General features: G+C 47.2%; 12 protein-coding genes, 1 long non-coding RNA gene, 1 other non-coding gene and 1 pseudogene across 21 annotated transcripts in view; 8 read left to right on the top strand and 7 right to left on the bottom strand.

The window, feature by feature from the left end:
• Positions 1-115,673, top strand: part of Mrtf (Myocardin-related transcription factor) — a 285,116-nt gene extending 169,443 nt beyond the window's left edge. Inside the window, exons 1-19 of one of the 3 annotated variants that reach the window (XM_089540976.1) lie at positions 74,193-74,445; positions 79,024-79,263; positions 85,396-85,461; positions 86,769-86,824; positions 86,942-87,017; positions 88,460-88,621; positions 91,279-91,426; positions 92,810-93,011; positions 94,023-94,250; positions 98,370-98,519; positions 101,777-101,936; positions 103,355-103,583; positions 103,834-104,019; positions 104,466-104,642; positions 106,963-107,135; positions 108,026-108,302; positions 109,346-109,472; positions 110,672-110,780; positions 113,606-115,673. In XM_089540976.1, the coding sequence (XP_089397102.1) occupies positions 79,134-79,263; positions 85,396-85,461; positions 86,769-86,824; positions 86,942-87,017; positions 88,460-88,621; positions 91,279-91,426; positions 92,810-93,011; positions 94,023-94,250; positions 98,370-98,519; positions 101,777-101,936; positions 103,355-103,583; positions 103,834-104,019; positions 104,466-104,642; positions 106,963-107,135; positions 108,026-108,302; positions 109,346-109,472; positions 110,672-110,780; positions 113,606-114,237 (3,288 nt within the window). In that variant the 5' untranslated portion in view covers positions 74,193-74,445; positions 79,024-79,133 and the 3' untranslated portion in view covers positions 114,238-115,673. Of the gene's footprint in view, positions 1-74,192; positions 74,446-74,769; positions 75,003-79,023; positions 79,264-85,395; positions 85,462-86,768; positions 86,825-86,941; positions 87,018-88,459; positions 88,622-91,278; positions 91,427-92,809; positions 93,012-94,022; positions 94,251-98,369; positions 98,520-101,776; positions 101,937-103,354; positions 103,584-103,833; positions 104,020-104,465; positions 104,643-106,962; positions 107,136-108,025; positions 108,303-109,345; positions 109,473-110,671; positions 110,781-113,605 lie in introns of those variants that run through there. The other 2 variants (XM_089540977.1, XM_089540975.1) reach the window with 2 other exon arrangements.
• A 5,582-nt stretch (positions 115,674-121,255) lies between these two features.
• Positions 121,256-131,360, bottom strand: Csas (CMP-sialic acid synthase). Its single transcript, XM_089540973.1, has 6 exons — positions 131,002-131,360; positions 130,248-130,400; positions 129,279-129,431; positions 126,754-126,892; positions 122,294-125,609; positions 121,256-121,577 (listed from the first exon to the last, which is right to left on the bottom strand). The coding sequence occupies exons 1-5, from the start codon at positions 131,153-131,155 to the stop codon at positions 125,471-125,473; spliced, it is 738 nt and encodes a 245-aa protein (XP_089397099.1). The 5' UTR covers positions 131,156-131,360; the 3' UTR covers positions 121,256-121,577; positions 122,294-125,470.
• Positions 131,336-180,064, top strand: LOC149348865 (arf-GAP with dual PH domain-containing protein 1-like). The gene is made up of 8 exons (XM_089540974.1): positions 131,336-131,552; positions 135,759-135,817; positions 142,902-143,137; positions 146,704-146,877; positions 159,505-159,654; positions 162,912-163,130; positions 165,075-165,297; positions 172,663-180,064. Exons 1-8 carry the CDS (start codon positions 131,419-131,421, stop codon positions 172,728-172,730), a joined length of 1,263 nt encoding a protein of 420 aa, XP_089397100.1. The 5' UTR covers positions 131,336-131,418; the 3' UTR covers positions 172,731-180,064.
• Positions 149,548-153,186, top strand: LOC149348866 (uncharacterized). The gene is made up of 2 exons (XR_016282525.1): positions 149,548-150,466; positions 150,772-153,186. It is a non-coding gene; the product is annotated as an uncharacterized LOC149348866 (long non-coding RNA).
• A 1,547-nt stretch (positions 180,065-181,611) lies between the features above and the next one.
• LOC149348864 (uncharacterized) lies at positions 181,612-190,872 on the bottom strand. Its single transcript, XM_089540972.1, has 4 exons — positions 190,783-190,872; positions 187,484-187,552; positions 184,003-184,074; positions 181,612-181,777 (listed from the first exon to the last, which is right to left on the bottom strand). Exons 1-4 carry the CDS (start codon positions 190,790-190,792, stop codon positions 181,698-181,700), a joined length of 231 nt encoding a protein of 76 aa, XP_089397098.1. The 5' UTR covers positions 190,793-190,872; the 3' UTR covers positions 181,612-181,697.
• A 194-nt stretch (positions 190,873-191,066) lies between these two features.
• Polr3I (RNA polymerase III subunit I) lies at positions 191,067-191,845 on the bottom strand. Its single transcript, XM_089585931.1, has one exon. The coding sequence runs from the start codon at positions 191,760-191,762 to the stop codon at positions 191,316-191,318; it is 447 nt and encodes a 148-aa protein (XP_089442057.1). The 5' UTR covers positions 191,763-191,845; the 3' UTR covers positions 191,067-191,315.
• Positions 191,846-194,979: 3,134 nt separating this feature from the next.
• On the top strand, positions 194,980-241,771 carry Hpd (4-hydroxyphenylpyruvate dioxygenase). Its single transcript, XM_089540970.1, has 13 exons — positions 194,980-195,448; positions 200,997-201,023; positions 207,390-207,452; positions 208,298-208,445; positions 209,525-209,607; positions 220,245-220,334; positions 221,186-221,289; positions 225,328-225,405; positions 228,999-229,161; positions 231,510-231,581; positions 237,208-237,324; positions 240,444-240,566; positions 241,585-241,771. The coding sequence occupies exons 1-13, from the start codon at positions 195,446-195,448 to the stop codon at positions 241,660-241,662; spliced, it is 1,149 nt and encodes a 382-aa protein (XP_089397096.1). The 5' UTR covers positions 194,980-195,445; the 3' UTR covers positions 241,663-241,771.
• Positions 241,772-245,990: 4,219 nt separating this feature from the next.
• Sans (SAM_USH1G_HARP domain-containing protein Sans) lies at positions 245,991-370,425 on the bottom strand. The gene is made up of 5 exons (XM_089540969.1): positions 369,837-370,425; positions 257,587-257,758; positions 252,976-253,170; positions 250,847-251,071; positions 245,991-248,423 (listed from the first exon to the last, which is right to left on the bottom strand). Exons 1-5 carry the CDS (start codon positions 370,001-370,003, stop codon positions 247,710-247,712), a joined length of 1,473 nt encoding a protein of 490 aa, XP_089397095.1. The 5' UTR covers positions 370,004-370,425; the 3' UTR covers positions 245,991-247,709.
• TRNAT-GGU (transfer RNA threonine (anticodon GGU)) lies at positions 295,710-295,783 on the bottom strand. Its single transcript has one exon. It is a non-coding gene; the product is annotated as a tRNA-Thr (tRNA).
• LOC149348860 (solute carrier family 35 member E3-like) lies at positions 336,028-343,054 on the top strand. The gene is made up of 6 exons (XM_089586077.1): positions 336,028-336,361; positions 337,123-337,546; positions 338,576-338,740; positions 339,880-340,069; positions 341,591-341,916; positions 342,707-343,054. The coding sequence occupies exons 1-6, from the start codon at positions 336,028-336,030 to the stop codon at positions 342,861-342,863; spliced, it is 1,596 nt and encodes a 531-aa protein (XP_089442203.1). The 3' UTR covers positions 342,864-343,054.
• Positions 370,426-374,429: 4,004 nt separating the features above from the next.
• LOC149348858 (DNA-directed RNA polymerase III subunit RPC5-like) lies at positions 374,430-420,157 on the bottom strand. The gene is made up of 15 exons (XM_089540968.1): positions 420,006-420,157; positions 417,910-418,038; positions 412,886-413,010; positions 410,391-410,473; positions 406,178-406,276; positions 404,165-404,328; positions 401,015-401,133; positions 397,387-397,487; positions 395,445-395,565; positions 390,119-390,200; positions 388,058-388,117; positions 385,052-385,152; positions 383,257-383,354; positions 376,918-377,105; positions 374,430-374,568 (listed from the first exon to the last, which is right to left on the bottom strand). Exons 1-15 carry the CDS (start codon positions 420,066-420,068, stop codon positions 374,515-374,517), a joined length of 1,587 nt encoding a protein of 528 aa, XP_089397094.1. The 5' UTR covers positions 420,069-420,157; the 3' UTR covers positions 374,430-374,514.
• A 1,692-nt stretch (positions 420,158-421,849) lies between these two features.
• Usp7 (Ubiquitin-specific protease 7) lies at positions 421,850-501,137 on the bottom strand. 5 transcript variants are annotated; one of them, XM_089588412.1, is made up of 27 exons: positions 500,987-501,137; positions 487,354-487,711; positions 484,331-484,429; positions 476,891-476,964; positions 476,716-476,780; positions 475,415-475,503; positions 471,349-471,457; positions 468,915-469,045; positions 467,596-467,650; positions 463,532-463,786; positions 459,956-460,376; positions 456,590-456,659; positions 452,052-452,193; positions 450,042-450,197; positions 447,484-447,676; positions 446,254-446,476; positions 445,308-445,407; positions 443,339-443,406; positions 440,756-440,864; positions 438,251-438,328; positions 437,847-437,950; positions 435,215-435,383; positions 433,239-433,286; positions 433,016-433,087; positions 429,144-429,240; positions 428,209-428,344; positions 421,850-424,989 (listed from the first exon to the last, which is right to left on the bottom strand). In XM_089588412.1, exons 1-26 carry the CDS (start codon positions 501,045-501,047, stop codon positions 428,238-428,240), a joined length of 3,453 nt encoding a protein of 1,150 aa, XP_089444538.1. In that variant the 5' UTR covers positions 501,048-501,137; the 3' UTR covers positions 421,850-424,989; positions 428,209-428,237. The 5 variants fall into 5 exon arrangements, with proteins under 5 accessions (XP_089444538.1, XP_089444536.1, XP_089444537.1 ...); XM_089588410.1 differs by lacking the exon at positions 500,987-501,137 and adding an exon at positions 500,536-500,874; XM_089588411.1 differs by lacking the exon at positions 500,987-501,137 and adding an exon at positions 500,539-500,874.
• Positions 501,138-501,573: 436 nt separating this feature from the next.
• Positions 501,574-523,225, top strand: LOC149348854 (HUWE1-associated protein modifying stress responses). Its single transcript, XM_089588409.1, has 4 exons — positions 501,574-502,073; positions 502,757-502,828; positions 507,882-508,244; positions 522,757-523,225. The coding sequence occupies exons 1-4, from the start codon at positions 501,893-501,895 to the stop codon at positions 522,951-522,953; spliced, it is 813 nt and encodes a 270-aa protein (XP_089444535.1). The 5' UTR covers positions 501,574-501,892; the 3' UTR covers positions 522,954-523,225.
• LOC149348856 (uncharacterized) lies at positions 513,489-515,006 on the top strand (annotated as a pseudogene). Its single transcript, XR_016292319.1, has 2 exons — positions 513,489-514,374; positions 514,628-515,006. The product of XR_016292319.1 is annotated as an uncharacterized LOC149348856 (transcript).
• LOC149348855 (uncharacterized) lies at positions 515,525-518,047 on the top strand. Its single transcript, XM_089588406.1, has one exon. The coding sequence runs from the start codon at positions 515,530-515,532 to the stop codon at positions 516,964-516,966; it is 1,437 nt and encodes a 478-aa protein (XP_089444532.1). The 5' UTR covers positions 515,525-515,529; the 3' UTR covers positions 516,967-518,047.
• Positions 523,226-576,716: the final 53,491 nt, after the last annotated feature.

Here is a 576,716-nt window from a genome sequence, read left to right as displayed (position 1 = left end):
TCGTCGGTCTGCGTCGTCGGTTGTGTGTGGCCAGGGTTGACGACCCCGGGCCTGAGAGATTTCGACTCGAGATGGGCGCACCAGGGCGGCGTCGCGTCCGCGCTGCTGAGAGAAAGAGAAAGAGGCTACGCTCGTGGTGGCGGCGGAGGCATGTAGGAAGTGGCGTGAGCGGGCCTTCCTCCTCTCCCTCTAAAAAAGGCGCTCGTGTCAGCGAGTGCGTGCACCACATCCGGGTTCCTTTCCTTCTTCCTCCTCAGAAGCGTTCTTCGCCGACTCCTACAAACCGACCTGTCTCCCCCCCTTCCCCCTTCCCCCACCTCCTCCCTACTCCCGCCACCACCCGTGCATAGCTCCGCTCATAGCAAAACGGTAGCGACCGCCGCCAGCTAGTTGACTGAGTGTCACTTTCTCATGATTTGGGGTCTGCGGGAGGTTGTTGGAGGTTAGAAAGCGAGAAGTGCTTAGCGGTGAAACCTGCAGTGTTTAACAGTGGGCCCTCATTGACGAGAAGTGAGAACTAATTGCCAAGCAGCGTAGATAATTGGGCAAATATTGGAAATGGATGATTTTACTCTGGCCCGTTATAGAACCGTCCTGTGCCGATGCATCTCCAATATTGGGCCAATTAGTTGTGATGCTGGGGAAACAAATAAACAGCAACTAAAAACCAGGAAACTAATTGGAGCCACCGTCGACTTCAGCAGTGCTTTAGAGAGGGCTAGTTCGTCGTTCATCATTACATAGCGGCGAGCTTGCTTCGGAACTGACAACAGAGGAAAGCACAACGAGACGCAATCAGCGACAGATTGTGTGTCGTGGTATTCTCTTGTGTGGTCAGTTCGTGCCGTGTGTGGTGCAATGTGCGTGCACTCTGAAAAACCTAATGTGGTCTAAATTAAACCGGAGCCCTCGGATGCGGTGCCTTTCATAGCCTATGAGCACCTTCGGAACATTGAGCTACGTACTATACCACGTCATACCATAAAATAGGCTGCCAGACCAGCCCACACCAGACTTACCATACCAGACGAGACCATACCATAACAAACAATATCAGACCAGACCATACCTTACAATACCTTACAATACCAGACCATACCATGCCATACCATACGATTACAGGCCATGTACCGTACCATACGATACGAGACCAGACCAGATCACTCCAGACTATACCGTGCCAGACCATACCATGCCATACCATACGATTACGGACCATACCATAGCAGATCAGACCATACCATACGATACGATACCATACTATACCATGCCATACCATACGATTACAGACCATATACCGTACCATACGATATGAGACCAGACCAGGTCACTCCAGACTATACCATATCATACGAAACCAGACCATACCATAGCAGATCAGACCATACCATGTTATACGATACGATACCATATTATACCATGTCATACCATACGATTACAGATCATATATCGTACCATACGATATGACACCAGACCAGGTGACTCCAGACTATACCATACCTGACCAGACGAGACCATATCGGACGACACCAGATCAGACCATACCATACTATACGATACGATACCAGACTATACCATACTATACCATACTATACCATACCATATCCGATAACACCAGACCATGTCACTCCATTCCTACTTTCCTGTTTCCCTCCATTATTCCCCGTTATTATTTTCCTTTCTTCCGTATTTTGTTCCCTCCCTCCGTTCCTCCTCTTTTCTTTCTTTTCTTTGCCCCCTTCCTCCCTCGGAAAGCACGCAACAAAAGGGTGCCATCGTTAACTGCAGAGTCAGCACATCCCTCGCGGTCTTTCTTCGGGCCCCGCCCGCGTTCCGCGCGCCAGCAGCGCGAATCAGCGAGGAGCATTCACCGCTAGAACGCGACGCGCCTGTCACCTGGGAAATGTCCAGAGCACAGCCAACGCATGATTGAGCACTCCCACCCTCGCACGCTCCGCAAAAAAAATAATCGAAAATGACTTAAGCAAAAGAAAGAAACGGGGCGAACAACTCAAAAGAAACAGCTCTAGCGAGCGAACCTCAGGTACAGAAAACTGGCAGCGAAGCACTCTTGGCCGCGAAGCTTTCGGCCCACGGCGCAACAGCGGGATCCTGGGCTCGCAGCTCTTTTCGCGAGAGAAACAGCGGTGTGCTTTCTTTTCGGTGTGCGTTTTAAGCGTGACGGAATGCGAGCGAGTTTTAGCGTAACATGGTGACGCAGTCGCACTGTATCGTTTGCGTCATTGCCATATGCAGTGCGCTCCAGCTATGATGTAGCATCGGGCCGCTGTACATACCTCTGCTTGCGAGCAAAGATACAATGTGCATTCTTTTCGGTCTGCTTTTTAAGCGTGACGGAATGCGAGCGAGTTTTAGCGTAACATGGTGACGCAGTCGCCTTGCATGTACCGCTTGCAACATTGCTCTATGGCTGCAGTGGGCTTTCGTTTCGGTTAAGATGAAATTCGGGCTGGTTTAAGCGTAACGCAGTTACGCAGACACAGCTGATACATTACGGCATGCTTTGCGCGGAAATTCCGAGCTAAGACGCAACACCATGATCTGCGCGTAGCTCTTGCTCACGAACACGCGATGAGCTTTTTTTTTTTCATTTTAGGTTCCACATGGGTCATAACGGGTGACATTTTTAGAGTAATTCAGTCACGCTTTCACGTTGTGCCGCTTATAAGCATCGCGTTACGCAGAACTCCTGAGCGAAGACACAGCAACGACTAGTGCTTTAGCTGGTTTTTGCAAGCGAAGCTACGGTTTTGTTTGTATGCGGCTTACGTTTCACATTGTAAGGAACGTGAGCACGTTTTAACGTAACATAATTACGGTGTCGAATCGTACCGCTTATAACGCTGCTTTTTTTGGAACGCAATGATTGGTGAGTCACGGTACAGCTACTGTCCACTTAGTGTGCCCTTATCTTCGATTACAGCATACAAGATACGCAAAAATTGGCCCCAAGTTCGACCTAGTCTTGCATGGCTTTCCGTTGCTTAAACTAAGCGTCATGGCAAGGCGAAAACATATGAAATCACTGTAGCGCTTGCGTTAATGCACGTGAATATGCTGTCATAATTACAAAATCAGGACCTGGTGCTCTAAATCTTTTCCCGTTCACGAAATGCGAATGTTTGCCTCGGAGCTTTCACCCGTGAACGAGCTTTCTTGGGGGAAGCGTTAGTGTGACTCGTCTGGAAAGGAACCCTCGTCTTGCTCAGCGTCTGGGCTGCGCCACCCACGAGCGACACTTCTTTCAGAGCGTTAGCTGTAATACTTGTATTACTCAAGGTCGCGTTAGTGTGAAACACAAGGCCACTCAAGTGGGACCACTGGGTGGTACCACTGGTACACAAATTGTGGACCACCTAATTGGCGGAATGCTCGGAGTGACATCAAACGACTCAGCGCGTTATGGGAGGATAAGATTACTAGTCTAATCAAAGTGCAACCTATCGCAGAGATTCGCACCGACGACCTTTAGTTCCCCAAACCATGACTTCTTGAACCTCCAAACGTCAGTTACGGCCAAACTAATTGGCGTAGGACATTCGAAGTGGTGTAAAAAGATTTGTCTTCTTGCGCTGTATACGTTGGCATTAAAAAAGTAGATATCCGGATATAAAGAAAAATTTGTACTAGGTATAGCGAAGGTGGTTAATGGCACAATATTAGTTCGATATTACCAACGCTCGACACAATTTCGATAAATTCTAAAGGCCCGTGTACTGTGGGCTGTCATCGCACGCTAAAGAACCCCAGGCGGTCGAAATTTCCGGAGCCCTTCACTACGGCGTACCTCATAGCCTGAGTCGCTTTGGGGTGTTAAACCCCGATAAATCAAACCAAACATACGCTGCCTCATCGTTTTGCTCTTCTTTTTGTCTTTCTGTGATGCCTGTGGGCTGGCGCTCCTCGCACATACGAGTCTGCGCTCCGACCGCTTGCAGCATACATGCGCCGTCCTTAACTGCTCCGTTACACTTGTTTTTGTTTTATTTTTGTCTGAAACAGGCGCTTTCGGGCGGGCAGGAAACTTTCTTGAGACAGGAAGGGGCTCGCGCTGTCACGACATCGTGCTCGAGACGGTGCCATTTTACGTATCCCAGGACCGGCGTTAGTTGGAGACGGTGTGATGTGATACCCACAGGGCGTTGTCAGATTTGTCTCTGGAGGTCGCAAACCGTATTCCGTGCAGAATTCTCCTCTATGCTTATTCTGCGATTGGTCGCGAGCTCAAGGAAGACCGGTTGTTTGAGGACCGTAGATTTGGAGACTTTTTTGTTTGTGTGCCTCTGTGGAGGGAGTTGAGGCGGAGCCTGTCTATTGGTGTCATATCCCCACCCCGATAGAGGGGGTTAAATATCTGGAGAAACTTCTTCGTTCGTTAAGCATGCCTTTTTTGATATTTATTGTATTGTGGGCAACGCAAAAGCGCCGACAAACCGACGCGCCAAAACACAGTTTTTTGCTCGACGTTTGGTTGGCTGCGTACGCTATCGATTTAAATTTCCCGCACCTCTTTACTTTAGTGGGCGATAGATAATGAAGCCATATTCCCCCATTTAATTTTCAACCGAGTCATGTGACATTTAAGCGGATTAGCGTTCTGAGAAGCGGATGAGTACCGGAAATATTATCTTAGGCGGAAGTATTTGGAACTACGAATACAGATGTGATTTATACGTGTTATTCACGTATATTCTTATGAAGCACTAATAGCGCTGTTAAGAACTGAACGGCCCGAATACATAAGGCGTCAGATCGCAAATAGCGTTTATTGAAAAGAACACGCAAAATAAGTAGACTTCCACACTTGCAGACATTCACGGTACGAGGACAGATGCGTGGCACTTACACCTTGCTTTGCGCCTTGCGTTTCTCCTCCATCGAATCTAGTTTGCCACGGCCGGTATCGAACCCGCGTCGTCAAGTTCACCGGTTGGGTGCCCTTGTCACAGAGGCACCACGGCGGGGCAGATGCGTGGTATTATTCCGACATCTCTCATACAACATATGAAAAACAAAATCGCTGAAAACTGTAGGTAACACCTTTACAGAAGCAGCTATCTGACGTGATATTTAAAACTTATTGGTCGATAACTTCGAATTATTTTTGCGCAAATTGACGGAGCCTGGCTGTGGCATCCTTTCGAATTTCCCCGCATTGAAGCGTGCCTTTGGCAGTATACTCCTCTTAGCTGCAGAGGGTGGTTGAACGAAATTGTCGTTTTTCAGAGCGAAAGCCCTACTCCTCCTGTACAAAGGTGAAGGTCATGTGGCTACGAAATTTGACCTTCAAACCAGGAGAAGCGGTGGCTTGTTTCTGCTAGGTTCAGCCGGGTCGAACGAAAGCTTTTTTTTTACTTCAATAAGCGCAAGTGTTCGCCAAAACTGGAAGACAGAATAATTACATTCCAAAACCGTGCGCAGTTAACAGGATAACTGTCGTAGGCATATACTTCATTGCGAAGGATCCCAAAGAATGGATAATTCAGGCTTCCGTCAATTTTCACAAAAAGCACACCCTCCCTTACCCCCCCCCCTCCCCCCTCCGACGCTTTTTGCCTCTTCTCCGTCTTCTCGCCTTGGCCTCTTGTCGTTCTGCCAGATGAGTCACGCCAGCGCTCCTCCGTGGCTGACACAGAGGGAAGCCCTTGTTTCCGCCGACGCCCGCGCGACGACTCATTGCGCGATCGAACGGGCTCCGTGTTTATTTCTCTTGCTTTTTTATCCCCGCGTATTTATGGGCGGCCGCCGGCCCAGCGTCACCCGCTTGCGACACGGAATTCTCGGCTGCCACCACCGCGGCTGCACAGGAATCGCGTCGGCAGAAAAAAAGAGAGGGAGAGGGAATGATCCTGTCGTCCCGTTCGTTTCTGGGCTTTGTGTCTGCAGAGCTGGCTGGCTTGCGCTTTTTCACCGTGACCGAATACAGCCGCCGAATCACTTCAGGGTTGCGGCAGGCGCCTGGGTTCCAAGGTGGCTGCCATTTCTGTTTTTGAGGCGAAAGCCTTTAAGCGCTCATACTCACACCAATGACTATGTCCGTCCGTCCATCTGTTACATCTGAAGTGAAAGTCGTAACTAGCCATTACTGGTCACAAGTCAGGACTAACTAGTCATTAAGCAGTCATGACTGGTTCGTAATGACTAGTAAGTCATTAACCATTGATGACCAGTTAGCCATCAACTAATTAGTCATGAGTAGTTAATCATTAATCAGTAATAACTGGTTAGTCATTAACTAATGACGACTAGTTAGTCATGCCTAGTTAGTCATGGGTCATGGCTAATTAGTCATGACTAGCCAATCTATAGCCAATCTAACTCACAGTATCAGCCAAAGACATGGAAAGGCTTTCGCCTCGCGCACTTTACACCGTCAAACAAAGTGCCCCCTGATTTATTTTCTTTACGTGAGACTCTTTTCTTTAGGTTTACTTGTTCGAACAACCTGCCCCCTTTCAGCTTGCCGTAACCTTTCCGAGTTTTTTACCGGTCGAGTCGAACAAGTCGCAAGCTATGTTTATGGAGTCCTGCGCGGTACTGAACTTCTCCCCTAGGCTCACCTAAGCGCAGATCATCGCCAGTCGTTTGATAACGCTATATCACTTCTCGCCTGCTTCGAGACGATGTTAGTCTAGCAGAATCATTAATCATTATTGAGCCGCCGGCTATTATTGATGCCTCGATGGCAAAGACGATGATAACGGCGAATAGCATGCAGTGGATGCACTGAGTGCAGACCTTCTGCCAGTTAGTTTAATAAGGAATTCAACTTCTGACTTTAACATAAGTTACAGGTCTTTATTTTTTAACATTTTGTGGTTTGTGGGCATATGTCTGTCTGCCTGTGTGTGCTTGTGTCCATTCCTGTTTTCAGCTAGGTTTTCAGTAACACTTAATAACAAACAGCTGTAATATAAATCTACTTTGGGCGTCCTTCACAGCCCAAGTGTCCCTGCGGAAGTTTAAAACTCCACCTTTACAGTTTACTTTCCCGCATTCATTCCCAGATAAAATGTATTTCTTGGATGTCTTCCTTTATTGTTTTCTCTTGTATATTATCAGTCTTGCTGTAAAGCCGTCAGCGGCAATCTTCATCACTTTCTTCTGTGAGCATGCCCAACAATTCTGGACAAAAGCATTTTTGAACGGGAAAGACTTTATGAACGCAATTTTTTTTATATATTGTAAGGTTTCACTATAACAATCAATATATCCGCAGATCTCCCGTCGGCAGGCTTGCATTTTTTTTTTGCTATTAACGTTTTTGCTATCGTCAAAAGCCTTCCCCATTTTTTTTTATGGCAGTCTTAACTGCTCGATGCGAGCGAAGGAAAAAATTCTGAAAGAAATATTTTTCTACACATCGACAGAATGAACCGTTATCTTTAATGTTTCCATAATAATACCGTACAGTTTTCCAGTATTCAGACATTTTGTCCATGATTGTTTGACATGAATGATGTGTGAACATTCGAACTTCCAAACTTTCCCCGATACTGGCTTCGACCTGTCCTGACTTCGTTCTGGCCTTCACGGTGCAGCACGGCGTTCGAGCGGAGGAAGGCACGCCGTCTTGCCTCAAAGGAAAAACGCTGCCGACGTCGCAATCAGTGACGGATAACGCGTCTCCACGCAACCGCCCCGTGTTATTCGAAGGAGCGGAAAGTGTTGAGGAGAACGGAGAGGAGAGGGTTGAGACCACTGCGGGGCTCTCCCGGGCGCTTGTCTTTGCCACGGGCCTCGCACACGGTTCCCCTTGTTTACCTTGGCAGGCGCTACCGAAGCGCATAGTAGTGTGGCTGTTGTCTTTAAATTTTCCCTTCTTTCTGCCTCCGCGCGGTCCGCTCGTGTGTTCTTCTTGGCGAGTTCGAGGAGAGTAGAGCGCGGAGCAAAACTGCTGTCGCTTCGGCTTTCCACCGGCGTCGTATCGGCAAAAGAGAAATGAAAAGGAATCAGCTAGCCAATCGGCGAGAAGCGACGCAGCCGGCAGCCAAGAGACCTTCGTCTTCGTTTTTCGTCTGCTCGAGGGCCGCGCACCGTCTGCTCCGTGGCGGACGCTGTCGTCTGCGTCGCCGCGAAGCAGACGACGCGGAGTTGTCGGGAGCCCGGACGGAAACATGGCGGCTTTCGTCCCCGCGCCGAGTGTTTTCTGTATTCGCAACGCTCCTACCGGCAGAGAGAGAGCGTTGCGTGTGTTTGGGTTTGTGATACTAAGTAGAGAAGAGATGTCGCAGCTCCTGAAAGCAGACGGCACGTGTGTTACTTTGGCCCGTCGCCCCACCGGGTCACTATCAAGATCGTTAGGCCTAGCTCGGTTGCCTCGGGACAGGCGCAAAACACCGTCTGCTACCCCCCTTTCCTGCCCGGATCTTTCCCATTTATTTTCGTTCAGTTACGACAGAGGTGGGCTTCGTCTCAAGCTATGTCGTTTTGCAGAAAAACAAGCTTGCCGTGCCGATACGACGCCCAGTTGGGAGTCTTTCTTTCTTTCTTTCTTTCTTTCTTTCTTTCTTTCTTTCTTTCTTTCTTTCTTTCTTTCTTTCTTTCTTTCTTTCCTTCTTTCTTTCTTTCTCTCTCTCTTTCTTTCTCTCTCTCTCTTTCTTTCTTTCTTTCTTCCTTCCTTTCTTTCTTTCTTTTTCGCACTTCGTACCGTTCCGTAAGCATTCCCTTGAATTAGCGGATTTTTATCATCAGCATTCGTCATCCTTGTTGTCTTGGGTTTAGTGGCGCATAAGCATCTAAGGCTGTCATGCGCCAAGCAACATGAACAAGCAATAATGTTCGTTCATAAACACCGTTCCTGAATCGCGCCATCCAGTAGGAAATTTTGATACCGATTTCTTTTTTCGGAAAAGCAACCCGCCGCGGTGGCTCAGTGGTAAGGCGCTCGTCTACCGAGCCGTAGTACCCGGGTTCGAACCCGACCGCGGCGGCCGCGTTTCGATGGAGGCGAAACGCAAGAGGCGCCCGTGTGCTGTGCGATGTCGGTGCACGTTAAAGATCCCCAGGTGGTCGAAATTACTCCGGAGACCTCCACTACGGCACCTCTTTCTCACTCTACCTTCCTGCCTTCCCTTACGGCGCGGTTCAGGTGTCCGCCGAGATATGTGAGACAGACACTGCGCCATTTCCTTTCCCCAAAAACCAAACCAATTTACAACGAAGCTGTCAGCAGCGATAGTGCTCCTTGCACAATTACTATATCATTGGCATTCGTATTCCTACGGGGACGAAGAGTCTCGGAAAATGGCTGCAGCGTTTGTCGACTCTGAAGGCCTGTCAGGTTGTGCTTCATTTCTTTTATCCATGCCCAGCTATCCTGGACATCAACAACTAGCGCCATTTGTTGAGCACAAGTAGCGAACAACGCGTAATTCAACGGGGTTTCTTTTTATGTTTCAAATTTCGAGAAAACTAGAGAGTTCCGGGAGACTCTGCTTCAACGTGGGGGTTACTATGGCCGACTCTTCCTCCTTGCTACAAAATTTGACCCATAAGGTTACTCCCTACGTTCACAGCTACTATTTCTGAAGGCCATCAAAATGTCGAAAGGAGGTGCTGAAGATTTGATGTCATGGACGTGGTTATGGATGTTCAACGCCACTCGGCACGGGGCGGCATCAGTATACTAACTTGGAGCGTTTGTCTAGATTTCCTGATCTTGACTTTTGCCGTACGCAGTGTCGTCACTTTTGTACTACTATACTAATCTTCCTGTTCTTCTTCCTCTCCCCTTACTTTCTTCTCCCCCTTTCTCTCTCTCTCTCTCTCTCAGCTCACCGGTGCAGGTTGTTGCCTCGTGTTTAGTGGATTTTTATTCCGGTAATTCTTAGAAATCACATTTCGCATGTGCCCCGTCTGTCGTCTGCACCCGCTCGACAGCTTTCCAACTCTTCTCTTGAGGGTTTAAAGCTGTAATTAAAAATTTAAACAATTTCGGCTATTTAATACAGTGGGCGGAACGAAAAAGGTACTAGAGGTACGTTTCGTATTTCCTAGTATCATTCACTTGATTTGAATTCGAAAATAGACTCTTTTTTTTCTGTTTATTTGCAAGCGTGATTCATTTTGGCTGCTACGCCCTGTATATACAAGTTTATCATGAGTGCGCTGAATTATAACCACGAATCAAGACCCGTGTTGCGCAAGAAACGGAGAAGCGCTCGCATTACTTGCATCAGACCAATCAGGAAAGTGTTAATAACTGGTATTTTATATGCCAGGCATTTAAAGTACCGGAACGTTTGGACAACCGACCTAAAATTCTCGGTACAGGATGTGCTTCACTGCTCTGGTTCATTTCAAACTCGCTGCGACGAAGACTCCAGGACGTTTTCGGAACGGCTAGTGAGGGCCGTTTTTATGTCCGCTCCCCTCCGAGTCCGACGTGTCTTTAGCATCGCTTCTTTCTATTTTTTTTCTCTGAAAAGTTCGTATTGCTTCTGCAGCTTTCTGAACGAGAGAAGTGTTGAGCGAAAAGCGGTGTGAACTACGAAAAAAAAAAAAGAAAGGTGTGTTAACTAAAAAATTCTCCCAGCCCCGTTTAACGCTCGCCTCTGCTGCAACCGCAGCTGACTTGTGCTATTTTTTTTTCGTCTGAATTGTTTGTCTTATTTCTGCAGCACGTGACAGGTCGGCTTGACTAAAGTGTACTAGAAGACTTTAGCTTGGCCTTTTAGCTATTTCTTTGCCCCTCCTTTTCTCCTGATCGTCTTCATATATTTAAAATTTTTCTTCTTCCTATCCGGGTCGGTCTTGCCTGCTTCTTTACCATGGGCCGATCTCTAATATATTTATAGACATCAAGCATGCTTGAGAACATACTATAAAAACTGCTAAGCGCTTCTGTTACGTGTAGTCACGCGGGGATGTAGTGACCGCGGCCTGGGCAGGCCACACTCTAAACTAGGGTACTCACTCCTACATGGGAGTAAAAATGGAGATTACTCTCTTTTCATTCCTTTCTGTTTAGAATGTAGGGTGAACTATAGGTCAGTGGGAGTAGTATTTGCATGCTCTACGGGAGACTTAAATGGGAGGCCGCTTATTATGACGGTGATGAACACACACACAGCGAGTTATCAAGAGGGAATAGAGGAAAACTTTAACTTGTAGCTGTCGTTATAAAATTCCGTACCTCTGGCACCTTCGTCTCGTTGCGTTTAGTCTTGCTGGAGTTGTAACGTTTGCTTTATAAGTTAAGCTAAAATTTGCCGCGGTGGCTCAGTGGTTACGGCGCTCGGCTGCTGACCCGAAAGACGCGGGTTCGATCCTGGCCGCGGCGGCCGAATTTCGATGAAGGCGAAATTCTAGAGGCCCGTGTACTGTGCGATGTCAGTGCACGTTAAAGATCCCCAGGTGGTCGAAATTTCCGGAGCCCGTCACTACGGCGTCCCTCATAGCCTGAGCCGCTTTGGGAATTTAAACCCCAAGAAACCAAAATTTGCTGGAAACATCGAATATTATCAGGAAATATGGCTACCCTCGTGGTCAACCCGGCGCCATTAAATCTTTAAAGTCGTCATCTTCGTTTAACTGAGGCATACTCTTCTTGGTTGGAAACAGGATGGTGTTCTTCAAGGCGTCGAGCTTTTGTGGTGGGCGCTCGCGCAAAGTAAGCAAGGCAGCTTTACAGGTGATGGTTTGTTTGTGGTACTTTGCCGCAAGGCAGTAAATCTGTCACTCTGTGACCGAAGTGGTTATCGCCGTAACGAGGGCCGAGGGCGAAGAGACGAAGGGGGACTTGAGTGGAGGCAGAGGAAAGAAGGGTTAGGAACTACGCAGAGTGCGAGCAGGCGCCCGCGCATGCGGTCACCGCGTGCGTGTCACGTGATCGCGTTGAGTGGAAAACAACGACGAGCCGCGCCGCCGAGGAGGCGTTTTGCGTAACGGTTTTGAAAAAAAAAAAAAGAAAAAAACTAACTTAACGAGAACTTTTGAAGCGAACTAACTCTGTCTTTTCCGTTGTTCTCTGCGCCAACTCCTGCCTCTTTTTCGCCCATCTTCCACTGGTTGAAAAGGGGCACGCTAGGGGTCGCTGTCATTACTGCTACCACCCCATTTCAAAGGGGATACTGCTATCTTCCATCCATCCATCCGTAATCACAAACAAAAAAAATTCATGGGGCACTTTGGTTCTCTAAAGTGCTGCAAGGCGAAAGCCTTCCCTTGCGCACTGTTTGGCATCGACTGCGAGACTGTTTGTGCTGTACTAGTGCTTTATTTGACTACACACTTTGACTGCACATTACAACTACACACTTTGACTGCTTCTTTAGCACGACTCTCTCTCTGCTTCGCTGAGTTCGGTTGTATCCATGGCTCTGTTCGCAGTGATGAGGTATGTAATGTGGTCACCCACGGACGCCATACGCCCCCTGTCGGAGCGGACGGCAACTATTTTATTAGTTGTCGTCTGCTCCAAAAGGGGGCGTCAGGCATCCTAGTGGGTGACCTCATTACTTCGAATCCGCGCACACTGACCTCATAACCACTTCGACCAACCGAAAAGCGTGACACCTCTACTGACAACCTTCTGCCCACAACGATGAGTCATTAAAGGCTTTCGCCTTAAAAGAAGAATGCACTCAGCTCGCATCGGAAGGTAGTACGATGGAGGGCGGGGGTAAAGGACTTTAGCTGCACGCGCGGTTGACCAAGCATCCGATATAACACTCTTGCGCTGCTGGGAACGCCGCATCTCGCCGAAACGAGAAAGGAAGGCTCGGAGCAGCAAATGCGACTCTTTGATTTACAGAGAGTTCAGAGTCCACAAGGAACGGACAAAACAAAATAAGGATTCCAGGGTCTACTTGCGAACGAATGCCTCCTAGCGACAGCCGTGATAACGCTAAATGATGTTTGTGAAAGCATGTGTGCTCTCTCTCTCTCTTTCTCTCTCTCTCTGTATGCATGCCGCCGCGGTGGCTCAGTGGTTATGGTGCTCGGCTACTGACCCGAAAGGCGCGGGTTCGATCCCGGCCGCGGCGGTTGAATTTCGGTGGCGGCGAAATTCTAGAGTCCCGTGTACTGCGCGATGTGAGTGCACGTTAAAGGACCCCCGGTGGTCGAAATTTCCGGAGCCCTTCACTACGGCATCTCTCACAGCCTGAGTCGCTTTGAGAGGTTAAACCCCATAAACCATCTCTGCATGCATGGTTGTGTGCGTGCGTGCCTGTGTGTGGAGCTGCTTCGGCCTACACCCTGAACAGAAAAGGAGTAAGAAGGGAGTAATCTCTCCTCTAGCGCACTCCCCTTCATAAAAAGGAGAGCGCTATAGAAGAGATTACTCCCTTCTTACTCCTTTGTGTTTAACCTTAAACGTGTTGAAGCCTGGTGCAACACTTGGTTAATGTCCTTAAACACTAATAAAACGTCATTGCTTTCTTTCCATCGGCGCCAAAACTATCAACCGTTCAAGTATGAAATAAGTGCATCTGAAATAGCATCTGTTCAATCGTATAAATATCTCGGCATCACATTTTCTAACAAACTTAATTGGTCAGCGCACATAACAAACATAACAAACGAAGCCAATCGCACTCTTGGCTTCCTCCGTAGGAACTTGCGACTCGCTTCTGCTTCAATTAAAACATTAACATACCTCACATTTGTCCGGCCGAAGTTAGAGTACGCATGCTCAGTCTGGGACCCTCATCAATCTAACTTTTCAAACACCCTCGAATCAGTTCAGAATCGCGCAGCTAGATTTATTTTTTCGGACTACTCGTATCACACCAGCGTCACTGCACTTAAATCTGAGGCTAATCTTACTAATCTCGAGTCCAGACGTTGCATCTTTCGGCTCTGCCTCTTTCATAAATTTTATCACAGCCAACTTGATGTTTCAGCTATCCTGCCAGCTCATCGCTTATCAAGCCGTACCAACCATCCCAAAACAGTCTACCCTCCCCCAGCACAGACTACAGCTCATCTTCGCTCATTCTTCGTGCAAACTGCTCGAGACTGGAACGCCCTGCCATTCGACTCCGTGCAACACTCCGATCCACTGCACTTCAAGGCTGCCATCCAATCTTCCATTAGTGACACATTCAGCCCATCCCTCATGTAATACCCCATTCCTGGGGCATTTGAGGTATTGATAATAAATAATAAATAAATAAATAAATGACTCCCTTTTTACTCCCATATAGGCGTGTTTGTGTTTAGAGTGTAGTTTTTTTAGTTTAGTTTTAGTTTTTCTTTCGTCATAGTCAGAACCCGACACCGCAAACGTGGAAAATCACTGTACATATACAGTACAGCACGCAAGCGTGAATGACCAAGGAGAGTAATCATAATGTACTATCGCGCTCAATATGAGTTGCAACGCGCGGTCATCGACCGGGGTTCGTTCCGTGGTGTGCCTCCTCCAAACAGTCGCTCGGAATTCTGGGAGAAACTTTTTCCTGAGCAGGGGTGCTGTTGTTTCCTGGAACAGCAGTTTCTCCCAGAATTCCGAGCTACTGTTTGGAGGAGGCACACCACGGAACGAGCCCCGGTCGATGACCGCGCGTTGCAACTCATATTGAGCGCGATAGTACCTTATCTAGGCGCTGCAATCTGCACTGTGTCGTGCACACTTCATAAGCTAAGCCTTCTTGCGCAGTTTGACGTCGCGCAATGCGCAATATGTAAACGTGACGCTGCAAAGCGGCAAAGATATGCACATTTCGTTAGGCCTGCTTCGCGTTGTACGCTTCGATGAGGTCCGGACGACAAGAAAACGTGCGTCACACTACAAATGCCATTAAGGGGATTCTCCTGGCGACAATTCCGGCAAAATAAAGCCCGGATTTGAGAACTTTGGTACACAGAGTTCGGTCAACGTGACCAGCGCTAGCATTGACGTCACGCATAGCTCCGCTTTATCGGTTGACTTTACCAGCTTTCAACATCATTGGAGTCTAGTGACGTATGAGCCAAGCTCGTGGCCACTGGCTCTCGGAAGGTGCACACGTCAGTATAGTGACATCCAGGACCCAAAGCCGAAAGGGCAGCAGTCAATCCGCAGAGACGCATCACGCCCTTGTGTTCGCCGTAACCCGGTTCCGGGAGGCTCGAATTAGTCGCTCACGTGGTATTGTAAGCTGTCAAAGCTTCAGAGGTTTCGGAACACGTATTCCCCTTTCTCTCCACCCGCTTGCCTCTCGGCGGAAATTTCCTCCCCTCCTCCTCCTCTTCCTGTCGTTCCACCTTCCCGGTGGCCTTTGTCAGCAGGAGAAGAGAACCCGCTAGTGCTATTTATACTTGGCTACAGAACAAGGGCTTACGTAACGGCTGGAGCTCCGACTCGCGGCGATGTCGGGGCTAGAGCCAAGAGGCGTGAAAGACACGGGGCGATTCTCATCTTTCTTCTTTTGTGATCGTACCTTCTATCGTTCGCTTCGTCCTCTTGCCCCATCGCGTAGCAGTTCGAACCCTTTCTCTTCGGCCGCTTAGATGAGTCAGGTGACCTGGAATGACGTCGGCGGAGGGATCGTGCGATCACGTGGACGGCATGTGCACCTTGTCGGCTTTGCCTATCCGCCCGTTCGGTTTAGCAGCCTGCCTTGAAGAAAGGAGGAGGTGTTGCTGAAAAGACATCCCCGAATACGGAAATTCTGTTTGGTACGTGATGCTATATTTCAGTGGTTTGTGTCATATTACGCTACCTGACAGCCTTTTGTGTTACGTTTAAGTAAGGGCTTAATGTCCGGAAGATGCATGTGTGGTTTGAGAGGTGCCGTAGTGGAGGGCTCCGGGTTAATTTCGAGTACCTGGAGTTCATTTACGCGCACTCAGATCGCACCACACACGGGTGGCTTTTACATTTCGCCTATAGATTGAAATGCGGTCGATGTTGCAAGGATTCGATTCCAGGACCTTGAGCACAACTACCGAAGGCTACCGCGACAGAGCCACTGCGGTGGGTGCGAACGGCAGCTCGCCCGCAGCAGTAAAAAAAAAGCAATAGTTTTTGAAAGGCGACCTAACTAAATAAATCGAAAACGGTAATGCTGATGGCATAACAAGGCGTGTTCCGGCGAAAAGCTGTTTGCGGCAGAGAAGTTGGCACCATGTTGTTTACGTTACCAAGCTCACGTTCATGGCGATTTTCGTTGTTACCAGTAAGGAAAGAAAGATAGGAACGCTGTGCAGACATTATTTGGCGGCAGCGACTGACTCCAGCTGGGCCGCTATCACTGCCGCATGCAGACAGAAGGGAGTTGAAAGAAAGAAATGTGAGAGCATTCAAAGAAAATGCGGGCAACGTAGAAACTACGTCCGCCGAAGCGAATCTCTTGTACTCATACCGGTGAAAGAGAGCGCTACGCTCACACCGGCGGGCTAATAAAAATGATATGTAGACAGTCTACAGACTTCTTGTAGACTCTGTTGCCTTCATATAGATATTTCTTTCCGTCTATTCATATTCTATCGACTGTCTATAGACAAAAGTTGAATAACAGGCCATAAATCTATAGATTGTCTATAGACTGTCTGTAGCGTTTGTATTGCTTATAGACTGTTCTTTAGGATTTGTCTATAGAGAGTCTATAGACTTTATAGGCAGACGTCTATGGACAGTCTATAACCTGTCTAAAAATATTTTGTGATGGAAGAGCCCTTCCTGGGGCCATCTCTCTCGTCAGTAATGAACTGCGGTAAGCTCCTTTCACCTAGTTTCCGCAAACGCCAACGCGCTCTCGTGTAGGCCGCTGATTTCGGGCTCGGAATCTGTTGCTCCTTGCGGGCGCGAAGAATACACCCCCGGTCCGTGGATGCCATACTGAACGTCGTCTTGTAAGAGTCTGCGCAACTACCCGCCGCGGTGGCTCAGTGGTTAAGGCGCTCGGCTATTGAGCCGGAGTTGCCGGGTTCGATCCCTACCACGGCGGCCCCGTTTCGATGGAGGCGAAACGCAAGAGGCGCCCGTGTGCTGTGCGATGTCAGTGCACGTTAAAGAACGGCGCGGTTCGAGTGTCCATCAATATACCTCAGGTATACTGCGCCATTTCCTTTCCTCAAAACCAATTTTTAAGTGAAGCTTGTGACGGATTCACGCTGATTGATGCCCGCGGAATGCCTTCAATATGCAAGTTTCGCTTAATATACTAGCATTTTTCATGTTTTTGCTGTTTAAAGATTTCCTTTTGCTTCGTGGAATGCGTTTATGACTCGTTAAAATAAATATACAGCTAACCATGTGCACAACAAAACGAAGAATGGTTAGAACTAGTCATAGGAAGATTACAATTTGTCATAATGGTTCCGATAAATCGCTTTGCTGTGACCACTGTTCCGTCATTTTTCTAGAGAATCACGTTAATAAGCAACATTTCAAGAAAAATTGGGTCTCGCTGCAGCCGGCATTTCGGCGTATGCTTCTTTATTTATATGTGGGGTAACGCATCGGTCTAATTTTACCCGTTGGGACACTTGATGGCATACTCAAAAGCTTGATAGTGGTGGTGTGTTTAGCACTCTGCCGAGGCCTTACACTATAGTGCATGCCTGTCAGGGCTAAAAAATCTGGTAACGTCTCGCGGCATAGTGTGATAAGACGGCGATAATTGTATTACCTTCTCGCATTCCGCCGTGAACAATGCGTGCAAGACAGATGTACTGTACTGTTTTCTCGATTGCCTTTATCAGGTATGCAAAAAGCCATATTTCCGTGTTTTTTTAACAGTATAGTATCTAGGCGGTCCATATATTTCTTGAGCGTCGTAGAGCAAAAGCTGGTTTGCTAGAACCAAATTCATAGGCTGCTCGCGTGCTGTCCGCGTAACGCTGTGACGTCACAGCCGTAGGATGCTGGGCGGCTGAGGGAAAGTCAATGCCACGCCCACATCGCATTATTACACCACCGTTTAAACGCCGACTGGCGGAAGGGAAACCCGTCGCCATTGGCCGGAAGGTGGTCCCACGTCGTACCGTGACGTCACCGCAAACTTATAATTTTAAAACTATCTTTGCTAGCATTCCGCTTTTTCCTGCAACCGTTTCGTGCGAGTCGAGCGTTTAAACGCCGCGACCTTCGTTTGTCAGGCAATTAATTCTGAGCCCGGAGAGCCGCTGAAGCTCCGTAACGCAAACAGCGAAGTTGCGCACGCTTGCAACAATGATGCACTTTCTGCAAAAATACGAGGCGCGTCTCCAGCTTTTCCGAAGCCAGCGTATCTGGAGCCGGGATCTTTTCATTTTGTTGTTTTTGTTGCGTTTGTATAATAACTCTCGCTGCAACTGAAAGACCGGTCTCTGCTTCCTGGTTCCGCTAACCTTAATCTTCACCACGAGAGAAGCGCTTGTCAGAGAGTCCGCCCACTCCACCGTTTCCCTGGCCGGAAACAAAAAAGTTGCGAATAAAACAAAAACGATTCCACATAAACCAAGTTGACACGGCCTGCTTCCCAGCTAGAAACCCCCGCTCGTGCGCTTCTCAAACCTGCAGCACTAAGCTAAGCTTGTCCGACTTGCCCAACGCGACCGGTTCCTCCTAGAACCCTTTGCCAGGTGCATGCCTAACATTGTGGCTAAGACCGCGTCTTCTCTCTGCTTGTGACAGGCTAGCGGGGTAGGGTAAGGCGCCCTGAGACCGGCGCCGAACGGTGTGCCAAGATGCTAAGTGCGAGAGCCCCAGGTATAGAAAGAAGCATGGTGGCAACGAAAGTGCGATTGGCCAAGTCGGAAAAGTGACACACTGTTTCACAAGAAGGCGAGGGCCGGGGAAGATCTCGGGAGCGCGGGGAAGCGGAAATTGAAACGTCAAGTGCTGCCCCCCCCCCCCCCTTGCCTTCCACTTCTTACACCTCTCCCCACCTGACTGTCTCTTTCCCCCCTTGTACGTGTCTGCGGCGTTGAAGGCTGTCGTTATAGGAAGTGGATATTGAGAAACGGGCTGAAAGGAGTCGCTGACGCGCTCTTGGATTCCTACGTTGCCGATGCTTCCAGGGCAGGCATTATCAATGCGAGAGCATTGTATGGCCCTGTCCCGTCAGCAAAAAGTGTCCGCGATTTTGTCCGCGCGATTATGTCGTTCTCTGAAGATAAATGTGTGAAAATGGGATTTTAACAGATAGTGTGCAATAAAATGGAGCCGTGGGAAAAGTCTGGTTAATGAGGTGTGATTAGTTAATTAAGTGAGCGCGAAAAAACACGAAAAAAATCACATAGACGTCAAGATAGCCATGGACGTCGATATATTATATGGACGTCAAAGCAACTACGGACGTCGATATAGCATGTGGACGTATTGCTTTCGCATTGCTCCAGTGGCGGTCGCCACAGCGATCTCAAAGTTTTTCCAATCCAATTCTATCTTTATTTTTCTTTCGCTGGAGTTGAGGTTTCTGATGTTTACTAGGAGGTCTGGTCCTGCTTACCGATAGCCTAGATAAATGCTCAAAATAAAGCCGTCAACTTGCGGCAGAGTTATGTGTCCTGGAGACAAAACACGCCCACCGCTGTGGGCGTGAACGAAAGAGCGGACGGCATAGCGTCGCTTTGTCCAGTAATGAAATGCGAAAAAAAAATTAACTATATACAATTTGGAATCAAGTTAAAAGCGCTACCTTATCCAGATTCTCATATACAAAGCTCAGGGCTATACGAAGTAACAAAAGGGGCTGATTTATTACTTCACCGGAAAGCGCTCTTCTTATGTGACGTAAATACCGAATTGTCGAGTAGCTTAGGGAATTCTACGAAGCAGGATGACCGCTTCCCTCGTGAGACACGGGCAGTTGGAGGTAACTGTTAGATACCTTTAGCCGACCGCGGATCTAATTCGGCTCTAGACATACAACGTACGCTGCGTTGTACCCTAGACCGCCTCGATCCTCACCCTTTGACAGGGTACAAGATTCTGGGACCGTGGCCACAGCAGTCGACTGCTCTCAATGTCAACAATGCGCTGTTTTGCTTCCTGGGAGCGACTGGCTTGAGGGACCAGTTATGGCTATGCCCCTCGCCCCTTCCTTCTTTTCCTTCTCAGTCTCGCCCTCCCTCTTCCCTAGTGCAGGGTAGCCAATCGGAACACCCTTTTAGTTAACATCCCTGCCTTCTTTCTTTCCTCAGACCAAGCTAAAGTCCAAATTTTTGGCGAATTAGAACGTCGTATTGTGAACCTCGGAGCAGCTGTTAAGTTTCGCTACTGATAAAACTAGAGAGAGAGGGAGAAATAAGGAGGAAGAGAGTTGGTTGGTTGGTTTATGGCGTTTAACGTCCCAAAGCGACTAAGGCTATGAGAGACGCCGTAGTGGAGGGCTCCGGAATAATGTCGACCACCTGGGGTTCTTTAACGTGCACTGACATCGCACAGTACACGGGCCTCGAATTTCTCCTCCAAAGAAATTCAGACGCGGGTTCGATCCGGCCGCGGCGGCTAGAATTTCTTTGGAGGAGAAATTCTGGAGGCCCGTGTACTGTGCGATGTCAGTGCACGTTAAAGAACCCCAGGTGGTCGACATTATTCCGGAGCCCTCCACTACGGCGTCTCTCATAGCCTTAGTCGCTTTGGGACGTTAAACGCCATAAACCAACCAACCAACTCTCTTCCTCCTTATTTCTCCCTCTCTCTCTAGTTTTATCAGTAGCGAAACTTAACAGCTGCTCCGAGGTTCACAATACGACGTTCTAATTCGCCAAAAATTTGGACTTTAGCTTGGTCTGAGGAAAGGAACGGGCGCAGTAACCGTCTCACTTCTCATATGATAGGCATGCGGCAGCTTTGAGGCGCGCACGAGCAATGTTTCTAGCTGTGAAGCAAGCCGTGTTAACTTCGCTTGTGTGGACTCGTTGTTATTTTAGTCTTAACTTTGTTTTTTGTGTGTGAAGGAAGTTGGGGGGGGGGGGGGGGGGGGCAGGGAACGGTGGTCCAGGAGGACTCTCTGACAACTGCTTCTCTCGTGGGGGAAGATTAAAGGGCAGCTGCAACACTTTTTTGAGAATTTCGCGATATTCAAGGATTAAAATCTATGTAGGCTGTAGGTAAAGCATGCCAAGTGTTTTTGCACTAGCAATTAAAATAGCGACGTAATCGACGATTGAAATCATGCGCCCCCCACTTGGCGTTGTGCGGTGCGGAGAAGCTTGAAGGACATCCGAATTTTAATCGGCGATTATTTCACTATTTCAAGTGCTAGCCCAAAAAGACTTCGCATGCTTTACCTCCAAGTTTCACACATTCGACCCTCTTAAGCTCGTTGATTTCAAAAACCTATGCAGTTTCCCTTTAAGCTTAGTGAAACCAGGAAGCAGAAATCGGCTTTTCAGTTTTTACCGAGAGTTATTACAAACGCGCAAAAACAACAAAATGGAAAGGTACGGGCTCCAGATACACTGGTTTCAGAAAAGCTGGAGACGCGTCTCGTGTTTTTTGCTGCAATTGCATCATTGTTGCGAGCGTACGCGACTCCGCTGTTTGCTTTAGAGAGCTGCAGCGTTTCCCCGGGCTCAGAATTAATTACCTGACAAACGAAGGTCGCCGTGTTTAAACCGTCGACTCGCACGAAACGTTTGCAGGAAGAGGCGGAACGCCAGGAAAGATAAAATTACCGTGGCATGTTTATGATGACGTCATAATACGATTTGATTTTTTGGGGTTTAACGTCCCAAAGTGACTCAGGCTATGAGGGACGCCGTAGTGGAGGGCTCCGGAAATTCCGACCACCTGGGGTTCTTTAACGTTCTGCACTGACATCGCACAGTACACGGGCCTCCAGAATTTCGCCTCCATCAAAATTCAGCCTCCGCGGCCGGGATAGGCGTACAACCATCTTCCAGTCAATGGTAACAGGCTTCCCTTCGGCCAGTTGGCGTTTGAATGGTGGCGTAATGATGTCATGCGACCACCCTTATAAAAATGGTCTATAGACACTGTATACACTTTTTATAGACTCTATTGGCTTCCTATAGATGTTTCTTCTTGTCTATTCATAGTATATAGACTGTCTATAGACAAATGTCTACTAAAAGTGTATGGCCATAAATCTATAGAATGTTTATAGAGTATCTATAGTATTTGTATTGCCTATAGACTACTCTATCGGATTTGTATATAGAGAGTCTTTAGACTTTATAGACAGAAGTCTATGAACAATCTAAAGACAGTCACAAAATATTTCTAATGGCAACTTCTGACTTAACCACGCCTTGAGGGAAAATATGAGAAGGGAGTGACTTTAGAGAGAGAGAGAAAGAGGTGCCGTATTGGAGGGCTTGGGAATAAAATCGACCTCCTGGGTATCTTTAACGTGCACTGACATTCGCACAGCATCCGGGCGCCTCTTGCGTTTCGCCTCCATCGAAACGCCGCCGCCGGGGAACTTCTCAAACCCGGTGACGTCTCCGTCTACTCACACGTAGACTGGCTGCAAGTGACGCCCGGTTTTTGACCGGAGGTTTCGGAAATCGCGACTAGAATGATTAACTCGGAAGTGTGCGACTTTTGGCCAGTTGATGATGTGCATTAAGACATTGAATGGGTAACGAACGGCATGTGATGGAAACAGGACATAACAGAGCAGGGAGGCAGTGGTTTAACTATCTTGACTAGGAACTGCATCGTAGAAGCGGTTGACGGCAAAGAGTCCACAACTTCCGGAAGTCAACTCGTCATGTCGCTTGTTTAACACATCTGTGGCCTTTTTTCTGCAAGCGTGACTGTGTACTGATCCGTGTTGCTGATCGGTCTTGATGCCGGTGAAAGAGCATCTACAGACTGCAGGTAGACAGCAAAAATACTCACTATCGACTTGCGCCCGAAGGCAGCTTGTAGACTGCGAATATATAAAGTAAATTTCAGTTTCAACTTCCGTCCAGGTAGTTCATAAACTTTGAACAAGCGAAAATGTAGATATTTTCAATGCAGTTGCCTCTATGAACTACAAATAGAAAAAGGCATGGACTAAACTATCAACTTCTCTCTATGGGTAGTCTATAACCACTATAGGACCCCTTCCATATCTCTAGCTCAGTAGACACCATTTTTGAATTAAAAAAATCAGAAATTGATTCTCACACTCAAATGTACGGACAGTTTATAGGTTGTCTTTGCAGATACGTACCGCCCACCAGCCAATCAGGATTTCACGCAGACGATTCTGGTCTGCTTACATCACTGCTGGTCTTTTGACTTTGCTTCTCTATAGCCAATAGGCATTCTTTGATCTGGGACGTCACTTTAGGTCTGGTGACGTCATTGCTGTATTTTTGACGTCACGTCGCTCCAGCCAATGGGATTTCTCCGCTGTAGTGACGTCACTGATCGCGTCACCGTCCACCAGGCAATCAAGATTTCACTCAGACGAATCTGGTGTGGTGATATCACCGCCGGTCTGGTGACGTCACTTTAGGTTTGGTGACGTAATTTCTGGGTTTTTGACGTCACGTCGCTTCAGCCAGTGGGATTTCTCCGCGGTAGTGACGTCACTGATAGCGTCAGAGCCCACCAGCCAATCAGAATTTTTCTGTACAGCGCCGCACGGTGTGCCGCTGGCATTATGCTCCGGTGAGGCCTGTATATGCGATCGCATAAAACTGACAGATTTGTACTCGTTTCTCTACCCCATGGTGCGAGACCTACCGTAACATGCTAATGCGTCTCTCCTCGTCCCCAGCTGTAGACAGACCCCTTTAGAGAACCTTCGCAAGGGCACCCCCCGGTCGACGTCCCACATTCCAGGCGGAGCAGCGGGAGCAGCAGGTGTGCATAATTAGGCTGAGCGTCAGGCCTGGAGGAGCAGGCCACGAACCTTGGGTGCCGCAGTGTAGGCCAGACGGCCACCGCTCTCCGGTGAGGAGGGTACCGGCGCCGGGCGTGCCGACGATGTTCCGGAAATAATTTACGGTCGCGCGGCTGTTCGTTCGCTTGCCCAGGCTTGCTAGGCTCGCTGGCTGACTCCACCTCAGACTCCCCCTTAACCTTCTTGCCACCTTGGCTTTCTTGTTTTCTTTCTCTTGAGTTCCCGTTCTTTTCTTCGGGGGGGGGGGGGGGGGGGGGTGCGTTGCATAGTGGGCTCCCGAGGACACTCACCTTTCGGCGAGAACGTTCTGGGAGAAGCGAAAGAAAAAGAGAAGAAAGTCAGGAAACTGGGGCGGCGCGCCTGTTCAGTAGCAGCGCGCCGTTAAAGCGTTCCTGTCGCTATTAGTCAGCTCTTTAGCACGCGGAAAAGTCGCTTGCAGGCATTTGCGTACACCTCCCAGTAATGCGTAGTTATTACCACGTACACCGAGCTTGCTAAGAGGTATACGGTAGTGGCCGGTGTGAGAGAGATTAAAGTTGCAGCATTAATTTATTTTTTACTTCGTAGTTATGTGTGAGGAGCGCAGCTCTTTTTTTGTTTTTCTAACTAGTTTATCCTCTTGGCTTGTAATATCGAAAATTTATTCTCAAATTTAGTGGAGAACTAGCCGGAGAATTTCGCAATTTTTGCGCAAAAAACTTGTTCCATTTTCGTTGCTCACGACTGTACAGTCAGGCTGGAAGAAAATGCGAACACGCTTATGCCGTATTTTTCTACTTTCCAAAGAGATATTGCTTTCAAACTTTTTACGAATATCTTGGTTTATTGGGGTATAACGCCCCAAAGCGACTCAAGCTATCAGGGACGCCGTAGTAAAGAAAATTCGCAATTTTGTGTAAGAAGTCTGTTCCCTTTATTGTCGCTCATGACTGTACAGTCGCGGCTATAATATTACTGAGCACGCTTCGGTGAATAAACTAATTTCATGCATTACCTGGTGAAATTTAGCATATGCTTCATACATATCTAAGCAAATGACGCTGGTGCACTTTGCGGAGTTTCAGGAAATTTCAATAACTGAATTTGTATTTCTTAATTGCTGGAGTTCGCATGCTGCTGGAAATAAAAGGTCTTAAATAGAATTATTTGGTCGGACTGAAAGAATTTTTTTTTTACGGCATGAATCATCACTGTTCTAGCCTTCGCGCCACACTGCGATCAGTAATTTTCTATTCGCGGAATATTCTCTGAATTTGAGGCGTCAATTTTACCGAAAACGGAATTTTTACGGAGTTTGACGGAATTTTAAGACCCCATATTGTCTCACTTTTTCCTCAATTCAGAGAGTTTTCAAGCTTGTGCAGAGGAAAAAAAAAAGGCCTGAGATGAACTATTTTGGGTCTAACCGAGGAGATTTCCGCTTACGGCGTTGAGTCTGGTATCATTCCTCTCCAAGTACAACTTTAGTCAAAAGTCTATTGGCCATGGCCACAGGTCTTCCTTTTTAGCCGTCTAGTTTGGCGGTTACAACGCATTCGGCGTTCCGAACTTCCGTAGTGAACATAAGAATTGCCTTCGCACATCTGTCAATCTCGACGGCAGACGTGTCAGTAAGTGCCCGACTGCACAAACCCTGTACAAACCAAACTAGACCAAACTATATACAAACCCTCAACCAAACCCTCATAAAGAAACAATATGGCCTGGAGACTTTTGACCAGGGTAGAACCTTGCATAAGTGCTCTTCATAAGTTAGAACCAACTGTTCCCTTTTATACTGCTCGCGACTGTACCATGAAGGGAAAGAGCGCATTCCTTTTTAGCTTAATGACGACAGCGATACTATCCGAGCTGCTGGTCCGTTTAAAGTGCACCCTGCGTCACACTTAACTTGAACAAGTTCGGCCTGCCTTTTCAGCTTTACTGCGAACAAGACTTGAACCCTCTCGTGCCAGTTCCAGACTCCTGCCGTAGCTCAACTTCCAAGACTTTCGGAGGCTGGTCTTTACGACACGTGCCTTACGCATAAAATAGCTAAACGAGCGCTATGCGTATCCCAGTTAAGTGTCACTGTGAATGCCGCAGATGGGTCTCTCTGTCGCAGCCTCTGAGCAGTCAGCGCTGAATTCCACGCAATCCGCAATTCGAGCTCGAACTAAACCCCGACGCTGCAGTTCCCTCTTCCTAACGAGAATGTCACGCAAGAATCCTCGCACTGCATCAGATCGCAGCGCCCACTCTCAGAGGGGGCGTCCAACTGTGTCAGCTGCGCACGTGTTGCCCGGCTTCCGTCGCCTGATAGAGGGAGAGAAGGAAGGTGGAAAAGTAAGAAGACAAAAACGAAGGAACCGAGCGAATTTAACGCGGAACACAACCCTGCGGAAGCGCACAAACGGACGGCATTGTGCGCCTCCTGGCGAGTATAAATAGCGTCCCTCAGTAGCGCGCTAATGGACGATGTTTTCCGATGCGTCGGGGCTTTTAATTCCCGCGCCCAGAAAACCGGGAGCGCGCTTTCTTTTTTGCTTTATTATCGTTTATCCCTTTCCAACGTCGTTCGCCCTGCGTTGTTTCCCCGGTGCTCCCAAGCCTTCCAGAACTGATGGCGTGGCAGGTGTGCGTATCTGTCCACGTGTGTATGTGTGTGTTTATGTGCGCGTAAAACACGTGGAGGGAGATTAAGAGGAGACTGCGGCTGTTCTAAGTACGCAGCTACGCATAATTGAAGAACGAGGTCAGCTGCGCCATTTTTGTTTGCCCCAGAGAGGAAATTCGTTGTCTGCGAAGCGTCGACCATTTCTAGGCACTCCTCGATTAGTGGGTTATTTCGGTTTGCTGATTAGAAAGTTCTCGCTGATTGCGATTGCGTAACAACGCTGCCGCGTGCACTGAGGTGCCCCCTTTTGGCATTTGTACTGCCAGAGAGCAGCGCATTATGTTTTGTTCCAGGTTTTATTCCGCAAAACATATAGCAAAAATTGGAGGGGACTGTGACGCTCCGCCTTAAGCGTGTGACGAGATAGCTTAATGGGTTATTTCCCATATATGTAGAAGGTCACACTCGGCTTTATATTCATATATCCCTGGAAGTCCTCATACCCCTCCTGGCACAGTGGTGCAGCTGTCAAGTTAAGATGCGCCACTGCCCAGCGATGGCAGGTGCTCCCAACGGTAGGCCTTTTGCGGCCAAGGTTGCTCTTGCGCGGGTGCATTACACCTGTTGATTCATGTTTACTAGCGCCTTATGCATCCTTCCTAAGCGAAAGCAGACTATGATATATTTGGTGCCTCTATCCCTTTAAAAGCCTGAGGCAACATAACTGCCTGAGGCAACATAACTGTGTGAGGCAATCTAACTGCCTCATTGAAAGGTTATCGCAATGCAGCTGCCTGGGCAACGTAACTGCCTTGGCAAACATGACTCGTGAGCAAACAACCGCCTGGGGCAACATAACTGCCTGGTGCAACGTAACTGCCTGGTGCAACGTAACTGCCTGGTGCAACGTAACTGCCTGGGGCAACATAGCTGCCTGGGCAATATAACTGCCTAGGCGAACATAACCGCCTGGGGCAATATAACGTCCTGGGCGAATATAACCGCCTGGGGCAGTATAACTGCCTAGGGCAACATAACTGCCTAGGGCAACATAACTGCCTTGGCAAACATGACTACCTGGGCAAACATAACCGCCTGGGCCAAGTGGCAATATAGCTGCCTTGGCCGACATAACTGCCGGTAGCAGCATAACTGCCCGTTGCAACATAGCTGCCTTTCTGAAAGCTGATCGCCAAAGCGGTCGCCGCCGGTGCTTCGGAGACTATATCGAGCGTGATTTGGTATTCATTCCACTGCCGTCCTCCACGTTGCAACAAAGTTTCCAGACACATCACCCTTTCGAGGTGTTTACCACTATCCGCGGTCCTTCTTTTCTTGCTTCCTCGTTTCTCTTCGCCCCCCCCCCCCCCTCCGCGTACTCTCTTTTCCCTTCGAATGTGCCGCGCAAAATCAGCGCTGGCGTGTGAGTGATGTCCGTGTCGGTATCCAGACGCAGCAAAATAGAAGGTCGCGCGCGATGGCGCCGCCGCACTTTTTCTGTGTTTTCCTCGAGTCGCGATATGCTGCCGTGCCATGTGGGCTGTTTTCCGTTGAAACGACAACAGTGGAAGGAGGCTGATGGGGGCGTCTTTATTCTCGTCTTGTCCCACCTCCACCACGCTGTTCGCGGGTTCCAAGCTTAATCTAGTTCCTTTGCGTAGGATCGGGCCCGCGCTCCTGCCTTGCACGATGCCAGCTTATAAATCTTAGCCTTCGCATCGCACAAGCAACGCCGCCGCCCACGGGTTGCGAGGAGGCACAGTGCAGAAGGCCGCTCAACTATTACGCGATAGCGTATGCAGCTCTTTTGATAGAAAAGCCGTCGGCGTAGTAGTAGTAGTCGGCACCGCGTGTCGGAAATCATTGGGGGCTCCGTAAAAATTGCTGCAGAATCTTACGGATAGTGTCCATGATTTTGTTCACAGCGCAACAAGAACGGGAAAGACGAAAGAGTGACACAAACAAGCGCTGCTTTGTGTCAACTCTTGTTTGTGTCACTCTTTCGTCTTTCCCGTTCTTGTTGCGCTGTGAACAAAATCATGAATACTTACCAACTCGCCCAAATTTCCGCCTTGCTGTACGGATAGTGTCATACGATTCAGCGTTTAGTGCAGCATGAACTCACTAGTTAAGTTAGAACCAGGTGGTCGAAATTTCCGGAGACCTCCACTACGGCGTCGCTCGTAGCCTGAGTGGCTTTGGGACGTTAAACCCCATAAACCAGAACCTAGCTCGCAGCTGGGATTCATAACTACAGCGCAAACGACAGGACAGAGATGAAGAAGGGACACCACACAGCGCTGTGTGGTGTCCCTTCTTCATCTCTGTCCTGTCGTTTGCGCTGTAGTTATGGATCATCAAAAACACCAACTCGCCCAACAAATGCTTTTGTCGAGCTGGGATTCGAACCGGCGACCTATAATCTGGCTGCATAAAAAAAAATCGTATCATGCGCGGTTCGGGTGTCCACTAAGATAAGTGAGACTGTTACTGCGTCATTTCCTTTCCTCAAAAAACCAATGGGACAGGGTTTTAATTGGAGAGACATGGGAGATGCCTTTGCCCTGCAGCGAGCTTAGTCAGGCTGCTGCTGCTGATGATGTTGATGATTATGATGATGATGTAATTACCCGGCTGGCAGCGGAAGTTTTGTTTGGATAACAAGCTGTGCGCTGAGGACTCAAAAGTGATGCCGCGGGAATCTGGGGCGCCGCGATAGCTACAGCTATCGCTGTTACCACGTTATCGCTTCGTCAAGCGAGAGCGGGGCGTTCTATATGAATATTTCTCTATTACGCGAACTGTGCGTCCCCTAAGCGCAGCCCGGAACACGGAAGGAACTACGAGCTCCGAGTCGGAAAACCGCGCAAGACGGGAAAGAAACGGAAGGAATAAATGAAGAAGGAAAGTCCCCGAGGAAAGTGAGGAGGGCAGGAGGGAGGGGGAAGGAAGAATGCGGGGCAAAACGTCTTCGCCCGCGCAGGGCTTTAACGCGTGGAATTTGGAGACGACGGAGGCACAGGGAGCAGCGGTGGAAGAGGCTTCTTTTTCTGGTTCAGTGACCCGCCTTGCCCTCCGTAGCACCGGCACCACCGCTGCTCCTCGCCTCAAACTCTGCCTGCGGAGGCAGAAACGCTCTGCTGCGTCGAGAAAAGCATGCAGCACGGGCGAAGCTACGCTAAGATGGAGCTGGCGTCTTCAGCCAATCAAGAGCTCAAACTCGCTCTGCCTGCACGTCTGAGTACCGTGCGTGGCCAATGATTGGCCGGCCCCTGGTCTGGCTACTCTGTGCAGCCCGTCGTTACGATTTCTCATCGAGCTATGCACCGGCTAGTCATTCATGGGTTCTTCGAAACCCTGGAACAGCTACACATGTTCAGTTCGTATCAGATCCCACTACTGTGCAAATCTTTCTGTGAGCCTCCGTAGCTGCCTGAAACAGCGGCTGATCATCATCATCATCATCACCACCACCACCACCACCTCCACCGCCGCCGCCACCTTCCGGTCTAACACTGCCACCATCATTGGTCATGGTATGTCCTTTGGAGACAAAGGGACAGTGCCGATTAATTTCCCAAGTATACGTGTTCTGCTGTAGCAGCGGCTACCCTATACGGGCAGCGCTCCATCTCATCGCCAGAAGGTCGGCAGGAAGGAGTCCTCGGAGCCCTGGACTGAGGGCCCAACCACAAGCGCTCCAGCCGCCATCTTATTTAATAACCTTTTAGTCACTCACCATATGCGGGCATTTCTCCACCCATTTCTCCACCTGATTACCTCTGCCGCCGCCCCCCCTCACTCCCAGCTAAGTTCTGCTTCCCTTTCCATCTACTCGGTCGCTCTTATTTTTTTCTTCCCCGTTTTTTTTCCCTTCCGATTCCTACTATCAAATTCATACTACACTTGTTCTGCAAAAAAGCTAGTGTCACAATTGCACCCCGGAATAAGTGGTGTTAATTAGGGGTGTTCCTTTGGAGAGTGTTCCCTTACAGGGGGCAAAGGGTATTCCTTTACACTCTTTTCGCTGCAATTAAACGTTGTTCTTCGTCCCATACGGTGGAGACGAGCTCAGTAACCGTCAACACGCTGCACTGTTTTTCGGCAAGGCAGAATACAGAGCCTGCCGATTTTTTTTGTTCTACCTGCGCCTCTAAGAGAGACGGAGTTTGGGGCAGGGGGGGGGGGGGGTGCAAGCGGGGAACCCCGGGGGTCGGGGCTGGAGCCGGGGTGGTTGTGGTGGGGCTGAGTGTGCGCTGTCACAGGAGGACGTAAAGGAAGGCTCGGGTGATTTTCCGCTGCTTGATGACCTCTTCACTTCTGCCCCGGCGGCAACCCGTCGTCAGCTCTTTTCCGCCACCACTATAGACACCGCCGCCACCGCGCTTCGACCCCGTTTTTCGAGACTCTCTCAGCCCCCCCCCCTTCCTCGTCATATCTGTCTGCTCAGCTTAAGTACGAGCAAAAAAAAAAAACCACAGGCAAAACACTTTCTACCAGGCAAACGCATTCTATAGTACGATCGTATTTGTTTGAACTCGCTTAATTCGAACTTCCGGGTTATCCGAACTAATTCTTTGGCTGCGTCAACATAGAGTATTTTGAAAAGGCTTCCCTTAATTCGACCTCCGCGTAGTTTAAGCAAATTTTAGGTCCCGTTCGAGTCGAGGTTGAATTAAATGAGTTCAAAAAACTGGAAGTGTTCCGCCCTATTTCATTGTATTAGATTCAGTGGGCTTCAATTTGCGTCGTTTATGGGATTGATGGGTCTCTATATGCTCTTGGCCTCCGTTTCTAATCAGTTCCAAACTAACTGGAGCTCACTCGCATAAGCTGAGGATTGGTACGGTGTTTTAGGGGAATCCCGTAATGTGGAGCAGGTTTCTAATGAAGGAGTAATTTACTCTATAGCGTCTCCACAAGCTCAGCCATAAGGCTATAGAGGAAAGCTTTGCCGCTGGCACATAAACTTCACAGCTGAAGAAAAATTCATCCCGTTGCGCAGTTTCTTCTTCTAAACAGTGATGTTTCTGCGGAATCTGTATAGCTTTCCTTTGTAGCCTTATGGCTGCACTTGGGGGATGCTAATGAGTGAATTACTTCCTGATCACAAACTCAGGCTGGCTTGAATGAGCTCGCGGACTCTCTTTAGCTGAGAGCGCCTGAGACTCGCATTCAGGTTCGGCTCAGTTAGGCACATCGCCTTATGTTAATTTGGGCCGATTTGGCCTCACTCTCACTTCTGTTCATTTTCGCGCGGATTAAAGCTCAGGCATGCAGGGTAAGTTCAGTCGGACAGAGCGGCACGGAAGAGACCAACCTTGAGCTCTGACTCACTTGGGCTGAAGCCTGCGTAGCCTCGGGCTCACTTAAGCTTACGAACTCGTACGTGCTGAGCTCTCAGCGGAGCTGAGAATCATGGTTGTTGACTCACAAGGGCTAATGTTCGCTTGGGCTTGTGAACTCATGTAGTTCAGAGTGGCACACATCCACGCTGGCTCAGACTGACGTGGCCTCAAGCTCTCACTAGCTTTTAGGTACCCTTCTGTTCGCAAACTTACTCGGCTGAAACTCAGTCGTGACGCTGTCGAGGTGCGCTGAAGCTTGCACGCGGACTTGCGGTCAGCTGGTTTCTTTGACTCGTTTTATTTGTGATTTGGTTTTATTCAGTGAGTTTCTTGGGGCGGTCATGAAAAGAGGAGCTTCTGCTTCAAAGTTCTAGAGGTTGGTAACTGTAGAATCCCGGTTCTTTGTCCAAATGCAGGGCTCGATTTGTCCTTTCTCTAAAATTCATTCATTCATTCATTCATTCATTCATTCATTCATTCATTCATTCATTCATTCATTCATTCATTCATTCATTCATTCATTCATTCATTCATTCATTCATTCATTCGTTCATTACGCTTAGCTTACGCGAACCTGATGGTCTGGATTACTCCCTCAGTCAGCCTCTCATGATTTGCATGCAGTCAGCTGCCAGGCGCTTGTGCACAGAATGCGTCAAAAGTTCCCAGCCCAAACCGTCTGCTTTTGAGAACTATATTCTGGCGCTAAAGGTGTCTATGAAGCTAGAAAAATTTTCAGAAGTGAGGATGATACTTCTGCCACCTACAGCGACTTTGAGGTTCGGGGTTGTCGGAAATTCCCCACTACATACCTCGAGAGCATGCCTTGTGTCCTGGGAACTTTTGACGCACACTGTACCTCCAGTTGTCCTTAATGTATCTAGAGAATAGCGCTAGACTCTAAGCATGCCCCGTATTAAGTACAGTCGAGTGCAAGAACAAAAGAACAAAGAACAAAGTTTGAGCATTCAATCATTGATAACGCCATTGTGACATGCACAGCTTATTCTATTTTCTAACTAGTTTTCCTTGTGCCGTATAATATGCAAAAGTCATTTTCAGTTTTAGTGGATAAATAAGCAGGAATTCGCACTTCTGTGCAAAATGTTCGTTCTTTTTCATTTTGCACACGACTGTACTGCACATATAACACATGCAGCCCGCTATGCCTTATCTTTCCTTGTCCTGCAGTTATGCGAGTAACTAGTCAGCAGTAACCTCCCTGCATCTCTCTCTCTCTCTTTGTATTCTATCTAACGTCTTCAGGAAGTGGTCTTAAAGTTGATTAAGTTTTTAATGACGGAAAAATTGGGATTAGGATCTACCTGACCACAGTTGCACGGTTGCAAGCAAAAGACACACAGGTTTCTTAGAAACCTTTGTAGTTGATGTAAAATTTAGTTTGATTGGCTTGGTTTGGTTTGGTTTTACGTTCCAAAGCGACTCAGGCTATGAGGGACGCCGTAGTGGAGGGCTCCGGAAATTTCGACCCACTGGGGGTTTTTAACGTGCACTGACATCGCACAGTACACGGGCCTCAAGAATTTCGCCTCCATCGAAATTCGACCGCCGCGGCCAGGATCGAACCCGCGTCTTTCGGGTCAGCAGCCGAGTGCCATAACCACTGAGCCACCGCGTAAAATTTAGTTTGATCCCAAGATCGAATCCGGGACCGCTGCAAGACAAGCCCAGTCGCTGGAAGGACTCAAATAGACTTGGCTGAGCGGACTAGCCAATGTCTCCTAGCCATTTGCCTGTTGATGTACTGCGAGTGCCGTTTTGAAGGTGAAGGGGCGAAGTACTGCGTTCGACCCTTGCAGCAGGACAAGGCCAACAGTGTTCATGAATAACCTTTACATTTTTTCCTTTTACTCGTGTGAATGGGCTAAAAGGATTCTTTGGAAAGTTGCGCTTAGTTCAACGAACTGCTATAAGACTCCTTCGATGATACCATCACATGGATCAATATGAGACGTGTGTTGCTCCGAGACAAGAATTTATAAAATTAAAGCTCTTTCTCCTTCGTCAAAGCGATAACAGTAAGCTTGAGGCTACAGAGTCCCCAGTTGAACTATTTATTCGTTTACCCTCAGAGCCCGAGGTTATAGCAAAGGGGAGAGGGTACCGGTAAGTACGGTACACAAGCAGCCAACCATGTAGGATTACAAAGTTAAGAGGTACATACATACAAAAAAAATTGTGAACAGCTTTACGAAATGTTGAGTAATCGACGTCTTTATTTTTGCTCTAAAATCTCGGGCTGTTTTCAAGCGAAGCTCAGCCTCGGTTAGGTGCCAACGAAGTTTGCCTACACAGCGCCGAACCAGCCAGCCAGCAAGCGAGCTCTCCCAGAGGCGGCGTCCGAGAGACGTTCAAACGAATCTCGACCAGCAGAAGCAGCAAAGGCGCGGGAAAAATAAGACAAGAACGAAGCGGAGAAGGCAAAAACCTCCGAGCTCGGTGCGCTAATGGTTCTTCTTCTTCGCCGTCTTCTTCCGACTCTACCAAAATAACCGCTCTCTCCTCACGCCCGGGCGTCTTTTCGGCCGTGCGCGAAGAGTCTGCGATGCTGCTGCTGTGGTAGTGGTGCTCACTCGCTCGCTCGCTCTCAAATATACTGGGGCTAGCACTGTCGTCTTCTTCTCGGCTTCGAGGCTTAACTCATTTTCACTCTATCTGTCTCTTAACCGGCTTTGAACGCGCAGGATCTTCGGAGGTGATGAGGACAGTGAATGATTGTTGGAAAACGCGCCCGACTTTTCTAGCGTCTGAAGGGAGAAGCCCGTCGATGGCTTTAGTTTTAACCCCCCCTCCCCTTTTCTCAGCATCATCAGTACCACTGGCAGAAAGCCGTACGCCTCTTTGCCGCCTCTTCGCTATTCGTTCAGTGTATGGGTTCTGGACCGGCGCCAAGCACATCGTAGAGGGGGCTGTAAACAACCCCCAAATGACGTTTCGGAATCTTGGAGCCTTTTTTTATTATTATTCTCGCATATTCTTCGGTATGGTGGCCCTAGTTTTGTCGCCTTTGGAAACCGCTGTCTCTCGGCGCCAAAGAGAGAGAAAAAAAGAGGAATTGCGCCGGATTTGTTTTGCGGCTGTTACGCTTGACTCAGATCGAAAGTACAAAAAAAAACCTGCTATCGTTCGTTAAGCTGTCTGTAATCTCTGTCACCCAGGTTACCAACCTACCAGCTGTTTAGGACAGTGGTGAAGCTAACCAATGTGATTCACGGCTGTTGCGCATAAATCAGTAATGTGCATCATAAGAGCTGCTGTGTGGAGTTTTAATCTTTTTTTTTACATTCATTTTGCTCAAGAGTCCGAGCCAAGATCAGCGGCGCGACCGTCAATTATGATATCATCATCATCAATGGCTGCAGGCTCAGGAATGCTAGTATGTCATAGCCGATACTCTTTTTGCTCTTTTATTGATCGGTCGAGGAAGTGGCGCGGAGCTACGATTTGCGCTCGTTGCAATTAGATTAGCTCTGAGCCGTTTCGCCGAAGCTGGCTTTGCCGCATGCATGCAGCGTTTTGCGGCAAAGCATCTTTGATAACTGAAAGGGGAAAGCTGAATACAGACAGGTTTCAGTTGTTTGCAGGCATAAAAGTCGGCGATTTGAGGAACTTGATCGATGCCTATTAAATAAAATCTAAAATTCGGACTGTCGTGTTGGGTCCGAGCACCGATGGGTGCCTGGATTCGCGTGTTCGTCTTTGGTGCGATACGCATTGTATGTACTGTACATATGTAGTAAGATTCCCAGACTAGATATCCACACCTCCGGAGCTAAAATTCATTTCGATAGCTGGGCCACGCCGCTTTTCCTGTTTTACAAAAGCACCCACAGCAAGGCGCGCTATGTTCAGGGTGACCGCAACTACATAGCGACATCGGGCCACGGTTCCGACCTTGTCACTGGTCACCAGTTAAACTCAGTAGTTTTTGTTACGACGTACTAAAGCAGAATGACGACGCTGTTTGTCATAGAAAATATCTGCCATTCAGTTATTGCTCTAAAACAAAAAAGACAATTTTCACCCTTCTTCGGATCACCGAAGTGAGAACAGTAAGTGTACAGATGGCTCCAGTATGAAAGGGAACAAAACATGAGCCAGTGTTTACTCTAAGCACGCTCTAAGTTATGACAAACACGCTTATTCCAGTTATCTAACTACTTTTCGTCTGTTCGTGTGCTAAGCATAATACATTTTCAACTTTAGTGGAGAAATAACTACAGAATTCGTTCTGTCTTTCTCCGTATGGTCACTTGACCCAAGTGGGCCACGGGACCGCAGCGGCCGGGTCTTTCACAACGGCCATTCCCCGTACCGACCGGTTAACACTCTCACAGAGGAATAGGTGAACACGGGAGTTCTCGACCAACTGCCCGTTCACTGCCATTTAACCCCGCACCGATTACTCCAAAGAAACTCTCCTGTACGGTGATTGCTGCAAAATAGGGCCGTTAGGGGGTGCTATCAGAGGTCTGTGAAGAAAGGTTTACCCGATTACCAAACACCGTAACACGCCCAGTGATGGCGTGCTGGTCAAAGTTAGAATTCATTCTCCCTCTCTCTTCGTGTGGTCACGTGAACCACTTGGGCCCAACTGGGTCACGTGGTCCCATTGGTCGCATTTTTGACAACGGCCACTCCCCATACCGACCGGCTAACACTCTTACCGAGGAGTAGGTGAATGCAGGAGTTTTCCTATTATTCCTCATTTACTCCCATTTTACTCCGCGCCGACTACTCCAAATAAACTCCCCCTCTACAAAGATTGCAGCAAAATAGGGCCGCTAGGGGGCTCCATCAGACGTCTGTGAAGGTTTACCCGGCTACCAAACGCCGTAACACGCCGAGAGATGGCGTGCTGGTGGAAGTTAGAATTCGTTCTCTCTCTCTCTCTCTCCTTACAGTCACGTGGCCCATTTGGACCCAATTTGATCACGTGACCGCATCGGCCGCTTTTTTTACAACGGCCACTCCCCGTACCGACCAGTTAACACTCTAACCGAGGAGTAGGCGAATGCAGGAGTTTTCCAATACTTCCTCGTTCACTCCCATTTTACTCCGCGCCGATTGCTCCAAATAAACTCCCTTCTACGGTGATTGCTGCAAAATAGGGCCGCTAGGGGGCGCTATCAGACGTCTGTGAAGAAAGGTTTACCCGGTTACGAAACACCGTGACACGCCGAGAGATGGCGTGCCTGTGGAGATTCGAGACACGTGGGACGTTGTTTACGACCCAATGCGGCGCTGCCGCCGCTGTCCCGGAGAAGGTTGCGCCCACCTCGCCGTCGATGTCTGCAGCGATTGAGCACACAGCGAAGCGTGACCTCCGAGATGTACGCACTTCTTCCCAAACGCCACGGGGAAGTTGTTTATAGCCGCTCGCACCTGGCGGCCGCCGCATCGGCAGAGGCGGCGACACTGTTTTTGCAAAACAACGTTGCCGCCTTGCCTCTTCCGGCAGTTCGCGCGAACTCCGTTTTTAGAGCGCGTTCCCCACTGGGCCACGCGTCCACACGTCCCCCCCCCCCCCTCCCCCCAACCTCGCTTTTTATCGGCCGTGATGATCGCGTCGCTCTCTGGCTTGCTCGAAGAATAAATAAATACTGAAGGAAAGAACGAAGGCCGGGAAAAAATAGAGGAATCGAAGGAGATACGAAGAGAAGTAATAGCGAAGAAAGGTTTATGTAGAAAAAGATATCGCCGGCTAATCTAAAGCAAGGCATGATTAACTCAGCGATAAGGTGTCGTAGGGATTAAAGCCTGATAGTTTCTGCTTTAGCTATTATTGGGTATTTGCTCCAGGCGAGCAATGTGTCTGCTTGTCCGGATGTTCCCTTCTAGTACCAATATCATTGAAGAGAAAAGTATATAGCAGCTTTATCTTATCGGAACTCACATATGGGGCATAAACGTGGAGGCTAACGAAGTTAAGGACAGCACAGCGAGCTATGGAAAGGAAAATGGTCGGTGTAACGTTAAGAGACTGGAAGCGGGCAAAGCGGGTGAGGGATCAAACGCGGGTTAATGGCATCCTAGTCGAAATTAATAGGAAGAAATGGGCTTGGGTGGGGCATGTAGTGTGAAGGCAAGATAACCGCTGGACCTTAAGGGTAACAGAGTGGATTCCTAAAGAGGCAAGCTTAGCAAGGGGCGGCAGAAAGTTGGGTGGGCGGATTAGATTAAGAGGTTTGCGGAGACATGGTGGCCGCAACTGGCAAAGGAAAGGGTTAATTGGAGAGATATGGGAGAGGCCTTTCTCGTTCAGTGGGCGTAGTTAGGCTGATGATGGGAATGATGATGATGATGATGATGAGTGAGCTTATGCTTAGGTATGAGCGCGTAGCCTAACGGATGAATCTTGCCACTGCCGACGCTTCCCTCCCTCTTCTTTGGGGACGTCACAAAGTGGACTGATTACGCTGATGGTTATCACGGGTGACTTCTCTTCGACAGTTTCTCGCTGTAAAGGAAGATTACACTATATAAGAAAAGAAGAAAGAAAATGCAGGAGGGGAGAGGTGGAGAGTGGATGGAAAGAAGAAAGGATGGCAGAAATGGAGGAAAGAGGTTTGGTTTACTGGGGTTTAACGTCCCAAAGCAACTCAGGCTATGAGGAACGCCGTAGTGAAGGGCTCCGGACAATTTCGACCACCTGGTGTTCTTTAACGTGCACCGACATCGCACACTACACGGGCCTCTAGAATTTCGCCTTCATCTAAACTCGGCCGCCGCGGCCGGGATCGAACCCGCGTTTTACGGGACAGCAGCCGAGCGCCGTAACCACTGAGCCATCGCGGCGGGAGGAGGAAGGAGGCTTTACAATACATCTTTACAATACATCTTTATTTCCAGAAGACAGCTGGATGGTCTCTTGGGCTAAAAGCTACACAAAAGCTTGACGAGGCCCAAGAGACCATTACAAGGCAGCAGCGTAAAGAATAGAAACATAATAGATGAATTAGGGGGCCGATATACTGTAACGATTGCACATCCATTCCGTTATGTTAAATCTTTTCGCTTATTATGGCCAGCTGAACCGACGCCATGCCTCTGGCATTGCTGGGCTGTAGTGAAGCGGGAACATAAGGTGGGGCTTGAGCGATTACCAAATATTGAAGAAAAAAAAACTGAATAGAATCAATACGGAACTTTTAAATGTTCCCTGCCCTTTTTTTCGTCTCGGAGAAGAGCGCGTTGCTTTGGAACTCATGTGGCGGCATTCCTGGACTAGCCACTTGTTCACTTCCCTTACACTAGATGGCGCAAGCGACTTGAATAATTAAATTTTTCTGCAAAAATTATATACGCGTGGTTAGCTTTATTTAGGCGACTCTAATAAAAATGAAGAAATAAACTGACGGGCATTAAGCTAAAAGAAGTATTTGCTGTCCTTCATTGTAGTTCATCCATGTTAAACTGCGGAGCCTATCCCGAACACTCGGCGCGTCCCATATATTGCAGATAACAAGCGAGGACAACCAGGATAAATTACTAATATCAAACTTCAAAATTAATTCTTCCCCTTCAATTATAATCAAATACTGCTTTCCACACAGTTACCATGAAGTCTCCACAATGCGCACAAGATGGCGTTAGTGGTCAACTGTTGTTGGGGCGGCTCTAGTCGCCACCCATATTCAAAGGAGGTGCCATTATCTATCCTCGGGTTGCAGACTGCGCAGAAAGCCGGTGGAGCAAATAAACTGACGTCTGACAAATTTGATGTCAACTTAACTGCCTTCGTTATTTAGCGAACTTCTTGGCGAAGTCTATCCTCTGTCAACGAGTCACTCGAGCGTCTTCCTGAAGGCGGTGACAAGCAAGGGTTCAAAAGTGACTCACTTGCTGTGTCACACGTCTTATCGATGCATCTTTCCGAGCAGAGATCTCTAGCAGTTACCGCGGTTGCGACAGTGGTTCTCCTAGCGAGCTTTCTCCGTTAAACGGGGCTCGTTTGAATGATTCATTCGTATACCGTAGCTGCCAAGTATAAGGCGCCGCCTTTATTTAAAGCGAGCCACATTTGATGCACCGCTGTCCGTAGTTGTTTTTTGTCACCTGAAGGTTAGAGGCTAACTTGCGCCCATCGGCTTCGCTTGGAGCTGGCACCCTAATTTTTCCGAACTGCTTACGTAGTTTTTGGCGCCAATTTTTTAAGGCGAAAGCCTTGAATGGCTCATACTGTCGTCCGTTAACGAAGCGTGTCACATACCTTTAACTCGGGAACTAAAAAAGATAGAAGAAAAGCAATGGTTGCTTCAGATAGGGGAGGAAAAAATGAACCTAGAAGCCAAGTGTGATGACTGTACTGTAGATTAATTAGTTAATTAATTATAGGCAAAAATGCCGAAATTGCGTCGAAATAGCGTGGACGTCGATATAGCCACGGCAACGGTATGATTTCACATCCACCGGAAGTCGTCACTGCATAGTGAAAATTGTCACAGAATGGACGGAAAACGTCGTATTTGTGTCAAATTAGATGGAAAAAATGTGTAATTAAGCGCAATTAACGCTTAAGATCCCCGAAAGATGTATAATTTGGGTATTGATATAGCCACGGAAATGATGTGACGTCACATCCGCCGGAAGTCGTCACGGCACAGTGTCCTCGGCTTTCGCCTCTCAACACTTTAGTTGCCAAACTGTCCTCGCAATTTTGTTTTTCGCGAGTTACGAGACAATTTCTCATCGAATTCGCGTTTCAAAATCTAGCGGTCCGATCGGGTGTACATCACGAGCTTAGCAGATTGTCACTCAATCTATGGCACTCAGATGAACAGCCCATCGATGGTCAGAACACTCTAAACTAGTGGAGAAACAAAAGTTGCATTGGGCCACTAATAGTTGGAAGTCCAGATCATAGGGGTCGCCACCATCTGGAGAATAGGGGGCTTTCAATGCGTTGGTTTCCAACTGGTATAATCAAACCGCTCTGGCTGCCGGCGGCTTTGACATAAGCGCGCTGTTGCTTGGGGACCTTCGTGTACCATGTTGTGTGTAGCGTCATGGTGCTGTGACGTAATTGCGCTTAGCCTTACGTGCATCATCACCACTTCTAATACCCGGAGACACCTCCCTGATACAACTGTGGCTGCATTATACTTCAATAGAGTGGCACATATATTCAACGAGCCCGTGTGCTGTGCGATGTCAGTGCACGTTAAAGAACTCCAGGGGTCGAAATTTCCAGAGCCCTTCACTACGGAGTTTCTCATAGCCTGATTCGATTTGGGACGTTAGACCCCATAAACCAAATCGATTCGTATTTTTCTTACGAGACGCTGTGGATCGCGAACTCGCGAATGTACTGGCATAGGAAGCCTTGCTCAATGATACACCGGTGCTACCTTGCAACTTTCTCTTTACCTTCGAACCCCGCAAGGTTATTGATAAAGATGATCCTCATCGAGCTGAGATAATCTTCTGTCATCAATATGGTCTTCATCAATCATCGAAATGAAGATAGCCTCTATCCTTCCTCAGGATGACTAGCATCCGTACGACTCCGTTCGTCAACAAGAAAGACGGCGGCGCAACATGTACTTTCGACCGCAGCAAACCATCGGAGCGCCTTGCGCGTGTCTTTTCTTGTCCGTCGTCTCTGTGCGCTGCCTCGTAGCAATGAATCTATACCAACTAGCCCAAGTAGCCGTCCTAACACAAACCATCGGAGACCCCCCCCCCCCCCCCCCCCCCCCCCCCCCGTTAGCGCGATACTCTTCACGATTCTAAAGTTTTAAAGGGCTCGTAGGGAGGAGAGATCCTGCAGTCTGTAGTCACCGCTTTCTCCTTCCTCCCTCCAGCGGCTGCCAAAGGCTCCCGCTCCTCAGCAGACAATCCAGGCAGGCAAAAGCAAAGACAAAGGCGAAGCCAAAGGCAAAGACAGGCAGCTCAAAGCATGAGCGGCTGCCGCGGCGGCTCTCAGTGTGCGGTGCGTGAGGCCCAGCGGATTCCTGCCACCCGCCAGCCGTGTCCGGCGCCGGCGGCGCGAGCTCTCCCCGAGGGAACAAGTCAGCTCCCTCCCCGACTCCCGCGCCGCGCTTCGCTCACGGAGGAGCTTGAAACGCCGGCAGGAGCGTCCTCCAGGGTGTCAGCGCTTCTGCGCCGATTGCGGTCCCGGGACCGCCGCCGCTCTCCTCGTGGGCAAAGGGGGGAGGAGGGGGGACTAAGAAAGAAGAACAGTCCAGGTACACACACACGCAGCAGCGCAAGAAGGCAGCAACGCACGCACGCACATACACGTGTGGACCCAGCAGTAGGGTCGCCCTCTTCTCTCCACCCCATCTTTACCACCCCTCGGTTCCGGAGAGCGGGCACGAACGGAGTAGGTGGGGAAGGGGGGGCTGAGGAGCCACCACTGAGCCCTGGGCCCCGTGCCAGCAAAGCGGCAGGAGCAGAAGCAAGAGGCGAGGGGTCTTCTATTCCGGGACGCCAACATGGCGGACAAGCCGACGGCGCGAGGGCGGCCCGCCGGGCTCTGTGATTCAGTCGGCTCGGCAGGCTGCCTCGGAACGGGGACACACACACACGCGCCGCGCTCACTCTCGTCCCGCGGGGTTCTGAACGCGTGTGCCGGCGCGCAAACACCCGGGAGAGTCCTGGCAGGCCCGCCGCTCAGCTGGACGCCGCACCGCCCCTGCCCCGGCCTTAGCGGATTTCATTCACCCGTGGCCCCGATCGAGCGTCGCCACCGGGACCACTTGTGGGGACCAGAAGCCCTCCTCTGCCAGCTGCTTTCCTCTCTTGAACTGTGTGTGCGGGCACTTGGTGGGGGGAGGAGAGTGCGGCTTCTGTGGTCCCTCCCGGGCGGCGTGGTTAAGTTTTGTGTATGTTTGTGACTTTGCTTCTCGTCGATCCTCCGGTGCATCTTCCTCCTCGTTCTCTTCCTTCTCCGACGGAGGTACGACGCTGGACCGTGGTTTGAACACCGGTGGTTTTGACCCTGTTGCGGCGCTCGTCGCGACTACGCTTCCTAATCTCCCACCGGAGTCGCCGGCGGGGGACACAAGCCAGTCGCACTTGTCTTCCTGAGGATCTCCTACCCATAGCCTGGCCACTCAAAGGGAACTGCTGTCCCGTCAGTGGCCACCGTCTACGGGCAAGTCAACTCGACCGTGTTGTTCTGTGAAACTTGTGAAGAAACCAAGAAAAGCGACTTCTATCACGCAGCTGTCACACACTAGCGCTGCAGATTTGCGATATGCGGTCATTTACCTAAAGGCTGTGGCCGACTCCCCAGCCCCCGGTCTTCTGGACCCTTCTACATCCTTCTGTGAACTCTCCGACTATCACATCTAAAGCGTGCCTCCTTTGCAACTCTTGGCCTCTTTCTTAGGGGCATACGGATATCACCTCTTGGAATACGGCTTGCCGTGACTGTGACACACGCCTTGCCGATATAGTGCCGGACAAGGGAGATATTTATTTGCAACCTTCAAGCAAGACCGGAAAGATTTCACTTTTGAGTTATATCTCCACGGAAAACCAATCCTGGGAAGATTTCTTCGGCACGTCCTACTCGTGCAGTGCTTTAGGTTGCTGGGTCACCTGGACCAGGCTGCCTGGTGAGCAACGTCGCAAGTCTGGCGATTATAACGTCGTTGTTCTCCACAAAGTTCCCAGGTGTCTCACCAAGATGTCACACTTGTTCCGGCTACAACGGTCATCATCTTAAGACACCTCAATTATTCATCTTTAGAGACTACTTGACTCCTCTCTAGGAGTATAGTCGTAATTAAGACGCAAACCCGACCAAACTTTGTAAATATCTTCAAACGACTCGTTATTCAGGAGTGTCGCCCAGAAGACCGTTGTCCAAAACGCTTGAGACTTTTCACTATACGCCTAGTGACAGACGTTTTTTCCACAGCTTTTTGCAAACCTTATCTCACACAAAGAAGGCACAAGGATCAGCCGTTACAGACGACGCAGTGAACTAGAAGCTGTTGTTGAAATCCCTTTAACAGAGAAAACCCTCAAAAAGTCAGACGTTGACAGTGTCATCCAGCAGCATCACTGTTCCAGTACCCGAAGGCTCTGTTTTGAAGAATCGCTCACGGCACGGACGAAAAAAAAAACACCACCACCTGTTTTGTCAAAGCTTTGGACTCAGTTTCAGACCGCCTTCGAGACCAGGTGACCGGACAAAGGATAAGTGTCACGGAGTGGCGAGATAACTTCACGGCACCAGGACAACGACCGCCTCTTCAGAACCTTGAACTCTGTTCCGGATCGTCTTCGGGGCTACGAGTCAGAACACAGCACACGTGTCAGCGGGAAAAGACGAATCTGTCGCGATGGCGTCCGTTGATGTCCCGTGCTCCGGTGTCGTGCAAGCCTGCAGTGTTCGCTCACATCGGCTGATGGTCACTACCACTGTCGTGGGGGTTGCCGTAGCGATGATGATGATGATGATGATGGCGGTGGCGTCTGCCGGCAGTGCTGTGGTGTGCTAGCGTCGCGCCGGAGACCGTGCCGACCGACGTCCTCAGCGTCCTCGGGCTCGGAGGCTGGCCGCTGTCTGCGTGTGGCCGGCGTGGCGCTCGTCCAGCGTGGCGCCCAGCGCGCCGGCCAAGCGGCGACGCACCGGCAGCCCCGAGCCGGACGCCGCCCCATCGCCCCCCAAGCAGCCACCGTCCGCCGCTTCTTCGGCCGTCGCCAACGGCACAGCGGCTGCTGCAAACGGTGCGGTTCCTGCCGGAAACGTCGCCACAGCCACCGCCAACGGTACCGCCGGTGACCAACGCTGCGGGGACAAGTGTGCCCACTGCCACGGTGAGCCACGAAGTCTGGTGTCGTCCTGACGTTATCTTACTCTTCATCTCTTATGTTATCTTCTCTCCAATTGGCCTACAGTAGTAGTGTCTGTTTTCCATAGGGTATACGAGTGGACAAGTGCGCCCACTGCCGCGGTGAGCCACGAAGTTGCGGTCCGCTGTCATCCGACCGTTACCTCACTCCTCATATCTTGATCTTATCTTATCTCCAATTGACCTATTGTAGTAGTAGTGTCTGCTTTCCATTGGGTATACGAGTGGACAAGTCCGCCCACTGCCGCGGTGAGCCACGAAGTCGCGGTCCGCTGTCATCCGACCGTTACCTCACTCCTCATATCTTGATCTTATCTTATCTCCAATTGACCTATTGTAGTAGTAGTGTCTGCTTTCCATTGGGTATACGAGTGGACAAGTCCGCCCACTGCCGCGGTGAGCCACGAAGTCGCGGTCCGCTGTCATCCGACCGTTACCTCACTCCTCATATCTTGATCTTATCTTATCTCCAATTGACCTATTGTAGTAGTAGTGTCTGCTTTCCATTGGGTATACGAGTGGACAAGTCCGCCCACTGCCGCGGTGAGCCACGAAGTCGCGGTCCGCTGTCATCCGACCGTTACCTCACTCCTCATATCTTGATGTTATCTTCTCTCCAATTGACCTGTAGTAGTAGTAGTGTCTGTTTTCCATGGGGTATACGAGTGGACAAGTGCGCCCACTGCCGCGGTGAGCCACGAAGTCGCGGTCCGCTGTCACCCGACCGTTACCTCACTCCTCATCTCTTGATCTTAACTTCTCTCCATTTTACCTATGGTAGTACTGTATGTTTTCCGTAGGGTATACCAGTGGACAAGTGCGCCCTTGCCGCGGTACTCTATTCGACAAGACCGGTTTCTCCCTATACTGTCGTATCTCACTTCTCGTATCTTGATCTCATCTCATCTGCCTGTCATCTTAACGTAGTGGTAGTAGTACTTCCTTTTTCCGGTTGGGTACATAAGGACAAGTGCGCCCTTTGTCAAGGTGATCTACAGAAGAATGGCCTGAGGGGCGAGTTGGTGCATGATGAAATGAACGGCGGCGCAACAAGAAGAACACAACAAGAGAGGGGACACCACATGTGGTGTCCCCTCTCTTGTTGTGTTCTTCTTGTTGCGCCGCCGTTCATTTCTTCGTGATCTACAGCGTCGCGGCACCGTCAGATAAGAACAGTCTTGCGATTCGTTGTCGTCTTGCCGTTACCGACCTACCACTTCGCACGCTTTGGTCTTATCTTCTTTCCATATAGTGCTAATATGATTTCGTTAGCACCTTCTGTGTTCGGCTGGGTTATAGCATACAAATGCGCACACTGCAGCCGTGAGCCACTACGGCGCTGTCCTTGTCTACGGCAGGAGCAGTCTCGCCCTCCGCTGTCATCTCGCTGTTATCTTTCGATCTTATCTCCTCTCCATGCTAATCGAGCTGCTGCTAATGCTAATCAACAGCTAATCGAGCTGTTGCAGTAATTACTGTTCTCGTTTGCTGTAGAAGCCGGTGAGCGGCCGGTTTGATTGTTAGTGGTCATCTACATATTCGGACCCCGAGGGACTCGTACGCGATGTTGTGTCCCCATCTCACGTCCAAATAACAATTACCAAGCATGCTTGGGTTGTTTCAATTCCGGAATTGCGTCGCCATATCGCTGCGATCACGTCTTAGTTGTATCGCACTTCTAGAAGTGGCCTAGCGTATTCTGAGTCCCATGGAAAGAGGGAGGACGGGGGGGAGGACGATCACGTCTCTCAGCTGGATGGTCCTTGAGTTGACGTTCGCTGTATTTGCTATTAGCGTGGTTTGGTGTACCGGTCCTCTGGGAATACTTTGCCAGTCGGTGGGACTAAGAACTTTCCCTAGCCTACTGAAACATCCCTAGGACCTCGTGTCTACACCGTCCCCTGTTGCCTGTCCTGGGCCACCGTTACTGCGGGGCCAAGCTGTGAGCTTAGCCCCAAAGTATTTAAGAGAAATCTCCAAGATGTAGGAAACTTGGAGCGGGCTTGAATAAGGCAGTTGCCACTCATTAGCACTCACCTGACGAAGATGAAGTTTTCCTGTTCGATATCCTGGATATATTGCTTATTTAGCGGTGGAACTTGCTCGCTTTCGGTTATAGCATGCTAGACGTCTAACTCGCATTATCCCGGTGAAAGTCCCATACAAAGCTATCACTGGGAAGAGGAGCCTGGATCTCTCACTGATCGCACTTTTTGCGGGAAGTTTCTCAGTACGAAAAAAAAAACGAACTTCAATACCAAGCAAGGGATATAAAAACGGATCGGGCGAAGAACTCAGGAACTCAGACAAGAAAAAAAAATGAAGAAAAATGCCGTCTCTGTCGATTCTGCAGACTCCACCAGCTGGAGCATGTTTGTCTGGCGGGCAGACCAGAGCGCGCAGACAGGCAAAAAGAAGGCCCGGCGATATTGCCGAAGGCCGCAAGCTTTCCCCACCGCGTCTGGCGCGGTTTATGCGAAGATGCGAGCCGCAAACCTCCCGCTACACATCCTCCCAAGTCCCGGAATGTCCGTTCACGGCTTGGGAAATTCTCGACCGGCCGCCCCCCGCTGCTTGGTTCCTTAACTCTAGGAAGCCATGGCCAAAGCCCGCCATACGTCACCTCCTTTCCTACATTCTCACACATATCCAGCGCAACGCCTCATTTTACCCTCACTCACTCTCACACAAACGCACACGGTGAGGTTCGTTCCTTTACCAGCGTGGCCGGCGATCTGCTGATCTCCTGGCTTCGGCAGAGGTGCATGATTTATCAGGGAAAAAGCAGCAGCGGATGGCGAGGAGGTTGAGAGAAAAGCCGCGGAAGAGGTAGGAAGAGGAGGAGGAGGGGTGGGGAGGAAGCGGCAAAGGTGTTTCCCCGCGGCGTCTTGTATATAAACCGTCTTTCCGCGCCCCGGCGTCGCTGGGCTTCGGGCGCCCGGGCCTTGTTTTGACGATCACGTGGCGTCAGCCATTGCACGCGCTTGCTTTTGCTTTGTTTTGGGGGCCGTCTCGTCCGGGCTAACGCGTGTGTCCCGAAGTGTTGGAGAGACGACGTCATCTTCCGGAGTTTTAGCGGGCGGTGAGCTCGGGGCCTCGTTCTCGGGGGTCTTAGTGGGCAGTGTTCAATGCCCCGGTGTCAAGGGGGCTGCGGTCAACGCGAGTTCAGAGGGTTGCTGGTCTCTGATGTCTTAGGGTGCGCGTGCGGCAGTTTTAGTGAACAGTTAGGGGTGCATTAATTTCGTGGAGCTTTAGTGAACATGTTTTCAGGCCACTCCAATTCCTGTATATCTAAAGTCGTATGCGTGTCCGGCATGCTGGGTTGTGCTTTCCTGGGGGTTTCTGGTCTTCGCTGTCTTAAGGTGCGCGTGCGGCAGTTTTAGTGAACAGTTTGCGATGCATTAATTTCGCGTAGTTTTAGTGAACATGTCTTCAGGCCACTCCAATCCCTGTATATCTAAAGTCGTATGCGTGTCCGGCATGCTGTGTTGTGCTGTCCTGGACCAAGATTCAGTACTGCTTGTACTTAAAATTTCGGCCAAGGCAAAGGATGCTTGAGTTAGAGAGTTTTTGTGCACCCCTGCCAGCTCTTCTTTCGAGACGCTTGCTGTTTGCCGCTATAGCGTTCTGACACAATCCACCGTCACATACTATCTTTCGTGCCGTTTACTCCCATTAGTGAATTAACCTTGACCGCCATCGCTAGACAGGTGACTATAGAGCGGTTTAGCGAACCTGTCATCCGGCGACCAGCTGTTGGCGAACTGGGCATGCAGAGACGCATATAGTCGAGAAGCCCGTCCCTTCTCGGTGTTAAACTGAAGACGGCGTTTGGAAGTCATCGGGTAGAGATTTTCGCAGATGCAAGGGTCGCGTTAGAGACTTTTAGCGAATCTGTGCCAACCGATACTCGGTACTCTGTGTGCGGCGGCGTTACTGTTCGCGATGTCCACGTGACATGAACGCTGTTTGAATTCGCGATCAGTGCCAATTTTTTTGCTCGCTAGGGCACGGCAGCAGGAGGCTGTGGCGTACATGACGTCATGTCGACAGTTTTGCCATACATTTGACAACTTTGTCAGCGTACTGAGAAAGTAGGCGGGCTTGGTATCGTTGGCGCAAGGGACGTTGGCAGAAGCACGGGATCACCTCTGGCAATGATATAATCGTGGAATTCTAAATGCTGGATTAGTCACTCGACAGGCAATCTCGGCGTTGAATTCGGAAGGTGCAACTTTTCCAGGATGGTCCTTCTTTTCTCACCGTCGAATTTGTAATGACTAATCGCAGTCTTTGAGAGTATGAACAGTGACTTTTTTTTTTTTTTTTGGGGGGGGGGGGGCGCTGGATGTCTTGGAGCGAGTCTTTCTCTCCTTCTCAGCACGTTGCAGCTACCCTTAGAATGGGAGATGATGACAAATTCTCAGATGTAGTGCATTATGCTTTTAAAAGGTTAAGTGCGTCAAGCCTTTTCTTGAATGTTTCTTTCTTCTTCGAAATGGTGCGTTAGACATAAGCAAACGTGAATCACCGCGTGTGGGATTAGCCTGTGGCCACTAAGTAATTTACAGTTTAATTTCTCCTCAATTGTACTTTCCGTTTCAGCAGCTGAATGATGGCTATGTCGCCGATCCCATCAGCCTTGTCCGGCACCAACCGCAGGCACCATATTCCGGTTAATTTGACGACTACTGTGATGATGATGATTGCGTTTGAAATGATGAAATGTCAGCTTTGCCAGAGATTTTCATAGCTGACGCGTTTATTCTACACAACGTGGGTTGAGTGATTCGAAGCATTGTACCCCGAGGTTAGAGACCTCCAGGAATTAGGAGAGGGGGGGAGGGGGGGGGGTTAACGTATAGGAAGCCCGCACACGGAGAAAGGTGAGAAGTAGGTCTTATATAGGTTTTTTTTTTTTTTACCGTTTACAGATTTTTAAAAAAAGGCGCTGATAGTATCGTGAATGCCGCCATTACAGAATGTATATTCGGCTCGGCGGACACAAGATAAGAACATAGCAGTCAAATTTAATTAATCAGCCAAATTTCGTTTATCTTTCTAACTATTCATTTTACGCTGCATATTGCAATCGCAGTATTGAAGACTGTAAAGATTCGAAGCTAATACAATTTGCAGCATGTCCCTAAGTGCAACAGATATTGAGATATTCGCGATTGAATTTTCAGCCTTTTCGGATCCGATTCGGGAACTGAACGCGCAGAGTGCGCCAGAAATCCCGGCCATGATACTACGTAACACATTGACGAAATGATGACGACAACCGACGGCACCATGGCTGTAGCTGCGACTGCGGCAGGCAGGCGCTCGAGAAGAGCGCATAGTCGCATGCCTCCGTGAGCAGCACGCGCTCTTTTCTCGTCATCGTCATTGAACTTAGAGGGACGTTTCCTGCCGTCAGCGGCTTCGAAGAAGCAGCACGGTGATAACGAGCAGGACTTCTCTTGCCGCTCTGGCTCGGACAAGAAAGCAGCGGTGGCTTACCGGCCTGCGATTTATTATTTTTCACTGGAATCTCCACTGGTCCGCTGCCGGCTGTCGATTCTGTTAGCAGAACGAACAAGGCTGCTGCAATACTATACATATGGACTCTGAATGCGCGTTGGAATGGCAGGGCAGCTGCAACCGCGATACTCGTTGACCGAGAAGGGGCAGATGGTTGTCGCCGGTGTAAAAACGATTCGCAACGCTCGCCTCGCCTCAAGACTCTACGCCTCCGAGAATCCTGGTCTCCCGGTTCCGTCACATACGATTTTCGCTAAAATGCACAAACTGTTCCGGACCACAGGATCTGTGCTTCATTCAAGGAAGGCAAAGGGAGTTATCCTGAGTGAAGAATTCGAGATAAATGTTCTCGCCTACGTTCGTGCGAGAACAAAAAAAGAACGAAAAAAGAGCGCATGCTGCACACTTTCACAGTGACTATACGCTCTTCTCGAGCGCCTGCCTGCCGCAGTCGCAGCTACAGCCTTGGTTCCGTCGGTTGTCGTCATCATTTCGTCAGACTCTTACGTAGTATCATGGGCGGGATTTCCGGCGTACTCTGAGCGTTCAGTTCCCGAATCGGATCCGAAAAGGCTGAAAATTCAATCGCGAATGTGTCAATATCTGTTGAACTTAGGGAAAGCTGCTAATTGGTTTGGTTTATGGGGTTTAACGTCCCAAAGCGACTAACGCTATGAGAGACGCCATAGTGGAGGGCTCCGGAAATTTCGACCACCTGGGGTTCTTTAACGTGCACTGACATCGCACAGTACACGGGCCTCTAGAATTTCTCCCCCGAAGAAATTCTAGCCGCCGTGGCCGGGATCGAACCCGCGTCTTTTGGGTCAGCAGCCGAGCACCATAACCGCTGAGCCACCGCGGCGGCGAAAGCTGCTAATTGTATTAGCTTTGAATCTTTACAGTCTTCAATCTTGCGATTGCAATGCGCAGCGTAAAGATAATAACCGAAATTTGGTTAATTAATTAAATAATTTTGACCGCTATGTCCATATCTTATGTCCGCCGAGCCGAATATACAATTCGTGAAGGCGCAATTCACGATACTATCAGCGCCCTTTTTTTTTTTTAATTGTAAGCGGTTAAAAAGAACACCCTGTATATACCTTATATATAGCTTATATATACCCATTGGAAAACCGGAGAGTATTCGGCAGCCTTGGGGATCGAACACCGGACCTCCCATGTACGAGTCGAATGCTCGAACCGCGAGGCGGCATGGAAAATCTCCCCTCTTAGCTTCCCCACCTGGCCCTTGACCAGTCCATTCTACATTACCCTTGCCTCAATATTCATGCTGTTCGTGTTGTACAACTATAATCATCTTATGTACTGTGTCATCGCTCCGCGCAGTAACTACGGCCATTAAACGAGTAAGCTGCGAAGATGTCTGCTCAGCGGCACCGCAACAACTGTTCGTCTTTGCCGCGCCCATAAAGCTCCGTGTATTCGGCCCCCAGTTGGCTGCACGCCAGTTCCGTAGCTTCCTAGGCTGTGCACGATTTCAGCGAATACGAACTGCCGTTTTGACGCGAATAGAATTGACACAGTCTTTTTCAAAATTGGGGCAGGGGATTCCAAGAGAGGGCAGACGCAGAGGGAAGCGACAGATAGTCAGGTTGGGGGGGGGGGGGGGGGGCGTTAAAAGTTTGCGGGAATCAGGGGGCGGTTTTTAGGAGTACCTCCCCCCCCCCCCCCCCCCTTTATAAATACGCTTCTGGCGGGCTTATAGGGACAGGGTTAATATAGGGTCATTTAGAGAGGCCTTTGTCCTCCAGTGGACCTAGTCAAGCTGATGATGATGTCTACAGCGTTGTCCACGTCAGCTCGAGTCACGTGTGAAGCAGGCAGTGCCATCTGTGGCAACTTAAAGAGTGCGCCACCTGTTTGTGGCGCTGGTGATGGTTTGGGCAATTGATGCACTCGTGGGGTGAGAGAGGGGTGGAGAGGAGGAAACATATATCGCTGTCATTCGTCTTCGCCCCCGATTATGATGATGAAAACGTTTATTAAAGCCACAATGCCTTAGTTGAAGGGAAGGCTGATCGGGTCCCTAGTCCGGGACGCCGTTGGTGAAAGCCGCTGCCCGTGCTCTGGCGACGAGGGCTCGTTGTTCCCCGAGGTCCGAGCTGGACAGGGCCGCCTCCCAGCCCTCCCGCGTTGGCTGATTTATGATCTCAATGCTGTCATTTTTCTGACAAGCCCATACCATGTGGTACAAGTTTGCCTTCTGGCCACAAAATTTGCACTGTGCCGAAAAGGACTCGGGCTCAATGGCGTGAAGCGTAGCTGGGTTATTGAAAGACATAGTTTGTAGCCTGCGAAGGTGACATTCCTCTGATTTACTGAGACCCTTAGCGGGCCTCGGGAGTGTCTGCCTTTCAAGGCGCAAATGTTGCAATATTTCTGAATATGTCGTTAGCGGAGAGGGGGTGCCAGAATCAGGAAGGGAGGACATAGAAGGATGCCGGGGAAGAAAAGCTCGGGCCGAAGCGTGCGCGCGCTCGTTTCCTTCAACTCCCTGGTGACCTGGTACCCATATTAATTCCTTCCGTTCAGCTGAAGTCCTACATTGACTAAGAATTTTGCAGGCTAGCGGCGTGATTCTGCCACGCATATAGTTTCTATAAGCCGCCTGGGAATCTGTAACTATGTATTTAGATTCGGAGTGCGTTGCGGCTAGGGCTATCGCTACTTCCTCCATAGCCTGTGTATCCCTGTTACGAACTGAAAGCCCGTCCACGACTTGCATTTGGTGCACCACTGAGGTTGTTGATATTCCTTGTACAGGACCCGCAGCGTCCACGAAGAAGGCTCCTTCTTTTGTTGAATAGCACTCGTTCATCTTCTTGCTCCTCGCCACTCGTCTAGCATGATGATGCTCCGGGTGCATGTTTTTGGGAAGCGGAAGGAATTTGCTCTTCCACTCTTTAGGCATATCTTGTCTCCCAGCCACTTGCTGCGGAAAGCTAATGTTTAAATCTTCTAAGACCCTGCGGCCGGTCGCAGTTGTGGCCAGTCGCACTACCTGGCTTGTAAGATGGGCGCTAATCAATTCATCAGCCGTGTTGTGTACCCCTAGTTTTAGTAGACGCTCCGTAGATGCTTTCATGGGTAGGCCGAGTGCCTTCTTATAAGCCGAGGAAACATGCATATTGTTACATAGCCAAGAGCACCCAGAGGAGGCCGGAACCGATCTTCTTCTTCTTTCACTCGGCGGTGCACGCGACTTGCGAAGAGCAGCCGCCTAGTGGCTGCTTGTGGAAACGTGGCAATATGTTTTAGAGGAAAGGAAAGGGTGAAGTAGCTGGCTCACTCAGAGTAGACTCATCAACAGTGCCTTGGAGAAAGGGATGAAGGAGGGAGTGAGAGAAAGAAGAGAGGAGGAGGGGCCGTAGTGGAGGGCTCCGGAATAATTTCGACCAGCTAGGGTTCCTTAGTGTGTATACTGAAATCGCGCAGCACTGGCCACCTGGGGAATCTTTAACGTGATAACATCGAACAACACTCGGGCACTTTTTTGCATGTTGTCTGTAATGAAATACGGTCGCAGCCGCGGTCGGGTTTTTTTTTTTTCACCTTTCTTTATTTTTGCTTAAGCTGGTCCGAAAAAGAAGTGCTCAGAATAGGCGGGCGCTTATTTTCACGTTAATACACGCAGTCCACCGAAACGAAGCCTCCGGGGATTATCTATTCAACGAACCGGTTTATGGGATAAATTTCTGAGGAGCGCGAGTAAATTCGGCGGAAGGGTTATAAAAAAAATAAAGCAATGAAGAAAAAATATTCCTTTCACTCGCGTTACCTCACGTGCTGGCTATGCATCCTCGCGCATACGCCAGACCGCGGGGCTCCTTGTCCGCCCGTAAACTTTTGCCATTCCTCTGTGGAGCAGAAATCCGGGAATTCTGCCCGAAGCAAGCATAATAAACACCGGCCGAAACGACGTCGGCCCCCGCTAAGACGAACAAGACCGCCATGAATCTCACCAAGTTTCTTGCGTACAGCTGACGTCACCTTCGACGAACCTCTGGCTCTCCTAACTTTTCTTCTTCTTTCTATCTTTCTGTCTAGGCGTTCTAGTTTCTCTTCTTTCTTTGTACTTTTCTTCTTGAACCTTCCGCGATCGCTTACTCGGCGCGCTCCGTCTGAGTATGGTTACACCTCTCCAATCTGCTCTCTGTGTCCGCACGGAACCGCTAGGCTTGTAATCGCCTTCGTGGAAGGTCAAGAGACGACCCCCGCAAGCGGACTGAAGAGAGCTCCAGACATGCGGCCAGTTTCTTGCTGCGTCATTGCTATTGAGCACTATAGAATAGAGCAGGACCGTATAGTTAATTATAATATTGTATATACACTCGAACGATATGGTCATTCTCATCATCAGGCCAACTATCCCACTATGTTCACAGCAGGACATAGGCCTCTTTCACTGACCCCCGAGCCGCTGCGGTGGCTCAGTGATTATGGCCCTCGGCTGCTGACCCGATAGACGCGGGTTCGATCCCGGCCGCGGCGGTCGAGTTTCGATGGAGGTGAAATTCCAGAGGCCCGCGTACTGTGCGATATCAGTGCACGTTAAAGAACCCCAGGTGGCTGAAATTTCCGGAGCCCTTCACTACGGCGTCCCTCGTAGCCCGAGTCGCTTTGGGACGTTCAACCCTCATAAACCACTGATATTCACGTCATCCTGTCCTGCGCTATCACGGCTACCTTACGTCCACAAACTTCCTAATCTCATCCGCTCACCAGACTCTCCCCCTCCCCCCCCCCCCCCCCATCCCTGCCTCCCTGCCGCGTTTGCCTTTATATCTACTCTTTTACCCTAAGTGACCATCGGTCATCTTCCCTTCGCATTACATGTCCTGTCTGCATTACAATATTGTATAGGTGGTTTGATGTCCCATAGCCGTACATGGGCTACGAGGGGCACCGTAGTGAAGAGCTGTGGATTAGTTTCGACCACCTGGGTTCCTTGAACAGGCACTGACATTGCATGGCACGCCAGTGGTTTTTCATTTTGCTCTGCCAAAACGCGGCCACTGCCTTGGCCGGGATTCAATTTCACGACCTCGCGCGCAGCAGCTGTGTACTTTCTAGCATCTTCTCCAACTCGGTGCGTCGTACAGTACAACAGAACTACATAGAGTACGCTGCAATGCAGCATAGTGTGTATTCGCTAAATACAACGTCTCATACAAGATAATAGCATACATAAAGAGGTCCCGACTACATGGCAGGGGGCGGGGAGGCTCATGCTAGTGAATACAAAAAGAGCCGTAGAAGGGTGAGCATGGTAGATGAGGTTAAAAGTGAGTGATTCATTCTCACTTGCAATACATCTGCCGTACTCCTTTCCTCTACTCTCTTTATACTCCATTTTTACGCCGTCAACTGTACAGGGACTCTCGTCGGAGTAAACGGCTTCGTAGAATATTTTAACCGAAAGCTACCGCATAACCCTGCTGCCAAAAGACGCAGTTGTCCACGAAAGCCTGAGCCGTAAAGGACACACGGCCGAGGAGGTGGGCACTCTGGATAATGAGAACACGTGATCTTTCATGGTCACATGGTCCGGTCACTCTTGGGATTGAGTGTTCTAGTGAGAGCTAACATATCGCCATCAGTACTACTACTTCGCCTATAACGAGAACTGGGAAATGTCGGAAAATTCTTGAACTCCGGGCTAAATTCGAAGCATGGCTGCAACCCATCCCCATTCACATCCACCTCGCTTAGAGGCCGAAGTAAAGTTTTAAAAAAGCGCCGAGTTCTTGAAAGACGAGACGACTGAAATATAGGTCAGCCTTGACCAACGTAGCGGACCTTGAGAGCGGTTTTTCACCCCAGTCGCCCAGAGCCCCCGCTTGTCCGCAGTCCCCTTTTAAAAGTCTCATCATCACCCACTCACTGTATACTCGCGGCCGGCGGGCGCAGGCCCGGGCGCCGTTTCGAAAGATACGGCGCTGAGTTTCTTTTCTCTGGAAGGAACGAAGAGAAAAGAAAGAATGAGGAGCTTCGCTTTCCCGAGCCACTTTCTTTTCTTCGCCCAGCTGCTATCCTAAGCCAGCTCTTCCTTCATCCTCTTGCTCGGTGGGCGGGGGGGGTACGGTACGCACTGGAGCGGAAACAGACAGTGGCGTCTGGAGCTCCCTGCTTGCTGGTTTAGACGCCTCGTGTGAGATCCTCTCGCAACGTCCGCAAAGCCCCCCTGAGAATGTGCAGACTGTGACGTAACGAGCGCAGACCCCAGCTAGCTCTCGAGGCCTAACCCACGTCCTGCGAGTATGCATATGCTGGTGCTCTGCAGCAAGACCGGAGACCCTTGATCGAGACACGTATAACTTGCGCTGTAGATAGTGCGGAGGTAGCTACCCTGATAGTCTTCATACTTTTCAGGGGCAGTCTTTACCCTGTCCCTGTCCCAAAAGAATGCTGGCTCACTCTATCGCCCCGCTTGTGCGCCCTTACCAGGAACCTCGGGTCAAGACATCATCTCATCATCAGCCTGACTGCGCCCACTGCCGGGCAAAGGCCTCTCCCATGTCTCTCCGATTAACCTTGTGCTTTGCCAGCTGTGCCCACCTTTATCCCCGCAAACTTCTTAATCTCATCCGCCCACCTAACTTTCTGCCACCCCCTGCTACGCTTGCCTTCTGGTGGAATCCACTCCGTTACCCTCAAGGACCAGCGGTTACCTTGCCTTCGCATTACATGCCCTGCCCAAGCCCATTTCTTCCTCTTGATTCCGACGGGTCAAGACACCCATGCACTGTTGATGGTATATGAGCCTCCAGGTTGGCTTTTAGGCCGTGCAGCTTGAGATATCTCGAGGGCGAGGGCGATTGTCGTCCCCACGTCCGAAGAACTTAGTAACTCCAGGGCTGCAGCCAGAGTTTCACTATGTGTCCCTGTGGGCTCACGTATTCTTGATAAAGGGTCCAATTCTGTACTGAGAATCCTGGGTATCAGAACTGGTCCGGACTGGTAACACTGCACCTAGTGTTACACTGAAGATTCTGTCTCTTTCTATCAATTGCTTTCTCTCGACACTAGCTGTTAGTTAAGCTGTCACTTATCCTCAGCGTCTCATAGTGTCTGAACTCTCACGTATTCTGCGAACTGATACAGTGCCTTTAGAATTCCCAAAGGCTCATGCAAAGCCCCGCTGGGAAGCCTACATTCAAATTCACGTGGTATGTAAGTGGTGCCTTTGCGGGGTAGCTCCGAAATACTTTAGGCTACCTGGGGTTCTTTAACGTGCTCTGGCAAGCAAGTGCTGCATACGAAGAAAGTAATTCGGTAGCTGCAGGGGAAACTTTTCATGAGATGAACAGCAGTTTAGCTCATAAGATAAAATCTCTCTTGAGATAAACGGCAGTTATGAGATAACTGAAAACTTCTGCATTCACTTCTTGGCCGAAGAGGATCTTCCCGAGACGCAGCTTATACGTGGGCGCTCATTACAAGGCGCTATCATAAGTAACACTGTACGCTGCACCCAACTTCGACACCATCGGCGGCAGCGGTTACGGACGACGTGTCTTCTTCTCCATTCGACCGCCATTAATTCTCGCCCCCTTTCTTCGCGCCGCTCCGAATTCCCTTTGCGCCACGTGTCCCGGGGGGGTCCTTTTTCTCGCTTTAACGCGGCGTGCACTGCAGCAAAGCCGCTGGCTGGCGGCAGGGCAGTGCTGGGTGGTACGCACGCAGCTGTTGGTTGCGGTGTAGGTGTTGCGTGATTCTTGGCTGCGCACTCCAGTGCAAAGGGGAACAGAGCGACAGTCCATCCCCCCCCCCCCCTCTCTCTCTCCTCTGTCCGGGATTTTCGCACTGAAGCCGGCCCGTAACTCTCTTCCTCGGTAGACAGAGAAGGCGAACCAGAAGCGAGGCAAAAAACCAATAAAGAATAAGCGTGCGGCAGTCTGGCCGGCGGACTCTTCTTGTTGAAATAATGATCGTTACGTGTCACACCGGTGCGAACAGAAAGGCCTGATGCACTGCTTTAGGGCGGCAACAAAAGCTCAACAAAGAGAAGTTGGAAGGACAGGTAAAGCAAAGAGCTCAGAAAAGAAGAAACAAAAAAAAAAGGAAGGAACGCCGTAAAGCGCTGGCATTCCTTGACGACTTTTCGCGGCTATTTCTCACCTCTGAGCTACTCTTCTGGAACAGCTGCTTTCTCTTGTCCTTATTTTTTAGTTTTAAGAAGCAAAGCAAAGACAAAAGGGTGGCGGCAAGAGACGAGATTACGGTCCCAGCGGAGGTGAGGTGTGAGGGACGGAGGGTTGGTTGGTTGGTTGGTTGTTTGGCTGCATACAGCGCGAACTGCGGGCTGGGCCCCAAGAGGACCAGACAAGCCACTGTTGAGCGATGGCCCTACGACGGGACTGGCTGAGAAGGGAGGGAAAAAAGAAAAATAAATCGAGTCGGCGACGGTTCAACGGCCGTCCTAGTGTCCTCCTTGCGAGACATGCGTCTGGAGTCCTTGAGAAGAGGCGCGGTCCACCTTGGAGGACCCTTAGCTATCTTGGAAGCTAGCCTTTTTTTCTCGTGGACGCTTTCACAAGTCTCGCCCATACCACAGACGTGCTCGCATGGTTGGCCCTGAACCCTTCTTGGTTTTCTGCGCAATGCTTGTACCCTTTGGGCGTGCGACGTGATGCCGGCGACGTCTTGGCTCGCTGACAATAAGATTCGCGTGCGGTGTCTTCTTGACAGATCACGCGGTCCTTATAAATGACATCCTAGCTCCGTTTCAAATATAAGTGCATCGCTCTCCTCTAGTGTCCCTTATGGCACAGTTCTTGCGCTTCGTGGCGTCCCGGCGAGTCAAGTAAAAGTGACCCTGCAGGGATGTGGCAAAGAAACGTCTGTATGTAAGCCAAGCGGCCTATATAGTACGCGGACTGTTAGAGGGACGCTAAAGTTAAAGGCCGCAGAGAGAATGATCAGAAAAATCTTCACGCAGCGGGGACACCACAAAGCAACACTAATGTCTATCACAGGCGCTAGTGCCGGCTGTTTTAACCAGGTCGATAAGAACACGTGCAGCCGTTGTTCGCTTCTTAGCCGTGCAGTGGCGCTGTTGAGGCATCCGTGGGAGACCTAACCTTCGGTAAGGGGGAGGACCAATGTTTATAGCTTCAAGAGATTTTGAACGGTGGTGATGCAAGCGAGCGCCACCACACGGCTTGGCCGAGACACTAACTACCTCGGGCTCTAAACGTTGACGAATGGCGTGTATATACGGCCGAACCTCGGTAAAACGAAACTGTTTGTAAGGAAATAATGGATATAACGAAGGAATGACGATTCTCCTTGGAATCTCGGTCAACACAGCCTATAACGAAGTTATGGCTATAACGAAGTAATCAACGAGGCCCTTCAACTTTGTTATAATGAGTTCAGCTCTATGCGGATTTTAAACGGCAATAGAGCCACTATAGGTGGAGCCTGAACTTTAAAAATTGTGCTCGCAAAAAGTGAAAGAAGGCTTGGACAATCAGGTTTCCCGGCTTACTGCAGCTGGTTTCGTTAGTGCGCTCATAACAGTATTTCCCGAAACCCTCCTAAAGAAACTGAAGGGCGAAGCAAAAAAATTTAAGCAACTTATCTCACCACATCGAAGCAGGTAGTTGTGCCTTACACGCACCACCAGGTTTCCGACAGCCTTGTATGTGCCGTTGGTTTTTGTTTTTTCAACCCCTTACAAACTTTCTAAACTTTGCCCTATGGCATCTCGGGCAAGAGCTAAAGTCGGATACAACTCAATACTGAAGCGGCTTTTTCCCGTCAAAGGACCCCCCCCCCCCTTCCAGCCAATGGCGTCGGCCGATTCTCATGACACTGCTATAGTGGGACAAAGCAGGGAGTGTTGGTCAAATGTTTAGGGGAATCCCCCAAGGTGGAGCAGATTTGTAATAAGCGAGTAATTACTCAATGGCATCCACCCGAGCGCAGCCATACGGCTACAAAGGAAAGCTATACAGCTTTCTCAGAAACTTCGTAGTTAAAGAAAAATTCGTCCTGGTCCGGGGTTCGAACCCGGGACCAGGACGAATTTTTTTTTAACTACGAAGTTTCTGAGAAAGCTGTATAGCTTTCCTTTGTAGCCGAATGGCTGCGCTCGGGTGGATGCCATTGAGTAATTACTCGCTTCTTACAAAGCAGGGAGTGGTGTGACAATTCAGGGATGGGAATATCCTCGACTATGGTGGAAGCGGACTGTCCCATTTCATCTGCCACTCCCTGCGTACTCACTGTAGCAGGCTATTAAGAATCGGCCGACGCCATTAGCTGGAAGGGGGTCCTTTGACAAGGAAAAGCCGCCTCGTTTTTGAGTTGCGTTAGTTAAATTTAATGGAACTTCAAAAAGAGGCAAGAGACCGCCCTTGCTAACTGTGCCATCAGGAAGGGGTTACAGCATACTACTAACTTTAGGCAAGTCTTTCACAGGACAAACGGAACACTGCATAAACGACCGAAAGGAGCGTGAGAAAAAAAAAAGCAGAAAAGAACGTGGAGATTTACGCGCATCTAGTGGCCCATTTGGTTCTTGCGGTAGCACGTGTTGGGCACGATTTGACGAGACACACATTCTCGGCAGGAGCGCACGGATAAGTCCAGGCCTTCTCGCTACAAGCTTACCACATTAGTTACCCATCGCTAAACCTCTATTCAGTCACAGTTTGGCTTTTTATGCGGCCCTCTGTGATTACCTGGTTGCGTGCAACTCCTATGACTCAGTGTTCATTTAATGTCCAGTACTGCGCATGCGTGGGCTTTCAGTGCATACACTCACGCGTTCTGTGCAGGTGGCGAATCGAAAGCGACAGGTCGTTTTGATCAATCCGCTCTCACCCTCCCGATTCCACTAAAGTCGGCTGTACGGCAGGGTTGCCCACTATCGCCTCTGTTATTCACGTTGTATCTGGAACCCTTATTCTTAGGTTTGTGGACTCTAGTGTACTGAAGCGAGTTCAGCGGATATGTAATCATTCTGATGCAAAAATCTTCTTGTTTTTAAACTCCACACTTGGACTCTACCCGTCAGGACCTGGCTTCGCGCAAAGAGGACTTTTGTGCCATGGTCGGTGAACTGCCGCCTAGGCGGCCAACCGGAGACAGATAGTAGGTTGAGGTAAAGAATAAAGCTCGCCCGCGCCACGGGCAACCAAAGACAATCGATCATTGCTTTAGTGGTGCTATGATGCAGTGCTTTTCGGGGACATACTACCATGCACAATTAAAAAGGACATTGAGATCCCGCCTTACAGTGTAAGGTTCTTGTCTGTACGGAAGGAGTACAGGATTCCGTGTGGTGTGTAAGTGCTGGACTTTACTGCTACCGGACAGCAAATATGGCTAGGCAAGCCTGGCAATGGTCGCAGACGATAACGCGTTGCCATATCTACTGGACGGCTATATATGGCTACGCTAAAACTGTCTATTGTTCCCCGAATCTACTTTAAACAGACACTGAGGGCAAATTTAAGTTGCTTTGTATCGAATAGGGTACCCACTCTAACTACAAAGGAGATAACTTCGCATAAAACGGAGCTTTTATGAGAAAGAAAAGGACAAAACTGAATTGTAGGTGTCGCTGTACCGCTGGCCTGTTGCGCAAGTAACCTGTTGGGCGTCATTAGAAGCTTCATCGGGAAGAAACCGTGTCGTCGGAAGCTGAATTCGCTGATTGGCTGGAGGCAAGTGACGTCACCAGACCGGATGTGACGTCACTTTCAATAAAGCGACCAACAGTTGCTAATGTTATCGCATTGCCAATACACAATGGAATTAGGTGTGCCTGTGATTTTCTTCTGGTCGCGGATCTCCGATGCTAGGCTACACAGCTGTTCACTTCGAAACGGGGATCACGGAGTCGTTTTCGGTGTGGACGTCACGAGTCTCAACCGAGTGGCAGGAAAATTTTTGCATGCGTATTCTGCGTCCGGACAAGCCTCAGCACTCCCAGAAATAGGAGTATAGAGTCGATTCTTTTCACTCGGAACGAAAATGGAATGAAGTTGTGATAGGTATTCCTGGCTGGTATATGGTCTTCCTTCGACTCACTTTTCGCCAAGTCCGTTCAGAAGAGGGAGGCAGTGTTTAGTATTTTTCTTCACATTTTACGCTGACGACGGGGGGGAACGGCGGGAAGTAATAATATTTATTCGGCTATATACTTCCTTTGGGTGAGATTGCGTCTCGTGAAGTTGACCCAGTTAGACGCCTGAAAATGTTCTAAAGTGGGAGAAAAAAAAGAACAAGAAGAACAAGAAAAGAACGTCCTGAGAACGTACGACGGAAAAACGTCACCACGTGCGTCACAGCTCGCGGTAGTTCGGGAAGCAATGACGTTTGCATGTCCTGCTTGCAGTCTTGTTACTTGCGTCACAGTTCGTCACAAGCACTGGGGCCTAGCTTGCAAGCCGCCTTTTCGAAGTTCTGTACTTTTTTTTTCTATTTTTGTGCTTCTCCCGTCCTTCTTTGCGCCTCGCTTTTGAGTCAGGCCATTCCATTTCGACTCTGCCTCGGGCGTATGTATTTTAGGAGACGTTTTTGCTGTTCTTCACTCGTCGCCTCTCCCTCCAACTGCCTCTTTTCTTGTTATTTTCACGGCTCCCTAAACGTTCCTCTGCGCCTTCCTTGTGGCAGAAAAAAAAACGGAGTGAAAGAAACTAGAAAAAGTCACAAAATTGGTTTTCGCTCGTTTTTCACATCCTTCCGTGTGGTCGGTCACGTATTCAATCCGGCATTTCTGGTGGACCTACAGTTCGTCTGTCTGTCACGAAGAACAATACTAAGGTTTCCGAAGGAAAGCGCCAGTAACGCCATTATTTTGAGCGACAACACTAAAATAGAACGAAAAAGTTCCCGACTGTCTCAAGTTTTGCATGCTTGAGTGAAGATCTCTTACGGGAGGCCTTGACTGAGTGTCTTCGTTAACAGTTCTCTATCCATGCGATGTCCTGGCTCATAAAAAGGCAACTTCACTCCTTACGTTCTCTTCAGGTTTAATCCTGTCTTTTAATATACAGACGGTTGTAAAGCTAAACGCGCACTATGCGAAAGCTGCTTGTTATAGGGGGGTCGCCATGCTGTTCTCAACGCGGATTTGTAGTTAATTCTGATCAAATCAGAAAAGTACATCATCAAACCTTGGCACTGTAAAAACAAGACAGTCGTATGCTATCTCTGCGTCAAATTCCAGCCAATATAAGAATAATAGTTGGTAGGGATCCATTATATTGGAGCGCCAGAAAGACTAAACACACAGATGCAACAATGATTAGACGAAGTGCTGCTACTGCAAGTATTAAAAGCGGTTCTGAAACACCTCCTGAGGAGAGTACACAAACTAGCTCAATTGCTGCGTTGTGTTGTCATGAACATCTGAGCAAAAATAATACTCTTATGCACGCAGCAGAGAGCCCACAATCACGCGCGAAAGTTGGAGAGCCCTTTCCGACTGCGTTTTTATGCTCGTACAATCCTCCGTTGCACGCTCCCACGTATTTCTGTTCAGAGATGGCTATTGGTTAGGTTCTTTCTGACGTCATGCAGCCGCCATGGCCAGGGTCAGGAAGCTCCGCCCCCCGGGGAATTCCCGAGCGCGTCGGCGGTGGGGCCGGTGGAAGAGCGCCGAACCTTTAGCGTGCAAAAAGTGGCGAGAGGAGAGGGAAAGGCGCGAAGACGCGGAAATTGAAATTCTGACCACAGATAAGATGGTGGAAAAGAGCCCGCTTTAAAGTATAATAGTATTTGTAAATTAAACCCGACATAACTAATAACTGTACCAACAGCTACGTCATAGTACTACGAGTACCAGTATTAGTAGTAGTAGTTGTTGGTGCGGTGGTTCTTGCAGTTGTTGGTTATGTTTGGTTTAGTTGCGTTCGTAATACGACGGGACGACGCCGCAAAGTCTGGAAAAACCTCTCTGATACTTTATCACAGCAAAAATAAATACGATGTAGATGCGCAGTTCAGTCTGCACATCATACTTCAAAAAACTATGAGACCACTGCGCCGACCCGCATTGGAACAATGCGAATGCAAAACGTCCACATACTATGTCGACGTTCGTGGCTGTTCTGACGTCCATGTACTATATCGACGTCTACGGCTATTTCGACGTCCATGTGTATTTTTCGCGTTTTTCGCGTTAAATTAATTAACTTATTACGCCTCATCCACCAAATTTTTCCTGGCTACAAGGTATCCAAAATGTCAAGCGGCGACCTACTCCTCGAACTACGCGAGAGCATCCAGTGCTCGAAACTTGCAAACATCGATTCCATAGGGGACATCTCTGTCTCCGTGACTCCCCACCGATCCCTCAACTCAGTCAAAGGCGTTATCTCAGAAGCTGACTTTATCCACCTAACAGAAACTGAAATGCTTCAAGGACTATCCGAACAAAATGTAATAGACGTCCACAGGATCAAAATCCGCAAGGATAACAAGGAAATAGACACCAAACACATGGTCCTCACATTTAACACCAGCAGCTTGCCCGAAACAATCGAAGTAGGATACCTGAAAGTCAACGTAAGACACTACATACCCAATCCCCGTCGCTGTTTCAATTGCCAGAAGTTTGGCCATGGCTCACAAAGCTGCCGCGGCCGCAAAACCTGCGCGAAATGCGCATCAAAGGACCACCAGTCTGAGGAATGCGACGCAGCACTACGCTGCGCAAACTGCGAAGGCGACCACGCTGCGTACTCCAGGGCGTGTCCGTCCTGGAAAAAGGAAAAAGAAATTATTACAATAAAGACCAAAGAAAACATTTCATTCAAAGAAGCCAGAAGGCGTTTTGCACTTAACAACACATTCTCCTTCACAGCGAAACCAAACTTCGCTGATGTGGTGCGCAGGGGCGTAGCACCACACAGCACTCCGGCACCTGCCGCGGCCACTTCCACCGCGCCTGTGGCAGTGCCATCCACGCCCCAGGCAGAGACAGCGAAAGCTGCTCTGCCAACTACAAGCCAGGGAGTGCCGGCCCACGGGTCAACACCCCGCAGGACTTCCCCCCGTCGGGGGAGGCCCGACACCCAAACACCTGCGGAATCTCCGCGGTCGTCCAGCACCTCTTGCGAGGTGATGGACCAAACTCCCAGCCCGCCTGCTTTACAGCGGCGGAACAGCTCTCTTGAGCGGAAAAAAGGCAGGGCCACCATAACGGCCCCAGAACATAAGTAAACTCTCAATCGTTCCTATCCCAAACATAAATATGGCTTTCCTAGTTCAGTGGAACTGTAGAGGAATGTTGAGGAACTACAATGACATAAAAGATATCCTAGGGTCAATCTCGCCCGTAGTCTTATGTCTTCAAGAAACAAATCTAGGTCCACAACATACAAATATCCTGAAACATTATAAAACTTTTAGACGCGATCGTGAGCAGGCAAATAGACTATCTGGAGGCGTTGCGATCGTCGTGCAAAGCGGCGTCCCTGCTCGAGAAGTCACACTCAAAACAAAACTTGAAGCCGTCGCGGTCAGTGTCGTCAGCCATAAAACAATTTCTATCTGTTCTGTATATATTCCTCCACATTTTACATTAACAGTCCACGATTTACAAGAACTTATCAATGAACTTCCAGAACCGTATCTAGTAGTTGGGGACTTCAACGCTCACTCCCCTTTTTGGGGAAGCGAGCGCTGTGACTCTAGGGGTCAAATAATCGAAGATTTTATCATCACAAACAATGTATGTCTTTTAAATACAGGAAAAGCCACCTACTGCTCCCCTACTTCGGGGAAAATGTCCTTTTTAGACTTGTCATTTAGCTCACCTTCGGTTTTTAATGATTTTAAATGGGATATCATTGACAACCCATATGGCAGTGACCACCTCCCTACACTAATCACTTTAACATCCCCACCGGAAATAATCCCCACAAGGCCACGGCGCTGGAAGCTTCACCTCGCCGACTGGTCACTTTTGAGAGCAAAGGCAAATTTAGAAAATATACTTTTAGATAATCTCTCCATCGACCAGATAAATGAAAAGTTCACTAATTGTATCATCACTGCCGCACTCACAGCTATTCCACAGTCGTCAGGAGTGGTGCAACAAAATCATAAAATATGGTGGACAAAAGAGTGCAAGAAAGCAAAAAAACTACAAAACAGAGCTTGGGGTAAATTTCGCCGGTATCCGACACATGAGAATCTCATAAATTTTAAAAAAGCAAGAGCTAAAGCTCGGTACGTCCGTCGTAGTGCCGAGAAAAAATCATGGCAAACTTACGTCTCTTCCATAAACAGTCACATCACATCTAAAAAAATTTGGGAACATGTGCGAAAATTAAATGGTAACTTTTCACCATACACAATTCCTTTTTTAACAACACCCGGCACACAAACAAGCATAGAGGAACAGGCAGACATACTAGGGGAACATTTCGCTGCAGTTTCAAGTTCATCTCACTATACACAGTCTTTTTTAAAATACAAAAACACAGCTGAAAAACAGAGGCTCCCAACAAGTGGAGGCACAAATGAAAAATACAATTGTCTAATTACCCTCCAAGAAATCAATAAAGTACTATCTGCCGGCAAAAAAACTGCTCCAGGACCCGACGAAATACACTATGAAATGCTTGCGCATCTTTCCGAGCCAGCCGTGGACGCACTTTTAAGATTCTTTAACACAATATTCATGTCTGGGAAAATACCGGAAGCCTGGAAGAAAGCTATTATTGTACCTCTTCTTAAGCCTAGTAAACCCCCAACTTCTCCTAGCAGTTATAGACCCATAGCCCTGACTAGTTGCCTTGCCAAATCCTTCGAAAGTGTCCTAAATATAAGACTAACCTTTGTTCTTCAATCTGGTGAACTTCTTGATATCCATCAGTGTGGATTTAAAAAGGGATGCTGCACTACAGACCACCTAGTCCGCCTTGAAAATACTGTCAGAGAAGCTTTTATACACAAGCAACACTGTCTTAGCGTCTTTTTTGATTTAGAAAAAGCATATGATACTACCTGGAGGTTCGGGATCCTCCAGGACTTAGCTGAGCTTGGCATCCGTGGCAGAATTCTGAACTCAATTAAAGACTTTTTGACTAACCGTTCATTTAATGTTCGTCTAGGCTCAACCCTTTCGAGGGATTTTATTCAGGAAAATGGAGTGCCTCAAGGGTGTATTTTAAGCACAACTCTTTTTATTGTAAAAATGAATTCTCTTAACAAAATTATACCAAGGTCCATAACATATTCAGTCTATGTCGACGATCTTCAGATAGCGTGCACATCTTCCAATATATCTACATGTGAAAGACAAGTACAACTTACAATCAACAAACTGGCAACATGGGCAGACAGGAATGGTTTCCAGTTCTCACCACAGAAAACAGTAGCCTTACTTTTTTCACTGAAACGAGGCTTGCACACAGATCCCACATTACACCTAAACCAAACCACACTGCCTTTAAAAAAAGAACACAAATTTCTAGGCATCACCTTCGATAAAAAGCTTACTTTCCTGCCTCACATAAACGCACTAAAGAAGAAAGCGTCGCTATCACTGAACATACTTAAAGTCCTTTCACGCAAACACTGGGGTTCTGATCGGGTATGCCTTCTACAGATTTATCGCTCTGTAGTACGTTCCGTTTTAGATTATGGCTGCATAGTGTATGGATCAGCACGGCCATCGTACTTGAAGCGACTGGATCCTGTGCACAATATGGGTTTGCGTCTTTCAACTGGTGCTTACAGGACATCACCCATAAATAGCCTTTACGTGGAAACCAATGAACCACCACTTGCAGACAGACGAACAATGCTTACATGCTCTTACATTTTAAAGATCCGTTCCCAGCCTAAACACATCTGTTACCCACTCGTTACAAAGTGCCCATGCCGAACACTATTTACCAACAAACCTCTAGCAATCAGACCACTTCTTCTCCGCTTTGAAGAGAAATGCCAAGAACTAGACATAATGAACATATTACCTAATATTGCCCGCAAACCTGATCCACTCCCGCCTTGGTACTGCCTACCATCTGTGTGCGACTTCACATTAACACAATTTCGAAAAAAACATACACCACATGAACAGATATCACAAGAATATTTAGCACTCAAGGAAAAATACAGAGAATACGAAGCATTTTATACCGATGGATCAAAATCGGCGCACTACGTGGGAAGTGCTGTAGTTCAGAATAATTGGGAAAAAACAGTACGGCTACCTGAGTGTACATCCATTTTCACCGCCGAGGGTTACGCAGTCTTGGTGGCTGTAGAAAAAATAATAAATGAGAACATTCAGAACAGTATCATTTACACTGATTCTCTGAGCATACTAACCTCACTTCACCATAGAAATGCAGTGACACCACTAATTGGTAATATCATACACAACATAACGAGCGCCACAATACAGGGACAAGACGTAAAATTTTGCTGGGTTCCCAGCCACATTGGAATCACTGGCAATGAGAAGGCGGATGAATGTGCTGCGAAAGCTCGCAACAAAGAAATAAAGAAAGTGAATATCCCCTACAATGACTGTATGAAGTTGGTACAGTGCAAGCTAAGAAATAAATGGCAGTCGCAATGGAATATTGAACGAAATAATAAGCTCCACTTAGTAAAACCATTTATAGAAGAATGGAAGTCATGCTCCCACCAAAAACGTTTCATCGAAGTTATTTTATGCCGTCTCCGTATTGGACACACACATCTCACACACAACTTCCTGCTAACAAAGAAAGACAAACCTGTTTGTGAAAAGTGCGGAGATGAACTAACAGTAAACCACATATTATTCTCATGTGCAGAACTCGAATCACTAAGAAAAAAACATTTTACTACCTTTTACCAAGAACACATTCCTTTTCATCCAGCATTGATATTAGGCAAAGAAGCACTTGTCAGTATACCCTGTGTTTTTAGCTTTTTAAGGGAAGCCAGTATTCTTCATCAACTCTAATCTACTCACCCTGTGCTTCGCTACATACAATTATACACCTCAGCCACTTTCTGAATCACGAGAAGGAGGCTGAGGTCTTTATCTGAGTTGTTGGGAGCCTCGAAATCCTTGCCGAGCCAAGGATGTCTGCGGAGGTAACCCAACCTTTAAAAGTTTCTACGTCAGACATTTTTAAAATTCTTGTCTTTTATCTGCTAGTTAGTAAAAATAACTTTTAGGCCCTTTACACCAACGTTTTTATCCACTTTGTTTTCAAACTCTGCTCAAGCATATTTTTTCCATACCTTGTTCTTGGCGCATGATAGCCTTAGCTGCTTATGCGCCAATAAACCCAACACAACACAACACAACACCAAATTTTTCCCACGGCCACATTTTATCGCACACTATCTGTCACAATCGCACTTTCACACATTTATCGTCAGAGGACGACGTAATCTTGAGGACAAAATTCCGGACACTTTGCGGACAGAACCATATTATGCTCTTGCGTTAAAGCGCGGCATCGTATAGTTTCGCCTTCATCGCCAGCCTCTGTGGCCAAGACAACAGCGCGGAACTCGCCCGGAGTAAACCAGAGGGCATAGCCGGTCAAGGTCTCCTAGTTCCTCCCGGAGAACGACGAACTGGCTGCCCCGTGGAAAGACTGGACGCGAAGCTTCCAAGACGAGCAGGGTGCTAGACGTGGAAACAGTGATCAAACAAACATCGCCGGAATAAAACCACAAACACAAAAATTGCCTAGAAGCACGCGTAAGCTTGCACCGGCCGACTTGCGGTTAGCAGCAGTTTCGTCTGCTCGCTGTCTAAAGAGCTTCGCGACGCAGACCGCCCTGCACGTTTTCGTCTGCCGCATAGACTTTTTCTTGTATGTGTGTTCAGACTACGAATTTAGTTTCGTTCTTCGCGCGATGTTTTTGTAACCCAGTTTCTCGAAGCTTTCCTTCTTGTTTGTTTTCTGTTTGTCTGGCGTTGTTCTTGCCTACCTTCTGCTCTTTTGTTCCTTTGAGATTGCGCAGTCTGCACCATCTTGCGGCTTTCGCCGCCATTGTTTTGTAAACAGCGATGCTTGAACGGACAGCTTGATAGCCCCGAGCAGAACATGAGTCTCGTGGCGGTTACATAAACTAACGGCGCTGCGGTCGAGACTATAGCAGAGTTGCTGTGCGCGGCTTTTCATAGAACGAAGAGTGGGGCCTCCGAGATGTGTGGCTCGTGCGCGCGAGCCGTAAATCTTGAAATACACTGCGGCAGACATATGGAGCTCGTGTTAGGTGAACGAGAATGGAACTCGACTGATGCAAAGTTATATTTCCTGCGGCCGCTATGAGTATGCTGGCAGCGTTGCTTTTAGGCCTTTTCAAAAATATGTCGAAGGGCGCCGCCATATTGGACACTGGGCTGTTGGTGACAGTTGTCAACACCTGTTTCGTTGAACAGATAAAAGTTGAGTGACGAAGCTTCCGCACGCTTTCCCTACAACTCAAAAGGCAGCTGTCACAAAGGTCGTCAAAACGTTCGCTAGTGATGATGATAGCGAAATTTGTATTCGCAACGATGGTGACGATGGCGACTTTTCTAATTCGCTTTGTCGAATGTTCTAACGCTGTTTAAGACTTTGCGAAAGCGCAGAAAGTTAAAAGCGAGCAACCTAGATGACTGTCTCATTACAGAGACAAATTACTGTGGCTTAGCACGCGGGAACTTGAGGAGAAAAATCCTCTATCGCAGTTGCCTCGCCTTTGACCGGACTTCCGTTATTTAACACTTTTGCGTGCCATTGCTGTTTCTCTTTTCTTCTTTTTTTTTTTGATTCAGTGTGTTCAAACCCTTCCTACAATGTGAATCGACGGTGACGATATATTGTCACGTTGTAGTGACGGCAGTCCAGCGATCAGGAAGACAGCAACAAAGACTTGCAAACGAACCTCTTTATTTGGGCTGACTTGCGCCCGCAAAAGAACTAAACAGTATGGCAGCGGCGTAAGCAATAAACGTGCTTGTCAGTCGTCGAACTACGAATTCCCGCCGCTCGCGGCATCGCTCAATTTAAAGCCGGCAAAGAAACTTTGAGATAACAGGTCAAAATCAACTGTACAGTAATCTGGAAAAACGTAGATGCAGTTCTTCATGGCTGTGATTAGTCCGGTCGCTTCTCGCGTCACGAACAAAAATGATTGTAACGAGTTAGTGGACCGAGCAATGCCGAGAGGCGGACCGGCTTGGCGGTCGCCGTCAACGGCTAGGCTCGAAGAAACGGACGATGATGCACGCGCTCCACTGCGCAACGAACAACTGCTCGTAGAGCTGTGTCCTTTTTATTGTCTTGCTGCCTCGCAAGTTCTATCCCGTCGGCACCGGGTGGCGCCACAACACACACATGAAAACGAAACTGTAACAATGATAGCGCCCCGTTCCTGCGGCCATGGAGCGGGAACGAGCGGATACTGCGATGATACGTGGCAATATCCAGATGTCGCGCACTATAAGGACGCCGCATGTATACAAGCATTTTGTGGCCATATCGCGAATTTCGCTTTTCTATTTTCTGTGTGCACGTTTTTGTTGCGAATTTCGGGCCCGCGTTTGTGTGTGCGAATGACGGAAGGTGCCAAGAAGAGTTCCGGCATTAGGTTTAAGAGAACCGCCCTGAGGGGCGCTGTAACGCTGTTTGGCTTCTAGTCCCCGGTAGGCTGTCTTGTTTACTTCGTCAAGCTCGCCGCTCTTAGCACCATGCCGCCCGCTCCCTCAGCGGCTGTCATCTGTGCTACTTTAGACGTCACCTCCCCAGCCGTGTTGATCCTGTGTGCGGATCCACCCCGCCACACGCAAGGACGCGACGCCTTGGGCTTAGTTTTGCTGAGATCAGAGGCAGATTCACGTGTTTTCGAGCGTCAAGATGACGTCGCACACTCTTAGAAAAAAGGTAGTAGTACTTACTAACTTTTGGGGTAGTAACTGGTTGTCACATATGTCACTACCCTGTTAGTAACTGCAGGGGAAGGTTGGTAAGTTACTACCCCGTTGAGTTAGTAACGGCTGCTACCTGCAGTTAGTAACGGGAAGCTAGTAGTATTTACCAAGAAAACGAATAGAAACTCGCATATGTTGCTATAGATTCATCGTGCGGTGTGCTGGCGTGGATTGTCAAAGTTATGCGTAATCTAAAAATGAGAAAGCTTCACAGTCAATTTCACTAATTCCGGAATCCAGACAGAGCTATCAGAGCGTGCTGGCCGTAAGTCTCACTCTTAGGTTTAAGCTTATCGCGCGTTACATGTAGAAATTATGCGAGGTGATGGCGTCAACAACATTACCGTGAGCATACAAAGGTTCAGAATGAAGGAGAAGGACAAATCAGAAAGAGTCATACTCGCGCACTGCGCGTGTACATGTAGGGAAATCTTTCTCAGTCTTATATACTCCGTAAATCAGGCTCGCATTTACGGGCTAGTGGCGCTTACCGGTTGAACTAAGATACCAGCGTTAATTATAAAGTTGAGGTCGTAGAAACAGCTTAGTCTACTGAACGTTATGCCACTGCAGAAATGTTTAATTGCCACTGCAGAAATGTTAAATGTCAATTTATATTCTTCGACTTTTTTTTAGGGAACGGTTACTAACTAGGTAGTAACAAGCAACCATAGTCAGTAAAAAGGTAGTAAAGGCTACTTTTACTAACTATACCTTGAAAAGGGTAATCAATAGCTGAATACTCATGCCGAACGAACACACTCAAGCATTCTTTCTTTCCTTTGGCCATCAACGAATGGAATCAGCTCGATCCATCGATTACCATGTCGGACTCACTATCTTCCTTCACCTCAAGATTAGTAGAATGTAACAAGAATCAGTAAAATATCAATAGTCCTACATTTTACCAGATACTGCCCAACAGCTACTTATTGACATTTCTTGACATGTTATTTTTAAGGATTATTGCATGCCTGTTGCCACCCGTTACCTTCTTTTTCGCTTTCTTCTAGTTTCTATTGTAAAATACTTCAAATGCTAGCATGCTTGCTGGAATGAACGACTCCTGCTGTACTTGATTTCTTTTTGTTTCAGTTCTGAATTTTCAAGGTATTGTTTTCTAGCCTGCGTACTAGTAGTTATATAACACTTATGTAAGAGTTCTCATTTTTGTTGATCTGCTTGTAATTTATCTGTATTGTACTCTATATTGTACTGATGCCCACCTGTTACGGTCTCTTACTGCGACTGGCAGTATTGTAAATAAAAATAAATTAATAAATAAAACGTAGTAAAACGAAGTCAGAGTTAGTAGCTGCTGCACTTACTACCTTTCTACTTTTTTTTATGAGTGTACCTGCGCTATGTTGCTGTCTTGCTCTTTACGGAAGGCAATAGTTTTATCGGGGCCATCGGGCTTGTCTCGAGGTGTCGACAAGCAGTCAGAAAGCCGGATAAAAAGACCGACAGCAAATACATTCTGCGGCGAACATATGGGACCTCCAACGACATAAAAGCAACAAATTGCGCCGAGAGAATGTCACCTATGGCGACCACTGGCAACATAATGGCAGCAGCTCTATAATAAATGACGCGGAACTTTGGGAACAAGAAAGGTCTACTGTCGAAATATCCGTTCGGGGTCGCGCTGCGAAGCCTTCTGGCTCGATAACTGAATCCATGAAACGGAACTGAAAACGATGGCGCTGTATAGCTACGGCTTCCGCCGGACTCTTTTTTTTTTTTCCACGCTGTTTCGACGAGTTCAAAAAGAATCAGCCAACCCAAACCAGAACTTTCATTACAAAAGAACAAAAGCGCTAGTAGGAAAGCAAACGCTCTTAAACCTTGCCGCTCTATGAAGTTGAGCCATGATTGCATCGAAGCGCTTGTTCGAATTGATTGTAAAACATTTTATTCGCCGGAAACAGCTTTGTAAGAGGTCGCGTTAAGTGGTCGAGCGTACTTACTTAGCCCTCGACGAAAAACGCCTTCACATTCGGGTGCTCAAATTGCGCGCCTTCAACCGCGGCCGCCGCGATCTGTTCCGGTGGCCCGTTCTTCAATCGCGGAGGCCGCGCTTCAACACCTTCATTTTACTAAGCTTGCAACAGATGGCGCTACACGCGCATCTACTTCTTTAAAAAAGAGGGGGTGACTTATTTGTCCAGACGGTTGTGTATGTCTCCAAGTTTGGCGGAATAACGGCTTCATGTCCGCGACACTGCGCAGCTGTTGCTTGCTGTTTGGTCGTTTTCTCGCTCAGGGCAGCGAACGTTGCATCGTCTTAGGGCTACGGGGGTGGTCTTTTGCCACACCTGTCATTTAATTTTTCGGTTCCGCCGCGGTCGTGATGGTCACCGTGTCCTAGTGCTTGCGACAACCACGTATGGGTGCAAGGTCTGCGCATCCGGGCCCGAGATAGAACCAGCGTCGTCTGCCCAAGCCGGATGAAATGGCTCCCGTACGTATCTCTGTTCCGCAACTCGCAAGTCGGTTGTTTATTTGTTGTTGACAGGTGTAACCGAGGTGAACAATTCGTTCGCCGCTTCCCAAGCTGCCCGTCTGGCCGTTCTAGGGCAACTTCGGTGTTTCTGGATCGGGTCTAAATGACAAACCTTGCTTTTTGCTAGCGTAGAGCTAAGCAGAAAGCACCGCATTTCACTCGTTCCCGTGTCTTGACGGAACGAAGTTAAGACGAGAGGTATTTGTACGCACTTCACCGTTTTATCGCCGCTGCCACGAAGCAGTAGTACCTTTATCGCTCTCTGATAAACACCACTTGAAAGACGCCGCGAGTTGTGTTTGAGTTGCATAAACGAGCGGGGAATTCTTTCTACAGAGACCGGGTCAGATGCGTCCCCATTGCCGAGGAGTGCTGCTTTCGGTAGCGGCCGCCGCGAGTCTGCTTGCTTTTATCAACTTCGTGTTTTTTGTGCGTGTTTGTGTGTGAATTAGCTCAGTTCTTTGAGCGTGTGTTTCGAGCTTCGAGTAGTCGGTCGTGGAGCTCCCTTCAAAGAGGTGAGGCTGCTTTTATAGTCTCAAATTGAGCCGCATTGTTGTCGGCGACAGCCCCCGTTGTTGAGGGTGGGGGGGATCACACAAGCTGTCGCGTTGGGTGACTGCCCAGAGTCGGAGGAGTGATTTACGCTAACGACGCCGGGGAGTGTCGGCGCGGCGCAAGTTGCGATCGCTTCCTTAGCGACGAGGAGCCCGGTCTCGGAGGCATGAGCGCGAGACGGTGTCTCTGCGTATCGGCAGTTGCGTGGATCGATAATATGGGCTGGCGGCGACCGTCGTATCGACGGCGGTGCTACTTGTCGTCTGTCCGAAAGGAGGAACCGGCCTGCAAAAGCGCCCCAAGCGGTACTTCAGCTGAGGCCCTTGACGCCGCGCTTAATGCCCGTGTTCATCTGACAGTACTGACAGCGTGCGGGTGCGACGGACACTGTAGATGTTAATCGTGTGTTTACAAGCGCTGCGATATGCAGTGTGGATGGACACCGGTTCTGTAAGTGAACTTCAGTTTAAAGGGAGAGGGGGAAGGCGAAGCAGCGCCCCTCCTATTTCCTCACCGTACCTTACCTAACCACTAGCCACGGAGGCGACCAGCAGCCGCCGTCGATCATGCCCATACTGTTGTTGTACCTACATGTGCTGTTTGTTTTGACGCTTCCTAGGGGTCAGCGCCTGAGCTGTGGGAGGTAACGAAAATTTTGAAATTAGCTTGAGCAGAAGGTTAGTGTTTGTTTTGTGCGAGATGAGGTAGTATGTAAGCTGTACAGTGGTGTCTAGAAAAAAAGAGGGGGAAAAAAAGAAAACTTCACTGGTTTAGGCTGCAGCTAGAGGTAGAAGGCTGACGTTAACTTGTTTGCGCGATGTTGGAGCCCTCTCCTGTGGATTTCACCATTTGGAGCACAGCTGACAGTACTTGTCGGCGAGCTGTTTTGTTACCTGTTTCGAATTCTCGAGAAATGCTGTTCTCACCCCTCATGGCACTTCCTTCTTGAGCTCGAATTCTTCTCTACGAGCAAAACTTGTGCCGGAAAGTTTCTGAGGTGCTTGAGTTACAAGATTTATATCATCAGTGTCAGTATGAAATTCAAGACCTGTTAAGTTTAACTGTTCTGTTCCCATTTTGTGGATTCTTGAGAAAATGCACCCAAGCTTCTCCTAGTGCTTCCGTCTTGAATTCCAGGGTACTACGGAAGAAACCCACCTTCAGATCTACACCAGATGGTGCAAGGTTTTTCTTCTTATTAGCGTTAGTGCGAAGGCGAAGTGAATGAAGTTTGGCTGTTTTGCACCATTATGTGATTTTGCTAGAAACCCTGTCCTTACCTCTCGTGATGCTTCCATCTTGAGCCCTGGGGTTCTGCTTGAGAAATCCTGTGAAAGCTTTGCTCATGCAAGAGTCTGAAGCACCAGCACCTTTGTTCTCGTCAGGGTCAGTGTGAAGGTGAATTGCACAAAGTTTAGTTGTTTTCAGTCTGCTTTGAGAATTAGTGAGAAACCCCGCCCTCACCTCTCCTGATGCATCTTTGCTGAGCTCTGGGTTCCACTTATAGATTCGTTAGTGACTGCGACATTGCAACTAGCGTGGAAAGCACAAGGACAGCGACAAAAGGAACCGACGGGACAGCACGCTAGTGTCCTTGCTAGCGTGCTGTCCCGTCGGTTCCTTTTGTCGCTGTCCTTGTGCTTTCCACGCTAGTTGCAATGTCGCAGTCACTAACGAATTCACACCAACTAGCCCAACTGTCTTCCATGACCACTTATAGATGTGGTGAAAACTTGCACAGGGAAGTGTCTAAAGTGCCTGTGTTGCATGTTTCTTTGTTCTTGTTGGTGTCAGGGTGAAGTTAAAGTGCATTAAGTTTAGCTACCACTTTTAGCCCCCCTTCTGACAGTGCTGCTACCTATTTTTTTGTTGTGTACTGTTAAATGCATCCATTTTGTCTTTGTGGCACTGCTGGTTCTCTCACGATCCATTCGGTCTTGACTCAAGGCCAGTAGCTGGATGGGATCCGAGGCTAGAGGCGCGATGGAGGTGGCATGAGGAAGGCTGTTAGTGCAGTGCCAATTCGGATATGTGGCGTCTCGAAAATGCGGCCCTAAAGGCCCTGCCACTCGGGCCCGAGGGAGAGGTGACCAAGAGGGGGATGGGAAGACCTTGCCGGGTGGCAGCCGCCACTTTCTTGCGTGCCGAATCTTGGCGCCTTTCACCTCTTGCCGGGTATACACCCGGGGCGGCTTTGATTGTCCCGGCACTTCCTAGTGTTTTGATCTTTTGTCACCTCGGGTGGGCATGCCCTGTGATGCTGCGTACACGGAAGCAATGGACGGGGAGCGGCATATATTTTTAGACGCCGTGGAGACTTGATTTTGAAGCTGACTAGCTTGGCAAGCCCCGGGGGGCTGACGTATCGGAAGGTCCGCGCTGTCGTTCACCGCTGGAGGTAAACACGTCTGTTTTGTCAGTCCCGTGGTTTGCGTGGCCACTGTACAGTGTGGTATGTAGTTGGCAAGTTAGAACAGCTGGGGGCATTACTTAATAGTTTGATGAGCCTGCGTTAGTGTTGGCTCTTTGACAACACTCTGTATTACTTCTGGCAGTTTCTATGCTGTTGTGAGCTGTGCCAGCTCTACATTTCAGGCGTTTCTCAAAGGGACACTGGGGGCAACTGCATCCAATGTTTGTCCTGAGTAAAAATCAATTTTCTCTTCTTTTGGTTTTATCGATGTTTGCTCAGCAGCAAAGGACATATAGGTTGCCAGGTGACGCCTGTTGGCATTTGCAAGATTATGCATACATGACACTACCAAACTGTCGAAGAAGCATTAGTTTGGGTGTTAAGCAAGGTGCTTTTATGCAAAGGACTGCTAGGTCGATTCGATTCATTGCAGTTTTTTGCTCAAACGTTCTTGCTGGGTTTTTCGCTAAGCAAGCCCCTTACACACAAGAACATATGCAGTATGCAAATCTCAGTAGCTGCTTCCAAATTTTGCGTTCTTGGTGTTGCGTATCGCTTGAGCATTCGCTCGAAGTGTACTACTCTCTCTGCTGCTATTAGCATAAAATGCTCTACAAACTGGTGAAATTGAACATGCACAGAAATGTGACAGTGTGCTAAATTTTCATGTTGCAAAGTATCCTGATAGTAACTAAAATTCCAGTAAAGTATGTTTTATTTCTTTGTTCATTTTTTGTTTGTGCCCATTCTCTCAAAGCCTGGAGGCATTAAATAGAGAAGTGGGGAAACAAGCAAAGCTGCTAACAACGTCAGTGAATTCGTTAGACTCGCAAGATTGTGGCATTGGGGGCCGGAAGGTGGTCCCATACATTTTCGTCCCGTTCTTCGGTAATGATACTCGGTTTCCGTCCTTTGGCAGCTATTCGCCATCGTGGATTCACATGCACAGGCGCGGAGCAGATGGTAATAGAAGAAAAGGGGAACAGAGATCAGGAGCAAAGCTTGCAAAGACATCAATAGTGCTTTGTGGCCATATTAAAACTGGGTACCCAACCTGCTGCGGTAGCTCAGTGGCTACGGTGCTCGGCTGCTTACCCGAAAGACGCGGGTTCGATCCCGGCCGCGACGGTTGAATTTCGATGGAGGCGAAATTTTGGAGGCCCATGTACTGTGCGATGTCAGTGCACATTAACGAACCCCAGGTAGTAGAAATTTCCGGAGCCCTTCACTAGGCGTCCCTCATAGCCTGAGTCACTTTGGGACGTTAAACCCTAATAAACCATACCTAAAACTGGGTACCCACCGGTTTTCCATTCGAAACAAGATGTCCCCTGGCATGGTGTCCCTGGCTTACTCTGGGATAAAATGCGGGGAAAAATTAAGTCTTTGACCCCACGCCCCCCCCCCCCTCATCCAGATCATTCGTGTTGTCCATGGGGCTGATTGACCAAGCCGGCCTTGGGCCATTAAAATGAAATCATCGTCATCATCATCATGGAAGCTGGGGTAACGAACGCAGCTTGGAGCGTTGTCGTCATCGCATGGGTGCACGTTGTGTGTTGATGCAGGTGCAGGGGACAGCCGGCCCGTGTACTGGGGCATCCAGTTGGACCAGGACCTTCTGGAGACAATAGTGTCCATCTACCCGGAGTGGTTCAGGGACTACAACCTGGGCATCATGGCGGAGCAGCAGCAGTCCCCAACCACGTCCACCTCGTCGTCCGGTGGGGCTGACGGGGGCGCCCCGTCGCCCCCCGCCCGCGTCGACGAGGGCTCTCTGCAGCAGGCCATGGACCGGAACAAGGAGTGTGAGTGGCACGCTGCCTGCCTCTCTCTGTGTAAAGTGTTCTTATAGCTCAGAACATTTCGTGTGCAGGGTGTGTTAGGGGTATGGCATCGTGACGAACGAGCTGCAGTGAGAGCAGCATGGGAAAGATGCATTGTTCTCAGCACTAAGCCAGAGTCCAGCTGCATCCCTGATGAAGTCATACATGTATATATTCACAGGTTGCACCCTGAGACTATTTAGTGAATGTGTGAGTATTATGAGTAGCTTCATGTACAGGGTGTGTTAGTGGTATGGCATCGTGACGGACAAGCTCCAGTGAGAGCAGCATGGGAAAGATGCATTGTTCTCAGCACTAAGCCAGAGTCCAGCTGCATCCCTGATGAAGTCATACATGTATATATTCACAGGTTGCACCCTGAGGCTATTTAATGAATGTGTGAGTATTACGAGTAGCTTCATGTACAGGGTATGTTAGTGGTATGGCATCGTGTCGAACAAGCTCCAGTGAGAGCAGCATGGGAAAGATGCATTGTTCTCAGCACTAAGCCAGAGTCCAGCTGCATCCCTGATGAAGTCATACATGTATATATTCACAGGTTGCACCCTGAGACTATTTAGTGAATGTGTGAGTATTATGAGTAGCTTCATGTACAGGGTGTGTTAGTGGTATGGCATCGTGACGGACAAGCTCCAGTGAGAGCAGCATGGGAAAGATGCATTGTTCTCAGCACTAAGCCAGAGTCCAGCTGCATCCCTGATGAAGTCATACATGTATATATTCACAGGTTGCACCCTGAGGCTATTTAATGAATGTGTGAGTATTACGAGTAGCTTCATGTACAGGGTATGTTAGTGGTATGGCATCGTGTCGAACAAGCTCCAGTGAGAGCAGCATGGGAAAGATGCATTGTTCTCAGCACTAAGCCAGAGTCCAGCTGCATCCCTGATGAAGTCATACATGTATATATTCACAGGTTGCACCCTGAGACTATTTAGTGAATGTGTGAGTATTATGAGTAGCTTCATGTACAGGGTGTGTTAGTGGTATGGCATCGTGTCGAACAAGCTCCAGTGAGAGCAGCATGGGAAAGATGCATTGTTCTCAGCACTAAGCCAGAGTCCAGCTGCATCCCTGATGAAGTCATACATGTATATATTCACAGGTTGCACCCTGAGACTATTTAGTGAATGTGTGAGTATTATGAGTAGCTTCATGTACAGGGTGTGTTAGTGGTATGGCATCGTGACGAACAAGCTCCAGTGAGAGCAGCATGGGAAAGATGCATTGTTCTCAGCACTAAGCCAGAGTCCAGCTGCATCCCTGATGAAGTCATACATGTATATATTCACAGGTTGCACCCTGAGACTATTTAGTGAATGTGTGAGTATTATGAGTAGCTTCATGTACAGGGTGTGTTAGTGGTATGGCATCGTGACGAACAAGCTCCAGTGAGAGCAGCATGGGAAAGATGCATTGTTCTCAGCACTAAGCCAGAGTCCAGCTGCATCCCTGATGAAGTCATACATGTATATATTCACAGGTTGCACCCTGAGACTATTTAGTGAATGTGTGAGTATTATGAGTAGCTCATGTACAGGGTGTGTTAGTGGTATGGCATCGTGACGAACAAGCTCCAGTGAGAGCAGCATGGGAAAGATGCATTGTTCTCAGCACTAAGCCAGAGTCCAGCTGCATCCCTGATGAAGTCATACATGTATATATTCACAGGTTGCACCCTGAGACTATTTAGTGAATGTGTGAGTATTATGAGTAGCTTCATGTACAGGGTGTGTTAGTGGTATGGTATCGTGACGAACAAGCTCCAGTGAGAGCAGCATGGGAAAGATGCATTGTTCTCAGCACTAAGCCAGAGTCCAGCTGCATCCCTGATGAAGTCATACATGTATATATTCACAGGTTGCACCCTGAGACTATTTAGTGAATGTGTGAGTATTATGAGTAGCTTCATGTACAGGGTGTGTTAGTGGTATGGCATCGTGACGAACAAGCTCCAGTGAGAGCAGCATGGGAAAGATGCATTGTTCTCAGCACTAAGCCAGAGTCCAGCTGCATCCCTGATGAAGTCATACATGTATATATTCACAGGTTGCACCCTGAGACTATTTAGTGAATGTGTGAGTATTATGAGTAGCTCATGTACAGGGTGTGTTAGTGGTATGGCATCGTGACGAACAAGCTCCAGTGAGAGCAGCATGGGAAAGATGCATTGTTCTCAGCACTAAGCCAGAGTCCAGCTGCATCCCTGATGAAGTCATACATGTATATATTCACAGGTTGCACCCTGAGACTATTTAGTGAATGTGTGAGTATTATGAGTAGCTCATGTACAGGGTGTGTTAGTGGTATGGCATCGTGACGAACAAGCTCCAGTGAGAGCAGCATGGGAAAGATGCATTGTTCTCAGCACTAAGCCAGAGTCCAGCTGCATCCCTGATGAAGTCATACATGTATATATTCACAGGTTGCACCCTGAGACTATTTAGTGAATGTGTGAGTATTATGAGTAGCTTCATGTACAGGGTGTGTTAGTGGTATGGTATCGTGACGAACAAGCTCCAGTGAGAGCAGCATGGGAAAGATGCATTGTTCTCAGCACTAAGCCAGAGTCCAGCTGCATCCCTGATGAAGTCATACATGTATATATTCACAGGTTGCACCCTGAGACTATTTAGTGAATGTGTGAGTATTATGAGTAGCTTCATGTACAGGGTGTGTTAGTGGTATGGCATCGTGACGAACAAGCTCCAGTGAGAGCAGCATGGGAAAGATGCATTGTTCTCAGCACAAAGCCAGAGTCCAGCTGCATCCCTGATGAAGTCATACATGTATATATTCACAGGTTGCACCCTGAGACTATTTAGTGAATGTGTGAGTATTATGAGTAGCTCATGTACAGGGTGTGTTAGTGGTATGGCATCGTGACGAACAAGCTCCAGTGAGAGCAGCATGGGAAAGATGCATTGTTCTCAGCACTAAGCCAGAGTCCAGCTGCATCCCTGATGAAGTCATACATGTATATATTCACAGGTTGCACCCTGAGACTATTTAGTGAATGTGTGAGTATTATGAGTAGCTTCATGTACAGGGTGTGTTAGTGGTATGGTATCGTGACGAACAAGCTCCAGTGAGAGCAGCATGGGAAAGATGCATTGTTCTCAGCACTAAGCCAGAGTCCAGCTGCATCCCTGATGAAGTCATACATGTATATATTCACAGGTTGCACCCTGAGACTATTTAGTGAATGTGTGAGTATTATGAGTAGCTTCATGTACAGGGTGTGTTAGTGGTATGGCATCGTGACGAACAAGCTCCAGTGAGAGCAGCATGGGAAAGATGCATTGTTCTCAGCACTAAGCCAGAGTCCAGCTGCATCCCTGATGAAGTCATACATGTATATATTCACAGGTTGCACCCTGAGACTATTTAGTGAATGTGTGAGTATTATGAGTAGCTTCATGTACAGGGTGTGTTAGTGGTATGGCATCGTGACGAACAAGCTCCAGTGAGAGCAGCATGGGAAAGATGCATTGTTCTCAGCACTAAGCCAGAGTCCAGCTGCATCCCTGATGAAGTCATACATGTATATATTCACAGGTTGCACCCTGAGGCTATTTAATGAATGTGTGAGTATTACGAGTAGCTTCATGTACAGGGTGTGTTAGTGGTATGGCATCGTGACGAACAAGCTCCAGTGAGAGCAGCATGGGAAAGATGCATTGTTCTCAGCACTAAGCCAGAGTCCAGCTGCATCCCTGATGAAGTCATACATGTATATATTCACAGGTTGCACCCTGAGGCTATTTAATGAATGTGTGAGTATTACGAGTAGCTTCATGTACAGGGTGTGTTAGTGGTATGGCATCGTGACGAACAAGCTCCAGTGAGAGCAGCATGGGAAAGATGCATTGTTCTCAGCACTAAGCCAGAGTCCAGCTGCATCCCTGATGAAGTCATACATGTATATATTCACAGGTTGCACCCTGAGGCTATTTAATGAATGTGTGAGTATTACGAGTAGCTTCATGTACAGGGTGTGTTAGTGGTATGGCATCGTGACGAACAAGCTCCAGTGAGAGCAGCATGGGAAAGATGCATTGTTCTCAGCACTAAGCCAGAGTCCAGCTGCATCCCTGATGAAGTCATACATGTATATATTCACAGGTTGCACCCTGAGGCTATTTAATGAATGTGTGAGTATTACGAGTAGCTTCATGTACAGGGTATGTTAGTGGTATGGCATCGTGACGAACAAGCTCCAGTGAGAGCAGCATGGGAAAGATGCATTGTTCTCAGCACTAAGCCAGAGTCCAGCTGCATCCCTGATGTAGTCATACATGTATATATTCACAGGTTGCACCCTGAGGCTATTTAATGAATGTGTGAGTATTATGAGTAGCTTCATGTACAGGGTGTGTTAGTGGTATGGCATTGGTCGAACGAGCTCCAGTGATAGCAGCATGGGAAAGATGCAATGCTCTCAGCACTAAGCCAGAGTCCAGCTGCATCTCTGATGAAGTCATACATGTATATATTAACAGGTTGCACCCTGAGGCTATTTAGTGAATGTGTGACTATTATGAGTAGTTGCTTCATGTACAGGGTATGTTAGTGGTAAGGCATCATGATGAACGAGCTCTAGCGAGAGCAGCGTAGGAAAGATGCATGCAATGTTCTCAAGAAGCACTACGTGAGAGTCCAACTGCATCCCTGATGAAGTCATACGTATATATTCTCAGGTTTCACCCTGAGGCCTCTTAGTGAATGTATTAGTATTATGAGTAGTTGCATTGTACCGCCATATTTTTTTTAATTCATTTTTATTTCCTGAAACGGCTGCATTCTTTATTACGTTCCTCATTGACCTTGCAGTTCCGTTTGCGTTTTTCTGATCTCAGTGCGTAACACAACCATAGTGTATGAGCCACCACGTGTCGCCATGTGCTGATGGGCCACAGAAGTCTAAAGGGCATCACATAGTATTTATGCGGATTTTGCGAGATGTACGTCATACGTACGGGTTGGAATTTTCGGGTTTTATTTTTTGGAAATTCAGCGGACTTTTATCGGTTTTTATCTCAGAACCCAAGTTTCAGTTTTTTTTGGGCGAATATTGTTTTTTGAATAATGAAATGCTGAATTTTTTTTCATTGATTTAATGTGGCAATCCTATGGGGTCAAAGGACAATTGAAGTCTTGTCTTGGTGTTTTTGTCATGATGAAGAATTTATTTACCAGTAATTAGTGAACAAATGTTACTACTTGGAGCTGTGCTGGTAGAAGAAATTGCTTTGGTCATTAAAAGAGTAACTCAAGTTAAATAAGATAGCCACCAGGCAAAGACGAAAGTTGAAGTAGTTTGCTTCAAGAAGTAGGTTGACATATTAATGTTGGGTTGTCGCTGGGCTGAGCGCTAGGGCGAGCGTCACATGGTCCGTGTGTTGATGGCAGGGGTGGAACTGCCGCCCAACTGTCACGGTAGCCAGAACATACCATTTCGTGATACCCATGCATGGTTTTGTGTTAGTGTCCTGCCTGCGGTTGATTAACCTACCTAGCCGACTAACTGCTCTAAGCAGGTGATGATAGTGAACAAACACTGCTTAGCTTGCATGCGGCGAGGAGTTGGTGCTTGCCGGTCGCCACAGGCGTGTAAACTAGCAGAGCAATAACTCAAATCGCACAACTGCGCTGCTTATGCAACAACATCATCGTCTCATTATGCCCCTGTCAAGAATACTGACCTCCTTCGGTTGAAACCGAATTTCGAAACCTGAAATCGGCGTACTTTTATCAGTTTATTTCGGTTCAAATCGATATCTCCAACCCCTAGTCACACGGAACATGTCAGGTAGCACATGTCGTGAAGCTCTTGAATGCAGCAGTTATTATGAGGTAGGGGCAGTTAACACTACACAGTTGTCACGAATGTCTTCTCATATAGACCGGCAGTAATTGCAGGAATGATACATGGTTGTACGAAACGAGAAAAACTGGAGGCTGAGAGAGTGTTCTCTTTCGTCGGACTCAGCTTGGCTGACGATGACGATGGTGATGAAGAAGTTGATCATGGTTCTGTTTTTTTCCTCTCCTCCCCGCCTCTTTTTACCGCCCTCAACACCGGCCGTGCAGCGCTGAAGGTGAAGCTGATGCTTCGGCGACCCATCACTCAACTGGTGGAACAAGGCATTATGCCATGTGAGTGTTGGCTTCCCACCTTTCGTCACCGTCGTCATCCCCCTCCCCCTCATTGCCGCCGCCACCGAGCCCACTTGGCAGAGATGAACGTCGCGCTAGTCTTCTTTCGCTCGCCTGGCCAGCTCTATGCTGGCAACGTCGCCTTTCTGCGGAGATTTTTGCGTAACTTTACCCACCAGCCCCTCTCTCCGTTTCCCCCGGGCGTCTTAACTGCATCGTTTGTTGGTCCCCTCATTTGCATAGCAACACCGTGGTTCCTTGGAAAATTAGCAGCAAAGCAATCGCTTTGGCGCACTCGTGCAGGAGGTTGCACTTGACACGTGCAGAGCAAGGGCCGGGCCTCCGCCACAGCTGCCATCGTTTCGCATATTTGACGAGGCGCCAAGGCTATTTTCTTTCGTTTTGTGCGTTACTCGTACTTTGGCTCGGCATTGTGCATGTTTAATTGGCAATGGTCAACTTTATTTGTTCGGCTACTTTTCGTGACTGATTTTTTTTTTTTTTTTTTGCTGTGCCTTGTTCTTGGCTGGCTTGCTCTTCTGTCAGCTTTTTCATTGTGCTCTTAAACAAAGCCTAAGTGAGTGAGCCCCATTATTGACCTTATTTTCCCAAGCATGCATGTGATTTATGAGTAATTGCTTATTCCAGGCAGGTGAGAGTTTACTGTATGCACCCTTTCACGTGTGGTAAACTTGGTCATGTAGCTGCTGCAAATGAATAAAACGATTTGTACAGATGCACATTGTCGCTATCAGAAATGTTGCAATTTACTTTTGCAGCAGTTCTAGCGTTTTATGCCAGTCGTGCATGTTCTATTCTTGTATGTGTCTCTGCATAGATTGTTTGCACATTTGTTGTTTACCTGTTTCTCATTTGAAACATTGCTTGCAGCAACTGTGTACTATGCAGTGTGTTTGTGTGCTTATGCGTGGTCGCACGTGTACACTAATACATCTTTTTCAATCTTCCTTGGAACTAGCGTGCAAGAAACATTATCTCTGTGCAGTTTGCGAGATTTGCATAAAGGCAGCATTGCTTGAGCTGGTAATTTCGTTAGTCATTTTCAGCCCTGTGTTTCTGGCCCTCAGTGCAGCTCGCAAGCAGAAACTAAGAGCAGTGCATCGTTGCCTTGTCTGTGACACGCTGGAGAGCTAGCTCCTACCGACCACGAAAACCCAAGCACTGCTACTAAAGCAAAAATCACCAGTGGAAATGTTTACGTCACTTCCTCTCTCTTCGCTGGGTTAACTAATGAATCCCCGCTCTTTCTTTCCCGTGCTTCTCTTCTTGCTGTTTTGCAACACCAGCTCTCAAGACCTCACCCGCATTCCATGAACAGAGGAAGAACCTCGAAAGGGCCAAGGTCAGTACCCAGGGGGGGGAAAACCCGTACCCGGGTCTGCCCAGTTCGGAACAATGCGCCTCACTTGTGTGTGTTTGTGTTCCCGTCCTCTTCCTCTCTCCCACATCACCACCGCAGATGGGGGACTACCTCAAGAACAAAATCCAGCGCAGGCCAGATCGGCAGGAGCTCATACAGCAACACATTCTCGAAGGTGAGTGAGTGAGAAAGAGGGCGGAAGGAGGTTGTGTGCTTTCTCGCCTAATGTTTATCCGTTTTTCTCTGTCTTTCGCTGTCTTCGGCCTTTAGTGCGAACTTTCCTTCTTCGCGCCCTCCTTTTGCGATTTCTGTTTCCCGACTCAAATTTTGTGTTCTGGAAGGTCGCCAAGCGCTGTGTGTGTTTCGTGGACCTTGACGCCCTCTCAGAGGCAGCACCTTCATCGACGACGCGCGCCGCAGATTGCTTACAGCTGCAGGAATAGGCACTCAGCTTCTTCTTTTGTCTTCCTTGCTTTGTTTGGCTCCTTCCTAGATTTTTCTTATTTTTCATTTCCCGTTTGCCCCCTGCGTGTTCATTCATTTTGCTGACTGGGAGATTGGTGCCTTCTCCGACTTTGCAAAAATGAAGGCGTGGAATTTGCATGTGGCACTTGAAAGCATTTGCCTGCGAACATCCTTCCTTGGCTGTGGAAGTTGCACTAACTTTTTTGCAGAATCCTAGCAGTATTTGGCCGAAAACTTTGGTTTTCTTTGTTTTTTTTTCACTTGATTGCAATGAAAATGGAAATGCAATCTCTCATGTGAGGGTACCTTTGCGTGCCTCTTTGAGAAAAAAAAAAAGAGATATAGGATGAGGATTACATTTGCTGTTATCCACACTTGCTCTGTGTCCAGCACTGTTGAGGTCTTGCATATGTTGGTCTAGTTCATAAGAGATTATGGAGTTCCTTTTCCAAAACCATTCAGAGGTTCTCAGATGTAATGTAAATTGTCAACACATCCTAGCACTTTGTTGAATACAGTTCAATGCAGAAAGCAAACCTTTGTACCTTTGAAGCTACCCTGCCCACTACATAATGCACTCTTGTGCTGACAAGGATGCTCAAAAAGGTGTCACGCACAGGGGCGTTCTGGTTTATTCTCACAATGTCGGTTAATGCCGGTAGTTCCATCAGCAATGTACTTAAGCTGGTGCAAGATATTCTTACGACAAAGTAGTGGTACTGAATCAGTGTCTGCGCAAGTTGAAGTTGAAGGGGCACGGCGATTACTTCATTATAGCCCATGCTGACTGGGCTTCCAAGGGTAATCATCATTCCTTTGTTATATCCATTATTTTGTTATAAACCTTTTCAGACTGTCTTTGAGTTGGTATTAGTAAAGGCACTGCTGTTTAGTATTACTCGAAGCACAGCCCATTCAAGCACTACAGACTCTCGTCATTTCCAACTGCTGATTACATACTCTCGCTAACTCCTTGGAAATGTCAGCGTCAAATATACTGGAAAGGGTCCCAATGACTCAAACTCTGCATAACTGGCACAGATTTTCGGTTTCCTCAGAGTTTCGATTGAGTCAGCTTTGACATATGAGGGTACTGTACAATGTCGAGTTGTTCCAAATCTTGAATCTGCAACTTTTTTGATGCTGTTGCAGACACCACGGTGGACCCAAGCCTTCAGGACAAGCAGCGGCAGCTGAAGAAGGCACGATTGGCCGACGGACTCAATGATCGGCTCTCCCACAGGCCCGGTCCCTTGGAACTGGTCAAGGGCAACATCCTGCAGACGGACGCCACGTTCGCCCAGGCCATCAAAGGTACGTAGTGTGGCAGTGGGCTGTTTACATTTCCCCCTTGTTTGGCAGAGAACATTCTGGACACGTAGTCAAGGAATTCGACAAAGATTAGTATAGCTAGGCATTAAAAGTTGAGAAGAGGATTTACGGTCACTGATTTAGTTAAGGTGAAATTTATTTCAAAACCTGTATCGGTTTCTGGAGAAAACCGCACTTCCTCGAAGAGCAAGTACTTCCTTGAAGAGCAAGTACTTCCTTGAGGAGCAAGCACTGCCTTGAGGAGCAAGTACTCTCTTGAGGAGCAAGTACTCTTGAGGAACCTATACTCTCTTGAGGAACCTATACTCTCTTGAGGAACCTATACTCTCTTGAGGAACCTATACTCTCTTGAGGAACCTATAATCTCTTGAGGAACCTATAATCTCTTGAGGAACCTATAATCTCTTGAGGAACCTATAATCTCCTGAGGAACCTATACTCTCCTGAGGAACCTATACTCTCCTGAGGAACCTATACTCTCCTGAGGAACCTATACTCTGTTGAACACATAATCTCTTGAGGAACGCACAGTTCTTGAGTGGCTAATACTACCATATGGGATCCATACTGCCATGTGGGACCCACACTCCCTTGATTCAAAGTTACTTATCTTGCAGCAGTTGCATTCGAAATAAGCGCAAGGTTTCCCCGGTTGGGTGGCAGTGTTTACTTAGTAGTGCCACGGTTCGACATTGAGAAATGTTGCCTCGTGGTAACAGTTTTGCAACTCCCATGGGATTGATGCCAGGGCAAGGTGCTGGGTGTTTCGAAAGTAGCCTGGCAACAGTGTACCCGTGACTTGGAAGTGCTGCATAGCGCCTTCGCAATATGGCTGCTGAAAACCAGCTGTCCCATATGCATCATTTTATGGGAGTACAATCAACACCCCCTTCCTGCCAAGCAGTTTAGTTGCAGCACGGGGGGGGGAGCCTTTCTGGTTGCCAAGAATAGATGCGAGCATGAAATACGTAGCAGTGCTGCCTTGAATCTGCCCTTGTACGACTTCAACTGCTGTTGAGAAAAGAAGGCATATCTCAAGTTTTCCTGCGAAGTTCATTCTGGTTTTTGTTAAATTTCATTCCTTGAGGCCATGATCAACTCTGTTCCTGATGAGTTGGGGCTTTGAGCGACACTGAGGACAAACGCATTCTAATGATGAGGAGGGTGCTGTCATTGAAAATGGAGCTCTAGGCTAAAAAAAATGAGTACAGATAAGATGGAGTCAAATCACGTTTATTTTTCTTTATGGGAAACTGCCGTCACTGGCTATTTTCACAAGCTAACTGGGGTGATGGAATGAGTTTTTTTATCGCAGATCCCAGGGGTTGGGCTACACCACCGTTCACTTCCAAACAGTGATTACGGAGTCCTTTCTGTCATTTATATCGTGAATTTCACGTGGCAGAGGATAAAAAAAAACTATGGGGACGCTAAGTCACCTAAAGAGTTTAATACGATACTGTTAGATTTCACATTTATCGCAACTTCTGTTGCACTTTGTGTGTGTGTGTGCGTGCTTGCGTCAGTTTCTTTGGAGTTGGCAGCCCATCAACCACCATATTCAGAGTGCTAGCTGCAGTAGCTGGTATCCACTATGCTGTGATAATGCCAACATTTGCATATAGTATCATTTTTTTTCTAATTTTTGATTTCGATTCCCTGTCTGTGTTGCTCTCTGGAAACTAGGTTGCCGACAACCCTGTTGGCAACCCCGTGGCCTCTCTCGACTAATCATTAATTGCCACCTGCCGCAATAAACAGGTTGTGATGGCATCACACAGTCACATGACCTCTCAGCCAATCGGCGAATTTCACGACACTGGAGATCGGCAGAGTTTTCATGTGGCAGCTCTAATGTTGTCGCATTATAATGTTCTATTTTTTTAGTTTTCCCTTTTTTTTCAGCTATAAGTACTTCTTTTGGTTTCAAAAAAAGTCAGCAAGGCCACAGATTAAAAAAAGAATCTATTTTTACTGAGAAAAGAAAATGATGCAGTTGCACCATTCTGAAACTAACCAGGGCGAGACTAATGTTCTGGCCGTGCGGCACCAGGATAAAGATGCAGAGCTGCGCAGAATCTCTTGGAAACTGTCGCGCAGTGGTAAGTCAGGTCAGGAGCTGGGAAAACTGTTTAGCACCGTTCTGCAAGTGCGAAAATTTCAAACCAACACAAAAGCCTACGTTTCGCAAAGGAACCATTCGTTAGTGGGAACAGAACCAAACCGTGCGTTGGCGCAGGATTCCCAATGCCGCGGTTTAAAGAGGAACTGAAAAGGCCTTGCATTGTGGGGTGTGTGTCTGTGTGTATTCTGGTCTTGTCTCCTCACCTTAAGAAAGACTGGCAGGTGTCATGTCTGGGGCTTTTGTCGCCTGCTCCTTCGTTTATCGTCAGGGCTTTTGTCGAGTTTCTAAAATTGTGTGCTGCACGTGGAAGCAGCCGACCACGGTCTGCTGAGTGGAGCTAAGTTGGGAGGTGCTTTATACCATGTTTACTCGAACCTAACCCAACCTTCCTTTCTGTGTCGGGCAAGATTGTTGCGCAGATTTGGCGTGTTAAGTACGGCCCCCATGCTTTCGTTCGGGGATGATCATGGGCCATTTTTCTTCTATTTCTCGTTTGCTTATCGACCATCGGCAGAGGGCCAGATTCCTTTCCGGCGGACGTGCGAGGGCGAGAGCCGCAAGCACCCGCCACCTCCACATTTCCTCATCGACGAGGACAGTGGGGGAAGCGACTCTCTGGTGCCCTCCCCGGGACAGGACTCCAATGACCAGTCACAGAGCAGGTGAGCGTGACACCGCATTCGTAGATTGTTGGCATAACCTGTGACCTGTAATCTAATCCCAGTTACCCTGCTGCCCTGACTCCACTTACCCTGAATCCACTTACCCTGACTCCACTTGCCCGGTCTCCACTTGCCCTGTCTCCACTTGCCCTGAATCCACTTACCCTGAATCCACTTACCCTGAATCCACTTACCCTGACTCCACTTACCCTGACTCCACTTACCCTGACTCCACTTGCCCTGAATCCACTTGCCCTGACTCCACTTGCCCTGACTCCACTTGCCCTGTCTCCACTTGCCCTGTCTCCACTTGCCCTGACTCCACTTGCCCTGACTCCACTTGCCCTGAATCCACTTGCCCTGAATCCACTTACCCTGAATCCACTTACCCTGAATCCACTTACCCTGAATCCACTTACCCTGAATCCACTTACCCTGACTCCACTTGCCCTGACTCCACTTGCCCTGACTCCACTTGCCCTGTCTCCACTTGCCCTGTCTCCACTTGCCCTGTCTCCACTTGCCCTGAATCCACTTGCCCTGAATCCACTTGCCCTGTCTCCACTTGCCCTGTCTCCACTTGCCCTGACTCCACTTGCCCTGTCTCCACTTGCCCTGTCTCCACTTGCCCTGACTCCACTTGCCCTGTCTCCACTTGCCCTGTCTCCTGTCAGATTTTCCTGTCAGTACGATTTCCCTTTTATCCTGGTTTTCCGATTGTAGCCTGGTTTCCTTGGTGGTAGCCTGGCTTTCCCTATCATCCTTGTTGAGATGTTTCTTTTTTTTGCTGTTACCCTGTTATTTTTGCTTACGAAGCAGCCTAATGTCGGATAATTCCTGCATGTTACAAACCTTGAACATACTTTTCATTTTTCTTTTCCCAAGTACTAAATGAAATAAATCTGAGCTCACTTTTTCCCTTTTAGACGGCAACTTTGTGGGCTCTTTTCGTGTGGCAGTGTATGTCATTTACATATGGCCCGACTTAGAAAAGCAGTACATTGGTCTTTTATCATACAGTATGGACCAGTTAAACGTCAGGGTGCAGCATTTGACGTGTTGCTGAAGTTGTGCTCGATTTTCTGAGTAGTTCTACTTTCGTTAGAGTTGTCATACTCCCATTGATCAGAGAATGGAGGCTGTGGGCTGTCCACTTGTGAATTCTTTGCTATACTATGTTGGACCACGCTAAGCTAAGGTAGTGTATTTGGGCAGTGCAACTCTGTGTGTGTGATAAATCTGCGGTTTTTTAATCCTGTGGCCCAGGGACAAAACTTAGTCTGAATAAGCCATGGTAGCTGTGCCTGTAGAGTGAAACTGAAGTTGTTTATAAGTGTAGAACTGTAGAAAAAAGCCCACTGACGGCCATCGTCTCTCGTGCAGTTTGCCGTCGATAGACCTCTCGGAATCGTCGTCTTCGTCCGGCACGCTGCACGAGGGCTCGCCAAGCTCGGTTTCGGCGGGCAGCCCACGGGCCTCGCCCCCTGTAGCCGTGGTCGCAACAACGCAGCCAACGCCAGTGGTTCAGGTGGCGGCTGTCGCACCGACGCCTACATCTGCCTCCTCACTGTGTGCTTCGCATCAGGTGAGGCTCATTCACACAGAACACGGCCCTGCGTTAAAGTCACTTGTGGCAGCTTGAAACGAAGGAGTTTGTCCTCTGGTCTTCATTGCAGTAGCATATTGGTATGTCTGTGGCCAGTTCCATGGCACCACTTTCGCAGTCTTTCTTTGGCCTTTGAACTTTAGTCTGGCCTCAATATACGAGTCACATCAAATGTAAGTGAAGAGTGTATGCTTGAACAAAGCGGAAAGTTGGGCAAGTTGGATAACGTTCATGATGGAAAAAATAGCGCACAGGGAACACAAGGGACGGAAAGTAAACGACGCAGACAAGCGCTAACTCGCAACTGAGGTTTATTGCTGACGCGCGCAATATAAGGTAGTCACTTTAAAAACATAAAACAAAAACAACCACAAACGGTCCCTCCTCGAAAGACCAAGTCAGAGGAAAAAATTGAAATTGAAGCATCAGGCGCCACTCATCGCTGTGGAAGGATCAGTTAAAAAACGGTTATCAAAAAAGGAATTCAGTGCAACGCTGAGGCTAAAAAATCGATTTCACAGTCGATTTCAGTTTTTTTTGTTTTTTTTTACATCATGTATGCTTGAATACTGGCCTCCATGATTTGTGAATTTCGGGGCATAGTATGCAGGCATGTATAAACAAGAGCGGTCCTGTGCAAACTGAACAGCCTTTGTGTTTCTTGTCCTTGTTGTTGTGCATTGCTCTCCCCCTCTGATGTCCCTATCCAATCCCGAGGATGAAACAAGTAAATTTTATTTACCGTGTTTATTCGCATAATGAACGCACCTGTTTTCCCAAAAAAAAATCTCTGAAAATATAGGAGCGCATTCATTACACCAGGTAAAGAGTTGCAATTTCTGACAGCCAGCCTTGCGAGTGGAGTCATTACGAGCAGAGTTGGATTAACCTTGGGCCCTACTCACAGCGGCCCACAGCGTTGCTTCAGCGCGTGAAGACTCCTTAATCATTCATTCAGCAAACTTTTTTTTTTCTTTCTCACTGTTTTAGCTGCAGCAGCAAGCTGTGGCCCCCATAACACCGCAGCCATCACCGCTGCAGTCGTTTCTCAGCACTGGTGCGGCGGCAGTCGTGACGCCATCAACAACTGTGTTCCTCACCGGCACGGCGGTTGCACCGGCGCAGCCACAGCAGACGGGTGGCGGCAAGGCCGCCCGCAAGAAGTCAAAGTCAAAGGCGCAGCCGAAGGCACGCACCATCAAATTCCACGAGTACAAGGTGAGAGGCTGACCTCCTCCCATCCTTGCTATGTCCATCACAGCACTGTCAACGGGGCTGTGAAAGCGTGTGCGAACCAGGCAGTGTCTGATGATAACAGGCAAGTTCACTGCCTCCCCCCAATGGGGCTTAGTGGGTGAGCATTTCCAGAAAACGGAGCTTAATGTGACCGATTGCCAGTGAATCAGTGTCGTCGGGTCAAGTCAGAGCTACTCACTCGGCCTCTAATGACGTGCATTCATCTTCACAGAGCTTGCATTTGGTATTCCAGTGCAGGCACACAACCACTGATCTAGATTCTGGGCTGGTTGGGGGTAGGGGGCGAAAGAATGGAAGTGATGGCTCTATCTCTTCAGCTTAGGGGACAACACCAAGTCCAAGAGACGCATGTGCTGGTTTTCCACTTTATGACGCGACCGTACGGGGTGCATTCTTGAGGCTCTCCACTGCCTTGCACGCCTGGATAGCATTCTCTCCTGTGTTCATCTCTGGCTGAAGTTCTCAGTTATAGCATACTGTGTCGCTGTTTTTAAAACAACAAAAGTTTTGTTGCCACTTGTCTGGAAAGCTTGCCGACAGATGTGCTGAAAACACCGCCACGTGGATGGCCGGAGCAGCCATTGAGTCCTGGGTCGCGTTGTTGTGGGTGGGGAGGACGTGTTCCATCACACACGTGTGCTTGTCCCACCTTCTCCAACCCTCCCCCATACCCTTTCCCTGATGACATTCCCGGCTTGCTTCGAAGCCACCGGTGTTCTTTTACGCCGTCGCCCTGTTTTCGGCTTCGACGCTGCCTCTCTCTGTTTCTTTCGGAAACCTTTTGTGTGTCTCCTACCTGCCTTCGTGTTTTGTTGTTACTTTGGCTGCCCTTTTCACTGAATGCACTTCATCTTCTGCGCTGCTCCTGGGCCGGGTTGTTTGTGGCGCACTCTGATGATACGCACACGTGCGTACGTTTCCATGGCTTCTGCGGCAACAGCGGAAGGTTTGAGAGAGGGTGGGGAGTGGGGAGCAGGGGCGTTGCCGCGTGGTTTATTTTGAGAGTCGACCTGTTGCCACTGCTGCCAGTGGGGGGGGGTTCTTCATTATTTTCCCTCCGGAGAGAAAGAATCGGCTGTCTGATGCCGGCCCCGGCAGCCGGCAATGTGCCTCTGGAGCGGCAGTGTGGCATTGCCACATGTGATTGCTGTCATAAGTGGAGCAACATCGCTGCCGCATAGAAGTGCTGGCAGTGTGGTCATTGCCACTGACGAGCATTATCATGTGAGCACTTAACGAGCATTGTCATGTCGGCACTTAACGAGCATTATCACATGTCAGCACGTGCCACTTGTTACTTGCAGGCACTGCTTATGTGTGAACAACTTCGCTTGCATGTGCTGTCTCTTGTAGACACCATCACTTGTAGACGGCGCCACTTGTAGATGCCATCACTTGTACACGCTCTCACTTGTACACAGTGTCACTCGTAGGCATTGTCACAGGTGAGTGCTATCAGAGGTTAACACCACATTTGAGCGGTATCACCTGACAACACTGCTGCATATGAACATTTATCAGGTATTAGCACTTAGCACATATGAACACTGCCACTTGGAGGAACTGTCACTTTGAACTTTCGTTGTGATCTTTCATTTCTGTGACGAGCCGCCGCGGTGCCTCAGTGGCTATGGTGCTCGGCTGCTGGTCCGAAAGACGCGGGTTCGATCCCGGCCGCGGCGGCTGAATTTCTTTGGAGGAGAAATTCGAGGCCCGTGTACTGTGCGATGTCAGTGCACGTTAAAGAACCCCAGGTGGTCGAAATTTCCGGAGCCCTCCGCTACGGCGTCTCTCATAGCCTCAGTCGCTTTGGGACGTTAAACCCCATAAACCAACCAACCATTTCTGTGACGTTTCCTTTCCTCAATAGTGGTGGCTTCTCTGTTTGCCTAGGGCTCCTTTTCACTTCCTTTTTTCTCTTTTTTGTTCTTTCTACTAGCAAGATTTCGGTGGCAGCCTACATTTTATGCACATGTTGGAGTCATGTTTACCTCTCCAATTTTAATTAGCTCTTCATCTCAGTGAGCAGTTCAGACAAGTCGTTGTCTAAGCAGTGTACATATCTTTTTTTGTCTCCCTGTGGGGAACCAGCTCTTCTGATTTGAGTCCCTGAAAGCTGTTGTAACAGTCGTGTGAATTGCTTTGCAGTTGCTAGGGCTACGAATGTGGTTTCTCTGGAAACTTCAAAAATTCTGAAGCAGCGTTGAAAGAGGTGCTGAAGTAGGAACAATCTTTTATATCAGAATGGGATGGCAGTCTAATCTATGTAAGGGAGAAAGATGCATCGAACGCATTGAATGGTGTGTATTCTGCGAATTACGAATTGCCCCCCTCCACCCACATTTGACGTCTCTAAACAAAAAAAAAACTGTTTGTAAAGGGCTGTAGAAGACCGGTAAATTATTGTTTCGGATGCAGATTGCTTGTGCAGGAATGGCAAGGTTTAAGATTGAATCAGCATCGAGGCTTTGTGGGAAGTTGGCATTGTTTGAATGTGCATGTGTGTGACTGCTTACTACACACATCGCAGTGGTGGTGTATTCTTCTATGTGCGCATATATGCTGCTTGCTTGTCTGGCCCCCTTTTTCTATCTCTTTGTTGTCCCCTTGATTACGCCGTCGACAGTCCGCAACCTCAGCAGCTGTCGCTGCTGCCAGTGGCGCTTTGCGCTTTTGGTCGTTGTTTTGCCATGGTGCCCTGCTGCTGCTGCTTTTGCTTCTGCTGCCAAACTCCCCCCCCCCCCCCCCCCCCCTCCCGTCTTCCCCTCGCCAGTCACTGTCTCACTGGGGCTGGCTTTGTGTCTCGGGTGCTCTCTCTCTCTCTGGGCGTCTTTTGAGCGGCGAGCGACGCTGCTTTCTTGGCGATGGGCCAGTAGCATCATCATGGTCTGCAATCCTCGTGGCGCGACTGCTCCCCCCCCCCCCCCCTTCGCTCCCTCCCTCCGGTTCCCGCCAGCTCCTCGCTTGCGTACGTGCGAGAGCAGCCCTTTGCGTGCCTGGCATGACTGTTGAGTTTTTTTCGGTGTTTTTTCTTTTAGGCATGGAACAGTGTCTAGCAATCATTCTTTATGTGAAGGTGTCTGGTTGGACCTCAAGGAACCTGAAGGCATTTACAGAATTGAAGGGAAGCCTTATGTGGCACTAGGAGTGCGAATGGAATTGGAAGGAATGCAAAGAAAATGATCTAGAATGCAGAATATGAAAAGAGTAAAAAAAAAAAGAATAATGTGTGTGCAAACTCCATGCACTTTTCGTAGGCAGCCAGTAGTGCTACTGTGCACTTTCACAAGCAGAAGGTTCAAAGTGTTTGTATGAACTGCTTGTTTACTCTAGGAGGCAGGAGAAGAGCTCCTGTGATAGCTGTGTTGTAGGTGTGCCGTTTGCGGAATTCATTTGTCAAATGTTATTGTTGTGTAGGTGTAAAATGTAAGATTTGAGTCTAGGGTTTTCTTTTCAAGCACCTCTGGTAGGTTTGAGAGTGACGTTTTGGCTTTGATATTCTTTTTTTTTTTGCCTTGCTAGCTTGTTCCGCATTTTGGTTTCAGTGTTCTTCACATGTCTTATTAATTTTTTTATGTACGGGCTTTGGAGGGCATTGTATAGGATTACAGGAAGGAGGGAAGGGGTTAGTTAACACTTTTGTAAGACAGTGAAGAGAAGAAAAAAAACTCTTCTGATCCTGTGTATGGATTGAAGATGGAAGTATGCTCAAGAAACTGCATTAGAGAGATTAAAGTTGCACCTTGCAATACTGCTTGCCTACGCACAAAAAAAAAAAGAAAACTTGAATTTTGTGTGGGCAATGAACCTGGAAATAGACTCGGCCACTAGGTGAGGGCTGACAGAATGGAAAGGCACTGAAGCTGATAACACAAGTGGGAGACTCTTTAAAGCATTTCTCAGTGAAGCCAACGCATGTTAATGGAATTGCAGGCCAAGGTCTTTCGATGTGCATGCGTCTAGCAGTGTTTGTTGTGGCAAATGTAGCAAAACGTATGGGTGAAACTAAATGATGAAACACACCAATGAATTGTTAGTCCTAGCACAATGAATGTTTGGCTTGCTTGCTCCCCCGTACAGGGTCCACCAAGCGCTCAAAAGAACCAGCCGGCCGCGTCATCCTCATCCGAGTCGTCGTATGAGCTGCTGCTCCAGCAGCAACAGCTGTTCCTCCAGTGGCAACTCGAGTGGCAGCAGAAATACCCGCAGATCATCTTGCCAGCAGCACAGGTATGTTGTTGTTATGCAACCCTGTCGACTAGACAAATCTTTGCTGACAAGCACGGACTTGTTCTGATTTGAATCGAGAAGCCCGGGAAGCTGCTTTCTTGTGCATTTAAATAGGCCCCAAGAAGAAAATTTCGAAAGCCTCAAAGCCTTCCAATTTCTCAGACTTTAAAATCCTACTGTGTTTCTGAGTCCTCATGGCCCTTTTTGTAATCCTCATGGCCCTTTTTGTAATCCTCATGGCCCTTTTTGTAATCCTCGTGGCCCTTTTTGTAGTCCTCGTGGCCCTTTTTGTAATCCTCGTGGCCCTTTTTGTAGTCCTCGTGGCCCTTTTTGTAATCCTCGTGGCCCTTTTTGTAATCCTCGTGGCCCTTTTTGTAGTCCTCGTGGCCCATTTTGAAGTCCTCGTGGCCCTTTTTGTAGTCCTCGTGGCCCATTTTGAAGTCCTCGTGGCCCTTTTTGAAGTCCTCGTGGCCCATTTTGAAGTCCTCGTGGCCCATTTTGAAGTCCTCGTGGCCCATTTTGAAGTCCTCGTGGGCCTATACGTCACCATGAATTTTATGATGGATTAAAGCACCATCGAATACTGTTGACATTGGCCAGTAAGCGTTGCCAAATTATTGCAGAAGTAAACAAGCTACCATCTGCAATTGGAGCATGCTTCATTGAAGTTCAGATTCCAGATTTTTAATTTTCCTTTCATACAAGGAAGGAACGAAGGAGAAACTATAAAAAGCTACGTTTGTAAAAGTTGTAAGTTGCAAAACTACTACAAGAAAGCGCATCACTTAGTTCAAAAACTTTGTCAATCATTCCAGCTACCATTAACGTGTAGCCGGAGCTGCAAAGGTAAAATGCTGGTTGAACTGGGAGCAACTATCTTGGGTACACGTAATGATTCGCGGCGCCTGGGCTTCTGCAATCAGTGGCCCGTAAAATTAACCCTCTTTAAACCAAGGCCTCAGTCTCAACCCCTCCCCCCCTTTTCTTGGGGTGGGGGGTAAGCATAGCTTTGTAAAAGACAAACGGGGACGTTTCATGCCTCGGTCGCATCGTCGCTTTCGTCGCGGTCTGTTTGAGGAGATGCCGGGCACGCTTCCAAAAGGCTGCCGTCCTCCGTCGGCAAGCGTTGGACGGCTCCTGTGGCCGTGGGCTTTTCGCGGTCTTCTGCGATACGTTCCCAGGGTTACGGGGTCTAGATGGCATTCATGCCGTGAAAGCAATAAGAGAAGAAAAGAGGGGTGAACCTGCCACCTTGTCAATCTTGCTTCCTTCTCTTTCTAGCATTGCCTTGAGTGTCTCAGTTGGGGCTGTTATTTATTAATGCAGTGTAAGGCAATGCATTATGAACTAAAGTACTGCGAGGCAGTGCTTTACTTCTTTAAAAGACGTGTGCTTTGCACTCTTGTTAGTTAGAAATGAGCCAATTAGAATTTTAGAGTGCAGCTCTTGCGTGCCCATTCGTGGAGTCTGTGTCGTAGTCGTCGGCATAGTCGGCATAACACGCCACTTGACAACCGTGGCCACCTGCAGCAGTGGCAGGGGGTGTGAGGCATGAAGCAAAAGCATAAAACATGAAATACCTGACTGCTTAAAAGAGTATATAGCGAAGTATACGCTTTGTTAAAAGAGACATATGTATATGGCGCCTTTATATATGTATATATATACAGGGTGTTTCACCTAAGACTTTCTGCAATTTTTAAAAATAAGCTATTTGAATTAGATGCGCGCTTTTTCTGGCATAGCATTGTCAGTGGTGTAGTACATCATAATGCAGCTAAGGCGTGCTAACTAGCAGGCTTGTTAACCAATATTTAATAGTTAACTTTTAAACTATTACAGTTGGGCTCCTTAACCCTTTCGCTGTCGGGTGTTTCTGCCCGTGACGCACCCCCAGTGTCGCACGCTTCCGGGATGATGGTCCCGCTGTTTCAACATCAGAATCTGACGATGCGGAACTCGCCTCTTCCTCGGATGAGACGCTGTCCGAATCCGAGCTCGGCTCGTATTCAGAATCGGAAGAGCCACCGCTCCAATGCGCTGAGGAAGGTCCCGCGCGGTCAGCCATATCCGAAAGTAACCGCGCGCAGCGGGGGTATGCTTTCAGTGGCCCGCAAAACGGAGAGAAATGGGACGCTGTGCAATAAAGATGAGAGAGGGAGATGGAAAAAGGCTAAAACAAAGTTAGAGGAGCTTTACGTTTGCTGCTGCCAGCCGCAAGCGAGGGTGCGACGAGAGAGCGAAGCGAAAGCAGCGATCGAGTCATGTGTCGGTTTCTTTGACTCTCGGAGTGGCAACGGAGTGGCAACGGAGTGGCAACGGCGCGCGCCCTTGAACTTGAAGCGCCGTAGCTCACACACCGACAGAAGAAAAATAAAAACCTGCAAAACAGCGGCAGATGGCAGAACAACCCTTGGACCCATAACCACACACGCGCGCGTCGACCGCGCCACTCAGCAAAGAGAGAGGGGTGGGATGGCAGACGCTCCGTACACGTACCAAAACAGTAAGGGGCGAAAATACAAACTTGTAGAAAGATTCAACAGATGGCGCGGGTAGTCCAAGAGCGTCAGCTTTGCGCTCAAGCGCGAAATCTTGAACGCACGATAGAGAACGTACCGGTACGTCAGTGACACTGTGGGGGGGGGAAGCGCGAAAACGTACCGGTACGTCCGTGACAGCGAAAGGGTTAATTATTGAGAGGCATGCAGCCCACCGTAAGTAATGTCCATATCCGTTTCTAGAATTTCGAGAACGCGATTATCCTCGGCGCTGTGGCCCAACAAATTTAGCCTACATCGCGCCAAAATACATGCGGTTTTAGAAGCTTGCAGGCAAAGCAACCTCTCCAGTGAACCTAACTCGTCGAAATAGCCAAAATTTGTTGGGCCACAGCACCGAGGATAATCGCGTTCTCGAAATTCTAAAAACTGATATGGACATTACTTACGGTGGGCTACATGCCTCTCTGTAATTAAGGAGCCCAACGGTAATAGTTTAAAAATTAACTATTAAATATTGGTTAACAAGCCTGCTAGTTAGCACGTCTTAGCTGCATTATGATGTACTACACCACTGACAATGCTATGCCAGAAAAAGCGCGCATCTAATTCAAATAGCTTATTTTTAAAAATTGCAGAAAGTCTTAGGTGAAACACCCTGTATATATATTGGCCCAGTGTATTCACAGCTGAAAACTTTTGGCTTAGAACCTACCCCACTTAATGATGCATGTGTCTTTTTTTTTTCTCCCATAGAAGCCAGTGGTGTCCGAAGCATCGCAGCCACCGCCGGTGCAGCTGACCAGCCCTCCACCGCCACCTCCGCCACTGCCGCCTGTCGTCAGCTCACCCCCCATTGCCATGGCAGTCACCCCCGACTTGTCACGGACACGGTCCAAGCTGGAAGACATGAAGGGTGAGACCTGCTGCATATTTTAGAGCAGTGCACTAACTTGATTATTTTGTACTAAAGCACTGAAAACTTCAGAGCAAATTTTTGGGAAGATTAACTGTGCATTCCTCAGAGTTTGTCAGTCGTGTGAGGACTGAAAGAATTGCACGGTTAAGGGGGGACACTGGCCTTGAAAAGAAAATTTTATTAATTTAGTCATAGTTATGAAATTTTCAGGGCACATGTACTTTTGTGCACTGATTCTAGGTATGTCATTTAATTTCATGTAAAACAATTCCTTGAGCACTTATGCACTTCTTATGCAAGTATTTTGCGGAGAGTTTTGAAGAAAATTTGCTGCAGGAAACTCGCTGAAATGTATGCCACTGGGTTCTCTTGACACCAAGGAATACCATAAGGGTGAAATTATCATCCTGGCTCTTATAGAAGTTGAGTAATAGGGTACTGAAGCTGCCACTTCACACACAGGAATAAACATTTTCCTTCTCATTTCTGAAGCGACAACTTCAAAACTCTATAACTTGAGTTCTATGACAGGCAGGAAGACAATTTCACCCTTATTGTATTCCTTGGTGTCAAGAGAACCCAATGGCATGCATTTCAGCCAGTTTCCCGCAGCAAATTTTCTTCAAAACTCTGCAAAATACTAGCATAAAAAGTTCATAAGTGCTCAAGGAATTGTTTTACATGAAATTAAATGACATATTTAGAATCAGCACACAAATATACACATGCCCTGAAGATTTCATAACTGTGACTTCATTAGTAAAAAATTTTTTTTCAAGACCAGTGTCCCCCCTTAAGGAAAGCATGGTTGCTTACAGCAGGACAAACAGTTAGGCAGATCGGTCCCTCTTTGTTTTTGCACGGAACAAACAGAGCGAGTGTATGACGGAGACGGTGTGTTGGAGCACCGATGGAGCACGTGTGTTGTCGTTTTCTTGCGTTCTTTGTTCGTCCAACATGTGCTTATTTAGCCGAGTCTCTGAGGTCCAACTTGACTGGCCATAGTTGGGAAACAATCATTATTATACTGCATGATCCCGTTTCTTCCCCTCGTAGTTTCACTAATGCACACATGTCACAAAGAAATTTCTTTGTGGACGAAGTTGACACCTATGTTTGCATGACGAGAAGGTACTTGACATCAGACAACTCGATAGTCTGTCATGCGGATGCAATTAGGAAGTTTGCAGGAATAGTGTAACCGCAGCTAGTGCGGGACTGGTTCATTGGAGGTCAGCAGGTGTGTTCTTTGTCCTGCAGTGGTTGTAGTTGAGTTGTTGTTGATGGTAACTGCCCGTCCTTCCTGGACTTGCGGTCCGCACTGTTTTACAAACAAGGGTCTGCGTAAATGCAGTCTTGCCCAGTGTGGTCTTGTCGTGCAAAGTCAGCACCTCCCGTTCTCTCGGTTCGTGCAGTGAGCGACCTGAAGGCAGAGCTGAAGCGCCGCAACCTGCCGGTGTCGGGGTCCAAGCCACAGCTCATCGAGAGGCTGAAGCCCTTCTCGGACATTGGATCCGCCGCCACCCAAAGCAGCAGTGGCTCCGGCTCGGACCAGCCCGTGTCCTCTGTGGAGGCCGTGACGGACGTCTCGGAGCTCTCCCCGCCTTCTCCCTATCTGGGCCTTTCTTATGAAATGCATGACGGGTGAGTGTGCCAGCTTTCTCTTTCTTCCAATCTTTTTTTTCTTTTCTTCTCACAATCTTTTTTTTTCCCCCAAGCATGAAATTCTCAGAGGCAGTGTTTTTATTGATTGATTGATTGATTGATTGATTGATTGATTGATTGATTGATTGATTGATTGATAGATAGATAGATATCAGTCTAGCCATGGCTATGTCTGTGGCCGTGTCTTTGGCTGCTTGGGGCTCATTTATAACTGTCTCACCGGGTACAGAAATCCGCCGTCAGTGGTCCCTATGGAGGTGGATGGCAGTGGTGGGGACGTGCTGATGGGGCAGCCGGACTCCTCACCCGCTCCGGTCGCCTCCGCCGAGACGGACCTCTCTGGATCCGGCACTGAGGAAGACCTCATGAAGATTCAGCAGCAGCGGATCGAGGAACTCCAGCGCGAACTGCAGAGGCAAGTCACCTACCCCTGTTGATCTTGACAGGGTTAGGCTTCATTTCTGCCACTATGGCCGCAAAAAGTGAACGGAGATATGGGCAGTGCTTCCATGTTTATTGTGGTATGTGATGTGCTATTCAGCACAAAAGTCTCTAGGATGAGCAGTCGATAACTGTAGCTCATATAGCTTTGCTGTCTCCCAATGGCATGAGACCACACCCTCTTGAGTTGAAACTCTGACTCTCATTATCAGCAAGTCATGCATAGGCAGGTCATATGAGTCGTATATTGTAGGTCACGTCGAGTTGTCTTGGGCTGTACGTTGTTGGTTGCGGAGTGAGAATTTAGAAACATTGACTTTGACATTCTAAAGTTGAAGACTAACCAAATGGCGGCAGAGACACTACATGCAAGCGTGTTGTTGAATGTTGCAAGGAATTCGTATTTTGCATTCCCGACAGGTCCCAGCTTCGGTTGCAGCAGAAGCAGCAGCAGCAGCAAGTGTCGGCACCGTACAGCCTGAAGAGTGCGACGCCCCCCATCACCACGTTCACTCTCACCCTGTCTCCGTCGGGCCAGGCGGTGGTGGCTTCACAACCTCAAACCACCAGCCTGCTTGCATCAGGCACTGTGCCCAGGTGGGTGGAGTAATTTTGTCTCGGTTTCTTTACATTGTTTTTGTCACATTAAGTTTATAATGGAACAGTGGTGCAAATTTCATACACATTACGTTGATGAGGTTCGGTTTTAGAATGTGTGCACATTTTAGTTAACACTACGCATAGCTTAGAAGAGACATTCTCAATCTTTGTAGCCCCGCCGCAGTGGCTCAGTGGTTACGGCGCTCGGCTGCTGACCCGAAAGACGCGGGTTCGATCCCGGCCACGGCGGCTGAATTTCGTGAAGGCGAAATTCTAGAGGCCCGTGTGCTGTGCGATGTCAGTGCACGTTAAAGAACCCCAGGTGGTCGAAATTTCCGGAGCCCTTCACTACGGCGTCTCTCATAGCCGCAGTCGCTTTGGGACGTTTAACCCCAATAAACCAATAAACCAGTCAATCTTTGTAGCTTCAGAGAACGTCAACAGCTTTCCTAAGATGCCGAAAAACTCCATGCTTTCTGGCTTCTGTTCTTTGGGCCAACATGCGTGCAAAAAGGAGCATGCAGATACAGGCCCTCAAAAAAACAAAAATGCCCAAATGCAGTTATTGATGGCTGGCTGTAGAGTGAAACAATGTGTTATATATTTACAGTATGGCAGTCAAAAAATGGTCTATAAAGGAATGTTGGGTTGGAGGCTTGTGTGGATTTAAGAGCTGGGGAACCCAAAGGGACTTAAGGAACCCAAGCGTTGCACGGAACCATGTTTGAGAACCCCTACATTGATATAGGTAGATTGTGTATAGCTGGGAGACTGAAAACTACAGCAACTAGCGGCGAAGCTATCGTCCATTTAGTTCAAATAGACTTCGAAAGTCATTCAGAATGAATAAAGCTGTCTTTAAAAAAAATTGTAATGGTTTAGTGGTAGCTTTAGTACGGGTGTCGGTGACGGGAGACGGTCTGGCAGGATGGTTTGGTTAAAGGTCAGCCAGTTTCCTGTCAGCCCACTCTAGTCACCGCGGTGGCTCAGTGGTTATGACACTCGGCTGCTGACCTGAAATACGCGGTTTTGGTCCCGGCCGCGGTGGTTGCATTTCGTTGGAGGCAAAACGCTAGAGACCCTTGTGTTATGCTACATAAGCACACGTTAAAGAACCACAAATGGTTTAAATTATCCCATTCCTTCCAATACGGTGTCTCTCATAACCTGAGTCGCTTTGGGACGGTAAACCCCATAAACCATGTTAGCACAGTCTGACGTTTTTTTTTTTCTTCTTAATTTAAAAAAAAAACTTCTTTCTGCTTACGCACATATCTGTAGGCAGGTGGGTGCCCCAATTTAAGAGGTACCCAGAGAGCCCTATACTTAGTCTGCTGTCAGCAGCGGCCTGAAAAATTAGCGACACAGCTGGCACAGCCTTTTACGCAACACGGAACCGTGACAGAGCCCTGGCCTGACCTTTTGTGCGTGACAGAATAGTTAGCGTGAAGCAGGCTGTACGAGTTGGGCTGCTGGCATACCTCCAAACTAGTTTAGTCTTGATAGTGAATGGTCCCCAAGCACAGCTAGACATGCAGACCTCGCGGCCAGCTTTCCTCAGAAATAGCTGCGAGGGCAGACCAAGTTTCGAAACTGGCTGCTCGAGAGGAGCTTCTCTAAGAAAAATGGTTTTTCACCAGCTGTCTCATGCGTTCGTGGTGACGTAAGTGAGGTCAAGAGTCGGCGAGTCCTTTTTGTCACCTTGGAAAAAGTTGACGTCATTAATTCGGAAAACCTCGTTTTTAGAGTGCAATGGTGTCATCATCGTTTGTGCTTTTTAAGCTCAAAAACATCTGCTCTCTAGGGAACGTTGATTCTGTAACTCACTAGTTCCATTCCAACTGGTTCCTGCAAGCAGCAGCGCAAACTGTCCTTGCAAGCTATTTCATAACTAAGAAGAGGACAGCCATGTACAGTAACATTTCGATGTACAGAATTTGCAGGGTCATAAAAATATTTTTACCAACCTAAATTCTTATCATCCAAAGCAGACAAAATTCTCCTGCGAAAGCAGACGAAATGCATTGACGCAGGTCTGTTTATGGTTGATGGGATTTATTTACTGCGGCGTGGCTGACGTTCTCCATTTTTGGGAATGTACAGGGCATACGCCACGGCTCACTCGTGATGTCGGCGATTATGCAAGTAAATACGGCAATGAGCTTATCCTAGCTAAATCATGCTTTCAAACATGTTGAACACTTTAAGAAAACAAAAATAAAAGTATGTTTTTATGCTGCTATAGGTGTATGGATGTTTGAGAAGTGTGAAGCTGTGTTATTGATAGTTGTTTCCTTCTTGTTCTTAACCTGTGCAGCACTGGCATGAGCATGGTTGCCACACCAACAACTGTTGCCGACTCCAAGTCATTTCAACGTCAGTTGCTGCAGCAGCACCTTCAGAACAAAATTCAGCAGCAGCAACAGCAGCAAGCCCAACAGCAGCAGCAGCAGCAACAACAACAAAGTCAGCAACAGCCTCACCAACAAAGTATGCATTGGCTTCCTCTAGGCTTGCTAGGTTTCAGTCCTTACTGACACCTTTTGAGTTCTTGCCTGTTGAACACCTTTTGCAAGGGAGTTCTCACCTGTTGAACACCTTTTGCAAGAGTTCTTGCCTGTTGAACACCTTTTGCTAGGGAGTTTCATGCAAGGCCTGCACTTGGGCCTGCTTCTTTTTTTGTGTGCGAAAAAAGCAAACACTGTCTGGTAACTTGTTAGAGACCAGTGGTGAACTACTTTGTAGGATTTTACTCACTTCCTCCGCTGCTAGTTCTGTAAACCCCCATTGACACGTTGCAAAAACGGAGGAAAGTTTTTAGCTAAACAGAGTTGTGAAGTAAGCTAAGCGCCAAAATTTTCTTAGTACTAATCGCGCAGTGTAAGATGAGATTTTGTGTCGCGAACTCCATTGTGCAAATTCAGCAATTAATAATACCAGAAAGTATGCCGTATGGCGACACAATAGAACAAGAAGCCCAGCTGACAAAAAGACAGCTTTTGAGTGCGCTATCATGCTGACGACTGTAGCAAGGCATCAATCACCATCTTGGGGTAGGGGAGTAATCAATAGCAGTAGCCCGAGCCTTTTTACTTTTTTCGTTTTAATGCATGCACGCATGGGCTTGTTTCAGCAGATTGATTGTCATCGGTGAAATTTAATGGCTCTTTATTCTGGTCTAGCCTGAATTCATTGCTTCTCGCTGATGCAATGCCGTCTCAATGCTTCAATACCCAGGCAAAAACTCGTGCTAATTTTCTTGCGTAGCTTCTGGGCGAAACTATGATTGTAAGTTGGGAAAAGATCCACATACAGCTAGCGTCAGCACGCGCAGCAACTTTGAATGGGCATGCGGTAATTTTTTTTTCTTTTCTTTGCAGGTTGTGTTGGCAATCCAAACCTGGCCACTAGCCTCGCGTCACCATCGCCAACATCCGCGGCAGTCAAGGCTTCGCTGGCCAATTTCCTGCAGCAGCAACACCAACAGCAGCAGCAGCATCAGCAGCAGCAGAGCCTTGCAGCAGCCCTGGCGATCGGCAGCGATGCCAACAACAATCACCAGTTGATCGCGGACCGCGGTGGGAGCAGTGCTCGGACGCTAGCCTATGGCCAAGGGAAGCAGCCTTCAATGAAGACCCCCAATGGCCTTCAGTCTAGGCAAGTCTCTCGCAAATTTAATCAAGCCAAAGTAAACACAGTAGCGTGTCATAAAGTCTCATCACCCGGGAGTGGGGCCCGTGCTAAAGGAGGGAATAGACAGTCGTGATGAATTGGCAGATTGTGGAGTACAGAAATCTGGCGTACTTGATGGCTGAAGAATGGGCAGTGGAACTGTGGGAACGTGAAGTAAGTGTTTAACCAATGAAATCTGGCACAGTGGGGTTGATTATTGCTGCCATGACACTTCCAAGTTAACTTCACTGCCCTCTCATGAACATTCGGTCCTTGCGCCTACTCTAGATTAGGTACCTTTTTCGCATTTCGTTTAAACCCATATGAAATGTGCGCTTCTTCCACCTGAATTGAAGTCACTGAAAATGCCCAATAGTTATTATGGTAAAAACACAATATGTAGCCTATATTTATAAAGATGTGTGCACTCATTGCATTTTTGCTGAAGCGGTATCAGGTGGTATATGCCACCTCCTCCAGAAAAAAGTTAGTCCGTGGTGTTTTCACAGTGCTCAGAAATGGCCTAGGGCAGTGGTATCGACCCCTTTTAGCCTCAGAAAACAATAACGCCTTTCAGAAAGTGCTGTGAAACCCCAAGCGTCCCGGCTTCTATCCCTTCTTGCCTGACATAAGTGCTAAAACAAACAAACAATAAAGCATGCCATTGCACAGGCTCCCAAAAAATGTCCGAATGCAGTCATTGATGACTGCCTGTATGTGTTTCATACGGTAACTGTAACGTTATAGCGGACTGTTGCACTAAACGGTTATGTGGAACCCAGTTTGAGAATCCCTGGTTTAGGGAAAGTGGGTATTCATGACCCACCATCCAAACATGTCTGTCTGCTGCTTGCTTTTCTTCGACAGTTGTGCTGGGTGACCCGAAAGCGTGCTGGCATAAATTGATCAAAATGTTTCATGTGTTGGCCATGCTGTTTCATTGAAACTGGCCCTTTGTGTTCGTGGCTGGACTTGCACATTGAGATCTCTGGGCATTGGTGAAGAAAGGATCCTTTCCTTCCTTACAGGTCCCTGCAGCACGTGGCAAGCTTTCCGTCGTTGCTGACGCCGAAGCCAGAGCCCTTTGTCCTGACTAAGCAGCCACCGGACTATGACGAAGCGACCAAGCAACTCATCAAGACGAGACAGGCACAGGTACGGCACAAACACCCACCATGTTCCGTTTCTGCCCCATCCCGCTGCAAGTACTAGTCGTGTTGAAGAAGAATGTGTGTATGCCCCTTGTCGGGTTTTCTTGAGCTGTAGGCACAGGTTCAATCCCAGCCGCAGCAGCTGAGTTTCAATGGAGAAGAAATGCAAAGACACGCATGTGCTGTGCAATGTCAGTGCGCACTAAGGATCCCCAAGTGAATCGAAATTATTCCAGAGCCCTCCACTGTGCTGCCCCATTCTCTCTTCCTTGTCTCACACCCTCATTCATCCCTTCCATCATGGCATGGTTTAGGTGTCCACTGAGAAGTTAAACACTTACTGGGTCCTTGCTTTATCACGGCATGGTTTAGGTGTCCACTGAGAAGTGAAACACTTACTGGGTCCTTGCTTCATTATGGCATGGTTTAGGTGTCCACTGAGAAGTGAAACACTTACTGGGCCCTTGCTCATCATTGCATGGTTTAGGTGTCCACTGAGAAGTGAAACACTTACTGGGTCCTTGCTCATCATGGCATGGTTTAGGTGTCCACTGAGAAGTGAAACACTTATTGGGTCCTTCGCTCAATGTCAATTTTCATCTATATTCGATCTTCATAATGCCTGCCATAGTAGATCCAGCACGCTGCTGGCAACCATGGGTTCAGTTGTTGTTTTGCATCAACTGCATTTCAGCAAAGGCGAAATGCAAAGATGCTCGTGTATTGAAATATCGCTGTACGTTGACTCCTAGGTGGCTGGAATTATCCCAGAGCCCTCTCCACTGTGGTGGCTCTGAAAGTTTAGTTGCAGCATCAGGGCGATAACCTCCTCCACGTCATGCATAAACAACCGGAGTCTTGAATTAGCTATCCCTGTGACTCACAAGTTGGTTATTAAGTGGGAGGAAAATTTTCGTAATTTTCAGGCTTTTGCGAGGAACATGCCTAGATTGCGCAGAAAAAAATTCCTCCCTCCGTGGCGATCAGTTATTAAATTTCTGCATGCGGCTATAGATGGATCTGTGTGGATTAATTTCCTCTGCTCTTGTGAGCACATTTAGTTCACTTTGAACGATAGGAATTTACAATGACACAAATATTCTTCAGGACCCCAAGAGATTCATAGCATTAAGGTTCTACTGTATTACTTGCAAGAGCCGAACGTGCCATTTTTTTTTTGATGAGCTCCCATGTGTTTTGCAGATGCTACCACTGAACAATCTTATGCCTGCAAGCTCAAAACAGAACCGTCCACATTCAATAAAGAGCAAGGATGTAGACGACGTCCTCGAGATCCTTATCAAGAATGGAGGTAAGTCAGTCTTGTTACGACATTGAACAAAGAGGGTCTCATTCTTTATTCTTGAAAGTTTTTTCGTGCACTGCCATGGGCCAAAAAAGCTGACTTGGAAGGAATCATTTCAAAAATAGTCTCAATGATAACTCTCTTCAGTTAATTGGCTCTAAACAAATGTTCTCAGCTATAATTGGGCCAAGGCTGTGAGTGCGAAAGAAGGTAATTGAGCAACTCTCGAGTGGAAGCAGGTCATTGACTGTTGTGACTGATTGTGAGCATGAATTGCGTTCATTTGGTGGACAACAGAGAAATATTGTGCATCAGTTTATTTCACTTGTTTGCTATTGGATTGTGCATCTGGCTTGCAAGCCTAATGTGACTTGTCTCTCATCTGTCACACTTCACACCTGGTTTGTTCATTCTCGTGCATATTGTCACTGCCGATCACCCATGAAAATGGCTTGCTTATGTATGCTATTTGAATCATGCTTATAGATACAGTGGAACCTCGATTACAGTCGATGACCGATTTTTCGGACTCTCTAGGGACCGCGAAAACGACCGAAAAATCGGGCAGTCCGGAAAATCAAATTTCACCGAAAAAATCACGAACTTATTACCACTATGCTGGAGAAAGCGGCCAATTGTATTGCACACATTCTAAAGCTCCTCATGGCTATATTTCGCTGTGCGAAATACCGTATAAACGCGTATAAGGGCCGCACTTTTTTTTTTCCAGACTCGAGGGCCAATTTTCGGGGTGCGGCCCATACACGCGATGTGCGAAAAAAATTTTTGTTAAGTAAAAACACACCAACCAGCGAATGAGCGACATTTATTCTACGTTCAATAGTCACTCGCAAAGTATTTAGACTCCTGAGCTGGTGCTGCGCTCTGGTGCACGCTCATGCCAAAAGAAGCCGCGCAGCATGTCCGCTATCAACGCGTAGCCGTTGTTCCGAAATTCCATCACATAGAGGAGCAGCTCTTCTTCCAGTTCAGGAAACTCGCACGGCTTGCCTCGGAAAGCGCGCGTTTTGCAGGTTGTTTCTCTTTTGGTTGCACCATCATCGGACGCACTTCTCGGCCACGTCGAATTTCCTGCCCGCCGCACGCTTACCGACCGCGTTCGAGAGCTAACTCCCAGCCGTGTAGCTTAAGGTGCTTGCCCGTCGCGCTAAAACTGCGAAGCTCGGCGGCAGCACGCGAAAGCCACTATCACGGCGAACGCGCTAACACGCATGCTAACACGCCACGAAGGCTGGAGCTGGCGATACTGATGCCGATGTGAACAGCGGAAAATCGCGACGGAGAAAAAAGTTGATAATGATCACGGCGCCATCCATAGACGGCACTTGGAAGCTCCGGTGCGCGCGCGTGGCCTCTGCGAACGGCGCAGCGCCGGAGCAGATCGCGGCTGCGATAAGATCCGGCGGTGCGATAAGATCCGGCGGCGCGCCCGAAGCGCGCTTCGATCGCGGAGGCCACGGCGTGCGCGTAGCCTCCGCGATCAAGCGCTCCGCGATCGTATTCGCGTTCCGTGTTCGGGACTAAAGACTCGGCACAGATGAGTTCCGTGAACTCAGACTACGGTTCAAGTTCGTGCGGCGGAAGACATTCAAGGACAGTACGAATTCGAAAACACGCGAACGCAATGTGCCGACTTGCGCAGAATTTCAGCGTCACAAGAGGCTCCCTTTAAGCTTGAATTTCGTTTTGTTTGATCAAGTTTTCGATATCTCCTGCAGTCTGAATTAATGAGGTTCCACTGTACACATTATATGGCGGCTTGGGTACTGGCGGCGAGTGCGAACGAGGTCCGAAAAATCGAGTGGTCAGTTGCGGTGCGTCCGAAATTTCAAGCGCTCTTACACATTGGCTCTATGGGCCATGTCGCGGTGCCGCGAAAAAGTCCGAATAATCAAGCATGTCCGAAAAATCAGGCGTCCGAATTTTCGGTCGTCGACTGTATACGTCCCCCGGTCATGCGACGACCCGCATTTTACGACGAATTTGTTCGGTCCCGGCAAAACCCCCATAGAGACAATGCATTAAAAACCTCGATTATAAGACGCAAATTTTAGAAGGACCCCGCTTCGTACGACGTCTGCCTCGTACCGTCCGTCAAAAAAGGTCATCAGCAAACGCAGGCCGGGATGTACCGTATTTTTGCGATTCTAAGCACCACCCCCCCCCCCCCCCCGAATCTAAGCACCCCCCCTATTTTCGGAAAAAAATTTCTGAAAAAAAAACTTTGCATGCGAACCTCAGTTTAGATTAGGGGTCAGTTTAGATTTTTCGAATCTAAGCACGCCCTCTCACTTTGGGCATCGCGATCGGGGAGAAAAAGGGGGTGCTTAGAATCGAGTAAATACGGTAGGCACACTTTAGCCAGTCGATAACCGGTGCGCCTTAATCTTTCCACCTATCAAGAAAACCACACGAGCCGAGCCGCTGCCCAGCTGTTCACGGCAGCCTCAACGGCCATTTTATCTTGTTTGTTGAAGACTAGCCCTCTGCCAGCAAAACGTGCTGCATTTGTGTACCGGAAAAAAAAAAAAAAAGATGACGATGAAGTTCAGACGTTAAAAAATATCACGCTTGATTTTCGATTATACGACACCCGGATGATACGACGGTTTCGTGCGGTCCCCTGAACGTCGTATAATCGAGGTTCCACTGTAATCAAATAAATCGTGATTCATACAACCGAAATCATTGCCTAAGCGTGATGTTTGCCAAAATGCTTGTAGTTTTTCGCCGATGATACCAAAGCACGTTATTTACGTTCCTCCTGTGTGGATGTGAAACTCTGAGCACCGTTTTTAATGCATGTGCAGAGTTACCCCCGAGTGCCGCCCAGGAGCCGCCGACGCCCACGACACCAGGTACGCCCATCACGGACATGAGCGGCCTCCTTGCGTGTACGTCGCCGTCGTTTCCAACGCCGCCGCCGTCGTCCGAAGCGACCACAGCCACTCCCGGCGAACGGAACTCTCCCTCCCTGGCCCTGTCGGGTGACGGCGAGACGCCGCCTCCGTCAGCCTCGTTGGACTTCGATTTCCACCTGGACCTGGACGACTTCGAAGGCATGGACCTTGGAATGCTGACCGACGGATCAGCGAAGAGCAACCAGGCTCCACGAAACCACTATGCCGAGAACGCGGATCTCTCGGACCCGACGCTCAGCATGGAAATCGAGTTGTCGGACTGGCTCGACGTGATGATGCCACAGACAAGCTCGTCGTCGTCGTCGTCCGCGACAAGCGGCCAGGCGTCTTCTATAGCTCCTTCGAACCCAGCCGTGTCATCTGTCACCGCTTCAAGCACGACGCAGCATGATCCGCTGCTGTCGACAAACGCTTCTGTGGACATTCAGGATCCGTTTGACCTGTTTACGGTGAATGACACGGACTTTCGGGCGTGGGACGACTTTCGGACTAATTGGGACAGCACGGACTTCATTGCCTGACTCCCGTTGACCGTATGAGGCGGTGAGCGGGAGAAACGGAAAGGTGGTGCCCAGAGCCGAGAGGCGGGTCCTTTCTCTTTTTTTTTTTTTCCGTACCGTTGTGCTGGTGATGACGTAGTGACTGTCTCTGCCGCAGAAAGGGCGGGGACTCGTGCATTCATAAGCCATAGGGAAAAAGAGACCAAGCCAAGTTTTTCACTTATCCAACCACAGCTTGCCAGTGGAACAGTCTAGTTGCTAGAAAAGGCCGTTTTAAAGTCACGGACCAAGCAAAAAAAAAGATACACGAAAAACAGACCGTGTGCCAAGCTGAAAGTGCCGGCTACTTTGTCAGCCGCTCATGTCTTTCTTTTTTTTTCCGGATGCCGTCACTTTGCCAGTGGCAAGAAAGAACTTGTCCCTGTGCCTGTGCTGTCTTCCAGTTCATGACGCAAGGAATGCTCACGCCAAAAACACAAAGCAAGACTCGTGAAGTGTTCTCTGATTTCTAGCCTTCTAAACGAAGGCTGGAAAACTCACTGTACCGAGGCCATTATGTTCGGAGGTCGTGCAATGTCAAAAAATATTGGTCTTGGCGAGTGGCGGCAGGTTACATTTCACACAAGTTACGACACAAGTACAAACAATCCCAGCATGTGTCTCTTATTCATTTTCACATCTTGACAGAGAGTACTGATCTGCCCCCTTCTTCCTCACTTGTGACAAGATCATCGTTTCAGAACCGACACTCACTTCAACACGAATAACGACACCACGTGGTGGCAGCGCTTGGCGAACGGCCGAGCGAACCGCCTCTTCTTTCGACAAGGGATCAAAATGATTGCTTCCGCGACAAACCTTTCGACAAGACTAGACTCACAGGCGCGTGTCTCTCGCGATTTGAGAGAGGAGCCAGTTTTGAGATGCATTCTTGTTTAAACAAAAAAGAGAGCGTAGTGAGTGAAGCAAATTGGCTGCCCTGAGCCAATTAGTGGAGGACTGGAAACAAGACTCAACGAGTTCTCGTTCGAGAGGACCACATTCCAAGCGTTTTGCTGGTGAAAAGACGAGAGGCGAAAAAAAACTCGAGAAAAATCAGCCGACGCCACCTCACAAATCTTTTGGGAGCAGGGGGGCGAAAAAAGAAGAGTCGACCACGATACTATGCCCGGAGGTTGTGCCCGCGAGTCGTCGGGCCGGGGCAGAAACAGGTGCACCCAATTTATCGTCGCTCCTTTGTTGTGTTTTTCTACGTTTGTGTGCGAGTGCATGTGTGCGAGTTACTACCAAGGTTGTAATCTTTTGTACATAATTTAGGTGAGGCGGTAAAACGTCCTGTGGTTGTCTTGACACGTCTGTTGTATAAACAAAAAGGGCCTCTTTAAAGGGATTTGCATAGCAGGCAGGCTTTGTGCTGCGATCTGTGAAGCTCACGAAATTTTACTTCAGGAACCTGTTTTCTTTGTTCATTTCTTATTGATGTTAAAGGTGCACTGAAGAGGATTCTGAACTCGTCTTTTTGCTGCGGGAACTCGATCTACACATTCCTAGCATTCTTAGAAACTGCGACTTATTGCCCTGTATGGCCGATTTCCCTAATTAAATCGAATTAACGTCCGGCTCCCGCCCTTTTTTTTTTAATTCTGCCTCGTACGATGGGCGGAGTCGACCAACGTGTGAAGTTCCTTTCAGCCAGCTCCGTGGAGGCTTTGCTTTCGCTTTATTTTGTGTTTTTTAGGTTTCCATGAATAAATAGTTTCATTCGCAGATAATGTAGCCGCAAAATAAGCCCGCAGAAATAAAAATACGCACGGACTATTTGCTACTACGGACTACTACGTATTAGTCCGCCGATGGCAGAGCGGCAAGCCGCCACGGGACTGGGTGAAAGGCACTCCACGCGTTGGTCGACTCCGTCCACCATACGAGGCAGAATTAAAAAAAAAGGGCGGGAGCCGGCCGTTAATTCGATTTAATTTGGGAAATCGGCCATACAGGGCAATAAGTCGCAGTTTCTAAGAATGCTCGGAACGTGTAGATCGAGTTCCCGCGGCAAAAAGACGAGTTCAGATTCCTCTTCACTGCACCTTTAAATGCTTACACGAGTAAAATAGCAGTCGCCTGTAATGCACATTATTAATGGCTGCAACCTCTAGTTGGGGAGTTTCTAGGGGGTTGTACACCCCAGATACACCCCCTTTACACCCCTTTTACACCCACAGTCTAGTTGGGGCGTATTTAAACAGTGCCTTCACCAACGCGGCTGTGCCGTCTCGTTTATACTCGGTAAGGGGTTCTCGGCATCTTATAATTGTTAAAATTTCTGAAACATTTAAGGTAGAGTTCCTACGTGATCGAGTTTGTAATTTCTTTTCACTTTGCTGCCCAATCCACAAGTGTATAGATGCGCAAGATGTCTTTCGTTTTTCTTTCTACAGCTGGTCTCAGGCCTTTTTGTTGCGAGTGCTGGAAACACTAACCCAAGCTGGTTTTTCTGTGCTTTTTTCCCCCTTTTCTTTTTGGCAGTGGCGAAAACCAGCTTGCTTTTGGTGATGGAAGCTATTAGACAGAGAGCGCGAGCAATACTTTTTCTCTCCCTTTCCCCTTGTCCTACCCAAATGTACATATTATATATTAAGGGCTCAGCCTTCTTGGGTGTCAGTGCCCTTGTTGGTGTAGTGTGATGCAAGAAATAAAAAGATACACACATGTCATTGTACACTGTCTTGACTGCTTACGTGGTGACTTGGCTATGCAACATGGCTTGCTGTAAATGGACAATCTATAGTTCAATACAACTTAAGTCTGCAGCGAAGCTCCGCCCACATTCAGCCTCTACGCACAGAGTTCCTCCATGACGGAAAAGTAGTCTGCTGGTTAAACGTTTCTTGTTACCTAAACAAGAAGCTTGTCACAAGAAAAACATGAGCTCTAGCATTTTGATATGTGGATTGTTTGATATAGTCTAGCATTAAAAAGCTGATTTCGTTTAGTTGCGATTAGCCAGGGGAGTAATACAGGACTATGCGGACCGTGGTCCAGTGTTAGCAACTGCTGTTTTTTTAAACGGACACTGAGGAGAAATTGAAGTTGGCTTGTATCGACAGGATACCAGCTCCTGATTACAAAAACGCCACTCATACTGACAACAAAGCTCTTTCAACATAGAAAAGAGCAAGAACCAAAATACAGGTAGCGCCGCCACAGGCCAAACTCTCAAGTACAAGCGTCATGACGTCATAGGACAAAGCAGTGTTGCTAGAACCAATGGTTCTAGTGACACTGGGACACGAGAAGCCAAAAATCACTGAGGCGCAGCCAATGCATGCACAAATCTCCTTGACGTCACCAGGTGGCGCCACGTGCCCGCAGCTACGCGCGCGCCTGCAGCATCGGGACCAATCAGCGCCTGCTAACCGGCATTAGGCGGGCTCCCGGTATTCCGCTAACGGTAACAAGGTACACGCTGTGCTAAAGGTGTCTATTTGCGAGAACTTAGTTGACAACTTCGAGAACGGTATCCATCGTAACGCTGGCAAAACGCCGGTGCAAACGTAGCGACTGTAGCGACGGCCGCAATAGCCGATAGATGCCTTCAATGTGCAGCCGACGGTAGCTTTCTTTTCGGCTGCTCCTAGGCCGCTCTGCTGGCCGCCAGAAATCACGGAGTCTGCATTACGTCATGTGCACGTCATGTTTCGCGTCACTGAGTCCTGTGTCGTCATAGGAGAATGCCAAGTTTGAATCAGGGCGGCGGGAAAAACTTTTTCAACTTCGAATCCAAATTTCTCGGAAATAAATGCATCTTTCGCTGCCGGCCAAGTGGCAACAAAGCCATGAAATGCCGAACTATCGGATTTTGCTATAAAAAAAATATTAATAGTGCTCTCCTCACTGTCCCTTTAAGTTTCATCCTACTATAGTACCGCCGTTGACTTACCATGAGACCAGATGTGTTAAGTTCCATTTACTTACATAGTGAGCACACCTGTCATTCTGTTTGTAAAATATAAATTTTTACATATTGGCCTACATATTGAAAGCACCTCTCCTGTTTTCCGTGAATTTTTAACTGCGCTTGTTATGCAAGTAAATATGACTCACTGTGTTCTGCACTTACGGCATACAATGCCGATGTTGTTTGGTGCTAGGACAGAAGCAGACGTATCATATAAGCCGCTTGAATCCCAAATTGCTTATGATACAATGAGTACAAGCTTTCTCTTGGCCTGGTGCTGGGCTTATTTGGGGTGAAATGCTTAGGAAATGGGTCTTTGACCTCATCTTCAGTAGACTAAGAATGTGTTGTGTTGTGGCAATTTTTGGTCAAGCAGGCCCTAGCGGCATAAAAATTTCATCATTAATCCTGAGTGCTCTGAAAAATTTGAAGATTCCCCACTTATGCATTGTTGAAACTACGCTCTACCTTGTATTGCACTCGAGTGACCACTTTGGCACGTCTTGTAGATTGCACAATGGGATAAGGTTCCCGGGGATATGAATTGTAGCTTAGCTGCAGTTATTCAAAGCCACCAGCTGTGGTAGGCCTAGGCAAAAGGAGTGCACTGCAGTGGCAGCAGTGTCGGAAAATTATGCTACAAGGAGTGCTGTAGTGGAGGGCTCTGGGTTAGCTTCTACCAGGTATATTCGGTGAACATGAATAATTCACGGCACATAGTGTTCTCGTATATCATCTCGATCGCAATACAGGTGCCACGGCCAAGATCAAACCGGCGACCTCGGGATCGGAAGCCAAACAGCACCACCACGGAGCCACTCCAGCAGGTTAGTGTCATAAAATGCAAGTAAGATGTCATCCCAACTTGCAAAGCGGTAATAATTGTAAGGTGCCCTATTTGTTCCAGCTTAATGCTTTTTGTAGCCGCAATCTTGACGATCCGTTTTACTGTTCTGCACTCTTTGCTGTAGTCATTGTATTGGAGGTATATTTCTTATTTTTGCAGAGTACCGCCAGTGCCCATAAAATTTAACAGCACATAATGCAACAAAATATTTCTGAAACTGCTGCTGAATTGCTTTCAATACACATTTGTGTCAATTTTGTTTTGGCTTGCGAGTTTGCGAATGCATTTCACAAAGGAAAACTTCAGCAATGGGGGGAGTGACGCACCACTCATTGCTTTCAAGCTGCTGAGATTTGCCTCAGTGCCAGTTATTCGATGCGTGCAGTGAAGCCACAGGCTTTCATTTCATGGGCGAATTGCACTTCTAGGTCAAAGCACTGAAACAAATGAACTTGTGTGGAGTATGAACAACAACCAGGACATGGGTTGTCGGTATTAAAATTTTAGTCCACTTGCACTATCTGTGCCTCGTTAGCGACAAAAGCCGTCCTGTCTGCAGATGATGCCTTCACCTGCCACGATTGGCAGGTGGAGAGTGGAGAGAGAGGTTGGCAGCTGGCCTTCATTGGAGAGGGGAATGAAGAGGATGACAAGCGACCGGTGGCAAAGTGGAGAGAGGGAAATCTTCCTTTCCATGTGCTAGTACTATGTGGGTCACTAGCAAAAAAGCCATTGTGTGTTCTGGTGAAGCCTTCACTTGTCACGGTTGGCAGGTGGCAAGTGGAGAGGTTGGCAGCTGGCCTTCATTGGAGATGAGGATGGAAAAGCTTCCACCTGTCGCGGTTGGCAGGTGGCAAGTGGAAAGAGAGGTTGGCAGCTGGCCTTCATTGGAGAGGGGAATGAAGAGGATGACAAGCGACCGGTGGCAAAGTGGAGAGAGGGAAATCTTCCTTTTCATGTGCTAGTACTATGTGGGTCACTAGCAAAAAAGCCATTGTGTGTTCTGGTGAAGCCTTCACCTGTCACGGTTGGCAGGTGGCAAGTGGAGAGAGAGGTTGGCAGTTGGCCTTCATTGGAGATGAGGATAGAAAAGCTTCCACCTGTCGCGGTTGGCAGGTGGCAAAGTGGAGAGAGAGGTCAGCTGGCCCTCAGTGGAGAGATAAGACGAAGAGGGTGGCAAAGCCTTCACCTGTCATGGTTGGCAGGTGGAGAGAGAGGTTGGCAGCTGGCCCTCAGTGGAGAGGGGAGATGAACAGGGTGGCAAAGTGGAGAGAGAAATCGTTTCCATGTGCTAGCTCTACATGGGTAGCGAAAAAACCATTATGTATCCTGGTGAGGGGGGGAAGGGAAGTCTCATGGAAGCTGCAGCCATGTGGAAAGGACGAAACCCGTGCAAGCCGACTTGCACAGCAACATACCTTGTTCAAAAAGAATGGCTGCACAGGTATGCAATAGAACACGACCAACAAACGGTGGTGTTCCGATTCCAAGTGTAGTGTGCATGTGTCACTATTGCTACCACCGAGCTGCATTTTCAGACTATTGCTTCGAATGATGACCACCACGTGACAAACCTGTAGTTTGTGGCCGCCAGTGCAGACTAAAGCAGCCATGTGCGGTCCATGATCTGGTGCTGATGTCTAAACAAGAACTTGTCAAGTATGCCAGAACTCTGAGCTAAATTCTAGTGTATTGGAGACGTACTACATTAGGCTTATACATGCCGGACCATGGACAAACCTGGTGCCTGCTATGCATACACAATGGCAGGTGTAGCCGCCATGGTGGCTCAGTGGTTATGGCGCTCGGCTGCTGACCCAAAAGACGTGGGTTCGCTCCCGGCCGCGGCAGTCGAATTCCAGTGGAGGCGAAATTGTAGAGGCCCGTGTACTGTGCGATGTCAGTGCGCATTAAAGAAGCGCAGGCGATCGAAATTTCCGGAGCCCTTTACTACAGTGTCCCTCGTAGCCCGAGTCGCTTTGGGACATTGAAGCCCCATAAACCAAACAATGGCAGGTGTGCGTCCCCATCTCGTTGTTGTGCTAGTTTATCAGCAACCTAACTGGTCTGGCACAAGTCTGCACCACTACATCGCTGTGAAAAAAAAATCCATATATTGTAGTTTACACACTGCAGGTTGCCGAGAGACTGAATACAAGTGACCTCCACAGAAGCAGGAACACCACTGCATTCAATGCACTTCTGCCACACACACACAAAAAAGAAACCAAAGCTTGTCTTTTAACCTCTTTATTTGGCCTGCACAGATGACTTCTTTTTATTTCATGAAAGCGCGTACGCCTATTAATCTGCCACGCTGGAGCAGGACCTATTGCAGGCCTTCTGACGCAAGGACAAGTGAAGATTGTGGGCATGGTACAGTGAGCACAATTCACAACGGAGAGAACTGCAAGCGGTTCAGATATTCAAAACGGCCGGTGCATGTACAGTGGGCAACACAGAAGACGGAGGGGAAAAACAACACCCTTTCCTGATGATGAACAGTTTAGAATGACAGTAATGCACTGCTCACACCATAGAGTTTCTTACTATTACCTAGAGGGAAAGCTGGCGGCGCTGCACTTCAGCCACCATGGACGCCCAAAGCATCATGGGGCGGTGAGCTACTTGTTGCGAGACAGTCGTAGTTTTTCGGGAACACGGAGTGGCACTACTAAGATGTTTCATTCCGAAAACGTTGTTCGTGTGTGCACAGACGACTTTCGCGCGAACGCAGTGTGCAAAAGCCATAGTAGTGAAAACGCGACAACACACGACGCCAATAAAAGGTTTCACTTTTCTAAAATACCTTTAAAAACCTCTTATAGTGTTTAAGCAACATTTTTTTTGAAAACATATTTGCTTTTAAAAGTAATCCTGTTAATTACGAAATATTAGTTTTTGTAGTGTTCATTACTTGGCCAATAGGAGAGCTAGCCATCCCTTATTTTGGGCGAACTTTGCACTTAAATGTTTTTCTGCTCGTTTGTTGCAATTTACAGACAGGATATTTAATATTAGCACATTTTTGATTATCGAATAGCGTTTATTTTTGCATTATTTTTTGGCCAAAAGTTGCAGTTCTGCAACAAGTAGCTCACCGCCCCATGATGCTTTGAGCGCCCATGGTAGCTGAAGTGGTCACGAGGGGTCTCCATGCAAACTCCCATAGACGGGCTGCCATCTTTCCCTCTAGGTAATAGTAAGAAACTCTATGGCTCACACCACAGTGAGGACTGGCTCTAATGCCAGATTCCAATTCCTTACTTTACTGCATGAGTACGAGATGACTTTCATGGTCTAGTTGACTGTAGTATTGCCTAATGCTGTGCGGAGCCATTTTGCAGAACAACAGCGGTTGAAGCGAATGAATCAATGGCAATGTGGAATAAATAGTATTGTGCTGACATGGGTGTACTGCAAAAATGACAGGCATTACACTACAGGGCAGCATAACGTCACAAAGCCTTCTCGGATTCCACTCCATTCATTTGACCACTTCACAGCGACTCTGAAATGTCGCAGAAACTGCAAAAACCTGCCAAGATGCACTCTAAGAATGATGGTAGCCATATGGCACGCACAAAATTACTAAAGTTCTTTATAAATTATAATTCGCAAAAGGTAAACTACTGCTTCTCAACAGTGCATCTTTTGCACGTCAGTGATTAAAGAAAGTGGGAGAATTCACTGTTCAAACCGTATTGAAACATACATTTCAAGAGATGGAAATAGAACAGTTCATGAGCTTAGTATAGCCTGAACCGACTCAAAGAATGAACTATACTGTCCAACCCTACTGAAGGCTCAACACATGTCTGCGTACAATTCTCGCAGCAGATTCTTTTCTACAAGCACACATGAACACTGCAGCACAGTGTAAAGATGCGCTGCCTCGAGGGTTCGAAAGAAGCGCCCCTCGCTAATAAGAACCAAGCTTGCCACCGGTAAATATATTTACCCTGACCCCAAAAGCTGTGCTACTGGAGATTTTTACATGCATAAATGCTAATTATAGAACATTATGCACGCCATTTGATAGCCAGCCATGTCTGACCACAAGCACTGATTATGAGCTCTCACATTCACAGCGAAAATAATTTAAAAATGTGTGCCTTAAGACCGTTTTAAATTAATATAAATATACACTAACATAAAAAGACTAGCATTTGTGTCAAGCTGTGGTTTTGACAGGCCACTGACAAGCAAATTTGGCTTCACCACAGCATTCAGTGTACAACTTTAGGGCAGTGTTTAAGGCTTCCCATACTATTAGGACGCCATGTGAGATGTCAAGCATTGATTTGTCGCCAAGGTAAAAATCAGACAGCTATACAATCACTCAATTGAAGCATCAGTATGACAGCCTACGTAGCTACTGATGCCAGCTTAAAGAAACACTGAAGTACTAAATCCAGAAACCGGAGTTCAGAGTTTTCAAAACATGCTCACTTATTTTTGTGCATATTTAAAGGAACACTGAGGAGAGCACTATTAATATTTTTTTTATCGTAAAATCCGATAGTTCGGCATGTCATGGCTTTGTTGCCACTTGGCCGGCAGCGAAAGATGCATTTATTTCTAAGAAATTTGGATTCGAAGTTGAAAAAGTTTTTCCCGCCGCTCTGATTCAAACTTGGGATTCTCCTATGACGACACAGGACTAAGAGACGTGAAACATGACGTGTGCATGACGTAGCGCAGACTCCGTGATTTCTGGCGGCCAGCAGTGCGGCCTGGCAGCAGCCGAAAAGAAAGCTACCGCCGGCCGCATGTTGGAGGCATCTATCGGCTATTGCGGCCGTCGCTACAGTCGCTTTGATTACGTTTGCACTGGCGTTTTGCCAGCGTTACGATGGATCTCGTTCTCGAAGTCGTCAACGAAGTTCTCGAAAATAGACACCTTTAGCATACCGTGTACCTTGTTACCGCTAGCAGAATACCGGGAGCCCGCCTACCGCCGGAAAACAGGCGCTGATTTGTCCCGATGCTTCAGGAGTGCACGTAGCTGCCGGGCACGTGGCGCCATCTGGCGACGTCAAGGAGATTTGCGCATGCATTGGCTGCGCCTCAGTGATTCATGGCTTCTCGGTTCCTGGTGTTGCTAGAACCATTCGTTCTAGCAACACTGTTTTGTCCTATGACCTCATCACGCTTGTACTTGCGAGTTTGGCCTGTGGCGGCGATACCTGTATTTTGGTGCTTGCTCTTTTCTACGTTACAAGAGTTTTGTTGTCAGTATGAGTGGCGTTTTTGTAATCAGGAGCTGGTATTCTGTCTATGCAAGTCAACTTCAATTTCTCCTCAGTGTCCCTTTAAGACATTTCCTTGATGACAAAAGCATTCTAATATGACTTGCGACGTCAACCATGACGTCATTAGACCGAGAGAGTTCCATGTGGAATTCACCAAGATACAAGCTGTATACAAGCCTGTATCGTGAGCTTGGTTGCGTTCACATTGCCGATGGTGCGGCCCACTGGTTAACCCAGCATGACCATAATGGCACGCATCAGTTAGCTGCATCACGTACAAGCACCAATGGAGGCACCTAACAGTTTTCTCCATTTCGTGAGCAAATAAAGCCTGCTGAACTTGGCCGAAGCACTAATAGTCTTTCACAACTTATTCTGCAGTATACAGGAACTACTGAAATTCATTTCTGTGTACCTTAAAGAGCCACTGCCAGCTTGTTGTGTTAGTTTACTTCATTTTTCAATAAAAGCATCCATGCATTGAAGATTTCTCACTCCACATTTTGTTTGTAAATAACGGTAGTAACCTTGAAGTGTAAATACTAAAAATCTGCCCCTTTTGTTGAGAGCTCTAGATAATGGCACAACCATATTTGTATCTTTAACGTTGTTTAACGCTAAGCTGCACCCAGCACTTGTGACTAAAAATGCTGGGTGCTCACACAAACTACATTCACTTTTCACATTCAACTTTTCTGTTTGCCATCCCTGCCACCATACTACTGCAAAATGTTGTAAGCAATATCCTCAGGCTCCAAATCTCTCGCAGGTGCAAGAAATTTTAAGCACATTTCTTTAATTATACTTGAATCCTTGCGGTGGTATAAAAAGCGGGCAAAACAAACTGCTGAAGTACTATCTACCACACACATTCTTTCTCTCGCGTCTGTAACTGATCTTCAGGTTTATCTTTCTACATTACCCACTAGATGGCACAACTGTCAGTTTCTTCTCAAGAAACATTAAGGCAGCAACATAAGATTGTGACCTCAAGTCGACAAAACCAAAGGAGGCCCAGTGCAACTCAGCCCACAGAGTACTGTGAACAAAGCCCGTGATCCGTCGCCTGCCTTTTTAGACAGAAAAACCCACTGCAAGTGACACTATGAGTTCATCGGGGCAGCTACAACACACACGTGCGTAGAAATCGGAGTGTGGGGAGGCCTTGGCAGCCAAGAAACACGGGGGACGACACTACTGGAACTCCGAAGGGGCGTCGAGGACAATGTCGCCTTTGAAGCCGTACTTCTGCAGTTTCTGTTCAACGATCAGAAAGTCATCCTCCGTGTCAACTTCGTGGCACAGGTACTGTGGCAGTTCAACGTAGCCGCACCTGCGAGGCAAAGAAACATCATCATCATCATCAGCCTGACTACGCCCACTGCAGGGCAAAGGCCTCTCCCGTGTCTCTCCAATTCATCATCGTCATCATCAGCCCGACTACGCCCACTGCAGGGCAAAGGCCTCTCCCATGTCTCTCCAATTCATCACCACCAGCCTGACTACGCCCACTGCAGGGCAAAGGCCTCTCCCGTGTCTCTCCAATTCATCATCGTCATCATCAGCCTGACTACGCCCACTGCAGGGCAAAGGCCTCTCCCGTGTCTCTCCAATTCATCATCGTCATCATCAGCCCGACTACGCCCACTGCAGGGCAAAGGCCTCTCCCGTGTCTCTCCAATTCATCACCACCAGCCTGACTACGCCCACTGCAGGGCAAAGGCCTCTCCCGTGTCTCTCCAATTCATCATCGTCATCATCAGCCTGACTACGCCCACTGCAGGGCAAAGGCCTCTCCCGTGTCTCTCCAATTCATCATCGTCATCATCAGCCCGACTACGCCCACTGCAGGGCAAAGGCCTATCCCATGTCTCTCCAATTCATCACCACCAGCCTGACTACGCCCACTGCAGGGCAAAGGCCTCTCCCATGTCTCTCCAATTCTTCACCACCAGCCTGACTACGCCCACTGCAGGGCAAAGGCCTCTCCCATGTCTCTTCAATTCATCATCATCATCAGCCTGACTATGCCCACTGCAGGGCAAAGGCCTCTCCCATGTCTCTCCAATTAACCCTGTCCTCTGCCAGTTTGATGCCAATTTGGCTCTAAAATTTACAGCGCGACTACAGCGGGAACCCAGTGGTTTGAGCATCAAACTCGTACGCAGGAGATGCAGGGTTAGACCCTTACCACCATCAGGTACCCACTAATTTTCCACTGGGTACAAGCTTTCTGCAGACCTGGCACTCAGCTTGTAAAGGGTAATCCAGGGTAAAATGCCTGGCAAAAATGAACCTTTCATCGCATCTTGTGCAGGCCAAAAAAATGAATGAAAGTGAATGTTTACAACATTTGTATACAGTGCAAAAGCGTGGCACATCCATATATGCAGAAATGGTCCTCCTCTACTCATGGCAGGTGCTGACGGCGGCCGAATTTGTGCAATCCAGCTGACTATCCCTAAGGCAGGGCTCACCTTCCTCCTTGAAGGAGGCCATCTTGAATGTACTCTGCTCGTGTGACGTAGAAGTGACCAGATTCAACAATCTCTCCTGCCCACTCCTGACGGCACAGACGTTGCGCAGGGTCAAAGTTGAGGGGTCGTGTCGTGCCATCTGGAAAAGCGCGAACGTCCATTAAGCCAAGGGTAGCTACACAATGAGGCACGCAGGATGATCCCAAGTTTTAGAGTGGCTTAGTCGAGAGAAGGCATTAACCCTTTGAAGGTTTTTGCCGTATATGTACGGCGGCGGTTTTCTGTCCCGCAAGGTAAAGACTTTGCCTTACGGGTACGGTTTCGATCTTCCGTTTGAAATTTTGCGCCAAAAGAACAATGCGTGCTCACTGGGGGGTGCTGCCACCTCTTAGGACTTACAAGAAGTGTTTGAATTTTGTGCTGCCTTCTTACGGAGATAAGCAGAACTTATGTCTAGCTTTAGCGCGGCGGCACAGACTGCGGCAACACCCCTTTTGTAGTTCTGGTTTCGCCGTGTGATCGCAACGGAGTCGCGCGAAATTTCAGTTTTCTTTTTGTCAGCACTATCTTGCAGGGGCTGCCGAAGTTGATTTCTATCTTTATTGGCGCTGCTCTTAGCTTGCTTATCACCGTTGCTCACGAGGTATTCTCGCCCTCTGTGGCAACGCGCCTACGCGGTTTCGATTCCGCCGCGGGATCGCAACGGAGTCGCGCGAAACGTGTTTTCTCTTTGTGGGCACTGTTTTGCAGAGGCGGCGGAAGTTGATTTCTATCTTTATTGGTGCTGCTCTTAGCTTGTTTATCACCATCGGTCGTGAAATTCTATTGAACATTTTCCAGTTGTGAGTGATGCTGTCACCAAAGTACTGTTCCTAATTTTTTTTTCCTATTTATTCTCGATTATATACATTTAGTAGATTTAAGATCCGCAATAAAGTAATTTGACCACCTGGGAAAGTTTTCTTCAAAATAATCCGACCCTCAAAGGGTTAAGGCCTCCTTTTCTCATGCCTTGTGGACATGTTGTACTGCCAGCTGTGTTTTATGTCCAAACAGAATTGAAATTTATTCAGACAGATACGGGAGTCGGAGCTCAGCTAAGGGGTATGTTGTCCGGGACATGGACATTAAAAAAAAAAAAGGTTCAAGGTGAGCGAACAGCTACATCAAGAACATTCAAATGCCCTGTATGTTCACTCTGGTTGTTGCAAGACGAATGCGATATGCAAAAAGTTAACATGGGAAAAGTTACCGGCACCAGCATAACACAAATAGCTCAAAAAGCTGCACTCAAGATATCCAAGCTACCGTATTTACTTGCATAAAAATTGCATCATGAGTAATAATGAATGCACAAGAAATTGGTGCTATCTTGGAAGGTGCTCTTACTAAGCGCAGTGAAAACTTAAGCTGCAGACAAATGAAATTTTTTTTTCAAATTTCAGTAATTAAAGTTGGAGATGCATTTGCCTGTGTATGCGAATTAAAAACCACGGCTCTCAAATATGCATCCTTTGTTCCAGAAGGTCACCCGTTCCTTTTTTTCAATCCTCTAATGACAATTCTTCAACATCCTGTAGTGATAAGAGACTGAAGCTTCATGAAAAAAGAAAAAATGAATTGAAAATGAAGAAAAAAATTAATTTCTAGCTTACTAGTCACTCTCTTTGCCAGCGCATCCAATTTATTTGCTTTGATTTTTTTTTTGTGACAGAATGTACTTTACCCCACTTTTCTCGTTTTTGCTTTTCTTTTTCGAACCCCTCCCCTGTCCCCTCTCTGGCAACTGCTCCTGGGAGTCAAAAGTTTGTCAATGCAGCCCTCATGGCATGATAAGCTCGAGAACCCTGGTATATATGGTAGATGCTGGACAATGGGGCTATTTATTTTTCAATATGCAAAAAACAAGTCACTAGACCACCCGTGGCATTCCACCCTCTCCATTTTTCTCTCTCCATCTTTCCTCTCTCCTTCCCATCTGCCTCCTCTAAGGAGGGGGGTATTTATCTATATCCACTTGGCCACCTGCCAAAGCAGGTGGCAATTGAAAAGTGGGTCTCCGGACGCCACCAACGACAACGGCGCGAAACTGAGGAACAAGCTGATGAGAACTAATGCGCCAAAATGATCAAAAGTTTGTCAATGCAGCCCTCATGGCACAATAAGCTCGAGAACCCTGGTATATATGGTAGATGCTGGACAATGGGGGCTATTTATTTTTCAATATGCAAAAAAACTTCCACAGAACAACAAGATAGAATACAAGAGAATGCCATTACAGGGCAGTACGCTGGCATGCTCCAGTCTGGCATACAGTTTCATCGATACTACATGCAATAGACATAATAGGCACTTCCATACTTGTCTATAACAGAGTACTTTCCGCTAAGCACTTCTCATGCCTTGCCTCTAGCCGATTCTGATAAGGTTCAAGGCAACTTGCAAGTAAATTTTTACTCCTAGTGAAACATTTATGGGCAGGCAGTGAAAATGTACTGCAAGAAATGTAACTGAGATTAGTATACCTTCTGAGAGCTCTGTCCACCGCCACTTGTAATCACGAGTGACCGAGAAAACAGAGTCGTATTTGTCTGAAGTCACCAGGTTGACAGCTTCATCTAGGTACGATGGCACTAGACATGGAGAGGTACATTGGACTAAGGCAACCACATCAATACCTGCAAGGAAAAAAATTCAGATATACGTCACTAAAAAATAACAGTAGACACAATTCGATTTCATGCGGAATCTGCTTCACTAGTCTTGTGTACTTGCGGTGGGCAATAATATACACAGCCACACAGGCAATCTGTTTCCATTCCACTTAGCATCATAAAATATCTTGGATTTTTAGTACGCACAATCTCATAATAGATGCATCTCAATCGATGTGCCAAACCGAAGCAAACAAGCCAACCCATAGGCCCAGAGACAGTAAACAATTTTTTTATTAGACAAACGTCTTTCTGTTTTCCTTGCAACAACTGCCAGAAAATGAGATAAGGAATTGCTGAACACTGACTGGAAGCCACACATTTGCACCCCTTTTTCTCCACACCGCTTGCTCACAATGATACCAAACATTTTGACCGGAAAGCCCTGGCTGCTGAGAACACACCGACATCAAGCTTTGTATCCAATAGGTGTGCAATCATTATGTCACAAATCCGCGATACCTGGCAGTAAAGGGTTATTACCTATATCAATTATAAACAATTATCTATTCTGAAGCATCTAATTATCTAATGAAGCATGCATGTAGAGTGACAATGTAATTCAGTAGTCTTGCCTTAATTCAAACTCGCTTAGTTCGAATTTCCGGTTAATTCGAACTGAAGATTTGGCCCCGCTAACATGAAGTGCATTATAAACGCGCTCCTTACTTCTAAATCAAAACGACCGTGAGAGAGGAGATATATGAACTTTAATTTCGAAACTATGACAGCTGTTTAGTGAAGATTTATTACAAGTAAATGCAATATTCAGGATCGCACCTTGAACTTCGCGGGTAAACTCTTGAACGGCGAGCACTGCAGGCGAGTCGCTCTGAGCAAACTCCTCGGATCGCCGAACGACGCTGCAAGACTCGGTCGCGGCGATGTCCTCAATTTCTTGATCGTCGGTTGACACCCAGATTTCGTCGAGCGCTGCACGCAGAGGGAAGAGATAATTAACAGTCATTAACCATTACGTATACTTCCATCCACTGAGCGCTTAGGAGAAAGCGCGCGACACTTTTTTGCATCGACTGGAGCCACTTACTTCGTTAACTAACGGCAGGCCCAGCGTTTCTTTTTTTACCAGCCTTTCCGATCGTGTAAAAATAGCGACTCGTTAAACCGCGTGCCGCTGACGCAAAAGAAAAAAGAACCAGGCCGCCGCTCGCGCGCCATGCCAGTAATGAAGTTTAGCCCCCGAAAGCGCCCACAGGCCTCTCGGACAAAGAAGCACCTTAGATCGCGCATAATCATGGGGCTCTAATGGATATTTTAGAGAAGTACGCGCATTCTATGCGATTTCTCCGCTAGACCCACTTTCAACCGCGCGGTATCTTTTTAGCGATCGAGCTATAGCTCCTCCATGAAGCTGAAGGCGGGCACCGCGGCAGTATAAACGGTAACAATTTTTTACTTCCCTGTATCGAAACGGGCCCAGCACATGCAGAAAAATGAGAGATCGAGGCAACATTCTGGCCGGGGAAAAGCAGCAGCTACGGACCCACACGCGAGTGGGAGTCGTAGTACGTACTCTTGCAGTGCTTCATCGGGCGTAGTACCCAGGACAACAAAGGCAAGCCGCAAACCAGCCGGGCGTTCTTCTTCTTCACGGCTTCGCTACCGCCTCGCGCGAGCACCAGGCCGGCCACGCGCATTTTCTTCGCTGCTGTTCGGTCAGCCTCCATGGCGGCCGCATGCCCGGCCGTGTCACGATCGGCCGCTGATCAGCTGCGGCGGCGTCGGGCCGCCCACGGGTAAACAGGATATCGGCTTCCCTGCCATCACCCGCGGCTGCGGAGGATGCTACGGCGGCGGGGAGGAAGCGGGAGGCTGCGACTGCCGGAAGTGAAAGCTACCCCCCACTACCGCTACTACACCGCTGCTGCAGCTGCATCCCGGAAGTGGGACGGGTCACGTGACGGGACGACGCGGCCTCGCCCTCCTCGAAATGAAGAAAGTGGGCGAGCACGGCTGCAGCAGCGGCCAAGCGTCGACGAAACCGGCCGCGAGAGGCGCGACGCTTCTTCAAAGACTGAAAACGCTTAGACTGCACCACCCACAACGCACCAGAAGCCTAAAAAGGTCTGCTTCGTAGCAATTCCGCGTCGATTGTAGTGTCAGCTCCTCAATACCTTTTCTTATCAAGCAGTAATCTGGTATAACACATAGTAATGCGTGTTTCCGACTTCTACCGCACGGTTAGCGACTGCAGCGCCGACTTTTTCTGATAGGCACCATGCAGATCTAACTAGCGCATAACTAGCGGCAGCGCGCGCGTCCAGAGTGAGAAGGCGGCGCGCGACAGCGACTCGCTGGAGCGGCAGTGAGCAAAGCTGAATTTTGCGGTACGCCGGTGAGGTTATTCACCCGGGACCAAGTTTTACGTGCAGCTTACCGACCGAAAATGGACACGGAAATGTCCTTTTCATTCTGGAACGCGTCGACCTTTTACTTCCATTGCGATTCCGTATCGCAGAGCTGACCCTGTGAAATATCTCGCGAAGATAACAGGTCTTGCTCTGTCTTCTAAATTTTGAGGTCGGGAGGAAAGTGCTTTGTGTGCATGAAAAAACAACATAGACATGTCTACTGCACTCGATGAACCATATTCAGGCGCTTAATTCTACCGATCACAATAGGCCTGCCGTGCGGTTGCTGAAAAAGAAATAATTTCTATTCTTGCGGTTTTTTTTCCAAGCAGCGTACGTATACTTTCTTGAATGTACTTTCAGCTTTCAGGTAAAAGCGAAATATGGAAGCAGGGGATTTTGTTTTTTTTTTTAGTAGTAGTAGTATAGAGATGTTTGCCATTAGGCATAATGAGAAAGGAATAGAAAGTTAGAAAGAGGAGCGTAAATAAGTCTCACTTAAAATGTGGTAAAAGTTCTCGATAAAGCGATTATCATGTGTCCACTTGCGATAGTCGCGTGCAACATCCCAACGCAGAGCTGTAGCCGGGCAAGTCCACAGCAAGTGTTTTATTGCGAAAGCAATACTACGCTCGGCCTTTCGCGTAGCGGCGGCCGGTAGCCACGTTTGACCTTTAAAATGACCTCTGACGTCATACCACGGTAAGAGATGGGCTACCAATTAAGTCGAGTCGTCGCGCAGCGGCGGCTGGTAGCCACGCGTGACATTTAGAATGACCTCTGACGTCATGCCATGCCTATTAACGTCATAGCGTGACGTCATACCAGGGTGAGAGATGGGCTACCAAGTCGAGTCGTCGCGCTGCGGCGGCCAGTAGCCACGCGTGACCTGTAGACGCGGCGCAATGCGTTCCTTCTGTTCGAGGCGCTGCGCTTTTGCTTTCGCAAATAACCTACCAGGCTTAACCAAAGCTAAGCCTCCGCCAATTTTTTTGTCGCACGGGTCTGGCGCGCAGTACCACAATGGGGACACTTGTATTCACTTCTAAACGTTTGTGACGCCACCGATGGCGCACATAAGGAGTCAGAGCCACTCCTGCCCGAATCCGGGGCACACACCTCCTCCTCCCGAATGAGCGCTTGCTGGAGCGCCGACTGCTGCACAGACGCATCGACCGCAAGGTTATGTCGTCGGCATACGCAAGGACGCGTACAGAAGGCATTTTCTCTAGGGCTCGGACAAGAGGTATAAAAGCTACGTTAAATAATGTGGAGGCGAGGACGGAGCCCTGGGGTACACCGCTGTTGGAGGTAAAGTGGCCAAAAGGCTTCCCATGGACACGTACACTGAAGGTTCTGTTCGTTAAAAATGTGTGAATTGAGAGAAGAAACCGATGCGGGAGACGGAGATAAGGGTGCCAAGAATTGTAGAGTGAAGGACGTTGTCATATGCCTTTGCAGTGGCGATCTACGTACAGGGTCCGTAAAAAGTTCCCAGGCCACAGGGTCTGCTTTCAAGCGGCGTATACTGCCACTTACGATAGCATCAAAGACATCAAGGTTCTCAGAGGTGAGAATAGTACTTCTACTATCCTCTACAGAGATTTTTGGCTCCAGGGGTGTCGTAGCTGCCCGACTATAGCGCTCTAAAGCAGACCCTGTGGCCTGGGAACTTTTGGACGACCCTGTACGAACAAGATGACTATGAGGAGAACGGTTACAAGTACGTCCGCAGCCAGAACAGCAAGACTGTCTTCCGTTCCAATTTGAGGGCGGAACCCAATTTGAGATTCTGGATAACAGTAATTCGATTCCAGCCGCCATGACAACCGAGTTGCTAGAATGCGGTCATAAAGCTTGCAGATAGTAGTGAAATAGGGCGGAGGGCCGAAAAAGAAACTGGCGGCTGACCTGATTTGGGCATTGGTACAACGATAGAATGTTTCCACTCTGCAACAATAACTCCAGAATGCCACACCTCATTGAATGTATCAAGGAGGGACTCTAGAGCTGGGCCTTCCAAATTGCGAAACAACGAGTTAGGTACGCCGTCGTGTCCGGGAGCAGAGCTTGTTTTGATGCGATCTGTGGAGGCCAGCAATTCTGCCACGGTAAAATCTGTAGGAACCTCATCAGGGTGCTCAGAAATCGATGACATGGGAGAAGGGGTAGGAACGCAGTCATGGTGTGGGAAAAACTGACGGGCTGCCTGTTACGCAAATGAAGCTTCATCTACATTCAGCCAAGCGAATGCTTCGGTATAAGCAGCTATATATACTTGAGAAGTGCGTTCCATGGCGTGAAATACGCCGCCAAAGATGTCGATTACCCTGTGTAGAGGACAGGCGGGCACACCACGCAGCCCAGCGTGTCTGCTAAGTCGCTTTGAGTAGCGCCGCGCACGTGCAGTAGCCTGATGAAGAGCTGAAGGGTCATCGGGATTACGAGAAGCATGATCCGCCCGGCAACGAAAACAGCCGAGAGTGTAGGCAGAACAGTACATATATGTTCAATGTAGATAACCGATTATCTGCGCGTACGGAATCCCATGATGGCGATTAAAATAGGGCTATGATCACTGCCCCAAGTATGATTTGACATGGTGGTTAGGCCTCTTTGGACTGTTGGACCTGATTTTGTAGTTGTCGCGCGACATGCTACTGGACATTATGTCACGTCGAACTGTAGTAAGACTGCCTACCTTAGTTCCAGTTATGCGCGGAATCCTTTGTTCTTTCCAATGAACTTTGTTCTTCTGGGCCAGATTCTCAGGAGCTATATACTATATATGTTTTTTATATATTTCTACTTCTGCATCTGAGAGAGTGAAACATATATTATCACCAGATATATTTTTACGCATAGTATATTGTTCGAATCCAATTTCAATAAACTCAAAGTACACAAAACTTGCGGAGAAATGCCGTTTTTTCATTATCAAAGTCGCGCCGCGTTCGGCACTGTCTCGTAGATTGGGCATTGACCGCTCGCTTTCCATTCAAACGGTCTTGATTGTTTTCCCTAGTAGGAAGGTCCCAATTCTTCGGTTTGCAAGAGGTCATTCAGGCCGTGTTTAATGCCTCTAAAAGGATTGAGCACGTATTCCACCCTCAGTGGTTTTGCGGTACCCAAAAAGAACAAGTAGTATAAAAATATGTTCAGCCTCCGGGAAGACGGAGCGCGAGAACAAACCACACTCGATCAATCAAGCCTTACAACTCACGTGTTGATATTTTTCGTTACTCTTTTTTTCCTGATGTCATCGAAACTAGGCCTGTTGAAGTTGTCGAGCAATCGGACGTGCACAAGTTCGAACGTTCTATTGATATTTTGTGTCGGGGGCACCCAACTTGATGTTATGAGATATGAATTTTGTCTGTTGTACATTGCATTGTATTCCCTCCCTGTAACGACCCTCAAGCGAGGGTCAACAGTATCAATAAATAAAATAAATATAGCCCGCACAAGAATATCTTGGAACCATCGGTGTTTGCCTTTTGTCTTTGGTCTGGCAAGATTTTTTTTCGAGGAAGAAACTTGGCGAAAGGCATCAAGCTTTTTGAATCCTCTCACGTTCCCGACGTGATAGAAATTTTAACGGAAGACAGGCGTGAAGTGCTGGCCCGATAGTCACGGAAAATCGTCTGCTACGGCGTGGATACACAGACCTAGTAGCGCAGAGCCATCCTACTCGGGACGTCAAACTGGCCGTTGGTGGCGCTGAACGCAGTTGCGCTGGTAGAGGCGCCTGGCGGGCGCACGGTACATTTAAGCGATGCGGTGCTGGACGAAACTATTGTAGAACGAGGGCAGTGGGACCAGTGAGTGGTAGTGACTTTACTTTGTGTTTTCTCAAGTCCTCTCTTCGAGGGAAGAGGAAAGAGTGCATTTTAAAAATGGCCGAATCTAATCGTCGCAGACTTCTGGAGCTGCTCAAAGTTCCTGGGAACGGCGAATGTGCGGACTGCGGCAAAAAAGGCGAGTTTATTTAGTGTGCGCGAGCTCTAGAGCGATCGCGCCAGTGTATTTTTTTGGTGGTGTCGCATGAAAGTCAGGAATGAAAGTGTCGCAACTTGGCAACTGCCCGCAGTTTCGCGCGTTCGTTTGTAGTCGACGCTGACACTCCCGTTCAGCCGACTTGTTTCTCATTCGGCGCCTGCCTCACGCCCACTGTGTGCTTCTGGGCGTTTTTCGGCGCACCTTTCACGCGTTCCTGTAGGCCTGGTAGGAGTTGTAGGAACGGTATACCGCCTCAGATACATTGTTGTCACTGTCGCGCGATCCGTCACAAAACCCACATAGCGTCATCGCCCTTTGCGCTGATCGATTTCACCAAAGGATGTTGAATCACCGCTTTGTGCCGTGTGACACGCCTATGCAGCGTCTTTGTTCCTTCCTAATTTGCCGTCGGAAAGAATGGAATTCATCTTTCAAAAGCCAGGCGGCAGGTTAACGCCATTTCCGTTTCAAGTTGGACGTTGTAAACGCCTTGACGTTCCTGTAGCCACGCATTTGTTCTTTGCACAGCGGCCTTTGAAACGGAAATTGTGCCCATGTCGTTTCCTGTTTCTATTTGTCTTCTGCATGACGCAAACTGAGGAAGGCTGGCGCGTATGATTGGCGAATACGTTTCGAAACCGTTCAACACTAGCTTCACATTCTCAAGTTCAAGCTTCTTTTACCGAATGTTATTTACAATACGCTTTTTTGAACGTACGTGATGCAGATGACACTGTGTCCGAGAAGTGCATGATCCAGAATAAAGAAATGAATACTAATTCAACTGAATATGAAGCTGATTCGAAGTTCCTGTTTGTTTTCGACTGTCTCCGCGGCAGTTTGAATGTGTAGTATTAATGACAGGTGTTCTGTCTATTGCATTGTAGTGGCTAAGTAGTGCGTAGCACCATTTCAGAGGCCTTTATACATGTTGCGCCAGAGAGTGACGTTAAAAGATAATTATCACAATGTATTCATTCATAGGCGGCATCTGATATCTGTGTATTCAACTAAAAAAAAAGTCTCCTGTGTACAGTGACCTTCCTTATATCTTTGAAAGAGTTGGTGTTCTCATACTGAAGTCTGGTGGGAAATTGTTATCTTTATTTATTTTTCGGTCTTGTACCCATAGCGTCAGTTTGTTCAGTGTTGTATCCATAGTGTCAGTTTGGCATTATAGTTGGAGGGGGGGGGGGGGGGACAGTACAAGTAGCAGTAGTAAATTACAGATAAATGATAACGAAAAAAACAGCACAATCATTTAGAAAAAAAAAAAAAAACAGGCAAGAACATGAACATAGTGTATGTGTAAAATACATGGAAAACAGGACAAACATGATGCTTTAAAACAGCACAAAAGACAGGGACACAGATAGAAAAGACACACACAGCGCTGTGTGTGTCTTTTCTATCTGTGTCCCTGTCTTTTGCGCTGTTTTAAAGCATCATGGTTCACCAACTAGCCTGCACGTCTACCCTTGTAAGGACAAACAAGACTGTGAAGGTACATTTCATGCAAGGAAAAGTCTCAACAAAAAGAGATAAGGTGCGAAGTTAGGGACTACTGTGATACTGCGTGAATCCTGCAAACACTTAAGCTGTACTTATATAAGTTGGCGGCATTCAGAATCTATATGAGTGAAATGACATGACCTGTGACAAAGATGATGAAGATTCGATGAAATAGTGAGAACAGCTGAAGGCAGTTAAATGCAGTCTCTGGAAATTTAAACTTTGAGATGTCGCTCCGTGCTGCATGTTTCAATTCTTAGCACTTTCAAAGGTCATCTTTTTTTCAGTTCAGCAGTGCATAATGTTGACATATTCAGGAGTTGGAGTTCTAGTCATTCTTATCCTTAATTTCTTGCCGCCGCGGTGGCTCAGTGGTTATGGTACTCGGCTGCTGACCCGAAAGACGCGGGTTCGATCCTGGCCGCGGTGGTTGAATTTCTTTGGATGAGAAATTCTAGAGGCCCGTGTACTGTGCAATGTCAGTGCATGTTAAAAGAACCCCAGGTGGTCGAAATTTCCGGAGCCCTCCACTACGGCGTCTCTCATAGCCTTAGTCGCTTTGGGACGTTAAACCCCATAAACCAAACCAAACCAAACCTTAATTTCTTCTGCACCTCGCATGAGAAAATTTGCGCTTCTACATGTGGTTGACTTCAAGAACCTGAACTTATAAACTTCAAGAACCTGAACTTATATGATGGGCTGTGTGTATTTATAGGTGTAGGTGTTTGCTGCCTAATGTTAAAATATTTTTATGAACTTTAAGACGTTATTGCTGATGCATGCAACAAAACAACCTTGACCTTAACATGTTTTCTTGGCAGAGCAAATGTCGCTCTCTGTGTTATTGACTTTGTGAAATTTATTGGAATATGGCCATCCGTTCTAAATCACTATCTGTAAATAATTAAGCGTTCCGTAAATGTGTTTAGTTTTCATAGACGATTAGCTGCAAATATAAAAATGTCTGCATGCTATGGTGTTGAGCGTTTTTAAGTTGATTGAGCTTTAGACAGGTGTTCATTCAGAATAAATTCAATTTTATTTTTGGAATTTTTGCTAAGCGACTTGGTTAGTATTCATGCTAATATCATGCTGTTACGCTGTCAAAAAACAAAAAAAGAAAAAAAGTCTTCAGATCTTCTTGTGACTGCATTTTCCTTTCTGGTTTGGTTTGGTTTATGGGGTTTAACGTCCTAAACCAACTCAGGCTATGAGGGACGCCGTAGTGGTGGGCTCCGGAAATTTCGACCACCTGGGGTTCTTTAACGTGCACTGACATCGCACAGTACACGGGCCTCTAGAATTTCTGCCTCACAGAAATTTATGCTGCCTTTCATTTATTTCAGCTGCATATTTTTTTTAAATTGAACATCCAATTATTTAGTTTCTGCGTAAATTATTTGTAAACTTTTTTCTGAATTAGTTTGCCGTTCTGTTTTCCTCGTGTCACATTTCCTCTGTATATGAGAGTAATAATATTTCAGTGAATTATTTTGAGCAGTCAGATTGTCTCATCTGTTCTCACCTGGGTTCGATCCCGGCCGCGGCGGCTGAATTTCGATGGAGGCGAAATTCTAGAGGCCCGTGTTCGTGCGATGTCAGTGCACGTTAAAGAACCCCAGGTGGTCGAAATTTCCGGAGCCCTCCACTACGGCGTCCCTCATGGCCCGAGTTGCTTTGGGACGTTAAACCCCAATAAACCTAAACCTGTTCTCACCTGTAAATGGCTTGCTAAATTAGCCGAGCAGCACTCAGTGGCATAGAGTGCCTTTGAATCTTAAATTTGGGCTAATATGACATAATAGAAGTCTGTCACATGTACGGTACTGATCACATTTCTGACGGCGAGCTGTAGATGACCAAGTGCTATCTTGATCATGTGTCTTCCTGTTCCCTGCAATATAAAAAGTAGTTTATCTTGATTACAGGCTCAAAAATACAGATCATTCGTGTTTATGAGGCAGCTGTACAGTAAAAAACTTAAGGAAAAACTTACCCTATGCAAATCTCGGTGCGCTACAAAAAGTCTGCCTGGACTCTGCTATGTGTGGTTTTCATAACAGGATACAACTTAAAGGGACACTGAGGAGAGCTCTATTAATATTTTTTTTATAGCAAAATCCGATAGTTCGGCATTTCATGGCTTTGTTGCCACTTGGCCGGCAGCAAAAGATGCATTTATTTCTAAGAAATTTCGATTCGAAGTTGAAAAAGTTTTTCCCGCCGCTCTGATTCAAACTTGGGATTCTCCTATGACGACACAGGACTAAGTGACGTGAAACATGACGTGCACATGACATAACGCAGACTCCGTGATTTCTGGCGGCCAGCAGTGCGGCCCAGCAGCAGCCGAAAAGAAAGCTACCGCCGGCCGCATGTTGAAGGCATCTATCGGCTATTGCGGCCGTCGCTTCGTTTACATTGCACCGGCGTTTTGCCAGCGTTACAATGGATCCCGTTCTCGAAGTCGTCAACGAAGTTCTCGCAAATAGACACCTTTAGCATACCGTGTACCTTGTTACCATTAGCGGAATACCGGGAGCCCGCCTACTGCCGGGGAGCAGGCGCTGATTGGTCCCGGCGCTGCAGGAGCGCGCGTAGCTGTCAGGTACGTGGCGCCATCTGGCGACGTCAAGGAGATTTGCGCATGCATTTGCTGCGCCTCAGTGATTCGTGCCTTCTCGTGTCTTAGTGTTGCTAGAACCATTGGTTCTAGCAACACTGTTTTGTCCTATGACGTCATGAAGCTTGTACTTGCGAGTTTGGCCTGTGGCGGCGATACCTGTATTTTGGTTCTTGCTCTTTTCTACGTTACAAGAGCTTTGTTGTCAGTATGAATGGCGTTTTTATAATCAGGAGCTGGTATTCTGTCGATGCAAGCCAACTTCAATTTCTCCTCAGTGTCCCTTTAAGAATAAAGCAATTAACACTGGGTGACAGTCCGCGGCGTCCTGTATTACTCCGCTGGCCAATTGCAGCAGTTAACGAAATCAGCTTTTTAATGTTTGACTGTATTAAACAAGCTGGGTATCAACAATATAGGTCTTATAATTTGTTTATTGCTATACGCTTCTTGTTTAGGTAATAATAAGTTTCAACAACGGTCTACTTTTTTGTCATGGAGGAAATCTGTGCAGTGGTCCTGAATGTAGGCGGAGCTTCTCTGCATAGTAGACTACTATTTGGTGCCAAAAGTGTAAACTTTTTCTCGAACTGAGCTAAATGTTGCATCAAGACATTGAGAGCAAGGCCCTGAGATACTCATCTCTGTTAAGGCGGAAGCCTTTAATGCCTCATCACTGTAAGCAGGAGTTGTCGACAGAAATGTCACGCTTTTCAATTGGTCGAAATGATCGTGACGTCACTGTGCGCAAATTTCAAACAGGGCCAATTGTACTTTGGCTTCTAACCATGCAACCAATTAAAGGGATGATATAGTGATGCTCCAAGTAAGTGGGACTGAGTTTAGTTAATTGCTTAATTAACCAATTAGCCTGATTAACTTTTCTAGTCAGACCAGAAGTATAAATAAAACCGATTAAGAAATTGGTCGAGCTGGGGAATTGAACCAGGATATCCGGAGTGCTAGACGAGCTCGTTAACCACTGTGCCATGCCAGCTCGATGGTTTGGAATGAACAAAGGCGTGTCTAGTGAATAGGGTGTCTTCGTTCACTCCCATCTTCCTCCCTTCCCATTACGGTGAGGTTTATGTGTCCACCGAGATATGAGAGACAGATATATTTCCTTTCCTCTGAAACCAATTTACTGACGAGCAAGGCGTAGAGCTGAACGGCCGATGCCGTACTGTGGAATCCCTGGCAGCGTTGCAAGACGCTGTCGTGCTCCGCTCTTGGAGGCGAAGCTTAACATCTTAACCACACATCAGTGGCACAAGCAGCAACACTGCGCTTAAGGCTTTCGCCTCACCGCACTTTAGGTCAACAAAGTGCCCCCCTGAATTTTTAGTCCTCTTCTTTGCTCTTTCAGTGCTTCACTGTCTCTTGTGGCTTGTACTACGTCAGGGTAGCTTTCATTGCACCACTGGAAACAAAAATGCCATGATTGGCCATTTTTTATGCAAGGAAAGCTTTCGTCTTACTGTGCTGCTGAAAACGAAAATGCAAAAAAAAAAAGGGCTTGGTAGTAGGGAGTACTTGTATTTGGGCGTGTTGGTTCATAACTTTTCAGGAGGACACAGGGGCGCAATAAAAGACACGGACAGAGAAGTAGACAGGGACGAGTGCTTACTATCAACAGGCTTTATTCGACGTAGACCGTTAATATACCTTCGCTTTACCCAAGCGCCACTAAGCGAATCACAAGCACGTGAGTTCCAGAGAACACCGGAAGAATTCCGAAGGCAGGCGATTACAGAAATCTATCTAAGAAAACCATTTCAGATCGGCGAAGTATCACAGATGAATCACTGATGCAGTTATCTCCTTTTTTTCTAATGTAATACGCTTCCACCAGTTCCCGTTCAATCTGATCGCGGCTTCTCAACAATACTTTGCAGTTCGATAAGCGGGGAAAACAGGCGACTTTAGTCTTCTTAGTGCATTCTTGGCAATGTTCCGGGAGATGGGAGCCTGTCTTCTTTAATGAGTTATTGTGCTCCAGAAGGCGCTGGTTGAGGCAACGTCCAGTTTGCCCAACGTAAACCTTCCCGCAAGTGAGCGGGAACTCATATACAACTCCTTTCTTGCAGGTTACGCACTCGTCCCTGTCTACTTCTCTGTCTGTGTCTTTTATTGCGCCCCTGTGTCCTCCTGAAAAAATTGGTAGTAGGGACATTTTCAGCGGCTAAGCATAGGGAGCATTGCACGTGCTCCACTTTCTCGCTAGCTGGCAGTGTTGAGAGGAGTGGGAAAGCATCAGAAACAAAGAAGTAGTTGCTCACTGAAAACGCAGTGTTGTTATTGTGGGCATATTCATCATGATCGTATAGAAACAGGCAAAAAGCACTTGTGCTTTGTTTGTTGTTATACTGAGGAATCAGACTGTGTGAAGAAGATGGGGACAGAATATAAAAAGACAAATGCTGATGATATGTTTGAGAATTCGCCGCTTGTAAAAGCGTGCCTTGTCCCTGGCTTTCATGCTATTCAATTCTTCAATGTGATTGCATACCAGCTTGCCCAGCTGTCTTTACTTCTTTGGCTTCTTCTGGGCACTATAAATGAATGTTGATTGATTGATTGATTGAATATGACAGCATACCAGCTCGCCCAGCTGTCTACTGCTTTGGCTCCTTCTGGGCACTATAAACGAACGTTGATTGATTGATTGTAACTGAATTTACTTGCATAGTAAATGCACTTGTATATAAGTGCATCCTTTACTTTATAATGTCATTAAAATTTGGAAGCGTTTTAATTGACCGCCATGTAAATTTTACTGCACTTAACAGATGCATCTCCAAATTAGCATTTGTATTTTTGATGAAAAAAAGGCGTCCATTATGCTAGGTAATATGGAATCTTCACCACTGTTGTTGCCAGACGCTTCAACTAACGCTGTTTTCTTTTGTGGTGCGCTGATTCCAGATCCCGAATGGGCGTCGTACAACCTTGGGGTGTTCCTCTGCACGGAATGTGCCGGGATGCACCGAAGCCTGGGCACCCATGTGAGCCGAGTGCGTTCGTTGCGTCTTGACAAGTGGGACGATGCGCAGGTCGATGAGTTGGCGGCCGTCGGCAATGTCGCTGCCAGGGCCAAGTACGAGGCTCACGTCCCGGCCTACTATCGCCGACCACTTGCCGACGACGTGACTGTTGTCAAGGTACCGGTTTTTGCTTGTCATGTTTGCAGTGCTCATGTGGGTTCTTAATAAGGGAGTAATTACTCATTGGCATCCACCCGAGCGCAGCCATACGGCTACAAAAGAAAGCTATACAGCTTTCTCAGAAACTTCGCAGTTAAAGAAAAATTCGTCCTGGTCCGGGGTTCGAACCCGGGACCACCGCTTCACCGGAGCAGTCGCTCTACCAATTGAGCTAACCGGGACGGCAAGCTTATGGTAGGGCGAGAGCGAATTGATCAATAACTCGAAGTGGGAACAGTGTTGGTCAGTTGCTCCGGTGAAGCGGTGGTCCCGGGTTCGAACCCCGGACCAGGACGAATTTTTCTTTAACTACGAAGTTTCTGAGAAAGCTGTATAGCTTTCCTTTGTAGCCGTACGGCTGCGCTCAGGTGGATGCCAATGAGTAATTATTCCCTTATTACAAATCTACTCCACCTTGGGGGTTTCCCCTAAACATTTGACCAATCATGTGGGTTCTACCAACGAAGATGTTGATAAAGTTCATGATGCGTCTTCAAGGCATGCCTAGATAAGAAAAGCGCCTGTTGTGTTCTTTGGTTTGTGTAGTTTAGAAGCACCTGCACAATCTGCCACACTTTCTATGAGCACTTGAGTAGTTTCAACTGCTACAGAGGCAGTAACATCTAGAATTTGATAGTTTGTGGTTCCTAGATCATAAAGGTGTGTACATTGTAGAAATGCAAATATACTGATTAATTGAAAACTGTCGTATTACATTGATTTATACACATATACACAAAGCATACACTGTGGTATATGCAGCAAATTAATATTAATTACTACATTTTTTTGCTCCCATGTTGATTTAACAGTACGGCCATTTAAGTCTCTAGGTTGGTGCACAGGTTTTGTAGTGAGTTGTCTTGCAACATGCCTTCTGCACGTATGTTACTGTGTACTGGGATTGAGTTATGGGAAGTACGTTTGGAAAATGTGGCATGCGTAAAGTTATAAAAGCTCGGTATTCATGAATGAAAAGTAAACGAAGGAAACTACTGACGCATTTGTTGTATGTGATACAACGGGCATTACTGGACGAATAATTACAATGCTTCACATAACATGATCATTAATAAGGGAGTAATTACTCATTTGGTAGAGCGACTGCTCCAGTGAAGCGGTGGTCCCGGGTTCGAACCTCGGACCAGGATGAATTTTTCTTTAACTGTGAAGTTTCTGAGAAAGCTGTATAGCTTTCCTTTGTAGCCGTATGGCTACGCTCGGGTGGACGTCAATGAGTAATTACTCTCTTATTACTACTCCACCTTGGCGGATTCTCCTAAAACATTTGACCATAACATGATCATGGTACCAGAGGCCTAAGCTAGATTTTGTGGTGCAAGACTGTACATTGGTTTGTTCAAAACACATTAATGTGCACAGTACGAATGCCTACGAGGCCGAGAGAATCCTGTGTCCGAGGCCCACATCAAGACTACTTGTGCCGCGCACATCGTGAGTGGAGACTAGAACGATAAAGGTAACAGTGGCAGCTAGGCCTTGCTCACTCATGGCTCACTGCAGCCATCCAGTGGGACTTGTTGGAACTAAGCTTAGGCTAAGTTGCTGCCCTGGCCTTGAGAGGGCGCCACATGGTTGGTGTGACTGCTAAACTTCGTTTCAAATCCCTGATATTTCCCGCGGTAACTTTGTCGAGAATGACAGATCGGGATGCCACCTATGAGTTGGGCTGTCTACTATTGGTGGTGCTCTGCAACTTTTAATTCTCTGCTACGTCCCTGTCCTGAGCAGTGCTGAGCAGTTCATCTGACCACCTCAAGCGGTCTGACAGTCGCCTCATCCCCGAGTTTTGGCCCATTCGGGCCACCAAATTTCAACACACGAGGCCCTATCGGGAGTTTCACAACTTGTGCAATCTGCCTTTTTCACGACGCGACTGCGCATGCGCCCATCCCCTGGCAGTGGTGTTGTGAAACATACTGGAAGTGTAAACAAACCGGCTTCCTACGCGGCGGGGTGCTTTGCTGCAGCCGTGGGGCGTTCAGCACGACGCGTTTGGCGATGCCTATGACATGTGTTGCATACGGCTGCAATGCCCAATATGTAAAGGGAAGCAAAGTCTGTTTTTTTCGCTTTCCGAACGCTTCCCGGGACCGCCATCGACGCGAAGCGTGGATAAAAGCAATTCGCCAGCTCGATGGTCGTGGCCGCCCTTGGGCACCGTCAAGAACGTCAAAACTGAGCAGGAATCACTTTGTGACAGGTACGGACGAGGTACCGCGGTTAAATGCGTGTGCAGTCTATCACGAAATCTTTTATTCGTGGGCAGGAAGGCCTCGGCACCGCGGCACCCAGACTTCCGGTCACTGATCTCAAGATCGCGATTTCGATGCACACCACGACAGCCGCATTTCAGTGGAGGTGAAATACAAAAGTGCTGTGTATGTCAATACACGTGAAATAAGTCCAAGTCACATATAAGAATACGGAGCCCTCCACTGAAGTGTTCCACACAGTCCATGTGTCAGACGTTCAAATCCACATATAATACCATGGCGTGCGCTCATTGCCGGCAACTGTTTTTCAAGAAACAAACAAAGCTGCACTGCGGCGGTAGCCTCACATGCTTCCAGTTCGTCACCAAAAATGGCTTTAGGTTTGTAACCCGGTAGGGCAAAAAGTGAATTGGGTATATTTAAGTTATCTCCAAAAGTTTTGCAGCACGTACATCCGTACGGATCCCTACGGACGGGCAGATGGTGGAACTGAAGAAAAAATAGAGGACACTCGAGGCAAAAATGTGGCCATTTCATCTGTTCCTACATTAAAACACTGCAAACTGGAATCGCACACCACCAAGCACATACGAGTTTGCACTTCCAATATCGCGACTGTATGCAGATCGGCTTCCATGCAACTAAGCTGCGGCACGTTTTGATGAAGCTAAACAGCATTACCACATATAAATGGGAAATGATCGGGGATATTTCATTGAACGTTACGTTCCGAATGTAGCCTTCATCTTTTAAGCGGCGGCCCTTGCTTAGCTGGCGTTGCATGCCAGATGGTTGGAGAGACTGAAGAATTTGCGCTTCGGTGGGCACAGCAGCCTGCCTCGGACTTCGCACCCAGCCATCAGTCAGCCCTAGAAATCCTTCAGATGCCAGGCGCTGCCCAGGACACGCCATCGTCGACGGATTCCAACAAAACGTGCTCCGCAGCGGCACTCAGTCCGGCTGGGTTGGGCGCGCAGTACCCTTCCAGTGAGCTTCCAGCGTTGTACACGAGGTGGCAGCACAGGAAAATGAAAAAGGCCGATTGAAGAGTTTCTGTCACAGTGGAAGTTCATCTTGTTCGAAGACTATTGAAGAACTGAATTGGGTTCTACTTCAGCGGTTCTGACTGTGTGCCGAGTTTTTTTGAGCAGCACATAGCAACGTGAGACCGAAACACAGAGAAATGCAACTCGCAAGCACTAGCGACGAGCGCTATATTACCATCTACCCCAACAGATTAGTATCTTGTTCAAGTATGCCAAGTGTGTTGCTTCGATGCTTGTGCAGGAACAGTGGGTGAGAGCAAAGTACGAACGCGAGGAGTTTGTGCACCCGGACCGCCAAATCTACCAGGAGGGCCAGATGGAAGGCTGGCTGTACAAACAGGGCAAGGAGGATGGCCGCTTCCACCCCCGACGGTTCATGCTCAGCGACGGAGTGCTGAAGTACTACGTCAAGGAGGTGAGCGCTGATTTGCGGAGGTCTTGCAGCACTGCATAAAAAGTCACTGAGGACAGCTCCAGTGGGTTTTTTTTAGTAAAGTCCAGTAGCTGCAGCCTTCCTCGATTCATTTGGCATTTTTTCAGCAGAAAAAGGTGCTTTATTCGTGAGGAATTCGAATTTAAGATTGGAATATTTTTTTGCTGCGCCTCTGATTCAGCTTGTGACATTGGCGATGTGAAGTGTAAATTGTTTGCTTTGTCTTACTTTCTGTGTTTAGCTTCGGTTTTTACCTTCCTTGCGCGATAAAAGTGCACTAGTAGTTGTGCAACAAAAGTTACCACAATAGTCAGTATACAGTCTTTCATTCTCTGATCCATGCAACAAAAAGTCTCCTTTGACATCGCTGCCGTTTAGTCATGGAAGTGTATGTGGTTCTAATGACTGTCTTTTTATAGTTTTCACTATTTTCTACCTTACAAGAGCTTTGTTTTTAGTGAAATCAGCCTCATTAACATTAGAAAGGAGCAATCTATTGATCTGGTCCAACTTAGGTTTGCTCCCTGGGGTCCTTTAAGTGTTCAGTTGCCATGTTTCTGTAGTATGAATGAGTGCAACTAGTCCTTGAAAGCAGGTTTAACGGAATGTCGAGTGCTGATGACATGATGTTAATATGATGCAAATAGAGGTGCGACTAACCCACCGATATGGGTTTTAGCGCTATACTGGGGTAATAGAATATACTATTGAAACCTCAATTGCAAGATTTGTTTCAATACCAGTGAACTCCAAGTAGCTTTTAAACAGACACTGAAACACATTTGAACACAGTTTCGAAATGCATGCAGTATGGAAGGTCACCTCTCGCGGAACCGACCATTGTCAGTATTTGTCTTTTGGGGCAGTTTCGTTCACAGGCGATATCAGCGATCATAGTTGCCCCTTAGTGCCTCCACGGTTCTTCTCTCACCTTTCCAACGACACCGGACACTGCACGTTGTCACCAGAGCAGCGGGGAGCTCGAAGTGGCCAGCCTAGCAGCTGCACTTTGTGTGCTGCTTCTTTGCCGGTTGTTATTTGCCACTGGTGACACAGAGCACATGCGTTGAACTACCAGCTGCCATCTGTCTGCTGTGACAGGGTATTCGTAAATGTGATCTCGAAAATACTTACGAAATGGAAAAAAGTTTTCAGGGTAAGGTTGCAAGCCTTTCACTGTCTGTAGAGCAGCTTGTATGGGTGAGACAAGAGTCAGTACTTGCTGTAACTGAAGGAAGGCTTTCCATGTTCAAAACATTCTCGTGGCCGTCATTAACAGCGGCTTCCTTTTTGTATTTTCCTATGTTTGTAATGATTGATAAGTATTCTTGCAGCCAGTGAACTGCCGTAACTTTCATATTAGTCTTGGTATATATTTAACTGAAGCATTTTTTTTTTCCCGTAAATGCTATGTTAATCTAGTTCAAAGATTCTCAGTCTCTTTAGCCCCAGACAACCCCCAACAGCTTTCAGAAGGTGCTGAACAACAACACATGTACTGGCTTCTGTCGTTTCTCTGCCTAGCTGTCATGCTATTAAGAGGGCTCACCAGCTACAAGGCAACTCAGATTTGAACTTTTTCTGTCGATAGATGGCAGCACCTGAGTACCCCAAAAAGGAGGGAAGTTCTATTCCCCCTCCAGGTGTGTAAACTACACCGCGACACGAAAAAAAGTATTCGTTCTTCCGCGTACACAAAGTAGAGCCCAGAACTATCTGTAGGTATGCGGCCAAGGTTCCAGAGACCGAAGCACAAAAAAGTTGACCCCCCTCTCAAGCCATTGAGCACAGAAGGATGTGGGGGTCATACAATGGACCATTTCCCAGTAACCCACCAATTTAGCGTTTCTGGTTTGGGTCGCCTAAGCTTCCTTCAGTCTTTTCTGCGAAAATTCTTTTACAATGGTAAGGTGGGGTGACTGGTTTCGCCTGAGCAGACAGGTGTGGTCGTCCGCAGGACATTACCCGGAAAAGGTTCCATTGTGTTGAACACCTATGTAGTCAGTCTCTAAATAAAAGGAAAGAAAGGAGCTCCTAGCACTGTAACGGACACGTGTCGTGTTCGTATCAGTGCCGCGCATCAGTGATTGCATCGCGCCGATGCGCAACAGTAATGCGCAGTAGGTTACAGCGTCCCGCTCGGCTCGCCCAGAACGCCGGCGCGCGTCCCGCTCGGCTTGCCCAGAACGCCGGCGCGCGTCCCGCTCGGCTTGCCCAGAACGCCGGCACGCGTCCCACTCGGCTGGCCCAGAACGCCGGCGCGCGTCCCACTCGGCTGGCCCAGAACGCCGGCAAGCGTCGTCCCTCCGGTACAGCGCTCTTGCTCGTGCCTATAAAAGCTGTGCCTTCAATAAACAGTGGTTCATTCTTGCACTGACCATGCTGCTGTAAGCGTCGTCCCTCCGGCTGGTTACAAGCACAAGGCTCATGGCTGGTCTTCTTCCCTTTCCCGCGTAGCCTTCTAGCTGCAGAAGGATGTCCTCGATTGTAGTGACAGCGTGCAGCTTACTTTGCCTAGTCTCGTACGAGCGTTCCCAGGGCCGGACACCCATCTTCCGCTTCTCAGCACCAACAAGGCTTGAGTTTGGCTTGTTCTGACGGTAACCATCATCTTGTGGCACTTTTGTGCGCCATACTTTGTTTCCCGATTTGTCTCAAGGTGCTTGAATACCAGCAGGCAACAAGTCAGCAGAAAATGCCAGCAAAGAATTTCAGGTACGGGAAGCGTAAACGTGCAGGTGCACTGATTGCGAACACCAGAAAGAGGCAAGCTCGTGATAACGAACCTCCTACGTGCAAAACACACTATCCCCTCTATGGTGGCGACCTTGCCCACCCTGCTGAAGATTCTGCGTCCCCAGAAGTCAACGAGCACAACCCAAGGCCGGCAGACGTTGAAGCCCCCATCAAAGAATCCGAGGTGCCAGGAAGTGCCCTGTCATCTTCAGTGATGAGCACAACAGAGTCGTGCGACGAAGATATTGCCAATGGAGGTCCCGCGATCACCACCGTAAAGAGCGGCAGTGCAAATGCTGGAATTCAAGGGCGGCGCATTGTTAGCCTTCAGTACCTGTTGACCAGCTTGCAAAAGACCGCCCTCCATGTTCCCTTCAACTGCACTTTGGCGGATATGGACTGTGTGTCTGAAAGAAAGCAAGGTCTACGAAGCACGTTGACTCTTGTATGCAGGATGTGCCGAAGGAAGGATGTCATTCACACAGACCCGCCATCTGATGCGCAAGCTTCCAGCGGCTGCGGCGATATAAACACATCAGCGGTGTGTGGAATAATGTCAATTGGCTGTGGCTTCTCAAACCTTAACGAACTGCTTGCGTCTATGAACATCCCAAGAATGTCATCGGACACTTACACGAAAATAGAGGACGACGTTGGCAACATTATCAATCAAGCCGCCTGGGAGGAAATGAAAACAGCGGGCGCAGAGGAGGCAAGGCTGGCAAGAGAATGCGGCGACATTGACAGTGACGGTACACCCACGATAGCAGTCATCGCAGATGGTGCGTGGTCAAAGAGATCCTACAGGAACAAATATGACGCTCCGTCAGGCGTGGTGAGTGCACGAATTTATTTAGTTGCCATAGCGGTAAAAAGCGCTGCATTTTGTACTTGAAATATTTCACACTTGTTCTTTCGGCTAATTGGGGAGGTATGGAAAAGATCCGCGCTTTCATAACCTAGCTGCATGTACACGGGGCTATGTACCGTTGTGATCGAAAGGCATCAAACTGCCTAGAGGTAGTTTTAAAGTAGCACTTGAATAGCAGGCATGATAAGCTGAAATACCTATATGTTCGAGCGATTAGCAGTGCAGCCAGTAGGGCAGCTTCTTGACTAATATTGGTCTTACTCTTTCAGGCTGCTATCGTTGGTCACAGAACTGGAAAGGTCCTGTACCTTGGCGTGAAAAACAAGATATGCGCAATGTGTGGCCGGACTCCACAAGGTGCCACCCCGAAACAGCATCAGTGCCACAAGAACTGGCAGGGAAGCTCAACAAGCATGGAGCAAGCTATTGTGGTGGAAGGCTTCAAGAAAAGCGTTGAGCTACATGGCATCAAATATACAAAACTTATTGCTGATGGGGATTCCAGCACTTACAGATCTATCGTAGCAGCAGCACCGTATGGCAACCAGCGGGTTGAAAAAATTGAGTGCAGGAACCACCTACTTCGAAACTATGCAGCAAAAATAAGAGAGATCGCTCAGAAGAAGCGGCTAGAAAAAATTCCTCCTAAATTAAAGAACTCTATTCTCCAAGCAGCTGTTCGCCTACGGCATGGAGTTGCAACAGCAATAAAAGTTAGAAGCTCTGAAGAGGCATCGTTTTCTGAAAAAATAGACCGTCTTGCTCATGACATAATGAACGGCCCAAATCATGTGTTCGGAGACCACGCTAACTGCGCTGATTACTTCTGTTCCGGAAGCAAAGCGGGAGAAGAAAATATATTTCCTGAAATAGTTCAGAAAGGCATGTTTGAAGAAATTTGTGTTGCCATGAGCAGAGTGGTTGCAAACACGGCGAGCCTAATAATGGACGTCGATAACAATGCTGCCGAACATTACAACTCCATTGTGGCGAAATTTGTAGGAGGAAAGAGGATAAACTATTGTTTGAAAAGATCCTACGAGACAAGGTGTTTTGCAGCCTCCTTATCGCTCAACTGCCGAGGAACATACCACGAAAAAATCGCGCGCAGGATTTCGGGAGGGCAGCTTGGAGGATGCACAGAATCATTTGTGAAGGCGATAGTTTCTAGGAGGAATTCAAAGCGAAAGCTACCGAAAAAGAAGATACCAACCACTTCACGCTGCAAGCGCAGAGAAAAGGAGCGACATACTGGTGCCGATGCTGATTACGGCTTACCAGACATGGAGCCCGGTGCTTTTCAATCTACTTCCGACACCTTCCTGAAATCGCTTTCGCTATCAGCAACCAACATCGAAGACCTGCAGCGAGCAACGTCGAAGCAGAGTGGATGCACTCTGTGGAAACAAGAAAGGCGAAAGAGATTGACAGCATCATTGTTTGGTGCTATTTGTAAAATGAAACCAACGACGGGATGTGGGCGGACAGTTGGCGACATCCTGTACAAGGAAATAACTTCCGAAGCGATTCGGTATGGAAAAGACCACGAGTGCTTAGCACTCAAGCAAATCGAAAATGAGTGCAACGTCGTGGTGAAGGAGTGCGGCCTGTTTGTTGACCAGGAGAACCCCTTTCTTGGCGCTTCCCCGGACGGACTCATTGGGGAGGACGTTCTTGTTGAAGTCAAGTGTTCTTACTCAGCGAGGGACCTTACTCCACTAGAAGGAGTTCGCGCCAAAAAAATAGTCTGCTGTGAGGAAAACAAGAGCGGGAGATTGCAGCTGAAGACAAAAAGTAATTACTGGTACCAAGTGCAAGGACAGCTGAATATTGCTCGCCGTAAAAAGTGCTTGTTTGTGCTGTGGACCAAAAAAGGCATCAGCACTGAAGCGATTTCCAGGAATCAATCGTTTTGGGAGGACGAGATGTTGCCGCGGCTCAAAAATTTTTATATGTACTGCTTGCTGCCTGAGCTCGTGGACCCAAGGAGGAGCCGTGGCCTTCCAATTCGTGAGCCTAATTACATTCTCGAAGCACAAAAGGCTCGCTCGCTCAAGCGACCTTTGAAGGAAACGTCGGAAAATGACGATAGCCAAGAAACCGCCTAGAACACCCATTCTGGCTACAGCGTGTGTTTCGCTTTTCCTTCTTTCACTGTGTCCCGCGCGACACACACGAACTGCGTTCACTGTGCAGCTGACGCAAGCCATCCTGCGCTACAGTATAGGTGCCGTCGGACGATGACGCGTTTCATCCACAGATGAACGGCCACATGCAGCGCTTGAACAAAACCATTGCAGACGAGCTCGGCATGCATGCCGACGCAGAACACAAGGCCTGGGATGTCTTCCTTCCGTACGTCATGTTCGTCTACTACAGCGCACTTATTGAGACCAGTACTATGTGACACATTTTAGGCTCATTTACGGCAAAAAGTAACCACAACGCTGGACGCCATGCTGCCAAACGTCACCAATGAGGACATACTTGACGTCACCGCCTGCTTGCAGCGTGCAGAAGCTCTACGAGTTGCCCGGCTACGCATTACAGACCAAGAGCGAACGTACGCCCAACGCTGCAATCTCCGCCGTCTCCACGCACAATACAAGCCAGGTGACCGTGTGTGGGTGGAGACGCCTATTCTACGGCAGCCCAATAAAGAGCTTGTTTCAGTACCACGTTAATCTGCTCGTCTGTGTTTTCAAGGCATTTTCACCACCTCGTGAAAATATTTAAATTATAACAGATTTACTTGCTTTGATACCTCCTTCCCTGCTTATAATTCCACAAAGAAATAAATCAGAGTTAGAGAAAACTGAAGAGGACGGGAAGTGTGGCTCGCAAAAGCACCGAGAGCGTCCTGCAGCTATGCATGGTGGCCGGACGCAAACTTTGTCATTGCATAAGCGAGTTCTTGCTTAGCCCTGTTTACATGAACCAATAACGTCAGGTTGAGTCGGGCTGCGCAAGGTCAACCCAACTCGACCAACGCGTGTTGTTAGTGGCTATTTATTGGCAGTGTTGTCAGTAACGCGTTACAAGTAACGGCGTTACCGGCAACGCGTTACTTTTTTCGGTAACATAGTAACGTACTCGTTACCATTTCGAAATTGTTACGGGTAACGTACTTACGTTAACATTTTTCGGTAATTAGAGGTGTCATGTTACTGGTTACTTCTTAATTCAATTGTCCCTCTCCGCCTCTCTTTCAGAAAAAAAAAACGCCAAAAATAGTATTGCAAATAAACAAAATCTACCGGTGTTCTTGACGACCCTTGTTGCGGCTCGCATGCATGCCAAAAAAAACCTGCCCTTGACGACGCACTCAACTAAAAAAAAAAAATTACCGACGATTACGTTACTTCCTAATGCGAAATTTGAGCGCAGCAAATAAGCTGTTTCACCTTTTCGATAGATTGAGGCAAAGAAATCGAGCAACACATGTATGCGCTATCACAGAATTTTTTTTTTATTTTTCACACGTATTCCTTTAACAAAGACTCCACTAACAGTTCTTGACAGTCATGAAGGAAGCTTTGTGGCCGGAGAAATAGACTGATATATGTTCGACTTGGTACACCAATGCTTGATTCTCAAAGACGAGATCTATACAAGTGCCTCGCGAGGTTGTCACAGCCGTGGGACGCGTTACGAGCAAGAGGAACGGGATGTTCTCCCGCATAAGTGTTAGGAAATTGCTGTTTGTCTTTATGTCAACATTAAAGTCCCCCACTACTAACATCGGTGTGGATCGATGGACGGTTAATGCGAGTTGCAGGAAGTGCACGACGTCTTTCGTGAGTGCGGTAGGGGCGAAGTAGGCAGCTACTACCAGCAAGCCGTTCGGCAACATTGCGGCGCACAGTTCGCCAACTTCATGTGACGTGCCAAACATTTCGACTGGTATTGCAGAGAGACCTGTGCGCAAGTAGATAGCGACTCCCGCCGCTCTGTTGTGGTCTCTGCGAGCACCACAGCAGTATAGGAAATCTATGATTTCTAGAGGCTCTTCGGGATCCATCCAGGTTTCAGCAAAGCAAAGTACAGAGGAATGGCGCAGAATGTGATCGTGGTGTACGTCCTTGGCATGTGCGGCAAGGGAGCGTACGTTAAGAATGTGGTTGTTAATGATGAATCAAGTGCTGCCAGCGAATGACGCGTCCATTGGCTGTCTGCGTGTGTTACTGATGTGTGGTTAACATGTTAAGCTTCGCCTGTAAGAGTGGAACGAGACAGCGTCTTGCAACGCTGCCAGGGAGTCCACAGAACGCCATCGCCAATTCGGCTGTACGCCTTGCTGGACGGTAAATTTATTTTTTGAGGAAAGGAAATGTATCTCTCTCGCATATCTGGGTGGACACCTGCACCTCGCCGTAAGGGAAAGGGGGAAGATGGGAGTGAACGAAGACGCCGTATTAGCTAGACGCGCCTTTGTTCATTCCAAACCATTCAGCTGGCATTACGGAGTGGCTAGCGTGCTTGTATCGCACTCCGGAGACCCTGGTTCGATTCCCCAACTCGACCAATTTCGTTCTCGGTTTTATTGATTTATGCGCTCTAACTAGAAAGGTTAATTAGGCTATTTCATATTTATATTCTTGTATTTCTATCCATCGTGTTCTGTCATTAACCTGTCAATTGTTGGAACTGTCTAGGATGTTTGACACAACGTATATGAAACGAGCAACGTCTTACTGAGTGGGTAAGTGCGTGGTGGTGGAGGGAACGCGGCTTCGTACTTATCTGTTTTTTTTTCAGCAGCGTTTCCTTCCGCGGACGCTGTTGTCGCTGCGGCGCGCGTCGTTCTTTTCTTTTCTTCTGACCTCTTCATTCTCCTCTATATTAATTAGGCTAATTGATTAATTAAGCAATTAACTAAACTCAGTCCAACTTAGTTGCAGCATCACTATACGATCCCTTTGATTGGTTGCATGGTTACTAGCCAAAGTACAATTGGCCCCATTTGAAATTCGCGCACTGTGACGTCACGAGCATTTCGACCAATTGAAAAGCGTAACATTGGGGGCGGAGCTGGTTACGAGGCCGACGCCGACGACGACGCGAAACCCAGGAACGGACGCCAGAGAGCTGCGCTCTAAAAAGCACGAACACGCAGTCACAAACTTGTCTTCGCCCCCAAACCACTCACACACACATCTCTCTAAAGAGTGGACGCATGCCAAGCCACCAATGAACCATTTGCAGAAATCTGTAAGTCAGTGTCTCGTTCCCAGGTGACACTCTCGCATTCTTTGTGGAAGAAGTTCCCTCTTCTGAGAAAACTCAGGAATGTCGCCAGTTTACTTCAAGATGGCCCTAAGAGAGCCGTGGAAAGAGTACAATGGTACAGCACACAAAAGGGGATCGCAGTCAACCAGCTGTTTCTATCTGCAACTCCGGCTACGTTTCTCGTTATTGAGCTCCTAAGCGAGCGAAGCTGACCTTGAACACCTTGACGTAAACACTCGCATTTTTGCGATAATTACGAAGGTTCAAGTAAAAAAAAAATTTTTTATGTGCGCAAATATATTTTTTCAGGAACTATGACATTAACATTTCTTTGTTGCTACACAATTTCCGCGTAATTTCGTAAGCAGAAGCACACCAGAATTACTGTAAATTTGCTCAGTTCAGCTATGTTTTCTTTGTGAAGTTGGAATTATATGAGGTATGAGCTTTATAAAACTGTTATCTTGAGTTCTTGCAGCAAAGACGCACTGATTAAAATTTATGGCCATGGAGTGACGGCAAAGTAACGTGCGATACTTTTTTTCGGTAACGGTAACGCGTTCCTTTTTTTTAGTGTAACGAGTAACGTATTTAGTTACTTTTTTTCGGTAACGCCTACAACACTGTAATTATTAAGGCGGAAGCCTTTAATGTCTCATCGTTGTAAGCAGCAGTTGTCGACAGAAAATGTCACGCTTTTCAATTGGTGGCAACGGTCGTGACGTCACAGTGCGCGAATTTCAAACCGGGCCAATTGTACTTTGGCTAGTAACCATGCAACCAATTGAAGGCATCGTATAGTGATGCTCCAAGTAAGTGGGACTGAGCTTAGTTAATTGCTTAATTGCCCAATTAGCCTAATTAGGTTTACTAGTCCGGCCATATAAATAAATAAAACCGATTAAGAAATTGGTCGAGCTCAGGAATCGAACCCCGGTCTTCGGCGTGAGAGACGAACATGCTATCCACTCCGCCATGCCAGCTCGATGGTTTGGAATGAACAAAGGCGCGTCTAGTGAATACGGTGTCTTCACTCACTCTCATCCTCCTCCATTCCCTTCCCGCGAGGTTTAGGTGTCCACCGACAAATGCGAGACAGATACATTTCCTTTCCTCAAAAACCAATTTACTGACGAGCGATGCGTAGAACCAAATGGGCGATGGCGTTCTATGGACTCCTTGGCAGCGTTGCAAGACGCTGTCGCGTTCCACTCTTAGGGGCATCAGTGACCACACACTAGGTCAAAAAAGTGCCCCCTCTGAATTTTGTGAGACAGTTACTGCGTAATTTCCTTTCCTCAAATACAATTTCCATTTTCTTCATTACGGCTCCTCTTTATCTATCTTCTTTCACTCCCAATTCCTCCCTTCATCTACGGTGCGGTTCAGGTGTCCACCGAGATGACACAGAATTACTGCGCCATTTCCTTTCCTCAAAAAGCGTTGCGTTCAAAGGGTAAGGCATCGCGCCGAACGGGTAGTGGCGTTCCGTGGACTCCCTGGCAGCGCTACAACGCGCTGTCGCGTTCCACTCCTAAAGGCGAAGCTGAAGCGTCATTAATTAGCAGTTAATTAGTATTCAGGCAATAATCAGTAATTAACCATTAATAAGTGATTTGTCATCACTTAGTAATTAGTACTCAATTATATGTGACGCCACCGGTGCCACAGAAACAGCGAAGGTGGTGCGGAAAACGCTTCCGCCTCTACCCACTTTAGACAGTCAAAGTGCCCCCTGAAATTTTTGGTAATAAGAAAGTAAAAAGAAGGACCAGACGTCGCGTGTTTGCATAAACTCGATTTTAGCGAGTGAAGACCGGTTCAACTGCAGCGACACCAAGCTTCGAGCCTCGCATTGCAAGCGAGCAGTGGTAACATATCCAAGATTGAGGCACGCCACCGCTGCTTCGGAGATGCGACGGCGCAAGCAAAAACAATTTCGCGCTTATCCTTTCCCCTCCGTTTTTTCGGCTCGACAGCGTTTACAAGCACATCGGGGCAGGGAGGAGTTGAGTCAACCTACCCCTTTGCGCGGAGTTGACTGGTCCCGACTCCTGACCCGACACGGCGCGTTTACATGAACCCAGTAACCGGTTTTTGGCCGGATAACTCGACACACCTGCGTTTTGGTGCAAACAGTGCCTTACTGTGTGTGTGTGTGGGGGGGGGGGGGGGGGGGGGGGGGTAGCTTGTAGGTGTGGCCTTGCATCTCACTTTTTTTTAGCACCACCAGCTCGAGAAAAAAAGAAAAGCAGGAATCTTTTAGAAATACAGCCCAAGCAAGAAAAAAGGAAAGAAAGAAATGAAGTTCGTCCGGGTTCTAAGAAAAACGCATGCGCACGAACACAGACAAGCAAGAAGTTGGTGGTAGAGTGCAGTAGCGACAAAATATTCTGTCGCCAGATGGAGCCACGCCGCGCTAGTAAATTTTGGCGCGAAATTCAAATCCCCTCAGAAAATACATACACAACTTTCAGAGCCTGTAAAAGGCTAACACTAACTTCGATATGGATAAAAATCGTGTCTTAACAATCAAGAAAGAAAAAGGGAGGAAATGTTGCGGACGAAATTTTGATTTTTGGCTTGGTTTTTTCACGAGATGACATGAAAGACCTACATATCTAAAAGCACCATTTTTCTGGAACTTTGCGTCTAATTGGTAAAAAAGTGAAACTTAAACAATAAAATCTGCCCGCAACATTTCCTTTATTCATTCAAGAAGAAAACGCTGCCACAAACCTCATGAAAATCGAGACATATTTAGACACGGTATAGCTTCTGAAAGTTCCCATGTATTTCCTATGGACACTGCCACTGGTGAACCCTCTTAATAATGACTGTATGTGCAGTGAAACAGTTTTGCAATAAGCGGACAACTCTGCACTATTAGCGTCAAACTAAAGTTGGTGATTGTTTGAGGCACACATGGAATTAGGTTAAAGTGACCAGACGTCCCGATTCAGGCGGGACATGTCCCTCTTTTGTGGGCCTGGTCCCGCTGTCCCGCCAGCATGCTTGTGGGACGGCGTTTTGTCCCGCCTTCGCTACACTGGCTACACCCGCTCTCCTTAGCTCCACCAACCAGCCTACATAATGGCAAAAACAAGCCATTGCCAGGCGGCTCGCGGAAAAGCGCTCGCGAGTCGCATCTTTTCTCGTCCTTTTCTCGAACTATAGCTAGATATAGCCACAAAAACATTTAGAGTGTTGGCTAGCTAGTGAGCCAAAGTTAAATCTGGGTACAAAATTGTTTGCCTATGCTATAGTTATGCGTTTGTCCGCGCTGTTCCCTCCGCGTGCTTGCGTTTGTTTGTTTTAATGCTTCTTTGACGCACCAATGAAAATGCCTGAATAGAAGTGCAAGTTCAACGGAGAACTGGGTAAGGAGTTCCTATTCCTGAAGAAAGTGAAATTGGAGTACGATGGTCGCTGCGAGAAATGTGGAAGAGACTTTTCCATCGCCCACATTGGACGTCTTGAAATTTTAAAACACATAGGCACCGTGAAGCACAAGCGGCATATGTCAGCTGCTGCGTCTTCCATTGTACCGAAGAAGCTTTTCAGGCAAGAACATGCCTCCCCACCCCCCCTTAATGTCCCGCTTTGGGGTCAGAAGAATATGGTCACTTTAAATTAGGTGCCCAGGAACTCAGAAAGTGCTCCAAGGTACCCAAGGAATCTGTAGATGCCAGTTTTAGAGCCTCTGATCAGCTGGTGTAGATTCAGAGTGATGCAGTGCTGATCATGAACTGGTTGTGTTTGGTTATTTTCAGTCTCACAAGGAGCCCAAGGCGTCCATTCCGGTGTCCGAAATCAATGCTGTCTTCTGCCCCGACAAGATCGGCAACAAGCATGGCCTTCAGTTGAGCTACGTCAAGGATGGCTCGACACGAAATATTTTCGTCTACAGTGAAGATGGCAAGGTGACATTGCCATCTCCGTTCTCTTAGCGGCTTTCCTCACTCTCTGGCGCATGTGAAGGAGATCGGTCAATAACTTTTCGTGCTACCTGTAGGTTTTATAGCTGACCTGAAAGAGGCATTGCGAACTATGTTGTATGGCTGGCAAAGTACAAAGTGTGCATCTTTCATTTGCCGACTTCGTTGAAACTGCCAGATGTGAAATCCGAGTGCGGCTGCATGCTGCACAACACTCTACAATTTGGCCATGCTTTCATTTGCGTATAAAATGTGAAAATGGAGAATGCTCAGGTTCAAATATGTGCATTGTGTCGAATTTTTTTATTACCGTAAAAACCCGCGTATAATACGGACCTGCTTATAATACAAGGTGTAATTTGGAGATAGCAAAAACGGAAAAAGAAAGTTTTTATCCATGTACAATCCGAATAAGGAAGGGCTGTCAGCTCAGAGACATTCCAGAAGTCGTGAAAGCCGAATGCTCTCCGAATATTTGTGTACACTGGCGCTCTGGATACTACGTGTGTAGTGTCGAAATTGTTTGGATCGGCATATAATATGAAGTGGGAATTTGACATCCTAAAATTTGGAAAAAGAAAAACCTCGTACTATATGTGGATTTTTACAGTATTTGATTTCAAGGTTTGGCTTTGGGGGGGCTGCTAGCTATGTGAGAAAGGGAAGTGGTCACGTAACCACTTCGGATTAAACTTTTTGAATGTATGAAAGTTGGTTAAAATTGGCTGATTGGTAGGCGTAGAACTAGTATGAATTATGTCCTCAGGGGGCATGTATTTTCTTGAAAAGTGTAGGCTTTCACAACACTGAAATTTTACTCCATCATGACCTTGATGACAAAAGCAAGCATCAGTTTTTTGCAGTACACTTGCTAACACTTTAAAAATTTTACAAACCTGACACCTTAAGTCTCACAGTACATTAAATATTTAAATAGATGACATGGGTTTGATTAAGGGTGATGTAACAATGCAGCATCAGCTATCACTTCTTCACCTTGCAGTTGGGAAAGAGGTCTGGATTTTCTTTTTTCATTTAAAAAAATATTTATGAGTTGTGAATGGACGATACTCAGTCACATATGTGTGTAAGTGGAGTTTTATTTAGCATACCAGGAACTGCTGGGAGGTAGCATACATCTTTCTTTTTTTCCTTGGGATTACTAGAAAATTTTAGCACAGCTGTAGATTTCAGCGTGAATATGAATGCAAAAGAACTCAACAGTCATTGAAACCATGGAAAGTTTAAGGGAAGATATTCTTTGTTTTTCTGATTTGAATTTTGAGTTTTTTTTTAATGAAATTTTCTCCTCGCTTCAGTTGTATCAATACAATACTGTCTTGACCTGTAGGACTCCAGCAGGAACCAGCCTTATGTCACATTTACTTAACTATGCAGCCTTTCTTCAGTGTTCAGAGGAAAAATATATGTTAGAAAACAAATGTCTGAAGATATAGCTGTGAAATTTGTGTGAGTAGTCCTAATTTTATATACATATATATAGCAGACAAGGGAAGGGGAATGCAGGGCTCGTTTTATATATTAGAGAAGCCAACAGCCACAGACACCAAAGGAGCACAGGGAATATTTTTTATATATCTGTTTATTTTGTGGTGTTGACCAATGAAGAATATCACTGAATATGTTACCTCTTAAAGGTAATTGGTTCGAAGAGCAGAAGAAAAAACAACCCCATGCCGCCGGTGGGAACGGAACCCACGACCTCCGAATTACACGTCCGGTGCTCTACGAACTGAGCTGAGCTACGGCGACGGCTGTCAGATCTTCTGCTTTGGGGGTATTTATGTTTTACAAGGGACCTAACCTTGAGAGTGTTCATATATATATATATATATATATATATATATATAAGATGTCGGTCTTCCTTCTTTCATAATTTCCTGGGTTTCTTCTTACCTTTCTAACCACGCCCTGTTCGTCAGTATTGATGCCCATTGTTCCAATTACCTTCCGGTCACTTCTGGGGTGCCGCAAGGAAGTGTGCTTGGACCATTACTGTTTTTGGTCTACATCAATGACAATGTGGATGTAATTAGTGAACCAGTGCAAATCAGGCTTTTTGCCGATGATTGTGTTTTATTTCATGAAGTAAGATCCTACGAAGACCAAGTCATCCTTAATTCTAACCTTCATAACATTCACTCATGGTGCAGTCGGTGGGAGATGGAGCTTAACAATGACAAAGCAGTCTTTATGAAAGTGACCAATAAACAAAGTAGCCTATCATTTCCGTATGCCCTTCCAAATCATTCGCTTGAGGAAGTTAATGAATACAAATGCTTAGGTGTTACTATAACCAATAAACTTAGCTGGAACAAACATATAACCAACATATGTACGTCATCCTTTCGGAAACTATGCTTTCTTAGGCATAGATTAAAAGGCGCCCCTTCTAGTGCAAAGCTTCTAGCCTACACATCCATCATCAGACCGTAACTTGAGTACGCATGCACCGTCTGGGACCCTTGCACAAAACATAACATTGAGGCACTGGAAATGATCCAGCGAAAGTGTGTCAGATTCGTCTTTAATAAATATCGTTCTACTGACTCTCCAACCACTCTTATGGCACAAAACAACATACAGACATTGCAAACACGGAGAAAACTTCAACGATTGAAATTTCTTTTCCTACTCAGAAATAAAAAACTCCATGAGCCCAGATTTATTTCTTAAACCGATCACAACGCGACTAACACGACATCGTCACACAGAATCACTAACACCTTACAGCGCCAGAATCAATGCTTTTAAGTACTCATTTTTTCTTCACACAATAACTCAATGGAATGAACTCCTGCCTGAGGTAAATAGCATCGATGCCATTAACAAAATTACTTATTGATAATTGCCGACTTGTTTTTTTCCCTTGTTCTTCACTATGTTCTATTACTGTTATGTTAGTTTTGTGCTATGTAATCTGCCACGCCTCTTTCTTTTTGTGCTTTTGCCCCTCCTGCTTGGACCCACCTTCGGGTCTGCAGTATTCTGTGTATATATATATATATATATATTTGCTGAAAGCTGCATCCCCCTCAAGGTATGAACACAAAACAGGTGACTCATGCCCATGTCTTGTGTTGTAGTGGTCATCTCCTGTGCCTGCTTTCATATGTTTCTTGTGTTGTGCTATATAATTTTTCAGATCACGTTGCTGCAGCTCTGTCAAAACTATTATCCCACCTCTGTTTTTTCCCCGGCCTCTCTTCCCCCTGGCGCAGACCATAGTGGATTGGTACTGTGCGCTGCGGGCAGCCAAGCTGCACCACCTGCAGGTGGCCTTCCCGGGTGCCAAGGAGTCCCAGCTGGTGCCCCACCTGACACGCGACTTCCTCAAGGAAGGCTGGCTGTGGAAGTCCGGACCCCGGCCCGCTGACCAGCCCCGGAAACGCTGGTTCACCCTCGACGACCGCAAATGGATGTACCACGAGGACCCACTGGTGGGTGCCTGCCATGTTTGCTCTCATGTTCATCTTGGAAGGTTACCGTATTACGGAACGTAACTGTATTACGGAAGGATACCATATTACGCCTGCCATGTTTGCTCTCATATTCTTCATCTTGGAAGGTTACCGTATTACGGAAGGTAACCATACTACAGAAGGTTATACGTTTTACCATATTACTAAATGTTTCCGTAAAGCCTGCCACATTAAGCCCGACCCACATGGAGCGATTTTCTCGCGAAAAACCTGCGAACGGCCGCCCGGCGGCGGCCGCTTGGCCGCCGGCGGCCGTTCGCCGCCGACCAAGCAGTGCTAGATACGTTCGCCCGGCGGTCAGCCGCCTACCGGAAGCGGCGAATGCGAGCTCAGCGCGGACCAATGAGGGCGCTCTGCTCCAGCATCTAGCTCCGCCCGATTTCCGCCGCGCGGCGACAAACATGGCGGCGCCCTTCGAAGCCGGACCCCTCGCTTCGGACTGAATTCTCGTTGTTGCTGCCTTTTTCAGTGCGTTTACTGGCCGTAAATAGAGCACCGGTCTTTCGCTTCGTCTGAGCTTGCCTACAAGAGAACGTATAAGCGATAAATTTGGTTTATTTTTTTATTTAGAGTGAGAGTTCTCCCACTTCGAGGAGAGTCGGTTTGTTTACAGTATCAAGACGGCTGCTGTCTGGCGGCGGTCCCCTGTTTTTCGCCGTATGTGGTGCAGCACGGCGAACGCGCGTCGGCGTCCCGCCGCGCCGCATGAAATTCGCAGCGTCTGTTCGCTCCATGTGGGTCGACCTTTAGGGCCTGCACTCGTCATCCCCACTTTGGAGCTCAAAAATTCCTAAAAGTCTCAAAGAAGGGGGGTGTGGAGTAGGGCAAGGGCTCTCAGAGGGCCATTTAATAATTCGACGTTTGGACATTTTTTCCTGCTCCCTTCAAGTCCAAATAAAGAAGGTTTTGCAATGCATGGCATTTGATGGCAGCCAGCACTGTCGTGAATGTGGCCTCAAGATGGCCAGGATATTGAATAGCACTAACTGCACCGAAAATGGCACTCTTTAGGAGGTCATCACTGATACTAGCTCATCAAGTGATGGCAGCAGCAGAAGCAACAAAAAATAGCAAATAAATTGTTCCCGTGTGGGCTGTTGCTGGCTGCAATATTGAGTGTGCCAGCCGCTACACAGTTCCCAATTTCTATAAATGGCCACATGCCTGCTTCATGTAAGAGCCGCATCCTGGCCGGATTTTGTGAAAAAAAAAAGAGCAAGTACAGCTCTTAATGGGTAAATACAGTACGCTAAATAAGACCATTTTTTTTTTCGCAAGGTCCCTGAACGATCGATGAGCAAATCGATAATTAAACACATGCAGCAGGCAGAGTAAATCATCGTGAGCATCTTAGTCATCCCGTGCGATGTGTAGCTTTCACAATATGGAGCTAAAAGTGAGCTTTCTTCCAGCTGTTACAGCCACTTTTCCATCTACCTCATGGAGTCATAGAGCATCTGCAGTTAAATGTTTTCATATGCGTGACTGCAGATTGGGCGGCAACTCCGTTATTTGCGTTTCTGGACAAACACATTGAGCTACACATCTCACTTCATTCCATAGCTTTGGCTGATCTACACTCTGACTGATCGTAAGTGGAAAGATGCATTTGAGCTGAATAGTGGTCTAGGTTAACCTAGAATTTCGGCATGACATAACCTTATTCATAGTGAACGCAGGCAGCACTACAGATTGGAACAGGAGACAAGGAGGAAACAGGACGTGGAACTTTTCTTTCAGAAACGTGCTGATCAGCTCACGTTTCCACATCACTGCTGTTTACCCATGACCATCTTTGCCATGCAAACTGCACAATGATTTCAGTACGAGGATACCAGTTGTTATGGACGTGTGTTTTTGCAGAGCAGTTATAAAAGCCCTCGGTTGATTTTTTCTTCCCAGGACGCCTACCCCAAAGGTGAGATCTTCCTGGGCCACCGCAGCGAGGGCTACTCTGTTCAGTCGGGCGCACCGCACGGATTCAAGGAGATGCCCTTCGCCTTCACGGTGACCACGCCGCACCGCAAGTTCGCCATGGGCGCCGAGAGCGACCGCGACCGCACCGAGTGGATTGAGCTGCTCTCCAAAGTGATTGAGCGGCCGCTGACACCTCAGGACACCAACAGTAAGGCCCGTCTCGGTCTTCGCGCATGACCCCTTGCACTACTGGTGGTGGCGGTGGCCTGGCTCAGTGCACTAACCCTTCGGCTTGTCGACACCGTGGTGCATGCTTGGACTGGGACAACTGACAGGCTTGACTCACAGCATGGAGGAGCACGTTTGATGTTTGCAGCAGCATGTTTTCGGTTGTGCCCGATTCTTTAACCCTGCTCTTTGTAAGGCTGTCCTTTGTGTGAGTCCCCCCTTTTTCTACTAATGCAGAGTGAACGAGGGGTGGGAGGAAAGCCTCGGTTCATTAGCCAACGTACACAAGTCCAGTCATCATTGGCAGGGGTTACGGTATTTATGTCAGTAATGAACCCCCCCCCCCCCTTTTTGCGTTGAGAATTTTTTTAACCTTGCGTAAAAAGTGCGCACATGACCCTCAGGGCCTCTTTTCAGCATGTTCGTTTAATCTCGCTACGATTGTCCAGCTGCATCGGCCGTCACAGAATTGACAGACTGCTCCGTAAAACGGCAAACACCGTTTGAAGCAAATGATCCTAAACACTGGCAACATGAAGGTGGTTAACATAGGGATGCACCTTGTTGAACAAATGCTTTTGTTGATGACGGACGGACGGACATCGCGAACGGGCTGGCGGGCGGATGTATGATGTAAAATTTCAGCTCAGAAAAGTTATCCATTGAATCTCCTTTTTTTCCCCGTATAATAAACCCTCTGCTGAAATTTATGTCAACTTCGTGGAAAGTGGGCACATTACGTGAGTAAATACGATGTATGGAGCCTTTCATTTCGAGGAGGAAGGACCTGGGTGGATGACGATGAGGCCGTGGAGATGGGAGGGTGGCGAGCACAGACTCGAACGAGCTTCTGTCCAGGCAGGGAGGCTGCAGCTGCTAACGTGGATAAGAGAGAAACCAGGGTAACCCGGAGAGTGAAAAAAAAAAAAAAAACGAAGAAACCATCAGCAGAAGAACAGAGTGCGAGACAGGTAGCGAAAAAACATTAGAGTGGGAATGTGGAAAATGGGGCAGAAAAGCTTGTTCTCTGTGGGAAGAGTGCCAGGACAAAGAGAACAAAGTGGTGGGAGGAAGGAGGAACAGGCAGGGTATCTCTGAAGAGTGGAGACAGCAGGTTTGTCTGGGGAAGTGATGACCGCACTTGCCCAGAGGAAGAAGGGCCCTTTTGCTGGAATGTTGGCTAGCGAACTGTGGCTTCCCTCGGCCCTTCCTGTTTTTTTGTGCGTGTGTGTGTTGTCAGGACTCTCACCTTCCTTCCTTCTCTACCGTGGATCCCTCTTCCTGCTGTTTAACAACTACTAATGTGCATTTTGAAGAGAGGCATGCTTTTTGAGTAGTTTTGTCTTTGATTGGGTAACTATATATAGACTATCAGCTGTATGATTGCTAAGGGAAAAGGCTTTATAAAAGAAACTAGAAGCACACATTGGAGACAATTGCCCTTCAGGAAAGGGAATGTTGAGAGATAAAGAAACTACCTTTCCAACAAAGATTCTTTTTTTCCGGGATCACCTCACATCACCACCCACTGTCACTTTTGTTGTCAGTTGTTGTCAGTCCTATTTGTCTGTGCGTGCGCTAGATCTGTGTGCATGCTCGTGGATCTATGGAATACATGCATGTATGTACGTTTTGCCTGCAGTTTCAAATGTGTTCGGCTCTTTACAACGTCTATTGGCAACTGGCAAATACCGGGAGTTGATTCGTAAAGGCTCTGTGCCGGTACTTTCTTGAAATCTCCTTTTGACCCTCGGGAGTGCTAATTGCAAAACTAGATTTGTAGCTGACTGTCGCATCTTGGGGCTGCTGGTGAACGTGCAATGCAAAATCTGCATCTGTATCTTTCACTATTGCCATGAGGGCTTCCCTGGGGACTGGAGAGGTGGTGGGTGTGTGTGGAAATGCATGTTTACGTGCTCCCAAGTCTGGTTTTTTTCTGTGTTTGCTGCATTATATACCCTTCCTTCATCTTCATGTTGCATGCCTTCGTGTTATGTTTTTCTTTTCCTTTTTCATTGTTATGTGCACATACCATGTTTGATCCATTTAACAGGACACTATGCTCTCATAAAGCCTGCCATGCAATAGCTAGCTAGCAGAGCAAGCACCTTTTGACTACAAGTTGCCGACGTTATGATCAGCACACTGATGGAGCAGGCGCTTCTGCTTAGTCCGAGAACTTCATCAACAAGTAAGACATATCACAGGCTCAAGTTTGCTGCATAGTAGAAACTTGCTGCACAAAGATGATGATTACGTGAAAAGATGTACGTGACAAGTGCTGTGCTGTGTTTCTTTCTATGAAAGCGTCTGCTATGTGGCAAATAGCTCGACAGGTTTCATTTTGATCACTTCAGACTGTTTTCAGGCTAGCCTTTTCAGTTAAAATAACATAGCTTAAAACGAAATTGAACTTTAAAGGTGCACTGAAGAGGAATCTGAACTCGTCTTTTTGCCGCGGGAACTCAATCTACACGTTCCGAGCATTCTTAGAAACGTCAACTTATTGCCCTGTGTGGCTGATTTCCCTAATTAAATCGAATTAACGTCCGGCTCCCGCCTTTATTTTTTTAATTCTCCGTACGGTGGCCGGAGTCGACCAACGCGGGGAGTGCCTTTCAGCCAGCTCCGTGGAGGCTTTGCTTTCGCTTTATTATGTTTTTTGGGTTTACGTGAATAAATAGGTTCATTCGCAGATGATATAGCCGCAAAATAAGCCCGCAGAAATAAAAATAAGCGCGGACTATTTGCTTCTACGGACTACTACGTATTACTCCGCCGATGGCAGAGCGGCAAGCCGCCGCGGGACTAGGTGAAAGGCACTCCATGCGTTGGTCGACTCCGCCTACCGTACGGGGAGAATTAAAAAAAAAAAGGCAGGAGCCGGACGTTAATTCGATTTAATTAAAGAAATCGGCCACACAGGGCAATAAATCGAAGCTTCTAAGAATGCTCAGAATGTGTAGATTGAGTTCCCGCGGCAAAAAGACGATTTCAGATTCCTCTTCACTGCACCTTTACTCGTAACATGCTTGCCGTTCGTTTTTGTGTGCATGGTTGATTGTTTTTTCCCGCAAACTTTGTTGGCTGCCTTTGACATAGTCGTCTGGTGTCTGCTGTGCTAACAAGACTAACCATCCGTCAAGAAATGCTTTTTGCCCATGCTAGCATTGCATGGCGCATGTGGTGTAATTTATGGAACTAACTTGTCCCTCACGAAGGTCAATAAACTGAACTTGTATGCCCATTTTGATTCTTATGTGTGCACACTTATTTGCTTTTTTCTTTCTATGCAAGTTTCTTGGAATGTTTGCATCGCTTCAGCAGTTACACGCGACAACAAAAGTTTCACATAACATGGTAGCCTCGAAAACACCTGAATTTTTCATGTAGCCACCGCGGTGGCTCAGCAGTTATGGTGCTCGGCTGCTGACCCGAAATATGCGGGTTCGATCCCGGCCGCGGCGGTTGAATTTCTTTGGAGGAGAAATTCTAGAGGCCCGTGTACTGTGTGATGTCAGTGCATGCTAAAGAACCCCAGGTGGTGGAAATTTCCGGAGCCCTCCACTACGGCGTCCCTCATAGCATGAGTCGCTTTGGGACGTTAAACCCCATAAACCAAACCAAACCGAATTTTCATGTAGCCTGGAATTGAACAGGGCACTAGATTGGTTGCATTCACACGTGAAGGGTGTAGCCGTCAAGTTAAGGATGTGTGTGTTGGCTGCAAAGAAGTCCAAGTTCCGATTTTTAAAAATGTATTTATTTCATGGCTCCTGTGTATCGTAAGCTTTTGTGTCTGTCATTATTAAATCTGCGTGTGTTAAGATGTTGGCCAGTACATGCTGTTGTGCTCAGAACATTCAGAGAGCATCTCCAGAGGTTTTTTTTGAGGTGCACACACATTTAACAGAACTTTGGGTTCTCGCCGTTCTCCTATCTGCCATGCCTAATTTCACAGCCATGAAAGGTTTCAGAGCAAGCTGATTGCAAACCTTCCTGTCTTGTGACCTCGTTAAGAGAACTTCTATTAGCCACCTTTGTCTTTGATACTGCTAACATTACCCACCCACAGGTGTCTGCTTCGTGCTTGAGCGAAGTAACAAATCCCGGGCTTGCTTTGGTCATTAGGAGCAATTCATGAATGGAGTTGAGTAGTTTCATACAGCCATCACTAGTTCAGGCCATTCAACCCATGTAGTGAAGTGTAAGTGATCATGCTTGTGATGTAATCCCTGGGCCTTTCAACATCCAACCCCGTTTCAGTTCCTTGTTTCTTGCCGGTTTATTATACTGGTTGGTTGGTTTATGGGGTTTAACGTCCCAAAGTGACTAAGGCTATGAGAGACGCCATAGTGGAGGGCTCCGGCAATTTCGACCACCTGGGGTTCTTTAACGTGTGCCGACATCGCACAGTACACGGGCCTCTAGAATTTCTCCTCCAAAGAAATTCAACTGCCGCGGCCGGGATCGAACCCGCGTCTTTCGGGTCAGCAGCCGAGCACCATAACCACTGAGCCACCGCGCCGGCTGGTTTATTATACTGACATATAGTTAAAAGCTATTCAGGTGGGAGCCTGGTCTGGAAAAAAAAAAATCTTATTAATGAAGTCACAGTTAAGAAATCTTCAGGGAATATGTATTTTTGTGTGCCGATTCTAAATATGCCATTTGATTTCGTGTAAAACAATTCCTTGAGCACTTAAATAATTTTTATGCATGCATTTTGTGAGGTGCATTGAAAAAATTTCTTGAGGGAAACTTGCTGAAGTGTATGCCATTGGATACCCTTGACACTAAGGAATGCAATAAGGGTAAAATTGTCTTCCTGCCTATCATAGAACTTAAGTTATAGGGTTTTGAAGTTGTCGCTCCAGAAGTGAAAAGAAAAGTGTATACAGTGGAACCTCGATTATACGTCCCCCGGTCATGCGACGACCCGCATTTTACGACGAATTTGTGCGGTCCCGGCAAAACCCCCATAGAGACAATGCATTAAAAACCTCGGTTATACGACGCAAATTTTAGAAGGACCCCGCTTCGTACGACGGCTGGCTCGTACCGTCCGTCAAAAAAGGTCGTCAGCAAACGCAGGCCGCGATGTACCGTATTTTCGCGATTCTAAGCACCCCCCCCCCCCCTATTTTCTGAAAAAAAAAAAAAAAAACTGCATGCGAATCTAAGCACCCCCTTTTTTGCGCGGAAGAGAGCGTTGCCGAGGCCGCCAAGTGCACTTGCTCTCTTTTTCGTCGAGCCTGTGCAGTCCCGAGGAGGCGCGCCGCGGCCTGCGCGTTGTTGTTGCGACTGAGAGAAGGATGAAAAGGAAAGTGCACCGGCCCGTCTACTGGCTCGAGCCAAGCCACCACCACTGCCAAGTGCAGATAGAGGAGAGTTAAAAGATCAGAGGAAAGATAAAGAGAAAAGATAAGACGCGTGTTGTCGCAGCTGGAGGGGACGCTGATGAAAAAACAGATAAGCGGGCGAGGCGCGCTCGCCGAAGCGAGGACAGCGGCGTCCACGGCGCTTTTTGTAATGGAAGTAATGGATGCCATGTGCCCCGACGATAAAACTTCCGACATAAAACTTCCGACGAAGAGGAAGTGGACAACGATGCAGAGGTTTGCGCTCCCATTCCTAGTTACGCGGACGTGTTGCAGAGCGTCGACAACATCCGGCGCTTTGCTTGCGCGCGCGACGATGTTGGCGACCTACTGCCGGAAGTGGCAGCCCTTGAAGAAAGTTGATGCGCCGAGGTTGGGCAAAGGTGCAAAAAAAAAATTTACCATTTTTTTTTAAACGGTAATAAAGATTTTTTTTGCAAATCTGTTTCAAACAAATGCTGGGTTTGTCTTTTTTAATCTGATTGGCGTACTTGCCGCGGGCTTGAAGCCGGTCAACAGTTTTCGGCGCAAGGCCGAGCGCCACTGGCCGCATTCTTTGATTTTCGATTATACGACACCCGGATTATACGCCGGTTTCGCCCGGTCCCCTGAACGTCGTATAATTGAGGTTCCACTGTATTCCTGTTTCTGAAGTGGCAGCTTCAGTTCCCTATTACTGAAGTTCTATGATAGCCAGGAAGACAATTCTACCCTTATTGCATTCCTTGGTATCAAGAGAACCCAATGGCATACATTTCAGCGAGTTTCCCCGTAGCAAATTTTCTTCAAAACTCTTCACAGTATACTTGCATAAAAATTGCACAAGTGCATGAAATTAAATGATATATCTAGAATCAGCGCACAAAAATACATGTGGCCTGAAAATTTCATGACTATGACTAGATATGTAAAATTTTCTTTTCAAGACCAGGCTCCCCCCTTAAAGGGTCAGTCTACTGAATTTTATCGACCATATTTTCTTTACGGCAACCGATAGCTCTTTACTCAAATTACCGTTTAGCCAGCTGTGGTGCCAAGGAGTGCGGTAGAACATTTTAAAATAGAATTTATTAATGTGGGAACACATTTGTATGAGATGGTAGTCTCATCTGGCAACCATCTGGATTTCTGCCGCGCGGTGACAAACATGGCGGCGCCCGTCGAAGCCGGACCTCTCGCTTCGGACTGAATTCTCGTTGTTGCTGCCTTTTTCAGTGCATTCACTGGCCATAAATGGGGCGCCTGTCTTTCGCTTCGTCTCATCTCGCCTATAAGAAAACATATAGGAGATAAATTTGCTTTATTTTAATAATTAGAGTGACGATTCTGCCGCTCCTAGGCTTAAGTGGAGAGTCGGTTTGTTTACAGCAATGGTTCCTGTCCTGACGACCAGATGGCGCCACTATAGGCTGTTTATTTTTGCGTCTCTGCTAGCATACGCTGAACTAAAAGTGGGAATGTGCCTGCGTTTTGCGTACGTGTAACTATAAATATTCATGTGATTTAGAGAAAAAGCGAGCGGTACGGCTTCTTAAGTTTACTAGAACAAAACGTGCCTTTCTCTGACATTGGGGCATACAAACGGTACGTAGTATATTCACTTATGCTTCTACAAAAAAAGACTACCACTTTCTTGAACAAAATGAACGTTTGGGGTCGCCACCGTGCTTTTTTACGCGACTTTTAACGCCGAAATAAAATATAAATTCTTGCCTAAACCGGGAGCAGTTCTCTCGTTATTGATGTTATAGGGTGCCAACTACCAGAATATGCCATTATTTATACACTCATCTCGGTGAGTAGACTGACCCTTTAACAGGAAGTAGTGTGTCAAGTGCAATCTGATCACCAGCATGAGCCATTCGAGAAACCTCCAGAGTTGCCGTTGAGAATAAAAAAAAAAGAACAACAACAAAGATGTGGAAGGGGTACAAGCTCGCTCACTGCCCTCGTGTCATTTCCAGTGGCGTCCACTCTGGTGCGGAAGCGGCCGTCGCTCTCCCTCTCGTTGCAAATCCTGAAGGTCAGGTGACGGCGGAGACGCAAGCCGCCGCCGCCACCGCCGCAGTCGCCGCGCCCAAGGTATGGCGCCCGCCTGCTCGTCATCCGCGGCGCCGTCGTCATTGCCGTCACCGAACGCCGCGTGAAACGAAAATCATCCATGGACTCTCTCTCCTCCATCTCCTCCATCTCACAGTCACCGGTCCGCCCCTCGGGTTGTCGATTGGCCCGCGCCTTTTCCTGCTTTTCGCGCCCTCGGCGCTGACTGCTCTGAAGTGCACCGGTGTCTTCTTCAGCAGCGGCAGCCGGGTTCTTTGTTTCTCTCAAAAGCAAAAGCAGCCGGTTGGAGGTAGGGTTTAGTGCAGCTGCATCACGTTTAAAGTGTTGCACTGTCGATAAATCTTCTGTCGTACCAGCTCTACCTGTCTTTCTCTTTTGGAATCTGGGTCGTGGTTAACACGATGACGACGTAGTTAAGTGCCATGCAGCCCACAGTTGCACTTTTCTCGGGATATCTCATATAGTTATAATATAACCACAAAGAGCAGTGCCCAAATTTTGTGTTTATGCAAGTTTTCCTGCGTAATATTGTCTGCTGCGTTCTCATTTTTGGAGGAATTTGTTTATATGCATTTTTACCCCTCTGTTCTCAATAAGGGCCATTTTTGTTGTTTTTTAAAATTATTTTAAGTAGGCAAGTAGACTTGCAAATAGGCTCTTGTGGAATGCAAAAATCTATTGCTCACCTTGTGTAATTCTTAGTTCTAATTTTGGTATAGCTTTCAGCTTTGTTTTCACTTTCGTTTCTGATGTCTTACAGGGAACTCTACAGACTTTTTACTCACAAAAGTGTTGAGTACATTGCCTATGACTTACCAGTCCTCTGCTTAAGCGCCCGTAGGGTGCTTTGTTTTATTTATTTTTTGGTTTAGCTTGAAAGTTTGCGACTGTTGTGTGGGAGACAGGCTTACTGTGGCCATGGGTGGTTGCTGGTGTTACTCCCAAGATTTCGGCGAACACACGAAAAAAAAACACTCAATGCATGTAACAAACTCTTGTGTTTTATTTTAAGAAGTTTGTGAGCACCAACATTCTGGGGTTTTGAGGAGAGTAGCTGGTGTCTTGAAATCTAGCAACATGGCGAAAGCGACAGAATATACTGTGTGAAGCGGGATTCCGTTTGGGCTTGCAGCCCATTGTAATGTGCAACTCCTCAAGAATTCTCATTTCACGAGGGCAAAATGTGTTATTTCTGTCAACGTTGAAGGTACTGCTTTTTGGCACCAGCTTAATTTATGTGCGGCCTCACATATTGCGCAATCAGATGCAAAGATTAGCTCTGGTCTCTTTTTCTACAAAGGCAAACGGCTGAGGTATACTTTTTCTAAAGGCAAATGCTGCCATGATTTTGAAGTTTGTGCACTTAGAAGTGAGCCCCAGAAATGGTGATATGTGAGTGTTGGTATCATGGCCTAAGGTCATCACAATCTGGAAACACTGGCTCATAGTACAAAGCAACTGATGTAATTAGCGATATTTACTCTCATCATAGTGTGATAGAAAGGATTTTTGGAGATTGATGTTTCAGACGCAGCAAGTTCTTTTTTTTCTTCATTTTTCTTGCATCTAGCAAAAAATATAAAGGGCTTACATATTTTTCTGTTAGAAATTTCATACCTATCAGCTAAGGAATTCTCTACAACAAAAGCACTTATACTGCTATGGAATTAAGCAAGACAGCCCAAGCACTTTCTTAAAATGTATGTGAGAAAAAGCTTTATAGTACCTCACTTCCAAATGTTGTTAGAGCCAACATGACCATTTGTGCAGATACGAACTGTACATGTTAGGTGGTGGTTATTCCTAGTAGTAAGTTTTAATAAAAGTTATGGCTGTGTAGATACCCACATTAAGCAGCTAGAAAGTATAGTAAGGGAAGCATGCTACTTGTTTGTGGATGAGCACAAGGGGATAAATAGTTAACGTCCATCTTACTGCAGGTTAGGCCAAACTTGTTTTTGTGTTTGTGTGCATGTGGAATGCAGAGATGCTATGATTGGGCAACCGTTGATTTGGTTCAGGTCAAATTTATTGCGTTCAAAAGGAAATGTTTACACCTAGTGATTGATGGTTGTGATATCTTGGTTAAGGCCCTCAGAGTTTTATGTAAAAAGCTACTGAGAATTCGAAGGCGTGGAAATCCTGGAAATTAATTTCTGTAACAGTATAGCTCCATCATGGAACCCAGTGTTTATACACTGAAATACGAATGTTAAAGCAACTAAAGCTGACAAAGCGACATGTTTATGTGTCGTGCCTTTGTTTTTTATGCATGACTTTTGTATATGTCACCCTAGCTACATGATTTCACATGCAGTGTATAATTAGAAAAGTTATTTTATTCAATTTAAACACCCTAACAGGTGTAATGTAAAATCTCCGATATCTGTCTTTGTTGCACGGTTACAGATTTGTGCAACTTCGGGTATTTTAATATCCTGCGATTTTTGGGAAATCTGGTGAAATCGTGGGCACCAGTTCAATTTCTACTTTTACCAGTCTCAAATAAGCTTCGTGAAGACTAGTGCTACGTTTGCCTAATGAGAGCATGTCAGCACTTCCCCACTTATTTTATACCAAAACTGGAGTTGGCCACAGGCCAAAGCTTTCTCAAAATGACTCCTTGTTAATTAGTAACGTTAATGTTGAAGACATATTTCATCTCAATGTCGGCGGGCGCTTGCAGTTCCTAAAGTATCACGACAGTGATCATAGCTACCTTATCACTCTACTGTGGTGTGCGGCGGACAAGCCGAGATCCTCCATGTGTCCATGCTTATTGCAGCAATGGCTCTTGCTTTTCTCTTCAGGCCATTCTCCTCAGTGCTTGTGTGTAACACATTTCCCAAGTTTGTTTCTGTTTGTTCCAATATCCAAATGCCAAGTAGAAAAACAGTGGAGGATTCCGTTACTTCGTGAACCACGTGTACAGTGGTGAGCAGCCTTGTCTAGAGCGCTCGGGCGTTGCACTTCCTTGCAAACAAATCCAGATTTTGTGGCAGCCTCTAGGGTCCAGCTGCAACGCTTGCACGGAAGTAGCGCCAGATAGCCTCGTAAACAGAGCAGGCACGAAAACTTTGCCCTGTAATGAGGGGCTGCTCTCTAATTTCGGTTTTTGCTACCAAGTGCGCACTGCTCAAGCGCTCTAGACAAGGCTGCTCACCACTGTACATCCTGTTGTAGTTGTCGTTCCATATGCTCTGGGGTCCTTTGGTGGCATTACTGGTCACGAAACTTTCTCACGTTTCATGTGGGGACAGAATTGGCTACTAATTCCCAAGCAGTTCAGGTAACTGGCCCAATGTTGGAAATGGATGGTTTCACCCTGGGCCTTTGTAAGAGCCGCCATTGCCAATACATTTCTAATATTGGGCCCATTATTGGAAATGAATGGTGTCACTTTGACCCTTGTCGGACTGGCATTAGCCGATACATTTCCAATACTGGGCCAGTTAGCTGTGCTGTGGAAAAGAGAGGCGGCAGCACTGATTAGGAGGCTGCCACTTCGCTGACGAGGAACCCTCTCGCAGTGGAGAAAAATTGCTGTGTTACGAGGGCCATAACAAGAAGCTCTATTTTAATAAAGATTAGCACAGTGTGCGACACAGTTGGGCAGCACTGCTTAAAATCATTTCTCAAACGGAAAAAGCATTATTTGATGCACGCCCAATGTTTTCCGAGTGCTTTTGCACGTGTTGTACAGGACAAGTCAGTAACCTCCGACACTGTGTGCATGTAAGATGGCACTGATTTCCCTTTTAACAGAAGGGCACGCTTTCCAGTCGACATGGCATGATCACTTTAGGTGGTGTACGAATCTCTTTCGCAATGTTGCGCAGAAGTATCGTGGCCAGTAAGAAGCTGTGAAAAGACTCCATTTGAAATGTGTACAGCTACTGAGCGTGTCTCTGGCAGTGTTAGAATAGTGAAACTCAAAACTCGCGGTGAGATTTGTCTCTCGCTAGTGCAGTTTTATCTGTAGTTGTGATCTCTCGGTACTCGAGTCTGTTTAAACTCGGCTATCAAAAAAGCTTGATCTCCATGCCGGTACTCGCATGAACTCGTTTATCATGTCAGTTCACTCATACTTTTATGGTTTACATGAAGCTGGTACAATTTAAATCAAGTTGCCTTTTGGGGAGAAAGAAGTGAAAGCTTCAAGGAATAGAGTAGAAGGCGAGTTGCACCCTTTTTTCTCTTTTTCAAAGCCTTTCTTTTTGCCTCGAATAATCAACTCCACCCACACTCCTGAATTTGTGTAACTTCCCCTACTGTCTCGTCAAGTACATAGTTCTTGCATATGCGCTTCTTCGTAATGGTTGTCCGGCACAATGTAATGCCATTCCCATTTTGGAAAAGAAGAAATGTGTAAAAATTTTTTCTCTGTCATTTTTCATGTGGTCAACAGGGAATATGATTCTCAATCTATTTAGGATGTGCACGTTTTTTGTACAACTTTGCATGGTGGTATAACATTTTGCAGCTATTTATGGGTGTTTACATTACATTCGTCATGTTATCCTAGGCTTGCTGACTTGCAGCTTGCATAAGTTGTTCAGTACCCTAATAACAGACAGCCTACAAGAAAGGACGGCTTATTGCTTCACTGTAGCTAAGAGCTCTTTGTTTTGCCCTTCATCATGGCTGAAGCAATACCATGCCCCGCATTGGCACTGTTGTTGACTCGAGCCTAGTAACAGCATGGGCACTGCATTGCTTTGACCAGTGCCGAAAAGTGGGAATATGAAAATGGAATACGATCATTATATTATGCAGGCCCAGAGTCCTTTCTACATGTTTCTGAATGTACAAACAACACCACTTTGAACAACGTTAACTACGACAGGGTTTATCGTAAGATTTTGGTGCATAACATTTTCATTAGTGTTGCACTAATAATGAAGACAGGTATGAACCTTTCCCTCTCCTAAAATTTGGCTGGCTAGATGGCATTCAGGTAGAGATGGCTCTTGTAGTGGTTTTTTGCCATTAACAAACTCGGTGACAAAATTTGCCTGGTTCATTCAGTGTGGGTGCTCAAAATTGTTGCACAGTTTCGCGTGGAAAAGAACCGCTGTGCCACCTGTTAGTGTAAAAGCAACATCTTTTGGTAGAAAAAGGCTGTGGACGTTTTCACTTTCTATGCTCAGTTCTATACATCAGGTGCAACGCTGTCGAAGCTAGCACTTCTGTTTTCACTGCATATATATATCCGCAATCAGAAAGTTGCTTGTGGTGAGCAAAAGTAATAAATTCTTTGCCTGCAGGCTTATTCCATGATGCGTTTGTCATGAGCTTGATTAAACATGCCCTTATTGCTGACGATGCTATCGCTTTCTTGTGCCCTATGTCACTTAGTAATATGCCGCCCTTTATTTTTTTATGCGGGCTACTTCCATATTCCTTCATAGTGTTACTCCTGACGTATGAAACTGAGTATAGCATCTTCGCTACCAAGCAGCAGAATTCGCAGTCTAGGTGCGGTGGTGTTTTTTCAGAGAAGGCGGGCAATTATCTCAACAATTAGAGTCGATGCCATCTGCGTGATAATTTGGCCACACCGGTAGGTTGTGCTGGAGAAGTAGTAGTGTATGTATCCATGTGGTGGTGCAACGTTTAATATGTACGGCATGTATTCATACGTCGTAAATTCCTGAGCTTTGCACGTGTGTACACTCATCCTTTGCTGTGTAGTTGCAGGAAACAACAGCCGTTTCTGTGGGCGTTACACGATATTTTTGAACCTGCAGCAAAGCAGTCGGTGCAAACGCTTGTGGGCTACTGGTGTGAGCCATTCTTTCCTCAGATTCCTCCAGCATATTCTCAAGTGTTGCTTACCTTTCCTCACATGTTTGAAGCTAGTATTTACAAAGGTGCAGTGCTTAAGAGTTTTCATGTGCTGCTTATAGACGTTGCATATCACACAACACTTCTATTCGCTTGCTTGGCAAGCCCCTACCTATAGCACAGTGCAGTGCTTTATTCAGTGTCCTTAAAGAGTACCTTTGCCCGCTAGAAGATGTCTAGAAACGCATAGACGTGCTATATATGTATTATAGAGTATATACAGTATATATACTATATATATATAAAGACAGAGAGATGTACCACTAGAACCTTATATGCGAGAGGTCATTTCTTGGTAGTTAACTTTGCTCCAGAGTGTGTTATTAGAGATGTACGAAATGTGTGTGCTATTTAGACAGAGAATGCTTGACATGCTACTCGCTACAAGCAAGCCTACATATCTGCAGCCCTGTGAAAGACTTGAAGCCCGGAAGCTTGTAATTTCTGCTTGCTTACTACACTGTTGATCCATCTGATATTACAAAATCTCAAAGAGTGTTTAATGCAAATGCGCTGTTTTTTCATGTATGATTTCTATGATTTATGATCTATGGTTTTCATCTGCTCATTGTGCGTAAGTCTGTTTGCATCACAAGCATTGCCATGTATCATTTTTAGTGCTTTTGGTCTTGTCTGGTTGTGACTGTCGCATTGCTTTTTACGATCAGCCTTACTGGCCTTCAGTTAGAACATACTGTGGGTGCATTGTTGAAAAGTTCACACTCTCATAGTTGAAATGATCCCACTTGTAGTGAAAAACCTGTGGTGATGAAGTAACAGGCAAGGATGTAGTTTTTAATGCCCCATTATGGGAGCTTAGGTTTTTAATTTATTGTAGGATGTTGCACGTGAGCTTACTGGCATCCAATACTAGCTATGATGATTTAGCTCTTCTGTACAAATCACACAAAAGTGCGGCGTAAAAACTTAGCCCTAAGTAGGCTTAGGCTTAGGCTTAGAAGTGGAAATGGGATCATGTGAAAAACTTGGCCCGAAACCATTATTTGGATCTAGCAGTACTACCATTGTCATGCTTCACATCCTCATGCTATATTGCTTCTTGAATTCAGAAACTATGTTCAAAACTTGGAATTTCAGTGAGGAATTAACAGAAAAGAGTGATAGGTTTTAAAAGTGTACATTCCAAGGAGGTGTCTCCTGCACTGCTTAGTATTAAAAATTGCATGTTTTTTGCACTGCCCAAGAGTGGTAAGGGACCCATACCTAGTGATTACTAGTTATTCTATTGGCCATGCCTGTTAAACCCAGATTTTAAGGGCCGCTTCAATTCAGGATCTCACAAAAGGCTAGTGGACCGGCTTAAAGTGTACACATTAGTTGATAGAAGAAAGTTGTTCGCAGATGCAGGATTTTTGCTTTTAGGATGTAAACTGCTAGAATTCTGCCTATGTACCTACATGCTTTGCCTTACAGAAATAAAGTCATTTCTGAACTGACTACCCGGGCTTTGCTGCACGCAGAGAAGACACTTGCAGGTTTTAAGAAATAGAAAAACTTCATGCTGCCACTGTACTGAATGAGGTGAGCATAAGTTTTAATAAACCTTGATATGGAGTCCTTCAGTAGCTACAAGTCTGAAGCGGGGAAAAAAAAATAAAAAATCTGCTTCTTCCATGTGAGCATCAAACTCAGACTTTTATTTAACGAAAATTGCTGCCATTTTGAGGAGAGGCTGCCGATGCTAGAAAGGCTGACGTGTTTGGTTTATGTTTCGGTTTATGGGGGGTTTAACGTCCCAAAGCAACTCAGGCTATGAGGGACGCCATAGTGAAGGGCTTTGGAAATTTCGACTACCTGGGGTTCTTTAACGTGCACTGGACATCACACAGTACACGGGCCTCTTGAAATTTCGCTTCCATCGAAATTCGACCGCCGTGGTTGGGATCGAACCCGCCATCAGTGGTTATGATCCATCACCGGTTATCAACAGTTTCCTAACAAGCTTAACACTATTCACATTCACTCTCATTGTAGGTATAGAGTAGTACTTAACTTCTGCATTGTTTTGTGAAGAGTGTAATTTCTGGTGCAAAGCACCTCATTAAGGGCCCATCTACTGACAGAGACGAGTATGAAAATATTTGCATATTCTGGTAGATCTCTCTGCATGATGGCAATAACGATGGCAAAACTCTTGGTTTAGAAAGAAAGTCGGGTCTGAACAGTTCATGTTTTCGTTGCAGTTAACATGGCACATGCCTGGAGTGAATAAAGTGCATTTTATGACTGCTGCAGCGTTATACTGACAGTTGTCGGTTGCATCAAGTTAAGGCAGCACAAATAGCAGCCGTTCCTGCGGCGGCCGAATTTCGATGGCGGCGAAATTCTAGAGGCCATGTACCGTGCGATGCCAGTGCATGTTAAAAAACCCCTGGTGGTCGAAATTTCCGGAGCCCTCCACTACGGCGTCCCTCATAGCCTGAGTCGCTTTGGGACGTTAAACCCCAATAAACCAATAAACCTATCGTCTAACCTTGTTTGACCATCTCTTAGAATGGTCACTACTGGCAAAAGTGGTTGCTGGCATCTGTGATATTGCCTGTATTATTTTGTTGATAGTGTTAGTAAAATCACCTTAGTGCCTTCAACTATAGTTTTAATAAACCGCCATTACTTCCACTGTACACCGCCCAGATGATGCGGCTATCGTCTAGCCCATAGAGTTGTATGTAGTCACTGTTCTGACTATATTTCGTGCTCTTGAGAATACGAAGGCAGAAAACAAGGGTTTGCAGATGCCATCTGCTACGAGAAAGCGAGACGATGATATGGAAAAAGTTGGGTTTTAAATTGCTCTGCTGTGTCTCTCAGAGCCAGAGCTGGGTATTTGTTTATTTAGGCAAGCAGCCTAGGATTGCCGAAAAAAACTTTAGTCGATAAAAATATGTAGGTTGGCCCAATAAATCTGCCTAGCATTCCAAATAGCACTATATCCCACAATTCAAGTACAGTTCTGAATGCAAAATTAACAGCAGCTGACGATGTAAAACAATCAACATGAAGCATTTTATTTCACACGTGTGCCCATACCCTACAGAGATGTCTACTGGTGTGCTACACCAACTCCTTCCTACTTGGGTGGCTTGTGAGGGACAAAGCTCTTGTAGGCTTCCTCCAGAATACTTGCGTATGGGTCCTCTGCCCTAACGACTGCAAACAAAACGGGCACAAAAACTATTATTTCAGCTCGGAGGCCACTCTGACCTCTGGACAGAAAAACTATAAAGAGGCGCACACGCGACATAAAAGCAGCAATAAAGTTGGGAAATTTGAAAGGTCAGAACGGTTTGAAACATAAGAGTTTCTTACTATTACCTAGAGGGAAAGCTGGCAGCCCGTCTATGGGAGTTTGCATGGCGACCCCTCGAGACCGCTTCAGCCACCATGGGCGCTCAAGGCATCATGGGGCGGTGAGCTACTTGTTGCGGAACTGCAACTTTTGGCCAAAAAATAATAGAAAAATAAAGCTGTTTGATAACTACACACGTCCTAACATTCAATATCTTGTCTAATGATTGCAACAAACGAGCAGAAAAGCATTTAAGTGCAAAGTTTGCTCAAAATAAGAGACGACTCGCTCTCCTATTGGCCAAGTAGTGAACACTATAAAAACAAATATTTCATAATTAACAGGCGCACTTTTAAAAGTAAATATGTTTTCAAAAAAGATGTTGTTGCTTAAATACTATAAAAGGTTTTTTAATGGCATTTCGGAAAAGTGAAACCTTTTATTGGCGTCGTGTGTCGTCGCGTTTTCACTACTATGGGTTTTGCACACTGCGTTCGCGCGAAAGTCGTCTGCGCACACATGAACAGCGTTTTCGGAATGAAACGTCTCAGTAGTGCCACTCCGTGTTCCCGAAAAACTACGACTGTGCCGCAACAAGTAGCTCACCGCCCCATGATGCTTTGGGCGTTCATGGTGGCTGAAGTGCAGCGCCGCCAGCTTTCCCTCTAGGTAATAGTAAGTATGGTTTGAAACAATGGCAGTCTGACATCAACAGGAGATATCTTTCCTGCAATGACTTGGCTGATTACACTGACAGTTATATTTCAGTTTAACAATTGCAAATGAAGATTCATCAGTGGTATTTTCGGCTGTGAACCACTGCTTGACGTGCTTTGACTTAAGCTAGGATATCAAATTAGGTTTGTTCATTAACCCAATCTGCTTTCTTCCTGTCCCTTAACGTTACCTTGTCCCCTTCTTCTGAACATACTGCAGGTATTACTGTGGCTTGTAGCATCTCCCAAATACTAAGATAAACAAATAAAACATTGTGGTACCACACAACCATGCTGTAGCAAAGTAGATACATGCAATCGCTACTGCTTCTATAGATGGATTCAACTTAAGTCTGCAGCGAAGCTCCGCCCACACTCAGGACTACCGCACACAATTCCTCCACAACAAAAAAGTAGTCCGTTGGCAAAACTTCTCTTGTTACCAAAACAAAAAGCTAAAGAATAAAATTATAAGCTCTGGAATTTCGATATCTGGTTTGTTTAATACAGTCAGGTATTAACCCTTTCACTGCCAGGTTTGTTTACTCATAGCTGCACACACCCTGCCGGTTTTTTTTTGTATGTTACTTTCCTGGAAATGTTTTGCTAGTAACGCACTAAAATGCTCTGCAGGGCATGTAGACATGTTTATTCAGGATAATCTTATAGATATTAGTTGTACTGAATCAAATCTTCCAGCACCAATCGTGCCTGTCGAATTTCCTCTTCTTACGCAGATTTTTTGGTAGAACGGGGACTTCATCGCTGACATCACTCGGCAAGGCACTTAGGTGGGCTCCTTCCTTGTTCTCATTATCATTGGACTCCGAATTCACAAGCAGTCTTGAATTTCTTCGTCCGTCAAAGCGCGGACGAGTGTGGCACATTGCCTCACATGGCTCCAATGCGGAAACCAAAACGAAGCGACTCGGATGTGGAAACATGCGCGCTATCTGTTGTATAAAATTTACCCTACAAGATCTATGAGTTTATAGCGTCTCTCCATAGATGGCGCTACATGTTTGCATAGTTTTTTTTACACGAGTATTATCGGGAGCGGCAGGGGGTGAGTTAAAAAGCCAAAACGAGTTAACTCGGGACAGGCAGGGGGTGTGCATATGTGGTAGCCCGAGTTATCTCGGGAGTGGCGGTGAAAGGGTTAAACAGCTGATTTCATTTGCTGCTGTGATTGGCCAGTGGAGTAATACAGGACGGCGTGGAGCGTCGCTCAGTGTTGCCAACTGCCTTTTTTTTAAAGCTGTATCCTACTATACAAGGGAGCAGATTGTTGCACGTTGCATAACTGCTGCGTGTGACAAGACACACCAACAGTTTTTTTCTTCACATTTTGAGTGATATGACATTCTCACCTGTGTACTCTTTCCTGTAGTGCCAAGGCTTTATATGTCTTTGGTAGGCAGCCCAGATCCCAAAGGGGGCCACTGCAAGACAATTGAGACTGTTAAAGGGGCTGCGAAACACTGCTTGGGGGGATACCGACTATACTTCAGGTGGCTTCTTTATGTCAGAGAGATGCTGACTTAAAAAGAATTACAGGAATCGATGCACAGGGACGGGAGTTATTCAGTGAAGAAATTTCAAAATACAAGCAAACAAAACGCTGCCCTCAACTCGATTTTGGCGGGGCTTCCCACTCCTATTTCGCTCTCCCAATGACGGCACCTGGCGCAACCAATCAAAACAGCCAGCCAGAGCACGTCGCGGAAGTTTGTACTCCATGGTTGCCTGCTCTCTGTAACTCGTTCTTGCTGAGACTGGTAGTGTTGTTTCCATGCCAGAGCGCCCCTGGCGGTGTATTTTTATTTTACTTGCTTTGCAGGGCTTTTATCTAAGACAAGCAAGTTATTTTTGTTGATCTAATATAAAACGCAGACAGGTGACAAAATGTGTCTCTATTTAGTCACACAATTTGCAGTATATTTACTGTTTGTCCGGTCATCAAGCTCGCGCCAGGTGATGTCATGTCCGCTACTAAAAACCCGCCACTGGGTGGGGACACCATCAGAGCCATGAAGTTGTTTTTGGGAGGACATTAAAATATTAAAAAACGGAATGTACGCGGTATTACCTACGCTAATAGCACCATTATAACTCACTGTATGCAATCAACAGGCAAAACAGCTAACTAAGATTGTGTTTCTGGGCCCCTTTAAGGGTACATTTTATAGATTTCAATGGCGCAATGGCAGCTTGGCCAAAGGCCACAATGTTTTCCTTGGTGGCAGTGGGGATTGAACCCCTGCACCACCCACACGTGAGGCAGAGGCTCAAACAACTCAACTGCGCCGCAGCTAAGGTCATAAACACAAGCCTGAAGTGTCACTCGTTTCAACTGCTGGGGCAAGAAAAGCAAATTGTACACTCCAATTTCACATTGGGCTCACTCGACAAGAGACTGCAGGGCTCTAATTATAGACAGTGTTTCAGCACTGTCATTTTCATCACCACAAAGGTCTGGTGAATTTTTCTTTCTCCTAGACCTATATCCCCTTCAGGTGCTCCATGCACATCTGTATGTGTGCCCTAAATACTGTCAAATCCTGTGTAGAAAGCGCAATGTGCAGAAATGTGCGCTATAAATGAGCGGGCTGACAACATTGTGTTAGTTCTCACTGGTGACATATGAAACAAACTACTCCAAAATTATCAAAAAACTTGGCAATTTTCCACAGTGGTCGGCAAATAATCGTCTCTTAACGCCAGGAAAACAAAGTACCCGTTTCACTCAAGAATAAAACACAAGCAGGGACCTCTTAGCCCTAACACTGAATGGGAGAAGTATGCTTGGTGCCTTCCAATGCAAACATCTGGGTGTCCTGTTTAAATTGAATATGCACTGCAAATAACAAATTAATAATGTTCGCTCGAAATTAGCTTATGGATCCAAAGGATGCTTTGGTCCTCCAATTTTGAACATAGTCAATTGTGCTATTGCCTAGAAACAATGGGGAGTACTTGTAAAATATATCTACAGCCAATTATTCGCCCACAGAAGCGTGACATTTATATCGTGATTTTCCAACTACAGACTCCAGTAGACCACTTTTTTGACAACTTCGCATATTAACCACAATGGCACACAAACTAAAGATAGCTCAAACAGTAAACACAATAATAAGAAATGATGATCCCATGCCCCTTAAAGGGACACTGAGGAGAAATTGAAGTTGGCTTGTATCGACAGAATACCAGCTCCTGATTACAAAAATGCCACTCATACTGACAACAAAGCTCTTGTAACGTAGAATACAGGTATCGCCGCCACAGGTCAAACTCGCAAGTACAAGCGTGATGAGGTCATAGGACAAAACAGTGTTGCTAGAACCAATGGTTCTAGCAACACTAGAACACGAGAAGCCACGAGGCACTGAGGCGCAGCCAATGCATGCGCAAATCTCCTTGACGTCGCCAGATGGCGCCACGTGCCCGGCAGCTACGCGCGCCTGAAGCATCGGGACCAATCAGCGCCTGCTTGCCGGCGGCAGGCGGGCTCCCGGTATTCCGCTAGTGGCAACAAGGTACACGGTATGCTAAAGGTGTCTATTTGCGAGAACTTCGCTGACGACTTCGAGAGGAAGATCCATCGTAACGCTGGCAAAACGCCAGTGCAAACGTAAGCGAAGCTACTGTAGCGACAGCCGCAATACCCGATAGATGCCTTCAACGTGCGGCAGGCGGCAGCTTTCTTTTCGGCTGCTGCTGGGCCGCTATGCTGGCCGCCAGAAATCACGGAGTCTGTGTTACGTCATGTCACGTCGTGTTTCTTGTCACTGAGTCCTGTGTCGTCATAGGAGAATCCCAAGTTTGAATCAGAGTGGCGGGAAAAACTTTTTCAACTTCGAATCCAAATTTCTTAGAAATAAATGCATCTTTCGCTGCCGGCCAAGTGGCAACAAAGCCATGAAATGCCGAACTATCGGATTTTGCTATAAAAAAAATATTAATAGTGCTCTCCTCACTGTCCCTTTGAACTATTTACATTACCAGTGAGACAAACAAGAGCTGCCATTGATAATCGGTTGACTCCATGCGAACATGGGAGTGGTCACATTGATGTGATTCAGCTTTTATATTTTCTTGTTATTTTGTTAGCTTAGAATGTGAAATACTGTTGTAGTTTAGCACACCAAGTATTTTCGCTATTTAAATGGGCAACGAGGACAACTCTGTATAACTACTGTTCTCAGTAAGAATTGATCTCTGGCTCCTTCTGACTACGTTGACATTTGTAGGGCAGCAATGTACACATTGCATCCATCGAGAAAAGTGGACTTAAGATCTTCACGCCAGTCAATTCAAACCTGTGGCATCCTTACCGAAAAGGACAGGTGGCCACTGTACTGAACTGAAAGATGGCGTGCAAAGAAAACTTCATCTTTTTCCTCCTTTGGATAATAATTCGCACCTGAAGGGGACATAAAGTGCTAAGGAAAATTGATTCTATTGCACTGAAATTCAATTAACTGAATGAAAAGCTCTCAGTGGTATATTTGGAGCAAGCTAAAAAAACATACATTTAGTTCAGGAATGCAACTGCTGCCTCACCAATCCCAGAACTCTGAACGTAGCAGGCACAAATGAAAATGCACAGCCACTAAAAAGCAAAAAAACTAAGAAAATTCTCTTTTCGTCAGCAGCTATGGCTGTGAGCAATACCTATTGCTAATTTTAAGCATTTTTGTCAAATTTCATAAACCCAAGTTCAAGCACGCTTACTTCAAAATTGACTTCATGCAATGTCATCACAAGATGATGTCCAAGTTGCTCACAAATATTTAACCTATTTGAAATGATACACATTGGAAAATTCACTGTAACAAATTCGCTTACATGCTATGGTCACACCAGCCATGATTACATTCTCAGGATACAGTTTCCATGCTTGCCTCATCCAGGCACCTGTGAGAGGAAATGGAGCCATCATTAATACCACTTGTGCTGGGCATCTAGTTTGCAAACGATGAATTTACCTAAAAATACCGCATGCCGCTTGGGCTAAGCAGAGGTCACATTCACTCTCCATTCCTCTTTTTTTTTTTCTCCCGTATTCATCATCAGCCAAACTAGATTCATAATCATCATCATCAGCCTGACTGCACCCACTGCAGGGCAAAGGCCTCTCCCACGTGTCTACAATTAACCCTTACCTTTGGCAGCTGCGGCCACCGCATACCCGCAAACTTCTTAATCTCATCCACCCACCTAACTCTTATTAATCCTGTCCTGTTCCAGCTGACCGAACAAATGCCCGCAAACTTATTAATCTCATTCCATAACCCTGACTCTCTGGCAACCCTACATGCTAAGCTTTTGTTCTCTGACAATATGACTAACTAGTTATCTGCATTACATGCTCTCTGCCGACATTCTTATCCCCTTGACTTTAGCTAGGATGTTGTTAACCAATGGTTGTTTCCCGATTCATGCTGCTTTCTTCCAGTCTCTTAATGTTCTCCCCGCCATTTTCCTTTCCATGGCTTGCTGCACTGTCCTCGGTTCGATTCTAAGCCTTTGAAATTCAGCCTTAAAATTCAGCCCCGAAATTCAAGATCAGCCCCCACAGGCAAGCATTGGCAAGATACAATTATTATCCACTTTTCTTGGGGGATATAAAGTTGCTGTTTGTTATCCATCACCTAAACAGCAAGTCAATCTCGTCTACAGATAAAAAATGGCTGAGGCTTAGCTAAGGTTAAGCCTAGTCAGATGCGAAGCATATTGATGGCTAGGCTTGGTAATACATGGCTTTCCTTGGTTGACGTTCATCCCGCTCTTCATCGGTCTCTGTGGCACGCTGAAGCTTTCGCTTCTCGTTCAAATCAGCCCTGCTTCTAGGCGGCATCCCAACACCTGGCCCCCTCGTATGTGCCCGGAGAGCGAGGCAAGCTCAGCTTTATACCGCTGCTGTAGCGTCACGTGGTCAGCTGCAGCGCCTCTGATGTGGAGCCTCCACCGCCGCGGCCGACCGCGCGAGCCGGCAGCCCATCTCTCCTCTGCTGTGACGTCATGTTGTCACGTGGTGTCACGTGGTCACGCTAAAGGTCAATGGTAGCTCCACCGCCGCGCTCGACGGGCTGTAGTGTAGCTCTAGTAATATGCTTCGCATAAAAGGTGATTAACATATTTTTATGAACCGAATCAACACTATTGGCAAAAGGCCATAGTGCAGGGCTATCAATAAATATAGATCACATGGGGTTCTTTGAAGTGCACCAAAATTTAAGTGCACAGACATTCAACAAGACTTCTTTTCTAGTATGACTGCAATATTCAGATAATAGAAAACTTTTAAACACTGTGCAAAGCCGTGCACAGGATGACTGAAAAGTGGAAGTGAAATTGTACAGATTTCAAATGCTTCAAACTGTACTCTTGATACAGGGCTGACTTACTACACAAATTAATGAATTTCGGGTGCCTATGGCACAGGTGTGACTAAAGACTAAAAAGCACCAGAACTAAGACACTGATGGCATAGAGTTTCTTACTATTACCTAGAGGGAAAGCTGGAGGCGCTGCCCTTCAGCCACCATGGGCGCTCAAAGCATCATGGGGCGGTGAGCTACTTGTTGCGGAACAGTCATAGTTTTTCGGGAACACGGAGTGGCACTACTGAGATGTTTCATTCCGAAAACGCTGTTCGTGTGTGCGCAGATGACTTTCGCGCGAACGCACTGTGCAAAAGACATAGTAGTGAAAACGCAATAGCACACGACGCCAATAAAAGGTTTCACTTTTCCGAAATGCCATTAAAAAACCTCTTAAAGTATCTAAGCAACATTTTTTTAGAACATATTTACTTTTAAAAATGCGCCTGTTAATTACGAAATATTATCTTTTGTAGTGTTCATTACTTGGCCAATAGGAAAGCTAGCCATCTCATATTTTGGGCAAACTTTGCATTTACATGCTTTTCTGCTCGTTTGTTGCAATTTACAGGCAGGCTATTGAATGTTAGGACATTCGTAGTTATCTAACAGCTTTATTTTTATATTATTTTTTGGCCAAAAGTTGTAGTCCTGCAGTCGGTAGCTCACCGCCCCATGATGCTTTGAGCGCCCATGGTGGCTGAAGTGGTCTCGAGGGACCTCCATGCAAACTCCCATAGACGGGTTGTCAGCTTTCCCTCTAGGTGATAGTAAGAAACTCTATGGCCTATGGCACAGGTGTGACTAAAGACTAAAAAGCACCAGAACTAAGACACTGATGGTTAGCAAGGTTTTAAAGTCATGCCGGTTAGCACAGCACACCCTGTTCATTCTCCCGTTAATGCCTTGTCATATTGTCATAGACTGCAGAGACTTCGTAATGGCATGCAAGAATCAAATGCACGAGTCAGTAAATACTGATTATATGCGATTCGCCATATGTATCAGCTCGCCGCCCCATTAAAGTTTCAGCCCACGGGCTCCTGTGTTTAATGCATCTAGATATACGCATCTTCTATTTTACATGCGACTAACAGTCACACTACTCTAAGCTCCGCAGCTGCACTAGTGAAATCGAGCAGCTACTAAACCGTGACGCATTGCCTAAAGTGCTTGATAATTGTTTTAAAAGCCGAATAGACTACAGGAATAGACTTCCCTTCGGACATTTTGGGAGCGGGCGCATGTGAATAAGGAATGTGTGATAAAAGCTGTTTATTATAACTGATTATTATTAAATTAAACTTTTCTCATTTTTTTTTCTTCCCGCCCCTTCTGGTTAAACGAAAATCAAAATCTCAGCCCTCGTATTTCCTACTCTGGGCTGCGAAAGCGGTCCGAAACCATCTTACGGCTTTCCAACACATCTCAATAATCATGCGGTACCCGTTTTGTATAGGTCTCAAACAGTAAGTTTGTACACGTCAGTGTGAAGTGCAAGTAGTTTTGAACAACAGATAAAGCGTCTTGCCACGAGGTATAAAATGCAGGGCTGTATTGAAAGTTAAAAGAAAATTGGAGGGGTAAAAAGTCACGGTGCAACTACACCAGTTGCTCTCGAGAGGCACGGTGACCGCATTGAAGCAGTTTTGGCTATTCTTTCTGCCAAAACGCCCGCAGAAAGCGGCTACAGATCTTTTAAATGTTTTCCTGGTGAATCAAAGCGACAAAACGCATTCAACGAAAGCAAAGAAGGCATACCGAGCCCCATCTCGAAGCCGCTCGATCGACCTTCGCCGCCTTGCTTCTCTTCCGCGACCGCTTGGATTGGCTTGGATTATCTTCGGCTGATTTTTATTGGCTAGCGACTAAGACAAAAAGCGAGCCAAGCGTGGCCGTGCCAATGGCAATGGAATCCAGCGTAAACTTGCATTAGCGCCCCACCTAACATGCCTCAGCAGTGCTTTTGGACCCTTGAGACATATTAGTCCTCCCTAAATAATAGTGTCGCACCAAGTAAAACAATGACCACAATCAGCAGACAATACGGTTCAGCAATTAATTTAATCACAGACAATGCGGATACGCACGGTCGCACGCACATCAAACGTTTCATACAGCCAAGCGTTTCAATGCTTCATAGGAAACACAATTCGCATGCAATGTCCGAACTGCAGCGTCCAAAATGCCGAGGTCCAGTGCAATGCCTGCTGAAAGGCACCACAGAAGGCCTAAGACGTCTCATGAAGTTCACTGAACGCTCCTTCAGTCACTGCACTAATCTGCACATGCTTTCATTCACACTGCATCGAGTCGTCTTCGGCATCGTCCGCTTCGTTTTCGGCTTCCTCTTCGACTGCAGGCGGAAGCGTGCGTTCAACCAGGTCTAGGATCGTCTGCACGTCGTCCTCGGAAAGGCGTTCTTCGCTCTCCTCAATGAGCAGCTGGATCTCGACGGCGGTGGTCGGCCTGTGGTTAATGAGTTGGAGCTTTTCTATCTTTGTTAGCTTGAAAGGCAGCGCAGAAATCTGCTGCAGAAAGTCCTCGATGTGTTCGTCCGTCTGCCTGGCGCACGCCGTTTGCTCGAGGTAAGTGATGGTCTCGTACGACACGGTGGCAAGATTGGGCACCGTCCGCGCCTTACCGCTTCCCGACGACTTCTTGTCGCTCTGCAACTCCTTGAGCAGCTTGAGCACTTCATAGTTGCTGAGAAACGCGGAGCTTTCCTTAATTATTTTCATCGTCAGTCCGGTTACGAGCCGATCTGTCCACAAACGTCATAAGCCGCACAAGCACCGATCTACGGATACTACCGATCACTCATTCGCGTTTTGTACAAGTTTTGGATTGATTTGGATTAGGTTGGATTATTTTTGGCTATTGTTGTTAGAGTGTTTATGTTGACGACGTAAATGGCTGATCGTTAAAATAGTTGTTAAACCTGTGTAAAATACCAGTAACTGGTAAAATATAGGGATATGCAATAAGTGCAGAGTTTCGAAACGCTCCAAGGGCGCTACGAGCGACGGAACTTTAGCCCCGCGAAGCTTGAATTTCTCTTGCTGCGCTTGTTCCTGCATTTAGCAAATTTTATGTCCTCTTACGACGTTTCGCTCATAGATTTAAAATACAGAGTGGCAATTTCTCTCGTTAGTGCTCTGAGGTGGTGTTTATTATCAACCTGACTCCGAAAACGCCCCGAACAGCCACTTATCATCACTTCACCTGAAGGGTAAAATTTCTACTCTGAACATTGAGTTAAAAAATTTGGAGGGGACACTTGAGCTCCGTCTTAAGGGTATGGCGCAATACCTAATGGGTTAATGCCCACATATGCAGAATTGGGCACTCTCTACTTAACATTCATAGATCCCTGGGAGTCCTCATAGCACTCCTGGCGCAGTGATGCAGCGGTTAAGCGATGCGCCACTGCCCTGCGATGTCAGGTGCTGCCACCGGTGGGACTTGCGTGATCCAGGTTTCTCTTACAGGTAGCTGTTACAAGGGTAACAGCTACCAGTTCTAGCATGCTAGACCCTTTGCTAAGTACAGCGCCACAGACTGCGTTTTCAACGTAGACTGCTTGCCGGGTTTAGGTGACACTTGCTTACTACACATCACGCTGAATTTTCCGTCTAATAAATCGCCAAATAAAACCAAAACTATTAAAAATTATGCCAAAGCAAATTTTGCTTCAATTAATGACTGTCTCCAGCTTTTTCTCGATGACTTCCTCCACAGATTCGATGAAAGATCTGTTAACGACAATTGGAGCGTGTTTAAAAACGAACGGCATGAATTAATTGAATTGTATGTCCCTCGCAGGATCATCACACGGCTAATTGCAGGTCCCAACGGCTCACCCGTTCATTAAAACGTCTTGCAAACAGAAAAAAGGCGGTTATACTGTATGTCAGGGCGAAGTCAGGAAAATCTGAGCAGTGGACAGTACTACGCGCTCCAGTTCGCACTGATAAAAAGCCTTAAAAGAAGCTAGGGAACATTTTCTTAATGTCGCATTGTCATCGCTTTTATTAACTGATACTAAAAAGTCCTGGAACATTATTAACGAATCAGACCAGCCATCAATATCTCTTCTTGATTCTCAATCGAATCCCGTCCCGAACAGTGAAGGTGCTAACGTAGTTCTTGTTATCCTCAACGAGGTAATGGCGCGTACCCACTGCGGGAGATTGGCCAAGACACAGACGAAGACTGATAGGTGCTCAAAAACTTTTTTTCAGGTTAGAAAAAAAAAAGAAATAAAGGAATGCAGACAGTGATTTTAATTCAATATAAATCGGAAACTGGGAGACTGGTGACTGAAAATGGGAACGGGGCTAAACGCGCACTGTTTTAAAATGTTTTGATTACAGATGTATTTCGAACGTGAGTAGCCTGAAGATGGAATTCAGGAAGATTTTAGGACTGCAGTCGTTTCTTGCCTGAAAGAAAACTTTGAATGGCGCGGAGCACATTCCTGGACGAGCTTACTCTTAGGTGGCAATCGAATTGACAGTCAGGGCAATCAAGAAGTTTGTGATTTATTTTCAGTGAGCATATGCATTCGGATAACCGTATAGATTTGTTACAATTTAAATTAGCTCGAGCTGTAGGAATAATCAGGAGGTGCCAATGACGCCCTGGAAGCAGTAAAGGACCGATCATTAGAGCATAATTAGCAAAATGCTTAGTTTGAACTTTAAACTAAAATTTATAATACAACCTGTAACGTTATTTGAATCTTTAACATTAGCGTAACGTTTCTGCGACAATCCACAACAATCTTCTAACATTATTTTAATGTTTGCTGCTGTCTTTATTTCGTTCTCTATAAAGGAGAGCTTCTGGCCTGCTCTTTTTGCGCAATGTCTGCTTTCCTAATATACAGTGTGTTTCACCTAAGGCTACATAATTTTTAAAACTAGCCTTTTTGAGTTAGAGGAGCGCTTTTTTCGGCATAGGATTGTCAGTGATGTAGTTCATCATAACACAGCTAAGATGTGCCAACCAGCAGGTTAGATAACTAATATCGAATAGTTAACTTTTTAACTCTTTAGGCTCCTTAATTATTGAGAGGCATGTAGTCCACGGTAAGTTATATCCATATCAGATTTTAGAATTCTGAAAACGCGGTTACCCTCTGCGCTCTGGCTCAACAAATTTCGGCTACATCATGCCAAAATACATGTACTTTCGAGTAGCTTTCAGGCAAAGCAACCTCTCCAGTGCACGCAACTCGTCGAAATAATCAAAATTTGTTGGTCCACAGTGGTCCACAGCGCTGAGGGTGACCGCGTTTTCGAAATTCTAAAAATTGATATGGATATTATTACGGCGCACTACACGTCTCTCAATAATAAAATAGCCTTTCATCAATAGTTAAAAAGTTAACTATTCAGTATTAGTTAGCCATTCTGCTGGTTAGCACGTATTAGTTGTATTCTGATGTACTATACCACTGGCAGGGCTAAGACGTAAAAAGCGCCCTTCTAACCCAAAAAGCCTATATTTAAAAATTGTGCAGTCTTAGGCGAAACACCCTGTATATATTTTAACAGCCTTCCAAAACGTCGGGTCACACCAGGACACAATTTCCGCCGCGACCAAACAATCTCTGGCGCTGCCTGTATACTTTCCAGACAAACAAGTGACGTGGCACTTGTACATGCACCAGCTTCAGAAAACTCGGCGACGATCCAGCACCGAGATAGGACGAAAACAGAGACAGATAAAAGAGGAAACGGACGGCTCCTCGCCCCAGAGAAACCAAAGGCCCGCGGCGGCCGTGGCCTCAGCTTTGGGGTGCGTGCCTCATAAGATAGCAGATAATGTAGTCGCCTGCTCCGTCTGGGTTGCTGCAGACGAGCGAGATTTGGCGAGACTTGGTCCCGCAGCAGACGACGCGGCGGCGGCAGATAATGTGGTCGACTGCTTCGTCCGGCTTGCAGAAGACGAGCGAGATTCTGCGAGACTTGGTCCCGCAGCAGACGACGCGTCGTTCCAGGCTTCGTTCGCCCTCGTAGCTCGAGGCGATGGTCGGATGACACTTGTTTTTCCGTGACGTCGTTCGATACCGCGACCTCGACTGACCAGACTAGTAAACCACCTCCTCACCACTCTCTTTCCCAATCTTGCCGGGCCCCCTAGACTCCCGAAGAAGTGACGTCAGTCGACACCCTCTAATTGCTGAAGCCCCGGAATTCCGGTCGAGCTAGCCTTCTCTCCCGACCCCCGAGAGCCAACGCGAGACTACTCCGAGCAGTCGCGTGAGCGAGAAAGTGTCTGCCGAAGAGTGCAGTCTCGAATCGTCTGCGACGTAAGGAGTTGTCGGCGACGTCCCATCGTTTAGCGAGCGAACTCGGCTTGACCGTTTCGATATCTGCTCAAACCTCACCGCTCCTGTTTCGGCGCAGTTCTGAAAATGGTGAGTGAGGTGGAGATTTGTCAATTCTATCTTTTTTAATGCAGAAATGCACCCTATGGCTTTCACGCTACATTTGCGCTGCAAAACTTTTTCGACCGTATTGGTAGGAGCATAGGTTTACTAACTTGTCCAGGTGATGTTGTAAGAAGAGGAAGGATTACGCGGCGAAAAAGAGGATAGCGTCTATATAATGCATCGGGTTCTATCCCCAGTGTTGGTATGCGCGATTTGTTTTTATAATAATAATAATAATAATAATAATAATAATAATAATAATAATAATAATAATAATAATAATAATAATAATAATAATAATCGCCACCATCATCATAATTATCGAAGCGCCCGTGAGAAGAATGGCTGAGAAAAGTCGCAGTGCTCGCTATCGATGGAAACAGATTTCTGCAGTACCCAGGTTTCTCAACTGTGTCTATTTATTATTTGCCCTTCCTTTTCTACGTCGATAATTTCCCGAATGTTTTAACCTTGGTACATGCATTCGGCATGGAAAAATGCACTGAATTAGTATATCGGGAGATCTTCATAAGGTCGTGTGTTATTTGAAGGCTTCTAGCCCAAATACCAGACAGTACGCATCGACAGTCGAAGAATCCTCAATCTGTGCTCTATTGAGCGATCTCAGTTTACGTAAATGGCATTTTATTGTTGAATAAAATATGGCAATGCCTACATAAGCTCAGTTCATCACTGTATGGCCTTTCCACAACGAGGTACAGCTTTGACCTTTGCTATGTTGTCGCCACAGGCGTTTCGTGTAAATCGTCACTATTTCGAATTGCGCTTATTGCATTTAAAATTCTCTATGCTGGTTATTTTTAGCCTTTAAAAAGATGTCCCTTGAAGTAGCACACTATTCACACAAGCTACGTATATTCACCGTTGTTTCTTGTGAATTATAAGGTCGATCTCTACATATCACTTTCAGTCGTCGTCGACTGCTGTGCTAATGGCTCAGTGGCTACGCGGCGTTCTAATTACAAAGCACAAAGGTTGCGGGTTCGACTCCTGCCATGATCGTATTTCGATGCAAGAAGCGAAATGCAAAAACACTGATGCTGCGAGATTCGGATGCGCCTAATTAAAGCCCACAGATGTTTGAGACGGGTCCAAAGCATTTCACTGTGACGTGGCTACTGCGTTCTTACGCAACATTAAGAGTGAATTATTAATTAACCACGAGTAAAAACAAGGGCATCAGGACGCCGTAGGCGACACTGATTATCGATTGGGAGCTGAATACGCAGCTTTTGAGCCCTTGAATCACGCGTTAGCATTAATGCAAATTGAGGTGTTTTATGAGTAAGAAAGGAAAGACGCAGTAATTATCGCGTTCTCGTTGAGCACCTTGCTTAAGCCTATTATGGCATCCATTCTAATGCATTATCCACACAACGAGGGCCCTTAGGGGTACTATGAATGAGTGAGTGAATGAATGAATGAATGAATGAATGAATGAATGAATGAATGAATGAATGAATGAATGAATGACACTAAGCATGAAATTGCTTTGTGAACCGAGCTCCAAGCGCATCTTGTGCGTTGCATTTCGTAATGAGCGCGACTGTACACTGCCGACAACGATTTAAACATTTTCTAGCGAAGCGTGCTTATTCAGCTTTTTCTCCAGCTGTGGCCTGCCAGTCGCAGTTGTAGTTTTTCTCATTTTAAACAGCACATAACCCACAGCGGGGGGTTTGTACACGGTTTGGCGTTGAGTTCCAGAGAACTAAATGGAATGAATATCAACTCATTGACTTTGAGTGAGCTATATCGCCTTGCCGTCTATAACTTTATAAACATGCATTGCGTAAACGGTCAAATAAAGTGCACTCGGCGTACATATGGTCGGGTAGGTGAGACAGTAGATGACCCGGGTTATTCAGGTGAGCTTAGGAGAAAAGAAAGAAGCGGAGAAAAAAAGCGGTAGACGAAGAAGTTATCCCCGGTAGATTCAAGAGGCTTCTGTGGGCAATTATGCGTTTCTACAGCAGTTGCGCGCAGAGTTTCCCGTATGTATATATACAATTTACTAAGGCGAAAGCCTTTAATGCCTCATCGTTGTCGACATCAGGTTGTCAGCAGAGGTGTCACGCTTTTCGGTTGGTCGAAGTGGTTACGACGTCAGAGTGCGCGGATTCGCAGTAATGAGGTCACCCACGGATGCCTGACGCCCCCCTTTTGGAGCAGACGACAACTAATAAAATAGCTGTCGTCCGCTCCGACAGGGGGCGTAAGGCGTCCGTGGGTGACCACATTGCATACCTCATTACTGCGAACATAGCCATGGATACAACCGAACTCAGCGAAGCAGAGAGAGAGTCGTGCTAAAGAAGCAGTCAAAGCCGGCAGTCAAAGTGTGTAGTTGTAGTGTGTAGTCAGAGTGTGTAGTCAAATAAAGCGCTAGTACAGCACAAACAGTCTCGCAGTCAATGCCAAACAGTGCGCCAGGAAAGGCTTTCGCCTTGCGGCACTTTAGAGAGCCAAAGTGCCCCGTGAATTTTTATCCCTTTTAACGACCGCTCCGGAAAGCATCTCTTATTGCCCGATGCCCTCCAGCGTTATGCCTGGCCTCGGGCGCACCAGGGGGCTTGCCAAGCATGGTTAAGTAATCCGGCGATTGCGACGTTTTGCCCGGAATGCGCAGGAGAGGGGGGTTTCCTGGAGACCGCCGATGGCGACGCGTGGCTTTTGAAATGGCGTAACAGACGTCACTTGGAGGAACACTGGGGACCGATTAAGTTCTAACGAAATAGAGGCCACACTGACAACGGGGATCTCAAAAGCTGGAAAAGTGTCAAAACTGAATTACAGGTGTCGCTAGCACTGGCCATTTTCGCGAGCAGGTGGCGTAAATGCTGTTCGTCTTCATTTTTTTTTGTTGCGGATCTGTGAGGCTAGGCAATTACGTCATTCACTTCTAACGGCTTTCTAAGAAACTTTTAATTGTTATTGACGCCACGAGTTTGAATGTGTAGCGGGAAAAAAAGTGGGTTTAAAAACAAATTTTAATAATAAAATGTTTTGCAATCAAAATTCTGCCCTTAAGCCCAATTTTGTCAGCAATAAAGATGACCCTTTTTCTCCCAAGTAAACATCACTAACATGGCCGAAGTGAGCTAAACAATTTTTACTAAGCGTAAAAATTGAACGCAGTTGTCCTAAATGGCCTTATCATGCCTAGAACGGCGTGATAGCGCCAAAGCATATATCCACAAATTCACCCGGCTTCGTCACGTAAATTAACGTGGTCACTTTTCTGTTCCCTACGACGCTCCCCACAACGCTCCCCTCACCAACATTTTTTTTTTATAAATTTTGTTTTATTAAGGCGAAAGCCTTTAATGGCTCCTACTGTCGTCCGTTAACAAAGCGTATAACACGCGTTTAACTCGGGAACTAAGAAATATAGAAGAAAACAAATGGTTGCTTCCGATAGAGGAGGAAAAAAATGAACCTAGAAGCTAAGTTTGATGGCTCTAGATGAAATAATTAATTACATGCAAAAATGTCCAAATTGCGTCCAAATAGCGCGGACGTCGATGTAGCCACGGGAACAATGTGACGTCACATCAACCGGAAGTCGTTACTGCATAGTGAAAATTGTCACAGAATGGTCGGAGAAACGTCGGATTCATGCCAAATTAGATGGAAAAATGTGCTAGCGTAATTAACACTTCAGATCCCCGAAAGGTGTATAATTTGGGTTTCGATATAGCCACGGGAACGGTGTGGCGTCACATCCACCGGAAGTCGTCCCGGCATAGTGTCCTTGGCTTTCGCCTCTCAACACTTTGGTTGCCAAGTGTCTTCGCATTTTTTTCTCTGCCGTCTCCCATGTTAATTTTAGTGTCTCTTCAAGGTCTCTTCACACAGAACGTGTTGAAAACACAACTCTTCACCCACGCGTGTGCTAATTCTTCATGTTTGAAAAACATTGCGACTATGTGCCACTCAAACGGAGAAAGGCCACGGGCATCCTTCCTAAGCATTTTCAGCGCCTTCTGACTCTGGCAGTGGGGGCAGATGGAGTGCCTTGACCTCTCGCGCAATCACTCCCGTCTGTACAAGGTCTTTACTGCGCTGATAAAGCAGTGAAAGATAGCCCGCTACGTCGCAACCACTCTGGGCTGAAAGGATGAAAAAAAATGAACTTGTCGGATTAACTGTCTTTCTCCGTGCTCGGGGTAAATCGTGATTGATATCAGGCAGAGTGGTAGTACTTTTGGATTAATTTTTAAGCACAAAATGGAGATAGGAAATTTTTATTGTTCACTCGTTCTCTAGAACGCACGGTGCTCAAGATATTAGTGTACGCAAATCGCCACGATTGAATTCGCTTACATTGGACGTATAGGTCATAACTGAATTTCTCTCCCCGTATAGTTTCGGTTTCGCCAGCATAAGTGTGGATTCGACATCTTAAGCTTGAGATCGCGTCAGGCGCTCTAAAAGTGCGGTATGATCTCCCCTCTTCATCGTTTAAATTCACTCGAGCTTTTACTCTCGCCTGCTACGGAAGCCAGAATGACAGCGAGGGAGATAATAGTTATCAGTTTTATCACATTGCACGCGCCGACCTTGCGTCTTCAATTCCTCTATCAGCCGCCTAGTATTTGTACTTGCCAAAGCTCAAGGTTAGGAGCATTCATATATAGAGGCGCACTTTTTTCCGCGTTGAGCTGTGAATTCCAACGTTGTTTTCAGTTTTATTTCAAAGGAATCGCTGTCAAAGTTTATTTTCCTCAGGGCTGGAATTTGTTTTCCTTCTCAAACGTTGGCTATCGTATAACGTCAGCTTTCATTTGACAGTGTCGTCCCTGACGTGACTCAGAAACTACTCGATAAGAAAAACCACCTGCAATTATTAACATGCTAGTCATTAACATCCACATTACAGTTAACCATTACCTACGCGTATAATGATTAACGTCCAATCGGGCCAATAGTTATTTAGATTCGTGGCCAAGGAAAGACTCCAACCATCTCCATCCACTTTACGGTAATCGTCATCACCGATCCTAATACATTCAAGCAAGCTTTAAACAATTGTTAGCATAACTATAGCCTTCTTAGCGCGTTTTTATTGTACTTACGCACTCTGGTCTAGAGTGCCTAGGCAGCCCTGAGAGTATAATAATTCATCAGTTCAAAATCATTAACATCATCATTCCTAGCAATAATTACGCTGTGTAGTAAAAAAATTTGCTGCATTTTATTAAAAGCTTCGCAGCAGCTCTCGAATACAATGGATGATAGGCTAACAAACGCAGTAATTGCAAAGTTCCAAAACATCTCTGCGTAGTTTAACTAGGCTGAAAGAGTGCATCTGCGATGCGTAAAAGGCGAGAAGCCACGTTCGTTCTGGCTTCTCCAAACGATTCGCATAACTTCCGCAACACTGCATGGAACTAGCGAAGCACGTACTGCATGTCGAATCTAGCTTTTGATCGCCGCAATTTGGTACAGCATCGGCTAGTTTGGTCGCGTTTACTTGCGTAACTGTGCTCTTTTTTTTCTCTCTTCGCAGACGACTTACACGGACAAGGGACCCAAGGTGAGCATCCTCATTCGCGCTGTGAAGTTTTACACGCACTCAGCATACTTCACACGGATCAAACTCAATGCTGTAAAATACACGCTGGTTCTCGTTTGAGCTCTTTACAGGACATCGAATCCTCCCACTACAACTTATTTTTAAACACCCAAGTGTTAGCTGCCGCAAAAAAAAAAAGAATAAATGCAGAAAACGTACTGTTAGAGGTCCTCACCCTAGCCTCAGATCAGGCGCTTCAGATTTCGATGGCAGAATTAGCCAATTGGGCTTTGCTACATCATTGTTTCTTAGCTAACGGCATGGGGCCAATGGTTAAACCATCATATCCCATCGAACGCTGCAGAATCTACTCGCGACGTCATGCGAACGGTTTTCGCGGTCCCACACCCTCCGCGGTGGCTCAGTGGTTACAGCGTTCGGCTGCTGACCCGAAAGACGCGGGTTCAATCCCGATCGCGGCGGTCGAACTCCGATGGAGGCCCGTGTCTAGAGGTCCGTGTACTGTTCGATGTCAGTGCACGTGAAAGAACCCCATGGGGTCGAAATTTCCGGAGCCCTTCACTACGGCGTCCCTCATAGCCTGAGTAGCTTCGGGACGTTAAACCCCATAAACCATAACCCACAAGAACTGCCTTAAGTACGTAACTATCATGTACACAACTTGCGAGAATGCTTGAGCGAACTTCTGCGACGCGACCGTGGGTAAACGCCTGTTTTCATGCGTGCGAAACGTGACACGGCTGAAAACTTTCGGGACGCGACGCTCGTTATCTAGGCAGCCTTGCGCGAGCGCGCCATGCGTGTGGCGTCATGTAGTATGCTGTCTCGAGATTTCTCGCGCGTTCCCGTACGCGCTGAGATTCACGGCACTCCGACGAACCCGCGTGCGGCCTGACACCCGAAGCCATGGGTGAGGCAGACGATTCTCGTCGATAACAGATGCAGACGACGACTGCTCGTGTGTCGGTTTCGTCTGCGTCCGGTCTGTTGCCAAGGGGCAGGATTCTCAGGTCACGTCAGTTGCGGAAGTGCTCATAGGACCCCATGTATTAAAATCTGTAGTTAGCTGACTGCCGCGACACCTATGGGCAGCAAAATGAACTGTGTACAAGTTAAAAACTCCGAGACTGTTGATAACCGCGCTATGACCGGCAACCAAATCAGTGAAACAGCAGTAGCAACCAAAACGCGTAGGTACATTAGTCGTCCGAGAGATAAAGTGGTGACAGTTAAGAAACGCATTCAACGCTTCTGAAGTTAATGAAGATTAAAGGCTTCAGTTTCCGTTTGCCGCTCCCAGCTGGCTTTTTCGTCTGCTAACATAACAGGCATATAGATTTGTACTCCCTCATGAATATTTGTGGAAATGAAAATGGCTGTGTGCCTTAAATTAAACCCATATGAATTAGGTTTGATATTCATCGGTTCCACTGAAAAGCCACTCACAATACAGGGGCATGAAATAGCCAGGTCTGTCTATAAAGTCTATAGACACTCTGTAGACAAGTCCTTGAGAACAGTCTATAGGCAACACAAAATTTTATAGACAGCCTATAGACAATCTATAGGTTTATGCCCATACACTTTTCGTAGACTTTTGTCTACAGGCAGTCTATATACTATGAACAGACAAAAATAAATATCTATAGGAAGGCAATGGAGTCTATAAGAAGTCTATAGACAATTTTTATAAGGGTAGAGGACAACTTACTCCCTTTTTAATCCTTTCTGTTTAGAGCATTTTTGGAATAGAGTATTTTTGGAACGACGCTTTCGTGCCTAATATCACAAGTACAATCGGGGAGGGGAGGGGAGGGGGGTCTCGATATAACAGGCGAATGTACCGTTGTGTGATTGTGGGTTTTTGTGCACAATGTAGTTGCTGTAGGGGGCGGGGACCTCCGTCAAGCCTCTATAGGCTTTTTGTCCCCGCTCCCCACATCCTTGATGTGAAAATAAACCTGATTGATTGATTTATTGACTGATTGATTGATTGATTGATTGATTGATTGATTGATTGAAACCAGATCAATTGGGAGGTTAACATTAGGAACTCACGGCAAAACCACAAATGAGGCAGTGCAGGGGAGCAAGGGATGGATATCCTTAGAAGCCCGGGAAGCGCTCGTGTACGAATAACGGCCGCGAAAGATGGACGAAAACCGATGAGCAGCCGCCGCGGTGGCTCAGTGGTTACGGCGCTCGGCTGCTGACCCGAAAGACGAGGGTTCGATCCCGGCCACGGCGGTCGAATTTCGATGGAGCAGAAATTCTAGAGGCCCGTTTACTGTGCGATGTCAGTGCACGTTAAAGAACCCCAGGTGGTCGGAATTTCCGGAGCCCTCCACTACGGCGTCCCTGAGTCGCTTTGGGACGTTAAAGCATGATAACCCAAACTATAACCCAAACCAAACGAAACCAAACCAAAACCGATGAGCAACTAAGGCATTAGTACAGAAAGTGCGTTTACTCACAGCAATGTAGGTAGAGAAGTAGAAAACTGACCAGTAAGTACGCAGGATTCCAGACCGGAATAATGAAGAGCGTTAAAAAGAGGGTCATAGAGTTAGAGAGAAAGAACTGGGCAACCTCGATAAAAAAAAAAAAAAGCCGATTATACAGGCGTGTATAGAAGGGGTAAAGATGAAACCAGAAACGAATCACTTCACGATAATTCAAAGGCGGTGCCCTATTATCTGAAGCGAGGTCAGGATGCCTGATAACGCGCAGATACAAGAAGACAAAGCTGCGAGGATGATTCATGCAGAGTGTGTGGTAGTGAAGGGTCTGCTGGAATGCCGTAGTGTCCGTCCCAATTTCGAGGCCGGCCAGATCAGCGTATTTGAGGCGCTAGAAGAGCAATGATTTGTTGCGTACTTTTCTAGAGAGAAAGATTCAATGTACTTACAGTCGTTACGTACGATATGCATGACTTAGCAGTCTCGCTTATACATGCAATTCGCTACGCTTTTAACGTTCGGCTTTGAGAGAGAAGGTTCAACCATGCGCGTTTTAGGAAGGAGACAGGTGTCAGCCTACAACGAAATGGCCAGGCAGTTTTTTTTTTCATTAGGTAGCTGAACTCAGTACAGGCAGCTAGGTATACAACCGAAGACGCTATACCTATTGACGACCAGCAAAACTATACGGACTAATTGCCAAATTATTGAAACGATGGAATGAGTCCAAACTTAAAATGCGCAGTTATGGGCGGCTGCGTATGTAGGTTTTTGAAGGCAGGATTTACGAGCCACGAGTCACCTCATCCTTGAGGACGCCTTGGCATGTCTCCACCATCTGAACATGTTTGCGACAACACGTTCTTTGATCGCCTTCCCTTTCTCCTTTTTGTCTTAATACACTCTTTCCTTATTCTGAATCTTTCAGTTCTTTTTGCGAACCTCTCGAACCACTATTCTTAAAGCGGAGGTGGGAGTTTTTGGTTACGCCGCATCACACCGAAGTCAATTCTATTAAGTCAGGACAAAGCTTTGCTGTATCATTCCTTTCTGTATCAGAATGGAACGACCTTACAAACGATACTCTTTTAATCGCCTGCTCATCGAAGTTCATTGAAAGTGTAAGAAAATATGCACTTGTCATAACAATGTAACCCAACACTTCCCACCACCCTTTATATAATACCCCATCCCTGGGGCCTTTAAGGTAACAAAATGAAATGAAATTCCTAGTAAGCATTCCCTAGTAATCAACCCGCTGTAAGCGAGGTAACGGCAGGAGGTCATCATGATGAGCAAATGACGACATCGAAAAAGCTCAAGCACAGGAATCAAACGAGAGGTTAGCAAACTAACACAGCCAGCTAGCAAGATCACGACTGAAATCTTAGGATTGAAGCCGTTTCTCGATGTTCTTTCGACGTAGTGTCTCAGTCAAAACTAAAGTTTCCTGTTCCAAGCTGGGGCTCTACCACTGCAGGCATTGTCGCACAGGCACAGGTGTGATAGTCTAACCATGTTGCTCAAAATTGTACATGGGCGTACTATTATTTAAGAGCTCATCTCACTTATCAGTTTTGTTCCACAAACCACATTGTAGATTGCCTCACTCATTAAGCAGTTCCAATTTTGCATCCTTAGAAAACGTTCAGGCTTTTGTATGAATATAGCTTAGATTGGTCATTATGGAATACGCTACAGTTAGAATGGAATAGTCTAGGTTGGAATAGCCGGTATGAATTGAAAATAATGCGGAATCAGCTGGTTATTCATCGTCATCATCATCATTAGCCTGACTACGTCCACTCTAGGGCAAAGGTGGAATAGCTTAGCTCCTTGGCGTGCATATATTGTGACTATTAATTTCTGGAGAAACTTCCCTGCCAGTTATCTTGCTGTTGCCGTTTTATTGCAGTGACGTACCCAAAGCGTGCTATGCACCCAGGAAAACGTCAGAGCGGAATTTCTAATTAACCTGTAACTAAACAAATAATACTGCGCAGAAACACATGCGAACCAATCCGAACCGCGTACTGTACTGGCATGCTAATGTCGAAAATCTTCTCGGTCGCGTCGTCCTTGGGGGGGCGCCAGGCTTGTTGCCCGGGGCCTTCTGGAACCTTCCTTGTCAGCATTCCAGGAGAATACACGCCTTCGGGCGAGGAGAAAGAGAGAAACCGGCAGGTTGGGAGAGGGAGATTAAGTGGACAGGGGGGGAACGGGAGGGGATCGGGACGCCCACCATTGGCAGTCGACGATTGTTTTCCTTTTACCTACTTCATTTTTCAATCACCGGCAATGTATTTGCCTTCACCGCGTTGCGTAATCCCCCGTGTCCGTCTTAACGCGCCTTGTGGTCGCCGCGAGTTGTGCGAGAGTTGCTGAGTGAGTTTAGCTTCCCGGGATGCAGTTTTTACATTAAGCGACCTCTCTGCTTAATATATCTTAACGACCTCTCTGCCAGCAGCATGTCGCTTCTCGATATAGTCGACATAAGCCCGTACAATGCGGAGTAAACTCTTACATGAGACACTAATGGACCCTAAGGAACTGCTCCAAAGCGTTTGATTGTTTGCGGAAGGCAAAACCGGAGAAGATGACTGGCTCCAACACCGGCACTAGCGTGAACTACTCGCCTGTGTTATTAACAGGCCGCGTGTTTAGTTTTACCCTATTTGATGGGGCATTCTGGCTTAAGCTTAAGCCTATAGCATTCATTTTTTAGCTATAGGGCAGCATTTTCATAGGCTGAACAGGTGGCTTAAATCGCAAAATTCCCGCTCAGAGCTCGTCCAATAAACTTTCCCTAACTAAGTCACAAGAGACGTCCCCAGAAACGTTGAAACCGCCGTAAATACGAGGAGCGTTATTGAAGGCGCTTTTCTAGAGAGAGAGAGAAAAAAAAGAAGCATAAACGCGCGCTTGAAACGCAGTTGTTGTGATGTAGATCTGAACTGCACTTTCTTAAAGCAAACAAACCATGCAGGAAAATGTGCTTAGTGTTCCTTTGAAACCTGAACGAGTTTCTACTATATATTTTCGCATCTGAGACAGCTTCTGTTTTCATTGTTGTTCTTGTTGTAGTGCATGTTGATCAGGTTGGCGACTGAACAAGTTCGAAACCTTAGTCGAAATGCGTGGGAGCTTCATTAGACGAAAAGTGATGAAAAATGAGGCAGCGTAAACTTGTAAAATAAAAAATAAAAAAAAACAACGTACCTTCCAGTTTAACAAAGACTCCGCTTCCATCTCACGGAGGATGCCGGTAGTAGTTCTTCGTGGATGTGGAATGGAAATCTGGAAACTGTTAGCGGAATAGTATTCTATAACGACCATGTATAGTGCACTTATTTGTATTTAGCACTGTTCGTGTAAAAAGAACTTTGCTTGAGGGATTACTCCATTATTGCGCCCCTGCAAGAGAAGGTATTTAAGACTTATCGTGTTTAGTTCTTGGCGATCAATATTTCTGAATTTGCAACACAAATTGTTCGTGTGAAGATGGCGACAGGCGAAATCCTGAGGCCGAAGCGCTATGTTACTAGAATGGGCAATTACCCTAATATTCGCTTGGCAGTAAGCCACTATAAATATCACTATGAATATCAGGCTTAAACTGATCCTATAATATAAATGAAATGGGCTTGAGCTGATATAAAACTTTCAGGAAAAAAAAAAAACAGTTATGAGCCAAAACACGCGGGGACCTCGGGGGCATATCCGTCTGACGCGTGGTTATACCCTGCTGTCACCTTGATTGGCACGCACTCTTTTAGTTGGCAAATCATTTTCCTGATATTTAAGGTTCCCAACATAGCCTACCTGTCTTCTTCGCAGTTAGTTACATGACAAAACCAAACTAACTTCAAAAAGAGTTCGTTCTCAATTTTTCTCTCTTTTTTGGCAGCCTGAAGGCGGCCGATTCCTGGCCTTCGATCACGTGACCTTCTGGGTCGGAAACGCCAAGCAGGTAAGAATATTACTCCCACGGAGACCTACGGAAATGTCCCTCGTTACGTTTTTGTTCCTTTCTTTGACAGTTGTGTCAGGCGATGTTTGCACCAGTTTTTCTTGACATTCTTGGCCTACTAGTGCACCATGATCATCGTATCAATCATCTACCGTGATACAAATGCCTCTGAGCCCAGCAATCTCCCGGCAACGGCCAAACTAACTCGGCATGGTTAATTGGAGATCAGTCGTGAAGGGGGGGGGGGGGGGGTATTCTTTGTCGTGAAACGGACTTAACCAGCTAGGCTGACGATGATTATTAAGGCGAGAGCATTATACGGCTCTGTCGCGTCAGCAAAAAGTGTCCGCGAATTTTGTCCGCACGATTATGTCGTTCTCTAAAGACAAAGTGAAAGTGTTATTGTGACAGACAGTGTGTGATAAAATGTTGCCATTGGGAAATGTTTGGTTGATGAGATATAATTAGTTCATTATTTAAACGCGAAAAAATACACTTAGACATCAAAATAGCCATGGACGTTGATGTAGCACATGGACGTCACAACAGTCACGGACGTCGATATAGTACGTGGACGTTTTGCTTCGCATTGCTACAGTGCGGGTCGCCGCTGTCATGGCCGCTGTGATCTCGAAGTTTTTTTTTTTATTATCCATCACTGTCGTCATCCTTTACACCACTCCCCCTGCTGTCCCCAAGGAGGTTATACATAACCTCCTTGGCTGTCCCTCGGTATTACTGGAAAGTGTTTGCCCTGTGTTTGCGCTTCCGATTGGAGGAGCGATTCGTGACGCGTGTCGGGCTGCCTCGGCTTACCTACCGGCTGGACTCTCGTGCCTATGCAGGCGGCCTCCTTCTACTGCACCAAGATGGGCTTCGAGTACTTCTGCTACCGGGGTCTGGAGACCGGCTCCCGCAAGGTGGCCGCGCACGTCGTCCGCCAGAACAAGATCATCTTCGTCTTCGCCTCTGCCCTCAACCCGGACGACGAAGGTAAGGACGCCTTTTTCCTGGCCACTGGAGTTAGAGACACACTCAGAGAGAGAGAGAGAGAGGGGGGGGGGCATCTTTAACCCTGTAGTGCTCAGAGTATCACTTGTGATAGAGTATGTAAAAATGCTCACAATTTCCATTTCTATACTCGCAAGACTGCACGAATTGCTGATGTACTTGCAGGAACAGCTTTTTCCTACATATTCATGAAATTTTAGCGCCAAAATGTTAGCTGTCACATATGCAAGACACCTACTTAAAGATAACTTTATGCACAAGATAACTCTGATGTCATCATCATCAGCCTAACTACGACCATTGCAGGGCAAAGGCCTCTCCCATGTTTCTCCAATTAACCCTGTCCTTTGCCAGCTGCGGCCACCGTATCCCCGCAAACTTCGCAATCTCATCCGCCCACCTAACTTGGTTTGGTTTATTGGGCTTTAACGTCCCAAAGTGACTCAGGCTATGCGGGACGCCGTAGTGGAGGGCTCCGGAAATTTCGACCACTTGGGGTTCTTTAACGTACACTGACATCGCACAGTACACGGGCCTCTAGAATTTCGCCTGCATCAATCGGAATTCGGCTGCCGCGCTTTCGCTGTTCCTTAATGCGCTGTTCCTTAATACGTCACACTTTTCACGGGCGTGAATTGCGCAACATAAGATGGCGGACACTGGTCTTTTCTGCTTCTGTTGTATACCTCGTTAGCCTTTGTCTCGGAATAAACCCAGAACATCTTGCACACCACCAATCTCCAGGGCATAGTTGCACTATAAATGAACCCATTCTACACCCCTAAAATAAAGCAGGGTACAGGATAGACGTTGCCCTCTTGACGGAACTCTTCTCACAGAAATTACGGGTATTATGCGGGTGGTGCATGTCGCGTTATACCCTTTGGGGTGCAGATTGGCTTACAGTGTGCGCAGAAATTCGCTTTTAATGTGCATTTGTTTGCCAAGATCTTCGGGCTACCAAGGCTTCCAGGTTGCTCAGAAAATGAAGCTAGATTCGTTACAGACGACACGAGCGATCTTCACTATACCGCCAATGTAACATGCACCGCTATTCGCAGAGATGGGGCCACACCTTGTCAAGCACGGTGATGGAGTGAAGGACATCGCCTTCAGTGTCGAGGACCTGGACACCATTGTCAAGGTAAGCTAAAAGCGCGTACGGGCATTGGTTTTTGTGCAGCGACAGATGTTAATGCGAAGGTTCCCGGCCAAGCGTGGTTTTCGTCGTCTTCAAAGAACGTCCGAGCACCTTTTCAAGACGCTCGGAGGAACCGTTTTTTTGGCTTGTGGCGAGAACATGGGGGAGCTTAATCCCCGACTCTTTCTCCTGTACTACGAGCACAGCCCAATATGGCGGCTCCCATTGACCTCTTTTTGAAAGGAGGGAGAGGAGGGAGGCAGGACGGGCACCCCGCATGGGAAGCCAACCCGGTGGGGCGCGATCACTTGATCGCGCCCCACCGGCAAACGCTGATTTGTTTTCGCGGTTATTTCGCGTCTGTTTCACCCGAACGTGACGTAGGCAAGAGCGGTATAGAGGGTGTTAAGTGGTAATGGGCTCGACTTCACCTCTGTCCGTCATTAACACCCGGAAGCATGTGTCGGGGAAGGATCAAAGCGAAGATAGGAAGGAAGGTGCGATTGGGAACATGGAGAGAGATCCCGAGCAGCGCTGATAATCGTTCCAACATTTCGGTGCTACACAGAACTAGAGTGAAACTATTCATTTCCAATATTGGGTCCATTGCCAGTGCTGCTTGGGATGTCAATAGGAACGACTCTCGCCCGATCCTATAGGGTTAGGATCAAGCAACCGTGCTGAGAGCCAGACAGGCGAGAAACTTGCCTGTCATTGTGTAGCCTATTGACAGTGGACAATGGGAGAAAGAGACTTGTCGAATAAAGGCGCTGATTCTAAGTGCGAATGGGAAGTTGTAAGGATGCCTCGTAAAGAGTACTGACAGTAGACGATAGTTTTCGGGGTTGTTGTTGAGTTAGAGGAAAGTATGGAACCGAATAGAGAATGCACTTAAGCATTAGCGAGTTGAAAAGCCTACTTTTCTCTGAAGCCGGCGTGCCGTGAATATTGCCATTCGCTGCATCTTGATGAAAACGTTTGTGAAGGTGGATACCCAGAACTCTGCAAGATACAGCCTTAGGGATACGGGCGTGATTATGGGGGGAAGATAAGCGATCTGAGAGAGCGCTGACTGGAAGTATGAAAACGGATGAGCTCCGACTTCCCTGGCGCTGGTTGGAGGCCAGCCTCAGAAAGATAGGCGGAGATTACATTCAAGCCCGCCCAAAGTGTGCCCTCGATTTCTCCAGGTGAGCACCCTAGGTAATCGGCCCAGCATTGCAAATGGATGGTTTCACTGTAGTCCTTTTGTAGGAACGGCCGTGCTAATACGTTTCCAACGTTGGGCCATATTGCAAAGGGATGGTTTCACCGTGATCCTTTGTCGGACCTGCCTTTGCGAATACGTTTCCAATACTGGGCCGATTACCTTACTGCTTGGCCGCACACTAGAAGGTAATGCCGTCAGCGTAGAAGACATGAAGAAGGTGAGTACGTCCTCAAGCTGACGAGCTAGTTGTGACAAGGTCAGGTTAAAGAGAGTAGGAGACAATACGGATCCCTGTGGAATACCACGGTGAGATTCACAAGTGGGGATAGGCTGTGTAGACTTGACCCATATGCTGTGTGGTTGTGCATCAAGTGCCGCACACGCCCAGAACAAGGAACATTGGGACAAAGTACTAAAAAGTGCTTCACCACACGACCTGCTTCGGGCTGTCCAGGAGGCCCGCGAGGCGGCGGAGAGCTTCGGGCTCTCTGTGCCGACGTGGGAGCTGCCCTCTACACCTGGCGCCTAGCCGAGGGTCCTTCAGGACCCCTACTGTGGGAAATAAAGTTTTACCACCACCACCACAGGCCACCGCCGAGCCTGAAGCGGGCCATGCCTTTCTGGAGAAAGTTTGAAAAGTAAATATACACGCGATGACCGTACTACTTGGACTGCTGAACGAACTTCAGAATTCAATTGTCTGATGGCGTCGAAAACCTTTCCAGCATCCACCGTGACTACCGTTTGTACTTGGAAAGTGTGTTGCAGAAGAAAGAAGTCGTCATGAACGGAAATATTGAATTTAAAACCAATTTGGGAGAATTGAAAGTAGTTGATAACATCAAGATGACCAGGAAAGCTGTTCAGCACCATTCGTTCCATAGTTTTACGTTTGAATGAAGTGGGGCATATATGGGGCAATGGTTGATGAGTGTGGAAGGTTTGCCGGACTTGAGAATCATCACAATTGCAGATTACTTCCACTCCGACGGAAAGGTGCCGGCTTTGTTAATGTGGTAGAACAGCTTTTCCTTTTCTACACCGGAGAGATTTGGTGATGACCCGCCGTTAAGGCTCAGTGGTTAGAGCGCTCGGCTACTGAGCCGGAGTATCCGGGTTCGAACCCGACCGCGGCGGTCGCGTTTCGATGAAGACGAAACGCAAATGGCGCCCGCGTGCTGTGCGATGTCAGTGCATGTTAAACATCCCCAGGGGGTCGAAATTATTCGGAGCCCTCCATTACGGCACCATTTTTTTTCTTTCACGCCCACCTTCCTCCCTTCCCTCACGGTGCGGTTCAGGTGTCCACCGGGATATGTGAGACAGTTATTGCGCCATTTCCTTCCCTCAAAAACAAATTTTCATTTTCATTTTCTCATGTGCTGTGTGATGTCAAAGCACGTTAAACATCCCCAGGTGGTCGAAATAATCCCGGAGCCCTTCACTACGGCGCCTCTTCCTGTCTTCTTTCACTCCCTTCTTCATTCCTTCTCATACGGCGCGGTTTGGGAGTCCACCGAGATATGAGACAGCTGCCGTTTCCTTTCCTCAAAAAGCAATTTCAATTTTTCACGAGCTTTGACGAAGTTCAGGTGTCCACCCATAGTTCTTTTCCGATTGATATCCTCAACAGAGAGCAGGCCACCACGCTCAGACGACTACAAACAGACACCTACCCAAGCAGAGCCATGCATCATAAAATGTGGCCGAACAGATACGCGAAAGAGTGCGTGTGGTGTGGGGGCTACGCCACAACGTACCACGCCATCTGGGGCTGTGAAAAAAGCCCTTTATCACCAAAGATAAATAGCCCTAGTCTATAGAGCAGTGGGAGGCCCTCCTGGCTGACTCCGACCCGAGCACACAGCTTATGCTGGTGACGAGGGCCAAGGCAGCGGCGGAGGCCAACGGGATCCTGGACTAGGGAATACCGACCACTGAAGCTCCACATCTATCTATCCCCAACCCCCTACTCCCTAACTCTTCCTTTTGCAAAAATAAATGTTCTTACTACTACTACTGAAATAAAAGTTGTTCAATAAATCAATCGATGCCCGCACTGTGGAGAGATCTGCGACATCTTTCACGTACTCAGAATCCTCACCTTTCCCACCCCCACCCGAGAGGCATGGGAGACTGCCCCCCTCAACTGCTCCACACTGGAGTCCCAAAAGGCTCTAGCAAAGCGGGCGCGAGACGGGGCCTCGTCGTGTGGTGTCCCGGACTGATACCGACCATGCAGCGGGTTTTATGACCCCCAAACTGTCCTTTTTAAGGCGAAAGCCTTTAATGCCTCATACTGTCGTGACCAAGACGTGTTAGCAAATGTGTCCGCGTTTCAGATTGGTCGAAATGGTCGTGACGTCACTACGCGCGAATTTCAAACGGGCCCAATTGTACTTTGGCTGGTAATCAAGCGACCAATTAAAGGGATGGTATAGTGATGCCCCAAGTAAGTGGGACTGAGTTTAGTTAATTAGTTAATTAACCAGTTAGCCTAATTAACCTTTCTAGTAGGACCAGATAAAAAATCTCTGCCTCTCCCGTAACCGAGAGTAGAGTAAGCATGAAATGTTTACGGGCCTAATGTCATCTCGGTGGACACCCGAACCGCACCGTACAGGAAGGGAGGAACGCCACCACCCGTTCAGCGCGATGCCTTGCCATTTGAACGCAAGGTTTTTTGAGGAAAGGAAATGGCGCAGTAATTCTCTGCCATCTCGGTGGACACCCGAACCGCACCGTAAAGGAAGGGAGGAACGCCACCACCCGTTCGGCGCGATGCCTTGCCCTTTGAACGCAGCGCTTCTCCCCCGGATCACGTATGACAACGAAGTGTAACGTGGCATTTATGTGCTTTTTGCACGCGTTATTAGAAATCGGAAATTATAATTCCGTGCATTACCAAACGCACAGCGACTGATATCTTGATAAACATTGAGAAGGCGCTGGCAGCAGTTATTTTTTGTGACTCCTTTGGAGACCAACCGGCGCTTGCATGCCGGTCGCGTAGGAGGGCTTACAGAGTCTCGTTAAATCTCGTTAAGTCTCGTACGGTGCCCGGATGTTCTCGTTTCAGAGCCCGGATGACTGGAATTCAGTGCCCGAATGAGTGGATTTCAGTGCCCGGATGAGTGGATTTCAGTGCCCGGATGATGGCTCTCGGTCTCGGCGTGACGTCATCACACTGCCGACAACGGGGGCTAAAAGCATTTCATGCTTAATAAATAAAAAAATCTCTGCCTCTCCCGTAACCGAGAGTAGAGTAAGCATGAAATGTTTACGGGCCTAATGTCATCTCGGTGGACACCCGAACCGCACCGTACAGGAACGGAGGAAGGCCACCACCCGTTCAGCGCGATGCCTTGTCATTTGAACGCAAGGTTTTTTGAGGAAAGGAAATGGCGCAGTAATTTTCTGCCATCTCGGTGGACACCCGAACCGCACCGTAAAGGAAGGGAGGAACGCCACCACCCGTTCGGCACGATGCCTTGCCCTTTGAACGCAGCGCTTCTCCCCCGGATCACGTACGACAACGAAGTGCAACATGCAATTTATGTGGTTTTTGCACGCGTTATTAGAAATCGGAAATTATAATTCCGTGCGTTATCAAACCCACAGCTCCACTGATATCTTGATAAACATTGAGAAGGCACTGGCAGCAGTTATTTTTTGTCTCGTTTGGAGACCAACCAGCGCTTGCATGCCGGTCGCGTAGGAGGGCTTACGGAGTCTCGTTAAATCTCGCTAAGTCTCGTACGGTGCCCGGATGTTCTCGTTTCAGAGCCCGGATGACTGGAATTCAGTGCCCGGATGACTGGATTTCAGTGCCCGGATGACTGGATTTCAGTGCCCGGATGACTGGAATTCAGTGCCCGGATGACTGGATTTCAGTGCCCGGATGACTGGATTTCAGTGCCCGGATATCTGGATTTCAGTGCCCGGATGACTGGATTTCAGTGCCCGGATGATGGCTCTCGGTCTCGGCGTGACGTCACCACACTGCCGACAACGGGGGCTAAAAGCATTTCATGCTTAAAAAAATCTCTGCCTCTCCCGTAACCGAGAGTAGAGTAAGCATGAAATGTTTACGGGCCTAATGTCATCTCGGTGGACACCCGAACCGCACCGTACAGGAAGGGAGGAACGCCACCACCCGTTCAGCGCGATGCCTTGTCATATGAACGCAAGGTTTTTTGAGGAAAGGAAATGGCGCAGTAATTCTCTGCCATCTCGGTGGACACCCGAACCGCACCGTAAAGGAAGGGAGGAACGCCACCACCCGTTCGGCACGATGCCTTGCCCTTTGAACGCAGCGCTTCTCCCCCGGATCACGTACGACAACGAAGTGCAACATGCAATTTATGTGGTTTTTGCACGCGTTATTAGAAATCGGAAATTATAATTCCGCGCGTTATCAAACCCACAGCTCCACTGATATCTTGATAAACATTGAGAAGGCACTGGCAGCAGTTATTTTTTGTCTCGTTTGGAGACCAACCAGCGCTTGCATGCCGGTCGCGTAGGAGGGCTTACGGAGTCTCGTTAAATCTCGCTAAGTCTCGTACGGTGCCCGGATGTTCTCGTTTCAGAGCCCGGATGACTGGAATTAAGTGCCCGGATGACTCGATTTCAGTGCCCGGATGACTCGATTTCAGTGCCCGGATGACTCGATTTCAGTGCCCGGATGACTCGATTTCAGTGCCCGGATGACTCGATTTCAGTGCCCGGATGAGTGGATTTCAATGCCCGGATGAGTGGATTTCAATGCCCGGATGAGTGGATTTCAATGCCCGGATGAGTGGATCTCGGTCTCGGCGTGACGTCACCACACTGCCGACAACGGGGGCTAAAAGCATTTCATGCTTAAAAAAAAATCTCTGCCTCTCCCGTAACCGAGAGTAGAGTAAGCATGAAATGTTTACGGGCCTAATGTCATCTCGGTGGACACCCTAACCGCACTGTACAGGAAGGGAGGAACGCCACCACCCGTTCAGCGCGATGCCTTGTCATTTGAACGCAAGGTTTTTTGAGGAAAGGAAATGGCGCAGTAATTCTCTGCCATCTCGGTGGACACCCGAACCGCACCGTAAAGGAAGGGAGGAACGCCACCACCCGTTCGGCACGATGCCTTGCCCTTTGAACGCAGCGCTTCTCCCCCGGATCACGTACGACAACGAAGTGCAACATGCAATTTATGTGGTTTTTGCACGCGTTATTAGAAATCGGAAATTATAATTCCGTGCGTTATCAAACCCACAGCTCCACTGATATCTTGATAAACATTGAGAAGGCACTGGCAGCAGTTATTTTTTGTCTCGTTTGGAGACCAACCAGCGCTTGCATGCCGGTCGCGTAGGAGGGCTTACGGAGTCTCGTTAAATCTCGCTAAGTCTCGTACGGTGCCCGGATGTTCTCGTTTCAGAGCCCGGATGACTGGAATTCAGTGCCCGGATGAGTGGATTTCAGTGCCCGGATGACTGGATTTCAGTGCCCGGGTGACTGGATTTCAGTGCCCGGATGACTGGAATTCAGTGCCCGGATGACTGGATTTCAGTGCCCGGATGACTGGATTTCAGTGCCCGGATATCTGGATTTCAGTGCCCGGATGACTGGATTTCAGTGCCCGGATGATGGCTCTCGGTCTCGGCGTGACGTCACCACACTGCCGACAACGGGGGCTAAAAGCATTTCATGCTTAAAACCCAGTAGGTTGATTGGTCGAGTTGGGGAATCGAACCAGGGTCTCCAGAGTGCGAGAGGATCGCGGTAACCCCTCCGCCATGCCAGCTCGATGGTTTGGAATGAACAAAGTCGCGTCTAGTGAATACGGTCTTTTCGTTCACCCCCATCTTCCTCCCTTCCCTTACGGCGAGGTTCAGGTGTCCACCGAGATATGCGAGACAGATACATTTCCTTTCCTCAAAAACCAATTTACCGTCGAGCAAGGCGTAGAGCCGAACGGGCAATGGCGTTCTGTGGTCTCCCTGGCAGCGTTGCAAGACGCTGTCGCGTTCCGCTCTTACAGGCGAAGCTTAGCTCCTTAACCACACATCAGTGACACAAGCAGCAACACTGCGCTTACTGGCTTTCGCCTCACCGCACTTTAGGTCAACAAAGTGCCCCCCTGAATTTTTTTCTATTTTATTTATCTCTACTTGCTGCAGTTTTCAATAACAAGAGCGTGTGTTATGAGGAATAAAATCCGAAGATTGGGTGTCAACAAGATTGGATCAATTCTTTTGCATAGCATGCACAAGAATCCCGATATTAATTTGTACACCTACGCGAGTTTCGTTACGTGACATTTATGCACTAGTACACGATTGAGCTCGACTCTGTTTGCAGCGCTAGGCGCCAGGAGTGCCGTCAGATTGCGAAGATTGAGTTTATAGTGGTATATGTGTGCGCGCTGAGTAATAATCTGACTCCGCGATGTCATGTAATGTTGCGAGGGCAGTACTATGCTCACTGCGCGAAAACCCCGCAGTCATCAGAAAACCGTGCCAGGCACGCGTGGCATAAACGGGAATGATGTCGTCACCCCTCCTGGAGCGGTGATGACATCATTCATTGGCGTTGACAACTTTGTGGCAGAAGCGAGGCACTGGAGCGAACGACGACCCGCCGCGGTGGCTCAGTGGTTAGAGCGCTCGGCTACTGAGTCGAAGTACCCGGGTTCCAACCCAACAGCGGCGGCAGCGCTTCGATTGATGCGAAACACAAAATGGCGTCCGTGTGCTGTGCTATGTCAGCGCATGCACGTTAAAGATCCCCAGGTGGTCGAAATTATTCCGGAGCCCTCCACTACGGTACCTTGATCCTGCTCGGGCTGCCATGACTTACAGGCCCAACACGACTTATTCGGGCGCGCCCGGGCGGCGGCCACAGCCACTGCCGTCCCAAACTAGGGACCTCCACCTAGTGCTTGTAAGGATCGGTCCCTTACGGACTGATCCAAGCATACCTCCTGTCCCTTGCTAATAAATGTTTTCACCACCACTATCACCTCTTTCTTCCTTTGTTCTTTCACTCGCTCCTTTATCTCTTCCCTTACGGCGCGGTTCGGGTGTCCACCGAGATATATGAGATGGTTACTGCGTCATTTCCTTCTTTCAAAACCGATTTTCCTTTTGCAAGCAAGGAAGGAAAAACTTTACAATACTCTATAGTGCTTCTTTGTGCAGTTTTTGGGCATCTTCAGAGATGTTCTCTCCTTGGTTGTAACCCCAGGAGTCTACTCTGTCGACCTCGTCCACTTCTATTCAGTGGTCGGTTGCCGTCAGCTCAGGGCTCCGCTGGCCACTGCCGCCTGTTGAGCTCGCTGTACCATTCCTTGCTGGTCTGCACAGCGGTCACCAGCAGTCTCCCACTGCTCTGCATTCGGGTTTTGTATTTCGAGGACCACGTCTATATTTTGTGGGTTTCTCGTCGCACCAGGGACATTTGTCCGCGTATACGTAAGGTGCATTTTGTTCAGTATGTGTAGATTTGGGTAAGAGCCTGTCTGCAATTGTCTCCAAGTGACGGTTTCATGTCAGTTGAAAGATTTTTGCTGCGGGGGATATCGCATTCTTCTGCCTTTCTAGTTTTCTAGTATGGCCGAGAATTTATTGGGTGCTGGCGCGAGTTCCGCGGTCTCGTCAGATGCTTGGAAAGTAATGCATCCTCGAGCTATCTTGTCGGCCTCTTGGTTCCATTCCACCCCCGTGTGTTCCGATACCTGCACAGTTTTGTGTGTGGTGGTGTCATTTTCTTCCCCGTGTTTTTTTAGTTCCGTCGTTCGCTGCGAGGAGTATACGGAGCGCATGACGACGTATCCTGCCATTCATGTAATTTCGGCAGAGTGTTTGAAAGTCCGTGAGTATTGTTAGCGATCGCCCGGTTCTATAGCCCTCCGCCACCGCTAGAGCAACGACTACTTCCTCGGACTCTGCAGCTGTGCAGCCTCGCATAGACGCGTTGGCCATTTCGCGTAGAGACGACAGTTCCGCTGCAAACGGCCACTGCAGACGGCCACTGCGATTTTCGTGTCTCCTCCTCTCGAGAACGCGTCTGTATACACGGTCGTGCCTTGAGGAGCGTATGTTTTCTCGACGAATTCGGCCCTCGCTTCTCTTCTGACTCGGTGGAGGTTGGGGTCCATGTTCCTGGGTATTGGCGCTACCTTGAGGGACTTGGGAAGCTCGTCGGGTATAGTTTCCGTCCTCGTCATCCGAGTATCTGTAAGAGCGCTCTTCCAGTCGTTGTCTGCAGCAACCTAAGTTTTTGCGACTCAAGCTGCGCCTCTCGTAGCTCCTCGAAGGTGTTTTGCAATCCCAGGGCCACATTACAGGCCAGGGTCATGTTACCACCAGCCGACCTCTCCTCTTTTTCTTCTCATTGAAATTCTTCAGGGCCATGAGCTTTTCTGTAGACGTGTTACCCGGTAGATTAGTTTTACGACGCGCCCCGCAGTGGAGGGTTCTCGATTAATTTCGAGCATCAGAAATTTTTCGAGGTATACCGAAACTTTGATAGACAGATGTCTTAGCATTTCGACACTATCAAAGTACAGCCGCTACGAGCAACAGCGACCGAACCCGCGACATCCTGCCACGCAGCCGAACATTATAGATATAAAAAAATCGCAGCTGGAGCCATTCATCGAGTGTTAGCTGAAAGACCCATAATACATTAGTGGTGCGAGCGAGTTGTTCTATAAGGTTCAACAAGGAGAAGCTTTGGGCCAGTTGGTCTGACATGTTGGAGAGGAGGAATAACAGCCAACTTGGACGAGGCTGAAGAACGAGAAGAGGACAGGACGAGCGGTAACTAGCAACTGAAGTTTATTGGAAAAAAGACATACGTTGCAGCAAAGGTTGCATCTGCGCATAGCGTACGTAACACCGTTGCATTACGTAACACCGTTACGTAATGTAACGGTGTTACGTACGCTATGCGCAGATGCAACCTTTGCTGTTACGTAATGCAACGGTGTTACGTACGCTATGCGCAGATGCAACCTTTGCTGCAACGTATGTCTTTTTTCCAATAAACTTCAGTTGCTAGTTACCGCTCGTCCTGTTCTCTTCTCGTTCTTCAGTCTCGTCCAAGTTCGCGGTTATTCCTCCTCTCCAACGAGTTGTTCTATTGACCTCAACCTACAGTATGTGGGTCGAAATGCCAAGACGTCCGTCTACCAAAGTTTCGGTATACCTCGAAAAACCCCTGGTGTTCGAAGTTAATCGAGAGCCCTCCACTGCGGCGCACGTCGTCTCCCGCAATGGGTTTTGGTATGTATAATAGTCAATTAATAAATTAGTCAATTAATCAGCTATTGAAAGACGCCCCATATGGTTGCCGGAAAAGTTCGACTAGACTATTTTTAACGCGACGAAAGGCTTTGGCTTGTTCGCACTATTGATTTACTGTTATTACTATATCCCAGCGCGCCAAGGAACGGGGTGCCAGCATCGTGCGCGACATCTGGGAGGAGTCGGACGAGTGCGGGACCGTGCGCTTCGCCACGGTGCAGACGGTGAGTATACTACGTTGTCTTACTAGGCTTTCGAGACTACATACTCCGAGTGCCAGCTTCTTCCCGCTCCTAGAGCGAAAGCTCTACTCTCCGCACGCAGAGCTGAAGGTCAAAACCGCTTGGCAATGACCTTCAACCACGAGGAGGGGTGGAGGTGTGGCTGTGACGTCAGCTCACGTGCCTCGCTCGCCGCCGCACCGCAGCTGCGCTCACTCCTCGCCGCTGCCTCCTCTAAATACTCCTCGGACGAAGTTGAAAACAGACCACCAGCATCTACTGCGCATGCTCAGTTCATGTTAGTGATAGGCACGAGCGACAGATGGCGGCAGCTGTCAAGCACACACTTGTCATTGCGCATGCGCAGTTGGCATCTCGTGGAACCTGATCGCGCCTGCATATCCTGTATAGTGAACTAGAATACTCATATTCTAGTTCACTATAATCTCCTGCGTGCTTTTGTCTTCAGCCAGGGTAGCAGACGAATTTTCGCGTGTTCCCCAGAGGGCGCTACATCTCGTGAAAAAAGGCTGATTATCGACGCAACGGTAAGCGCAGTTGCGATAGAGTTTACGGCCGAGGAAAGAAGGGTCGGCTGTCGTCACACAGGCGTCAACTTTCAATTTGGAGCTCTAACTTGTTAGTCGCCATGAACCGAAGTAGACGTGCCCTCTTGGTGGATAGTTCCAGAATACGCGGACCCCGGTTCACCAACATGGCGGCCTGTGTGACGCCGGTACAAGCCACCTATGCACGTTTACCAAACCGGCTTGTTTTAGACGCCTTTCAGCGTCTATCAGTTTCAGAATTTGTGACACGTTTGCTACATTGGCTCTTATCTTCTTTGGACGTAGTGTGGTGACACGACGCACACTTTTGTGGAGCGTGGCGATTACAACGGCCTCTTCCTGCCTGGATACAGGAAGCACCCGTCCAAGGACCGCAGCTACGAGAAGCTGTGAGTCTGATTGGCTTCTTTTTTGTAATAGTTCGGTCTTTATGCGATTGCATTCCATGTAATGGTTGACGTTCCTTCAGTCCATGAAATGCTTCCTGTAGTAGGACGCAACTTAAAAAAAAAAAGCAGTTGCTAACACTGGGCCATGGTCCGCAGCTTACTATATTACTCCGCTGGCCAGTCACAAGAGTAAATGAAATCGACTTTTTAACGTCCGACTATATTAAACATACAAGGTATCAAAATTGTAGAACTTATAATTTATTTTCTTGTAATTAGCTCTTGTTTAAGTAACAAAACAAGTTTTAACAACGGTCTACTTTTTTGTCGTGTAGGAATTCTGTGTAGCGGTCCTGAATGTGAGCGGAGCTTCACTGCAGACTTAGTTGTATCCGACTATGGAGGACTCTGTGACGTGTACCTGCATTTAGTCATAGGTAACAGCGTTTATTTATAGGTAATAGGTCTTGTCGCAATATCAAATGAAACGGGCACCGACAAATAAACTGACTGCGAATTTTTCTCGAACTTGTAAATGTAAAGATTATAGGAGTAACATTGACCCCATGACGAACCCATTTTTTTTTTTAGGAAGTGGTACCAAAACGGTCATTTAGTATCCGTGCTACCATCTGTGGGCAAACCATAAAAGCGCTTTAGATGAGCCCTACTCGCCTTAAACCGGACACAGAGTGTCAAAAAACACACGACAAGCTGGATTAGTCATGAGCAAGAAATTGCAGTTGCCTTATGACGAGCATGGCTCGTCCAAGTCCGTTAGGGAGTCAAGAAACAAATATAAACCAGAGTGGATCAGCCACCAAACATGAGTTGAGGATATTTTAGCCAAAATTAGGTAAAAATGTGCACGAGCGTCATATTCAACTCGTAGAACTGGCAATCACGGGTAATCGTTAAGACCTTCAGAGGAGACATGAACGCAAAAAAATTGTTACCGGGGATCACTTTGAGCGGCAGGGAATTTTGCTAGAATGACGTGGACAGTTACATAACTGGAGATCTCTGAGAGATGCTATTAAACACGGATATGGTGATGATGATGGTGAAGAAAGTAATGCTATAATAAGTGCTGACCACTGTTGTAATGAAGCGGCATGGCGCCACCGAATAGCACTACTAAAGCTGCGATGAGTGCACTGGCACTATGTTCCAACGCTGCAGAATATAGTGCCAGTATAAAATACGCATAAGGGTGCATGGGATAGCGTGCTTTCAAGTGTGCATGCGCCAAAGACTATTTCATTCCGGGCCCTAACGTGTGCTCGGGTTACTTACCCAATTTCCCGAGTTAGCGTGCGCAACTCTTGCGTACTTTCAAACATCATTTCCAAGGAGGGGGCCGAGTGGGGCTGGTTGGTTCGTGTTGAATGGTACGACGAAACAGCGCTGACGGACGGGACGGAAGAAGACGGGACAGACTCATGAGTTGTGTATGTCTCTTCTTCTGAACTGAATTCGTCGTTGTTATTGGCGTGTGGCGTTTTATGTGCATTCACTAACCATAAATTGGCACTGGGCTATCGCTTCGTCTCATCTCGCTTGTTAAGAATACATAAGGGCAGTAAATTCACTTTATTTTTTTTAATGACGATGCTGCCGCTTGTAGTCCTGAGAGGAGCGTCGATTTGTTGACAAAAAGAGTTCCCGCTCTAACAACCGGATGGAGCCACTCGGCTAATCTCATCTTTGCGTGCCCGTTTGCATATGCTGAACTAAAAATATGAACTTAGGAGGGTAGATGTGTAGGCCAGTTGGTGAGACATGAAGGAGCTAAACACCGCAGCAGACACGGGACAGAGAAAGAAGACGACACAGGGCGGTGTGTCGTCTTCTTCCTTCCTTCCTTCCTTCCTTCCTTCCTTCCTTCCTTCCTTCCTTCCTTCCTTCCTTCCTTCCTTCCTTCCTTCCTTCCTTCCTTCCTTCCTTCCTTCCTTCCTTCCTTCCTTCCTTCATTCATTCAAATACGAATGTGACAAACGGCGTAACATCCTGCAAAATACTTCCGTTTAACATAAGTAAGCGTGTATACGCCTATGGTACGTAGACGGCGTCGATTTAGGCTCTTTTCTGATTACATCTGTGTACGGTGCGAGCAGACGACGAGTCACGGAGGAATACGTTTAACGCGCTCTCCTGATTGGCTGAGGGCGTCTTTACCTTCCATAGCGCTGCAGGGAACTTATGAAGTGGAGTATAGACGACACGCTCGCATCAGGTCACGGAGATATAGCCATGGCGATATATGGCTCGCTATCTGACTTGACTTGGCTGTTTTTCTCTTTTCTCTTTCTTTCTCTCAATCCTTTTCCTTCCTTCCTTCCTTCCTTCCTTCCTTCCTTCCTTCCTTCCTTCCTTCCTTCCTTCCTTCCTTCCTTCCTTCCTTCCTTCCTTCCTTCCTCTCTTCTTTCCTTCCTTCTTTCCTCTCAATCCTTTTCCTTCCGCCGCCGCGGTGGCTCAGTGGCTATGGTGCTCGGCTGCTGGCCCGAAAGACGCGGGTTCGATCCCGGCCGCGGCGGTTGAATTTCTTTGGAGGAGAAATTCGAGGCCCGTGTACTGTGCGGTGTCAGTGCACGTTAAAGAACCCCAGGTGGTCGAAATTTCCGGAGCCCTCCACTACGGCGTCTCTCATAGCCTCAGTCGCTTTGGGACGTTAAACCCCATAAACCAAACCAAACCTTTTCCTTCCTTCCTTCCTTCCTTCCTTCCTTCCTTCCTTCCTTCCTTCCTTCCTTCCTTCCTTCCTTCCTTCCTTCCTTCCTTCCTTCCTTCCTTCCTTCCTTCCTTCCTTCCTTCTTTCCTTCCTTCCTTCCTTCCTTCCTTCCTTCCTTCCTACCTTCCTTGCATCGTCGTCAGCGTCGTTGGCCTTCAGCGGACAATCCGCGAAAAATTCCCAGAGCAGCAACCTTGTGACGTCATCACAACCTGCCCAAGATTGTGAGCAAACTGCGCACTATGACAGGTCAATCAATCAATCAATCAATACTTTATTCAACATCATCAGGATGTTGGGTGCGCCGGCAAAAAGCCAGTGATGAGGCTTGACGAGGCCGACGCACCCGACAGAGGCAGTTTGGTAGTGGCACACATAAAGAACAGAAAAAACAAGTTGATACAAAGAAGAGCATGGATCAGCATTCGAACATTGAGGGCATGAGGTAGTTGATACAAACCAAGTTGATACAAAGAAGAATTAACATTCGAACATTGAGGGCATGAGGTAGTACAGTTATCAATCAGTTGTTCGTCAACTCCGATCACTCCGATTCATCATTTGATAAATGTGGGAGAGTGAAGCACAACATTTGACAGCCATAATTTGTGCGCGTCCTAGGTAACAACCATTTCAAGCTTGTTCTAGTTGAATACGTAGAATGTTTACACTGGAATCTTGACAGCTGTAACAGTGTAACAGGTGGCAGTTAAATCAGTTATTGGTCTTGATAACTTACTCGGGGGTCCCACAAGCCCCACCGGCGGCAGCACCTGTCATCGCAGGGCAGTGGCGCATCGCTTATTAACCGCTGCACCACTGCGCCAGCCAGGAGGGGTACGAAGACCACCAGGGATCTATGAATGTAAAGCAGAGAGTGACCAACTCCGGGCATATGGGCATTAACCCATTATAATGCTATCGCGCTATATCCTTAAGGCACAGCTTAAGCGTCCCTATTTGTTGTTTCCTTTTCCTTTTTTAAGCCAACAGTGACGATCAACCTATGGGTTCCGCGATGCGTTCACGACGGACCGTTCGCCCGCGGCCCGCGCACTACGTGTTCATACGTCAGCACTTTGAGAGGCGCTCTGCCGGCCGCGGCCTCTCACGGCCGGCAGCGCGCCTCTAAATGTGCTGACGCATGAACACGTAGTGCGCGGGCCGCGGGCGAACGGTCCGTCGTGTGAATCGGCCTTTAGCGTCGGTTCGAGAATAACGGTGACGCCGGTGTCGAATTGTGTTTCACGATATCTGTTCAGCTCCGAGTGGTCGGGTGTTGATCTCTTCCCCTCGTTTCCGCACAGGGCGAGCGCCAAACTCGACTTCATCGACCACTGCGTCCTGAACCAGCCTGACCTGGAGATGGTGCCCGCCGCTCAGTGGTAAGCACTGGCCGTTCCGCTTGCTCGCATTGTGCATTTCTGGATCGAGATCGCACAGTGCAAGGATATATGTCTAGAGGTGCTTTCATAACAAATAGCAATGTTGTTTCAACTGCTGCAGTGAAGCGGTGGTTCCGGGTTCTAATCCCCGGACGAGGACGAATTTTTCAACTACGAAGTTTCCGAGAAAACTGCATAGCGTTCCTTTGTAGCCGTATGGCTGCTCTTGGGTTAATGTCAATGAGTAATTACTCACTTATTACAAATCTACTCCTCCTTGGGGTATTTCCCTAAACATTTGACCAATGACACAGTAGTCACTAAGATTTATTGATCAATTCGCTTTTGCCCTGCCATAAGGTTGCCGTCCCGGTTAGCTCAGTTGGTAGAGCGACTGATCGATGAAGCAGTGGTCCCGGGTTTGAACCCCGGACCAGGACGAATTTTTCTTCAACTACTAAGTTTGCGAGAAAGCTTTAGAGCTTTCTTTTGTGGCCATATGGCTACGCTTGAGCGGGTCATCTTCATCTTCATCAGCCTGACTACTCCCACTGCAGTGCAAAGGTCTCTCCCATGTATCTCCAATTAACCCTAGGCTTTGCCAGTTGCGGCCACCCTATCCCCACAAACTTCTTAATCCCATCCGCCCGCTTAACTTTCGGCCGCCCCCTGCTACGTTTGCCTACTCTTGGAATCCACTCCGTCACCCTTAAGGACCACCATTTATCTTGCCTTTGCATTAAATTGCTCTGCCCAAGCCCATTTCTTTCTCTTGATTTCGACTAGGGTGTCATTTAACCCGCGTTTGTTTCCTCACCCACTGCGCTCTCTTCCGATCTCTTAACCGTACACCTTCATTTTTCTTTCCATAGCTCGCTGAGTTGTCCTTAACCTTGGGCGGGTGCCAGTGAGTAATTACTCCCTTATTACAAATCTACTACACCGTGGGGGATTCCCCTAAACATCTGACCCCACATTCATACTTGCTGTCGGCCAAATGGTTCGACACCACCTTGGAGACGTTCTTTGGGAGCTGCTGCGGAACTCGAAAGATGCCGGCAATGGCTTACGACGGGAGCGCGTGGCGGCCGCACCCCGCGAAGCGCTGCCGCACCCGAGATGCCGCACCCTGCACTCTAATATCATGAATTGCAGGTAAAGAGTGAAGTGCACCAACGTCACAAAGGCCGCCATTTGATGGCGCACGAAGCTCGGCGAAAGGTTGGAGCCATATCTAAATGGCTTATCGCCACCTGTTCCGGCTTGCACTGATGAAGATGCGCTCAGCACCACAAAATGGTACCCATGGCGTCACGTGAATGCCTCGTGTATATTATTTCTGCGGCAAGCTGCTTCGTAATAGCCATATGCCTAAATCAATCCTTGCTCGCCGCTCGGCGTTATCGCCTATCGCCGCGCCCTCTTTGCGGCGGTCACTCTTTTGTTACGGAAGCAACGCTACGCTAGGTGTGAGCGATTTCGCGGAGCCCTGGAGAGCCCCAACTGCGCATGCGCGAGTGACGTCACATGGCGCGGCATCTCTCTCTCTCGTGACCCAACGTACGTGTGCGGATAAGCACGATTCATGCGTCCACTGATGCAGGGAGCCATTATGCGCATTTCTTTTCCTTAAAATGATCGGAGTGTAAAACGTGGTCAACGCCAACGCCACTGAACACAACGAACGCCGACGGCCTATCCAATGCAAGCAGCCCACGTGTCACTACCGCCACGTGGTTAAGGTACGAGTGAGGTGTCCACTGTTCCAAGAGGGCAGTTATGCGTCTTTCCTTTGCGTTGGGTCAGTGGACGCCTGAATCGCGCTTATATATACGTGGGGCGATGAGCGAGGGAGTTGTGGGCTGCAGGAATTGACAACGTTTGCCGCCAGAAACGCGGCGCAGAAGCGATAGGCCGTCGGCGTTCATTATGTTATTGGTGTTGGTGTTGACAACGCGATTGCCGCGCTTCCGCAATTCTACTCGGGATGGCCATTGGTCAAACAACAGCCAATTTTTTATGCGAAGCATATTACTAGAGCTACACTACAGCCCGTCGAGCGCGGCGGTGGAGCTACCATTGACCTTTAGCGTGACCACGTGACACCACGTGACAACATGACGTCACAGCAGAGGAGAGATGGGCTGCCGGCTCGCGCGGTCGGCCGCGGCGGTGGAGGCTCCACATCAGAGGCGCGGCGGCTGACCACGTGACAACATGACGTCACAGCAGAGGAGAGATGGGCTGCCGGCTCGCGCGGTCGGCCGCGGCGGTGGAGGCTCCACATCAGAGGCGCTGCAGCTGACCACGTGACGCTACAGCAGCGGTATAAAGCTGAGCTTTCCTCGCTCTCCGGGCACTTACGAGGCGGCCAGGTGTTGGGATGCCGCCTAGAAGCAGGGCTGATTTGAACGAGAAGCGAAAGCTTCAGCGTGCCACAGAGACCAATGAAGAGCGGGATGAACGTCTGGCTAAGCGGCGTGCTCAATATGCGGCTCGGCGACAACGAACCCTCCTCGTACGTCGAGGGGAAATATTGCTACAACCGCCGGTACTACAGCTGCTGCTGCTGCTGGGGGTACATCAATACAGTCTATAGGAAATGGTGGCGGTGGTGGAATAACTAAGGGTGTTTCCAATGTACTTTCCATGGGTGCCAAGAATACTGTTGTAGCCGGTGCTGGGGCAGCGGTTGTACACTCTGCATTGAATTCACCGATAATCCCGTATATAGCTGCCACGGCAATCCTTGCTACACTTCTAGTGGTTGTATTAAAATGACCAAGTATTCAACCAAGGAAAGCCATGTATTACCAAGCCTAGCCATCAATATGCTTCGCATCTGACTAGGCTTAACCTTAGCTAAGCCTCAGCCATTTTTTTCCCTCCCTTCTTTAGTTGCTTATAAAATCTCAAGCTGGGAATGTCTGTATCTGTCCTCGCTTCGGCGAGCGCGGCTTCGGCCGCATATCTGTTTTTTGAGCGGCGTCCGCTCCGGCGGACGCAGTTGTTGCTGCGACGCGCGTCCTTCCTTTACTTCTTTTCTCTGATCTCTTAACTCTCCTCTATCTGCACGTGGCAGCGGTGGTGGCTTGGCTACGAGCCAGTAGGCAGGCCCGTGCAATTTCGTTTTCATCCTTCTCTCAATCACAATAACAACAACGAACCACGTTCTTATGGCGCAGCCGCTTCTCTCGGTCGTGTCTGGCCGGGCTCCTGTTTGTTACAAGTTGTGTCTTGTCAGTACTCATACTTGGGGGAGATCTAGACTAACGAAAAGGCATAAATAAATTTGAGGACAGCGCAGCGAGCTTTGGAAAGGAAAACTTTAGCGATAATGTTAAAGGAGGGGGGGGGGAGGGATACTAAATGAAGATAACTGATGGTCCATGAGGATAACAGAGGTGACTCCAAGGGACGGCTTAAGTAGCAGAGAGCGAGGTTTAGTTAGGGTGGGTTAGTTTAGGAAGTAGTCTGGGCTGATAGTGTGGCTCTCAGCTGGCGCAAGACGGTGGACGTAGTTGGACGGTAGAACGAGAATCGAGACAGTTGCCGCGCCTTGCCTTTCTTCGTAACCTCCTCCCTTTGTGCAGGTACGAGCGCAGCCTGATGTTCCACCGCTTCTGGTCGGTGGACGACAAGCAGATCCACACCAAGTACTCGGCCCTGCGCTCCATCGTGGTCACCAACTACGAGGAGACCATCAAGATGCCCATCAACGAGCCCGCCAACGGACTGCGCCGCTCGCAGATACAGGTATGCGCGGACACACGCCAGCAGGAACCACGCGGGAATTGTATAGCGTGCTGAGGGCGCTTTATCATTCATTCATTCATTCATTCATTCATTCATTCATTCATTCATTCATTCATTCATTCATTCATTCATTCATTCATTCATTCATTCGCACTATTAATTGGAGCCCACCCTGAGTCGTCATGTAACTGAAGCCCGCTGTACCTAGCTGTAGTCCTTCCTTGCCCTGGCTTCCATTGACTCGGCACCCAAGTGGATCGAGCCAATCCAAGCCAAGCAAGACCAAGAACCAAGCCAAGAGAGCGAGAGAAAAGATGAGTGAAAGAAGAGGAAAAGAGGGAACATGGAGGGAACTGTCGTGGAGAGATAAATGGGCATGATGGCTCTCGCCGAATGTTAACGTACTTTAGCCAGTCATTTTTTTTATTATTTCATCCACCCAACTTACGCTCTGCCGCTCCCTGCTGTGTAAGAGTATTTCAAAAGTCCCCAGGCCACAGGGTCTGCTTTTGAGCAGTATGTTCGGGCAGTTACGACACACGCGAAGCTCAAAATATCTGTAGAGGATAAAAGAAATATCATTATAACTTCTGACAAACTAAGTAGCTTTATCGGCATCTAAAGTGCCAGGATATATCAAAGAAGAGCAGACCCTGTGGCCTGGAAACTTTTGACCAACCCTATACGTTTTCCTTACCTTAAGGTTCACTCCGTTACCCTAACTGGTTTTAAGTTATCTATTCTCCGCATTGAATCTCCACTAAGTCCATTTCGTTCTCGATTTTAAACGGGGTCAAAATCGGCAGCATTCAGCGCAGCCTTAACAAATTTGGCTACCCTACCTGTATCATACAGCTACTAACGAAGTGACGGGGGCCACATCTTAAGGCACACCAAATCTCGCAGTGCTTCTATGAACGCTCGAAGGACGTGTGCGGATCACTGTGAATCGCGGAGTTTATCACTGGAAATCCACGTCGTGAACGTCGGTTGCTAAGGCGCAAACGTCCGCGTCCTCTCATCCATCGAAACAATGAGTTGGGCTGGGTTCCCCCGCTTGCCTGGCGCATACTAGAATATAGCTGCCGATGCGAAGATCCAACTCCACGTAACCTGATTTGGGCCCCCGGTCACCAGGGACTCCAAGGAAACGATCAGGCCGATCAGGCCGCCCGCGCACTCTCTCCCCGGGTTATCTCCCTGTCCTTGGAAGCCTACTCCCAATCAGACAATCTGGCCCTTACATTCAAACACATCACCGATTACTACAAGGAGGAGCACCGGCGCTACCCGGCCCCTTGTAAGGGACTGAATCGCGCTGACGAGCGCCTCCTCATCAAAATTCTCACTAACACTGTACTGTGCCCGGCGGTGCTTAAACATTTCAACACATCCTTTGATGGCACGTGCCGGTTCTGTGGGGAGGTGGCTGACACCTTCCACATGGTTTGGGCGTGTCAATTAAACCCATCTATCCCCCCCAACCCCAACCCCACCATTGAGGACTGGGAGGCGGCCCTGCTCGGCTGTCAGGACCTAAAGACCCAAAAGGCCTTGGTTCACCGGACGCGGGCGGCGTTGCTTGCCAATGGGGCCCCGGAATAGGGGCTCTAGTATTGTTAGGGGAAATGGCCAATAGGGCCTACCCCAATCACCTCTCTGTAAAAATTTATTGCACGATAAATGTTTTTCATCACCACCCTCTCATCCATAGAACCACCCTTAGATGTACACGGACTTCGTGTACCACGTCCAGCGAATACTTTCCTTCGTTGATCCTACCCTTACAAAAATTTTCTTGGACAGTCTATAGACTGTCCATAGACTTCTGTCTATAAAGTCTGTCTACTTTCTATAGACAAATCCTAGAGAACCGTCCATGGGCAATACAAATGCTATAGATAGTTTATGGACAATCTACAGATTTATGGCCATACACTTTTAGTAGACTTTTGTCTTAGACAGTCTATAGACTATGAATAGACAAAAAGAAATATCTAGGAAGGCAATAGAGTCTACAAGAAGTCTAAGACTGTCTATAGACCATTTTTATAAGGGTAGAGGCAACCGAACACCCAGAAGATTGCGTCCAGATTATGCCCAATGGCTGTTCGTGATGGTCCAATGGATTGTCATTACAAACAACCGTTGGGCATAATCGGGACGCATGATTGTCATCTGGGCTCTATATGTAAATATGTGGCGGCATATGTAAATCGCAGCATGTACAGTGACACATTTCGACAAGTTCAACCACCCTGTAAAGTGTCGCTGGCTTTGAACATGGAATGAGGCTGAAATGGTTTCACTCGCTATATGGTTACATCTTCCGTGCCGTTACCTCGCAGGAATACGTCGACTACTACGGAGGCGCCGGCGTGCAGCACATTGCCCTGAACACGAGCGACATCATCAGCTCGGTGAGTGGGCGTAGCCATATAGGAGGCAGAAGAACCTATATATGGCTATATCAGCGTTCGGGTGTAATTTTCTGTCGTGTCCGGTCGCTGTGTTCAATGCAGCGAAAGACGCACACGGTACTTTAAGACTTTGTTTATTTAAAGCTGATGAGGGTGCGACCAGCGTCGACCGAGGCAGGAGCCGAACTGGCCGCCCGAAGAAAGGAGGGAGCGGAAAAGCGTCCACGGCAGGGAGTGGCTTCCCAGAACAGGAGGAGGGTGCGGGGGCGCACCGTGGGGGGGCATCCGGCGACAGCGTGCGACGAGGGGCAAGCGGTCGTTAGGAGGAGGATGCGAGTGGTCGTTAGGAGGAGGATTGAGTGGTCGTTAGGAGGAGGATGCGAACTGTCGTTAGGAGGAGGACGCGGGGGCGCACACACACAAAAGCAATAAGGGGACACAACACTTCCTTCCCCCTTAGAAAGTTGCCTGGTATCGTGCAGGGGGTCGGCGCTCACGCGTGGAGGCGCGCTGGCTTTGTGCGCTCGGGGGAGAAACACTTGTAGGCTGGCTGTTGTTCGCTGTGTCTCCTGGGTCTGTCCTGGGCGAAGTCTCTTCTTCCGGGAAGAGGTGCCAGGCTATGTGGGAAAATGGTGCACGTGTTCTCTCCGCTGGCGGACAGCTCTCAGACGGCGTCGTAAATCTACGCAGCTGGTTGAGATGTCGGCGTGCTACTGTGCCATGTATGTTGACGAGCCAAGAGCGCAGGCCTATGCGTCTGACAATTGTAGCTTCCTCCCAGCGTGGCTTTTTCAGAAACTGTCGGGCGAGGACGCGCTGCCCCTCATTAAGCGTGCCGCAGCGCGGAATTGCTTTTTCTTCCCGGAACGTCTCTGCCTTTGGCTCGGGGAGGATGGCTGTGAGCTGGGTTCGCATTTCACGCTCGAACATCATTTTCGAGGGGGTCTCGCCTGTTGTGCTCTGAACCGTCGTGTGCTGCTTGAAGAGAAAGCGCGCAAGGCGGCGCTGCAGCGAGCCTGTCTGATCTCTTTCAAGGGCGCGTTTTAGCTCGGCTACGTAGCGCTCGGCTTGTCCGTTTGTCGCTGGGTGGTAGGGGGCCGATGTAACTGATGAGATCCCGTTGTCGCGATAAAACTTGAGGATCTCCGCAGACACAAACGGTGTTCCGTTGTCCGACACTACCTTGCGCGGCAGGCCGAACGTTGCAAATAGTGATCGGAGGTTGTCAATGACTGCTGCCGAAGTCGTCTGTCCCATTTGCCTTATCTCAAGCCACTTTGTGTAGGCATCTACGACCACAAGGAAAGTGCAGCCCTCAATTGGTCCTGCAAAATCAATGTGCAGTGTGTGCCATGGTGTGTCTGGCTTTTCCCATTCTGGGACAGGAGCTTTCGGCGGGGCGCTCCGGCTGCTCTGGCAAGGCTTGCATTCTCGCACCACTGTTTCGATGTCGTTGTCAATGCCAGGCCACCACATGTAGCTTCTGGCACACTTTTTCATTGCAACGATGCCCCGATGTCCGGCGTGGATGAGAGACATAGCTTGTGCGCGTAGTTCTCTCGGCATCACAACTCGGGATCCAAATATGATGCAGCCGCGATGGGTGCTCAACTCTGTAGCTCGCCTGCGGTAAGCGTCGAAGTTGTCCCCTTTGAGTTTATGCACGTTGCCTTGTTGAACAGCTGTGTAAACTAGCCGGAGAGCTGCGCACTTCTGCGTAGATGCTGCAACTGTGCCTGCTGTAAGCGGAGGTTCTGGCAGTGCTTCGAACATCAGAACGTCTCCTGGTGGAAATGGTTCGTCAACAGTTGCGTCTAGTGGCAGACGGCTTAGCGCATCGGCGTTTTGATGTTTACCAACCATGTTCTGGCTCGGCGTCTGGTGTATGCCGCATATCATCACGCCTAGTGGAGAAAACCAGTTTCTCCCTAGAAGGCTTGATCCTGTGCCCTTCACAACAAGCAGAGGTAGCGTATGGGTCTGGCCGTTGTAGTTAACCTGCACGTTGGCAGAGCCCAATAGTGGCAGATTCTGTCCTGACCACGTTCGCAGGTGCGTGTCGTCTTGTTGCAGGGCGGGTGCGTCAGATGGCCATGAAGTTCGGAACGTGTCCTCACTGATCAGAGTACAGGCTGCGCCGGAGTCCACCTCGAACTTAATCAGCTGGTGATGTACGCTTACTTCTGTAAAAATCTTCGGTCGCGTGCCGAGATTCATGGTGTTCAGGTCGTACAACACAGATGGTGTTGCTGATGTTGTTCCATGGCGATCAGATAGCGGCGTATTCTCTGAGGCGTTGACGCTGTGATTAGGCTGGGAAGGTGACTTTATCTTGGCAAGTCTCCGTTTCGTAATGCATGCTCTTTCGATATGCCCTCGCTTGTGGCAAAAATTACACGTGGCTGACTGGAATCGACATCCCTGGGGGTTGTGTTGGTCGTCACACCGCCAGCAGCGTTGTGCCTTTTTGACCGATTTTACAACAACAGAAGGCTTGCGCACCTGGTTGCTTGTCTGGTGTACCGGCTCGGTGTTCCGGCGAATCCCTCTCTGCTGGTGACCGGCGCTCTCCGCTCGAACGGCGATGTCGTAAGCTTTGCTGAATGTGAGGTCCTTCTCAGCGAACAGGCGCTGCTGCAGTGACTCGTCACTCAGTCCGCACACAAATCTGTCGCGTAACATCACGTCCAAGGGAAGCATGGTGGTGTTAGCAGAAGAAGCTGCGTCTCCCTCCTGCCCGGTAGCTGTTGTCGACAGCGTTCCAAAATTGCAGTCGGCAGCGAGCTTCTTGAGCGCGGCTACGTAGGCGCTCACAGTTTCTCCTCCCAGTTGATTTCGTCGTTGGAAGCGAGCCCGGCTGTAGACCTCGGATGGCCTTGGGTCGTAGTGCTTTTGCAGTGCTGATACGATGTCGTCGTAAGACACTGCCGCTGGTGTGCTTGGCTGAATAAGGGCGCAGACAGTATCGTAGGTCTGCTCCCCGCACAGCGTCAGCAGGTTGGCCCTCTTCAAGGCTGGGTCTGTGATGTTGTTAGCTTCAAAGTAGAACTGAAGGCGTCCAACCCACGATGACCACGATGAGCCGTTGAACTCTGGTATCTGATTGGGAAACCCTCGCGTAGCCATGGCTTGTCAATAGCGTTGCGTAGCGCGGGTCGAATCCACTTTCTCGTCGCCACTGTCGTGTCCGGTCGCTGTGTTCAATGCAGCGAAAGACGCACACGGTACTTTAAGACTTTGTTTATTTAAAGCTGATGAGGGTGCGACCAGCGTCGACCGAGGCAGGAGCCGAACTGGCCGCCCGAAGAAAGGAGGGAGCGGAAAAGCGTCCACGGCAGGGAGTGGCTTCCCAGAACAGGAGGAGGGTGCGGGGGCGCACCGTGGGGGGGCATCCGGCGACAGCTTGCGACGAGGGGCAAGCGGTCGTTAGGAGGAGGATGCGAGTGGTCGTTAGGAGGAGGATTGAGTGGTCGTTAGGAGGAGGATGCGAACTGTCGTTAGGAGGAGGACGCGGGGGCGCACACACACAAAAGCAATAAGGGGACACAACATTTTCTAACCTACACTCCAAGCATAAAGGAGTAAAAAGGGTGTAAGTTGTCCTCTACACTCTAAACGCAAATACACCGATTTGGGAGTAATTTTTACTCCTTTCAGTTTAGAGTGTAGAGAACACCGTTTTACAAAAGGGTGTGCCTAGAGGTCAGCTTACACCCTTTTACAAAAGGTTGTTCGCAAGAGGACAGCTTACTCCCTGTTTACTCCCACGTAGGCGTATTTCTATTTATAGTGTAGGCGCCAGCGTCCGTGGTCTTGATGACATTCATAGCAGCAGCGCGAACAAGTTGGCCCACCACGATAACCAAGTGGCTAATCATCGCTAATCTATCAGATCTATTTCTTAATGAACCTTTGCGATCTATAGCTATTGTGGACTAAGAGACAAGCAATAGTGGAGTGTTAAGATTAGTTACAACCACAGAGTGTTCCTTAACTTTAATCGATATCTCAGCTTAGGAGAGTTTTCATTTATCGCCTACACCGAAACGCGATCAATGCGATCAATCCGCAGACCCGTGTTAACCTGCTGCACGGCATAAATACTACGCCACCGAGGCGAGGAATTTCACACTAAATGGTCAGAAACTTGGCACTTTCTTGGCCGCCTTGAGAACAAAGCTAATTTAATTGATGCAGCTATCTCGGAAGATCACCAATTCCGAAGAAAAGAGCATTGCCATGTGTAACTGGTCTGTCGAGGATATTGGGAAAAAATGTTACGATGTTACGCCGCCGCGGTGGCTCAGTGGCTATGGTGCTCGGCAGCTGACCCGAAAGACGCGGGTTCGATCCCGGCCGCGGCGGTTGAATTTCTTTGGGGGAGAAATTCTAGAGGCCCGTGCACTGTGCGATGTCAGTGCACGTTAAAGAACCCCAGGTGGTCGAAATTTCCGGAGCCCTCCACTACGGCGTCTCTCATAGCCTTAGTCGCTTTGGGACGTTAAACCTTATAAACTAAACTATTGGGAAAAAAGTTTCTCCGTAAGTAAGAAACTCCTGTTTCGTAGCGACAGCAGCTCTTTTTTTTCGTATTTTTGCACCATTTTTTAACTCGGCCCTCTCGTAATGACGGGGTGCAGGTTGATTGAGCTCATTATTTCGGACTCTTAGAAAAAAGGTAGTAGTACTTATTAACTTTGGGGTAGTAACTGGTTGTCACATATGTTACTACCCTGTTAGTAACTGCAGTTAGTAACGGGGAGGTTAGTAACAGTTACTACCCCATTCAGTTAGTAACGGCTGCTACCTGCAGTTAGTAACGGGAAGCTAGTAGTATTTACTAAGAAAATGAATAGAAACTCCCATATGCTGCAAGGTTCTTCGTACGTGTGCTGGCGTGGCTTGTCAAATTTGAGCGTACCCGAAAAATAAAAAAGCTTCACAGTCAATTTGACTAATTCCGGAATCCAGACAGAGCTATCAGAGCGTGCTGGCAGTAAATCACTCACTTAGGTTTAAGCTTACCGCGCGTTGTTACATGTAGAAATTATGCGAGATTATGACATCAACAACCTTAGCACAAATCAGGAAGAGTGCACTCATGCACTCGCGCACTGCGCGTGCACATGTAGAGAAATCTTTCTCAGGGTTATATACTCCGTAAATCAGGCTCGCATTTACGGGCTAGTTACTCGTACCGATTGAGCTAAGATACCAGCTTTAATTTTGAAGTTGATATTGTAGAAACAGCTTAATCTACCTAACCGCATGCCCCTGCAGAAATGTTTAATTACAAAACCAATTTATTGGCATGACAGTCTGCGTCAGTTACATTCTTTGGCTTTATTTTGACTTTATTTTGGGGTAAAAGGAACGGTTACTAACTAGGTAGTAACTGGCGACCAGAGTTAGTAAAAAGGTAGCAAGGGCTGCTTTTACTAACCATACTTTGAAGAGGGTAGCAAGTAGTCAGCAAAAAGTAGTAAAACGAAGTCAGAGTTAGTAACTGCTGCAGTTACTACCTTTTTCCTACCCATTTACTAACTTTTTACTAACTTTTTTTTAAGAGTGTACGTCGCTACGAGGAAATTTTCCGCGGTCTTTTCGAACGGCTTCCTCCGTGCAGATCCGGGCCCTTCGCGAGCGCGGCATGGAATTCCTGGAGACTCCGGACACGTACTACACGCAGCTCAGGGAGAAGCTCAAGACGGCGAAGATCACCGTCTCCGAGGACCTCAACACGGTGAGCAGCACACATTCATCATCATCATCATCAGCCTGACTACGCCCACTGCAGGGCAGAGGCCTCTCCCGTGTCTCTCCAAGTAACCCTGTCCTTCGCCAGCCGCGCCCACCATATTACAGCAAATTTCTTAATCTCATCCGCCCACCTACATTTCTGCCGCCCCCTGCTACGTTTGCTTTCTCTTGGAATCCACTCCGTTACCCTTAAGGACCAGCGGTTATCTTGCCTTCGCATTACACGCCCTGCCCAAGCCCATTTCTTCCTCTTGATTTCGACTAGGATGTCATTAACCCGCGTTTGTTCCCTCACCCACTCCACCCTCTTCCGATCTCTTAACGTTACACCTATCATTTTCCTTTCCATAGCTTCTTTTCCATAGCTCGCTGCGTTGTTCTCAACTTAAGCTGAACCCTCTTTGTTAGCCCCCACGTTTCTGCCCCATAGGTGAGTACCGGTAAGATACACCTGTTGTATACTTTTCTCTTGAGGGATATTGGTAAACTGCCATTCATGATCTGAGATAACCTGCCATATGCGCTCCACCCCACACATTGCCACGAGGAAAAGCGGGGGGACTAGAGTTACTCCGTGGCTCGCGCCTCTATTTGCTAAACGCTATCACACGGCTAAAAAAAAAGCATCCAAGAATTGCGGAGAAGCTAGCTCCTCTGCATCGCTTAACACTAGACCGTTGCTCACTGTTCATTCGTACACCTACCGTTCTTGTGCTCTGCGGCATTTTATTTTGTCCGAGTGCACATGTTCACTGAAAGCGATGTTTTCTTATCACTAACACGCAGTTTTATCACAAGTGTTGGCCGGTTGTTAAATAAAAAAGTTTGTAATTCGTGGTGTTTACAAATGATGGCCACTCATCCGCCATTCATTGAGATCCGATCAGCTGACGATCAGGCACTACTAAACACGTCCCTTAATAGTATCTACGCATGGTGTAATCGATGGGGCATGAAACTTAACTTTGAAAAGACTGTCCTGCTACGTGTTACAAGAAAGGTTAATCCATTTAAACGCTCCTTTTTTCTGGGTTCAGGAGAAATTACCGAAGTAACTGAACATAAATATCTTGGTGTTACATTAACAAACAACTTAAGCTGGAACACTCACATTTCTAACACTTGCTAGTCTGCCTTACGAAAACTTTGCTTGTTGCGCCATAAACTAAAGGATTCACCACTTCAGGTTAAGAGACTAGCATACGAAACCTTTATAAGGACTAAATTGGAATATGCGTGCATTGTATGGGACCTGTATACTCCCACTAACATAAAAGCACTTGAGCGGATCCAAAGGAAAGCTGTGCGATTCATGTTTTCGCAATACAATAGAACTGCTTCCGTCTCTGCATTAATGCAGTCGAATTCCATACCAACCCTTCAGTCCCGGCGCAAGTTTCTTCGGTTGAAATTCTTATTTTTGTTATTTAACCATAAACTTGGAATTAATTCTTTGCCGTATCTAAATCTACAGAACACTAGACAAACCCGACACTCCCACCCCCTTTCTCCCCCGTACTTTGCAAAGACTAACTTATTTCAGCACTCTTTCTTTCCGCAAACCATCAGTGACTGGAACAGCTTACCAGCTTCTTGTGTACGGTCTCTTGACCTGATATGTGGCCATTGTTAGTTTGTTTTTTAGTTTCTTTTTCTCTTCTATGTCATTTCGCGCTGCTCGTTTTCTGTTTGCACTTTGCTATTATTGCTCAATTTGTGGTCTCTTTCTGTATCCACTCCTGCTTGGGCCTCACGGCCTGCAGTATTCAATAAATAAATAAATAAATAAATAAATAAATAAATAAATAAATAAATAAATAAATAAATAAATAAATGGCGAGTGTTTTGTTCGTAAGTTATCGAGATAGGCCGTCGTTGTACCGTCGTGCAGCCGAGCACTTCTATAGCAAGCTGAGTCATTCAATGCTGTAGTAATCTGCCTAGAATAAAGCTCGGCAGCCAGAATCAAGTGGATTGAGCCTGCACTCATTCTATCCACTGCACCAAGTCCGCCTCCTGCATGCAAGAGTTGCGGCTTTCCCTCAAAATTTGGATACTTGGGGAAGCAATAAGCCGGACCTACGCGCAACGCTAGGTACTGTATCCATAAGCGTTGCTATACATTAACTCTAGGAAGGACCGGCTGGAAATTTTTGCATAGCTATAAAATACGTACGTCTACCAATGCAGATAAGTTTTGCGAGCTGTGACGGTGAAACCGCGTTTCGGTATTTCAACGAAGCGTTAGTACGACCACTTTGGCACAGTAAGCTTGTTAACTGACGGGACAATGTTACGATGTTACGGACCACCGAAAACCAATATACATAAAATGTTTACAAACCGTTCTATCTAACAGGACAACGTTGTCCGCGCCTTGCCAGTGTACTGCCGACTTTGGAAGAACATGGCAGGCTTGACCCATTATAGCCAACTGTTTAGGATATGGCATGGCGGATATTTTTAGGACCCTGCAGATCATTAACATCGTGTGCATCACCTTTTAAAACATCTTGGCTTTCTCTATGTATGCAGACTATCTGAGCCAATAGAAATATTGTGAATATAAGTGGCGATCGATGTCTGAAGGTGTCAGCATGGCGTGCAAAAAACGCGTGGACTTGCACGTGCTTTCAAACTATTCAAATCCCCGTCGGTGAAGGCAATGAACGGCGAACACAAGCATTCGCTTTTCCTTCTGACGCGGGTTGCTTCAATAACGTAACTTTATACACTCGAACCTCGTTATAACGAGACAGTTTATAGCGAAATAATGGATATAACGAAGGAATTACGGTTCCCCTTGGAAGCACGGTCAACACGGGCTATAACGAAGCTACAGCTATAACGAAGTAATATCGGGGCTTCTTCAGCTTCAGAGGTTCATCTGGATTCAGTTTATGTAACTTTTGCCAGGTTGACCTGGGGAATGGCGTACATCAGCATCTCTAATTGATTGGTCACACTATCGGCCATCGAGCCTATTTCTTTTACGCAACGTTCCATGGCACAACCTTACGCCTTCTCCTTTCTCTCCCTGGAGCGTTGTTTTTGAGCCAGTAATAATCTCGCGCACTGTCGCGTCTGTTCGCACCCCAACAGCTGCAGAAGCTGAAAATCCTGATCGACTACGACGACAACGGCTACCTGCTGCAGATCTTCACCAAGAACATGCAGGATCGCCCCACCCTCTTCCTGGAGGTCATCCAGAGGCACAACCACAGCGTGAGTATACCTGCTGCCCCCTGCGTTACAGGCCATTGCAGATTCAGAGCATGGCTGTAGGACACACTGGTTTCCGGGCGGCAGTTCTACTGAAAAAAAGCTGTATGATGCAATGACCTCACACAGGCTTTGTCTTGCAAATTGTATGACATTTGTATGACACATGTATGATTCTGTAAAAATGTATGACACTTGTATGACAAACCTGTATGAGGATATTGCATCATACAGCTTTTTTAAACGTATGGCACACAATCCCGAAGTGGTTTATGGTTTATGGGGAGTTTAATGTACCAAAGCGACTGCGCGGTGGCTCAGTGGCTATGGTGCTCGGCTGCTGACCCGAAAGACGCGGGTTCGATCCCGGCCGCGGCGGTTGAATTTCTTTGGAGGAGAAATTCCAGAGGCCCGTGTACTGTGCAATGTCAGTGCACGTTAAAGAACCCCAGGTGGTCGAAATTTCCGGAGCCCTCCACTACGGCGTCTCTCATAGCCTTAGTCGCTTTGGGACGTTAAACCCCATAAACCAAACCAAATCAGGTTATGAGGGACGCCGTAGTGGAGGGCTCCGGAAATTTCGACCAACTGGCGTTCTTTAACGTGCACTGACATCGCACAGAACACGGGCCTCTAGAGGCGAAATTTTAGATGTCCGTGTACTGTGCGATGTCAGTGCACGTTAAAAAACCCCAGGTGGTCGAAATTTCCGGAGCCCTTCACTACGGCGTCCCTCATAGCTTGAGTCGCTTTGGGACGTTAAACCTCCCCGTAAACCATAAACCACTTGGGGATTGTGTGCCTTACGTTTGTTTTTTTCCGTTGCCGGCATCTGGCGTCATCTGTAACAGACAATTCGTCTGCTGTGCATACACCAGCCTACGTCAAGATTTCGGTGTGGTGCTTACCTTTGCAGCCGTATGATTCCGGTTGGGTGGGTGTCAGTGAGCTGCAGCTACTCTCCTAACTGAATATACTGGTCTTACAGATTTGTAATCCTTTCCTTCGTACGTTCACGCAGGGATTCGGAGCCGGCAACTTCAAGTCCCTGTTCGAAGCCATCGAAGCGGAACAGGAGGCCAGAGGAAACCTCTACTGAGATGGACAGACAACGCGTCTGCCTCGAAGACTCAATGTGCGGAATCTCTGCGGCTCAATCAGAATACTTTGCCTGAAAATAAACACAAATCCGAATCTGGTTTTTCTTACCCAGTTTGTCAGTGTCATCAGTATCGAACGTCTGAATAATGCTTCGGACCCTTATTCCACGAATGAACATATGCATACATATGCTATTGTACTACATATACCGCGCCACAGCAAAAAAGGACTCGGGACGAGCCCTTAACTTGCAAGTATTTTTTCTTCCGAAAATTTCCAGACCTAATATTCATGTGCGAAAACAAAGAGGACGAAGTGCTATTATCAATGCTATTAAGTCTTTGACTATTTTTATTGCCTTGGTTACGTTACTCCTAAATGTGTTTGCGATATAAGAATCAGTAGAAAGTGACCGCTTCCCCAGCCCTCACGGGGATACCCGTGGCGGAGAGAACCTTCTAACGCTTGACATTATGGGCGCCTTTGACATTTCCCATTCTGCAATCCTAGGTCTAAAACAGATAGATACCTTAGATGCCATTGCGCCAAAAACAAAAAACAAAACAAAACAAAAACAAAACTAGCATCATGTTCTAAATCAGATACACTGCGGATCTCGCATGTTCCAATATATCTCCATCTTCCGCACTGCCCGTACAGTCACAATAGGCATCGGATCTACTAGATCGTCTCCCTTCCAAACACCTGACAAAGGCACTCCACAAGGTGCTGTCCTATCAGCACTGCTATTCAGTATAGCCATGGCCCCTCTCGCTTTCTTGAACTTCTGTACTTTTACTTGCGTTCGACCGACGTTGAATGGGGTGAGAAAATTTTCGTCCAACCGTCTGGTGTGTGTATTGGGTCTCGGCTCGCCCCGGTGTTGAGTGACATTTTCCTCAGCAGGATGGACATGAGGCTGGATGAAGATCTTGAGGACGTAGCTGTGAAAGTGTTTCGCTATGCTGATGATTTTTTAGTGTTTCTGAACCAAGGGTCCCCCAGGAGTGTTACCGATGTCATTAAGATTTTCAAAGAGAGGAGCCAGGGTCTGTGTTTCACGTTTGAATTACCAGACTGGGGTTCGATTCAGTTCCTTGACCTCAAAGTCAATTACCTTGACACAGGAATGTGTTGGGAATATAACCCAAGAACAGCTAAGCCGCTCCTCAGTTTCAATTCGGAGCACTCTAGGTTGGTCAAGGCGGGAATAGCGATTGCATGTCTCACAGCTTCATTGCGGAAATCGTGCTCCCATAGGGTTCAGACTAGCTTCCAGGGGCAGGTTCAGAGGCTGAGGGACGCTGGTTATCCGGATATGGCTCTGGCTCTAATATCCGAGAGGATACTGACTAGGGGCGTTAGTCTAGCAAAAGAAAAAGACGGCACGCTTACAAGAACCGTGGCGATTCCGCACGTACATGGAATGTCACACCGGTTGAAGAAAGTAGGGTCGAGATTTGGAGTGAAAGTGGTTTTTACAGCGAAGAATAAGCTGAGCAGAGTCTGCAGTGCGGTAAGCAGGAAGATTGAGTGCCGGGACGACCAAGCGAGGAATGAATGCACAGTTTCCCACAAAAAACCACCGGTCGTTTGCAACACTGGAGTGGTTTATTCTATACCGCTTTCCTGCGGCAAGACGTAGTACATCGGCCAGACAGCTGTAATGAGCGGCTGTTTGAGCACCGCAGGTCAGTGAAAGGGACAGTGTCATCGAACCTGGCTTTGCACTGCCGGAAGTGTAAAGTTTGTTTCCCCCATTTGGACAGGACTAATATCTTGTTCAGTCACCCAGATCGGACCTGCAGGGAGTTAGTTGAGGCGTTTCTGATAGGCCAGGAGTCTGAAACATGTGTCGCCTCGCCTTCCATTAATCTCGTGGAAAAAGAGATTCGCGCTTTCGGGATGATGTGTGGCGACAGGGTGATAGCGGGTGCTTGTCATGTGCTAAGATGCTGAATGGCTTTGTTGGGATGAGGCGTTTTTGCGTTTCGCTACATGCGCGTACGGGTTTTGTGGGGGCTATCGCGATGTGTCTTTGTGTTTGGTGCTTATATATCTAACCCTTCTAGGAATAAAATTCAGTTGTTAGATTGCGCTCGCGTCGTCTCTTGTTTCTTTCACTCGTCCTGTGACACATATCGCGCTGCTTTAAGATGAGGTTAGATGGTTGAGGGGACCCTATGGCGAGCCTGTCCACTAGGGCTCCAATTTTGAGCATTAGAATTTCATTTTGTACCTTTTTGCTTTTTATATTCTGCCTCCGTCTCTCCAGCCCGGCATGTTGGGGTGCTACCGATGCCTGGGAAGCTACCGATGCCCAACTGCTTGCCGGTCGTTGTTGCCGCGCCACCTGCCGTGCGTGGTCTGTGTTGAGTCCAGGAAGAGCTCGAAAATGTTGTTCTATGTTGCTATAGTTCAAGTTCATGAGTTGGTTGGTTGGCACTTGCTTCGAATGTTGTTCGTGTGTAACACTCTTTGTGTTTGTGTCCCTGCTGCGGTTTCGTTCTTGGCGCCTTCTGGGGAGGGTCTTGCAGGTTCCCCTTCCATCATTTCTCTGGGGGATATATTTAGCTGTACACGCTTCTGAGTTAGTGATGCGCGCCTGTTGACAGACCACACATTTTGGTAGGCAATCGTGCTGGGCCCGGGTTCCCCCCCTCTTCCAGTGGGGTTTCCAATCTGCCGATTCCACATATGTCGCCTGTCCTGGGCAAGGTGTCCGCTAGGTGTCCCACTGTTCCACATTGTGCACACGCAGATATGGTGCGTCTCTAGGGTCTCACTGTGGTCACTGTCTGGTTGTAGCGGACAGAACGCGACATAGTTGTCCCCACAAAGGTGATCACTGCCACGTTAGTCTTCCCCAGCTTACGGACTTCGGCAATCTCTCCGCCTCGCTAGGTTACACTTTGTCGAAGAGTTTCACTGCCGCCACCTTGGGTATCGGAACAGAATTTCATTGTAATGAGATTCTGTTCCCATATCGGCAAGATGTTGAGCGCGTTGGTTGCTTCCTGGTCATTTAAATATGTTGCGAGGGCTTTTCCTAGTGTTACACCTGACAGGATGTCTTTCAAGGCGACCGTAACCTTGGGTTTTACAATGATGACGATGTCTTCCGAAGGTAGTTTCGAGAGCGGTCTTGACTTTTTCCATATTTCTGTAGCGGGTTTTTCGTGCGGTGCAGCTGCTGCTAGCTCGCCGGGTGAGCTCATCTTTTGTCCGCCACCTGATGCCGCATTCTCGTTCGCGCCGTGCGCGCGGCGTTCGATGAGTTGGCTTAGGGCCGTTTCACATGCTGCGACTAGAACGAAAATAGTCGGCCTAGTCGGTGCCGCCGCAGTGCGATTTTCGCACAGTGCTTTCACATGCAACGCGTACACAGCGAATTCGGTCGGAGGGACACGCAAGGCTGCTCGATGTTCGCATAGGCAACCCACGATTAAACGCGACAGAAACGCTGCACGGAATGTGTTGACGTTATGACCAGCGTGTTTTTATATGCAAGGCAATATGTCGTATGTTCTGATTAGAATAAAGAGTTTTGCTTACGCCGCGCGAACAGCTCCCACGTGACCCCACGCCGAGACGGCGCGTGACGTCACGTCACGTGCCGTCTCGGCGCTGCCCATTGGTCAGTCGCAGAGCGAACACACCGACACTGCGACTGGATTCCAACCGGACGGAACTTGGTCGCAGGCCGTCTGCGGCTAGACCGACGGCCCTCCCCAGTCGCAGACAGACAGAATTCGCAGCGTCGCAGGCGAGAATCGCATGCATGTGAAACGGCCCTTAGGCGGGCACTGTTGCGTTCTTTTAGGACTGAGTGCTGCTGCCGTACCGGGTGTGACAATAACGGACAATCGGGACCGTATCCTCTCTGTACGTTCGGTTGTCATCTTGAAATCTTGGGGGGCGGCCCTGTCCTAGTGGCTTCCAGCCGCAGTTAGGCTTAACTCTCCCTCGTAGCTTGGTCCGTTTTCGGATGGACAAAGAAGTTTGGAGGGGCCCACCTGAGAGCAAGCTGTCTCTTCGTACTCCCGGAGTCTTGGTGAGTAGATTTCCTGCAGGTCCGGCGGGGTTTGGTGCAACGTTCGGCCACCACGCCATGTAAACCGGCGGAGCCGATGTGCTGCACGTCAGCTCGCGGCGGCAGCGTTCCTTTACCGCCCCAACTGCATATAGCACTAAGTGCGCCATCCTTAGGAGTTTTGTAGGAAACAGCTTACAAGAACAGGACTAACGAGAACCTGCCACTCAGACACAAGACCCTTCCTAATCATCTATTGCGGGTAGATCTCTCCGGAATGAATATACAGCAAATTTGGCTCATCCGTTTATTTCAGGATTTCAGCATTCACAACATGCTCTTCACACTTTTGAACAGCATGCCATCATGTTTGTGCCTTGTAGCCACAATGGAAGAAATTGAACACTCAGTGCACTCAGTCATCAATGTACCAGCTCATTCGGTACACACTGAAGATTTTGCAAGTTTTCTGACGCAACAAAACGCTTGAAAATAAAGATGTTGAAGGCCATGTCAGGTCGTGCCTCACAACACCCTCGATTTTAAACCAATACACAGTGATATCGCAATCCAGATACAAGATAATGAAAATAATTCAAAACTCAGTGCAGGCGTGTGCACAGTGCTAGTCGATCTAGTGAGTGAATGTCTTCTGTACATAAGAAGAGTGCATCATAGGCACTGACTGGCACAGAGCAACCAGAGTTGCTGAAGCTCGTACGCAGCGAAGTAAAAGGTAGCATTATCATTCCAGCTTGAAGTAAATGCAAGCAGTCACATCTTACTTCTGAGGAGTGAAAAGCTAAGCAATAAAATGTGCACACTTTGGAATATTTTAACAAGTTACATGGCTGTCATGGTCTTCAAGGTATTATTGGTATCCTTCAAGTGACTTTCCAATTGTCCTTTTACCCATGGCCTTCTTCAGTGTCTTTTCTTGGAGCCAGCTCCTAAGCTTAGGTCAGAATCTGCTGTAAAGTGCCACGCACTGTGAACAGTTTACACAAAAGGTAGCTCAAGGTTTTTTCAGAACTGAGCCATCCCCATATCACATATCAGCAGTGGTACAGGTATGCATGGAGAAGGCAACATAGGCTGATAAAAAAAGCACTTTTTCAAGAACAAATGTGCTGAAAAAACCACAAAATATTATCGGCTCTTGTTTGCAAGACCAACAGTGCTGAAGGCTACGGTCAGCAAAATAAGTCCCATCCTGTAAAATAAGGCATGACCAAGGAAAGTCATGTCCTTACAAGGCATCTCCTACCATTTCTTCCCGCTGCCTGAGTCAGAAAGTCATGCACCATTAGCTGGTGTCTCCAGGAAACTCATAAAAATCTTGACTATGGTCTTTCTTTTATAAGAAAGAAAGTATTCACCCTTAACTTCAAAAAAAAAAACAACAGCACTTGAGATGCACAGCGCATATAGGGAAGCACAAACTTACTAAATGGCAACACACACAGCATATTGCTCGCCATGTCTTTTGTTGTTATACCCTTGTTTGTGCAAACCTCCTCGTTCTAGTCAACATGCATTGACTTATCTAACAATGTGTCCTCCTGAATTGCACCAATGTGCTTAGCTCTCATGCCTTTCACATATAACATGGTCTACAAAGCATACGACAGCTGCCAGATTAGAGAAAACACTGCAGCTACTGCAGTAAATCATCAGGTGAAATCCTATTTCAACTCTCCATTCTTCCTACCCCACAGGGCTGATGTTCAAGCCATACGTTAGGATTCAGATGCTTTTGGAGTTTCTTAACAGGCGATTTCATCGGCACAGTTTAGTGAATAAAGCAGTTCACCACCAGGAAGACGTGCTCAGCTGTTGTCTCAGGTTCAAGAAATGTGGAAACAAGTCCACATCTGAGTTCATCCATGGCAGGAGAATCACGTTGGCTTCAAGTTAGCACATGTCACTCGCAGATTGGCATCACACACATACACGCATGCACACAAGGCATTATAACGAAACTGTCCACAAAGAGTGCCCCCCTTTCCAAGCTAGAGCCTCGAATCAGCCACTTCACCGGGGTCTTCGAAGGCTACCCGCCTCTGCTCCATCGCTCTAAGCAGTTTCTTCCGGGGGCCCAGCGGTACGCCCATAGCCTTCAAGTCTTCCTCTCCCAGCAGCATCAACGCGTCTAGGTCTACCTTTTCTCTCGAGAACAGGTCCACGTATTCGGCCAACCCATGCGCAGCCAAGAAGACCACCACAGCCGGAGTCGCGTTCCCGTCCTCTTCTTCTTCTTCGTCTTCCTCGTAGTAGACGTCTTCGCAGTCGTCCCATGGCAGAACGCTTTGCCTCTGGGCCAGACTGCCCGCCGAGCCAATGGAGTCCACGACGCTGCCGCACGGCAAGGCAATGCTGCACTCTTCGTCGTCCATGCGGCAAGAAGGCAGCGACAGCAGGGTGCCCGAGATGGAGTTCCGGAAGGCGACGCTCCCGAAGCCCGGCCGCTCGAACATGCTCGAGCCCGTCACGGGCTCGTCCTCCCCGAGACCAGAGTCAGGGTGGGCGCCCAGGTCGGGTTCGCTCAGGGCCCGCGACAGGTCCCCGGGTCCGTCCAGGAAGTCCGGTAGCCCCGGTCGCGAAGAGGACAGCAGCGGTTCCTCGGCGCAGCCCTTGGGCACGAAGACGACCTCGGCGTCGCGTTGAAGACCCGTCAGGGAGCGGACGGACTTCTTGCCGTCGTTGCCGATGCCTCGCACCTGCGTCTGTTTGAACAGTGTTTCTCAGTATACAAAGAACTTTCGAAACTGGTTTGCCAATACAGTGTCGACCACGAGTTGCAACGTTGCGGTACAGGTCACGTACGCGACACTACGCCGGCGGTTGGCCCGGTTGCATACATATGTGAAAACGGGTCGTCGGTAAGGCTGTTTATCCCAGCCTCGTTAGCCTGTGTACTAAACTGTAGCTCATTTGAACAAGCAAGCCAACATTACTTCTGATTGCCGCCGTGGTGGCTCAGTGGCTATGGTGCTCGGCTGCTGACCCGAAAGACGCGGGTTCGATCCCAGCCGCGGCGGCTGGAATTTCTTTGGAGGAGAAATTCTAGAGGCCCGTGTACTGTGCGATGTCAGTGCACGTTAAAGAACCCCAGGTGGTCGAAATTTTCGGAGCCCTTCACTACGGCGTCTCTCATAGCCTCAGTCGCTTTGGGACGTTAAACCCCATAAACCATAAACCAACCATTACTTCTGATTCTCATCAAACGCACCTACCGTTTGTCCTTGTGCAGCTGCTACACTGGGAAGCTACGTTTCAGCAGTACTGCGGCCGAGCTACCCCAAAAATATATAAAGAAAGACTAAAGGGTGCCTTCACGTGCCGTCACGGGCGCCATTTTGTTGTCCAGTGCTTCGGCAGTGCTGGCTGGAGTAGGAGGCAATAATCCCTCTAATCCCCTTAATATTCCCCTTAGACGCGCCGCTGGCCTGCTCCAGAGGCAACAAAATGGCGACCACAGTGACGCCGGTAATCCGTACACCTCATTTATTCGCTCCTGTCCGGAACAGTTCGGTTGCCAGGAAAAGATCACGACATCAACGCCTCCGAATACAAGCTTTCTACAAAGTGATTAAGGCAGCTACCAAACAAACTTTTGCAGTTCAGTTTCCTATGCATGTCTATAGTATATGCGCCTCATTGCTTTCGGGGAAGGGTCCTCGGTTACTTGAAACGTTTCCACTTCGTACACTTAACATACTCTTTTAGAATACAGCGGCGTGCCCAGGATAAAAGTTGCACTTCGTTTTAGGGGCGGCCGTATCGCAGGGTGGGGAGGCAATAAGGAGTAGTACATAGTGCACACGGTAGTACATAGTGAGTAGAGTAGTGCATAGTACACCATGCACCCAACAAAGCTGAAAATGCATCAGTGATTAAGCCAATGGCACACCTCCCAGTTATGAGTTCTAGCCTCACTTAATGATCTCTCCAAGGTAACGTTTGCTTTTCAATTGTCAGCCTCACAATTTCACCTTACGCAAAGTAAGAAAGCGACATCGCTCCTTAGACACTTTTGCAACTTATAACCAAGTAAGTTAGCCTAATAACCACATGTGTAATCATTCCCAGTGTTTGCGACACGTAATGTGCACAGTTGTTGCATATCGTTTTGCTGTCATCATACAGTCACACCTGGTCACACCTGCTGGGTTTTACACGAAAGCACAGCCATCTAGACCTAGAAGCCAGATGGATGGCAAAACCTGACCTCGAATGCATCACCTGTTTATTTCGCTTTTTCTTGCTTCTGCGCAATGCTGGAAGCCCTATAGGTTTGACGTCGATTTACGCTACCTTTAATGCAATGCACCCTTTTCCGGGCCCTTTTAGGTTGCATAAATTGATAAACAGGTATAGGTAAGTCATTTCACACGAGTTATCTGCTAGTACAACAGGTGAAACCCTCCCACTACAGCACAGCCAACAGCTGAAAATTTCACTGCGCATTTAGAGCAAGCATCGCTATAATCATCCTAGCCCAATCATTACAAATAGTTGCCGAAAGTCTGCATGTTCTAAACTAACGCGTTCTAACGTGTTCTAACGTGACTAACGTGTTCTTCATGTTAGTTTTCTACTTTTGCTTTCTGTATGGTCAAAACTGTGGTTGTTTGGACCGTTACATATAGGCGTGTGCCTACTGTGATCATACCCAACAATTCTGGACAAAAAGCATTTTTGAAAGGGTAAACCGTTTATGAACGCATTTTTTTTCATATAATGTAAGCTTTCACTACAACAATCAATATATCCGCAGATCACCCGACGGCACTTTTGCATGTTTAATACTTTAATGTTATTGGTGTCGTTAAAAGCGTTCCCCATTGGTTTTATCTGGCAGTCTTCACTGATCGATGTGACCGACAGAAACACTTTAAGACAAAGTTCCTGCTAAATATATCCAAAGAATGGACTATTACCTTAAAAATTTTCATAACAGTATCTTACAATTTTCCAATTTTCAAATTTTTTGAGCGAGAATGTTGGACATGTGCCTTTGAGGACATGTGCCTGTAGTGCCTTCGGGCTAAGCGGGGTATAAACTGAATAAAGAAAGCACAGTGAAATAAAAATGAATAACCAGGTGTTCCCTTTAACAACGTACAGGAGTATATGGTGCACGTACCTTGTTGAAGTTGTCCCCAGGGTCGGTGTTCTGCTTGCGCAGGTGCACCTTTTTGGAGACTGCTCCCAGGCCCTTTCGGCTCGAGACCGTGGTGGCGGTACCCGTGCTCACCATGTCGGAGAACTTGGGCGCCCGCGCCGGCTGCAGCGTACCCCGGCCGTCGCCCACGTGCAGAGGGATGAGCGCGCTGTTCACGCCGTTGTTGGCCTCCACCAGGAGCTCCACCTGCGCACGCAAGAGGCTCCTCATGCATCGATCTAACAAAAAAGGGTGTGAGAAAGGAGTAAAATGGGCATAGCATGGACTTTTACACCCTTTAGAGGTCTCTAGGAATAACTTTGAACAAGCGCATTCCTGATCACTTACCCCCTTTCAGAAAACTTACACCCTACTTACGCTCTCTACCAGTGTTGATAACTGCGGTTCGGTTCCTGCCCCTAAAACAGCGGGAAGACTATAGTTTGCTCGAACGCCACGATGGGGCACTCGTACACTATAAAAAAAGGGTATGAGAAAGGGTAAAAAGGGCATAGCATGGACCTTTACACCGTTTATAGGACCCTAGGAATAACTTTGTACCCGTTAAAAGCACGCTCCTGATCACTTGCCCCCTTTTAGAAAACTTACACCCTACTTAAGCTCTCTACCAGTGTTGATAACTACGGGTCAGTTCCTGCCCCTAAAACAGCGGGAAGGTTATAGTTTGCTCGCATGCCACGATGGGGCGCCCGTGCACTCTTAAGAAAAGAGGGTGTGAGATAAGGGTAAAAAAAGGCATAGCATGGACTCCTACACCCTTTAGAGGACCCTAGGAATAACTTTGCACCCGTTAAAAGCACGCTTCTGATCACTCACCCCTGTCAGAAAACTTACACCGCACATACGCTCTCTGCCAGTGTTGATAACTACTGGTCGTTTCCTGTCCCTAAAGCAGCGGGAAGGCTATAGTTTGCCCGCACGCCACGATGGGGTGCTCGTGAGCCACTGAAGCGCTCCGGATGCGTTCAACACGTCATTCATCGCAATGCTGTGGTTACGGAATCAAACCTTTCAATCATTACTGTAGTGTAGGTCATCTGAGGTATTGCCGGCAGTAAAAACCAGATAAGGGAACCTCAAGCGTCGTGTAAAAAGCCCCATCGCTTGCACAAGAAGTGCGCTAAAGACTACTTTATATGCTCCGACCATTTGGATCGAGAAACTGTGGGTTAATTTTTTGATTTACTTCTGTACATTTTCCACCGCTCAATGGTCCATGCACTGGTCATTAAGTGAGGGGTGCGCGCGTAGACAGCAATACATTAAGTACGATCTACACTGCTGGACAATAGTTTCCGCTCATGGATTGGTGTTTCCTAGAAGGCGGATTTGAAAGAAAGCAAGGGTTGATAAGTGCTGCTACTTCAGTTGAAAGGTGACTCCAGTCACGGGCAGCCCCCAAGGAGACCGACTGCCGAAGTGTTCTACCATGAGCTCGTTCTGGGTGAATAGCATCGGGGTTATTAGTATACAATGATAGATGCGATGGGCACGTGGAATGATTTCAGTGGTTGCAGGAAAGCTGTGAAAGAAGTTGCGACATAAAAAAAAAAGATTCCAATCTAGCGGCGAAATTATGGAGTGACTTCTATCACCACCTTCTCTGTTTTACGCGCGAAGTACAGTCATAAGCTTCGCGAAAGGGAACGCGCGAGCACGTGGAAGATAACCTCGAACCCTATACTTGTGGCGATACACGATGACCGCTTTCAGAAACAAAGTGGAAAGGGAGATGCGATCCTCAGTTGCCAGGAGCAGGCAAGGCAGCAGAACCTTTTCCACCAGGTAAGGCAAACACGTCTTTTGAGCGATAGGAGGCGCTGCTAACCAGCGATAACCTGGAGGACCAACGGGCCTTTATACAACCGGTCCCCAGGGCAGCTGAGGCCAGTGGAGCCCTGTAATGAAGACCCAAAACATAAGCTCGCACAACTCCCTTTCACTTTAATAAAGTTTTTCCTCCTCCTCCTCCATCCACCACGATGCGAAATGTGGCCGCCGGGTGTCGCCACAAGTAGGGCTCGAGACTATCAGCCACGCACTCGCGCGTTCCCTTTTATGCAGTTGACGAGTGTATACATGCACCTCACCTGCGCCATGCGCTTTCGCTGCTTCTCGAGCATCTTGTCGTCCCTCTCGGCCTTCTTGGCCGCCTTGCGCGTGAGCTTCTGGTAGCCCTTGCGGCGCTTTTCGGCGTCCCTTAGGGCCTTCTCCTTGAGCCGCTGCACGAGCTTCTTGTTGAGGGCACTCTGCTTGGACACCGCCTGGTCCAGGAACCGAAGCACCTGCGCGACACCAGGGGCACGCTCGGCAATGCGGCATCTACAGTCCAAGCTGCGCACTGGGCGATGAGGGGCGCCCTGTAGTAGACGGCTCCGCAATTAATTTCGAACACTTGGTGTTGTTTAACGTGCACTGGCATCGCACAGCACACGGGTGAGTTTCTATCTCGCATCCATCGAAAGCTGAGCATAAGTGGTCTCCTAGAGACCATTTGTGGGACGCATTATATGAGTTATTACGAACAATTTGTAGCCATTTGAAGTACGAAAGACGAAGTATAGTATGCGCCGTAGCTCAGAGGTAGAGCACCGGACGCGTAATTCGGAGGTCGTGGGTTCGGATCCCACCGGCGGCATGTGGTTGTTTTTTCTTCTGCTTTCTAACCAATTTTCTTTAAGCGATAACATATTCAGTAATATTCTAAATTGATCAACACCACAAAATAAATAAATTCATTAAAAAAATCCCCTGTGCCCCTTGGTTTCTGCGGCTGTTGGCTTCTGTCATATTTATAACGAGCCCCTCATTCCCCTTCCCTTGTTTGCTTAATTGCTTAGCGAGGGCCTCGGTTCTGGCAGCCTTGATGCCATAGGAAGCATAAGAGGGTTCTTACACAGCTTCCACCCTCTCCGTTCGATGACGTTCTACGTCACACCTGCGGTAACTCAGGACGTTCTACGTCCGCCGCTTATGAACGTGGGTGGCGCTGGTGAACACTCTCAAGGTTAGGTTACTTGTAAACATAAATACCCCCGAAAGCAGAAGATTTGACAGCCGTCGCCGTAGCTCAGAGGTAGAGCACCGGACGCGTAATTCGGAGGTCGTGGGTTCGGATCCCACCGGCGGCATGTGGTTGTTTTTTCTTCTGCTTTCTAACCAATTTGCTTTAAGCGATAACATATTCAGTAATATTCTAAATTGATCAACATCACAAAATAAATAAATTCATTCAAAAAAAAATCCCCTGTGCCCCTTGGTTTCTGCGGCTGTTGGCTTCTGTCAGAAGTATAGAAGTGTTTTTTCATATTTATGCTGCATATACGCACCAAAAGCCGCAGCAGAGTTAAAGGCACTTACAGGGCGGTGACCTCCCTCGGGGACCTCATATTGCCTACGTCTAACACCAATCACAGCACACGCTATCGCACTAAATTTCCACAGCTAATCACTCTATTTGACTGTGTTCACCATTGACTGAGTTCATCGTGTCCCCTCTGCGGTTGTAATAGGCCGCCGGCCATGTGCACTGTGCATAGATGTATCTCCCGCCACAGTCCATTTCTTCCCCTTAATTTTAACTGGACAATATAAACACATGAGGAGTAAAACGGAAGACCGCGCCGCGGCGGCTAAGTAGTTACGGCGCTCGGCTGCTGACCCGAAAGACGCGGGTTCGATCCCGGCCGCAGCGGCTGAATTTCGATGAAGGCGAAATTCTAGAGGCCCGTGTGCTGTGCGATGTCAGTGCACGTTAAAGAACTCCAGGTGGTCGAAATTTCCGGAGCCCTCCACTACGGCGTCCCTCATAGCCTCAGTCGCTTTGGGACGTTAAACCCAAATAAACCAAACCAAACCAAAGTAAAACGGGATTAAGCTGTCCTCTATCGCACTCCCTTTACGAGGCAGGGTATGTGGCCTAAGCCCTTGGATAGATTTCCACCATTAGAAATACGGAATGTTTACGGTTGCCAACGGAAACAAATTCTCTCTTCGCAACATGTGAAGTTTTAGCAGTTACGGAGATTTTAACCGAGGTTTCAGTCTGCTCTCTGCTATTATCAGGAACTACGGCACCGCGTTTGAAAGTCTCCTCCCATCGCTAACTGCATCAAGTTATCATGATTTGCAGTGGGAATGTCCCTCCGTTTCCAAGAGTAAGCATTCCGCATATTTAGTGATGGAATTCTAGTCCTGGACTTGGACAGCATGTCCTGCCCTTAAAGGGGAGTGTGCTAGAGGACAGTTTATTCCCTTTCTACTCTCATATGGGAGTATGTGCGTTAAGAGTGGAATGCAAGTTTGCTATACACGTTTCTAAAGCCCCTCAATGAAACAAAAGTAGCGAAAAGCTTTGAACTTTCCGACACTCCTCCTCTCCTGGCGCGCCGCCGGAGAATCGAGCCTCCCATTGGCCGAGGCGTCGTAGTCACGTGTTAGCGCGCGCTTTTTGGCTCAGCACCAGACGCCGGCGCCATTGCTGGGGCTGGGAGTCGCGCTTCGTTTTCTTTCTGTGCAACAGTTTTGGCGGGAAGCGTTTTTTTTTTTCATCTTTGACGGCGTGTACGTGTTGCGGCGGTGCCGAGCTTCTGTTGCGCGTATGGATGCAACAACCGAGATAGCAGTGGCAAAAGATTTTTTGTAATTTCTTCCAGAAAAAGCAGGGCGGCTCGCCGAAACGTTTGGCAGCACAAGATCGGCCGGGCAAAGTTCGATAATGTTGTGGATCCGCGTGCTTGTGAGATAAGTGGTCGTTTTTCAGTTGCCAGTCGTGTTTTTTCGGATGATTTGGTGTGAAGCGCCAGCGGCTTCGGTCTTTCTTCGCACTAAATGCCGTTTGGCATGATTCTAAATAGACTCGTTCGCTAGCGGGTACGAAAGCCGTGCTGAAGCGCAGGTTTAATGTTGCTCGCATTGCGCGGCGCGTCGGCTTGGTTTCAGTCGGGCTCGTTCGGTTGAGCCCGGCCGTTTACCTTGCTCGCTATGAAGGTCCAGGCTTGATGTTGCGCGCATTGCTTGCCGTATTTATGTTGCTGCAGCGGGACTCCTGGGCTCACGAACTCGATACTAAAGGGGCGGTACTCGCTGTTTGAGCCTACGCTGCTCATGCTGCTCGCGGTGCAGGTTTAGCTTTCATGTTGAGCGCATCGCTATAGACGTATTTGTTTTGTTACAGTTGCACTCCTTCGCTCACGAACTCGACACCAAAGGTGTGTTACTTGCTGTTGAAGCTCCTCCTGCTCATGCTGCTTGCGATTAAGGTGTAACTTTCATGTTGCGCGCATTGCTGAACGTATTTTTCAAGCAGCGTTCTAAACCGAAATCGGGCGTTACTGTGCCTAGACATATTAACGCACCTGTCGCTTGAATACTCGATATCTGCGTGGATAATACTTGAGAATGCAAGCAAGGACCTCTGTATAACATAGTTTCAGACATTTTGGGTTGAGGCCGTCGTCGCTGGGGCGAATTCCTGCGAAAATCACGCTGCGTGGAGCTATGTAACGTGGATAGGTGGTGTCAAATGAACACTAGGGGCGCGAGCAATGATCCAGACGATTTCCAAAGTTCGACATTGGAAAAGCTCCTCATGGCTTTTAATGCGCAGTGGTGACGTGTTAACACTTGTGTATTCTTTTTTCAGTTATGAAAGGTCCCGCTCTATATTTTTTTTCGTGCCTTGTATCTCCCACGCCACAATCTCAATGCGGCCGAATCGGAGGCAGAAAATGCAACAAAAATCATGCGGGTGCGCGGTCCACTGCGCGCCAAAGCGCGAGCGACGAGAAAGCCACTCGTCGAACGATGGTAGTCACTCTAGTGCCGCGAACTCGCTCGCGCGCGCCACTTCCAACGTGTGCTCCGCAGTCAAAGCGATCGAAGGACAAGAAGTTTCTATAAAGGAATCCAACGTTGGTCTGGGCAGTTATTACAGTAACTGATTTTTCAATCTCTCATTTCATGATGTCATTTTGACCGAAGCCAAGTCACAAAACGCAACACGAAGTTCATTTGGGTGCGCGGTCTGCCGGGCGCCAAAAGGAGACGGTTGGGAGCGTCTGCTAGCTGCTCCCGACCTAGGTGCCGCCACCGTCGGCGCCCGGGAGAAGCGGAGAGAAGGAGCGCCGGCATAGGAGGAGGAGGGAGGAGATGTCGCTACTTTTAGTTTATTTAGGGGCTTTACACGTTTCTGTATTATACTGCTCACGTGGAATTACATTTTGTGCCATCGACGCGTTTTAAGGCGAAAGCCTTAAATGGCTTACGCTCGCGGAGTCCGCCCGTGCGCTGGAATCGTGCCAACTGTAGAGTGCCTCGATGCGAGAGCGGAGGAGAGGGCGCGCGCATCGAGGCACCCTAGCCAACTGCGGCCTCTCCTCCGCGCAGCGGCGCAGCCTCCTCCCCTCCTTAGCAACCGGCGCGCCAGTGGGGGGCGCAGCTGTGCATAGAAACCGTGACGTCACACAGTGGCTGTAGAACGAGCGCGCCGCCGCTCCTTCGCCAGACGTCTCGTTGCAGTTGAGTGAGTGAGACGCATGGCTCCGAAGCGGCCCAGTGATTCCGCGCCAAGCGGTTCGGGGAAGCGGCAGTGGGGTGACCACGAGGCTGCCGCCGAGCGCACTTTAGAATTTCCAAAATGTCTTCGGTAATTTTGGTGCTTTTAATGCCTTTTTGGGGGACAGCTGCAGTCCGACGCTCACCTCTTCCCTCTGGTTGATGGAGGCTACGTCGGTGGCCGTGTGGAAGTCGTTGTCCAGCGCCCACAGGTTGACGCCGAAGGAGACCAGGAAGGAGACGCAGTTGATGTGCCCGTTGGCCGCCGCGCAGTGCAGGGCCGTGCTGCCGAAGTGGTCGCAGCGGTCCGGGTCCCCCCTGCACGAATGAAGCCATCGCTTGTCAGAAACGCCGCACAATGACAGCCAGCATAACTAATTTGGTAGTGTGTAATCGGTAAAGAGCGCGTATTATAGGAAGCTTTTATCAGTCACTCGATCGTCAACAGATCATCGTCATCGTCAGCCTGACTATGCCACTGCAGGGCAAAGGCCTCTCCCATGCATGTCTCTCCAATTGACCCTATCCTTTGCCTGCTGCGGCCACCGTATCCCCGCAAACTTCTTAATCTCATCCGCCCACCCAACTTTCTGCCGCTCCCTGCGATACGCTTGCCTTCTCTTGGAACTAACTCCGTTACCCTTAAGGACCATCGGTTATTATCTTGCCTTCGCATTACATGCCCTGCCCAAGCCCATTTCTTCCTCTTGATTTCGACTAGGATGTTATTAACCCGCGTTTGTTCCCTCACCCACTCTGCCCGCTTCCGTGAACAGACAGAAACCGCCGAAGTTTTCTTTCAGACGGCTCAAGCCCTAGCCGTGGTCTTAGATCCGGACATTGGTGTTCTTATAGGATGTGGGTCGTATGAAAACCACCACAACCTACAGCAAACAGAACATCGTGGGAGGGAACAGCGCGAACAAAACGACAGACGAAGCAACGACAGTTCGCGCTGTTCCCTCCCACGATGTATTATTACAAACTCGCCCAGCTTTCCATCCTTCTTCAAACAGAACATTCTTCATTCGCAAGATGAACAGTGAAAGTCAACACACTGGAGAGCATGAAATCACGGACCCTTACACCTATTGAAGAACAATACCCCCCCCCCCCCCACCCCCGCCTTTGGAAAGGTACGTGGGAAGGTCGAACAATCGGGGTGGTGCTTCTTTTTAGTGTGAAACTGGCTAACCAGCTATGGGAGTTTATGTGAAATTGTGTGACCACCTGGGGTTCTTTAACGTGCACTGACATCGCACAGCACACGGGCCTCTAGAATTTCGCCTCCGTCGAAATTTCGTCCGCCGTAGCCGGGATCGAACCCGCGTCTTTCGGGTCAGCAGCCTATATAACTATTTACAGAGCACTAGCCAACCCACCTCGTGTTAAACTGCACCACACTCTCGCGCTGTGCACTGGAGAGCGTCGTCTTCTACGAAGCACAAATCCGTGCGTTTACTACGATTCCAATGTAGCACACATTCTTTGTAGTTTTTTTTTTTTTTTTTTCATTTTTCCCTGCACATCACAGCGGCACGCGAAAAGATGTTCCTTGAGAAGCGCTGACAACGATCCGACGTGTGTACTCGTCTTTACTCCAGATGGCGCCACTGTACACAAAACGCCTAGCAGAAATGGCCCCGAGGTCTCGTGGAGGGGGATGGCAAACTCCCATAAACGCCGCAGAATCGCGGACACGCGACGCCTCGCATCATCCTGTCGGGTTCGCACGAGCACACCAAGCAAGGAACTGGCAGAGGCAGCCTGCTCCGTGAGACCGCCATCCATTACCAGGCGCACGCACGGCGTCGCTATTTTGCTTGTTCTTCTCTCGACCTCCTTTGTCTTCGACGCCGTCCGCTATCGCGTCGACGTCGTGAGCGCACGCGTTTCCTCGCTCGGAACAAAACACGTCGTCGGTAGCGGCGAGGTGATAGCCGACAAACGACGAGGCTCTCGCGTCGCGAACCAAGTTCAGTTCGACGCGTCTTTCGCCGCTTCGTCCACCTCGGATGCGCCTTGCGCCGCTAAAATCGTGCAGTGGGCTGTCAGTCATGGGGTCGAAATTCGAAGCGCAGCGCTCTTTCTCTATAAGAAAGGCTTCAGTTGTTGAAAGTTCGACATGAACGTCTGGTCTGGCAGTAGTAAAAGTAATAGTAGTGGCAGCAGTAGTAGGAATAGTGGTAGTAGTAGTAGTGTTAGTAGTAGTAGTAGTAGTAGCAGTAGTATGACGAGGTATGGCGCATGCTAAGGTTATATAATGAATAGTGGTAGTAGTAGTAGTGTTAGTAGTAGTAGTCGTAGTAGCAGTAGTAGTAGTAGTAGTAGTATGACGAGGTATGGCGCATGCTAAGGTTATATAATGAAAAAAAAAATTGCCTGTGCCTTTGCCACTGAGTTTAGTAGGCTAGTAGTAGAAGTAGGAGTAATAGTAGTACTAGAAACATCTACAGCGGTAATTGTTTCAGTGGGAGATTTTAAAGGCGGGCTTCCGCCCCCCATTCGTACCGGAGAAAAATTTTATAAAAGCTTCGTTTTGTTCGACGAAGAAGGTCCAAGAACTACATTGCGCAAATAGGGCCACCCCCACCAAGGGCGCCCCACAAATCCGCGCCTATAGGTTGTTTAATGGGAAACAAACGGAATATGAATGGCTGCGGGCGCCGCGACAGCCTCATTTCATCATCTCCCTCGGGACTTTGCACCAAACCTTGGCCAGTACACCATTATGGGTCATGTAATGTGCAATTTGAACACATAACAACATCTGCCTCAGTGAACGGTCGTCACGTGAGCTATCTCACAAACGGAAAACAAAAAGGCAGCCCGCCGTGGTGGCTCAGTGGTTCTGGTGCTCGGCTACTGACCCGAAGGACGCGGGTTCGAATCCGGCCGCGGCGGTCGAATTCCGATGAAGGCGAAATTCTAGAGGCCCGCGTATGCTGTACAATGTCAGTGCACGTTAAAGAACCCCAGGTGGTCGAAATTTCCGGAGCCCTCCACTACGGCGTACCTCATAGCCTGAGTCACTTTGGGACCTTAAACCCCATAAACCAAACCAAACCAAAAAGGCAGTTGAGAGACAATGAGGCTGAATGCGACAAGTTATGTACTTATGGTCCCTGGGGTTTAACGTCCCTATACTGCGTATGCACTACGAGGGATTCCTCAGTGGAGGGTTCCGGATTAATTTAGGCTACCTTAGGCTCTTTAACGTTCCGGGCAGCAAACCGCACGCAGGCGACTTTTTTTTTTGTATTCCGCGTATACATCAAAATGCGACCGCCACAGAAGGGATTCGATCCCGCGACCTTGGGCTGAGGCGTTTAGAATCAGGCCCGGAGTTAGTTTTCGCAGTATACCTGAACTTTCGCGAGCGCTGCATGCTTTTAGTGGGGCACAGGTGAATAGCTGGCCGCTACTGATGATGCCGCGGCCGTTTTCGAGAACAGGGTCACCGGCGCCATCCCGTAGTACGCCGACAGGTCCGTGTGTGCGCGCCAAAAAGAAAAAAGAGAGAATGAAGGAAGCAAATTGGCCTCCAACGGGAGGCAGCAGCAGCAACACACGTGTGTTCTCCTTCCTCGCCTGGCTCTTGTCGAGCAAGCGCTGGCTCATCGTCCGAAGCGGCATTGGCGGAGGCCGCGCCGGTATGCGGAGCTTCCTCGCTGGCTCCTCATCGAAGAGAGGCGTCGTCCAGGAGAGTCCGTGGCTCTCAATGCGGACGGCGTTTGAGGAAGTGAAAGAGACGCACGTCTGGCGCGCGTTGCCTGACGCTATCGCGGCTCGGTATGCGACCGTTGTTGACGGTTTTTAAGCGGAAGCCGAATTTCGATGAAGTGAGTTGATTGTAAAACATTTTACTCGCCGGAAAGTGCTTGGTAAGCGGTCGAGAGTGCATAGCCCTCGACGACTTCGTCAGCTTACTCCACCGCCAGAATTTGCGTTCTGGGGTCAGAGCTAGCGTGTATGTGTGCTGGCAGCGTGCTTGAAAAGACCGGAAAAAACAGACGGCCGCGATGAGGTTTCTGGCAGCGAGCGGAGCTTGATAACTTGGAATGGAAGAGAGACACGTGTGGATGTCCCGTTTTTACATTCCGGGCGAAAGGTGGTACCGAAAAACAGTTAAGGGGAAAGAAAATGCTGAAGGCAGGAAATGTAAAGTACACTTTGAGAGCTACTGCTGGAAAACACTAGGGGAGGAGAAGGCGGAAGCAGAAGACTTGGAACGACGAAAGAAAAAGGGAGGACAGGACGATATAAAAATGAAATGAACGGAAATAAACTAAGGAGTGAACATAAGTACGGCTGTTTTTTTAGACGTCAAACTCATGCCTTCAACAGATTCCAGTCAGTAGTATACATTTCACTAATGCTTTGAATCGGTTATCAGGCGAAGGAAAGACAAGTGATGGTTGTTAACGGTAACCGGCTGGATTCCAAGAGAAAGAAGGCGTAGCAGCGAGCGGCAGAAAGTTAAGTGGGCGGATAGGGCGGCCGCAGCTGGCACAGGACAGGGTTGATTGGAGAGATATGGGAGGTGAATTTATCTTACAGAGGGTGTACTTGGTCCGCGGAGCCTCAAGTTAGGCGAATTTAGGTGGTCTATACATAAATGGTGGTCTGTACACAGAGTACGATGGCAAAGAGCAGACTCATTTCTCTACAGCAATGTACTATCAGGGACAAAGGTTTTCAGGCGCGTGGACGCTTATCGAATCCGATAGCTGGGGGCCACCTTTGTGCAGGGGAAGGCTGGACTAACGTGCTCTGATTTGTTGCAGTCATAAGATGTGATCGTATTAGAAACTCATCACCTGTGCCCATGAATCACTTTTCGTGCGTCCTGGAGATTTTTCTCTTCATTTGCACACCTACACAGAAGCTCCTGATAATGTGCGAGCATTTACGGTATTCAGTCTTTCCCGATGTCCATGGGTCACGTGTTTCAGTGTATTTCGGTAGATAGCGTAAATATAGAGCATCAGACTCACGTACTTGAGGACCGAGGTTCGAATCCCGATGATGCGCAATTATCCACCGGGTTCAAAAATAAAAACTTCGTGTTTCGAAGCAACTGCATAACCACCCGCCGCGGTCGCTCAGTGGTAATGGCGCTCGGGTGTTTGCCCGGAAGACGCCGGTTCGATCCCGGCCGCGGCGGTCGAATTTCGGCGGAGGTGAATTTCTAGAGGCCCGTGTGCTGTGCGATGTCAGTGCACGTTAAAGAACCCCAGGTGGTCGAAATTTCCAGAGCCCTTCACTACGGCGTCCCCCATCGCCTCAGTCGCTTTGGGACGTTAAACCCTAATAAACCAAATAAATCAAGCAACTGCATAACCAGGCCTGGGGTGCGGTCTGGCGTCGGTGACCAGAACAGACAACGCACTCCCTCACCAGAACAAGATTTGGCCGCTCTGATGTAGCTCTTGGCTACAACCTCCTAGATGAACACACAAATTAACCCTCGGCCCAATGGACAGGGTTAATTGGAAAGATATTGGAGAGGCCTTTGTCCTGCAGTGGGCGTAGTCAGGCTGATGATGACCTTCTGTCTCTCCCTCGTGTAAAAGTTGGTTGGTTTATGGGGGTTTGACGTCCCGAAGCAACTCAGGCTATCAGGGACGCCGTAGTGGAGGGCTCCGGAAATTTCGACCAAAGTGTACGACGGGCCTTCAATGGGCAAACGAACCGATTCCCACAGTACTGGTACCAGACGCGGCGCGTGGTACAAAAAACCCGAAACCATACCATCAGCCCGAACCCAATAAAAGCTGTGACGAAACCACTCCGTTGCAGCCACAGCCAAACGAGAGAAGCTCGCTCCGATTGCTAAAGCGCCTGGGGCTACTTCTCCTTCGACCCATGCGAACAGCAGCTGACAATCAGAATGACTCCGCGCTACAAAGACAATAAGCGGTATGTATACGAAGACGACTCTCGGACCAATGTGGGCTCGCTCGAGGCAGCACGATGATATACAGCGGACAAGACCGCGGCCCCGTGGTGCTCTAGATACGAGCGAAATCTCCTGATTGGTCCGCGGCCTCCGGTAACAGGTGCTCAATTTCAACACCGCCGCCTTTGGCCGAGAGCAGAAGTGTATTACGAATGTCGTTAGCGCAGAGACAGGCAATCGTTAAGACCACTGGACAGATGAAGAGGCAGTGGATATACGCCGTAACAGGAGAGCAGCAGCGCGCTTAGCACGGCCACATGTGCGCGGCCAACGGGGTGAAAGTTGTGCGGGCGGGAGGAAGGCGTGGGGAGCTAGGCCTAAACAGTGAGGCCGCCGCCACGGTTTCGATATCAACCGGGGGTGAGTGAGGGTACGCGGAGGACAACGGTCAGACTCCGCTCGCTGAAGGGAAAGGGAAGTCACGAGTGAGGAAGAAGGGGGGGGTCTTCTTCTATTGGTGCGGGGTACGGGGGTGGAGGTCACCGCGGGGGGTCAGTGAGCATTCTGCCTTCTGCTCACCCTTCCTCTTCCTCAATCCTCCTCTCACGTCCACTTTTCGAAATGGACGCCGCATGCCGCTGACGACCTCGTTCGGCGTGGCCGCCGGTACAGGGGGGTGGGTATGCGGCATCGCTGTGGTGGGGCAGTTAAATCTCGTTACAACGAAGCGGGCCGTACCGAAATAATGGATATAACGAAATATATGCACGTATTTTTGAGACGTCACGCTGCAGAAAGTAACCCGAAGAGGACCGGAAATTTATTCGAATAAAGGCCAACCAGTTCGAAGTTTCTTTAGTACACGTGATGTGGACGGAACCAAAGCAACAGTTTAAATAAACAAGAAGTTCGAATTAAGCGAGTTCGAATTAACGAGATTCCAAAAGCACCAGTTTGGATAAACAGGAAGTTCGAATTAAGCGAGTTAGACTTAAAGATATTCCATTGTATTATACACTACCTCTTCTTTTTCACAAAATAAGATTTTCCTTATATTTATAATAAGAGAGTAATTACTAACTGGCGTCCATCCAAGCGCAGCCATAAAAAATTGCTATAGTAGGCTCCGATTTATCTTTTGTTAGTTTCTTCTTATAAGTTACGAACTTATGATACACAAACTTCTGTTTTAACGGCAGTGGCAATTGAATGCAGATGCGTTTGGCCGCGAGTTCGCTAATATGTGACCACTGGCATGTAAAAGCTTTCTCTCTCTCTCTTCCTTAATGCGCGTACGCAAATAATTATCACTATCGCCATCGACAGAGCTAAGTCTATAGCGAGGCAAAAACTAATGACATCTAACAGTTCCTGCTTTGCCTCAGTCGCGGCCATTTCATCCCGGCCATGGTATCTGCTTTGTCACGCTATAATATGCGGTCTGTTTCATAAATTCTGCTTATTGCATGTCCAGCTCATGTTCTTTTCTCTCTAATTCCAAATAAAATATCCTCAGCTCACATCAGGTGAATAATGCACACCGTTTTTTTCCCCCTGTAAGTTATTGTCTCACCCGCCGTCACGGCACACAGTGTGACGGCCATGGCACACAGAAGATGGTACAGCGTTGTTCGAAAGTCTTCAAGTCGCATGGTCCGCTTTTGAGCCGTACATAGCGGGTAGCTTATTACGGCACCCCCGAATTCCAAAATCTGTGTTGGGCGGGGAGAACCTTTGCCCTCACGCTTCAAAACGGTCTGCAAGGGTGCATGATCAAGTTTCCCAATAATGGGCTCAAAATAAATCATGTTTTTAAATTTTCAAACTCAGTTGAAGTTTTCATTCTTTCCGCGAACAACTGCACAGATTCAATTGATGAGATCGGGATGAGATAGTGCCTGTACCCAGTTTTTCATCCGTCATAGAGAGCATCACATGAACCTGCTTTAGAACATACTTCCACTCAACTGTTTTATGAGTTACGAATAGTAAAAATTTGTAAAATATCGGGTTTAACGTCTGGAAGCGACAGATGGGTTGTGCAGGACGGACTAATGGACGGCTGCAGGTTTATTTCAACCACCTGGGGTTCTTTAACGTGCGCTGACAACACACAACATATGGGTGTTTCTTTTTTCCGCCACCATCGAAGTATACGACCTCCACGGCCGGGATCGAACCCGTGACCTTGGGATCAGCAGCTAAACGACACAGCCCCTGAGCCACCACGGCGGTTACGTTATGAACAGTGCTTTGCTGTAAACATAAAAGTTTGGTTTTGGTTTTATGGGGTTTAACGTCCCAAAGCGACTAAGGCTATGAGAGACGCCGTAGTGGAGGGCTCCGGAAATTTAGACCACCTGGGGTTCTTTAACGTGCACTGACATAAAAGTGAGTGTATTCATCTTGTTTTAGTCACCGTGCAGTGTGAATGTGAATATTGTGTATACACTGTAAACTGTAGGTACCTTCATACTGGTGAACAGCGCAAAAAAGGCGGGACAACAACAAGACAAGCGCTGTTGTCCCTCCTTTTTTGCGCTGTTCACCAGTATGAATGCATACCAACTCGCCCAGATCTCAGCCTTACTAAATGTAGGTACCTCCATCACCTTTTCTATACTATCCCTGCTTTCTTTGTATCACCCTTCCTATCTCCCTATCCTATTCCATTTATTTTAGTCTACTGCTGATAACGTGTCCGTTGAATATACGGCAGATCACAAGGTCGGCTCCGATCTTCTTCCCTTGTTATTATAGCTGTCAGTAAACCACCGCTACCCAAGAAACCGCCACGTTTCAGAGCGCAGTCCTCGGCTAGGCAAGAACCGTGAGCGTGCAACATATTCATTACAAGTCCGGTCTAAACGGCACAACCTAACGATATCGCACGTAAAACGGGAGTCCTCCGAACAATCCGGATCTCCCTTATTAACGAGCAAGAGATGCACTTTCCGAGCTCGTCCCTGAGGAACCAAGAAAATTGCGTCCTTCGAAGAACGCGTCACGGATTGCTTTCAGGCGACGGTGGATCGCTCGGCGCGTGCACTCCGCACACGTCCCACGCCGGTCACGTGACCACGTAATTACACGGCGAGCGGCGCGCGAATGTGGAACGCCTGACCCTACGTGACCGGGTGCTGGGCTCCCCCGCTGCTGCTGCTATGAGGGAGGCCGAAAGAGGAGGGGGGGGGGGGGGGGGGTGCTATCGCATACAATTGTAATAACCAGTTCCAGAACACCGTTTCGCGCGCCCGTGTATGCTGTACATGGGACCGCAGACGACACCGCGATGTGCGCGGAGAGCAGGTCAGGCCCTGAGCCGAAACGTCTTCAGTGTCGCACCGCGGCCAATCTTGCGCAGCTGGCGAACTCAATCAACGAGGGGTGGCTTGATATATGGCTGCAGACTGACACTGGCACGTTGCCAAGCCTGCCTGCCATACAGAGCGAATCAGGCAGGGACAATGTGTAGAATAGAGGTCGACTTTTTGCGACCTCATGGGACTGGTTGTTCTTCAGGCTATGCGTACGGCGGTTAGTTGGCTAATATGATATTGGTCGCTTAGTTTGGTTAGGTAGTTAGTCACATTGTGTTCAATATGACTAACATGTGACTAATATGTTGTGTGTTGGTGTTCAATCGCTCACTCGTTCTATCACTCATATGTTAGTGTTACACAATATACTTGGAAAGAAACTGGACCACGAAATTGTAGAGGACATCAGCGTACGAACGTTAATCTAGTTGTTTAGCAGATTAGGTCAAATAGCGAGACAGTTCTCTAATTCGTTATATCCCGTTTGGTATGGTCAGAAAAAGAAAGATAACGCAGCAATGGGCTACAGAAATGTTGAGGGTATTACACTTTAGGCGGTTTATTTAGATTGCTGTTAAGCGGGTTAGATAAGTTAGCCAGTCATATAGTGTTTTCGCTCATTCAGTGTTTCACTCAATAGTTTGTTTGGTAAGCTCAGGAAGGTAACACCTATATAGTACTGCGCCATAATATGCCGTTCATATTCGGATGACAGTTCGAAGGCATTTAGACCGTGACGCATTTAGACCATTGTGACTAACTCCATTTAGCTCCTTTGCTAACGGATACAATCTTGTACAACTACCGGTAAACATTCAGACGCACGTTTTTTAGCCATTACAGGATCTGGAATCCAATGGACGTCAACGTAACCTTGTCCACGTGACTGCGATAGGCAACTATAGGCTGAAACTAACTCCGCCTGCGTAATCTGCGTTAGCGGACGTCGTCTGATGCAGCTTCTAGCTTTGCCGGTAGCAGAGGAGCGAATACGGCACGTAGCTGACTGATTACCGGGTACTTTTAGAAAACATAATGCTTTTCATTCATACCTAGGGGTAAAAATGGCGACGCTGAACTGCAGTCCCCGCAGGAATGCCGGGAAGATGTGAATTCGTGTCTAGCTTAGCCAGTGTTGGGCTGAAAACACGGATTCAGTCGTAACAATACAGATTTTTTCGAGGCAAACCTAAAAAAAAAAGTTCTGTGCTGATCTGCATACGAGCCTACATAATGCCAAATATTCGCTTGTGCTAAATTTGTTCAATAGCGAAAAAAAAAACTCTATTAGAGTGGAGAGCATAGCGGCTACGGTGGATAGATCTAGCCGTGACTCCACGGCAGAATCCAAGTTTTCGACTCAACGCTAGCCAACGGCCCAACACTAGTTAAGCCAAATACAAACAATTGCGAGAACACTTTGGAAACTGAAGTTCTGAGAGGCGAAAGCCGAGGACACTATGCCGTGACGACTTCCGGTGAAAGTGACGTCACACCGTTCCCGTGGCTATATCGATACCCAAATTATACATCTTTCGGGGAGCTTAAGTGCTAATTACGCCTAATTACACTATTTTTCATCTAATTTAATTGTCACAAATCCGACATTTTTCTGACCATTCTGTGACAATTATCACTATGCCGTGACGACTTCCGGTGGATGTGACGTCACACCGTTTCCGTGGGGCTGTATCGACGTCCGCGCTATTTCGACGCAATTTTGACATTTCTGCCTATAATTAATCAACTAATTAATATACAGTCATAAAACACAGCTTCTAGGTTCATTTTTTCTACCTCTATCTGAAGCAACCATTCATTTTCTCTTATCTTTTTTAGTTCCCGAGTTAACACGCTGCCAAAGGTGTGACACCCTCTGCTAACGGACGGCAGTATGAGCCAATACAGAGTTATAGCAGGCTTTCCCCTTAAAACCACATCTTACCGGCATTCCCTTAGTGGATGAAGCTCGCATAGACAAACTCTGGGGTGAGAGTGACTACAACAGCACAACCTGCCCCCTTTATTTCTTCAACAAACAGAAGTAAGCTTGCGTAATATCCCGCAAACACGCATCTCTATACGTCCGGCCTTCCAAGAATCTCCAATCCGGAACTCCCATGTGACCTTGTCCACGCGACCCCCCATGCGCAGCTTCCGGTTGCAATCTACGTCATCTGCTCCAGTGGAAATCGTCTGCTTCTTCTCTGCCAGTAGCAGACGAGCGCGTATAGCGCACGCAGCAGACATTACCGAGGCCAGCCGGTGAATCGTTGCAGAATTGAAAGATAATAGAAAGCGCAAAGAAAGACGAGGGAGGGAGAGAGGGAATGGGAAGAGGGGGGGGGGGGTCAGAGTAGCGGACACGGCGTGTGCCTGTGTAGGGGCGGAGAGAGAAAGAAAACAAGCATGGCGACGAGGGGGGAGTCTTCATCTGCATCGAATGGTTCCCATGGTGAGCGCCGCGTGTCGCTCCTGCGAGGTCAAACGGGCCACGCTGCCTCAGAGCGCGGGTTGCGGGGACGTGCCTTGCAATGCTGACCCGCCGTAGGAAGGATGGCAACAGCCATAAGGACGGCAAAAGAAAGATTGACTTTACGCCGCCATCTTCTTACCAACGCACGTACTACGTAACAAGGAGAAAACGTGAGAACTGAACCACGGAAGCGATCCATGCCTTGCATCTCGACCGGAGAGCTCGGTAACGCAATTAAACAGGAGAAAGTATACGGTCACACCAGGGTCGTAACTTTTTCATCTACACTGGGTCAGTGTGAGTGCTCTAGCCAATAGGAGCGCGTCAGTGCAAATCGGTTTGTGCGTTGCACATATGATATTCTCATTCACAGCACAGTTCGAACGCAGTCAAATGGGTAGAAATGGTTGGGTAGCGCCTGACGCGCGAACTTCACTGGACACTTTTTACAAGTGAATTGACGATTGGCGAAGAAATAAAATGACAAAATAAACTACAATGGTAAAAACAAACAATTGATATCTTCATTAATGGCTCAATGATTATGGCACTCGCCTGCTGACCCGGAAGACACGGGCTCGAACCCGGCCGCGGTGGTTGAATTTCGATGGATGCTAAATTCGAGGCTCGTGTACTGTGCGATGTCAGTGCATGTTAAAGAACCGCAGGTGGTCGAAATTTCCGGAGCCCTCCACTACGGCGTCCCTCATAGCCTGAGTTGCTTTGGGACACTGAACACCCCACAAACCAGCTGGTTTAAAAAAGGCTATGAATACATGAGGCACCAACTCCACATATCTTAACAAGCGGCGCCAATATTGGCTAAAAGATTTAGTGTTTTCGAGTTGTCGTGTCGTAGTCGAATCGACTGTAAATAACTCGTCAAAAATAACCCAGCCCCGCCGCCACTAGTTGCAGCCACTCCTCAGAGACAAAGTAATGACCACGAAGCTTCCAAAAACTGGCCACAAGATGTGCCATTCTGTCGTAGGCTACAGCAACAACAACAACATATGCGACCGGACGTTTAAGTTTCGTAGATGCTGTGGCTGCAAAGATGTGCACTAAAGTGCACTTCTAATTCGTAATGACAGAAACCAGAAAAAAAAAATTATGCTCTTCATAGTTCTACCGAGAAGGCACAACGTTACGAAAAAAAAAGAAGAAAAAATGTGCTCGGCGTTTTCGGATTTTGTCGCCATACACGCCGAAGCAGTATTAAAGGGAACAGTTCATCAGTACGCTCTCAACGATTACTCCCGAAGTACCAATACGAATTTTTTTTTTTTTTTTCCTGAGTAAGCTTCCTGTAGACGCACGACCGTTTTGATCGTCCTTTCTTTTTGAGTTCGATTGAAAGCAAAGTAATATACTTGATTTTTTACTGCGGCAAAATTGTTCCCCTTTGTATTTCTCGTATTTGTATATGATAAAGAAGCGGGACATACGCTACCAGTGAACGACCAGGACAGCGATGGTTAGAATCGAGCAACCGAGCACGGAAGACTATCAAAAAGCTTTCGCGCTGACCCCATAGCCACGCGCGATTCGTTGCTTCCCCGAATTCTTTCCTGAAGTCTTCCGTTACGTTCCTATCCATGCGTGCAAGCATACGGCGCGCCAAGAAAGGCTTCCCAGAATACGTCGAAGTCCTTCAGCCGAATCCCACCGCCTTGCGCAGCACGACATGCCTCGTGCCTCGGTCTAATCTTCGAGCACGGACGAATCCATCTTTCTTTTTCCTTCATTCCTTAATGGAGAAATCCCCGGCCAGTGTGAAATGCAGCTGCCAAACGTGCGTTCACGATTTCCCTGAGCGAGAGCTACGTATACGCTGAATGCACTATCCATGAATGCGATGTTGTACGCACTACTATTGGCGTAGAACTTGAAACGCTACCACGTGTTTCTCAACAAATATCACACGGAGCTGCCCTAGCAGATTCCTTAAGTTGGAATGCGTAATACCGATACGCTGGCCTAGTGATTGAAGCAAAAAAAAAAAAAAGAAGAAGCGGTGGCGTAATGGTCTGAGCATCCGCTTAGCATGACTGAGGTGCAGGGTTCGATCCCCAGTGCTGCCGTATAAAATTAATTTCAATGGCTTCAAGCTTTGCTTTAGTGTGGCGCTGGACTTAGCGTGCGTAAAATGCTTCAAAAATGGGTCTTCGATCCCGTATCGACTAAACCAAACACGTTACGCATGACGCTCTTCGTCCAAGTTGTCCTTGCGCCAATAAAATAAAATCATCGTCATCAAGGCTGAACATTTTATAACCTGCTCACTAATTCAATTAGCCGCCGCGGTGGCTCAGTGGTTACGGCGCTCGGCTGCTGACCCGAAAGAAGCGGGTTCGATCCCGGCCACGGCGCTCGAATTTCGATGAGACGAAATTCTAGAGGCCCGTGTACTGTGCGATGTCAGCGGACTTTAAAGAACCCCAGGTGGTCGAAATTTCCAGAGCCCTTCACTACGACAAAAGCATTTGTTTGGCGAGTTGGTGTTTTCGATGATCCATAACTACAGCGCAAACGACAGGACAGAGATGAAGAAGGGACACCACACAGCGCTGACTCACAACTAAAGTTTTATTGGATGCCAGCAGGTATAAATACCTCCTTGGCGGCCAGAAAAGAATGCAGTCCACACTTACATGCGTGACTGACATACTAGTGTACCTGTCACGTGCCACCAAGCAAATCACATGCGCGAGAATACAATATAATCAGTGAGCATGCACTTGTCAATATTCGCAATCAAGGTATCGTCTTTATTTTTCTGACAACGCGACAGATGAAGCACTGATGCATTCTTCCGAGAGCCTACCTATTAAAGGGGTTGTGAAAAGAAAATGAAGCTGCCCGATTTTAATTTTTACTGCTTCCATAAACATTAGACATGCTAATTCCGAAATATTTCGACTCAATATTGAGTCTGCATTTAATAAAGCCCGTTCGAAATCGCTGCCTTTTTGAGCTCATGAAACGACCATGCGCCGCCGTCGGCTGGCACACACTACTCGACTACGTCATTTTAAGATCTTCAGAAACGTAGAGATATCTTCAACTTTCGTTTGCCCTGAAATAATAGCTTTATGAGAAATTCAGGAAGTGAAACAAGGTTTTCCAATTATTTTCACGTGTAATTGCACTCTGTTAAACTGCAGCGCGTGGTCATACATCAATCACTGACCTGGGAGCAGTTTCGGTTTCGGTTCTGCTTCTCCATCCTCCTTGGCTTCAGTATCAGCGGCTCGACATAGCCTTGCTTACGTGAACCTATCTAGGTGCTGTTCCTTGACAGCGGTGGTTTGAGTCAGAGAATCGAGCTGAGCAAGGCCAGCCCATCTCGACGACTCTCTGTTTACATGAACTCGATACGAACGAGTCAGCTATCGCGGCGCGCATCGGCTCCGCGCTTCTGTTCTTTGCTGCAGAAAAATATATTCCAGAAGCGTGAAGAGTGTTAGGCATAATTTGCAGATGGGGCTGCGAGTCAACCCACCCCTTGCGATAGAGATGAAGAGTCGAGTCCACGACCGGGTTCGGAGGTTCACGGTCGGGGCTCCCGCGGGCAGACAGAGGTGTCGCGGGCTCTCGGCATGACTGCTACTTGCCGAGCGCGCGACGTGCCGTTGCGAGCGGCGTAACAACGACTGACAACAGCTCGCCGCCTGCGCCCAACCGATGTCAATGACAGGCCGCACGCGGCGCGTCGCACTGACAAGGGGCAGAATGCGAGCGCGCAGAGCGCCAGCGTCATAATGACGTGGGGGCGCGTTTCTCGGGGCCGGCCTGTCAGCCTGGATGCCAGCCACCGGCGTCAGAAAAACACGCTAGTATTATTTGTTCACGCTCATAACAAGCACTGGAATAGATGAATGCCAAAAATGAATCATTTTTGAGGATCGTTGGCTGATGCCGAGTTGCTGGCATTATTTAATTCGGCGATACAAGCAAATTTCATCCCATATGACCGCTTTATTTACTGCCTGGTCGCCGCTCGCATAGCTGACATTTGCTAGCACCGCTGGCGTCGCGGAAATCGAGCATATCTTTATTTTATTATGGGACAGGTTCACAGCTAAAGGGGTGACGAGAGTAGTACCTTTTACAGCGCTGACCAGTTCCGAAGCTCATTCAGCTGCGGTATCGACAGTATCGATGCAAAACCAGGTAGGCTTAGCGACTACCAGGGCCGCCGGCAAGCCTCGATCGCAGCTTCATCGCCCGGCGCGTCCGCAGGCGGCGTCGTTGCCGAAAGCTCGGCATGCTACCACTGCTCGAATATAACAGGCAGCCTTTCTGATAGCATGGCGCTGTTTTGTCTTTTCTGGTGCGAATGTGAAATACAGGCTCTGCAGGCCGGCCGGCAAACCTGGATCCCGTCCGCTGGCGTCATAAAAATGAGCTAAATATTTTTCTTCACCTAAATAATAAACTTTGGGAGCAAGAAGTGTGGAAAATAGATCATTTTTTAGTATCGTTATACAATGCCGAGTTGCTGGTAGAAGGAGCAACTGTAATACGAGCAAATTTCTTGCCACAACCGCCGCTCAGCTGCCGCTGCCCGCGGCCGTTGCGGTCCGGCTTGCGCGCCTGGCGTCCGCTATATAGCTCCGCTGCCGAGCGCACCGCAACAATGACCATATGTTTTGTTGTGAGACGATGCTGTTGACAGTAAAGCGATGCCAAAAGCAGGCATTTTATTATAACCCAGGCTACTTCCGAAGCGCTGTCCACCGCGGCTTCGGTGCGAAACAGGCCTAGCGACGACCAGGGCAGCCAGAGAGCAGTGCAGTTCGTCGCCCGGCGCGCCCGCGTCCAGCGCCGTTGCCGAAAGCTATCTACGTGGGCAGGCATGCTTTGTGGCCGCCCGAGTACAGCCGGCAGTCTTTCTGATAACATCGCTATTTTGTCTTTTCTGGTGCGAACTTCAGTAGCCAAGCAGCGCGCAGGCGCTGGTGTGCGGTGGCAAAGTGTTACACCGGATGTGGGCCGGGCATGAGTCTAGTGGCGCAAAGATGCTTGCCGCTCCGTGTCCCTGCTTGCTGTAGGCGGCAGTTCGCAAGCGGCGACTGGTGCGGCGCGCCGTCCAAGTTTTCGCACATGTGTCAACTTGACAGCTATCAGACTCCATTCTGAGCAGACGACGGTGCCACATTCGAGTCAATATGCGTGCTGTAACCTCGGTCAACTATGGCTAAACAGGCCTCGCTAAGCCGCCATGTTGTGTTGACGACAGAAGCCTCTGATTGGCTTCTTAAAATGACGTTTGCTGTGAGTTGAGGGGGACGCGCGCTGGGAAACCGAAATTTAGTTTTTTTCGCTATTCAATCAACCCAGACGATGAAACGAACCAAAGTATACTATAGAATGAAGGGTCAGAATTCCAAATGCACACGTCGTTCAAAATTTTCGGAACACGTTTCACGACCCCTTTAAGTGAGCTTCTATGATCTCCCTTGCTAACGAGTCACGGTTCTTTCCTAACACTGCACTTTCCTGATAGTTTGGCGCACAGACGTAGGTATCATCGTCATCTTCATTGCCTTGGCAGTGCCTGCAATGTTTCGCCACGTGGCCAGAGATAGCGAAACGGGAGAGATTATACTCATGCTCTTTGAGTGTTTCGTTTAAACATCGGCCGGTTTGGCCGATGTATCGCTTACCACAAGATAGTGGTAAGATAGTTGCTTGGTGGCACGTGACTGGTACACTAGTATGTCAGTCACGCATGTAAGTGTGGACTGCATTCTTTTCTGGCCGCCAGGGAGGTATTTATACCTGCTGGCATCCAATAAAACTTTAGTTGTGAGTCAGCACTGTGTGGTGTCCCTTCTTCATCTCTGTCCTGTCGTTTGCGCTGTAGTTATGGATCATCCTTCACTACGGCGTCCCTCATAGCCTGAGTTGCTTTGGGACATTAAACCGCAATAAACGAATAGAAAAATAAACGTTCTCATTGTCTCCCTACCCTCACACAGTGCAGCGAACGCATTGATCACCTTCTAGACGCACACCATGCGGGCGTCGAACCCCTGACGTCGCGAAGCCGCGACCTCGGTTTTCTTAATTGCATCACCGTCGAAAGGGCCAACTGAGATGGCCGACCTTGTCAACGGTATCAGCTCCCCCCCTCCCACAGTGCGCGCCCGTGTCGCTCCACCCGAACCGAACTTCACAGGTCGCTGACTAGACCCAAGCGCGGGTGAACAGCCGACGTCGTCGCTAGGGTGGAGCACGAGGGGTCGGGATGACGCCCCAACCAAAGACAAGGCACAGCGAGAACAGAACGATGAGAAAGAAAGAGAGGGACGATAACGAGAAGAAAAGAATCTCACGCCGATGCGTCCAGTAGACACGCTCGATGACGACAAACCCCCTGCGGCGTAAGCGCCATCTATCCCCCGGACACCGCCCCTCATACCGGGAACTCAGTGAGGCGTCAGCGTGCCTTCAACACGGGCGTCGCTCGAGACGGCGTCGGACGTGTGTGTGGTGTAAGCGACCCAAGACATCCTCTGCCTGTCCCACCCATATCTTTTTTTTTTGTTTTTGTTTTACTACGACATCCCTGCGTGAGGGCTTTCTCTGGGTAACCGGTGTCGTCGGAGAGGTTGCTTTCGCTGTACGCTTCTCGAAAGCGCGTGTATTTTGGCGCGATGAAGCCAAAATTTGTTGGGCCACAGCGCCGAGGTTAAGCGCGTTTTCGAAATTCTAATAACTGATATGGGTATTACTTACGGGTGGCTACACGCCTCTCAATAATTATGGAGCCTTAACAGTAATAGTTAAAAAAGTTAACTACTCAATGCTAGTTAACCATCCTAGTAGTTAGCACGTCTTAGCTGTATTCTGATGTATGACACAGCTGACAATGCTATGCCGAAAGAAAGCGCTCTTCTAACTGAATACACCATTTTTGAAAATTGTGCAAAGTTTTAGGACAAACATCCTGTATGTCTTTGCATAGCGTTTCTTTCTAGAGTAGTAGTAGCAGTAGTAGTAGGAGTTTGGTTTGCTTTGTGGAGGGGGGGAGGGGGGGGGGTTAAACGTCCCAAAGCACTCAGGCTATGAGGGACGCCGTAGTGAAGGGTTCCGGAAACTTCGACCACCTGGGGTTCTTTAACGTGCACTGACATCGCACATTCGACGGGCCTCCAGAATTTCTCCTACATCGAAGTTCGACCGCCGCGGCCGCGATTGAACCCGTGTCTTTTGGGTCAGCAACCGAGCACCATAACAACTGAACCACGGCTTGTTGTTGTTGTAGTAGTAGTAGTAGCAGTAGCAGTAGTAGTAGTAGTAGTAGTAGTAGTAGTAGTAGTAGTAGTAGTAGTGGTGGTGGTTCTAGGGCATAGTGCCCCAAGCAGCACTGGTCATCTGCCCAATATTGCAAATGGATGATTTAACTCTGGCCCTTCGGAGGATCCACTTTTGAAAATACGCTTCCAATATTGAACCAATTAATCGTGCTGCTTGGCCGTATCCTACACTAGACGATGTACCAAAACAACCTACATCGCGACACCCCTCCCTCCAGTTTACTTCCTCTTCATTGCACATTTCCACCTGTTTTTCTTGACTTGATCTCCCGCACTGTCAACCTCCCAGAACACCATTCACTTAGTGTTCCGTAGGAGCTACACCGTTCCGTGTGGTGCCGCACCACGTCACCACAAAGGGCGCAGTTAGTGGAGCGCACTGCCCGCGGAGTGCCATTTCGTCCCTGGATTTCATTGCGGTCGATTGTGTGTGTGGTCGTGCACTGAACAGTCAACCATCAACGCTTCCGCAGCCCCACACTTAAGCAGTACCAAGTGTCTCTGCCGATTTTTTTTTTTTTTATCAGAGATGGTGCAACAGACCGGGCGTGTATTCCGGGCGTAGCAAACAAGCGCATACACCCTGTATAAATCCATAATGCGTCACTATAGGTAGGGCGCTCTTCTGCAGGGCACGGTGTTAGCGCTGTGCCACACCTGCTCTTTCGCAGAAGACTGCCCCGAAGACAGCGTCGACGATAACGACTCTTGAGGTTCGCGAAAGGCGCGCCCTCAGCGACCCCTCAAACCTCTCTGCCGCATGTAACCCCCTTCTTTCTTGATGTCATTCGCTTGCTCTCTGGCTTCCCATTCATACTGTGAGAATACATAGGCTGACAAGAATACAAACAATCCAGCACGCGGACGACGTCGGCCGCAAGTTATAAGGGTGTGGAGCTGGAACTCGTGTTAGTCACACTACGCACTTGAATTAGCGCATTCACCCTGACGCCTTCGTTTCAAAAGCTTATCTTAGCCTTAGCCCTAATCTTATCCTAAACCCTTATCTCGCATACCAGGTTGCTGTGGGTTTGCGGCTGTGTAGCTAGGCTGCAGAGTTGAAGGTAACAGTATCAAATCCCCGTCGCGTGACAGCCGCGTTTCGATGGGGTGGCAAATTCAAGAATTAATTCACATGTACTGACATTTTGTACCGAAAGCTACATTGGCCACGAACTTGCTATTTCCCTGTGGCGGTGCTCCGAGGAGACACAGAGACCGACCTTGAGCCGTTGCCTAGCAACCGCCGCAGCTGGCGGACGCCGCGCGCTCGCCGCGACATCCGCCATGACGACACACCGCGCGCCTCGCCGCCGCCGCCGTTTGGTATGACGTCACAGCGCTTGCCTCGTCGTTGCGTTCGCCTCCTCTATGAATATCCTGACATAGCCGAGCTAGGCTACTGCCAATTTTCACATAGAATGATTACAGTAAATAAATTTAAGACCAACAAAGGATGTCGTTCCTCAGCGTACAAGGAAGACACACAGCAAGTTTCAATCGCAGGTATTGAGTGGAACGCCATCTAATACGATTTTCAATGTCGGTTGGCAAGCCGCTTCGCATTTCCATTCGCTATAACAGCTGGTGCTATATAAGAAGACCACGAAATATGGTTTTCACTTCGTGTGAGAACCGTATATTGCTGTAATGAGGTTGTGTCAGGTGCACTATCGCCACATAACTACGCGGGACACATTGTAGAGAGATCCCACTATCCGGCCCCACGGATAACATTTTATCGCTCATTTTCCATCACTCAAGGTGCTTTTGAAATTCCCAGAGGACACTAGGCTTCTGAGAGTATGGTGCCAGGCTTTACTTCTTACGATACGAGAGACAAAACTATGTTGGGACAGGGAAAGGAATTGAAAACAAAGTGTCAGGCCAGCCCGTACCAATCGGTATAACGGGCCAACTATGAGAGGCGCTATAGTACCCATATTGAGGCATTGAACTATGAGAGAGGGGCACAGCAGCAATTGCTCACATTTTCGATGTAAGGCTGTAAGGCTTGACTGCCACTCAACTTCATCACCATATCACCATCGCCCACCTTGCGAACGCGAGATTGTTTTATTTCGAGATAACACTCAATCCTATGGCGACGTCGTCAGCACTACAGCAAAGCGCCTACACTCCTACTCAACCGCCGATTTTGATTAATTCTTTATTTTTAAAATGGCGCTGGCACGAAGGCTTATTCATGAGGGGAGGGAGTTGAGGCAGGGAGATTACATTCAAATTCCCACAGCAACAGCAACTTGGATCTGGACCGAGCGTCGCTACTAGGAGTATATAGTCCATTCAGGGTACGTGGTCGCGTGTTTCTCGATGATGCTTTTTCCTGACTTCGTATCAACCGGGGCAGTCCCAAAACATGTGCTCTACTGCTGGGCGGACACCCGTACCCAGCATATATGTATCTCTGTAGCGAAGGCGCTAAAATGCTCTGACCTTTGGCGCGCAGCACGACGTCCATATATGGCCGGCCCCGATCCGGCGCGCGTTCCCGCTAAGCCTGGCGCAAGCTGTCGGCGGCCCCACTTATAGAGCGAGACGAAACAAAGGGAAGGAGAGAGCCGCGCCGCCAAGTGAAGGAACTGGGGCAGGCGGAGGCCGTTCACTGCCGCCGCCACACACACACACACACACACACACTTATATATATATACTATATGCGTGTATATATATATATATATATATATATATATAAGAAGCACACGTGTCCGTGCCCTTCGCCTCGACGACCGCGGATGGAAGATATATACTGTACTCGCGGCGGTCAGCAGGCATTCGCGGGCGACGGACTTGCTTGGGTGAGCGCCCGCGCGCCAGCACGCATTTGTGCGTGAGCGGGAAAGGTGCGGCCGCAGCTCTCAATCAATCCGCGCGATGACAGGACGCCCGGGAGGGAGAGGAGGATAGGCAAAGGAGGAAAGCGAAGAGGAATAGTGGGAGGGTGAAGAGGGGTGTGAAGGAGAAGTAAATGAAGAAACGAAGAGGGGAAAAAACCGAAGTAGGGTTTAAAAGAGAAAGAAGAGATGAGAGAATGAACGCGCTGGGAGGAAGCGAATGAAAGATGAATAAAAGGGGCAGCGAAATAAAATATGTGATGAGAGGGGAAAATAGAAGGAATGGAGGAGTTAGACGGTGAAGGAGAGGGCAGGCGCAACGAAGAAGTGAACTTAGGGAAGCTGAAAAGAGAAGGAAGAAAGATGGAAACAGAGCGACGCGGAAAGAAAGACAGAAGCGAAGAAAGTCGAAAAAGAAGTGAAATTAAATGAAAGCCGATAGTCGGGTGCTTATAAGGCGCTAGAGAACACAGAACGGCAAAAGAAGCTATAAAAATAACAATAAAAATAAGAACGATCTGACAAAGTAAAGGAAATTAGGAGACTGCGATGAAGTGAGAAGTTGAGGCGTATAGGACCGACGAAAGAGCAAAGTTTCGTGGATATGGAGATTGCCGAGTTTGACCTACTTTGCAAGGCAGTGTCTTCTATGGAGGCCGTATTCAGGGAGATTGATATGCCACCTGATGGCTGTTCCTGTGCGAAGCTCAAAGCACTGCGATCCCGATTTCAAGTCAAAACCACAGGCCGAACTCGATATGCCGTTGAAAGTAGTTCGGACGGCGCGAAAACAACAAAGACAAAGGAGACACGAACACAACAGGACGGGCGCCAACTTGCAACTGAAGTTTATTGCACCAGACCCCTACATTTTATGCATCAACCCAGCCATATCTCGCAAGCCTATCACACAACAAATCGAAATTGTCATCACAAGTCCTATCACCGGAAGTAGGCGCAACTATTACAGACAGATATGCGTTCTGCACTATACACATGATAACATTTTCCTTATTTTATAAGTCTCAAGATTAGAAGAGCGCGCAACCCACATGAAAGCCATTCATTCTCAAAAGAAATACACACGCTTGAACAAGGCAACCAGAGCGCAAACTCAACAATCCTGATTTAACACAAATTGTGATAATGAAAGAAAGACCAACAACAAACGCGGAAAATTTTTGGTGGACATGAAAACTTAAACCTTTGGGGAAACCTCCCAGCGTCAATGAACTATTTCTAGCGTCAAAATCATTGAGAAAACCTCCCAGCGTCAAAGATAAAACGTTAAAATCTAAAGACAGCCTTCGAGAAAACCCACCTCAGCGTCACTAATTGAAATTGAAGGCCTACTCACGCATGCGCTTCCCGCTTTCTTAATAAAAAATGCCTCCACTACTTCCCGCTCAAATCTGTCTTTACCGCTCTTCAAAAAAAACTGTTTTGCTCAATTCCGGACTACACCCTTTGCAAGTCTTGCAGTGGACAGCAAGGAAACTTCCATGTTGTTGGCGCACATTCCGCATGTGTTCGCTGGCACGTTCATTAAAACATCGACCGGTTTGCCCTATGTACAAAAGACCGCAGCTTAGAGGAATCTGATATACCACTTGTGATCTGCATTTCGTGAACTGTTTTTGATGTTTAATAGGGCAAACCGGTCGTTTCTTCTCAGGTTTTGACATAGTGCAAATCTTTGACAACTTTGATGGGGCCGAGAACACAACCTGCACCTGATGTTTGCTTGCGACTTTTTTAATGCCATGGGAAACCTTATGCATGTAGGGAATCACAGGGACCGATTTTTTTTCTTGCTTCTAGAAGTTTCTCATCCCGAGGCCGCTTCAATCTCTGAACTAACATTTCAGAAACAGCCAAAATCAAATGGGGCGGGTAACCGGCTTCATGCAATCTCGGAATTTGGGCAGCAAAGCTCGATGACATCCTGTGATGGCACGACTTTCTTAAAGCACTCAGAAGGGAATTAACGATTATTGCTCTTTTTACGAGTTTTGAATGAGCACTATTAAACGGCAACAGCCCTTTCTTTGATCTGGGATTGTAAGCCCAGCATAGGTGATCCTTCATGAAAACCAATCTAACGTCTAAAAACTGCAGTTCACGATTCACTGGTAACTCCCACGTGAACTTGAGGCCCTGGCTGTTATTGGTGAAGACTGATAACACACTTTCTGCCGCCGAAGCTAGATCGGACTCATGAACATTCTTCATGATAACCAAAAAATCGTTCACATATCTAAAAATGGATACTACACGTGGGTCTAGATATGGCTGGGGTGATGCATAAAATGTAGGGGTCTGGTGCAATAAACTTCAGTTGCAAGTTGGCGCCCGTCCTGTTGTGTTCGTGTCTCCTTTGTCTTTGTCGTTTTCGCGCCGTCCGAACTACTTTCAAGATATGAACCAACTAGCCCAAATCAAAGTACTTCTCGATATGCCGCCAGTTTTCTCGACTTACATTTGTACCAAAATTGTGACGCAAGCGGTTGTATACAGCGTTCCGGTGCATGGTGTCATGTGATATCTCGTTACATATAAATTGAAAACATTACATTCAAGACATTGCGCGAGTTTTTCAAAGTGTAGTACACATTTTTTTTTTATTTTACAATTTCTACTCTTGTTCGGATTACATGTGAAATGTAGTTATATGTAATGCCATTCTTATCATGTATATTGCCACGTTTCCACAAGCAGCCACTAGGCGGCTGCTCTTCGCAAGTCGCGTGCACCGCCGAGTGAAAGAAGAAGAAGATCGGTTCCGGCCTTCTCTGGGTGCTCTTGGCTTGTTCTCCGGTGCCGTCCACGTCACCCCCCATTAAAGCCTTTCGGTTACGAGCCCCAACGGCTACGTAACACTGGTGGAGGTGCATTCAAGATCCCATGTCCCGGACCTCTTCTCGCAGCGGTTCAGCGAGTCCCGACCGACTCCCGCTGGTGTCTACGCCCGTGCATCGCAGCAGCCGCCGCGTTCACGGCCTCTCCCCCGAGTTCGATCTCCTTCCCGACCGCAGCCGTGGCCTCGTGGTAGAGCACCCGCTTCGGCTTCGGGAGGTGGTGGGTTCAACTCCCGCCACCGGCCGGGTACCCACCGGTTTTCTCAAAATGGGTACAAGCTATGGCCCGGCCTGGTGCTCGGCTTACTAGGGCATCATTGCTTGGGAAAGGAGCCTGCGCCTTCAAATCCCGTCACTGTGGGCACAGAGTCGTGTGGACGTAATTGACGAGGTCAAAGCGAACGAAGAGCAGCCGCCTAGTGGCTGCTTGAGGAAACGTGGCAATATGCACCTCGTATTATTCCATGCACTGTACCTTTGATTTCTTTCATTGCGACTTAGGTGCTGTCTATGTTAATCTACTCTCAGTACTGCCAATGAAGGGGGCCTGCGGATCTGTCAAGCTGGCTTCTGCAAGCTTTTTCTGCATGCCTCTATAGATCATGTACAGTGACGTAAATAAAGTTCTATTGTACTGTATACAGTTTACATGTGCTAGTCAAGTTGGAAGCTAGCAACTACGGCAGGGATTCGAGCCGATGACATATGCACCTTCACTTTCCCAAACTGTTTACCCCTTCCCTTAAGGCTCGGTTGAGGTGTCCACCGAGATGTGAGACAGTTACTGTGCCATTACTTTTGACCAAACACCAATTCTCGTATAAAAATCGTGATGCAATTGACCGTTCGTCCTACAGCGTTCCGGATGGTGGTGTCATACGCGCGTGTCTGTGTGGGTGCACGGCAATCCACTCAGGGACAGTAATGTTTTTGCATTCCCAGACGTAAGCAGTCTCAAGTGTCTCTGGCAAATTTTTTTCAAGTGCCTTTTTCCTTTTTTTCACGAGTTCAAGATACCACGATTTAATGCACGCAGGCGCATGAATTAGGGCGAGATGGAGGAAGACCTTTCACGCCCCTCGACGAAAAGTGAACCGGGAAAAGAAGAGGCGAAAGTACAACGCGAATATGAAGAAATCATAAAAAAAAAACTGAGCCAAAAAAGGAACTAGGAAGCACCGAGCTGGCTATATATCGCCCAGCGTACGATAGGACACGGACGCGGCTTTTTATTTTTCATTGCCTGCTTTTTCGCCAGCACGAAGGCCTGCGGGACTCGGTGTATAGCAAGGTTACTACGAGGAATGTCGAGGCAAAAAGAAAACAAAAATGCGCGCGGTGAAAGCAGGCAGAAAAGAAGGAAGGAACGGAATCACCGCAAAACATCCTCCCGTCTATATTCTTGTCAAATGCGAGCAACAATAGCGTCTCCAGAGCCTAAATTTTTGTATTTCTGTCGAAATAAACATTCATTCATTCATTAAAAATCAAAGCATAATTTTCTAGTCTCCATGTTTTCCTGAATGCAGCGCCAAAATTTTCTAAACATTTCACCTGATTTTTTTGTTTTGTTTTCTTGCACCGACGTGCATCTTCCGTTCCAAAGCACACTTTCTAACACCAAAAAAAAAAAAAAACCATAACGTTGCAATAAAGAACGCAGGCCAATGCGATGAGTATTAAAGAGCGAAAAAGAAAGAACAGAATTTGAATTAGGGACTAAGGCTGCATGCTTCGTTAAGCTTTTTGTCAACTACTTTTCCAATAGCTGGTCCTCGTTATTATCATAATCATCATCATCGGTCCATCTACGTCCACTACAGGACAAATACGTTTGCCGTTGGCCTCCCGTTATGACCCTCTCCTGGTCCAGGGCTTCGGGGACCCCAACATGGAGAAGATTTATAACAAGGAATTACTTATTGGTATCCACTCAAGCATAGCCATCTGACTGCGAAGGCTTTCACAGAAACTCTGTAGTTGAAGAAAAATTTGTACCGGCCAGGGGTTCGAACCCGGGACCACCGTATGTACAGAGCAGTCGTACTACCAACTAGCCTAACCAGGAGGGCTAGCAGATGGTAGGGCGAGAGCGAATTTATCAAGAGCTCGAAGTGGAAACGCTGTTGATCCAATGTCTAGGAAAACTCGTCAAGGTCGAGTATATTTGTAGTAAGGGAGTAATTACTACGTTGTTACTCCGTTTCCTTTGTATCCATACGGCTGCGCTTGGGTGGGTGCGAAAAAGTAATTGCTCCATACTATTAATCCTGCACTCCTTTTTATTACTTCCTTTCCTTTTTTCATTATGCCTAATGGCAAACAGCTCGAATACAAAAAAAAAAAAATCCTGCCCTGCGCCGGCGACGGCCCCCTTAATTATCCCCGCGAACCTCCTAACGTCTAAACGTTGCCAAGGTCAGTTCTCGTAACGGCTGAGAACTAAAAGGCGAACATGCAGCGGAGAAACAAGAAAAGGTCCCCTAATTGTCTCAGGAGCATCTGGACTGCAATGACTATGAGCAGCATGTGAACGGGGGCCTAATTTGACGTCACGGTACGCTACTGCGTCTATGCCTTTAATCTCAACAAGAGGGTCCTACACAAACGACAATTATTGTTTACTCTTTCACAACCTTCCTGACTACTTCGTGCTCGCACGCCGTTTGAAATTTTCTGGAGGCACAACAAACATTCTTGCTGTGTTCCGGAATTTGTACTTGACGTGCCAACAGAAACGCTCGTCGTAACGACTATGGCTTATGCGTACCGAACAATCACCTGTCGTCTGGACAGAACTGTCTGTGTTGCGACAAGAGTAGTCGCGCAATACTACATAAAATTCTATCGTCATACTACAGGACGACAGAAACTGATGTCCGATTTTGGACCAAATCAGTCGCACAATACTACATAAAATTCTGTCGTCATACTACAGGACGACAGAAACTGCTGTCCGATTTTGGGTCCGACTCTGTTGTCATTTTGAAACTGGGCGCGACTTCCAAATACGACTGCAGACTCGCAAAAAACAGGTTGTATGCCGGAAAAGGGAGAGAGAGAGAAGCGACTAAGCAAGAGGTGGTGAAAAAGAAACAAACACAATAAAAAAGACCGAACGACCGAACGCGAAAAAAAAAGAGAGAGAGAAACTAAAACGGGAATGATGCAGCGTCTGACACCGGCAGCGCGTATACACGAACAGGAAATTGAACTCTCCCACAGCACCGTCGCCATGTCTGCCTGAAGGGTGGTGAGTGAGGACTAGGCGGTGACAGGAAATGAATCTCAACAAGAAGATGACAGGCAGGTAGTCAGGCAGAGTGAAAGGAGGAAAGGCCAGGAGAAATGAGACGGAACGGAGGAAACCGAAAGCGCGTTCTCATCGAAAGTGCGCAAACGCAGATACCTACGACGACGACAGGCTCGGGGAAAACGAGAATTTCTCCTGACTCCCCGCTCGCTCTGTTGTCTGTCTATTTCGGTGCAGCGTTAATCTAGGTATGTACAGTCTTTGTCAAAAGTAACCAGGCTGCATGGTTTGCTTCTAGCTCCTACAGTGGAGCCCTTACAGCTTCCCTGAAGCTGAAATGGGGGTTAAAGGGAAGGACTGGGGGTCTTCTTACCTTCCAGCCCGTGTTGGTCTTTAGGAAAGCCACAAGGGCTCCACTGTACGAGCTAGAAGCAAATCATGCAGCCTGGTTACTTTTGACAAAGACTGTATGTAAGAGGTTGAGGCTGGCCCAGGTAAGCCTGTGGAGAGAACACATTTGCGTATACTGCTTATCACTCTGCCGATAAAGTGTCGGACAGTCCGCTGAATGAATGAATGAATGAATGAATGAATGAATGAATGAATGAATGAATGAATGAATGAATGAATGAATGAATGAATTCTAAGGAGAGCGGAGATAGGCATGCAACAGACGCCAGTACTAACTGTATGGTAATTGTATGGCGGCGGATAAACAGCATCCTGTCGGTGCTGGAAGTAGTGAGAGAATATGTCTGCTTAGGACAGGTAGTAGTGACCGCAGATCCGGATCACGAGAGGGAAATAACTAGAAGAATAAGAATGGGGTGGAGCGCATATGGCAGGTTCTCTCAGATCATCAATGGCAGTTTACCAATATCACTCAAGAGAAAAGTACACAACCGCTGAACCTTACCAGTTCTCACCTATGGGGCAGAAACGTGAAGGCTGACAAAGAGGGTTCAGCTTAAGTTAAGGACAACGCAGAGAGCTATGGAAAGAAAAATCATAGGTGTAACGTTAAGAAGAGGGCGGAGTGGGTGAGGGAACAAACGCGGGTTAATGACATCCTAATCGAAATCAAGAGGAAGAAGTGGGCTTGGGCAGGGCATGTAATGCGAAGGCAAGATAACCACTGGTCCTTAAGGGTAACGGAGTGGATTCCAAGAGAAGGCAAGCGGAGCAGGGGGCGGCAGAAAGTTAGGTGGGCGGACGAGATTAAGAAGTTTGCGGGGATACGCTGGCCGCAGCTGGCGAAGGACTGAGTTTATTGGAGACATGGGAGAGGCCTTTGCCCTGCAGTGGACGTAGTCAGGCTGATGATGATGATGATGTTGGTGCCCTGAGGTTAGCTCCTTTATATACTCAAATCGATTGACATGTTGCCGCAGTCAGTGCAGGACACGGTTAACTGGGTGCCACAGTGGGCGTGGCCTTTGTCTTGCGCTGGAAGTAACTGACCTGATGATGACGACTGAGGCACTGCATTCGACACCACTGCACACAACTATACTAAGACTGTGGGGCAACCTTCCTCAGTTGATGTCAAGCAAAGAAAAGCGCGCCGAAGAAGAAGAAACAAAAGCGAAAAAACGCTCGACGACAGCGGCCCAGCGCCACTCCGCGAAAGGAAACCGAGATGGAAGACGGCGCGCGCCAGACAGCCAACGCGTTACAAGCGTCGAGACAGGAAGGGCCGAATAGAAGCAAGAATCGTGAGAGGTGTAGGAAAAAGGAAGGCCGCAGCAGCCGGCGCGTATTCGTAGTCAATCTCTGCCTGCTCAATGGGACGCCTCTGCAGTCGCCAGTAAAAAAGTGCCTTTCCTCCTCCTCCTCTTCTATTCCTCCTCTTTCTTCTGCCTTTTTTCTTCCCCTCTTTCTCTCCAGTATTCGGCCTGCATGCTCTTTCTCTCTTCATCTAGCTCTCCTCATCTGTCTATCCTCCTCTGCCTTTCCTCCTTTTTCTCTCTTCCCCTATCTCTCTTTCTCTCCTCCTCTATTCGTTTTCATTCTCCTCTTCTTCATCCCCTCCTCGACCCTGTCTCTACTACTTCATCTTTCTTCTAGAATTCTTTCTTCTATCTCTCCTCTCCCTCTCCTCTCCTTCTCCATCACTTCCCTCTCCACTTCCTCCTCCTCCTGGGCGCCTGGCATCTGGGACGCCAGGAAGACGCGCAGAAGGCTGCACGTATGGATATATATATATATATATATATATATATATATATATATATATATATATATATATATATATATATATATATATATATATATATATATATATATATATATATATATATGACAGAAGCCAACAGCCACAGAAACCAAGGGGCACAGGGGATTTTTTTTTAATTTCTTTATTTATTTTGTGGTGTTGATCAATTTAGAATATTACTGAATATGTTATCGCTTAAAGCTAATTGATTAGAAAAGCAGAAGAAAAAACAACCACATGCCGCCGGTGGGATCCGAACCCACGACCTCCGAATTACGCGTCCGGTGCTCTACCTCTGAGCTACGGCGACGGCTGTCAATTCTTCTGCTTTCGGGGGTGGCGCTGATGAACACTCTCAAGGTTAGGTTACTTGTGAAACATAAATACCCCCGAAAGCAGAAGAATTGACAGCCGTCGCCGTAGCTCAGAGGTAGAGCACCGGACGCGTAATTCGGAGGTCGTGGGTTCGGATCCCACCGGCGGCATGTGGTTGTTTTTTCTTCTGCTTTTCTAATCAATTAGCTTTAAGCGATAACATATTCAGTAATATTCTAAATTGATCAACACCACAAAATAAATAAAGAAATTAAAAAAAAATCCCCTGTGCCCCTTGGTTTCTGTGGCTGTTGGCTTCTGTCATATTTATAACGAGCCCCTCATACCCCTTCCCTTGTTTGCTATATATATATATATATATATATATATATATATATATATATATATATATATATATATATATATATATATATATATACATACATACATACATACATAAACTCAGCTCGCTTTATTTCCTCTCCGCATTCGTCTTTGCCACGGGAACGAAGAAAAACTCCGAATGCCGCGAAAGGGAGAGAGAGAGAGAGAGAGGGTTAAAGTAATGAAAGAAAGAATCGCGACGCTGAGGCTGCACTCTGATGCTGAAAAGCTCGAGTCGAGGCTTTCTCCTGTTCGAAAAAGGAGGCCATCGGTGGAGTGCTTTTAGAGGCTTACTCCTTCATTTGAATAAGAGAGCTTAAATGTCCAGTGAGTGTGTACTGCGGGCGTCGTGTTCGCTTTGGTGTTGTTTTTGCAAGATTTATGTTTTAATATTCGGTATAGTGCGGGTTCGAGTTCCTGTAGCGGCATGTGAGCGTGAGAAGCAAACTAGGCTCTAGCAAACAGAACGAAGATTAAAAGCATGACGGAAGTTTTTCATCCCGTTGTGCAATCCGACGTTCCGGAAGGTTGGCCGGGTTAAAAAAAAACGACCAACTCGGGTTATGGAGGTTAAACAGCACGAATTTTCTTTTGCACGAGTGTAAGCAGCCGTGTCTCTCGTGTCGAGAAATGCTGCCTCTTTTCCGCAGTCTTCCTTTCTTTTTGGTCCGTCTGACTACGGAAACGTCCCCCCTTCCGCCCCCCTCCTTTTTTTTCTGATGGTTAGAGAGAACACAAATGTGGAGAACCGAACGTCACATTAAAAGTAAAAATAACTAGAAGGGTACAGACAGTCATCATCATCACCCAGGTGCAGGGCAAAGGCCTCTCCCATCTCTCTCCAATTAACCATGTCCTTTGCCAGCTGCGGCCATCCTATCTCCACAAACTTCTTAATCTCATCCGCCCACCTACCTTTCTGCCGCCCCCTGCTATACGCTTGCCTTCTCTTGGAATCCACTCCGTTACCCTTAAGGACCAGCGGTTATCTTGCCTTCGCACTGCATGCCCTGCAAGCCCATTTGTTCCTCTTAATTTCGACTAGGATGTCACCGATCCGAGTTTTTCCCTAACCCAAAGTTAGACACTAGCACGATGCAGTTTTCAGAGGAATGCTCGGAAAAACATGGCCTTTTTCGTAACAACGAAAAACTGTATAGCCCCATTAACTGCATTTAACACCCACAGATGGCGCTTCAATTGAGTCAGTTTCTGTACAGATGAAATTCAACGCCACCTGTCGGTGAATAATGTCACGTGGCCCAGTGACGTGAAGTGGTGACACAAGTGAGCACTTCTTCGCTGAAGTGCCTTATTTGTGGTAATTCGTCATAATTCTCAAAATTTTTCCTTAACTTAGTGCATGAGATCGCAAACGCACGAGCTTTGTGCCTTAAAAACAAACAAGAGGGGCTGGTTTTTTAATCGCAACTATTGGAAAAGCTTCCTTTTACTTTCTACGGAGTGTCAACGAACGTCTATGACGAGTCAATCAAATTTCATCATTCTTTCCTGAACAAAAGATAAAGGACGACAGCACTAAGGCCACGTTGAGTAGCCACGTTTACAATGCTGCGAGGTTCTATTGTATAAAGAGCACACGCAATCGAGCCTGTTAAAATATTAAAAACGAAAGAATACATGAGTATTCAATTCAAACCACACCTGCACACAATGAAGTAATAAAAATATTGAAACGCGTGCATGCGAGATGAAGACACAGGATCGCCTTCTACTCGGCGTTTGTTCGTTCGGCTTTGACAAGTACAAATAGAGAAAAGAAAACCGGGGAGGAGACAAAGGAAGACGCCAGCGGCTTTCTCCGCTCCAATGGAGCAGGCAGTGCACACAGACACGCTGGCTGGTGACAACGCCGCAGCACTGCCAACACGGCAGCGTCGGGAGAGCGGACGACCGGATACGCACACACACACCCCAGTCTAAACGTGTGAGGCTGCGGTGGCGACTGCCAGGCCAGGTGCAACACAGTAAGCGGATGCTCCTTTTTTTTTATCTTCGGCCATTGACGTGTAACACAGCATTCTGTATGAGCGTCCTGTGTTCGCGTGTGTGTGTTCGTGCAAGTGTGAGTGCGTGTGTGTTCGTGCATGCGTATGTGTGTGTGTTCGTGCGTGCGTTTGTGTGTGTGTGTGAGAGAGAGAGTGCGTGTGAAAAAGAGAGTGTGTGTGTTCGTGCGTGCGTTTGTGTGAGCGTGATGTGTGTGAGAGAGAGAGTGTGTGTGTGCGTGCGTGTGGTAGTGGCAATAGAAGTAGTAGTAGAAGTCATCATCATCAGCCTGAGTACGTCCACTGCAGGGCAAAGGCCTCTCCTATGCCTCTCCAATTAACCCTGCGTGTGCGCGAGTGTGTGTGTGTGAGATAGAGAGTGTGTAGTGATAGTTAATTGTAGTTATGGTAGTTATCTCCGCTAGGACAGCGCCGTGGCAGTGTTCATGCTGTCAATACAGGGTGTTTCACCTAAGACGTTCCACAATTTTTAAGAATAGGCTTTCTGAGATAAAAGAACGCTTTTCCGTCACAGCATTATCAGGGGTGTAGTACATCAGAATACAGCAAAGATGTGCTGACTAGCAGAATTTTTAACTGATACTGAATACATAACTTTTGACTAACAAAGTTAGGTTCCTTAATTACTGAGAGGTGTGTATCCCACCTCAAGAAATATCCATATCAGTTTTGGCCCAACAAATTTTGGCTAGATCGCACCAGAATACATGCGCTTTCGAGAAGCTTGTAGGTAAAGCAACCTCTCCAGTTCACGTACTACCTCGTTGAAATAGCCAGAATTTGTTGGGCCACAGCGCCGAGAGTGACCGCGTATTCGAAATTCTACAAACCTATATAGATATTACTTACGGTGGTTTACACCCCTCTCCGTAATTAAGGAGCCCAACAGTGATAGTTAAAAAGTTAACTATTCAATATTAGTTAACAAGCCTGCCATTTAGCACGTCTTAGCTCTATTCAGATATACTACCCAGCTGACAATTATATGCCGCCAAAAGTGCTCTTCTAACTCAAAACGCCTATTTTTAAAAATTAAGGAAATCCTAGGTGAAACACCCTGTATATCTGGACCCCGCCCACTGCCCGTGTAGGACACGTGTTTGCTTGAGCAGCGACGTCGCAAAAAGCGGTTAGTGCAGCATTAGTGCAGTATGAGCTCCGTGTGTCAGCTGCACCGTGTGCTGCAATGCGTGAACAAAAGACAGCCCGCCCGCCTGTTATCAAGAGTTGCGTAGAGTCAATATAAAACACCACTTCCGTACAACACTGCAGTCTTATGTCACCGTTATTGCCATCATCAGCCATATTAAAGTCCACTGCACGATTGAGGCTTCTTCAACATAGTATTCCTGTCTTACTTAATTACAATTACCGTATATATGCCGTATCAAGATCACTGAAGGATGAAGACTCTTCCCACGTTTCGTTGTCAGCTTAAAACATTATCATCATCAATAGTGTCAAGTATGCTGCAAAGGACTCTTCGAGTGACCTTCCGTTCACCATGTCCCATATTTTTTGTATTGTTATTATTCAGCAATAGGCACCCGCATCTACCATCTAACTTCCCCACAGTCTTAATACGTGAGGGTGTGAAAACAATGGCAGCCGTCCAGTTAAACTTCAAATCGAAAACACTCACATTGCACAGATTTCATTCTCGGTTCATATGGCCAATGATCGATGCTATAAATTACGACCGACCTAAGAGCTCATTATTTCACTTCGAAGTAGGTAATGATGTGAAATAAACACCTTTCATTTCCAACGATGCAGTGAATTTCTGTATGTATTGACACGCTCACTCTCAATTTTTAGTGGGAAGCCGTATATGAACTCAATTTTTTTTACATAATGCAAGAGTTCACTGTAACAATCAATATATCCGCAGATCACCAGACGGCAGTCTTGAATTTTTTTTCTATTATTCTTTTTCCAATCGTCAAAAGCGTTCCCCATTGGTTTTCGAGGACAGCCTTAACTGCTCGACGCGATCGACGGAAACACTTTAGAAGAAAGATTTTGCTACACATCATAAGAATGGAACTTTACCTTCAGTATTTCCATAACAGTATCTTAGTTTCCAAAATTTTCAAAGTTTTCGTCCTAGAATATTGGACTTATGCGCTGACATATGTTAGAAAGGGCTTTGAAAAAAAAAATAAAATAAAAGTGTCCTGCCCGCACCGCCAGGTTTGTGCACCGGCAAGGAGAATACACTGCGGCCCGAGAAGAATGCACCAACGCGACGGTTTGGCAGAACTGAACTCTGAAACCGGCTATTTTTTCGCCGCTATTTCTCGCAAGAATCCTGCATCCCTTACAAAAAAAGTTTTAGACAGTCTGTAGAGTGTTTATAGACTTCTGTCTATAAAGTCCATAAACTGTCTACAGACAAAAGTCTATAGGCAATACAATTGCCATAGACAGTCTATAGATAATCTATAGATTTATGGCCATACACTTTTAGTAGACTTCTGTCTATAGACAGTCTATAGACTATGAATAGACAAAAGCAATATCTCTAGGAAGTCAATAGAGTCAATAAGAACTCTATAGACTGTCTATAGACCATTTTAATAAGGGATTGCTCCAGACTTATTTACAGACAGATCACAAGGGCGCAGCTTTGCAACAACGACGACGCATTACAATTTGAAACAACAGCAGCAGGGTTAAGAAACAGCGAGCACAATAACGAAGGGAACGAAATGCAACAAATACGAAACAAACAAAAAAACTAACGCAAACAAACAAACAAACAAACGAACAGCAACGACGCTCGCGGCAGCGACACGGGCGAGCGCACGACACGCTTAGCTTCACTCGCACGAAAAAAAAAAATTACAAACAAACGCGAAAGATACCAGCGCTCACGACGCAGGACGGAACGGATTTGACGACACGAAGAGAGGAAAGTTTTTTTTTCATTCTTTCTTTTTCGAACGAAGACGGACGGCACGCCGTGCTCCTAGTCGTATAGTGTATATAGTGAAGGATGATGGGGGTCCTTCGGCACGCTCACGCTGCAAGAGGGGGGGCTTCTGTGGATCGCGCTCTTCTTCAAGAAGCAAACCAGGTCACGACCGGCAGAGACAAAAGGAGTCCAAGCGGAGAAGCCACGCCCCCCTCTCTCCCTTCCCCTCTTCCTCCTCGCCGCCTCCTTCTTTATACACTCACACACGGGAGCTCGCTTTTACTGGACGGACAAGTCCCCTTGCTTCCTTCCTTTCAACGTCTTCCTTTTTTTTTTTGCTTCTTTCTTCCATTTGGAGCATCTGTCTCCTCTTCCTTTAAGACAGCTTCCTTTTCCAGAAGGATGACTCATCGCACTGTCTACCCCAACTGAACCGCTTTGTTCAGCCGTTCGCTCACATTGCCAAGCGACGTGTATACAACTTAAAAAAAAAACAGCAGTTGCTAACACTGGGCCGCGGTTGGCGGTGTCCTGTATTACTCCGCTGGCCAATCGCAACAGTGAACGAAGTCGACTTTTTAATGTTCGACTACATCAAACAATCCACGTATCAAAATTCTAGAGCTCATAATTTTTTTCTTGTGATAAGCTTGTTGTTTAGGTAACGAGAAACGTTTAAGCAGCGGACTACTTTTTCGTCGCGGAGGAATTCTGTGCGCGGAGACTGAATGTGGGCGGAGTTTCACAGCAGACTTAAGTTGTATCCGACTATAGTATACTATTTGACCACCAAACACCACCGCCATACCCACCACCAGACATCAGCCACAGAGAAAGGGAAGAGATGAAGAAAGCAGTGAAAGAAAGAAGAGCGAAAGAGGCACCGTAATGGAGGTCTTTCGATAAATGTTGATCGCCTGGGGTTCTTTACCTGCACCGACATAGAGAACCTGAAATTTCACTGGAACCTTACGCCATGCTCTCCGAAACTCGGAAAACAAGACACAAGCATAACCATACCTTTGTCCTCTACTTCGCAAGGTCTAACAAATATAAATACTCATATTTCCTTCGCACTATAACGGACAGGAATTCATTACCTCAAGAGGTGTTCGAAAATGAAACTTTTGGAAATACCGTTCAAAACATTGTGTAAATACTGCGTTTCTATTTCATGTTTCACGTATTAGACGTTTTGTATTGTAACTTTTGTACTTTATTGAATTGTATTATTCCTTGGCCCTACGAATATTGATTTTTTCTAGTTGCCCATCTTGCCTGGGCCATATGAAGTCTGCACTATTGTGCAAATAAATGGACATCGCACAGTATATGGGCGCCTTTCACGTTTCGCCTCCATCGAAACGCGACCGCCGCGGTTGGGATTGAACCCGCGTCCTCGGACCCTGCATTCGACCGTTAGCCAACTCTGTTGCAAAAGAAAAATCTCTTCAAGTTGTACTATATTTATCCAAGTTCTGCGCCCGACGCGGTCATCTAGAAAATTTCTGGTTTGGTTTATGGGGTCTAACATCCCAAAGCGACAGAGGCTATGAGGGGCGCCGTAGTGGAGGGCTCCGGGTATTTCGACCACCTGGGGTTCTTTCAGTGCGCATTAAAGAACCCCAGATGGCCGAAATTTCCGGAGCCCTTCACTGCGGCGTCTCTCATAGCCTGAGTCGCTTTGGGACGTTAAACACCATAAACCAAACAAAACTAGAAAAGCTCCTAACTTCGTCACGTAAATCTAATTTCCTAATCTCACCGCCAGAGCGCGAAATCTAGAAGGAGTTCCCTTTCGACCTGTGCCAAGGGTTCGCTGGCCCCGGTGACAAAGAAAGCAGGCCGCATCGTCTACTTCTTTGCGGTTCCAACAATGGACCCCTTCGCTGTCCACCTGTCGCGGAGGATTGATTGTGTCAGGTTTCGCACCGAGCAGTGCAGCCGACCGCAATCTGTCCAGGTCTTGTTCACCGTGAATGCGGCTTCCGTGATGCCGATTCTATGCGAGCCTCCGGAGGTCGATGGGATTTTGCGTGAAGAAAGGTGTCTCCTCCGGGGTGACGGCCTAGCCGAATGATGTCTCGCGTTCGCATCTTTTGACCTGTAGTGATGCTAAGCAAACAATCACACAACGCATTTATGAATAACATTAGCATCTAAAAAGTAAGTTCCCCCAACTCCGCTGTTTTTTACTGACTTTATAGAGACTGCGATGTCTTTGGTACCCCGTTGAGCTACTTTGAGAGTGGACCCTACTGAAACGTTCCATATGATCCGCTCGTATGGAATTCTGGAAAAATGGATCCGTAATAAGGGAGTAATTACCTACTCATTGACATCCACCCGAGCGCACTCATCCGGCAACAAAGGAAAGCTATATAGCTTTCTCAGAAACTTCGTGGTTAAAGGAAAATTCGTCCCGGTCCGGGGTTCGAACCCGGGACCACCGCTTCACCAGAGCAGTCGCTCTACCAATTGAGCTAACCGGGACGGCAAACTCTAGAGCGAATTGATCAATAACTCGAAATGGGAACTGTGTTGGTCAAATGTTTAGGGGAATCCCCCGAGGCGGAGTAGATTTGTAATAAGGGAGTAATTACTCGTTGACATCCACCCGAGCGCAGCCATACGGTTACGGATGTCAATGAGTAATTACTCCATTATTACAAATCTACTCCACCTTAGGGGATTCCCCTAAACATTTGACCATGGAGTACATAATATGCGGAAAAATATATGAAAATCTATATACTGTCTGTACGGTGTCCATAATCTTTCCAAATAATTTCTATACGTGTTCCATACAATGCCCTTCATGTCATATGGAGTCCGTAAGTTTCGATACGTGCTTCCATATAGTCCATATCGACTCCGTATGCTGCTTAATTACTGACTCCATGAAATTTCTTACGGAAACGTATGGAATTATGAAACTGGTCATATGGAAACTTTCAGTAGGGGACTACTTTTTGGAGAATCGCACGCACACAATGAACACGACAGACAAACCACCACACAACGAATCATGCGTCATACGGAAACGCTCGTGTAAGCTGTCAGGTGCGATTAACCTGGCGAGTATTCGTGGTGGAAAAGGCAGATCGTAAAGGGAGGAAGCTTTTTCTCGTGATCGCCTACTTGTATATTCGCGCTGCGTCCCGTGCGTCAGCTGTATACCGGCGCTAAGTACTACCTGACCTGGTCGTTTCAAGGCTAACTGTCCATTGTTCTGAAAGAACAATACTGCAAAGACGGCAGCGAGCTGCTTGTTTGTTTATATATTTTATACTTGCGCATCCACATTCAGGTGAAGGGATGAAGTTTGATCTGCAGGAAAATAACTTCATTGAAAGGAACAAGTAAATACTTTCGAAAATGCGAATTAAGAGTAATTCAATGCGTGGGCACCATGTCGCGTCACGGTTATTTGCAGGAAACGATAAAAAAAAGACAGAAAGTAGCGCAATCCGTTCTGATTAAGCGGACAGAGATGCGGGCTTGTCTAATTTCGCTTCAAACAAAATGTCCCGCAGCCCCCAATAACCTATGTCCGCGCATTGTATGTGCACTTAATTTTCTACCCCGCATTCCCTCGACAGCTTACTTATTAATGAAAGTAATGGATTCATGGAATCCATTACTTTCCATCCATTACTGGAATGGAATGGAATGATGAATCCATCATTCAAAGGCTTCGCTGTTTTTAAAAGAGTAAACCAATTGAATCAAATGAATACGTAAGTTCCGGACAAAGTTATAGCACTTTGCCTGGTGTCGGTGCTATGACGACGGGGTACGCCATACATAGGCTTAATAAGAAGAAATTCGGCAATTTATTTAAAAAACGAGGACTATTTCTCACCTACAGGGGGGGGGGGGGGGGTAATGAAGAAAATGAAACCGAATACAATCATTAAATTTTCCCCTAAACATATTCCCTAGTAGGCACATGACTCAATTATTACTACTCTTTCAAGCTGCGCGCAGAATTAAGAAAAAATTTGGTTTTGAGCGCGAAGTGTTCCCTTTAATACTGCTCGCGCGTGTACTTCACCTTTTCCATCCCCTTACATTTTTCTTACGTTCTTATTTCCCTCACTTTCTATTTCTCACTTTTCAGCGGACACCACGACACGGTCCGGAATGAGAGCTTGTCCGACCCGCGAGCAGATTTACTGCTCCTTTACACGGACTCGCTGCTGCTTAAGCGACGCTCCTCGAACAACCCGCGCAGTCCATGAACCGACTGCGTGAAAGCGAGCCAACACAGGACTACGCTACCAACGGCGCTCAAGTCAAGCGGAGCCCCTACGAGACAGCGCCAAGGATCGTGGGAAACGGATACAGGTATGTGGATACAGCGCACGTATACTACGCGTAAAGAGATATGCGCTTGGAGCAGAGCGTATGAGAAAAGAAAAAACACATAAAAAAAGACAAAGTAAAGACGTGAAACGCCGCTTCCGCTCATGACGTACACCGCCAGCTCCGTTCCTCCTCGCACAATGAGCTCATAGAGAAACCACGAAGTACTTATGCAAGTAAACCTAGAGCGGAGCGAAGATTCCACGGAAGGCGCATATATGGTACGTGTAGACTAACTTCAACACCGCGGGGTCGCTGCATAAACAGGCTTGCGTGCTTGCTTGCTTGTGGCGCGATCTATACGCTTTTCCCTTTCCCCCTTCATCCTCCCTCTACCTTGCTCCTCGGACTCTCTCTCTGTCTCTGTCAGGGGGAAAAAAGAAAAATCTCGGCGCCGCATAAAACGGCAGTTTGCCGCTCCGCACTTTGAAAGCGAAATTTCCATGTTCGATGGCGATGCCAGCTGAGATCGGACCCGTGTGCGAGAGACGCTCGGGTCGCTTCGCTCGGCGGAACAAATTGGTGCGTGCCAAGAAGCGCGGGCGCACGCCCCGATTATTGATCGGTGTCGTATATCGTTATGCGGAGTCAATGAAAGCGTCTTGCCTCCATCGCTTGCTTTGGGGATGCGTGCTGTGTACCGCACTTACGCGAGTACAGATGGGCCTGTATACGTATAGCATAGGCGCTGTATAGCTGTTCAGCCTACCTATGCAACAGAACACGATATACATGTCAGCTCTGTAACTTGTTCATTTATTTGTTTACAATCGATTTATCTATCATTGATTGATTTAATTAATTGACTGACTCACTCACTGATTGACTGAGTAACTTGTTCATTTATTATTGATTTACTATTGATCTATTTATCCTTGATTGGTTTGATTCATTGACTGACTGATTCACTGATTGACTAATGGATTGATTGATTGATTGATTGATTGATTGATTGATTGATTGAATGAATGAATGAATGAATGAATGAATGAATGAATGAAACAGACAGGCGCGGCTGAGATTGAACCCGCGACGTCGGCCTCGGCAACCGAATGTGTTGTCCACTTGGCCAACCAGGCCGTTCTTTAGCAGAGAAGGAAAGGGAAACGAGCGGCTCGTTACGCCACACGTATGAAGGCCGGCGGTCAGTGAAACCGAGGAAACAATGCGGAATGCTTCTTATTTTTACAATCTGTGGTGTTGATCAATGGGAAATTAGTGGTGTAGACATTTTGCACCTGAAAAGGAAATGATTGAGAAATAGAAGAAAAAAACACATGCCTTCGGCGGAATCCAAACCCACGACCTTTGCATGTAGCGCGCGGTGCTCTACCAACTGAGCTACTACGGCGCCTGTCCAATCTTCCACTTTGCAGGCTATTTATGTTCCACGTAACTAATCTTGCTAGTGTTCCCCAGCGCCACCCTCGACGTACGTATGAACGTGCAGCCAGAATAACTGCCCTACTGGTGCAGCTCAGCTTCAATCTTTCGTTTTTTTCCGTTTCCTCTTTTCTTCCTTTTTTTCCTTCTTTTTGTCCCTTCTTTCATTTCTCTTTTCTTTTTCTGCCTTCTTTGTTTTCTTTTTCAATTCTCTTCATCACATGGCGAGATAATCTGCGCACAACTATAAAGGAACGATCGTGCAAGTAAATCGGAATGCTAAAACATGGATAAATAACAGAATACGCAAATAGACGAAAGAAGCAGACGACAGGGAAACACCGGACCTTTCTGTTTCTCGGGAGGTTCTCGAGAGTGTCTCGGACCTCTCAGTTTCTCGAGACTGCAGCCGCAATTTCCGTTTGCATGGACCAAACTAACGGCAGCGCATTAATAAAGAAACAGGATGCTGCAGTGTGGAGTTCTAAATGACTATAGTCGTATACAATTCAAGAAGAAAGCGGCTTTTCCCCGTCAACGGACCCCCCCCCCCCCCCCCCTCCAGCCAATGGCGTCGGCCGGTTCTCGTGACCCTGCTAGCTTGACAATGCAGATAGCAGCGCCACAATGGAGAGAGGGGTCTATCCTCGACCATAAAGGGAAGGGATTATCCCCTCTCATATACAACCCGCCGCGGTGGCTCAGTGGTTATGGTGCTCGGCTGCTGACCCGAAAGACGCGGGTTCGATCCCGGCCGCGGCGGCTAGAATTTCTTTGGAGGAGAAATTCTAGAGGCACGTGTGCTGTGCGATGTCAGTGCACGTTAAAGAACCCCAGGTGGTCGAAATTTCCGGAGCCCTCCACTACGGCGTCCCTCATAGCCTTAGTTGCTTCGGGACGTTAAACCCCCATAAACCAAACCAAACCAAACCCTCTCATCTACCACTCCCTGCTTTGTCACACTATAGAAGGTTCATGACAATCGGCCGACGCAATTTACTGGAAGGGGGTCCTTTGACGGGAAAAAGCCCTTGCGTTTTTAAGCTCATGTCTCAGGTCTTAAGTTCATTTCTAGCTCTGTGAGCTCCGTTATACGTTCCTTCAAATCTTCACTTCAAGCGTCTTCAGTTGCTGCTTAGTAGACCCGTCTACAGCCCAGCTACTGCGTTCGCAAAGCAGCCGAGCCACACATCTTCCCCGCCTCGAGGTATACAATCCCGACCCCCTGGTTTTGTTTACAGTGGCCGGTTACCCCTCCGACCCTCTCCTTGTGCAAAAGTGACGTAACGCTAATGGCGTAATTGCGGAGCGCGGCGGCGGGATTAGGCTTGGGACACAAGCGACGTGCGCGCCCTCGTTCGGCTGCTGTTGGGCCCCTCGACGACGCGAGGCGTTTCCTCAGCGTTCGGGTGGTCTTTGTCCTTTGCGTTCAGATGCGACCGAGCACGCGCTGCACGTATTATACCGTTGCCGCACGGACGAAGGGTCGCCGTGAAGTGTGGCTGCAAGAGCGGAGGGGATTAAGCGTTGTTGCAATAAAGGAAGAAGGAAAGGGGGCGGGTCTCTCGTTTGTAACTAAGTACCGTGCTACGAGGAACGACTGCCAAGATGGAGTTAACAAGGGGGTTGTAACAGCAGATCATAGCGGACGGGTCACGAAAGTTTAGAGGAACGCCTTACGCAGTAGTCGGGCTTTCCCTTTATGGTACAATGCGCCGACACTGTTAACACTCATGCATCCAATGGGCACCAACACTCCATGGGACGTCCTGGGGATGTTTGGAACGTCCCGCGGATGTCCAGTGCAGTTTCAGTGCCCACTGGGCAGGCCTTCAGGACGCGAAGGCTAAGTTGAAGTTTGCTTGTATCGAAATATTACAGCGTTCTAACAGCAAAGACTGGAAGCTGACTGAAAGACTTCACTGAAAGCTGAGCTTTTAAAAGCTACAAAATGTCGAAAATAGTAAACAAGTGCTGCTACCACCGTCTGTTTCGCAAACTGCGGTGACGTCAAGACAGTCTTTTGGGTGCGGATCTCTGAGGCTAGGCTAAACCGCCATTCATTTCGAAATGTTGATGACGGAGCCCCTGTTGGTCCTGACGTCCCGAGTTTTTGAATCGAGTGAGGGGGGAAAACGCATTCAGTTTTACGGCGAGAGCCGTTATTGCAAGCTCATTCTGAGCCGTCGTGTAAATGAAGCCTATAGTAGTTTCTGGCACCGTTCCAAGCCAATCCAGGCGACCAAGAGAGAAAGCAGAACAGAAGAAAAGAACAGAGAAGAAAAGAAGCCGCTGCCAATTTTGGCATGTAATTTTCAAATCCCATTTTGTGAGCAATGAATCAGTGTTTTGCTGCCGGACAGTCATCAACATAGCCAGCCAGCAAAAAACTTAGAATCGGTTTTGCTAAAAAAATTATTGATGTTCTACTTAGCGCCCCTTTCATATTGCTACCGCTTTACAAAAATTTTGCTGTTTGATTGCACTGCACAGTGCACGTTCATACTGCACAAAAATTCTTATATTTATCGCGTTGGTTGGTGAAAGAAGGACGCTGTAAATTCCTTTCACTTCGTTTTGTTGAACCTATACCCGTGACGACATACCCGGAGAAGTACGGCGACCGGTCGTTGCGAAGCTCTAGAGAAGCATGCATGCGGCGAATGCTCGATCAATGCGCGCTGTTTGCGCCGAAACAAAAACACGTTCGCGTCCTCCGTGCCCTATAGCTCTTTACTCCGCCGCTCACGCATACACGCCTTCGGTCAGCGCGCTTTTGGTCGCTCTGAAAAGTAGCGAGACGGAAGGGCCGGAGTGGGTCGAGGTTGGACCAGCTCGCACCAGCACCACCGCCACCGCAGGGCGCGCGGACATGTGATATATGCCCAACTGGAGCCGCACTCCGTACGCTGCCCGACTTGGTCTCAGCAGTACCGTACAGCGCTGGCAAGGCAATCTTCAGCAGCAGAGTTACGGAGGCTGTTAAGATGTATACAGTACGCGTCATACTTAGAGAGAACAGGAGAAATGGCTAAACAGGCTCTTGACATGAAGGAAAGTAAGGTTCACTGCGAAGCAGGGACATGTTTGGTTTGGTTTGGTTTGGTTTATTGGTGGTTAACGCCCGAAAGCTTTCGACTCAGGCTACGAAGGACGCCGTGTGAAGGGCTCCGGAAATTTCCATCACCTGGGGTTCTTCAACGTGCACTGACATCGCACAGTACACGGGCCTCTAGAATTTCGCCTCAATAGAAATTCGGCCGCCGCGGCCGGGATCGAACCCGCGTCTTTCGGGTCAGCAGCCGAGCACCATAACCACTGAGCCACCGCGGCGGCCAGGGGCATGTTTCCGGCGCCTCCCAGTTTAGAGTGCAGGCAGTACCCGGTTGGCTATTCCACACGTGGGAAAGGAGATAACGGGGAGGAAAAGAGAGAAGAGAATTAAAGATCAGTTCGTTGCATAGAGCGTGTCCATGTCGTTTCTTTTTAGATCTATAAAAACAAAGGATGCCCACGGTCTGTACATAGTTTGGTCGCTCAAGCCTGCGACTTTTACTTACTTTACACTTCGTGTTCAGTTCTTTTCAACTGCACTGAGCGGACGGTACTTAGCTTGCATTCGCAAAAGTTTATGCCGTTGCTCTTTACCAGAGAGCAGAGGTTTCTGTATGTAAACAGTTCCAGGAGGTAATTTTTAACCACCTCAAGATACCAACTACTTATTTACTAGCAAGCTTTACTTTTTTACGGGCAAGAGGACATATGAGTGGATTTCGCTCTGTATAGCCTAGTACAAAGTTTGTCTTCATTTTATTACGGGGGGGGGGGGGGGGGGGTCATCATACCTGGAATTTATCGTTCATACCGTAGTTCAGTGCTCACCTCCTCTTTCCTTTAGCACAAACCAACCTGACCAAAGAGAGCTGGTTTATCAAGCTGTTGCCTCCGCACTACTCGAGTATGTACTTACTGCAGCTATATAGCTGGTAGTGCCACCCTACAGGAGGTACGCGGTTCGATCCCCAGTGCCATTAGGTACCCATCGGTTTTACAATAGGTGCAAGCTTTCCAAAGGTTGATGTTCGGTTTGGTTTGGTTTATGGGGTTTAACGTCCCAAAGCGACTAAGGCTATGAGAGACGCCGTAGTGAAGGGCTCCGGAATTTTCGACCACCTGGGGTTCTTTAACGTGCACTGACATCGCACAGTACACGGGCCTCTAGAATTTCTCCTCCAAAGAAATTCTAGCCGCCGCGGCCGGGATCGAACCCGCGTCTTTTGGGTCAGCAGCCGAGCACCATAGCCGCTGAGCCACCGCGGCGGCGGTTGATGTTCGATTTATCCTGGAGTAAATGCTGTCACCATTAAGTAATTAATTCAATCATTCATTTCTCATTGGCTTTTATTTGGTGCATTTTCTTTGGGCGTCTCGACCCTGTTCTTTTGTCTTCAATTAGTTTATGCCTACTACTACCATGTGTTAGGCGCGAGCTTTCTTTGACCTTTCGTTATGCTGTCACTTCATACCATGGAAATTTGACACATAAAATGAAATGCTTCACAGGATGGCTCGTCGCCACCCCCGCCTCCCCCCCACTACGTGCAGATAATATACGCTAGCCGTGGCCCTCCTTGACCAAAGCTGCCTTTGCATCATTATTATCATATAATAATAATAATCGTTATCATACTTGCTCATTACTAGCAAGGCTTCTGTCAAGACTATTGAAACTTACACTTCATAAATAAGTCAGAACACGAGCGTTTGTGCAATCCTCTACTACTGTGCAAGTACAAGTGAAGGGGCACTATCTTTTTTTTTTTCGAGAAGTCCACAACAAGGCATAGTGAGAAATAGGAAGAGAATGTAGGAAAAAGAGCAAAGAGTGAAGATCAGTTTTGCTCAGGTAGTTGCAAAGGTTGCCGGTTTAGCAACTGTCCATGGTCCACTCTTCATAGTCACATTCGCGGTTTCATAGTATGAGCGACCCGAGTGCAAATACGTAGGACTTCGGTACTTACTGAACTGCAGTGGAAAAAAAAATCTGTGGCTTAGCTTGGTTAAGCCCGGTAATTGCGAAAGCAATATCCGTACCTACGCCATGCTACAGCTGGTAGTGTAGCTGGTGGTGGTGCTTGTGGTTAGACTTGTTGTGATGCATCGGTTATGCAATCCAATGCAATGCAATCCAAACAAATCCAATCCAATGGAATCCAATCCAATCCAATCCACTCCAATCCAACCCAATGTAATTTAATCTAATCTAATGTAATCTAATCCAATCCAGTCCAATCCAATGCAATTCAATCCACTCGAATCGACTCCAATCCTATCCACTCCAATGCAATCCATTCCAATCCAATCCTATCCAATCCAAACCAATGTAATCTAACCGAATGTAATCTAATCTAATATAATCTAATCCAATCCAGTCCAGTCCAATACAATCTAATTCAATCTAATCCAATGTAATGCAATCAAGGTCAAATGAAGGTCAATGGCGGTCACCGCCACGGCGCGATGGTGGCCACCGGCCGCGGCATGATGGTAGTCACCGGCCGCGGCACGCAACGGCGTGAAAGTGCAAGTAGTATTGCTTTCGCAATAAAATTAACTTTACTGAGCCAGGACGTTAAACAAGCTCTCTTTAAAATGTTAGGCCTAAAAATACACGCGCACACATGGCCACGACGAAAAACTACCGGGGGAAGTTAAGTGACCTTACTTGCAACGAATGGGAAAACACTGTGCACTATTGCTCTTTCTGTTGGTGCGTTTGTGGCTTGTGCAACTAAGTTCGCGTTGGTCACGAAACCACACATCCTATGGAGCTCCCTGTGTTAATGTTCATTCTCTACATAAGATTCATAGATGGCGACGAGTCCTCATATACCACTACCAGCGCAGTGGCTGCACTGGCAGGTGGCTGTCTCTATCCCAGCCACCCGTCGGGATTGTGCGACCCGTGTTGCTCTTGCCGAGCAACTTTTGGCGGAGGTGGCGCGACGCGCCTCCGAACTTATCCGAGCTTGCCCGAGTTACTACACGAATTTACCCGAGCTTCCCCCCCTTTGGCTGCAGCTTGCACGGCGCTCCTCCGAACTTACCCGAGCTTAGCCGAATTACTACACGAGCTTACCCGAGCTTCCCTTCATTGGCTGCAGTTTGCGCGGAGCACCTCCGAACTTACCCGAGCTTACCCGAATTACTACCGAGTAACTCGGCTAAGCTCGGGTGAGCGTCCACACTTTCTGTTGACTCTTTCTGTACACATTATCTCTACACACTTTCTGTTTACACTTCCTGTACACACTATCTCTACACACTATCTGTTTACACTTTCTGTACACACTATATCTACACACTTTCTGTTGACACTTTCTGTACACACTATCTCTACACACTATCTGTTTACACTTTCTGTACACACTATCTCTACACACTTTCTGTTGACACTTTCTGTACACACTATCTCTACACACTATCTGTTTACACTTTCTGTACACACTATCTCTACACACTATCTGTTTACACTTTCTGTACACACTATCTCTACACACTTTCTGTTGACACTTTCTGTACACACTATCTCTACACACTTTCTGCGGACGCCATACATGAGCCAAGCAATGCTTGCGAATTAATCACGAAGTATGCAAAAACGGTTCTAACAGGCATTCTGTGGGTGCAAGCAGCATTTTTATTGCGAAAGCAATACTAGTTGCACTTTCAGCCCGTCGCGTAGCGAGGCCGGTAGCTATCATATTGGCATATTGGATTGGATTGTATAACCTATTCATCACCACAAGTCTAACCACAAGCACCACCACCAGCTACACTACCAGCTGAACCATGGCGTAGCTACGGATATTGCTTTCGCAATTACCGGGCTTAACCAAGCTAAGCCACAGCCATTTTTTTTCTTACGGAGAGACTCAAGCCATCCGTTCCTTTCACGTGAGCTTTGCGAACTAGGCTCACCATTGCCCAACGCCACCTGCATATACCGTCTTTAATGCTGCACGCTTCTGACGCGACGGAGCCCAGCGGAGCCACGGCGGCACGGGCGACGCGTTCTAGTCCAAGGACAAAGCGGGAGCGGCGAGCTATGCGGACGATCTGCTGCACGGCGGGCACGCAAACGAGACCTCGCGAGAAGACAATCCCCGGGATGAGGGAGAGGGGGGTCCCGGAGAAAGGGACCGGACAAAAACGGACGAGCGAGTGGGAGGGGACGCGATTCCGGCGGTCGCACTGAACTGCTGGAAGGGCCCCGCCGCATTTCTGCTGTGCCTTTGTATACTGTGTACCGGATTCTCTCCGTCATAAGACCGACTAAATGCGGCCAAGTACTATACATGTCTTATTGGCTGGGGATAAAATTTCGGTCTGATATTTGCTTAGAAAGAGGTTCGAACGAATATTGACGGTCATCAGACATCTCCGCTATATGCGGTAAAATTTTTTCGTTATATTCGGATATCTACTTTTTTTATGCCAACGTATAAAGTGCAAGGAGACAAATAGTTTGACACTACTTCGAAAGTCATACGTCAATTAGTTTGGCCGTAATGGACGTTTAAAGCTTAAAAAAAATCATGGTTTGGGGGACCAAAGGTCGCCGGTGCGAATCAATATAATGCGCTACGCTTTGATTCGACTAGTAATCTTATGCTCCGTAATGTGCTGAATCGTTTGATACCACACCGAACATTCTAAGCCAATTAGGTTTGACCTCATATTTCATACTAACGCAACCTTGAGTAATGCGAGTAACTCTCCTTGTTACTCGCATTACTCAAGGTCGCGTTAGTATGAAATACAAGAACATTCAAGTGGGACCAGTGGGTGCTACCACTGGTACACAGATTGCGGACCACCTAATTGGCGCAGAATGTTCGGAGTGGTATTTTGTTAGTATGAAATACAAGAACATTCAAGTGGGACCAGTGGGTGCTACCACTGGTACACAGATTGCGGACCACCTAATTGGCGCAGAATGTTCGGAGTGGTATTTTGTTAGTATGAAATACAAGAACATTCAAGTGGGACCAGTGGGTGCTACCACTGGTACACAGATTGCGGACCACCTAATTGGCGCAGAATGTTCGGAGTGGTATTTTGTTAGTATGAAATACAAGAACATTCAAGTGGGACCAGTGGGTGCTACCACTGGTACACAGATTGCGGACCACCTAATTGGCGCAGAATGTTCGGAGTGGTATTTTGTTAGTATGAAATACAAGAACATTCAAGTGGGACCAGTGGGTGCTACCACTGGTACACAGATTGCGGACCACCTAATTGGCGCAGAATGTTCGGAGTGGTATTTTGTTAGTATGAAATACAAGAACATTCAAGTGGGACCAGTGGGTGCTACCACTGGTACACAGATTGCGGACCACCTAATTGGCGCAGAATGTTCGGAGTGGTATTTTGTTAGTATGAAATACAAGAACATTCAAGTGGGACCAGTGGGTGCTACCACTGGTACACAGATTGCGGACCACCTAATTGGCGCAGAATGTTCGGAGTGGTATTTTGTTAGTATGAAATACAAGAACATTCAAGTGGGACCAGTGGGTGCTACCACTGGTACACAGATTGCGGACCACCTAATTGGCGCAGAATGTTCGGAGTGGTATTTTGTTAGTATGAAATACAAGAACATTCAAGTGGGACCAGTGGGTGCTACCACTGGTACACAGATTGCGGACCACCTAATTGGCGCAGAATGTTCGGAGTGGTATTTTGTTAGTATGAAATACAAGAACATTCAAGTGGGACCAGTGGGTGCTACCACTGGTACACAGATTGCGGACCACCTAATTGGCGCAGAATGTTCGGAGTGGTATTTTGTTAGTATGAAATACAAGAACATTCAAGTGGGACCAGTGGGTGCTACCACTGGTACACAGATTGCGGACCACCTAATTGGCGCAGAATGTTCGGAGTGGTATTTTGTTAGTATGAAATACAAGAACATTCAAGTGGGACCAGTGGGTGCTACCACTGGTACACAGATTGCGGACCACCTAATTGGTGTAGAATGTTCGGAGTGGTATCTTGTTAGTATGAAATACAAGAACATTCAAGTGGCACCAATGGGTGGCACCACTGGTACACAGATTGCGGACCACCTAATTGGCGCAGAATGTTCGGAGTGGTATCTTGTTAGTATGAAATACAAGAACATTCAAGTGGGACCAGTGGGTGCTACCACTGGTACACAGATTGCGGACCACCTAATTGGCGCAGAATGTTCGGAGTGGTATTTTGTTAGTATGAAATACAAGAACATTCAAGTGGGACCAGTGGGTGCTACCACTGGTACACAGATTGCGGACCACCTAATTGGCGCAGAATGTTCGGAGTGGTATTTTGTTAGTATGAAATACAAGAACATTCAAGTGGGACCAGTGGGTGCTACCACTGGTACACAGATTGCGGACCACCTAATTGGTGTAGAATGTTCGGAGTGGTATCTTGTTAGTATGAAATACAAGAACATTCAAGTGGCACCAATGGGTGGCACCACTGGTACACAGATTGCGGACCACCTAATTGGCGCAGAATGTTCGGAGTGGTATCTTGTTAGTATGAAATACAAGAACATTCAAGTGGGACCAGTGGGTGGTACCTTTGGTACACAGATTGCGGACCACCCAATTGGCGTACAATGTTCGGAGTGGTATCTTTTAACTCTCCTCTATCTGCACGTGGCAGCGGTGGTGGCTCGGCTCGAGCCAGTCGGCAGGCCCGTGCACTTTCCTTTTAATCCTTCTCTCAGTCGCAACAACAACAAAGCAATAACTATGCGAGTATTGGAGCTAACGCTCCAATGTTGTGTTCGTTATTAACTTCCCGTCGAAAACGTGGGAGGGGACAGTTCAGTTCCGTCTTAAGTGTATGACGCGATAGCGGTAATGGGTTAATGCCCACGTACGCGGAACTGGTAATTCTCTAGCATTCATATATCCCTCCTGGGAGTCCTCATGCCACACCTGGCGCAGTGGTGCAGCGGTTAAGCGATATACACCCCTGCCCTGCGATGGCAGATACTGCCACCGATGGGGTCTGTGAGACTTCGGTTGCTCTTCCCGAGCAATCTCTCCTGACCAATCATTGATTTAACTGCCACCTGCCATGGTGGTCAGTTTGCTCACAATCCGGTGGGCAGGTTAAGATGACGTCACAAGGTCACGTGACCTGGGTGGCCCGCCCAGGTTGTTTCTCCAGGAATTTCTCGTTCATTGCGCCGACGACGCCGGATTTTCTGCAGAACGGCAGTCTTAACGCTATCACATTAAAATACATTAGTCGAGAATTTCTGGGTATGTTGCTCTCCCATGTCGTGGCGACAGAACTGCGAAGAAATACTGCAGTACTACAGCAAGATCAGTCGTTAGACAAATAGATAAAACGCTTTGTCGTCATTTTGTCGCGTTTCTGTCGTTTTTTCTTTCTACTGGTTAAAAGTACAAAAAACTGGGCTCGTTTCTATAACCACTGCTGTCCTCAGTATACGGCTGAACCCGGGGTCACTTAATGCTAATTAGTAACTACACGCTTAATACAAATCTTCTCCGCCTTGGTTGATCCCCCTAAACACTGAACCAACACCTCTCGTTTGACGTTTCATGTTACCTGGACAACCCCGAAGATTTTGTCCCGATTTGAAGCCCCGGTACAGGAAACCCGGCAACTCAGGAGGCAGAGGGTATCACGCAATGCCGAGGGCGGGGCGTTTCCGGAAGTGCACTAGGCCTTACATCCGCATAAACACGGTATAACCCCAGAGCGTTCTCGGATGGCCGCGGTGGGAGAGGACACGCCTGGCATGTTTCATCCATGCAAGGACGACGCGCGAAACCGGTACACACACACACCATAGCGCACGGCATAAGCGGACACGGTGAGAGTGGCCCCATAACCGCTCGCGCACACAAGCGCCGTTTTACTGCGCGAGGTGCAAATGACGCTCGAACAGAGCGAGACCGCGGCGGGAAAGGAACCTGGTTGGCGCGTAACCCACCGCACACTGGGATAAGACTCGGCGGTAATAAAAACGCGCGCTCGACCTCCGACGACCGGCTCCGTCTCAGGCGTCGCGAACGATGCCGCCAGTCGTCTTCTATTCGTTATTGCTTGCTGCGACAACATTACCGCACCACTGTTCTGAGACACGTGTATGTGCCACTTGTATGTGCGAAACACTATGCGTGTGTTTAAGTGAGTGTCCTTCCCCTCTCCTCTCGTATTTATTGAACGGCGACACGATGAAAGCGAACAACTAATTCTTACACGCACCATCTACACAGCTGCAGCCTAACAGTATGACATACAGTCGCGGGTAAAAAGATTAGCACACATGACGGAACACCGGAGCGCCGGAATGACAACGCGTGGCGCTGCGGGTGGCGAAGAGGCTGATAACGAGAGTGCCGGGCCGCTCCCATTCTACAGTATTAGGGGGGTTCTGAGGACTGCCACGGCCCAGCAGAATTACTGACTAAAAGCAGCGCTATCAGCTATTGTTCCCGCGAGTTCCTTTTGACAAACCATCGGACATAAAAAAAAGTAATAAAAGGAAGCCATCTTTGCTCATGATAACCGAGCCAAAATAAATGCCGCATGCACAGTCACGTAGGGTCGGCACTTCAACGCTCGGACGGTGCACGCTTGATAAAGCTTACTTCCTGCCGTCCCTTCCTAGGCTGCAAACATGGAAACGGCCCGATAGGTAGGTCTGCGAACCGCAGCGCCGCGTGGTGAGATATCCCAATTCTGATCGCCAGTGATCTGTGCTAATATTTTTTGCTCGCGACTGTACACCAAGCGAACTAGGCACCCTCACGACGCATGAATGTCAACGAACGGTGCCACGAACGGTGACGTGTTTTTCATACTAAATGTCGTTGAGGCGTAGCGGCTACACCCCCCCCCCCCCCCCCCCTCTTTAAGCAGCGCAGGCAATCGGCCCAATACTGGAAATAGATGGTTTAGGTCTAGTCCTTCGTAGGACCAGCATTTCCCAATATATTTCCAACATTGGGAAGGTTCGCTGTGTTGCTAGGGCCAAGACCAGTCCCGCCGTTAGCTAGCAACTATTAATGCGAAAATATTCAGATTGTCGGCTTGCAAAAACCACCCGCTTTCTCCGCAACGAAATTCCCTGATTGGTCGAGGGGGTCTTGATGACATCAGCACCACCAAATTTGAAAATCTGGGGACTGGAATGTTCGAGTGCCTTTCATTAGATTATCCGATGGGATTAAACTAACTCGACCCACTCTTCCACCTTAATTTATCAACCAATCCCCGCTAACCCCTTAATCCAGCCACTAATTCACACGTAATCAACTCGCTAATCTTAGCTGATCGCTTTAAAACCGATTAATACGCCTTAATCCACATGTGAATCCCCAATAATCCACTTTACTTCATTTTCTGGGGTGGGCCTATATACTTCCACAATTGGGGGGGGGGGGGGGGCGGTCCTTTCGAATATTTGGGGGTGGGTCAATTCCCAAACGCTATCCCATTTTATTCTTTTAGATGGTCGTTAGGAGGACTCAAGTTTTTCCAGCCTCAACGAAGTGTTCCACAGAGAACATCTGCGGAATCTTTCATAAGGTCTTCTCAAGAAACGTAGTTTCCTGGTTACTCAATCAGGTATAAAAAAAGAACCATCTCGCGATAACTTGTGACCCACACCAACCGTGCCGTAATTAGCCCGAGAAAACGTAGATATGAATTATCTCGCCACGCGTTCCGAGTGAAACGTTATACTTCAAGTTATAGTAAGTAGACCAGGGTCTTCCACTTCCACCAGTCCGCTTCTAGGTACCGCCGCTGCCGGGAAAAAGAGCAGCAAACACAGAGACAAAACTGTGCCCCTCTTTTCGGTCTTCCTTTTTCTTCAAAGGCCCGCCGTTGTTGCCGAAAAAGGGAGAAAGAGACGTGGAGGGGACAAACGCCCCCCCCCCCCTCCCACCCCCCACGGACCAAAGCGTTATATATATATATATATATATATATATATATATATATATATATATATATATATATATATATATGAACCGCGCGCAAACGGCCAAGGCTCGTGCCATTGTGGGCGCACACCAGAGTCGTGTAGGAAGTGACCGGCGTCCAGAGCCGCCGCGAGTCTTCTTCGGCCATTAGAAGGAGCCGCTACAGAAGGCCTCAAGGAAGGGCAGTTCATGAAAGACAGAAGGGGGGGGGGGGGGGGGGGGGCGCTCCCCCACCCTCCTCCCCCTTCTTCCTTCTTAGGTGCTATACAATACGACTAGGAGACCGGGAGAGGAGGTTTTCAATAGAGGCTCCTTCCACGCACCCCTCTCTTGCTGTGGTCTCATGGACAAGAGCATGCAAGGAAGAAGCGTTGGCCGTCGCGTAGACGCACACGCAGGCATTGCGCGGACAGAGGCTCGCGTATGGTTCGTTCCGGGTCATCTGCGCGAGCCGAGCGACGGCCGACCTAGCGGCAAGAAAAGAGCGCGACGCGGAAACGCCGCGCTGAGCCACGCTGTGGAGTCGGCGCGCGCTGCAGGCGCGCTGGCGCCTATGAGTCGACGAAGGAGGCGATGATGCGGTGGTGATGCGGCTGGGAAAGACAGAACGTGGTGTGTAGCTGAACGAAAGATAGGCGCGACCGTGTCGACTGACACGATGATCGCGCGGTGAACGCGCCCAGCTGGGGGCGAGGTTGGAAAGGGAAATCTCTTCAGGCGGGTACTACTAGTGTTATTATTAAAGCTTCTCTTAATTTTGCTACACCGTCATTACAAACCTGGCTATCGCCATTGTTACTACTATACAACTTAACGTAAGTTTGGCTTATGGTTTGACGTCCCAAAGCGACTCACGCTATAAGGGACGCCGTAGTGAAGGGCTCCGGAAATTTCGACCACCTGGGGTTATTAAACGGGCACTGACATCGCACAGTACATCGGCCTCTAGAATTTCGCCTCCATCGAAATTCGACCGCTGCGGCCGGGATTAAACCCGCGTCTTTCGGGTCAGCAGCCGAGCGCCGTAACCACTGAGCCACCGCGGCGGCACTTAATGCAAGTATTTCATATGCATGTCATAACCAGCTCGTCATTTACCAATGCTGTCTGCTCAAATTTTGTTGCATAATTATATTATGCATTGTTAGTGCAATACAATTCTGGCGCCATCGTTAGAATCCCTGCCGCTACTATCATTTCCCTACTACTATACTCACACTATTACCACTGCCAGTTAGTCTACTAATACAGTTGAACCTTATTATAGCGAAGTTGAAGGGCCCGGCGAAAACTTCGTTATAGGCTTACAGTCCGTGTTGACTGAGATTCCAAGGGGAATCGTCATTCCTTTGTTATAACCAATATTTCGTTATAAGCCATTTCAACTGTACTACTTCGCCCAGACGAAGACAAGTCCTCTTGTCGAAACGTTGGCTCAAGCAACCTGAGGTTTTCCCCTCCCTTGTTCATTTTCTGATCGCCAAGGACCACCTACCACACCCTCTCTCTACCATACTACTCCAACAGGTATGTTATCGCGAATCCCCGAAAGAGCAGTTGCTTTTTAACAGTTGGTAACTGAGTCCGAGGCGCAATCCGCACCACCAAGGTAGCTTTCTAACTAGGCGATAACTGCAGTTATAGTGTCCATCTGGGTGCAGTCATACGAACGATGTCAAACCGAGCATCTATGCAATATTTGTAGCCGGAGAAAGATAGTCTCCGTACGCTCATAGGAACTATGACCATCTGCTGGATAGTCCTTTTTGTGAGTTCATCTGGTCTAGTAGTACAGGGACCCTGGCCAATATAATCCCATTCCCAAAACTGTTGGCAAAATAAACCTTAACAGACCAGTCGCATTTGCCGTAATGCTGTACATAAACTAGTAACCTGAGCCATTGGAACCCCTACTGAATACTATATATATATATATATATATATATATATATATATATATATATATATATATATATATATATATATATATATATATATATATATATATATATATATATATATATATATATATATATATATATATATTTAAAGAAAACTGCGCACTAAAAGGATCACAGACCAACGGCCCAACTCGTACGCATGGTTATCTTTTATATCTTTTATCGTTGATCCCTGCGATTAGAACGCAAATTTTTGTATTGTAACGACTTTGTTGATTTTTTCCCCTATCATGAAGCTCACTCTTTCTGTAGCCCTAAACGAGGCTGCAGTATTTTTATATGCATAAATAAACATTTGTACTAGTAATTGAATGTCCCTACTTCAAGCTAGAATGCATCGCTCAGCAGGAAATTGCAAAAGGCCAGCTCGTGAACCTTTAAAAGGAAGCAAACTGTACCGCAAAAAAAAAAGTTGCAAGAAAATCAAACAATCGAGGTCCTACATTGACGCTTTTGAATCCAGCTGAAAGCATGTCCCTTTCCCACCTTCCCTCTTCCGTTTGAGCATCTATTCTCGGTTGACACCGACGGAACTGAACAGACCGAAGGCTTTCAGGGTATACGCCTTTGAGGAGATACCTTTGAGACGGAGTTCAGCGCGCGCTTTACTCCTCTATTTCTTTTAAATGTACGCCTTCGAGCTGAAATGACAGTTTTTTCGACTCGCCGGAGCGGATAAACGCCCCCCCCCCCACCCCCCCCCTCACACACACACACACACCTCTTCTCCTGCGGTTATCTCCTATTGAACGAAGGAGATGAAATCAGACCAATTGTGCCCCCGAGGGACAAAGATGAAGGCGCACAATGCGAAGCGCGAAGTCAGCGACAAACTGCGGGGAATGTGCGTCCGGAAAACTGCCTATAAGGCTTTGGCAAGGGAGGCATTATTTCCGTCGCGACCACACATCTTAGCACTGGTTCCGCCACCCAGCCTTATGCAGTGCTGCGAGAAATATAGCTGGAATTCCATCCTTTCTTTCGGCAGCGATGCAGAAGCCGAAAGTACGCGTATCTCCGTTACCCGCGCACTCTTCTCTTTCCGAACGTGCGCTGCGGTCCTGTGGAGAGAGAGAGAAGAGAAGAGGAAAACGAAGAAACAAAGGAAGAGAGAATGAAAGAACGATGGAAGGAAAGAAGGGAGGAGAAAGCAGGAAATTAAAGAAAGAACGAAAGAAAGAAAGGGAAAGAAAGAAAGGAAGAAAGGAAGAAGGAAAGAAAGAAAGGAAGAAAGAAGGAAAGGAAGAAAGAAAGAAAGGAAAAAAGGAAGAAAGAAAGAAAGAAGGAAAGAAAGAAAGCAAGGAAGGAAGAAAGAATGAAAGAAAGAAGGAAAGAAAGAAAGAAGGAAAGAAAGCAAGGAAGGAAGGAAGAATGAAAGAAGGAAAGAAAGAAAGAAAGGAAGGAAGGAAGAAAGATTGAAAGAAGGAAAGAAAGAAAGGAAGGAAGGAAGAAAAACTGAAAGAAAGAAAAAAAGAAAGAAGGAAAGAAAGAAAGGAAGGAAGGAAGAAAGATTGAAGGAAGGAAAGAAAGAAAGAAGGAAAGAAAGGAAGAAAGAATGAAAGAAGGAAAGAAAGAAAAGAAGGAAGATTGAAAGAAGGAAAGAAAGAAAGGAAGGAAGAAAGAATGAAAGAAAGAAATAAAGAAGGAAAGAAAGAAAGGAAGGAAGAAAGATTGAAAGAAGGAAAGAAAGAAAGAAAGAAGGAAAGAAAGAAAGGAAGGAAGAAAGAATGAAAGAAAGAAAGGAAGGAAGAAAGATTGAAAGAAGGGAAGGAAGGAAGAAAGAATGAAAGAAGGAAAGAAAGAAAGAAAGAAAGAAGGAAAGAAAGAAAGGAAGGAAGAAAGATTGAAAGAAGGAAAGAAGGAAAGGAAGGAAAGAAGAAAGAAAGAAAGAAGGAAAGAAAGAAAGGAAGAAAGATTGAAAGAAGGAAAGAAGGAAAGGAAGGAAAGAAGAACGAATGAAAGAAGGAAAGAAAGAAGGAAAGAAAGAAAGAAAGAAAGGAAGAAAGATTGAAAGAAGGAAAGAAAGAAAGAAAGGAAGAAAGATTGAAAGAAGGAAAGAAAGAAGGAAAGAAAGAAAGGAAGGAAGAAAGATTGAAAGAAGGAAAGAAGAAAGAATGAAAGAAGGAAAGAAAGAAGGAAAGAAAGAAAGAAGGAAAGGAAGAAAGATTGAAAGAAGGAAAGAAAGAAAGGAAGGAAGGAATAAAGAATGAAAGAAGGAACGAAAGAAAGGAAGAAAGAAGGAAAGAAAGAAAGGAAGGAAGAAAGATTGAAAGAAGGAAAGGAAGGAAAGGAGAAAGAATGAAAGAAGGAAAGAAAGAAGGAAAGAAAGAAAGAAAGAAAGGAAGAAAGAAGGAAAGAAAGAAAGAAAGGAAGGAATAAAGAATTAAAGAAGGAAAGAAAGAAAGAAGGAAAGAAAGAAAGGAAGGAAGAAAGATTGAAAGAAGGAAAGAATGAAAGCAGGAAAGAAAGAAGGAAAGAAAGAAAGGAAGAAAGATTGAAAGAAGGAAAGAAAGAAAGGAAGAAAGGAAGGAAGGAATAAAGAATGAAAGAAGGAAAGAAAGAAGGAAAGAACGGAAGGAAGAAAGATTGAAAGCAGGAAAGAAGGAAAGGAAGGAAAGAAGAAAGAAGGAAAGAAAGAAGGAAAGAAAGAAAAAAAGACTGAAAGAAGGAAAGAAAGGAAGAAAGGAAGGAATAAAGAATGAAAGAAGGAAAGAAAGGAAGAAAGGAAGAAAGAAGGAAAGAAAGAAAGGAAGGAAGAAAGAAGGAAAGAAAGGAAGAAAGATTGAAAGAAGGAAAGAAGGAAAGGAAGGAAAGAAGAAAGAATGAAAGAAGGAAAGAAGGAAAGAAAGAAAGAAAGAAAGGAAGAAAGATTGAAAGAAGGAAAGGAAGGAAGGAATAAAGAATGAAAGAAGGAAAGAAAGAAAGGAAGAAAGAAGGAAAGAAGGAAATAAAGAAAGAAGGAAAGAAAGAAAGAAAGGAAGAAAGATTGAAAGAAGGAAAGAAGGAAAGAAAGGAAGAAAGAATGAAAGAAGGAAAGAAAGAAAGAAAGGAAGAAAGAACGAAAGAAAGAAAGGAAGAAAGAAAGAACGAAAGAAAGAAAGAAAGGAAGGAAGAAAGAAAGAAAGAAAGAAGGAAAGAAAGAAAGAAAGAAAGAAAGAAAGAAAGAAAGAAAGAAAGAAGGAAAGAAAGAAAGCACGGTGGGAGGCTCTCGAAGGGTGAAGAAGGAAGAACGTTGAATAAGAGGCGGAGACGGCGGCGGGGACCTTTCTAAAGGGCGCTAAGTGGTCTTCATCACCGCGCTTCCCACGGTCGACGGCCAAATCGCGTGCCCGCTGTTGCTGAGAAACCAAGAAAAAAAGAAAAAAAGCGTGTTCCTGTATAGCAAAAAGACCGCTCCGCTATTCGGGACTTCCGCGATCGTTCCCCGGGAACTCCCAGCTGTGCAACCCAACTGGGCATCCGAACTGCCGCATCATTTTTATGCGCGTACGTCCGGAAACGACCGACGAGCTGACCTTCCTCGGGAACCGAGCACAAAATAGCGACAGTGTTTGGCGTGCTGGGGGCATTAATGCGAGAGCTTTATATCACTCATCGAGAAGAAAACCGGGCGTCGCCCAAAAGTGGCGGCGTTACAAAACTCGTGATTGGTCGAAAAGATACGACGTCATCAAATGCGGGAAATACGAAATGTTAACCAGTGATCGTCAGTAGTAGTACATAAAACTCCATCAACAACAAAGGAACAGTATAGAATTAGAACAGGATTGAAATAAAGGTGGAAGAAAATTAGAATGCAATCGCAGTGGAATGGGAATAAAATTGGAAAGTAATTGGGATGCTTTGGCATTACTCGAACGCAAATTCATTAAGTGTACCGGGTAATTTTTGCATCTCAGCCAAACTTTATAACGGCTGGATCCTACCAGCACTTTCCGACGGTGCCGAATCATGGAAGTGAACTGAATGGCCGGGGGTCAACGTGGCTTGAACTATAGTTACACGAGCGAAAGCTCTATTAGGTATGGTTTCCACTGTTTCAATTAAAATGTCAAGGTCAAGGTCAATTAGGAGGCAAGGTCACAGACCAAGGTCAGGTACCCAGTAGTCATAGTCATTTGATCACGTGGTCGTACTACCATAGCTTGGGCCATACCACCACGCAGTAAGTTCGGTTTGACCTTGTGAGGCTCTGAAAGTCACTGTTGATGTGGTGCCAAGGTCGCTTAAGTTCAAATGCCAAGGTCAGGTACCCAATGGCCAGGCATATGATCACGTGGTCATACTACTATAGCTTGGGCCATCCCACCATGCAGTTAAGTTTGGTTTGACCTTGTGAGGCATTGAAGGTCACTGCTGATGTGGTGCCTACTGCGTTAAATCAAAAGTAAAGGTCGTCCAAGGTCAAATGCCAAAGTCAGGTACCCAACGGTCATAGTCATATGATCGCATGGTCATACTATCATAGCTTGGGCCACAGCACGCAGTTAAGTTCGGTTTGACTTTGTGAGGCATTGCAGGTCACTGTCGATGTGGTTCCCACTTCTTAAATCAAAAGTCAAGGTCGTTCAAGGTCAAACGCCAAGGTCAGGTCCCCAATAATCATAGTCGTAGGATCACGTGGTCATGCTACCATAGCTTGGGCCATACCACTATGCAGTTAAGTTCGGTTTGACCTTGTGGGGCATTAAAGGTCATTGTCTCATCCACGTCGAAGTCGGAAGTTGTACCCCGAAGAGTAAAGCTCTAGCTCTAAGAGGCTTGAAATGAGAGCACACGCGCAAAAACGAATAGGAGGAATATCAAAGAATATAAAAAAAGGAATAGAATGGAATTTTTGTCGTGGCCCTGCATGTAAGTCGAGCACACTTTGTACCCAGTCGGTCCTGCTGCTGAGGTCACGCGGCTTTTACGCGTTCACGGTCGCGACGGCTCTCGATCGAACGCGGAAAAAGGAAAAACAGAATTTTCCCACGCAGCGAGGGTTCGACGCACTGGAAAGAATGCAGGCTGAATATGTGGCGTGCAGGGTTGATAAATGCGGGCGTGTACGTGCAAGATAATGGTGCGTGTTCCCAGCAGGTACTTACAAAAAAAATCCAGAAAAAAAGGCAAGGTCGGAAGCACGTGACTCCGTTTTGTTGCGCTCGCTCCAAGCGTAATGTATGGACGCGGTGGATGAAGTTACTTTTATTCCGAATCACCAACACCGAATCTTGTCTCGATCTTTCTTGTGCCGTTGCCTAGCAACGGCGACGCCATGTCAGGTTACAAAGCAATGAATTAAGCATCCACGACTGGGATCCGAACCCGCGGCGCCGCGAACAGCTAGATCAGCCTCGCAGGCCGCTGCGCGAGAGCACTACGCTATCGCCGGAGTTTTTTTTTTCTTTATTGCATGGAAGAACTTCCGTAAAAAGGGGGAAAACTTCAATCAAACTGGTTCGCGTCTCAAGTTACCGGGCTGCTTAATACGAGCCCGCCATAGCCCTAACTCAACACTGCATCCCCATCAAAACATCAAAATTCAGGGAGGCACACACATGCATCTAGGCACGGCAGCCAGCTTGGAGGTTCTTCGCGTGCAGCATATACACTCCTCACCAAAGCACACTGTTCACGAAACACAGATTTGGACGATCTTGGTGGCTCGGCATGTCTGTCCATCATACGGCTTTTCCAAAGACTGAATAATCCCATCAACACAAACAGATCATAAGGTACCACAGAGTTTTTGCCAACAGGCAGAAATCTAATAGTGTATGGTGTAATTTCAATGTCCTTCATAAGAGTTCGTTGTAGTATGTCCCAAAAGAACATGGCATCACGGCACAGGATGAAGCAATGATGAATTGTCTCAGGCACATTACACAGACGGCAATTCACATTCCAGGGTACAAACATCTCCTTGTCATTAAGAAATGTCTTGACAGGCAGCGTCGCTGTGTGTAGTTTGAAAAAGAACGTTTTAGCGGCTGCCTGAATGCACATCCGCCTAACACGCTTTAGAACACTGATGTCCAAAGACCCCAGATAAGGCTGCCGATACAATGGTGTAGGGAACAAAGAGGGATAAAGTCCCCTCACGAGCCTGCACAGTCGGTGCGAATAAGTAAGGCAAATGAAAACTAAGCCGCCTAATGAGCACAGCTACCAGAAACGGGTGGTTTGCCGATTTGAAAAAGAAAAAAACGGGAAACAAGTTTATGCACGAACAGGTGAACAAGGCCCACTCCACCACCCTCTAAGGGAAGGAACAAGTTGTCACGCCTCATGGGCTCCCATTGAGAGCGCCACACGAATGTTTCAAATATTCTGTGTATTGCTTGCACCTTCCTCCTCGCACAATGCAGGACTTGAAGGACATACGCGAGCTTTGCAAACAAAAATATGTTACAGACCTGTGCCCTCGCAAACACTGAGAGTTCCCTACCCATCCAAGCCTGTGTTTGCCGCCGTAGAGTTACAATTTGTGTGAATCCCAGTAGGCTGTACTGTTGCGAACTTGGTGCAGAGGAACGCCTAGGTACTCAAGAGGGCTACAGTCCCAGCATATGCCACCGAACTGGCTTGGCCTAGTTCCCCGATGACCCAACCAAAAGCTTTTGGATTTCTCTAAATTAAGAGCCGCGCCTGATACATCGCAGAACTGTTTAGTCAAGTGTAAAGCCTCAAGTACACTCTTTTTGTCAGAATAAAAGAGGGCGACATCATCAGCGTAGGCTAAAACTTTAACTTCACATTGAGCCAGAGAGAAACCGCGGATAGCTGCGCTGTTAATTATACTGAGACAGAGGGGTTCCAGATATAGGGCAAACAACAATGGAGACAGTGGACATCCTTGACGAACAGATGCTTCTAGTGGTATTGGTTTCGTTAGCTCCTGATTAACAATTACCCTTGTATAGGAGTTCTTATAGCACAGCCTTGTGCCTTTGAGCAAGACGTCACCAATATTTGCATACTCCAAGACCGCGAACAAGAAATCGTGCCGAACTTTATCAAACGCCTTCGCCAAGTCAATTTGAATCAGAGCTACTTGGCCTGTCTTATCTGATACTGTCTCTAACACTGAACGTGTCATATGGATATGTGTTTGAATACTGCGGCCTCTAATACCACAGACCTGATGCGAACCTATCAAGTCCATAATGACGAGCTGCAGACGACTGCAAAGAACCTTGGCAAAAATTTTGTAATCAACATTGCAGAGGGAAATTGGACGATATCCCTCAATAGTTTTCAACCGATTAGTATCTTTGCTTTTGGGAATTAATATTGTGTGCCCAGAATAGAAAGTGGGAGGCAGGACACCCACATCATAAGATGCTTGGAAAACTTCCATCAAAACAGGCACTAGGCAAGGCGAAAATGTTTTATAGAATTCGCTACTAATACCATCTGGCCCAGGAGATTTCTGGCTCTGCAGGGCAGAAATGGCTGATTGAATTTCATCCAAAGTGATAGATCCCTTCACTATAGCACACTTCTCATCGTCTAGTCGAGGGAAGTTTCCGAGTAAGGAACTGTAATCGAAACCCTGATTTGGATCATCGCAACTACCAAACAGCTTTCGATAATAGTCGAAGAAAGCAGCAAGAATACCAGGCGCATCGCTGTATGTGCAATCACCATACTGAATTTCCAATATTTCCTTCGCAAGAGCATTCTCTCTTTCATCACTCAGGGCCCGACGAGAAGGTTGCTCGTCAAGAAACCTTCGGGAACTAGATCTTATCAAGGCCCCCTTATATCTTTCTGTCGCAAATTGTTGAAGCTCTGCTTTTACGTTATTAATCTCTTCAGCTCATGTAGCTCCGTTAGGGTGCACCCAAGCTCACGAAGGTGGTGTCTCTTCAGGAAAGCGATTCTTGCTGAGGCCTCAATCGCCAAGTTCTTGATCTCCTGTTTAAACAAGTCCCCCTTTTGAAAAACGGACAGACCACGGCGTGACCATACGTCTTTCAAACAAGTAGGTACAGCACGCTGAAAGATTTTGTCTGAGAGCAGACAGTTATTCATCTATCGCTATCGCTATCGCCGGAGATGAACACGCCTCCAAGACATACTGAACTACAGACCTGCACATATGGCGGGGTCCTATGGAGCAGCGTGCGCCAACTTTCGTTAGCTTATTGGCCGTTGAGGGCGCTCGGTTGACCTGTTCGTCTGCTGTCATCATCATCATCGTTGGCCAATTTGAGCAAGATATTTAATACATTTGTTTCGTCTTCCTCTGCTATCTTAACATCAACAATAAAAATATCCACAATAACGACTTTTTTCGCTCTGGATGAGTATAAAAACTTTTGTTTTCATCCGCGTTCTTTTCATCAGCACCACCGTGCCTAGCATAGATAAATGGATGTTAATGATTACGTGGACAAACGACAAAACTGCCTTGTTTGAAATAAAATGATGGAGGAGGCCATCTTGTTCAACAGGTATAATGTAGCGCCACGCTTCCCGTAGGTGCCTTTTCCTAGCGGCAAAAGGCATGAACTAGAACATGCGCGCTGGAGCAGTGCCAAATGTGCAGGTCTGTAGTTCAGTAGGTCTTGCACGCCTCGTGTGAAACTGCAGCACACTCTCGCGCTGTGCATCGCATGTCGTCGTCTTCATCAACTTCCATCTGCGACGCGAACAGATGAGATCAGCTTAACCTCGATCAGAGCTTAACCCGAGTCTAATATCGTCGCTAGACGTGCCGACGACCCAGCAAAGCAAACCCATGAGCCAAGCAGGCTAAATGCATGCTTCCGCATGTCTACTCAGTTTAACTACGTTAAAACCATACCAATTTTTTCTAGAGGCCCGTGTACTGTGCGATGTCAGTGCACGTTAAAGAACCCCAGGTGGTCGACATTTCCGGAGCCCTTCACTACGGGGTCCCTCGTAGCCTTAGTCGCTTTGGCACGTTAAACTCCATAAACCAAACCAAAAACCATACCAATTTTTTTTTTATTGAGCTGAAAGCTATTAAAGGGAGACTTCGGGAGTTTTTCGAGCTTCCCATATTGAAACTCTTGCTGTTATGGTCATCGAAATCACCAATTCACAGCCCCCCCGCCCACACACACACTTCTTTTTTTCTAAAAAGACTGAATAACACTGGAGCGTACAAGGGCCAGCCGTCCCTCTACAAAACAGAACAACACATTACGGCGACCGATGTCGCCCGATGCAACACACATACATACACTCACAAGCAACGCAAGTGTCCAAAACACACACGCCGGGCTCTCGAGAGGAACAGTTTACGAGCGCGATCTGGCGCGTACCACGCTGCGATCCGGACGACTCGGCGCACATAATTGCGCGGGGCGTCGAGTTCGGCGAGGTCATCACACTGGCTCTTCAGTCCGAATAGGCAGAAATGGTCGGCCAAGTGTCCAAAGTGTGGAGATGCAGCTTCTAGGCAATGTTATTGGAGCGAAGCGCTGTTAACATGGATATATAAGCATAACATTTAGGACACGCTTACGTGTGTTAGTTTTACACAAGACCTTCACCTAAACAAAACAAAAAAAGTTTGCGGAGAGGAACTGCAAGAAGGTGCAGGAAACAGGGTTCGATAAGCTCGTAAGGCCTTTAGTTTGCTTTTGGTAAATGTAAGTTTAAATCATTAAGGCTGTGCTGTTAATAATGCAGTTCACTCCTTCCGGCTGCTGCAAAAGTCTACAAGAAATTGCTGCCGGTTTATCATTGTATCCCGCTAACCTATAAAATTCAGGGGCAGTTAGTTGACGTAAAGTGCGGTGAGGTGAAATCCTTTCCGTTTGGGAGGCATCCGTCTGATTCGACGCCTTTCTCCAAACACTCTCCAGCGTCCTAGACAAGAACTGCATATTAGTTGGCAGGAAGTAGCGTAGCTATCTCACTGCGCTGCCATTTGTTGATGAACCCCTGGACATTTGTTGATGAACCCCTGGACATGTTCTTTCTGATTGGCCGCCGCAGTGGCTCAGCGGTTATGGTGCTCGGCTGCTGACCCGAAAGACGCGGGTTCGATCCCGGCCGCGGCGGCTGGAATTTCTTTGGAGGAGAAATTCTAGAGGCCCGTGTACTGTGCGATGTCAGTGCACGTTAAAGAACCCCAGGTGGTCGAAATTTCCGGAGCCCTCCACTATGGCGTCTCTCATAGCCTTAGTTGCTTTGGGACGTTAATATAGAACATTACATCACTGTAATAAATACCATGTTGAAGAAAAAAAAAAGCCATTAGCACGCTCGGCTGTGGAACGGAAGGATGGTGGTTCGAATCCCATCGTGCACAAAGATTTTTTTTCTGGTCTGACTAGAAAAGCGTGACACCTCTGCTGACAACCATCTGTCGACAAGGATGAGGCAATAAAGGCTTTCGCCTTAATATCCTGCTGCTGGTATATCCTGGACTCCCTCGGCATCAGAATACCGGCCAACGACCCAACCCTCCTCGCCATCCCACGACCCCTTCACCGGGAGCTGCCCATCAAGCCTGAAAGCCGCCCACAGTGCAGCTGCATTTTTTTAGGCCTTCAAATAAAAGTATTAAGGCGAAAGCCTTTAATGCCTCATCGTTGTGGACAGAAGGGTGTTGGCAGAGGCGTCACGCTTTTGACGGGTGCTCACCGAGATATGAGAGGCAGTTACTGTGTCGTTTCCTTTCCTCAAAAACCAATTTCCAATTTCCTCCTTGAAAGGATTGTAAAGGGGTCAGTAACTGTCTCACTTCTCAAGGGACGCCTCAGTTTAAGCGATGGAGGAGGAAGTGGAAGAAGGAACTGAGAGTTTGAGCAGCCCACACTTGCTGTCATTTGGTGCCACCACGCTTGGGTTCAGCCACAGGTCTGTTTGTGACACTGTTCAAAATTACTTGCTTGAATCTCATCGACTGCCGTGCTAAAGCTTTCAGTATTTTCTTTTTATGCTTCATTATTTTTCGAATTCCTCTCTCTTTTCTCTCTCTCACTCTCTCTCCAATCCAAACTCCTATATATACATATATTTTTATGATTATTATTATTATTTGTAATAATAATAATAATTATTTTTTTATTTTTATTTCTTCATCCTCTCCGTGCCCTTCTTGTGGTAGACTCCCCCGGTGTTCCTCTCCCGTGTGCTTTCCTTTTGCCTTTACTACGTACAGGTGAATACCAACCTTTACCACCCGATTCTTGGCCGATCCCCCAGTGTGGGTATGTTGGTTGGTTTATGGAGTTTAACGTCCCAAAGCGACTAAGGCTATTAGAGACGCCGTAGTGGAGGGCTCCGGAAATTTCGACCACCTGGGGTTCTTTAACGTGCACTGACATCGCACAGTACACGGGCCTCTAGAATTTCTCCTCCAAAGAAATCCAACCGCCGCGGCCGGGATCGAACCCGTGTCTTTCGGGTCAGCAGCCAAGCACCATAACCACTGAGCCACCGCGGCGGCCCAGTGTGGGTATGTGCCATTCTGTCAAAGGCTACAACAACAACAACAAACATCACGAGATGCAGAACCGACCAGCGAAAGACCCGCTACGAAGGGCCACCTATTCCCTCTCACCTATAGTACAGTATCCGGCCAGTGGAGAATCACGGCCTGCCGAGCTCTCCGACGCATTGACGCCATCATCAGGAAGGCAACAAAGCGAGCACTGGACCTTCCGGTGGCTACCTCCAACGCCAAACTGAAGGCGTTGGGAGTGGTAAACTCCTATCAGGAGTTGCGGGAGGCCCACCTCGTGAACCAATATACGCGGCTATCGCAGACGGTGCCTGGGCGCCGCCTGCTAAACCGCTTACACATCCAACACACATGCATACCAGAGGGGACGGAGAACATCCCGGTGCTGTGGCGCCACATGCTCTTGGTCGCTCCGCTCCCGCGTAACATGGACATGGCTTCACATGAAGGCAGACGACAAGCGCGGGTTCGCACGCTTGAGAGGCAATATGGCTATAAAGAGGGCGTCTATTACGTGGACATCACAGGGCCGTCGCCCGCGGGATTCTTCACGGCTGCCGTAGTCCACCGGGGAATGAATGTCGATGGGCTATCTTTTCGGGCCCCAAATTCAACACGAGCGGAGGAAGTCGCAATAGCTCTCGCTGCCGCCGATCCAAAATCGAAAACGGTTATCACAGACTCTCGCCGGGCCTGTGAACATTATCTTGCAGGCGAAATATCACCTCTGGCCTCGCAAATTCTAAGACGCGCTCTCGCCGATCCAACTCGCACAAAAGTGATCTGGGCTCCTGGCCACCAGGGTCTACGAGGCAATGAGGCCGCTGATGCGGCCGCCCGAGCGCTCACACACCGGGCTCCCCATCCTAGCTCTCATGGCTCAGAAGCTCATAAACCGCTTCTGCGGTTCCGCGAAATCCTAATTTATTATTGCGACAGCCACCGTCTCTACCCGGCACCTGCCAAGGGGCTGAGTAAGGCGGAGGAGCGAACTCTGCGGCGCCTGCAGACAGGAACCCTTCTCTGTCCTGCAATAGCAAAACACTTCGATCCGAACACAGATGGGCGCTGCCCGCACTGTGGACAGATCTGCGATATCTTTCACATGGTGTGGGCATGTACTCAGAATCCTCACCTTCCCCCCTCCTCCACCCCCACCCGAGAGGCATGGGAGACTGCCCTCCTCAACTGCTCCACACTGGAGTCCCAAAGGGCTCTGGTCAAGCGGGCGCGAGACGGGGCCTCGTCATGCGGTGTCCCGGACTAAGGATACCGACCATGCAGCAGGGTTATTTTTTTTTTAACTCTCAAGCTCTCTTTGATTAAAGTTTTTCACCACCACCACCACTCCGACGACGGAGCTACGCAGGACTAACCGCATGCTTCCGAAACATCCGGTAACGTTGACCGCGCGAGTGGACGGAAGTCGACGATGGGGACTTCCGGTGCGCCCATTTGAAGCCAGATTGCAGTGTGCCGCCCTTATCCCCCGTCCTTGAAACGCGGCTGCGGCGCCTGTACTATACGTTACGCGCGACTGTGTTCTGCGCCCATGGTAACGAGAAAAAAAAAATTAAATGATCGTTGCACCCGCGGAAATGCGGATGGTCAGCGCTAGAGGGACCGCCTTGCGCATTTTCAGTTGTATTTGCTTTGAATGTTCCTGCCAAGGCTGAGTGTGTGTTCTTCCTATTTTGTTTGGTTTATTAGGGTTTTATGTCCCAAAGCCACTCAGGCTATGAGGGACATCGTAGTGAAGGGCTCCGGAAATTTCAACCACCTCCTGGGGTTCTTTAACGAGCACTGACATCGCACAGTACACATTTCGATGGAGGCGAAATTCTGGAGGCCCTTGTACTGTGCGATGTCAGTGCACGTTAAAGAACCCCAGGAGGTCGAAATTTTTGGAGCCCTCCACTACGGCGTCCCTCATAGCCGGAGTCGCTTTGGGACGTTAAACCCCAATAAACCAAACCAAACCAAACACAGGTCTATAGAATTGTGATGGGTATACAGTTATGCTTTACGGTGTGCGAAATGTGCTGACTCGGACGTGATCATCTTGTCGTGCAGCCCGTTTGCGGCAGCGTTCGAGAGCGTTCGCTCTATGTTCGAGCCCCCCCGCACTTCGCTTACATGCTTACACCGACGACGACGTCCCCGATTGGCGTTGCCGTGGGCGCAGAACGGCCCAACGCTCAGAACTCGGCAGCGACGCACCTTCTGAAGCATCACAGCCAATCAGTTGCTTCGCAAGCAGGCAGCAGGAGGAGACCCCAACGATACGTCACTTCATTTGGACAACCCAGGCCTAGGGTCTAACCCTCGGCAGCACCGTACTCAAGCAGCATCGGTAATCGGCCCAATATTGGAAATGAATGGTTTCGCTCCGGTCATTTGTAGGACTGTACTTTGCCCAAGGGCGTCCGCAGCATTTTTTGCAGGGGGGGGGGCCCATTGGTTGTTGGCGCCGGAGGGGGGGGGGGGGGGCATGTTCGTAGCAAAAAGGCACTATTTGCGGTATGAATTTATTTATTTGTATATAAATAAAAAATAAGTGAAATACACACATGAAATAAAAATTACAAACAGCAAATTAAAGTGTGGCTAGGAGAGATACATTGCAGTTTATCAACGAAGAAACAATTAAAATTAATAAAAAATTCAAAAATATACTGTCACTTCGTGGAGAAGAGTGCTCAGTATTGCTGCATACGGGTTCTCGACTCACCCGGATTGATGACCAGCACACAGCACAATATGGTCACAAACACGCAACTACAGTCACTCAGTCAGTCTTCCTTGAACAGCAACTGTAGACTCCACGGATTTTTCTGGGCGAATTGCGTGATTACACGGGTGATAAATTCATTTCTGTGCTTCATTACACGCTCTCGGTGCACACTCGTCACACACATTGATTGGAAAAACGGTTGAACGCGCACGTTGAAAACAAAAGATGTCTATACATACAACGAAAACTTATTTACAAGATAAATGCACGCTCGCAGCTTCATACACCTCGCTCCATCTTGCTCGCGCATCCGCACAGTCGAGCAACCGCACGCACACTGCTCGCCGCTCGTAGTTTTCTCGTCCACTGTCTTGGTTGTTCTCAGCTTCGTTGACAAACGGCCACTAAAAACACCGAAGCACAAATACAGAGGCGCGCACACGTGCAAGGGCTTACTTCCGTGTGACTTCCAAGGGGAAGGGACACTCGCCACTCCGGTAGGAAAATTTGTTTTGTGTGTTTTTATGGGGTTCAGAGCCCCAAAACGACTCAGATTATGAGGAACGGAGTAGTACAGAGCTCCGGATAATGTCGACCACCTGGGTCTCTTTACCGGGCACTGACCTCGCACAGTACACGGGCGCTGTTGTCATTTGAGGCCCAGCCAGAGGTGACAGGCGAGCCAGGCAGGCGCCATCGGGCTGCGTTGACCAAAGGCGCTGGTTTTCGGAGAAGACGCAAGGGACGCTGGTGTGGGGGCGCCTCTGGAGACTGCGTCGCCGTGAACAAAAGATGCTAATCTCCTTTGCCGAAGATTCTGATAGCGGCGCTTCTACCGCACTGCGCTCTCCCGTGGATCGGAGGCACAGCGAGCGGCGGCGGCGCCAACTGATCGCCCGCTTGCCCATGAGCAGCCCGACAAAGCGGGGGTGGACACGGCTGATTTGTCTTTCCCTCCTGAAGAATTCATCGGTGGCCGGCATAACGAAGGCGAAAACAAGATGCACTGTGCACTGTCTGCCTCCGTGTCGCTATCTGTCTAGAGATCAAAGAAACAGGCACCCATTTCAAGACGGCTTGAAACACATGCTCGCCGGTGCCGCTGTATGTCTGCAACAGGTCGGCCTTCAACAGAGCTAACGATGGCGTGGTTTGAAAACGGCATAAAGACGCGTGCCCGGACGCGGCATTTCGCAGATGTGACCCACAGCGTGGAAGCGGAGCTGCTTTTACCCTTTTGGCTGAGCCCACCACGGCCCCTGGCGTGCGGCCATCACTCACGGTTCGAGGGAGTGATTTTCCAGGGGGGTGCAGCCGCCCCCCCTTGCCCCCCCCTCCGGACGCCCATGACTTTGCCAATACATTTCCAATACTGGGTCGATTACCTGTCGACTACTTGCACAGCTAATCGGCCCAATATTGGAAATGGATGGTTTCGTTCTCGTCATTTGTAGGACCAACATTTGCCGATACATTTCCAATATTGGGCCGATTAGCTGTGCTGCTGGGGGTCATTCCTTCGCTATATCCGTTATTTCGTTATAAAACGTTTCGTTATAACGAGGTTCAACTGTATATGACAATCACACGCATTCGAAAGCCGTCGCCTCGCGCTCGTATACCTTCCCCTCCGTTGTCAGCAAGTAGTGAGACAGAGTTCCCACACCCAAAGCGGCAGGTCCGCTCCCTGCCAGGTGTTCGAACGGACAGCGAGGCATCTCGCGTGCGAGGCGCTCGCCGTTCACTTCCGGCGTCAGCGTCGAGTCGCGCCGCTCCAAAGGAAGCGGATGTGTTAAGTGGCGCGCATGCGCGGGCCGGACAGCATTCGTCGCGGGCCGCCCCGCTGGCGGAAGCGCACCTTCTCGGAAATCCGTCGCGTGTGAAGTTTCGCTTCGCGACACGCTTGGCGCGAGAACGCGTGCGTGACGTCGGCGCCGGGTAGCCCACATCTGTTGTTGTACGCAATGCGTTGGTTGTACGCGTCGTGCCGGTGCAGGATGCGGTACGCAGTTCACACTGACCGGTGTGTAAACAGACGCTCACGAATTCTTAACCGAAAAAAAAATTGCTAGGACACTTTGGCAACTAAAGTATTGAGAGGCGAAAGCCGAGGACACTAAGCCGTGACGACTTGCGGTGGATGTGACGTCACACCGTTCCCGTGGCTATATCGATACACAAATTATACATTTTTCGGGGACCTTGAGTGTTAATTACGCTTAGTTACACATTTTCCCATCTAATTTGACACAAATACGATGTTTTTCCGATCCTTCTGTGACAATTTTCACTATGCCGTGACGACTTCCGGTGGATGTGACGTCACACCGTTACCGTGGCTATATCGACGTCCGCACTATGTCGGCGCAATTTCGACATTTTTCCCAATAATTAATTAACTAATTAATCTACAGCCACCAAACTTGGCTTCAAGGTTCATTTCTTCCTCCTCTATCTGAAGCAGCCATTGGTTTTCTTCTGTCTTTTTTCATTTCCCGAGTTAAACGCGTGTGACACGCTTTGTTAACGGACGACAGTATGAGCCATTAAAGGCTTCCGTTAAAAAGTCGCGGCGCACTTCGGTAGCGGCCTTTTGCCACTGTCATCATCAGCAGCAGCCTACCTACGTCCGGCGCAGCACAAATGGCTCCAAATAACTCCCAATTAACTCTGTCCTAAGTATTAACTAAAGTGGACGCAACGAAAAGGGCAAGTCAATACTAGTTAACCAGCCTCCTAGTTAGCACATCTTACCTGTATTCTGATGTACTACACAGTTGACAATGATGTGCCGCAAAAAGCGCTCTTATAACTCAAAAAGCCCATTTTTAAAAATTGTGTAAAGTCTTTCTTAGGTGAAACACCCTCTATATCCCTGATAAAAAACGTATAGTGAGGTAATTGTTTTAATCCATCAAAATTTATATCATGTTTAGAGAGAGGTTTGTAGGACCAAAATGAACTTTATTTGTATGCCTCAGAGAACTAGACATACACTTAACAGCAGGTTTGCCGAATTACTGAAGGCAGGCACACAGAATGTGTCAGATCGCTGGTTGGTCACAGTGCAAGATAAATCTGAATAGACGGCGGACGTCCGCTTCTAGGTCACAGCAAACACACGCAGAAACTTTCAAGAGAAGTTTTCTATAGAGCAAGTAATCAAAGAGGCGTCTTATTCGTCGCGAAACTGTATATATAGCCACGGTTCATCCTCAAGCGACCACATTCATCAAACGTGCGAATCCTAAATCGGCCAAGTTTAAAATCCTTGGCTGGCATGTCCGTATTTAGACGAGATGACCCAATTTCTAATCACCTAATACGCTCCACATGCAAGGGTGAGCGAGTATGACTGAGGCCTTAACTTTTTCTGCAAACGGACGGAGAAAACACCAAAACGCGGACTGAGCTTGCATCGTTGCAAACGGACGCGCGCACAGTGCGATTTTAAAAAGAAAATAACGAAATGCAGAAAAATCTGCACCTAAGGCAACGGGTATAGCGCTCAGGCGACCGCTTGGCCACGTATCGGTGTCAACAGATCACTAAGATAAGCCACTCCCTCCCGCCTCTCTTCTCTGGGATTCCTTTTACTGTACCGACGTCGTAAAAGGCAGGCCAGAATGAAGAACCATAGAGGGCGCGCACGGTCAATGGCGCGAAACCGGGTGTACGGCACGCACAAAAGGGTTCCTCTCCTCCTCTGGAGGACAAAGCCACTACTCCTCCCGAGGAACCGTTCCTCCGAGTCTGTTTGTATCTTTACTTCATCGAAACGCAAGAGAAAAAGAAGTCTTCGGACAACGGCAAGCTTGACACAGAGACACAAGCCCAGTGAAGAAAGAATACGGTCGCGAAAGCGCACTGTGGACGAGGCTTTTTTTCATTCATAAGCCGTCGTGCGCTCGACGAAACCGTTGCGGATGCCGTTCTCGTCCACAACAACCCGGACAGAGGAGACAGTCGGCTGCGTCGCGAAAGTAAGGAAATACAAAGCCGCAACAAAAAGCGAAAGCCTCTTTTCAAATGTGTCTCACGTTTTTGTTTACTTCCTGACTTCTCTATTATTCTTTTCTGAACCCGGGACAGGTGTCCGTCGCAACAACGCACGTTCAGAGGAGGCGGCCACGGCTTGTCTCTCTCCTTTACGGGCTTTTGTTTCTAGCGAGACAGTCGCCTGTCTCGCCAAAGACAAAGCCGAAGTCAACGACGAGCTCTCTTGAATAAATCCTGTCGTCTGCTACCCTGTCGGACAGCGTAAAAGCCGTTTGCTTGCAACGCACGTCATACCGTACACGGCTCGTTCGTCTGCTTCTTCCGCACTGTATCGTCTGCTTTGGTTTCAAGTTTGGCCGTCAGCTTGCAGCATACATAATAGTTGTACGGAGCTCCTCGATGACATCCGTTGCCGAACTCTTAACAGCTAGGACCCATGTATCAGTGAGACACTGTGATTGGTACAAAATTCGGTGGTCAGACGAGTGTCACGCCGCTTGCGACACTCACATGAACTGCCCTGAATGGCGTTTGTCACGTGTCCACGGAGAGGAAGGGGGGTCTGTTCTCTGCTGAATGCTAACCACTTCATCATCATCATCATCATCAGCCCGACTACGCCCACTGCAGGGCAAAGGCCTCTCCCATGTCTCTCCAATTAACCCTGTCCTTTGCCAGCTGCGGCCACCGTATCCCCGCAAACTTCTTAATCTCATCCGCCCACCTAACTTTCTGCCGCCCCCTGCTACGCTTGCCTTCTCTTGGAATCCATTCCGTTGCCCTTAAGGACCAGCGGTTATCTCGCCTTCGCATTACATGCCCTGCCCAAGCCCGCTTCTTCCTCTTGATTTCGATTAGGATGCCATTAACCCGCGTTTGTTCCCTCACCCACTCCGTCCGCTTCCGATCTCTTAACCACTTAGTCGCCCCTCACCCGTGAAGAAGAGGCCGTGTGCTACATAGTCTTGCTTTGTATATATGGCTGGGTACAACGGTACAACTCAAGAACGAAGTTCACGGAAACCCTCCTTCATGGAAACCCTCCAACCAATGTTGTCTGCCAATTCTTATGGCGTTGTGATTAATCCCCTTGAACCTGGTAGCGTGATCTCGCAGAAGACTATTTAGCAGACAGGGACGGGAAAATAAGGGGCTGGGACCGGTGGGAACCAAACCCACGACCTTTGCTTGCCGCGTGCGGTGCTCTACCAACTCAGCTGTGACGGCGGCTGTCCAATTTTCTACTTCCGAGCGTATTTATGCTGCACGTAACCTAACCTTCATAGTGTTCACCAGCGCCACCCTCAATCATAGCGGCGGATGTAGGAACGTCCTTCAATACCACACGTATGTACTACAACGAACGTGATCTAACGGTGAGATAGGCGGCTGTGCGAAAACCCTTTTTTTGATACCTGTGGAATCAAGAACGCCAGAATCGAAGCCCTAGCTATGCTAATTAGCCGACAAGGACGTGGAAATTAGAAGCTCGTTTAAGCTGGCACGTGGCAGGAGGTTAACACGGTTAACCTGAATAACCCTCACGCAGTGAAAATAGATCGACGCTATTGGCTGGAGGGCTTCTTTTGAGGCGCGTCTGCCGCTTTGTTCTTGAAGCTGTATCCGACTATAGAGTCTTCTATAAAAAAGTATGTCGTCGTCAGTAGTTGACCGCGCAGGTCATAGGGGGCATCATCGTCTGCTCAGGTCCAGTAACTGGATCAGAGCCGGGATTTGATTTGCAGATTCGTAGCTGCCCGAGTGAAAGAATTCTTCTTAGGACGTAGTACCGTACCGTCCGCTCCGTTATACGAGAGCGTCATCTGCTTTCATCACGCGTAGTAGGCGTACGGCTTCACGGGTAAATGGGATCGCCGTACGACCGGGCAGGGCGGTCCGGGCGTATCACGAACACAGATAAACGATAGAAAGAAGAAAAAAAAAGAAGAAAAGATACAAAGCTGGCACACCGCGGTAGAGAGTATGGGCAGCTCGGGGATTACGCGGCACCCATTGTTCCCATCAGGCCGAGCGAAGACGAGCGCGTACCCCAGTTACGTCATCACGCCGCCGGACGAGACGTGCATATAATGTGTCCACCCCTCCCAGCTCTCTATATGCACGGGACGACCCTCCCTAATTTGAAGACAATCCACGTTCCGGCAGGTCCAATTAACTTGCCTCAGATCTATCGCTCCAAAGACCTCGTGAGAATACGAAAAAAAAAAAACTAAACTGACACGATTAATGAGCACGCTCAAGTCAACACTTCGCAAGCAACACGTAGGCCTGGGATAGCGGTGAACGATGAACGCACAGGTTTAAAAATTGCGAAGACACTTTGGCAACTGAAGTGTTGAGAGGCGCAAGCCGAGGACACTATGCCGTGACGACTTCCGGTGGATGTGACGTCACACCGTTCCCGTGGTTATATCGATACCCAAAGTTATACACTTTTCGGGGATCTTAAGTGTTAATTACGTTTAATTACACATTTTTCCATCTAATTTGACACAAATCCGACGTTTTTCCGACCATATTCTGTGACAATTTTCACTATGCCGTGACGACTTCTAGTGGATGTGACGTCACACCGTTCCCGTGGCTATATGGACGTCCGCGCTATTTCGACGCAATTTCGTCATTTTTGATTATAATTAATTAGCTAATCAATCTACAGCCATCAAACTTGGCTTCTAGGTTCATTTTTTCCTCCCCTGTCTGAAGCAGCCATTAGTTTATCCTATCTTTTTCAGTTCCAGAGTTAACACGAGTTAAACGCTGCCAAAGGTGTGACACCCTCTGCTAACGAACGACAGTATGAGCCACTAAAGGCTTTCGCCTTAAAAAGCAATTTAACCAGCCAAGACGGCAAGTTTGTGAAGTTGTAGAGGTGCGTATTCTAGGCACACACCTTACATTCGTGGGAACGAAAGAGATGTTTTGTATCTTTGCAAGTGTGGCTGCGGAATGTGGTACCCACCCGAAACAGGCTTGAAGCTTGACCCCAAAAAGTGAACTTGGAAATGGGACGGTGGAGCTCGAACTCAAGGTCTTCGGAAAATACGAAAGTACCATACATTACGAAACAATACCGCGACGAGTCACAAATTAGTCCATTACCCAGTGGAGTCACGTTCGCAGGGTGTGGCTGTGTCTTGAAAGTGGTGATTGCCAAGGGCATACGAGAAGGCCATTTCGAAAGCACTTTGGCACAAGCGCAAGAAGAATGTTGCACATGAAGAACAATTTAATCTTAGAGGTGCGCGAATACTAGAAAATTTCGAATACTGAATCGAATACCCTCGTATTCAATTATTTGAACGAATCGAATAGTGTATGTTCAAAATTATTCGAAAGAGAACAAAATCTGCAGTGGTTACTGGAGTAGGAGCGATGAGTTCTATCAATGAGAAGAAAAAGGTTCGCTGAACAATGCAAGTCTAGAAGAGACAGACGATGGGACGCCCGAATATGCCATTCAGCCCGAGGACATCATCATCATCATCATGCAAGCAGCAAAAGAAGATGCACTGTTTAGCTTAGGCCCCTTGCTGTCAGGTGCCGGATCCTGCTTGCTATCAGCACAGGTAAGACCCACATCAGGTGGTGGACGTCCACAGAGACGTTTCACAATGGGGGGGGGGGGGGGGGGGGGGGGGGCGATTAAACAAGTCCTTGAAGTGAGGCTAATCTCGAGTACAGGTGACAGTACAGCCATAGTGGCGCTCTCACTCGCTGTTCTTCAATCGTAGCAAAGAACGCGCCAAATCACGCGGCTTGAAACAGAAGAAGAAGAGGACGCAGATCCGCCGCAGTAGAGGATGGTAAAGCGGCTATCTGAAACTACTACTACGGCACCGACGGCGAAGCGACGTCCCAAGCCACCCGACACGCAGTATACGCGATCCTTCTTCCGCTCGCTGCTGAATCCCGAACCGGTCAGGACTCACTCCATGCCGAGACAGCGACCGCGGCAGCAGCAGCAGCATCACCGACGCCGACCGCCGGCAGATCATGGATTCAGCAGCGGTGGCTCTCACCAGAGGTCGCCGTTGGCAGTTTCGTCAGCAACCGAACCCGCCATGGGCGCCGTCGCACAGGAAGATGGCGGAACCGAACGACGCTACTGCGACAACTGCGACGCCAAGGGATTCGGTGCGTCGGGAGGGCGGGAAGGCCAGTAAGTTAAAGCTGACGGTTGGGCTAGTGGTTAAACGCAACATGAGGCATGGCGAAGGTGAAAGTGAGGTCAGTAGAGAGGAACAGTGAGCGGCCCATGTGATTATGTGTCTACGTCCTGTCCTTACATACGCTGCCGCCACTCCTCATATGGTGAAACGGCACTTCAGCGGGACAGTCTTTACCGAACTGGAAGACTGCCCGAGAGGACCGAATCCCTAGCTCCAGGCCGGTATAAATATTTCATTCCATTTCAATTTCATTCCTTTCTTTTCGTGTTTTTTTTGTGATTTTCGCTCTAACGGTGCCATGTTCCGCAATCCATTTTCAGCATTGGATCACGCATAGCGTTGGCGGATGCGGGGCTTCGCTCGAGCCCCCCACCCCAACGATAAATTTTCCCTGCCTTGAGTCGACCGCGGTAATCTTATCCCCGCAAATCTGCCAATCTCATATCTCTACCTGACTCTCTGCCGGCCCCTGCTGCGCTTGATTCCCTGGAACCTATACTCTGTTCCCATAAAAGACCACCGGTTAGGCCATCAGAATTCCACCAGGTCGACCTAATTGCCGCTTTCTGTAAAACGCACGCTTCTGTAACACACGCTTTCTGTAACAACGCTTTCTGTAAATCTGCCATATATACTTAATCTTTCAAAGCGTTTGGGACATAGAAGACGTCCCTCGGCCAGCGGCTGTCCAGATGACATCGTACTTATCACCGTATATTTCTGCAGAGATGGGCCAATCAGCCGACGAGTCCTCTCATCCACTACTTGGGCCTACAGCATCCACCACCCCACTGACGGCGGCCCCAGCAACGGCCCAGTCCCTGTCCAGACAGGGCGACCACGGGGACTGCGACTTGCCGTCGTCACCAGCGCCGTCGGTGCTCTGGAGGCGCACCTCCTCGTCGAACGGGGTCCTGAGGAGATTGGCGTCCCTGCTGACGTCTTGCTGCTCTGCCCGGACCAGTGGCTTCGGGACCTCGCTGGCGGTGACGCTGGTCTCTGTGCTTAACCTGTCGCTCGCTGTGGCCGTTGTGCTGACGTGCAAGTTGAGCTACGACCAGGCCCGCCTGCCCAACCTGACGCTCACGCTGGTGCACCTGACCGCATCGCTGGCGGCGCTCCGAGCGACCTCCGCTTTCAACGTGTCCTGGTACGACGCGGCTACTAACTGCGTTTCACAGTCTGTCTGGAGATTCAAACTAAGCCTACAGACGGCGCTAGCGAATGACAACAGCTGTGGTGCAGTATCGAGGCGCCCTAATCATTAGCCTTATAACATCTATCTAGGCCGCCACAGTGGCTCAGCGTAGATAGCAATGTCTTTACCCAAGCAGCACGGGTAATCGGCCCGATATTGCAAATGGATGGTTTCACTATGGCACCTTGCAAGACCGGTAAATTGGTAAATTGGTTTTTGAGGAAAGGAAATGGCGCAGTATCTGTCTCACATATCTCGGCGGACACCCGAACCGCGCCGTAAGGGAGGAGAGGAAGGTGGGAGTGGAAGAAGGAGAGAGAGCGAGGTGCCGTAGTGGAGGTCTCCGGAATAATTTCGGCTTTAACGTGCACTGACATCGCACAGCACACGGGCGCCTCTTGCGTTTCGCCTCCATCGAAACGAGGCCCCCTCGTTCGGGTTCGAACCCGGGTACTCCGGCTCGGTAGACGAGCGCCTTACCACTGAGCCACCGCGGCGCAGTACGTTTCCAATATTGGGCCCATTACGTGTGCTGCTTGGGTAAAAGCGTACACTATACATATGACCCCGTAGAGCCGATCTCAAAAGTCTACAGGACAAGAAGTTTGCTTAGTCAATTGAATTGATTAATTACTTTACTTATGAAGTAATTTGTACTTTGATGTGCTTACTGGACACTCTAGCAACGGGACCCACGTCTTCGGATGTTGTAGAACCGGAATTAGAGCGAAAACCCGGCTTAGAAACGGCAAAGGCGTAAAGAAACAAACACGTAGCAACATAATCGGCAGCAGTAAGAGAAAAGCTTTCGCATTGCTGCACCTAAGCGGACTTAAGTGCACCCCTGGAATTTTATTATAAGATGGAGTGCGCTAGGGAACAGTTTACTCCCTTTATACTCCTTTTCGTAAATTCAGAGTGCACTGACACAACGCTCTTTTCACGGCGTGTTCTTTTGTTCTTTGTCCACCCGGAAAGCAGGGCGCCGAGACCCACCTCGCAGAGTGGCGGAGACGTGGACCACCCCGCTGTCCAAGCGGTGTCCCGCGCTGAGCACTGGAGGCTGGCTTTCCTGCTGTGCGCCTTCATGGCGCTACCCAACCTCTCGCTCGAGTTCAACACGGCTGGAACCAGCCTCCTGCTCAGGTACCCGTTGCGGGAGCATGTAATAATTGCGTATTTCAAGTAGCATGCAGATCCACGAGCGGAAAAACGAACTCAAGAACGCAGCGGCAAATGCCCCTCAGTGCCATGAACCTGAAGTACGACGTCACGGTGAAAACCACTGATCGGAGGGTCTCCTTTGTGGGGCATTTTCCGCTTTCTTCTTGAGTTGTGTCTGTATTTATGGAACGGAATCAAGAGACGCGCCATTTAGGGGAAAGGTCAGAGTGTCTGCTTGGCCAAGAACACGGTACTTTTCATTGTCGTCTCTATTAGCGGCGATATACTTACGCCACTCCTGCACTGCAGTCTCTATATGACTGAACGACGCCACCGCGGCGGCTGAGCGCTCATGGCGTTCGGCTGCTCAGCATTACGTCACGAGATCGATTCCCGCCCGTGGCGGCCGTATTTCGATGGAGGCGAAACGCAAAATGGCGCCCGTGTGCTTTTTGACGTCCGTGGACGTTAAAGAACCCAGGTGGACTAAATTATTCCGGAGACCTCCCGGCTCCCCTTCCTTCCTTCCTTCCTTCCTTCCTTCCTTCCTTCCTTCCTTCCTTCCTTCCATCCATCCATCCATCCATCCATCCATCCATCCATCCATCCATCCATCCATCCAGTCCCTCCCTCCCTCTTTCTTTCCTTCTTTCTTTCTTTCTTTCCTTCTTTCTTTCTTCCTTCCTTCCTTCCGTCCTTCCTTCCTTCCTTCCTTCCTTCCCTCCCTCCTTCCTTCAATACCTTCTTTCTCAATTATCGGTTTGTGAGGAAAGGAAAATAGCGCAGTAACTGTATCGCGTACCTCGGCGGACACCTGAACAGAGCCGTACGGAAAGAAAGGAAGGTGGGAGTGAAAGAAGAGAGTAGTGCCGTGGTGGAGGTCTCCAGGATAATTTCGACCACCTGGGGATCTTTAACGTGCCCTGACATCGCACAGAACACGGGCGCCTCTTGCGTATCGCCTCCATCGACCCTTCTTTCAAGGCGCGGTTGAGGTGTCCACCGAGATGTGAGGCAGTTACTGCGACTTTTCTTTTCTCCGAGACAATTGTCATTTTTCACTGCGACGGGCCGTGGCAAACAGCGTTCCACTCTCTCACTCCGGCTCGTTTCTAACGCAGGCTTCTGTCCCTACCGGTGACGACGTGGCTTCAGGCCACGGTGTACGGGCGCAGGCAACGCCGAGGAGCCGTGCTCTCGCTGCTTCCCGTGGCTGTGGGCGTGGCGCTGAACGCCAAGGGAGACCTGCGCTTCAACGCGGTCGGCATCGTCTTCGGCATCGCCGGCGCGGTGGCCGCCGCGTTCTACTTCGTGAGTCGAGCTCATGCAAGTCACGCGCCACTCGAATCACAGGCATATGCCACCCAGGAACAAGCACAACCACGTGTTGTGCAATTAGTCGATCCGAGGGAACGCGATTAGACTATTTACTGTTCTTGAACGCCTTAATTCGTTGGTACTCAAACTGTCCACACACGTATGAAGATATAGAACACTGCCTTACACAGAAGCCTTCCATTCCCCCGCCTATCCTTCCCCCCCACTCCCACCGTGGCCCATCTGGCTCATCTCCCTGTTTCTGAAACTGCAACGCGCCCTGTTAAGGACCTGTTAAACGCCTAACCTAATGGCTGTTTTAATAAACGTGTACGCCACCACCACCACCGCAATCAGCAAAACTTAAACCGGATCGTCTCAAACAATAATGAAAGCGTTTGTTCAATTGCATAGAAACTGTCCTTGAGGTGTGAAAAAGAAGTAGTGTTGCATAACATAGCGAGCGTTACACATCGGGCTAGTTGGTAATTCATGCCAGCTAGGAATACAACACAGCGCAACGTTTAGACAGGGGCGAAGAAAAGCCGGGACACAATAACGGGGTGGTGTCCCGTCTTTACTTAGACCTTGTCTAAAAGTTGCGCTTTGTTGTGTTCCTTACATAACATGCGCTCGCACTGAAACCGTCTACTTGGAGGTGTGCTACCATGAGCTAAACTTTTTCCTAAAAGCTCAACCTAAAAAAAAAAAAAAACGACGGACGCACTGGCAGGTATAGTTGCAAGGATGGGCTCTGTGAGAGGTGTGTCTTTTCTGTCACGCCGCGACACTTACTCCTACAACTTCCCGCAGGAGCAATGCATTCAGAATGTTTTAAGGCGAAAGCTTTGAACGGCTCATACTGTCGTCCGTCCGTTAACAAAGCGTGTCACACGCGTTTAACTCGGGAACTAAAAATATGGAAGAAAACCAACGGTTGCCTCAGATAGAGGAGCAAAAAAATGAACCTAGAAGCCAATTTTGATGACTTTAGGTCAATTAGTAAATTAATTATAGGCAACAAACCAACCAAAAGTGGCCGTGGTTGGGGCGAGAGTGGCGCAAAATTTGAATCACAGGAAGTGCAGTACCATGTGACCGGAATTGTAGGCCGCAGTCGACGTGTGGCGCAAAATTTGAATGTTTAGAAGATGGTTTTTGGTTTGGTTTTATGGGGTTCAACGTCCCAAAACGACTCAGGCTCTGAGGGACGCCGTAGTGGAGGGCTCCGGAAATTTCGACCACCTGGGGTTCTTTAACGTGCACTGACATCGCACAGTACACGGGCCTCGAGAATTTCTCCTCTAAAGAAGAGTGTGTAGATGGAGTGAGGTGGTTCGAGTGGTGTAATTGTCAATTAAGTGTAATTAATCGCAATCATTCGCAAAAGCAGCATGCCAAACAGGCTTTCGCCTCTCAACACTTTAACTTCCAAAGTGTCCTCGAAATGTTTAATGTCACACGTGCCAAACAGGAGCCGCTTTCTGAGCGTATACCTGTCCCTGATCATCGCAGACCCTGTCGGCCGAACAGCAGCGCAGCCTCCGGCAGGCCCCGTGGCTCCTGCTGGAGGCCCAGCTGCAGAGGGCCATCCCCATCCTGGCCCTGGTCGCCCTGGTGCTGGAGCCGCCGTGGCGAGCACCCCGGGGCGCCTTCGTCAGGAGGTGGCACGGCTCAGACGTGGCTCTCCTGGTCGGATCCTCCCTGGCCGGCTGCCTGCTCACGCTGAGCATGCAGTGGCTGCTGGGGAGGACCTCGGCGCTCACCTACCAGGTGCTGGGACACGTCAAGATGTGCGCCACCCTGCTGGCCTGCGCCGTCTTCCTCGACGAGCAGCTCAAGTGAGTAGGCTGCTTGCCTGCCTACCTGTCCCTTTTGCTATCAGTGCGAAAGAACTGCTCCAGATGAACCAATCGCGAGCAAGAACCTTGTGTTATCGGAGTAGCTCGGATAAGTTCGGGTTAGTTCGCAGGAGCGTCGCGCAAGCTGCAGCCAATGGGAGGAAGCTCGGGGAAGTTCGGAGGAGCGTCGCGCCAGCTGCAGCCAATGGGAGGAGGGTGTCGCGCCAGCTGCAGCCAATGGGAGGAGGGCGTCGCGCCAGCTGCAGCCAATGGGAGGAGGGCGTCGCGCTAGCTGTGGCCAATGGGAGGACGGCATCGCGCCAGCTGTAGCCAACGGGAGGAGGGCGTCGCGCCAGCTGCCGTCGAGTGAAGAGAGGACGACGAAGAGTGAGGAACGCGGTTAAGTGCACATGCATTTGCCATAAAGAAGAGGCGAAGAAGGAACAGATGCTTCCGCACGTCTACTCGGTTTAAAGACGTTAAAACCCCGCCGCTTTTTACATAGTCCGTTTCTAGAACGGTTTCGGTGGCGTTTTCAGTGCATTTACCGCGCTGCGCTTTTACCATCGCACCCGTCCTCCCATCATGGTACAGATATATCAACCGGACGCAGTGGTGAAAACAGCGGTGGAAGAAAGAACAGAAAGAAAGAGTCGACATTGGCAGGTTGTGTATCCCATTGGCTGGAGTGACGCAACTAAACCGGAGAGTGCCCATTGGCTGAGGGGGTTGACGTCACCAGACCGGTCGTGACGTAACCAGGCGGCCCTGCTCTTTCTCTGCAATGCAGTCCTCTGCAGCAGGCGGGCATGCTCCTGACACTGACCGGTGCCGTCACATACACGGTTTCCAAGGCCCGCGACCAGCCGTCGTCCCCACCTCATCACGGCGGCGGCAACCAGCAACCGCTCCTGGCCGCCTCCCACCCATCCGAAGCCCGGGGATAACAACACCGGCTTCCGTGGATTACTGCTCTTGTACATAGCAGTTGTACATAGACATTTGTTTTTTGTTTTTTTGCTTTTCCACCTGCGCTGTGGAAAGAAGGGAGTGAGTTTTCCCCTTCTGGCGCTCCTTGTCTGGCATATGTTCCAAGTTGTGTTTGATCTACGCAATGTCCCGCACTGGGCCCTGTGGCTGCGGTTACAGCTACGGCCCGATTTAATAATGTACATGGACATTATTCGCTTTTGTTATCGTACAAATATACATGCTGTTGTTTGTTGGTGTACCAAGTGTTGTTTGCTCTTCTTTAAAACAATGATATGAGCGGAGTTGCGTTCGATCTCCTACGTAAGTACATGTTGCTTACTGGCACCGAATCAACCGTCGACTACCGAAGTTGGTGTTCGCGCTTTGAGAGAAATCTTCGCTTGAATTCCATTTCACCTTTCCTTTCCCACGCAGGTTTACTGCGCCAGGAAATATTAAATCCATTCGGACCTCGTTATAACGAAGTGGTTTATAACGAAATAATCGATTTAATGATGGAATGACGATTCCCCTTGGAAGCTAGGTCAACACTGGCTATAACGAAACTATGGCTATAAAGAAACTTCGCTACAACAAGGTTCGACTGTATCAATTTCGGCCCCTCCGCTGGAGCCGTCTCTAGCTACACTGTGTTTAATTCGTTTCTGTGAGCATTCTTCGTGGCGGCAATCTGCAGCATTGTGCTCTGCGCATTAGTGTCCGCCGCGGCAGTTCTGTGGCTGTGCCGTCCGGCTTCTGATCCCAAGGTAGCGGGTTCGATTCTGCGCCCGGCGATCCCATTTCGATGGAGACGAAATGCCGGAGCGCTCGTGTACCAAGATATAGCATGAAGAAATCCTCGAAATCTATCCGGAAACCTTCGCTACAGCGCTCGTAATGGGCCACCGTGTTGCACTTGCATGCTGCTTGCATGCAATGGTATTCGTTCGGACACGTTCAGACCCCTTCGAGAGGAACGTATCTGCAGGTGCGAATGTTGAAAATTTCTGAAATTTTTTTTTAACTGCAATAACAAGCGACACTACGTCGAACAGAACCGGCTGCCTCGGAAAGCAGTCGCTTTATGCAGATGCCTCAAATATTTTAACGTGATATTAGAGTTCACATCAGGAACCACCGTCCTATGTCACGAAATTCGCTGAATGGTCGAGAATGGTCACATTACCTTGTGACGTCATCACAACCTGTCCACCATGGCGACCTGGCCAACGGATTGTGAGCAACGTGCCCACCATGGCAGGTGGCGCTTAAATTGATTGATCGAGATAGGCCACGTGATCCATGTGACGTCATCACAACCTGGCCACCGGGTTGCGAGCAATCTAGTTTCTAGATAGCAGCCTAGGTGGCATTACAGCTCCCAAGTCTAGAGAAGAACGGGGCAGTCCGGTGTCTCAAGTTCGCTGATTGGTCGAAAGAAGTAGGACGTCACAAGGTTATGTGACCCGAAAAAAACCAATCGCACGCCGCTACCTAGAGGAGGCAAATCAACATCGGACATGGATGAAGATACAGGAGGAGACTGCTCGAAAGAAATGGGTGCAGAATAAGTGATTTAGTTCAACAAAGAATGTAAAAAAGTATAAATAAAAATTATTTAAAAAAATTGATATACGCAAATGTAAGCACCGTCACAGCATAGCGAATACCTGTTTCTGCAGCTAGTAGTATGAATATGGCGGTTGATGGACCGACAATTGCAAGGAAACTGAAGCAAACACACAGAGAAGTTTCAACACAAGCTGCATACATCTGGAATCTAGCGCTATCGCATTCCACCTAAGCGTCCCCATAGCTTTTTAGCTGGAGAAAACCGTACGGCTTTGCAGGAAATGTGCTCTGCATTCGCTAATCGAATACGCACTCACGTAGGGGATCGATCCCGGAGTCATTTGTCGACCTCGGCGGCAGTGTTAACCAGTATCGCTAGCGACAGAGTTAACCGTTAGCGGTACTGTTAAACGCTATCGTTAGCAGAGTCCAACTGATCGATTACTACAAATAGAAGGCACGCTACACTGTATAGCATGCAGGTCTGGGAGAAGTCATTAAGACGACTTTTAACCAGGTAGCGTTCGAACCTCACTGGTACACTTCAATTAAACCAAGCGAGCAGAAATGCTGTCACTTCCTCGAAATCAACCTGTTCAACCTTGACAGATATAATCCCACGTAAGTACATTCTGCAACACGTTTCTTAATAGTAGTTTATGCGCTCTGGATTCTCCGTTCTCCTTGACTTGGCTCGGCTTGACTTGGCTTAGACTGTCTATGTATAAGGAAACGTAAATATAACAGATTCCCGAGTCCTTAATACGAGGCTGAAGCACGAGGAAGCGAAGTTTGCGGGTCCAATCGGTATTGTTTTTTCTTTCGACTGGGTCCAGCATTTCCCTAGTGGTAAACTGCGCTCTGCGTGCAAATCTTCTTCCGCAATCGTTTGCACGTTCGGGAAGCGTCTATCGGAATGCGGTCGTGGACACAGCTCGCGAAGGAAACATCGTGACCTCGGAATCAGTGCATGCATGCGTGTAAGCGCGCGCAGCGGGATCGGCTTTGCCATTGTTTTCAGGAGGGCTGTACCACGACCGTTAATACATGTATATGTACACTTGTGTTTCCACCTACCGAAAAATAGCTCGCAGCGCTTATGTGTTGGCGATTAAACTTCGCACGGTGGTCGAACTATGCAGTCTCTTCCATGCAGTGATGCATTTAGTATCGGCGCTGACCTGGTTCGTGCGGTTGAAATGAAAAAAAAAAGCGCAGTTTACTGCAAAACCGACCTCAATGGCGGAAGCACAAGCAGTTCACAGCAGTGTATGGTCACCGCATTGGCGTACATATACTAGTTTATAGTTCTCGGCATTAAGATAACTACACTGAAACCCGTATCCGTTCAGCGCCATCTATTGTTTCAAGGCAGTTATGGCTTTAACGGCTGCATCAACGGATTTTTTTTTGTGCACAGAACTCAGAGCGCCGGCTTGCGCGCGGAAATATAACCGCTGTGAGGGTGGCTAATCCGGGTAGTTGATCATCATCATCATCATCATCATCAGCCTGACTACGCTCACTGCAAGGCAAAGGCATCTCCCATTTCTTTCCAATAAACCCTGACCTTTGCCAGTTGCGGCCACCGTATCCCCGCAAACTTCTTAACCTCATCCGCCCATCGAACTTTCTGCCGCCCCCTGCTACGTTTGCCTTCTCTTGGAATCCACTCCGTTACCCTTAAGGACCAGCGGTTATCTTGCCTTCGCATTACATGCCCTGCCCAAGCCCACTTCTTCCTCTTGATTTCAACTAGGACGTCATTAACCCGCGTTTGTTCCCTCACCCACTCCGCCCGCTTCCGATCTCTTAACGTTACACCTATCATTTTTCTTTCCATAGGTCGCTGCGTTGTCCTTAACTTAAGATGAACCCTCTTTGTTAGCCTCCACGTTTCAGCCCCATAGGTGAGTACCGATAAGATACGTGCTGTATACTTTTGAGGGATATTGAGGGATATGTCATCATAAGCTATAGGTTGGCAACCTTGAAAACGCCTCAGCCTTCTCAAGAAACAGCTGTCAACTGGAGGCGCGTTACATATTGTATGTACTGTGTATATTGAATCAGTCTCACAGAACACGTCTCACAGAACAGTCTCACAGAACAGTCTCACAGAACCCGTTGTCCACGAAACGTGGATTCCGTCCTAACAATACGAATCTTCTCACGGCAAACCTGAAATTACATGAAAGTATTAAAATAATATCATCTGCGCGCACTCGAGAGCATCGCGGGGCAGCTACCGATTCAGAGGCAGAATCCACTTTTTCGGCCCAACAGGAGCCAAGCCAAGTAAGAAACCTCGTCTTCCCGGCATTCCCGGGGCCGCCGCGGTGGCTCAGTGGTTATGGTCCTCGGCTGCTGACCCGAAAGACGCGGGTTCGATTCCGGCCGCGGCGGTCGAATTTCGATGGAGGCAAAATTCTAGAGGTCCGTGTACTGTGCGATGTCAGTGCACGTTAAAGAACCCCAGGTGGTCGAAATGTCCGGAGCCCTTCACTACGGCGTCCCTCATAGCCTGAGTCGCTTTGGGACGTTGAACCTCAATAAACCAAACCAAACCTTCCCAGCATTCCCGCGGTGGATGAAGTAATCTTTAAGAAACTCGCACAGCCTTTGGCACCAGCTTTCCCTCTCGGCGATACTGAGGAACTCTATGGCACGTAGCACGTACGTACCTTGCATGTACGACCGTGCGCGGCTACGGCAGTGCCGTGAGAGCGGGCATGAGAAAAAGAAGAAAGAAACGCGGCGCTAAGCCTTTCTTTCCTTTCCCTGCCTACACGCCAATGCGTTAGCACGGGAATACACCACTCCAAAATGTATATGCATGCGAAAAGCGAAAAGCAACGGCGCGCTGCGAAGGCACGTATAGAGGTGTGTGCGCCGGGGCGTTGTCGTGTGTTGTTATGCTGACGGAGGCACGCGGCGTATACGTGTACGATGGCGCACACGTGGTCCTCCTCATAAGGCAGCTCCTTGCCTGGCCTCGTTATTGCACGGTGGCTCGCCGCTGGTTTTTTTTTTTTGTTATCTTGTGAAGAGAGCCCTGAAGGCGCGACGACCCCGTCTGGTTAGAAAGAAGAGGGGGGTACTGAGTGCCGGCGCGCCGTCGTTAAAGACCTCGACGAGTCGACGAGCTCCACATCGTATACGGGCACTTGTTTCCTAACTAGATGGCGCGTAATGCAGATGCCTTGCTTCACCTACGTCAACATACAAACATGCACAGTCGCACACAGACACGCGCGAACACATCGTTGGTGTAGAACGGGCCTTTTGATGCGTTCAAGTAACTTTATATTTTTTTCAATTTTGCATCTTTCTATGGGTTATTTCTATATCCTGTATTTGTACATAGTGTATATGGCCCCGCCGCGGTGGCTCAGTGGTTACGGCTGCTGACCCGAAAGACGCGGGTTCGATCCCGGCCGCGGCGAACGAATTTCGATGGAGGCGAAGTTCTAGAGGCCCGTGTGCTGTGCAATGTCAGTGCACGTTGAAGAGCCCCAAATTTCCGGAGCCCTTCACTACGGCGCCCCTCATAGTCCGAGTAGCTTTTGGGACGTTAAACTCCAATAAACCAAGCCAACCAAAACCACCCTACCCTATCCTTTCTTACTATTGCTCCCCCCTTTCTTTCTCCCTCCCTGTCCATTTATTCCCGCTAGCCGCAGTTCAGGTGCTTCAGGTTCCAATGGCAGATGCCGCAGCTAGGAACATCTGTTCCTTCCATTTTATGCGAAGCATACTAGCCGCACAACCGAGCTCTTCCTTGCTGCGCCGCGCGCGGCCGCGTAGCTACCACTTGACCTACATCGGCGCACCACGTGATATGACGTCACAACAGCTGTGAAAGCTGGGGCTCAACTCGTGCGCTCGCTTGCGGACGCGCAGCCTCCACCGGCGGCCTAACTCCCGCTCCTTCCGCTAGGGGCGCTGACGTCACAACAGCTGGCATAAGGTTAGAATTGTAGGAAACCGTAGGTAAAGATGATGGCGATTCTTAATGAGAATTGCCAACACAGTAATTTACTTTTGTTAATAAATAGCCGCTAAGATAAACAACAGCTATGGCCGCCTTTATTGTACAAGTGCGGCCGGAATAATACGGAGCACGCTTCGAAGTTCGAACTTTTATCCTGCGTTCCGTAGAGACAATATCAAAGTTTCTTGGTATGATACGTGAGCGCGTGCAGTGGCATTTGCTATAGCGTATGCGTAAAGTAGCCCTTAATTTCTGACGAGCAAGCCGTGTGAGGACTTTGATCGGCGAAGCGTGTTCCGTATGATACTATGGCCACGATTGTACAGTGGAATCCCGTTCATTCGAACCCGCTTAATTCGAAGTTCCGGTTTATTCGAAGTCACGCTTCGAGATACCGTCAACATTGCGCTTATTTCAAAAGGCTCCGCATTATTCGGACTCAAGCTTTGGGTTGCCTCCGAGTTCGAATTACTCTAAAGTCGACTGCGTAGAAGTTCTGCGTGTTCTTATTAACGCGAGAGCGTTATATATGGCTCTGTCGCGTCAGCAAAAAGTGTCCGCAAATTTGTCCGCGCGATTACGTCGTTCTCTGAAGATAAACGCATTCGGTTTATGGTTTGGTTTATGGGGGTTTAACGTCCCAAAGCAATTCAAGCTATGAGGGACGCCGTAGTGGAGGGCTCCGGATAATTTCGACCACCTGCGGTTCTTTAACACGCACTGACATCGCACAGCACACGGTCCCCTATAGAATTCCGCCTCCATCGAAATTCGACCGCCGGGGCCGGGATCGAACCCATGACTTTCGGGTCAGCAGCCGAGCACCATAACTACTGAGCCACCGCGGCTAAGACAAATGAGTGAAAGTGCGATTGCGACAGATGTATTGTGTGATAAAATGTTGCTGTGGGAAAAATTTGTTGATGAGGTGTAATTAGTTAAGCGAAAAAATATTTAGACGTCAACATAGCCATGGACGTCGATAGAGTACATGGACGTCAAAACAGCCACGGACGTCGATATAGTGTGTAGTCGTTTCGCTCTCTCATTGCTCCAATGCGGGTCGTCGCCGCAGTGATATCGAAGTTTTTAAACATTCAGTAGTAAGTCAGCTCTCGAGGGGAATTTTTTCTTCCTTTGCGCATTGTCTGTTCGCGCTGTTGTGTTAAAAAACAAAAAAAAAAACTCGTTAGTCGAGAGGAGCGCGGCGTCGGTCTCGTTGTCCGGGAAGTAGTGGCTCTTTTCAGCAGCTCAGAACGTGCAGTGCACTACACGGCTCGCGCCTTGGTATGCGCAACTTGAGGCCGCGCCGCGCTGTGAGCCTGTAGCGAGCTAAGCAGCGCGAGCTGCCTTGTTCCTTGTCCGCCGCCGGCTGGGGCCGCTCCCGCTTCTTTTAGAGTGTGTGTGTGAGTAGAGGATCAAGGTCAGCGAACTCGGCCGGCCTGCTTATGCGCGCTCGCTGCCGCGGCCGTGGTATCCAGGCTGTGTGCGAGCTCTCAGTGTATTATGGGATCCCGAACGTGTATGTGCTGCTACTCCTGCATGAGAAAGGCCGGCGCTTAAAAGCGTTTCTTATTTGCTTCGTCTGAGCGAGACCTTGCATTGTTGAGCGGGAGCAAGAACTGAGCCGAGATCATGTATGACCATTCTAGTCGCGTTCTGTCCCCTTCCGATCATTTCGGCCTTTACAATTACCCGCGCCTACTGAAACTTTCCATATGAACTTTCCATTAGTCCATATATTTTCCTATGGATCCTATGATGCCCATCTCATATGAACCATCATCATCATCAGCCTGACTACGTCCACTGCAGGGCAAAGGCACCTCCCATGTCTCTCCAATTAATTGAATGCCAGCAGCGCAAACGACGCAGACAAAGTAGAAGAACACTCAGGAGAGCGCTTGTCCTGAGTGTTCTTCTACTTTGTCTGCGTCGTTTGCGCTGTTGGCATTCAATATATACTACCAACTCGCCCGTTTGGCTATAGTCTCCAATTAACTTTGTCCTTCGCCAGTTGCGACCACCGTATCCCCGCAAGCTTCTTAATCTCATTCGCCCACCTAACTTTCTGCCGCCCCCTGCTATACGCTTGCCTCCTCTTGGAATCCACTCCGTTACCCTTAACGACCAGCGGTTATCTTGCCTTCGCATTACATGCCCTGCCCAAGCCCACTTCTTCCTCTTGATTTTGACTAGGATGTCATTAACCCGCGTTTGTTCCCTCACCCACTCTTCCCGCTTCCGGTCTCTTAACGTTGCACCTATCATTGTTCTTTCCATACCCCTCTGCGTTGTCCTCAACTTAAGCTGAACCCTTTTCGTTGGCGTATGAATAATAGGGAGTTTATATTTGCTATATGGTCAGCGCATATGGAAACATACGGCCTTCGTATGACGTCATTCACGCTGCACGGAAATCCAACTAAAACTAAATAGAAATGTTATGGACGCCGTACGGAGAACATATAGAGCACATATAAATTGCTATATGCTTTTACATGTCATATGGACTCCATATTCCCGTAATTCCATATCTCATATGGAACGTTCCAGTGGGGGTAGCGAAGCCGAGCTCCCGTTGTTACCAGTATGGAGCACGGTGGCCGAGAAAGTAAGGACAGTCGCTAAACTTAAACTATGTTCAAGTTAGTTAAAAGCTAGATCTTTCTAAGTTAGTTCAACTACAATAAGGGACTATATAGGTACTGTATACGTATTATATAGGGACTATATAGGTACTATATAGAGACTATATAGTCCCTATATAGTACCTATATAGTTTGAAATGAAATGAAATTGAAATGAGCCACTATAGCAACTAGCCAGTGCAACTTGGCTGTTCTAATCCCTAACAGCTGGAGAGAATGAGGTTAATAGGCTCCACGATGGCATTGACGTAGAGAATTAGGCTCGCATTCTTGAGGTGCTGGGTTCGATCCCCAGTGCCGCCGGGTACCCACCGGTTTCTTTAATGGGTACAAGATTTCCCCCGGCCTTGTGCTCGGTTTTTCTGGCGTTAAGTGCTTGGAGTAAGGGTCTTGGATCAAACAGTTCGGTCAAAGACCCTTTTCGCAAGCATTTCACCATAGAACAGCCTTGTACCCATTACAAATCCGGTGGGTACCCGGCAGCACTGGGGATTCGAAACCAGCACCTCCTGAATGCAAGGCGGATGCTCTACTACAAGACCACCAAACGCAAGAGCCAGCCAACATCCTCGTTGATTCGACACCCGATTGGTCGAAGCCAGTTCTACATATCTCCCATCGCGCAGAACGCTTCCACAGTGAGGCAGAGTATAAACAGGGTGTAGTAACCTATACACGAAACAAGTACGCGTGCGTACACATCGCAGGAAGCAACGACGAATACGACAAGTGGCTTCCGCGTCACGCCTATATACACCCTGCAGGCTGTACGCATCGCCGTTCACGGCGGTCGGTCGGTCCCGCCGGTATACAAGACCCGCGCCCTTACACCCCCCCTCTTCTATCCTCTCGCCGAAAGCCTTATTATACACACGATCCATTGCGGCCACCGCGAACGGCGTGTACACAAGACGCGGGGCGGAGGATTATGCGAGGCGTCGTGTAAGTCCGACACGGGTGAGGGGCTGCCCTTGCAGCGACGGAGGCCAGGGCGACCTCTGGCGGCCGGAGAAAGAGATAAGCCTCGGGTACGCGTGACAGGAGGACTCCCATGGCATACCTTCTGCACACTGGTCGTTCACTTCCGGTTCCGCCATACCGACCAGCGCGAAACGGTATGCGCCTGCGTTCGCAGGAATAACAAGTGCGTAGTGCACGCAACTGAGTGTGAAATGGAAGACGCCCAACCAGCCACTCGCGACTGTGTCCTCTACCCCTTACCCCACCCCAACTTCCCTTTACCGCTTCACACAGACTCCGGCGCCGTAGAGTTTTCTGCCCTCCTAATGCTCTGACATTAAAAGCTGACGCGGTAGAAATATGTTTATGCTGCACTGCGCGGAAATTGAAACCACCGTCACTCATATTCTGAGGACGGGGCCTTAGTTTGCTGAGTTTGCTTTTATTTAGTAAAACGTACCAACTAGACCAATAACCTGTTCCACTGAATCATCTTCACGAGCCAAGCTGATCCAGCAAAGAGCACAGCGATCCTTCCGGCTCTTACACGTACACTCTGTACACGAATACACCTCATCATCATCAGCCTGACTACACCCACTGCAGGGCAAAGGCCTCTCCCATGTCTCTCCAATTAATCCTGTCCTTCGCCAGTTGCCGCCGCTGTATCCCCACAAACTTCTTAATCTCATCCGCCCACCTAACTTTCTGCCGCCCCCTGCTACGTTTGCTTTCTCTTGGAATCCACTCGGTTACCCTTAAGGAACAACGGTTATCTTGCCTTCGCATTACATGCCCTGCCCGAGCCCATTTCTTCCTCTTGATTTCAACTAAGATGTCATTAACCCGCGTTTGTTCCCTCACGCACTCCGCCCTCTTCCGATCTCTTGACGTTACACCTATCATTTTCCTTTCCATAGCTCGCAGCGTTGTTCTTAACTGAAGCTGAACCCTCTTTGTTAGCCTCCACGTTTCTGCCCCATAGGTGAGTACCGGTAGGATACAGCTGTTGTATACTTTTCTCTTGAGGGATATTGGTAAACTGCCATTCACGATCTGAGAGAACCTGCCATATGCGCTCCACGCCATTCTTATTCTTCTAGTTATTCCCCTCTCATGATCCGGATCTGCGGTCGCTACTTGCCCTAAGTAGACATATTCTCTTACTACTTCAGGCTTACGAATACTCTCCTATATGGGAGTAAAAAGGGGAGTAAAAAGGGTGTAAGGTGTCGTCTAGCGCACACCCTTTTATGAGAGTGCACTAGAGGTCAGCTTACTCCCAATATTACTCCTTTCTGTCCAGAGTGTATTTTTTCCACCGACAAGTTGCCGCCAAGGCACATACGGTACACCGGAGGTACGATAAACCGACGGGCACCGAAGGTTCGAAATGAAGAACAGTAGAGCGTGGGACACTCTTGAACTGAAAACATACGTACGTGCGAACTTCGATCGACCCGGACAGCTTCTGAACGCTCGCAACAGACCTCACCTTCCCCCAAGGAGACCCCCATCGGCACGCCCTGATAAAAGCGGGCGGGACAGTTTAATTGCCGAAACGTCGCGCAAAGTCGACGACCGGTTTCCGACAGAACGCTTCCTGCTCGACTCACTCACCGCCTGAACGATATCACCAACTGAGAGAAAGCGCTTTCAAAGAGTAGAAGAACAAAGCGACAGGAAAGATCCGCGTTCAACAACAACATCAAAAAGAAAGAGTAAGAAAAAAGAACAAAACAAGGAAGGCACACAAACATATCACGCGGTGTTGTGTGTGTGTTTTTCTTCTCTTTCCCTTTTATTGTGTTGTTTTTTAATTGAACATGGAGGCCACCAACGAGCCAAAGCCCTCACTCTTGCAAACGGGCGACAATTATCAGCGGGCTAAATCGCTGAATTCCGCTTTAGATAACACACTTCGAAACGTCGTCTGCACGTACCTACGCGGACACACACGTACGCACATTACCGGCCTGATCAGGGCGGCGCGCAGAACGTGACTGATTCTACACCGTTATGCGCGTGCACAGACGCATGCAGGTTGAGAGCTGCAGAGAAGCAAAACGCAGAGATTAACGATGACGTAGAAGCAATGTAACAAGAAGAGAAAGTTGACGGACGAGTATAGTATACGGAACGTGGTGTGTGCTATCGGCACTGCAAGAGCTGCAACGCGCACAACCGGAACGCCCAGAGGTCCCGGCGGCGTTTGCCCTATCTGCTGGTGGACGCATATAGAGGACAAACGACGGCAAACCGTCGGCAAAACGTCGGCGCGCAATCGTTTTACGACTTCTCAGTTCCGTGGGAACCGATCGATAAACAAGGAAGCTGTTGCTATAAGGAATGCACAGATTCTTCGTAGGCATCAAGAGAATCCCAATACCACCTCCTGCATTCAAGTTGCTCAACTTTCAATATAATAAAATGCATTTCAAATTAAGTTTTTCTTGTCCTTACAGTGTCATTGTACAAACGTGCACAGTGTTTAACTTTATTCAATTCAGGTTATCAGTTCATACAATTCCCTTTTCGTTCTCTTTTCCAGCTTTATAAGAGCTCCGTTTTCAATGCAAGTAGTCTCTGTCGTCAGACTACACTAATCTATACCGACAAAGGCCAATTTAAAATTTGTCCTCCGTGTCACTGTAAGGCACCTTTAAAGACCAAACGGTCTGGAAGGGTAAAGACGGGGGTTCTAAAAAGTTTGAGAGAGAACCGAGTGGCTGCAACAGGCAGCTGTCTGGCAACCACGTCACACATCCATTACGAGCCAAGCCACGAGCCAAGGCACTATAGACTACTTATGTACTATGAAGGCAAAGCATTCACTACTTTCCGCCCTTAATCCCGTAACCCAACGTAATTTACCAGAATCTACCGCAATCCGCGCCAGTGTCTACCTGTAATCCAACTTAATCCACCTCACAACACACTAATCCAATGTAGTCGAGGGTTTTACGGAATCCCGTCTGGCGAGGAGGGAACATAACAGCAGAAAAGAGGAACACTGGCGTAAGTCACCACCTTCGCCCATCCGCTGTATTGTGAACAAGGGACCCGTACGGGCCCCGAAACGTCGCTTGTTTTTCCTTTTTTTTCCTTTTTGGCGAGTGTTCCTCTTTTCTGCTGTTTTGTTACCCTAATCCAATGTAACCCACTCTTTATCGACCACAATCCATCCTAATCCAATTTATTTCTACGTAATCCACATTTTTTTCCGGTGATAATGCAGGCACTGCCGATGACGTCACGAGGTCACCACGTTGGATCCGTTTCTCATTGAAGCCAGACACCGGGTCACGTGACTGATGAGCCAATAAGGTTTTCGCCTTCATGAAGTTGTTTGAGCAGCCTCCTAGCCGCAGCTATGGCCCCAACAGCAGCTTTACGAGCAGGTTGCGCGCCTCTCTCGCTTGTCGGACAATGACGGTCTGCGCTGCACCAGTATGACCGTTACAGTGGAACAGTGACCTCGATACCTTTGACCGAGTCTCTGCATATACGGTCTGGGAGTGGTGACCCTCGAGAATGTGGTGCTCTCTCTGGTCATGTGATTGGGCGGACTTAAAAATCTGATCCAAGACAAGGACGCCTTCATAGGTTCTCGAGCCTGGAACCTCGCGCTCATACCAGCAGAACGCCAAGGCCGCTGAACTGAGCCACCGTGCTGGATAAACGGACAATGGCCAACCAGCGCTGGCTTATTACAATTTCTTATTTATTCAGACACGCAGAAAACAAAAAAAAAATAACGTACTTCGAATGGTCATGTCTGTATGAGAAAAAAACGGAGGAGGGGAGCAGTGCGAATGCATTCATTCTCAGCTACGGTTATCTTGGGACGCGTAGACGGCACCAACGGTGTCAACAAAGCACACAAACATAACGCGGTCTCTAAGCGCGAGTTCTAAAAATGCCTCTCCAGTTGGACGTATGGAAGACTGCTACGGCACGCACCACCACGTGTCTCTTTTCTGCTTTTCACGCGGAACGCCTACATAATACCCCGAGATAACTACTGGCGACCGTGCACGCGAGCAGCAAGGCCAAGCCGCCGCTATAACGTCGTGTCATTATGCAGCTTTAGTAGAGCGTGCGTCTCGCCTTGGCACAAGTGAGAAGAACAAGAGCAACAAAAACGAAGGGTCGGTACACGGCCTCCGAGATTCGAATACACGCAGTGGAACGCACTCTCGGAGGCTATACATGGTATGTCTAAGAGGTGTGCATTCGGCGCTAAGTATACCACTGCGCGCATGAGCACACGGTTTCGTTGGGAACTCGAGTGGCAGCCGCGTGCGCCTCACAGAAGAAGGTAAAGGGTTGGTCAAAAGTTCCCAGGCCCGATGTGCACTGAACCTCCCTTGGACATCCGGCAGACATCGTAAACATCCGGACGACGTCCAAGGGATGTCCCACTGCCCATGGGGAGGACAGGTTTTCAGTGGAATATGCACACACTTCAGATGTCAATAAAGCTACCAAGTTGCTTAGAGATGAGAATGGTACTCCTCTATACCCTCCACAGATATTCTGAGTTTTGGGAGTGTCTTAACTATTCCACTATACTGCTCAAAAGTAGGTCCTGTGGCCTGGAAACTTCTGACCAACCCTGTACCTACAGTCAATGCACCAGTAACCGTCTTGACACCGCAACTGCAAGAGAAAAGTGCGGTGAATATTTTTTTAACACAACAATATTTTTAAATAAAATTCTCAAACGCATTAAGTATCCTCGCTTTGTGCACTGTCCTGCGCGCTGTGACGGAGAGGGTAATGCGTAGACTGTATTCAAGTCAGAACTGTCATCCCTCCAGAATAGAAATGGGACGTCAGTTTGCATGGCAATAATACGAAAAATGAAAACAAAATAGAGACCAGCCTCGTTCTTCTAGCTGTATTTTGCATTTGCCCGCAGGCTTGCATAAATAAACACCTGCACTCAATGTTAACCCGTCCACACACATCAGACATAGAGAAAAAATTCGCACGGGGAGGGTACATGAGAAAGCCTCAGGCTCGTTGACGAACTCGCGCCTACATTAAAAGCACCCCAGAGCTTTCACCCTCTTTCAAGGCTGAGAAATGAGGATAACGGTGCTCCCCCCCTCCCCCCCCCTATTTTGCCAAGGTGCTAGGCCTAATTCGATCCCGTGATCACCCAAGACACGATCCCGACAGCGCCTTTGTAGTTAGAATGAGATAATCTATCTAGGCACGCCAACCTAAATATGTATCTAGTACCTTCTAAATCAAAGCAGACGCTGTCCATACGACGGGACAATTACGCGCAATTACACGCACAATTACAAGCAAGTGATTTATAGCATCAACAATTACGGCCCCATTACAATTAACCCCCTTCAAAGTCGCACGCAGTCAACGGCACAACCGGAGTTCCTTGAAACTGGAATTGCCTGAAGTATGACGCGAGCGCGCGGCCGTTGCCATGGTAACCGCCAGCGGAGCTTATTACGGCGCAGCTACGGGCCGCACACACAGCTGCACACAAAACACACACGCCTCCCTCGTACCCAGTGCCCGCATGACCAGCTGCAGAGTCCCAGCCTATACGCACAGCCGGGATCTGTGAAAGAACTAAAGTCGAAAAAAAACGCGTAATAAATACTAAGGAGAGACAAAGCTACATGCAGACACTGATGATAGAAGCGGCAGAACGGCACACTGAAGCCACCAAAGGGGGGCATACGCTGAATACACATAGCCACGGCACCGCTCTCTAGGCGTGCGTCATAGCTTTTGGGGCACGATTTGATGTTTTCATTGTTTCGTTTCCGAAGCAGTGGCTTAATTAAGCGCGTACTAGGAGGCGACGTCGGCGGCGGACGGCACACTAGGCTGGTATAATAGAGAGTGCGCAGCTGGCATACGTTAATCCTTGTATTCATCTATATCATCATCATCATCATTTTTATTCCAACATCAACATTAGAGACGCTGAGGACCGTGAACAAAAAGCCTCTAACTGGGCTTGACGGGGTTCACGGCACCTAAAAACATGGCATCGGCAAAAAACTAGAATACAAACATAACGCATCAGACATGGGAGGATGTGGTACAAAATCAAGACATAAGCAAAGACAATTACAAGATTAGGAGAGTGTTTGATGAAGTATACAATGTACGGTGCAATGTACAAAAAGGTAGAAAGTGCAATTATTGTGGCTATGATATATTCACAAAAAAAAACAGTATTGTTGCTATGAAACAACTCGTTTGTTTAGAAGCGACGGGAGCATATTACGTAGCATCTGGTAACGATAGTTAGTGCGTGCTCGAAGTATTTCCCACAGTTCAGTACTGCGGGTATTCCGTGTTTTTCGTTTAGGTGTGAGCTTTGCTATGCCGCCTAAAATGTTTTTATTCTGTGTTTTTCGTTTAGGTGTGAGGTTTGCTATGGCGCCTAAAATGTTTGTATTCTGTTTAATTCAGTTAGAATAACGGAATATGCTAATACGTCTCCGATATGTTAAAACGCTGTATCTAAAGTCGAAACTCATTATAACGAAATAATGGCTATAACGAAGGAATGACCATTTCTTTTGGAAGCTCGGTCAACACGGGCTATAATGAAACTACGGCCGTAACGATGTAACCGCCAGGCCCTTTTCATTGGTTAAAACGAGGTTCAACTGTATTTCATTTTCATGCTATACCATTTTTTCGTTTTCCATTCCTTGTGATTGGTTAAAGCGATAAACCCCCACCCCTGCCCCCTTTCCACTGTAGATTAGCTTCAGCCAATGACAAAGAGGTAACGCAGCGCGGGGCGTCCCGTGAGCCAATCAGAAAGAGCGAAGAGAGGAATGGAACGGAATCAAAATGAAACCTTGTCGCTGATTTCTTCTGTCATTCGTTACACGAGATCCTAGTACGGTGCGACGAGTGAACACTATGGACAAAATGGTTTACGACAGACCAATTATTCCTGCTTGTGGCTCGACTCCCAGCGCATGCAGAAAATGATGCTGCATTGTGGTGCCGCGCGTCGCGAACCGTTACGAATGTATTCCACACAACACTGTCCTAAGTAACACGTTCTGCGTAACCCCTGCATAACGCTGCATTCTATGTGACCCCATTTTACTTAACCCCTTATTGTACATAATCTTATTCTGAATATCCTATTATACAAAATTATATCCTACTTTGCCCTATTCTTAATGTAATGTTCTGCATAACTCTGTATAACCCTGTACTTTCATAACCGCATTGACTGCTGCACACTTTGCGCATGGATATATGCCGGGGCTTACCATTGTTATTTATGTATTTTGAAACACAGTAAGTTTTCTGTGTTGCCTCTTGAATTCCTTGTACATATACTTTGACACGTCCTGTATTAATGTAACCAGTCGATTGTGTCGCTCTCTCTGGTATAATTCTTTGTTAATAATACTGTAAAATTGTTTTCCTGTACCCACCCCTGTTACAATCCCTCTGGGGATTGACAGTATGTTTAAATAAATAAAAATAATAAAAATAATAAAGTATAGTGGCTTCCGGCACAAAGCTGACGAGGGGGGAGGGGTGGGGGGGTCGAGGAGAAAAAGTTGGTCACGGGAGCCGCGACAGCGGGCGAAAAAAACAAAAAGAAAGAAGCCAGTCGGCGAGTTCAGGTGTCGCAATGTAGGTAAACAAACAAAAGGAGCGACAAAGAACAACAAATGGAAGAAGAAAAATGAAAACAGAAGAGAAGAAAAAACGCAACCGCCAGCAGTAGGATTGCGAGATATAAACACAAGCAGCACGCCGTGAGCGCTGCTGTGGCTGTCGAGGCTGCTGCTGCTGTCCGACACGCGTCCGTCCGTGCCAGGTGTCCCCCTCCGCCTGTATAGAGACGTTTCGGGCGGGGACCGGCCTTCGTCAGAGTGAGGCGGATGTATGTATACACACTGAATCATGCAACGACACGCACCACAACGCACACAAGAACTACCACCAAACGACACAATCGGGGTTATACGGCACGGGGGACTATCGAGGACTCGCACCAGGCAGTCTCAGTGGAAAAAAAAGTAAGAAGAAACAAAAGAAAAAAATAAAAATGGCTGAGGCTTAACTTGGTTAAGCCTGGAGTATGCGAAGCATCATCGTGTCGCGTAATTTGGAGGCGCACAACCACAGCGACGGCGCGAGGTGGGCCCCCGTTTCTCCACTGTCGTGACGTCATCGTGTCACGTGGTGTGACGTCATGTATCACGTGATTTGGAGGCGCATAACCACGGTGAAGGGCTGAAGTGGTAGCTAAAGTAGTATGCTTCGCATAAATGAAGTGAAGACAGTAGGAATGAAAGTACAGAAGTACAGATATATATGCGTATAGAGTTGGTCAAATGTTTAGGGGAATCCCCCAAGGTGGAGTAGATTTGTAATAAGGGAGTAATTACTCATTGGCATCCACCCGAGCGCAGCCTTACGGCTACAAAGGAAAGCTATACAGCTTTCTCAGAAACTTCATAGTTAAAAAAAAAAGGCGAGCAACTTTCAGAGAGCAACTGAGGAGAGAGTTATGGGTGATACGACCATTTCGCAATCTTGTGACGTCACTACGCATGCGCCGTTGTTAAACCCCCTAGGATTGCGCATGGGAGCACTGCGCAGGCGCAGTGTGCGCATTTACTGGGTATCATTAACTAATTATCATTATGCACTTTTCATACATCTACTACTACGCCATTAACTTTGCAGGGACGTGTTCCGGCTTTGAACGCGCTGCTCCGTACTCGAGACCGGGGGAGGAGGGGTGACTCTTCAAGTAGCCACCGCGGTGGCTCAGTGGTTATGGCGTTCGGCTGCTTACCCGAAAGACGCGGGTTCGATCCCGACCACGGAGGTCGAATTTCGATGGAGGCGAAATTCTAGAGGTCCGTGTGCTGTGCGATGTCAGAGCACGTTAAAGAACCCCAGGTGGTCGAAATTTCCGGAGCCCTTCACTACGGCGTCCCTCATAGCCTGAGTCGCTTTGGGACGTTAAACCCCCATAAACCATAAGCCAAACTTTTCAAGTAACCATTAACCCTTATTAATATCATAGTGATGATTGACAGGTGCGGCGGACGCACGGGCGGACGGACACGCTGGCGAGTCATGAGCCATAAAAGGCTTTCGCCTTGAAAGCGAAAGTATACCGGTGGAGAAAGGCCATAAAAAAAGGAGGAACACACCGATCGCCGACACACACATACGCTTCCTCGAATAACTGTTCTTTCCGGCTCGATTGGCCACGCGTTCCGCGCTGCGTGCATTATGCGGGCAAGGGAACCGGTCGTCAGTTGCAACGCGTCCTCGCGACACACGCGGGCATCGCTTACGCGCGGTAAGTAACCCGTTGCATATCGATGATATTATACCGGATGGGAGGCAGGAAGGGGCTGGGTGTATGGAGGTTGCGCATACACGTACCGTATGGACGTGCATATTACGTATGCGCCCGGCACGAGCATTAATTCCGACGTCCGGCGTATCCGGAGCGCGCACAAGCGAGAACGATTAACACACAATGCTGCTGCGGCTTGGGTGAGGAGGAAAAGGAAGAATAGACAGAGAGTGGGCATGTGTCAGGGTATAACAGCAGCAACGGTTTCACCGTCTGCAAAACCGCAGTGACTACCCACCGTGTGCGGCTTATATACGAGTGTGCATCGCGTCCGTGAAGGGTGCGATTAGTTCCGAGTTTGTTCCAGGGCCGGGGAGCGAATGTGCATTTACACCGTCAGTGCACTGTGTCATTACCGAAAAGACTCGCGAGAATGAGCGCCTTGCAAGGGGACTCGTGCTTTGTACACTCCCCGACCCTCCCCCTACATCCATGAATATGAAGGGGCTTACACCCGTTCGTGTTCTCGTCCAGCTGCGAGTTCGATGCCATCTCTGAACCCGCGGTTCAAGCTGCTACGATGGCCACGAAAACCTAACAGACTTGCTACGACTCACGTGTTGAGAAACTTAAAAAAAGTCAAAAGAGGGTTTTCTATCTTATGGTTAGAAATGGCATTAAAGGTACTGGTTGCGTTGTAATTACAATTTTGTGACGGGTATTTTCCTGTGTATGTGGCACAACTATTCTGTAATGTGTGAAATGCTCTCCGTGCTGTCGGGGTGGCATGGCTTCGTCAGGGTGGCATAACCGTGAGGTCAGGAAGGCATGGTGACATAACAATAATTGCGAAGAGTACCTCATTAGGCACTTTTCCGGTCGTTGTGTAGCAATTACAGTTGTGTTACTTGTGTTGTAATTAGAATTTTTTAGCGAGTATTTTTTTCTGCTATTGCTGTTCAGGGTGGCATGACTGTGCCGTCAGGAAGGCATGATGGCATAACAAAAGTCGAGAAGAGTGCCTCGTCAGGCACTTTTGATGTCGTTTGTTATGCGGCTTGTAAGGCAGTGATAAACGAAATTGAATGAAGTAGTTTTGGGTGCCCCGAACTTAACGCAGTCCGGCCTGAGTTCGTCCGGGGTGAATTTGGAATGAATGTACGTATTAATAAACGCTCCTCTTTGTAACTGCCTCCAGGCTACTAGTCTTTTGCTGAGCGAGGGGTGAGAGATTTGAACTCTATAGCCGATCGGAGATCCGAATCGCACACCACCCGACCGACGATTTCTCGGGTGTATTATTTGGTTTTTTCGTTTTCCTCACGCCCGGAGTGGGCTAGAATTCATACGATTTTAATTGGTATTAAATTTTGTCGCGGTAATTGGGATGGAATTTTTAATGTTTTATTGCATACGGAGCCTTTCGCGAAGCCCCGTACTACCGTCTTAAAATCGCTTATTAAAATTTTGGAATTGGTTGTAGCAATAGCCATAGCTATGGCAGCTTCTTCTGCTTATGATCCTGGAGTAGCATGCTAGGTACCAGGCAGACATCTCCTTTATTCATTAAAGTTTCTCTCTCTCTCTCTCTGCTTATGATGGGTGGATAATATTTCTAATTGAGGCGCCATTGGCCAGTTTTCCTATGCGATCGACTGTGCTGCATTTTTTCCCAGGTTCAACGACCCTGTGGAACGCCTTGACCATTGTATCGTGGACTGACCGTAAATCATCCCTTGAGAAGCTAAGCGACCATTTTGCATAACACCAAGCCTTTATGCCTATGTGCATACATCTCGTCCTTTCGAACTGCTGGTAGTTATTTATTTCTTCGACATCCTACATTTCGTACTCCACCTGTTCCTGTCTTGCATTTTGTGTTCGTATATTTACCATGACTCCTAGCAAAAAGAAAAAAACACACTACAAGTGCTCTTTTCTTAGCTCTGTTTACTGCATGCAACATTTAACTTTTTTCTCATGTTTTCTTTGCCTCATCATTCTTTTCCTCTTCTGATGCATCTTTGTTCACATCAGATAAACCTCTTTTGCACCCCACTTACCTAATCTCCTCAGGCCTTTAAGGCGACAATAAACGAAATTAAATGAAATATTATGGGAATCATTTGCCCGAACAAAATCTACTCTGGAGCTAAGGAAAAAAAATACTATTACTGACACTCACATGAGGGAAGCAATCGACAGATTTGGTTAAATATTCGCGGAATAAACGGAACGAAACAGGCCCATTCGTCTGTCTCTTTTTCGCCACGTTTATTCTCGCTAATAGAGGCTTTTAGCACCGCGGAGAAGTAAAATAGAGTACACATATCGGTTTACCAGACGCCGGCAGCATACGCACAGTGGTAGGGGCCACTCCGCGCACAGCAAACTGGTATACGCGTCTACGCTTCTCATCATCATCATCAGCCTGACGACACCCACTGCAGGGCAAAGGCCTCTCCCATGTCTCTCCAATTAACCCTGTCCTTTGTCAGTTGCCGCCACTGTATCCCCGCAAACTTCTTAATCTCATCCGCCCACCTAACTTTCTGCCGCCCCCTGCTTCGCTTGCCTCCTCTTGGAATCCACTCCGTTACCCTTACGGACCAGCGGTTATCTTGCCTTCGCATTACATGCCCTGCCCAAGCCCATTTCTTCCTCTTGATTTCAACTATGATGTCATTAACCCGCGTTTGTTCTCTCACCCACTCCGCCCGCTTCCGATCTCTTAACGTTACACCTATCATTTTTCTTTCCATAGCTCGCTGCTCTTTGTTAGCCTCCGCGTTTCTGCCCCATAGGTGAGTACCGGTAAGATTCAGCTGTTGTATACTTTTCTCTTGAGGGATATTGGATACTGGTCTCCGCTATGCTAAAAGATAGTCGTCGGCTGCATGCTCGTATAAGGTACTCCATTTCGCTCTACTAGCCTACTAGTACCTGTACATATCCCTCTATGTATGCAGACGCCCAGACGCCCCGTGTATAGAGTATGCGCAGCCAAAGGAAGCGTACACGTGATACGGAGCATTCATCCGTAACGGTTAGCCATTGCGCCTTTTATTCGTACTTTTTCGTTTATATAAGCGTACAGTGGAAGCAACCGATACCGTTTCCGCAGGTGGAGCGTAGAGCCGCGTTCAGACTACGTGCGCTACGCACGGATCGTTGTTACACGTACACCGCGCAGGTGGGGGGGGGGGGGGGGGGAGGAATGCTGACTCATCAGCTATAAAAGCTATTCTAACGACCGTTGCCATGGCACCAGAAAAGCTTCTCCGAGCGTTGATTACAAAAATGAGGAAGTCGGTTGGTTACCGCCCTTTTATTTCGACTCTCGCACAGCGGGATACTTCGCCGTCGTCTAATAACGCGTCTGGATACCAAGCACTATGTTCGCCTTCCGCTCGAGACAGTTATTAGCGGTGTTGCTAGAAATACTGCTGCCAGATGAGGTACTTTCGACGTTAATGCCTATAAATAAGGAATCGAGTTTATATTTAGCGGTAACACCGAATTTGGAGTGATGCGACCGTTATAGTCGATGCAGGCGATATGCTCGTAGTAATAGAGGAACCATCCTATATATGTCGTTCGGTTTAGTTTTCTTCGTGCATGTAGGCTGCGTTCTGATATCATTTACTGCCTTTTTTTCCTCGAAGGATTGTGCAGTTTATAGAAACACCATGTTATTTAGTGGATAATAAGCGACTAAGACCGCAGTGAGTTAAACTTTTTGAAGAGTTAAAAATTTTGAAAGTGAAAAAGTGTAAGATACTGGTATAGAGATATGTAGCAAAATCTTTCTTTTATAGCGTTTCTGCCGCTCGCATCCAGCAGTTAAGACTGCCATAGAGAACCAACAGGGAACGCTTTTGACGATAGCAAAAATGTTAACAGCAAAAAAAAAAAAAAATGCAAGCCTGTCGACGAGAGATCTGCGGTTATATTGGTTGTTATAGTGAGGGCTTACAAAATATGAAAAAAGAAATGCACTCATAAACTTTTAGCCGTTTAAAAATGCTTCTGTCCACAATTGTTAGGTATGTTGGAGTGACGAGACCGTTATAGTCGATCTAGGCGATATGCTTACAGTAATAGAGGAACCATCCTATACATCCCGTTTGGTTTTGTTTTCTTCATGCATGTAGCTGCGTTCTAACATCATTTACTACCTGTTTTCCTTGAAGGATTCTGCAGTTTATACAGACACCATGTTAGTTATGTTTGGTTTAGTGGCTCATAAGCAACTACCCAATAGGCATTGAAACTTCTTGGACGCCCTGCGGATGTTCAGGATGTCTGCAAGACGTCCAAGGGAGGTCGGGTAAGGCCGCCGTGAGTTAAACACAGGCTTACCATCATGTCATCTCGTTCTGGTAAAGCGACATGGTTTCGCAGACACTGTTCCCTTCGTTTGCAACGCACGGCTTCGTGCGGCTTGTGAGGAACACCGGCGTGACGACCAGCTCAACATGCTCGCTCAAGGGTCACAGATTTCGTTGTTCTTTCGGAAGCCGCCGGCAGGGGGTCGTGTGCTCGCCGAGTCGCTAAACCGGTTAAATGCGTTGGTCAGGGGGCGTCTTGCGGTGTTCTCGCTTACAACGAAAGCGCCTGAGGCGACCACGAAACGGACGCGGAAAGCCCGTTCTGATGACACGCACATACACACGATGCATGCATCCATGTGCTAACCCTTGTGCGTAACGCCGACGCAGAGCTCCTTGCAAAGCCGCATGCATCAATGACAACAGCTTAAGTGTTACAACAGCGACACAATAGGAAAAAAAAAAGTTGCGAGGACACTTTGGCAACTAAAGTGTTGAGAGGCGAAAGCCGAGGACACTATGCCGTGACGACTTCCAGTGGATGTGTCGCCACACCGTTCCCGTGGCTATTTCGATACCCAAATTGTACATCTTTCGGGGATCTTAAGTGTTAATTACGCTTAATTACACATTTTTTCATCTAATTTGACACAAATCCGGCGTTTTTCCGACCATTCTGCGACAATTTTCACTTTGCCGTGACGACTTCCGGTGGATGTGACGTCGCACCAGTCCCGTGGCTATATCGACGTCCGCGCAATTTCGACATTTTTGCCTATAATTAATTAACTAATTAATCTACAGTTATCAAACTTGGCTTCTCGGTTCTTTTTTTTCCTCCTCTATCTGAAGCAACCATTGGTTTTCTTCTACCTTTTTTAGTTCCCGAGTTAAACGCGTGTGACGCGCTTTGTTAACGGACGACAGTATGAGCCATTAAAGACTTTAGCCTTAAAAGCTTCTCTTTCGACTGCGCCATTCGTGAATTAGGTGCTTACGACAGGTTTTCAGGTTACTGCGTCCCAACACTTGATGTCCAGATCGGGACTTCTCAAGCTTCAAGGAGTATAGAGACCTAACTTCTGGGTGCGTGTTTTCTTTGTAATGATGCGTAAGACATTGTTATTCGTGGATTACCACGTGGTATTCTCCTAGCCCTTATAAAAGTAGTCTATAGACCGTCTATAGGCTTCTTATAGACTGTATTGCCTTCCTATAGATTTTTCTTCTCGTCTATTCAGTCTATAGACAAAAGTCTACTAAAAGTGTATGACCTTAAATCTATAGATTATCCATAGACTATCTATGGCATTTGTATTGCATATAGACTGTTCTTTACGATTTGTCTATAGACAGCCCATAGACTTTATAGACAGAAATCTATAGACAGTCTAAAAAATTTTTTTGTAAGGGCTCGGACCGCTAAATAATTTATAATCGAATTTCTTTCTCGTGCTGTTTCGGTTTCAACAGCCGAACGATGGCTGTGAAGTCAAAGGATGGTCATAGGTCACGTGAGACATGAAAAATCTGCAATACAATCGTTTCTTCTACATTCGTTTTCCTCCCAGCTCCTAAGGAAGGCTGGCTTCAGCAGTGTAGTGAATTAAAACGACTAAGCAGCGATTATATCGCAGTTGTTCAATGCCTCACGTGCCATATAACCTCTCTTTGACGTCACAGCCACCATTCGGTTGCTGAAATCGCAACTGGAACACCATGACAGAAAAATACGATTATAAAATATTTGCTGGTTTGATGTGAATACCTCATGGTGATTCATGCATAATAGTGTCTTCCGCGTCATTGCAGAGAAGAAAACATTCCATCAAAATTAGGCGTCTATACTCCTCTAACATTATCTTGGTTGCATATTGGTTACATATTGGTTGCAAGTCGCCATAACGGAGACGACACAAAGGCGACGAAATGCTGCGCCACTCAGAAATTGCAACTGGCACGTCCCGTCGTCTTTCTTGTGCTGTGTCCCGGTCTGATGCCTTTAAATCAAGAGGAACTTTGGACAACAAGTTTGGCTATAAGCATGCCGTTAGAACTGAGGGACAACAAAAAGCGCGGTTTTTATTAGTTATAATCACTCGTGAGATGCGAATCCAAAGTCGATAGACTTGAGTAAAATTGTGGTTTGAGCTAGTTGGTACATCTTTAAAATTTCACCAGCGCTGCGACTAGGAACGAGAACAGAGAAGCTTGTCCTTGTCTTCCTTCTCTGTTCTCGTTCCTAGTCGCAGCGCTGGTGAAATTTTATAGACTTGAGTGCACCAGCTTATTTTGGCAGGATTTCAAATCACTGAATGCGATTTTATGTGTAATACCAAGTCAGTGATAAAACGGCATTTAATTTTGAATTTTCTGCATCTGCGTTCCTTTATATGCGTTTACCCCGCTGTTGTTGCGTTGTTTGTTGGGTTACATGGTAAATCCCCGAAATGGAAAGAATTTCCGGGCACACTGGTCTAAACAGCTCCGGCGTTCCAGCTATTCAACCGGAGTCACAGACTGTATTAGTCATTCTGTGCCTCGTTGCGTTCTCGTTTTGTAATTCACGCTGATATTCTTTGTTTCAGTGTTCTTAAAGGAGTATTGACACCTAATTTTGGAGGCATGTTTTCTACTCTACAACGATGCGAAATACACTACTATGCATGAATCACCACGTGGTATTCGCCCATGATCGCTAAATAATTAATAATCGATTTTTTCTGTCGCGCTGTTTCGGTTTCAACAGCCGAACGATGGCTGTGACGTCAAAGAGAGGTTATAGGTCACGTGAGGCATGGAAAATTGCAATATAATCGCTATATAATCGTTTTAATTCACTACAGTGCTGAAGCCAGCCTTCCTCAAGAACCGGAATGACAAGGAATGTAGAGGCACCGATTATGTTGCAGTTTTTCATGCCTCCCGTGGCCTATAATTTCTCTGACGTCACAGCCATCGTTCGGCTGTTGAAACTGAAACAGCACAAGAAAGAAATTCGATTATAAATTATTTAGCGGTTGCATGAGGATACCACGTGGTAATCCGTGTATTACAATGCCTTATGCCTCATTACAAAGAAGAAAAACGCGCACCCAGAAGTTAGGCATCTATACTTCTTTAAGGTTACATACTACTAGACATCCAATTGCGGTGTTCGGAAAGCGATTTCCCGGGGCGAGAAAAATTCGCGGGAGTTGACGAGATGCATACGTGCTGACAGACGAGTCGTAATATCAGAACAGTTGAAAGCATTGTTGCGACCGTTCGCTCGACACGCTGTCGACACGTTTTAAACGCGGGGTTTAAAACGTTTCATGTAGGACAATTAAGCAGTTTTAAACGGCGCTTCGCGAATCACAAAACGACCACGGTGCAGGAATGTCCTTTTTCTCCGTCTACTGCAATCATTTTCTTGGGAGCCCGCACACCAGCATCCAGCGATGATCCGCGCTTCTTTTAATGGCATTGCTTCAGTGTTTCCCAACGTAATCGGGCCTCTTTGTGAAGTACTAGTTACTGTCTCAGTATAGTGCTGTCATATTATCCTCAACAACAACCGGCAAACTAACACCCAACTGCAGGTGTGTGACAAACGCGAGCACACTGCAGCGAAATAACTCTTTCAGGTTGGTTTTCGAAGCTTTGGCGTCCGCGACAGGACGCTAAATTTGTGCAGACGAAAAAGACGTAAGGATCGTCTGCTCACTATACCGCGCGCACTGTCGGGGGCGTCGGCTTCGGAATTCAGAACAACGTGCATCCTACCACTAGACCGGCGTTTAAAAGAAAGCCGTGCATAGCGCAAATTGTGTTTATGACTCTGTCCGCGAAAAGCGTCGACTCGTGGATACTACCAACTGCCATGAAGTTCCGTTGTTGTTTTTTTTCAGCACCCTGACGTCCGCAACAGGGCACAAAAAATGACGCAGACGAAAATGAGCCAGGAAAAAACTCGATCGTCTGCTCGCAACCACACGCACATTATCGGGAGCAGCGGGAGACGGCATTACCAAAACAGTCGTACATATTCGCGAACTGGATCGGCGTTTGAAAGAAATGATTATGTAATACAAGCGTATAGTGTTACTGACCCTCGGCCCACGAGGAGACGAAGAGCATCGAGGTGGCCGTAGTACGCCGTCCAAATAGTGGGCGTCATGCCGTCTTCGTCGGGCGCATTGCAGTCCTTGCGCGTCGCCTCTCGGAGCAGATTCAGGTATCCGTCGCGAGCAGCGCGGTGGAACTTGTCGCGATCCATGGCCCCTTCTTCACGGTTGCCACTACCGGTCGCCTCCACGCTGCGATTTCACCACAACAAACGCGGGCCAGCGGCAACCCGCCGCACACGGGCACGACACACAACAAACATGGGTCGCAGACGATGACAGCAACAACGGTGAACTCAACGGCAGGCACGAGTAGCACTAAGCGGAGAAACAAAACGCCGGATGCGCCCGGGCGACGGGCGAACCAACTGCACAATGCGTGCGAACAACGTTTCGTTCACTTTTGGGGGGAAAAAAGTAAGGAGAATAAAAGAATGCGAGCTGGGGGAGCGGCGGCCGCGAACTCTGCCGGAGCGAGCGCCGTTGCTAGACTCCGCAGCCGGTCTCCGCGTAAACTCAACAATCAACGTCCAGCACGCACAGGTGGTTGACTTGCTCCGGCTGCAGGGAGGCCCGGGAGAGGGAGTTCCCGCGTGCTACAATCCTCTTTCTCTCCCTCTTCCCCCCCCCCCCCCCCCAATCCAACTTCTCTCAACAACACAAAGCTGTGACATCACGAAGCTTCCGCCAATGGCAGCGAGGAAAAGTTTTCACGCACCGTGCTTCGCGCGGGTGCATGTGTTTCGGTTTTGAATTTCCGCCCCGATTCGTAGGCGGCAAGTTTGTTTCGGATTTATGAATTCAAGAGTTAGCGGACTTTTAAGAAATACACAGTACACTTGCAGCGCTTTGTGCAGATGAACTGATGGCTCGCGTACGTTCGAATCTGCCTTTCTCTCCAGCGTCCGCCAAAGACTGACGCTACAACGCATCGAGTACTGTGGTGCCATCTGTAGGTGGTCGTTTCAACCATACTGCATCGTCATTTGGCGGCAAATTCAAAGCTACTGCTTTCGTTTACTTGCCGCGATGAGCGAGAGGCATACAAGTTAAAGTGACCATTTTTACCTCTCTTCATGTAACAGATCTCGTTCGCGGTCAGGACTGCACATCATATACGAAGTAAAACACACAAGTTAATGAACTGAAATCCTAGCAAAGGCGCGAACGATCACGCCTGGGTGAAGTGCAGCATTGTTGTGCACTGTCAGGAGACGTCATTTTTGGCCGGAAATACTGCGCGCATCTATGGCATGAAGACAAAGCTTAGCTGATAATCACTCGATGTTGGGCAGCAGTATTCGCCCTTTTCACGAGATATGACCTGTTCTCGGAAGTGCGCGAAAAATCGTCTGCTAAACAGAAAAAACACGTGAACGCTGCAGGTACGATCCAGTTAAGCAAGGAGCCAACTGCACATGTGCAGTAGAAGTTTGCGGTTCGTACTCAACTAGTGGAGCACGCGGAAGTGAGGGCAGTAAAGGAGGCGCGCATGCGCTGAACCACCGTGTGAGAAACGCGAATTGTACTGCAACAAAATGCTGCCTTCTCTAATGATATCGCAACGATGTTTCTGTACAACAGTTACATATCATGCGCCTATCCTGAATGGCGATGTTCAGACATCAAGGCATCCCTGTCAAATGCACCAGAAGTCTGGGTACTGTGTAGTATGTTGTTTCATGACATCGCTTCAGTTTACCAGGTCGTAACTGTACGAACGAGCGATATGGGACACCTGTTTCCCGAAGCTCTCAAGGTTAGCACAAAACAAATGCAATGAACAGCAGACGAGTGGGTGTATATAGTGACCCCTGAACAAGGTGTGTCGCAAAATCTTAGACCTCAATGACGCACAATCGTGGTTGATACTAAATTCAGTATAACATGAGTTCCTACAATTCCTTCGCCTATGTGTATTGTGTACAATGGGCAGAATCTCAGGTGTCCTAACACTCTTGCGCGTGCAGATTTTGTACGTCTTTGATACGAATGTTAGATGATACTAGAAAAATTTTTCATGATGCTGTGAGGTTTATATCACGCTGATTCAACTGTACTGAATGCGTTGTTTTTACCAGCAACCATACAAAACTTGTTTAATTTTCGCCAACGCTGAATATTCTCAGTTTACTTACTTAACAAGAAATTTCAGCTCGGAACTAGAGCACCTCGGAACAAAACAACGTGATTGCTCTGATCTTTTTTTTTTGAACAGTACCACTTGATGGAATCACGAAAGGCAAGATACAGTAATAAACACTCTTTATTTCTTGGCCCTGAATAATTAGGGCCACGCACTTCCTAGGGGACACTCTTCTCTATAAGAGAATATATTCACGTTCCCAAACTGAAACGCATAATAAATAAGAAAAGGTGCATGTTGTTGTAGATGAGGCAGATGATGTGGGTTACCCTGTAATGGAAAAAAAAACAAAACAACAACAGTTTAAAAAAAAAGCCATTATGACAATTAAAAACAAAAAGTGACATTGTCAGAAGCTACCAGTTGCACTGGAAACTGTTGAACCATGGCAGTTTGCTCATTATACTTGTCTCATAATCATATGGCCGCATCTGTGAATATGTCATTCATATAGCATGATTTAGCTTTTTAGTCTGCGCAGTTCAGTCTAAGCAGAGAATTAGAGATGTACCAAATGGCAACGAAACTACCAAGCTTTTGTGCTCTAGTGAGAATTATTCGGGTGTCAGAAGAAGAAAACTGGTATCACTTTCAGTAACCGCACCTCATCTCACGAAGTTGTCATTAAATTGTCAAGATAAAGGATTAATATTATTATTAGGTCTGACACACTAATCCCGCAGACAACACACACATGTGCACATGAGTGAAAGAAGTGCTTTCACCTTATTGTCTGTGCCCTGGTCTAATTTCTTTGTTCATGCGTGCTTTTTGTTAACTTCACAACAGAATTAAACTATTTCCGTTATTTACAAATTAACTGTAACCACACTTGGTACAGACATGCAACTTTTTATGCTGCATTCATAACTGCGTTTAATTTTAAGCTAACTCTAACAGTTGCTATGAGAGAGGCCAACAGCCACAGAAACCAAGGGGCACAGGGAATTTTTTTTAGTTTATTTATTTATTTTGTGGTGTTGATCAATTTAATCGCTTAAAGCTAATTGATTCGAAAAGCAGAAGAAAAAACAACCACATGCCGCCGGTGGGATCCGAACCCACGACCTCCGAATTACGCGTCCGGTGCTCTACCGCTGAGCTACGGCGACGGCTGTCAAATCTTCTGCTTTCGGGGGTATTTATGCTTACAAATAACCTGAACTTGGGAGTGTTCACCAGCGCCACCCACATTCTTAAGCGGCGGACGTAGCACGTCCTTGCTGATTTATAACAATTAACACCCTCCTAAAGTCATTCCTGTGTTGTTAAATAATTAAGGAAAAAGTGCATAAGTTTTTTATGTCACCGTGCTGGCAAAGGCCTGTTCTGTGCAATAAAGCGATTATTTCTTTTTTTAAATGCCCAGTACTCATGCAAACAAAAGTTAATCTCCAGCAAGCATATTCAGTACACGAAAACCTTTCTTACAAAAACACCTTTCAAAAACTATAAACACGTGTTACATAAAAAAATCGAGAGCTCTACTGCACTCCTCAATGTCTCAGGAATCATGTGCAACAGAATCTTTCTACTGTGATTCGTTAAGAAATGAAGGGATGAGCGATAGCAATGATCGAGCGAAATGCGAAAGCTGACAAAATCAACCTTAAAAGTTCATTCCCGTGTCTGCCACGTTCATCACCTCGAACGCTTTTGATCTTCATCGGAGATATGCAGTACGCAGGTGCTGATGTTTCATCGTCGAAAACCCGCGGAAGCCGCGACGCGCCGGGCCGATCAGAAGTGCGATTCAATCGCAACTTTTAACTACACCATATAAAATAAAACATCGCTCCCTGAGTTCGTACTGCACATTTCACTATAATTTTTCGTCACGAGCCAGGTGAAGACCCGAGGGTTGTGAAAAAGTAATAGTAAGTGGCTTTAATGACATAATAAATGGAAAGAAAAGATTTTTGCTTGCCCCGCTATCGCTGCTGGAAGCACCTGAGCTGGGGCAGCAGAAATAGAAGGTTAGCAGGCAGTGTGTAGAAGTGAAAAAAAAGACGTGAGAGGATAGCAGAAAGGACAGGGGAAGGGGTACACTGCAATAAGCCTATTTACATATTAACATATTAACAAATGTACGGCGCACACGCGCGTGATGGTCTGGTTGAGTACAGTACACACACATACACATGACACAGTGCACAGAACAGCTGGAGTGGGGCGTACAGCTGATCGTCGTCCAAGGTAGCACACGCGTAGCGTTTGGTCACTGCACGTAACTACCTGGCGGGGTTATGGAAAAAAAAGTTTTTAAATTTCCACCGAATTGACCACTTTTTTCCCTGCAATAAACATCTGATGTGGTCTGATTGTTTATCATCACCATCATACGAGCATGGGCATCCTGTTTTGTCCCCCCCCAAAAAACAGAGAAGACAGCTGGTAACAAGAACTTCTAGAATAAGTTGCCAAGGAATGGAGACAGATTGTCACCAGCACTAACCTTTCACTTGTGCAAACAGTGGCGGCTCCAAATGAATTTCATGATGAGTAGCTGGCCCTCTGTCATTGAGCTGTCCTTGCATTAGCTGCTGCAGATGACCTGGCTGTTTTGCTCACCTGTGGGGGAACAGCATCACGCAAAAAATTTCTGACATGCCCAACACTTTGTGTGGAGTATGCTCAATACAATCCCGGCTGCAAGCTCCAAGTAAACAAGATAGAGCAAACCCTCTTTCATTCAGAAATCTGGATAACTTGGACTGCTAGCACTCGTTAATTCGGACACTGGTGAGCTCGCATCAATCGACTTAAAGCTTGTTAACGGTGCACTGAAGAGGAATCTGAACTCGTATTTTTATCAATGAAACTCTATCTATGCATTCCAAGCGTTCTTTGAAACTTCGAATTATTGCCCTGTGAGGCCGATTTCCATAATTTAAATCCAATTAAACGTCCAGGCTCCGCCTTTTTCTTTTTAATTCCCCACAGACAGTGGGAGGAGTCGACCAACCTTTCAACCAGTCCCGTGGCGGCTTGCCGCTCTGCCATCGGCGGAGTGATACGTAGTGATCGGCGAAAGCAAAGAGTCCACGCATATTTTTATTTCCGTGGGCCTAATTTGCAGCTGTGTAGTCTCTGACTAGGCCTATTTATTCACGGAAACCTAAAACCAAAATAAAAGCGAAACCAAAGCCGCCACGCGACTGCCTGAAAGGCACTCCATGCGTTGGTCGACTCCTCCCATCCCACAGTCTGCGGGGAATTAAAAACAAAAAAGGTGGCAGCCCGGCGTTAATCTGATTTAAATGAGGGAAATCGGCCTCACAGGGCAATAATTCGAAGTTTCTAAGAATGCTTGGAACGTGTAGATTGAGTTCCCGTGGCAAAAAGACGAGTTCAGATTCCTCTTCAGTGCACCTTTAAAGCTCCGTTTTCGGTGAGAGTGGTCTTTCTGGCCCTACCGATACAAGTCAACTTCTGCCTGTGCTCAATGTCCCTTTAACAGTGTGGCATAGTCCTCAACACACACCCGCAACAATGGTTATAAAGGCTACCCAAACTGCAAAAAACTTGGCACTGACGCTGAGTTTTCATTTCAAAAGCATACAATCACCAATGAAGTTTTCACCAAATTTAAAAGTACTACTAACACGCTACGACTGGTTCTCGGCAGTTTTTTGGTGGTCACTCGCCAGTCCAAACTTTCGCCGGATCTGAAAGTTTCTCGAGTCCCTAGAAGTCTGAATCAAGGAGCTATCACTGCAATTACTGTTTCGTAATGAAACAGACTGCTACAGTAACTTGAGCATTTCACGAGAAGCACAGAATGATGCAACAGCAAAAAAAAAAAAAAATCCTGTGGCCCACTGTGAATCAAATGTGCAAATATTTTGCCGATGTAAACAGCACTTCCAAGTAACAACAAGTCCTATCCTACAATTGCCAAATATTGAATTGAGTATTACAACAACAATAAGCACATACTCAGGTAGTGCTAATTACTAATAAGAAAGAATAGTGGATGCTGCAGCAAAATTGCGAGGACACTTTGGCAACTAAAGTGCTGAGAGGCGAAAGCCGAGGACACTACACCGTGACGACTTCCTGTGGATGTGACGCCATACCGTTCCCGTGGCTATATCGATATCCAAATTATAATCTTTTGGGGATCTTAAGTGCTAATTACGATTAATTACACATTTTTCCATCTAATTTGACACAAATCTGACATTTTTCCGACCATTCTGTGACAATTTTCACTATGCCGTGACGACTTCCGGTGGATGTGACGTCACACCATTCTCGTGGCTATATCGACATCTGCACTATTTCGACGCAATTTCAACATTTTTGCCTATAATTAATTAACTAATTAATCTACAGTCATCAAACGTGGCTTCTAGGTTAATTTTTTCCTCCTCTATCTGAAGTGACCATTGGTTTTATTCTATCTTTTTCAGTTCCCAAGTTAAACGCGTGTGACATGCTTTGTTAACGGACGACAGTATGACACGGGTTAATGACATCCTAGTTGAAATCAAGAGGAAGAAATGTGTTTGGGCCGGGCATGTAATGCGAAGGCAAGATAACCGCTGGTCCTTAAGGGTAACGGAGTGGATTCCAAGAGAAGGCAAACGTAGCAGGGGACGGCAGAAAGTTAGGTGGGCGGATGAGATTAAGAAGTTTGCGGGAATACAGTGGCGGCAACTAGCAAAGGACAGGGTTAATTGGAGAGACATGGGAGTGGCCTTTGCCCTGCAGTGAGTGTAGTCAGGCTGATGATGATGATGACACTATGAGCCACCGAACACACCAGAAGGGATACACAGTTGGCGCAAGAAGTTTCATGGGCTGTTATGGGGTTTAACGTCCCTAAGCGACTCGGGCTATGAGGGACGCGCAAGAAGTGAAAAGCCATGCACGGAGTGGAATTTATCCTTTTCCAAGAAGCCTACGGTGAGATACCTTTGTGGCTGGACCAGCGGACTTTGACGACAGCGCTGGGCCGGTGCTTTTAAGCGGCCCGTCCTGCCCATTGGTCATGTGGCCGCTGTCCGAGCCGCTGCCTTCGCTGGCTGTGGAGTCATTGCGTGAGCGTGCCCGCCTCTTCTGCTGCCTGCCTTTTGTGCCGGCTGGTGGCGACTGCATCACATCTGCACGAGCCGGCAATGCGCGCCCGTGAGTGCCACTGACCTAACTGTATCACGCAGCCCTTGACTATACAGTCGCCGACCGATTTTTCGGACTCGGCGGGACCCAGAAAATGGTCCGAATAATCGAACAGTTCGAAAAATCCGCGAACATAATAAAAAGTAATCTTTTCTGCAAAAAACCCAGCTTTCAAAATGGCAAAAATCGCCCCTCCGCATGTTCCGCCCACAAGCAATAATATTAGCCTATATAAGAGGCATAGCCATGCTTTCGTCATGTTCGCACCCTACCACATCATTATACCGGACAGTGCGACGCGGCCGCAGTCATGGCGCAAATGAATGCACTCGCTGCGCGAAGCAAGAACAGTCAATTTGGATGGGGCAATGATGCTCACAAAGACTGAGAGGTAACCCATGAGTAACCCACGGGAAGACGCGAGCGGAAGCGAGCGCCTCTGAATGCAGTCCCCCCTCCCCACCTTTATCATGTTTGCTGCCCCGCACAGCGGGGGCATCGTCCAAGCCGCGGCAGACGCTGCAGCTGTCCCACTGTCCCGTTTTCTATGCAATCGCGCACTCTTTGTAGGCCATCTCAATGGCCACGGAGAGCATCCCATTGATGAAGAACAAATAGCGAAGCCTATCCAAGCCAGTCCGATTCGCTCCGCGCCTGCCGCACTAGTGAGGACTAGTAGTAAGTTAAGCAAGAACCTTGTTAAAATAAAGTGTGGGGGTGGGGAGGCGTCGGCTTGCAATCGTGGAAATACAGTACTGATCACAGTGCCAAGTTCGGGGTGCGCCTATTGTGCGCGGAAATAAAAAAATCCGATTTTTCGCGACCGAACTGGGGGTGCGCCTATTATGCGAGTGCGCCTATTATAAGAGTAAATACGGTACTTGACTAGATACCTGGCTGTTTGCTACTACTTACAGTACAACTACAAAGGCACTAAGCACCACCTGGCACGGCGAATACCAATTTATCTATCAGGATCGAGTGGCAGCGTGTCAGAGCGTTGCACATGGAACATGCTCGATACTTTGGTTGGGATGTGGCTCGACCAGGATCGAAAGTGCCTGTGTGACGATGCTCAGTGCCAACTTTTTTTTTACTATAAATGCAAAGCTATGGGGGCGGAGCACCTGTAACTGTATCACTCCGCCATTAGTTTGGCCTTCGGGGTGTTTAGTTCAGACGCGGTTGCTTCGCTCCATCACTGGTATAGCTGGTGCCGTCTGTGAGAGCTTCTTGTAGCAGACCATGCCTAGGAAATTCGTCGTAATCCAAGAAACTGTTTTTGCTGTCGCTCACTAACATAGAAAGTTGTCAGTTATGCTAGAAATCTGCCTAAATATAACAAGTGTTACCAGTATACATTGTTTTACTAGAACTATTAACTGCAACCAGGGGCTGTAACCATGGAGGGATTCTGTTTGAATCCAAGATGGTGCCTTTCACGGTGGCGTAGAAGGTGTTGGTTGTGACAGCGATGCCTGCTCGTGTCTATATTAGGCCAAAACAATAAACTTCCGGTTGAAAAACGATCTCCACAGTATTGTTAGCGTCAATTTTATTCCGAAAAATCGAACTTTTAGGCTCCACAAAGTCTGAAATATTGGGCGTGAAAATGTACACGTTCCTATGAGGTGCGCGACGGTTTCTCAGCGAAGTCCTAAATATCGCACAAGTCCAAATTATTGGAGTCTGAAAAATCGGTCGCCTACTGTATAATCTGCAACAGCTTTTCTAGGAAAACACGCCCTCCCTCCATGGTTACAGCCCCTGGTTGCAGTTAATAGTTCTCGTAAAACAATGTACAGTAGAACCCCGTTCATACGTTTTTCACCGGACCGGGAAAAAAAAAATGTAACAGCCGGGAAAACGCAACAGTGAGGAAAGCACCGAAAATTAATGAAAACAGTGCAGCGTTGACTTGAAACAATTTATTTCCGTAAAGTACCCTAGGACTTTAAAAAATCGAGAATGGTGGAATGCAGTTTCTTTCGCTCGCTGGAAAGAACAACGCGTTTCTCCGCGCTGCTCCGCGTAGGCCACCCTGGCTGCCTGTCGACTGCGTTTAGTACGTCCAGCTTTTCCTCAAGGGGAAGCGCCTTCCGCTTACGCGACGCTATCACGCCATCAAAGCGCGATAAAGATGTTGTTGCGACTGAGAGAAGGATGAAAAGGAAATTGCACGGGCCTGCCGACTGGCTCCAGTCGAGCCACCACCGCTGCCACTTGCAGATAGAGGAGAGTTAAAAGATAAAAAGAAAGAGTGAAAGAAAAGACGCGCGCCTCCTAGACACCACCTCCCACGATAACGATCACGGCATTCGGCGTTCGCGAGGCAGATAGCCATCTAGTGGCGGCCTCTCCAACTCGTGTGCGGCTCCTTGCAGCCAGTTCCGTAGCCAAGCCTGGCCAAGACTCGTCAAAAATCAAAATGGTGGTTGGCGCACATTGCCCGGTCGGGTTCAGGGAGCCCGGTTGCGACGTATGATGCGGGATCGTTTCCTCGGCTACGACGTAACAGCGGGGTTCCCAATACATTGGATCCTATGGAAGCTATACCGGGACCCAAAGAAAACGACGTAACAGCCGGGGAAACGCAGCAGTGAGGAACGTAACAGCGGGGTTCTACTGTATACTGGTAACACCTGTTATATTTAGGCAGATTTCTAGCATAACTGACAACTTTCTATGTTAGTGAGCGACAGCAAAAACAGTTTCTTGGATTACGACGAATTTCCTAGGCATGGTCTGCTACAAGAAGCTCTCACAGACGGCACCAGCTACACCAGTGACGGAGCGAAGCAATTGCATTTCAACTAAACAACACGAAGGTCAAACTAATGGCGGAGTGATACAGTCACAAGTGCTCCACCCCCATAGCTTTGCATTTATAGTAAAAAAAAAGTTGGCACTGAGCATTGTCACACAGGCACTTTCCATCCTGGTCGAGCCCCATCCCAACCAAAGTACCGATCATGTTCCATGTGCAACGCTCTGACATGCTGCCACTCGATCCTGATAGATAAATTGGTATTCTCCGTGCCAGGTGGTGCTTAGTGCCTTTGTAGTTGTACTGTAAGTAGTAGCAAACAGCCAGGTTTCTAGTCAAGTATACTAAAAGCAACCAAAATGCACCTTTACTTGACTGATTGACTAATTGTGCTTATTTACTTATTTATCTTGTGAGAAGTTTTATCTGAGCGTTGTCTGAAGAACTGGGCAGCTCGAATAGGCCAGTCCAAGCACAACACATTTGTGCAGCGGGCAAGCATCGTACCCTGCCAGGTATTTTTGTGCAAGCATTTAAAACAGTGAAGTAATAGGGGATATTCAAAATTCCGCAAGTGCGCTTTCCCGCATAACAATGTTGTTCCAAACAAGATGGCTGACCATGTGCGTTTCCAGCTGAAACAAAGCAAGTAAGACTGGTTTTTTGTTTGATTCTTCCAAAATACGTTTCTTACATTCTATCCACACCTTTAGCGCCTGTCCTGTAGCCCACGTAGTTCTTTTATAGCGAAGTCGGCCATCTTGTTTGGGGCAACATAGTTATGTGGGAAAGCGCACTTGCGGAATTTTGAATAGCCCCTATCGACAATTGAACTTTAGGCTTCTCCTCAATGCACCGGAGTTGTGCGGGCAAGTTCGGTCTGACATCGTCTTTCTTAAAATCAGCCACATTAGCCTTATATGCAACAACTCATCTATTTATTTATTCATTTATATTGCCATACAATATTCAACCCGTGAGCAAGAAAGCGGTTTGGTCACTTATTGGTTAGCAGCGGGAGCTTCTCGATCCCACTTCGGGAACCAGCTTGGTGTTGGGCAGGATCAAGCTCAATTGTAAATTATTAAACTGGCCGTGCAGCAACGCTGGATCTGCCCAGATTTCGAGGCTCGAACAGGACAGAAACAGCTCATCTGACAGCTGCAGTTTACGGTGAAAAATAGAACACCAGGAATAAAAAAGGCCATAAAATTAAGGGGGGGGACACTGGTCTTGAAAAGAAAATTTTATTAATTTAGTCATAGTTATGAAACTTCCAGGGCACATGTATTTTTGTGCACTGATTCTAGATATGTCATTTAATTTCATGTAAAACAATTCCTTGAGCACTTATGAACTTTTTATGCTAGTATTTTGCGGAGAGTTTTGAAGAAAATTTGCTGCAGGAAACTCGCTGAAATGTATGCCATTGGGTTCTCTTGACACCAAGGAATACAATAAGGGTAAAATTATCATCCTGGCTCTCATAGAACTTGAGTTACAGGGTACTGAAGCTGCTACTTCAGAAACAGGAATACACACTTTCCTTCTCATTTCTGAAGCGACAACTTCAAAGCCCCATAACTTGAGTTCTATGATAGGCAGGAAGACAATTTCACCCTTATTGTATTCCTTGGTGTCAAGAGAACCCAATGGCATACATTTCAGCGAGTTTCCCGCAGCAAATTTTCTTCAAAACTCTCCGCAAAATACTAGCATAAAAAGTGCATAAGTGCTCAAGGAATTGTTGTACATGAAATTAAATGACATATTTAGAATCGCACACAAAAATACATATTCCCCGGAGATTTCGTAACTGTGACTTCATTAATAAAAATTTTGTTTAAGACCAGTGTCCCCCCTTAAGAGAGACACACCACCAGAGTAAGTGAAGTCCGTTTTCTTTTTGGTCCTGTTTAAATTTTTCGCCTCGTTAATCCCTGCGAATCAGTCTGAACTTGCCCAGCCTCTAGTTTTCTGATATGAGTAATTCCGATACCGTGATGGCAAAGCGTGCGAAAGAGAACACCTCCTACAGGGCACCATTCCGCAAAAGCAATACCCTCAAATGACTGCATTTGACAACGTAATTTCCCTCTAACTCCTAGCAGTACACACTGCATTGCTTGCACTCATTCCTGGACTAGATGAGTCTCCAGTATAAATGGAAATATGTTGCGGTGGTACGTGTGGTTCAATGTCCTGAAGCGACACGTTGGGAAGCGACACACCGTACTGGAAGGCTCCGGATTAATCTAAACTCCATGGGGTTCTTTAATGTTTGCTGGCATCGCAAAATACACCAAACTTTTGCACACTGACAGCAAACTTTTCACACACTGCTCCACAGCCAAAAGGAACTTTTGCCAGCATCAGAACTTTTAAGGGGGGACCCTGGTCTTGAAAAAAAAATTTGATTAATCTACATATAGTAATGAAATTTTCAGGGCACATGTATTTTTGTGCACTGATTTTAGATATGTCATTTAATTTCGTGTAAAACAAATCCTTGAGCACTTGTGCAATTTTTATGCAAGTATTTTGGGAAAAGTTTTGCAGAAAATTTTCTGCAGGAAATACGCTGAAATGTATGCCATTGGGTTCTCTTGACACCAAGGAATACAATAAGGGTGAAATTGTCTTCCTATCTATCATAGAACTTGAGTTATGGGGTACTGAAGCTGCCACTTCAGAAACAGGAATACACACTTTTCTTCTCATTTCTGAAGCGACAACTTCAAAACTCCATAACTCAAGTTCTATGATAGCCAGGATGATAATTTTACCCTCATAGCATTCCTTGGTGTCAAGAGAACTCAATGGCATGCATTTCAACGAGTTTCCTGCAGCAAATTTTCTGCAAAACTTTTCCCAAAATACTTGCATAAAAATTGCACAAGTGCTCAAGGAATTGTTTTACACGAAATTAAATGACATATCTAGAATCAGCGCACAAAACTACATGTGGCCTGAAAATTTTATAACTGTGACTTCATTAATAAAAATTTTTTTTTCAAGACCAGGGTCCCCCCTTAAGGTATGCTGGACAATTTCAGCAAAACACAACGGACTCCAATGAAGTTCCGGTTCGAACGAGTTGGCTCACGTTCCTAGATTTCCAAGAAACAGCGGGAAAAGCCAGCACAAACAAAGGCGCCGTTCCAAACAATACGGTGCTAGTCCTGTGATCTGCTCCATCTTTTTGCGTTGTTTTTCAAAGACCTAAGGAATTTCTATAGTTCTCAATTTTGTTATGGAATAACACTTCTTTGTATATGTGTACATGTATAACGGCGAGAGAGAGAGAGAGATTTTTGCACTCAAACTTCGCAGGAACACAGGGAGGACAGCAACGCTGAGTGTCGTACCTCCTTGGCCTTCCTGACGTGCCAGCCGGAATGATTTCGACAGGAACTGCTGCTTGGCATCCCAGAGCATCTGCTGCCTCTGCACGACGTCGGGATACCTACAAAAAGATCAACAGTGACCCAGTTAAGTAACAAACAAAACAGCATTGGGGCACAACACACGTAAAAACCACCCCTTTACACATTGAACCACCCCTTTACACATTGAACCACCCCTTTACACATTAAAGGGCAACTACACCACTTTTCGAGAATTCCGCGAATTCAAGGATTCAAACCTACATTGGCTGTAGGTAAAGCGTGGCAAGTATTTCTGCAGTAACATTTAAAACAGTGACGTAATCAACAATTGAATTTTAGGCTTCTCCTCAAGGCACCGGAGATGTGCGGGTAAGTTCGGTCTGACATCACAGAAGGTAAGATTTCAAATCGCTGCTGCCGTCAGCCACACCCTGATGCGACTCGTTTGATGCTGCCAAACAACTCTTGGCGGGCTTTGCCATCGGTGGCATAGGTTTTTTTTTGCCTTCAAAGCAAGCGTGTATGCACTGGAAATGTACCGACACCTTTAATGACGTCATCACGCGCCTCCTACTTGGTGCTGTGTGCTGCGGAGGAGCTTGAAGGCCCCCACGATTTTAATCGGCGATTGTGTCGCAGTTTAAAACGCTACCCAAACAGGACTTCGCATCCTTTACCTGCAAGTTTCACACATTTGGCTGCTTTAAGCGCGTTGATTTCTAAAACCAATGCAGTTGCCCTTCAAGGCAACTATACATTTGAGTTTCATTCACAACACGAACAAAGAAGCAGTATAGCAATTATTTCACAGTGTTAAAAACAGAACAATTTTATACATGGCTGCAGAAAAGTTGGCCCAGCGCTAGTATGACACAATAATTGCTATTCAGTTCCATTCGATTTTTTTCCCTTTTTGCACTCTTTGCAATTGGCACAAGTGATGCCATGTTACTGCCATCGCTGAGACTGAGCAAATGGCAAAAATGGAACCTGGAACACAGTGTTACTTCAGTCAAAAGTAAAGAACAAAAAAAAAACAGACTGAAACGGAACCGAAAGCAGATTGATTACATTATACCAGCAAAGCAGACTGTACCAAACTGGCTCAACCATCCCTGGAATAAATAGAACCAGCAACGTAGACACTGCTCCCTCTGATGCAAGTTTCTTTGGCAGAGTGCGACAACAGTCTAATCTGCTACTAAGCCCACATTAAGAAGATTACAAGCTGCAGCGACAAAACTATTTCTCTGCCACGGACACTGTCCAAAATATAAATTAGCGCTGTGCAGTTTGCCCACTCAGCTGAGGCTACACGTATGTTAGGTGGAAAATATTTTCCCACCAATGCAGAGCTCCAAAAAATTCCCCACTGCAGGTGCACACTAGTGTTTATGGTTCAAGGCACTTCTGTTGTTTCACACACAAAACTTTACCACACACCCGCATTCACTGAAAGGAAAGATGTAAACAGTAGGTGTGGGACATACTTCTTACAAGCAACCAATTCTATGCCAGAAAGCCGCGCTTAATCTAATTTTTATTGATGAAAGAAGGTCAAGAAATGAATGCCGCAAATACAACTTCCACTTCCCCTCTACCGTGCCCACCTGTCCTCTCCAAGGATGACTCAAAAATACGCTCCTGAGTCTCTGCAAATAGCAGTTCACAGTGAATTTTCATAACATGTCTGACTTTGCAACACAGCACACAAGACAAGCCAATCATTAACTTCTTCGCTTCGAATATTACTATCACAACAGATGTGACTCACTTGGATATGAAGTCCCGATCAAAAGGCAGCAAAAACTCCCAGCCATCTGGCGTCGGCTTTGCGATCTCCTTCAGGAGCACTTTGACGTCTTCTGGGGAAAGCTGACAGAAATGAAAAAATAGTAAATAAAACTAAACACTCTGTCACCAAAGCTCTTCAGTAGCATGGCCAGTGATGGTATTTAAGGGGGGCTGGTCTTTGAAAAAAAAAGTTTTGTTAATGAAGTCACAATAATGGAATCTTCTAGAAACATGTATTTTTGTGTGCTGATTCTAAAGATGTAATTTAATTTTAAGTAAAACAAGTCCTTGTGCACTTTTATAATATGTTATGTAACTTTTTGCCAAGAGCTTTCAATAAATTTTGCTCCAGGAAACTTGCTAGGACGCATGCCACTGGTTTGTCCTTACATCAAACTATGCAATAAGGGCAAAATTATTATCATGCCTATCACAGAAGTTGAGTTACAGGGTTCTGAATTTGCCACTTCACAAACGGGAAGAAACTGATGATTTCAAAATCCTACAACTCACCTTCTATAACAGACAGGTTGACAATTTTACCCTTATTGCATAGCTTTAAGTCAAGAGAAACCAATGGCATGCAGTCTAACAAGTTCCCCGCGGTAGAATTTCTTTCAAATTCTCGGCAAAAGTTACCCAACAGACTGTATAAGTGCACAAGGACTTGTTGTACATAAAATTCAATTGCGTATTTGGAATCAACACGTGAAAATGCATGTTCCCTGAAGATTTCATAGTTGTGAGTTCAGTAATAAAAATTTATTTCTAAGATCCTCTTCCCCCCTTAGATATACCAGCACTGTCAGCAAAACACACTGAGACGAATGCCAGAAGGACATCCGCACTTGCTGTATCAATGCCTTCCAGAGTCCGAAAGCAAACAAGGGAAGGGGAATGAGGGGCTCGTTTTTTAAATATGACAGAAGCCAACTGCCACAGAAACCAAGGGGCACAGGTGATTTTTTTTTATTTATTTATTTTGTGGTGTTAAACAATTTTAGAATATTACTGAATATGTTGTCGCTTAAAGCTAATTGATTAGAAAAGCAGAAGAAAAAACAACCACATGCCGCCGGTGGGATCCGAACCCACGACCTCCGAATTACGCGTCCGGTGCTCTACCTCTGAGCTACGGCGACGGCTGTCAAACCTTCTGCTTTCGGGGGTATTTATGTTTACAAGTACACCTAACCTTGGGAGTGTTCATCAGCGCCACCCACGTTCATAAGCGGCGGACGTAGAACGCCCTGGAGTTACCGCAGGTGTGACGTAGAACGCCATCGAACGGAGAGGGTGGAAGCTGCGTGAGAACCCTCTTATGCTTCCTATGGCGTCAAGGCTGCCAGAACCAAGGCCCTCGCTAAGCAATTAAGCAAACAAGGGAAGGGGAATGAGGGGCTCGTTTTTTAAATATGACAGAAGCCAACAGCCACAGAAACCAAGGGGCACAGGGGATTTTTTTTTTATTTATTTATTTTGTGGTGTTTTTAGAATATTTTTAGAACAATTTTAGAATATTACTGAATATGTTATCGCTTAAAGCTAATTGATTAGAAAAGCAGAAGAAAAAACAACCACATGCCGCCGGTGGGATCCGAACCCACAACCTCCGAATTACGCGTCCGGTGCTCTACCTCTGAGCTACGGCGACGGCTGTCAAACCTTCTGCTTTCGGGGGTATTTATGTTTACAAGTACACCTAACCTTGGGAGTGTTCATCAGCGCCACCCACGTTCATAAGCGGCGGACGTAGAACGTCCTGAGTTACCGCAGGTGTGACGTAGAACGCCATCGAATGGAGAGGGTGGAAGCTGCGTGAGAACCCTCTTATGCTTCCTATGGCGTCAAGGCTGCCAGAACCAAGGCCCTCGCTAAGCAATTAAGCAAACAAGGGAAGGGGAATGAGGGGCTCGTTTTTTAAATATGACAGAAGCCAACAGCCACAGAAACCAAGGGGCACAGGGGATTTTTTTTTTATTTATTTATTTTGTGGTGTTTTTAGAATATTTTTAGAACAATTTTAGAATATTACTGAATATGTTGTCGCTTAAAGCTAATTGATTAGAAAAGCAGAAGAAAAAACAACCACATGCCGCCGGTGGGATCCGAACCCACAACCTCCGAATTACGCGTCCGGTGCTCTACCTCTGAGCTACGGCGACGGCTGTCAAACCTTCTGCTTTCGGGGGTATTTATGTTTACAAGTACACCTAACCTTGGGAGTGTTCATCAGCGCCACCCACGTTCATAAGCGGCGGACGTAGAACGTCCTGAGTTACCGCAGGTGTGACGTAGAACGCCATCGAACGGAGAGGGTGGAAGCTGCGTGAGAACCCTCTTATGCTTCCTATGCCGTCAAGGCTGCCAGAACCAAGGCCCTCGCTAAGCAATTAAGCAAACAAGGGAAGGGGAATGAGGGGCTCGTTTTTTAAATATGACAGAAGCCAACAGCCACAGAAACCAAGGGGCACAGGGGATTTTTTTTTTATTTATTTATTTTGTGGTGTTTTTAGAATATTTTTAGAACAATTTTAGAATATTACTGAATATGTTATCGCTTAAAGCTAATTGATTAGAAAAGCAGAAGAAAAAACAACCACATGCCGCCGGTGGGATCCGAACCCACAACCTCCGAATTACGCGTCCGGTGCTCTACCTCTGAGCTACGGCGACGGCTGTCAAACCTTCTGCTTTCGGGGGTATTTATGTTTACAAGTAACCCAACCTTGACAGTGTTCATCAGCGCCACCCACGTTCATAAGCGGCGGACGTAGAACTTCCTGAGTTACCGCAGGTGTGACGTAGAACGTCATCGAACGGAGAGGGCGGAAGCTGCGTGAGAACCCTCTTATGCTTCCTATGGCGTCAAGGCTGCCAGAACCGAGGCCCTCGCTAAGCAATTAAGCAAACAAGGGAAGGGGAATGAGGGGCTCGTTTTTTAAATATGAGAGAAGCCAATAAAAAAAGAAGAGAAAAAGCTCACCCTGACAGTCTCTGCAAACTTGGTTTGGGTCACGTGCCTGGACTGTGTGTACAGGAACAGCTGGAAAAAAAAAAAAAAAGAGGGAAGTGCGCCTGGCTATGTAGACTTGGCACCAGTAACCTGCATGTTCCTTTAGGCTTTCCTTCTCTCCTGTACTGCAAACACCTTCTAGGACAAACCCAACAGGACAGCTTTGCTAATCAACTTTTGTCCTTGGAAATGCAGCCGATAGTTTGCGCCTAGTCAGTGTCCTTGTCCATGCCTTCTTGGCAAGCAGTGCCGTGGCTCAAAATAATGAATACTAACACACAGAACTTGCCGCCCCGTTAAGGGGGAACATGGGTCTTAGAGCATTTTTTTTTTATTTACAGACCAAATTAAATGAAACTGCACAGACTTATTCAGTTTCTTCTGCTGATTTCAAATATGCAATTTGTTTAGTTCTAGACCAGTTAGTTCCTGAGATATTATATATATACCATGCCATTGTCTGCTGAAACAATAGAAAAGAAATGGGACACCAGAAATTTAATTTTAATGTGTGGGTAGATACTACAATGTGTGAGGAATGCAACGCTGGAAGCAGTTTTCAGTTTTTTGTCCGTGTGGACAAATGGGCTTAATAGTTAGTTTTCAAGGCAGTTGACCAGACACACAGTGCCAGAAAACATGACACACATGAAACTAACTATTAAGCCCATTTGTCCACACGGACAAAAAACTGAAAACTGCTTCCAGCGTTGCATTCCTCACACATTGTAGTATCTACCCACACATTAAAATTAAATTTCTGGTGGCCCATTTCTTTTCTATTGTTTCAGCAGACAATGGCATGATATATATTAATATCTCAGCAACTAATTGGTCTAGAACTAAACAAATTGCATATTTGAAATCAGCAGAAAAAACTGAATAAGTCTGTGCAGTTTCATTGCATTTGGTCTGTAAATAAAAAAAAAATGCTCTAAGGCCCATGTCCCCCCTTAAAGAAACTTGACTCAAAGAGAGTTCACCATTTACTGAGAGAGCTTGCCCACCCACCAAAGAAATTCGGTGGTTGCATATGGGTGCGGATGTCGTTGGTCACAGATGCACCGGCTTTTGCGTTACGGGCCAACAAAGGACAGACCAAAAAGTCCCCGTGCATCACCGAAAAAAAGTAGGCAGCACCAAAGAACTACATGCGAGTGATCACGCATGCCTCATAACATACGGCAGCTGACTGCCCTGGTGTCACAAGAGAGGAAAAGATAAGAACACGAGTGAGCAGTGATAAAGAAACAACGCAAGCAAAGACGCATTACCGGTGGTGTGTTAAAGGAACGCATAGAGAGATGAGGAAGTAATTACTCATTGGCATCCACCCGAGCGCAGCCATACGGCTACAAAGGAAAGCTATACAGCTTTCTCAGAAACTTCGTAGTTAAAGAAAAACTCGTCCTGGTCCGGGGTTCGAACCCAGGACCACCGCTACACCGGAGCAGTCGCTCTACCAATTGAGCTAACCAGAACGGCAAGCTTATGGTAGGGCGAGAGCGAATTGATCAATAACTCGAAGTGGGAACAGTGTTGGTCAAATGTTTAGGGGAATCCCCCAAGGTGGAGTAGATTTGTAATAAGGGAGTCATTACTCATTGGCATCCACCCGAGCGCAGCCATACGGCTACAAATCTACTCCACCTTGGGGGATTCCCCTAAACATTTGACCAATAGAGAGATGAGGTAAGAAAGTGTGCCAAGATAGGGCCAGCCATAGATGGCGCAGGGCAGGACTAACTGGAGAGCATTATGGACTGATGACGATGATAAGCGATGAATCAAAAGAGAAAACCCAACCTCAAGGTGACTTTGCGTGAAACGCTACTCAGTTTGTAGCCACCTCTCCAGATTGCAAACACCTGGTCACTTTGCTTGTGTGCACAAAACAGAACAAGTCTGATCCTTGTTGAAAGGGTATGACTGCATATATCACCATCACTATGCACAAGGAATGAAAACGGACAAGTGGACAAAAAAAAATACCCGATATTAAAAAAAAAAAGACAATAAATGCAGACCAACCAGAAAGTCACGAGCCCGGCACATGATCTCAGCTGGCACTCCTGTCCTGGGGCTGAAGCTATCCTTTGGATAGAGGACCTCACTGCAGCAGTAAGAAGAAAAAAAAGAAATTACGGGGGAACATGGGTCTTAGAGCATTTTTTTTTATTTACAGACCAAATGCAATGAAACTGCACAGACTTATTCAGTTTTTTCTGCTGATTTCAAATATGCAATTTGTTTAGTTCTAGACCAATTAGTTGCTGAGATATTAATATATATCATGCCATTGTCTGCTGAAGCAATAGAAAAGAAATGGGCCACCAGAAATTTAATTTTAATGTGTGGGTAGATACTACAATGTGTGAGGAATGCAACGCTGGAAGCAGTTTTCAGTTTTTTGTCCGTGTGGACAAATGGGCTTAATAGTTAGTTTTCAAGTGAGTTGACCAGACATACAGTGCCAGAAAACATGACATACATGAAACTAACTATTAAGCCCATTTGTCCACACGGACAAAAAACTGAAAACTGCTTCCAGCGTTGCATTCCTCACACATTGTAGTATCTACCCACACATTAAAATTAAATTTCTGGTGGCCCATTTCTTTTCTATTGTTTCAGCAGACAATGGCATGATATATATAATATCTAAGGAACTAATTGGCCTAGAAATAAACAAATTGCATATTTGAAATCAGCAGAAAAAACTGAATAAGTCTGTGCAGTTTCATTGCATTTGGTCTGTAAATAAAAAAACATTATCTAAGACCCATGTCCCCCCCTTAAGACTTCAGCAAAGATCAAAAAGCTGTAATCACCTGGCCAACGCTCTGTCCATAAAGCTGACTAACAAAGGATTGCCCACAATTACCTTTTTCAACACATCACTGTTTTCTGTCACTGTGTCTTCGGTGTTCCTCGTGCTGTCACGCTCTTTCAACACTTTTCCGCTGTGACTGTGCTCTCAAAATGTTCACATGAATGCTTATGTTGGAAGTTATGCAAGTTGAAAGAGCTAGTGCTATGTCCCATCATCTGAGTATGTCAGTACTTGATTCTGTTTTTTAGATAAAATGAAGTGAAATAAAATTTACGATCCCTACACAATGAATTTACCATCCACCATGATCCGCACATCACAGAAAAAAAGAAAACCTGGGCCGGCTTGCACGAAACAAATAAGACCGGCTTATTTCCAGTCTAATCTTACTCGCGGTCTAAAAGCTCTCTCGGTTTTGAAGAAAGGAAAGGTGCATAGCTGGTTCATTTTGTCAGTGGACACCTCAAATACACCATGAACTCCGACTGAAAGTTCGGTAACTCAACGTTTTAGTCGGAGTTCGTGGTGCATTTGAGGTGTCCACTGACAAAATGAACCAGCTATGCGCCTTTCCTTTCTTCAAAACCGAGAGAGCTTTTAGACCGCGAATAAGATTAGACTGGAAATAAGTCGGTCTTATTTGTTTCGTGCAAGCCGGCCCTGAAGACGGTATGCCTCGAAGGAATCTGTGCCCCCTTACAGGTTCATACACATACATAACAGCAAGGTTTTCTTGGCAACCACAGAAAATGTAGAGAGGCATCAATTTCAATAGTATATAATAGCAGGAGGGAACGTAGCATTTTGATTGAAGACGGGTCTTCCCTAGCAGTAACACAAGCAATACAATTTAACAATAATTTTCAATTTTGGTTGCAAAAGTTACACAAGCTTTGCACTTTGGTCCGTTTCTAATCACCTGCTGTCCAATGCATAGACTCCAGGAACTAGAGTCACAAAGCGAAAATTCAGACCTGTTTTTCAGACATGCTTGTTTATTCTGACTTTTTTTGGGGCACTGCGACATAGTCCATAGAGCCAATGCATAACAGCAGCCGAAATTTCATAAGAATCACAACCGGCGCACCGCCATTGACCGTTCTATTTTTCAGACCCCGTTTGCAATCGCCGCCAATACCCAAGCCACCATATAATGTGTACAGAGGAACCCCATTAATTCAAACTGTAAGGGCGATCATAAAGTCGGTGAAATGAAATTTAAAGGTGCACTGAAGAGGATTCTGAACATGTCTTTTTGCCGCGGGAACTCAATCCACACATTCCTAGCATTCTTAGAAACAGTGACTTATTGCCCTGTGTGGCTAATTTCCCCAATTAAAACGAATTGGCGTCCGGCTCCCGCCTTTTTTTTTTTTAATTCTGCCTCGTACGGTGGGAGGAGTCGACCAACGCGTGGAGCGCCTTTCACCCAGTCCCGTGGAGGCTTTGCTTTCGCTTTATTTTGTTTTTTAGGTTTCCATGAATAAATAGTTTCATTCGCAGATAATATAGCTGCAAAATAAGCCCAAAGAAATAAAAATACGCGCGGACTATTTGCTACTACGGACTACTACGTATTACTCCGCCGATGGCAGAGTGGCAAGCCGCCACGGGACTGGGTGAAAGGCGCTCCACGCGTTGATCGACTCCGCCCACTGTACGAGGCAGAATTAAAAAAAAAAAGGCGGGAGCCGGACGTTAATTCGATTTAATTGGGGAAATCGGCCACACAGGGCAGTAAATCGCGGTTTCCAAGAAAGCTCGGAACGTGTAGATCGAGTTCCTGCAGCAAAAAGACAAGTTCAGATTCCTCTTCAGTGCACCTTTAAGCTAAAAGGAAGATTCTTAATGGCAGGGCTGATATTTTCCGCGGGTGGGCACAACACGAACACATGTGGTATTTGAACTCGTACTGTTCTTGGTCGTCGTCCGCTGTACAAACTCACACAGGCAGTAGTACGAGTGCACAGAATTCATCTATTCCATCTTTCATCCCGAACACGGGAAGAGGTAGCAGAGAAGTGCGTGGGAGGTGTACAACTTCACAGGAATGGTGAGCAGAAGAAAATGGCTAGGCTTTTGTAGCGTGAGCTACATTGGCCACAGTCTCGCCGTTTCGCGTGCTCCCTCCGTCGCCTCGCTGCGCGCGCTTGCCGCTGCTGCCGCCGGCGCAGAGCCACGTGACGTCACTGCTCTACGCTACGTACATCCAGGCATAGCAGAGCTAAGCCACTGCCAACTTTTTAAAGCGAGGCGAGCATACCTGCGGCAAAACACACCTCAGCCCCAACTTCACTATTGCAAAACTGTCGGCCCCTGGTGTTCTGATGACAGGCAAGACGCCCCTCATTACACCGATGCCACCACAGTGGGCATATCGCCAGTTACGATGCCTATTTTGGCTCGAATCGTTACGCGCAAGTATGAAGGCCAACGCTGACGGAGCGCTTGCTTCGGTTCTTTATGATGCGTCGTCGGCAAACCCTTAGCGTCGATCCGATGGCCGAGAAAAGTGACTTCGTCTTGCCGGAATTTGCACTTATCCTTGTGCAGTCGGAGACCGTACTCCCGCAGGCGCTGCAGCACCCTCTTCAGCCTTGATACATCGTCCTTTTTTTCACCGATGATAATATCATCCAGGTACACCTGAACTCCTGGAATATCGCCCAGCAGCGCGTCCATCCGCCTCTGGAATATAGCTGGAGCAGAACTTATGCCAAAAGGTAATCGGTTGAAACAGAAGACAGCCCCTGGAGAAGTTGGCAAGCGGGAACATGCGGACGACGCTCCGACCACGTCGCAAGATAGCCCAGAAGCATCCGGGACGGAAACTGGCCCGCCTGGTTTGCGAGGATCAACCAGACAGCGACGGCCACCTGTACGCTTTTCTCTTTAAGGGGGGAGAGATGATGCGTCGTCGGCAAACCTTGGCATGACCACGTGATCAGAACGTCACCTCACCGGCGGGCTATAAAAGGAGCTGCCTGAATAAATCGTTCCTTCTTGTTGTGTCATTCCTGTGTGATGCTATATAACACTTTATTGGTTCTTTCAAAGGCTGTCGATCAAATAAAATTCGACGAACACACATTCCGAGATTACATGACACCAGATAAACATCTAGTATTCTATATGTTGGCCAAACAAAACTGTATTAAAGGGAGTAGTTTCTTCAGAATGGTACTCTGAAGTAGGTCACATCAACGAAACTACCGGCTTCGTCATCTGCAGTACGACCACCTGTGCAGTTGATAATGCAGCTACACTATAGTGGCGTGCGCCGACTGACTCTATTACAATTTCGAATGATGCCTACATTGTGCTGTTTGGACAAGAAAAGCGTGCAGAATGTCGCACGTAGCCTAAAATGGAGCATTCACTCAGCCGGTGTGTGAACCACCTTAATGTTTTTTTTTTGTGTGAGAAATTTTATCGACATTTTCGCAGTCAATAGAGTCTGAAAAATTAGTCGTCCCCTGTACAGTGAAAGCCCGTTAATTCGACCCTCGTTAATTCGGAAAATCGGATAATTCGACGCGCACGCGAGGTCCCTGCAGTTATGCATAGGAGTCTATCGGGCGAAACTCTCGTTAATTCGAACAAATTTTGCCGTGCGACGGTTAATTCGACTTCACACCGCAGCCCACCAAGCCGGTCCGCCGAGAGCGAAAAGAAAAAAACGCTGCCACGAGCGGCGCTACTGTACGACTGATAGGACATCCATGTGACCATCGTCATCAGCAGTGTGAGAGAGGGCGAGGGAAGGGAGGTTAGCGGCGGCCGAAGCGGCCGGCGTCTTTCTTTGTGCTACGTTGTGTCGCAGCAGTCCTGTTGGTGTCGTCCGCTTAACCCTATCGACAGCAAGTCTCATTTTGGCATGTGTCGTCGTTTTCAAGTGTTCTTGCTGCTACGATCGCGGTTATTTAACCATAAGGCGGCGCCTTTCTTGGTAATTGCGCACTTTGCCAGTGTGTTTACTGCGCTGCTTTCGAGTGGGTAGCGCGCAGTGCCTGCGCGCCTTGCCTTTGCGTCCTGTCAGCTGACCGAGGATGAAAAAATAAATAATAAATAATTGAAGCGACAGGTGCTGCCAACGACGATTCGTCGGAAGGTGACGATTGTGAGCAGTTGCCCCGAATGCCGAAACGCACGGTGAAAGAAGCCGTAGCAGTTTTGTCCGTGCGAGAGCACTTCTGTGAATAAATCCCCGACGGTGCGTGTGCCGCGGAGCACCTGGCAGCTCTTAGAGCTATCGTAGTCGCTCAAATTCACTCGAAAAAGCAGACGACGGTAACAGATTTCTTTGCCAAATAAGGGTATGTCCTGTTGCGACAAACATTGTTTTTTGTTGTTCATCTGACATTTCGACATTCGGATAATTCGACAATTTTTCACGGTCCCATCAGTGTCGAATTAACGAGCTTTTACTGTACATGGAGTAACGAAACACCTTCAGACATGCCTGCAGTGTGAATGTTACGTTCTACAGCACCACACAGTTTTTGTTTTTTTTTCTAAGCTCACCTTTTCACAACCCAGCAGCCCTGTATGAGCACTGCCACCTGTTGGAGAAACCGCACAACAGACGTGGGGTCCGACTTGGGAGGCAGCACCGACATGAGTTTGGCAAAGTCAATAACCTTGGCTGGAAAGGAAGAAAATCAAGCAAACTAGGCTTAACCCTGGACAATGCAAATAAAATTATGCCTCCTTGGCACTCGGATACAGTACACACTCGATAACTCAAACTCAAAGGCGAATGAAAAATTTGTTGAATTTATGCTGAGTTTATATCAATAAATGACCGCCGTTTTAACACACAGTAGTTGATGGTTAAACCCTTTTCATATACCGTATTTACTCGCATAATAGGCGCACTTTTTTTCCAGAAAATTCGCCTCAAAGTTCGGGCTGCGCCTATTACGCGGGGTAAAATTTCCGGAAATTTTTCGACTCGCAAAATTGAACACACTGCGTAAACGCACTCGTGTACGGGCCGCACCCCGTTTTCGCGAAGAAAATATTTAAAAAAAAATGATCCGTGTAAGGCCCGCACCAAAACTTTCTACGACACGCGCCGAGGCCTCCGCGATCGACTCCGGCTGCGCGCAACGGGCGCTTGATCGCGGAGGCCACACACGCGCACAGGAGCTTCCAGACGCCGCCCACGGAGGGCGCCCAAGGCAAAGCTCATCATCACCACCAACGTTTTCCTTCGCCACAAGCTTTTGCTATCCATATCGCCATCAGCATCTCCAGCTCCAGTTCTTTTTTTTTTTTTGCTATCAGAACCGGGATCAGTGCCGGGATCTGCGGTAGCGCGATAGTTCATCGTGGTTTGTGGCTTTGCCGCGGAGCGTTGCTGTTTTAGCTCGACGGGCAAGCACCTTAACAGCTACACGGCTGGGAGTCTGCTCTCGAACATGGCAAGCGTGCAGCAGGTCGGAAATTCTACGTGGCTTAGAATTGCGGCAGTTGCGACTGCGGCGTCCCTAAATTTTCGTACGCGACTCCAAGCGCCTAAGTCGGGAACGTTTCCGGCTGGAGATGAAGCTTTCCAAACAGACGTTTAAAGTGAGCATCCCTGAAACTGAGTGCGGCTGTTCTACGCGATGTCGTTGTACGTGGTGTGGGTCCGCAGCAGCTGCGACGGCAGCAGCACTAGTGAGGACTAGTAGTCAGTTCAGCAAAAACTTTGTTAAAATAAAGATTGGGGAGCGGGGGGTGGCGAGGCGTCGGCTTGCAATCGTGTAAATACAGTATTGGTCACAGTGCCAAGTTCGGGGTGCGCCTATTATGCGTGGAAATAAAAAAATCTGATTTTTCGCGCCCAAACTAGGGGTGCGCCTATTATGCGAGTGCGCCTATTATGCGAGTAAATACGGTAAACCAGAAGTTCAAAAACATAAAGCAAGTCAGCACTAACAAGAGTTGGTTATCAGTCATCGCTACTGGGTTCCGAGAGAAATCAAGAGAGGAAAAAATAAGCTCCAGGAGCCGACGTTAATAAAAGCCTGCCACTAAGGCATGCCTCGGTGCCTGCATATAGGGTAACAGCATTTTAAACTGTAACAGTTAAAAATTTAGCGGTTAGACTGTAGTTAACCACCTGTTTGCTGATGTCTGGCACGGGTTGCAATACCGCAGTGCAGGGAACACCTTAACTTAAAAAATTTATTTTTAGGTAATATCGCTAACAGCCGTTGGTCAAACACCCCGTCTATAGCTTAAGAACATCATAATTAGTAACCTTTCTTCTTGTGCAATGTTCATTGAGTCATGCAAGCCAAATTAACTTCATTTGTTTCGGCACAAAAAAAAAGGGGGGGGGGGGGGGGCACTTGGAAAACGCTTTTGCAAAAAAAAAAAAGTAAAAATGTCCCATTATAAAAACTGAGCACGTATTTCAGGACACAGCAAACCCCAAAGCAATGAAACAGACAAGAGAGAGAGAAATGAGTCGTACCACTAACGAGAACGGCCTTGATTTGATCCTGAAGTGGGAGGCTGCTGAGCGCATGCATCGAGATTTCCTTTGAAATTCTGAACGGTACTTTGCTGTCGGCACTGAAAGAAGGTACAACAACATCACCAGTTCTATACTAAGAAACACACCAAGCACAGCTCATTAATACATTGGGGTCCAGATTCCCAGAAATTCGTCTGTACCCTGCTCACTGGCACCCTGCAAACTTTTACTGCGTTCCTTTGGCCCCTCCTAGACATCTAACAATAGATTCAAGAACCATGCCAGCCTGACAGAATCTCTCTGTTTGGTGAAACGGTTCATCATCATCAGCAGCAGCTTTACTATGTCCACTAAAGGGCAAAGATCTCTCCCATAACCCTTCAACTAACTTGGTCCTATGCCAGCGGAAGCCACCCACACCTGCAAACTTCTTAAAGGGACACTGAGGAGAGCACTATTAATATATTTTTTATAGCAAAATCCGATAGTTCGGCATGTCATGGCTTTGTTGCCACTTGGCCGGCAGCGAAAAATGCATTTATTTCTAAGAAATTTGGATTCGAAGTTGAAAAGGTTTTTTCCGCCGCTGTGATTCAAACTTGGGATTCGGCTATGACGACAGAGGACTAAGTGACGTGAAACATGACGTGACATGACGTGACGCAGACTCCGTGATTTCTGGCGGCCAGCAGTGCGGCCTAGCAGCAGCCGAAAAGAAAGCTACCGCCGGCCGCACGTTGAAGGCATCTCGGCTATTGCGGCCGTCGCTACAGTCGCTTCGCTTACGTTTGCACCGGCGTTTTGCGAGCGTTACGATGGATCTCGTTCTCGAAGTCGTCAACGAAGTTCTCGCAAATAGACACCTTTAGCATACCGTGTACCTTGATACCGCTAGCGGAATACCGGGAGCCCACCTAACGCCGGCGAGCAGGCGCTGATTGGTCCCGATGCTTCAGGCGAGCGCGTAGCTGCCCGGCACGTGGTGCCATCTGGCGACGTCAAGGAGATTTGCGCATGCATTGGCTGCGCCTCAGTGATTTGTGCTTCTCGTGTCCTAGCGTTGCTAGAACCATTGGTTCTAACAACACTGTTTTGTTATATGACGTCATGACGCTTGTACTTGCGAGTTTGGCCTGTGGCGGCGATACCTGTATTTTGGTTCTTGCTCTTTTCTACGTTACAAGAGCTTTGTTGTCAGTATGAGTGGCGTTTTTGTAATCAGGAGCTGGTATTCTGTCGATACAAGCCAACTTCAATTTCTCCTCAGTGTCCCTTTAATCTCATCCGCCCACCAGCTAACTCTCTCAACACCCCCTGCTATGCTTGCTTTATCTTGGTATTCAGCCGTTACCCTTCACGACCATCGGTTATTTTGCCTTCGCATTACATGCCCAGCCCAAACCCCTTTCTTCCTCTTGGTTTCGACTAGGATGCCATTAACCTGCATTTGTTCCCTGACCCACTCTGCCCTCTTCCGGTCTCTTAACGTCGTCCCTATCCTTCTCCATTCCAAAGCTCACTGCACTGTCCTCAATGTCTTTTCCAACTCGCTTGCTGAAAGGCTGAAACACAAACATTTACAGCTTTTTTAAGGAAGGACCCTGGTCTTGAAAAAAAAATTTTATTAATCTAGATATAGTAATGAAATTTTCAGGCCACATGTATTTTTGTGTGCTGATTTTAGATATGTCATTTAATTTTGTGTAAAACAATTCCTTGAGCACTTATGCAATTTTTATGCAAGTCTTTTGGAGAGAGCATATAAGAAAATTGCTGCAGGAAACTCGCTGAAATGCATGCCATTGGGTTCTCTTGACACCAAGGAATGCAATAAGGGTAAAATTATCATCCTGGCTATCATAGAACTTGAGTTATAGGGTACTGAAGCTGCCACTTTTCACACACAGGAATACACACTTTTCTTCTCATTTCTGAAGCGACAACTTCAAAACTGTATAACTCAAGTTCTATGATAGCCAGCATGATAATTTTACCCTTATTGCATTCCTTGGTGTCAAGAGAACCCAATGGCATGCATTTCAGCGAGTTTCCTGCAGCAAATTTTCTGCAAAACCTTTCCCAAAATACTTGCATAAAAAGTGCACAAGTGCTCAAGGAATTGTTTTACACGAAAGTAAATGACATATCCAGAATCAGCGCACAAAACTACATGTGGCCTGGAAATTTCATAACTGTGACTTCATTAATAAAAATTTTTTTTCAAAGACCAGGGTCCCCCCTTAAGCACTGCTCTGACCACCACTAGATCTCAGTCCTCTAATGCCCACACAAGCTGCAGCACTTTGAAATTTGGTGCATATAACAAGTTAAGCGAAATCAGCGATAGCGACAAATAAAAGAGCACCTCTTGCATGCTCACCTCTGTTTCGCTTGGCTTGCCTGACCAGGTCCTTGTGGACCATCCCTGGAGAAATGAAAGACGAGAAAGAATTAATCTGGTTGAATCTACAAAACATCTACAAAAGCCAGACACAACATCCTGAAAAGCCGGGATCTTGTCAGGTTTGTCCAAACACAAAGAAAAGAACTGTGTGCATTGTCAACAAAAGATGCAGTTCTGATACCCTGAGCAATTGTAGCACTGCTATTGAATGACTTGATATCTGGGTTTTAATGTCCTGAAGCTGTGCATAAAATATGAGGAATGCTAGAATGGAGGAACCTGGACTAATTTATATCACACAGGGTTTTTTAACGCGCATTGACGTCGCACACCACACAGACGCTTTCGCATTTCACCTCCATCTAAAATGTGGCCCGTAGCGGCCAAGTTCCGATGCCACGACCTTGGGATCAACAACAGAACACCAAAGAATGAGTCTCAAAACAACAAGCCACCCTTGTCTGGGACCCTTGGCTGCTGGTAGATATTCACAAGATTGAAAGGATCCAGAACTTGGCCGTGCAATTTGTTGATGCCAACTACTCCAGAAATTTTAGCATCTCCGCTGCAAAGAATGACCTTGGATGGGAATCACTCCAGCAGCGAAGGAAACTTCTTAGACTAAAATTTCTCCACAGTGTCTTTCACAATAAGACTGGTATTAACAGGGAGCATTATTTGCGACATCCCGATTATGTCTCACCGCGTCTTGATCATGCCTTTAAAATTAAAGAGATCAGGTGTAAAACGAACTTCTTCAAGATGTCCTTCTTCCCCCAAACAATTCGAGATTGGAATAAACTCCCACATGATATTGCTACCATTACCTCCACTGATGTTTTTTTTTTTCCTCACTGCGAAATATGCATTGTAATTAAGCCCTTGTTTCTTCAATGATTGTAAAAGTGTTACCTGTCTACTTGTTTGATTGTAAATTCAGTTGCTTGCCTATCTTCTTTTTATCTGCATTTCCTGCTTTTTCGACTGTGTTTGAGTCGTCTTCCCCCCCACTGTAATGCCTCACGGCGCTGTGGGTACTGAAATAAATAATAAATAAATAAATAAATAAATAAATAAGTAAGCATCTCCCAAGTCCTATTTTCTGCTGCTGTGAAAACTTTGTTTGGCGAAGATTTCACTTGCTGCGACATGTTAACCAGCGCGAATAAAACAGCGGACAAGCTGTTCGCAACAAGGAGAACCAGGCAGAGACTAGCACACCTTGGCTTCTCGAGGACGAGATCCTTAAAGTAGTCCTGCAACGTCTTGGGCAGTTCCGATTCGTCCCGGTCCATTTGAGGGCAGACCAGCATGGACCGCTCAACTCCCGACCTTTCAGACTGCGAGAAGAGGGAACAATGCGATTACCCACACAAGCACAAACAACTAAGCAAGCTCAGTCACCAAGTGAAGATGTTCAGCAGGCTACAAGCACCTTCAGGTCCCAGAATTTATTTATTTATTTATTTATTCACAGATACCTGCAGCGCCCGAAGGCATTATTGCAGGGGGGCATACAATGAAATCAAGCACTATAAGTCAGGTGATGAGACATTCAAACAGCACATGGAACAGCCATAAAATACAGAAAAATCAGGCACACACACGAGTACATTAATGAAACAAAGTTAAGATTAAGCAAACAAGGAAGGGGAATGAGGGGCTCGTTGTAAATATGAAAGAAGCCAACAGCCACAGAAACCAAGGGGCACAGGGGATTTTTTTTTAATTAATTTATTTATTTTGTGGTGTTGATCAATTTAGAATATCACTGAATATGTTATCGCTTAAAGCTAATTGATTAGAAAAGCAGATCGGAGGTCGTGGGTTCGGATCCCACCGGCGGCATGTGGTTGTTTTTTCTTCTGCTTTTCTAATCAATTAGCTTTAAGCGATAACATATTCAGTGATATTCTAAATTGATCAACACCACAAAATAAATAAATTAATTAAAAAAAAAATCCCCTGTGCCCCTTGGTTTCTGTGGCTGTTGGCTTCTGTCAAAGTTAAGATTAAGTGATTCAATGAATAAAAGCACAAAACGACGTTTCTGGGAAGTTTGTTCCAAACTGATAAGACATGCGGAAAGAAAGAGTTCTGATAAATGTTTGTTCGGCATTTGATTTCACGCATCTTAAAAGCATGATCACAACGTACAGATACAAAATGTTGCTGCTGAACACACAGAGTTTTGTCAATCCGGGTTTTGCGTGCGTTAGCAACAGAAAAAAAATTTTACACCAGGCATAACAATCAGAAGCTCTCCACTTCCAGGCATAAGCAGCACATCAGTCAAGCTCATGTTTCGCTGGGGACCTGCACTATGGACTACTGGCAAAAAGTGGAGGTTTAGTTAAGTTACACTGGGTTTGAAGTAGCGGCCATGTGAATGTGTACCAACTCTCTTTGCATATGAAACCAACATTGAGTAAGATAACCCGACTCAGAACACAGCATTTCTACATGCTGGAATATTTTAGCTCTGTTAAAGAATGAACCAGTAAGCCTTAAAACACTAGAGGCACGGTACGAATCATTAAAATCATAGGTTTGAAACACAAACCTTGTTTCCGAGATTGTGATGACTATGTTTAAACGTCCCTGTGCTGTGCAGGAAAAAACATATTCATGTTGGGGTGTCCAATTTTAATTAAAAGAATAGGGAATCTTAACTTATGCTAAACAAAAAAGACTCAATGATATCAGACAAGGTGAAGTAAAATATTGTGGCCTTTGAAAAATGTAAAACATGCAAACATTTTATGCATCCAGGATTGTACGTGGAGCCAACATGTTGCTATGTCACTGTCGATGAAGCAGGCTGATAGCTCTGCCCGCAAATAAGGAATACCTACAGACGCACTCCCGAACGTACACGCCCTTTCGAAATTTCAAAATACGCAAGAGACTGAGCTTTAAAATCAAATAGAAACATTCAATGTGTAATGCTAGCGTGGAAAATTGGCCGTGTTGGTACATGTCTTGAACAAATAAATAGCAGCGCAAGGAGACGAGGACTAGACAAGAGAACAAGGACGGCGCTCTAGTCACATTCAAAATTTTAAAGATATCTGCACACTCCTACACAGAAAAACATTCCTAGCTACCAAACCAGACAAGAGATTATACAACTTCTGAGTTAATTATGCAATTTCCACTCAACACTGATTTCAAGGACCCAAACTTTTAATCTTTTACAAGTAGTTATATAAACAAATCAGCACACTTTAGGCACTTTTAAGAACTCGTGCTTCCAAAAACAAAACAAAACAAACGCTCAACACAGCCAAACCAGAACTATCATGTAATAAAAGAGATGTACATCTTACAATAATTGGTTTGGTTTGGTTTATGGGGTTTAACGTCCCAAAGTGACTCAGGCTATGAGAGACGCCGTAGTGAAGAGCTCCGGAAATTTTGACCACCTGGTGTTCTTTAACATGCACTGACATCGCACAGTACACGGGCCTCTAGAATTTCACCTCCATCGAAATTCGACCGCCACGGCCGGGATCGAACCCGCATCTTTTGGGTCAGCAGCCGAGCACCATAACCACTGAGCCACCGTGGCAGCTTAATACTTCTTTGTGGCTTGTCGTAAAGGGTTTCAGACACTATAAGGATGATTCGTTCGTGGCACATACTAGCTCCTCAGCAGCAGGAACCTGTGGGGACGCCTTCGTCCCCTGCGTTCACTTTCCCACATTGCACCCCCTACTGTAGTTAGCTCCTCCGCAACGCACTCTTCTCAGTTGGGTTACTGTAACTAACAGGGGAGGGCGCTCGCGTCGCAGCGACACCAGCGCCACGGATGGCGTTTTGCTGCGCGCTTGCGGGGAGCGACGGGGTCTCTTCTCCCTGGGACCCGGATAGCGTGTGGACGTTCACGCGCAAAGCTCCACTCTTCGCCGCGGGCGCCTCGTAGTCGGAACTTGCTCCCGCCACCCCGTCCCGTCCGGCCTCGGAGCTTATCCCTTTGCCCTAGCGTGGGCGAACGTTCGCTCGTAACCGTGCTGGTGAGTCGGACATCCTCGATTCCTCAGTGTATTTTGTTGCTAGCTGGCGTTATTGTTGTTATAGCAATAAATGCCTTGTTTGTGTCAGCCAGTGTGTCGTTCCTTTGTTCCCGCAGAGCAAGGCCCGCCGTGGTCGGCGAGCGCTCGGTAGCGTACGCGACCACGGGGTGGGGTCCGCGCGGTTTTGAACTGGGTCAGCCGCGCTTAAACGGGGAAAACGTGTTTATCACCCCGATTTTAAACCCCACAAACCCAAACCAACAACAAACAAGTTTGTGCACATATGGCAATACGCCATGATCACCAATAGTGATGGTTGTGGTGATGGCGGATGACAATGACGATAATGACGCACCCCAAAGTTGTGAAAGGACGCTTCGATCCAGGGCTCACTCTCCTGCTTCTGCTGGATGAAACGGAATGATTTCTCGCGGGCACGTTTGGAGCGGTCCGTCTCCTGTTGGGCAAACCGCACGGTGACTGCTTTCGGCTCGTCAATCTCTTCCTCTTCCTCGGTTGCTGCACAGATCACAAGCCGGGGGGGGGGGAACTATGAAGCTACAATGTGCGGTGTTTCGCTGCACCGCTGGCATTTTATTTGGATTTTATTTTTTTTTTGAAAACGTCGCACTTATAGAGAAAAAGCACTGTGTACCATGTCCGTGTTATGCCACAAAATTAAAAAACACACACACTAAAGAAAATTCAAGGTACAAAAAATGTCGACGAGCTCACTGCTAAGACTTGTTGTATGTTACCCCAACAGCACCATCTCTCGTGCTGTCACTGTTGTAGAAAAACCGAGCTCACACACATCTGCCTCTCTGTTAATACAGTCTAGCCCGGTTATAACGAAGTCGGCGGGAATCGGAAATCCCTTCGCTATATCCGCTATTTCGTAATATGCGGACTACAAAAAAAAAATGCAAACATCGGCATACCGATTTATTGCCGCTGAAAGAAGTCGTCCAGCGTCCCCTGAACACGTTTCGCGATTGCGGACTTCAGGATTGCGGCTTCCATGCCATCCAACTGCGAACCAAAGATCTGGTCGAACTCCGGACTCCCGAAGGTACATCCGTAGCGTAGCGTGTCAACAGCTGCGAGCGATGGCCGCTGCAGAGGTGACCGGCTTAGGGGCACAACTAGCATCGTCGCATTCGCTGTCGGAGGCGCTCTCCGCCAAGGTCTCTTCCATGACACTCCCGGCAACTTCTTCAGTCGTCAAGTCCTCGGAGGCAACAAGGTCTTCGTCGGCGAAAACGAAGTCCATGTGGCTTAGACCCGCAAAAATCGTCTCTGTTCTTTTTTACATTTTTCCCCTGCACGGCGTGCTCTACCGCTCTACGCCGTGACGCCGTTCAAGGACGGCGCAACACAAGACCGGCGTGCCATGCGATGCAGTGAAGCAACCTTTCGCTCCGCAGGAGAGCAGACGACGCCACGAAAGGACGCCGTCAGCCGAATTTGCTCTTATTTTCGCTGAAAAAATCGCCTCAAGGACGCAAAAATGTGTTGATTGGCAGATTATTTTTCGGTTGGTATTAAATCTCTTCGTTATATCCGCTGACGTGCTCTTATTTACTTCGTTGAAACCGCACCCAAAATGTATTGAAAATGCAAAAATGGGAATGGGAAATTGAAATCCCTTCGTTATAACCGCTATTTCGCTATAAGTGGCTTCGTTATAAACGGGCTAGACTGTACTAAAGAGGGCTTCTATGGCGTGGGATGCAGAAGTTGATCCTTGCGGCGATATAACACCGCTGTGTTGCCCCAAAAAGCTATTTATTTATTCGGATACCCACAGTGCCACAAATAGCATTACAGTGGGGGGAAATAACATGTAGTACATACGAAAACAGGCAACAATGTGATGTACAGAAGATTAATCGCGACAGATCACAATAGGCCATGAACAAGGAATTTACAAAGGTGACGCTAATAAATCATTTGACATAACTGACGCTACCTCTTAAGGGAGCCTATTCCAATCTTTCATAAACTTTGGGAAAGAAGAATACTTGCACATGTCTGTTCTACATGTAATTTCTTTGACTTTTAATGGATGATCACGCTGTAGCGAACAGTGTGGTGCAAGAATATACAAGTCGCAGTTTATGTCAGTCTTGCAATGATAAATGCTATAAAAAAATTTAAATCCCGAAGGATATCTGCGTTTTTCTAGCGATTGCCATCCCAGGGAGTTTTCTGCGCATGAAACGGTAAAATTCCTGCCACAATTATTAAAGACATATCAGACACCAAAACTTTGTAGCCTCTCGAGATTATCTATATCTGCATCCTGTTTTGGTTTACAATGCCTTTCTCCCACTTACAAAGTCAATGCAGTGAAAGCTCAGCGTACCTGCTTCAGCTGCCCTGGCCTTTGCATCTGACTGGTCCAGGTACGGGAATGTTGGCGCCATCTGCACAATGGCACTGAGAGGTGACAGGTGAAGCTCACCTGCACACAAGAGAAAAACACAGTAAATGGAGGATCACCACAGACAGTGACAGGCTATCACATCAGGCTGCCACATCAGGCTGTCACATCAGGCTACCCCATCAGGCTACCATGTCAGGGTAGCACATCAGGTTATCCCATCAGGGTACCACATCAGGCTGCCACATCAGGGTACCATGTCAGTACCCCATCAGGGTACCACATCAGGCTACCCCATCAGGGTACATCAGGCTGCCACATCAGGCTATCACATCGGGCTGCCACATCAGGCTATCTCATCAGGCTCTCCCATCAGGGTACCCCATCAGGCTGCCACATCAGGCTATCACATCAGGCTGCCACATCAGGCTCTCCCATCAGGCTCTCCCATCAGGCTGCCACATCAGGCTGCCACATCAGGGTACCCCATCAGGGTACCCCATCAGGCTGCCACATCAGGCTATCACGTCAGGCTGCCACATCAGGCTCTCCCATCAGGCTGCCACATCAGGCTGCCACATCAGGCTATCTCATCAGGGTACCCCATCAGGGTACCCCCTCAGGCTGCCACATCAGGCTATCACATCAGGCTGCCACATCAGGCTGCCACATCAGGCTATCACATCAGGGTACCCATCAGGCTGCCACATCAGGCTGCCACATCAGGCTCTCCCATCAGGCTGCCACATCAGGCTCTCCCATCAGGGTACCCCATCAGGCTGCCACATCAGGCTATCTCATCAGGCTCTCCCATCAGGGTACCCCATCAGGCTGCCACATCAGGCTGCCACATCAGGCTATCTCATCAGGGTACCCCATCAGGCTGCCACATCAGGCTATCACATCAGGGTACCACATCAGGCTCTCCCATCAGGGTACCCCATCAGGCTGCCACATCAGGGTACCATGTCAGTACCCCATCAGGGTACCACATCAGGCTACCCCATCAGGGTACATCAGGGTACCACATCAGGCTACCCCACCAGGCTGCCACATCAGGCTATCCCATCAGGGTACCACATAAGACTGCCACATCAGGCTATCTCATCAGGCTCTCCCATCAGGGTACCCCATCAGGCTGCCACATCAGGCTATCACATCAGGCTGCCACATCAGGCTCTCCCATCAGGCTGCCACATCAGGCTATCTCATCAGGGTACCCCATCAGGGTACCCCATCAGGCTGCCACATCAGGCTATCACATCAGGCTGCCACATCAGGGTACCCCATCAGGCTGCCACACCAGGCTGCCACATCAGGCTATCACATCAGGGTACCCATCAGGCTGCCACATCAGGCTCTCCCATCAGGCTGCCACATCAGGCTCTCCCATCAGGGTACCCCATCAGGCTGCCACATCAGGCTCTCCCATCAGGGTACCCCATCAGGCTGCCACATCAGGCTATCACATCAGGGTACCACATCAGGCTGCCACATCAGGCTCTCCCATCAGGGTACCCCATCAGGCTGCCACATCAGGCTCTCCCATCAGGGTACCCCATCAGGCTGCCACATCAGGCTATCACATCAGGCTGCCACATCAGGCTATCTCATCAGGCTCTCCCATCAGGGTACCCCATCAGGCTCTCCCATCAGGCTGCCACATCAGGCTCTCCCATCAGGGTACCCCATCAGGCTGCCACATCAGGCTATCACATCAGGCTCTCCCATCAGGGTACCCCATCAGGCTCTCCCATCAGGGTACCCCATCAGGCTGCCACATCAGGCTACCCCATCAGGCTGTCACATCAGGGTACAACATCAGGCTGCCATATAAACAAAGAGCTGTTCTGGTGAAGAACTGCTCTTCAACTAGTGGCACTTGAAAGAAAGAAAAAAAACACCGCATGCAGCTTTCAGATAAAATGAACTTAATCAGTGCTATAGGTGTAGCCCCGTGCACTTATTTCTTTAAGTGCTAGCAGATAGCACAGGACAAATGTCTAATCACAAGGACATATGAGCTCAATTAGGACTTTGAGAGGTAGGGAGAAGAGAATGCTCCACACAATTTGTACCGCACGATCTGGTGCAATTTTAAAAAAAGTAAAAAATTAAAAAGCAATAAATTTGCAAAATATTTTCTGTCACCCAGAAGCAATTTAACTCAATATCCACCACCCCGAGCAGCACTTTTCAGCGCAGCCCAAACCACAGTCCACATATGTTCTGCATGGCTCTGGACAACCAGGGCGACACTGTCTCGGGACAGCAGGTCCAGGAGGGAATTAGTATCAGTTAAGAGATGCCATGACGATGAGCTCGTTTAGTTTAGTCTGGCAGTTTGAAAATTAGGTGCATGAAAACTGAGTAGAGTCATATCACTGGGATAAACAAAAGGTTGCTATGTACGATGCAGCAACAAGCCACCCTGGCATGCGCACACTAAAGTAGTGCAACAGTTCATCAACTCAATGACTGATATGGTATGAATGTATGTGAGGTTAACATCCCAAAGCAACTCGATCTATGAGGGACGTCACAGTGGGGGCTCCGGAACAATTTCAACCACCTGGGGTTCTTTAACGTGCACTGACATCGCACAGCACACGGAATGTTCTACACAGTTCCTCTCAAACCGAGCATCATGACACACGAGAAATCGTTTGGTTTGGTTTATGGGGTTTAACGTCCCAAAGCGACTCAAGCTACGAGAGACGCCGTAGTGGAGGGCTCCGGAATAATTTCGACCACCTGGGGTTCTTTAACGTGCACTGACATCGCACAGTACACACGAGAAATCATCTCTGGGTGTGGTATGTGGTATTCAATAGTTACCCTGTGTCGGTAGGGTATAGTACTGTATTATAATAACAAAGAGACAACTCGCTCCAAAGGTAGAGCTTCTGTAAGCTAGAAAACAGCTAAACATGAACAGAAGTGTCGTAATCGGATGACTTCGCAACTAAAATGCATGCATCAAGACCATGCTTGTGCGCGGATCCCAGGGACTACACTACACCACCCTCAAAATTTCAAAAATGGTGGCAACCCACCCTTTGTGATGAGGACATCATGAGTTTGGGTTAACTGGCAGGAAGATTTTTAAATCCAATTTTATCAACAATGAACAACTATTTTGCTATCAGAAAAACGTCAACGTACCCAGAGAGCCAAAGAATAAATTATTATGGACAGCAATAACTGCATGAAGTTGTCCTCAATGTTCCTTTAATGTAGCAGTAGTAGTGGTAGTTTATTATTACAAAAATAGAAAAAGGAAGGAAAAGATGTCCCAAACTGCACCTGGGCTAAGAGGAATGCTGCAGTGGAAGGGCTCTGGATTAATTTACACCACCTGCAGTTCATTATGTACACCGACATAGCACAGCACGTGCATGTTTTTGCATTTAGCCTCCATCTAAATGTTGCCACCGTGGCCAGAATTTGATGCTGTGACCTTGGGGTTAGTAACCAAACGCCATCATCATCAGCAGCAGCCTGACTACGCCACTGCAGGGCAAAGGCCTCTCCCATGTCTCTCCAATTAATTCTGTCCTTTGCCAGTTGCGGCCACCGTATTCCCGCAAATTTCTCAATCTCATCTGCCCACCTAACTTTCTGCCGTCCCCTGCTACGCTTGCCTTCTCTTGGAATCCACTTTACCCTTAAGGACCAGCGGTTGTCTTGCCTTCGCATTACATGCCCTGCCCAAGCCCATTTCTTCCTCTTGATTTCGATTAGGATGTTATTAACCCACATTTGTTCTCTCACCCACTCTGCCCGCTTCCGATCTCTTAACGTTACATCTGTCATTTATCTTTCCATAGCTCGCTGCGTTGCCCTTAACTTACGCTCAAACTATCTTTGTTAGCCTCCACGTTTCTGCCCCATAAGTGAGTACCGGTAGGATACAGCTGCTGTAGACTTTTCTCTTGAGGGATATTGGTAAAAGCCAAGCACCATGACTGCCTAGAGCCGCTGCTGCAGGTGAAGAAATCATCACCGTCGGATCTCGAGGAGCAGAGGGTGATTACACGAGATGGCAATGCAAAGCACACTTGCAAAACTCTGTCTTTGTACAGCTGAGATTCAGTGTGTTTTCACCTCGTCCAAGCTTCCACCTTTACCATCAGAAGGCACAAAACCTCGGAGCTTAAAAGGCAAAAGACAAGTACACAAAAAGTGCTCAAACCTGGCCTGAGAACTCCCACGGCGTAGTTCTCGGCGGAGCTCGACGCCTTCACCGACGTCAGAATCTGCTTGTCCATCCTGGAGCTATTTGGTTCCCAGCATGCACGAGGTGTGAAAGGGTGATGAAGGAAGAAAGGATCAGTGCTCACAGACCGAACACACAGTTTCACCAGGCAGAAACTAAAGCATGGATATTTTGATAAAATATGAATAAATAAATATTAGAGGAGGCCTAGACAATGCCCAGCCTCGTTTGCGACAGCACAAGGAGTCCGGGGTGGCATTTTGGCAGCGGCAGCGGTGAGAATGTGGGAAGTTGAAAACGACATCCAGATCACTGTGCGAGACTGGCTGTTTAACCAAAGAATGTTCGGCTGCAGCAATGGCAGAGTCGTCGAAAGCACAGGTCGGCGGAACAGACCTGTTCGTGCCGGCATGGCCCAAATCTTACTTCCAGCGGTGAAGTTTTTTATCTCAATCTCTTCCACAAGGTGTGACACGAGTCAACGCAAACTGTCTCAACGGGCTCCTTATGCTGTCGCATAATAACTTTTCGATTAGTGCACCATCTTTAGCGTTTTCTTTCAGCTGCTTTCTATGATCTGCATCTCTTTCTCGCAAAAAGCTGACAATATGAATTACAGTGTACCCTCGATAATTCAAATTCGAAGGCCGCTGAAGATCTATCCTAGTTACAAGGAGTTCCAATGAGAGGAAGTCTTTTTAATACTACACTTAATGTTGATGGTCCCAAAGTAAAGGTTCAGATAATCATAATTTCAAATTTAGTGATTGTAATACAAACAGTTAGCCAAGTAAGCCAGTATCTATTAAACAAAGAAAGGAAAACAACAAGGATGAAACAGGAAAAGGACAAGACACGTCTAACTAATTACTGAATTTCTTATCAAAGTGACCTACAAACTTTGCAGCAAGTCACAAGCAAGTCACGAGCGTCTCATTCATTTTCTATGCTGTCCCAGTTGTTTTTTGCACTCTCTAACACAGACCCAACAAAGCCCTTCAATTTAAAAGTCATGTTTTAAATTTGAAAGCTTGAGAACTTAGAAAAGAAAAATGCACAAACACAAAAGAGAATTTCAGGCATATGCACACAACCAAAACGGGTGCGGATTGTATGCGTCCAATTCTCGTCCCTCCTATGCTGCACAGAACTGTTTTTTAAGTTTCTCGATGGGCCAACTAGAACTAGCCCTGACAGCTATTAAGATGCCAATGCAATCTTAATAATTAATGCCACTATACACACAATCTTTTCTGCCAACATTATCACGAGCCCATTTACATTCACCACAGGATTAACCCTTTCAGGCGCCATTTTTTGTTTTCACTGAAATCGATTATTTTTTCACCTAAGTAGTATATTCAGGCCTCAAGAAAGGGAATTTGTTAGTTTTCGAGCGTGAAAGACCAGCAGGTAAGTTTTTACAACGATGTGGAGAATTCCGTACAAAGTGTCAGATTTGTTAGAAACAGTAACATCGAAATGTTGTCGTGTGTCAGGTAAACGCCCTAGGGATCATGGAATCGCTTTGTGTTAGGAAGATTCACATTATGCTCGAAATTGAGCAAAAACAATCGATGTTTTCACTCGCGGCAAAATCTGTCTGCACAAAAACGGCGGACAAAGTGCTACCTAGCTCACTCTTATGTGAAATATTATTTACTGCATTTACTACGTGGTACAAAAAAGCAACTTATTTGCAACAAGAAGGGTGCTCAATTTGACTGAAATAATGAAATCACTGTTAAGTTCTTCAGTTTCTCAGAAAAAGGTGTAAGTTTGCCGCTTACACATTTGTGTACCTGAAAGGGTACACAAGGGTACAAAGGGAAAGCGCCTGAAAGGGTTAAGGCCTCCCCAACGGCTGTCCAATTTGCCCAGTCCTATGTCAGCCGAGGCCACCCTAGACCCGCAAATGTCTTTATCTGCCCATCGTGCTGTCTGCCGTCCCAGATTACGTTTCCCCTCTGTTTGGAGTCTACTCTGTAATCACCATAAACCATCAGTTATCTCCTGCTCTCTCCATCACATGTCCTGGCAAAATCCATGTCCTCCGTTCTATCTCTACCGAGATATCATTATCAAGAACCCAAACTGCTATCTTTCCGTCTCCTGACACTACCCATATACTTTTCCACTCCTCACCTCGTAGCGATGTCCTCAATTCAATTTCAAGCTTTTTCGTTACCCGAACTTCATATTAATGTACCTGACTAGGATAAACAAAGTGGCACTACTGTCAGCACCCAAGAATAGGTTGGTTGAAACAATTATTAGGCATCCTTACTGTTTTGTAAGCAACATGTATTTGATTAAACCATCAAAACTCAGGGCATTATCTGGATAAGGGCATTACAATAAAATAAACACATCCTGAAAACAGCTGTAAAGCAATAAAACAAAGGGAGGCAATAACAACTAGTGCGGTATAAACAAACAAAAAAAGCGATGGAAAAGACGTGTCACACTACCTTTCAAAGAACGGCTTCTGATCCCCAGATCTGCTACTGCTAAAGTCTGCGTTAGCGGCAAACTGCTCTCCCCGCACGCTGTCATAGCTTGGGTCTGAGGTGTTGAGGGCAAACTCCAGCTCCACCTGGGAAACACAGTGTGGGTTAGGACAGTGGGTTAGGATCCTTCTGATAAACAGCAACAGGCTGAGACCTCGCACCTTCCGAGAGAATCTCGGCTCTCGTTTCAGCGTCCCACAAATGAGAGCGTCTGGCACCGACTCTCTTGTCTCGAAAAAAAAAATCAATTTATTAATGAAGTCACAATTAAGAACTCGTCACGGAATCTGTATATTTGTGTGCCGATTCTAAAAATGTCCTTTAATTTCATGATGTAATTTTTATGCCTGTATTTTGTGAAGAGCTTTGAAAAAAATTCCTTGCGGGAAACTTGCTGAAATGTATGCCATTGGGTTCTCCTGATACCAAGGAATGCAATAAGGCTAAAATTGTCTTTCTGCCTATCACAGAACTTAAGTTATAGGGTTTTGAAGTTGTCGCTCCAGAAATGACAAGAAAAGTGTGTATTCCTGTTTCTGAAGTGGCAGCTTCAGTACCCTATTACTCATGATCTATGATAGCCAGCATGATAATTTTACCCTTATTGCATTCCTTGGTGTCAAGAGAACACAATGGCATGCATTTCAGCGAGTTTCCCGCAGCAAATTTTCTTCAGGACCCTTTGCAAAATACTTGCATAAAATTTCACAAATGCGCAAGGAATTGTTTTACATGACATTAGACGACATATCTAAAATCAGCGCACAAAAATACATGTGCCCTGAAAATTTCATAGCTATGACTAGATTAATAAAATTTTCTTTTTAAGACCAGGCTCTCCCTTAACATGGACAAATTTCAGTACAGTCTGAGTGGGCAACAGAAACAAATACAGAAATATAAAAAAATAGTAAAACTGGTTTGGTTTGGTTTATGGGGTTTAACGTCCCAAAGCGACTGAGGCTATGAGAGACGCCGTAGTGGAGGGCTCCGGAAATTTCGACCACCTGGGGTTCTTTAACGTGCACTGACATCGCACAGTACACGGGCCTCTAGAATTTCTCCTCCAAAGAAATTCTAGCCGCCGCGGCCGGGATCGAACCCGCGTCTTTTGGGTCAGCAGCCGAGCACCATAACCGCTGAGCCACCGCGGCGGTTTAAAATAGTAAAACTATACAGCACATTGCCAAAGTAAACAAAAGGTGTTAAGTTACTGACATAGCCACGTAACGTCAAATGTGAGTCGCTCGAAGTGCAGTTAAAAAAAATGCATAACATTAGGATCACAGAACCAACCTAATTTTTACGCCATACTTCTTTTGCCCTCCCCGGCAAGCCAAACCTAAGAGGTAATTTTTTTATTTTTCCGTTTTGAAATCACCGCACACTCCTTAAAGGGGTAGAGACACAAAATTTTTCTTAGTTTATTTCTGCTTTGGAATTACGCATAAGACATTAGTAAACATAGATCTCTGCATTAAATTTGCCTATGCTCAGCAAACAATTTACAATTGATTTTCCGCTCCCATACAGTTTTGGTTTCGTTTTCAGTTGCTAAATGATGGTTGCAACGCCACAAGTGAGTATCAGACCACTTGACGCACATAAAAACTACAATATAATAGATAACTGTCTAGTCACTGTCATTTTGGCTTCCGGAGAAGTTTACTGTGAGAACTGGCGTGAATTAAAACAACAAAGCAGCGACTGTATTGCACATTTTGTAAGCCTCATGTGATCTGAGACTAACTTGTGACGTTGCAACCATCGTTCGGCAACCTGAAACCAAAACTACACAGTAAAAAAAATTCAATTACAAATTATTTATTGACTGCTGACAAATTCCACGCAGTGGTCCATGTTTATTAATGCTGAACGCATTATTCTAAAGCAAAAAAACACTAACAAAAATTTAGTGTCTCGACCCCTTTAGAGGGATACTGAACAAAACTTTTGGAGCTGCTCTTTTAGATGTAAACAAGAGCTTGACTGCTAAAATTGATAAATGCGACAAGCATTTTAGCGAAAAAAGGCGGATGGCACGTTTTTTTCGCGATTTGTTGCCATATCGCTGTGCCTGGCGGCCGCCCGTGGAAGCTGCAACCAGATGTCACAACACCCGCATGCCCACTGTTCCCACAGGAGCACGATTGCCATCGCTACTCGCGGGTTTTGCCAGTTTTGCGTCTCAGACGTCGGGAGCCTTATCGTTTGGTCTACCCAAACTGCAGTGCGACATCCCGCGTGACGCGACCGGTTGCCTGTCGGACGAGGGTGTCATGACGTCACGCTCTTCACCTCACGCCAACCGGGAGGACTTGGCGGGCGGTCATGAAACATCAAAAATAAAACCATCCGCTGAAAAACATGCGAAGTGATGACTAGATTTCGGTGTAATCACATACCGAGAATTTTTTCTGAGCGTATTTGTTCAATTTGAAGATTTTGCTTCAGTATCCCTTTAAGGGGGGACCCTGGTCTTGAAAAGAAAGTTTTTATTAATCTAGATATAGTAATGAAATTTTCAGGCCACATGTATTTTTGTGTGCTGATTTTGGATATGTCATTTAATTTCATGTAAAGCAATTCCTTGAGCACTTGTGCAATTCTTATGCAAGTATTTTGGGAAAAGTTTTGAAGAAAATTTGCAGCAGGAAACTCGCTGAAATGCATGCCATTGGGTTCTCTTGACACCAAGGAATGCAATAAGGGTAAAATTATCACCCTGGCTATCATAGAACTTGAGTTATACGGTACTGAAGTTGTCGCTTCAGAAATGAGAAGAAAAGTGTGTATTCCTGTTTCTGAAGTGGCAGCTTCAGTACCCTATAACTCAAGTTCTATGATAGCCAGGATGATAATTTTACCCTTATTGCATTCCTTGGTGTCAAGAGAACCCAATGGCATGCATTTCAGCGAGTTTCCTGCAGCAAATTTTCTTCAAAACTTTTCCCAAAATACTTGCATAGAAATTTCACAAGTGCTCAAGGAATTGTTTTACACAAAATTAAAAACATATCTAAAATCAGCACACAAAAATACATGTGGCCTGAAAATTTCATTACTATATCTAGATTAATAAAAATTTTCTTTTCAAGACCAGGGTCGCCCCTTAAAGGGACCATGAAAAGAATTAAAAGCCGCTTGCAAATGTTAGAAGTGATGCTCAGAAGCATTCACACCAAGTATGAGTCTTCGGAACTCAGCCGGCAATTTATTATGAATTTTTAAAAACCGTGTTTTTCAAAATTCGCGGGCCGCTTGGTGTCTTCGTAGGGAGCAATTCTGAAACCAAAACCGGGAAGATAGACGTCACTAGTCCCATGACGTCGGCAGGCCACCACACGCTGTCATTCGCTAGAGCCGCCGCAGCTTCGACGTCACGGGCACACTTCCGGTAGCGGTGAAAATCGTCTGCTCGAGCTGCCGCGCGACCCCCTGGGGCAAGCGCGAGCGAGGGCATTGCCTTCGCGCATATGGTTTTAATTTACCTCTGCCGCCTCTTTCTGTCGCGAGTTCGGGAGCCACTAGCAGTGCCTTTTTCGACCGCCCAAGATGAATACGCCTTGCTGTGTCGTCGGCTGCAAACCCAGTGACTGGCGAGGTGTTGAACTCAGGCATGTTACTCCTAGAGACGTGCGTGAGCGAGCAGCCTGGATGGAGCGCATCGGACTGCCAGCGTCGCACGCACGCCTAAGACTCCGCGTTTGCGGTCGACACTTCGCACCTGACGCTTACTACTATAACCCAGCGCTCGTTCGATAGTCAGGCATGAATGTCAAGCAGCTGAAGCTTCGACCGAAGTCGCTGCCGACACTGTTTCTTCCCGCCGGGAAGGTGAGTTTCCAGCTTACAGCGATCGGTATGGACGTTTACACGATATGATCTGCGATGGAAGACAATTTTATCTACGAGAACTTAAAAAAAGGTGCCGCATTTACTTAGGGCACAGGACGAATTCGAAACGTTAGCTGTCGCGGAGGGCCTTGGCCTGACGGCTACGTACTGCTGCTGTTCACATTCGGCTGCTGCTTCGACATGCAGACTCGGTCCAGACCTTCTTTGACTCTCCCGTCCGTTTTACGACCGTAATACCGTATGTTCCTTGTGTTCTAAGTCGGGCGGCGCGATTTTGCGATCCCGCAGCCGGGTGTCCAACATCATTCGAGAGCTAGGCTCAGTATATGCACGGTGTTTCACACCAAGACTTGGCAGCATCGGTGTGACGGCCGAACCAGCGCACAAAAAAATAAAGCATTGTGTGAGCCGGGAACAGGTCCGGGTCCATTCTGCCAACTAGCAAAGAAACCCGACGCGCGCCGCAATCCAAGAAAGCGCCGAGACCGTAGAGACGCTGCCGACGCACGCTGCTCCTCGCGAGTGCGACAACCGGAAGTTGTAAACCGAACGTCAGCGAATGACGTTTTCATGGGCGGAGCCCAGTCCCGGAGCTGTTTTCTTTATTTTTTTATGGTGCCCCGCGCGTACGAGTTGAGGGGGGAGAGGAGGAGGGTGATTTTTAATCGCCTATAACTTCGTTGTTATTGATGCTAGCTCAAAAATTCTTGCGCTGGAGTGACGAGTGATGGATTGCCTATCTTTACATAATCTCAATAAATTTGTTTCATAGTCCCTTTAAGCAGTGAGAAAGATGAGAGCAACTGTCAACACAAGCCCAGAGCATGTAAACAAGAGGAAGCATCAAGCAACAAAATCCATGCATACAATCGCGATAACTTTAAGCAGTGTCTTTTTATGTGAATAGAAAGTAACGGCTGCAGGATGGCACTGCATCAGCCCCTCACTCTCGGTTCTCAGAAACTCTAATTACTGTAATTATTCATTTCCTCTACCTCTGCCCCCCCCCCCCCCATCTACACATTTCTACTGTTACCTTGCCATCATGCTTTCTCCATGTAACAGTGACACTGAGTGTGCAAAGGAAATTTTTAAAAATTTGTAACTAAACAGCGCTGCACAACTACCTTTTCCTGCTTTGGCTTGACCCTGGCTGCAACACACCGTTCTTCATTGTAGGAACGACCAACTGACCGCTGTGGATACTGGAGAAGGTACAGGTTCTCGGCCAGAGCCTTCGATATGTACACATCCACCTGCAAAAAGAACATTGCGGCTAGAGTGGTTATGCGTAATGGCAGAACTGGTTAAACACCTCACTGATGCAAACTTGAATGATGAAAACTTTCACCAAGGGGTTGTAGACACCTGTTACCATTATATGATTCAGTAGCACGTTCCATGAAGACTTGAGTTAAATGTTGTCCATGATTTCATTGAGACATTGTTTTCGTGCAGATGCTTTTCCACTGCTACGCCTCACAAACATGTGTACATCATCATCATCATCATCATCATCATCAGCCTGACTACACCCACTGCAGGGCAAAGGCCTCTCCCATGTCTCTCCAATTAACCCTGTCCTTAACATGTGTACAGTCCCAACAAAATCAAAGACCAAAACCAATCACCTGTTGCTGATGAGCAGATAACGCAGCAGACAGCATTCGTTTTCATATCAATTTGCCTGTATGGGTTTGCATGCAACAGAGTTTGTCATGAAAGAGAAAAAGCCTTCATGCAAACAACCTCTGGGTGTACACTACCTGCTAGACTTGAGTGAGCATCATATTCAATGCAGGTTGGAAAAAAACGCCATCACTGAGGTGACTTCCAGAGAAATTTGAAACCTAGAACCATGCCACGCAGTACGAGACTAGTTTCATGACTCATCTACACCCCAGTAGGTAGAAAATAGTGCTACATAGTCAATGTAATTCTGCCTTGACAGGATTAGTCTTCTACTTAGTCTTGGTTTGGTTTATGGGGTTTAACGTCCCAAAGCGACTCAGGCTATGAGGGACGCCGTAGTGAAGGGCTCCGGAAATTTCGACCACCTGGGGTTCTTTAACGTGCACTGACATCGCACAGTACACGGGCCTCTGGAATTTCTCCTCCAAAGAAATTCTAGCTACAAAATCTACTGCAGACATTAGCAAAGCTATGCACGTGTTGAGAAATCACCTACGCTAACTAGTGCTGAAAACATAGCCTAGTTGACAGTAAAGCAAGAAACGCGTATTTGACCACAAAAGTGTCCCTTTGCTGCGCAGTTCACAAGTACCGCAGGTGCGATTCGGAATTCCTTTTTATTGCTACAGAAGGAAAATTCCTGGAATGGAAACAGGACAAATCCGAGAAGCTGCCACCGTTTTCCTGAACAAAAATGTTATGCACTACGCCACATGAGCTGCTCCTATATGGACGGCGCAATCGCAGCACTGAAGAGAAATTTCGCAGAACAGCTGGTCAGAAGCTAACCCAGTAAGGGTTAAAGAGAAAGGGGATTTTTTTTTTTTTTTTTTCAAGGCAGCAACAAGTTATCGCGTCTGTTGCTAATAGTCCTCCTGGGACGAAAAAATAGCACGGTTACACAATCTTTCGAAAAGTTTTTTTTTTTTTAATGCAATCTTGACTGAACGCTAGACAGCCCGGCTGATAGTGATACAAGCGTTTAAACTTGCTAGTTTCACAATAGCACGAAGGCGCACTAACTTAAAGGGCCGTCTCGTCTTGCAGATACACATGTGCGGACTCGTTCCCAGCGTTATCGAAAAGCAGCATGCATACACACCTCGATGCAGCATTGCATTTAATTTCGATTACGTTGCCCAAGGTGTCAGGTTAAACTGACAAGACAACGAACAGTGCGGTTTTTGCTTACAGCTCCGGCGTGCGTCGCAAAGGCATGGTTCCTCTACTTTCCTACTGAACCCTACACGCCATGACGCCGGAACTTGCAATTTTATTTACCTAAACAACTAGTCTTATCAGGTTACTTTCTAGCACAAACATCAATCTAATTTGATGCAAAGCCTCAAAAGCCTTAGACAGATATCCCAACATGCGAAATCGCAAGACCACTGCCATGTGTCACCGAGCATGCATCACTGGCGTAATCAGCACCACGTCGGTTCATAGAATTCGCCAGTTGGGGAGATCGAGCGAGGATTGCTTGTGAAAAATAAGAGCGCAGATGCGATAATTAGAATAATTACAGTACCTCTTGAACGACAGTGTCGTCATCTTCACTGTTCGCGGCAGCAGCAGCCATGGAAGCCGCCATACTGGCCGGTCACGGGTTGCTGGACGAGATACAGCGCTTGTCTAAACCTAGCGAAGGTCAGGTTAAGCGCGTGCATGCTATCACTGTCATGGGTGATTTTCCTGCACTCTCCGGACAAGAAGAGTCATTAGATGTATCGATAAATTTTAAAGTAGAAAGTAAAAGCGCAAAATTTGTTTAAGAGCCAAAGCCTGCATTCAGGGTGAAAGCGGCATAGAGTTAACTCGGAAAGCGGGAAGAGTCACTCTCAAACTCAACGGCGACATATTGGGTCCCATTCTGCGGCGGCGGACCGCTTCGAAGCAAGAACTGCGGTTACCGCATGGAATTCCGCAAATCTGATGTTCTGCTAAGACAGTGTGGTACCAGAGATTGTTTGAACACTTAATCGGGGCTAGTTACGATGAATTATATCACCTGTCGCAGCTCATCTGCAGACAAAATCAGCGTCTTGTAAACAGTCGCCGCCACATGGAACAACTAAATTCGAGCTGCATTTGCACATTCCCCAAAGACTACCGTTCAGGCAGCTTTTCGTTCGCCATGAAATCATAAGATCAACCTGGTCTGGGTAGAGTGTACTAGAATTCTAGTACACTCTCTAGTCTGGGTCAAACCATAAGATCAACCTGGTCTGGGTACCCGCCCACGCGGGAAACTCTGGAAACGAAGGGGTCGACCGACTAGCCCGAGGACTAACCAACCGGGCGGCAGGCCCCACGGACCCAGACGCTCTTGCCGAGGCTCCCCAGACCTTTGCCGAAATTACCAACCTCTACAGAGAGATGAGACGCCAGTTCCCGCCTCCACACCCCGACTTGAATCGAGCGCAAGCCACCTTGCTCCGCAGGTTGCAGACACACTCTATCCTTAGCCATTCTAGACTTTCACTCATCACAGACGGGGAATACGACCCCGTCTGCCAAAATTGTTACCAGGAATAAATCGCCACCCAGGCTCACATCCTCTGGGGTTGCGCGGGAAATCCGCCCCCTCGAACCTTACTGCCAGCTCCCTCCGAAGACGGATGGAACCAACTCCTCAAAAGGCCAGACAAGAGCATCCAACTGGCACTCATTTCGTGGGCCCAGGAAGTCGCCCCCACCTGGGGGCCACACCAAGCCCACCTGCCCTAAATCCCGCCAATCTATGGCAATAAAGTTGTTTCTCTCTCTCTCTCGCCATGAAATCAAGTGCGAGAGGTCGCCTTTGACGGCTGCAATTATGAGGACCTTGCATACTTTGGAGAATTGTTGGTTTCCAGCCCTGCTTGACCTGCGATTCCCACAGCCGACAGCGCCATGGGAAGGCAGGGGTTAAATTCAAACCTGACAGGACACATCCAAATTTACGAAGCGCTTTCTTCAGAACCTGACGTCAAGGAGGTTTCCCTGCAAGGCAGCCGTATTGTTTATGGCGTTTTCGCTGGCAAGAGTATGAGCAGCTTTCGTCTCTGCATTATGTTATCTATTTCACAAAGGCAACAGAGGAAGAAAAAACGCGTGTTGCCTTCCGCTGTAGCCCAGTTCGCCTGGTGCTACTAGCAACGTTTCTAGTTTATTTTGCTACAGAACGATAGTCTAAAGTAGGAGCCTTAATTGAGGAAGGTCTACATGGCTACTGGATGGGAAAGGGGGGGGGGGCAGGAATTTTGCTGGGACCTTCCCCCAACCTTGCTTTTTTCCTTGGCGTACGTGAACTTGATTCTTATTGAACTTGATTCTTATGAGTACTAATTTGTTTCACTACCCCCATTCCGAAATAAAGGACAAGCAAGAGACCTCTTTTCCTTGCAAGTTTTATTCTCAAAAAACTGGTTCCACAACATTCACTAAATTAATATTACTGCCCGTTAAGGTTCCTCAACGTCCATTGGCGCCATCTCAAACGGGCGCGACGAGCCAAAATCGCTACTCACACACGCGCACACACACACAGACATACCATTCGCACACACTCTTCACGTTGGCGCGCAAGCACGTCGCTCGCGCTTGCTGTTTTCTTGTAATTCTGTACATGCATAAAAAAACAAAAAAAGACTCTAGAACAGCTGAGAATTCATGAGCCCTCCCCCTCCCATGCGCTGGCTTCTCACGTCGACTCCTCCCACGCAGACAAAGAAAACTAAAGTGGCAATCGTAGAGGACTTGATGGAAAAATGGATTCGGCAATGCGCGACACAAACCCCCTCGGGAGCACACACACACAGCCCTAAGGCAACCGTTACCCCTTCTTCCCGACTACAACACAAGGCAAAGCAAAAAAGACGAGTTCAAAACAAGGAGTTTAGAGCGTAGTACATACAGACTGCGATCACTGTAGCTGAGTGCACTGTAGCTGTAAGCAGTTGCAGTAGACAGTATACACCATGATAAAACTATCGTTAGTCATCTGCTGTGCCCAACAAAGCTCCTCAAAGAGAACATAAGACATATGAACAAGGTGGGGATGACTTGCACCGCACACGCTCTCAAGTTTGGACACTGATAATCCACAGAACGTGGCAAAGAATAAAATTTACAGAACTGTCACCGAGCTGAGGCCCCTTGTAAATGCTCAACCCCACCAAATCGTCTAGATGTCCTTCCAACAAGTCTTGTTTACCGCATCAAACCATCCCGGGGGCTCTCTATTACGAAACGCATGTCACAATTGTCACGATTATGCTAATGATCCAAAAGGCACCGGCAACTACAAAAGAAATCACACTGGGTAAAAAGCCTCAGATGTGTACACGGGGGGCAATATACAAAAATGGCAAACTACATTTCCCTTTCCCACAAATAAAGAGGGAGGGAAGATAGAAAACGTAAGCGTGCAACACATTAAAAAATGCAGGGTGTAAAAAACCTCGCAGTACACAAAGCACAGGGGGAAGGGGGTGCCAATGTTTCACGACAACCAACCTAACCAATTGTGCTTGCCTGTGAAGGCAACGCCGGCAATCAGCTTCACGGCTTCGTTTCGCACCATGCATGAACAGGGACCAATACTTGAGCGTCGCTTTAAACCGCTAAAAAAAAAAAAGTTGGCGACACAAAATAACACACCCAGACGCCCCCACTGCTACAATGCGATTCATTGCTGACAGATGGGGCACCCCTCCCCACTATTTAAATGCGAGGTGAGAACAAGAAAACATATACAAAGAACACACGCACGCAGCAGAATGACAATGTCGAAAGGCTTCATTCGGCCTTCTGCTGCGCCTTGCTACTGCAACTCAAGGACGTTGCATTCCAGGCTCCCAGTGCCTGTGCTACAGCGTGAACAAGACAACTTGCGGGCTTCTTTCAAGGCATCAAAACTTCTAAAAAAAACGCAACACAATTAAGACATGTGCTAGCAGCACTAATAACGAGCCACTGAAAACTAGCGGCACTAACCAGGGACATGGATCAAAGAGAGACTCGTTGACTAACAACATTATCACTGCCCATGGCGTGCCTGCAGTTCTAGGTTCGGCTGATAAAACCCAATTCATTCCCGTTGACTGCCGCCTACCGGCTCCTTGGAGTCCAGTGTAAGCACCGAACAGTTGTCACGTGACAGTATGCAACATGGATGCCCGACAATACGAAGTGGAAAGAAATTTCGGTAAGGAAGGGGGAGGCATTTGAATATGTCGAGGGGTAAACATGATGCCATGAAAAAAAAAATAAAGAAAGAAAATTAAAGAAGGTGAGCATTCAAAAACGCTTGTTTTGGGCAGAGAAGAACTGAAGATGTTAATAAGAAGGCAATCCTTGCCTCAGCTTTGCTCTAAGGTCCTAAGACTTGGTGGCACTCGAAGAAAAATCGAGGTAAATGAAGGAACAAATGAATTGAACACGCGCTCGCAAAAAAAAAAAAAAGAAGGAAAAGCTACAGGCCTAAAAGTCGATCGAGAACGTGGAGGACAAAATTTTGTCCCTCTGCCTTCGAGAACTTTCGTGAAATAAAAAAATGAACAAAAGACGCTTAGGAAGCAGGCTTCCCAACTACTAGCCAAAAAAGTACAAGGTCTGCCTGTGCAGGAAAGCCAGGTTTAAGTGCCAACTGGAAATAAAATGCAAAAAAAAAAAAGAAAGACGACATCAATGGAAGGATGCATCAGATTTGGGAAAACGGAAAGGAGCAGGAACCAATAAGGGCATCCAATATGAAGAATAAAAGAATGAAAGCCTGTAACAGCAAAATGCCATCAAAAATGAATTCGCCCAAAAGTGAACGAAAGGCCACAGTTAAAGCGAGCCACAGCCACGCACAGCTTGGGGGCACATGCAGTGAAGAGGAAGAAAAATACAAGGTAAAAAAAAAAAATCTTAAAGGAGAGGGCTTAAGGGGGGGTGACTCAAAATTATGAAGCACAGCCAAAAACTACACCCACAGACATAGGCACACTAACAAGCCAAGGACAGGGATATGAAAGGAAAAGTGTGTGTAGAGGGCAAGGTGAAAAACATGACTGCTAGCGAGAGGGGGGGGGGCACATGAAAAAAAAAAAAAAGATGGGTGCCCCATCAACTGAGCCGCCGAGAACGTCCTCTTCCGAGAAACCCCGCTTTCAAGAGCCCGGTGCGCAACAACGCTACATAAGACGACGTGTGCACACGCGTGCCCCCAGTTGTCGCTGTGGTCGTCTCGAGGGGGAGGAGGAAAAGGAGGAGAAGCCACGCGCGCGCTGCACGCCAGAGGAGGAGAGAATGCGGAAGCGAAGAGGGAGGGGGCGGGGCCACAGCCCGCTGGAGAGCGTTTCTCTTTTCCTTTTTTTTGTTTGTTTCCGACCCCCCCAGAGACAGTAGAGTGCCGTCGCCACTCTGCCGCCGCCGCCGCCACCGCTGCCGTCGTCGTTGCCAGATGCCGGGGGCCACCGGCCGTGTGATGGTGGTGGTGCAAGAAGTGTCATCATCCGCGAGCACACCTGGCGTCTCCGCTGCAACTGCAACGATGCACAAGAGAGGAAACCCAGGAAGTTTACGCATAACAGGGGGCAAAAAATCATCACCACCCTGACTACACCCACTGCAGGGCAAAAGACTCCCCCATGTCTCTCCAATTAACCCTGTCCTTCGCCAGTTGCGGCCACCGTATTCCTGCAAATTTCTCAATCTCATCCGCACACCTGGATTTCTGCTACCCCTTGCTCCTTGCATACTCTTGGAATCCACTCCGTTTTACCCTTAAGGACCAGCGGTTATCTTGCCTTTGCATTACATGCCCTGCCCAAGCCCACTTCCTCGATTTCACCTAGGATGTCATTAACCTGCGTTTGTTCCCTCACACACTCCGCCCACTTCCAATCTCTTAACGTTACACCTATCATTTTTCTTCCCATAGCTAGCTGCGTTGTTCTTAACTTAAGCTGAACCCTCTTTGTTAGCCCCCACGTTTCTGCCCAATAGTCGAGTACCGGTAAGATGTTGTAGACTTTTCTCTTGTGGGACATTGGCAAACTGCCATTCATGATCTGAGAGAACCTCCTATATGCGCTCCACTCAATTGTTATTCTTCCAGTTATTTCTCTCTCATGATCCGGATCAACTGTCCCAGCCTGCCCTAAATAGACATATTGACTTACTACTTCCAGCCCCTCGCCATCAATTGTGAACTGCCATTCTTTTGCCAGACTGTTGAACATTACTTTGGTTTTCTGCATGTCAATTTTTAGCCCCACCGTTCTGCTCTGTCTGTCTAATTCATTGATCATACTTTGCAGTTCATGTCCCGAGTGACTTATCAAGGCAATGTCATCAGCGAATCGCAGATTACTTAGGTATTCTCCATTAACTCTTATCCACAACTGTTCCCATTTCAGGACCCGGAATACCTCCTGTAAACAGGCAGCGAATAGCATAGGCGAGATCGTGTCTCCCTGCCTGACACCTTTCCTTACTGCAATTTTCTTGCTGACTTTATGGAGAACTATGGCAGCTGTGCAATGGTTACAAATATTTTCCAATATTTTCACATAACACTCTTCAAATATTGGAAATGTACTGGCAAAGGCTGGTGCTTCATAGGACCAGAGTTAAGGGGGGACACTGGTCTTGAAAAAAAAATTTTTATTAATGAAGTCACAGTTATGAAATCTTCAGGGAATATGTATTTTTGTGTGCTAATTCTAATAACGTCATTTAATTTCATGTAAAACAATTCCTTGAGCACTTAAGCACTTTTTATGCTAGCATTTTGCAGAGAGTTTTGAAGAAAATTTGCTGCGGGAAATTCGCTGAAATGTATGCCATTGAGTTCTCTTGACACCAAGGAATGCCATAAGGGTAAAATTGTCATCCTGGCTATCATAGAACTTAAGTTACAGGGTTTTGAAGTTGTCGCTTCAGAAATGAGAAGGAAAGTGTGTATTCCTGTTTCTGAAGTGGCAGCTTCAGTACCCTATTACTCAAGTTCTGTGATAGGCAGGATGATAATTTTACCCTTATTGTATTCCTTGGTGTCAAGAGAACCCAATGGCATACATTTCAGCGAGTTTCCTGCAGCAAATTTTCTTCAAAACTCTCCGCAAAATACTTGCATAAAAAGTGCATAAGTGCTCAAGGGATTGTTTTACATGAAACTAAATGACATATCTACAATCAGCGCACAAAAATACCTGTGCCCTGAAAATTTCATAACTATGACTAAATTAATAAAATTTTCTTTTCAAGACCAGTGTCCCCCCTTAAGCCATCCATTTCCAATATTGGGCCGATTATCTGTGCTGCTTGGGTCCATCCAAGCAGCACAGATAATCGGCCCAATATTGGAAATGAATTTTTTAACTCTGGTCTAGTATAGGATGAGTTTTGCCAGTACATTTCCAATATTGGGCCCATTACCTGCGCTGCTCGGGCTGCAGTGTGTTCTGGATCCACTATGCACGTGTGGAAATTGATTAAAATAATGACTTACAAAGTACAGTGCGAGAGCCTGGCAGTTAAACAAGCGGGATATTGGACAGCAGCCAGCGAAGCTGATCTGTTCGTGCCACCGCGGGTTCGAAACCCACTCAAGGCCATAAGGTGTTTTATTTACTTATTGCGTCAACGGCCTGCCTGACACTCTTCACGTCCCCTGTTATGCTTGCCCTCTCCGGTAGCAATGTCGATACTGTCGCAGCCTGCCAGCTCCTCCAGCGTCGATGGATGTTCAAATTTGGCGGTGCGCTGCGATTGGTTCTTGGTGGTCACGTCACACCTGTGACTAATTCACCATACCAACCAACTGGAGAATTTCCTTACATCCTGTGCAGGCGTTTTGGTCTGACGAGAACTCTAAAGCTAGACAGCATTAATAAAAACATTGCCCAAAACCCTGCATTTTTTATTAAGGCCAACAACGTAGACAAGGTAGCATTCCTGCCCTGAACAGCCATTTACACAGAGAAAACTATATTTACATGCATAAAATGCATGCTTCTAAAGACACAAATGAGTTTTAGACTTGGAACTGCAGAGTTCCACAGGGCGGATGCAAACATGCCTCCACGAAGTGCAAAAAAAGCTGGTGAAAATCCGGTGCACAGGTTCCTATTAGTGAATCGCTATGTAAAAAGAAAATTGCCACTTCCTATCCTCCTCCTCCTCCTCCAAGTAGTGACCGCAATCACTGTGGTGCCTCCCGCCTCATCGCGTGGAGGCATCATCTTTTTAAGCATTTAGTGATGCCACACAGTCGCATGAACTCAATGCATTCTCAATGACCTTTTAAACACGTTTGACCCTTTGACGCCGAGACTTCGGGGCCAATCAAGATTTAGACAAGTTGGAGAGCACGGTGTGTTGTCACCTAAGGTTGTTTCTTAAACCAACTTTAACCGATGCTTGTGGACCAGCTGTCTGATGCTGACAGGCTAGCAAAACCTTCAGCTCCTATCCAGCAGCACAGCCACTGTGGCTGGCAAAAAGCCCAGTACAGAAAGCAACAAGGTAGCTCCTTCCCTCTATACTTCAGTAAAAGACAGCACCAGTACAGTCAGCCAGCAGAGCCAGATATGCAGAAAATGGCGATTTTTCACTTCACATACAAACTAGGCCACACTTTCTGCCAAATACCTCTAAGACAGAATACACGCCACAATGTCATCCCTCTATAAGACTAGCATGCAGTCCAAATCTGCCAACACTCCAGCTGCCAAGACACACAGAGAAGAGTCACCCACCTCCTGGGTGAGAGGGGGGCCTGTGCCGGTCAGTTGTGGATCTTGATGGCCTTCTCGAGGTAGTTGTAGCGAGACCGCTTCGGTGCCTTGTTGACGTGCTCGATGCCCAGCCAGGGCCGTGGGTGCATCGCCGCGCCTGCACGGGACGGGACAAGGTTGCGTGTCAGGCTGCACTTCAGGCATAACAGATTACATCGCAGGCAAAACATGAGCAGCTGCGGGCGAAAAGTGGAGGACAGAGTAGAGTACAGGAATGGGAAGGAAGAGAAAAAAAAAATGCAGCACGTAAGACATAGGTAAGCCTACATCAAAACTACGTCAATTCAGCAATCTGGATAATGTAGACTTCCGGCATGGTCCCAGCCAATGCCCATGCAAGTAATGTCCGACTCTTATTAATTCGGATGCTACTGAGATCACACTGGCTATTTTTAGACGGGCTCCCGATGGGAAGGCCACGCCAAGGTACGATCGACTCCGCTGGCGAGCAACTTAACAGCTCTCTTCGAGCCAGCATTGCATGGTGCAGTGATGCGGGTTTGTGTACTCGCGGTTTGTTCGGTGAAGCGTTCAATGCGGTAACGCCAGTAGTAAGGAGGCTCCACCGCTACCACAATCGCAATGCGAGGAGCCACAAAGGCTGCTGCATTTTTGCTTCAACATCCCTCACAGTGCACAAGCAGTAGAGCATTCAACAGAACTGCGACCAGAGGCCCCAACAAGAATCTCACACTACATGGCTGCAGCTTTGATACAGCCACTCTCTCATTGGCTGAGCTGTGGGACAACTCGTATCTCCACCTGCTTGCCTCTCGAGCTTCAAGGTCGCAGCTTCGGACAGACCCCAGCAAAATCCGCGACTCCAGGCAGTCACGGAGAAACACGAAATAAAAACCCTGCCCTTGAGCAATACTACTTCCCCTCGCATGCCTCACCTTGAGGTGCCTGGGCCATGAAGTCTGGCAGGTTCACCACGTACTCGTTGTCCTCGATGAACTGTGCCCTGCCCATCACCACAATGGCGAACTTGTACTGCACAGAGAGGAGGGAGGGAGGGGTCATCCGACCGGTGAAAAGGTGCCGGTAACCTCGGAGGCATTACGAGGCAGAAGCTGCATTTCATATCCCTGCGACCTACCATGACCTCCATTCACTATCAGATCACTAGCCCCATTTGCCTCAACAAAATATACCTTCCTGTTTCTCCAGTGAGGGTTTAAGGGGGGTCACTGGTCTTGAAAAGAAAATTTTATTAATTTAGTCACAGTTATGAAATTTTCAGGGCACATGTATTTTCGTGCGCTGATTCTAGATATGTAATTTAATTTCATGTAAAACAATTCCTTGAGCACTTATGCACTTTTTATGCAAGTATTTTGCAGGGAGTTTTGAAGAAAATTTGCTGCAGGAAACCCGCTGAAATGTATGCCATTGGGTTCTCTTGACACCGAGGAATACAATAAGGGTGAAATGGTCTTCCTGGCTCTCATAGAACTCGACTAATAAGGTACTGAAGCTGCCACTTCAGAAACAGGAATACACACTTTCCTTCTCATTTTTGAAGCGACAACTTTAAAACCCCATAACTTAAGTTCTATGATAGGCAGGAAGACAATTCCACACTTATTGTATTCCTTGGTGTCAAGAGAACCCAATGGCATACATTTCAGCAAGTTTCCTGCAGCCAATTTTCTTCAAAACTCTCCGAAAAAACTAGCATAAAAAGTGCATAAGTGCTCAAGGAATTGTTTTACATGAAATTAAACGACATATTTAGAATCAGCACACAAAAATACATATTCCCCGGAGATTTCGTAACTGTGACTTCATTAATAATTTTTTTTTCAAGACCAGTGTCCCCCCTTAAATACTGGCAGGGTTTAAAAACACCCCTGCTAATCCCTCTTTTTCCCAGAATCGCAACAGTGCAGAGGCTGTGAATTGACACGAATGTTGACGCGCATTCATCAGTACACTGAATATTTCTGCACATCACTTGTTCTGAGACTACTTAGCTCGTTCCCAACTCCAAGTCAGCAGGTTTCTCTCATTTTTTCTGAGCTTGGAACATCGAGTGCAGAAACCATGAGAAAATGGGATCTCCCACGTTCAGTGTTCCAAGTGACAAGAAACTACTCCAGTGGCCCCAACATGGGAATGAAAACAAAACCTTCTACAGTAAAACCCCGTTAATATGTAGTTGGCGGGAACCCGGGAATAGTACGCACTATCCGGTAGTACACCTTAACCAACTAATAAAAATTTGCCATTATTCACGCCCCAAAAGAGAAGAAATTCAGGCACAGTAAATATCCAACAAATACACGTACGTACGTGCACTTTATTCTTGTGCCGCCGACCAGAAATCGGTCATCTTCAGTTGCCGCCATGGCGGCCGTGCGGCGACAACAGCAGTCTCAAAATTGGAGAGACTGGGGGCAAGCTTTTCCATGAGGCCCCTCTTCTTGGCAAACGCCCTCATTACCGCCAATGCTTGCGAAGCTTCCGCTACAGTGGGGCTAAAATCTTCGGTTGGCAATTCGTCGCCGCTGTCCTCATTCTCAGCGTCTTCCTCACCGCCTTGGGGTGGTGCAACTGCGGCGACAATCTCGCTGTCCGACCAGCCTGGAGTGGTTGCAACGTCGCTGTCGACCTCACAGAACATTTCGAAGTTCACAGCCTCCGCACCACCCTGTCGTTCCAACACCTCCGTTAGTAGGGTGTCGCAGTCATCGGCGGGATCGCAGACTTCGGAATCGCTTGCGCTTACTATGAATTTTGCGCGCGCGAAGCAGTTCTGTATTGTTACAGGATCAACCTGCTGCCACGAGAACGCTAGGAGGTGCACCGCACCTAGCAGATCAATTAAGTACGTCTTCCCGCTTTCCATCGCCAGGAGCATTCTGCGTAGGAGGTTCTTCCTGTAGTGGTGCTTGGCCGAACGAATGATGCCTTGGTCGAGAGGCTGCGCAAGTGCCGTGGTGTTGGGTGGCAAGAAGAAAAGCTTGATTGCGCCCAAGTTTGTTAACTCCGAATGGCAGGACGCGTTGTCAAGCACGAGCAGGATTTTTCTTTTTTCTGCCATGAAATGCCGATCCAAAAGCCGGATGTACTCTTCAAAAAGCTTGGCAGTCATCCAGGCTTTCTGGTTGCTCCTGTAAATAACGCCTGAGGGCAATCGACCGCCTTTGAAGCCCCTTGGATCGGCGTATCTTCCAATGACGAGGAGTGGCAGCTTCTGGCTTCTGCGGTCATGTTGACCGCAAAAGCAACTGATACTCTTTCTTTTGAAAGCTTGCCACCGGTGCAGTGTTCCCCCTTGAATGCCAGCGTCCTGTTGAGCAGAAGTCGGTAAAAAAGCGCCTACTCGTCCAAGTTGAAAACGTCTTCTGCGGCGTAGCTGGTCAGCTCTTGTTGAAGTAACCCATTCTGCCATTCTTCGGCACCCTCTTTGTCCGCGTGTGCTGCCTCTCCGCACACCACCCTCGAACTTATGCTGTAGCGTGCTTTAAAACGGGCCAACCAACCGTTACTGCACGAAAAGTCTTTGCAGTTGAGCTGGGCCGCAAACACTTCCGCTTTTTCGGCGAGGAGAGGTCCGGTGACAGGCAGGTTTTCTGACCTTGCTTTTTTTCAACCACAGCACTAAAGCTTCTTCCACTTCCGGAAAAGCTGATCCCCTCAAGCGGCACCTCTTCATATTCGATAGGGCCCCGCTTTTCAACTTCTCCCGAGCATTCCAAATGCCGCAGACCGTTGTTAACGGCAAGTCCCACGCACGCGCTTGTGCACTTTTCGTAGTTCCATTTTCAATTGAACGAATAATGTCCAACTTCTCCTTAACTGTTAGCACGCGATACTTCGGTCGCGTAGGCTTCGGCATGGTGCCCACCGTTCGCGTGCACACGGAACAAAGACGCGCTTCGCCTAACTGCAACACATCCACAACACGTCACGCGCGCAGCGAGGTTTCCTCGAGGTGTAGCGAGATCACATGACATGGGTAGAGTGGGGGGGTGACGGTGATGGTTACTGCGATAGGGCTGGCGACGATGCATTCGCGCACAAGAACACAGAAGCGGCCGACGCTTCTCGGGCTCCCCATTGACATGGACATCGCCGCGCTCGTCGGGACATGGCCGAAATGGCCGCAGTGTTGAATCGCCAGCGGTTTGCACGTTGACAATGCTCTTTGGAAAGGCGGAAAACATTTTGCGTAATAGCATGGCGCCAGCCAAACCGCGACGGCAAGTACGCATTAAGCGGTAGGCAGTTCATGGGCTACTATGTTTTAAGCGGTCAGCCAATACATTGGTTTCAATGGTGGCTACGCCGGGGAATTCACACAACTACATTTTAACCGCAACTACTTGGTAAGCGGGTACGTATTAATGAGGTTTTACTGTACAGCTGCTTGCAGTCATGGTATGTACAGGGTTGGTCAAAAGTTTCCAGGCCACAGGGTCTGCTTTCGAGCGTTATAGTTGGGCAGCTACGACACCCCTGAAGCCCAAAATCTCTATGCAGGATAGGAAAAGTACCATTCTCACCTCTGCAAATCTTGATAGCTTTATTGCTATTATAAGTGGCAGGATATGCTGCTGAAAAGAAGGCCATGTGTCCCGAGAACTTTTGACCCACCCTGTACGTGTGCAGAGGGTGGCGCCACCTTGCTTGACCGTGAACCTAAATACGCGGGAGTCACTGCGGTCTACTCATAGGGTAACAATAGCTAGTCAGCGATTCATGCAGCCAACACTGGGCCAGTCAAAATGAACACGGGAAATTGGGAAAGTGACAAGCACACCTTTTCAAACTCTTTGTCAGGCACGTCCAGCTTCTTCTGGATCCTGTCCTTGACTTTTGTGAAGGGTTCTCCCTGTGCACAAAAAAAAAAAAAAGCAAACAGCCAAGGTTGATAGAGCACCACAGGATTCCTTCTTCCCCTAAGCTACACGTCACACATTCATTAGTTTTAAGACCAATTTGATGCGAAAAAAAAAAAAAAGAAAACCACATGTCACACTCACATGCTTAATCTTGAGCATGAAGGGTACGCCAAACGTCGAGAAGATCTCCTGCAAGAAGGCACAAAATTGACACACATGAAAACAGCTGCTGTAGCTGCGAGCTAATACCAAAAGCTATGTGAATGCCTGACGAATTCAGCCAAATTATTAATTCAAGGGCCTGCAGTGTTCCGACAATTTGGGCTGAGCAAACATTGCGTAACTGAATAATGCAGTCCCCTCCAGAATTTAATGAGCATTTTCCTAGATGAAATGCACCGACCAACTGCCCCGCCAATTTGCTTTGCATAGGTTCCCAGATAAACTCAAAATGGACACAAGGACGCCCAGACATTTTGAAGGTCTTCAGTTGAAAGGGCCTCTAGATGGGGAAAACGACACACTTCTGTGCACAGCGTCTCTACATCGACACACTGCCAGCAGGTATCAATCACTTCTGACGGAGCGTTATTACACTTGAGGTCATTCAAAAGAAGCAGTGCTTGATATTTACTTGATTACAAGTAATAATGTCGTTGTCGGGTGTATCGGTTTGATACTCTCGACTCCGCTGAACCTGCGTCGGAGAAAGCAGAACAGAGAGACACCCCGGAGGGACGGCTGACATTTAGCTGCTGCAGCTGACACTGCATATGCGTTATCGTAAAGGCACAGCTTTCCCCATTCAAAACAAAGACTCTCTCTCCGACCTACTAGCGTTTCTTGAGGTGAAGAAAATTTAAACGGACTTATTCCCCTCACCCAAAAGAAAGAAAAAAGCGGGAGAAGATGGCAGTCACTCCCCTCCAAACACGACGAACAAGTGCATCTACACCTTGGCTCACATCCACAGCTTACCCCCCATAAAAAAAAAGAAAAAAAAAAGAACCTCATGCACTCATTCCTGTGAACAAACTTGCGAGAACAAAATGACAAACCATGAGAATGCTGGCAAAATTTGTTAACAATATGCTTGAGCTGCTCTCAAATATACATATCTGGGGAAATCGAAAGCAAATCGAAAGAATCGAAAGAAAACTGAAGGAATAAAATCATTGCAGACCCGTGCAAAAGTCGCACGACTAAAACTCATGTTTCAACTAATAAATCGACATCTAAAACTCGACACTACTAAATATATTTCCCTGTCCGAAGCAACATCAACGCGTCATAAACATTCGCATACATTAAGTGAGTATCATTTCCATACTAACTGCTTTAAAAATTCCTTTTTCCCACTAGCAATTCGAGAATGGAACAGCCTTGATCCATCTATTACTAATTGTTCATCATTGATAAAATTTAATATTGCAGTTGAGAGAATGTCCTGTTATTAGTTAATCATTCCTGGTTGCTTGCGTTCTGTTATTATTATACCCATGGTTATTTGTTTTTTTTATGTGTAAGTTTTTTTTTGTCAAACTATGCAGTGTTACTTAAACTAAACACCTATACTGTGTTAATGCCTTTGCAGTGTACGATTATAATATTTACTGTTTACTTATTGTCTGCGTATTATAACAACTAGCAATGTTTCAACATTTTGTTATTCTTTGTATAATACTACCGACATTAGCCCTATTTTATGCGTTATTTGATTGTTTTTGTCACAGCTCGGTTGTATTTTCGTTTTACCGTTTGTTGTTTTTCTTAACATGCTGACCAGTTGAATGTTCCAATTATGCTTGACCGCGTTCTGTTAACCTTACTAAGCCCTCCTGCCACAATCCCAATTGGGATTAGCAGTATTTGTAAATAAATAAATAAAAATAATGGACACTGACAAAGAGTCAGGTTTTAGCTACAACAAAACACGCATATGAGTGCAGCGGCACTGAAAAAACAAACAATAAGGTGTAAAGCTATTGGCAAAAGCAATACAAGCTCTGAAGACTGGCAAGCACTGCAATTTTTGGCAGAAATGAATTCTCCCCCAATTGTTAGGCTCCAGACATCAAGATCCCAGACGGAGAAAGAAGGAAGGAAGAGAGACGGACCTTCTGGAAGTGGGCGCAGGGGATGAGGATCTCGTTGTCGGCCACGATGAGGTCTTCCCGGGGGATCTCCTCGATGCGGTACGTCTTGGAGTTGGCCTGGTTCAGGTTGTCCAGCGGCACGTCCTCCCGCTGGATCGAGAAGATCTTGTAGCTGATCACCTCCATCAGCCTGCACAACACGCGGGGATGGGAGTATTACATCATCTCCACCTGTTATAAACATTGCCCATTTCATTTTCTTTTCGGTCAGGTGCCCACATACTCTTCAGGTTTCACCAACAGCTGCTGAAGTCAGTTTGCACTTTCAATAGCGCTGTGAGGAGTGAGTGCCGGCATGTGGGTCGCGGATCTCGGAGGCCAGCTGTGTGTGTATCGCGGGTCTCGGAGGCAGTGTGGAGAGCTGTGGTTTCGGAAGCAAGAACCAGAGGGCGCGGGCGGCAAGGGAGCCGGCGGGAGCCAGGGGACTGAGAGGGACGAGCGTGGTAGTGGGAAGAACGATGTGGTGTGGTGTGGATGGTGTAAATAAAGGGCTGTGAACTTGTACTACGTGCGAGTCCGTCGTCGAACCTGACAGCGCAGCTGACCCCGAGGAATCAGAATTAAATGTGTGCACGTAAGGATGTGATGCGACGCTCGACTGCTTGCAACAAGTTACTGTGGTCATGAATATGGGAATAAATACAGCACAGTGTGCTTTTTGCCTCCACATAATGTTCGATTTTGACGTGAACATTCGATTATAATGCAAGGGGCGACTTTTCACTTCTATTTTTCGATAAAAATAAAAAACGCCTCTAAGGGTGTTAATCAGTTTCCAGTGTGGTGACCTGCATTTTACCCCTAAGGGTGTAAACAGGTTTGTCGTGTGGTTGCCAGAATTTAACCCCCTAAGGGTGTAAATCGGTTTGCAGTGTGGTGACCTGCATTCAACCCTTAAGGGTGTAAAACAGGTTTGTCGTGTGGTTACCAGCACTTAACCCGTAAGGGTGTAAACCGGTTTGCAGTGTGGTGACCCTCATTTTACCCATAAGGGTGTAAACAGGTTTCTTGTGTGGTCACCAGCATTTAACCCCCCTAAGGGTATAAATCTGTCTGCGGTGTCGTGACCTGCATTTTGCTCCTAAGGGTGTAAACAGGTTTGTCGTGTGGTTATCAGCATTTCACCCCTAAGGGTGTAAAATGGTTTGTCGTGTGGTTACCAGCATTTAACCCCCCTAAGGGTGTAAATCGGTTTGTAGTGTGGTGACCTGCATTTCACCCCTAAGGGTGTAAACAAGTTTCTCGTGTGGTCACCAGCATTTAACCCCCCCAAAGGGTATAAATCTGTCTGCAGTGTGGTGACCTGCATTTTACCCCTAAAGGTGTAAACAGGTTTGTGGTGTGATTACCAACATTTCACCCCTAAAGGGTGCCAATCTGTTTGCAGTGCGGTGACCTGCATTCAACCCTTAAGGGTGTAAAACAGGTTTGTCGTGTGGTTACCAGCACTTAACCCGTAAGGGTGTAAATTGGTTTTCAGTGTGGTGACCCTCATTTTACCCATAAGGGTGTAAACAGGTTTCTCATGTGGTCACCAGCATTTAACCCCCCTAAGGGTATAAATCTGTCTGCGGTGTCGTGACCTGCATTTTGCTCCTAAGGGTGTAAACAGGTTTGTCGTGTGGTTATCAGCATTTCACCCCTAAGGGTGTAAAATGGTTTGTCGTGTGGTTACCAGCATTTAACCCCCCTAAGGGTGTAAATCGGTTTGCAGTGTGGTGACCTGCATTTCACACCTAAGGGTGTAAACAAGTTTCTTGTGTGGTCACCAGCATTTAACCCCCCCAAAGGGTATAAATCTGTCTGCAGTGTGGTGACCTGCATTTTACCCCTAAAGGTGTAAACAGGTTTGTGGTGTGATTACCAACATTTCACCCCTAAAGGATGCCAATCTGTTTGCAGTGTGGTGACCTGCATTCAACCCTTAAGGGTGTAAAACAGGTTTGTCGTGTGGTTACCAGCACTTAACCCGTAAGGGTGTAAATTGGTTTTCAGTGTGGTGACCCTCATTTTACCCATAAGGGTGTAAACAGGTTTGTTGTGTGGTTACCAGCATTACACCCCTAAGGGTGTAGACAGGTTTGTCGTGTGGTTACCTGCATTTAACCCCTAAGGGTGTAAATCGGTTTGCAGTGCGGTGACCTGCATTTTACACCTAAGGGTGTCAACAAATTTGTGGTATAGTTACCATCATTTCACCCCTAAAGGGTGTAAATAGATTTATGGTGTGGTTACGAGCATTTCACCCCTAAAGGGTGTAAATCGGTTTGCAGTGCGGTGACCTGCATTTTACACCTAAGGGTGTTAACAAATTTGTGGTATAGTTACCATCATTTCACCCCTAAAGGGTGTAAATAGATTTATGGTGTGGTTATGAGCATTTCACCCCTAAAGGGTGTAAATCGGTTTGCAGTGTGGTGACCTGCATTTTACACCCAAGGGTGTTAACAAATTTGTGGTATAGTTACCATCATTTCACCCCTAAAGGGTGTAAATAGATTTATGGTGTGGTTACGAGCATTTACACCCCTAAACGGTGTAAATCGGTCTGCAGTGTGGATGCCCGCGCTCCAATCCCCCGCACACAGCCTACCTGAGCTTCCCAGAGCCGTCTTCGGAGAGGTCCACCTGCTTGCGGGCCTCTTCGAGGAGGTCGCTCACACAGCCGTTCTTGTTGGGGTAGAGGACCAGCTCCTTCTGCGAGGCCGTCCACCAAATCCAATGCAGACCATTCGCAGAGCCAACACACCCTTTCAAGGAGGAATCTGCCGGTCATCGGACAATGCAACCCCCAAAAAAGCTTGTGCGAGCGTCCATTCGGAAAAAGGAGGTTGCTCAAACTTTGCCATGCCTCACACTGCAGAGCCAGCATTTCGTTTAAAAACTGCCATAGGTAAACGAAAAAAAAAAAGGGATATGCAGACAGGCACTGTGACAGATATGGTGCTGCGGGAAAGTCTAGTCTAAAAAAAAAAGAGAACAGGTCGACACACTCACCTCTTCCTTGAACTTGTTGTTGACCCAAATACACTTGAACTGTTTTTTGCTCTCCAGTTCATTTATTCGTATGCTCAACTGTGGAAGAAGCATGGCAAAAAAAAAACAGGCGAGCCTCGATCAGCACAAGAAAAGGGGAGTGAAAAAACGTTTTCCTCGGTCACAACTAGGCAACAGCATGTGGCCCATCTACAATCTTGGATTTCAGCAAGTTTAAATAAAGAATGTGGTAAGCTAACATCCTTAACCAAAATTATCACCTTGAGCAACTTTGCAGAAGGTCCCTTTGTGCAACTTTAAATGTTCCTTGAATTGAAAGATGTGCTTTTCCTCATATACCGTATTTATCGACTAATGCGCCCTTGATTGTAACATGCACTCGTTTTTTAATGTAAGAAAAAAAAAGCCTTCCCTGGCGCACTGTTTGACATTGACTGCGGGACTGTTTGTGCTGTACTAGTGCATTATTTGACTACACACTACAACTACACACTCTGACTACTGACTTTGACTGCTTCTTTAGCACGACTCTCTCTCTGCTTCGATGAGTTCGGTTGTATCCATGGCTCTGTTCCCTGTGATGAGGTACGTAATGTGGTCACCCACGGACGCCTTACGCCCCCTGTCGGAGCGGACGACAACTATTATATTAGTCGTCTGCTCCAAAAGGGGGCGTTCAGGCATCCGTGGGTGACCCCATTACTGCGAATCCGCGCACTCTGACGTCATAACTATTTCGACCAACCGAAACGCGTAACACCTCTGCTGACAACCTTCTGTCGACAACGATGAGGCATTAAAGGCTTTCGCCTTAAAAAAAATATCTCACTTGGAACAATCAACCTTTCTGCAATTGCTCTAACGTCGCGAAGCAAACTGTGCCACTGCCTCAATCCCTTTTCTGACAGAGATGCCTGTTCACATTCAAACTGAAATTTTGCTCCTCTTCACAAAATTCAGTGTTGAAACTAGGGGTGTGCGAATATCAAATTTTTCGAATACGAATCGAATACGAATACTTGGTTCCGAATATCGAATCGAATACCGAATAATCAAGGACAGACGCATTTAACCACTACCAAACATTTATTTGAGCACCCAAGAACATCGCAGTTCAACTATCAGTGATGAAATGAGCACAAAAGGTGTGTGTGGCTGCACAAAAAGTATCAAAGTCTCAAACAATGTTCTCAGAAGAGTGGAAATATCAGAGAAGATGGCTAGTACACAGCATTGATCAAGGCTAGCTTGCCATCAGCACAAAAGCGCGTTGCTGGGATGAACGTAAAAGGTTGTCGTGAAGGAAAACCAGCTGCTCCACATGGTCAGGCAGAAGTAGTTCCCTTCTAGCTGAAACGACTTCTCCAGCCACAGAAAATTCCCTCTCAATTGGCACTGACCTGGCACGTATTGCGAGGTATTTCTTGCAAAGCTCTGACTATACCAGCTTCGCAGGTATAGCCACAAAGAAGCTCACCAGTGGAGTCAGCTACTGCATGGCCCAACGTTACGCATTGCTCTGGGCGCCGCCATGTTGTTATGTCTCTGTCGATAGGACTTGCGGACCGAAATGAACGTCTGTGCTCGCAATAGAATACTCGGCTAGATACAAATATTCGCGTCGTATTGAATATTCGAAACAACACGAATACTTGGATTTCGAATCGAATACGAATACTAAAAATATAATATTCGAACTATATTCGAAAATTTCGAATATTCGCACACCTCTAGTTGAAACGCTTTGTGCAGGGCTGCCCAGCTGTGTCGGTGTGCGCTTAGAAAGCCTCCGCACCCAAGGTCACTTTTTTTTTTTTTTTCAACTTCAGCGTGTCCAAGTCGGCACTTTGCTGGCGGGACACTTCAGGTGCTCGCGAGGCCCATCGATATCCACAAATGTGGTAGGCTTGCAAAATATACCAAGCCACCATTTTGTGAAACCGACGACAAGAGGGTGCTGCTGGCATAGTGATATTTTCGTACTCGATTCTAACATTTTCCAGCAAACAAAGAGCATGTTAGCATCGAGTAAATACTGTCACGTAGTGGTGACTGAAGTCCGGCGAACAGGAACACAGAGAGAATGTCTTCGAAACGAAACTCTTTATTCGGGCTGACTTGCGCCCGCAAAGAACTGAATCACTCGGCGGCGGCGTAGCAACGAGCGTGCTCGGCAGTCGTCGAACAGAATGCCCGCCGCTGTCGGCCGTGCTCTTTTTAAAGCCGACAGCGAATCTTCGAGATAAAGCTTTAGAAGTTACTAGAACATTCTGGCACAAACTAGAGTCGGCTCCGTCCGGATGCGATCCATCGAGATAATTCTAGACGCGTCTTGCGTCACAAACGAAGCGATAAAGCGGCGTGCCGGCAGCCTTGAAGCATGAACAAATAAACACAACAAACAAAACGCTACAAAGACTCGCGGCAATACGGTACGAGGCCAAGTTTTTTTTTGCTCGAGATCCAAGATGACCAAGAGGGCAAAAGGGAGGCAGAGCCGCTCACCTGCTGGTAATAGATTTTCTTGGGTTGCCTTGGCTTGAAGAACACTAGCAGGTCCTTGAGCGTTCCCTCGTATGTACACCTCAGTGGGTTACCGGGACCTTCGCGGTAACTGCCCGTCGGGACACCGAGAATGGGAAAGGAGCAGGGGTAAGTATACGTGTAAGTATTCCCTTCTGAACTCGTCACAGTCAAACCTCGATATAACAACAGTCATATAAGGGAGTAATTACTCATTGACGTCCACCCGAGCGCAGCCATACGGCTACAAAGGAAAGCTATACAGCTTTCACAGAAACTTCATAGTGAAAGAAAAATTCGTCCTGGTCCGGGATTCGAAACCGGGACCACCGCTTCACCGGAGCAGTCGCTCTACCAAGTGAGCTAACCGGGACGGCAATTGGTAGAGCGACTGCTCCGGTGTAGCGGTGGTCCCTGGTTCAAACCCCGGACCAGGACGAATTTTTCTTTAACTACGAAGTTTCTGTGAAAGCTGTACAGCTTTCCTCTGTGGCCGTATGGCTGCGCTCGGGTGGACGTCAATGAGTAATTACTCCCTTATATACAAATCTACTCCACCTTGGGGGATTCCCCTAAATATTTGGTCAACACTGTTCCCACTTCGAGTTATTGATCAATTCGCTCTCGCCCTACCATAAGCTTGCCGTCCCGGTTAGCTCAATTGGTAGAGCGACTGCTCCGGTGTAGCGGTGGCCCCGGGTTCGAACCCCGGACCAGGACGAATTTTTCTTTAACTACGAAGTTTCTGAGAAAGCTGTATAGCTTTCCTCTGTGGCCGTATGGCTGCGCTCGGGTGGACGTCAATGAGTAATTACTCCCTTATATACAAACCTACTCCACCTTGGGGGATTCCCCTAAATATTTGGTCAACAACAGTCATACTTCCAGCCAAAAATATTGTTAAATCGAAAATTTCGTTAAGTCGAGTTTTCTATGTTTCAGCAGTTCAAACAAACGTACAGGTTCTTAAATCCCTTCTGGTAGATGGCACCATGTAAATAAAGTATAATCTCAATGATACGATTACATTCCCACCAAATTTTGCTATGACACGCATTTTAAACATATCCCGGCCAAAGTGCACTATACACCATATGTTATGGTTTGGGATGATGAAAACCATTTCTCAAGCTACAGCAAATCATACAAACACTCGAACCATCAGACGCTTGGCAGCAGGTGCCCGGTGACGTATCAGGGGAAAAATGGTCCAAACAGGCATTACGGACTTTTCTGGTTACCGAAAAAACTGATATATCCAATCCCCAGCACCATGCGGTGCTGGGGATTGGATATATCAGGGCTGGATATATCACCCCGAAATTTTAAGATTTTACGATTCTGCTGGTTAAAGAATTACCGTAAAAACCCGCGTATAATACGAGGTTTTTTTTCCATAATTAGCGTCCTAAATTTCCGCCTCGTACTATTTGCGGATCCGAACAACAATTTTCGATGCTCGAAGTTTTGGTTTCATTTTTGCGGCGTGGCTACGGCTTGGCTTTGCTATTGGCGCGTGGCTATGGCTTGGCTTTGTTACTCTCGACAAACGACGTCAGGACGTCGTTTGTCGAGAGTAACAAAGCCAAGCCATAGCCACGCGCCAATAGCAAAGCCAAGCCGTAGCGACGTCTTTGTTGATCCGTTGGGTGCGCCGGGGTTCGTGGTGTGCCGTGTGCCTGTTGACAACACACATGCTCGCATGTAAGGCACGCTGCGCGAAGTGGATATTGTTTTGGGGAGCACTATGTCAGGGTCTCGAAAACCATACTCGGCTGCTTTCAAGCGAAAAGTGATTTTGGCTGCGGAGAACATCGGCAACGGTGCGGCCGGGAGGCAGTTTTCTGTCGTCGAAGGAAGCATTCGTGGATGGCCACAACAGAAAGAAGCCCTTTTCGCGTGCAGCGGAACGCGACGAAGCTTTCACGGCCGCCTGATGGCTGTGTAAACAAACAGTTCAAGGACGCTACCCAGCGGTGCTACGCAGAGTGGATGCGCTCAGGTGAGCCTGCAGTGATGCCCACCGGGCGGCCGAAGCAGGCTTAAGAAGAGCGGCATCTCGAACCCCCTCGATGGCACGGATGATGAGTACATTTGGGATGATGAAGGAAGTGATTGAAGTGGAGTGCGGGATGCGATTTGAATAAACGTCTTCTACGAGCTTGCGTCACTCGTATTATACGCGGGTGAAACTTCTTTTTCTCATTTCGCGTCTCCAAAACTTTACCTCGTATTATATTCGGGTTCGTATTATACGCGGGTTTTTACGGTAAACTGCTTTCACAGGTAAGAAGCAGAACATTCCCACAAGTTTAAACATGAACGTTTCAAAGAAGGCACATCACGCTAATTTAATGCCAAGGCACAAAGGAGATGTTCATTTACTCGCAAAGTCATTTTCCGGCAGACTTGCCCGCCAAAGCTGCAGTTTGCATTAAGGTCTCCGACATACTTTCGCACACGCAAAACAAAAAACATTACGAACTCAGCAATGAAACAACCACGCATTTAAAATTTACGAAAACAAGAGAAACAAACAAAAAAGACAACAGAGCGCACACTCACCTCTGAACTTTGAAAAATTGTAATAAATAAGGGTCTGTGCCTAACCGCTGTGCCACGGCCCGCGCAATCTGCAAATAAGAGATGAGAAAAGCATTGAAACAATGGCAGAGTCCGCAAGCTGACATTCCTTTAACTGATCACGATATTGGAGTTCCCTTCTTATACAGAATAAACTCAAGTGACATCACAAACAATGCTTTCAAGCAACCTGAAGTTGAATCTCTATACAGGGTGTTTCACCTAAGACTTTCTGCAATTTTTAAAAATAAGCTACTTGAATTATATGCGCGCTTTTTCTGGCATATCATTGTCAGTGGTGTAGTACATCATAATGCAGCTAAGACGTGCTAACTAGCAGGCTTGTTAACCAATATTTAATAGTTAACTTTTAAACTATCACCTTTGGGCTCCTTAATTATTGAGAGGCATGTAGCCCACCATAAGTGATGTCCATATCCGTTTTTAGAATTTCGAGAACGCAATTATCCTCGGCGCTGTGGCCCAACAAATTTTGGCTATTTCGACGAGTTACGTGCACTGGAGAGGTTGCTTTGCCTGCAAGCTTCTCAAACCACATGTATTTTGGCGCGATGTAGGCGAAATTTGTTGGGCCACAGCGCCGAGGATAATCGCGTTCTCGAAATTCTAAAAACGGATATGGACATTACTTACGGTGGGCTACATGCCTGTCAATAATTAAGGAGCCCAACGGTAATAGTTTAAAAGTTAACTATTAAATATTGGTTAACAAGCCTGCTAGTTAGCACGTCTTAGCTGCATTATGATGTACTACACCACTGACAATGATATGCCAGAAAAAGCGCGCATCTAATTCAAGTAGCTTATTTTTAAAAATTGCAGAAAGTCTTAGGTGAAACACCCTGTATAATCATGGCTGATACCTATTTCCACGCGACATGAATTGGTGAAATTCCCTGGCCAATGTGCCCTGCACACAGCGCGAAGATTTTCAAAGTGTTCCGAACATGCCCGCGCACCTCTACGGCGACACAAATGCAACAGCCACGAATGCGACTGTGAGTACGGAACTGGGTGCTGCCCTTCCGTCACCAACGCTGTAATTGTGAGCCACTCAACGCACACCGTGACGCACAACAATAAATCCAGTGAGGCATAAACAGATTTGCGTGAATGTATCACTAGAGCTTAAGGGGGGACACTGGTCTTGAAAAGAAAATTTTTTATTAATGAAGTCACAGTTACGAAATCTTCAGGGAATATGTATTTTTGTGTGCTGATTCTAAATATGTCATTTAATTTCATGTAAACCAATTCCTTGAGCACTTATGCAATTTTTATGCCAGTATTTTGCGGAGAGTTTTGAAGAAAATTTGCTGCAGGAAACTCGCTGAACTGTATGCCATTCGGTTCTCTTGACACCAAGGAATGCAATAAGGGTGAAATTGTCTTCCTGCCTATCATAGAACTTAAGTTATAGAGTTTTGAAGTTGTCGCTTCAGAAATGAGAAGGAAAATGTGTATTCATGTGTGTGAAGTGGCAGCTTCAGTACCCTATTACTCAAGTTCTATGAGAGGCAGGATGATAATTTTACCCTTATTGTATTCCTTGGTGTCTAGAGAACCCAATGGCATACATTTCAGCGAGTTTCCTGCAGCAAATTTTCTTCAAAACTCTCCGCAAAATATGTACATAAGTGCTCAAGGAATTGTTTTACATCAAATTAAATGACATACCTAGAATCAGCACACAAAAATACATATTCCCTGAAGATTTCGTAACTGTGACTTCATTAATAAAAATTTTTTCAAGACACTCGTCCCCCCTTAAGCATTCAGATTTTGTTCGCTTTTTTTATGTTACGAATTCAGGGTGATGCACTGTGGTTGCAGTGACTCGGCTGTTCCTTCCGTCTTCCTTTTTGTCTTCACGCAACCAAACCAAAAGACACCACCTTCCAGCATTCCTTGCACAGCCCAACCAACCAACCTGATCGTAGTTCATCTTGAGTGAGAGCTCCATCGTGAACCCCGGGTCGTTGGGAATCATTTTATCACAGAATGTCACTTCCACCCGGTAGAAGAGGTCCCTGCACGAGCAACAGAGAGAAGGTGAGAAGAAGAAAGGAAGGCGCCAGGAACCTGTCCGCACGGCAGAACGTCCAAAACCCCTGGCAAGCGTCTTTCGCACGTCACTCGGAGCAAGCCCAACAGCTAGGCCCACTTACGACCGCACAGTGCTTTCCTATTTGTTTAAAGAGCTATAGACACCCAATTTTATGACGCGTTTTCTTTCCGTCAAATGATGCGTTAGACATTAGAATACATGGATTACCGGGTGGTATTTGCCTACAACCGCTAAATAATTTATAATTGAATTTCTTCGCTCATGCGTCAAGTTGATGTTTTGGTTACATGATCCACTAGAAAAAGTAATATAATCTCTGATATGTAGTTTTAATTCACTACGACATTTAATCCAGCCTGTTCGAAGACCTGGAGTGACAAAAAATGCCTCCTGTGACCTAAACACTAACTGCGTGTCACAGGCATCGTTCAACTAATGAAGCCAAAAGCGCCAAGAACAAATTCAATTACAAATTATTTAGCGGTTGTACACAAATACCACAGGGTGCTCCACGTATATGAATGTCTGACGCATTGTTTGAATGAAAACAAGCAAGCAAAAATTTGGTGTCTATAGTCCTTTAACATCACAGCCACAATGACAAAGACAAAAGAAACAAGGTAGTTAACGCAGGCTTCCAACAGGCAACAGCTAAGACAACATGGCAGGAAATCCACAGTGCCATTGATAACAAACCATACTCAACCATCAGCAATCATCCAGAAAACCATCAGCCAGATAACAAATGCATACTGGCAATTATGGCAACGAGTGTGATCGTCGAGACCTGCAGGGTCGGGGGCTTCACCTGAAGTAGTCTTTCACCGTGGGCAGCTCGTACTCATCCACGTTGAGGTCAAGCTTCTGGAAGACAATGATGTCACCATCCATCAGTTCCTCCAGAACCTTTTCCAGTGGAAGCTCCAGGTCCTCGATCCTGTCCACTATGTTGGGCTTCACCTCCTCATACAGCACCAATTCCGTGTCAGCTGGGAAGCCGGCTCGCTTGTTTAGCAATGGCAGCAGCTCCTCTGCAAGCAAGACGACGGCGCCGGGCTTAGACACGGCAAAGGTTTCTGCTGGAGTAGCCAACGTCTCTTCATCATCAAGGGTATGTCAACGCTCCAACACTTTACTACCATGACTCCTTGAATGAGGGAGCAGGTCATGTGACAGTATACATCAGTTTTGAAGTTGTTGTGCTCTTTCCAGGCTTTGCATCATTTGGTAACCTTGAAGACACTGACTGCTCTCTTTTCCCCCAATAAACTTTAGGCATGAGTACAGGCGATCTTGTCCCTTTTGGCATCTATTCCCATTGTATTACAGTATAATGCACCTTTACACCTCCGCTCCCAACAGCCAAGCAAAGCGGTCCACCAAGCACATGCTTAAGGTTGACCCCGTTGAACAATTATCAGACAGACAATTAGACAACTATCAGACTGCTTATCAAGCAGTGGTTGTCAAAAAAGCAGCTGTTCATCGCTGATCTAGCCAAAGATCAAGTCTGCCCGGTGGTCGGGCGTTCTGCGGAATCTACCAATGCGGGCATTAAGAGCTGACCAATCAGACTCTACTGTTTCCAACTTCTTTCCACCTCTTGAATCACCTAGCCAATTGGAATGAAGCCAATGAAAGCAGAGCACATTTTGCAGGACTAACCGCTTCTGTTAACAAACCAACGTTTCTAGTTAGGCCCAGGAGCTGCCAAATCACCGGATGAAATAAAAAAAAATGGCAAATCCACGGCTCATTCATTTCGTTACAGGCAGCGTAAGACGAAGCGAAAGCCCTATGAGCAACTTGAAAAATTAAACATTGAAAAATTAAGTAAAACGACAAATTCGCTCCAAAGTGAGGGGCCTGCTTCAAAGCACGGTGCTGTTGACACCTTTTTTTTTTTTTTTTTTTGTCATATGTGGTGCAGCCCAGTGAAGGTATGCTGGCATGTTGCTGCGCTCACGCGCAATTTTTTATGCAAAGTTTGTCCCATGTGAGTAGCCCTCGAGAGAGCAAGAAGCAAGCGGCTACTCACTGGCCTTGGCGACGATGGGAAGGTAGGCGTGCCCACAGTAGGCAATCTGTTTCAGCCGCGGATCGTACATTTTGAAAAAGAGCAGCACATCTGTCTCCTTGTCAAAGTCCGGCAGCCGATCCATGTTCTGGTCGGGGGATATCGTCTCCATGAATAGCGTCCAGGGGTTCGAGTTCTCAGACAAGTCAATTACCTGCACACACACACGCACAACACCATTTGACCAACTGCTGTTGCATGCCGCACACAGCTTTCCACTGCATTTTACAAGGATCTTTAAGGGGGTTACGGTTTGAAGCTAGGAGTATGCGAATATTCGATAATTTCAAATATTGGGCACACAGTAAGGTATCCTATTTTCAACAGTCTCAACGAGTGTGACAAAGCTTCAATGCAGTCCTCTTTTTCATATAATGGCACTGTGCATTAGAAAAATACGCGATTTTAAAAATGCTTATTGTGCCGTTCAACCTCTTTTGCGTGCCAGAAGTATTCAAAACATTTGCTTCGAAACTACTCCAAGAAAATTACTATTCCTTTAAAATTGGCTTCGAACTGAAAAACCACATTTGTACGCCCCTACCCGACACCAAAAGCCAGTTTTCCACTTGCATCAACCTCCAGTTCTGCAGATCCCTTGAATGCCGTCATGCTCGGGTTGAACTTTTCCGCGATCTTTTTACCATACCATTTTAAAGGGGCCCAGAAACACAATCTTAGTTAAATGTTCTGCCTGTTGATTGCATACAGTGAGTTATAATGGTGCTATTAGCGCCAGTAATAACCGCGTATATTCCGTTTTTTAATATTTTAATGTCCTCCCAAAAACAACTTCATGGCTCTGATGGTGTCGCCACACAGTGGCGGGTTTTTAACAGCGGATATGACATCATCTGGCGCAAGCTTGATGACCAGACAAAGAGTAAATATACTGCAAATTGTGTGAATAAATAGAGACACATTTTGTCACCTGTCTGCGTTTTATATTAGATCAACAAAAACAACTTGTTCGTCTTAGATAAAAGCCCTGCAAAGCAAGTAAAATAAAAATACACCACCAGGGGCGCTCTGGCATGGAAACGACGCTGCCAGTCTCACAGAGAGCAGGCAACCATGGAGTACAAACTTCCGCGACGTGCTCTGGCTGGCTGTTTTGATTGGTTGCGCCAGGTGCCGTCATTGGGAGAGCGAAATAGGAGTGGGAAGCCCCGCCAAAATCGAGTTGAGGGCAGCGTTTTGTTTGCTCGTATTTTGAAATTTCTTCACTGAGTAATGCCCGTTCCTGTGCATCGATTCCTGTAATTCTTTATAGGTCAGCATCTGTGTGACATAAAGAACCCACCTGAAGTATAGCCGGTATCCCCCCAGGCAGTGTTTCGCAGCCCCTTTAAGAATATCCCAAAGACGCATTACCCCGCTCCTTAGTTTCAAAACCAGCAGTAACCCGAGTGCAGCGCTTCTTGTACACCCTGTCACAGGAAGATCCCCGGGTGCACAGTTCATCTTGAACTTGGTCGGGCAAGCCACTGAGATTGCTGAGGTGGGAGGCATAGGACACCTAGGTTTCCAACGTCGACCCCCCTTAACCCTTTGAAGGTTTTTGACGTATATGTACGGCGGCGGTTTTCTGTCCCGCAGGGTCTTTGCCATACGGGTACGGTTTCGATCTTCCGTTTGAAATTTTGCGCCAAAAGAACAATGCGTGCTCACTGGGGGGTGCTGCCACCTCTGAGGACTTACAAGAAGTGCTTGAATTTTGTGCTGCCTTCTTACGGAGATAAGCTGAACTTATGTCCAGCTTTAGCGCGGCGGCACAGACTGCGGCAACACCCCTTTTGTAGTTTGGGTTTCGCCGCGTGATCGCAACGGAGTCGCGCGAAACTTGTTCTTTTTGTCAGCACTATCTTGCAGGGGCTGCCGAAGTTGATTTCTATTTTTATTGGCGCTGCTCTTAGCTTGCTTATCACCGTTGATCGCGAGGTATTCTCGCCCTCTGTGGCAACGCGCCTATGCGGTTTCGATTCCGCCGCAGGATCGCAACGGAGTCGCGCGAAACGTGTTTTCTCTTTGTGGGCACTGTTTTGCAGAGGCGGCGAAAGTTGATTTCTATCTTTATTGGTGCTGCTCTTAGCTTGCTTATCACCGTTGCTATTCTATTCTATTGAACATTTTCCAGTTGTGAGTGATGCTGTCACCAAAGTACTGTTCCTAATTTTTTTTTACTATTTATTCTCGATTATATACATTTTGTAGATTCAAGATCCGCAATAAAGTAATTTGACCACCTGGGAAAGTTTTCTTCAAAATAATTCGACCCTCACAGGGTTAAAAAGCTACTTCAAAGCACAACTGCTTAGCTGACCTGTGGGCTCCCAACCATGCTTTCAAAAAGAGACTAGAAACAGAATAAAGCCACTGACAGGGAAAGAGCACGGAGAGCATCCACACGGACTGCATTCTTGCAATCTTATCCAATGCTGATAACCCCACAAGTTATGTCATGCAGTATACCCCCTCCCCCCCAATTAATAAGACGTTGTGCTGGGATGGAAACGCACCGTCTTATTGAGGTCGGCGTCGAGGTCAATGGCGGATGGGCGGAAGGTTTGGTTAGACCGGTACGTGATGGCCCAGGGCCGGATGCCCTGCAGCGGGTAGCCCATCTGCTCCGCTACCAGCTCCAGCAGCTCCCGTAGGGTGGCCAGCTTCTTCACCTGGGATGCATGGGGCACACACGAGGCACATTCAAGGCTCCACCTAGACACGGGGGAGTCTTAAAGTGACAGTGAGGAGAGCCCTATTAATATTTTTTTTAAAGCAAAATCCGATAGTTCGGCATTTCATGGCCTTGTTGCCACTTGGCCGGCAGCGAAAGATGCATTTATTTCTAAGAAATTTGGATTCGAAGTTGAAAAAGTTTTTCCCGCCGCTCTGATTCAAACTTGGGATTCTCTTATGACGATACAGGACTAAGTGACGTGAAACATGACGTGCACATGACGTAACGCAGACTCCGTGATTTCTGCCGGCCAGCAGTCCGGTCTGGCAGCAGCCGAAAAGAAAGCTACCGCCGGCCGCACGCTGAAGGCATCTATTGGCTATTGCGGCCGTCGCTACAGTCGCTTCGTTTACGTTTGCACAGGCACTTTGCCAGCGTTACGATGGATCCCGCTCTCGAAGTCGTCAACGAAGTTCTTGCGAATAGACACCTTTAGCATACCGTGTACCTTGTTACCGTTAGCGCAATACCGGGAGCCCGCCTACCGCCAGTGAGCAGGCGCTGATTGGTCCCGATGCTGCAGGCGCGCACGTAGCTGCCGGGTACGTGGCGCCATCTGGTGACGTCAAGGAGATTTGCGCATGCATTGGCTGCGCCTCAGTGATTCGGTGCTTCTCGTGTCCTAGTGTTGCTAGAACCATTGATTCTAGCAACACTGCTTTGTCCTATGACGTCATCACGCTTGTACTTGCAAGTTTGGCCTGTGGCGGCGATACCTGTATTTTGGTTCTTGCTCTTTTCTACGTTACAAGAGCTTTGTTGTCAGTATGAGTGGCGTTTTTGTAATTAGGAGCTGGTGTTCTGTCAATACAGGTCAACTTCAATTTCTCCTCAGTGTCCCTTTAAGGAAACAACGCCTCTGCATGCATGTAGGAAGGCCGCTCGACCAAGAAGGTTACTCTACGTTCAGGAGGCATGACTCACCGCACAACTCGACGACAGAGGAGTTTCATTTCTACGACAATATTGCTTTGGCGCACAGTTGACACAGCGGGGCTCTATTATTAGCTTCGTGTCGACCTTACCCAAGAATCTTTCACGAGACTCTCTTGAAAAAAAAAAAAAAAAGCGCGAAACCTCTGAGCAGTAGTAGTGGCACCAACTTGCGCAATTTGCGAAGGCTCGGAGGAGACCAGAATGCAGAACTTCCCAAAGCACCATCACTGGCATCATTCTCCTTTCCCCACTTTTCAGCAGGTTTTGCACTTCACCCTGGCCATTATTCACGCAAAGGTCGACCCCGGGGTTTGAGGAGCTTGATTTTTTTTTTTTAGATCGTAAGAAACAGACCGGGCCAGGGGATTAATTATGGCGAAATTTTGTGGTACTTCAAGCAAAACAGCAAAAAAATACACACAATGTGCTGCCATCACTTCAACCTAAGTTAATGACAACGCAGCGAGCTATGGAAGGAAAAATGATAGGTGTAACGTTAAGAGATCGGAAGCAGGCGGAGTGGGTGAGGGAACAAACACGGATTAATGACATCCTAGTTGAAATCAAGAGGAAGAAATGGGCTTGGGCAGGGCATGCAATGCGGAGGCAAGATAACCGCTGGTCCTTAAGGGTAACGGAGTGGATTCCAAGAGAAGGCAAGCGTAGCAGGGGGCGGCAGAAAGTAAGGTGGGCGGATGAGATTAAGAAGTTTGCGGGAATACGGTGGCCGCAGCTGGAAGTGGACAGGGTTAATTGGAGAGACATGGGAGAGGCCTTTGCCCTGCAGTGGGCGTAGTCAGGCTGATGATGATGATGATGATGCTGCCATCACAGGTGAAACTGTGAGCCGCACCTTGAAATTTCTAAAGTTGGCCTTCTCAGGGTCGTAGAGGTCGTTGCCCTGGTGGCCAGCAAAACTGTCCTCGGTTAGCACTTGGACACCCATGTAGAGATGGGCCTCGTTGCGCTCTTTCCGCCGCAGGGCCTCTTGCCGCCTGCGACAAGGGGGAGGAAGTTGGGGTTCTTGTCTCGTCTCGAAACAGCCACACAGAAGTAACCAACAGTGTTTGCCTCGGCTACCCTCGGTGCTAATACAACCGAATGTCCTGCTACGACTAAAGTCACCCTGCCACACACACACATCTTTATGAACTGTGCACTGTGGTCTGGGGGCCCTTTGTTGTCATGTTTTACATCTTCCGAAATTCAGGGAGCCAAGAATCTGTCAATATCCTTTTAGTCTGAGGTCAGGCATAAATTGTTACTTTTCTAGTTGAGTTGAGTTTAATGGCGCATAAGCGACTAAGGCTATCATGCGCCAAGCACAGGGTATAGAAAATTGTTTTATGTAGATGTTATACAAAAGTCTAAATGAACGGCGGTGTAAAGGGCCTAAAAAGTTAATTCGTGCAACCTAGTAAAAATATAAGACAAAATTTTAGAAGTGACTCATGGTAAATGCTTTAAAGAGGGTCGGCAACCTCAGCAGCCATCCTTGGCTATGCAAGGATCTCGAGGTCCCCAACCGATGGAATAGGGACCTCAGCCATCTTCTCACGACGAGAGGGTGGCTGAGGTGTGGTTCGAAAAAATTCGCAAGTTGTGAAAAACTGACCATTATTCAGAGTTTCGAGAGTACATTGGCTCCTGTTAAAAAGTTAAAAACGTTTGACTTATCAATAAGAGCTCCTTCACCTAAAATCAATGACGGATGAAAAGGGATGTGTTGGTTGTAAAACAGGGTAAAAAAACTTGTTTCTGAGTGTTTCAAGTTTTCTGCATGAGATTAAAATATGAGTTACTGTGAGTTCATCTCCGCATTTTTCACAGGTAGGTTTGTCTTGTTTTGTTAGTAGAAAGTTGTGGGCAAGGTGTTTGTGTCCAATACGTAAACGACATAAAATAACTTCAAAAAAGCATTCCTGATGTGTGCATGATTTCCATTCTCCTGATATTGGTTTTATTGAGTATAGCTTGTTATTTATCTGACTATTCCATGTGCTCTGCCATTTGTTCCTCAGTCTGCTCTGAAATAGCTTCACACAATCATTATGTGGCATGCTTAATTTCTGTATTTCCTTGTGGGCTTGAGCAGTGCATGTGTCCGCTCTCTCGTTACCATCAATTCCAACACGGCTTGGAACCCAACATAATTTTATGTTATGCCCTTATGTTACGATCCTTATGTTATGTATGACAGTACCTACTGATGGAATGACTGCATTTCTGGACTGTAGTGCTTTCAGTACACTGAGGGAGTCTGTGTAGATAATACTGTTTTCGATGTTCTTGTTTATTATTTTCTCCGTAGCAAGAAACACAGCATAACACTCGGCTGTAAAAACTGATGCGCACTGAGGAAGCCTTACTATTTTTTCCCAGTTCCCTTCCACTACTGCACTTCCAACATAACCTGTGGTTTTCGATCCGTGTGTGTAGAACTCTGCGTAGATATCATATTTTTCCTTTAGTGTAAGGATCTCTTGTATGATGTGTTCTGCTGGAGTTTGTCTCTTGGTGAACTGTGTAAGACTTATATCACAGACCGACGGAAAACTGTACCAAGGGGCAAATTTGTCACAACGTTCTGCAACATTTGGTAATGTTTCTGATAAGTCAAGTTCACGGCAGATCTCCTCAAACCGCATTAGCAAAGTCCTGGTTGCTTGGGGCTTTTTGTAAATATTATTCGAGACGGGCATGTTGTGACGATTGAATAACACACGTGTTTTGTTCGCGACCTAACTCTAAGAATGTATGAACATGTAAGTGCTTTTCTTCTATCTTCTAGTGATGGCTCATTTGCTTCGACATGAAGGCTCATTACCGGAGACGTTCTGTATGCTCCACAAGGCGGACACCTAGATTATGAACTGGATCTAATCTTTTTAGATATGAAGGCCTTGCGAAGCAGTACACTATACTCCCATAATCTAGACATGAGCGCACTAGAGACATGAGCCCACTAGAGAACGGTAGATATGAAGGAGGCATGCTCTGTCAGATTCCCAGCGTTTCCTTGAGAGTACTTTAACTCTTTCCTTACCACGGCACTAGGTGTCGATCGCCGATGAGCGAAGTTTTTGAGCGCGAATTTTGAAAATACCACTGCGCCCTGGACTTGTGGCGCCATCTCGGTGATTGTAGACAAAGTAGAGTTTCCGTTTCTGCACGGTTCACATTTTTACCGCGTGGCGGCGATTTTTAAAGGGCGCGGGGTGCGAAGGTTGACGCGCACTTGAGCGGAGTGATGGCGTCGACATCCGAAATCGCGCGCGTTCGAAAGATCGCAGTTTTGCTCGATCCCGACAACCCGGCAAGTGATCTTTCAGACTCATCGAGCACAGATGACTGGGACATCGATGTCGCGTCGTCGGAGTTCAGCTCAGATGAGGAAGACGCAGCCGATCAGCCGGGAGCTCTAATTTCATTAATTATTTGTGATTGCTAACTTTTATTACCCATTTTGTTATTACTGTATTTCTTTCGTAATGTGCTTTTGTACTGTGCATTTAACACGCGCGTTTTGGTATATAGTATTGTGCTATAAGTTAATCTTTTCCCTGAAAAAAAAAAAAATTTAAGTAGGACCAATCAAGAACTTGAATATTTCACTATGCGTCTTGTAATTTTTCCTAACTCAAAAAGTACTGAGTGCATGGATATCATTTTATACAGAAATGTTGCCTATTGATATACCCACAATTTGTATATTTTGGAATTTCGGTAAAAAATTTTTTGCCAGAGATATTACTCCTTACTCACAAACTTTTTTTTATTTTTTTTTGTTCATGAATATTTTTTTATGGAAATAAATCTTTTTGTATTTCTTAAAAATAAATACTGCTTGAAAGCACGTTCATTTACCTTCACTTTTATGTACCGCATGGCACTGTACATTTAGTAGCTGTTGCACAAAAAATTCGCAACTAAACCATACAAAAAACAGCCAATTTCCCCGTGGTAAGGAAAGAGTTAAGGATATTCATTGCACGGGAGGCCTTTACTTTCAAGTTGTTTATGTGCGGCAGAAATGTAAGTTTTTTATCAAATGTTATTCCTAAGAATTTATGTTCTTAATTTACCGGTAGTGTGACTCCATTCAGGTGTAAGTTCGGATCGATCTGCAAGCCTCGTTTAAGCGAGAAAACAGCAGCCACTGTTTTCTGTAGAGAAAACTTGAACCCATTTTTGTCTGCCCAGATTGCTAGCTTGTTTAATGCGAGTTGTACCTGCCTCTCACATGTTGACAGGCTGGAGGACGTGCAAGCAATCTGAAGGTCGTCGACACACACAGAATACATAACAGAGTAGGGAATTATTTTTGCTATGGAATTCATTTTCACGACAAAAAGAGTAGTACTTAGGATACAGCCATGCGGTACCCCATTCTCCTTTCTAAACTTTTTAAACAATGACTAGTCTGTCATATTGCAACAGGACATGAAACATGTCAATTACGCGTTAAAATGCCAGGCCGCACTGTTTCTCACACGACATGTTCCCCTTATTGCCCCCCCCCCCCCCCCCCCTTTTCATTATAACTTCTATCAGTTTTAAATACCAGCATTTAATGGGGGTACACTGGTCTTGAAAAAAAATTTTTTATTAATGAAGTCACAGTTACAAAATCTTCAGGGCATATGTATTTTTGTGTGGCGATTCTAAATATGTCATTTAATTTCATGTAAAACAGTTCCTTGAGCACTTATGTACTTTTTATGCTAGTATTTTGCGGAGAGGTTTGAAGAAAATTTGCTGCGGGAAACTCGCTGAAATGTATGCCACTGGGTTCTCTTGACACCAAGGAATGCAGTAAGGGTGAAATTGTCTTCCTGCCTATCATAGAACTTAAGTTATAGAGTTTTGAAGTTGTCGCATCAGAAATGAGAAGGACAATGTGTGTTCCTGTGTGTGAAGTGGCAGCTTCAGTACCCTATTACTCAAGTTCTATGAGAGCCAGGATGATAATGTTACCCTTATTGTATTCCTTGGTGTCAAGAGAACCCAATGGCACACATTTCAGCGAGTTTCCTGCAGCAAATTTTCTTCAAAACTCTCCGCAAAATACTAGCATAAAAAGTGCATAAGTGCTCAAGGAATTGTTTTACATGGAATTAAATGACATATTTAGAATCGCCACACAAAAATACATATTCCCTGAAGATTTCGTAACTGTGACTTCATTAATAAAAAATTTTTTTTCAAGACCAGTGTCCCCCCCTTAAGACATTCCAAAGCCCATTCCAGAGAGTTGGCAGGGAGGAGAGAAATTTTCCGCAGGAAATCCACATCAAACAGTTTTTTTTCCCCCAACAAAAAATGTCGAAGAAATACATGGTGCAGATGAAACTGTCTCTTTAGGACGTTGGGAAGAACAGGCTAACTCACTTCTCCTCCTGAAGCCTTTCAACCAACTGTTCGGGGATGTCGTTCTCTGTGACAGGTTGTAGGACCTCGTCTGCGGGTGAAAAGGCACAGAACGACAATGCTTGAAGCAAACGACAATGCACCAACACAGAATCAAAAATTAAATGCAAAGGATAATCCACACTGGTGACGCCAACAATACTGATAATTCGTGCACGTGTTCGCAGCGCTTACGCCCAATGCACAGAATTGAACTGCCCACCGAATGAACAAATGCCATTTATCAGTGCATCCCACAGTTGATTTAGTCCATCACACAGTCCAGCATTCACGTACAGTAGACTCCCGTTAAGACGAACTCTCTTAAGACGAACTCTCTTAAGACGAACTCTCTTAAGACGAACCCTTGGTTAAGATGAACAGTGGTGGTCATTTGTTTGGTTTCCCATAGAGTCAATGAAAAAAAAATCTACTTAAGATGTACACTGCACACGTGCTAATTGGTTAAGATGAACTTTCACGACCAGCCGTGCCCAAGCCATGCAGCTTTACTCGACCATTCGAGCAGTATTTCAGCGGAAGGAAAGAAAAAAAAGCTAAAAAATTGAATGCTTTTTTGCACCGCCGACGATCCATGCGACGCGGGGAGGCACAGAGACCTAACCACGTCTCCGTTGAAAGGGCGATTCTGTGAAAGCAGAACTGTCGCTGCTCCTCCCCTGTGAGGGCACTGAAGGATATCTTGGAAGGTTAAGTGATATGCCTACGCTTGTAGCAAGCAGACGATTTTCTCCACAGACACAAAAGAAAATAACAGACTGGGCAACACTCAACAGTGCCGGATGCACTGCACTAGTAGTGCAATAAATGCTTATGTTGCAATTATTTTTTTCCTAAAAGACTATTTCATGGCTTTGTTCACATATGTGAAGCATTTGGACACACACTGCATGCTCGAACATCATTTTAAGAAGCACTCCTAATTAGATGAACTTCTGATAAGATGGACAGTCTTCATGGTCCCTTGGAGTTCGTCTTAAAGGGAGTCTACTGTACTTGCCGCTTCATGAATGCACCTTTCTGATGGCAGCATCGATGATCACTAACCTATCTGCACACACAGGTCCTGACAACATCTGTCATCATTAGCTCCAAGATGCCTCCAAACTGCCCAGCTAATAGCACTGTCACACAAGCACTCAATCCCAATCTCGACTGAAGTTCTACGCACACTCCATGTGCAAGGCCCACTAGATCCAAAACGGCGAACTGGTTACCATGCAACAGGTGGGACTGCAAGCCCACATCGTTGCGTAGGTGGTGGCAAACAAATCAGTTTGCAAGAAAAGTACCGTATTTTCTGGTGTATAAGACGCGGCTTTTTTCAGAAATCTTGCTGGTGCGTCCTATACAAGGGTGCGTCTTATACGCGAATTTTTCGCGTTTTTTTTGCGAGTTCAGAAGTCACTCAGGTTCATGTTCAAGCTTTTTTCACCGAAAAAATATCACTACCAAAGACGCGGTTGTAACGCGGTTAATACTTCAATATGGGGACCGCCGTGCGCAGCTTTTCTTAGGTGAACTTTATCATGAAACAGCTGGGATGACGACTTCCGGGATCACAAACACGCAACCGTTTCGGAAGCCCCAAGCAAAAGTAATGTGAAATGTCAAAAGATGAAGACAATCGCACTTCTCGCCATAGTCAAGACAAGCCAAGACAAGCCGGTGTTCTTTTTTAGCCACCCTTTGCAACTTTGCTCCGTGTACGTAGTACGAAAAGAATGTTTCAGCCGCGTTGCCGCCAGAAATGGGCAAACTTTTTGATAGCGTATACGAAGATGAAGACTTCATAGGTTTTAAGTAGAAATAAAATGTTATGGACATAATGCAGAGCACTTTCGTTTTTTCTTTTTTCTAAAACGTGGGCGGGTATGGCGTGAGTGTTGCCATTTTCGATCACTTAGCGTTGCTTAAGAATTAGTCACAGGTACAGCGAATTTCGCGATGGTCGCGCAAGCGTGTTTAATTCTCACTAGCCTAACCAGTTAAATTGGGGTGTGTCTTATGCACGGGTGCGTCTTATATACCAACTTTTTTAATGACAGACTGCATATATGGCGGGTGAGTCTTATACACCGGAAAATACGGTAAACAAAAACAGTCCTAACAAAAAATCGCGTGACTGCAACACAGTTACAGGAGGTTCCATCACACATGCATGCCAAACACCCTACCATACCACTGGCCCGTGCTTTGTGGGTACTATGTTTGCTTACAGCCCAGGAAGGCAGGCAACATGGAGAATATGGACACTATTTCGGAACTCAAGCAACACAAAGTAAAAACACAATTAAAACTTCATAGTTCCTACCAAGTACCTTGCTGCATGCTTCATTTTTATTTAGCATTTGTTTCTCGAGCAAGACTGTAGCAGCCCTCGACCGTGCTAGGGGTCAGGCAGGATCGAGCTTGATTGCAACTGGCACTGTACACTTAGGCCTAGCGTGTCACATGATCAAAAACGCATATGTGAGGCAGATGCGAAATCATCATCATCATCAGCCTGACTACACCCACTGCAGGGCAAAGGCCTCTCCCATGTCTCTCCAATTAACCCTGTCCTTTGCTAGTTGCCGCCACTGTATCCCCGCAAACTTCTTAATCTCATCCGCCCACCTAACTTTCTGCCGTCCCCTGCTACGTTTGCTTTCTCTTGGAATCCACTCCGTTACCCTTAAGGACCAGCGGTTATCTTGCCTTCGCATTACATGCCCTGCCCAAGCCCACTTCTTCCTCTCGATTTCAACTAGGATGTCATTAACCCGCGTTTGTTCCCTCACCCACTCCGCCCTCTTCCGATCTCTTAACGTTACACCTATCATTTTCCTTTCCATAGCTCGCTGCTTTGTTCTTAACTTAGGCTGAACCCTCTTTGTTAGCCTCCACGTTTCTGCCCCATAGGTGAGTACCGGTAGGATACAGCTGTTGTATACTTTTCTCTTCAGGGATATTGGTAAGCTACCATTCATGATCTGAGAGAACCTGCCATATGCGCTCCACCCTATTCTTATTCTTCTAGCTATTTCCCTCTCATGATCCGGATCTGCGGTCACTACCTGCCCTAAGTAGACATATTCTCTTACTACTTCCAGCACCTCGCTACCAATTGCGAACTGCTGTTCCCTGCGAAATATATACCCGCAATTATCACTGCGTCATCCTGTCACATCGCGCACACTGGCGGCCCGGGTTCGATTCCCACCTGGAACCCCATTTTCTTATCTTTATGCTAATGTTTCACGACATCACATGAACGATGACATCACAGGGGACCAACTTCCGGTGACACATTTTTGCAGACACTTCCGGCGTCAACACACTCACTGATGGCACTGTCCCGGATGTACACCAGCATGTAGGCATTGGTGCAGTGCCGGCTGACGGCCACGTCGTCCTCGGTGCCGCCAAAGTTGTGGTCGATGGCCTCCTGCTTGGTGCAGCGCGACACCACGTCGTCGTCAAACTTGCACCAGCGGCCGTCGCCCCGCGGGTTGATGAACACCACGTAGTGGCCCCCGTGGTTGTCCCCGCTGTGGACAAGCACCGCGTGCAGGGTGTAGGTGGCGGGACTGCCCGCGTTGGCCCCACCCTCCGTGAGGAACTCGCTCAGGTTGAGCCGCTCGGGGAACTCGAAGCGGTCGTTGATCTTGATGTTGTTGTCCGTCACGTGGTCGTACTGGAAGCGCAGCAGGTGCAGGTGCACCACGGGGGGCAGGCAGGCAAAGATGATGCCCTTCTCCGCCTCCTGCACGCACACACGTGTGCCATCCAATGTAGTGGGTCATTCCAATCATTACAACAGTTCACGCCGCGTAGCAAAATTTATTCGTGTTATCCCTCTCAAAAGGCTCTACACAAAGTTATTACACAAAGGGGTGGCAGGGAAGAACTGCCATATAAACATGCGTAAAGGCCACACTTTTTTTTCCCCAGATTCGTGGGTCAATTTTTGGGGTGTGGCTCATACACGGGATGAGCGAAAAATTTTTTTTTTTGCAAGTAAAAATTTACTAACCACTGAATGAACGGCATTTATCCTATGTTCAATCTTAACTCGCAGAGTATCTCAACTCTGAGCTGGTGATGTGCTCTGGTGCACGCTCATCCCAAAAGAAGCCGCGCAGCAGGTCCGCTGCCAACACGTAGCCGATGTTCCGCACTTCCATCACGTAGCAGAGCAGCTCTTCTTCCAGTTCGGGAAACTTGCACGGCTTGCCTCGGGAAGCGCGCTTTTTGCAGCTTGTGTTTTGCAATGCATCCTTTTGGCTGCACCATCATCGGACGCACTTCTCGGCCACGTCGAATTTTCTGCCCGTCGCACGCTTGCCGTGTTCGAGAGCTAATTTCATGCTTGCCCATCGTGCTAAGACTGCTATGCTCGGGGGCAGCACGCGACAGCCACTATCACCACAACTACAATGGTAAACGCGCTAACACATCACAAAAAGCTGGAGCAGGCGATACTGATGCCGATGTAGATAGCAAGAAGTTGCGGCGGAGAAAAGAGTTTACGATGATGATGACCGCAGCCTCGGGTGCCATCCATAGACAGCACTAGGAAGCTCCTGTGCGCGTGCGTGTCCTCCGCGATCAAGCACATCGCTGCTCGCAGCCGGTGCTAATCGCGGCCACGGCGCATGAATTCAGAAGGCTATTCCTGCCTGGGTCATGGAAAGTTTGGATGCGGCCCTTACATGGATTTATTTGTTTTTTTTTAACATTTCCTTTGGGAAAACAAGGTGCGGCCCTTACAAGAGTTTACACGGTTTACCATGAACCAACATCATTACGACTTTCCATCGCCGCAGATCAAGCTCTTCCATGATTCAATGAGTATGCATAAAGAGATGAAAGGCAGGCTGTACATTTAACTCTGAAAGGATGATTATGCCGTGGAACGACGACTCAAACCTGCCCACTAGCAACGCAACGCTGACTCGCTCACCTGCCATTTCCACCTTCACACTGAAGTCGCATCAGCGCAGTATACTATGTCAACAATTTATGCAGTGCCATTTCGACATCTTCACACAACTTTTACACCATCTCGTGTCATTATGAGCAGATGTTCCAAAGATGCGACTGCATAATTAATGGCAAAGATAAATACATGCATTTTAGTCTATGTGCCACCTGTTATACAGTCGACGACCGATTTTTCGGACTCTCTAGGGACCGCGAAAACGACCAAAAATCGGGCAGTCCGGAAAATCAAATTTCACCGAAAAAATCGCGAACTTATTTCCACTATGCCGGAGAAAGCGGCCAATTGTATTGCACACATTCTAAAGCTCCTCATGACTATATTTCGCCGCACGAAATACCGTATAAACGCGTATAAGGGCCGCACTTTTTTTTTTTCCAGATTCGAGGGCCAATTTTCGGGGTGCTGCCCATATACACGATATGCGAAAAAATTTTGTTTTTAAAGTAAAAACACACCAACCAGGGAATGAGCGACATTTATTCTACGTTCAATCGTCACTCGCGAAGTATTTAGACTCCTGAGCTGGTGCTGCGCTCTGGTGCACGCTCATGCCAAAAGAAGCCGCGCAGCATGTCCGCTGTCAACGCGTAGCCGTTGTTCCGAAATTCCATCACATAGAGGAGCAGCTCTTCTTCCAGTTCAGGAAACTCGCACGGCTTGCCTCGGAAAGCGCGCTTTTTGCAGCTTGTGTTTCTCTTTTGGTTGCACCATCATCGGACGCACTTCTCGGCCACGTCGAATTTCCCGCCCGCCGCACGCTTACCGACCGCGTTCAAGAGCTAACTCCCAGCCGTGTAGCTTAAGGTGCTTGCCCATCGCGCTAAAACTGTGAAGCTCGGCGGCAGCACGCGAAAGCCACTATCACGGCGAACGCGCTAACACGCATGCTGACACGCCACGAAAGGCTGGAGCTGGCGATACTGATGCCGATGTGAACAGCGGAAAATCGCGACAGAGAAAAATGTTGATGATAATGATCACGGCGCCATCCATAGACGGCACTTGGAAGCTCCAGTGCGCGTGCGTGGCCTCCGCGAACGGCGCTGCGCCGGAGCAGATCGCGGCCACGATAAGATCCGGCGGCGCGCCCGAAGCGCGCTTCGATCGCGGAGGTCACGGCGTGCGCGTAGCCTCCGCGATCAAGCGCTCTGCGATCAAGCGCTCCGCGATCGTATTCGCGTTCCGTGTTCGGGACTAAAGACTCGGCACAGATGAGTTCCGTGAACTCAGACTACGGTTCAAGTTCGTGCGGGGGAAGACATTCAAGGACAGTACGAATTCAAAAACACGCGAGCGCAATGTGCCGACTCGCGCAGAATTTCAGCGTCGCAAGAGGCTTCCTTTAAGCTTGAATTTCGTTCTGTTTGATCAAGTTTTCGATATCTCCTGCAGTCTGAATTAATGAGGTTCCACTGTACACATTATATGGCGGTTTGGGTACTGGCGGCGAGTGCGAGCGAGGTCCGAAAAATCGAGTGGTCAGTTGCGGTGCGTCCGAAATTTCAAGCGCTCTTACACATTGGCTCTATGGGCCATATCGCGGTGCCGCGAAAAAGTCCGAATAATCAAGCATGTCCAAAAAATCAGGCGTCTGAATTTTCGGTCGTCGACTGTATTTCCAATGGCAACGTAGCCATGGCTGGAGTGTGGCTATATGCATAGCATTATAATAATAATAATAATAGCCTTTATTTCCATCAACATGATGGGGGAGGTTAGGGAAAAAAAGCTGTTTTTAGAAAAAAAGCTATGTTTTAAGCAACTCTTGATTTGTCCAAGCAAGCTCACGAACGACCGTGAGGATACAGTAGAGCCCACTTACAGCAGTTATAACTGCAACCTTTGTCCACTGACACAGCAAAAAGGCTCGCAGCAACATCGCACGAAAGCCAGCAGGAGAACAATGCCCTCACCTGTAGACCGTACTCGCCGGCGTCGTACTTGTTGTCGCCATCTAGCGACTCGGTAGCACAGTAGTCTTGAAAGCTCTCGTGGATGTTCTTCTTGCCCTTGACGTTGAGCTGGATGTCGTAGAAGGGCTCCATGCGACGGGACGCGTAATCGACGTGCTTGCATTTAATGAACGAGATCATCTTGCCCTCGAAGAGCCGCGGGATCGTCCCTTCCACACAGGTGCCCTTCATCTTGCTCTCCATGTTGTCGAGCAGCTGGGGGAGACAAGGCGCATGCATCCACGAGGCTTTGGATATGGACTAAGAACGAAAACCACGCAAAGGACGATACACTAGGAAGAAGTAGACAGGACGAGCTAACAATGAATCAAGAACAAAAGCAGGCTGTGGTGTTAACCACAAAATCAAGTTTGTGTCCTGTAGAATGGGAGTAGTGTACGAAATCCCGCTTAGTTGCGGCTCAGTTTACGTGGGACAAACAGGACGCTGCATTAATAAGCGCCTACAAGAACATAAAAATTCGTTGGGCTCTCACAGCGGCATGCATTTGCCAAAACACTGTCTTTCGTGTGACAATAAATGCACGCCACTCTTTGAGCGCACAAAGATAATTGGAAGGGCCAAAGACCAGAAAACACGTGCGGTCATCGAAGCCTGGCAGATTGATAGATATGGGCCTGAAAAGTGTGTAAGCGAGGCTTCGGTCCATCTGTACAAGAAGGAACTAAAGTTCCTGAACTCGATTAGATAGAGATTGCTTGTTGCGCATGCGTAGGGTTGGTGATGGAAGGAAGATGTGTTTCAATAAACAGTTGCAAGTCCGCGCTCGTCCTGTCTACTTCTTCCCTGTGTATCGTCCTTTGCGTGGTTTTCGTTCTTAGTTCATGGATTACCAACTAGCCCCCCATCGTACACTCCTTCAATTTTGGATATGGGCACTTCTACTGCTGCTACAGAGGGTGTCCAACCACACTGAATGCAACTTAACTACAGTCAGAATTATGTCTACTTCTAGCTATTACGAACAATGCTGTCCAAAGCACCAGCATGTGCTGTCTCTCTCAGTCAATACCTAGACACAGTCGTACAAACAGCTACATGTATCAACAGGGAAAGGCATCATGAGGGCTTAAGGGGGGATGAGGGGATCGAAGGCAACTTTTCTATTTTTGGACTTAGAGTGATGAAATTTGGCAGGCTGGCTTAAAACAGCATCAAACAATCAGATATAAAGGTTGACAATGACAGCTTAAGTAGGTTCCCTTTCATCATTGTTTATATGTTGTCCCCATGTTGGTTGCTTGTGGAAAGCCTAGCATGACAAAAAAAAGGCTACAGGTCTGTAAATGCTTTTAATATTTGCTAAGAAGTGTGGCGTAAGTCAAGACTCTCTTGATTTTTTTTTTATTTCTCTGCTCCCTTTTATAAAGGACACAAAATGCACCTTCTTTTATGTTTAGAATGTTATCATGCTCTAATTACCATGTAATAAAAACACGCGAGCCTAAATGGTAAATCTGTGACTGCCTTGACGCAGATCACATTTCTGTGATCACAACAAAACAAAGGGGGTAAAAATCCATGCGCCCATTGCTGTGCTACTCTTTCCACGAGCAAGGTATTAAGCTCAAAACAAACCTTCGAGAAAACAAGCCTGAAAGTTCTAAGCTAGCACACACTGTCTGTGTGTAGATGCCGACAAATATATTTATTTGGAGCGCTTAGAGTTTATTTTTTGGTGAAATATTTCAGTGCAACATAGAAACAATGTTGAAGATGCAAAAAAGTGTACTTTTCAAAAATCAACTTTTTTCGTGATTTTTGCGATCTGATCCCCACATCCCCCCCTTAAATGATCAATCCCAGTTTATTTTCACCACCTTCAAAGAAAGGTATAGGTGCTTCTCGTATCTAAGCCACTCGTTGGTTTCAGATGAAGTTCCGCGGAGATGGTATTTAATGGCTTGTTTCATGTACAACCATGCCTCGACGCAGTACTCGCTAGTGTTGTTCAGAAGCGACAACAGTATGCAAGCAATACTAAAACAAAAAAGCAGAATTTCGCAGCGTAAGCACTGACAACGCCATCAGCCATTAGACGAAATGCCCATCAGATGCCTGCGTGGTCTTCACCATTGTCTGCATGGGACCAGTAAAACGTCAGACCAGAGAGATGGCGAATGAACCGCAAAGGTTCCTGCAGCGGGCGTTACACCTTCTGAGGTGAATGATGCCACCACCACTCCTTGCAGCTTGAAGTTTTGCTGGCAATCATGAATACATAACACTATGCTGATTGGTTTATGAGGGGTTTAAGGGGGGACACTGGTCTTTGAGACCAAAAAATGACCAAAAAAACGATTTTCAAAAAATGACACTTGTGGAATCTACAGCTGTCATTTTCCAACTGTACCACTTTTTTCCTTTCAGAAGTCATCATTTTGACCATAATATTAAATTCAGATCATCGTGTGGGCTGAATTTATGCAGGCGCTGACAATTTAATAGCATGAAAATTTTGGACATCTGGCTATCTTAGTATGTCGATATCTCAACATCTAGGACAGATAGAGATGATGTATTACTTGCTAAGGGAAGCTGGAGGCACAGTGTGTGCAATAATCAAAGCAGATTTGTTCAATCACACTTCAAAAATTTATAATTTCACAAAGTTTACCAAGGCACTACATTCACACCTTGAACACTGATATTCCAAGTGCTGTAAAATTACTAATGAGGGTAAAACGGAATAACTGCTTTGATTACTGCACTCTTTACTCGTCATACTATGCAGCCGTGGATTAAAAATGATTTTTTATTGAGCAGTTTTTTTTGCACCGAGGTACTAATGAATGGCTAACTAAAATGAATTATCTTGGGAACCAACTAATTTATGAGAAAGATAATTGCATTTTTGAAATCAGTATAAAAAACTGAGCAAGATAGTACAGTTTTATTAGGATTGGGCTAAAAATAAGGAAAATAGGTCTAAGACCAGTGTCCCCCCTTAAAGGGGCTGCGAAACACTGCTTGAGGGATACCGGCTATACTTCAGGTGGATTCTTTATGTCACAGAGAAGCTGACTTAAAAAGAATTACAGGAATCAATGCACAGGAACGGCAGTTATTCAATGAAGAAATTTCAAAATACAAGCAAACAAAACGCTGCCCTCAACTCGATTTTGGCGGGGCTTCCCACTCCTATTTCGCTCTCCCGATGACGGCACCTGGCGCAACCAATCAAACAGCCTGCCAGAGCACGTCGCGGAAGTTCGCACTCCACGGTTGCCTGCACTCTGTAAGTCGTTCTTGCTGAGACTGTCAGCGTCATTTCCATGACAGAGCCCCTGGTGCTGTATTTTTATTTTACTTGGTGTGCAGGGCTTTTATCTAAGACAAACAAGTTGTTTTTGTTGATCTAATATAAAACGCAGACAGGTGACAAAATGTTTATTTATTCACACAATTTGCAGTATATTTACTGTTTGTCCGATCATCAAGCTCGCGCCAGGTTATGTCATATCCGTTGCTGAAGCCCGCCACTGTGTGGGGACACCATCAGAGCCATGAATTTGTTTTTGGGAGGACATTAGGTTTGGTTTGGTTTATGGGGTTTAACGTCCCAAAGCGACTAAGGCTATGAGAGACGCCGTAGTGGAGGGCTCCGGAAATTTCGACCACCTGGGGTTCTTTAACGTGCACTGACATCGCACAGTACACGGGCCTCTGGAATTTCTCCTCCAAAGAAATTCCAGCCGCCGCGGTCGGGATATTAAAAAACGGAATATACGCGGTATTACCGACGCTAATAGCACCACTCTAACTTACTGTATGCGATCAATAGGCAAAATAGTCAACTAAGATAGTGTTTCGGGGCCCCTTTAACGTCCCGAAGCGACTCGGGCTGTGAGGGACGCCGCAGTGAAGGGTTCTGGAAATTTCAACCACTACACTGACTGAAATGTCCAAAAGGGGTCACCGCCTATTCAACAAGCTAGAGCAATTCCTTTACAGTGCTTCCTACATCCAACACCACGTTGGCTTTATGAGTCAAGTCAACTTACCACCCTGCAAAGCTCTTGAACATCATGCTGCATAAATGAATCGAGGGTTTCCCACCTGAAAAGCAAAAAAAAAATTGAGGAGGAGCACTGTGAGCAACCCACTAGCTGGATGCCAAAACGGCAGAGCCACAGGGCGACCTACACCAGGCATAGTTCTCTAGCCTTAACGATCCTTGATTTGGCATACCACAAACCTGTCAAGTTCTGACTATACTTCAATTAGGCAGTCTTATTAACCAAAACTGGTTTTACCAACGTGACAATTAAGTTCAGCTTATTCACCAAATTCCAACACACACCATCTTCTCCCTTGAAGGACCCCAACAAAAGGAAACTCTGTAGGCACCTTTGTGGGATGAGAACGAAGACAGTACTGATACTGCTTTACTTTTCTAACCACAGGAAAGGCACACATAGGGATAAGGATTACAGTTCCCGTCTCTCTCTCCCCTCAATTTTTGCTTCATTTTTAGTGTTTTTGTTAGGCACTCGCAACACCTGCCCTCTACGTTTTGCAAGTACCACGCTGCGCACTTCTGCCTTCCATTACCAGCATGTACAATAAGCATGTGATCAAAATAAACTGAGACGCGAACAGCAACACAAAAATGTCTCAGTCGCGGGAGACTGAATGCCAGTGCAGTTGATTCTCACGAAGACTGCTCCCTGGAAGTGTTAATGCAAGCTCATCATCATCATCATCATTTATTTTACCCTTAAAGGCCTCTGTTGAGGCATTACATAAGGGGGGGGGGGGGGGACAAAGCAAATGCAACTGAGAATAATACGTTAATGCAACAAAACATAATGCAATACAATAAAATGAAAAACGATACATCACAATACAACGCTGGTCAATAATGAAGGGCGCAAGGCTGAATTAGGCGGTAACAACAACAACAACAAGAAAAAGAATAAGTGTAACTGGGTGAAGTTTGAGAAGTGTCTTTTATTCAGTACAGTGATTAATTAATGCCTGTCGAAATTTAGTAGCGTCGCGCTCGTTAACAATGTAGTCGGGTAGCAGGTTCCAATTTTCTATTGCAGTTGGAAGAAAAGATTTATTAAATGCCAAGGTCGATCCATGTACACGTTGAATGCTGAGGAGGTTAAACAGGCGGCGCGATGTTCTGATGGTTCCTGTCTGACATCTAAAATTTTCCTTCTTTTTGCGTTTGCGTTTCAGTTTACCTGTTCCACTAGAGGCTGAAGATTCCAGGAGCTTCGGTACACTGTGCCCAGTGTCGCTCAAAACGGAGTCTCTCAACACCACGACGCATGCAGATGCTCCCCACCCTGCCAAACCCTTTCTCGCTCACCCGAAGGACTTTGTGAGCTTCTTGGTGCCCACCGGTCGGTCCGAGAACTGAAGCTCGTAGAACACCCGTTGTAACGCTAGCGCAACGCTCTTGGACGAGTCGTCACTCTCGGTGGGCATCTGGTACACAGCCTGCATCCAACAACAACAACAAGACATGAGAACAGTGCAGAAAAGAATGACCAATGCTGCAAGCACAGCAAACTCGCGAGTAAAACTAATCCATGCCTCCACTGTGCTTCCGACGTCGGGTCTAGTTAAAGGTGCACTGAAGAGGACTCTGAACTGGTCTTTTTGCCGCGGGAACTCGATCCACACGTTCCTAGCATTCTTAGAAACTGCGACTTATTGCTCTGTGTGGCCGATTTCCCTAATTAAATCGAATTAACGTCCGGCTCCCGCCTTTATTTTTTTAATTCTCCCTCGTATGGTGGGCGGAGTCGACCAACACGTGAAGTGCCTTTCAGCCAGCTCCGTGGAGGCTTTGCTTTCGCTTTATTTTCTTTTTTTAGGTTTCCATGAATAACAGTTTCATTCGCAGATAATATAGCCGCAAAATAAGCCCGCAGAAATAAAAATCGGCGCGGACTATTTCCTACTACAGACTACTACGTATTACTCCGCCGATGGCAGAGCGGCAAGCCGCCACGGGACTGGGTGAAAGGCGCTCCACGCGTTGGTCGACTCCGCCCATCGTACGAGGCAGAATTAAAAATAAAAAAGGCGGGAGCCGGACGTTAATTCGATTTAATTAGGAAAATCGGCCACACAGGGCAATAAATCGAAGTTTCTAAGAAAGCTCGGAACGTGTAGATCGAGTTCCCGCGGCAAAAAGACGAGTTCAGATTCCTCTTCACTGCACCTTTAAGAAAAACTTACCAAGATACCCTGCATTAGCAAGAAACACCACACAACAATTGAAATACAGATGCTTTTCACAGTCAAGCTGCAAAGAGTAGCCACTCCACACTAGGAGCCAAATGCTCTTTGCCAAATAACTTGGGTTCTGCAAACAGGGACATAACATCATGCACTCAAAGCAGTATGCAAAAAAAGCTATTACAAAAGTAAGAAGACGCACAATCAACCAGCCTACCCTCCTTCCCTATTCACACCCAGTGCCTGTCCCTACCTTCCCTCTGCGCAGAGTTCACATCCCTACGCAAACCCCAATTTCCAATCCCTTATTCCCTATGCACCACTATCCCACTCACCTCTGACGCATCCTAGTTTCTCATCCCCGCGTTCATTTCACGCACCCGGTTTTTCACAACTACCTTTAATAATAAGGGAGTAATTACTCATTGACGTCCACCCGAGCGCAGCCATATGGCCACAAAGGAAAGCTATACAGCTTTCACAGAAACTTCGTAGTTAAAGAAAAATTCGTCCTGGTAGAGCGGTAGAGCGACTGGTAGAGTGACTGCTCCGGTGTAGCGGTGGTCCCGGGTCCGAACCCCGGACCAGGACGAATTTTTCTTTAACTACGAAGTTTCTGTGAAAGCTGTATAGCTTTCCTTTGTGGCCGTATGGCTGCGCTCGGGTGGACGTCACTGAGTAATTACTCCCTTATTACAAATCTACTCCACCTTGGGGGATTCCCCTAAATATTTGGTCAACACTGTTCCCACTTCGATTGATCAATTCGTTCTCGCCCTGCCATAAGCTTGCCGTCCCGGTTAGCTCAATTGGTAGAGCGACTGCTCTGGTGTAGCGGTGGTCCTGGGTTCGAACCCCGGACCAGGACGAATTTTTCTTTAACTACGAAGTTTCTGTGAAAGCTGTATAGCTTTCCTTTGTGGCCATATGGCTGCGCTCGGGTGGACGTCAATGAGTAATTACTCCCTTATTACAAATAATCTACTCCACCTTGGGGGATTCCCCTAAATATTTGGTCAACTACCTTTAATGAGAAAGCTTTAAGGTTGCAATCTTGCAAAAACTGCCTGGTTTCGTAGCACAATTCTCCGATTGCTCGAGAGGATCGTGATGTCCTCAACACTGCCAAATTTGAAATTCCGGGGACTAGGATGTTCGAGTACCTTCCATTGGATTATCATACCGAATACTAACCAGCTCATCCACTCATCCAGCTTAATCTACCCACTAATCCACATAAATGCACCCACTAATCATTAATTCCCCTTAATGCATTTTCCGGAGTGTGCCTACTTCCGAAATTTGGGGGGTCCTTAGGAATATTTAGGGGTGGGCCAAATTCTAAATGCTGCCACGTTTTCTTTGAAAATGTAGTGAAGAAGGCCCCAAGTTTGTTTGTTTGTTTTTTTTTGTGCTAGAATGCCGTTTGACAAAAGACTGCTGCAACCCTCTTTGAATGTGCATCAGGTTATGATACCTTGGCAGACAAAGAAACGCCATGCTCCTCAATGGTGTTGTAAAACGCTGTGAAAGAAAAAAAAAGCCAGAGCACTTACCTTGCGTAGCTGGTTGGTGAAGAACAGCGTCTGTAGTAGCGAATTCATGTAACACGTTGCACCTTGGTTCTTGAGACCTACGTAACCCGTGTGCTTCTTGGAATCCCAGCTGTGGGAAAAAAATGTCCACGAGTGAATCTTCTCGTCTCAAAAAAGACTCGGGACACATATGATGCGAAACAAGGTCTGTTGCATGGCCTGAAAGCAAGCCCAGCGGGATGTACATTTTCGACAAAGACTGTACACATTACACAAGACACAAAGAAGCTAGCAAATGTCATCTAAGCAGGAGCAACAACGACTTGCCTTGCATGAAAACCAACCAAGATGGAGCACACAGAGAAGGCAACCAGCTTCATACCTCATTAAAGCCAAACACAAACTTCAGATTTCTCGAATTCGTTGGTGAAGCAAACTACTCATAAATGCGCATCATAAAAGCAATGGAATAAAAAAGTTTGCGCACTTTACAGAAAAAAACAACAACAAAAAAACTCAGAAACTTTTTTTAAGGGGGGACCCTGGTCTTGAAAAAAAAATTTTTATTAATGAAGTCACAGTTATGAAATTTTTAGGCCACATGTATTTTTGTGCGCTGATTCTAGATATGCCATTTATTTTCATGTAAAACAATTCCTTGAGCACTTGTGCAATTTTTATGCAAGTATTTTGCGGAAAGTTTTGCAGAAAATTTGCTGCAGGAAACTTGCTGAAATGCATGCCATTGGGTTCTCTTGACACCAAGGAATGCAATAAGGGTAAAATTATCATCCTGGCTATCATAGAAGTTGAGTTATAGGGTACTGAAGCTGCCAATTCAGAAACAGGAATACACACTTTTCTTCTCACTTCTGAAGCAACAACTTCAAAACCCTATAATTCAGGTTCTATGATAACCAGGATGATAATTTTACCCTTATTGCATTCCTTGGTGTCAAGAGAACCCAATGGCATGCATTTCAGCGAGTTTCCTGCATCAAATTTTCTGCAAAACTTTTCCCAAAATACTAGCATAAAAATTGCATAAGTGCCTGAGGAATTGTTTTACACGAAATTAAATGACATATCTAAAATCAGCACACAAAAATACATGTGGCCTGAAAATTTCATTACTATGTCTAGATTAATATTTTTTTTTTTTTTGAAGACCAGGCCTACCAGGCCCTTAAGTCCAGCCTACGTCACCCTTGTGTACAAGCGCTCGAGCACTATGCACCATGTAATGAAGACCAATTCGAAAGCAGCCCGTGGTTTGGGGCAAAGTGCTGGCACCCACCTTGCTTGCAGGTCTATGCAGCCCTACCTAAATGCAAGCACTGGCTCTTAAAAGCAAAAGCTGCGAGGTGCCGATTTTAATCCAAGGGAGCGCACGACTCAAATACTCTACACAAGGGTGACACAGATTACAGTTAGTTATATGGGGTTTTATGGCGCATAAGCAACTATGGCTATCATGCGCCAAACACAATGCTAGATGATGATATGTCAAGTGTATAGAGGTTACATTATAATAGGTTTAAAACATTGGCTTTCTTTAGAAACTTACAAACAAGTGAAAACTCGACAAGTGTTTGCTCGCCTAAAAGCAATGCTGGATGAAATGGAATGTGTTCATTGTAAAATACCATAAAAAATTTTTTTCTAAGTTCTTCGAGATGCGAACAAGAAATTAAAATGTGATTTACTGTGAGCTCCTCACCGCACATTTCACACAGAGGTTTGTCTTTTTTTGTTAATAAGAAGTTATGGGTGATGTGTGTGTGACCTATGCGTAAACGACATAAAGTTACTTCGATAAAACGCTCTTTATGGCGGCATGATTTCCATTCTTTTAAAATGGGCTTTACAGTATGCAGCTTGTTGTGTCCTTCATTTTCCCGAGAAGCTTGCCACTTGGCTCTTAGTTTGCTATGCACTAACTTCATGTAATCCCTAGGAGGCAAATTCACGTTTTATTTCCATGGTTCTGGTTTGTGACACAGATTACAGATAAACTTCCCAGTGGGTAGTAACACCAGCTCAGAAGCGAGGCGGAAGAAGCCATACTTACGCAATGCTGGAGATATGGAGAGAAGACAAGAGGCTATTATCAGGACCTTTCCCTTCAAAGGATGCAAGCCGCGTAACAACAGCTCCTCAAAAGAGCAATGAGCCTGAAACTTCCGCCTTTCCCTAACAATTCAATCCAATTCATTGTCATTTCAGAGTACATCTAATATATAATATTGAATGGATCCATAGCCGCAGACTAGTTTCGGATCCAAAGCATGAAGAGTGAGGCGGAAGAGAGCACGCACGTAAGACAAGGAAAAACAAACAAATATTATAGATCTCACGCAATCAATAAAAATTTTAAAATGCCACAAACATCTTGTTCATAGCACAGCCAATATTGCACAATTGACGCTACTACGCAAAAATGACAAATTCACAACAGAATCAAGATGCGGCCGCTCCTTTTCAAGAGGCAATCTAACCGTGCTGCTTTACTTTTTTCTTTTCAAGCTTCGTAACTGTTTTTAAAAAACGAGCCTCAAGAGGAACACGCATCCAGTGGATGGCCTCAACTCACGAAGAGGGAAGTCGAACAGTCTGTGTCCGAGAGAAATGCGGCTCTGTTCCAACCTTGCAGTTTGCACGTAGCAGCGATTTATGCACTGTTTTATATCCTCAAATTACAATAGACACAGCAGTATCACCAGTATTAAATCTTCACTTAACATCCCGCCACTAGAGCTCCGACGGAAAATTGCACGACTCTGCCTCTTTCATAAGTTATATTACAATTTTCCTGATCTTCGTGACACATTATTACTAGCTCCCATCAGAACATCGCGCCGCCTGTTTAACCTCCTCAGCATTCAACGTATACATGGATCGACCTTTGCATTTAATAAATCTTTTCTTCCAACTGCAATAGAAAATTGGAACCTGCTACCCGACTACATTGTTAACGAGCGCGACGCTACTAAATTTCGACAGGCATTAATTAATCACTGTACTGAATAAAAGATACTTCTCAAACTTCACCTAGTTACACTTATTCTTTACCTTGTTGTTGTTTTTGTAGTTACCGCCTAATTCAGCCTTGCGCCCTTCATTATTGACCAGCGTTGTATTGTGATGTATCGTTTTTCATTTTATTGTCTTGCATATGTTTTGTTGTATTAACGTATTCTCAGTTGCATTTGCTTTGTCCCCCCCCTTATGTAATGCCTCAACAGAGGCCTTTAAGGGTAAAATAAATGATTATGATGATGTCGCAACAAACGAAAAGGAGCACCCTGCCCTAACTTGTGACACAAAACCACAACGTGCGTTCGAGAACTGGGCACCACTTGCTCTGCACTGCTAGTACACAAACAACTTAAAATAATCAAAGCTCGAAGGGAACAGAAAACGTGTTGGAATGAGGCAGAGATTAAATTAATGGGACACTGAAAACAGCTCCATCCCATTGCTCTCGGTAAATGATGATCCTGTGGCTCTTTTCTCGCATGCTGATGTTTGTCCGACAACGAAGGACATTGACAGTAGAACCCCTCAATAGTAAAGTCACTTGGACAGTAAAAAATCTTTACTCTATCAGGGTCTTTACTATATCAGTTGTTGATAATACCTTCCACCCTGCTCTCAGCTACCCTTTATGCGATAATTATTTACTTTCAGTTATCACATTTTATGTTGCCACGTGTTCAATTTCCTTTGCATCTTGTGGCACTCACTGCCCATACCGTGCTTCCGCTGTTCGTGCTGCGAACTTGCTCTTGCCCTTTTCTTCCTTTCTCTACTCATCGCTGCACTTTTACTAGCTTTCCTTTCTCAGCAGACCATGCCGCATTTTTGTATGTTAATTCCAGCTTTACCCTTTTCTTTTGTGTGTGTGCACCGCGCACTTTGCCTCATCGCCCTCAAGGCCTTCAAAAAGTTGGCTTCTCCTCACGCTTTTTAGCTTAGTGGTGAAGCCAGTTATGAAGCAAAACTGAATGGTGGATGAGCCGAAACCACAACAAGCGTTCCAAACTCCAAGAACAGACACCACTGCAAGCAAGCTGGTGACACTGACCTGACGCCGTGTGGTGCGTCAGCGCACACCCAGACTTCGAGGATGATGGTGTCATCGACTATGAACCCTTTCTCAGGGTCCAAGACATCCTGACAGGGGTGAAAAGAAACGAAACATTGCAGTAAGCAGACGCTGAAAGGTTGTAGCAGAGCCCATGCACGTCGCACCAGAAATGCCATGGATTCACTACGACAAAATGGTGAAAAGCAATCCCCCATGTCTCCCATAGGCATTTCCAACTTACAAGAGTTCTTCAAACTAGGTTCTGAAGAGTCCCTATGTTACCGGCAGTGCTTTTCGAGTGCCTTTTTGTCGGCTTCAAGCAAATAAGAACCGTCTGGCAATACCGTAAAAACCCGCGTATAATACGAGGTTTTTTTCCCATAATTAGCGTCCTAAATTTCCGCCTCGTACTATTTGCGGATCCGAACAAAAATTTTCGAAGTTGCTCGAAGTTTTGGTTTCGTTTTTGCGGCATGGCTACGGCTTGGCTTCGTTACTCTCGACAAACGACGTCACGACGTCGTTTCTTTGTTGATCCGTTGGGTGCGCCGGGGGGTCGCGGTGTGCCGTGCGCCTGTTGACAGCGCACATGCTCGCATGTAAGGCACGCTGCGCGAAGTGGATATTGTTTTAGAGAGCACGATGTCACGGTCTCGAAAACAGTACTCGGCTACTTTCAAGCGATTTTGGCTGCAGAGAACATCGGCAACGGTGCGGCCGGGAGGCAGTTTGGTGTCGTCGAAGGAAGCATTCGTGGATGGCCACAACAGAAAGAAGCCCTTTTCGCGTGCAGCGGAACGCGACAAAGCTTTCACGGCCGCTTGATGGCTGTGTAAACAAACCGTTCAAGGACGCTGCCCAGCGGTGCTACGCAGAGTGGATGCGCTCAGGTGAGCCTGCAGTGATGCCCACCGGGCGGCTAAAGCGGGCTTAAGAAGAGCAGCATCTCGAACGCCCTCGATGGCACGGATGATGAGTACATTTGGGATGATTTGTCGGACAAAGAAATGTCCGAAGAAAGCGCTACTGAAGAACAAAGTAATTGAAGTGAAGTGTGGGATGCGATTTGAATAATGTCTTCTATGAGCTTGTGTTACTCGTATTATACGCGGCTGAAACTTTTTTTCCCATTTCGCGTCTCTAAAACTTAGCCCCGTATTATATTCGGGTTCATATTATACGCGGGTTTTTACGGTAATTTTGCAGAGAGAATAGGCGAAAAACAAAAAAAAATGCATATTGCTGGGAAAAAAAATTTCCCACAGATCGAGTTCAAAAGCAAACAAGCGGATGCTTACATTCCACGTCATGAAGTGGCTGAAACCCCAATCGTTCTCCTTGCCATAGAAGAGATGCTGAATTTCTGCAGGGAAAGAGATGCAATGCAAGCGGGAGGTTCAGGAAAAAATGTAAGAAACTTCACGAATGCGAGTACAACGAATGCGAGTACAACGAATGCACTGTACCACTTACTTCTGACAAAGTTGTCCACGCCCTCCTTCTGACTAATGATGCGCAGCTCAGCAGTGGCATTGCAGGACCACGTTCTGGAAATGGCAAATGCATCAACAATTATGCACATTCGCTTGGTGTGCACTGACAAACGGCAAAACAAGTTAAACATGGGTCTTAGAGAAATTTTTTTTATTTACAGGAAAAATGCAATGAAACTGCACAGACTTATTCAGTTTTTTCTGCTGATTTCAAATATGCAATTTGTTTATTTCTAGGCCAATTAGTTCCTGAGATATTAATACATATCATGCCATTGTCTGCTGAAACAATAGAAAAAAAATGGGCTACCAGAAATTTAATTTTAATGTGTGGGTAGATACCACAATGTGTGAGGAATGCAACGCTGGAAGCAGTTTTCAGTTTTTTGTCCGTGTGAACAAATGGGCTTAGTAGTTAGTTTTCAAGTGAGTTAACCAGACATACAGTGCCAGAAAACACACGACACACATGAAACTAACTATAAGCCCATTTGTCCACATGGACAAAAAACTGAAAACTGCTTCCAGCGTTGCATTCCTCACACATTGTGGTATCTACCCACACATTAAAATTAAATTTCTGGTGGCCCATTTTTTTTCTATTGTTTCAGCAGACAATGGCATGATATATATTAATATCTCAGGAACTAATTGGCCTAGAAATATAAAAATTGCATATTTGAAATCAGCAGAAAAAACTGAATAAGGCTGTGCAGTTGCACTGCATTTGGTCTGTAAATAAAAAAAATTTTCTAAGACCCATGTCCCCCCTTAAACATCTGAACGAGGTACTACAACAGAGCTTAACGTCGCCCCTAGAACACAAAAACGATTGTACTAGCGATTAAACTGCACCATTAAATTAGGTTGAATGCTTTGAGAGTTTACAGCAAATACCAAATGCTAAAGACTTGGCACTCACTTTTCTCAACATTGACTACGATAACCTTATTTTTTACTTCGCTTTGGTTAAGCTCTATTGCTATCCACCCCTAGAAAATTATTACTGGCAGGGTTCGCTCACATTTCTACGTAACGGTCTTCATGCCATGAAAATGAATATCAAGTGTACTAGTATTCAGTTTTTCAGCTGCCTTGTTCGAATTTCGCCTGACACTGACAATACACTACATCAACTGGTTCAACGCTCTTTGCAACATCCTGTGTAGTCATGGTGACACCCGGCTAATTTAATATTAGAACTGGCTTGCAACACAATGCATTTCGAATTTACATTTTAAGGGGGGGACACTACCCTGAACAGTGAACTTCTGAACCACTTGCTCGATTTCTTTGTAACTTGTGGGGCTAGTTTATATTACTGGTGGGACCACCTCTGCCAAATTTAATTATTCTAGAATAAGCATGAAGCAGGTTATGCAATATTTATGCCAAGGATGACTATGCTTACTTAGGAAAACTATTGTTTGAAAAGTAAAGGTAATTTTTTCAATTTTTTGTGTTATGTGGCATTGGGAATGTCCAGAGCACACAAATGTGGAATTATTTTGCTTAGTTCTCCTATATTTTGAAAGAATGATACCGTATAAGGAATGGCATTAAATTTTAATTTTACGTCAATTTTTTTAAAGTCATTTTTTAGTGTGAAAAAAAGTAAAATATAGACAAACTGACTGCACAGTTGTGTTCCTCATAAAATTTCACACCAGAAAACCCGCTACAATACCAATATTATCAAGTAATATTGGAATGATAGTTTTTCTAAGCTGAAAGTTTACTAAAGAAACAGGAGATGAGAAAAATAGACTGAAATGATTGAAAATCATCCCATTTTATTTTAAGCACTACAATGTTCAAGACAAGCCCCCTGCTGAATAATAAAATTTGGCAGAGGTGGTCCCAGCAGTGATAGTTGCAAGTTTCAATGAAATCAAGCAAGCGGTTCAAAGTTCACTTTTTGGGTAGTGTCCCCCCTTAAGCAGTGCAAGTACCAATGCACAACTGGCACAAGACAGACAAAACGGTACAAGACACTGATGCACAAACTATCAAAAACCAACTCATAGCAGAGTTTGAAAACGCTATTAAAGACACCTTAGCTCTAATTTCATATCGATACTGCCACAGGAAGCTATGCAGCGCTAAGAAAACAGCACCAAGAACCAAAAAAAAAAAAAGTGCAGAAGGACGTGACACTCTGTGATGTGTGTCAGAAAGGGAAGCCAAAGATGGCCATTCGAGCTCGCACAAAATGCCAGCACTGTGTGTCCACACTGCAAAAAGTAGGACAACACAGGCAAAAAGATGTTTAACTACTACACGCAGGCAACTTGGTGCCTAGTTATTGTTTGCATGCTGGCTGCTTGGCAGAAAGGCTCAATTTCTACAGAGGGTCACGCCCTCAAGTGCACCCCCCCCCTCCTTCTAATGCATCAGGGCCGAAACGGCCATACCCCCCAAAAACATTTTCCTTACGGCACACTCTCTTCGCCTTCGGAGGTTTCCCTGCAAGGATGCAAGGGAATGGAGTCTTAAAAAAAAGGCCCAATAGAGGTCAAGCAACTTTTTTTTTTCTTACTTTCCCTCAAGCTTTCAACAACCACTGGCAAAACCAACTTCCACGCATTAATGCACAAGCACTTCACAATGCAAGTAACAAGCACAAGTGGGGAAAGAAAAGACGCGGTTCAGAGGTCATACTGCATTAAAGCTGGACTTTGTAGAACTTAGCAGGTATACAGGGTTTGTTCTGAAAGTAGTAGGACACTTTTTTTTAATTTATTCATGAGACCACTACAAACGATTAGAATTTTTCAAAGTAGCACCCTTCCGCATCTACACACCCCTGCCAACGGGTTTTACACTTTTCATACGCCTCCAGGAACGCCTGGACCGGAATGCTAATGTTTAGCCGCCTTGTCACGGCCTGTCGAACCGCCTCTACCGATCCATAATGCTTCCCCTTGAGGGTCGATTTTATTCTCGGGAATAGGAAAAAGTCTGGTGGGGCCAAGTTGGGGCTGTAGGGGGGCTGAGGCAGTGTTGCCACCTTGTGCTGGGCAAGATATTCCACTATGCGGAACGCTGTGTGGCTCGGCGCGTTGTCATGTTGTAGATGCCAATTGCTGGCGATGGCTGGGCGGACACGAACAATGCGGCTTCGGAGTCTTTTGAGGACTTCCACGTAAAAAACTGCATCAACTTTTTGTCCAGGTGATAAGAACTCTTCGTGGATGACTCCATGTCGATCAAAAAAGCAAATGAGCACGGACTTTTGCTTGGATTCGCTCATTCGCGCTTTCTTGGGACGTGGGGAAGAGGGGGTGTGCCATTCTGAGCTCTACCGCTTGCTCTCCGGGTCATATTCAGGCACCCATGTCTAGTTACAGGTCACTACATTGTCCAAAAAAATCGGGGTCCTCATTCACATGATGAAGAGGATCCTGGCAGATTGCCTTCTGGTTGGCCTTTTGCTCCTCTGACAACACTCGAGGCACCAACTACCGTATTTACTCGCATAATAGGCGCAATTTTTTCCCAGAAAATCCGGCTCAAAGTTCGGGGTGCGCCTATTACGCGGGGTTAAATTTCCGGAAATTTTTCGACTCGCAAAATTGAACACACCGCGTAAACGCACTCGTGTACGGGCCGCACCCCGTTTTCGCGAAGAAAATGTTAAAAAGAAAAGGGTCCGTGTAAGGGCCGCACCGAAACTTTCGGAATGCACGCGCCGAGGCCTCCGCGATCGGCTCCGACTGCGCGCAATGGGCGCTTGATCGCAGAGGCCACACACGCGCACAGGAGCTTCCAGACGCCGCCCACGGAGGGCGCCCAAGGCCAAGCTCATCATCATCATCGTTTTCCTCCGCCGCGAGCTTTTGCTATCTATATCGCCATCAGCATCTCCAGCTCGTTTTTTTTTTTTTTTTTGTTGCTGTTAAGTGCCGGGATTTGCGGTAGCGCGATAGTTATCGTGGTTTATGGCTTTGCCGCGGAGCGTTGATGTTTTAGCTGGATGGGCAAGCACCTTAACAGCTACACGGCTAGGAGTTTGCTCTCGAACGCGGCAAGCGTGCAGCAGGTCGGAAAATACGACGTGGCCGAGAAGTGCGGCAGTTGCGACTGCGGCGTCCCTAAATTTTCGTACGCGAATCCAAACGCCGAGGTTTTCGCGGGCCTAAGTCGGGAACGTTTCCGGCTGGAGATGAAGCTTTCCAAACAGACGTTTAAAGTGAGCATCCCTGAAAACTGTGCGCTGCTGTTCTACGCGATGTCGTTGTACGTGCTGTGGGTCCGCAGCAGCTGCGACGGCAGCAGCACTAGTAGGGACTAGTAGTCAGTTCAGCAAAAACTTTGTTAAAATAAAGATTGGGACGCGGGGGGTGGCGAGGCGTCGGCTTGCAATCGTGTAAATACAGTATTGATCACAGTGCCAAGTTCGGGGTGCGCCTATTATGCGCGGAAATAAAAAAATCAGATTTTTCGCGCCCTAACTAGGGGTGCGCCTATTATGTGAGTGCGCCTATTACGCGAGTAAATACGGTATGTGCACACTTTCCTGATGGCTAAGTTTTCTGTCACAATCTCAAAATCATGGGTTTGAGGAATGCTCAAGTCATCAGCAATCATTCTGATACTCATCCTACAATCACTGTTCAGTAAATTTCTCACTTGCGACACATTTTAGTTGGTCTTGCTGGTTGAAGGGCGTCTAGAGCGGTCATCGTCTTCCACTCATTCTCTACCTTCTCAGAAGAGCTTGTGCCATGCAAAAACACCTGACCTACCCATGGCAGCATCACCGTAGGCCTCCTTAATCGTGTCGTGACTCTCTTTGCCCGTTTTACCAAACTTTACACAAAATTTGATCATGTACCGCTGATCCAGTAAACGCTCCATGATTCTGCGTGACGAGGCGTTTCGACAGGGGTTCACAGTACAAGCGACCTGCTCTCTTCCAACGACCGAGAGCCGACTGCCGATTTCCCCCAGCGTTCCCGATATCCCCCTTCACCGATCCTGCACGCGCAGACCACCTCTCGTTCACCTGTTCGCCCAGGAAAAAACCAGTCCTACTACTTTCAGAACAGACCCTGTACAGTGCATACATGCGAACATTTCAGAGCCCTCGTGTGTTCTGGTTCAAAGGAGGACAGACACCAAATTTTTGGTTGCGTATTTTCTTCTTTGGAACTTGCACGACATAGTAATATACATGTAACACCCGTGATATTCCCGCACGAACGCTATATATTTCATTTTTAAATTTCTCCTCTCATGCTGCATGGCTTCAGAACCTGAATGATAATTTTGATGTCAGAGACGAGTGTAAGTCATGCGAGGCACAAAAAAAAATTGCAGTATAGTCACTGACACGTCGTTTTAATTCACCAACACAATTAATCCAGCCTACCTCAAAGCCGAAGTAACAGCTTATGAAGAAGCAGAGATTATACTGCAGTTTTTCTCATCCCTCACGTGACCTAAACTCATCTTTGACGTCGCGGCCATCACTTCTTTGACGAAACCAAAGAAGCATGAGAAAACGATTTCAATTACAAATTATTCAGCGACCATAAGCGAATACCACATGGTGATCCACATGTACCAATGTCTTGTACACCATTACAGAGAAGAAAACATTCAACTAAAATTAGGTGCCCATACTCCTTTTGGGGTGCTCTTGAATTTCAAACAGATAGGATCCCAGGAGTTACGTTGCAGGACCAAGTTTCATTTGTCCTTGATGCAACTTGCGCCTGAAAACTTTCCCTTTCCATTGCTATGCTAAGCCTTGTAACACAATTCACAGCCAAAAGGCGCACTGCACACCGTAGGGTCTTTGTCAAATGCACACTGGTCACCACGCGCATGAAAGCAGCTGCTACAGCATTGCAAACCTCAACGGACTGGCCAGACAGACACAACAGACATCAACAGAAAGGCTCGAGCCTACGCAAGACATGCAGGGGCAGGTTTATGGGGGGTTCAGAATGGTCTTCAGTAGCCCTCCCCCCAAGCTACAGCTGAAGCTGCCACTGAGAGTGAGAAATAATACTGCGTCTTTCTTTTCCACGTGATCGTTTGTTTTTAATTTATAGCAAGGCAATGTCAAAAAAAATCGGGGGGGGGGATTTACAACTGCCATCGGCTGCCACTGTTTTGTGATGGTAATGGCAATGGTAGTCATGCTCAGCAAAGGGGACAACTGCACATGACAACACCCTCAAGAAAAATGTTACACCCGGGCCAATTTGGCAGTCACTACAATGTACAACAATAACTGTAATCCTATCGCAACTGCTTAAAACTTCTCGACGCATGAACTCGTTTCGAAAGGCTCACAGCAGATGGTGCCAATCAATGGCTTACGCAAATTTAGCAGTGGTGTGCTCTCATACAGCGTATCCACAATGACTACAAAAAGCCCCTTAATTTATGACACATAACGGTGACCCAGTAGACTAAAAAAAAAACAAAGCACAGATGTAGTGCACGCTGCAATACTCTCATCCCTAAATGCAGTCTGCGCTGAGCAATAACACAACCACAGTAAGCCTATGCAACACCACACTTGAAGCAAATGCCCAATTCAATGTTAACTTCCGCACACAACATGCAGAGTGCACACGACAAAAATTCAAACAGCACATCATTGCAGGCATTATAGCTGCATCCTCAAAATTATGTTGCAAGGATTACAAGTTTTCCCTCTGATAACAAGTCTCTGCAATACAAACGCATTTAGGCCCAGGAGTGCCAGAGTGCTTATACTACAAGAAAAAGAAGCTAATCGGCATCTCGGCACTGCCCGCTACAGCCTGCAGAAAGCCTCTGCACCGACAGCAAGCAATTGAGAAACTAGAAGCGGTAAGTAGGCTATAAATAAAAGCGAACGTGCACACCTCTACAAAAGTAAACAAGTCCAGCCAATGTAACACGTAAACAAACACAAACAACACATCTAGAACAAACGGGACATGTAGCAGCGGACAGGTATTCACACTACCCGACCGTTTTCTGAGCCATTCTGCCAAGGCCAGCGATGCACAGCTGGTCCACAACTTCCGAGGACCACTGCCGAACTATACAGCCTGCCTTTTCAACACTGCCACTCCACACATGCGCGCCTCTAGTTTTCTGCCCTCTCTCTAGTTTCACTGGTTGAAAACAAACCACCAGGTTCTCGTGCGCGTGCATAGTTTATACTGTTGACAGGTGCCAGCAACAGATGGCAGCAGCTGCGACATGTGTGTCTGAAACCCCACGTAGGTGGACTGTGCCTGCTTCACCCATGCACGTTTGTTTTCAACCAGTTTTCCTGACAAATTTTCGCACACTCCATAGAGGGCGCCACATTTGTGAAAAAAAAAAAAAAAGCAGATTCACTAGCGCAGCACAATGAGAGAAAGAACCTGAAGCTGGCATGCGGCAACACAAGTAGCGGTGGGGAACTCACGAGGACTCGGACTCGCCGTTGCACTGTAGAAAGAAGCCGAGACTCTTGGTCGGCTGCCGGTCGTTGCCCGTGTTGGTGCGTGGCATCACCATAATTTTCCTGCGAACCAAGCAGTGCACGAATAAAGGGTCGGCATGATGCAGCGACAACCTTCTCTGCAAGCAGCGTCAGTGTCGAGCACAGCTGAGTGATACAATGTTATTACCGGCGCCCTGCAAGCCCAACTGTGGCTTTGGCGTGTACGCGTCCTGTATTGTATCCCTGCTTTGAATAAAGTTTATTATTATTCAGTCACAAATAAACGCGCCCCCCCCACGTAGTACTTAAAGAACTCTCCGACATTTACCACACCTGTGTAATGCGACATTTTTGCAGCAGCAGTTCTCGGCGGTGAAAATGGCGCCAGCATTAGTTCGCGCCGCTGCATACAGAGGGCGCCACAAATCTGAAAGTAACGTTATACATGCTAGTTCACACCGCTGCACAAAGGGGGCATCCCGGGCCTGTGAAGCAGCGCTTGGCATAGCACAGCTCACATTTCCTTCTCTCCTTCCCCCTCGCACTCCTCCTTCGGGTTACACTGCTAAGAACGCCAAAGAACTAGGGAATTTGTCCTTAACGGCTGTCACAGTAAAATTACGTGTTTAAAAGCTTTGATTAACCAGGGTGTAAATTTTGCCCTGCCCAATAAATGCAAACCGCAAATCAGAACCAATTCTCGACACACAAGCTCCTAACATTACATTTGGCACTCGGTTCAAATTATCTGAAAGTTTTAAATGACGAGGCTCGAATTAATGGGTTTTCCCAGCAAAGAACTACGCCTGCATGGAGTGTGGTACTAACCACAACTTAGTCAATTGATGAACCATCTCTAGCCCCACAACGAGGTCAACCCATTAATTCTCAACATTAATTAAGAACAAATCAACCTGCATGCAATAATACAAGGCAGCATGTACTTTTCTTCGTGAATACGCTAGTACGATACGGTGTGATTTCGCATGTGGGGTTTAATGCCCCAAATCTGCACATGGGCTGCAAGAGATGCCACAGCAGAGGGCTCCACCACACTGATTTCAAATACCTGAAGTTGTTAACATGCACTACTTTTCTCCCCACCATACTATTATGTTCCATACCTTACGTCTATAGTTAGCAGGCTTTTTTGCTTGTTCATGCACTCTGCTAAAGCATGCAGAAACTTGGGATTTCTTCGCCGAAATGCAAGCACTTTTCCACTGTCATGTCGTGACATTTTATTCAAGACTTATGTCAGGTCGGTTCTGGACTACGCGTGCACTGTCTGGGACCCGCCTACTGCTAGAGATAAAGATAAGTTGGAGAGGGTGCAGAACATTGCCTCTCGTTTCGTGTCTGGCACACGCGGGGCTCGTTACAGTGCATCGCGTACGAAGGATGCACTCTACTGGGAATTGCTTGACACGCGCCGAAAGAAGTTGCGTCTGAAGCTGTTTCATGCTGTTTATTATTCAACTGTTCGGGTTGAACGCGAAAGGTATGTGCAGGAGCCTTTTTATAGATCCAACCGTGTTGACCATGTTTTTAAAGTCCGCGAATTCGCGGCAAAAACTGAATTTTTTAAAATGTCTTTTTTTCCGAAAACCATTAGAGAATGGAACCGACTACCGAGCGATGTTGTGAGTGTGACATCAAATGATGCGTTCTTTCGTTCTTTAATGGTGTGATGCGATTGTGATGTGTTCTTTTGAAGTGAGATGTACATGGTGAAAGTTTTATGCTTGTAACTCTGCCTGCGAGCGGAGGTGTCATGTGTGCTTCTTTGTTGTACATTGCCCCCCCCCCACTGTAATGCCACGGCGCTGTGGGTTCCTTACTAAATAAAATAAATAAATAAATAAATAAATAAAATAAATAAGTAAAGTGCACCACAGGGGTTGAACCCCCCCCCCCTGATCCCCAATCCACACTGCCCAGTTTAATGTGCAGCTACCTTAGCTGGCCGAAACTAATTACTGTACGCAGTATCAAACAAAACTAGGGACAGTATGTGATCTATGGAGAAGTCGATGACTAGACTAAGGGTGCTACACTAAGAGCCATGAAAAGAACAGAGTGGGCCAGGAAACGGAAGTTAATAACGTCCTAGCCGGGATCTAGGAGAGGAAATGGGCACAGCCAGGACATGCAATATGGTGGATTCCAAGAAAGGAACGTGATTAAAGAATAAAGTTGGACTAGTTGGTGCTCTTTTCATCCACAGACTGCGACATATTACTAGCGTTAAAATACACACGCAAGCGCTTCAATCTGCTGTGAATTTACGTTTTCATTTGTACTCTCGATAACCAACGATCGTGTTACACCAAATATGTCTTGTGTACTGAGCCTGCGCAGATGCGCTTAGTGATTTCTTCACATACGTATTCTCCCCCTGTCCTTTCTACTATCCCCTCACCTCTTTCTGTTCACTTCTACACACTGCCTGCCATCCTTTATTCCGCCGCCCCAGCTCAGGTGCTTCCAGCAGCGATGGCAGATGCCGGGGCTAGCAACCATCTTTTGTCTTCCATTTGCCACGTTTATCAAAAACCACTTACTACTACTACATACGTGAGCAATGAACGGCACTTGAAGTCTAGCGTCTGTCCTGTGTGTTTCTGCTCACTGTCCTTTGTCTGTATATAGGGGATATTCAAAATCACCAAGTGCGCTTTCCCGCATAACAATGTTGCCCCTAACAAGATGGCCGACTTCGCTATAAAGGAACTACATGGGCTTCAGGACAGGCGCTAAAGGTGTGGATAGAATGTAAGAAACGTATTTTGGAAGAATCAAACAAAAAACCAGTCTTTCTTGCTTTGTTTCAGCTGGAAACGCATGGTCCGCCATCTTGTTGGGGGCAACATTGTTATGCGGGAAAGCGCACTTGCGGAATTTTGAATATCCCCTATTGAGGCCAGTAATATGTCGCAGCCTGCGATTCCAAGAAAAGGCCAGCGCAGTGGACAGCCTTGTCGGGCAAAGGGGGGGTGGCTCACCAGGGCAGGTTGCGCACGTAGGTGGGCGGGCTGAGCAGCGACTCCTTGAGGCGCGAGAACTCGGGCACCACGAAGCGGAACGTGGCCTCCGACCGGGCCTCGTCCTCCTCCTCCATGGGCTCCTCCGGGGGCTCCATGGGGCGCGTCCCACCCCCACCGCCACCGCCACCACCCATGGGGTCGTCGTCTGCCGTCCGCACCACCGCGTTGGTGGTGACCGAGTCGAACGGGTGCTGCTGCTGCTGCTGCCCCTCGGGTGCCGCTGGTGCTGGGGGGGGTGGCTGCGGAGTCGCTAGGGGGGGCGGCTGTGGCTGCGGCTGTGGGGGCGGTGGTTGCTGCTGCACTGCCACGTGGTCGTCTGCAAGTAGAACGATGACGACGATTAGATTTTAATGGCACCAGGGAAGCTATACTCCGTTTCAGCAGGCAACGCTGCGGAGGTTGCTGAAGTAGTGCATACGTGAAACCATATTACTCCGCCACTTCTCATTCGTTTTTCTCGAATCTCCGGTCACTGTTTAGACAAATACAAGGAGCGGTATAAAACGATGTAGCACTGAAAATCCCAGTCATAGCTGTGAGGTGCTCAGTGTTCGGGCTCTCTGGCCATAATTTTCACAGAGTGCAAACTACTTATTCGGCGCGGATTTAGTACAAGCGATTCGCCCTACCAACCGCATATCATACCACCACGTGTACTTTTTGAGACTTGAAATCTTGACGAGTCGCAGGACGAAAATGTGGCAAGAGGTAAAACAAAGCCCAGGAGGTGCCAGTCACAGCACTTAAGATTTGTCGCTACGAAATATATTTGTGTTCGCTTTGGTTGTACGGCGAACTACTTTTTGTGTGTGGACTTAGCCTGCACGAACAGGCGCGCTAGCTTTGGCAGTGTTGCCTGCTATGTATGAAACGGAGTATAGGCCAAACAGCTACATCACCAGTGCATGTTTTCCCCGCACAAAGTAAAGCCCAAGACCCATTTGTCCAAGTGTTTCATATCGGAGAAGCTGAGCATCAGGCAAAGGGAAAACTTCTGACCACTGGAAAACCAGTGGGTGTACCCGGCGGTGGCACTGGGGGATCAAAACATGCTCTTCTCGCATAAGGTACAAGTCCAAGGAAGGGGAAGTGCATTTACACAAGCAGATTTCATGTTTGACAGCTGCGCCATATTTATGCAAACTTGACAACAGTAGTGGATTGTGATGGTACAAGAGCAGTTGCAGCCCGACAACAACAAGAATAAGTTTGCTTTGATTTATTGGGGTTGAACGTCCCAAAGCGACTCAGGCTATATGGAAGACGCCTTAGTGAAGGGCTCTGGAAATTTCGACCACCTGGGGATCTTTCACGTGCACTGATATCGCACAGTACACGGGCCTCTAGAATTTCGCCTCCATTGAAATTCGACCGCTGCGGTCGGGATCGAATCCGCGTCTTTCGGGTCAGCAGCCAAACGCCATAACCACTGAGCCACCACAGCGGCTCATCAAGAATAAGGTTAACTTAACAGAATGCACACACAGGGACGTTCTATTTGAAGATTTTCCCTTCTCAGAAAGTACCACGGGTAAAATAAGGTGAAAAAAACTTTTAAGGAATTTCACGGCACATTAAGAAGCCGGAGTTTTCGAGCTGCTGCAAAGAAAAAGGGCCTGAAATAGGCATTTTTGGGACTTAGGAGAACTTTTGTTTTTGGTTCAAAACATCACTGGGCATACGGGGCCGACTAAAAGCAGAGTATTATTTGGATTGGTTTGGTTTGGTTTATGGGGTTTAACGTCCCAAAGCGACTAAGGCTATGAGAGACGCCGTAGTGAAGGGCTCCGGAAATTTCGACCACCTGGGGTTCTTTAACGTGCACTGACATCGCACAGTACACGGGCCTCTAGAATTTCTCCTCCAAAGAAATTCTAGCCGCCGCGGCCGGGATCGAACCCGCGTCTTTTGGGTCAGCAGCCGAGCACCATAGCCGCTGAGCCACCGCGGCGGCGTATTATTTGGAGAATGTTTTGGCAGGGCGACCTACATTAGCTGAAAAGGGGTCAGCCCCAAATTGAAGTCAACCTCCCAGGTCAGTTACCCTGTGAGTGTTAAAGGGACACTGAGGAGAAATTGAAGTTGACTTGCATCGACAGAATACCAGCTCCTGATTACAAAAACGCCATTCATACTGACAACAAAGCTCTTGTAACGTACAAAAGAGCAAGAACCAAAATACAGGTATCGCCGCCACGGGCCAAACTCGCAAGTACAAGCTTCATGACGTCATAGGACAAAACAGTGTTGCTAGAAGCAATAGTTCTAGCAACACTAGGACACGAGAAGCCACGAATCACTGAGGCGCAGCAAATGCATGCGCAAATCTCCTTGACGTCGCCAGATGGCGCCACGTACCCAACAGCTACGCGCGCTCCTGCAGCGCCTGCTCACAGCGGTATGGGTAGGGTAGTATGGGGGCTCCCGGTATTCCGCTAACGGTAACAAGGTACACGGCATGCTAAAGGTGTCTGTTTGCGAGAACTTCGTTGGCGACTTCGAGAACGGGTACCGTTGTAACGCTGGCAAAACGCCAGTGCAAACGTAAACAAAGCGACTCTAGCGACGGCCGCAATAGCCGATAGATGCCTTCAACATGCGGCCGGCGGTAGCTTTCTCATCGGCTGCTGCTGGGCCGCACTGCATGGCCGCCAGAAATCACGGAGTCTGCATTACGTCATGTTTCACGTCACTTAGTCCTGTGTCGTCATAGGAGAATCCCAAGTTTGAATCAGAGCGGCGGGAAAAACTTTTTCAACTTCGAATCCAAATTTCTTAGAAATAAATGCATCTTTCGCTGCCGGCCAAGTGGCAACAAAGCCATGAAATGCCGAACTATCGGATTTTGCTATAAAAAAAAATATTAATAGAGCTCTCCTCAGTGTCCCTTTAAAAGCATTCAAGCATAGCTCGTTCCACGTTTCATCGAGGACAGAAAGACTTGTCAACATCAGACATTCACTCTCATTATAAGAACGCAAGGGGGACAACACATGAAGACAAATCATGTGGCTGCTTTCGTTTCTTTTTTCTTTCTCGTGGAATGCACATATAGTATGATATCACCCTACTTCAAAGATAAGAGCATACACCTATTATTCCAAGAAGGAGGAAGAAGGGCAAGGAATACGAAATATATGCCTAACAGTGACTAATGTAGAATTTTGGGATGGTTCAGAAGGTTGTTTACCCCTACCGCTAATCAGAACAGGAGAGGCATACCTTCTTAAACCAATTATGAGTAGACCTTGTTTGGACACAGTTATGGGTTGAAACATCTGTAGTTGCAGCCAGAATTTCTTGTAAAAAATGTATCACACTAAATTTTAATGAATATGACACTGCCGTAATCTTTTAGCTGACCCAGAATGGTTAAAAGAAACCATTTGCTATCGTGTCACATTCCCACACAGTGAGCCTCAAAGAAATGCTCGAGCAATTTGATTAGACTAAGTGCTTCTTTAAAGGTGCACTGAAGAGGAATCTGAACTCGTCTTTTTGCCGCGGGAACTCAATCTACACGTTCTGAGCACTCTTAGCAACTTCCGATTTATTGCCCTGTGTGGCCGATTTCCGCAATTAAATCAAATTAACACCCGGCTCCTGCCTTTTATTTTCAATTCTGCCTCGTGCGGTGGGCGGAGTCGACCAACGCGGGGAGTGCCTTTCACCCAGTCCCGTGGCGGCTTGCCGCTCTGCCATTGGCGGAGTAATACGTAGTAGTCCGTAGAAGCAAATAGTCCGCGCGTATTTTTAGTTCTGCGGGCTTATTTTGCGGTTATATTATCTGCAAATGAAACTATTTATTCACGAAAACCTAAAAAACAAAATGAAGCGAAAGCAAAGCCTCCATGGAGCTAGCTGAAAGCACTCCCCGCGTTGGTCGACTCTGCCCACCGTACGAGGCAGAATTTAAAAAAAAAGGCGGGAGCTGGGCATTAATTCGATTTAATTAGGGAAATCGGCCACACAGGGCAATAAATCGCAGTTTCTAAGAATGCTAGGAACGTGCAGATTGAATTCCCACGGCAAAAAGACGAGTTCAGATTCCTCTTCAGTGCACCTTTAACAATTATCCACTTGTTACTTATGTCAGGCCAAAAGCTTCAATTGAAGAAAATGAGTACGAAGTTTCTACCATCCCCATCACCAGGCTACTTACATTCACTGCAGGATAAAGGCCTCCCCAATGCACCTAAAATCAACCGTCCTAAGCTGGCTGTGGGCACCTAGTACCCGCAATCTTTCTCTTCTAATCTACCCACCTGCTTCTTGGTCCCCCCCTGCTACATTTACCTCCTTTCGAAAAACGTTCTGTCACTCAAAGGGGCCATAGGTTATCTGCCCTCCTGCCCATGCCCATCAGTTCTTGATTTCAGCTAGCATATCATTAATTTAACAAAACTTCAGTTTGGGCTAGATGGTGCATAGCTATAATTTCATTTCATATCATGAACATGAGTGAATGATATCATTATTCATAGAGGTGCAGTAAACTTCAAGCATGTACCGTATTTTCCGGTGTATAAGACGCGGGTTTTTTTCCAAAATCTTGCCGGTGCGTGCTATACAAGGGTGCGTCTTATATGCGAATTTTCCGTTTTTTTTTTTTGCGAGTTCAGAAATTACTCAGGTTCATGTTCAAGCTTTTTTCACCGAAAAAATATTACTACCAATAACGCGGTTGTAACATGGTTAATACTTCAATACGGGGACCGCCGTGCGCAGCTTTTTTAGGTGAACTTTATCATGAAACGGCGGGGTTGACCACTTCCGGGATCTTAAACACGCGGCCGTTTCGGAGAGCCCAAGCAAAGGTAATGTGAAATGCCAAAAGATGGCGACAGTCGCGCTTCTCGCCATTGTCAAGACAAGCCAAGAGAAGCCGATGTTTTTTTTTAGTCACCCTTTGCAAGTACGTAGTGCGAAGAGAATGCTTCAGCCGCGTTGCCTTTTCGATAGCGCATCTGAAGATGAAGACTTTGAAGGTTTTATGTAAAAATAAATTGTTGTGGACATAAAGAGAGTTCATCCGCTTTTTTTTTCTTTTGTGCTAAAACGTGGGCGGGTATGGCGTGAGTGTTGCCTTTTTCGATCACTTAGCGTTGCTTAAGAACTTCTCACAAGTACGGCGCATTTTGCGATGGTCGCATAAGCATGCTTAATTAAGCCTCACTAGCCTAACTGGGTAAATTGGGGTGCATCTTATACACGGGTGCGTCTTATATATCAATTTTTTGAATGACAGCCTGCATATATGGCGGGTGCGTCTTATACAAGGGTGCGTCTTGTACACCGGAAAATACGGTAGATGCAAATATCCAGCGCATGCATCAAGACAGAACCTGGCGGCAAAATAACTGGATGCTCATCTTCCAGGCCGCAAACACAAGTCTACCGGTAATATACGTAAGCGCCGTGGTCACTGCAGTCATGATGAAAACCTTCACACTAATTCCGCCAAGGCGAAAAAGACATTCATGACCCTCAATGCAGAAAGGGTAAACGAACACCAAAGCAGATGCAGAAGCTGTCAAGAATACCAGTTTAGGAACCATAACAAAAGGAAAAAGAAGTGAATTTGTATTTATCACATCCAAGAAGGCTCAGCATGTGAAGCCCAGCTTGCACGGTAGAAAAAAAAAAGATAGCTGTTGCTGTACACGAGACAACTCTAATAACGGTTTCGGGCCTGAAGCTGATGCTGACACTACTAAAAACTAGTGTTGCTTGATGAACTGCAAAAGCTTGCAACAGTGCAAATTACACGCACTGCCTCTGCGAGCTTCCTAGGCCACCCGAGAAAGAAATGACACGAGGTTGGGGGCGAACGCTCAGAGTTGACCGCTACTTCGGCCATCAACCAGTAGAAACAGGGATGTCAATGCGCCGCTGACTAGGCACTTTACAGCCTCAACTTTTCTAACGCGGAGCTTTGAACACTGGTTAGATTTCAGTACTGGCCCAAGTGCGTAGAAAGGAGCAAACTACGCACAAGCCATCCTCCCTACCGATAAAAAGTTGATAACAATGGGAGTTTGCAAAAACGATTCACCCTTGTAAGTCTATAAACCAGGGCTTTTAGTCTGGTATTTTCCAGCAAAAAAGAAACCACCACATTACAGAGCCGCCCTTCTAAGGCATTATTACCTGTGAATGAAATGAGTTTGGCCTGAACAGAGATCAAGCAAACTTTTTACAACGCCACGCAGAAAAGCAGCGACATCAAGGAAGCTATTAATTTTGGCGCAATACCAATTAGCAATGCACCAAGGGGAAGCTCGAAACGAATACTGAGGAGCAGGCACGAAGTGAAAACGTTTCACCAGCAGCTGTCAAAGCCACTGCGAGTCTAGCACCTGTAGCAATGAAAATAAATCCCACCCTGCAAAACACAGGCAAATAAGAAAAAAAGTGATCAAATCTTATCACCACGTCCAAAGAGCCAGCTGTGACAGTGCTTGTCTATTGTCTGCACACTAGGAAAAAAGTGCCCCAGCAAAGATAGCAATGATAAAGATTTCCTGGTAGCCCTTATCTGCAATGCAATAATCTGCCCGGGTGTTTGGAAACAAACAATACGGTAAAATTGAAAGCACACTTGCAACACCTGTTAATAGTACTTTCTGCAAAGCAATAAGAGTACAGTGCCGTTCCCCACACTTGCGCAGAGATGAAAGATCGTGCAACACCAACTGCTCCTCTCTATTCTCGTGCAGACTAACTAGGCGGTCATGGTTAGCACGGTATGGAATGGATGGTTTGGTTTAGGTTTGGTTTTGGGGTTTAACGTCCCAAAGCGACTAAGGCTATGAGAGACGCCGTAGTGGAGGGCTCCGGAAATTTCGACCACCTGGGGTTCTTTAACGTGCACTGACATCGCACAGTACACGGGCCTCTAGAATTTCTCCTCCAAAGAAATTCCAGCCGCCGCGGCCGGGATCGAACCCGCATCTTTCGGGTCAGCAGCCGAGTGCCATAACCACTGAGCCACCGCGGTGGCGGTATCGAATGGAATGGAGTGCAGGTTTTAAACTCTGATGCTGTATACATGGGGTAGTAAGAAAAGTAGTAGTGCAGAACTGGGCGTCAATTTCAACCCCGGGGCTTCTTTCAATATGCACCAACACTGCACAGCACACGAGTGTGCAAGCATTTCGAATAACCAAACGCAGAAAATAGGCGGGCATGAGTCAGTGTATTTTTATAAAACAATTTTTTCTGCCAGACAAGTCAGTCCAGAATGAATCAACCTAGAAAAGGCTATCAAACGTGGCCTGGAAAGCAATCGCCAAGGCAGGACTAGTTGAAAACTAAAAAAATTCAAACCCAAAACCGTTACCACTTGCTGAAGATTAACACAAAAAGCTCAATTTGCTGAAGACAAATGAAATTCAGTTTAGTTCTTATACCTAAATAAAATTCTCGACTTCTATCTCCAAAGCAATGTCCAAAGAACAGGTCTCCAACAATCTGTACCGGTTGGACAACAGTCTTGAAACAGTGGATAAATCGTATCATTAAAGTTTTCAATAAATATGATCAATTCAGTAAGATGTAGACTGGCAACTAAACACACGGTTTTGACACGCCTCTGAAAGCTGTCACATCTGACACGGAGTTCCAAGTAATGAATAGCAGTAGCTCACCAATACGTAAAAGGGCAGAGCACAAGCAATACATCTTGCCACTAATTCCCTGCAAGGCCGAAACTTAGAGCCTAGCAAAAAGGAATTAGATAAAATTGAGGACACCGCACCAACCTGATAACATGAAAATGACTGCTGCAATGTTGGAATGGCAGAACAGCGGCTTAGATTATAAGGTAACACGAATTCATGAAGTTATAGCAACAATTACAAGGAAATAGTTCATCCCACTGCAAGTAAGGTAGAGAACGTGTAACCAGCAGCATGCCAGAACAAAAGTGTGGGCGCAAGGGAGAGGGGATGGGTGTGGCCGAGAATGTGGTGGAACAATGAGATGACCAATTTCCGATAAAAAGGACTGCCACGAGGGCAACAGGACTTCCCTTCGGAAACAATAAAAACTAGGGGGATGATTAAGACACCTTACGAGTGGAATGCAATGGCACCAGATGTCACATTCGATTATCGATTTTGATTCATTTTATTTGCCTCCTCTGGGTAGAGGCCTGTGATAAGTTCCTTTGTAGCAACGTGACCTCGTGATAACATTCCTTTGGGGAATGTTATAACATAACATCATAACTATCTCAACCAATCAGTGAACTTCATGACACTGGATGGGCCCAGGTTGCTCCTGACGTAGACTCTTATGCTAATTAGGTTGCTCACAACCAGGTGTCCAGGTTGTCATGACGTCACAAGGCCATATGACCTCTCTTGGATTACCTGCCACCTGTCAAAATGGGCAGGTTGCTCACAATCCGGTAGCCAGGTCGCCATCTGCCAAGGTGGGCAGGCTGTGGTGACATCGCAAGGTCACATGACCTCTCTCGACCAATCAGGATGGCTCATCGGGGCAGGCTGTGATGACGTCACAAGGTCACATGACCTCGCTCCACCAATCAGCAAATTTCACAACATCAGACAGCAGATTTTGCTCCCGACAAAACTTTAATGCTGTCGCATTAATAATATTTCGATCCCATAGTGACACCATCAAAGCAACGCCAATTTCTTCTGTCTACTTTTGTCACCTCTAACAATGCTTCTCAGCAGGGAAAGCACCGAATATTTGCCGTGATACCGAAACAGGCAGGGCTGGATAAACATGAACCAAGTGTACTGAGGAGTCATATGGAGTTGAAGCACGACAATCTTAGCACAGTCAGAGACAACCTAACCTGAAGTGACGACGAATGCCATTACATCATGACGACGCGCACGATGAGATAACGAGATAACGAGGCACGAGATGAGGCACTTTTCTCTTTTATGCCAGTGTTTCCCTACTGGTTTATGTTCTCGCAGCTGCACGGCACCACCAGTAGTTGATCGCAGCTGCATCGGTACATGCTGCAGCTAATTCAAAGGCTTCCATGTGTACGCCCACAAATTTTCCCTTTAGGTTCCTAAAAAATGCTTGACGAATCAGCATTGCATCATAACCAGCAGTGAACTAGGTCTAAAAGAAGTTCATTAACAGCAAGCAGCAAGTCTTGGAAAAACAAAATGACCACGGATAGTTCACATAGCATCTGACAGACAGGAGCATAAACTGAGCAGGGACAGTTTAGTTTGGTTTGGTTTATGGGGTTTAACGTCCCAAAGCGACTAAGGCTATGAGAGACGCCGTAGTGGAGGGCTCCGGAAATTTCGACCACCTGGGGTTCTTTAAAGTGCACTGATATCGCACAGTACACGGGCCTCTAGAATTTCTCCTCCAAAGAAATTCAACCACCGCAGCCGGGATCGAACCCGCGTCTTTCGGGTCAGCAGCCGAGCACCATAACCACTGAGCCACCGCGGCGGTGCAGGGAAGGTTCCAATAAACTGCAACATTAGCACGCGTTAATGAATGAACTTTCATTTGCAAGGTCCAAGCTCAGCAAAAACAGAGCCAGATATTTGTGGAGAAAATGACAACACTCAGATACAAGTCAAGAATGCCGAGACGAACGTTCCTCAAAGGAGGCCATCCGTATGATATCACATGTTTCAACGACATTGCGGCTAATCTCCTGCGTGACGTTGGAAGCGCTGGTGATGCCTCCCTGAAATTGGATTAACCGGTTGTATACCTGTTTTACTAACTGCCACAGCCAGAAGAAGATGCCGTCCTGTCCGAACTGAGTATTTGTAGTTCACAAGCTCCACTGCAGCATCACGCATTTTCATAAACAGCAACTATTTTCTGCACTGCAATCTTTTTGTGCGAAATGTTAACCTTTCTTTTCCATGCTGTTGGATTGTTTATGCAACCAAGTAACCCGAAGTATTTTTCGAAGTCATTGCAATCGATCGACAGCATAAGAAACAAAATGAAACAAAGATGACCATTAAAGAAAAACAGCTTATTTTCAAAAACAGAAAAGAAGCAGGAAGAACAGACACTTGCTGCCTTCACAGCTAGGGTAACAAGAATCATTGACCTTAGATGACTAGCGTAACTTTTTTATGCCTAGACACTCATTATAGGCATTCGTCACATTAATGATACGTCCCATGCTCGTACATGACAGCCAGTAACATGCTGTATTTGCGTCCTACAAAAAATAGGGGAGCCAAGAGGGAGGATGCAACACATTCCTAACACTGCTTCAGAAGCGCATGCAAGCGCTTCCTTGAAATGTGGACTAATACCCGTGCCACACGGACAGATTTAATGCCATTAAGTGCTTACTGCCTTTAATGGCATTCATGCGGTGCCACACGCATAAATTTAATGGCATCAGCCTTACTGCCATTCGCGACCTACTGAGTTCACCACAACTCATTCGGCCGTGCAACGTGTACTCTCGTTCCCATTCCACACGCGGAAAAGCATTCAGCTTTGTTAGTAACAACTTCCCAACCAGTAGCAAATAGTTAATTCTTAACTTTCAGTCAGATGAGGCATCTATACCGCTTTTTCGATGCGAAGAGCGCCATTTTAACCAGCCTTATTGACAGGTACTCTCGACTTATGTGCTGACATGCGAGTTTATGGCCACTTTTTCGACTTGTACAGCAGGAACAGCCGTATTTTCTGGAAAATGGTTTTTGCATTGCATTTGAAAAACATTCCCGATATATTGTGCTCATTAGGAATGTTTATATTCAGATGAAACTTGACTACCTTGCAAGCGTTATCGTCATCGTCACTTTCAATAATGGCATTAAATGTGGACGTGTAGCACGAACTCCGAAAATAACAACGGCATTAACAAACTTAAGGCCTTAAGCATTTACTGCCATCTCTTGTGCGCATGTGGCACGGGTATTACTTTCATGCTAAAACAGGTTCTAGAGCACAGATAGTCACTTGACACTTAGTAGTGGATTAATTGCACGAACTCCGAAAATAACGGCATTAACAAACTTAAGGCCTTAAGCATTTACTGCCATTTCTTGTGCACGTGTGGCACGGGTATTACTTTCATGCTAAAACAGGTTCTAGAGCACGGATAAAGCCACTTGACACTTAGTAGTGGATTAATTGACGAAAATCGTCAGCTGTTGGGCTTGGCATAATGAACACGGGAAAATATGTAACAACACGTTCAGGTTAGACGTGACATTTTCTCTGCAATATATGTGGACGAACAGGTGGAACCTGTGCAACGACGAGGATAATACACACACAGGACGAGCGTTGCACCTTCGTCTTTTTTCCATGCTGATTAAATTTCACGAACAAAGTGAAATGAGACCAAAACTTAAAAAGAAAAGCTCGGTACAACAAAGCAAAGGCTCATTATCAAAGTAAGAAGATAATGATCCGCATGAATTCTAACAAGCGTCCAAATGTTCCCAATACTCAAATTTCAGCGGTTAGTTAATGGGGAATGTCTGTGGGGAAAGTGAAGTACAGAGGTCATGGTCGACAACTGCGCTACCCAAGACACGAGAATGACCGATTCCACATGCAGAAAATGAGAATTTCCTGAAGGCACTTTGACTGATTCAAAGCGATACATGTGATGAGGCACGTAGTCGAAGGACGCGGCAAGCACAGGGCTAACAGTGACAACATCGCACTCATGGATCATCCTGTTCTCGAAAATATGCTTCCATTTCAAGAAACTGCTCTCTCACCCCTCCCCAGGATTCCGGAACAAGTTGTTCGGGCATCAGCAACATGACACCAGCTAATACACCCACTTGAGTGCTGCAACGAATGACGGTGTCACGCGGGTGTCCAAGTTGGCAGGACCACAACGAAATCCACTCGGACTGCCATACGGACCGCTCGCCCAGGGAAGACGGTCGATGTCAGCCGCAAAAGTGACTAAACCTCGGCACGAAAACCGAGGAAGGGTTAACCGTGCGCGTCACGGACGCAGTCCTCACGTTTCAACGCCGCCCAAAGAAAAACCGGACGCAAACAGACGCCCCCGCACACCTAACAACGAAGTAAGGCGCGTCGTTGCCTAATCAAAAACCTGCAGACGCTCGGAAATAGAAAGTGCACGCATCATCGTCGGGCGCCTGCTTACGTTCGGCGGCCGCAGCGGCTGTCATCGCCCAATGTCACGCCGGCCCGCTCATCGGCGACGCCAGGCAACGGAATTAAACTGCCGCTGACAATTTACTCCCCTCTGCTTCGCTCGGAGGTCCAGGGCGGCGGCGGACATCCACCAAAGGCGCGGCAAAGTCGTGTGGCCGGCCGCCACTGTTTTTTTTTCTTTCTTTCTTTCGTGTCACAGTCGAGTCGACGTTTCGGCCGTGCCCGGCGCGCGGCAACAGTACAGTCGCAGCGACAATTCCTCCGGGGAGCACGAGACCAAAGCCGTTTTTCACTCCCGTCGGGAATACAGCCTACGGGCCCCCACATCTCTAGCCCCATTTTTTTTTCTTTCATTCGCGTCTACTCTCATTCGGCCTCCGCCTTTTTCCGTTTTTCTTTTCCCTTCAACCATCGATGCCGGACACAGCTGTGCCGGCCCCGCCACTACCGTTACTTGGCTCCTAATTAGCAACCTCCTCATCAAAAGAAAAAGCCGACGCGCAACGCCTTCGGCGCGCGCTAGCTCGCTCGCGGAACCCCGCTGTCGGCGCTACACACCGGGCGAGGCCTAACGCAACATCGAGCCGGCACCGCTGCCACCGCCGCGAGCCGCCGGGCCGGGCGCGACGCGGTTAACGGCATCGCGCCGGTGCCGTTTTCGACGCGACTCGGTCGGCACCGCCGTGCATCGGTGACAACTTAGGCCTAACCTAGGCTTAGGTTCTCTGCTTGGGCCAGCGTAACCGGCGATGATACGTCAAAAAAACACACCCGCGGACACGGTGACGGCACTGGCCTTCTCGGTTTGTTTTTCTTTTTTCCCACCCGGGCTCGCGCCGCCGCGGCCGCTCCGCATCGCGCCTCGGCACAGACACCGCAAGCACCACCACAAGCACCGCAAGAAAAAAGAGAGCCGCTCCAGCAACTCCGGTTCACGGCACTGACGCTCGGCGCTCGGAAAACGGGGAAAACAAGGGAAGTGCGGGGAAGAAGAGAAACTCATACCACCTTCTTGTGTATCCATCGCCTCGGGCTCAGCGTGATTGTTGTCTTTGTCATTAGGGAGAGCGTTGTTCATAGTGAGTTCGACGGCAGAGGTGTCTCGCGTTCGCTTAGATCGGGCCGAGCTGTTCGCGCGTTCTTTGCCTGTCGCCTGGGAGCTTTTGCCGGACACTGTCACTTTGACGTGCTTGCTCGCAATTCGCCCAATGTCTGCTGGTGTCAGCCCCCCAGACAGGGGAAACCATCCAACGACAAACTGTACTTGAGGGCACCGCTACGCAGGCAGACTCCGCACGGTTCATGTGAATAAACAAGATGGTGGAGCGGGGGACAGAGCGCGGAGCACGCTGGGTAGCTTATAAAGACCCGCTGGACGAATGCGACCGTAACCAGTGGGGGTGAAAGAGAGATAGAAGAAAAGAAAATAAACCAGAGGGGACGCCACTGGACTTACCAGCGTCGGGCTCCGCAGGTACGGCGATGGCGAATAAGAGGTTGGCGAACGTTGTGTACATTGGGACGAAGAAAGAAGCACGGTTAAAAGTGGACAAAGTTTCCCTTCCGCTGCTTTAAAAAACTGCTAACCCCGAACTGGCAGAGCTCATCTTCTGCGCAAGCAGGACGGTTGAATGCCAAATTTCGGAGTGCCAAGCCAGCTGGCAAGATGACAGATAACGGTGAATGAGCAGACATGTGCTGCGCAACAGTGCTCAGTTTCTGAGCAAAGTTACGTTGACATTACTAGTAAATAAACGCACCGATAACGAGATCTGCACTTCCATGCACTACATAATTTGTTCTGTTTTCTGCGTCACTGCGCGTGCCTTTGAGAGCGCAGTCTTTCCCAACCCCCCATGTGTTGACAAGAATATTTTAAACTGCAATGTATCAACAATGTTATAAGTGTGATCTGGCTTTTTTTTTTTGAGCTTGAATAAATTTATTGCTTTTTGCTTAGATCACTGATCAACTTCGAAATTTATTACGTTACCTTTAGTTACGCAATCTGTCGCTAGGCGCTCACTGCCGCCTTTTGGAACGGCCGCCTGGCCACTGGCTGCTCGCCTGAGTCGCTCCCTCTGTGCGTAGTAGGTGGCCGTCCCGACAGCATCCGACTTTCTTGTGTGCTTTGCTCGCGAAAGAAAAAAAGTGCTGCTTTGGTGCGCGCCGTGTGGAACGCCCCGAAGTTCGCCGCGTCTCTTCGCCCCGGAGGGTTTTGTTCTTCATCCGTTGGATAAAGCCGAAATCAAAAAAGAGAAAAAGAACACAGCGAGGTGCGAACGAGGCGACTTCGTCGAGATCAAAACGGCGCGGCCCCGTGGTTGCTGTCCTCGGTCGTGCAGCGGTCTGAGGCAACACCATGGCCGAGCGGTCCGACGAGCTGGACTCGTGGATAACCAACTGGGAGCGGCAATGCATCGAGGAGGTCGAGCGAGCGCCCGATCTGGAGAGCCAAATACAAAACGAGCGCGACACATCGTCGCAGAAGTTGTGGCTCCTGTTTCAGAACTCGGCTACCTGCGTAGCCCAGCTGTACAAAGGTATCTACTGCGAGAGGCCGTTAAAACGCGTTCGTGCTGTGTACGTCTCCGGAGGACGCCGCGGTAGGTTCCGACCCATCGTGTCGCGGGCGTTGCTCGAAGGGCGAAGGGAATGGTGGTGATGTGCTGGACTGTGTGCTACGCGTACTTCTACTGCCCAGCTCTCCGCTAGGCTTAGTCCACGATGTGCTGGAAGGAAAAACGGGGAGGGTTCAGTGAGGGGGGAGGACGGATGGAGTCGCTTTCGCCTGTACTGTTCTTTGCTTTTTGTTTTTTGGTCGTTCGCGGCGCGTTCTTGTGATGGTCCCGATGGTTTATTCATTTCCGGACAGCTTAACAGTCGCTGGCGGCGCCAACAGGACTGGCCGTTGGGGAAAAACAAGAAAGTACGAAACGCAACGGCTACGCGTTTCCCAAGCTCTCAAGAGTGACGCGCATGCATTAAATATCTTGCTGCTGACTCGACGCGGTTAGCCGTTGGGATGTCAAGCTGCTGCTTTTCTTTCGTTTTTATCTCATAAACCGCCTGTTTTGTGCGTATGGCGATAGTAGTTGGGCCAGATCTTTAAATTTAAACGCGAAAAACTCCGGAGTGGCCCGCAGGAAGTAGCTGCTTGCATGCGAGAACGCGTCGCTTATCGTCGCGTAATCAACCAACGCCGCATTTGTCGTTGAATCTACAGATCGCCAGCATGGAGTGTCCCTCTGGGTACCCTTCCAGAACGCGGCCTCAAGCGTCACTAATCTCTACAAAGGTAGGCAGACTATAATCTTTTCCTTATCTCGTCACGTGACTCGAGCGAATCTCATCTGGTGTTTGGCCTTTACGATCTGCGTTTCCCCGACACACACGATGGATAATCGCTCTTTCATCTCTGCCTCAGTACAAACGCGTGTGCAATGGGCGCTTGATTTCTTTTTTAATCGTCGGTTGCTGTGAGACTAAGGCCGACGCCAGCGTCGTTTGTGTAATTATAGAGTGGTATCGCTGCTGAAAACGTACCGCATTTTGGTAACCCACAAGCGCCCACAATAGTTTTCTGAACACTGAAGAGTGTGTGCCTTTGGTGACCATCAATGTCGTGCTTTGCCTCCTGGTTGCAGGTAGTAAGGAAATTCATTTTCAGCCAAATTCAGATGGAGATAAAACTGCTAGGGAGCCTGTTTGCTTCGTGAAGGTTGTAGTGCGAAAATCTGCTAAATTCAGATGGAGATAAAACTGCTAGGGAGCCTGTTTGTTTCGTGAAGGTTGTAGTGCGAAAATCTGCTAAATGGAGCGACACGACACGCAAGACGTTATATGCGACATGCATAACGTTTTTTTTTTGGTAAGGTGCAACCTGACCTTGTGATTGCAGCTGCGTTGCATGGCCCTCGATGACCCTGGAACACGTGCCTCCACGAGTGGTGCTTATTACGCTTCCAGAGAGTGTGGCGGGCTGAAAGTTTGTGTAGGGACTGTGCTGAGGAATCTAAAGATGTTTTGCTTGCTACCTAGTGGTATAGAAACAATGTGATCAGCCATTGCGAAGAGGGTAGGCCACACCACCGTTATCATTTGCCAATGCCAGAGAAATAACACTCATAGGAACACTTCACTGAAGCTCTGCCCCACAAGTGCACATAGATGTGCGCATAGACATATGCATTAGCATCCCCTGGATAAATGGGAGGAAATGTATCAAGACCTACTGAACTACAGACTTGCACACATGGCAGGGTCCTATGGAGCAGCGTGCGCCAACTTTCGTTAGCTTATTGGCCGTTGAGGGCGCTCGGTTGACCTGTTCGTCTGCTATGATCATCATCATCGTTTGCCATTTTGAGCAAGATATTTAATACATTTGTTTCGTCTTCCTCTGCTATCTTAACATCAGCAATAAAAATATCCATGATAACGACTTTTTTCGCTCTGGAAGAGTATAAAAAACGTCTTCCTTTTTATCCGCTTTCTTTTCGTCAGCACCACCGTGCCTAGCATAGATAAATGGATGATAATGATTACGTGGACAAATGACAAAACTGCCTTGTTTGAAGTAAAATGATGGAGGGGGCCATTTTCTCAACAGGTATGTATTAGCGCCACGCCGCCCGTAATGTTTCTACCCTAGCGGCAAAAGGCATGAACTAGAACATGCGCGCTGGAGAAGGGCCATTTGTGCAGGTCTGTAGTTCAGTAGGTCTTGAATTGTATTCCCCTTGTGTATGTGCAACATCTGCCACCAGATGGCGCTGTTGGTATGGCAGTGGCGCCCCCTGTAGTCGCTGCTAGTACCGGGAAGTGCTGTCGCACAGAGGTCATGCAGGGCAGATAAATGCTGTGGTTGAGAAATTGTCACGCTTGTTCAAAGCTACAATGCCACGAGTGTGGCAGGGAACTACGTACTGATCAGGCATGCTCGTCATCATCATCAGTAAATTCCATCAACAACATCAGTAAGTTACTCAAAGGCTGTATTGCAATTAAGCCTAAGGACATAATTATCATCATCATCATTGGCATAGGAGGCACAAGTTGCAACTCCCAGTTAGTTGTTTGTGGAACCGATAAAGCTTTTAACTATGTTACAAGCTGTCTTTGCTGCTGAAAAAGCATTACAATGAATTTGAGTTAAGGCCATAAATTGTAGAAGAATATGTATGAAGTACCTTAACCTAACTTAACCTTGCTCAAAGGCTTTCATTTCCTTATAAAATGCAGTAGAAAAATTCCACTAACAACATCGCACTTTAAAAAGCTCTTCACATGACGTAACACAATGTGTTGTGTGTCATTTTCATCATGCAGGTTTGGGTGAGCTTACTTAACCAGCAGCCCACAGCATTTTCTATGTTAGCATGGCCAAGTCAAGCTGAAGAGGGAGAGCTTCAATTGGTGCCACCCAAAACTTGCTCATCATGGTTTCTACAATGGTGTCATGGATGATGTCACTCATTGTATATACAGATGAACTGATTGGGAAGGCATTTTTTTTTTTTTCACACTGAAAAAAAAACAAAAGGAAGCAAAGCGGCATCTTTAAATGTAAGCAAAATGCAGTGAACAGCATGGTTCAGACGTAGAAGGATTTAACTTCTTTCCAGAAGTAAATGGAAGCTGTTTGGAGTCACCGCCTGTGTACTTTGAATAGCTTATGGAAAAAGATGTGTGCGCACAGTAACTCTAAGACTCTTCCATTGCTGCACTCAGTTTCACATCGTGTCAAGTTTGTTAGTTGTTGACTGTACTTCAGTTTGCACCAAACTTAATGCTCAGTGCCTGTGTTGTCATGGTTCCCAAGGTAAGCTGTCAAAAGTATTGCATTGGCACTCCGTGCCGAACTTGTGTCACTTCACATATATTGTCTTCGACAAAAGTGCAGAGCCCAACAGGCTTTGCTTCTAAAGCCGTACAGTGGGGACTGTGCAAGTCCTATTTCTCGGATGGGTGATAAGCGTTTATCTCATGTCCAAGATATCCAGAATGTTGACAATGTCCGGGGAGCCACTAAGCATGGCTCAGAAGCAAAGCGCTTGGGCTGTGTACTGGGGACAAAGGTTGTACAGGTTTAGCCACAATGGTATGATGCTCACTTTGGCATTGGAACTTCTCTCATGGGCTCCATAAAGAAAGTGTGAAGGTTTCTAGACGTCGGGTCAGGTCAGGTCAGGTTTATTTTCACATCAAGGATGTGGGGAGCGGGGACAAAAAGCCTATAGAGGCTTGACGGAGGTCCCCGCCCCCTACAGCAACTACATTGTGCACAAAAACCCACAATCACACAACGGTACATTATATGTTATGCCTGTGACATAATTAAAACAAAAGCACATTGCATCGAAAATGAACACGTTCAGGGCATCAAAAAACAAATAACCATCAAACATATCACGTAAAGAGGGAAGGCATATTTGTGAGTGAACCGGTAACATGTGCGATAAGTGGGCAGTAACGCGATGGGTGCCCCCTAATTTTTGCCAGGTAAGGCATGTGAGGAGAGGAGTTAGGTTACCGAAGCTTGCTCGGTAGTATTACGGGTGCAACTGCACACAGTTGGTGTGCACATAGTAAGTTTTGGCATAAAGTTTTGCCTTTGGCTTGGTGTTCACACTGCTGAAAGTTGCGACAAGCCAAACTGACAACCCTGATTTTATTTATTTACAGATACTGCAATCCACAGGGGACTTTAGCAGGGTGGGAATAAAACGCAAACGTAATCAAATGCAACACAACAGACAAAGTACACTGCCACGTACAACAACAAACGCCATAACAATCGCCATTTTAACACAATGCACTAACCAGCGAAATATGAACAATCAAAGTTTTAATTTTTTGGTGTGGAGGGGGGGGGGGGGGGGGGGGTTGTCAGCAGAGACTGGCAGCAAACAAAGAAAGGGAGGGTTGAGTTACTGCAGTATTATTTAAGTTATTCCAGTCAGTTACAGTCCTGGGAAAAAAAAGAATATTTAAAACAATTATTTCTTACTTGGAATGGTGTCATAGTTAGTTGATGCCTCTGCCTGGTGGCATATCCGGAAGAAAATGTAATTATATCAGAGATGTTAACGTTGCAATGTCTATTTACAATCTGATACATAAACTTTAGTCGGGAAAGTCGATTACGCTGGGTTAGTTCAGGCAAGTTGGCTTGTCTTAAAAGTTCTGTGACTGATGTACGGGAGAAATTATTATAGATAAAGTGAACCGCCTTTTTCTGCACTCGTTCAAGCTTTTTAATGTTAGTTTGTGTGAAAGGGTCCCAGATAATTGCGGCGTAATCGAGTACTGGAAGTATAATTGTGTTGTATGCTAGTAAAACGGACCTTGATTGTAGACAGTTTTAAAGCTCTTCTGAGAAAAAACAATTTACGACAAGCATTAGCGGTTACTTTATCGATGTGCAGATTCCATTTGAGGTTGTTAGTAGGGGTGTGCAAATATCAAATTTTTCGAATACGAATCGAATACGAATACTTCGTTCCGAATATCGAATCGAATATCGAATAATCAAGAACAGATGCATTTAACCACTACAAAACGTTTATTCGAGCACCCAAGAACATCACAGTTTGACTATCAATGATTAAATGAACACAAACAGTGTGTGTGGCTGCACAAAAAGCATCAAAGTCTCGAACATTACTCATAAAAGAGTGGAAATATCAGAGAAGATGGCTAGTACACAGCACTGATTCAGGCTAGCTTGCCATAAGCACAAAAGCGCGTTGCTGGGATGAACATAAAAGGTTATCGAGAAGGGAAAACCCGCTGCTCCACATAGTCAGGCAGAAGTAGTTCCCTTAACGACTCCTCCAGCCACAGAAAATGCCCTCCCACTTGGCACTGAACTGGCACGTATTGCGAGGCACTTCGTGCACAGCTCTGACTATACCAGCTTTGCAGGTATAGCCACAAAGAAGCTCATCAGCGCAGTCAGCTGCGGCTTGGCCCAACGTTAGGCATTGCTCTAGGCGCCGCCGTGTAGTTATGTCTCTGTCGAAAGGACTTGCGGACCGATATGAACGCCGGTGCTCACAATAGAATATTCGGCTAGATACGTATATTCGCATCGGATCGAATATTCGAAACAACACGAATACTTGGATTTCGAATCGAATACGAATACCAAAAATATAATATTTGAACTACATTCGAAAATTTCGAATATTCGCACACCCCTAGTTGTTAGTTATCCAGAGACCAAGGTATTTGTATTCTGTTACTTCAGAAAGAAAGATATTGTTAGCTGAGTAATTGAAATTGAGCTTATTCTTTTTGTGAGTAATACGCATGTAGACAGTTTTCTGCGTCACCAACGTGCACAGAGTGCCTGGAGGCCCAGCGGCGTGTGAGTGAGCTGGGCTACCAGTCGGGCTACCAGCGGCGCACCAAGGACCTGCTGGCGTGGGCCAAGAAGCGCAAGCGCCACATTCGGCGGGAAGACCTGCTGGCCTTTCTGTGCGGCAAGGCGCCCCACCATCACCACCACCACCACGGCTACCACGGCTGGGCGTCGCCCCGGCAGCGTCTCTCCCTCGAGCCAGGGTCGCTGCGCGGAGTTATGGCGCCAGCAGCGCCCTCCGCGAGGCTGAGCCCCAGCGCAGGGGAGCGCCCCGCCGTCGTTGGTCAGGGGGATCCCGATGACGTAGACCTGGACACGTTCCGCGAGGCACTGGCCATCTCTTCAGGTCTGTTGTCTCGCATCCCTCGGGGAATGGGCGGCCTGAGGACAATATTAACCCTGTGTTTATTTTTTTATTTTATTTATTTACAAAATACTGCGGACACTGAGTCCAAGCAGGGTGGGCGAACAAGGTCAATCAAGAGAGAAAAAAAAAAAATGCAACGTTTCAAAAAAGAACAACACAATATAGAAAAAATAATTGGTTAAAACTCTTGGGATAATGGTTTAACTAGCTCATTCCAATCTGTTATTGTGCGTGGAAAAAACGAAAACTTGTGTCTGTTCTAGCGAATATAGGGGTTAGAGAACTGGGATGGTGTTGACGAGTTTGTCTGGTTGGTGCCGGCGTTAAGTATGATGAGGGATCCAAACCAAGTTTGTTATGTAATAAGAGAGAAATAAATTCTAACCGAAGCTTTCTTCGCCGATGTTCAAGTAGTTCAATTTTATTAATCTCCATTAAAGTGGTGGGGGAGTCAGACCTTGCATATTTATTAAAGATAAACCTGACAGCTCTTCTCTGTATTCTCTCCAGATTTTTTACGTTAGATTTAGTATAAGGGTCCCACACTATGCATGCATATTTGAGTTTAGGTCTAATTATTGAAGAATAACAAAGTAGCTTAATTTTAGAAGGAGCATTTTTTAGTTTATGTCTTAAGCAGCACAATTTCCTAAATGCAGCAGAGCAGATATTGTTTATCACACACAATACAGACTGCAAAAGCGTGAATTAGCTTCATTTTTGCTTTCTCGACGGCGTCGGTAACGTTGGGTCATGTTTCGCCCATGATAGGGACAACAATACTATCGGACCACACTGGAGCAATCCATGACAGGGCCAATGATATGACAACAGAACCAGATAAAACCGAATCGCAGTTGTGCAAAGATGCTGGGCAGCCTGTGACGCGGCAATGGCAGCTACTGCACATGGAGGAAAATGAAAGTTTGCCGAAGCTGCTTAGATTTTGGAGCTACTTGCTGTCCATGGTATGGAGAAGTCTAGCGATGTGGCAACTATACGCAATAGCTATGGTCATGGCCACGTCTACATGGCTGCGGGATCGCTCAGACATCAGTGCCTGCGTATAGGCTGGGTGGACAAGCATGATTGTCACCCTATGTCTCCGACACATCTCTGTCATTGTGTCAGGAGCACTGGTGAAGTTTTCTTGCAGTGTGCAGCGTAGTTTACAACTGTTTTATGACAGACCCTTTTGGCCTCATGCACAATGATAGGTGCATGCTGAGACATTCACGACAAGCCACTACATTGTAAGCGGGCACCAAATGTATGTGTTTTAATGGCCTGAGTCGAGGATTTCATGCGAGTTCTCTCACGATTGTGCCGCCAAGCTTCAAGGTAGCGTTTTTCTTTTTTAGCCGGATAGTGTCGACATGACTGTTGTCTGAAACATTTCTCACCGAGGGCAGATATGCAGGGGTGCAACAGTTGCGCCAATTGCGCCATTTTGATACAGCTGCATATTTCTGCGCCAAGCTGCACCAAAAGTGTGAAATTTGTTAAGGGGGGACACTGGTCTTGAAAAGAATATTTTATTAATTTAGTCATAGTTATGAAATTTTCAGGGCACATGTATTTTTGTGTGCTGATTCTAGATATGTCATTTAATTTCATGTAAAACAATTCCTTGAGCACTTATGCACTTTTTATGCAAGTATTTGGCGGAGAGTTTTGAAGAAAATTTGCTGCAGGAAACTCGCTGAAGTGTATGCCATTGGGTTCTCTTGACACCAAGGAATACAATAAGGGTAAAATTATTATCCTGGCTCTCATAGAACTTGAGTAATAGGGTACTGAAGCTACCACTTCACACACAGGAATACACATTTTCCTTCTCATTTCTGAAGCGACAACTTCAAAACTCTATAACTTAAGTTCTATGATAGGCAGGAAGACAATTTCACCCTTATTGTATTCCTTGGTGTCAAGAGAACCCAGTGGTATACATTTCAGCGAGTTTCCCGCAGCAAATTTTCTTCAAAACTCTCCGCAAAATACTAGCATAAAGAGTGCATAGGTGCTCAAGGAATTGTTTTACATGAAATTAAATGACATATTTAGAATCGGCACACAAAAATGCATGTGCCCTGAAGATTTCATAACTGTGACTTCATTAATAAAATTTTTTTTTTCAAGACCAGTGTCCCCCCTTAACCCTTAATCTGCCACTCCCGAGATAACTCGGGCTACCAGATATACACACCCCCTGCCTCTCCCGAGTTAACTCGTTTTGGCTTTTTAACTCACCCCCTGCCGCTCCCGATAATACTCGTGTAAAAATAAACTATGCAAACATGTAGCGCCATCTATGGAGAAACGCTATAAACTCATAGATCTTGTAGGGCAAATTTTACACAACAGATAGCGCGCATGTTTCGACATCCGTCGCATCCCAGTCGCTTCATTTTGGTTTCCGCACAGGAGCCGTGTGAGGCAATGTGCCACACTCGTCCGCACTTCGACGGACGAAGAACTTCAAAATTGCATGTGAATTCGGAGTCCAATGATAATGAGAACGAGGAACGAGCCCACCTAAGTGCTTTGTCGAGTGATGACAGCGATGAAGTCCCGCTGCCACCGAAAAATCCGCGTAAGAAGAGGAAATCCGACAGGCCAGATTTGTGCTGTAAGATTTCATTCATTACAACTAATATCTATAAGATTATCCTGAATAAACATGTCTACATGTCCTGCAGAGCATTTTAGTGCGTTACTAGCAAAAAATTTCCAGGAAACTAACATGCGAAAAAAACCCGGCAGGGTGTGTGCAGGTGTGAGTAAAAAAACCTGGCAGTGAAAGGGTTAAAATTGCGCCATGCTGCGCCAAAATGCCCGATTAGACGCGAAAGATTGTAGTCTTGCTAGATTTGGCGAAAAATCGGAGCTGCGTTGGCAACATGTAGTGCCGGTGGCCAATCCAATCCAGCTAGAGGCTTGATGGCTTGAAACTATGCATGAAAAGAAAGAAAACACGTGCACGGTGAGCGCAAGTTGGGGAGTACCGTAGCAACCGTAGCTTGTGTGTGCGGCGGCTTGTCGACGCCGAGGGACGGTCTTGGACACTTACCTCGGATTGGTTTCCCCAGCTGGTCACACCGCTGCAGTGTCGATAGGCGTTCATCATGAGTAAAGGTGAGTGCATTCAAACTTTATTCGTTCGATGTGTGTTAGATGGAGATCAATGAGAGAGGTGCTGCAAATATTAACGCCGTCTATTTGGGGGTGGGGGCGATATGCTGCCACAATCAACGATGTCATCGTTTGCCAGGCTTCAGATGAAGCGGCAGAGCAGACGGGCATGAATTCGCGGTTGTATTTTACTAGTGTGGTTGTGTTTAATGCGCCACAACCCTTTAATGCAGGTGTCACATTGTGTTGCACGACTTTTTTCGCTGCTGCTTGAAGTTGCCGGTATTCTGTTGCGCCATCCATGCACCGCGAAATCAGTGCGTTTTCTCGTCGATCACATTCACATCGTAAGATAGGAGGTGAATCAGTCGCGCCTTGCGCGTGCACTCAAAAAGCAACACGGGGGTGCCGACAGCAGCAGTCGGGCTCGTCGAACTATGAAGGCCCTTTGCATTCGGAAGTGGTCTATTTAAAGTTAGCTCAGGAACATCGAGAAAACTCAGCCAAGGCATACTGGTAAAGTCCGGAATAATGCAGAAGCAGTTGTGCTTGCCGGCAGTCGTCATTCCAGACTAAGCTCTCATCTCGTGCTACAAAGGAAGTGTTCACAAGATCAGTCATTGCACTACAGTCGCAGTATAATGTCGCATGCCGGCGGCTATTAAAAAAAAAAAAAACATTTCAAAGGTTTTCGGCAACATCTACTTACACCTAATATCCCGAGTCATCGCCCGCACCTAGAAAGCGTAAACCACGTGCCGAAGACGAACTCGCCAGTTTTGTTTGCTTACAATTCCCCTACTTATCTGCTTTCAGCATTTGCCCCCATCTAATTTTGCCCGCTGATTTTTTTTTTTTTTTCAGTGTACGGTCCCTTCCTAGCTTGTAAGTTGTAATTCGGATGCCTTTCTGTCACATGGCTTTGCCCTGTTACTTTTTATTTTTAAGGTTTGATGCCTCATCGTTGTGAACAAAATCTGTCCCACTTTTGCGGCGGCTCTGATTGGTGGAGACCGGATGCCCAATCACCATATTGAATCGATATTTAAAAAATAAATTAATAAACCTTGTCTACCAGGGAATTGAACCTCCATCCCTTGGATCCCCAGCTTATTGTTTTTTTTTGTGTGTGTCGTACTGCGTTCGTTTTTGGTCACAGGTTGATCGCAGTCAGATTTGAATGAGGCTGTTCTGGTGCCGCACTTCTGCGATGCATGCAGCGGATTTTGTGTCCAGTAAAAAAACATTACGTTATGGTGCTTATGAGCAAGATAACATCCTGTGGTTAAGGTTCTTAAGCCACGCCTTGTTGAAAAATACATATTTTTTAGCTTTTGCTATTTTTTTAAATGCATGTTCCCCAGCCTATATTTTCTATGAATTTCAGGTGGAGGAATAGGGAGGCTTACTATGAATATTGCAGTGGATAAATTTTATTTCTAAATGCCCGATTATTTGTACTTTCTTGGTTCCTCCGGAGGCCGAAAAAAATCAGTTCCCGGCTGTAGTTTGTAGTTTGCTGGTAATAGTAGTGAACATACTGCCTTTTATAAAATGAACTTTTTTTTCTTTCTTCACAGGGCGGTGCACGAAATTCAATGCCATGGTGCTGAATGAAGTGGACTGCAACAATGATGTGATCAGGGGTGGTATTCTGCCGGTGTCGCCTTTTGCGACATGTCGCATATGGGCGGGGCCTAAAAAAGTGCTTACATATGCTCGAAGAAACAGAAAAAGCCGCCGGCACTTTCGTCTGCGGTGCATTCATTCACTCCGAGAAGCGACAATTTACCACTGCTGATCCACTAGCAGCAGTAGTTTCGTATCTTTTATAGCAAGAATATTTGCCATCACATGACGTCTAATGTTCAAAAAAACATTTGCAAATTTAATATAAACTTGCTTTACTTCATTTAAGTCTATAAAACACCGCGAAAAAGCTCCAAATCTATTTTTCCTTCGTTCCAGACGGTTGTGCTAGGTTTCGGCTGTGTTTCGGGCAGTTGCAGACGGTAGCAGTGTAGCTGGAGGTCCCATTAGGCTTGCGCGCTCCAGAATCGAGAGCGTATCTTAAAAACTGGGCTGAATTGCAGCTTAAACTTTATCGTCGAAGCAAGGTAAGTCATAGCGAAAAGTAACAACACCAGTAGTTGCCGGTAAACATGCCGACCGGAATCGCAAGGACTGCTGAATTGGCTGAAGCGGGCGGCTCTCGCTTGAAAGGACGTCGCCATGTTTTCACGCCAAGGGCGCAAAAGCCGCAACTGCAAATTGCGTTCGTATGCTAACGGTAGCCCGTCGCCCGCGCGAATCGCTTCAGCGCATTCCGTTGTTCGACTAAGCGTAGTAAATTGGGGCGACGTCACGATGACGTAGTAGGAAGGCGGGTCCGTGTCGTCACGCCGCCGTCACCGCGGCTCGAGCCAATCAGCGAAGAGCGAATGCGACATGTCGCAAAAGGCGACACCGGGAGAATACCACCCCAGTGGTTGGTGCAGGGCAGGCATCAAGGACACAGATGCTTTTTGTATCTTGTGCAATGTGACAATTTGCTGTGCTCAGCATGGTACTGCTGCTGTCCAGCGCCATGCAAACAGGAAGAAGCAGGTGGGGGTAGCGGCAAAGCATAGAGATTCTAGTGGTGTGCTACTGGCGCCCAAGACCGTGCAAGCCACGATAGATTTTTCACGGGGCAGGCCTCGTTCCTCGTTGCAAGACCAAGTTTGTGAGGCTGAAACCATATTTGCAATGTCTGTTGTTTCAAAAGGCATTCCCTACTCATGGGGTGACACAGCAGCACACATCTATAAAAGGATGTTTCCCGACAGTGATGTGGCCACGAGTTTTACCTGTGGAAGGGCAAAACTTTCTTATGTCATCTCAGATGGTCTGGGGCCTTACTTCAAGTCAAAGCTTTTGACAGAGTTGTGTCGGCCAAATGTTTTTTTTTCGTTAATGATTGACGAAACTCCAAAACCTGAACAGCTTGTGTGTAGCCGCCGCGGTGGCTCAGTGGCTATGGTGCTCGGCTGCTGGCCCGAAAGACGCGGGTTCGATCCCGGCCGTGGCGGTTGAATTTCTTTGGAGGAGAAATTCGAGGCCCGTGTACTGTGCGATGTCAGTGCACGTTAAAAAACCCCAGGTGGTTGAAATTTCCGGAGCCCTCCACTACGGCGTCTCTCATAGCCTTAGTCGCTTTGGGACGTTAAACCCCATAAACCAAACCAAACCTGAACAGCGTGTGCAGCAGTTGGATTTGCTGGTTAGATATTTCTCCGAAAGTGCAAAGCAAGTTGTTGTCGAGCACTTGAACTCTTTTAACCTCGGTCGTGCCACTGGGGATATAATTGTAGGGTGCATAGAGGATGCCCTAACTGAGTTGCCAAAACAAGGGTTTCTTTGCTTTTTCAGTGATGGCCCTAATGTCATGAAGAGCGTGAAATCTAAGCTGAAACAAACGATAAACCCAAATCTTGTTGATGTTGGGGAGTGCACTTTGCACAAAGTGCGCACAATGCATTTTCGAAGGGCTTAGATGCATTTTGTGCTGATGTTGAAGAACTTGTCAGGGATGTTTATTATTATTTTAAGGGGGGACACTGGTCTTGAAAAGAAAATTTTATTAATTTAGTCACAGTTATGAAATTTCCAGGCCACATGTAGTTTTGTGCGCTGATTCTGGATATGTCATTTAATTTCATGTGAAACAATTCCTTGAGCACTTATGCACATTTTATGCAAGTATTTTGCGGAGAGTTTTGAAGAAAATTTGCTGCAGGAAACTCGCTGAAATGTATGCCATTGGGTTCTCTTGACACCAAGGAATACAATAAGGGTAACATTATCATCCTGGCTCTCATAGAACATGAGTAATAGGGTACTGAAGCTGCCACTTCAGAAACAGGAATACACACTTCAAAACTCTATAACTTAAGTTCTATGATAGGCAGGAAGACATTTTCACCCTTATTGTATTCCTTGGTGTCAAGAGAACATAATGGCATACATTTCAGCGAGTTTCCCACAGCAAATTTTCTTCAAAACTCTCCACAAAATACTAGCATAAAAAGTGCTCAAGGAATTGTTTTACATGAAATTAAATGACATATTTAGAATCGGCACACAAAAATACATGTGCCCTGAAGATTTCGTAACTGTGACTTCATTAATAAAAAATTTTTTTTCAAGACCAGTGTCCCCCCTTAAGCATCCTGTGCATGCCGAGGGCCTGAAAGAAGATCAAGAGATTTTGGGGATAGAGCCTCATGTCTTCCTCCGACACGTCTCTAATCGCTGGCTGACATTGCAAGATTCTCTAGTCCGCGTGGAAGAACAATTCACTGCCTTGCAGTCCTTTTTTCGGGGGAACTGTGGTAGACTGCGACCAGGTGTGCAGACCCAGCACAGCAGACTTGCTGCAGCTTTTGGCAGCAAGGACCTTTATGCAAAGGTACTGTTTCTGAGGAATGCTGCAGAGCTGTTCACCGGGTTCCAGAAACTCTTCCAAAGGCGGGAGCCACTTCTGCATGTCCTTCATGAAGAAATTCTAGGATTAGTGCGACGAGTTTTGAGTCGGTTTTTAAGAAGCGAGATATTTTGTAGCAAGAGTGCAGAGGAGTTAACCAAGCTTAACCTGGATGATGCTGCCTTTTGGAAGGCACGACCGGAAGTTGGCGTGGACACAGAAAAAGCTATGGAAGGCTGGGACCCTTTGGAGAAAAAAAGTTTCCGCCTCGGAGCTCGGGCATTTTACCTTGCTTGTTCGAAAGCATTGCTTCAGAAGCTCCCCCTCACAAATAAAGTGGTCATGCATGCAAGGTTCCTGGGTTTACAATGCGAGAATGCTGAGCAGGAAGTGCGGTCCTTACGCTACATTGTGGGGCAACTTCCTCAGGTTTTGGGTGATGGTCAGGTGTCATCTCTCGTTGATGAATGGCTCGTGCTGAAGTGCGATCAGAGCAAAGGCACCCTGGAAGGAAGGCTGGATGTCTACGGGGCAAAGATATTTTGCATGAAGACAATAACAGGTGAAACAAAGTATCCCATGCTTTCACAACTTGTAAAAGCAGTTCTTTCTCTGCCGCACGGAAATGCTGACCTGGAACGAGGCTTCAGTGAAAATAAGCACCTTTTAAATGGACGGAGCTCTCTGAACATCGCTAGTGTTAACGGAATGCGCCACATTAAAAGTTATCTTCAGTGCTGTGATGGTGATGCAAGTAAGGTGCCCCTCAGCTCTGACCTCTTTAGATGTGTGAGGCAGTCACGAGCGAAGTATGCTCTGAGGATGAGCGCTGAAGAAAGCACAAGCAAGCGGGCAGCAGAGGAGGCTGTTTCAAACCAGTACACTCTTGAAGCAAAGAAGAAAGCATTGGAAGGCCAGGTGCAAGCCAGCAAGGTGTTGCTCACTAGGGCTGAAGAGATGATAAAATTCGGCATCAAAGATAAAGACATGGACACGGTTGAAAGTGGTCGCTTGCTGTTGACTACAGGGAATGGAAACCTTGAGCAAGCCCTTAAAGACCTCAAGGAACTGGAAAAGCAAATGTTAAAAAAGGCGAGGCATTGACATGCAAACAACATCTACACTAGACATGTATATTGTAATAGTGCAGGAGCGGCTTAGCTTGCCATGATGTGGACATTCTTGTCTATTTGGTGTTGGTGCTAGTTGGGATGTGTTCTAGTCGATATTCCTGTCTACATGTGATTAGAACTGCAATAAATTTTTTTTGTAGTGTTGATGCAAACTATTTCTTGTATGTTCCTTTGCTTGGTCTTGTATAGTGTACCTACGGATTAACCTTTTTCACAGGTTTGTGCATACATCCCTACCTTATGGGTTTCTCGAGCGTTCATTTGTAAATGATTTGCAGATCCTTGCCCAATGAAGCTAAAGCATAATTGAAGTGAGACAGCCTTAAAAAATAAACCAACTAGATTTTATGGCTCACATGTATATAGTCCGATGTTCAGATCTTATTTTTGTACAGGAAGTAAGGCTTCTTTCCCGTGGAATTGCTCCAAGTTATGAATATTAGCTCCAGAATGCCGAATATTTTTCCCGTAAGTTGCTCCAAATATGGATTTTACTGCTCCAAAACTAAGATTTTTCTGCTCCAAAAATTGCTACAAATCCTATTTCAGCTGTTGCACCCCTGGATATGTGTTCTCTTCGTTGAAAGGGTGGCGTTAGGTGAGGAGGAAATAATTCATTTCCCAGAGTCTCATGCAGCTGTCACATTGGCCGTAAAACTGCCAGCTGAACGGCACAATCTTCCGTTTGCAGAAATATTGGCACCATTCAAAACACGTGGACTCGGCGAAGGTAGACCACTTGTTCTGTGGAACGCGCTACAAAGCGCCTCAGAAGTGCAAAACTTGCATCGAAATTTCGCGTCTGTCTGAAATTAATGCATGAACTGCATTACTCAGTTCCACTTTACTCTAAGCTTAGTTTTATTAAACGAACACTTTCTTTGCAAGATTTCTGAAGTGCATGCCTTTCTCGATGTGCAAATATCTTTCATGACAGAGTGACGGCTTTCTTTCCTTCAGCTGACATTGGCAACTCTCATAGTGGCTACTCCTGTCCCTTGTGTGGACTCTCCCTTGTCAGCGTGTGCTCTATCGTCATTTATTTATATGTACTGGGGGGGGGGGGGTTGAAATGGGGGATAAGTAAGTTCTCCTTGCTTGTCTGCGGCTGACACAGTTCAAACCACCAACCTCGACCCATGATCGTGCACACGACCAAGCGCACGTTGGGCCGAGCTGTGAGGGAAACAAAGAAACGGTGATAATGCTGACACATAATGGCATTTATTACTGCGACAATATAACGCCAGCTAACAGCAAAATGAGGTACAGAAAGGAGGTTTGACTCGCAAGCAAGGTTATGAGCGAACTTTCGCTCACTCTAGCACAGGGGAGGCGCTCCGAGGCCATACGGGACGAGCTCGCGGGAGGTTCATTCCCGCGAGGCCTTGCCCCTTGGCGGAGAACAGAGCACCGGGCTGAAGCATTCGCATGTGACCAGTTCCCGAGACCGAAGCACCTGCAGTGATCAGGCAGTCTGTGGTGCTGGTGTTGCTGCGATGCAGGCGCCCTTCCAAGTTAGTTAAGGTAACTAGAGAGGACACATCGTGGGGAACAACATGAACTGGTGGGCGAGTTGGTCTGACATATCTAGTGAAGCAGCGCAACGGCACAGGGCCAAAGGGGACGAACACAGCGCTGAACTGACAACAAATGTTTATTCCGGATGCTAACAGCATATATATACTCTTTTGCACCTTAGAAAAAACAAAGAAACAGAGAGCAGCAGAAAGTATCAATCCCAGTCACTATGCCTATGCAGCTGTATCGCGTGTACATCGATCATTTGAAATCAGGAAGTTGTGCTCTTTCACCGAGATGGCAACGGAAGGAGTGCTGATACAATTCGCACCCAGCTTCATGATCTCAGATGCCTCAATAATCTCTCGTGTAAGCTTATCCTTGTGTTTGGTAACAACATGACTGTTTTTGAATTCTGGGTAACATGAACAGTCACGACAGTGAATACCTATGTGGCGGGCCGCGTTCTTGACATTGTTTGCGTGCTCTTTAAGTCTTTCATTTAGACACCGGCCAGTTTGGGCGATGTATGACCCACCACACTTCAACGGGACTGAGTACACCACGTTGTCTTGGCAAAAGAGTATATATATGCTGTTAGCATCCGGAATAAACATTTGTTGTCAGTTCAGCGCTGTGTTTGTCCTCTTCTTCCCTTGGCCTTGTGCCGTTGCGCTGCTTCACTAGATATCGTGGGGAAGCAAATTCTTTTCTTTCTTTTTCACCCAGTCTGTCTCTGGGATTTGCTCAAGCAGAATTGCCCTTCACATTCCCTTACTGTCATTACTGGCAGTGGCGAGGGCCTGGCATTGCTGGGGCAAAATTACAAGAAGCTAAGAAAAAACATATAGAATGGAAATACAAATTAATTTTACTATTACACTCTCCCCTGAATTTATTCTCAGCATTGTATGTTGCACATAACCGTGCACTACCTTGTAGCAGTAGGGGCAGATAAAGTATGGGCAGCTCATGTATTGTGGAGAACAGATACTGTAAACAAATCGATTTTCACAATGACCCAACTTTTGTGAATCACGTACAACCGGCGAAAAATTGTTCCCACACATAGTTTGGAGAAAATGTTGATGTAATTCGCCAGAAAAAAAAAACTTTAAAAAGAGCACATTGTTCTGTATTCAATGTGTATTTGATACAGATCAACACTTGCAGGTGGAGATCATGCTTATTGGTAGACTTTTTTTTTTTTCAAAAATACATGTCATAGGGTGTCCATTCTGCTTAACGTCCTTGTGCCCTTCGAGCTCACTGTACACTTCAATGAGTCATGCCACGTGAAGGGACTTCACATGCAGTGGGTGGATAGATGGGAGTTCCCTCCGTTTCACACTTAACATGCAGCATTGTGAAAGCTTGTCCGCTTCTTGTCACTCGTACTGCTTGTAGTCTCAGTGAGGGCTTTGCCAAAAGCATGGAGTGGTATAAAACGACATGCTTGGTATTGCAAATCATCGACAAGGCAGTGCGGCATTTGGTTATCAAACCCTCTGATTGCAATTTTCACTGATGAACCACTTTTTTTCGGTGTGTACGACGACAGAGCTGATAGGCATGCCAGCTGTGTATCACTCCACTGCGTCTCATTCTTGCTTCGCTATACTCAGTTTCATACATAGCAGTCAACGCAGCCAAGGCTGCGGCGCCTGTTCGCGCTCGTCCACATCGCAATGTAGTGTGTCGAAAGTGAAAAGAGTAATGAACTTAAAATTAAAGTAAATTTTGGTCGATATTGTAGTATAATAATAAAAGTGCTTTATTTTGCAAAAAGTTTGCTTTTTTTTATGTTCTTCAAAAGAAAGTGCCTCAGTTTTCTAGTTTTTGTCCGGCTCCTCCTGTATCAGGTTTTCGCAGCTAGGCCAGCCGGTGATGTCGTCTGCTTTCGTCTTTCGGTCTCTGAGTCTGCGAAAATGGCACTGCTATCTCCTACTCGCTTGTTTTCTTCGCCCACTGCGGCTTTAAAAACATCTCCTGCTCGCCTATTCTCCAAGCTGAAGTCTCCGAAAATTTCGAAAGACTTCAAGCAGGTGATTTCAACGTTTACTCTAGCGTAAGGAAGCGCTTCCTGGAGAAGACTGCGCGTGAAGTTCTCGAAACTGTGGGCGAGGTGGCCGGGGTGAGCGCTCGGACAGTTACGAGGCTCAAGAAAGAAGGTCTCTCTACTGGAATAAGATCACCTTGTGTGCCGCATGCTAAAAAGTCGCTCATTGCCCGAGAAAAGCACTTCGCAATCACGTCCGTCGCCAATAGACTACACTGCGTTTTCCCTTCGAAACAAGTAAAGAGCGCTGTGTTTTTCAAGTTAGGCATTAGAGTTTGACAGTTTCGTCTTTCTACCTAATGATTACTTTAATAAAAATAAAAAAGGAATGGGAAAAAAAAAACCAGCCAAGCGGGGAGTCGAACCTTGGCATCTTGTAAAATGAACAGACAGGCGCGCGCTTCGTCCCACTCAGCCACAACGCAAGGCGGACGGATACATTTTGCTTGTTTTTTGCAGCGGTCTACTTTCGTACATTTGGCAGCGTTGACAGCTATGTATGAAATGGAGTATAGGTCTCTGTGAGGGTAGGACGAGTATGTGTTTGTCAGTTTGCAGTACTTACACTTTGTCACAACTTAAAGATGCTAGCATTGGGCAACATTGCTCGCCAAGTATGAAACGGAGTATAGAAAGTTTGTGGGGCTAGGTGCATCACAGCTGGCTTGGGACAGAGTTCCTTGGAGGTCAGTGGAAGAGGCCTTTTTTAATGCGTCAGCATTGTACGGCTATGTAGGTGGTTTCGACGTGGACTAGATAATCTCGGTGCTATAACGGAGGAACTAGTTGGCATATCAGAAAAAGAATGTATCGTCAGATAGAGAATCAAAAGAGGATGTGCAGCGGCAGAATGGTTAAGGTGGGTTAACTGGGTAATTAATTAGAGCCAAAAATGTCCAGAAAGTGAGCGGGGCCGGAGAATCAAGAAGTCTTTATTGAGTAACACAAACAAAATGTATACACAGATATTTGGACCGATAGCCAATGAGGCTAGTCAGCGGTCCAATACAAAATAACATATAGGACAGCAATCACAAACACATTGAAGAAAAACTAACTCTGTAGCCTTGCTTCCATTCCCAAAAAATGTTTCTTGCACGTCAGTTTGAAATTCCTAGCTTGCTTTATTTCAATTGGCAACGAGTTCCAAATTTTCGCTCCTGTAAATTCTATTCGTCTTTCTCCGTACGCATTATGGCAAATAGGAAGATTAAAATTGCCATTGCTGGCTAGTCTAGTGTTGCGGACGGGAATACTGAATGCACCAAGAGGTAAGGGGTAGTTGGTATTTACAATATTATTAACGATAAGAGCTATTTTGTAATCGCGTAAGGTTGTGAATGAAATGATTTGCATTGCGTCAAAAATGTTATTGTTAGAACTATTCGAAGAAGGTAATCCCATGGTTTTCAAGGCACGTTTTTGTAGTCTCAGCAATGGTGATAAATACGTTTTGTATGTGATTCCCCATGATTCACTGCAATAACTGAGATGACTGTGACATAATGAAAAATACAGTGATCTAAGAATAGCAGGTGGAAAGTGCCGCCGTGCCTTAGCCAAGGTAAAACAACTGTACGCAACCTTTTTACACACACTGTGCACCTGTTCCTTCCAAGACAAGTGGCAGTCAAACGTGACCCCTAAATATTTAAAAGAAGACACACTATCAATAACATTGTTGTCAACACACATAGAAAAATCACTTGATTCAATACACTTTTGTTTTGAACGAAAAATAACATATTTAGTTTTTTCAGTGTTTAAAGTTAGATGATTATTAGCAAAAGTGGCGCCAAATTTGAAAACGCCGGAAGTGTGGGCGGAGCTGATGAATGGCACCAAATTTGAAAACTGAGATGGGCAGTTGATGGAACTTGATTAAGTAAGGCAATTAATTGTGGTATCGATAAGTGATAGATAACTGATCGTTAAGTGATCGATTACGAACTGGTAAGTGATCGACTTCCAGTTTGCGGGTGTAGACCTCTGGTCACAAGTCTCAGTGGACGTGAAAATTGTGGGAGTGTCACGCCGACGTCTTGGTGTAACGTCACAAGATGTGACGTCATGCATACGCGTTTCTTCAATGCAGGTACCTCAGTGATCTCTTAACGTTTTATTTTCTGCGGTGGACATCGTTGGGCTGCTGCTGATGATGATGATTAAATTTTGTTGCAGCCTTGGGTTCAAGCCGGAGCCACGGAGGAGGCAGTGTCTCGCCACCCGGCTTTCGCAGTGCAGCCAGCCTAAGCAACTTCATCGCCGAGGAGTTTGCCCGCCATGTCGAATCACGCAAGCGGACTGCTCCGGGCAGCGCTAGCCCAGGAGATGTCGTGATGGACTCTCCAACACACAAACGGCCGCGTCTCATCTGAGTTTTTTTTTCCCCTCTCTCTCGCCAAAAACCTGCCATCCTGATGAGCTCTCACCCGGTCTCCAAATCCTGCTCTTCTGCAGAGTCAAAGAAAACCCGCCGTTAGAACCTCGTTCAAGAAAGAGATCTCGCAGGTGTCGCTCGCCGTCGTCCGCGGCAAGGACTGTGACATTGTGGAGAAAGATTGTTGGCAGCCGCAGTGGACCCGGTGTGGACAGCTTGCCTTCTTCCGAAACTCGTGTCTAGGACGGAAAGAAAAGACCTTTCAATTGCCGTGGTTGGCTTTGTGTGTGTCGCTGTTGTCGGTGCCACCTGTGTCGAGGCTGTCGTGACGAATCTTGGTCAGTAGAGGCGAGCGTTCTGCATGCAAGTCGAAGCGCGAGCGGACGTCAACATTGTCCCTAGCTTCCCCCCTCCCCCCAGCTTCTGGTCATTCGAAACTGTACTGTAAGCTTCAGCAGTGGTGCCGCTGATGGGATATGCAATTAGTAATGCGGAGTCTGGCTGAAATTGGGCGAGCCACGTTTTGACCACTCTCAGACAGAAGACTGGATCGACTTTCTGCAAGTGCCGACTTTCTGCAAAAACACCGAGCACTTGCCGTTTGCCCGTTTGACGTCTCCTGTCACAAGCCGCCATCGTCCGACACTTCCGGCGCTTGTTTGGCTTCGCGATCTACGGTTTGGCCAGCTTGATGGTGGGGCATGTCCGAAACAAGCTTTCTCGGCTCGGCAGAGAATTAAAAGTTGCTGGCCGGAATTTCGCTCGAAACTGTTTGAGCGAACTCACGCGGGGCTCGGTTAGCGTAATGATCTGCATAAGTGACGACAGCGTTTATAACCAATGCTGTACTAGAAATACGCGATGGAATTGCACGTAGAGTGTGGTAATAGAAAACTTGATGATACGCAGTCAATGTTTTGAGAGCTTCTATTTTTCTGCTGCCTCTTGTGGGCACTGTCTCAATGTGCTGAAAGTTGTTTTTTTTAGTTTACCTCAAAGGCACGATGGCAAGGGAAAGGCAACAAGTTTTATATATATATATATATATATATTTTCTTTCTCTTGTTGTTCATGTTTTGTCAGTAGAGTTGAGGCAGTGAATTGTACGAGATTGCACTGTAATCTTATAGAAGTACCAACTGAAAAAAAAAAAAATGTAAAGGCATGATCTTGTGTTTGGTAGATAGCACTCTTGAGAAAATGCGAGGTTCTCTTAGTGTGGCCCGCTTGCTGCAGTGCACTGAAAAGTTGCAAAGTTTTGTTAAGTGTTGTGCATGCGTTTCTTGCGTAGAATTTGCCTTTGTTTCTTGTCAAGGCAGCAGTTGACTTTGTTTAAAGCATGTGGAAATGTAATACACCTCTATTCTTAGTTACCCGGTTAAGAAGTTCAAATCCAGCTGCATCTCTGCACTACTGTGGATATAGTTAGGATGCGGTTTAGGTCAGCTCAGAAAACTTGGTTATTGATTTGACGTTTGTCTGTTTATTTAGACGTGAGGTTGCGTACCATTTTGAAGTTCCCGAGCGTATTTGAGCTAATAAGAAGGCAGTCAAGGGGAAAGACTTGGCACGGTGGACTTGTTGGTATTGCAGTTTGTTTTAGTTGGAATGCTCAGTCAACAAGTCCTTCACTGTCTCTCCTTTTCATTTTTACATTGAGCCGACGAAAGAGGCTTGACTTTTTTTGTCACATTTGCCTCCCTGTACTCTTAGGTGGAAAGAAATGATGGCCTGATTGCTAAGCCTAGATTTCTGCCAGTGCTCAGGACTACAGCTTCTTACTCTCATGGCTCAATCTAGCCTGGCCTCTGCATTTGCCTCTGAAGTGGGTATTTTGTTGAGGAGAATTCACACCACTGTGCGCTGGTAGATCAGAACTGCTTTCGGTGAATCATTAAATCTGGCTTCAACCAACTGGTGTCACGCTTGACGGAAGTGGACGTTGGGCTGCGAATACAGGTCTTGCATTTTGCCGGTTCTCGTTCTCTCACAGGCGTCAAAGCGAAGCAGGCGGTTGATTGTCTCTGGTCCTTTTTGTTATCTTGTGCTTGCCACTATGTGGTGTGCACCCTGCATTGTATAGTCTTCCGTTTTTATTCTTTCTGCACCATTTAGTTATTGTTGCGTATTCAGAATCTGTACCTTTGATCTTTAGTTTGTTGTTGCTGTTGTTGTTAGTGGAGGAGAAGGTGGAGAAGGTTTTTGTTAGAAGATGCTACGTTTCTTGATGTGGTGGCGAGCCACTGAGGCATGTGCTTGCAGGTTTTTGTGCTCGCGCAAGTCCAGTTGTTTTAACGCCACACCTCAGCGCTCTGTTGTCACCCACCTGTCTACGGAACCTTTGGCACGTTGCACAGCCTACTTGGCCGGACACATGGGCGATCCTCGCATTAGATTGGCTCTGTTTTTTTAGCGCTAAGCTCAGCGGGGAGGTTGCATACCGCGCGCAAGTACCGTCACGTTCGTCATCACTTGCAACGTGCGAGCAGTGGCGCTGGAGCTCTCTTTATGGCAAGCTGGTCGCACCAACATATGGTGCGAGGTGTTCGAGGCGCAAGAAGAATGCGTGCATCACCCCCAGATTGTTTTTCCTCCCTTCGATGTGCCGATGAGCGAGGGGTTGCGACCTCAATGTCATTCAACTCTTCATGGCTAGTAACAGTTTTTTTTTTTTACTTTTATTCTTTCTGGCTTGTTTCATTTGCTTCTGAAACATAATGTAGTAGTGCTAATGCAAGACAGGGAAAAAGGGACAATACAGGAGCAGATGTGTTAAGTAAAGAATGAGATGCATATTTTGCAATGGCGGAACCGTCTTTCTTTGGCTTTCTGCTGCATCGTATACTGTGTGGCCGACTTGGCCCGGATCACGGCTCACTTCTTGCCTTGCAAGACGTACTGTGCACGACACTACATTGCACAGTTCCCAGAATGCCCAAGATGTCATGGTAGCGCAAGCAGTCGGGGTGTTTCATCTGCTATTGTTGTTTCGCACTAGCAACAGGGGCAGAAGGTGTAATGTGCGGGCTGTTGGCTGCAGTGTTCGGGCTGTTGGCTGCAGTGTTCGGGCTGTTGGCTGCAGTGTTGACAGTATTTGTTGGTGGGGGCACCAAAGTTGCTGAGCAGATGCAAAACCTTCATACTGGCAGTGATGCATTGCTTGAGAAATTTGGTGCCACGCGTTTTGTGCGGGAAATAAAAAACCAAGATTTGTCAATATTGTTGAACAAAGCAGAGCGGGATAAGTAAAGGCTCTTGATTCAAGTCCTCAGGCTGCATTTAGCAATAGTATAAGTCTTGTTGTTGAGCAGATTGCCACTACGGCTTAGATTAAAAGGGGCACTATGGTCAGCGAGACAGCTTTTTTTTTGCAAGAGCAGCTCTGCTTACTATGGCTGTTGCTCATTCAAGTTTCTCCTATGCAGCTTTTTTAATTTATTTAGCTATTTTTCGCTTTATTTCTGATGTACAGGTACTTGGGTAACTGTTCGAATTCCAGAGACGTTTTCCTTATTTGTCAGGGTTCTTTGAGTGTGTGCAGTTATGCGGCCACCAAAGGAATACTTCAGGTATTGACCGTATCGTTTACCTGACCCCTGCCATACTGAGGGCCTGTGAGGTCTTCCCTGTTTGCAAAACTTCTGACACAGTCATGAATACAAAAGAGTTGCGCATTATGTGGTGTTAGCTTGGATTAGCCCTCTGCCAAACCAATACTTTGATGATGATGGGACAAATCTGGTAGATTTGTTGGCTGTTTGAAAAAAGTGAAGAAGAGTTGATCAGTAGTATTGAGCACAGTTATTTACGTTCGCTGCCGTGAACTGTGGCCATGGGTCGGAGGTCTTGCATCTTCGCAGCGCCCGTGTGTTCTTGCTGCAGCCAGCAGTCTTAGTGTCGCCAAATGACTGTCAGTTTGTTCTTGTTTCTAGGCCTTCTGTTCATTGAGCTGCCAAAGATTTGCAGTTGAGCAGAGTTCTTTGCGTTAGAGAATGTGCCTTTTTTTTTCGTGTGTTCTCTGTACAGGTCTTTCGTTGTGTATAATTTGCTTGTGTGTGCGTGCGTGTATACCGGACATGCGGCTATTTCTGCCGTTTTTTTTTTTGCCCCGGGACAGGCCACTCTCGTTCTGATGTGCACTAGGAAGTCAGGCAGCCCTTGTAGCACACGGGCCAGTGTTGGCGACACGCATGCTAAGTTTTGTGCTGAACGAATGTTGCACGATTCATGCCCAGCAATACTGCTGTGCGCACTTTGTTTCGAGGATTTCAAGGCGGGAGTCGCGTTCCTGCGTGAACCTTTTGCTAAGGCAGTACACTTTGGGTAGAGTCTTGAGCATGGCAAGTTTGGCTCGCATTTGGTCAGGTTTACCCCTGAAAGCGAACGGAGGCTTTGAGCTCTTAGTTACGGAGAGTCAAATGTGTACTTTGTTGGTTATACAGGAATGGTAAATTCTGATCGTCATAACAGGCAGTCCTGCAACATACCACCACAAGGCTGTAAGCCTCCCTATCAGTGAAAGTCCTTTGTTGGCGGCAGGCATCACAGCCTTGGCACATTTCTGCTTTGCGACCATGTTCAGCTGAAGCACTATCGGAGTTGAGGTTTACGTTTTTGTTTGGGAAGAGCTTGGCCCTCATCGCTAGGAATTATACAGCCCGGACAAGCGAGGATCAACAACCTTGCTTCACTTTCGACATGTCGCACTCAGCGTTTCTGCACTGCTGTCATTCCTGTCGTCAAGTGGGCGTGAAGCGATTGGGACTTGATTTTTGTTCACACCGCCGTGCACGCTTGCGCAATCCGTAAGGCTGAGGTGCTGGGTCGTGCTGAAGCAGGTGACGAAAGCACTGAGTGTGTTGTCGGGCTTTACCGGAACTCTCAGGCTATACCAAGACACTTCGAGCTATGCTAGGATGCCGCTGAAAAAACCGTCAACCTGCAACACATTTGTCGGACGACAGCGGTTCTTTCAAAGAGGATTGATTTTATGTTTTTGCAGTCCCACCGCCATAGAGAATAATATGCTCAATGCATTAAATGCGCACCATGCGTGCAGGTCGTTTGTGTGCCTGTAAGCACGCTGGAACTCGACCAGTCAGCGTTGTAATTCACCGTTGCTTCTACCCTTGGTTGTTCTGCTGTTGCCAAGAGTGGCATTTTTCTAGATGCAGCTTTTTCGTGCATGCTTCAGTTTTTCCCTTCTTCCCTTAATGAAATTATTTTCGTATATTCTGTAGCCTCTGCCAGATGATTATTGGTTTGTCCTTAGCGTCAATGTGTGTTTGTTTTCCACTGCGATTGCTGTACAGGCCACTTATATGCCACGCTTGTGTATAACAAAAAAAAAAAATACATGAGTGCTTGTCAAAACAGAGTGCTGTGCAGACTACTTCTTTGCCAGGAGCATGCAAGAAATTGGCGGGCTATTTGGCCTCCACTGGGAAGAAAAGTGACGTCGGTAACTGTACCGCTCTTCCATCATTTTAGAGGATTCTTGTGACCCGGGGCTTCCCAGATCATGTGACCTCATGTGTCAAGTTCTCATTGCAGCTACGACCACTTAATGTCAAAGTGGTGACGTCGTGGAGTTTGTCATGAGAGCACTGTGAACTTTGCAGTAAATATGGAATGAAAAGAAGAAAAACTGTTCTAGTGCCGACAGTTCTGTGCATATCTCAAATACAAGCAGCAGACTTGCATACGACAGCCGGTTCTCTCTACCCGAAAAGCTGTCAAATGTGTGTACTGATGGCAAAAGTTCAAAATTAAATAATTTAAATATGGTGAAATATGGAGACCTGCGTGACGAAAGACAGTGGCACCAGAAGTGTTTGCAGTAATATAAGCTGTCGGGGAAAAAGATTTTAGCCCTCATATTGCGACAATGATATGTGTATGCATATAATCTGCTCCTCCAGTTATAAGTGCACATGAGGTGTTTTATCATCTGTGGTAATGCTTCTCGGCAAGAGATTGCAGAACAAAAAGAACCCACATGGCACTGTGCTTGGATCAAGCTCGTGTTATTGTGTGGCGGCAAACTTAACATCGTGACAACAATTGATGGTAATTAAATGACGGGATGTGGAGCTAACCTAGCAGCCACCCACTGGGCAACAAGCACCTTCACTGTGCTCTGTCTCTCTGCCTCCATTACGCCGTTACAAATAATGTAGGACTTTCATAGTTTGTCAGCTTATGTGACAGCGTGCATCAAAACGTAGCCCCCCCCCCCCAAAAAAAAAAAATCACAGTTGTAGTGAACAGCTGGGCGCCCATCGGGGTTTACGGGACAGTAAAGAAGCATTACATGGTTGGAGGTATCTGTTGTCTTGCAGGCAGCTGTCGTCATTACTTCGGTCAGTTAACGTTTCACAGTGCAGTTGTTAATGGCCCGTTCCTTGGTTGAGCATCGGCCGTTTAGTTTTCGCGTTTATTGCTTTGTGGTCCAGTATAGGGTCCATCTGAGCCATGAAATAAACCTTTTCGGCGAGTTGTTGCAGAATAACGAGTTCTATCGGCCATTGAACCCGTGCACTAACCAACATTCCGCAGGCTAGCTTGCAACAGAGATTCGAACCGACGACATATGACATATCCACGTTCAATGGTATGCTTTCCCAAACACTTCCTTCTCTTAAGGCTCGGTTGAGGTGTCCAGCGAGATGTGACACAGTTACTGCACCATTTCCTTTCCTCAAAAACCTTTGTCGCATAAAAATTGTGATGTAACCGTTCCTAGTGCAGCGTTCCGGATTGTGTCATGCGCGCGTGGGTGAATGTCAGTGCACACAGGCATAGAAATGCTTTCGCATTCCGACGTAAGCAGTCTTGGATGTGTGTCGAATTTTGAAGCAAAAGCTTCACTATGCCATGTAAAGTCAAGGTCGCGGACCGGAGGACTATGACCTTCATTTGACCTTCAGATAAAGGAGAGGCGCATAACTGGCCCCCTGGGACAGTGGACACCCTAGTCGCGCTTTAAGCTACGAAACCGATGAAGAGCGGTAGTGACAGATGTGGTGGTGGAAACATTTATTGCCAAGCAATGCAGAGGGGGCAAACCCTGCCCCCCTCCCCTTACGTGGCACGAGGCAACCCTTAGGGGCAAATGACAGCACTTAGAGGGCTATCCCCTTCAAGGTGGAGTATTTATCCGGCGCTGGTCAGCAGCAGCGTAGCTGGCCAGGAGTCTCTGCCAGTATGACTCCGCCGTGATTGGGGATGGAGGGTGTGGGAAAGTAGGGCATGTGAGGAGGATGTGAATAAAGTCTTCCGGTTTCCCGCAGAGCTTGCAGGAGGAGAGGAACGTTCGGGTTGCGGGCATGAAGAATAGGGTAGGGAGCAGTACGGTCTGGAGTCGGCGCCAGTGGGAGGCTTGGGTTAGGGAGGGAGCCGGCGGTGCGTAAACGCGCCGGGTACTCGGCAGTGGGTAAGGATATCTCTGAAGGTAAGCAGACGCTCCTGGGATGGCGGTGGGAGTCCAACTCCAGCCCAGAAAGTGAGACCTCGGGCGTGACAGATGTGTGCTGCATGCGTTGGCATTGACAACGGCAGAAACGCGGCACTGAAGCCGTAGACCGTCGGCGTTCATTGTGTTCGGTTTGGTTTGGTTTATTGGGGTTTAACGTCCCAAAGCGACTCAGGCTATGGGAGACGCCGTAGTGAAGGGCTCCGGATAATTTCGACCACCTGGGGTTCTTTAACGTGCACTGACATCGCACAGTACACGGGCCTCTAGAATTTCGCCTTCATCGAAATTCGGCCGCCGCGGCCGGGATCGAATGGCGTTGGCGTTTTGGACTCCGATGTAAGGAAAGGAAGTGGCTCCCTGGATCAGTGGACGCCGGAATCGCGCTTTGAGGTATACGTGGGATGGTGTGTGTGTGAGAGAGAGATGTGAGCTGCATGCGTTAGCGCTGACAACGACGTGGCAGCGTTCACTGGGTGAGCAAACCCTCGCGGTCAACCATTTATACTGTCACCTGCTGCCAGGGTGGGCGCGCTGCCTATCCAGTGTCCGGGAACGCACTCAACGTTACAGACGCCAAGCCGCGTATAATTGTCCGGTACGCCATAGCTTTCGCTCTCTAACCAGTTTCAAAGACGGAGCTGACCTCCATTGCTGGCCTCTACTGAGGCCACACTCACCACCCTTGGACCGTAGTGCCTCAGAGATGTTGATATTGGTGGCATCAACATGCTGGATTGTGCGATCATTATAACGAAAATGTATAACTCTCTTCTCAGCCTTAGCACACGCTCTATACGAATCAGGACGTAATTCTCTTTATAGCTGCTCTTTCTAGGGCACTCTGACTTCGCTCCAAGGAAGTTTAATTGCTATAAAATATCACAATTTATGGTGCATCGGTCCCCGCGCGACATATACGCCCACCAACAGCGAAGTTAGTGCACAGCGTCTCCATCTCCTAGTTTCCACTGCGGCGACGGCCGAATGCGCAACTGGATACTAGGAGCCTCTTGGCTTCGCCACTGTGTGTCATCCCTAATAAATTCATTGAGATGTGGCAAACATAACACAAAAGTTCTTTCGCCGCTCTCGCAGGTAACAATGCCGGCAGTCTTTGATTGTAAAACATTTTATTCACCGGGAAGAGCTGGGCAAGAGGTCGCGTTAAGTGGTCGAGAGTACATAGCCCTCGACGACTTTGTCAGCCCACTCCACCGCCAAAACTTGCGTTCTGGGGTCAGAGCTAGCCAGCACGGTCTCCCACCGCTCGAGAGAAGGAGCTGTAACTAGATCACCCGGAGGTGGCTCTATTTTGCAGTCCCACAGGATGTGATCGTAGGTAGCACGTTGGCCACAGTGTTTGCAGTTTGGGTTGTAAAGATCTCGATAAATGTGCGCGAGGAGTGATGGGGTGCGTATCGATCTCGTCTGTAGACGACGCCACGTAACCTCTTGTTCTTTAGTAAGTCTTTTGTCTGGAGGGGGGAAAATTCTCCTCTCTAATTTAAAATGATTGGTGAGATCATGATATGTGATCATTGAGTCCTTCGTGAAATTCAGGGAGCCTGACTCATCCACTGCCCGGTCGACGAAACCTCGGGCTTTATTGTGGGCTGCCTCGTTCCCCGGATTCCCCGAATGGGCTGGGACCCATATCAATTCGGAATAATTTGGTGAGAATTTGGTTGCGTTAAGGATTGTAAGGGAGGTGTTTGTAATTCGCCCTTTAGCGAAATTATTGATACCCATTTTGGAATCGCTGAGGATGATGCTCCCTTGGGTATGTGCTAGGGCGAGGGCTATAGCCGCCTCTTCTGCCGTTTCAGAGGATTTCGTTTTGATTGTCGCCGAGACGATGTGGTCACCATTCTCGTTCACAACCACAATTGCAAAGGCATTGGTATTTTTGTATTCTGCCGCATCTACATAAAGTGTTGCAGCGCACTGTCTGTAATTTTGGCTCGTGCTTGTCTTCTACCCTCATGATGTAAGACTAAGGAGTGCATGTGTTTGGGGAGTGGTTTGATTAGTAGGGCCGTCCTATAGTCGCGGGGTAAGTCTACTTTAGCATCGTTATTCGTAGGTTGAAAGTTAATCCCGAGCCTGGTAAGAATACTCCTGCCAGTTCTGGAATTGGCTAATCGCGCTGTTTGAGCCATTAAATGGGCTTCTTTCAGTTCATTGTAGGTGTTATGTATTCCTAACCTCATAAGCCTTTCGGTTGAGGCATTTAGTGGGAGTCCTAACGCAGCCTTATAGGCCTGCCGTATCATGCTATCCAATTTGTCCTTTTCTGCTTTCGAAAATTTGAGATAAGGGGTGGCATAGAGTATCCTGCTTAGCGCAAAGGCCTGCACTAGGCGGCATAAATCTATTTCCCTCACCCCTTGTCTGCGGTTAGCTATGCGGCGGATTAATCGCGCCGTCGCTTCTACCGTGCGTTTTAGCTTAGTGAGTGTGTCAGTATTCTTTCCATTTGTTTGTAAATACAACCCCAGTATTCTCATGGTCTGTACCTCTTTGACAGATCGTCCATTAACATAGACGTTTATTTGCGGGGGGGATGTCGTGGTACGCCTACCTCTTTGTTTACGACGGATCACGAAGAGTTCAGATTTTTGCTCAGAACAAGTGAGGCCGGATTCCCATGCGCATGCCTCAATGATGTCCACTGCTGCTTGGAGTGTGTCTTCTATGTAGCCTTCGCATCCTTTCGTCACCCAAAGTGTGATGTCATCTGCATAGAACGTGTGATGTAGGTCTGGTATTTGTGCCAGTTTGGGGGGAATTTTGATGAGGGAGAGGTTGAAAAGGAAAGGGGACAGGACGGAGCCCTGTGGCGTTCCTTTACTTCCTAGTGTGATTGGGGCAGACTCTATTGTTCCGACCGTTATCACTGCTGTTCTGTTAGTGAGGAAGGATTGGATGTAGTTGTACGTCCTTTCTCCGGGGTTGATTTCTGACAAGTTTGTCAAAATGGCTTTGTGGGTGACGTTGTCGACAACGGCAGTCTTGCCGGCAGTCTTGCGTGAATTCAGATTGAAAGTTCAAAATTCCCGCTGCATCTTCATTACGTTTGTCCACAGCGTCGATAGATGACGCCACTTTGCCGTCTTGCGGTAAAGCACACTCGCGGAAGGCGTCTCCTCCTGGCTTCCATCGTGGGTTGGTCTATAGAGGCTAGAAGGTTTGACTAGTGTCGTGAACGCGCCAGCGGAGTGGAAATGATTTGCAATGACGGCTCACAGATGGCGCTGCCGCTGGCAGGTGTGTTGTGCGCGCGCTCGGCACCAATGCCGGGAAACGCGTTTCGCTACGCGCATCTCGCTGTAACGGCTGCGATATTCGTCTGGCCAAAGCATCAAATATAATACGAGTGTCCATGTGTTCTGCGGTGTATGCGGCGTCGGTCAGCAGCGGTATTCTCAACAAACCACTTTCGAAGCTACTGCGTCAGGTGGACACAGACTGTTGAAGCCGCGAGCAATTATATTTTTGCTTTTTTATGCTTTGGTTGACCAATTTTCGCGGAAAAAGGAACGAAAAAGTCTGCAGCAAGACAGCGACGAAGGGAAAGAAACGAGCACAACATGACATGCGCAAAAACAAGAAAGGCTCGTCATCCAAGAGATTGAGCTTGTCTGTATAACGACCGAGCGAAATTACGGCCTCACGTGTGGAAGGCACCACTCGCGGATGGTCGTTACAGCCCCGAATACATTAATGTAATCGCATAAATAAGGGAACAGAACACATTAGCACCCCGTCGCGGTGGCTCAGTGGTTACGGCTTTTGGCTGCTGACCCGCAAGACGCGGTTTCTATCCCGGCCGCGGCGGCCAAATTTCGATGAAGGCGAAATTCTAGAGACCCGTGTGCTGTGCGATGTCAGTGCACGTTAAAGAACCCCAGGAGGTGGAAATCTTCGGAGCCCTTCACTACGGCGTCTCTCATAACCTGAGTCGCTTTGGGACGTCAAACCCCAATAAACCAAACCAGAAAACATTAACGCAATGTTTGTTTACAGGAACATTTCACTGATGCAGTTTCACTGGCACCGCTTCAGTTTGAGAAGCTTTTGCTTCTCGCGATTGGGCGCCTTATCTTTGCTCATTGCCTTAGTAAAAAAATGCAACCTCGTCAAAACATATAACTTAAAGTAAGAGCGCGGCAGTGCTCGCTGCAGCCAACTTCTTGGAGTTCATGCCCTTGTAGAAAAAGTAAAAAAGACATCATGCTACCAGCATGCAGCTCGTTTCTGCTGAAAAAGGCACTGAATGCATTTTCTAGTGTATAGTTAGCACTTCAATGCGCTTTGAAGCGTTCACCAAACCTGGTCAGCCTGCCTCGTCAGTGAGATGCATTCTCATTTTTATCAGCCTGTAGGGGCGAAATAGCCAAGGCAGATGCACATGCGCGGGGCATGGGAATATTTTCAGTGATTTCCTGACAACCCAGCCAGCGACATATAATAAATGAGTCCGCTGTCGCTTATTTTTTCTACACAGCCTTTATGGTCAAACATGCTGTCCTGCTCTTGCCGCACTGTTGAAGCATGTGCGAGATTTCCCTCGTCCAAGAGATCATCGATTAGGCTTGTTATCTGCGCCGCCTTTTCTTTCCTTACATCACAGGGCTGCAGAAGAGAACTCACTACCTCAGCTGGTAAATTTCAATTCCTTGGCGAATTTGCCAAGTTGTAGAAGACAAGGTTATTTACTATATGCAAAAACTGTTCTGAAGAGGTGTGGTCATTGCAGCCGAATGATTGTCTTACAATTCCAAATAAATTCTCCAATTTGTCTTGGCTCAAATTGGCTGTCAGGAGATATTTTTATTTTATAGTGATGACGCGCCACATAGTTCACAAGTGACAGTGTGCTTTTCAGCGTCACACGAAGTCCGAGGGCAGTGCCTGCACTTAGCTGAGCGGCGTACCGTTCCCATTCATTCAAAAAGGCTAGAAATTCTTCTAGAAACCTCGCACTTGCTGAGTCTGGGCGAAGCCCTTTGGAGGGTATCCTTGATGTCATGACTAATATCAAGCGTTCCATGAGCTTCACAAATCGCTTTGTTGGCTCAGTAGTACAGAAAATTGTGTCTAGCTTATCCTTGTAAAAAAAAAAAATAGTCCTTTCAAAACTTCATCACTGAACTGCTGGAAGGCTAGACACGCATTTTATCAAATGCGTTGTACATGCCAGGCAATCAGGAGCGAAGTGGAATCACACGGGAAAGACGCACTCGACGAGCGACACGAGGAGCTGCGGCGGCGGCATCGGTCTTCTCGGCTCGCCTGCCGCGAACAGCGCCACCTACGCTAGCATCGAAACAGGTTTCGGCGCGGCGGCTGGCGAGGGCGCCTGTAAAGTGAGCTAGAAGGGGGTAGTGGGCTCACTCCTTAGCCGGCGCCATGCATTGCGGTGACGCCGTCTATGTCAACAGATTCTACTTCTCCGCGCCTCCGCGAGGCGGCACCACCACCGCCTTCACTGTAGGAGCGTGCGTTGACGCGCGTTTGAGCCGCTGTCGCCGCTGCAGCCGCTGCTGTATGCCTTCGCGTCTTGCGCGTTGCCATAATCAGTACACCAGCCTATCTTACGCAGAAAGTTGGATACAAATACTGGATGACGTCAAGAACCAGTCAGGACCCCCTTGAAAACCTATTTGGTATTATGCTGCAGTCATCAGGTAGAGCAGCGACGGCCCCACCCTGAACACAGTTTTTGATAATGTATTTCATTCTACGGTCTTGTCAAGACATTAAGCCAGGGGAACTGTGACGAGGGTTAGCTAGCCGCATTGCTAGATATACAGACTTGTGCTGACACGCTGTCACATCAGGAAAGCACAAATGCAGCTACGAGTGTAAATAGGTCAGCCAGTTACTGCACCGACATCTGCTGACCACAGCCAGCATACAGTTAGAAGTGATTCTACGCTGATATTTTAAATTTATTGGGTACTTTGCTAGAAAATGTGTAGTGAAAACGAATTGCGAAGCCTGTACAAGCCTACTAACCATGGCACCGCAGGGAGAAGGATTTCAACTTGTTCGGCTTACAACTTTTCGCGACAACTTCCAAATTTCAACCACCTTCCACAACATCTCAAAGAACAGCTATATTTTACTCGCATCCGCACGGTACTCGAATATCTGGGACCCGCACACACAAGAACTTATTGATAAAGTGGAAAAAATACAAAACAGGGCAGTCCGCTTTGTACTTGGAAATTATTCCAGGACACTCAGTATCTCAGAAAGCAAAAGGAATCTTCAGTGGCCAGAACTTAAAAATCGAAGAAGAATTCTGAGATTAAAATTTTTACATAACATTTTTTATTCCAAGACTGGTATAGACGGAACAAAACATTTGAAACCGCCTTTCTATGTCTCGAAGCGAATTTGGGACCACAACTTAAAGCTTTTTGAACTTGAATCCTTTTTAAAGGTGACGTGCTCTGTTATTCGTTTTTTCTGCGAACAGTTCGCGAATGGAATGATTTGCCGCCACATATTGTTAATGTTCTACCTATGCTTTTTCCACGCGTTAAGTGCATGACTTCTGGTTTTTTGAATGTGAAAGTGCCCCCCTGCTGTAATGCCGAAATGCGATGAAGGTACCAAATAAATAAATAAATAAATAAATGAGAGACTGCTGTATCCGTCAGGTCAGCTGTACAGCTACGTGAACAAACTAGAAAATATGTTCACGGATTGTTTTTCCTGCTATGAGCTGCATTTGGACAGCATCATGGATGTACTCGGAGTTGTAAAAGAAAGGCTCTCGCAAGAAATCGGGTGCCCACAGCATGCCTCGCGTCTCTCGGCTAACGTTATCAGCTTTTATCTAACGACACGCGGTTGCATTTTTTTGTGTTTGTGAAAGGAATGCTGGCGGATCAGGGAAGCGAGAAAAAGCTAAACATTTAAAGTTGAGCCGCTGCTCATGAACCATTAACGTCCTATACTGTGGTTAGTATTAACTGAGGCAAACTGAACTATGGTTAAGTCGGCCGTGTAACTAGGGTTTAAATCGTGGTTTTCGTGTGTTCAGAATTCCATGGTGCGGCCTCACTTCTTTCCTATAGGTCAGTTTTCATGTGCACGTAAAAACTGCATATGCGCGAATAGCCATTTCATTTTACAGTTATTTGAGATACTTTATCTACACTGAACAAGCGCGAGTAGTGGAGGATGTGCTGCTGCAAGCTTTTAAGCTATGTTGAATACAACAATTTTAGGTAGCTTTGTTCCAGAAACGGTGTCAGCAGCAAATTCGCGAGCCAAAAGAAATGCGCGCAACGAAACGGTGCTGACAGCTACAGCTGTAGCCAAAGAAATACCAAGAACGTATGCATGTCCTTGTACACTTCGGATACTTGAAGCCGAGAATAATAATCCTCGGAAAGCGGGGCTATTGGGCGCCGCAATCATTTTCATACAGGTATGTATTCATGTTTCTGAACTGCGTTGCGGCAGGTACGTCGGAGAGGAGCCTGAAACGCGTTTGCGGTTCGAACACGGTAACCTGTTAGTTCATCGTGTGCTACCGGTAGTAGCATTATTTATTATTATATTCGACGTCTGTCTACCTGCTCCTTGCAAGTCTAAGAAATGTGACTGAATGCAGCGAGTTTTTCCAAGCCAGAGTGCCGCGAGAAAGCTGCTCAACCAGCAAAGCGCTACAGTGAAGTCGCCGGTGGCGCCACCCCGTGCGTGTAACATATACTGCGTCAGGGAAAGAGCCCCAGCGAGCCCACTACCCTCCTCTAGCTCACTTTAGCGCCTGCTCACGACACTAGTCAAAACTTATTTGACTAGGGGTTTTTGAGCCTCTCCTGGGCGCGGCCATTTTGCACCGACTGGCGCGCCGCGGTGCGGGCGTTTCTTTGGGGACTGCGGGGCTGCGGCAGTTCCGCGGCCGCGCCTGCATATAGCCGCGCTTCGGGCGCTAAAAAAACATTGTCGAGCATACTTCCGCTGCGTGGCTGTGTTGCAGGAAGTATTTACGTTATCAGAGCGATAACATTGACACGTTTTAATGACATTTAGTTTGACATTCAGGTTAATTGTGCCGGCGCTTAGAACGCGCTCGTGCTTATATCGAATTCCGTCTTGGTGCTCCACCGCAAAGAAACTTTTTATTCAATATCAAGAATTAGGTGTGCGGCTAGTATGCAGTTCCAATTCCCATGCACTCTTATTCCTTCCTGCCGGCCATAAAGCCCCCCCCCCCCCCCCCCCCCCCCACTTCCACAAACGGCTTTCTTGTCGCCGCGCCAGTTTATCAACAAATTACCGCTGTGAGCTCAACTGAGTCGCAGCGCCAACAGAAAACAAATTTTGTCATGGTTTATGCAACCTTGTGCATAAAACGTACTTTCGCTTAATTTATAAAAGCTTGAATAGATATGAGCAGCTAATCCAGCTTTCACTAATTCTGAGGTCCGAAGTCGCGTTATGTTATTCAGGAGCTCTCGCCGCGTGTGAGAGCGTTGCGTAGGCGTTTGGCTAAGTGTGGAAAATGTAATGAAATCGCGCATATTTTCCTATGAATAATGTAGACACCGCACCGCTGCGGTGGCTCAGTGGTTACGGCTCTCTGCTCTGGCCCAAAAGACGCGGGTTCGATCCCGGCCGCGGCGGCCGAATTTCGAAGGAGGCGAAATTATAGAGGCCCGTGTACTGTGCGATGTCAGTGCACGTTAAAGAACCCCAGGTGGTCGAAATTTCCGGAGCCCTTCACTACGGCGTCCCTCATAGCCTGAGTCGCTTTGGAACGTAAAACCTTAATAAACCAAACCAAGCTAAGGTAGATACCAACAGCAGAAAGATACTATAGATAAACCTTTACCCCCCAGATACCTCTGACATGTACGTGTGCGGAAAAAGCAGCTGGATTCGGTAGCGGTCGTGCTTACAATCCTGTGCATGAAATGTGTTTAATGGGAACAAGAGCAAGCTCAGCGCAAGGATGCCGAACACGTACTAGTGATCGAAAACACGCGCTCCGTCGGGACAACCTTCAGTCTGCAGCTCGCCTATCCAGTTACTATTCCACTGAGTCAAATCAATAGATCTATATTCTGATGCATAAAATTATCATAGATGATATCACACATAAAAGGCGACAACAAACGACACGACAGCGCAGAAATCTGCTTCGAAGTGCCGGTTTCCAGTCGGTACACTACCTGGTCGACTACCCTCGGATGTCACGTTAACGAGTAACTGCGCACAAGATAACCGCAGCACTGTCTGGAAGAGGGCAAATGTGAGTAGTGACGCACAGCACACACCCTCATACGTTAGCTGATGGAGCACAAAACGGCAGAAGCGAACACGTAAACATGCGTTCTATGCGCGGCGCCGGCGCGACCCGCAGTCCCTCGGGCCGCGCGCGCCGGCAGATGGCGACTGGCGTAGAGAGTAGGCGCGCGTCCGCAGCCTGCGTGCGAGGGTAAAAAAATCTGGTCTATAAGTGCCTTATAGTGCACGGCCGGTTGACAAGCAACGCACAAGCCACCGTGCGTAGGGGTCGGAGTGTAGCGATGGAAAAAAGGAGTGCAGCATAATGGAAATCCGCAGCTTAATATAGGCCTGAACACAGTAGAGAAGACTCATTGCGCGCTGTTGGGCACCCGCCGCGGTGGTACAGTGGTTACAGCGTTCGGCTACTGAGAGCCAGGGCACGGGGTCGAATCTCGCACTTTGATGGTGGCGAAATGCAAAACGCCCCATTGTGTTGTACGTAGTCACGGCAGATTAAAGAACCTCAAGCGTTCAAATTTCACTCGGAACCCACCACTGTGGGGCCTCTTCTCTCTTCCTTCTTTCACTCACTCATTCATACCTTTCCGCCACGGCGTATTTCGGGTGTCCACCGAGATTGCGACGATCAGGTGCGTCTTGCCTTTCCATTTCTTTCAAAAACATTTTCACGCCATCTCGGACATGTTATGTTTAGCCCAAAGGTAACAAAATTACGGTGCTGGATACGGTACTCAATAAATTGGTTAGATATTCGGTGGAATGACAAAAATCAGATATCGGCCAGCAGATACCAGCTGAACATAATGAATCGCAGTTTTCCTTACTTTCTTGTCTCCTTTTTAAAGCTGGCAACAATTTCCTTGTACCACTATGGAGTTTAAGCACAACTGATATTGATGCGATAGCTTTGAAGCCTCATCGCGGAAAAAAAAATCCGGCGTTGTAGTCCGTCATAAAATTCGCTGATTGGTCGAGACAGTTATGACGTCTGCCGGTCACGTGACGTCCCCCTTCTCGAAGCTGCCTCTCCCCTAAACCTCCTCTCTCCATCTGCTAACCGTTCTCCTTTCCCATTAGAAGCCTCATCATGGAAAAACTCTGTGGTCGGTCATAAAATTTTCTGATTGGTTGAGGCAGTTGTGACGTTATCAGGTCACGTAGCATGCCACCTGCCAAACCATCCTGCACTCCCCGTCTCTCCGTTGTTACCTGCCAACCATGAGCAGCATGGACAGAAAAACAGTCACTCATGAGCGCCAACCAGCCTCTGCGCATGTTATCGACATCACTTCTCGCTGTGTGGAACTGTAACGTTTAGAGATGTTCCAGGCAGTCATCAAACAGTGGCTGAGCGCTGATACGTTACAGCAAGGCGAAATTAACCGCATAATTTAAGAATGAAGACATTTAATGAATAATCGCGTGGATAAATGACGAAACTTAAGCTCGCGAATTAAACTCTAGCGCGCGAAAAGTGCCAAGCTATCGAATGTATGGTAGCTTCGAATACCACACATTCGAAAGCGTTTCGCGCTGCATCCTTAATTATTAAACCAGACCAAAGAGCCCAAACCATTTCTCCATAGTGATTGAATGTAATTAGTAATGCTGGTCATATGTGTCACTGTGACCGGCTCCTGGCACCGTCCTCCTAATGCAAACTTGGATATGCAGGCAATAAACTTGGGTATTTATCACTTGAAAGTTGCGGGCCACAATTATTTTCCCAATCCACATCGCAGCGTTACAGAACTATATGTCATACCTGGCATCTGTCGCTCATAGAGAGCTGAAGCTTTCAACGGTTGTTAATGTCTCAGCTTTCAGAGCTTCTGGATAGCTCAGTGAACGACATTTAAGGTATCGCGTTCCTCTTCGGGTTTGCTTGCTTAGTTTATTCAATTGCATATTTCATACGTACTAATTTTTGAATTTCTTGCAGGACCAAAAATTAATCATAAATGAATATGAGGACTTGCATTATAACCGCAGATTGCTGAATGAGGAAACCAAATGAACCGGACAAATGTCAAATTAAGATTTTGGAAACTTAAGAAACCCAACAAAGAATAGAACAGAACACAAATAAGGTCATCACTGAGGTTTCTTATCATTGCATTTGTTACTTGATCTTTTCCCGGTGTTGTGTTCCTCGTGAATGACCTGGCAGCCGCGTATATACGAGGTATATACCTCGTATTCTGACTGGACTAATCAACGAACACTGGGAACGGGGCACGGTCCCGGCGGAGTGGAAACACGCTGACATTATCGTGATACCTAAACCAGGGAAAACACCCAGTTTAGAGAACCTTAGGCCCATATCACTAACTTCATGCCTTGGTAAACTGTACGAGAAAGTGGTCAAGACTTGACTGAGCAACTACATGGAGGACAACGGTCTGTTTCCGGATACCATGTTCGGGTTCAAAACGGGGCTCTCCACACAAGACGTGATGCTCCAGTTAAGAGACACGGTACTAAAACAAATATCGGGAACTCGAGAAGGCTTAATCTTGGCTGTAGACCTAAAGGGGGCCTTTGACAACATCGGCCACAACGCCATTCTCGCAGAACTCTCGGCAACAAACTGTGGGGAAAGGATCTTCGCATACGTACAGGCCTTCCTGTCTAACAGAACAGCAACGATCGGCATCAACAACATTAGGTCAGAAAAGAAGACGACGCCAAACAGAGGGACACCACCCCCAGTGTGGGTATGTGCCATTCTGTCAAAGGCTACAACAACAAGGATCCATCATCTCACCTTTGCTCTTTAACATAGCAATGTTGGATTAACTAGGCGACTGAAAAACATCAAAGATGTAGAACATTCAATTTATGCGGACGACATAACAGTGTGGACGACAAAAGGATCGACGGGCAACAAACACTGCAAAGAGCGGCGGATGAGATCGGTCAATTTGCTTTATTTAGCGGGATGCAGTGCTCCCCATAAAAATCAGAATTTATTAGACTTCACAAAAACAAAGAGGACAGGGGAACGATAGAATTAGAGATAGATAGATAACCCGTAAAAAGAATAAATAAGCTTCGCATCTTGGGAATGTGGCTGCAGGAGAAAGGCAAACGGGGCCATACCATACAGCTCTTGGAATACTCAACGGAACAGATATGCAGGATGTTAAGCCGGATAACGAACAAAAGAAAAGGGGTGAAGGAGCGAGATACGTTACGGATCGCTTCTGCGCTCATCATACCGAGGATGACGTACGCGCTTCCGTACCTCCAACCTAACAAAGGGGAAAAGAACAAAATGGAAACATGCATCAGAAAGGCGTATAAGCAAGCCTTAGGAGTCATGACCTGCGCCTCGACAGTAAAGCTGATGAACATGGGGGTGTACGGCACCTATGAGGAGCACAGCGAAACCATGCTCAGATTTCAACTGGAAAGACTTAAAGAACAACCGCTGGCCGCGCACTACTGGTAAAGCCAGGATAGCCGGCAGAAGACGAGGGCGAAGACAAGACAGACATTGACAGCCAAATTATGAGCACTTTCTTGGTTAAACCAGTGCCCAGAAACATGGATCCGAAGAACCACGAAGGAAGACTGGCGGCGAGATCATCGGAGTTGGACAGGTTCCTAAAGAAGAAACAGATGGTTTTGTATGTTGACGCTTCCAAGTACAGAACTGAGAAAAACGCTAGGGCGGTAGGAGTAGTGAACGCCAATAGGAATATAATTACTGGTGCATCAGTGCGCACAAGGACTACATAAGCAGCGGAAGAGATCGCCATAGCTCTAGCCCTGACTGAAGCCAATCGGCAGGCACTGAGTTATTGGATAGCGACGGATTCTCAGGCTGCAGCGAGGGCATACAGAGATGGAAGGATCAGCCGAAAAGCCGCGAGGATCCTCTTCGAACAAAAACAACACAGACATGTATCAAACAACACAAACATTCAACACACCATCATTTGGGTCCCTGACATTGGGGTTGAGGGAAATTTCATGGCAGACACCGTTGTCCGAGGGTTCACGAACCGGAGGGCGGGTTTGCCGGTCGAACCCTTCAGCACGCCAGAATCTTACGGGGAGGCAATGAAGGCGTTGTTGGGAGCGCGCAAGAAGTACTCGGCTCCGGCGGATATCCTCAACAGAGAGCAGGCCACCGCGCTCACACGACTACAAACAGACGCCTAGCTACCCAAGCAGAGCCATGTATCATAAAATATGGCCGAACAAATACGCGAAAGAGTGCGGGTGGTGTGGGGGCTACACCACAACGTACCACGCCACCTGGGGCTGTGAAAAAAGCCCTTTATTACCAAAGATAAATAGCCCTAGTCTAGAGCAGTGGGAGGCCCTCCTGACTGACTCCGACCCGAGCACGCAGCCTATGCTGGTGACGAGGGCCAAGGCAGCGGCAGAGGCCAACGGGATCCTAAGACCGACCAATGAAGCTCCACATCTATCTATCCCCCACCCCCTACTCCCTAACTCTTCCCTTTGAAACAATAAATGTTTTTACTACTACTACTACTACTACTACTACTACTACTACTACTACTACGACTACTACTACTACTACTACAAATAAGGTACTTCTCTTTTTTTCCATATGTGGATGTAAAATTGGAAATCAAAGCATAATCAGAAAGACTGGTAGTTTAAATGCCTTGGTGTAGTCATAACCTCTGACTCTTTATTCCATATTTTCTTTTTTCCTAGGCTTTTAGCACAATTTTTAATTTTGAAATGAATTTAAGCGCACAAGAACACGTACACAAGGATATCGCCTGTCCTGTGTGTTTCCTCCTCTTCTCGGCACACCCGCAGTTTATGAAGTGCTCTTTAAGAAACTCGCATAGACACTGGCGCCATCTTCCCCCGCTAAGTATTGAGAAACTCTGTACAATGGGCCTGGGGAATCGTCTGCGCTGTCGTCTGCTATGGTGCGCGGTTTGCTTATCGCGCCGTTTGAGAACTGTTTTAAGGCGAAAGCCTTTAATGTCTCATCGTTGTCGACAGAAGGTTGTCAGCAGAAGGTTGTCACGCTTTTCGGTTGGTCGAAATGATTATGACGTCAGAGTGCACGGATTCGAAGTAATGAGGTCACCCACGGATGCCTGACGCCCCGTTTTGGAGCAGACGACCACTAATAAAATACGGGACTCACGGGACGACAACTAATAAAATAGTTGTCGTCCGCTCCGACAGGGGGCGTAAGGCGTCCGTGGGTGACCACATTACATACCTCATTACTGCGAACAGAGCCGTGGATACAACCGAATTCATCGGAGCAGAGAGAGAGTCGTGCTAAAGAAGCTGTCAAAGTCGGCAGTCAAAGTGTGTAGTTCTAATGTAAAGTCAGTCAAAGTGTGTAGTTGTAATGTGAAGTCAAAGTGTGTAGTAAAATAAAGCACTAGTACAGCACAAACAGTCTCGCAGTCAATGACAAGCAGTGCGCCAGGAAAGGCTTTCGCCTTGCGGCACTTCAGAGAGCCAAAGTGCCCTGAATTTTTTCCATATAGAGCTGATTAGGCTTCCTATAGTTGGAACGACTCTATTTTCGAGCAGATGTAGCGCACGTGGCAGTATGTCAGACTCACGGGAAATCTGTCTGTTTCGGAAAAACACCCAGCCGACAGAACGCCTAGGCGTTGTGCGTTGTGCAGGGTATGTCCGGAATCGTGACGTTTTAAAAAGGTTTCATTGCGGTCATATGCTATTTTTAAAAGTACTCGTCATCTCTGAGCGAACGGCGTCCTTTATAGGCACGCTGTGAAATGAGGAAATAAATTGGAAAGTTTCATGTGTTTTTTGAGTCGCGCACTCACATGATGCCCGGGGGGGGGGGGGGGGGGGGGGTTAACTTTGGCGCGCAGATATTTTGGTTTTAAAAATGCATCCGCTTTCAGATTACGTTCCATACTTGCATATTCTGTTCTGGGATGTACTGGGGCTTTGCTAACGAAGGGACGGCCTCATATACATGCACTGTGACATTAGAAAACTGCTCCGAATAGTTTTGTTTACATGCATCCCTATGGGGCGTAAATCAGCTTTTACCTGCACCTGCCGACTGCAGCGCCACCGCATCCTGCTTACGCCACAGATCAGTGTTCCGTAAATTATAGAACATGCTTTCGTCCCAGGGCGCCCATTGCGGGCGAAGATTTACGCTGCACGGCTGTCGGCATGCAGACGAAAGAATACAGCAGTCTACATCATGCAGACGAACTGCTGTCAACACTGTGATGTACACTACCACCCGATTAAAGGAAAGAAAACCTTAATAGTTATGAAAATTAAGACTGACCTACAGGTTTATTATTCACTTCATGCTTCAAGTGGCGTGATTTCTCCATATTTCACCTTTTGTTGCCAATGAAGTGCTTAATTTGTTTCTTAAGCTGCTAGGTTAAACCGAATGCTATGCATTTTGTACATACAAGAGTCATTAGTATTCTGTGATATTTATGACTTATTATACGCTTCATGCTTCAAGTGGTGTGATTTCCCCATCTTCAACCTTTTGTTGTCAATGAAGTGCGTAACTTGTTTCTCAAACCGCTAGATTAAAACGAATATCTTGTATTTCGAATGTATGAGACTGTCATTAGTATTTTGTGATATTTATGATTCTCATTTTATTCCGTATTTTTTTTAGATGTTTCACCATAATATGCAAATGTTGCCAACCTTTCCTTGAGAAATTGGAACTTACTCCATTTCCTTCAAGGAAGAAGCCAAGACTAAAAGATGTAGCTGAAGTATAGTGTCTAGTTCACTATAAGCTGAAGCTACAAAAAAACATGTCCTGACCCCTTAGATACAGTCCGTACAGAAGGAAGGCTTAGGTGACACAGGATTACAACAAAATTACAAATTCGTATACAGAATAATGCATATAAGGTAAGCGAAATACAGTAATCACCTCGTGAAGTAACTGAAATGTTATATATGCACACCGTGAAGCAATAGCGCATACACAAAAAAAAATCACATGTGGTGTGAGCGACAGGTCAGAAATAATCATTGAAATGCACAGGGCAAATAAAAGCAACAAGCAATGAACGAAAAAAGTGAAGCTAAAGGACAGAAATTCTTCCGGCAAAATGGGAAGGTTATATAAAATAGGAATTGATTCATTTACATAAGGATCGACACACATACTTACGTCACAAACCATGTGCGCACGCCTTGCTCTTCTGGTTATTTATGCATGACGTTGAAAATCATCTATACTCTGCAATTATTGTTACTAATGCAGAAATTTTCAGTGGTCTGCATACTAGAGCACCTCCTTCTGTATAATCCTTGCGATATCGTTATGTGTTGCGTCAACGAAACTGTTAAATGAGCCCAAAGAATTGAAATTACGGGAGTCCTCCATTAATACGGCACTCAGAGCCAACGCGCAGTTTCGGGACGTTAAACCGCACGTTAACCTTTAGTTAACCGCGGTTAACAAAGGGGGCGGCAGAAAGTTAGGTGGTCGGATGAGATTAAGAAGTTCGCGGGGATACGGTGGCCGCAACTGGCAAAGGACAGGGTTAATTGGAGAGACATGGGAGAGAGGCCTTTTTCCTGCAGTGGGAGTAGTCAGGCTGATGACGATGATGAATCGCACGCAGAGTATCATTCAAAGATGCACGTAACTACCTTGTGTGTTGGCAATGCGATAGCATTATAAGCTTTGCTGCCTTTACGAAAGTGACGTCACTTCCGGTCTAGTGACGTCACTTTCCCAGCCAATGAGAATTGCCAGATCTGGTAACGTCACTAATCCAACCAATGGGAATTATCTGATCTGGTGATGTCACTGCCCCCAGCCAATGGGAATAATTTGATCTTGTGACACCACTTCCCTTTAGCCGATGGAAATTATCCGGTCTGGCGTCGTCACCTCCCTCCAGCCAATCAGCCGACGATGCTTTTTTTTTCCATGAGGCTTTTAACGCTGTCACATAAAACAAAAAACTGTTTCTGATGTAAGCGCCATTTCAGCAGACGACGACTGAGGCAGCAGCATGAGACTGCGCAAAGGACGGCACATATGTCGTGCGCAGCTGATTTAAAATGGCGTCGCAACGAGAAGGACGCTTTTCCGCGTAAAGAAAGCCACTCTGACAGGTATAAATAACGACGTCTATCTGCTCATTATCCGGACTACGATCGCTCTCTTTTTCCGAGAATACATATTCTGCTCTTCGGGCTCGCATTTTAAGTTCGAGTTCCGGGAAACCCAAACGTCGTCGGAGCGTTGCCTTTTATTTATATATTTAACTTTTGTTTCCTTCATTTATTTTTTGAGAAGAACCCGCCCAGTCTTGACGAACTTACTTGCGCGATCTTTTATTTTCGTAAACAGCTGATATTTGCTTCTTTTCATCATCATTTCGCCAGTTCGGTCGTAAATATAAAGACTACGTGACAGTGTTATGACCTTTCCATCTGTCTGGAACGATACGGGCCTGAGCTTGGCGCCAGCATAGTGAAGTGAAAAATGGTGGTTTGGTGGCGAGGTGTTTAGTGTCTGCAGCTTTTCGCGTTCACGTAGTATATACGCGGCAGGTCCGTAATGTATGATTCCAAAAAGACTGGCGCAGTTTTGGAGTTTGTTCGAAAAACTCGGAAGTCGTGATGTGAAACCATTTGTCATTTTCAAACGCGCTTGTGTTCTATCCGTTTAAGACAGGTGCAGTTTCAAGTTTCGTGAGTTTCGTTTCAGTTTACAATATCGTGCACGGAAAAGGCTATCTCATAGCATACTAAGAGATACATTTTCTTAATGCGCCGAGTTTTGACAGAAAATATACTAAACGACACGGACACAAAAGGGCAAGTTCGGAGTTCACTGAGTTGAAAGTTTCGCTTCATCGTTGTTAAGGCGCCCGGCTACCGAGCCGGAGTACCCGGGTTCGAACCCGGCCGCGGCGGCCGCGTTTCGATGGAGGCGGAACGCAAAACGCGCCAGTGTGCTGTGCGATGTCAGTGCACGCTAAAGATCCCCAGGTGGTCGAAATTATTACGGAGACCTCCACTACGGCACCCCTTTCTCTCTTTCTTCTTTCACTCCCACCTTCAGGTGTCCGCCGAGATGTGAGACAGATGCTGCGCCATCTCCTTAAAAACCAATTTTCATTTTCATTTTTCAACCTTCTGTACTCGTTCTACTGTTTCTGCATAATGTCGTGTTAATTTTTCCTTACTTTTTGTTTTCACCTTCTTCGGACTCTGTCTAATCTGATGTCCATCCGTTGCAAAGGGTATAAACACGACATCACCATCATCATTAGTTAGCACGTTACAAAAATTGTTTACTTAGCACACATCACCAACGAGCTGCTTCTTTGGCTTTGTTGAACCCTTCCATAGCGTTGCGCAGAAGTTTCATGCCCAGTAGAAGGCACTCACGTGACGTCACGGGCGCAATTCTATGGTACAGCATGCAGCTTCAGAGCTGTAAGCCAGAGCAGGTGACGAAAAGTCGCCTAGACTTTCGTGTCACCTTTCAAGGCAAAAGCCTTTAATGCCTCATCGTTGCCGACAGAAGGTTGTCAGCAGAGGTGTCACGCTTTTCGGTTGGTCGAAATGGTTATGACGTCAGAGTGCGCGGATTCGCAGTGATGAGGTCAGCCACGCATGCCTGACTCCCCCTTTTGGAGCAGACGTCAACTAAAAAAAATAGTTGTCGTCCGCTACGACAGGGGGCGTAAGGCGTCTGTGGGTGACCAAATTACATACCTCATTACGGCGAACAGAGCCATGGATACAACCGGACTCGTCAAAGCAGAGAGAGAGTCGTGCTAAAGAAGCAGTCAAAGTGTGTAGGTGTAATGTGTAGTCAAAGTGTGTAGTCAAATAAAGCACTAGTACAGCGCAAACAGTCTCGCAGTCAATGCCAAACAGTGCGCAAGGAAAGGCTTTCGCCTTGCAGCACTTTAGAAAGCCAAAGTGCCCCCTGAATTTTTTAACCGCTCCATGTACCATAAAATGGCGGCCGCTGTGACGTCGGTGCATACTACAATCCCCACAGAAAACTATTCACAGAATTTTCGTCTGCACCATGCTACGACGTCCAATGTCGTCTGCTCCCAGGGCTCCTCGCACACAGCTGCTATCCAATGGAGTGTGGTCCCGGCGCCTTTTTCTACGTAAAAGTTCGAGACCGGATGCACTGTGTTGCAAACACCGCATGCTTTGCGAATCCGAGCCAGTCGCTTGCGTCGGCCACTCGTGTGAGCTAAGCCTAAACGTACTTGCGCAGCACGCAGTTTGGCCTCGTTCGTGGTAAACGATTTGTCACCGACGAGCCGCATGGGAGAAAACTGAGCCGAGAGAGAGTCATATGTTTTCGGTTTTTCGCCGGAAAGTGCAGACGCGTGCCCACGTGCTTTCCTCGGAACCGAAACAATGCGCAGCTCTTGGCTTTTAAGCGCGGAACTGGCGAAACCATGCATAGCGTCACCGCGGAGGGCGTCACTTTACACTGTAACTGCGTCTCTCGCAATAATAATGCTAGGTTATATTTTTTTTGGCGCAAGGGAATCTAAGTGCAAAGAGCACCAGGCACAAGGTTTTTAGTCGGCTCAGGCTAAAATATGCCGCGTGTTAAAATCAACACCGGGTGTATCACTCTCTCTCTTCAAAAGGGAGCGCATTGTTCAACAGAAGCCAGTACTGTTGCGTTAGCCAAGTCGCGGGGTCGATTGCAAGTTCATTTTCGTAGGCGTAACACATGCAACTTGCGATTTACTACCTGCGGATCGAACATTGTTTTGACGATTTGTTATCACAAGTTAATGATTGCTCAGCGTAACTAAGGTTTGGTTTGGTTTATGGGGTTTAACGTCCCAAAGCGACACAGGCTACGAGAGACGCCGTAGTGGAGGGCTCCGGAAATTTCGACCACCTGGGGTTCTTTAACGTGCACTGACATCGCACAGTATGGGCCTCTAATAGTATAACAAATATACACATGGATGAACGATCATGCATGAACAATCAATGATCAAGGTTTGTAATCGATGCAGTGGAGATGCAGGCCATGTTCAGTAGGCAAGGTGTAAACAGCGTATACTCTAAACACTAATACTCCTTTATGGGAGTAAATAAGGAGTCAGCCAAGGGCGTCCGCAGAACTTTTTCCAGGGGGGTGCACCCGATGGCCGGTTATGGGGGAGGCGGCAGCTATGTAGTTGTTTTCTACAAGTGCATAAATAATACCCGTAATTCCAAGGGGGGGCAACCGCCCCCCCTTGCCCCCCCTTCCGGACGCCCATGGAGTCAGCTGTCCTCCAGCGCACTCTAGCGGACGGCTTATACTCCCTTTTCACACCTTTCGTCTTTGAAATGTACGTGCTCCCTCTGTGAACACAGATGGAGTAGGAGGATAGTTTACTCCTCCCACTTGTATAACATACCAGAGCCTTACCCCAGCAAGTGTTCTTTTTTTTTCTTTGACGGGGACCTGTGGAATAATTTACCCCTGAGTTTAAAATCGCCTATGTCTTTGTCTATGTTTAAATCGAATTTAAAAAGTTTGCTTTTGCAGCAAAAAGTGGAGTGAACTGCTTCTATTCCCTTTAGAAAATTCTTGTCCTTAATTATTTGCTAGAAATTTCTACTTTGTTTTTTGTTTCTTGACAACTGTATCATTGTATTCTCAATTGTTTCTTTATGTCTTTTCACAACGCTGTATTTTGTACAATATTATTTATAGTGGGTTGTTATTCTTGTTTTCCTTGTCTGTTTGTTTTTGCCCTGCTAATCTATTTCATTGTCATTATATAAATGTTACTTATTTATAATACCATTGTTATTACTGCTAATTGTACCTGTCTGTGATGCTGCTTGTTTTTTAATCAAGTTAGTATTAATCTACCGGGGGTCCCGTGACAGTCGCTTGACTTTGGGACCCTCGCCTGTATACTGAATTTATGTAACCGATTTGTACACAATAAATTCTTATCTTTTAAAAAAAGTGCCGTTGTGCGAAGGCTTGCACTTGCGTATCTGCTTGAAACAGGCCATAACTCACAGAAGTAATAGCGTTGCGAACATGACCGTTTCTTTCGGCTCAAGCGAAACACTTCTGCTAAATGCTTTAAGTGTTAACGATTTGCTGCGAAATTTCACTAGAAATCGTAACGTTGCCGCGCCACTATGGCGTGAATGTGCAACGCGATTTCCAGTGAAGCTGAATTGTTTTTTTTACAGCACAATTTATGTAATAGAATTGCGCCAGTGCTATCCGCTCACGAAAACTTTCAACACTTACGCGATGAGTTTGCTCTGAATAAATTATTCGGCTGAGCACGTATGTGTGTTTTTTTTTCTAATGCGAACGCATATGTTCGCGGTTTCGTGTTAGATGAAAGACGGAAAACATGTCCGCAGACCTTGCGTCGTCGTTCGATAAAGTGTTTGGTGTAAAAGAATAATTGTTTGAGATAGAGGATGACAAATTGTCGCTGCGCGCCGAATTTGGTTCATCTGGAGTAATCGGCTAATTAATTAGAGGCAAAAAAGTCAATTAGCCGTCGAAATAGCCACGGACGTCATCTAGTGGGTGGACATCAAAACAGCCTTGGACGTCGAAATTGTGGGAAACACGCAACCAAGCCGGATGAAGGTTTGAAATTGATTAAAAGGTGATTCATTAACGTTAATTAATCAAACAAAAAAGCTATGCTTGATGTGCAGTAATGAGAGGCGAAAAGTCAATTAGCCGTCAAAATAGCCATGAACGTCGATATAGTGGGAGGATGTCAAAATACCGTCGGACGTCGAAATAGTAAAACACGAAAAAAAAAACGTTAAAGAAAGAGTAAACCAGAGAGGCGACAAGTGTGGAACAGGCGTCAATGCTTTCGAACTCCCCCAATGCGGGTCGCCGCGGTGATCTCTAACGTTTTTCAGGTTCCGCCCATGTTTGTTGGTCCGAAGCTTCTCTTTATGACCTTATAAGATTGATCTGAAAGAGTAGCCTGGTTCGCACAAGGCCAACCGGTAGCAGCACCTGCTGTCGCAGGGGCAGTGGCGCATCGCTTAACCGCTGCACCACTGCGACAGGAGTGATTTGAAGACTTCCGGCGATCTATGAACGTAAAGGAAAGAATACCCGACTCTGTATATCTATCGGCATCAGCCCATTCATGCTATCGCGTCATTTAGAAGAGCTTAACTCTGATTTCGCCGATCATTCTCTGAAGCATGCTTGACCTTGAAAACCGAGCCTTGAACCGAAACCGAAGCGCACGCATTTCGCCTAAACACGCTAAATCGTCCGCCATGTTTTTTTTTATTGCCGCTCTTCATTTGTCGAGCTAAGCAAGCTCCGGCGCTGCAGCATTCTGTAAATCAAAGCCCGACGTACTGGACCGTCTGACTCCTTAGAGGGACACCCATAGCTATATATGACAAACTGAAGTCGTCCTATATCGATGTGTTACCGCGTTCTTACCACTAATAAGCCGCTTGTTTATTAGTTTCATAAGAAATTAATAAGCATGACTATACCACCCTTAATAGGCGGCCTGCTTTGCCCACAACCTTTTGTATCACTAAGGATTAGAAGCATGCTCTGCTGAGTGCCAACCGCGGTCGCAGCATCGTTAAGTGGATCTCTGTCCTTTACTACACAGTGACAGTCGGTCATCTCTGCAGCGCTCCATCATTAGAGTTATGTGCGTGTGGCATATATACAGAAGCTTGCTGATAACAGTGTTCCACACTAAAGAAATATATATGCACTCGGTTAATACGTTTTCCTTTCTTTTCTGTACAAGGCCGCTCTACGCATGCGCGCTTTTTCTCCTGCAGGTTTAAAATGAAACCGCCTGCTCGTACTGCGCATGACAGTTCATAGCCTCCGAGATTACCCAATTTTAGATAGTCTCGGAGGCCATAAACAATTAATTTTAGTGACAGGCGCATGCGACAGGTGGCGGCAGCTGTCAAGCACGCACGCACGCACGCATGCATACACGCACATACACACATACACATGCCACTTCGCCGGCGCAGCTGTCATCTCGTGGAACCAGATCGCATCTGCGTCTCCCCCCCTGTGTTTGTTTTCAACTTGTAGCAGACGAATTTGTGCCACTCCGCAGAGGGCACAACATCTTGCGAAAAAGGCGGATTGCTGAGAAGATGAAGATAATAACTTAAAAAAAAAAGTTTTATAGTATAGGCTTTAAGAGCGACCATTATGTCCAAGGTCTCTCTTTGAAGGTGCAATGCTTGATTGATTTGTGTTGGTGGGGAAATTTTGCCGGAATGTTGCGGTTTCGTCAGCTGCAAAACACGACTGTCAGGAGTGGTCAGGGGTACGTTTGGTAAGACATTTGTCCGCCTTACTGGGGTGTCAGCTGAAATGATGATGATGATGACTACGATAACGTATGATGAACTGCCTAATTGTGCTGCTGTTTTAATAGGGATACTAGGGAGGACAGACGCTACATATAAAGAAATGTCAAACATGGAAGGGTTTGTTTTGCGGGCTTTCACAACCGCGTGCATGCTGTATAATTTCCTTTTGTTTTTCTTTTATTCGCACCAAACGCGTGTCCTATTTTTTTGGGGCGGCAGGTTGCTGGAAACGATCTGAATGTTTTCAGGTAAAAAAAAAAGGGGGAAAAATTTAGCGGTTCTCTGTCGTTGATTCTCAGAACAATTAAAAACGGAATATGCTCGCCATCTACCTACAGGATTTTTTTTTCAGCAGTTCAATACCAACAACTTGATTCCAAGTAACACTGTACAAGTAGGCATGCAGGTGCATGTGATCCTTCGCACATCGAGTGCTTTTGACTCAAGCGCACTACAGGCCTCTGTACAGACGTGCTGTGCAACTCGATCCATATTTTGTTATTAATTTATTCCTGCTGTTACCGCTGTAGTGAGGTGTATATATCAGCGAGGGAAACGAAAAATTTACGGTTGATGCGTAAGTTTAAAACAGAATGCATACGTATTTGATAAAAAAACATAACTAACAGTTTCCACCGCCACATTTCCTCAAGCGTATGCTTCTATACATAAGTCAAATCTTTGGGTTGCGTTCAAATTGTGTGCACAAGTCCTCATTCTTGTGCCAGCTTCGCTGAATCTTATTTTTTTTTTCGTTTTCTCGAGAAATTGTGCAAAAAACCAACGCTGTTCTTGGAAGCGGGGTTTCTCCATTCCGATAATGTCCACACACTTGGTGCCTTGTGCGGCCGAGATGAATTCGCCGAGCGGTGTCGAAATTATACCACGTGCATCTGCCACGAAGAGTGCCTGAATTTCCGTGTGTTTCGAAACATACTATCTCCTGTTGTCACAATACAGTTGGCCTTTTTGATTGATAGTTGAGAATTAGTGGGATTTTGTGTGTGTCTCGCCTGTATTTATGTTTGTATATGCGTACAGGTTTAGCGAAGCTTTTTGCTAATGCGGCTGTTGCTGCGTATACCCGTTCACTCTAAACACGAAAGGAATAAAAAGAAAGTAAACTGCAGAGTCTAGCGCACTAACCTTTATAAAAAAAGGTGTCTTATAAAAGGGAGTGGGCAATAGAGGATAGATTCTGCTCGCCGAAACTGCACTGTGACGTAATTTGACTAACTAGCTTATGTTATAGCATAGAGTGAACCGTGACCAGCTTCCGCGAAGCTCCACTGCGCGTGCGTAGGTAGCCTTTAGGGCGGTAGATGGCGCCACGTACCCGTTAGTCGTTGAAAGTAAACTTGGTAGCGCGCTCTGCGTATCACCAGAGTCTGGTAACACGTATGGGCACAGCCCATAAAGCGTTCGTTGTCCCAGAAAAAAAAATTGGCTGTGGCTTAGCTTGGTTAAGCCCGGTAATTGCGAAAGCAATATCCGTAGCTACGCCATGGTAGCTATATCCGTAGCTACGCTGCATACTGGGCACGCCGCTTAGAAAGTCTTTGTTCACGCTCTTCTTCGGTCTCCGTAGCTCGCTGTTGCTTCCTCTTCGCATTCTGCCGAGCTGCTTTCGCGGTAGGCGGCATTGCAACGTCTGGCCGCCGGCGCGCTGCGCGCCCGGTTTTGCTAGAGTTACTGTATATGCTACCTAACTCTAGGTTTTGCGGCAGTGGCATGACGTCAGACCGCTAAGCGCGCCGCGCGCGGCAGGAGCGGGAGTTAGGCCGCGCTTGGTAGCTGCGGCCTCGCTACGCGACGGCGCAAGTTGGAACTCCGCTCTTGCAGCTGTGACGTCAGACCGCTAAGCGCGCCGCGCGTGGCAGGAGAATTAGGTCACGCTTGGCAGCTGCGGCCTCGCTACGCGACGGCGCGAGTTGGGCCCCTGGTTTTTGCGGCAGATGGCATGACGTCACAGCAGGGGGCCATGCTAAAGGTCATTGGTAGCTACCGGCCTCGCTACGCGACGGGCTGAAAGTGCAACTAGTATTGCTTTCGCAATAAAAAAAAGTTCAATAGCCTGGGACTGTTTCCTGTGAACTGGTATCTCGTCAAGTGGCCGCTTTGGCTGTTCGATCCCTCTGAAATGCACCCCCAGCGGCTGGATTCGTACCCGCGACCCTCGCTCAGCAAAAGGAAGCCACAGCTTCATATCATCATCATCATCATCCTGACTACGCCCACTGCAGGGCAAAAGCCTCCCACATGTCTGTCTAATTAACCCGGCCCTTTGCCAGCTGCAGCCTCCGTATCCCCGCAAACTTCCTTAATTAACCCTGCCCTTTGCCAGCTGCAGCCACCGTATCCCCGCAAACTTCTTAATCTCATCCGCCCACCTAATTCTCTGCCGCCCCCATCTACGCTTTCCTTCCCTTGGAATCCATTCCGTTACCCTTAGAGACCAGCGGTTATCTTGTCTTCGCATTACATGCCCTGCCCAAGCCCATTTCTTCCTCTTGATTTCTATTACGATGTCGTTAACCCGCGTTTGTTCCCTGACCCACTCCGCCCGCTTCCGATCTCTTAACGTTTTTAACCTCCCATTTTTCTTTTGCCTCTTAGGTGAGTACCGGTAAGATACCGCTGTTGCATAGTTTTCTCTTGAGGGATATTGGCAAGCTATATGTATAATCAAAACTAGTTTGTTACTTTTCGCGTATAGTGAAATTCAAGCTCAGTTTTATCAAGTCAAAGTTCATTATTGAAGTAGAATGAATACATGATTACTATAAGGGGGGTTTCATATTGTTTAATACAGAAATTTTATTTATCGTTCTAATGTATGGTTTGGTTGATGGGGTTTAACGTCCCAAAGCGACTAAGGCTATGAGAGACGCCGTAGTGAAGGGCTCCGTAAATTTCGACCACCTGGGGTTCTTTAACGTGCACTGACATCGCACAGTACACGGACCTCTAGAATTTCTCCTCCAAAGAAATTCTAGCCGCCGCGGCCGGGATCGAACCCGCGTCTTTCGGGCCAGCAGCCGAGCACCATAACCGCTGAGCCACCGCGGTGGCAGTTCTAATGTAGCCACGTAGCACTGGTTTTGACTTTTGAGGTTAGGGAATCTGGCCTGTTGAAGACGCCGTTAAAGAATATTGGGGAGTAACTGTTTGAACATGTTCTGAATTATCTTGCAAGCAATCTTTTCTCAATAATCAGTATTGAATAAAACGAAAGGCGCTGTACAAGTAGAGTCTAACACTGCGCTGGAATCCCTTCAGCTAATCAAATAAGGCAAACAAGGTATCGGATGACAGTAGCAATAAAATAGCCATGGGATCTACGCAAAACACCAGCAACTGTAAGTGAAGTAATACATAGTATATTAATTTATACAACATTCAGAACAGGGTTTGCAAATGTAGCAAGGAAATCCAGCACTGTAAGAATGATCCGATAGAATGACTAAGCAGGAAAGAAGCAAACACAAAAAGAACTATAAACGAAATGACAGAATACAATACAGCAAATACAAGCGATACACATATAAAATGCAAAACGGCGATGGACGGAATTGTAAGGTCAAGGCCATGAAATAGCGACTGCATGATAACTCAGCGAGTACGTTTAAACCTCACCATAGCTTATAAAAAAGTTGAAGGGATCTGTCGATTAGTTCGTTATAGCCGCAACTTCGTTATAGCCCATGCTGACCGAGCTTCCAAGGGGAATCGTCATTTCTTCGTTATATCCATTATTTCGTTATAAACCGACTCGTTATAACGAAGTTCGACTGTAATTACACTGTGCGGCTCAGTAATAAAAGACATATATGGGCGTTTGAACAGTAAGAAACGCATAATTCAACATGACGTGCTTAATTAATGGCACCATTCTTAACATAAAATAGGGGAATGCGTTATCAAACTCAACGCTATTTCTTACGTAGGCCAGTTTTTATTGCTCAAGCGCCGATAAATCTGACGTAACTAACACGGTTGGATGCACATGAGTGGAGTTCAGAAAATGTCGCTGCAATCCGAAAATTTTATGGAAGCCACAGTAATTAAAGTATCAAATCACCCGTTCACCATTCGTCGAGTAAGCCACAAGAAAATTAGAATGCTAGCGAGCATCCTGGGGTAGTCCACTTGTAGCACACAGATGAAGCAAGTTGTCGCAGAGTTTATATATATCCCCACGGACATTGAAACTCCCATGGACGTCTTGTGGATGTCCTGAATGTCCGCAGGACGTCTAATGTAGTTTTAGTCCCTATCGGTTATCTACCGCTGTTATATCTTCCAAGCCCCGGACAGGTATACAGCTCAGCTCGCTCTAATTCCTGCTTGGGTAGTGCTATTCAAAGCAACGTGGGCCGTACTAGTGCTCTATCATCAGTAGCAGTAGCAGCGGCTAGATTACGTCCATCGCTGCAATTAAGGCTCCTCCTATCGATCTTTAATTAGCCCCGTCCTGGCCGCCAACCTTATGCACATTATGCCAGAAAATAAATGTCTAAGATATTTTTTTTTCCTAACCCACTGCACTCTTCGTCCCCTTGGAGACCACTCTTGTACCCCAAGAGACAATCGGTTAGTTTTTTGTCCTCATTGTACATATGTGACTTTCGAAGTTAATTTCCACCTCTTAATTTGTGCTATGACATCATTAACGTGTCCTTCAAGCACTTTTACAATCATCATCATCAGCATGACTACGCCCACTGCAGGGCAAAGGCCTCTCCCATGTCTCTCCAATTCACCCCAGCTGTCATTTGCCAGCTGCGGCCACCGTCTATCCCCGCATACTTCTTAATCTCATCCGCCCGCCCAACTTTCTGACATCCCCTGCTACGCTTGCCTTCTCTTGGAATCCGCCAGCGGTTATCTTGCCTTCGCATTACATGCCCTGCCCAAGCCCTTTTCTTCAATATAAAAAAAGTAAATGACCAGTACGTAAGACGACAAAGAAAATAAACAGAAAGTACAAGGGCGCTTTCAGATATCCTGATGTCGGCATAAAAAATCACGTCATCGCAACTTGACGTAATGAACGCTAACTAACATGCAAAGGAGATGGAAGTGAGGGGTGATTTCATGAATGCTTTAAACAATCAGTGTCCGTGGATGGGAACTCATGCCTAAATTTAACCTGTCCGCAAGTCGTAATATCTTTTTCTAGCTTATATGGCAGTTGTGTTCCTAACAATGATCAGTGGGTAAACATGTCGCTGTCTCCCGCCAGCCTGTGTTGGCCACATGTGCGCCACTTGTTCAGAAACACCCTGTCACACCAGAAAAACCACTTCGATCGCGTTCCCCGGGGATTCTCTGCCTTTGCTCGCGCGCTCCCCTCTGTGCGTGTGCACGACCGCGGAAACTGGAGACACCTTGCGCTGTCGTAGCTACTGGCGGTTTTTCAGAATATCGGACGAACTATGACCGTGCGCGGCGGCTGAGGTAGAGCCTTGCTCGATTCTGACTCGGACGACCAGCCGCCACCGCAGAGAAACCGCGCTGGATGATCGACAGGCTGAGAAAGGCGCCTGAGCGAGGCGTTTTCGAAAACTTCATGCGAAAGAATTAAACACGGGCTACACGCGTCTGCTTTCTGTGCCCTGTGTCTACTTCTACATATTTTGTGTTTTGCGCTGCTGTTCCACAATGCATTATCAACCCGGCCGGTCACTACAAATCACGCCACAACCTCGGCAGATTCATCGAGTTTGTTCCAAGCTGTCAGAGTACTAAAGAAAGGGTATAATTATACGCATCATTCTTGCAATGAAATTGGAACCCTTTAAAGTTATTCTGATTGCTATCTCAAAGCAAAAAATGCAGCACTGCTTTCTTCTTCATCTCAAGTTCAAAAATAGCAGGACAGGTAACTGGTAACTCGCGCTCACCTGTGAAATACAGTCCCAACTAGCGATCTCTTGAAACACAGATTCCTTCAGATCACACCGTTGATATTTTGGGTCTGTTATATTCCATGGAAAACGCCTCTCTTCAACCATCGCGATCAGGTCACTTTCCTGGCGGCACGAGTACGACAGCGGCATGTTCACGCGAGCAACTGGCACACTCGTATGCCGGCTCTCGCGCACAAACCCGTCAAGAAACTGCTGGAGCTCGCGGCCGAGGCAGTCCCTGGAACAGGACATTCCTTTTGGCTCCCTACAGAACCGCGTTCGTCAGAAGTGTACGCTTGCTCACAAGAATGCGACGGGGATCGAACGTGCTTCTCCACGGCGGCCGCACCTGCCAGCCGACGGTGGCCAGGGCAGCCTTCCCGTCTGTATGCACCCGCCTGCAAGACGCCGTACCGCAGCAGACAGCATTCCAACGAAAGGAAGCGCTCTTTTTTGCACTTCGCAAAGGATGTTTCCAAGCACGAAAGGCACAAAAGCGGTGAATCACCGCAAAGTGCTTGGTTTGGTTCGTGCGGTGTCGCCAGGAAATTCGCCCGGCTGGCGAACAGCGCCAACCGGGTCCACGAACGCTGTTTGTTTGTTTTTCCGGTTCCCGGAAGCTGTCATACCGAGGGAACACCCCCGCAACCTGTCTCGTTTCCTTGCCGTTCGTGCAGTGTGACAAGAAGTTGTGGGACGAGTTGGTTGGCCGACTTGTTGACGGCTCGCTTGCGAACGTGTTTGGTTCATGTCGTTGTTGTGTTTCCGCAGTGTGACTTTAAGGTTGATGTTTTCGTTGGGCTTTATTCAGCGGGAACTGAACTGCTGGCATCTCAAGCAAGCTTCATGACAGTTGTAATGCACTCTCTCCTGACAGATCTCCGTTTTGCAACTTTTACGCAACAAAGTTTTCAAGTTTCATGCCCGTAGGTTGACATTAAACCAATGCGTTTAGGGGATTCCCCTAAGGCGGAGTAGATTAGAAATAAGGGAGTAAAATCACTCCCTTACACAGCTCACGTACAGGTCCACTTTTCTTATCTCTTAGTCTGGAGCAATGTCATCGATACCACGAATTGTTTAATTACCAACTTTTTTTATTTAATTGGCAGCTTATAGGTTTCTGGAATCAATAAGTTGAATACCTGTTACGCAGAGTGACGCTTGGGAGAAAGTGAGAACACTAATTCGATTTTAGTGGTAGTTGATTTTAGCGTCATGTACAATTGGTTTCAGGAAGCCATATTTTGTCGCAAAGCAAAAACAAGGGAAACAGCGATTTCTAGAAGCATCGCCCCAATATTACGTGCTTTTAGCTGCGCGTCAATTGTAGGCGTTCCCGACGGAAGGTCATGGGTGATTGATCTTTGTGACGGATGGCAGAAAGTCCCGCGTATGCCTTTGTTCACAACTGCAACCTTTGGTGGAACCTGAGGGCTACGTCCTAAAAAAAAAAAAGATTGTTCGTGTCATTACAAGCTTGAAGCAGTTCTCACAACGGAAGAAAATGTTTTTCATTTGCGCCGGCATATGACAGCAAATATCTTTAATTAGGTCCTTTTAATTACATTTTCTCCTTAACACTTTGCGGCATGGCGTTTGTTCAAGCGACTTTTCATAACGAAGGACTTACGATTCCTTTTGGAAGCTCGGTCAACACATGCTATAACGAAGCTACGGCTACAACGAAGTAATCGCGTGTTCCTCCTATTTGCGGTAGTTTCTCGCTAAGGGCTTTGCCCTTGGGTTTTCCATAACCCGCTAAATGTCAAGGACTCGCTCCAAGATGGTAGCTGCGCCAAGCTCATAATAAGACGGCTGATTATTTTTTTTTTAATGAACCAGATTTAAGGACTCATCAGAGGTCGCAGTTTTGAACAAAGGGGCAACTGTCGTGCATTTGTCGCATATAACGACTATACTCTCGCCATTTCACCGCTGGCGGCCACGTTCTAAGACCTATAATTGGCGTCTGATTAAGTGCACGTAACAGAGGTCGAAGCCTCTAGAAAACGAGGGTGCCGTTTTCCTCGTTGTTGACAATTACGGCTTCGTGGAAACAATTATATCCGGCGCTAAAACGAACTGCCGCAAAAATGAGGCGAACGTTTCTCCCCACGCATGTACAGGGTCCTTCAAAATATGTGCGAACACGACGAAGCGTGCCCGCGCTCCGCGGAGCGTCAGCGCATCCGGCACGGTCGCGCATCGAAACAATGTGGCGCATGCGCACAGCAGACTGGAGGCGGTGCTTCGTGTCGTCTGCTACAGCACGGAAGCGCTTCCGTGCTGTAGCAGACGACACGAAGCACCGCCTCCAGTCTGCTGTGCGCATGCGCCACATTGTTTCGATGCGCGACCGTGCCGGATGCGCTGACGCTCCGCGGAGCGCGGGCACGCTTCGCCGTGTTCGCACATATTTTGAAGGACCCTGTACCTATAGGTGCTTTCTCGGTAATCACTGCTTTTGGATTGGATGAGCCTAAAAACAGCTCACACAATAAAGCAGTCCAAGGGTCTTCGATGACACAGAGAAGCCTTGGCATTGGCTGACATTAGTGAATTCCACCACGATAAGAGAGATATAGAGGTCCTCGTAAACCCTATAGGACACAAATAACGCTGCCAACTAGTGCCCCTGTAAGCCCGGGGAATCTGGACAAAAGATTTTACGCGCTCAAAAGAGAGAAGGAACCAGAGGAGGAATAGGTTAGAACACTAAGCCTAACCTGGCAGACAAAGAAAACAATGAGGAGGCCCAAGACCCCCGCACGGGGCGTCCAAGCTCATAACCGCTTCCACCACCCATATATAAATAGGGTCTATAGACAGTCAATAGACTTCTTATAGGCCTTTCCATGGATATTTATTTTTGTGTATTCATAGTCTATAGACTGTCTATTGACAAAAGTTTACTAAAAGTGCGATTGTCTATATATTCAGTAAGGCATGTTGACGTGCTAGTTGGTTTTGCATCTTGAAACTTGGGAAAAACCACCTAGGCGCAAATAATTTCACAAGGACAAACTCCGTTGTCTCCTCGTCGTCTTTTTTTGTCCTTGTGAAATGATTTGCGCGTATGTGGTTTTTTTCAAGTTTCAAGATGTCTATATACTGTCTATAGCACTTGTATTTCGTATAGACTGTTCCCTAGGATTTGTCTATTGAGAGTCTATAGAATTTATAGACAGAAGTCTATGAACAATCTATAGACTTTAACAAATTTTTGTAAGGGGTATACCCCACAAAAAACCTCAATATGGCCAACGCCTGGCGCCAGCTCCAGACTTTCCCGTATACCTTAAGATTTTTCACAGCACCTTTTCTTCCACGCAATACACCGAATACTGTCCGCAGTGCATCATTAAAAACCCAACACTCTCTCAGACTTTGTGGGTGTGCCCTAACCCATCAGGAAACAAAACAGTCGTCTTCCACCGATCATTCTTCCCCCATGGGAGGCCGGCCTGTCCGGCTCGGAACCGAGCGACGATCGCTGATCGAGTGGGCGGGCCGGATCGTGTCAGCCATCCTGGACTGAGGACCACGCTCATCACGGACGGCTATAACTATAGATAGACACAACTCAAGAACGAAGCGGCTTTTCCCCTTCAAATGACCCTCTTCCAGCCAATGGCGTCGGCCGATTCTCATGAACCTGTTAGCACGACAATGCAGGGACGGTACTATCCCCAACCATGGAGGGAGGGGCCTGTCCTCCTTTCATCTGCCACTCCCTGCATTGTCACGCTAGCAGGCTCATGGGAATTGGCCGACGCCACTGGCTGAAAGGGAGTCCTTCGACGGGGAAAAGCAGCTGCGTTCTTGAGTTGTACCCGACTTAAATATTTTACCACCACCAGTACTTACATCAGTACTATATAAACAGTATGCCAACTCTAAAGCAACTTGCCTTATCTGACAGCTATATCAGCACGGTGTCTTACGAAACTCACGGCCAGATTTACTCTCTTCTGCCTTACCCGACGAATTTAGCCTGAAAGGCCTAAAAATCTATCGATCTTTTCAGAATAATAATATTTTCAGCATGACGTTCTTTGTTTCCTATTTGTCCCATTGAGTTGAGACAATACTCGTCGCGGGTCAAACAGGAACTAGGAAAGCAAGAAGATAATCTCTAATTTGTCGATTTCTGCGAACGATTTCGTATACTTCGATTACACTGCTTTCCGCTTTATTTCGATTACATCCATCGGATTGCTCTCACTTTTCATCGATCTCACAGTTCAGTTGTGTTCATTATGTTCGATTTTCTTGTGCACAAGCAAGAACATTATGCGTTTAAGCCTGCGGGGTTAAGTTAGGCTGTGCCTTCCCCTTTATTTAAAGGGCAACTGCGTAGGTTTTAGACATCGACGAGCTTAAAGAGGGCGAATAGTGAAACTTTCAGGTAAAGCGTGCGAAGTCCTTTTGGGCTAGGATTTGAAATGGTGATGTAATCACCAATCAAAATCGCGACGGCCTTCAAGCTTCTCCTCAGCGCATAGTAGAGCTGTGCACGGGCCGAAAATTTCAGTCCGCGCCCGGCCCGAGCCCTACACTACTGACGGAGGCCCGGCCCGGCCCGACACTGAAGAAACCTAAGCCCGCCCGGGCCCGGCCCGAGTTAGTTAAGGCCCGGCCCGGGCCCGGCCCGACCTGCAAAACTGAAACTGAAGTGACGATGAAACAGAAAGAGATAATTTCACTCTGGTGACTCTCGGAGGCACTCGAATGGTCACGGAGGGGGCGACCCCAATGAGTCGCCAGCGACATGTTTGATGCCCGATTTCGCTGTCCTCCGTGACGAATCGAGTCGCGCGACCTCCGTGCATTCACGTGACGGCAACTAAACTATGCGCCTACGCAGGTAACCATGGCGAGCAAGGAGATAATGGTCGCCTGTTGTCCCTTACATGTGATAATGACCCCCCCCCCACCCCTCCCACCCGGCCCCGTCAACGCGTGGTGGAGGGTACTTTTGCGAGTGCCTTCGGTTCGACACACCTCACCTTCCTTTGTGCAGTGTCATTTGGGCTCGTGAGACCACTCATGTGGAGATTAGTTCCGAACCTTGCAACAGTAGGGCGGCTGGAGCCGCGCAGGAGCAATCGCGATTGCGAAGCCCGGCCTGCCCGTCCCAGACAAATATACCGTGGCCCGAGCCCGGCCCGGGCCCAGGTGAATAGACTTCCGCAAGGCCCGAGCCCGGCCCGCGGGCCGGGCCGGGTACGGGCTTTCGGGCCGGCCCGAGCCCGTGCACAGCTCTAGCGCATAATGCCAAGTGGGGGGCGCTTGATGACGTCACCGAAGGTACCGGTATGTTTACAGCGCGTAAACGCTTGCTTTGAAGGAAAAAAAAAAACAATGCTACAGAAGTCAAAGCTAGCCGGGCGTTGTTTGGTAGCATCTAAAGAGGTACGGCAGGGTGTGGTTGACGGGAGCGTTAACTTGAAATCTTACCTTCCTTGACGTCACACTGAACTTCTCTGCACTGCTTCGTTGCTTTGAGGAGAAGGGCGAAATTCAATCGTCGATTACGTCACTATTTTAAATGCTAGCTCAAAAACACTTGGCATGCTTTACCTACAGCCTGTATAGATTTAACTCCTAGAATATCGCGGAATTCTCAAAAAGTCGTGCAGGTGCCCTTTATGAAAGCTAACACTTATGTCATCAGCCACGTAGGGTTGAATGACGCAACTCCGCGTTCCACTTTTTTAAACATACATGTCGGTCTCTCATCTTTCATTCGTCTAGTCAAGTCACTTGCTGAGCTGTTGCACCATCCTCCTTGTACAGCAGTTGGCTTACATTTCAGTCTGCAGGAGTATTCTATTTTGTTTACGTACGGCTCATATATTTGCTCTCTTGTGACCTATGCTTGTTCGCAGCCGATGTTTTGACGACACACTACGTGGTGAGGGAACATAGTGAAGTTCGTATGCCCCTGACCGGCTCAAAAAAAAAAAAAAACTGACGTTCCGGGGGCGTTACGTGGTTCCTTTGTTCACAAGATTGTGAACAAAACAGCCGTGGCACTCCCGAAAGCTCTTTTTTTTGTATTTTATCTTTTCGAACTGGTCACTGACCGCTCAACTTAGCTACGTCTGTTTGCTTGTAACTGCATATACTTCGCATTTCCTTGTCTCATGCTTATTTCTTAGCTTGTGTTTCGTGTTTCCTGTGCATCATGCATGATTTTATTTGCAATATGCGACATATTCTATTCGTAGCTGCTAGTGCTCGGGTGGATCAATGGAACTGGGTGTACCTGTGAATTCTTGCACTACAGTGCCTCTTTCTGTATATTTGTTTATTATGCGAGGCATACTAGCCGCACAACCGAGCTCTTCCTTGCTGCGCCGCGCGCGGCCGCGTAGCTACCACTTGACCTACATCGGCGCACCACGTGATATGACGTCACAACAGCTGTGAAAGCTGGGGCTCAACACGTGCGCTCGCTTGCGGACGCGCAGCCTCCACCGGCGGCCTAACTCCCGCTCCTTCCGCTAGGGGCGCTGACGTCACAACAGCTGTGAAAGCTGGGGCTCAACTCGTGCGCTCGCTTGCGGACGCGCAGCCTCCGCCGGCGGTATGCTTCGCATCCTAGGCTTAACCATACGCTAAGCCAGGCCATTTTTACCCTTGTATTGGTATTAACTGAACATTAAACTTGAGCTTGACAACACGAAAAGTGGCATCCCCGTGCATCCCTCTAGTGAGAAGAAGGAGGGGGGGGGGGGCGGTCGTGGGTTCGGATCCCTGCCCCAGGTACTGCATTTCAGGGGGGGGGGGGGGCTACCAAAGCTTTCACGTGCTGAGATAGGAGTTCACGGTGAGGAACCACAGACTGTTTAAGTTCACAAGGAACAATCACAGGCTTTTGTGCAGTGCTTATGCATACTATACTATACAGTGTGCTTTTAAAAGTGTGATCAAGTAAGAAATACAATTGGAAACAAAATCCAGCTGCGGAATTGATGCAGATTTGTTTGCGACACCCAGAAAGCCCCCGAGATTTATTTCTCATTTTTGAAGAGTTCGAGTTACACGGAGTTTTTTTCTGCTTATCTCGTTCTCATGAACCGATGCTCTTCGCGGGTAAACTAAAGAATTGGGAAACAAGAATCCAATCTTCAATGCCAATGAAAAACGTGATACCGTTCTAATTCAATAAAAAAAACCCTTATTGGAAACCGTTTCGATGGTCACTAGCACCTTACCTGAACATACCAAGCCGAAGAGATGGCAAAAGTACAACACCACGGAAGAAACTGGATATAATTATGAAGCCAACTTTACGGGAGTGCGCATTTTTGTTGATGCCTTTCTTTTTCTCTAACGGCTAGAATTCCATAATTATCTTTGGTATGTTCTGTACTAGTGACTTCCTTTTTTCTGAGAAAACACCCTGCCACGTGTTCTATTTCGTTACAATAGTCTTCCCTGGTCTTACGTTCTACTTCCCAGAACCGACGACACAGACAGTTCGAGTCCTTGAGCAACTTATCCATCATTTATGCAATCACATAACGAAAATGGCGACAGCTGTTCGTTTCGCCGTGCAAGTGTTTCGAATGACAAAATGAGTAATCGTCAGCCATTAACATATATCCGAATGTGGCTACATGGCTACAAAGGAGAGATGCGCAGCTTCTCAGAACCTGCATGGTTGGAAAAAAAAAATTCAGGGGGCACTTTGACTGTCTAAAGTGCGTAGAGGCGAAAGCGTTTTCTGCACCACTTTGACTGCCTCTGTGGCGCTGGTGGCGTCACCACTGGACGACGTCACACATAATTGAGTACTAATTACTAAGTAACGACAAATTACTAATTAATCGCTAATTATATATTAATTACTAAATACTAATTAACTGCTCATTAATGAGCACATTTTGTCGTGGGCAAAGAGCTTTTGTGGGCTGTGCAGAAATATGTTCGCGATGCAAAAATCGGGTGAAATCGGGTTTTAGCCGAAAATTAAGGCACCTTCATTTTTTAAGGTTAACGCAGCGAGCTATGGAAAGAAAAATGATAGAGGAAGAAATGGGCTTGGGCAGGGCATGTAATGCGAAGGCAAGATATCCGCTGCTCCTTGAGGGTAACGGAGAGAAGGCAAGCGTAGCAGGGGGCGGCAGAAAGTTAGGTGGGCGGATGAGATTAAGAAGTGTGCGGGGATACAGTGGCCGCAGCTGGCAAATGACAGGGTTAACTGGAGAAACATGGGAGAGGCCTTTGCCCTGCAGTGGGCGTAGTCAAGCTGATGATGATGATGAAGGGATCTTATGGAACATGCTTATATGCGATTAACATAAGCAATATGATTGCGCGGTGATGAAACGGGCAGCAGAGTAAGAAACGTAATCCAAATAATACCTGAAAACCGAGGTGCTGTAGTTTTTGTTCTGCAATAGAAGAAAGGGGCAGAAATTTGCGAAGCAGTGACACGTAAGAGGGCGTTGTCGTATAAAATGCGCATCTCACCATCACTTGAAACATTGTTGAAAGGAGCATAGACACCATATTTTTGGATGCATGTTTTTTTTTTTCTTTGGATCCGAGTGATGTGCTGACAATGGTGTACATGAGTCAAGACGCGGAATGACACAAACACGCACAGCAGTTGCGACATAAGCTGCGACGAATGCGAAATTTAATGCTCTGTCGCATTCCATTCTTTTCGTCCGTGTCGTTTCGGCTTCAAAAACCGAACGCCGATTATGACGTCGCAGACGATATGAGGTCACGTGAGGCATTGCAAGAACTGCTTGTTCATTTCTTCATTTTCCGGCTCTTGTGCAGGCTTGCGTAAGAGTTGATGTGAATTAAACGAAGAAAGCAGCGGCCATGGTGCAGTTTTTGTATGCCTCACGTGACCTGAATGCTTGTTTCACGTCACAACCGTCGTTTGGCTATTTATTTATTTATTTATTTTATTTATTTATTTGAAATACTGCCAGTCTCTGGTTGAGACCTTAGCAGGTGGGCATTACATGTATAATACAGGGTAAAGGATAAACATTTCAAAAAGCGGCTGTGTAAAGGACAACAATAATCTAGACAATACATAGCTCAGAAAAACTGAAAAGAAGTTTGACAGATTTCCACAAGCAATCCAAAGAAAAAAGCGTGCTAGTTCAGAAACATAACCATAATATAAACATGGGCATAACACATCGTATACTCCTTGAAGTTGAAAAAAGCTTTCGAACCACAACTGTAGCTTTAAAACGCGCCTTCTAGTTCAGAACAACCGAAACAGCTGTAGAGAAAAAATATACATTGTAAATTATTTTTAGCTCTTGTTGCTGCACTCCACGGGACTGTCAATGTTTTCGAATGTGCTGCGCAACATTCTAAATCAAGAAAACAGAACTAAATGCTGGTGCTTCTACTTTTATTTTTTCCCCCGTCTAGGCGCACGTTTTATTGCGTTTCCAAGGGCCATGCTCGGAATGTGATACACCGAACTGTGACGCAAAACCCAACAGATTACACCAGCATCAGGCACGTACCCAAGGGGGCCTCCAGATGACCACCTCCCCCCCCCCCCGAAATCCCGCGCACAATCCTTTCCTAATCCTTCTAGCTGAGTATGCTCCTCGAAATACCCATCCCCCCCCCCCCCCCCCCCCCCCCCTTTTCGATGCAAAAAAAAAAATGGTCATTTTGTGTTGTTAGGCCAATTGCGAATTAGGTGCGCCAGCAGTTCGGTTTTCGCTTTGGTTCCGGTGTTTAAATCCAATGTTCACAACTGACAGTTGTTCGGATGGTGACAATGTACTAATGTCCGTACATGTGTAATCGGTCATTTTCTACATTAATAGATCTCTGGGAGTCTTCCTACCACACCTGGCGCAGCGGTCAATGGCAGGTGGTGCCATCATGAAGGGAGACACGCAAAGACACCACAGTCACAAGCATGCGGTGATCTTTTTTTATGCGTGTGGAGTAGGCGTGGTGTCGAGCCTCTCTCCTTTTCCGCGGAACTACTCCCCGCGGGGCAAGGGCTTCGTGTGAGCCGAGACAACGCGCCACACGGGGAGGCGCGAGAGAAAGAAAGAACCAGAAAAACAGGATAGAATGACACGGAAAAAAGAAGAAAGGAAAAGGCAGCAGCAAGAGGAGGAGGTGGGCATCTTGGCTTTCGCGCGAAGTTTTTCTTTTGCCGAGCGCCTCGTCGGCGACGTTTCGGCGTGACTCTGCCCAGCGCGGATGCACAATGGCGACACACAGGGGAGCCTGTTTTTATGGACTTTCCACGGAATCGGCGGCCAGTCCATGGTTTCTTGTTCGCGCGCGGGGGGAATACGTTATAGCGAGAAGTCTGGGGGAGGGACTTCTTTATTTCGGTAGACTCTGGGGGGAATGTGGTGGTGGGGGGGGGGGGGGGATGCGAGGTTCGGTAGCTGTTAGAGGGGTGAGTAAGGGGGAGGGGCGGGGTCCCTGCCTGTGTACGGGGAAGAACCGAGGTCTGGCCTAGCGACCGACAGAAGGACCTGACACGACGCGACGCGGCTAGTCTGCGGGTGGTTTTCTCGGATGCCCCCTGCCGCCTTTCATTGTTGATTCCCAAAACCGTGTCTCTTACTTTAGCCTGTCGCGGTCGGAAGAATGCCGTGAAGAAGCGAGAAAAAGACCACGAGACGTCGAAAGAAGCCGTCGTCTGCTTTTTCTTCTGCTCATTCTGTTTCCCTACGCCCGGAGCAGACGACTTCGGCAGAATGTCGTCTGCAAAGACGTTAACTTTTTCCCCGAAATTCCGCCTTAATTGCGTTTTTTTTTTCGTGTGCGACCTGGCGCAGTAAGAAAAAAAGGAGCAGGAACCCTTGTAAAAGGGGTTCCTGCGTTTGTTTTTTCTTTTTACGAGAAAACACTACTCCAGGCTTACCAAACCAGAGCAAGAATCTTGTCGTCTTGTCGCGTGCTATGAACTAACCCGAGCTTACCGGAGTCAGCCGGGTAAGTTCGAAGCAGTGTTGTGCCTGCTGTAACCAATGTGAGGCAGGTGGTAGATAAATTAATGATTGGTCGCGAAAGGTTGCTCGGGATGGGTCGCACAAACCTTACTGGTGGCTGCATGGTATTGGTATGAGGACTCGTCGCGAACTATGAATGTTAACTAGAGAATGAACAATTCTGCATATACGGGAATAAACACACTAAAGCTATCGCGTTAAACGCATGTCACTTTTTTCTTTTCTTTTGCTCTTTTTCTTTTAGCTCATGGATTAAAGTTGTCCCTGCATGGCCTTCGGGACAACCGGCTTTTGGGCTACGCCTACGAACAAATTTGGAAGGGAGTCTCCCACAATCCAGTGTCGAACATAACGACACAACCTGAAAAGCCCTCCCCATAAGCGCTGGCTGGGGCGCGAAGTTTTCCAACTGGTTCGCAAAAGTGTAAATGGCAGTTGTCTTGAAATCTTCGTGTACCCGATGGGAAGTTCTACACCTACCGAGCTGCACCTAATCTGGCAAGCGTTCTGTCTCCAACTGCTCCGCCGTTCCATGTCCCGTGGGTGCCGATAAGGCAGCGCTAATCCCAACACTTCTGAGCTTGGAATTACTACTCTAGTAGGACAGTAGGATACGTAGGATACAACTTAAAGAAACAGTTGCTAACACCGGGCCGCGGTCCGCGGCGTCCTGTATTACTCCGCTGGCCAATCGCAACTGTAAACGAAATCAGCTTTTTAATGCTTGACTATATCAAACTATCCACGTATCAAAATTCTAGAGCTCATAATTTTTTTCTTGTGATAAGTTTCTTGTGTACGTGACAAGAAATGTTTAAGCAGCGGACTATTTTTTTGTGCGCCGAGGCTGAATGTGGGCGGAGCTTCACTGCAGACTTAAGTTGTATCCGTCTATACGATGCATACACATTTCCGATGAGTGCTCCCTAGACGTTGGCATATTTTTCGCTGGGCTGCGAAAGCGGAAGTAGAAGCGGCAGTGGAACAGGGATTACGAAATCACAAACCGGAAGCGTTTCGACCTCTTTCTCGCCCAATGGAAAGGCCGCCCATTCTACGTACTTTTCTTCCACCAACAACGAGGCGTTGGTGTGGTCACTGAGTGATGACGTCACAATTCCGAGGACCAATAAGATGGATTGGTGCGATCAGGCTATTTAGTCTCATCACCACTGACACAGTTAGCAGCAGAACGCAAGAACACGGCCCCGTACTATATCGAAGTCCGTGGATGTTCTGACGGCCATGTACTATATCGACGTCCATCGCTATATTGACGTCTAATTTATTTTTCGCGTTTAATTAATTAATCAATTACGCCTCATCAACCAAATGTTTCTCCATGGCAATATTTTATCACACACTATATACCACAATCACACTTTCACACATTTATCTAAGAGAACGATGTATTCGTGCAGACAAACTTGCGGACACTTTTTGCTGATGCGACAGAACCGTGTAATGCTCTCGCATTAAAATAATAACAATACTCTCGCTCTCATTGAATAAAACAAGTGAAGCCAGATCATAACTTGGCAGCATTGTTGTTTTTTTCTCCTGTCATTAGTTTACCTGTCCAAAGTGAATTTCACCGACGACACAGTGGCCCCAAACGGCCACAAATTTTACGAAGATTTCTGGAAATGTTTTCAAGAACGTTGAGGGGATGTGGAACGTCTCTCCTGTAACGGATAACAGCTCTCTGATGACACCAGATGCGTAACTTCCTAAAGCGCTCGTGCACCGAAATCCGGAACTGATTGGTACAAAACTCGAAGATCAGCCGACAGTCACGACATTGAGATGAACTGTTCAGCTGTCTTCCAAACAGATATCGGAAGGAAAAAGGTATCTGAAGGCGCAACGGATAGGTGAATTTCCAGCTCATAGGTGGAGCCACCATCTGTTCATATCCATTTAACTGGCCTCTGGTTGTGACCGCATTTTGATTCGGGGTAGCGGAAGCACAAGCCCGTGTACTTCTGGACCAGTAGGGGACCACCCTGGAAAATATTTTTTGGTCTAATAAAAGTTGTTTCCATCCATCCAATCGGTGCAATTAAGAACTCTTACTCACAGGTCTCTTGAGACACGGCAAGCGCAGGCGGCTGGCGAGAGGAAACGGAGTAGAGAGCAGAGTTTCCAATAACCATACGGAACTTGGGAGTCTCTCCAATCGAAGCTTGCCTTCAACGAAGGCTTGAATCGAACTAAGGTTGAACCTAGGTGGTCAAAATTTTCCGAACGCATATAGGCAAATTTCAAGCATATCCACAATCCAAGGCATCCCAAACGCTCTCGAAGATCAGCCAAGCGTGGTCGCTGACAAAGTTTGCAAGCCCTCAAAGAAGCAAAACTTAAGAGTGCACGAAATCTGGAAAAGTTTCAGGGTGAAAATTTAAGTTTTCCTCTTATTTTCCATTTCTCATTCCGTAGTATTTTGTTTTATTTACTTTTTATTTTTATCTATTTTTTACGGTGGTGTGGCGAGGGATAGCAGAAGGGCCTGAACCTCCCATGGATGTCCTCAAGACATCTTGAACATCCACAGAACATCCAAAGGATTTTAAATGCCCATTGGGTAATAACTAGATTAGTTTTTTCATTTAATTTCCAGGCCACCGCTTTCGTGCATACTGAAACTCGATTAAAAGGACCAGAAAGATTCGCCAGATAGGACTTTCTTATCTTTTTATTCATTAGCGAGAGAAGGGAGTCGTAAGCTAGCCAAAATGGCTGCCGCGAGGGGGCGTGCCGCCCTCGGAGAGAGTCCGTGGGGTTTATAGATAACAGTGGTTATGTAAATAAATCTACGATGGAAGTTAGCAAAAAGCGATTATAATATTAGTGGCTCATAAGGAGAGTGATGACTAGAGACCGGATTTTAGGCAAATGCCTATTTTTTTCAACGCTTCGTAGGCGCACCATTTTAACATATGAGCAGGAATTAGGTGTTGACAATATGTTTAATACTCTTTTTATAGTGCCTATAAATGCCTATTTTGGGTGTCAGGGCCTATAAATGCCTGTTTCCGACGTCGGTGCCTAAATTGCCCTATTTTACAGAAAAGGGGCCTGAAATACTCTGTGGTTTTGCTTTCAGATTCTGTTTGCTTTCGAATCCATTCCGGTTTTGAGTAGAACACACACGTGGCAACATTAGATGACCTCGTCAGTTGGCTGTGGTGAACACTTCACCAACGCCGGCTGCGTACACAATACCAAGCACGTCAGCCGAAAATATCGAAGCAACCTGTTTCCTATTTTCTGCCATTTTATCGTGGCAGCTTGTTGATTACTTTGGCTGTTAAAGTGGTAGTTAACCAGATGGCACCACATTTCGGAAAGTATACGGAGTAAGTTGTAGGTTCGTCCAAATAATTCATAGTTGGTTCCAATTGAAACCAACTGTACAATGTTCCATAAGCCTGCTGGAAACAGTTTAACTGATTAAAATTTCCACCTGGGTAACCTGCCCTATTTTCGTTCCTTGTGCCCCAGTCGCATGCCATCTTCATCAAATGGCATTTGGCGGTAATCTTGTTGGAGCAGGCCACACTAGACGGCAGTCGTGCGTGCATACGAAAAGTGTTTTAAAATGGTTGGTAACCGCCCCTCTTGCTCTGCTGAAGCATGTGTATTGTACGAAAAGTTGCGCGACAGCCTTAAAAAAAAACGGCTTCTGATGTTCGCACCTTGCTCAAGATCCCAAATCATTCCTGCTGTGTTTTTGTTTTATTTTACGGCAGATATTGCGCGCTGAAGTTCGGAACTGTGTGCACTTTTGATAAAGTTGATAGTGCCTATTTTTCTCGGTTAGGTGCCTAAAATGCAATTTTAGCCGCCTATTTATGGCGCCTAAAACGTGCTTTTTAGTGCCTAAAAATCCGGCCTCTAGTGATGACGTAAGGTTAGAAGTGTAGGAAAACGTATTGAAAGAAAACGGCGAACTTAAATAACAATTTACAGCACAGTTAAACAAAAATAAAGGAAAAAAGCCGAGCATGGTGGCAACTGCCACCACCCCGTTTCAAAGGGGACGCCCCTATCTTCTATCCATCCATCCATAGCTTTCTTTTGATTGCCTCCAGCAGTCTACATCAAATTCGCCGCTCGCAGACGGTGTTCACGAAACCGTCTGTCGGGTGGGGCGCCCGCGACAAGTTTAGCAGACGACAAAGCCCTTGCTCCTACTCGTCGCCCGACATTGTTCCGCGAACACGAATTGCCTTTTTCGAGCTGCTCCCGCGCCAGCACGTGCCTTCCCCGTAATTTCTTTTTCTCTTTCCTTTCACGACAGCCTCCTTCCTCAACCCAGGTTATCCGAGCCGCAGACAGGCACGAGTGATTGATTTAAAGATCAATAAAAATCTCTCGCGGTCCCGGAGGCGGCGATCAAGCCGTCCGCCGCTCCCGGTGCATTGACCTCCCGGATCTCGACGGGAGAGGAGGATGTGCGGCGGGCAGACAGTCACGGCTCCGAAGGGAGTGGCGAAAAAAGAAGCCCTTTGAAAGGACGCACTACAGGGTCAACTTTTATTTTTGTTTTCCTTTCTTTCCTTTGGTCCCACCCGGCACAACCGGTGGGCAAGATAGCTGGCATTCCACAATGCTCCTACCTAGTGAACCACCACGCGTCGTTCCTTTGAGCGCTGCACAATAGAGGAGTGGGGGAAGCAATGTGAGGTCTTTGTGATAGTTTATTTCCGCACTGTTGCCCAGCCCCAGCTCAACAAAAGCCCGTTTTGAATGGCCTTACAGGACAAAAAAGAAAAAAAAACAACCCAAAGCGGCTCGACGCGCCTTTTACAACCGTTCATTTGCACTTCCTTGGGTAGGAAAAGTTGTGTCTAGCAGCTTTGCCGCCGTTTCTGAACGTGCTGCTTCTCCGTTTTACTTTCTATCTACACCTCTGAACCTAGAGTTTCTAGCCCCCCCCCTCCACACACACACACACACACACACACACACACACACACACACACACACACACACACACACACACACACACACACACACACACACACACACACACACACACACACACACACACACACAACCGAAACCCTCTTCACCACCAGGTGATCCCTTTCTGGACGTGAAAAATGTTTTTTTTGCCTGACAGGTAACAAGAATTCCGAAGCGGCGTCGTCGTAAAAACGCACAGAGTGCAGGCTCACTGCGGGGTACCACTCTAACCACTCAAGCAGAGAAGGTAGCCTTCAATGACCAGTCTCGGACGTGGTGTGTCGAACAAGTCCCAACTCGTACCTCACGCGTCTGCGCAGAGACGCTGTCGGCATCCCGCTGGACACGACAAAAAAAGCGCGCTCAGCCGCCGCCGCGAGCAGACGAACCCACAGCACGCGCGCAGGAAGCAGACGACGATGAGGCTGGGATCAGCCAACCGCAGCGGCGGACGGCGCGTGACGTCGGCCCTCGCACCGGCAAGCCGATAAATGGAAGCGCGCTCCGTGCGTGACGAATCTATGACGTCACAAACGCGCGCACTGCATCCTCGAAAAAAAAAAAGAACTGCACTTTTGTTTCGCTTTTCTTTTAGTGTCTCTCTCTCCTGCTCCTCGCCTCCTTCGCGCCGCCCTCCTGCCGTTCCCTCCCTCTATCCCTTGCAGACGATTCTCTTCGTTTTTCGTCTTGTTTCGATATAGCCTGCGCGTTTCTTTTATACGTTATCCTTATTCTATGGCAGTCCTCTTCCCGACACAACCCCTCAGCACGCAGAGCGGTAAGCGCGT

The sequence above is a fragment of the Amblyomma mixtum genome, chromosome 4, assembly GCF_055824585.1.
Source record: "Amblyomma mixtum isolate Tamu chromosome 4, ASM5582458v1, whole genome shotgun sequence".
Lineage (NCBI taxonomy): Eukaryota > Metazoa > Arthropoda > Arachnida > Ixodida > Ixodidae > Amblyomma > Amblyomma mixtum.
The sequence above is the reverse complement of the archived record's forward strand: the minus strand, read 5'-3'. Positions and strand labels throughout refer to the sequence as shown.

Coding starts and splice junctions, on each gene's coding strand:
- Csas (XM_089540973.1), bottom strand. CDS start 131,155: ATGGAGGCTGACCGAACAGCAGCGAAGAAAATGCGCGTGGCCGGCCTG. Junction 130,401..131,001: donor CCCGATGAAGCACTGCAAGA/GTACGTACTACG, acceptor CTCTGCGTGCAG/CGCTCGACGAAATCTGGGTG. Junction 125,610..126,753: donor GGCCTCCTTCAAGGAGGAAG/GTGAGCCCTGCC, acceptor TTTGCCTCGCAG/GTGCGGCTACGTTGAACTGC.
- LOC149348865 (XM_089540974.1), top strand. CDS start 131,419: ATGAAGAAAGTGGGCGAGCACGGCTGCAGCAGCGGCCAAGCGTCGACG. Junction 143,138..146,703: donor ACGACGTGACTGTTGTCAAG/GTACCGGTTTTT, acceptor ATGCTTGTGCAG/GAACAGTGGGTGAGAGCAAA. Junction 159,655..162,911: donor TCTACAGTGAAGATGGCAAG/GTGACATTGCCA, acceptor CCCCTGGCGCAG/ACCATAGTGGATTGGTACTG.
- LOC149348864 (XM_089540972.1), bottom strand. Junction 184,075..187,483: donor GGCTGGTGTGACCATAGCAT/GTAAGCGAATTT, acceptor ATTGTCTTGCAG/TGGCCCCCTTTGGGATCTGG. Junction 181,778..184,002: donor CTACAGGAAAGAGTACACAG/GTGAGAATGTCA, acceptor TTTTGTTTGCAG/TCGTTAGGGCAGAGGACCCA.
- Polr3I (XM_089585931.1), bottom strand. CDS start 191,762: ATGAAAATAATTAAGGAAAGCTCCGCGTTTCTCAGCAACTATGAAGTG.
- Hpd (XM_089540970.1), top strand. Junction 201,024..207,389: donor ACACGGACAAGGGACCCAAG/GTGAGCATCCTC, acceptor CTTTTTTGGCAG/CCTGAAGGCGGCCGATTCCT. Junction 221,290..225,327: donor GACCGCAGCTACGAGAAGCT/GTGAGTCTGATT, acceptor GTTTCCGCACAG/GGCGAGCGCCAAACTCGACT.
- LOC149348860 (XM_089586077.1), top strand. CDS start 336,028: ATGGTAAAGCGGCTATCTGAAACTACTACTACGGCACCGACGGCGAAG. Junction 336,362..337,122: donor CTGCGACGCCAAGGGATTCG/GTGCGTCGGGAG, acceptor ATATTTCTGCAG/AGATGGGCCAATCAGCCGAC. Junction 338,741..339,879: donor GGAACCAGCCTCCTGCTCAG/GTACCCGTTGCG, acceptor TTTCTAACGCAG/GCTTCTGTCCCTACCGGTGA.
- Sans (XM_089540969.1), bottom strand. CDS start 370,003: ATGGATCGCGACAAGTTCCACCGCGCTGCTCGCGACGGATACCTGAAT. Junction 253,171..257,586: donor CCATCAACCAGAGGGAAGAG/GTGAGCGTCGGA, acceptor GGTGTCGCGCAG/GTGCTTCGGTTCCTGGACCA. Junction 251,072..252,975: donor AGCGAAAGCGCATGGCGCAG/GTGAGGTGCATG, acceptor TTGCGTGCGCAG/GTGGAGCTCCTGGTGGAGGC.
- LOC149348858 (XM_089540968.1), bottom strand. CDS start 420,068: ATGGCGGCTTCCATGGCTGCTGCTGCCGCGAACAGTGAAGATGACGAC. Junction 390,201..395,444: donor GGCTGCTGGGTTGTGAAAAG/GTGAGCTTAGAA, acceptor TTACTGCTGCAG/TGAGGTCCTCTATCCAAAGG. Junction 385,153..388,057: donor AGTTTGCAGAGACTGTCAGG/GTGAGCTTTTTC, acceptor CATTTCTGTCAG/CTTTCCCCAGAAGACGTCAA.
- Usp7 (XM_089588410.1), bottom strand. CDS start 500,608: ATGAACAACGCTCTCCCTAATGACAAAGACAACAATCACGCTGAGCCC. Junction 437,951..438,250: donor ACAACAAGTTCAAGGAAGAG/GTGAGTGTGTCG, acceptor ACGGCCTCGCAG/AAGGAGCTGGTCCTCTACCC. Junction 433,287..435,214: donor CCTGCGCCCACTTCCAGAAG/GTCCGTCTCTCT, acceptor GCCTTCTTGCAG/GAGATCTTCTCGACGTTTGG.
- LOC149348854 (XM_089588409.1), top strand. CDS start 501,893: ATGGCCGAGCGGTCCGACGAGCTGGACTCGTGGATAACCAACTGGGAG. Junction 502,074..502,756: donor CGTAGCCCAGCTGTACAAAG/GTATCTACTGCG, acceptor TTGAATCTACAG/ATCGCCAGCATGGAGTGTCC. Junction 508,245..522,756: donor GGCACTGGCCATCTCTTCAG/GTCTGTTGTCTC, acceptor ATTTTGTTGCAG/CCTTGGGTTCAAGCCGGAGC.
- LOC149348855 (XM_089588406.1), top strand. CDS start 515,530: ATGTGCCCTGAAGATTTCGTAACTGTGACTTCATTAATAAAAAATTTT.